Raw genomic sequence first — 560727 nt, forward strand, 5'->3', positions numbered from 1 at the left:
GCCGGGGGACCTATGGACACTAGGGTGGGTGGGAGGTAATGACACTCTGGATCAACTACCTCTATGTGAATAGGGGGTATTACCACTGCTGGTGGTGGTGGTGGGGGGGGGGGGGGGGGTGTTGCAGTATTAAGATGTAAATATGTTTTGAGTTGGCTTAGACTAGGGATTAAATTAGGGGTTTGGGACTGGGACACTACTACTGTGGACCAGGACACTGATACTGTGGACCAGGACACTGATACTGTGGACCAGGACTCTAATAATGTGGACCTGGACACTGCTACTGTGGACCTGGACACTGCTACTGTGGACCAGGACACTGATACTGTGAACCTGGACACTGTTACTTTGGACCTGGACACTGCTACTGCAGACCTGGACACTACTACTGTGGACCTGGACACTGATACTGTGGACCAGGACACTGATACTGTGAACCTGGACACTGTTACTTTGGACCTGGACACTGCTACTGCGGACCAGGACACTGATACTGTGAACCAGGACACTGATACTGTGAACCTGGAAGTTATACTTATGTGCGCACCCTGGAATAGGGGGTGTGGTAACTCAAAAGGTCTCATATCCATAAGTCTAGTGTACCACACCATGTATAACCCCTTATACATATTGTGCACAACAATAATAAGACCCCCTGTAACACATTATGCCACACAGTAGTGCCCTTTACACATTATGTCACACAGTAGTGCCCCTTACACATTATGCCACACAGTAGTGCCCTTCACATATTATTCCACACAGTAGTGCCCCTTACACATTACTGTGTGGGGTCCTGAAGACCGAGTTTGAGAACCCCTGCTCTATTGCAGGGGCACTTGCAGGCATCTCAGAAATGAGCGTTGGCATAATGCAGAAGGTAGCAGGTTAATGATGGTGGTTTTCCTGCTGGCGGCTGTGCGTACAGAAACGCTATCAATTTCTAACAGCAATTATTGTATTTCTCAATATGTTTTATTGAATACACTCACTTGTCATTTGAAATATACCGAGTTTGCATTTTTGATGATAGACGACAGCAGTTGGCTCCTCATTGCACAAGACAAACGATCTTCCGATGATAACATACTGTAAAGTACGGATATGTTTTGGCCCAAGGGGTCCGTTACTCCTGCCTGCATTCCATTATTATATCAGGCATTCTGCCACATCTATACAAACACAATGTTACATTGCATTATTACCAGCAGCGTTCTAAAGCAAGGAACAATATATTTATCTCTCAGCCCATTAACCAGGATGATCAGAGCGGCTGCGGTATAATTGTAAGAGAAGCTACACGATTCTGTATAATTAATACAGCGCATAGAGCCGGATTCTGGTTCACTCCCAAACTACATTTGGGGCCTGATTCTGGTTCACTCGCAAAAGCAAATTCTCTCTCTAATGGACAAAACCATGCTGCGCTGCAGGGGGGCAGATGTAACATGTGCAGAGAGAGTTAGATCTGTGTGAGTTATTTTGGTTCTGTGCAGGGTAAATACTGGCTGCTTTATTTTTTTACACTGCAATATAGATATAAGTTTGAAGAACAAACCCCTCCCAAATGTAACTCTCTCTGCACATGTTACATCTGCCCCACCTGCAGTGCAGCACGGTTTTGTCCATTAGAGAGAGAATTTGCTTTTGCGAGTGAACCAGACTTTACTTGATTCAGACCCGTTCATTAGGCTGTATATGTCCGTAGCCCGGCGGACAGGTAAATGCCACCTGCCTCCCGGCTGAACATCGGCCCCCCTGCCACGCGAATCGCCCCCATGTGGCTGCACAGGCAAAAAATAATTAGGCCAAGTCGTTAATCCGCGGCAATGCATCTTACAAAAAAGGTAGCAAAAACCTTATGCGTGGTGCCACCCCTGCGCAAGGTAGCAGCGCATGCTGCTCAGCCTCCAGTCCAGGGGGAGGGATCAGTGGGACTGAGGGGATCCGGTTCTTAAGTCTACCGGCGCGTCCAGGTTTATATTCAACAGGTCAAAATGCAAAAGTTCGACATTGACCAAATGTCCATATACAAAAGGCTGTCAATGTAAACCTTATGTGTGTGTTGGGGGGGGGGGGGGGGGGGTCCAGGCCTGGGTAGAGAGTACACCCATACCTATACAACCAATCACAGGAATAAAAATGATCTCTTCTGTCTTGTCCTTGGAGTGGCTCCTCCCTCAGCGCTCCTCGCTGATAACATCAGCTGTGACTACTGATATTCAGTGCGAACATTGGAGGAGTTGGACATGGGGAGGAGGGGGACAGGGTGAAGAGGGGGACAGGGTGAAAAGGGGGACAGGGGGAGGAGTGATGCCGGCCAATGCTGGTCATCGCTAACAGTATTGGCGTTAGCAACATTTTATTTTTGATTTGCCCCGCCTTAGGCTGCTCTGGGGCCCCCAAGCAGTAGCCCAGCATGCCCAAAGTAAGATGGCCCTGAGTAAGCCCCCTCAGCACCCCTACACATACCCACTACAAGCGATCACCCAAAAAATCCAATATTCAAAAAGGGGAGCCACACCAACAGCCACCTCAAACATCACTGTCCTGGACTCACTGGCAGTTGATGTGATCTCCCTCTTTGAATTTTGGACTGTGCCGGAGTCCCACCTCTGTAACTGCCACTGGCAGGGAAGTCCAGGAACAAAGCATGTTGTACCTAATGGAATGGGTCATGTTGGAGGGCACGTAAAACAATAGCAGTGGTTTTCTGTACTAAGAGTAAATCGCCGCGCCATATTCACAGCCCTGCAGTTATAGAGGCAAATGTTGAACGTGTGGTGTGGGCCCCCAGGACACAGAGGCCCAGTGTGCATGTGACCCCTGCAGCCATTATGGTTCTGCCTCTGGCACCCCATGCCCACAGCATTGCTGGACATGAAATCTGCTGTGCGCATGGAAATATTTTCCTCCTGCACAATCACAACCTTTACCTAGAATTCTCTGATAAGCTCCAGAAACGTTCACGTGAATATTTGCAAATGTTTATTAATAGATGTTTAATAGAAACCAGCTCGTGTTCTGTTCAATGATCCTTTCACTGGGAATAAAAAGAATGGAACATTGGAATGTTAATCTGTTCTCAGTGTCCTGCTGTTGAACTAAAGCTTTCTCACCTCCTGCCTGTACTGTACTGTACCTCCAAAGAAGGCTCAGTTGGGCGGGAAGTGACTTGGTGGGGGTGGAGGCAAGGCGGTACAGGGGTGTGGTAGGGAGACACGTCATCGTAGCCACGCCTCTGCTATATAATGCAGAGATAACCGGCACTATACAGCTCTTTGGGCGTGGCTAGGATGACGAGATTCAACAACAATGTGCACTGCATCAGTGGAGACAGTTCTTAAGGATGCTAGAGGAGATGGCGGCCATTTTGGGAGTGACATTTGTATTGTGGGCAGGTGCAACAGACCTCAAGCAGGGGGGAAGTGGGCGGTCAGCTCACATCTGGTGATGTCAGCTGTCCACCCCCCACACCTGCGTCATCGGCCCATCACCATAAAATGCTGGGCGTTTCCACATGCTAATGGACCGACCCCCCGCCCTCCTTGTGCAAGGATGGGTGCGTGCACCCAGCGAACAGTTGGTCACCGTGGATGCACGGACCCAGCACATGCACATGTGCAGAAGTGCGCAAAATGAAAATATCAGCCCCTTGCGAATACACAGGGCCTTGCAAACTAACCAGAATAAGGTCCAAAGACCCTGACCAAAGATACCCAAACATCTAGAATGTTTTGTTGTCTGAATAATACCCCTTTTACACCAAAACGCCGGGTCGCACCCGACTTTTTGGACCCAGGATCAAGCCGGGTGCGACCCGGCGTTTTGTCCCTTTTACACCGGCGCCCCCCCGAGCCGCCGCCGCTTGGAGATGAGATCATCTCCAAGTGCTGATCGCCGCCACCGGGACCTGGACCGCTGCGCTGGGGGCACAGTCCCCGTGCACCCCCCCCCCCAGCCATCGTCCGGGAAGTGAATGGGTGCCGCACACAGGCACCTCCAGAGTACAGCAGACAGCAGGGCAGGCTGCGGTCCGCCGGTTGCACGTCCCCCATTGATGTAAATGGGAGCTGGGTCGGATGACCCGGCGTACCCATTTACACTGCCCTCTTAACAAGTCCTGGCCGTGTTCTACCCAGGTCAGGACCTGGGTAGAAGTCCCGTGTAAAGGGACACGGCGTTTCCCATTTACACCGCCGATGATCCGGGTCTGACCCGCCGCTGACCCGGATTTTTCGTCGGGGTAAAAGGGGTATTTATGAAATGAAGAAAACTACAATTGGAACAATGGCCCATGCGGCAGAACACATTTTCTGCAGGATTTAATGCTTTTACACCTTCTAAATAATTATCCCTGTAACCCGAGGTGAACTCAGCGCACCAGGGAAGTCCTGCATAAATCAGCATTACAATGCGGTTATTATGTTAAAGTCCGTTTAACCCTCATAAATGATTGAATAATAGTTTGAACATCAGCTGCCTGAGCACAGATGGAATAGGGCATTGTAGCATCCACTGGTCAGGATTAAATGTCTCCTAATTCCATTCATGATGCTGTAAATGAATTGACAAAGTGTCGGCCATATTTATCCTGAAATATTTATGTGACAGAAACCGTCAGGATGGTTCCCATTCTGTTCTGTCAGGAGTGGAGTGAATCATTTACATAGGACGCTCCTCTGCCACCACTGCTGTCTGATAACTCATTCTGGCCCTGTCATAATGTCAACTACTGGCGAATGTGTTAGTTTATAATACCCACAGATTTATCACTTCTTACCTTGTACTTATCCAACGATGTCATGTGATTTATAGTTACATGTTTTACCTGTTTAGAACGTATTGTTTGATGGATGTTGGAAACCTCCTGTATGAATTAGAGGGAAGAATCACTTTTTTTAAACGTCTTTTGTGTTCACATTCTTCAATTTTTGCGTTACTGCAAGCTTGCAGTTATTAAGTGGATGAAGACAGAACAATACACCATTATGTGTACACTAGTACAAAGCATACTTGCCTACTTTTGAAAACTAGTTTCAGTGAGATTATAGTTGGTAATAGAATTTTCCACAGCGTTCCATTTGTGTCATGCTACACCCAAAGGGAGTGTCTAGTTCTATATATGAAGAGAATGTGAAAAGAGATTGTGAACGTGGCACCTAGAAGCGTGGGTGTGTACTGCTACATCTGAGAGGAATCTTCTAAAATGACTTATATCCAAATGTAGATGAGCCCCAAAGCAGTTAGTAAGAGCTACTATACTTGGTAAAGTGCTGGGAAATGGTGCTGATGATTCAATGTAAATGTATTTAGTTCTCATTCCTTTTTCCCCAAAAATGTAAGAGTGTAATGTGAACTAGGTGACATGAGGGAGATTGCTAGACTAATGAGGGAGAGAGGGAGATTGCTGCTATTTCAGGGAGTCTCCTGCAGAATGCAGGAGGGTAGGTAACTATGATGTAACAGTGTAATGTGGGCTAGGTGACATGAGGGAGATTGCTAGACTAATGAGGGTGAGAGGGAGATTGCTGCTATTTCAGGGAGTCTCCTGCAGAATGCAGGAGGGGAGGTTACTATGATGTAACAGTGTAATGTGGGCTAGGTGACATGAGGGAGATTGCTAGACTAATCAGGGAGAGAGGGAGATTGCTGCTATGTCAGGGAGTCTCCCACAGAATGCAGGAGGGGAGGTAACTATGATGTAACAGTGTAATGTGGGCTAGGTGACATGACGGAGACTGCTAGACTAATGAGGGAGAGAGGGAGATTGCTGCTATGTCAGGGAGTCTCCTGCAGAATGCAGGAGGGTAAGTAACTATGGTGTAACAGTGTAATGTGGGCTAGGTGACATGAGGGAGATTGCTAGACTAATGAGGGAGAGAGGGAGATTGCTGCTATGTCAGGGAGTCTCCTGCAGAATGCAGGAGGGGAGGTAACTATTATGTAACAGTGTAATGTGGGCTAGGTGACATGAGGGAGATTGCTAGACTAATGAGGAAGAGAGGGAGATTGCTGCTATGTCAGGGAGTCTCCTGCAGAATGCAGGAGGATAGGCAACTATGGTACAAAGTATATTTATATTTTCCTTTTCTATGACTGTGATGCTGCTTTCAGACCGCAAAACTGGCTTTGACCAGGTATTTTAAAACGTTTCTAAAAACGGGTCTGCCAGCTAAAACCCCTTTCACACCGCATGTCTTTAAACGGTATTTCAGTGCAGTTTTTGTCCCTTCATAACACTGAACCCGTTTTAACCCATAGAAAACAGTGGATGAAAAAAAACGGGTCTGAAACGGGTAGGACCCTGCTTTATTACCGTTTAGAAATACCAGTTCAATAGAACCGGTAAATTCCCTCTGCACCTTTCAGACTGCACAAATTACCGTTTTAAAACGGTAAAGAAACGGCAAAATAACGGGTAAAAAGTGCGGTCTGAAAGGGGCTTAAATGTGGACAGCCTGGGCTGCATTAAGGGCCGGACTGGTCCACGGGGGAGGGCAAACTGCCTGGGGCCCACCCCTTCCTGCTGAAGTCTGTCACTGGCAGCTTCCAGTATGCGCTGCGGTGGGGTGCCCCTGTTGCTGGAAGTTGGTGTTAGCAAGCGTATTCCTATGGAAGTGTGCAGCAGTGTTTCACCTGTTTTCTCTGCCTAGGAATTCTTCTGCAGGCTGCGATTGGTTTGCCACAAGTATATGGAGAACACCCCCTCACACCCATCTTATTACTATTATGACATTTTAAGGGTGATTCAGGTTGGCTCACTTTGAGCCGAATTAGGTCCGGGGACTGATGTTGCAGGTCTGCGTATGGGTGAAAATACGCATTTGCAGACCCGATGTACGAACGCCTTCGAGTATTACGGCGAATTTCGCTGCTTATGGAGCCAACCTGAATCACCCCATTTATGTATAAGGCGCTACAATTGGTTTGCAGCAGAGTGCATACGGCGCACAGTTACACCTAATTCCCCCAGACATTCAATCCTGCATCAGCCCCACCGTGCGCAATTCTGGGAAATGGAAAAGCAAAGTCAGAACCTCAATATTCCACTGCAAACACCCTATTCTCTATGTGGAGATCTACCTTGTAGTTCCTTCCAGGTACCCAGGCCTTGCTTTCACTTGTTTGCCCTCCAAATATGGTTACAAATGTAACAAGTGCTGTGTTGGCTGCAGCCACTCTGCATAGACAGGTTTAATCCAAATTATAAATGAAAAATGATGACATGACATTAATTTCCACCCAGTCCCGCAGTGATGCAGTCGGAGCCCTCTGCCATCTCTGCTGGCATCACACATAGTCCTGAGTTATAGTAACATCTTGCTGACTGTCTACTGTACAAACACAGACATATTTTAAAATAACAGTTAACATGCACCGATAACTCTTTTTCATACACTGAAATCCCTTTCTCATCTATATAATCCAACGGTTCCCAAATCTGATCCTCAGGGCACCCTTACAATGGAGCCAGGCAGGAGAAGTCGGGCAGCACCAGCGGCGCACTTAAAAAAAAAAAAAAAAGCCCATACAAATGTATGGGAAGCCACAGATGATTTTTTAAGTGCGCCTGCTGGTGCTGCCCGGCAGCGGCTTCCCCTGCTCGGCTTCCTGGTTCCCTTCACCGCGCCCCCCCCCTGCTCAATCCATCCGACCTCCTGACTGGGATCCGATGCGCATGGGACTGAGGACCAAGTTTAGGAATCTCTTCTATTATCTATATAATAAAATGGACTGCTGATAAAAAAAAAATGATGTCATCAGGATGGAATGTAATGCAGCTGGTCTGAACTCTGACATCCCCCACCAGTGTGATATGGATGCACAGGAGAAAGTGAGGGGCGGTTACAGAGGAGAGGGCGAAGGAGAGGTGGGGAGAAAGTATTGAATTGGAGAATGAGAGAGAAATAAAAGGAGGGAGAAAGTGGTGAGATGCCAGGAAATGCAGAGTATAGTTTAGTTCAAAATAAAATATCACCAACCCACCGACCCTCCTTATAAACCAATGGGAAACACTTCTTTCTGTAATTTGATTGGACAAAAAAAAAAATCCAGCAATATAAATTGACATCAGCTTTAATGATTTAATTTTCTTGCATTATGATTTCCACTATGACATAGCACAGTAACACAACACTGGTACAGGCTTCTTTGTTATAGCCACAACTAGCCCATTGAGGATTTTGGCACTTTGCCCAAATAATACAGGGTTGCCTACCCTCCCGGAATGGCCGGGAGGGTCCCGGAAATCGGGTCCCCTTCCCGGCCCCCTGGAAAGGGGGGCAACCCTCCCACATTGCTGTCCACCTTTCGCAAACTGCCCCTCAGCGGGGGGGGGGGGGGGGTGTCCGCGGGTTAAATTACGCGATTGTGGCATTTTAGCCCCGCCCCCCACCGTGCAATGCCTGAAATACCGGCACTGCACGGCGGGGGGCGGGGCCAAAAGGCCGTGATCGCTCTAGACACGCCCCAATAGAGCATTGCTTCTGTGGCTCCGCCCCCTTTTGCCCCTTTTGCCTCCCATAGATGGCCCCACCCCTACTTCACAGAGCTGGCCTAAAAGTCAGCAACTATGAAATACTGATTTTTTTAAATTTATTCTGATACCAAAAACTTTTACAATTTCCAAGGCCAAACTGTTTGTAGAAAATTGGGAAAAAAACGTGTATCCTGCAGTCCTGGCATACTGTTACCAATGTGTAATCCTGAGATCCTGGCATACTGTTATCCATATGCTCTGCCCTGCTACTGAGTGCAATGCTATGTTCTGGAAACTCTGCTGTTTGCCTGCTCACGGTTATCCTGACACACTGCAACTTGTATGCAATTGGGGGTTCTAAGCAATCTGCTACCCATGTGCAATCCCGAGTTCCTCGTCACCACCACCCAGAAAGTAAGCCTAGGTTCCTGATTTGTCACAACTGAGCAATCCTGCGCCCCCTACAGAATGCTATCCTGAGATCCTGGCATTTAGCTACTTGTGTGCAATCAGAAATTCTTGGCTATGCATGTGAGATACTGACTTCTTGACACACTACGACCCAATCCTTGTAGGTCTCTCTGGCCCAGGGCTGGATTAAGGAGGGGGGGGGGGGGGGTTTCAGGGGGTCAGAACTCCTGCCCCCCCCCCTCTATCTAGCCCCCCCCTCTATCTAGGTCCCCCTCTTTAAAAAAAAAATATATTTTTAGCTAAAGGTTTTTGTGCATGGGAGTGGGGTGGTGCTGAGCATCGGGAGCCAAGGCGCACTGACTGCATTACTGGGAGTTGACCAATGAGACTTTTGCACAAAGGTCAGAGGCTGAGAAGGTTGTGCTGAACTCTGATTGACGGAGCTCATTACATGCTTCTCAGGCCCATGGAAGGCAGCAGCAGCATCGTCATGGGAGGGTTTTTAATCAGAGGCAGCACTGAGTCTGTGAGGTCTTCTACAGAGTAATGTACAGAGGGACAAACACAGGCTATTCATGTGGTGTGTGTGTATATATATATATATATATATATATATCCCCACCCTGCAGTTACCCATTGACCACGTTTATACTGACTTTACTTTGTTTTTGACAGTGTAATATCCTCCCATGCAGTTTGTGGCCAGTAATGACAAGTGGGAGGGGGCCCCCTGTTTAAAGTGACCCGGGCCCCCCCCCCTATGGCTTAATCCACCCTTGCTCTGGCCTAATAACTTCCAACCATTTTAAACTCTTTAATGTTTAAGTTTAATAAAGAATTGTACAATTGCAAAGATTCCATTTCATTTCTGGCCAAATCTGTGGGAAAAGAGGAGACTAATTGGAAAACTTCTATGCACTCTGCCTAATGTTTTATCCTTTGTACTGTACCTGCTTTTATACCTTTTACTATGTAGTGATGTGCTACTTCTTTTTATGACCGTATTGATGTGTATTCATTGCACCGTGATAATATAATATAATTGTATCAAGGAGGTGGTCAGAACTCTATGATTAACTAGATAATGAAGTTCTTGTTATGGTAAGTGAAGTTTCCAGGCCACCATGCTGCTATAAATGGTTAGTTTTGATCAAGCAACGTTATCCGGCTGATGATCTATGCAATAGACTTCACATACTGTACTTTCCTACTTTTGAAAACTAGTTTCAGGGCGATCATAGTAGGTAATAGTTATGGAACAAATGGTTTTAGTGCTGCGCTCTGCCCTTGCTTATGGTTGGAAAGAATTTGTATTTAAATACAATCTCCCTAGAAGAAGGCTACAAGGTAGCTGAAACGCGTTGGAGGATACTTACTGACCCATCCACACGTAAACAGCTACCCCGACAGGCTGAGACTCCAATAACTCCGTAACATAAGACGCTGACAGCAGGCGGGTGCACGCGCCAGACTGTATGCGTCAGTGACAGCGTGGGACCGAAGCGAGCAACAACAGAGGTGAGTACGGGGAGAGGGAAGCCAGCTACTGCAGGAAGCCCGTAGAGAGGTGAAGCAGGCACAGCCGCGGACCACAACGGTATCCGTGGCGGTGTCCTGCAAGCCTCCAAGACAGGGAGACGTCACAGTGCGCGCACCGCAGCACAGGGAGCAGTGTTAACACACAGCCCCGAGTGCAAGCGGTCCCGCTGTACAAGTCTCCTAAAGTCCGGGTAACCTGCGGCGGTAGGTGAGTACATTCCCCCGAAAACCAGGCGCCACTGACCACCAATGTTAAAGAGGTACCTGAAGAATCCCTGAAAGGACTGTATACACACCGTAAAACTCTGTCATTTAACGGGACGCCGTGGTGACACAAGCACCTTTTTCCTCTACAGGACATCATCTTTATCGGACTTGAAAACCAGTACTCTGGTTACACTTCTATACACATATTTTTTCCTTATTTACATTTTTCTTTATAATTTTGTTACCATTTGATTGAACCAGACATTCAGTATCTGCATTTGTGAAGAGAACAAGCAGAACTGTTACATTAAGCACTCCAGGAAAACATAACTCTGCTGAATTACAGAGTTCTTGATCCTGAATATCATTTGTAATTTTGTCATTTTATGTATGCATCAGAATATTGAACGTATTGAATCATTGTATTGACCTTTAGTATCATCTCTGCAAACACCAGTAAAGATTTATTTTATTTAAAGGAAAACACACCTCTTTTTTTCCATTTATTTAAATACAAATTCTTTCCAACCATAAGCAAGGGCAGAGCGCAGCACTAAAACCATTTGTTCCATAACTTAAACCCAACGGATTAGTCGTCCGTAAGTGCAGCAGCTAGCCCAACAAGATTCAGTGCGCAGGTACCAAACCCAGACCCATAGTAGGTAATAGAATTATGCAAAGCGCCCCATTGAGGGGGCGTGTCATGCTCCACCCAATGGGCGTGTCTAATTTCATATATGGAGAGATTGTGAAAAGAGATTGTGAACGTGGCACATAGAAGCGTGGGTGTGTACTGCTACATCTGAGAGGAATCTTTTAAAATGACTTATATCCAAATGTAGATGATCCCCAAAGCCGTTAGTAAGAGATACTACACTTGGTAAAGTGCTGGGAAATGGTGCTGAGGATTCAATGTAAATGTATCTATCTCTCATTCCTTTTTTCCACAAAAATGTAACAGTGTAATGTGGACTAGGTGAAATGAGGGAGATTGCTAGACCATTGAGGGAGAGAGGGAGATTGCTGATATGTCAGGGAGTCTCCTGCAGAATGCAGGAGGGGAGGTAACTATGATGTAACAGTGTAATGTGGGCTAGGTGACATGAGGGAGATTGCTAGACCATTGAGGGAGAGAGGGAGATTGCTGCTACAAATGTAGCCACACTCATTGTTGCTGTGCCATTCGCCACATGCGACTCCCGTGGTGATTGGTGCGATCCTGTTGCCATGCACGAGTATCCAATTCGCTCCCGTGGCTCATAGAAACACAATGAACAGAGATATCACAGCGTGGGATTTCAGCATCATGGGTGCAAACTTGGCACAACAAACGGCAGCGAGCAGTGGCAACGATGACTGCAGCTACATTTGTATGTCATGGAGTCTCTTGCAGAATGCAGGAGGGGAGGTAACTATGATGTAAAAGTGTAATGTGGGCTAGGTGATATGAGGGAGATTGCTAGACTAATGAGGGGGAGAGGGAGATTGCTGCTATGTCAGGGAAACTACCAATAACACCGTAATGCCCATTACACATTATACTACACACCGTAATGCCAATTACACATTATACCACACACAGTAATGCCCACTATACATTATGCCACACATCATGACGCCCCTTACACAATTTGCAGCACACTGTAATGCCCATTACACATTATGCCACACACCATAATGCCCATATGACATAATGACACACATTATGCTACACGTAATGCCCCAAGTACTCCTGCATATGCCCACAGTGGTATCGCTGCCTATATAAAATGCCCACAGTTGCCGACAGTAGTAGCACTGCTTATACATAATGGCCACACCAGTTGCCGAAAGTAGTAGCGCTGCTGATACATACTGTAAGCCCACACCAGTTGGTGACAGTAGTAACGCTGCTTATACATGATTCCCACAGTAACCGACGGTAGTAGCGCTGCCTATACATATGCCCACACCAGTTGCTAACAGTAGTAGCGCTGCCTATACTTACAGTATGCCCGCACCAGTTGCTGACAGTAGTAGCGCTGCCTATACATATGCCCACACCAGTTGCCAATAGTAGTAGCGCTGCCGATACATATGCCTACACCAGTTGCCGACGGCAGTAGCGCTGCCTGTACATATGCCCACACCAGTTGCCGATGGCGGTAGTGCTGCCTGTACATATGCCCACACCAGGTGCCAACGGCAGTAGCGCTGCCTGCAAATATGCCAACACCAGTTGCCGACGCAAGTAGAGCTGCCTTGACATATGACCACACCAGTTGCCGACAGCAGTAGCGCTGCCTATACATATGTCCACACCAGTTGCCGACAGCAGTAGCGCTGCCTATACATATGCCCACATCAGCTGCCAGCAGTAGTATGCCCACAAGTTACTCACCTAATTTAGGCTGGCAGCTCATCCTCGCCTGCTTCCTTTTTCATCAGACAAGCTCCCCGTGTAGCCCCACCCTTCTGTTCCGTGTAGCCATGCCCCTCCGTCGCATAGCTCCACCCCCTTTCCGTCCCTGCTGATGACCAGGTGATTTAAGGAGACTGAGGGAGCTCTGTGCTGTCGGTGCTGCTGCCTGTCATGTCACAGGCGCAGCAGCAGCCAGCCCGGCAGCCACAGAGGACAGCAGGGGATGCAGGGCTGGGAGAGCGCCTCTCCTGCCCAGCTTCTACCTGCCTTGCATCCTCTGCTGAGCGGGTAGCGCCAGCCCTGGCCATAACCTTGACTCATAGACAAAAAAAATCTATATATTCATAGCTATATATTAATAGTAAAAGGATGGCTAAATGGTCTGGTTTATAGATTTAAAAAAAATGTTGGCATTGTAATTGGTTGCTTAGTTTCGGAGTTGCAATGCATCACCATTGTGCTCTGGAAATTGTGACAGTTGGTGAACTCTCCCTGTGCACCCGTTGGGTGACCTGAAACATGTGACCTGCTAGGTCTGGAAACTAGGACAGTTATTTGCAGCCACCTGCTAAACAGGGATTATTTAGAAAATCAAAGGGGGTGAGATGTGGTAACCAGCAAACCTTTTGTCCGGCTGAAACCTAGTAAACATCTTTTCATTTGAAATGTGTATTCTCTTGTTTCCATCCATTACTTTACTGAGACAGTAAAATCATTCGGTGGAACTTTATCTCTGTCCATTGTGTCACTCTCCAAGGCTAATGCTGTGTACACACGGGGGAGATATATTGCTCAGTTTCTACTTTACATCAGCGACCAGGGATGGTCGCTGATGAAAAAGAAACTGCTGGGGGGAGCCCGGCAGTGGTAATCAGCTGGTCGCAGGAGCATGTTCCTGCGACCAGCGATCACCACAGGGGCAAAAACGGGAGCGCGCACCCGGCGATATATCGCCGGTGCACACTTCCATTGCGGGCAATATGGTCGCTCAGCGACCATATTTCCCGCGATTTTGCACAAAATCGCCCCTGTGTGTACGCACCTTTAGTACATCTGCCCCTATGTCTGGGGGGTTACGGTATAATGTCTAGGTTGACAGCCACTAGGTCGACACCTAAGAATGGTAATTTCACATCATCAGGTCCCCGTGCCCCCCCGCTGAAGGGTGATTGCGGGAGACTGGGGGATTCCAGGGGACTTGTCCACCCTTCCGGGGGGCGGGGGCCGGACTTGATTTTCGGGGCCATTCTGGGAGGGTAGTATGATTAAAGATGAAAGAATCTTGTCCTCTTGTTGAGCTAATTTTTTTTTAAATAAAATGATAACTGAAATCACCAGAGAATTGTGTTAGCAGCGCTGTAGTGTAAGCCTGGACCCTAGTGCATTGTTTTATGGAAGTAACACTGTATTTGTTTATGAAGTCGATAATATTGACGTCCTCCTGCATATTCCGCTCTCTGCCGCCACAAGTGCTGCGCTCCTTGGCTGTGAAGTCGCGTCTGAAAACTGCAAGTACAAATTCTTGGCTAACCACATGATCAATATGATTATTGCACAGATGGCTTAAATCCTGTAATAGGATAAATGTTTATTGCCTGTCTCCCCGCTGGGAGTTTCCATAGTTTTACTTAATGCTACATTAATGCATCCTACATTTCAGAAATAACAGAGAACAGGGGCGTAAATCGTTATCCTTTTTGGACCTTAAAAAAGAAGCGTTTATTATCCTCTGTATAGCATCAGCCTATCCCTGACTAGGAATTGTACACAGGGTCTCATTCAAAGATGGACTCAATTTTTGGGGGAATGGACAATGTTTGGTTCACTACGCCTGCGACGGGATGGTCTGGTGACATCGGTGCAGTGTGGATCTACACAGTTTGATTGACAACTAGCGACTGTTGGGGGGGGGGGGGGTAACAGGGAGTGGTCACGTGTCATTTTGGTGGAGTGTTGCAGCCAGCGACTGCGTGTATTCACGCAGTGTTTCTGGACCTGTCATCTCAGTCGTGATGAGTAACCATAGCATTACTCAGAGGTCCGATGGTGCAATCGATGTTCCCGACTAAGACAGATGCCTAAGTCTGAAACAAGCATTGGATTTTGATGCAAATACTCAGACTTACTTTAGTCAGAAGACAGATAACACCTTTGGACCATCTAAGACAGGTGGCAGAACCGGTCCTCAATATCTACAAACAGTCTATGTTTTCCAAACCACCTAGTTGGTGCACAGGTGCAGTCATTACTAACAGTCACATTTCCCGGACCACCTAGATGGTGCACAGGTGCAGTCATTACTAACAGTCACATTTACCAGACCACCTAGCTGGTGCACAGGTGCAGTCATTACTAACTGTCACATTTCCCGGACCACCTAGATGGTGCACAGGTGCAGTCATTACTAACTGTCACATTTCCCAGACCACCTAGCTGGTGCACAGGTGCAGTCATTACTAACTGTCACATTTCCCAGACCACCTAGCTGGTGCACAGGTGCAGTCATTACTAACTGTCACATTTCCCAGACCACCTAGCTGGTGCACAGGTGCAGTCATTACTAACTGTCACATTTCCCAGACCACCTAGCTGGTGCACAGGTGCAGTCATTACTAACTGTCACATTTCCCAGACCACCTAGCTGCTGCACAGCTGTAGTCATTACTAACTGTCACATTTCCCAGACCACCTAGCTGGTGCACAGGTGCAGTCATTACTAACAGTCACATTTCCCGGACCACCTAGATGATGCACAGGTGCAGTCATTACTAACAGTCACATTTACCAGACCATCTAGCTGGTGCACAGGTGCAGTCATTACTAACTGTCACATTTCCCGGACCACCTAGATGGTGCACAGGTGCAGTCATTACTAACTGTCACATTTCCCGGACCACCTAGATGGTGCACAGGTGCAGTCATTACTAACTGTCACATTTACCAGACCCCCTAGATGGTGCACAGGTGCAGTCATTACTAACTGTCACATTTCCCAGACCACCTAGCTGGTGCACAGGTGCAGTCATTACTAACTGTCACATTTCCCAGACCACCTAGCTGGTGCACAGGTGCAGTCATTACTAACTGTCACATTTCCCAGACCACCTAGCTGGTGCACAGGTGCAGTCATTACTAACTGTCACATTTCCCAGACCACCTAGCTGCTGCACAGCTGTAGTCATTACTAACTGTCACATTTCCCAGACCACCTAGCTGGTGCACAGGTGCAGTCATTACTAACTGTCACATTTCCCAGACCACCTAGCTGGTGCACAGGTGCAGTCATTACTAACTTTTACATTTCCCAGACCACCTAGCTGGTGCACAGGTGCAGTCATTACTCACACAAACATGTGCTGCATTCATTCCTAAGTGACCCATTCTAAAGATTCACAGGTGGTCTGGAAAACATGGATTGTTGGTAGATGCAGTAGCCCCCCTCCCCCCCCCCCCCCCCGCCATAGATAGCCCCAGAATGAGTTGTTTGTCCTGTCCTCATCACGGAAGACACAGGAAACCCACACATCCAGTTCTTCAAAGGACCAGTTGATTAACTGGATCTCATGGCTCCTAGTAGAGTGGCACTACACTTTTAATTCATCCCTCTAATGCACACCTATGCGTACCTCCCACTTTGAAACTTTTATCCGTGAAGTGGCCCAGGGTCAGATTAACAGGCATCCAGATACAAATGTTAATAATTGTTGCTGTAACCAATCAGCTTGCGACTGTCATGTGTCCAGTCATAACTGTCACACAATCATCCAATAACTTTCATTTGTTCGAAAAATTACAGTTTGGAGCTAATTCGCCGGAGCACCATTGATCATACTGTGACAAAGAATCACATACACTGGATCAAATTGAAGTCTTGTTCTTTATTTTTGGAGCAGGTCACAGCATACCAGGCACACAGCACAGGCAAGTATAGTCACAGCAAGCAGCATGCAGGTAATCACAGCATAGATCAAACTCTTCAGAATGCTCCAGTGGTCCCTACTGTAGCCCTCATCCTGGCCTATCACCTGGGCAGCTTTTCCATCAATCATCAGGAGCAATGACCTCCTGTCCTGGAAACACTTATATCAGGCAGCCACAGGTGCTGCTAATCAGCTCAATCTTGATCCCATCCGTTTTCTTGCTGCTGTAAAACCTGGACTTGATTTCCCACATTACTTTCATGTGTAAAGATGCTGTCCCTGCCACAGCATATGGTGTACTTTACTCAATGTTGTGCCAATATATTTTATCAGGCCGTGACTGTTCTTTGTAATTCTAATGTTAAGTGGCTTCGGTTTGTTTGCCCCCTCCCCCCATCTGGAATATGCTTTTGTAAGCGCGCCTCCAACCTTACAGGTGTCGATCACAGTTATACGCAGTTTCCGCTAATGCATTATTCATGTACGGCTGTCGCTGAAACAGTTTATTGACCCTTAAACCTTTTATCCAAACCGTGCAGTGTCCAAATTGTAAGGATATGCAGAGACAGAAAATAACACTGCGCCTTAGAAAGTAATGTTCTAGTCATTCCAGTAAGTGCCGCGGTCGTCATTAACTGATCCAGCAAAACAGAGTAACTCAGTAAGCGGAAAATGGGAAAAATAAAATTGGAGAAAATCCTAAAGGCATTGCATAGGTTACTGCAAATGCCGTAACGGAAATGACCCCAAATATCCTGAAAGCTGTGATTCGTGTTCATTGCTTGCAACGTCTGTAAAGAGCAGTGAATCGGTGATGGTGGTTAAAGTTAAAGCAGCAATCACGTGTAGTGGTATATGGAGACTTGCTGAATTCCTGGCTGGTAGGTCGGCTCAATAGGGGGCGGGGCATCATCATAGGCAGGCAGTGCGGGGACACGGATTGCATCATCCATGGCCGCTATGATGTCCTGAAGACACACTAATACCACTTTTACACCAAGACGCTTGGTCGCACTCAGGTTTTTGGACTTGACTCCAACCTGGGTGAAACCCGGGAGTTGACCCCCTTTTACACTGTGTCCCCACCTGGCATAATGCGGTGGAGATGACATCATCCAGCCGGGACCCCCACGACACCAACCGACACACCGGGGAAAGCTGCTGGGCTACCCCCAGCCTCTGTGCGGCCCCAGCCTCTGTCCGTGAGGGGAATGGATGCCGCACACAGGCATCCATTCACCTCCTCCCTGGCTCTGCTGCTGCTTGCATAGTGCAGCAGCAGAGGCTGTATGCGCCCCCATCCAACCTCCGGACTGACCACAGGATGCTGCAGGACGCTGTGGTCGGGAGGTAGGGGCTCCCCCATTGGTGGAAATGGGTCTCGGGTTGGATGACCTGCGTTACCAGTTTACAATGCCCCTGAACCTGGGTCTCACCCGTGTTCAATCCTGAAAACTTCCCGGGTTGAATCGCAGGGTAACAGGACCCGGGTTTTTGTTTTTTACCCCATTTACACCAAACATTGACCCTATTTATTGCTTTGGTGTAAAAGGGGTATAACAGTCTATGGAGCCGATTCAGGCCTGTTCTGCGGCTGTTGAGATGCAATATGCCAAATGCGCAGTGGCAGAACTTGTGAGTGGTTGGCCCAGGGGCAAAATTCAATTTGGGCCCCCTCCTCCATTCCAACCCTAGTTCACAATATGCCACACACCAGTGGGTGGCAGCAGTGGGCCCCTTAATCCTCAGGGGCCCCGGTGCAATGCACCTGCTGCACCAATGGTAGTTCCGCCTCTGCAAATGCGGCCCTGTTCCGATGGTGGGTTGTCTGCATATGCGTGTATATATGCACCTGTGCAGACTCCCTGTCGTCGTTCAGCGGGTGGCGCTGACCTTTTCACTAGGGTGTTCATCGGGGTGGCGTTTAGACTCTCGCTAAGCAGCGAAAGAATGCTGCTTAGCGAGCAATCCTGAATCAGGATCATGTGGCTGTGGTTGCCATAGTAATCATACGGTAACAGCCTATAGAAACAAACCATGGGGAAATGGTTATAACAATGCTTCTTCTTTCAGTCCGCCACTGATTTACAGAAAGAAGCCTTCCTTTTTTGTATTGTATTTGCTTTTATGGTAAAAATCTGATCTTTGTTCTTTGGCTCCTCGCGAGAGATGGCATTTTTAGAGGTCGTAATTCAGAACTCTTAATGTAATTACATTCTTACATGCTAAATTCTTAGCATCTTATCTCTCATCAGAATGTGTTCCTGTCACCATAATACGCTGCTTTCTCTCCTGAAAATTACTGGACTATTAATCTTATAAGGGGCAAAAATGTGATGGAATGTATGTAGGAGCAGAAGGGCTTGGGATAATTGAGGTATAAATGATCACGCAGGACTGAAGGCCAGCAGGGATTCTAGTCACATAATACGTGGCCTTTTATTCTATAGAACTTCTACAGAGAAACTACTTACGGAATGTGATGATATAAAGTCTCTGTATCCAGTAACATGGGTGGATTGGCCATGCGGTCAACAGGGAAGATTTCTGGTGGGCTGACGTAGAACCGAGGCCTGTATGGTTTGCTGACATGTGGCCTCAATCATTCCATATCTATCAACTTTCCGAATTCTGGAATCAGGACTATGGGGGCGTGACCTTGGAAAAATGGGGTGTGACTTCACGGCAACGCCCCCCATTTGCCGTCACTATGTGGACATGGGCAGTACTCTGTGAGCTGCTTTCTATGCTCCCAGTCTCTCTCTCTGCAGTGAATAGATGTTGTAATCATGACTGGGGGGCTCAAACAATGCGTAAAAATAATGTTAATATATCGGCCCCCTCACACTGAGATACACAAGTCACATATATAATATAATCTACAGTCTCCTGGAGCATCCCAAGCGCATCGAATTATGACTAAGACGCATTTTCAGTAGAAAAATACACAAAAATACGGACGCTATCAGATTCCCCCGGGACCGGGCATCTCGCTCTCGCTGCACGGGGTATGCACTGGGGTATCTAGAAATATGGTAATGGGTGATCCCAGAGTAAGTACCCTTGTGCAGCAAAACCTTGCGCGCCGAAAAGGGGGGATGTAGCATCATAAAAAAAGAGGGCGTGGCATGGTTTAGCAGGATGATGCTCCCATAAGCCACTCCCCTGTTTTCTTTGGATTGTTGTGGATTAAGCCTCTGAGGCTTTAATCTAGTAAAAAAAATATATATATATATTTATATGACTATCCTGCTCCCCTTGAAGAAGTCCACAGCTGGACGAAACGCGTAGGAACCCCTCCACCAATCCTCTAAGCCGCCAAGCTTTGGACTAAGACCCTGTTCTTCAGTTCAGAACCAAGAAAGGACTTTGAGATAAAATCTTATAACGAGCCAAGTACCTCAAAAAAGTTTATAATATTTGTGAAACTTTTTAAGTGAACTGTGTATTAATTGAACCCCCGTCTTTTAGCCCATTGTTCCCCCATCCCTTTCCCCCTCCCTTTTATCTTTGTGTCCCTACTGTCACGACCACCATATCTGCCACCCATGCCGCCCACACTGAGGCGCCATTATGCTGTGAACTCTGCCTGGGCCTTGCTGGACACGCTGCCTGGAGTGTACTGCACACACTTCCTGGTTCTGAAACTGGTCGCCTTCCCTGGCGGCGGCCATCTTATTGGTTTCTCCAACCAGACTGCACTACCAATCACCTTTAGCCAATTACAGTGCAGCTCTCCTTTTAAATACTGACCAGCTGGGCCAAACAGTCAGTCAGTACAATGATGTCCTTTCCCTAGGCATCTGACTCCCACTCCTGCTGAAAGTGCTGCTGCCTGTCAGATATCTCCAGACTGAATCCACTCCTGCTCGCCTGCTGTGAAGACCATCCACCTCCAGAACCCTGCTGTCGCCTCTACGGTCCGGACAAGGTTAGCCCCCCCAAAGGGGATCACCCTTTCCTCACCTGACGGTTACTTACACTGCAACTCTCCCTGGTCACAGCTACTCAGGCCTGCTGCAATAATTCCCGGATTCATCCTATCAACCATCCAATCGTCCAATCATCCAATCGTCCAATCATCCAATCGTTCAACCATTCAAATATCCAATCTTTCATTCAATCATTCAATCTTCAATTCAATCATCTCTTCAAGTAAATCCTTCAAATCAACTTCAAATCTACACTTCAAGTCATCTTCAGTTTTCAACCTCGTTATCCATCCACTCTGAACTTTACAATAAGTTTTATATATCATTGACTCTGGTTATTACCTTTGTGCCACAGTCCATCTTCTGTATCGCAGAATCTTTATTAAAACTGGTTTTCTTTTATCCAATTGCATCCCTCCCTCCTGTCGTCTATGCAAAAACCTTACATCAAGGCACCTAGCCTCCGTTACACTCCAGCTGGTGCTACTGCTAGCGTGACACCTACCTGATACACCCACATACTTTTTATATATATATTTTATATGTTAACTGTGAAAATGAAATTGTTTTTTATACTGAACCCATCATATTGTTGATATAAAGCGGCACTCCAACAGATTTAGCTCAGTCAGTATAGAAACAGACTCACACCTGTAAACAGGTCTGTCTGTAGACCTGTTTACAGGTATGAGTCTGTTTCTATATTGACTGAGCTAAATCTGTTGGAGTGCCGCCTCATAGTATCCTAGGATACTTACCTGTATATTTATGAAGTCTGGAGGGCAACGCAGTTGTTGATTATTGACTGAGAGTGCCGGGCCAAACAAGATTGTTATATATATATATATATATATATATATATATATATATATATATATATATATAAGCAACGCATATCTTTTACAGCTTACAGAAAGCAGTGATCTGATCTATTGGACATAAAAGAACGCAAAACGTATTACGTTTCCAGATATTCTGCTACACTTCTCTCATACGTCATTATCTCTCACTGTGGTAATGCCCATCATCTCCGTGGGCACAGCACCAGCAGAGGGGGCTGCAGGGAAGGAGAACATGGAAACACTGGGCACAGTTACAGGCACACAGACACAGCGCCCGTCAGGAAAACCAGTGCTGGGCATAAACGCTTGGTGGAGATAAGGATGGTACAGTACAGCCCACAGATCCTCAGATATTCTGGGTATGACAACTGAACATGCATGAGGGGATCCTGCCAAACATATGTGACAGAGGAATCTAGGGACCAGGAGGAAAGATGCTGATATAGGGGACATTTAAAAAGTGCAAACAGGGTGTTCTATTGATAACATAGAATAGCATAGAAAATTAAATTTCATCAGGTAAGGCTCCGGGGAGGGGGGGGGGGGGGGGGTAGCACGGTTCAAAATTTAAATAGAGGACCCACACCCACTGCTACTCCAAACTGACTCACTGGCAGTTGGTGCATCTCCCCTAATGAACTGTGCTACACAATTAAATAACCTTTAATACACCAAAAACACACTTATATGCTTAGGGATGACTTCACACAAGGTCAAATTGCATTTGGTATTTATTGCATAGTCATGATATTAATCATGTATACTGTGCTGAGTGAGAAGGAAATAAATATCACAGCGAATATATACTGTAGCTGCAAACAAGAAACTCCGTATTGCAGGCAGCCGTGTTAGTATCAATACTTGCAAAACTTCCCAAATATATTGTTACTAATGTTATATAGAAATATCTCGCAACAACAAGCATTTACACAAAGACACGCCCATATGTGGAGCCAGACACGCCCATTGGAAAGAGTATGACACGCCCCCTCCACTGCACACCACATCCTACTGTAATCTCCCCGATTTGTAGTTTTCAAAAGCAGGCAAGTGTGGTTCTACAGTAGGTGGGGGTGCCCTTTCTGCCTGTTTCTTTTTCTCCGGGACCGATAATTTCCTGATTCTCCCCGAATTTCTGACCTCTCTCTCCTGCGCGGGTAGCTGTAGTCCCGGTATGCGCACACTTCCCGCTTAACCAAAATTAGCGCAAATCGCCGAGATCCGTGGCCGCTGTTTCTCTTTATTCCACTTGTTTATAACCCCTTTTAAGACTTGTCGCAGTCCTTATCTCCTCTGTGCTGCTGTCACATCAGGCAGAAGGAGCGAAACATCTACTGAAGTTTATGGCCGAGGTCAGAAGACAGAGCTAACGAGTGTTTACTTTTTCACTATTAAATAAAACTACATTTTTCTTTGGGCTTTTAAAGTACTTTTCCGAGCAGGTTAATCATTTCTATAATTACCGTTTCGCAGTGTTCTCCCGCTAACGACCTGTAATCCTGTGACTGAAATAATGTGTCAGAGGGAACTTTACTTCGGCTGACGAGGACATTGGGCTGCGACCCCCTCAGTAAGCGGTCGCGGCCTCTAAATATTACATCTGAGCGGCGGTTTATCTGCAGTCACCTGTCTGTGGCATTTATACTCAGTCTTCACCTCTGCTGTCACCTCACTAGTTTTTACCATTTATTTTTGTAATATCAGGTTGCTTTGTGGTGATCCGCGACTGCTTCTCAACCGGCCGGAACACCAATCATAAAGCAACCAGCAGTAAGAACTCGCAGCCGGCTTTGCGTGGCCTTACCTGGGCTTTATTGCTTCTATAACTCTGTTTTATATATCATATCGCTCGTCCAAGTTCATTTCCACTGTTGGACGTCTGAGCATTTACTGTTTGAAGCTTTGGTCACCATGCTTTGGACATGGGGCCTTACTCCTTACCGCTGCGCTCGGCACTGTACCGTTCATAATTGTCCACGTGGATCGGAAAGCAGGAAAATGTCCTACAATAGCAACTTTTTCATGTGTCATGTGGCAATGTGGACCTTTTGCTTGCTTCAACCTTTTTTCATTGTCGACCAATTGCACGTGGGTATGGGACATAGGGTCGACATGCATTAGATCAACATGGTAAAAAGGTTGACGCAAGCAATAGGTCGACATGTAAAAGGTCATCATGTTGTTGTTTTTTTTGGTGTCTATGTTGTCATAAGTCGACATGGTCACCGTAAGTGTACCGCATCCACTCATATGGCTCGCCATGATGCGGGCACGGTGGCACACTATTCAGTGGCGTAACTACATTTTGGGCGCCCCCCCCCCGCCGTTAAAGGGAGGGCGCCCAGCCACTCACCCGCCCCTCCGCCCGCCGCACCAACCCCCGCAGTCTAGATGTTCAGATCCAATATATATGTGTGGGTACCTGGGGGAGCGGCAGGCGAGGACCGCAGGCGGCGCAGATGGAGACCGGGGGCGCGGCGGGAGAATAGGAAGAAATCCTATTCAAAAGATCGGGCGGCCACTGATTGGCTGAGCTCTCAGCCAATCAGCGGCCGCCCGGTCTTTTGAATAATATTTCTTTATATTCTCCCGCCGCGCCCCCAGTCTCCATCTGCGCCGCCTGCCGCTCCCCCAGGTAGCCGTCAATGCAGGTGGGGGGGACGCTGCGAGGCGGCTGGGGGGACGGACGCTGCGGGGGACGGATGCTGCGGGGGACACAGAAGCGGCAATTACTAACAGCTGAGCCGGGCAGGGGGAGCCGGGAGCTGTCTGTACTGAAGAAAAAAAAAAAAGCCCATACAATGAATCGGCAGCCTGTGATTGGCTGAGCGCTCTCTCAGCCAGTCAGCAATTGGCTGAGAGAGCGCTCAGCAGCCAATCACAGGCTGCCCATTCATTGTATGGGCTTTTTTTTCTTCAGTACAGACAGCTCCCGGCTCCCCCTGCCCGGCTCAGCTGTAAGTAATTGCCGCTTCTGTGTCCCCCGCAGCATCCGTCCCCCCAGCCGCCTCAATGCCCCCCTGCCCCCTGCTCCCTTAACATTGCAGCTAACGTAACTATAGCACTGCAGCCCCCGGCGCCCGCACATGCAAAGCGCCCCCCCGCGGTCGCAGGGGCTGCAGTGCTATAGTTACGCCCCTGACACTATTATATTCCTACTTTACTTGGATAGTAAAGTATGAAAAATCACCTTTACAAAAAAAAAAAAGTGAAAAACTCACATCAACCTTTTCCATTTCGACCTAGTGCTGGTGTCGTCCTTTTGACCATGTTGACATAATGCATAATGACAGACTCTTATTGCTGGAGTTTTGCTGCATCAACCTCTTCTGCGTCGCACACCAGGAAATACGTCTGCGATGCAGGTAACACACCAACCAATCACAACCTTTTCACTGTCGCTCAATAGTGGTTGACTGTTGACTTAATTACTGTCGACTTAGACACTGTCAACCTATCATCTACTAGGATACTAGACTGGTGCGTTCTCAGCTCCTTTTGCTTCCTCAGGGACGTCCCGTCGTCAGGTTCGCAGACACGACGCTGCTCGCGTCGCGGATTGCAGGTCTCAATTTAATTGCCATCGCAGAAATGCGATGAGATCGAAAATGCGATTGCATTCCTGTGCTAGCCCCTTGCCTCCACAGCCTGACTGCGAAGACAGCCGGAGAGTCGCCATTTTTCTGGTTGCAGCGGCTGAAAACCGTCCTTAAAAAAGGTCCGGACATCGCTTACGCAACACTGCATTGCCGCCCCATCAGCGCCCCCTGCCATCACTCAGACTTCTGAGATGGGACCACAGTTTGAGTCTTCGGACCTTATTCTGGTTTATACGTTCCCATGCGAATTAGCACCGGAGCGCAAAGTTTTCATTCTGCGCATGTACATTTCTGTTTCATGTGCGTGCGCTGCGTGCGAGCGGCCCCGGCGAATAGAGTGTTCGCCAAGCGCTCTCACACAACAATGAGGGCGTGGGGCGGCGGGCCGAGGAATGCACCCATGGGAACGCCCAACGTTTGATGGGCGTTGCTGTGAAAACGCTGGCCATTCTCATGGTAATGCCCCGGTTGGCGGGGGCAGACAACTGACATCACTCATACAGGACACGTGCAAAGCTAAGACAACCGACAGTGTCTTAGTTTTGCGTGTACACTCCACATCATTCGATGGTCTGCGACCATCGAATGATGTGGTCCTCGCCCCTTAGGCTGCAAATGGATATTCATGCAAAACATCCCTTTGCAGCCGTGAAGACGAATTTGCTGTGCGAAGAGGGGCGGATGGCAATGCGAACGGTGGGCGGGTTTTTAAAAGACATGCGTCGCAGCACTTCCTGTTAACCAGAATAACCTCCTTTGTGCATTCGGCATACATGCGCAGAAGTGTGAAAATTGCCAAATATCGATTCTCGCGCTGTAGCATTGCCGGCTGAATCAGGCCCTGTGTTTCCAATATTACAGTTGAGCTAAACTGCAGGATCTACAGAGTAAGAAAAAAGCTGACATCCTGAAATAAAGCCATCGGCCTCACCCACCGGTATGCTTACTGTAGGGGGAACCATGACATATTGTGACATAATAATAATTACAATGACCTGCGGTATATAACCCTGTATCTACAATAACTAACGAAACAGCACATTCTGCGGGCACGACCCCACCACCTCGGCGTGGAAGGGTGACGGACTCTGATTACTGGAGTTTTGCTGCATCAACCTCTTCTTCGTCGCACACCAGGAAATACGTCTGCCTTGCAGGTAACACACCGACCAATCGCTGGCTGCCCATTTATCGCTATAAAATTAATGGACCTGAAAGTGCTTTTACTGACGAAGCGCTTGGCACTCTGTACTGTGGGAGCTATTTACTAACGAAGATAATTTGTCAACAAAATGCAACCTAGGGAATGGAAGTCAAGTTAATTGCTGATGCTGCGGATTACGGTGTAATATTAACAGCAGCACAGAGTATTTATAGCCAACCAGATCCTGCAAGTCTGTTTCTAAAGAAAGAAGAAAAGCAGATATACCTAATGCACAGTGACCTAGGATACAATGCATGATGATTTTTGGAATAAAGTATTTTGTGCCCCAGGCGTCCAGCCTATAAATATTGGAAGCTTGTGAGCAGGGCCCTCCAACTGTTTCTCTCCCATCGATGGCAAAAGTATTCTACATCGGACATATAATCCATTGATGATTACGTATCATTGGTGGTTGATCCATCCTTATACTGCCCTGTCCCTGGTCCAGTGTCAGCGCAGCAGGAACCATAAGGTTCCAGGACGTTCTGTCACCCCGTGCATGTATTAGGATCTCCCCTCGCTGTATCCAGAGCTGGATCAGCTCTCCAGGAGGGAACAGGCAATTCAGGAAGTGGCTCAGGGGTGTGACTCAGCACTGGGGGGCGGGTTCAGGGGCGTGGCACATCATATCAGGCAGGGCAGATGCAAGGCTATTTGTGTCATTGTGGCCATGCTGTCTCCACTAGACAATGCTGAGCTTACCAGCAGAGATGTGGCTACAATAATGTGATTCAGTGCAAAATGCGCCGTCTTCCATCTGCACCGCCAACCACTGATAAAGTTGGCAGCAAGTGGTGGCTAGTGCGGGACACTTGACGACTTTTACAAGTGGTTAGGCATGCCCCCTTCCATTTTAGGAGCCTCCTGGTGGTTCCAGTAGGGTATGACTGTAAGTTGGGCCCTCCCAACAAGGACCAACCCTGCAAGCTAACAAGGTTGCGTTTCCGGCTAATTTGACCCAGTTTAACCCTTTTCCGCTGAGTCGTGACCAGGCTAAACGCAGCAATACCCAGGTTCTATCCGCGGTAGAAATGGGTATTATTGTGCTTAGAACGTCCTCACTGTTTTGTCTTCCTCTGCATCTTTCTATTATTTATCTGCTTCTCTAATGGTTCAGGAATGATACATTCCGTATGTACGGGGCTCACAGAACACATGTTCTCTAGTTAGTTTGTTACATACTATAAAAATAAATACTGGTGACGGGTGCGCTTTAAATGAATCCGCGGCGCCGCAGCCTTGACAACTGATTTTGCAAAGAATTAAAGGCATTAAGCCCTGCGGTGTGTTTGCAGCGTATTTACAGCGAGACGCTTGCACCAATCTGTGAGGTTCCGTCGTCCCCCGCAACAACGAAGTGATCGCATTTGCAATAAACCTCTCATCACTATTATGGAACGTACTAAAAGAAAATGACTAATGCCAGAGAAATGAGTTGTCGGCGATGATAAAGATACGGAACAATATTTCCCAGCGGGGAGAGGCAGATTATTTGGGTCGGCTAATGGAACGGCAGATTAATGGGAACCAACTTTTAAATGCATTGCAAAAATGTGCTTATGAAGATTTGATTAGCAATTTATCAGGCAGCCTTAATGCGAGGAGGCCGGAATGGGAGGTCGGAGAGATGTTGGGTAAGACTCGGATCTCAGAGGCAGCCGGCGGCTCTGCGGTGCGCACTTTACAGGAGAACAATAACGAATCTAAAACCATCGTGTGGGGTGTTTTAAAAGACCCTTATTTAACTGAAAAAAAAGTGTTTTGACGTATATAGGGCCTGATTCAGGTATGTTTGCTAGGCAGCATATAGTCGTTGCTTAGCGAGCAGGTAAATGCTGTCCTGCCGTACGCGCGCCCCTCCAAATCCATGCACTAGCATGCGAGCGGGTGTGTACTCTCGCACATCCGATTGGCCGCAAGGAAGAGAAATCATTCGATAGTCGCTCAGATGCCCGTTATCCAGCTAATTGAGAGCGGGCGCTGATGTCATGTGACCCCAAGCAGGCATGGACAGGTTTGTATTCAGGATCGCCAGTAGGGGGGTGCTGTGGGTACAGCTGTCCTGGGCTCCGGCCTCTGGAAGGGCACGGGCAGCTCATTTTGCCCACCACAACCCCGCTGCGATGCGCTCACTGCGCTGAACACAGCAGGTCCTGGAGCGCAGGCTTATTGAACCCAAGACGCCGGCGGCAAATTAAACCGCTGCACCGGCTTTCGAGCCAATCAGAGCTTGCGTACCAGCAGACAATCAGAGTGGCTGCCGGTAGGCGAGCTCTGATTGGCTCACCAGCCGGTGTTGCATTTTAATTGGCCACCGGCTTCCTGAGTTTAAGAAGGCTGCGCTCCGGGAGCTCCGGGCTGCGGCTCAGTGGAAGAGGACATGGGGGAGCAGGAGCCGGGTTACAGTAAGTCACGTGAGGAGGGGGGCCCGAGGCCTGGACTGGAAATTAGTCCTGGGCCCTAAAATTCCTGATGGCAGCCCTGCTTGTATTTGCAGGGTACGCCCAGTGTTTCTCTGTGAAACTCGCCGAAGGCGTTTGGTCTGGGGGTTTGAGCATGCGCATATTCGCGCGTGCGTAAAACCCCAACAATCGACCAGGGTAGCAAATTTGGCACGCACAGAGCGTGTCTGAATTGCCCCATTAGGGCAAAGAGATGATAACACCTATCCCTCATGTCCTAATTTCTTCCGTCTATAGTCTGTTTTGCCCCGTATTGTTCCCGCCATGTTGACATATAGGCACACTGCCCAGGGCCCCACATTCTAAGGGCCATTTTCAGCTTTTTGCTTAACGCAGTATAACCTGGTATTACTTTTTTTTGTTATGAATGAATGACTTTTAAGACTCACAGCAATGACTCGCTTTACTTATTTTTATGGAATCGCTGTTCATTTTTTAATATTCAGTAAGAAAAGGGACTTTAACAGTGTGCAGTGAATGCACCGGGAATCTCTACAAGGGCTGTGCAAGAATAAATCCCCTTATTTAACGTAACTATTAGAAAATAAATCCAAGGTCATATTGTGCAAAACGATAATGTTAAGTTATCTTGCAAGGTCATATTCAGCCTGTTTATTCTGCACTCCCTTGCATGCTTATCCGCACTGCATGTAATACATTGTGCGTCCCAAAATCCATTCATGTATATAAATAGTGCGGCCTGTACACAGCGGGGAGATTAGCTTAAACCTAAACCGTACTGCTGACAATCGCATGTTCCTTTCATGCTACATCTACTTAACTCGTCAATAGCGACTTTGTCAGCCCAGAATAGGATATATATATATATGAGATAGCTTTCCGGGGACTTCGGTAAATCCCTGGACATCTTCAATATTCGAATATCTCCATCAAAGTCTTATCTGGTTTCGGAATCCTGCGCGTCCCAAAGCAATTCCGTCGGGTATGAGCCAGCGACTCTGAAAGCTCTTTTCTCATGGAAATCAGCAAGCGCATTTATAAATAAAAGGGAAAGCTTTACTATAGGAAATTAATATATATATATACACTGAGGTGCAGGATATGAATCCCTTTCAGAAGAAAAAAATATATATATATACAATATATATCTAATTTCTCAAATGTGGACTGTGGGCCTGCAGTGTCGATGGAAACGGGAAGGAGATATAGAGCGGATTAAGATAAATAGTAAGGCATTTACACTTCATTAAATACCAAATAAATAACTGTGATAAGAGATCCTGACTTGCAGTTTGCCGAGAGAGTAACTTAAAATTTTAATGAATATTTCTGCTTTTAGCTGCGGCTTTATGTAAAGCTGGTTTATTGTCCTGGCTAAGCTTCAAATGATGCCAATGCAGCAATAAAACATGGGTGCGAAATATTCACAGCCTGGTAGTCATCAAGAATAAACAGAGGGCGTGGGCCGTGCTCTGCTACCGTTGTTCAGACCGTGTACACCCAATGCCAAGTCGCCGCAGTTCCAACGCCACGTCGCTGCCCCCAACCCTCACTCAGAATGCAACCGCAGTTTATGTCCTTTTGCATGTCCGCTGCAGTGTGCGCACATGTACAGGGCCATGGTCCTAGGAACCTATCAGGCTACTTCAAGCTGAGAGGGGCCACCTTCCCTGTCACAGTTACATGTGTTATATACAGGGTGTGGCTACCATAGGTGCAGGGGGTGCAGCTGCTATGGGGCCCTGAGCTGAGAGGGGCCACCTTCCCTGTCACAGTAACATTTGTTATATACAGGATGTAGCTACCATAGGTACAGGGAGTACAGCTACTACGGGGCCCAGAGCTGAGAGGGGCCACCTTCCCTGTCACAGTTACATTTGTTATATACAGGATGTAGCAACCATAGGTACAGGGAGTACAGCTACTACGGGGCCCAGAGCTGAGAGGGGCCACCTTCCCTGTCACAGTAACATTTGTTATATACAGGGGTGTAGCTACCATAGGTACAGGGAGTACAGCTACTACGGGGTCCAGAGCTGAGAGGGGCCACCTTCCCTGTCACAGTTACATGTGTTATATACAGGGGTGTAGCTACCATAGGTGCAGGGAGTGCAGCTGCTATGGGGCCAGAGCTGAGAGGGGCCACCTACCCTGTCACAGTTACATGTGTTATATACAGGGGTGTAACTACCATAGGTGCAGGGGGTGCAGCTGCTATGGGGCCAGAGCTGAGAGAGGCCACCTTCCCTGTTACAGTTACATGTGTTATATTTATATCCAGGGGTGTGGCTACCATAGGTGCAGGTGGTGCAGCTGCTATGGGGCCCAGAGCTGAGAGGGGCCACCTTCCCTATCACAGTTACATGTGTTATATACAGGGGTGTAGCTACCATAGGTGCACGGGGTGCAGCTGCTATGGGGCCCAGAGCTGAGAGGGGTCACCTTCCCTGTCACAGTTACATGTGTTATATACAGGGGTGTAGCTACCATAGGTGCACGGGGTGCAGCTGCTATGGGGCCCAGAGCTGAGAGGGGTCACCTTCCCTGTTACAGTTACATGTGTTATATACAGGGTGTAGCTACCATAGGTGCAGGGAGTGCAGCTGCTATGGGCCCAGAGCTGAGAGGGGCCACCTTCCCTGTCACAGTTACATGTGTTATATACAGGGTGTAGCTACCATAGGTGCAGGGAGTGCAGCTGCTATGGGGCCCAGAGCTGAGAGGGGCCACCTTCCCTGTCACAGTTACATGTGTTATATACAGGGTGTAGCTACCATAGGTGCAGGGAGTGCAGCTGCTATGGGGCCCAGAGCTGAGAGGGGCCACCTTCCCTGTCACAGTTACATGTGTTATATCCAGGGGTGTAGCTACCATAGGTGCAGGGAGTGCAGCTGATATGGGGCCCAGAGCTGAGAGGGGCCACCTTCCCTGTCACAGTTACATGTGTTATATCCAGGGGTGTAGCTACCATAGGTGCAGGGAGTGCAGCTGATATGGGGCCCAGAGCTGAGAGGGGCCACCTTCCCTGTCACAGTTACATGTGTTACATACAGCTGTGTAGCTACCATAGGTGCAGGGGGTGCAGCTGCTATGGGGCCCAGAGCTGAGAGTGGCCACCTTCCCTGTCACAGCTACATGTGTTATATACAGGGGTGTAGCTACCATAGGTGCAGGGAGTGCAGCTGCTATGGGGCCCAGAGCTGAGAGGGGCCACCTTCCCTGTCACAGTTACATGTGTTATATACAGGGGTGTAGCTACCATAGGTGCAGGGGGTGCAGCTGCTATGGGGCCCAGAGCTGAGAGTGGCCACCTTCCCTGTCACAGCTACATGTGTTATATACAGGGTGTAGCTACCATAGGTGCAGGGAGTGCAGCTGCTATGGCATACCTCCCAACTTTTGATCTGGTGGAGGCGGGACGGTGCTGGGGCGCGCGGCAGGCGCGACAAAAATTTTGGGGCGTGGCCTATACTCGCGGCTCTCCCGCGATGCCACGCCCCCATTTTGCCGCTATGGGGGCATGACCCAGAGGCTCTGTGAGCCTCTAGCCATGCCCCCAGCTCCCTGGCTGCGGGAATAGACGCTGTGCTCTGCTACCGTTGTTCGGACCATGGACACCCAATGCCAAGTCGCCGCAGTTCCAACTCCACGTCGCTGCCCCCAAACCTCACTCAGACTGCAGGCGCATTTTCCAGAATGCAACCGCAGTTTACGTCCTTTTGCATGTCCGCTGCAGTGTGCGCACATGTACAGGGCCATGGTCCTAGGAACCTATCAGGCTACTTCAAGCTGAGAGGGGCCACCTTCCCTGTCACAGTTACATGTGTTATATACAGGGTGTGGCTACCATAGGTGCAGGAGGTGCAGCTGCTATGGGGCCCTGAGCTGAGAGGGGCCACCTTCCCTGTCACAGTAACATTTGTTATATACAGGATGTAGCTACCATAGGTACAGGGAGTACAGCTACTACGGGGCCCAGAGCTGAGAGGGGCCACCTTCCCTGTCACAGTAACATTTGTTATATACAGGATGTAGCTACCATAGGTACAGGGAGTACAGCTACTACGGGGCCCAGAGCTGAGAGGGGCCACCTTCCCTGTCACAGTAACATTTGTTATATACAGGGGTGTAGCTACCATAGGTACAGGGAGTACAGCTACTACGGGGCCCAGAGCTGAGAGGGGCCACCTTCCCTGTCACAGTTACATGTGTTATATACAGGGGTGTAGCTACCATAGGTGCAGGGAGTGCAGCTGCTATGGGGCGAGAGCTGAGAGGGGCCACCTTCCCTGTTACAGTTACATGTGTTATATTTATATCCAGGAGTGTAGCTACCATAGGTGCAGGTGGTGCAGCTGCTATGGGGCCCAGAGCTGAGAGGGGCCACCTTCCCTGTCACAGTTACATGTGTTATATACAGGGGTGTAGCTACCATAGGTGCAGGGGGTGCAGCTGCTATGGGGCCCAGAGCTGAGAGGGGCCACCTTCCCTGTCACAGTTACATGTGTTATATACAGGGTGTAGCTACCATAGGTGCAGGGAGTGCAGCTGCTATGGGGCCCAGAGCTGAGAGGGGCCACCTTCCCTGTTACAGTTACATGTGTTATATACAGGGGTGTAGCTACCATAGGTGCAGGGGGTGCAGCTGCTATGGGACCCAGAGCTGAGAGGGGTCACCTTCCCTGTCACAGTTACATGTGTTATATACAGGGGTGTAGCTACCATAGGTGCACGGGGTGCAGCTGCTATGGGGCCCAGAGCTGAGAGGGGTCACCTTCCCTGTTACAGTTACATGTGTTATATACAGGGTGTAGCTACCATAGGTGCAGGGAGTGCAGCTGCTATGGGCCCAGAGCTGAGAGGGGCCACCTTCCCTGTCACAGTTACATGTGTTACATACAGCTGTGTAGCTACCATAGGTGCAGGGGGTGCAGCTGCTATGGGGCCCAGAGCTGAGAGTGGCCACCTTCCCTGTCACAGCTACATGTGTTATATACAGGGGTGTAGCTACCATAGGTGCAGGGAGTGCAGCTGCTATGGGGCCCAGAGCTGAGAGGGGCCACCTTCCCTGTCACAGTTACATGTGTTATATACAGGGGTGTAGCTACCATAGGTGCAGGGGGTGCAGCTGCTATGGGGCCCAGAGCTGAGAGTGGCCACCTTCCCTGTCACAGCTACATGTGTTATATACAGGGTGTAGCTACCATAGGTGCAGGGAGTGCAGCTGCTATGGCATACCTCCCAACTTTTGATCTGGTGGAGGCGGGACGGTGCTGGGGCGCGCGGCAGGCGCGACAAAAATTTTGGGGCGTGGCCTATACTCGCGGCTCTCCCGCGATGCCACGCCCCCATTTTGCCGCTATGGGGGCATGACCCAGAGGCTCTGTGAGCCTCTAGCCATGCCCCCAGCTCCCTGGCTGCGGGAATAGACGCTGTGCTCTGCTACCGTTGTTCGGACCATGGACACCCAATGCCAAGTCGCCGCAGTTCCAACTCCACGTCGCTGCCCCCAAACCTCACTCAGACTGCAGGCGCATTTTCCAGAATGCAACCGCAGTTTACGTCCTTTTGCATGTCCGCTGCAGTGTGCGCACATGTACAGGGCCATGGTCCTAGGAACCTATCAGGCTACTTCAAGCTGAGAGGGGCCACCTTCCCTGTCACAGTTACATGTGTTATATACAGGGTGTGGCTACCATAGGTGCAGGAGGTGCAGCTGCTATGGGGCCCTGAGCTGAGAGGGGCCACCTTCCCTGTCACAGTAACATTTGTTATATACAGGATGTAGCTACCATAGGTACAGGGAGTACAGCTACTACGGGGCCCAGAGCTGAGAGGGGCCACCTTCCCTGTCACAGTAACATTTGTTATATACAGGATGTAGCTACCATAGGTACAGGGAGTACAGCTACTACGGGGCCCAGAGCTGAGAGGGGCCACCTTCCCTGTTACAGTTACATGTGTTATATTTATATCCAGGAGTGTAGCTACCATAGGTGCAGGTGGTGCAGCTGCTATGGGGCCCAGAGCTGAGAGGGGCCACCTTCCCTGTCACAGTTACATGTGTTATATACAGGGGTGTAGCTACCATAGGTGCAGGGGGTGCAGCTGCTATGGGGCCCAGAGCTGAGAGGGGCCACCTTCCCTGTCACAGTTACATGTGTTATATACAGGGTGTAGCTACCATAGGTGCAGGGAGTGCAGCTGCTATGGGGCCCAGAGCTGAGAGGGGCCACCTTCCCTGTTACAGTTACATGTGTTATATACAGGGGTGTAGCTACCATAGGTGCAGGGGGTGCAGCTGCTATGGGGCCCAGAGCTGAGAGGGGCCACCTTCCCTGTCACAGTTACATGTGTTATATACAGGGTGCAACTACCATAGGTGCAGGGGATGCAGCTACTATGGGGCCCAGAGCTGAGAGGGGCCACCTTCCCTGTCACAGTTACATGTGTTATATACAGGGGTGTAGCTACCATAGGTGCAGGGAGTGCAGCTGATATGGGGCCCAGAGCTGAGAGGGGCCACCTTCCTGTCACAGTTACATGTGTTACCACAGCGCCTATCGTTCTTGCGGGGGATGGCGCTTCCATCACCAGCCCCTGCCTGCTGTTGCCAGGGGGCGCGCGTACGAGATGCTTGTGCGCCCTATGGAGACGGAGCTCTCTGCCGCCGTCCACCGCCTCCCCAGGTCTTCACCGCCGCCCTGACCCCCCCAACCCTAATATATATACTATATATATATATATATATATATATATATATTTATATTTAAAATTTGCAATCAATGTTTCCCAAATCCAGTCCTTCGGACACACTGTAGCATACCCTCCAACATGACCCATTCCATTAGGTACAAAATGCTCTGTTCCTGGACTTCCCTGCCAGTGGCAGTTACAGAGGTTGGACTCCAGCACAGTCCAAAATTAAAAGAGGGGGGGTCATATCAACTGCCAGTGAGTCCAGGACAGTGATGTTTGGGGTGGCAGTAGGTGTGGCTCCCCTCTTTGAATATTGGACTGTGCTGCAGCCCCAACTCTGCAACTGCCACTGGCAGGGAAGTCCAGGAACAGAGCAGTTTGTACCTAATGGAATGGGTCATGTTGGAGGGTATGCTGTAGCAATAACCCAGGTTAGTCCCGGGGCCACCCGGGTCGCTGTTTGGTGTAAGCCTACAATGAAAACGGATGACCCAGCCAGCCGCCCGGGGTCAGGGTTAACGGCTATAGAGAGTCGGCTCACTGGCGCTTGGAGATGATGTCAAAATGTATCATTGAGTAAAGAATAATCTTCAACAAAGAGACATGGAAAACATGTACTGCTAGGGTGACCTAAAGACCAGTAGCGCAAACAGAAACCAATTCAGCAGCTGTCAATGGCTTTGCCACTGTTGGCCCTTGGTCATTGATCATTGGCAGACCCAATAATGGCTACGTGCCAGGCTTCCTCCGCACCCCCACCCATCGCCACCACCTCTGACCTACCTCTCACACCTGTATTTGTAAAAATAAATAAACAATAAACTTGTGTGCCGGGGGGGGGGGGGGGGGGGAGCAGAGCGATGATCTCCTCACTGGTGGCTCAGCTGATGCATATGGACACCTGAGATGCAGTAATGCAGATGTCATTTTCATTGCAACCCGACTGCACACATCAGCTGATCCACCAGCCAGAGAGGAGACCACCACTCAGACCCTACCGTGCATATGGGGGCTAGGATGGCAGCAAGGGTACACACCAGAACGATCATGATCGTGAGACAACCATACGATGGTGGCGCGACCTGCTGGAGCACACTATCTGCACCCAGTTGAAGGGGTCATTTTCAAATCCCACCTGCAGCAGGTAGGATCTGATAACGTCCAAACGACCAGCGGGGGCATGCATCGGATCTCAATTGGATCTATAACATGCCAGAACCTGCTCAATTTACATTGAAATTGGGGGAATTGAGGCCAAATCATTCTGGTGTGTACACTATATAAGACAGAGGAGACGGGAGGTAGTTTGGCAGCAGAGAGAACATGTAGACAAACAGGCTGATCACATTCCCAACTCTGGGCTTCTGTTCTGCCAGTGAAATGACAGGCAGGAGTTGGGAACTGGGGGGACCCTGCCATAATGCTATCTCAAGATAGCTTTTTTATGACAGGGCTCTCTTCCATGTGGTTTTACAATTTGTATTTATGACATGGCCATATCACATTTCCCATTACAATTATGGGAAATGCGATCTGGATACTAAAAACAATGTGATATGAAGGGCTTGGAGAAGAAATCTAAATTTTCTTGCTCAGGGTGCTAGTAGGCCTGGAGCTGGCCCTGGCACTGACAGCCCTGCAGTGTGACATAGGCAGGACTGCCATCAGCAGATGGTAGGACGGGGTCCTCCTTCACTTTGCTGCACGGGTGGGCAGGCAGGCAAAGGATCAGGGGTCCCTTTCACCTCCATACAGCACTGGCAGCTGCAGCAGGAGTAGGTCGGGACCCCTCTTCGCTGTCAGAGTGTCTGAGCCCGGGACTGCTGTGTCTGCAGTCCCCCCTGATGGTGGCCCTGCTACTGAAAATTATTTAGGGAAATACTATGGGGCATAAAATGAACACCAGCTGCAAAGAAGTGTCTATGGGACCCACAGAGTCCTGGCTACGCCCCGTTGTATGTATATTTAATAAACACTCATTTTCGACAGGTGTAATTACTGGATTTAAAAAGGGCAATAGTACCGCACACTAAGGCCCTGATTCAGTAGCACTTGGAATGGGACGAATTGGGCCCTGTTCCGAAGTTTTGGCATGTGCCGGCCTAGGCAATAAACAGCTTCCGCAAGTTACACACTCGCGAGCCATTGGTTGCGGGAGGGAGGAACGGGGGCGGTGACGGGCTGGACCATGGAAAAGCCCAGTGATTTATGGGTGTCCCCAAGGACAGGGGCGGGCCGATGCAGGTGGCTGACAACATAGGAACCTGCCCCGTGTTTGTCGCAGCGCTCGTAATTAAACATCAGTTTTCATTTGCTTTTATTTGCGAAGACAGGAGAAATCACTGGATGTTTGGGACCATTAAATGAGTTCCCCTGCTAGCAGAGGCATGTGAGGAGATGTCCCCTAGCATGGTACCGAGGGGATTCAGCGTCGGGGACCGGTATCCGGCGGGGCGGCGTCTCAGACGCTCGATATCACAGCCCGGAACCAGGCTCGTCTTGCAGGTGTTACCATTACATCCCAGCAGCCGCTGTTGCTTCTGTTTCCTCGCAGGACACTGAAATGTTAAACGTGACTCCTGGGAGCGTATAAAACATCCAGCGGGCAGAATCACATCAGCATTAGCTGTGCCTGGAGATCAGATCTCTAAACAGAGGGGAGATAAGAGCGCGAGGACAGCAGACAGATAACCGAGCCGGGACGCATGCCGCCATTTCTACTCACAGAGAGGGGTTAAATTATTTTGGAAATAAATCAGGCAGCCTATATCTGTGTGTATCATCACCCCCCCCCCCCCCCCATACCCTCCCACTCTCCTTTCTGTACTCTTATTTATGTCAAAATTCCTTTATTTTCTCCTTTAATGCTCCAGCTACCTAGATAAGGTTTTTTTCCAATCAACCTGCTTGTTATCTTGTGGGGCTGTTAACTGGAGATGAATTAACAAAGAACAGTCGTATCTTATCACCGGAAGAGAGGAAATTCACAACAGAGAGAGCAGCACAATGGGATGTGTTTTTTATATTATGAAATTGTAATTATGTTCCCACTTCATATGCTGATGTGATCCCATCAAAGAGCTTGCTGGATTCCTGGGCGCCGGGGGTGGGGCTGGAGTTGGCGGGGGTGGGTGGAATAAGGACGCAAAACGCTGAGGTGCACAGATTTGTGGGTTTTTTGGACTGATGTAAAAATGATAAAGTGTTAAACAGATTACGATTGGGTCATTGTTGTGGCAAAAGGTCCTATTTACAGAACTAAAATCAAAGAATGGGACTGATTCTGAGAATTACAGGCACACTGGGCAGCTGCCCGAGGCCCCACACCTGTAGGGGCCTCCGAGCAGGGGCGGGTAATGGTCACACAATCAAAGTTGCCAGGCAACATTCTGTGCCTGCATTCCAGCCTGCAGACAGACAGTGAATGGCTGTCAGCATTCTGATTGGAGTAGGGCTGGAGCTATTGACCAATCAGAGTACTGAAAGCCATTGTTTGTATAAAAGCACATGGAGCGAAGTGCACCTGCTTCCTTACTTTGCATGTGGGAAGCTGGTCCCTCTTCCTCGACCGGCACCATCTTTCCAGTGATATTTAGGAAGATGTGCACTAGAGAACAAAGTCTCCAACTCAGTGCTAGAGTCAGTGCTGTGGGTGCCATCTTCCTGAAGATATCAGTGGGAAGATGATGCTGGCTTAAGTATTTATGTAATTGGGGGTTGGGCAGCAGACTAGGGCCTCTCGTGCAGCGCCGGCCTGGGTAATAAGTACCCGCCCCCCTCTCGGCATCACTGACTGCACCCAACGTATTTTACTCCGGACGTGTTCCCTGGTCTTGTTATGAACAATACATCCAGCTGAAGGCCTGATTCAGACCCATTCGCAGTTCTGACGATTATTGTAAGAGCGCGCACACGGGTGTCCAAGTGTTTCGGCCCTGGACACCCCCTTTTCTGCATCGCAACAGGGTTTCGCCAACATGTTTCACGTCCTATTTGCACCTAACTGTAATTGACATCCAGTATTTTTACCGATCTATCCTTTATATCATGTACCTTTTATCCGCCGCGTTTCATAAACACGTTATTGCCCAATATTAAATTGCATTTGGTTTTGGTGTTGTCTGGCTCCCGCTTGTAGTCACAGAGGAACATGTGCTGGGACATCAGTAGACGGATCCCTGAGGCAGACAGAGAAACATAAATGACTCACCTTAGAAAGGTGACTTGTGGCTGTTTTATCGTGGCGCACCTGGGGGCAGCTGGCAGCAATGTCGCGCGGGAGACTGCTCGTCCACTCTCCGGTTCCCCATTCGGTTACATGACACTTCATGTTAATGTTACTGCTGACTACAGTGAAGAATATTGGTCTTAGAATGGCAGTTTGGGGGAAGATGTATCAAGCAGGGAGAAATGGACAAGTAGACACATTACCCATTGCAACCAATCAGATTTCAGCATTTATCAAGTACATTCTATAAAATCATAAGTGGATGTTGATTGGTTACTACAGGCAACCTCTTCTCTTGCCCACTGTTTACACTGCTTGATACATCTCCCCCTTAGCCAGAAAAGATAGTAACATAGGGCCTGATCGCAGGACAAATTTGTTCTCAAAATGGCCAAAACCATGCTGCGCTGCAGATGGGGCAGATGTAAAATGTGCACAGAGTTAGATTTGGGTGAGTTATTTTGTAAATACTGGCTGCTTTTTTCTTACACTTCAATTAAGATTTCAATTTGATCACACCCGCCACCCAAATCTAACTCTCTCTGCACCTGTTAAATCTGCCCCATTTGTCCATTTGATTTTAAAAAAGCAGCTTTGCGATCAGGTCTGAAGTACGCCCATAGAATTTGGCGGCAGATAGAACCATTTGGCCCATATAGTCTGCTCTTTCATGCTCTGGGGATATTAAGCATTGGTGCAAGGGGTGGGATGTAATGACGTCCTAATTCGGTGGTCTTGCTGGATGCCGGTGAATTCTGACATTTACTAAAGGGGCAATCATTCACAATTCATGACTTTATTATGGACCTTATTCTGGTTGACTCGCAAGGCTGTGAATTTCCCCGTGCTTGCGTGCGTTTCCTCCGGGTACTCCGGCTTCTTCCCACAATCCAAAAATATACTGGTAGGCTAATTGGCTTCCAACAAAATGAACCCTAGAATATCTCTGTGCACGCGTACATGTGGTAGGGAATATAGATTGTAAGCTCCACTGGGGCAGGGACTGATGTGAGTGTTCTAATATTCTCTGTACAGCGCTGTGGAATATGTGTGCGCTATATAAATAACTGGTAATAAATAAATACCTCCACATGAGGGTAATGTGGAAGATCCGGTCCAGGTTTTAGGCCAGCAGCAGGGAAACTGATGTGATCAGGGTTCGACTGATGATATCTCCTGATATAACAGTTTTCAGGACAGAGGGACATTGGCGATTTCAGCACGTATCGCTGCCAATATGGTGCTAAACGACCATATTGCCAGTGATTTCATGTGCTGTGGGAGATAAATCGCTGGGAGCTTCCGCTGCCAGTCCTTAATGGTCGCTGGTCCCAGGAGCATGCTCCTCCGATTATGGCTAAAAATCGCTGGTCGCTGGTGCACAATGCACTGTGCAGCACCTGACTACACCTGTGCACCACCTGACTATACCTGTGCACCACCTGACTACACCTGTGCACCACCTGACTACACCTGTGCACAGCCTGACTACACCTGTGCACCACCTGACTACACCTGTGCACCACCTGACTACACCTGTGCACCACCTGACTACACCTGTGCACCAGCGACCAGCGATTTCTAGTCAAAATGAGGTAGAGATAGAATGAGACAGAATAGCTGCCCTTTTCAGCCAAAATTGCTCAGCGACCAAAATCCCACCGTGTGTACACAGCTTTAGACTCTCCACTAGCCTCCAGACTTTCAAGCGTTCCCTGAAAACTCACAGCCCAAGTGATAGGCCGGTGTGCGGGCTACGGTAGGGACTACTGGAGCATTTTAAAGAGTTTGTGTTATGCTGTGACACCTGTATGCTGCAATGCTGTAACCGTGCTTGCTTATGCGTATTACCTGGTAAGGGGGAGATTCTCTAAAAATCTCCGCCCCCCTTCGCCGCCCATCGCAGTTCTAACATATGCGATAATTATAGCAAAGGACAGCTCTTGCGTTAAGAGCTGTCCTTTGCGGTGAGAGTCGCCGGGTCCCAGCAGGTCCCGGCGGCTCCCCCCTCCCTCACACACCCGGTGCTGCTGCTGCTGCGCCGGGCTCTCCTCCTCCCTGCACCCGGAAGAGGATCATAGTGCAGGGAGGAGGTCACAGGTCCGGGCAGCACAGCTCTGTGCTGCCCGGACACAGATGAGGGGGGAGGGGGCGATGCGGGGCGGCGAGGGTCCGTGCGGGGCGGGTTCGCGTTAGAAGCCCATTGGCTTCTATGGGGCATCGCCAGATTTTTCTGGCGATGCCCCCCACCGGGTTATGCGGTAAAAACCCCGATAACCGGGTTTTTACCGCATTTTCACCTTAGAGAAGTCTGCTACAAAATAAAAACCAAGATTTCATCGGATCCAGTGTATCTGTTTCCTTGACACAACTATTTATGTTTGTCTTCACTCTCTGTACATACACAATGCTAAATGCATCTATAAAACCGGATACAGAGAGAATTAATTAAGGATGGATTAAGTGATCGCCCCAGTCACCCCCCTCCCTAGATTCACCACTGGCGTAGTGCACTGTAAGATGACTGTGATCACTCTGGCTCCTTTAGGTGACCAGGGAAAATAGACTTCCATTTCTATCCTGTTCCTTCCCTGGCACAGGCACTATAATAAATGCAATCAGCCTGCAGCAGAGGTTTCGCTGCACTGTGTACCGGCTGCCTCATTACTCATGTTACAGACCTGCGCCTTCTCCCTCACCATTTCATTTAGGCAATTACAAAGGGGAGTTTCCAGCGCGGACAAGAGACAAAACATGTTATTGTTTCCTGCGCAATTTATCACAGAGAGGCCTGGACCTCTTACTTACTGTATCACTGCAAAGCATTATGGTTAATCTACAGCACCATCCGCAGACCTGCCCGCCACCAGCCCAGGGTCAGCTTCAGGGGCCGGCAAAGAGTTATGACTTTTATTAAAGCTTATAAGTTCTGTCATTGCACAACAACGCCATTAATCTATCCGGAAATTCCCGAGGTCTTCACTTTCTTATAAACGTCCCAGGGATTCTATAACGGTGCTTTTGGGTGTAACTAAAAAGGCGGATTTCCAGGACAGTGCTAATATACTGTACTCCAAAACCTATACACCTCCTATACAACACCTCTGTCTGTCTGTCTGTCTATATGTCTGTGTATCTATCCATTATTTATTTATGGCGCCTTTTTGAAGCAGGCATATAAGATTACAAATGATTTCCTAAACTATGAGTCTGAAAGCAACTATTACCCTTCCCCTCCTACCCTGGCTTTACATTCTATGCACTGTACACTCAGTGGTGTTGAGCCTGGGTACTGAAGGGAGTGTGGACTAATAATGCAGGCAAGTCACAAAGGGGAGGGGCCATGTTCTACTCAGCCAGTGGCAGATCCAGGGGTGGGGTGATCAATGCGATTTCTTCCTCCTGCAGACAGAGGAGACTGCTGCTGCCGCTGATAGGTAAGAGGAGGGTGCAGGGGCATGGTTTTGCCACATGTCATGTTGGGTGTGGATCGTATTGTCTACCACACTTAGGTCGACAGTCATTAGATCGACACCGATGGCTCAACAGGTGGGAATGTCGACAGGTGTCTAGGTCGACATAGGTAAAGGTCGACAGGTGGCAAGGCCGACATAGGTCAAGGTCGACATGGGTTTAGGTCGACATAGCGTTAGGTCGACGTGGGTTAGGTCGACAGGTCGGAAGGTCGACATGTTTTTTTTTTACTGTTTTTGACCCGTATGTCGACACAGTCGACATGGACACAGTTGGAAATCAACTCGCTGTGATCGGCACACTATTTTATTCTCCCACCACGCCCTAGTGGATGGTAGGGCATGAAATACCGCCTGTCGGCACTTGTCGGCTCAAAAAACAGTAAAAACACCATGTCGACCTTCCGACCTGTCGACCTTACTCATGTCGACCTAACCCCATGTCGACCTTGTCCTATGTCAACCTTCCCACCTGTCGACCCAATGGTGTCGACCTAATGACCGTATCCCGTCATGTTTTGTGGCATTTTACCCAGGAATAGAATGAAAGGAGTGCATTTGTCTCAAATGGTGACATGAGCAGCGGCCCCGATCTCCCCAGGGCTGCACAAATGGGGGTGTTTGAATTAGGCCCAATGCCTGCATCAATTACACTTATTAGTAGTGCTACTTTTAAGCTGAAACCCTCCAAGATGCGTCAATTGGCGAAATATATACCCGGAATATCTGTAACTGTGATACCGATCCCGGCACTTGTCCCCTTCCCTCTTGTAAATTCCTTTTAATGCAGTAGAAAACTCTAGAGACAGATTTTTGGACTGTCCTGTGAAGGGTAACACCGTTATATACACGATAATATAGGCTCAGTACCCAGTCATCCGTACAATGGAATACATGGCTGGAATTGTCACTGCTTGGCCTTGGGAAATTGGAAACGGCGCCGTCCTCACTTTACAAACTCTAATAATGTTACTGTCTGGTCTAAACACTAAACTTTAATGATAACGGAGCCGTACATCATATCTCACCGCGCGCCCTCCTATTTCCAGCTCACAGATAACGCAGTTACCGGCCGTCCATAATAATGATTCTACAGCAATCTCCTCGCATTGATTAATCAACAGGCAGAGGACACCTGAAGGGTGGACGGGCGTACCGGGAGAGCCAGACAAGGTGACATGATTCTGACTTTCAGAAACATACAGTATTTATCACTTGGACTTAATGAGGAATACGCCTGAGTCTCTCTACGTGGTGGTGATGTTGGGGAATGTTTACACCAATCTACGAAAATGTTTTCATAACTTCTCAACAGGGAGCAAAGTCATTACCTAGAACATAGGTGGGCAAAACCATCCTCGAGATCCAGGTTTCCAGGCCACCTGTGGATCAGTAGAATGCGTCAGTTAGGAATGAATGTAACACATGTTTGAAAAAGTGACAGTAATGACTGCACCTGTGCACCAGCTAGGTGGCCTGTGAAATGTGACAGTAATGACAACACCTGTGCACCATCTAGGTGGTCTGGGAAATGTGACAGTTAGTAATGACTGCACCTGTGCACCAGCTAGGTGGCCTGTGAAATGTGACAGTTAGTAATGACTGCACCTGTGCACCAGCTAGGTGGTCTGGGAAATGTGACAGTTAGTAATGACTGCACCTGTGCACCAGCTAGATGGTCTGGGAAATGTGTCAGTTAGTAATGACTGCACTTGTGCACCAGCTAGGTGGTCTGGGGAAATGTGACAGTTAGTAATGACTGCACCTGTGCACCATCTAGGTGGTCTGGGAAATGTGTCAGTTAGTAATGACTGCACTTGTGCACCAGCTAGGTGGTCTGGGAAATGTGACAGTTGGTAATGACTGCACATGTGCACCAGATAGGTAGTCTGGTAACATGACAGTTAGTAATGACTGCACCTGTGCACCAGCTAGGTGGTCTGGGAAATGTGACAGTTAGTAATGGCAACACCTGTGCACCAGCTAGGTGGTCTGGTAACATGACAGTTAGTAATGTCTGCACCTGTGCACCAGCTAGGTGGTCTAGGAAATGTGAGTTAGTGATGACTGCACCTGTGCCCCAGCTAGGTGGTCTGGTAATATGACAGTTAGTAATGACTACACCTGTGCACCAGCTAGGTGGTCTGGTAACATGACAGTTAGTAATGACTGCACCTGTGCTCCAGCTAGGTGGTCTAGTAATGTGACTGTTAGTAATGACTACACTTGTGCACCAACTAGTTGGTCTGGAAAATGTGACCTGTTGGTAGATATTGAGGATTTGTTTGGCCAACCTTGACCTAGAACATCCAGATTCAAAGGCTCCAGATTCAAAGGCTGGGTTTTTTTTTTGGTGAATGGACAGATAAGGTGTGTTCCCTAGAAACAGGACTGGCCTTACCAATAGGCAGATTTAGGCAGCAAAAAGCAGAATGAAACCATGAGCCTCTCACTCCTGTCTCTTTTCCAGAAGTCTTCTAGTTGCCCTGCCCCAGGCCAGGAATACTCGCTATATAAGTACAGTCATTGTGCATCCTGATGTATATGTTACCTTCTTCACCAGATGCCAGACCCCCTCAGTCTAGGGCACCAACCTCTAACCAGGACCTCCTGGCACCATTACATCTCGTCCCGAGGGAAACCCCAAGCACCGAGGAGGAGGGAAGACTACCGAGGGTCTCTCCAAGCTTCGGTGAGAAGGACTCACCTGCCCTAACCCTTCTGGGGGTTGAGGGAAGGGGTCTCCCCGAGCTTCGGTGAGGAGGACCCACTGATACCTATTTTCCCCTCTTCAGCCTTTGGCTGAGAGGGGTTAGGGGAGTAACGGGGCCCTTCTCCTTTTGGAGAGCGTCCATAAGTACGTACGCCCCCTATGCACGATTTAGGTCACTGCACTGGGTGTTTGGAGCACCACCTCGGGCTCCAAGTAATTTAAAAAAAAAAGTTAGGGTACCTCCATCCCATGTATTGTCCCTAAAGTTCTTCTGTGGACAGGGTGAGACCATTACAAGGAGCATGGCCCCAGATCCCACTGCTGGTTGTAGAGTAGGTGTACCCCACCATTGATGTGCATGTTTGCGCTTAAATACACCTGATTTTGAGCCGTGTTCCTGTAGTTTATTTGATAGTGATATTTTAAGCGGTGGCATCTCTGCTTTTTGGCTACATTAGCGGGCTTCATGTATTATTTAGATGTGCTGTTCCCGAAGATGTGCTGGATCTCTGTTTAATAGAAGCAGATAGCCCCGGTTAATATTTCTATGAGTAATTGAACATATAATTTCGTTTTCTCTTCCCCAGCAGAAGTTAACGAGAATATTGACCGTAATGACAACTGAGCAATTACCATAAATTAGCACCAAGCTGGTGCGCGGCGCAGGAAGAATGTAGTTTTCTGTCTTATTATTTTTTGCTTCTTATTTTAGACATCAGTCCTAGTAAACTTTCATACTGGTCACAGAGACAAGTGAGCAATTACTGGCAATTAGCATTCAGCTGATTCACTGGATAGGAAGGCTCCGATCGTTACTATTGGATACCAGAGGCTTGACAAATAGCCAGATACCCACTAATAGTGATTAAGGCTTGCAGAGTGCTCTGCTCTGTTTCATTAGCAAACATTATGCACGCACCTCATTTTTTTTTATCAGTAGGGCCAAATGTTTAACTATTTATGGGGTGTTGCTGGTAGATCACCTTCTCGGCCCAGTTCCAAAGCCAAAGGTGGTCATGCAAGGAAAGTTCCATTGCAAGGAGCTTGATCTATGACATCACCATCCCTTAATGGACTAACCTGCTAGATAGATTGTGTGATTGTACGTCACTGATTCGGTGACATCTAAGTCAGAAGAGGAGCTGCAAGTAGAAACAAGGGCAATGACATCACATGTACCAGGAAAACAGACAATGACATCACATATACTGTAATAGTGACACCAGGAAAACGGACAATGACATCACATATACTGTAAAAGTGACACCAGGAACACGGACAATGAAATCACATGTACTGTAATAGTGACACCATGAACACGGACAATGACATCACATGTACTGTAATAGTGACACCAAAAAAACGGACAATGACATCACATATACTGTAATAGTGACACCAGGAAAACGGACAATGACATCACATATACTGTAATAGTGACACCAGGAACACGGACAATGACATCACATATACTGTAATAGGGACACCAGGAACACGGACAATGACATCACATATACTGTAATAGTGACACCAGGAACACGGACAATGACATCACATATACTGTAATAGTGACACCAGCAACACGGAAAATGACATCACATATACTGTAAAAGTGACACCAGGAACACGGACAATGGCATCACATATACTGTAATAGTGACACCAGGAACACGGACAATGACATTACATATACTGTAATAGTGACACTAGGTCTAGGCCAGGCATGTCCAAATTGTGCCCCCCCCCCCCCAGCTATTGTGAAACTACACATCCCATCATGCATTGCCATAGTTTTACCATTCCCCAAACTGTGGCAAAGCATGATGGGACTTGTAGTTTCACAACAGCTTGAGGCCGCCAACAGGGGGGTGCTGTGGGTACAGCTGCCCGGGCCCTGGCCTCTGGAGGGGCCCGGGCAGCTGCTCACAGCGACAGTGGCACGGTGCCACCCCCCATCCCTGCGGCTGCACCCCGCCTCCCCCTCCTGGCGGCCAACCAGCCAGGCACGCACAATACACAGTGCAGCCTGCAGAGTGCCGAGCCTAGGACACAGAGGGGCTCAGCGCTCTGCAGGCTGCACTGTGCAGTGTGAGCTCCTGAGGAGATGTGGAGGTGTGCAGGAACAAGGGCGATGCCGCAGCTAGGTAAGTAATGGTGCGGGTGTGTGTGTGTGTGTGTGTGTGTGTGTGTGGGGTTTGGTGCGGTTTCGTAGGGGATGCCCGGAATGAAGGTCAGTTCCGGTGGATGGGGGTGCGGGGGGGGGGATGCAGACTGAAAGTCAGTCCTGGGCCCCAAGATTACTAGTGGCGGCCCTGGCTGCAAGTCCCACAGAGACAGCTGCATGTTGGAGAAGGAGTTACTATAATTACAAAGAAATCTGCAGCCTTGCCCAGGAAGCTAGCAGTCCAACTGCAGAGAGGCATCTACCACTGCCAGAGATCCACTGCAAGCTGCCAGAGGTCCGGAGGAAATCTAGATCCTTCCCAAAGGGGATCCAGGTCCAGGTCTATCCCAGAGGGAGTCCAGGTCCAGTTCTATTCCAGGAGTTTAGGTCCAGAAAGAATCTAGAATCATTCCAGTTGTATCTGTTCCATTCCAGTTGTTCCAGGTACCAAAGAGGAGATGAGTGGGTGATGAGTGTACATAGCAAGTGAGTAAGCCCTTACATACTGCACCGTGTATTGGCCAACTGATGGTACTGCAAGCGCCTTGAGCATGATTTGCTGGGAGCCGGTATCCTGGTGGACAAGATCCCGATGGCAGTTTCCCAACCGTCGGAATGCTGATGGGGGTGGAGTGCAAAGAGGCCCCTTGCGGGCAAAGTGTCTCACTTTTCTCTCCACAAGGTTCTATTCCTTCTCTATGGGTATAAGGGACCCCACCAGGGAGAATAGACCCTGTGCGCCGGTATTCCGGTTGGTGGTAATGTCGTCAGTTGGTATTTTGTGTCGGAATTGTGACCACCGGTATCACGGCTGTGGTCATATTAACTGCATACCGAATACCCAACAAACTGTTCCTCCAGGGCTGCTTCATTCACTTACCAAGATGGCTGCCGGTAGTGTATCTGTGCATCACCCCGCCTTATCTGCTGTTCCAGGACCCTGCAGGGCTACTTCGCAGAGGACAGTCGCTGGATTGTGAGCTGTCTGCACCACCTTTGGTGGCTTTAGCCAGCAATATCCTCTTTTTTTTTTTCATTTTCATTTTATCACAGCTTTTTGACCCAGTGATGTTCCTTATAGTTACTTATAACCATTTAGTAAATCTTCCAGTTGACTTTTCTCCCTTTCCTGGTCTGTGCAATTCATCCCGCATCATTTATGACACCTCAGGCAGCGATTTTCTGAGACAACCCCTGGTAGACGAAAGCAAGACCTACAGCCTTCACCTGAGCCACCCGTCTACAGGTGTCAGTATGCCCCCTTCCCCATTAAGAAATACCAGGTGCTGGTGTATGTACAAAAAAAACAGGGGAAGATGTATGAAGCAGTGATAAGAGAGGAGAATTGAGCCAGAGTAGAAATGGCCCATGGCAACCAATCAGCACTGAAGTAACATCTGCAATTTGCATAATATAAAATTATACAGAGCAGCTGATTGGTTGCCGTGGGCCAATCCTCCTTCGGCTCAATTCTCCATAGAATCACTGCTTCAAACATCTACCCCTAAGAGAGTATATTTTTGCCATTATTATTGAGAATAAGGTGCCGATACTACTGTAGGTGATATGGTGCCATATTTATGAACATATCGGGCCAAAAAGTAATAGGGTGTAAGAAGCAGAAAGTGAGAGATTTTGGGAGAGTTTCCCCCAATTTTTTTTTTTTAAAGCGGCAATCAATGACATGGCAAAATCAACATTGTTTTACAGTATAAATGATTGCCGCTTTAAAAAAATGGGAACACTCTCCCAAAATCTCTCACTTTCTGATTCTCACGCCCTACTACATTGAGATATGGTCATTAGGATGACCCTATTAAGGTCAAAATGCATTGGGTCAACCCCTGTAGGTTGACAGGCCTTAGGTTGACACCTGAAAATAGGTCAACCTGGGTAAGGTTGACAGGGTTGGAAGGTCGACACAAGCAGGTCTCCAATGGAAGTTCGACAGTCAAAAGGTCGACATAAGGTCATACCAAAACCTGGCAAAGATCCCCAGTTAGTCTCAAATTACCGGCCAATTTCTCTCCTCAATACTGACCTGAAACTCTTTGCAAAAATTCTCGCAAATAGGCTCAACCCCATCCTACCCTCCCTCATTCACCCCGATCAAGTAGGCTTTGTCCCAACGAGGCAAGCCCTTGACAATACCAGAAGAACCATAAACCTGATTCACCATGCAAACTCTCTAAAACTCCCCTCCCTATTACTAGCCCTAGATGCAGAAAAGGCCTTCGATCGGGTCTCTTGGTCTTTTCTCACTCACACCCTACGTAGGTTTGGCTTTCAGGGACAATTTCTACAGGCTATTCAAGCCCTGTATTACAACCCCTCCACATCAGTCTCCGCGGGAGGTATAACCTCTAACTCATTCAGCATTTCAAACGGGACAAGACAGGGCTGCCCATTATCCCCACTTATTTTCGCACTAACCATAGAGCCCCTGGCCAGCCGAATCAGATCCAACCCCGATATCTCTGGAATATCGGTCGGTAACTCAGATTATAAAATCTCCCTCTTCGCAGATGACGTCCTCCTCACCCTAACTAAGCCCTCAATATCTCTCCCCAACCTCTTCCAAGAACTTTTCTTGTACGGTCACTTCTCCGGTTATAAAATCAACCACGACAAATCCGAAGCGCTTCCCCTCCACATCCCTAAACCTTCTCTTGAGCTCCTTCAATCTAACTTCACCTTATCCTGGCGCAGAGATTCCATAAAATACCTGGGCATTCACCTGACAAAAACTTATGTTAACCTCTATAAATTCAATTACCCCCCCTCCTCCGGGCCATCACACAAGACCTTGAAAGGTGGAGTAAACTTTTTATATCCTGGACAGGACGTATAAACATCATCAAAATGTCTGTGCTCCCAAAGCTTCTCTATCTCTTCCAGACTCTCCCCATCGCTGTCCCCAATAGAACCCTCGCCGCCCTCCAAACCACTTATGGTAAATTTATTTGGAATCACAAGAAACCCCGCCTACGCCGAAACATCCTTGCTAAGAACCCTTCCTCAGGTGGTTTGGGCCTGCCCCTTCTTTCCAAATACTATCATGCATCCAGACTCAGTCAACTAGTCGCTTGGCACTCCCCCCGCGATGTGAAAAGATGGGTCAACATGGAATCCGACCTCGCAAAGATACTCTCTGTTTCCCACCTACCTTGGGTCCCGCGCCAACTCAGACCTGCTTCAGCTTTAACCATACCCACAATCTCCCTCACTCTCTCTGTCTGGGACTCACTCACCACCAAGCTTTCACTCACTTCATATCCCTCCCCCCAGACTCCCCTCTGGCAACACCCATCCTTCCCCCCCGGTCAATCCCTACGCATGGCCTCCACGTGGTCATCAGCAGGTATAACACGCTTGCGACACGTCTACGACAAGAACGCGTTGCTATCCTTCGCCGATCTTCAGGAAAAACACCACCTCCCACACTCCCTCTTTTATCAGTTCCTCCAAATCCGGAGCTTTATTAACTCCTCCCTCTCTAGGACGGGCCCTCTCAGAAATCCTACCCCCATAGAAAGCCTCTGTTCCCAAAGACCTATGGATAAGGGCATCATTTCTAACCTATACCACTTTATTCTCACACCAGCCGATCCACCTTTAGAAACCCATGAAATTGCCTGGGAAACAGACCTGGATTCTTCCCTAGGTGAAGATGCTTGGAAAGAGATCCGCCTAGCTATCTCTAAATGCTCTATCAGTGTAGCTATTAGGGAAACCTCATACAAAATCTACACCCGATGGTACCTGGTCCCAACACGCCTTCATGCTATATACCCATCTGTTCCCAACTCGTGCTGGCGACTATGTGGTTGCGAAGGAACTTTCTTTCACATTTGGTGGACCTGTCCACGCATTAGGCCCTTTTGGAACATGGTACAGTCGGTTGTAAACTCAACCGTCCCAAACTGTCCCCCACTAACACCTACCACAATGCTTCTGTGTGCCCCAGTCGACCGGTTGACCTCCTTTTCTAATAAATTGATCCTACACATCACCTGCGCTGCCAAGCTTCAGATCGCTAAGGCTTGGAAAAACCCTACTCCCCCATCCTACCAAGAGCTACTAAACCGTATATGGTTTGTCTCCAAAATGGAATACACAACCAGCCTTCAAAATAACACAGTGGAGAAGTTCCATAAGGTGTGGGGACCCTGGTACGCCTCAAAAGGCCTCCCCCTCCCGGGACTGGTTTGAACTCCGCGACATCCGTACCATCCCCTAACAGTCCGATCTACCCCGCCCCCCCTTGATCTCTGCCCTCTACTCACGACTCTACTCTGACCTCACTTGGCTTCCTCCCCCAATAACACTTTGACCATTCACATACCTCAACGCCTCTCCCCCATGCCTCTTCTACACACTCTTCACCTCCCTCCTTTTTTTTTCTTCTCTCTTTCCTCCCTTTCTCTCTCCCCTCCCAATATCACCACCCACCCCCCACCTACCAACTCTTACTCCAGGCTGCACCCCTCCCCTATTCACCCCCCCTTTTTTTTACCTTTTCTTTTTTTTTTTCTGGGTTAGTTCATTTAAGTACATCTGTCTCCAAGAAGCGTATTCAACACTGGCCCTGTTGCATTTCCTTCTATTATTCGCCCGCCCTTTTGTTGACCATGTAACCGATGTACTTGAACATGTTATGTTTATCTACCTTCAATAAAAATATTTGAACATAAAAAGGTCGACATAAGTTTTTTTTTAGTCGACATGTGCCTACAGGTGGTATTTCATACCCTACCATCTTCTACGGCGTGGTGGGAGAAAAAAATAGTGTGCTGAGCGTAGCGAGCCATACGAGGGTATATAGACGGTGTCCATGCCGACTGTGTCGACAATCGGGGCAAAAAAAAGTGAAAAACCTCACGTCGACCTTTTAACTGTCGATCTTCCCATTGTCAGTCTAATGCTTGTGTCGACCTCAGGTGTCGACTTAAGGCCTGTCGACCATCAGTGGTCGATCCAATGCATGTCAACCTAAATTGGGTCAACCCAATGACCCATACCGATTGCATCTGGCCCACCGTCGGAACACAAGCATTGCGTTGTCAGCAGGAATGGGTGCATGGGCCTGTTACAGTGAGTAAACACAATACTTTTCAGGAGAACGGGAATAACAGTGTAGAACAGCAGCCATTTGTGAATGCCCCGCTTACAGGAGATACGATTATGATTAAGTGAGGGGAGAAGCTGACTGAAGAGGGATAATGGCTAAATGCACTGATGTACAAACTCCATACAATATTAAGCCTACATTAAGTGGTGAATTACCATAACAGACGGCGTTTCCTATAGTATTCTACTGAGCGAGGCTGTAAGGGAGAATTATCCTGCAATAAACAGATGAGCTGCCGGATCGCTGCTTTCTTATTGATGATTCACATTACAGAAAATAAAGTCCTTTATGTTCTTAATGGGACTCTTTATACTGGTGAAGGGCGCCCGTGTCGGCTGGTGCTGCCGCCGGGAGATTCTGCCCAGTTATAATCATGTTTGGATTTGGAGGACACACCAGGGACCACGTTTATACTGTATGTGTACAAGAAATATATCTTAAATCCCGGACCGACATATCTGGCTGTCAGCAGAGGAGTGGGTGTGCCCCAGTGTGTGAGTACAATGATGCCGCCAGAGGTGTGGGCGTGCCCCGGTGTGTGAGTACAGTGATGCCGCCAGAGGTGTGGGCGTGCCCCGGTGTGTGAGTACAGTGAGGCCGCCAGAGGTGTGGGTGTGCCCCAGTGTGTGAGTACAGTGATGCCGCCAGAGGTGTGGGTGTGCACTGGTGTGTGAGTACAGTGATGCCGCCAGAGGTGTGGGCGTGCCCCGGTGTGTGAGTACAATGATGCCGCCAGAGGTGTGGGCGTGCCCCGGTGTGTGAGTACAGTGATGCCGCCAGAGGTGTGGGCGTGCCCCGGTGTGTGAGTACAGTGATGCCGCCAGAGGTGTGGGTGTGCCCCAGTGTGTGAGTACAATGATGCCGCCAGAGGTGTGGGCGTGCCCCGGTGTGGGAGTACAGTGATGCCACCAGAGGTGTGGGTGTGCCCCAGTGTGTGAGTACAGTGATGCCGCCAGAGGTGTGGGCGTGCCCCATTGTGTGAGTACTGTGATGCTGCCAGAGGTGTGGGCGTGCCCCAGTGTGTGAGTACAGTGATGCCGCAAGAGGTGTGGGCGTGCCCCAGTGTGTGAGTACAGTGAAACTTCCAGAGGTGTGGGCGTGCCCCAGTGTGTGAGTACAGTGATGTCGCCAGAGGTGTGGGTGTGCCCCAGTGTGTGAGTGCAGGAATGCCGCAAAAAGTGTGGGTGTGCCCCAGTGTGTGAGTACAATGATACTGCCAGAGGTGTGGGTGTGCCCTAGTGTATATGAATGGTGATGCCGCCAGAGGGCTGGGTGTGCTCCAATGTGTAAGTAAAGTAATGCATACCAGTGTTAGTGGTATAGGTGTTAGTAGGGTAGGTGTGAGGGTATACCAGTGTTAGTGGTTTAGGTGTTAGTAGGGTAGGTGTGAGGGTGTATCAGTGTTAGTGGTATAGGTGTTAGTAGGGTAGGTATGAGGGTGTATCAGTGTTAGTGGTATAGATGTTAGTAGGGTAGGTATGAGGGTATACCAGTGTTAGTGGTTTAGGTGTTAGTAGGGTAGGTGTGAGGGTGTATCAGTGTTAGTGGTATAGGTGTTAGTAGGGTAGGTATGAGGGTGTATCAGTGTTAGTGGTATAGATGTTAGTAGGGTAGGTATGAGGGTATACCAGTGTTAGTGGTATAGGTGTTAGTAGGGTAGGTATGAGGGTATACCAGTGTTAGCGGTATAGGTGTTAGTAGGGTAGGTGTGTGGTTATACCAGTGTTAGTGGTATAGGTGTTAGTAGGGTAGGTGTGAGGGTGTACCAGTGTCAGTGGTATAAATGTTAGTAGGGTAGGTGTGAGGGTATACCACTGTTAGTGGTATAGGTGTTAGTAGGGTAGGTGTGTGAGTATACCAGTGTTAGTGGTATAGGTGTTAGTAGGGTATGTGTGAGGGTGTACCAGTGTTAGTGGTATAGGTGTTAGTAGGGTAGGTGTGTGAGGATGTACCACTGTTAGTGGTATAGGTGTTAGTAGGGTATGTGTCAGGGTATATCACTGTTAGTGGTATAGGTGTTAGTAGGGTAGGTGTGAGGATGTACCACTGTTAGTGGTATAGGTGTTAATAGGGTATGTGTCAGGGTATACCACTGTTAGTGGTATAGGTGTTAGTAGGGTAGGTGTGAGGATGTACCACTGTTAGTGGTATAGGTGTTAGTAGGGTAGGTGTGCGGGTATACCAGTGTTAGTGGCATAGGCATTACTAGGGTATGTGTGAGGGCACTAGGGTAGGTGTGTGGGTATATCAGTGTTAGTGTTATAGGCATTACTAGGGTATGTGTGAGGGCACTAGGGTAGGTGTGTGGGTGTACTTGCATCCATACTGGATAGATACCTTCAGCAACATCCTCCTTTATTTAAAACAAACACATTTCTAACGTAGGAGTTGAACTTGCAACCTCAAACACTGCAGTCAGACACCTAACACATAAGAAGTCTGCTCATTCCGGGCCAGATGTACTAAGCTTGAAAAGGAATAAAGTGGCAAGTGACAAATAACCAGCTAAACTAATTGCTGTCACAGGCCGGGTTTAAAAAACTGGCAGTTAGGAGCTGTTTGGTCGGTTACTTTTCAAGGCTTAGTACATCTCGCCCCCTAACTTAATGAAGCTACTTAAAGTTGTCAGTATAAAACCATTGCAGCTAACACCAATACCAGAGGCATTCATAAAAATGGGTTCATTTTGCTAGCTATTTGGTTGCCATAGGCAACGCCATCTACTTATACTCCGTAGAAGGTTTGATCAGTCTTTCCCCAACTAGATAGTGGACCATCTAGTATAAATAATCATGGTCCAGCTTTATGGCCCCCGGGCCACCTCTTTACCGTTACCGGTTTATTTTGTAATCACTTTAAAATGGAAATGTAAACATTTGCCAGAATGAACCGATTGCTTTGTTTATTATAACGCAATTATAACACAATCGCTTGTACAAACGCTGGCGCTTGTTTGTGTGTGTTTTACCGCCGTCCCCAGTGCATTATATCTCCTTCAGCAAACAGCAAAAGAAATGATTCGTCTTTTTCGTTCACCCGACTCCTGACAGCTCAGGGGGTTTGGGAGAGCAGGACTTGCACGTGCGAGAGCGCGGGAACACAGCGGGATAGCAATATTTTCTATATGCTGCAGCAAACATCATTTAAAATGAAGGCCCTCCGGGCAACCTTACTCTTTGATTCAAACTACTTTTTTTTTTTTTTTCAATGCTTTTAAAAAATAAAATAAAAAGAGCAAAACTAATATGTACAGTATGGCGATCGCCGCCATGTTTCTTTTGCGTCGGGGGTGTAGTTACCATCTAGGCACCAGGCAGCGGTGTTACGGAGCGGAGCATAAAGATGGTTTATGTTATTTAAGTAACTTTTTTATTTTTCATTTGTTGATTATATTTTTTGTTCCTGATCTTTACTACAGTAGCTCCCTGTTTTATTATTTACAAGTAAATAGTTTGAAGGTGGGGGGTTGAATACATATTAATGCGGTGAGCACACTATAGGAATTCAGGACAAATCATTCACACGTATGTACCTTCCTACCAGTGTCGGACTGGCGCATGGAGGGCTGGCACAGGGGAAATGCAGCAGTAGGGGCCCATATTCAGGGGTGTGGCTAGTCTACAGAGGCGGCATGGCCCCCATCTATAGTACATACTGCTGCGCATGCATAATAATGAACCAGATATAATTAGGAGCTAACTGGAGTCTGGACTCAGAGTCGGAGGGTGGTGCAGCTGTGGGCAGGCGGGGGGGGGGGGGCATGCTGTGCAGCTAGCTGGAGTCTGGACTCAGAGCCGGAGGGTGGTGCAGCTGTGGGCAGGCAGGCGGGGGGGGGGGGGGGGGCATGCTGTGCAGCTAGCTGGAGTCTGGACTCAGAGCCGGAGGGTGGTGCAGCTGTGGGCAGGCAGGCGGGGAGGGGGAGGGGGGGGGCATGCTGTGCAGCTAGCTGGAATCTGGACACAGAGCTGGAGGGTGGTGCAGCTGTGGGCAGGCAGGCGGGAGGGGGGGGGGGGCATGCTGTGCAGCTAGCTGGAGTCTGGACTCAGAGCCGGAGGGTGGTGCAGCTGTGGGCAGGCAGGCGCGGGGGGGGGGGATGCTGTGCAGCTAGCTGGAGTCTGGACTCAGAGCCGGAGGGTGGTGCAGCTGTGGGCAGGCAGGCGCGGGGGGGGGGGGCATGCTGTGCAGCTAGCTGGAGTCTGGACTCAGAGCCGCACGGTGGTGCTGATGCAGGCCGGTGGCTGTTATACTGGCCGCGTACAGTGCTCCTGCGCATGTGCAGAAGCTACTGTCTGAGCCCGAGAAAGGAACAGCACTGCGCCATCAGAGAGGTCTGATCCCGGAAGCCGCCGCAGCAATGCTATTAAGGGCAATAAAGGAGGACACTTTTCGAGGGAGGAGAGCACTTACAAAAGAAGGACTGTCCTCCCTAAAGGGGTGCCCACCCCGGGCAGTGGGGCCCACCGGGGGATTATCCTGATCACTCACCATCACTCACTGCCCGCTTACCTTACCTACTGTATTTTCCTCTCACTATCACTCCCCCCCCCCATGCACACCAAAATATTCCCCCGTGCACACCAATACTCCCCCCTGAACAACATGTCCCCCCTGCACACCAACATGTCCCCCCTGCACACCAACATGCCCCCCGTACACACCAGCATGTCCACCCTGCACACCAGCATGTCCCCCGTGCACACCAACACTGCCCCTGCACCCCAAAATGCCCCTCTTGCACACCAACACCCCCTGCAGCCCAACACTCCCCCTGCACCCCAACATGTCCCCCATGCACACCAACACTCTCCCCTGCACAGCAACACCCCCCCAGCAAACCAACATGTCCTCTGTGCATACCAACACCCCCTCTGCACACCAACATGTCCCCAATGATGTCCCCTGCACCCCAATATGTCCCCCATGCACATCAATACTCCCCCCTGCAGAGCAACACCCCCCCAGCAAACCAACATGTCCTCCGTGCATACCAACACCCCCCTGCACACCAACATGTCCCCCATGCTCACCAACACGCCCCCAGCACACCAACATGTCCCCCATGCTCACCAACACTCCCCCAGCACACCAACATGTCCCCCGTGCACACCAACACTCCCCCTGCACAACAATGTCCCTTGTTCACACAAAATACGTTTCCATACCTCCCAACATTACCCTCTCCAGGAGGGACACATTGCTCTGTTTCTGGACTCCCCTCATAATGTATGATTGCCATCACCTGTTTCACACAGGTTAATTGATAAGAAAGGTGCTTCAACACAGGTAATGGCAATCATTAATTAAGGGAGAAGTCCAGAAACAGAGCAATTTGTCCCTCCTGTAGAGGGTCATGTTGAGAGGTATGCGTTTCCCAACCCTAGTCTAACCCCCCTGCAGCCTAATCCTAACCCTCTACTTATAGCCTAACCCTAACCTCCCACCTGCAGCCTAACCCTCGCCTCATAGCCTAACCCTATCTTTCCATTTTGCAGCCTAACCCTACTACCGCAGCCTAATCCTAACCCCCCCCACATCTTAACCCTATCATCCTGCTCACAGCCTATCCCTCCTCCCTCAGTTTAACCCTCCTGCAGCCCCTATCCTCCTCCTGCATCCTAACCCTAACACTCCTCCTGCTGCCTACCCCTACCCTCCTCCTGCAGCCTACCCCTACCCTCCTCCTGCATCCTACCCCTACCCTCCTGCTGCCTACCCCTAACCCTCCTCCTGCAGCCTACCCCTAACCCTTCTCCTGCAGCCTACCCCTCCTCCTGCTGTCTACCCCTACCCTCCTCCTGCAGCCTACCCTTAACCCTCCTCCTGCATCCTACCCCTACCCTCCTCCTGCAGCCTACCCCTAACCCTCCTCCTACATTCTAACCCTCCTCCTGCTTCCTATCCCTACCCTCCTCCTGCATCCTAACCCTAACACCCCTCCTCCTGCAGGCTACCCCTACCCTCCTCCTGCATCCTAACACTAACACTCCTTCTGCTGCCTACCCTCCTCCTGCATCCTAACCCTCCTGCTGCCTACCCTCCTCCTGCATCCTAACCCTCCTGCTGCTGCCTACCCCTAACCCTCCTCCTGCAGCCTAACCCTCCTCCTGCTGCCTACCCCTACCCTCCTCCTGCAGCCTACCCCTAACCCTCCTCCTGCTGCCTACCCCTACCCTCCTCCTGCATCCTAACCCTCCTCCTGCTGCCTACTGCTAACCCTCCTCCTGCATCCTAACCCTCCTCCTGCTGCCTAATCCTACCCTCCTCCTGCAGCCTACCCCTAAGCTCCTCCTGCAGCCTACCCCTAACCTCCTCCTGCATCCTAACCCTCCTCCTGCTGCCTACCCCTACCCTCCTCCTGCAGCCTACCCCTAACCTCCTCCTGCATCCTACCCCTACCCTCCTCCTGCAGCCTACCCCTAACCCCTCCTCCTGCTGCCTACCCCTACCCTCCTCCTGCAGCCTACCCCTAACCCCTCCTCCTGCTGCCTACCCTTACCCTCCTCCTGCAGCCTACCCCTAACCCCTCCTCCTGCAGGCACTCCCAACCGGGCCCTGCACATGTGAATTAGTGACTATGTGCAAGTGCAGTGGCCCACCATCGCCGGAGGGGCCGAATGAGGACCTGTGCAATAATCTCTGAATCAGCCCCATTGTACATGAACCTTTAGGCTCAGTTCTGGGAACAAGGTGTTTCTAAAATCTGCAGAACCATGTGTAACTTGTTATAACAATATATTTCTCTGGTCCACCATACCGTTCCATACCATTAGAGAATATACTGTAAATATTGGTTCTAATAAAATATTTTGGTTTACATAAAAGAAAAATAGAGCAATCCGTGCATTAAAGTAGTATAACATGCCGTATTAAACCCGTACAGAACGTTTTGTCCTGGAGGAAGGGCCGGCTCATTGATTTTGCAGCAGATTTTTTCAGGAGAAAACGACAGCACATTAAATATATTCATACAAGAGAGCACGGAGACCGTGTATATGTAAACTAGTTGTTTTTTAATTCATCTACTTTAAATTGCATATGGATACATAAGCTGGAGGCTGAAGGCTGCAGAGCCCGGATTCCCAGCCTCCTCTAATTACTGCGCTGTTTAGAGCAGAGCCGCGGCTCGACATCACGCATTTAGATTTTCTTAAAGGAGATCCACTCATGGGATTTATTTACCAGGTAAAATCAATATAGTATTGGGCACAGGCCAGGTATTTTAAGTGAATAATTTATCTTTTCTTCATTTCTGCCTACACGGTGAGTTTACAGAAGGCTCTGTTCGGTGTATACAAGCCAGCCTGAAATGCGTCTTTTACCGGACTGATTTATTCAGAAGTACAGCCTGTCCGCTATTTAAGAATGGTGCATTATTTCATAGCAAACTGTCCCATCCAATGTCTCTCAAACAAGGTCCTCATGAAGATCTAACGTAGGTGGGTGTGATACAGGTGCAAAGCACGTGGTGCCGGTACAGATGACAGATGCTTCCTTCTGTAACAGATTTTCCTTAACCCCTTCCCGCCGCAGCCTGTTTTTGCCTTCCTGACAGAGCCCTTTTTTTCAAATCTGACAGGTATCACTTAAGTGGGGATAACTTTTTTTTGCTTTTACTTATCCCAGTGATTTTGAGATTGTTTTCTCGTGACACATTGTACTTCAAGTTAGTGGTAAATTTGGGTCGATACAGTCTGTGTTTTTTTGTGAAAAATACCAAAATGTCATAAAAAAATGGAAAATTTAGCAATTTTCAAAATGTTAAATTTTCTGCTTGTGAGACAAATAATCATACCACTCAAAATAGTTAATAACTAACATAGACCATATGTCTACTTTATGTTTCCATCATTATTTCAACATCCTTTTAATTTTTTTGGACACTAGGAGGCTTAAAATATGAATAGCAAATTCTCAAATTTTCAAGAAAATTTCAAACACTGATTTTTTTAGGGACCAGTTCAGTTCTGATGTGACTTTGAGGGACTTGTATTTGAGACACCCCCATAAATGATGCCATTTCAAAAACTGCACCCCTCACAGTATTCAAAACAGCATTTTGGAAGTTTGTTAACCCTTTAGGTGTTTCACAGGAATTAAAACAAAGTGTAGGTGAAATTTCAAAATTTCATTTTTTTTGCAGATTTGCAATTTTAATACATTTTTCTAAGGAACACAGTAGAATTTACTAGAGAAATGTGACTAAAAATTGATTCCCCCAATTCTTTTGTTTTCATAAATATCCTATATGTGGCCCTAGTGTGCACGTTGACCAAACTACAGGCTTCATAATAGAAGGAGCACCTACTTGATTTTGGAGCCTCCTTTTTATGAGATTATTTTTTAGGCACCATGTAGGTTTCTAGGCACCATAAGATGCTAAAAGTTAGGAACCCCCCCACAAGTGACCCCATTTTGCAAACTACACCCCTCAGGGAATTCATCTAGGAGTATAGTGTACATTTCAAACCCCCAGGGGTTTCACCAATTGTGGTACAACTGGGCAGTGAAAATGAAAAATTTATTTTTTTACACAAAAATGCAGTTCTGGCTCCAAATTTGTCATTTTCACAAGGAATGAAGGAGACAAAGCACCCCAAAATCTGTGCCCCAATTTCTCCCGAGTACGGCAATGCCTCACATGTGACCAAAAAATACCATTTGGGTGCATGGCAGGACTCAGAAGGGAAGGAGTGATATTTGGATTTTGCAGCTCAGATTCTGGTGGAATGTTGGTGGGTGCTATGTCGCATTAGCAAGACCCCCGAAGCACCAATACAGTGGAACCCCCCCACAAGTGACCCAATTTTGCAAACTACACCCCTCAGGGAATTCATCTAGGGGTATAGTGTACATTTCAAACCCCCAGGGGTTTCACCAATTTTGATACAACTGGGCTGTGCAAATGAAAAATTACATTTTTTACACAAAAATGCAGTTCTGGCTCCAAATTTGTCTTTTTTACAAGGAATGAAGGAGACAAAGCACCCCAAAATCTGTGCCCCAATTTCTCCCGAGTACGGCAATGCCTCACATGTGACCAAAAAATACCATTTGGGTGCATGGCAGGACTCAGAAGGGAAGGAGTTATTTTTGGATTTTGCAGCTCAGATTCTGGTGGAATGTTGGTGGGTGCTATGTCGCATTAGCAAGACCCCCGAAGCACCAATACAGTGGAACCCCCCCACAAGTGACCCCATTTTGCAAACTACACCCCTCAGGGAATTCATCTAGGGGTATAGTGTACATTTCAAACCCCCAGGGGTTTCACCAATTTTGATACAACTGGGCTGTGCAAATGAAAAATTACATTTTTTACACAAAAATGCAGTTCTGGCTCAAAATTTTTCATTTTCACAAGGAATGAAGGAGACAAAGCACCCCAAAATCTGTGCCCCAATTTCTCCCGAGTACGGCAATGCCTCATGTGTGACCAAAAAATGGCAGGACTCAGAAGGGAAGGAGTGATATTTGGATTTTGCAGCACAGATTCTGGTGGAATGTTGGTGGGTGCTATGTCGCATTAGCAAGACCCCCAAAGCACCAATACAGTGGAACCCCCCCACAAGTGACCCCATTTTGCAAACTACACCCCTCAGGGAATTCATCTAGGGGTATAGTGTACATTTCAAACCCCCAGAGGTTTCACCAATTTTGATACAACTGGGCTGTGCAAATGAAAAATTACATTTTTTACACAAAAATGCAGTTCTGGCTCAAAATTTTTCATTTTCACAAGGAATGAAGGAGACAAAGCACCCCAAAATCTGTGCCCCAATTTCTCCCGAGTATGGCAATGCCTCATATGTGACCAAAAAATACCAGTTGGGTGCATGGCAGGACTCAGAAGGGAAGGAGTGATTTTGGGATTTTGCAGCTCAGATTCTGGTGGAATGAATGGTGGGTGCTATGTGGCATTAGCAAGACCCCTGAAGCACGGTGAAATGATGAACCTAATAATCCATAGATGTGTGGTATATTTTAAAACACTCCTTTATACATAGGCCGGGTTTGTCGGGGCAAGTTTCACAGTGGAAAATAGTATCCTTTCTTATTCCCTTTTTATAGCAAACTTTGCACCTTTTTTGTGTCCTGCCCTTTCTTGCAGTGGAGGGGATTTCGTTAGGAAAATGCTGCCCTGGTACAATACGGGGGCCAGTACTAGAAGTACTGGGGCCCTCTGCCTGCTGGTTCCCAAATATTAGGCCCTTTATGACTTCCTCTTGAAAGTGCATAAATGTCCCCCTCTGGCTGGTAGAATGGAATAGCACGTAAGCGTTATACAGTGCCATCTGGATAATATACACGGCCAGCTTCTTGTACCAGATTTTTGTTTTCCGCAGGGGACTGTACGGCTTCAGTACCTGATCTGAAAGATCCACTCCGCCCATGTACTTATTGTAATCTAGGATACAATTAGGTTTTGAGGTGTGGGTACTGGTACCTCGTACAGGGATGGAGGTGGTACTGTCTCCATGAATTGTTGTCAGTATAAGGACATCCCTCTTGTCCTTATATTTGACCAACAACATATTTTCGGTGCATATTCCCCTGCTTTCACCCCTTCTTAGTACTTGGGCAATGTGCGTTTTGGGGAGGCCTCTTTGGTTCTTGCGCACAGTACCGCAAGCTGCTGTACCTCTTGAACCAAGGGCCTTAAACAGGGGGATGCTAGTGTAAAAGTTATCCACATAGAGGTGATAACCTTTATCCAGGAAGGGGTGCACTAAATCCCAGACAATTTTTCCACTAACACCTACGAGGGAGGGGGGGCATTCTGGCGGTTCAATTCTTGAATCCTTCCCTTCATATACCCTAAACCTGTGGGTGTACCCTGAGGTGCTTTCACACAGTTTATACATTTTTATGCCATACCTTGCCCTCTTACTGGGAAGGTACTGGCGGAATTTAACCCTTCCTTTAAAATGTATAAGGGACTCGTCGATACAAATACATTTTTCAGGGATGTACATCTCTGCAAATTTGGCACTGAAATGATCAATGACCGGCCTGACTTTGAATAGCCGGTCAAAGGTGGGATCATCTCTGGGTGGGCACTGTGCATTATCGGTGTAATGTAAAAATTTAAGGATTATCTCAAAACGAGTCCGAGTCATGGCCATACGGTAAAGTGGGGTGCTGTACAGAACATCTGTACTCCAATATTGCCTAATTTCTGGCTTTTTTACTATGCCCATATGTAACACCAGACCCCAAAACGTCATCATCTCTACTGCATCTACAGGGACAGCAGACATCGTCCCTCTGTCACTGCGTCTCGAGACGCAGTGGCACTTTGAAGTCATGACGTATATATACGTCATGTGTCGGGAAGTACATCCCGGCCATGACGTATATATACGTCAAATGTCGGGAAGGGGTTAAACCACACCACGGCAGAGAGGCAAAGGTTTCCCCAGGCAGTCACAAAGAAATGCAAACAGGGCTTTGCATAAAGTAATAAAACTGTCTGTTCCATAATCTGGAATAGCACTTGGTTATGGTAGGGCAACGAAAAGAAAAAAGAATTTAATGAAATCACAGGCACTTTACTTATATTACGGTCATGAAACATATGTCAAAAATTGAATTTTATCTTAATACTATAGTAATCAGTGAACAATATTGTGAATGTTGCGAACACATTACTAAAGTTCCAGATAACTATGGTGTATCCTAGGATACTAAAGGGGGTCTTTATGTACAAGTTGGGGCCCAAATATCTTGATAAGCAGTTGGATTCAGGGGTACAGTACATAGTTGCCTACCCTCCTGCATTCTGCAGGAGACTCCCTGAAATAGCAACAATCTCCCTCTCTCCCTCATAAGTCTAGCAATCTCCCTCATTTCACCTAGTCCACATTATACTGTTACATTTTTTTGGGGAAAAATGAATGAGAGACAGATACATTTACACTGAATCATCAGCGCCATTTCCCAGCACTTTACCAAGTATAGTAGCTCTTACTAACTGCTTTGGGGCTCATCTACATTTGGATATAAGTCATTTTAAAAGATTCCTCTCAGATGCACTGAGGTGCCATATTCACAATCTCTCCATATATGGAACTAGACACGCCTTTTGGGTGGAGCATGACACGCCCCCTTAATGGGGAGCTGTGCAAAATTGAACTACCAACTGTAATCTCCCTGAAACTAGTTTTCCAATGTAGGCAAGTATGGTACAGTAGCTTTTTGGGGGAAATTTACACATATCGCAGTACTTGTGTTATATGGGCCCATTTATCAGTGATCACATTTGCAATAAGATCTGGGCATGATATTAGTTCTCTAAATCATATTGCAGAATTCGATCACCTGGCACTCACATGGAAAGGGCTCTTAAAGGATCCCGTCCCCGTTATGTGCCTAGTGTGATTCTGGGGTTGCTGTACAGCCAGGTATGGTCCAGCTGGCCACACATGCAGAGCAGCCATTTCTGGTGAGGGTTCCGGGAAACCGAGGGTTCCGTAGTGTAATCCATAGGCAGCAATGAGGACCAATTTGTGGAATGCCTTGAATTAAATTAAATTAATTTGTTGGGTTTTCTTTTTTTTGTTTTTGCACCAGATCTCCTATCTAAAGCGATAAGAGATCTCCCATCTACAGTGATGGGAGATCACAGGTGATATTAAAATATTTTGTGGTGGGCACACGTCGCGCCAAGGTTGTGCCGGCCATCTTGGTTAAGTTACAGGAGGCGGAGATAGAATCATAGCGCGTTTCTCTAACAATTACTACACCTGTGCTCCAGCTTGATGATCTGGAAAACATGAACCGATTAAGGGTTCCACCAGGGCTTGAGAAACACTGATCTAATCCATCCTGACACCTGCTTACTGAGAACTGTACCTATGAAATGACCCTTCCATCTGGTGAACGGTAATTTATTCTAAAAATAAATCTTAATTATTTTCTTATTGCAGGTACATGGCCAGAATGAATTAGATGAAAAGGGGGATTTAAAGCATTACTTAGGTATGCGGTAAGTAACTGCAATAGACATGAAATGTGAACGCTTTAACCCATTCTAAGAATGCCATGTGGGGGATTATTCGGTACTTGTTTCCTAGCACGGCCACAATCGGGAGTAATCGTGTACCTTAACTTAAGGTACACGATTACCCCCGATGGACCCGATTTCCTTTGAAATCAGGTCCATTTGGCCGGCTAGGATAAAATATCGGGGGCATCGCGTCGGTCGGGACCGTTAACAATGGTCCCGACGCGACCGACGCGATGCCCGCGATTTCCCCATAGGTTTCAATGTTAAAAAATATTTTAACATTGAAATCGTGTCGGGAAAGGTAAAATATCGGGGGCATCGCGTCGGTCGGGACCATTAACAATGGTCACGACGCGATGCCCCCGATTTTACCATCGGGTTCAATGTTAAAATATTTTTTGACATTGAAATAGTGAAAAAATGTGAAAAATGTGAAATGGGCCAATATGACCCATTTCACATTATAGATGTCCCCGTCGTCACCCCACGATAGACGCCAACCCAAGCGTGGCGAGCGCAGCGAGCCCGCGAGGGGCGGCGGTGCGCGTCCTCCGACCTTTTCATTCCCCTACTATCCACGTCGGCGTGGAGTGAGAATAGAATAGTGTGGCGAGCGCAGCGAGCCACCGAGCCCGAAGCGTGGCGAGCGCAGCGAGCCCCGCGAGGGGACGCGGATACCTTCACAGTTATACGCGTCCCCTCGTGGGCTTCACAGGTGTCCGTGGCGACGCGGACACCTGTGAAGTCCGCGAAGGGACGCGTTTACCTGTGAAGGTATCCGCGTCCCCTCGCGGGGCTCGCCACGCTTCGGGCTCGGTGGCTCGCTGCGCTCGCCACACTATTCTATTCTCACTCCACGCCGACGTGGATAGTAGGGGAATGAAAAGGTCGGAGGACGCGCACCGCCGCCCCTCGCGGGCTCGCTGCGCTCGCCACGCTTCGGGTTGGCGTCTATCGTGGGGTGGGGTGTACGACGTTAAATTTGGGGGGGTTGGCAATATTTTACATTGAATTCAATGTAAAATCGGGTCCCAGGGACCCGATTTACATTTCATTAAAAAAAAAAAATCGGGTCCAAAATCGGTCGGTCGCGTCGATCGCATCGCATGCAACCAAATCGCATGCGATGCGATCGACACGATTTTTCCGACACGACCACCCCGATGTAAATCGGTGTGGCCGTGCTAGGAAACAAGTACCGATTATTCATACAGAAATCAAAATGACTGTTTACTGGAAAAATATATTACATTTTCCTTTGTTTTTGGCTCTGATTCACACAATGATTGACAGAGGGCGGAATGCAGGATGTGGCGAGCCGAGAAGCTTAAGAACATTCATGATATAAAAATACGCCAACAAGCTCCTCCTTCTACCATCACATGACATAGAAGGAGCTTACTGACTGGCTCAGGAGCAGGGATGTGGTTAACATACTGCAAGTCCGGATGCCGGCAGTCAAAATGCCAGCGTCGGAATCCCGACTTGCAGACAGAAGTCCGACATCAGAATACAGACATTGCTGACAATGCCAACGCCAGAATCTTGGCTACTGTAGCTTGACTATGGTGCTGTTGGCCCACTTGCCATCCATACCAATACCCTTATTTACAGGGGCGTTTTAAAAGAGGAGAGGAACAACAAGTAGACTCTGGCATTGTGCATGCGCAGGTCTCTGACAACATGGCGCCCGCGTCTTGTTCCCGGGGATAACTCCAATGTGTATGCGCAAATCACTTGGTAATGGCAGTGGGATATGGTCGCTAGGTCTACAAGCATTAGGTTGACATCACTAGGTCGGCATGCATTATGGTTGACATGACTGAAGGTCAACATGGGTTAGGTCGACAGGGTCATTAGATCGACAATCATTAGGTCGACATGGGGAATGTCGACAGTCAAAAGGCCGACATGGGTCTTTTCACTTTTTTTGAGCCGACATGTGCCGACAGGCGGTATTTCATGCCCTACCAACCATTCAGGCGTGTTGGGAGAATATAGTAGTGCCCGATGCATGGTGAGCACAGCGAGCAATGCTAGGGGACGCGGTGCTATGTTTCAGCGTCCACGGTCAAAAATAAAGTGCAAAACCCCATGTCGACCTTTTGCCTGTTGACCTTCCCCATGTCGACCTAATGATTGTCAACCTAATGACCCTGTCCACCTAACCCATGTCAACCTTCAGTCATGTCAACCTTCCTGCATGTCGACCTTCCTGCATGCCGACCTAGTGGTGTCGACCTAATGCTTGTCGACCTAGTTGCTGTCTATCCAATGATAAATACCCCGGGCAGCGGTGGCCATTTTCTGAGTGATTTGTGTCTGCAGTGCAGGACACCGCTGCGGGACTCCGGAAAGCTAAGTATCATACATGGGTGCAGCGTGTGTGGAGTGGACCCCTCTAGATCCAGGGGCCACACTGCAAACACCTATGCTTATTAATCTAAGTACCTGCCTCGGCCTTTGTGATTTCAATTATAAATATCTAGACATAACCCAATATAGTTGAAGAATAAGTTCAATATTTGTCACTTGCTTTGTGTCTACCGTACACATATAATGACCGAACGACTGACGCCTAACCACAGGGGCCACATCACGCCCTATAACTGCGCAGTTCTCAATATACTGTATGTGCTAGATGTAACTTGGCCAAAGTTCCGCATTCATATAGAGCATAAGAGACCGGTAATTTGGCTTCTATTTAATTGAAATGCTATTCTTGGGGGGGGGGGGACACGTTCCGGAGAATTGAACTTTGCTTTTGACGTTGTAATTTCAAATAGAATCCAATCTTTCTAGAAGAAATGAGGGCGTGACGCTCGTCTGCGGAGAACTCCTGCATAAGTTTCCGTCTTATATCTGCAGGTTCCCGGTCCCTCGCTCCCCTATCTTCTGTTTAATTCCCTTTTAAGTTTATACATAACATGGAAATTACAGAGAATGGAAAATGAGCCATTATTGAAAGAACACAAACTACAGAAAGATGGGAGCAAGGTTCAGCGCAACAGTGATTGCTTGTGTTCCCTACTGCAGAGGCCAGATGCATAATTCCGTTTTAAGAGGCCGTAGATGCTAAAATATCCACCGTTCTCTAGAACAATCTGTGTATTTTTTTAAAAGGGAGCAGAACACTTCTATGTGCAGATACATAAGGTATAAATCTACAGGGGAGGATCAGAATGAAGAGTTTTTGGTTGAAAAGAAATACAATAAAATTGAAGGTTCTGGAAACAATTTGTGGATTTTACAGAGACGTAAAGGCCTGGTTATAATAACAGGGCTGATATTAATGTGACAGCTTGCCCTCACAAAAAGGCATACAAAAAAGAGCGAAGCGAGGGTGAGCCCCTCTCGTCCTTCTCAGCAATGGTTGATTTACAAAAAAAATTTCAAAAATTCCCCTCCCGTTCAGATGATAGCCGTTAGATCACGGGTGTCAAACACAAGGCCCGCGAGCCAAATCCGGCCCGCCAGACATCGTCATGTGGCCCGCGCAGCCGCCGCCACCCACCCCCGCCTGGCGCCGATTACATTACTGCGGGAAGCCATCACAGTGTGAGTGTCACATCACATTCAGTGACACTCACATGACGACTCGAGACTGAGGGCCAGATGTATCAAGCTTCACAAAGTGATAATATGGAGAGTGATAAACAGCCAGCCAATCAGCTCCTGCTTGTCATGTTACAGGCTGGGTTTGAAAAATGACAGGTAGGAGCTGATTGGCTGGTTGTTTATCACTCTCCATTTTATCACTTTGTGAAGCTTGATACATCTGGCCCCCAGAGACATACCTAACAACGTGAGGAAGCCGGGTGACACAGTCACTCCGCCGCGGCACTCGCTGGGAGGAGGAGGGAGGCAGGACAGTGGACACAGACTTGTTAGTGTCACTGTGTGACGTGCCCGACTCCTCCTGCGGGCAGCGGCTACGGCCGTGTGCCAGTGACACCGTGACGTGCATGCTGCTGCGGCTGCCTGTCAGACCTGGACGCCGGCCCGGCGGTGAGCTGCCTCCTGCCTGTGGTGCCGCGCTGCGCAGCAGTGGCATCAGTTGGTTCAGTATATTTACTGTAAGTTCGGCAGTGGGGTGGGCACAGTTGTGTTGTCTCTTGTTGTCCAGACCAGTCTGTCCAGTCCAGAGTCCGTGGCCGGGCAGGCAGAGAGCCAGGCCAGCAGTACACAGCCGCAGCCTGAGCCCACAAATCTGCAGTGCGGCTGCCTGTGTCCAGGGTCATTTTCGTTATCTGTCCCACTGTCACCACCAGTCCAGAACTCTAGCGAGAGTCCTGCGAACCCAGAGGCCCAGGTCACCTGCTGGGCGATCTGACGTCACATCACTGTGCCCTGTCCCAGGCCCCCAGCCAATCTCCCTGCTAGTTATTACTTACATTATTACAAAAAACAGTAATAATTGAATGCAGTGACAATAATTTATGATAATAAAGAGTGGACACATAGTCCTACAGATACAACCGGCCCTTTGAGGGTGACCAAACTGCTGATGCGGCCCCCGATGAATTTGAGTTTGACACCCCTGCGTTAGATAGACGATAGCCGGGCTACGGGCTTCTCCGGGGTGGCTTGCGACATGGTCTCGTCATTTATATGAGTGATAATGTCACTTGGGAGAAAATGTAAGTATCTACTGTATATCTGCCCATCATATTTGCGACAGTGATAGGGGGCCTTGTTTGGAGATAGGAATTACTGGGGGTAAGAATTGGCTGCAGCATTTTTTGTGCATGTATGGGGGAAATGGGCGTGGCCACGTATTATAGGGTCACGCATCATGGAAGATGTCATGGGCCTTGTCTCAGCATACCAGGTGAGGTTGCTGCTTGGCCAGGGTTTCAGGAGGCTGGACTGTTTTTTTAGGCCATTGGCCCTTCTGTTTCAAAATGTGTTCTGGATGATAGGATGACAGCCATTATGTCGACAGTAAAGAGGTCGACACGCATTAGGTCAAATGGCACAAAAGGTGGGCATGTATACGGTTGATAGTAGTTAAGATCGACGTGTTCAATTGGTCAACATGACAATGGTCAACAAATATGGTCAACGAACATTCTTTTGGAGTTTTGAAAATTTTTGATCATTTTCCGTCTACATGGAGCCAAGACACGTGGAGTCAAGTCCAGCATGGAACCTTGCCTGAAGCGTGGCAAGCGAAATGAACGAGGGAGGGTACACAATTTCACTAATTTGGCTTACATGTGGTTAAACATAGAAAATGACACCAATAAAACAACAACAAAAAAAACTTACGCCAACATTTTTGGTATCAACCTTTTGACTGTGTCTTTTGAACCTGTCAATCTTTTGAGGTGTTTACTTTTTCCACTTTGATTTGTTTTCCCTGTCAACCTTTTGACCCAATCAACCATTTTGGGTCGACTTATTGTTGACTGTTGACCCATTGATGTACTCTTGTTTCAAAAGAGACCAATGCCCCAAGATAGTTTCCATGAGTTTAGGTGCCTCCTTCTTTGTCATGATTGAGCCTCTCCGTACTTATTGTCTTCGGTGACCACCAACCAATATTACCCTACCTTGGGCAGATATTGTTATGAAAACCTCCACATACTGTATACTTACAATCCGGCGTTTATTTACACCGACCTATCTTTTTTTGTGACGTTAGTGTAAAAATAAAATAATAATAAAAAGAAGGAGCAGGTTTCGGTCCAAGTTGGTAAAGTTGAATTTGAAGCTTTGAAGGAATAAAAAGAATAATTGTCTTTTATGAGAATTCAATGTAATTTAAAGAATAATAAAGCATTATTTTGGGTGGGTTCTGCATAATAACAAAATAGCTATATTGAAGTTGGAATTTAACAAAGGTTAAACCGGTCCTGCTCCACAAACTTACTCCAGGAGAAAGGGGTAGAACCCACCTGCAGTGGGGCCCACCAGGGATTTCCCCTGTATCCTAGAAGGACAATCCACCATGGCATATGGGGCGTTCCCCTGGGTTGATACCTGCTCGGACTGGGCAGCTGACATCACATGACCTTAGCACCCGCCCCTTTTTTGGCCATCTCCATCAAAATGAAGTCAGTCTAGACCAGTGTTTTTCAACCACTGTGCCGGGGCACACTAGTGTGCCTGAGCTGTTCCCAAGTGTGCCCCCAGATCTAGAGATGCCCAAACCAGTTTACAGCCACCACCAGTTCAACTGTTATTTACTGGTCTCTTCTTTTCATGTAAAGGGCCGATGTATTTCATTTTTGTTACTTGTGGGGACTTGTGGTTTTTGTTTTTTTATAAGGGGGCCAATAGGTTTTTTTTTTTCCCTGTGGGGGCTAATGTGTTTTGCCCTGTGGGGTTCTCATGGTGTGCCTTGGCAATTTTTAAATCTTATTTAGTGTGCCGCAAGGAAAAAAGACTGAAAATCACTGGTCTAGACACTATCGACGTTGATCATGTCTACCTTTTGTTTGTATCGACTTTTTGACCATGTCGACTTAATGCATGTCTATCTTTTTCATGTGTGTATTGACTTTCTGCATGTCGACCAATGGTGGCCAACCGTTTCACTGTCGACCTTATCAACCGCATTCCCCAGCTAGTCCTGCTCAACTTCAAAATCCAGACGAGTGTAATATAATTAGCAGTTAGGTTGCCTACCGCAGATCAGGTTCAATTAATCCCAACGCTATAATAATCTGCGGATGTATTATGTACCATTAATGTCTCAGACTAGACTGACAAGCCTCCATTCCTCGGCCACCTCCACTTCTGTGCGCGGAAACATTCCAATTAAAAGACTAATTATGCGAATAAAATCCTTTCACATTTTATTTGCAGTTTATTTATTTATAAACTGGATTTTTTTTTCTTGCGTCCGACATCCCATCAGCCTCTTCCACAACCTCTCCGAGCAATGTCATTATCCCGAGCGCTTTGCTGGCTGGATGTTTCCTAATTATTGCTTTTCACCTATGGCCGAAGCAGCTGAAATAACAGCAACATCGCCATTTCATTTAGGTTTTCTTGTTGACCCCTTTGTAACTCCATATCGGCTAGTGTGGTGTGGGGCACGGAGACCAGCCAAAAGGTAATTACAGTATTTCTGTCTTGTTTTAGATGTTTCTTTACATGGTTTCAGTGGCAAACGCAGGATTTTTAGAGGGGGCTTTCAAATGCGCTGGGGAGTGGTAACATCTGAAAATTGGGCTTTTTATACACTGGATATTGTATGAAATAAAGTAATAATATTTAACAGTACAGATGGTCTATAGTATAGGCTGTTTCTAACATTTAAATAAGATAAGTGGTCAGGAAAACAACCAGTACTGTACTTTATAAGCTCACAATCTCCCACTTCATGGTAAGGCTCCTGTCTCTTCCTCCTGGCAGCTGCTCTCTGGTCCATTGCGATGTTTGAGGGCTCAGATCCACACATACAGTAAATGTGGTAGAAGCTGGTACACTGGGCATGTGCAGCAGCTCTGCTCTGTCCCTTACACTGCATGGTGTGGTGGCAGCTCTACTGATCATATTATGTACCAGTGCTATTGTCATAATTTAAGGCACTTGCCAAGAGGAGGGGGGTTTCTGGGCAACCACGATGAATTGCATAGTGTGTACACTCCTTAAGATACCTGAGAGTGTGTGTGGGGGAAGATTTTTACCCTTGTGCATGGCAAACTTAATTTCTTGCCACAAGTAGATTACATCAGGGATGGTCTTCAACAGGTTCACCATTGATAGAACCTCCAATAGTTTGATCCAATAAGGATGCATGATATAAGATGTGCGCCAATCAGAAAAGGATACAGGGCTGAGCTAGGCATTGGGTGAGGAGCTAAGTGGTGGGCCAATCAGTGACAGTGAAGAGCTAAGTGGGTCATCTGAGGTTGGGGGCAATATCCTGATGTGGTGGGTTCCTCTGAAGGCTTCATTAATCTTGTGTATGCAATACCCGTGTTCCATCAGCATCTAATCAGTAATGTGAGCTGGCTCTAACATTAGACAACTGTTGAGTGCACTGGGATCTAAAGGGGGGATCTCTGTGTCTGCCTATCATAAAATTAAGGAATATCTATGGGGAAGACATCTTTGTTGTACTCAATGCAAGTGGCGGTTGTGGAACTTCTAAGATGCCACTTTCACTTGAGGGGCTGGAAAATGGGGGTAGGTGCTGAGAATACTTACTCTGGCACTGGCCTTCGGCAAGACCCCACTTTTAGTTGGAGTTTTCTTTAAGATTTTAAACTTTTGAAGGCTCAAAATTGGTCTGTAATCTCTTATATATTTGGCTACATCTGTCACTCAAAGTGTGTCTGGAGCTGTAACGCTGGGTGGAGCCTCTGACTTACATGACAGAGAACCAGCCCAGTGAGCCCACAGACAGTGCCAGACACCCTCTGCCTCTCCATGTTACACAGCAAAGACACAGCTACTCACCAGACACACCAGGTGAGCGCCCCACACCTCCATACCTCCCAACATGACCCTCTCCAGGAGGGACAGAATGCTCTGTTTGTGGACTTCCATCTTAATTTATGATTGTCATCACCTGTTTTAAACAGGGTAATTGATAAGAAAGGTGTTTAAGCACAGGTGATGGTAATCCATAAATTAAGAAGAAAGTCCAGAAACAGAGCAATGTGTCATGTTGGGAGGTATGCACCTCCCTCCTCCCCCCCTCCCCCATTCACGGCATCCCCACGATTAAATGGCACATGCAAAACACTGACATGGCTATGGTCGACAATGAAAAAGGTTGACAAGATTTATTTTTCCCTTTTTCAATGTTTTCATATTCATTCTCATGTGTAGACATGGACACCAATGAAGTGCCACACTTAATGTCAACATTTACATGTGTTGATTTTTTCTTGTGGCGATTCGCGGCACCCCCCGCGACCCCCCTCCCGCGATTTGCAGCACACCCCCCGCAATTCGCGGCACCCCCGGTGACTCCCGCGATTCGCGGCCCCACCCCGTGACACCCCCCCCTCCTGCGATTCGCGGCACCCCGTGAGCCCCCCTCCCACGATTCGCGCCAACCCCCCGGGCCCCCCCTCCCGCGGTTCACGGTGCCCCCCACGACCCCCCCTACCGTGATTCCCCACCCCTGACCCCCCCTCGTGTCATTGCGGCAACCCCCCGCCCCCGCGACCCACCCTCCCGCGATTCACTGCAACCCCCCGCGCCCCCCCCTCCTACGATTCGCGGCACCCACACCCCCCCCTCCCGCAATTCACAGCATCCACCCACGACCCCTCCTCCCGTGATTCGCGGACACCCCTCACCTCCTCCCCCCCCCCACCCCCGCGTGCGATTCACGGCAACCCCAGGATTAAATGGCACATGCAAAACACTGGCACGGCTATGGTCGACAATGAAAAAGGTTGACATGAGTTTTTGAAGATTTATTTTTCTTTTTTTTAATGTTTTGATATTCATTCTCATGTGTCGACATGTACACCAATGAGGTGTCACACTTATGTCAACATTTACATGTGTTGACCTTTCTATGTTGATTTTTTCTTGTGGCAATTTTTTTCCAGTGACAACTATGTGTATGTCAACCTACACATCATCAACCAATTCTTTGTATAATATATAACACCTGTTCTGTTTTACTGTAGGTGTTTTAAGTCATATCTTTTACTGCTACTATTACTGTTTATGTAAATGCATACAAGAATATATAACCAACTAGGTGATTCATCGCGCCCCGTGCCCCCCCCTCCCGCAATTCACGGACCCTTCCGCGCACCCCCCTCCTGCAATTCGCAACCCCCCCTCGCGCAATTCACGCCCCCTCCCACGCTTTGTGGACCCCCGCCCTCTCCCGTGATTCGCGGACACCTGCGCCCCCCCCTCCCTTGATTCACGGCACCCCCGCAATTCACGGCACCCCTAAGCCCCTCTTTAGTCCCCCGTATACTCACACACCCCTATCACTACCCAGCTTCCTGCTCTCCTGAACCGTAACTTCCACCACTGGGGAGTCGCTGATGCTGTTTTGCCCACATGCCCCTATCATGCCTCATAGCCCAGCCTCCTGCTCTCATGCACCCGAACTCCCACCCAGTAGGAGGAGACACTGACTAAGGGCCACCATCCTGTACGGCCACGCTGGACCCTCACCCACTGGCAGAAGCTGCACAGTATCTCCCACCCTCCTCTTTAGTCCCCCTTATTCCCACACACCACTATCACTACCCAGCCTCCTGTTTTCCTGTGTCGTGACCTCCGCCAGTGGGGAGCCGCTGACTCAGAAACACCCTACTATACTATTGCACACACACACACCTAAACAACATGCACACACAGCCCCCCCCCCCCACACCCACAAATGTCACTGTACCATCCACACTATCAATGTACATCTTACTCTGTAACCGCTTTTTAATTAAACAAAACAATACACACCCCCTTCCACATCATATGCTCTCTATGTAAAACATTTCACCTATAACTCAAGTTGCAATACAGGCATCTTTAATTCTAACCATCTTTCTCATATACAAATGTTCACAAATTAAGGGGGCGCAGCCCCTTACGACGGTGTGAAGAGCGCCCGTAGGGCGCGATGAATCACCTAGTATATATAATAAACTACAAGTAGGGCAAATAATAATTCAACAGTAATTGGAAATGAAGAAATAATCTTACTGATTATAACACTACAGAGCGAGTTATCACTTCATTAAAACTTCTTTTTTTTTCATTATTAGTAACTCCAAAGATTTCCCGTCTGTTTGTTGGTGCACAAAGAGTGTTAGACTCCGAGTAATTAGGCATTGTCATTCTTACAGTGTTGGCGCTTTAGAACTGGATTGTAGAAGTGTTTCTCTGATCGCGGTTTTAATGAGGGACATGAAAGTTTGCTGATACGAAACGATTTTCACCCTATAAATACAGAGAAGAAGAGAAGAGATATCGGAAAGACTGAAGCTGTGCCAAATATTAATGGGAGAACATCTTGTCAATTCACTGAGAACCAATGATGTCACTGAGGCTCAATGTGGAGGCAGAAATGGGGTGCGGTGACTGTATATTGTAGCTCTCTGACTGTATACAGCAACCAGATCTGACTGTATACTGCCACCAACTCACTGACTGTATACTGCCATCAGCTCACTGACTGTATACTGCCATCAGCTCACTGACTGTATACAGCAACCAGCTCACTGACTGTATACAGCAACCAGCTCACTGACTGTATACAGCAACCAGCTCACTGACTGTATACTGCTACCAGGTCACTGACTGTATACTGCCACCAGCTCACTGAATGTATACTGCAATCAGCTCACTGACTGTATACAGCAACCAGATCTGACTGTATACTGCCACCAGCTCACTGAATGTATACTGCAATCAGCTCACTGACTGTATACAGCAACCAGCTCACTGACTGTATACAGCAACCAGCTAACTGACTGTATACAGCAACCAGCTCACTGACTGTATACAGCAACCAGCTCACTGACTGTATACAGCAACCAGCTCACTGAACGTATACAGCAACCGGCTCACTGACTGTATACTGCTACCAGCTCACTGACTGTATACAGCAACCAGATCTGACTGTATACTGCCACCAGCTCACTGACTGTATACTGCAATCAGCTCACTGACTGTATACAGCAACCAGCTCACTGACTGTATACAGCAACCAGCTCACTGACTGTATACAGCAACCAGTTCACTGACTGTATACTGCTACCAGCTCACTGACTGTATACAGCAACCGGCTCACTGACTGTATACTGCCAACCGCTCACTGACTGTATACAGCAACCGGCTCACTGACTGTATACTGCAACCAGCTCACTGACTGTATACTGCCACCAGCTCACTGACTGTATACTGCAACCAGCTCACTGACTGTATACTGCTACCAGCTCACTGACTGTATACAGCAACCGGATCACTGACTGTATACTGCAATCAGCTCACTGACTGTGTACTGCAGCTCACTGACTGTGTACTGCAGCTCATTGACTGTGTACTGCAACCAGCTCACTGACTGTATACTGCAATCAGCTCACTGACTGTATACAGCAACCAGCTCACTGACTGTATACAGCAACCAGCTCACTGACTGTATACAGCAACCAGTTCACTGACTGTATCCTGCTACCAGCTCACTGACTGTATACAGCAACCGGCTCACTGACTGTATACTGCCAACCGCTCACTGACTGTATACAGCAACCGGCTCACTGACTGTATACAGCAACCATCTCACTGACTGTATACTGCAACCAGCTCACTGACTGTATACTGCAACCAGCTCACTGACTGTGTACTGCAGCTCATTGACTGTGTACTGCAACCAGCTCACTGACTGTATACTGCCACCAGCTCACTGACTGTATACTGCAACCAGCTCACTGACTGTATACTGCTACCAGCTCACTGACTGTATACAGCAACCGGATCACTGACTGTATACTGCAATCAGCTCACTGACTGTGTACTGCAGCTCACTGACTGTGTACTGCAGCTCATTGACTGTGTACTGCAACCAGCTCACTGACTGTATACTGCCACCAGCTCACTGACTGTATACTGCAACCAGCTCACTGACTGTATACTGCTACCAGCTCACTGACTGTATACAGCAACCGGATCACTGACTGTATACTGCAATCAGCTCACTGACTGTATACAGCAACCAGCTCACTGACTGTATACTGCAATCAGCTCACTGACTGTATACAGCAAGCGGATCACTGACTGTATACTGCCACCAGCTCACTGACTGTATAGTGCCAGCAGCTCACTGACTGTATACAGCAACCGGGTCACTGACTGTATACTGCCAGCAGCTCACTGACTGTATACTGCAGCTCACTGACTGCATACTGCCACCAGCTCACTGACTGTATACAGCAAGCGGATCACTGACTGTATACTGCCACCAGCTCACTGACTGTATAGTGCCAGCAGCTCACTGACTGTATACAGCAACCGGGTCACTGGCTGTATACTGCAGCTCACTGACTGTATACTGCAGCTCACTGACTGTATACTGCCACCAGCTCACTGACTGTATACTGCAGCTCACTGACTATACTGCAACCAGCTCACTGACTGTATACTGATAACAGGTAGTGGTGCAGGGATGCTAGAAAATGTTGCGGATTGCAGGTAATCATAATTCTCTCTTGAGCTACAGTAATTAGGAGACGTGTGTATACCACCACTGCACTGTTCACAGACCCAATATAGCTCCTGCACATGCTCAGTAGAGAACTCGGTGGCCATCTTGGCTCAGAGCATGAAGTTTCCCTGGAAATACAGCTCATAGGCTGATGTGAATGTACACATTTTTGCATAAGTCGTTTCTGTTCTGAGTCTTACAGAACTTGGTCTTTCTGTGATATTGGCAGCTTCGGGTGGGAAATGGTGGCGATAACAAGATTGCACGGAATTACCGTGAATATGCGGATGGAAATCCTGTTTCTGACTGATCTCTTGCACCCAGCATAAGGCCAGTGCAAGTGCAGATTGTATTAATTCCAGATGCGGTGGTCGGTGTAAAATCAGTGGTCTTGTGGGAGCACGGACCCTTGCATTAGCTAACCCTAATCTCGCCTTACCATAATGTAGTAAATGTGCTGCTGTCTGCTGCGATGGGGATAGCGAGGGAGCTGCAGAAGCAGTCAGTTCTCTCTCTTCCTGTGTGATATACAGGGGGTGAGTGATCGCACCAGTCACCGTCGCCCATCAGTCCTCACACCAGGACCCCCCCCCCCCTTTGTGGCGGCACACAGCAAACCTAATGGTTTATTATATTATAAGGAGGGGGCTTGCCACACCTCCTGCACTGGCCATGCCCACTCCCAGTACCTGGCCCCACACAGCTGTTTGCACCCCTGGCTGAGCACATCCCCTGTAATGATTGCAGTTTAACATTGCATAGTTCCCTGCGCACCACTGTGGGTAGTAAGGAAAATGCTGGGGGCCGTGAAGTGAATCGCTCATTTCTAATAATAAGGGGCCCATTTTTTATTCCAAAATTGCGGCGATTTCCCAGATATCGCCTGTTTTCGGGGGTAAGCCGCAAATATTATGTACCGCCGGCATGTATGTAGAAGGGACCCCAGTAGGAATCTCCAATGTCCCTCACGCAGCCGCATCCCCCATAGGTTTCTACCCAATGTCCGGCTTTGCAGAATTTGTGTGGATGGTTTAGATCTAATTTTATGCCAAAAATATCGAAACACAAAAAAAGATTCATTGTATAAAGTAAAAATATAAATACCGTAATAGAAATGGCACATAAATAATATAATGCATAAAGGCCCTTCAGATACTACGAAACTGCAGAATCCCAAGGCATCCAAGTGCAATTTTCAGCTGGTTTTGTGACCCATGTTGGACTATGAGGATGACCTGGCATGCTGGAATTTGTGGTTCCCCATCATCTCGAGAAGCACAGATTGCTTACCTCTGTATCCCACGCATTCTCGGAGAGGCAATCTGTGATTAGTCAGCTGCTTCCTAACATTATTCATATTTAGGGAACGCCGGCTCTGTTACTGCAGGGTGATCTGCTGTGTGTGTTTACTGCTGGACTCAGCTGGTGAGACTGACTGTCCCATATTCTATAAACAGATACACTGCCTGTAGCGAATAAGTGACATCAGTTCTATCTGCTCGCCCCTGTATACTGCGCGGTGATAAACACTGTGCGCCGTAATAACTTCTGCAGCAAGGTTATTTTGCAAAAGAGGTCGATGGGTCACACCCTAACCGTGACAAAACGCTGTGGTTGGGTCTAGGAATGGCCAACGAAGCAGTCGCCATCGATGGTGAAATTGCATCCAGCCATCGATGTGATGGATAACCATCGATAGTTTTAGTTTTCGATAGTCATCCATTATCTTTGACTGAATGGCCCATGGGCCAGTCAGAATGCGGGGACGGGACTTCCAAGGGTGTCCTACGATGCAGTCCTGCTACTTTTTCTATTCACACGCCGTTTGCAAAGTGATCGACAGGAAGTAGGCGTGGGGGGTGGTGGTAACCGACCATTTATACCCCTTTCACACCAGAAAATGCAGGGACTTTCCTGGAAATATGGTCCTTGGATCTTACAGGGACTTTCCCGGGTTGGCCCCTTTCACACAGGCCTAGTCCCTGCGTTTTCTGGTGTGAGGGGGCAGCGGGTGGTGGGGTCCGTGCAGCGGGTGGTGGGGTATGGGCAAAGGGTTGTGCGCTTGTAGCGCTATTTGCCGGGCAGCGAGGCGGGAGTATTTGAAAGCATTTTTAAAAGCCAGACGCTGATTGGCTGAGAGCATCTGGCCAGTCTTTTCGAATCTAGCAGCTCTTCCTGCACCGATGCCTGACAAATAGCGCTACAAGCGCCCAGCCGCCTCTGCTGGATCCCCACAGTCTGGAACCCGCCACCCGGACCCGCCGCCAGGATCCCGGGACCCCACCGCCCAGATGGAAGCAAGCTGGGATGCCGGGTAAGTACCTTTCACACCAGCCAACCCGGGAATTCAGGCTGGTGTGAAAGGGGAGCGAATTCGCGCCTGTGTCATGAGATCTCAATTAACCCTTAGATTTGAGATAAAATAACAAAAATGGGCTGACCATTCAAATGTTGTGCATTTCCAGGTCGACATGTTGAACGTGTCAACCTTTTCACTGTGAACCATATAGTGTTGACCTATTAATTGTCTCACTAGACTTGTCAATCTATTAATACAACACCCACGTGTTATTAACCCAAGGCATGGATATTCCAGTCAAATGGAGAATTTGCAATCCTATTTAATCTGGGGGTAAAGAGATCCTATGTCAGGCACCGGAGGAGATTACCTGGATATTTTTCTTCTTGACGTATTGTGTTGATAAATACGGACCTCGTGCTGTTCTGTCATCTTTCCACCGCTGATCCATAAATCCTTTCCAATGTACATGACAAACAGCCAGTTCCTAATCAATAATTAATCATATATTTGCAATTATAAGCTGCCCTGACAACAGAATTTGGCTGCAGGATTGTAACGATGATTTATAGATTAATGTGGAGCATTTTCATTTTTTTATCTTGAAGAACAAACTTGACTATTAGGCTGCTGAGAATGTAAGTAGCCTGGAATATTTACAGAGCGCGGGGCGCTGGGTGCAGGGATTTTGCAATGTGTGGTTTAGGAAATGCTTCAGAGGTAGATTTGCTGGCTGGGTACTTTGCCACCATTCCTCATGTCGACAGGAGAATGTCAATCTCGACATTCACTATGTTGACATTGATTAAAAATTGGTATGATTAGAATGTCAACAAAACATAACTGGTGGTCTAATTCTTGCTTATCCATACCTCCCAACTGTCCCGCTTACCGCGGGAACGTCCCGATATTCGGGGACGTTCCCACGTCCCGCCTGGGGCTGCCATTGTCCCGCGGTGGGGGGGGGGCAGTTGGGAGCCCCCCAGCCTGCTACGAATAGACGCTGTGTGCATGCGCACAGCGTCTATTCAGCGTCGAAAACGGGGCGTGGCCAAAGTTCGCGCCACCCTGCCAGGCCACGCCCCCTTTTATCTAGGCCACACCCCTTTTCGAGAGCGCGTGCGGCTTCGCCGCGCGAACGTCCCGACCTCCCAACTACTAGGGTTGGGCAGTTCCCGTGAAGTCTTCTGGGTCTGGTGGTCATCTGATAAAGACCCCCTAGTGCCAAACCCTAACCCTCCCCTCCTGCAGCCTAACCCTCCTCATAATCAGTGCCAGACATAGGTGCCAATTCTGTGGGTGCTCAAGGGCCACGAGTCCCCCTGCTGGGCCGCCATATTAACTTGCTAACTTGCGGCTGCAGCACCCACATTGCCGGACCCGCCACTTGGGAAACAGTATGCCGGGAAGAGTGTATTCTGTCCGCTGAGTACCTGCACTGTGGGGGCATTTATGTACCTGCACTGTGGGGGCATTTATGTACCTGCATTGTGAGGGCATTTATGTACCTGCACTGTGGGGGCATTTATGTACCTGCACTGTGGGGGCATTTATGTACTGTACCTGCACTGTGGGGGCATTTATGTACCTGCATTGTGAGGGAATTTATGTACCTGCACTGTGGGGGCATTTATGTACCTGCACTGTGGGGGCATTTATGTACCTGCATTGTGAGGGCATTTATGTACCTGCACTGTGGGGGCATTTATGTACCTGCACTGTGGGGGCATTTATGTACCTGCACTGTGGGGGCATTTATGTACCTGCACTGTGGGGGCATTTATGTACCTGCATTGTGAGGGCATTTATGTACCTGCACTGTGGGGGCATTTATGTACCTGCACTGTGGGGGCATTTATGTACTGTACCTGCACTGTGGGGGCATTTATGTACCTGCATTGTGAGGGAATTTATGTACCTGCACTGTGGGGGCATTTATGTACCTGCACTGTGGGGGCATTTATGTACCTGCATTGTGAGGGCATTTATGTACCTGCACTGTGGGGGCATTTATGTACCTGCACTGTGGGGGCATTTATGTACCTGCACTGTGGGGGCATTTATGTACCTGCACTGTGGGGGCATTTATGTACCAGCACTGTGGGGGCATTTATGTACCTGCACTGTGGGGGCATTTATGTACCTGCACTGTGGGGGCATTTATGGATGTGGAACTCTGTTGCCGTAATTTGAATATTGGAGACAACTGTGCTCCGTAATATAAATTGTATTATTTTGTGGCCACACCCCTTCCCCATGAAGCCACTTCTCTATATTTTTGGCTTGAGCACCCACCAGCAAAAACATAAATTGGCACCTATGGTGTCAGATTAAGGTCTTCATGGCCCTGGAGCTTAAATTTACAAACGGCCTAAACCCCATACTTTCCTCACAAGGAAGAGGCGTGGGTCACATAATAGTACCAACAATTCAAATTACGTCAGAGTAATACAATCTTCTTGTCAACAGAATTTGCTGTGCTATATAATAAACTGTTAATAAATAAATTACGTAGTGCCCCTATTTCATATCACACCACAGAGTAGTACCCCTTACCTTATGACACAGTACTGCCGCCGCCTCCTCTAGCATCCTCAAAAACTGTCTGCTATATGGGGGCAGCCATTTTTTGTGTGTCACTTTTCATTAGCAGGACACGGAGCCAGGAGAGCCGGGACGGGACCGCAGTCAGATGCAGCAGCGGCAGGTCCCGTCCTGGCACAGACAGATGTGGCAGGCGAAAGCAGTTAACAATAGCCCCACAGACCCCCCCCCCCCCCCCCCCGGCGCCCACACTTTCTAAGCGCTTCCCCTCCACCGCGGGGGCTGCGGGGCTATTGTGACGCCACTGCTTACATACCTACACTGCCGCCCTCACTGAGCGCCTCCATGCTGCATTATATGTATGGGACGGGTGTATATCTATATGTGGGGGAGTCAGGAGCTGGGATATACTACCATAAGAAATATGCCCAGAGACTGGTAACATCACAGGGTGGGGAATCTGATTGGTGGAACATTAAGCCAATAGAATAAAGCAGTAAGTCGAGCTACAACTGAGTCCCTCCCCCTGCATGGCCACATGACCTTGATGTGTTCCCATGTTTATTAGAGCGGTCAATAAAATTATACCTTTCTTTGGGATTTCTCCACCTCTGACACCTTCAATTGGTAGTAGTTCCCAAACTGAGTGTTTGATTAATGCACATGTGCAATTTGTTAGACATGGTAATATGCATTTTGTGCCCCCCCCCCCCAACAAAAAAAAATGGCATGGGGTCCCCCCTTCTGAGCTTAACCAGCCATGAGCCCAAGGAACCGGTCCTGGTTTTAGAAAGTCAGGGGACAAAAAACATAGGGGATTCCCCAGGATTTCAAGGGCCGGTCCTGGTACTAGGACAAAATGAGTAGGGGTCCCCTGTATTTTGACAACCAGCACCGGGACCGAACAGCCAACAGGGTAATGAAATTTTTTTACGCAAGATCCCCTGGCCAAAGCATTCATCCCCGTGGATATCCAGCACGGGCAGGGACCCTGGAGGAGTGGAGACCCCCCAATAAAGGGTTCCCCCCCTCAAGAGTTACCCCTGCCCTGGCTTCAGTCCGAGGCTGTCCCCGGTGCCCCTGGGCGGTGGGCACCTGGCTGATTGTTGTGTAAAAATAGCCATTACTATTTTACATAGTTGTGGAACGACAAGACCCAGCAAGCATGCACCGCATACAGGGACTTGAAGAATCACAAGTCCCAGCATGCGGGGCATTAAAGGGCCTGCTGGGTCATGTAGTTCTACACAATGAAAATAGTTAAAAAAAAATTACAGACACATAAGAAAAGTAAAGTCTTATTATATGCTACAATCACACACACAAGACGTACCTATAGGGTCCATCGCCGGTCGGTCCTCTTCTCCAGTAGTATCCATGGCTGCCGGTGTCTTGAGGTGAAGAAGCCTACGGGACTCTGCAAGGCTTCGTTCAGCGTACTGAGAGCGCAGGCAGTACAGCGGAGGCAGTGGCGGGGGGATGCGGTGGGCAAAATTAGTTGCCTGGGCCCTTTATTCTCTCTCAGAGAGGCCCGGCCTGGGAAAGCTGTACGCACATCACCCCCCTAATGGCGGCCCTGACTGGGAGCCATGTTTTCCAGACTCCATGGAGATTTTTCAATAGAGTTAATGATTTGTAGAAGGACTGCTGAGGAAAACGGCTATCCAATGTATACTTAAAAGGTACTTAACTTGATATTTAAGAACACAACAGTCTTGTGGGAAAAGGACTAATTAATTTTCCATTAAAAGGTCCATGAGAGAACTCTCTTGGTCTCAGAAGGATTCTTATCACCGAGTACTAAGCAAACATTGTGAAAACAATCTGATATTCTTGTAGCATTTTCCCTTACAGAAGAACATAACTTCCAGAGTACATTGTGGAGCTGTATCTGGATGCTTTAGGACAACTCTTGCACTTGTAAAGGCTCAGTAATTAAAATTTGTGTTGCTTGCATTGCTTGAGGCGAGTAGAACAAAATCATCAAAGCAAAACAGGCAGGAAAGGGGAAAACAATACATGTTACAATATATGAACTGGTTTTAATAAAAGAACATTAAACGCGTCAGTTAAACCATCAACCAGTAGGAATGCACATGTTCTAGGTTAAAACACGATTGCAAAAACAAAGTGGGATTTTGTGGCCAGTATACACGTGGTCTGTATACCGTGGGCTGCGTATTTTTTTTATTGAGGTTTTCATAGATTTGAGAGTGAGCACAGTCTGTCTATAAACCGGCACAGATCTCATCACTGACAGTTATTGCCACACAATGTGACTCCGTGTCTGTTACGGCCCTCGCCCCCTATTGAAGAAGGGCAAAAGCTCACTGGACCTTGATTTTCAGAATTAATGCAGACCGTGAAAGTGAGGCCTCACGATCCTTCTCTGGGAGAGGGCAGCCAGCTCCAGGAGGTAGGGTGGGGCCCGGCGGACGGGCCACAAAAAGGGCATGTTGTTGCATCATCGTGGCCATATCCCCGGCTGTGTAATGCCAGTATTACAGGCATTACACAGTGGGGAATGGAGCCACTTGCAGAGCAATTTGCATCATCTGATTTCTGCTGACCCCCTACCTAGGCTGAGAGAGGGGGTGGGGCCACATAGAGCAGGGGGCGGGTCAGACTGATCATGTGACCAGCATATGTCGGGTGGCTTTAATATAAAGTAATTCAAAAAAATCAAAATCAACAGGAGATAAAGTGGAAAAAAATTAAAGTGCAAAGGAACCGATACGTCCATCTAGTCTTCGCACGGACATACACAAACGCACACCCATATGCGCGCACACTCACACTTCCTGCTATTATTACTCTTCCTATACAACCAGCTATTGCCCCAGCTTTTCCTATATCTGTGTTACACTGTCTACTGACCTTTGTGTACTTTACAATGATAACTCCTAGAACCTTTCCCGCTGTTATCGACAGTACATTGCAATTCATTCCGCGTCCTCTGATCCTCTGCCAGCAATCCTTCCCAGCCGTCTTTCAGTCAAACTTCTATCCATTTAATCAGCTCTTATCCAAAACGGTTTGTTAATTAATTTACAGTGTCAAATGCCTGGATGATATGTAACAGAGCGACAGCCACCGCCCCACCCTGATCATGTACCGTAGTCCCCCCCAGTCAGAGAAATCAGACTCGATTGTCTGACATTAACCACTAGCAGTAAATCCATCCGGTGGTGGATCCTCTAGGTTGACTGACGCTGCCTACGCGCCTGGTTCAGAGTGAGCGTAGGTTTTTGTCTCATGCGTAAGAGTACAATGTTGGCGTAACAATCCCTGCCGACGCCGGGGTACCCGTATCAGCGAGTGCATACACACCTGATGATGAGGTGGAGGGGTGGGCAATGGCGGGAGGGGGTGATGTATCCTTCTAAGTCACCACCAGGGACGGCCCTAGAGGTCTAAAACTCAAACAGAGGAGTCACTACCCCCCGCTATTGAGTCCATTTGGAGTCAGTGGCAGTGGGTGGAGCTAAACTATTTGAGTTTTAAACTGCGTCATGTCAAAATAACCATACTGGACCCAACCGACTTGTACAGGAGATACACATATAAGGCATACCAACATCTTGCAGTACATCCCGCCACCCATCGCCAGCTAACCTGCTTACATATGTGATTAGTACCGCAAAGGGCAGCTCTCCTGATAAGAGCCGCCCCTTGCAATGGCCGATCGGATCTCTCTACAGCAGAAATGCGGAAAGCCAACAACTGGTGCAAAGGGCATACGGGAGATGCGTCAAAAATTTACCGTAATTCCCCTTTACTACATCCTGCCCATGAATAGAGAGAAGGAAACAGAGAGAGAGGGAAGAAGAGACAGAGATCTACTGTACCTATCTATTATCACATACGCGGACGTGGCTCTTTAATATCCCCTCTGGCGCTGCTCCCTTGTTGAGGCTTTGCAATGTGTTATGAAGTAAATGTAATTTTCCGACCTCTAATAGCCACATTAGATAAATCAGTAACTCGATTATTTTATTTTTTTTCATTTGCAGAAGTGTCAGCATGGCCGCGTCTACTGGCCGTGCTATAATTAACTGCTTGATGAAATGTCTCATTATAGTACATGAGATTCAGGTTCGGGATGGGGGGATAGAGCTCAGCGGATGCGCAATTAACTATGTTTTAATTATTTTACTTTCCCCAGAACTCTCCTCTTTCTCTCCTCCAATAAATTATTTTATTCTTATGCATAATTATACTGTATATAATTATATATATATAAATTGTGTATACACTATCTATCTACCTATCAACTATCTATCTCATTATCTCTCTCTATATATATATCTTTCTCTCTATCTTATTATCTATCTACTCTCTATCTCATTATTGGATCACCAGCTCCCATTCACTATTACAGGACTTTCATCGGGCTGCTCCCACCCTATGGAATGCCCTTCCACGCACAATAAGACTCTCCACTAGCCTCCAAACTTTCAAGCGTTCCCTGAAAACTCACCTCTTCAGGCAAGCCTATCATATTTATATACCGCACACATAACCCTCTGAGGCACTTATGTATTATATAGCTTCCCTTCTGGACCTGCAACTTGGTGGGACTGCTATGCTATTACGGGTGCCTGTCCTTGTGTTTTCCTCCCATGTCCCTATAGATTGTAAGCTTGCAGCAGGGCCCTCCTACCTCCAAGTCTGTCTGTTGTTACCCAGTTTGTTCTATCACTGTCTACTATTGTAAAGCGCAACGGGATCTGCTGCGCTATATAAGACACTGTAACGGAATCTGCTGTGCTATATAAGACGCTGTAACGGAATCTGTTGCGCTATATAAGACAAGGTAACGGAATCTGCTGCGCTATATAAGATGCTGTAACGGAATCTGCTGCGCTATATAAGACGCTGTAACGGAATCTGCTGTGCTATATAAGAACCTGTAACGGAATCTGCTGCGCTATATAAAGGCCCCCATACATTAGTCCGACTTGTCCTAAGGACAAGTTGGACCTGATTTCACCTATAGCTCCCCGGGAGGGGGACACACGATTAGGCATTGATGTGCCAAGTTTTGCATATGATAAATCGCATGGCTTTATCATATGTAGTCCCCAGGGAGCTGCAGGAGTAGGGAGCCGTGCGGGGGACGTCAGCAGGTGGGGGATGCCGGCTAATAGAAAGCCAGGCAGAGTGAGGATGCATAGGGAGCCGGGCAGGAGGAAGCTGTTGCGGTGCCAGCGGGAGCAGGGTGCTGGGCAGGGAGAAGATGCTGGCTGCCGGGGGATTGTAGGATTTATCGAATGAAAGATTTTGCCCACGTTTTGTGTTCAATGGAACATTTTAACTCATTATTGAGGGACCTCTGATAAAAGTGTCATTACATCATTGTTTGAATCATTACTTTCACGTTGTGTAAAAAAAACCCTGATGAAGTCTTTTTAAAGACGAAATGCATTGGGTTGTTATATCGTTTTGAAGAATGGACACAATCATGTGATATTAATTGAACATTTGTAATAAAAGATTAATTCATTTTATCTGAAATTGTACATACTTTATTGTGCTTAAAAATCTGTATAAATCAGGTGGTGGATCATATTATCGCTCTCTATAAATCTTCCTTTTATATATGTATATATATATATTCTATGGCAAAGTACACTTGGTGGCATAGTTCTGCTTATATGTGCTGCTAAGCAGTCTCCCCCTAAACTAAATGCCACTGTTCTGTATTCCAGTGCATCTGACTAGGGCACTGTGGGCAGTGCTTCACTTCTCTGTGCCGCACCGTCTGTACATCACTATGCACTTAGGGGCGGGGCTGACCTTGTTTGGCCATCCATCGGCCTTGAAACTTTGTCCCCCGCCCGCCCCTCGGCCCCCTCTATATGCATTTTATTTGCTAAACACAATTAAGTAAAGAAAATTCTTGAGATCAAATTACCTTTATCCGATCTTTATCCAACCTTCAGCCTCAGAATCTAATGCTAAATCCTTACCGTGGTCTGGTACCTATCACATGCCGATGTATTACACAAACTCCCTCTCTAATCACCGAGATTCTGCAGATATCCATTCTGTTGATTGACAGATTAATTGGATGTTAGATACAATTAATTAAAAACTTCATTTGAGTTTCTGCTTGGAATATGTAGACAGGGGAATCTACGTGTCTAAGCACATTCCTGACGTTCTAATGTTCCGATCAAAATATTGCTGAATAGTGATTACTGGTGTTATTTCTGTCTCCTGAGGATTCCAGGTATTGTAATGATAGCAGCATTCCGCCATGTCCTACTGAAGTAACGAGCTGTCATCTTGCACGAGGTACCTCTGTGTTGACGAACAGATTAAACGTCTTTACGTTGCTACCAGATGAAATGAACGGTATATTTGCGCAACTTTTTTTTTTTTCAAAATCTTAGTTTAATTGGATGAGTGAGAGAACCCATTATCCACTGGCATCGGATCAGAACACAGACTCGGGATACACACACACCACACACACACACACACACACACTTAAATGTCTCTGAAAGGCATCTTGTTATGTGCTAATAAAGAATTTGGGAGTTCCTCCATTAATTTTTTTACCTATTGATACTGCGTTCCAAGCAGTGTCGTAGCCAGTGGTGGATGCAGAGGGGGGGTGGGGGTGGGGGTTGGGGGGGGGCTGTGGCATAGTTCAAAATTCAAATAGGTGAGCCACACCCATTCCATCAACTGCCATTTCAAACTGACTCACTGGCAGTGGGTGTGGCTTCCCTATTTGAATTTTTAACCGTGCTGCAGCCCCCCCCCCCCCCCCCCGCCCCACCTGGAGCTTCCACTGGGCGTAACCGTAGAAAAGGCAACCTCCACACCGCCCGCGCGGTATCTACTTGTGAGGAGATACCTCCCAGTCTGCCATAGCATCAGGGGTTCTCCTCATTCCCCCTGCCGGAGCTGTCGCTCCTGCCCTCAATACAAATGTCTAAAACTGTCTCCGCAGAGGTGGTGGCCATCATTTTGGGAGGTATATATGATGATGTTGTAGCAGTGGGGGATACTGGGAACATCAATACCTATAATGGCACCTAGCCCATGATTTCTGCCCCCCTGATTACTATTTAACTGTCCTATCTGCTAATGCAGCAATATATACATACAAACAAATACTTCTGTCTGTCTTTATATACAAATTCACAGCTTACAAGCCAAAATCGTGAAATTTTACATACGAGCGTATTAAATCATGGCAACTAAAAAAAAAAATGAAATCAAAATAAATTACCATTCATTTTGAATTCATTAAAAACCCCAATTTTTGCTTTACGCTCATTCCGATTACCAAGATCATCGATCCCACCCACTGATAGAATCCCATCACAACATATGCTCAGTGCGACTCTCACGATGCACTGATTGCCGATAATGGGGCAGATGTATTAAGCCTTAACAAGAGATAAATGCGAGGGTGATAAGGAAAGATAAACGTCCAGCCAATCACCTGCCAACTGCCATGTTACAGGCTGTGTTTGAAAAAAGTCAGTAAGGAGCTGATTGGCTGGACGTTTATCTCTCCTTATCACCCTTGAATTTATCTCTTGTTAAGGCTCAATACATCTGCCCCAATCTCTGAACTCAGAGTCTGTCAGTCCTTCTGTCTTTCTATACAAATCCACAGTTTTCAAGGGATGATTGTGAAATTTTGCATACGGGTGTATTAAAACAAGGCAACTAATAAAATTCCAAATCAAAATTAATTACTGTCAATTTTGTTATTATTGTAAAAAACACAATTTTTGCTGTACACTCATATGTATGTTCCAGCATAACTCCGGAATGACTGCAGCAATTTACACCAAACTTACAGTAAAAATTTGTTTGGAAAATGGGCAAAACCATGTGTACTGCAGGTGGGGCAGATGTAACATGTGCAGAGAAAGTTAAATTTGAGTGGGGTGTGTTGAAACTGAAATCTAAATTGCAGTGTAAAAATAATGCAGCCAGTATTTACCGTGCACAGAAACAAAATAACTCCCCCCAAATCTAACTCTCTAAGCAGATGTTACATCTGCCCCACCTGCAGCGCACATGGTTTTGCCCATTTTCCAAACAAATTTGTACTGCGATCAGATCTGAATAAAGGCCAATCTCTATAGGGGTAACACACCCCTAGGGGTTAGGCAACAGCACAGAGTATTTAATCAAACAGCATAACTCTGGTATGGCTGGAGAAATTTACAACAACCTTGGTACACCTATGACTTCCTATCTGGAACAAATACAGTGGGGGTAACACAACCCTAGCACTCCTAGGGCTGAGACAGCAGCACATAGTATTTCAGCATACAGCATTACTCCGGAATGACTGGAGCAATTTACACCAAACTTGATTACAATCTGTGAACAAATACGATGGGTGTAACACACACCTAGCACCCCTAGGGGTGGGGCAACAGCACAGACTATATCAGGACATGCATGATATGTCAGTGATGATCATAGGTGCCGATTTATGTGATGATGGGTGCTCAAATCAAAAATATAGGGGAGTGGCTTCATGGGGAAGGGTGAGCATAAGAGATGGGGAATGGTGGGATGGGGGCGTGCACTGCAGGTCAGAAGCGGCCAGCAGGACTCTGGCGGCCAGTGGGTGCTCATGAATTTCCATGGGTGCTCAAGCCCTTGAGCACCCACAGAATCGGCACCTGATGACAGGGCTGCATGTCACAAAGGCAATGACAGGATGTGAGGAGGGGAATGGAGGCAGCAGGAAGCCACAGACTGAGAGTTATATAGTGGGAGGAGCAGGGTCCCCAGCAGCACAGAGTATATCAGGAGATGAGTGACGTGTCAGTGAGGACAGGGCTGCATGTGACAGGGGCAGTGACATGATGTGAGGAGGGGAATGGAGGCAGCAGGAAGCCACAGACTGAGAGTTATATAGTGGGAGGAGCGGGGTCCCCAGCAGCACAGAGTATATTAGGAGATGAGTGATGTGTCAGTGATGATAGGGCTGCATGTGACAGGGACAGTGACATGATGCGAGGAGGGGAATGAAGCCAGCAGGAAGCCACCGACTGACAGTTATATAGTGGGAGGAGCAGGGTCCCCAGCAGCACAGAGTATATCAGGAGATGAGTGATGTGTCAGTGAGGACAGGGCTGCATGTGACAGGGACAGTGACATGATGCGAGGAGGGGAATGAAGGCAGCAGGAAGCCACAGACTGACAGTTATATAGTGGGAGGAGCAAGGTCCCTAGCAACACAGAGTATATCAGGAGATCAGGGATGTGTCAGTGAGGACAAGGCTGTATGTGACAGGGGCAGTGACAGGATGGGAGGAGGGGAATGGAGGCAGCAGGAAGCCACAGGCTGAGAGTTATATAGTGGGAGGAGCAGGGACCCCAGCAGCACAGAGTATATCAGGAGATGAGTGATGTGTCAGTGAGGACAGGGCTGTATGTGACAGGGGCAGTGACAGGATGTGAGGAGGGGAATGGAGGCAGCAGGAAGCCACAGGCTGAGAGTTATATAGTGGGAGGAGCAGGGACCCCAGCAGCACAGAGTATATCAGGAGATGAGTGATGTGTTAGTGAGGACAGGGCTGTATGTGACAGGGGCAGTGACATGATGTGAGGAGGGGAATGGAGGCAGCAGGAGGCCACAGACTGAGAGTTATACAGTGGGAGGAGCAGGGTCCACAGCAGCACAGAGTATATCAGGAGATGGGGGATGTGTCAGTGAGGACAGGGCTGCATGTGACTGGGGCAGTGACATCATGTGAGGAGGGGAATGGAGGCAGCAGGAAGCCACAGACTGAGAGTTATATATTGGGAGGAGCAGGGTGCCCTGCAGCACAGAGTATATCAGGAGATGAGTGATGTGTCAGTGAGGACAGGGCTGCATGTGACAGGGGCAGTGACATGATGTGAGGAGGGGAATGGAGGCAGCAGGAAGCCACAGACTGAGAGTTATACAGTGGGAGGAGCAGGGTCCACAGCAGCACAGAGTATATCAGGAGATGGGGGATGTGTCAGTGAGGACAGGACTGCATGCCACAAAGGCAGTGACATGATGTGAGGAGGGGAATGGAGGCAACAGGACACCACAGACTGAGAGTTATTTAGTGGGAGGAGCAGGGTGCCCAGCAGCACAGAGTATATCAGGAGATGAGGGATATGTCAGTGAGGACAGGGCTGCATGTGACTGGGGCAGTGACATGATGTGAGGAGGGGAATGGAGGCAGCAGGAAGCCACAGGCTGAGAGTTATATAGTGGGAGGAGCAGGATCCACAGCAGCACAGAGTATATCAGGAGATGAGGGATGTGTCAGTGAGGACAGGGCTGCATGTGACAGGGGCAGTGAGAGATGAGGATGAGAGATGGCTGTCTATGATGAAGAATAGGGTCTTGAGAGCCTGTTTTTTAGGTAGGGGGAGTGTCTGACAGAGGGCCAGATGTACAAAGCTTCAAAAAGTGATAAAGCAGAGAGTTATAAACAACCAGCCAACCAGTAACATGGCAGGTAGGAGCTGATTGGTCCTGGTGAGAGGTAGATTATTCCAGCGATAAGGAGGGACAACAGCCAAAATCTTGGAGGCATTAACTAGGCGGTGGGCATCTCTGGAGCAAAGTGCGGACTGGAGTGTAAAGGGAGGTGTGATCAGATATGGAGGTGGTTTACGTCCTCTTGTTCAGTGCTGCGGAACCAATGTGACACTGGATAAATAATAGACATTGAATGTGCTTTCTCTGTCAGGAAACTGCTGCGTTAAACAACTGCAATGTAATAATAGCAACAACCAGCAATCGCTGTGACAATCTGTAGGTTTCTAATTTACCAGCCCCCTTACCAAATCCATTATCGCTCTGTTGTTCAATGTATCAGTGACCTTTTATTTAAGCATTGTAGAATGTGAAAGATAAGAACAGGAAGACACAAACCCTAATTGTGAGAGCAGAACAACCACTATAGAAATAACGGGATGGCAAAAAATAATCTATAACAGGCTTGTCCAATGTCATATGGGCTGAGACCGACTTTCACGTGTCAAATCAGTGGTCCACTACATCTTCCAAGTAACGTCCCTATTGTTATACATGACACTGTGTTCGGCTAAGCATTCAGTAAGAGAAATAAAAATATATATATTTTTTTAGGTCTAACAAAAACATCCTAATAAGACCCAATCAGGATGATTTGCCATCAGTTCAAAATGTACCATACAGTGCCCCAGTTCACAATATGCCACTTACCCCAGTTCATTTTATGCCACATAGTAGTGCCATACTGTAGTTCAAATTAAGCCACAGTGCTACCAGTTCAGATCATGCCACATTATAGCAAAACACAACACGGGGAGATAGAAAAAACGGCGCAATATTGTACTCAATCTCTTTTTTGTGTGTTGCAGACTTCTTCTTAGGTGTCACTGCAACAATTCTCACGTGGATGTTGGTAACCAGATCCGAACAAGTATTAAAAAAAAGAACACAAATAATAATAAATTAATATATATAAAGTTCTGTGAGTGTCATTTATTATAAACCATTCTTATAATGGTGGTGAAATAAGTTCTTAGATTCCACAGGCGTACCCAAACTCACGTGGTATTGTGAAGATGTTCCTCATATAAAGGTATCTTTTGGACGTCTTCTGGAAGTTTTCTGATTCTTTGATCTGGTGTTGGATATTTCACACTTGTGCTCGAAGAAAAGTTAGAAAATGTCTTAGATTCTACTTAATTATAAACATTCTCTTATTTAGCGATAGTCAGTGGGTGGGGTGGCTGAGCATAGATAATGAGCCTATGACAGCGTACCGCACTTACGTGTTTAAAGTGAGGGGGAACACATGTAAAGGTTTCTTTATGATTGAAGAAAAGAGGGCGTACCCCTACTCACGATGTAGTTGGATGGTTTCAAACATATAAAGGTTTCTTTACATGGATTCCTCCTTGATGTAATAAATTGTATGTCTTATGTGGGTCCAAAAGTTGGGAGTTCCTCACGTGCTCAAAAAAATAGATAAAGGGTGTCTAAGATTCCAAACTTAATTTGAGTGTTGTATTCCTTAAAATTGTGGTAAATTAGTGAGGAAGATACCACGTGAGTTTGGGTACGCCTGTGGAATCTAAGAATTTATTTCACCACCATTATAAGAATGGTTTATAATAAATGACACTCACAGAACTTATATATATTAATTTATTATTATTTGTGTTCTTTTTTTGAATACTTGTTCGGATCTGGTTACCAACATCCACGTGAGAATTGTTGCAGTGACACCTAAGAAGAAGTCTGCAACACACAAAAAAGAGATTGAGTACAATATTGCGCCGTTTTTTCTATCTCCCCGTGTTGTGTTTTGCTATATGTTTTTGTGAAGTTAGGGTGTAACTTCTGGGGATTGTGAATTAAGGCAGCATTGCGCCACGTATTATCTGTCATCCGTCTTTTTGCAAATTGCATGCCACATTATATACCGGCCCTAGTGGAAAGCTTGGTGCAGGGGGCTCCCCTCTGTGCACACATGAGATTGGCTAGATCAGGTAATACCTCATTGGGCCACAACTTCCTAATTATTACAACCCTAGGCCACCAGGGAATGTGCCGGATTGGACACTAGGCTTTAGAGTATGGCCTGATTAGGCAGTTTTGAAAACCCAGGCACTAGGCCCATGGCCATTGGTGGTTTCGTTATTAAGACATGCCACCTTGTTAGAGCAGGCACTAGGCCTTTGGTACTTTTTGCCCATTGATTTCAGGTATTACGCACTGGCCATGTGAGCTCTAGCAGAGGTTCCGGCCTCCCACCAGAGCTGTTTTCCACAGCAGTGATTTAAAAAAAACTTAGCCCAGTTCCCGTCATCAGGGCATCTTGTTTCGGCATCATCCACACTGGCCTACAGCTGCTGAACATCATGCTGGTTGACCCTGGTTTATGATTTCCTTTTGTAAACCTACTTGTTCTTGATTGCTGGTGTTAGCAGGGTGTACCCATGAAAACTCTGAGTGCTCCCAGGTAAACGCTGGGCATCCACATGCGAACGGGGGGCGGCTTCCAACTTCCCATGGGCGGGCAGCTGACATCGCCGGGTGTCAGCTGCCCGTCCTGTTCACGTATCATGGTGCCGCAATTCTGAGTCACCAGAGAGTGACTTAGATTTGCAAGCGCTTCAGAAATCATTCAATGGTGGGTGACCATTGAATGGTTCCGTGTCTGCACGCAAGGCTGTGATTGGATGTTTATGCAAAATATCCATTCGCATGCGTGCGGGAACATTTGGCATCAATCGGGGCGGGCGTTCGTGCAGGCAGCGGGCGGTGTTTAGTTTGCTTGCTGCTTTGCGAGTCAACCAGAATTACCTCCATTGTGTATTTATTTTGGGTATCGGCATCCTGATCATAACAATGTCGGGGAGGGTTAGGCTGTGGAAAGGGGGAGTAAAGTTCAGGAACTCAGAAGGGAGGATATGGCTAAGGTGAGGCTATGGGGGACGGTTAGGGTTAGGCACTAAGGGGGCAAAGTTAGGCTGCAGGGAGGGGGGTTTATGGTTAGGCTGCAGTAAGAGGGATTAGCAAATTTACCTAAAAGGTGCCGGGATCCTAACCACTGCGATGCTGCTGGCAATCACCTGACCGCCGACATCCGAAGCACCGAGATCTCAATACCATCCGTTTGGAGACAGTTTATGGGTTCCTCTCCCCATACGCAAATCTAAGGGGGGGTCCAGGGATGCACCAGACCACCTATTAGACCGCCGCCCGCTGCCGCACACACAATTTAAAGAAATGTTTCCCGTTTAGGAAACGAAACGCGTTGACGTCACCTCCGTTTTTTTGCAGCAGACGCAGCCCTTTAGCCGCACTTTAAACTTGGTGCCCGGTCGCTACTTTACCGCTTACCGCTTTCTAAACACTAGCCCTGCTCATTGACCACCACAGCTCAGTCTGCGGTCCCGACTTCAGCACAGGACTTTTCTGCGGTCCGCCTGTTCACGGCCACGGGAGTCCTTTCACTAACTACTCCATCGCAGGTGGCCGGCGCGATGGCCATTCAGGGGGCCACTGTTCCACCAAACGAGGCTTACAGACGGTGAGATCCACCTCACCATAAATTTATATGCCATCCAATATCTTAAAGCCAACTGCTCATTCTAGTAACCAACTAACTGCCAACTGCTTGTTTCTGCCTACGTGCTAAAGACGTTGTGAATGTCTGAGCTTATTAACCACTAACTATCCGGCTGGAGATATTAACAATAAGGGCTTAAAGGATACCTACAGTAACTAATGCTGCATTACCCCCCTATTGAGGAGGGATTTAACCCTTCTATACCTGACGGGACTAATTGCAATCTAAATGCAAGCTGTACCTTTTGGGATATATATTATTTCTTTACAATTTTTCCTATACTTATTTTGTGTTTAGATTATTGTGATGATTTTATCTGAATTTTATGTATGCTAATATAGATACGTATATAAATTATTATTAATCATCAGTGTGTGTACAGCACATGAAGGTCAATTATTCTAGACCCAGCAGCGCATTGTGTTCATTTTCTCTTTCCCAGCCGGGCAGAAAGAGCTGTATTACTGTCTAAGCAAAGCAGCAGGTCCGTCGATATCTTCAATGCTCCCGCTGGATCGCGAGCCAATAGGAGGTCGCAGCCGGCAGCCGATCAGGAGCGGCAGTGGTGGCTGCTCCTGATTGGCTGCCGGACCGCGAGCTCCAATTCACTCCCTCTTGGCAACAAGCATGTATTCCCCCTTAGCAAAGAGCAATCCCCCCCCCCCACAATGACCAATTTCACTGCCCCTTTGCAATGAGCATTTAACAACTCCCTCTTGGCAACAAGCATGTATTCCCTCTTGGCAACGAGCATGAAGCCCCCTTGGAATCGAGCAAGAACCCCCTAGCAATGAGCATGTAGGTAAGCGGCACTTCTGTGGCAAATATGTAATGGGCATTAAGGTTTGTTATATAGTATGTAATGGGCATCATGATGTGTGGCGCAATGTGTAATGGGCCTTATGGTGTGTGCCCTTATGTGTAATTGGCATTACGGCGTGTGGCTTTATGTGTAATGGGTATTACGGAGTTTGCTAAATGGGTAATGGGCATTACAGTGTGTGGCCTAATGTGTAATACCATGCCCATTTTTGTGATGACACGCCTTCTTTCCATGAGGCCACGCCCCATTTTCGCAGAGCGGCTATGCCACGCAAAGGTCCGACCTACTACACCCATTACCATATATCTAGATTCGCCAATGCCTCTCCCTACTTTATACTTAGAACTAGTATTATTTCAGCTGGTTTGGGGGTTTATTTCCCTTTTGAAAGCTGTAATCTAACAAATAATTTGTGAAATACGAATGTTTCCATTTAAGAGATTTCCATTACACGCTCAGAACTGATTAAGTGAGGTCTCTGTCACCTTCTCTTTGTGTGATATTATATACTGTAATATTAGTCATGCCCTCCGACCACACGTTATTAGAAATAAATAGTATTGCTGCTCTTCTACGGAGAACTCGGACTTGGGTCAGGTTTATCTCCGTGCAGGAAGATCCGTGGTCCCTGCATAAGACCATAAATTAGCTGACGTTTGTATATTGCAGATGATATATCCACGCGTTATTCATTGTTCTCCGCTAGCACACATTATGAAGCCGAATTCTCATAAACATGTATCGTATATGAAACTCATAAAACTGAAGTTCTTTTCTGCATGACCCAGAAGAAAAGGGATGTTACTTCCGGACACATATTAACGGCGTCAATTATTATATTATAGTCAGCGGTGATAGTTTTATTGTTTGCTTCACTGTAATACAGATATTATGATATTTCGGATAAGTAAGCGGCAATGGAAGGCAATAATGCACATTTGCTGGATGACCTACATAAGGGGTTGATATGTAATAGGCTATTGTTTATAGTATAATCTTTGTGTTCTTTTTTTATTCTAGTAGCTTTATTGACTGAATTATGAAAAGTAAAATATCTCTTCTTATTTATTCAAACTTGTTTGCCCCCTCTTGTTTATTTCAACTGTATTGTTTGCCCCATTATGTTATTTCCAACCTTCTTATTTGCGCTCCTCTTGTTTCTTCCAACGTTATTGTTTACCCCCTCTTGTTTGCCTCTCGTTACTTCCAACCTTCTTGTTTGCTCCCTCTTGTTTCTTCCAACCTTCTTGTTTGCCCTCCTCTTGTTTCTTCCAACCCTCTTGTATTTTCCAACACTCTTGTTTGCCCCTCTTGTTTATTCCAACCCTCTTGTTTGCCTCCTCTTCTATCTTCCAACCTTTTTTTTTGCCCCCTCTTGTTATTTCCAACCTTCTTGTTTGCCCCTCTTGTTTCTTTCAACCCTCTTGTTTTCCCCCTCTGGATTCTTCCAACACTCTTGTTTGCCTCTCTTGTTTCTTCCAACCATCTTGTTTTGCTCCCTCTTGTTTCTTCCAGCCTTATTGTTTGCCCCCTCTTCTTTCTTCCAACCTTATTGTTTGCCCCCTCTTGTTACTTCCAACCTTCTTGTTTGCCCCCCTCTTGTTTCTTCCAACCCTCTTGTTTGCCCCGTTTTGTTTCTTCCAACTATCTTGTTTCTTCCAACCCTCTTGTTTGCCCCGTCTTGTTTCTTCCAACCCTCTTGTTTGCCCCCTCTTGTTTCTTACAACCCTATTGTTTGCCCCCTCTTGTTTCTTACAACCCTCTTGTTTGCCCCCTCTTGTTTCTTACAACCCTCTTGTTTGCCCCCTCTTGTTTCTTACAACCCTCTTGTTTGCCCCCTCTTGATTCTTACAACCCTCTTGTTTGCCCCGCTTGGATTCTTCCAACACCCTTGTTTGCCCCTCTTGTTTCTTCCAACCATCTTGTTTTGCCATCTCTTGTTTCTTCCAACCATCTTGTTTGCCCCCTCTTTTTACTTCCAACCTTCTTGTTCTCCCCCCTATTGTTTCTTCCAACCTTCTTGTTTGCCCCGTCTTTTTTCTCCCAACACTCTTGTTTCTTCCAACCTTATTGTTTTTTCCAATCCTCTTGTTTGCCCCATCTTGTTTCTTCCAACCTTCCTATTTTGCCCCCTCTTGTTTCTTCCAACCTTCTTGTTTGCCCCCTCTTGTTATTTCCAAACTTCTTGTTTGCGCCCCTCTTGTTTCTTCCAACTTATCTCCCCTTGTTACTTCCAACCTTTTTATTTGACTCCTCTTGTTTCTTCAACCCTCTTGTATCTTCAAACCTTCTTGTTTGCCCCTCTTGTTTCTTCCAACTTCTTGTTTGCCCCCTCTTGTTTCTTCCAACCTTCTTGTTTGCCCCCTCTTGTTTCTTCCAACCCTCTTGTTTGCCCCCTCTTGTTTCTTCCAACCCTCTTTTTTGCGCCTTCTTGTTTCTTCCAACCTTCTTGTTTGCCCACCACTTGTTTCTTCCAACCCTCTTGTTTGCCCCCTCTAGATTCTTCCAACACTCTTGTTTGACCTTTGTTTCTTCCAACCCTTTTGTTTATTCCAACCTTCTTGTTTGCCCCGTCTTGTTTCTTCCAACCCTCTTGTGTTGTGATCCATGGTGCGAACACCAAAGCCATGACTGCTGTTTAGAACTTTCACAGTGAATCCCTGGTCACAGTGAACACTGACTCTCTGCATCTCCCTGGGAACAGCTAGATCCTGCGGTGCTCGGCTTCACCTATAATAGCCTCCTTTGAAGGGGTGAATTAGGACCAGCTCAACTCTGATGCCACCAGGTCTTACGTGGTACGATGATGAGATCCCAAGGGGAAGGCAAAAGGGGAACTTGCGAACAACTAAAAGGAGACTACCAGCAACCTTGTCGCCAACAACTAAATGACCAGCAACTTCGTCACAAACTGAAATAACCATCATCCTCGTCGCTAACACGAGAATGTGCGCCAGACAGTCCCAAGGGATAAATGAGCCCCAATAATTCACCACACAAAAGATACGGTGACAACCCGCAGCACACGGGTAACTTACGGACTGACAAACTCCATCAGGTGGTAAGAAGTGGAAGTACCACAAGACGGCGCGGCAAGGCAAATGACCGGAAGGCAGAAGCACAACAATATATGCTTGATCTCTGACAAGGTATCAAAACTGGTACACAGTACTATGGGTATCACCTTGAAAAAGCTGCAAAGTGAAACGCGTTGGTCACTCCCAACACGGACATCCACCATTTGGACTATTCACCTGCCTCCAATATTTGTGACCGGACCAGCTTTCCCTATTCCCTGTCAGCCGTTTACACAACAGGACCAAACAAGCCAGCATTTACCAAGTGGGACCCATTGATTACCAGGCGATCCCTTTGCAGGAGAACGATGTCTCTCCTTAAAGTCCATCTGTTTCATAAAATCGGCTTCCAAATATCTGGGATTCTTAAGGAAAGCATCATAGGAACGGACACTAATCAGGAGCTCCATTTGGACATTGGGTGACTATATCCGTGCTATTGACTGTTCATGGTACCAGCCGATACTGTACACATCATTTTTAATTTTAGACATTTGTTTATTTTTAATAAATTGTTATATTATACTACACCTGTTGCATGGTTTTAGATGTAGCACAGTTTAATAACTTCCTAACCTAACCCTGACCAATCAATCTGCTGCCTGTGCTGAACCTGGATTGAATTCCGACCTCAATTAGTCCATCTTAAACTTTGCTAGAATGCCATCAACATGTGGATTTTTACCCCGACGCACATCGCCGGCAGCTGGGAAAATTTATTGCATGGCGCGATTTTGATATCGTGAAAAATAACACGATTTTAAAGCTACTTAAATGTCACCAAAAAATCACCCTCTAAAAGTATACAGATATTTTACCCAGGGGAATGCCACGCAGCTTAGCACTGTAACTAGCTGGAGAGCGCTGCAATGAATGATTACCCAACCCATTTATTTATACAGGCACTTAGCCGTGACAGAACCGGCTCATTAATCGTTTGCCATCAGCCCGTCGTTAATGATGCCGCGATTGCTAATGAGTTGGGGGCAGCGCATATGCAGTGGGTGTTTCATTGTACACAAGGCAAGGTTCTTGGGTGTCAAGTTTTCCCCTCCAGAGGTACGAGGAGCAGAACGTTAGAACTTATTATATATAATTACGTGCTTCCAACTCCATTTTTTATTTATTTTTCTAAAATGCAATGTACGTCTGTTCTAATAAGGTAGGCTATACCTCGCTGAGAGATTCACCGGCTCTCCCACGCAATGCTGTCACTAACACTTATCCCTCTGCATAATGATATCAGTGATGCCACCCGAGGAGACGTTCTCTTCGACCTCAGAGATCATGTGCAATATTATTCCTGTGTTTATATGTTGTTTATAGGAAAGGCCGCTAAGGTGCAAGGCCAATAGATTGAGTTGCGTGAAATAATTTAATTGAGTTATTGTAAATGAAAAAAAAAATGATTTGCTTTGTTATAAAAAGCATTGTAGCTCACCCCTCAGCAATTACATATACAGTATATATATATTGGAAAGCTTTCTCTTCTTTAAATTGCAAGTTAAGTTGTTAAGCATGCTAGCGGAAGTCATTTATCTTAACTGTCCTCTTACAGTCCATTATCTCCTTTTCAAAATCTCTCTGGATAGTGGTATGAGGTTCAGTTACGCACATGTGTGCACACACACACAGAGCACAGAGGGGTTTTACAAAGTCTTTCTGTTCATGGCATCATGCGCCATGCGACTGTGGTTGCCATTATAGTCACGTGACACTCAAAGCAAAGAAAAATAAAAAGATTCTTTTTACCATTTGCTGCAGTGTATATCACGTACAGTATTACACAACTACATTTTTTTATGGCATTTCTTGCTTACGTACAGATTTATTAACAATATTTTTACTTAAATACTGTGGAAAAAGGGTCCACCAGATGCCGCCAGTGGGGCGGCCGGTCCCCTCTCGCACGCCGTGATCCCCTGCAGGCATGTAAATGGATGTTTTGCATAAACATCCATTCATAGCCTTGCGTGCGGGGACAAAATGGGTGTGGTATAGGGGTCCGACGACGGGATCCTGACTGCTTGGACCCAGACAGCATGGTGAGCGCGACAAAGCCCCTTGCGGGCTCGCTGCGCTCACCACGCTGTGGGCACGGTGGCTCCCTACGCGAGCCACCTATTCTATTCTCCCTCTATGGGGGTCGTGGACCACCAAGAGGGAAAATAGCCGACGAGTACCCGGCTATTTTGACAGTCGGGAACCCAACGTCGGGTGAATGCCTGTCAGAATCCCGACTGTCGGGACCCCGTCCGGCACCAGGACAAAATCAATCGATGTTTGGGGACCATCGAATGATTTTGAAAGCGCTCGTAGTTCTGAGACACCTCTGTGGTGTCTCAGATCTGCGGGCGGCCTGTGCGGGTAGCGGGCGGCCAGCTGACATCAGCTGCCCGCCCCCCCCCCCCTCCTACCTGCGTCATTGGGGAATTACCATGACACTGCCCAGCGTTGTCATGGTAATTCTCAGCGAATCCCCCGACCCACCTCGCCCACACTGTTGTGTGTGAGTTCCAGGAATAATCTATTTTTTTTCGCACACAGCGGCTGCACACGCACATTAATAACTATGCGCAGTCGCGACAAAACAGTCCCCCATGCGAAAGCGCCGGGGGACTGATTAAATTAGAATAACCCCCATTGTGTAAAAAGTCTCCTGGTTTGTATCTTTCTCTAGTATGGAATTCGGATTTTAAATCTGAATTTCGGGTTTTGGATTGAAAAATTTGCAGGGATTTTATGTTTTTTTGTTGTTTTTATCATTTTTTTTTTCACTTGATTTTTAAAAAAAAGCAAAAGCTTTGAATCTGAACCAAAACAATGTGATATCGGTTAGAACCAAGACCATAACACCTGGGTCTCAGTGCAAAGGTTTGGAAATCTGGCCACCCCAAATTTTACAATCATTTGCACTTTGAACTAAGGGCCTAATTCAGACTTGATCACAAAGCAGATTTTTTTTAATCAAATGGACAAAGCCATGCTGCCTGCATTGCAGGTGGGGCAGATGTAACTTGTGCAGAGAGAGTTACATTTGGGTGGGGTGTGTTCAAGGTGAAATGTAAATGGCAGTGTAAAATAAAAGCAGCCATTATTTACCCTGCACAGAAACAAAATAAATCACAAAAAATCTAATGCCCCATACACACGGGACGGGGGAGCATCTGTGCTGAGCGATATTGCTTAGCACAGATTGCTCAGCACACAGCGATGCACCAGCAATGGGTGCTGAGCGATCTGGCACATCCAGTGTTCTCTTGTGAGAACACTGGCGATGACCAGATTAATACCCCTTTTACACTAGAGTCTCGACCTGGGTAATTGCCGCTCCACTCCGGGCCAGGGCTTGGTGTAAATGGGGTCGGGTGGACGACCTGGCAAATGCTCAGTGTTGGACATGGGGCTTCTCCGGAGTCAGGGGCCGTGTAAATGGGTAACCCGGGTCATCCGACCCGGGGACCCATTTCCACCAATAAGGGAGGCCATACCTCTGGACCGCAGCGTCCAGAGGTATGGCCTCAGAAGGTTGGGCAGGGGCTGTGGTACTATGCAGACAGCAGAGGAGCCGGGGAGGAGGTGAATAGATGCCAGTGTGTGGCATCCATTTATCTCACAGGATGAAGCTGGGGGCGCAGAGAGGCTGGGGCAGCCCAGCAGCTTTCCTGGGTGCTGCGGGCAGCCTCCAGTGTGTTGGTGGGTTTCCTGGCGCTTGAAGATTATGTCATCTCCAAGCGCAGGCTCAGGGCTCCCCTTTGCCGGTGTCGCCCGTCCGGCATAATGCCGGGGCACGCTGGTGTAAAAGGGAACAACTGCCGGGTTGCATCCGGGTTGGAGCCGAGTCCAAAACCCAGGTGCGACCCGGCAGTTCTGGTGTAAAAGTGGTATAATACTGCATGCAGTATAAATATAGGCCAACGATGGCGACCCGCGGGGCTGTGCATCACCGGGGTGCCTACAAATGCAGCGATCTGTGCTTAATTTCTAAGCGATCTCATCTTTTGCAAAAAGTTTGTAGAATTTACAGTCTATAAGTAGCGCTGTACAGACAGCGGTCCGGTCATTCTGCTGCGCTGTGTGTGATTAGGACCCCACTGATCTCGCCATGGGAACCGCCAACTGCGCAATAAGGCAAATTACTAACTGACTTTTCTTCTCTGCGCATTTAATTTAATTACAAAATAATATAATTCATATATTTCTCGCCAAGCGTTAGATTTATTTTCTTACGACTTTTACCTCACAATGACTTTTATTCTTTTTTTTTTATAGGGCTGTCTGCTAATTGTGAAGAGGGAGATTTTCCATCCAGAATCTCTTGTTTTGCTGTTTTTAGTTAATTATTTTCCCGGCGCGTCAGAAAATAGGAGTTATTCAATTTTTTTCCCTCCACAAAAAGATGCAAATTGGAGAGCGTTAGAAATGTCAAGTACTCGATGAGATGGGGACCGAGGAGTCATTAGTGAATGGGGGACTCTCTGCTGAGCCTGCAGAGTGTACACACAGCTGGGCTGCACATTGCCGGCATTGTACAGTACAATCTATGCTTCTCAGGACAGAGTGCAGCGTAGACCGCAAGGAGACATATTGCCAGGAGATACTTACGCCTCTTTTGTTTATACCAGTGTGTCTTTCCGCATTATAGTTTACATATGCTCTTTCCCAACATACTGGCCTTATTTTTGTGTCTTTCGTCCAAGTCTTTCTATCATCAATGAGGTTTTTTTTTTTTTTTGTACCTTCAGTAAGAAATGATTGTTCTCTGAGCAGGGCAGACAACAGAACAGGCGTACTAGGAGGCGTGGCTATGTGAAGGAGGGCGTGGCTTTGCCAGTATCCAGATAATAGGTGAACAGCAGGGTTGCCTACTTTCTCCCTGCCCTTTGTGAAGCAAGTGGGCGGAGCCACCAGTTTAGCGAGAAAGGGGCAGGGCGGGAAAAGAGCTATGGGGTAATGCATTGTTGGGGGCATGTCCTGCGTGATCGCATCATTGTGACCCCACCCCCCCACCGTGCAATGCCAGTATTACAGGTATTGCACAGTGAGGGGCGGGGCTACAATGATGCAGTTTGCGCCATTTTGTCCCTCGGACCTCCCCGTCTGGGGGATGGGGCATGGGTGGTGGTCGTGGGAGACTCGTAGCAATGCAGGGGACTTGCCCCCCTTTCCAGGGGGTTGGGAGGTGGACTCAATTTTTAGGAACCTCCCAGCCATTCTGGGGGAGTAGGCCAGCGGCGTAACTATAGCACCGCAGCCCCCGCCACCGCGCGGGGGGGGGGGCGCTGTGCATGTGGGGGCGCCGGGGGCTGCGGTGCTATAGTTACACCCCCCCAATCCCCCGCAGACTTACCTATCTCGCTGGTCCCGGCGGCTCCGTTCTTCTGCTGAGGACCACCACAAAATGGCCACCCTCATATAGCACACAGTTCTCTGAAACTGTCTGCTGTATGGGAGTGGCCATTTTGTGGTGGTCCTCAGCAGAAGAACGGAGCCGCCGGGACCAGCGCGATAGGTAAGGCTGCGGGGGATTGGGGGTGGGTTTGCATGGGTGGCGGGGCGGCGGCGGGGGGCCCCCCCTAACGGCGGGAGGGGGCGCGCCCAAAACTTAGCTACGCCACTGGAGTAGGCAACCCTGGATAATAGTCAACAGGTCAACAGTCAATAGATTGACACCATATGGATGGCATACAGAGGGTTGACATGGTCAAAAGGTTGACGTGACCGGGGTTGACGCAACATATGGTCGACCCCAGTTTTTGTGAGTTATTTTGAATTTGTTCAACTTCATCATACTTTACCATCAGCGTGAATGATTGGGAATGGAAAGGCCGCCCCGTACGCCTACATCGCTAAAGTATGAACGCTTCGCTTCATATCACCATCTGACCCCTGGCTGCACAGCCATGCTTGGGGTCACAGCGGCTGTGTGTGATGTCACGCAACCGCCACGGCCCTCCGCCTACCACAAAGCAATCTGTCTCCATCCCTCGTCGCGGCCACTCCCCCACCGGTTCTGAAACTGCGATCGCCTGAGATGAATGTGAATTACTGAAATATCAAAAGTGTTACCTAATATGCGCACTATAGAAAAAGTCAATTAATTCATCCCTGTATTCTGCACAAAACGTTTCAGATTTTCAGCGAGACACAGAAGAACTTTCTGGTCGGAAACGCACCAACTTTACTCGCGGCTGATGACAGCGGCACCCAGGGAACGAGTCATCTGACATCGCGCTTTCTTCTATTGTGCGATTCAAAGCTGCACAGTACATAATTCTTATATATGAAAGGCACAAAAGATCCAACAAACTGTAGCATCCGCACAGGCGGCAGCACATAAAATAGCCCAAACTTTATCTGCCAGAAAATGTTGTGCATGAAGTTTTAATGACCTTTTTATCCATCTAAAACAAGAGCAATTAATACTAAAAAAAAAGTAAATGTCAACACAATTTTTTCTTAATGAGGTATGAAAAAAAAGCGCGAGAAAAGGTTACGCTCAAGAGATGAAGAGAAACATCAGAGAGGAAGAGACGGGCTGCGCTGCGGAGAATGTGGCGGCCTAGACAGACAATGACGAATGGCGTTCCATAGTTTCGCATCACACAATAGCGCTGTATTGTGTAATATGTGTTATGTCCCTGCGAGAATGAAGTATGGAGACGAGACAAGTGGATTGTGTGTCCGGGATACATATGGATGACCAGCCATCAGGATGCCGGTGGTCAGAACACCGACAACGGCATACCAAAAGCGGGAATACTGGTATGGGGGCCCATACATCTGCAGGCTCAATCCGCCGGCACTGCCGTTCTGCCAAGCAGATAAGCTGGGGGGTAGCAATGATCAGCACTCCTTTGGGGGATTGGGGATATTTCACATGTTAAAAAGTTCCAATTCTGTGATCCCCGATAGGATTGGAGAACCAGTCTGAATCCCGGCGGTCAAAATCCCGACGCCAGAATCCCGACCGATGAAATCCTGACAAGGGGGGATGTGGATCGCCCCCCCCCCCTTGTGGGCTCGCTGCGCTCGCCACGCAGCGGGCACACTCATTTATTCTCCCTCTATGGGTGGACACCCATAGAGGGAGAAAGTGTCTGGATTTCGGCGGTCGGGATTCCGGCGTTGGAATTTTGACCGCCGGGATTCCGGCCACCGGGATTCTAACTGCACCCCCTAACCCTCCCTACTAGTGCCTAACCCTAACCTCCGCTGCCTAAACCCTACCCCCAATTCTAAGTCCCCTAACCTAACACCCCTCCCTGGAGCCTAACCTTTCTCCCCTCCCTACCATCCTTACCCTAGATCCCCTCCCTTAGGCGTGGCTTCGCTTTTGTAGGCCACTTCCATGATGGGAGGCCACCTTAATTTTGGGTGCGCACCTTTGTCCCTCCTCCACTGCCACCAATGTTGGGATGTGCCCAAATAAACCTTGCACCAGCCCTGCTCCCCTGCCTGTCCCCGATCATATTCTATTGACTTATCCCAAGTCATGCCACCCTATGACATCACACTCCACTTCCTGCTGCTATGCCACCCTATGACATCACACTCCCCTTCCTGCTGCTATGCCACCCTATGACATCACACTCCCCTTCCTGCTGCTATGCCACCCTATGACATCACACTCCACTTCCTGCTGCTATGCCACCCTATGACATCACCCTCCACTTCCTGCTGCTATGCCACCCTATGACATCACACTCCCCTTCCTGCTGCTATGCCACCCTATGACATCACACTCCACTTCCTGCTGCTTTGCCACAATTAGGCATTCTTAATGCCCTGCTATATAAACATCATTATACATATGTGTATATTACAGTAGACGAATGCATGTGCAAAAATAAAATATAGAAAGAGCGCATTAACGAGAACCATTGCAATCTGCAGGCTGCCGACATCGCTTCTCGCAAATTAATTATTCATTAAGCCCTTATATTCCTCTCCAAGTCCTTATTATTACACACCTGTCAGAAACAGTTCTTGGCGCCGTCTCGCATACGCCAGAAGGACCGACAGGTCTATTTTTTTTTTAATCATGTTTTTTTATAATCATTGGATTTTCTCTATTATCATAAACAACACAGAAGCGTCTCTGAGTCTCCTGGAACTGGAACTGAAATCATTTGCAGTGCGGAGAGTTCCACATTGTGCTTTATTAAAATTAATGATGCTGCATTTTAATTTAATACATGTCTATACATCTATTTGTTTATTCCCAGAAGTGTTTCTTCATCATGTCTGTACTGTACACATTGCAAAAAGTTTACTTTTTGTAATTATATTTCTTTAATGCCGCGCTGTATTTTACTGAGTCAATATCGTTGTCTTCTTTGAAGTAGAAAACGTTGTGTCATGGAGTTTTAATAACATGGTAATTTTCCTTTTTAGAGTGTTTATATAAACATTTTGTATAAAGATAACAGTATACAATATGTAGTTTGGGTAATATATAATAAAATAAATTATTGCTAAAACCACAATTTTAAAAGTTCATATACTGTATGCAGCAGACATGAAAAACTTTGCTCAGTCTCATTCATGCCTACTCTATTTAAGCTGCTGTGACATCACTTCCTGTAGAGCAGGTCTACAAGACTGTCATTCACAGTGGTGCAGTGGCAAAAGCAGACTAGAGGGGGGTTTCCAAATGCATTCCACATTCTCCCACTCTGCGAAACATTGGAGCAAGTGTGGGCATCTGGGGGAACAGTAGAAAAACCTAGTAACAACAACCCAGGAAATTAATGTTTTAGTAGTAGTTTGTTTATTCATAAGGCGCCACAAAGTGTCCGCAGCGCCGTACATAGCAAACAAAAAAACAAATTTCAAGGTAACTTACAGGGTGTGTTGATAAAATACAGCATAAATAGGGGTATAGCTAATTGAACTAAAATCAGCATCAGTTCTGAAGTAGGTGTCGAAATTGTCGAGGAGACTGAAGATGAAGTAGAGGAAGGGAAGAACCGGGCAGGAGCGCTGGTGAGGTAAAGAGGTAGGGTGAGTATGGGAGGAAGGAGGACCCTACTCATAAGAGTTAACAGACTAAAAGGAGGTGGGTGGACGAATGAAAAACAATAGGATAAGTAGGAACGGATGGGAACAGATGGAGGGGTAGGGTAGGCAAGATAGGAGGAGCGAAAGAGGTTAGGAGGAGGAGGGATAGGCTAATCGGAAGAAGTGGGTTTTGAGGGAGCGCTTGAAGGAGGTAAGGGAATCAGAAAGCCTGATGGGTGGCGGGAGGTTGTTCCAGTGCAGAGGGGCAGCGCGAGAGAAGTCTTGAACACGGTAGTGGGAGGAGGTGATTAGGTGAGAGGTCAGGCGGTGGTATACATTAGTCTTTGTATACACTGTATACTTTATGAAATACAGTATTAATATCTAACACTATAGAGGGTCTGAATTATAGGCTATATCAAACATTTAAATGATATAAATAAGGGGTCAGGAAAAGTTTAAACATACCAGTACAAACACATAATAGAACCAGTGCTGCACTTTCTATGATCACATTCTCCCACCTCATGATAAGGCACCTATCTCTTCGTCCTGGTAGCTGCTCTCTGGTCAAGAGCACTGATTGAGGCCTCAGAACCACACACATTTCAAACTTAGTAGAATAAGTAGTCTGGCTTTCTACAGTGGCGGATTTGACCTTGGGGGGCGGGGGGGGGGATGCAGCTCTACAGCCCACAGGTAAAAACCGCCACTGCTGAACACCTTTTTCATTTTAAACCACAGTTATCTCTGGAATATTAGTGAAGTCGGCAATGAACAGCCTTTCTTATACTGTATACTACAGCAAATTAGTGACTTGACTCTCGTAATAGATATTGTTTGTTACATTCCAGTAGCAAACGTGTTTCCTTTAAAATAATTGGCTATTTGCTTGTGCATGCTAAAAATCCCAGCCAGTCCCGGCTTATGCCAGTGGAATGGATTAATTATTAACCCTAACCCTAGGTGCATTTGAACAGCCTAACATCTGTAGGAGACTGGCACAAGAACGGGCACACGGCTCGATACATGGCTGTGTGGCGCTGATTGGGAACCTGGATTCTCGTGTCTATGGGAAGGCACTAGCATACCTACCAACTTTGGATCAAGCTGCTTCGGGACCTGTGCGCAGTAAAGCCACGCCGGAGCCTAAAAAGGGGGCATGTCCTTCAAAAGGAGGTGTGGCCTCTGATGACGCCTCCTAATGCCACCCCCCCCCCCCTGGTTTTTGGCGCTCTGTGTCGCCGAATAGACAGTGACTGTTCTCTTCATGCTGGGGGGGGGGGGGACGACTCCCAACTGCCCCGCTCCCCACGCCTGGGACAATGGTGGCCCCGTGCGGGATGCGGGAACATCCTCAAATACCGGGACGTTCCTGCGGTAAGCGAGACAGTTGGGAGGTATGCACTAGGAGGTTTGCTATGTGGGACGTTTTCGACAGGGGAAGTAGACCCAGGTCCTTTTCTCACCCCAGGGTGGTCTTACTTGTTATTGATGTGGATCTGACTGATCTCTATCCTCTTGATCCTGCAATACTCTCTCACTTTGGACCGTATTCTGATGCACACGCAAGTTCACAGCATTGCGTGTGGATTTAATGCTGCCCGCCGCTCGCACAGGCCCCCCCCCACCCCCCCTCCCCCATCAGTGATCAGGTCTGAATTGAGGCTGGAGATGACGTCACAGACCCTCCCCAAAAACACTTGGGCATGACACACCTGACCTGCATTTATTCTGGCACGCCTGCATCTTTATAGCCACGCCCATGAAGCAGCCATTTACCACCCCCAGGCGCCTACTTCCTGTAACCTTGTGAACGGCTAGCGAAGAGAAGAAGTCGCAGGATTTAATCGCTGGAAGGTGTAGCACAGGCTCAGCGTGGCCCAGACGCATGCGCAGTGTATTGATAATTACCCGCTGTGCGATTGAATCCGGCCCCTCATCCATTGGACCAGGAAATTTTAAAAATGAAAAAATATAAATACTTTTTTTTAAATACTTTTAAATTTTTTTTTTCTCCGTTTAATAAATAATAATAATAATAATAATAATGATGATATTTTTTCTTTACTGAACATGCAAAAAAACACAAAAAACGCTGCTGTCAACGGACATTAAATTATTAAAAGTGGTAGTTCCAAGATCGGCCACTAGGGGCAGCCGCTCACACACAGCCTGTACAAAACCACTTGTATGAAACCACTTGGCTGGCTAGTTTTGTTTAATTTTTCTTTAAGGGCCTTTTTTTTTTTTTTCTTATCTGGACTATAAGAGCAAAGCAAAGAAGGAGAAATATTAATAATAATAAAAATGTAACAGTATATAGTCTGCTGTAGATCTGAATGTATGTCAGCCTTTTATCTGTGCTGCGGCAGCTCTGGCGATGAGTGTACGCAATTTTGGGCGATTCAGAAACCAATGCTAACTGAGTGGTAACAGGGACTTCATTACTGTACATAAGCCAGGGAAGTGGTGACACCTACTGCATAAAGGCGGGACTACTGAGATCCTCCAAAAAGCCTGGGTTAATTAGTAGCCACCCTCGGCACCCCCAGTTGGCCCCAGGGCTGCCACTAGGAATTTTGGGGCCCGGGACTGATTTCCGGTCTGGGCTCCTCCGCCCCCCCCCCCCCCCCCCATCTTGTCCCTCCTCCCCTTATCGCCCGACTCCTACTGCAGGGTCCCAAAGCACAGGCTTCTTCAATGCACGATGCCGGCAGCCAATTAAAATGCAGCACCAACTGTGAGCAGATCAGAGCTCGGGTACCGGCAACCGCTCTGATTGGATAATGGTACACGATCTCTGATTGGCTCAAAAAGCCGGTGCAGCATTTTAATTGGCCGCCGGCAACCTGCACTGAAGAAGCAGGCAGCACAGCGGAGGCATTCAGGGGGGTTGTGGTGGGCAAAATGAGCTACTCGTGCCCTTCCAGAGGTTGGGCCCATGACAGCTGTACCCACAGCACCCCCTGTCGGCGGCCCTGGCTGGCACATCAGCTGGGCTGTATCCAGCTTCTCATGTATTCTAGAGCAGGCATTCCTGACCTCGATCCTCAAGGCACGCCAACAGGGCAGGTTTCAGTGATTCAGGCTGTAGCACAGATAGTTAAATAAAAAATAACTCAGGTAGTAATTAAGTCACCTGTGCTCAAGCCTGGGTATCACGTAAACCTGCACTGTTGGTGTGCCTTGAGGACCGAGGTCGGGAATGCCTGTTCTAGAGCACTGGTAACAAGATCTTCATTTATCTCCTCCCGAAAATGTGTATACGCACAGTATTGCTTTGTCTGTTCTGACCCTGAAGACTAAATTAATATTAACCTGCTAATAAAACAATTTGGGAAAATGGATGCGAGATATACGACAGTAGATGCTGATAACAGCCTGGTTCATCTGTGCCTGTAATTTACAAGATGAGCCATGCCTATTAGAGGCTCAAGAGGTGAGAAGAGAGTCGGTAATTAGGATAATTAATTACAAATTAAGGCAATATTACAGAGATTACGCTGACAGTTTAATGTTCACATTTATTGTCCATTAGTCCAGCGCTGTTTACTTTCTGCACCAGAAAAGGCTTTTTATGCGTTTCCAGTCTTCGGCGCAGAAGTTTGGTTTATTATATACGATGATGATGGTGATGAAGGCTAATTACCAACATTGATCACAGAGCGCAAATTTAATAAGTCCTGATCCAGCTGCGGCCACCAGTTGACCGGGTCAGATTCTACATTCTATGGAAGATATCAGGGGAGGCTCCAGAGGAGGAACTGCACCCACTGCCACCAACTGACATTCCAAACCGACTCACTGGCAGTGGGTGTGGCTCCCCCTATTTGAATTTTGAACTGTGCTGCAGCCCCACCCCTGGATCCGCCACTGGACATTATATATATAAATACTAGGTGATTCATCGCGCCCTACGGGCGCTCTTCACACCTTTAATTTGTGAACATTTGTATATGAGAAATATGGTTAGAATTGTATGTAAGATGCCTGTATTGCAACTTGAGTTATAGGTGAAATGTGTTAAATAGAGAGCATATGATGTGGAAGGGGGGTGTGTATTGTTTTGTTTAATTAAAAAGTGGTTACAGAGTAAGATGTACATTGATAGTGTGGATGGTACAGTGACATTTGTGGGTGTGGGGGGGCTGTGTGTGCATGTTGTTTAGGTGTGTGTGTGCAATAGTATAGTAGGGTGTTTCTGAGTCAGCGGCTCCCCACTGGCAGAGGTCACGACACAGGAAAACAGGAGGCTGGGTAGTGATAGGGGTGTGTGGGCATAAGGGGGACTAAAGAGGAGGGTGGGGGACACTGTGCAGCTTCTGCTAGTGGGTGAGGGTCCAGTGTGGCAGTACAGGAGTACAGGATGGTGGCCCTTAGTCAGTGTCTCCTCCTACTGGGTGGGAGTTCGGGTGCATGAGAGCAGGAGGCTGGGCTATGAGGCATGATAGGGGCATGTGGGCAAAACAGCGTCAGCGACTCCCCAGTGGTGGAAGTTACGGTTCAGGAGAGCAGGAAGCTGGGTAGTGATAGGGGTGTGTGAGTATACGGGGGACTAAAGAGGGGCTTAGGGGTGCCGTGAATTGCGGGGGGTGCCGTGAATCAAGGGAGGGGGGGGGGCGCAGGTGTCGGCGAATCGCGGGAGAGGGCGGGGGTCCGCAAAGCGTGGGAGGGGGCGTGAATTGCGCGAGGGGGGGTTGCGAATCGCAGGAGGGGGGTGCGCGGGGGGGCCGTGAATTGCGGGAGGGGGGGGGCACGGGGCGCGATGAATCACCTAGTTGGTTATATATTCTTGTAGAAGGATGGTAGGAGGTTGCTGCCATTCAGAATGCATTTACATAAACAGTAATAGTAGCAGTAAAAGATCTGACTTAAAACACCTACAGTAAAACAGAACAGGTGTTATATATTATACAAAGAATTGGTTGATGATGTGTAGGTTGACGTGCACATAGTTGTCACTGGAAAAAAATTGCCACAAGAAAAAATCAACATAGAAAGGTCAACACATGTAAATGTTGACATAAGTGTGACACCTCATTGGTGTCCATGTCGACACATGAGAATGAATATGAAAACATTTAAAAAAAAGAAAAATAAATCTTCAAAAACTCATGTCAACCTTTTTCATTGTCGACCATAGCCGTGCCAGTGTTTTGCATGTGCCATTTAATCCTGGGGCTGCCGTGAATCGCGCGCGGGGGTGGGGGGGGAGGGAGGAGGTGAGGGGTGTCCGCGAATCACGGGAGGAGGGGTCGTGGGTGGATGCCGTGAATTGCGGGAGGGGGGGTGTGGGTGCCGCGAATCGTAGGAGGGGGGGGGGGGGCGCGGGGGGTTGCAGTGAATCGCGGGAGGGTGGGTCGCGGGGGCGGGGGGTTGCCGCAATGACAGAAGGGGGGGTCAGGGGTGGGGAATCACGGTAGGGGGGTCGTGGGGGGCACCGTGAACCACGGGAGGGGGGGCCCGGGGGGTTGGCGCGAATCGTGGGAGGGGGGGTCGCGGGGTTCCGCGAATCGCAGGAGGGGGGTGTCACGGGGTGGGTCCGCGAATCGCGGGAGTCACCGGGGGTGCCGCGAATTGCGGGGGGGGGGGGTCCTGCAAATCGCGGGAGGGGGGTCGCGGGGGGTGCTGCGAATCGCCACAAGAAAAAATCAACACAGAAAGGTCAACACATGTAAATGTTGACATTAAGTGTGGCACTTCATGGGTGTCCATGTCGACACATGAGAATGAATATGAAAACATTGAAAAAGTGAAAAATAAATCTTGTCAACCTTTTTCATTGTCGACCATAGCCATGTCAGTGTTTTGCCTGTGCCATTTAATCGTGGGGATGCCGTGAATGGGGGGGAGGGGGGGGGGAGGAGGGAGGTGCATACCCAACATGACCCTCTTTCTTCTTAATTTATGGATTACCATCACCTGTGCTTAAACACCTTTCTTATCAATTTCCCTGTTTAAAACAGGTGATGACAATCATAAATTAAGATGGAAGTCCACAAACAGAGCATTCTGTCCCTCCTGGAGAGGGTCATGTTGGGAGGTATGGCGGTGTGGGGCGCTCACCTGGTGTGTCTGGTGAGTAGCTGTGTCTTTGCTGTGTAACAGAGAGGCAGAGGGTGTCTGGCACTGTGGGCTCACTGGGCTGGTTCTCTGTCATGTGAGTCAGTCATGTGAGTCAGAGGCTCCACCCAGCGTTACAGCTCCAGACACACTTTGAGTGACAGATGTAGCCAAATATATAAGAGATATTAAGGGCTCGATCCAGTTGGCTGTGGATTGGAAGGTCTCCGTTGTCTAGGTAGACAGCCAATAGGTCGACCCCAAAAGGTTGACATGCACAAAAGTCGACATGGGCAAAAGGTGGATATGGGCAAGGTCAACACAAACAAAAGATCAACATGTAAAAGGTCAACACAGGAAAAGGTCAACATGAGTTTTTCACGTTTTTCCTGTGAATGTCAACTCCCAATTAGTGTTTAAATAAAACGTCTGAGTTAGGCTGGCATCCTGCACAGCCCCCCGAACTTGGGCAGCATTACATCCCCCCCCAAGGAGTAACTGTACTAAGATGTTCTGTTGGAGTTGGGATGTTGCTATGGGCAACTGAACCAATTGTATTTTCTTCTAGAAAGTGCTAAATAAGAAGTAGAACCTGATTGGTTGCTATGGGCAACATCTCATCTGCAATAGAACTCCCTAAAGAGTCCAGGTTTACCGTTCCCAATTGTAGACCACGTGGATTGTACAGCGTGAAAAAGTCCAGAGGACCTGCTGGAGAAGGCCGCACCTCTGCAGTCCTGGATGAAGGATCGCATCACCGGAAGGGTAAGTATATACTTGCCTACCTTAAGTGTCTCCTCTCTGGGAGAAGCCTTGAGAGGAGACTCTCAGTCTACAGCTTTCTCGGGGCGGGGCTTGTCATAATTAAGCTCCACCCTCATTCCTGTAAATGCTGTGATTTGCGGCTCTTCAGGAAGGGGGTAGTACTAAATGATGCGATTTGCATCATTTAAGCCACGCCCCCTTCCCAAAGAACCACAAATGCTGATATTTGACCGACAGAGGGAGAGAGTGTGGGGGCCCCCTAACTGCGGGAGGCTTGCCCACACTTCCAGTGGGCCAATTTTTAGGACCTTCATGCTCCCATTCCTGGAGGGTAGGTAATTATGTAGTCATCAGAGCTATATATTGCATGGAACCTATGCGACTTTTTAAGGCTTAGTACATCTGGCCCAAAGGGAGACACATCGACTTAATACTGTATTTAACCTAATTACATGTTCTTTCCCCAAATAGTGTGTCCCTAATGTTTAATAAAGGCACAGCCAGCATGACATCGCTCAGTAATTTATTCAGTCATTCGCAAAAGCGGCATTTCTTTCTTACAATTATTTTAATCGGATATTAGACAATCGTCTTGTGCTCATCCAGGAATGATTTATTTACCTGATACGTCTGGCACAGACTGTACCCCAGACCATAGAAGTCAGATCCGCTCATTACTCAGTCACCGTGTATTGTCTTCTGTGCGCTGAGGAACAGTGCAGGTTGGATCAGCAGGATAATTATCCATGCTGATGGCCGTTTGGCTAATAAGTCACCTAGCTGCGCATAATTAGGCATCAATAGCGGCCTTGCTCTGTGTTCTTGCTTAATTAACTTCAAATGTCGCCGTCTCCACAGAGGAGCATTATGGGAGATGATGGCCTTATTGATTTGTGTTGTAGCCGGAGGACTCAGGGAGACTGTGCGAAAGTGAGGGGGGGGGCTCTGCGTATAAATAGGGAAGACGCGATACGTCGGCAGTCTCTGTATGGGTCGACCCTAAAAGTTGGACCTGTACAAGGTCAACGTGAAAAAACAGCTTGACACAATGAAATGGTCGACATGAAAATAGTCAACGCGTGAAAAAGATCGACACACATTTATTATGCTCCGCTACAGACAAAATTGACCATTTCTAATCGTCCACGTGCATGGTAACGTTTGATAAAGCTTCCAAAAACTCCCCAGAACATGGAAATGGTCGACGCATGACAAAGTCGACACACTTTTTTTTTAATAACGTTTTATTGGGGTGACAATTTTTATCGTTTAGCACACGGATCCCTAATAAGGGTGCCCCCCACGTGGCTTGCTTTACCCGCCATGCTTCAGAGTCCACGAACGCCGCGCTCGACTTTACCGTTCCCGATCATAGCCCGCGTGATTCGTAAAGTCTGCAAAAGCAGAGAAATGTAAAAAAAATGTAAAAATGTGAAAACCTTATGTCGACCATATGTTGTGTTGACCATTACATGTCGACCAACAGTGGTTGACTTATTGACAACATAAAGGCCGGATACCATGTTACGCAGTTGAGGACGACTTTACGATTCTGTGTAGATTTACTAAGATGGACAACATCCTATCTTCAATAGAACTATAGTATAGGATCTATACTCTCTCTATGGGGGTTGTGGACCCCCACGAGGGAGAATAACCCCTGTCAGTTGGGATCCCGACAGTTGGGCATTTAAACAATCAGGATTATGATCATCGGAGTAATGGCCATCATCCGAGACCCATAGAAACAAGGAGGAAACAAAACCCTTATCACGGTTTTGACACGGTGCCGCGCTCCGCTCGGCGCACTATACTATTCTCCCTCCTAGTGGATAGTAGGGCATGAAATACCGTACTTAGATTATAAGGGGTTATTCTGGTTCACTCCTGGCAAATTCCTTCTTAAATGGACAAAACCATGTGCCCTGCAGGGGGGCATATGTAACATGTGCAGATAGAGTTAGATTTGGGTGAGTTATTTTGTTTCTGTGCAGGGAAAATACTGACTGCTTTATTTTTACACTGCAATATAGATCTCACTTTGACGTAAAAACCCACCCAAATCTGATTCTCTCTGCACAAGTAAGAACTACCCCACCTGCAGTGCACACGGCTTTATCCATTTAAGAAGGAATTTGCCAGAAGGAGTGAACCAGAATAACCCCCTCAGTGAGGGCTGCATAGGCAGGAGGGTAGATTACATGCTAGACATTCAAGTTTGGTTGCAGCTAATGGTGATGTAGGTTTTTTGTAGCCTATCAGGGAGAAAGGGGGCGTATGTTTAAGTGTGGTATAAGTGAGGTCATTTGTATTATTCTACTTCTTCTTTCAGTTTTTAGCGCCACACCCCCCCTCCCCTCTTGCTAAATTCTCAATTTGGTTTAATCAGATCAATTCAAGTGGTGCAGATTCTATCATTTTGTAGGATGCAACAGAGAATTAAAGATAGAATTTGATTGGTTGCTACGGGCAACATCACTTATTTTTAATTTTTTTTTTTCATTTTTACCATTACCCCTTTTGGGGTGCATATACAGTATACGTAATCCCTTATAACATATCTCTGCTGTAAACTAGTATTTCCCTATTCTGGAAGCCCAGGCCTCGGCAGGTGTTGTGGGACTGTTAAAGCCTTATATGTCAGCCGTAACATCCTGGTATTAACTGCAAGAGCACCACGAGGATAGGCCATTGGGAACGGCTGATACTTACATACTGTCCTCACTCACGCTTCCATGTGCTGAGTGCCGGGAATGTGTAGGGTGAAGATCCCGGCTTATCAGCGGAACACCAGCGGCTGGAAGCGGCTATTTATTCTCAGCTGATGAAGTGTCGCCGCGTGAGAACTCATCAACCGATTGTCCTGTAAGTAATTAATGTAAAGTCCGGTGTCACTGATGAGATGAATGTTCCTTGTCACTAACAGCAGATGAATATCCCATACCTCCCAACTTCTGTAGTTGGGAGGTCGGGACTTCCGAAAAGGGGACGCGCTCCTAAGAAAAGGGGGCGTGACCTCGCGGGATGACGCGACCTTCAGCCACGCCCCCGTTTTCGCACAGCGTCTTTTCATGGCAGCCTGGGGGGCTCCCAACTGTCCCCCCCCTACCGCGGGACAATGGTGGCTCCCCGAATATTAGGACGTTCCCGTGGTAAGCGGGACAGTTGGGAGGTATGATATCCTATAGATAAAAACTCCGCAGTTATTGGACTTTTTGTTTTTTATTTGGACTCTAAATCTATTCTACATTGATTATATCATAATGGGCCAGATGCACAAAGCTTCAAAAGTGATAAAATAGAGAGTGATAAACAACCAACCAATCAGCTCCTGCCTGACATTTTTCAAACACAGTCTGTGACATGGCAGGTACAGTAGGAGCTGATTGGCTGGCTGTTTATCACTCTCTATTTTATCACTTTTGAAGCATAGTGCATCTGGCACATTATGTTGTACCGTAGATGGACTTCTTGGTAACAATTTAGGTCATGTAGGCTACCCTGAAGAAGTTCTCTGGACGCCATCATTACTGGGGTTATTCTTGGTCATATATGTATAAATATACGTGAAACGACAGGAGACGTGAGCAGACCAACATGTTTTGATGTTGGTTCTACAGTATTTCATCATCGTAACTGATTCATCGTCCCTTCCCTGCATAGTTCAAGAGGCCTCCACTCTAGAATACTTCAAAAACGCTCAAGACTTTCCTGTTTACTCAAGCATTTCCATAATTCCTTTAAGTATAGTTTATGAAAAGCTTTTCTGTACTTCATTGTTCCTGTACTGTATTACATTCATTCTACAGTATTTGAGCACCTTTAGTCCTACTGGAGTAAGAGCGCTATATAAATAAAATATTACTTATTAGTATTATAATATTTATCATTGTGTTTTAGTTTTGCAAAACAACCCTCAAGTGTCTTGGTTTGGATTCAGTTTGGGGTTTTGGCTAAAAATGAAAAAAAAAAAAATCGATAATCATTGGTAGAAATCTAAATCTAAAAATGGATAAAAACAGCTAAAATCAGTCATTTTTGCAATCTAAAATCTGAATCCCAAAGTGCAGGAATCAATACTTGGATCAGAACTTCTTGGGAGATCCGGGCCAGGTTTTTGTTTAAATCCACAAAATTCTGGTGGTCTCAGCTCCGGGGATTTATAAAAACTTGGAGAGAGATACAATTTGAGAGATTAAGTACCAAACTATCACTTGCTGTCATTTTTCAAACACTGAGTATACCACCCACGTTTTCAGGGCTTTAAGTCAATTCCCGTATGTACTAATTGCCTCATGCTAGGCTGCATATGTTTGCAGCCTGGCAAACGGGTAAATGGCGCCTGACGGAATGGCTGCCCCCCTGCCACGCAAATCCCCTCTCTAACATGTGAGGGGATGTGTACACCAACATCTACTTTCTATCTCCTAACTTTGATAAATCTTCCCCATGACACTGCAAGTGAGTAGGAACAGGCATCTGGGTCCAATGGTGGTGCCAGTGGTGAGGCTGCAATTTATTATTCAAATAGGGGAGCCTCACCAACTGCCACCCGACCACTGGCAGACATCATCATCCGGGATTCACTGGCAGTTGTTGCTGCTCCTTTATTTGAATTTTGAAATGCACTGCAGTCCCAACCCTGGATCCGCCACTGTCTGCTACCCATGGTGTAGTAGGTGAGTGTGGACAGCCATCTGGGACCCATGGTGCCGCAGGTGAGTGGGAACAGACATCTGGGACCCAAGGTGCCGCATGTGAGTGGGGACAGACATCTGCGACCCACCTGCATGTAGGTGAGTAGGGAGAGGTCCGATCTATATGCACCTGATGTTCCCACTTATGTGCGGATGTTAGACACCTGCAGCGGGTGCACAAGACAGTGCAAGACCTCTGTGCACAAGACAGTGCAAGTCATTAGCATATTTACACAATACCTCTGTGCACGAAAACACAGCTGCGCATGTAACAGCCCGCCCTCCTGAATCAGGCGGTGGCCGACGCCCAGAAACATACACTTACATATAAGCCTGTGAATTCTGCAATAACATCTACTATTATCTCCGACGGCACTTTAGAGGGTTTTGCGCGCTCAATGCAAAGTCATTAGTGTTCATTGTCTTGGCGGGAGCGTCATGGGAATTGGGCTCATCGAAACTTTGCCAAAAGTTGCCTATCTCTCCTTTGTCTATTCTGCTGAAGCAAATGATTCTGCTCGGTGCCAGCGATCATTAAAACTTTTTAAGAATACAGATTCAGCAACATACTTAGTTAATCTCACGGTAGGACGGCATCTTTGTCAGTAGGTGAAAAGATTTTACTTGACATAAAATTACCTCTAGTGAAGACTGGAGGCGAAAAAAAACCCACATCAAACAATAGCGAGACGGATGAGTTGTCATGAAAAACATATGTGCAATTTATTGCTTGCCGGCATATTTAATTTATAGAAGAAAGTGGAGTTGACTATTAGAAAATTATCTTTCAGGAAGCATATGTATTCTCCCATTCTTCCTTTTCAAGGCGCTTATGCCCGTCGCGCCACTGCACAAAAGTTGTAAATGAGCTACAAAGATTGAGATTTACTTATCGTGCTACTTATCTCTCTGCGACTTCAGGTATAAGTCCTCTTCAGCCGCTGAATTGAAACTGGAACACAAAGGACCTCATTTACTGCACGACGCATACTGTCCTTAGGTTGATTGCCAGGTGCGCGATGAATTGCTGCTCTCAGAAGAGGTCCCTGCAAGATAAACGCGCCCAGAGGGATGCGGCGGAAACAGAAGAGGCTCACAGTGCAAAATAATGACAGGGACTGACAGAGCTGCCATCAGAAATTGTTGGGCCCGGGACTAAAAAAATAGGCAGAACCCCCCCCCCCCCCCTTCCATTTCTTGAACATCCAGCATGCCTGGGGAGACCTCCGGTAACCTCAAAGGGAAATGTGAACTTTGTTTTTTGACAACTACTTTTTTGACTCCAGTCCTGGGCCCCCTTTTAATTGGCGGGCGGCAAGTGCTGCTGATCTTGAAAAGTCTGGCTGGACACTGATTGGCCAGTCTTCTCAAAATCAGCTTCCCGCCCGGCAAATATCAATAGTACAAGCTCCCAGCCATCGCTGTCCAGATCCCCGCTGTCTGGACGCCACTGCCCGCGGGGCCCGGGCAGCGGTGGCTGGAATCCTGTAGTGTTATTTGCCAGGTGGGAAGCACTGCTGATTTTGAAAAGACTAGCCGGATGCTAATTGGCTGAGCATCCGGCAAATCAGCGTCCGGCCAGTCTTTTAAAAAATCAGTTCCCAGCCACCGCTGTCAGGATCCGCGCCACCCACCGCCCCCACTTCCCGGGACAGTGCCTTCTTCCCCATTAGGGTGGGCCCCTTGAGTGATACCCGAGAGGTACTGGAAGACACAGAAGATGGCTATTCACAAATTGCATGCCTCTAGTGTCAGCCGCTTCTCCGGGAGCAGATCAGAACTGTCTCCATGGTGAGTGAGACGGTGCAATGTGTCAGGCAAAGATCCGCGGCGCGGAGGAGGCAGATTATGCGTTTGTTACATTGTATTATCCCGGAATCTCTGACACATGAAATGGAATTGATACAAGATGTACGGTTATATATAATATAGATAATACATGGTACCTGCTGATACAGGGAAAATCCTCTAACAGGGAGAGGACAGTGCGCGGCCGCAAATTTCATTTTGTTCAAACAGAAACACACAGAGCCTGTTGCTATAGCAACATCCCATCCTAAATAGATCTCCCATCTTAGTAAATGAACCTACTGACTCCTCTGGAGAACAATTAAGCCTTGGGGAATGATAAAGTGCTGAGAGATAAACTATCAGCCAATCAAATTCTAACTGCCATGTTACAGGCTGTGTTTGAAAAATGACACTTAGGAGCTGGGTGGTTGGTATAGTAGTTTATCACTCTCCAGGGAGTCGGTAGGAAGCAGATGCTCCAGGGAGTCGGTAGGAAGCAGATGCTCCAGGGAGTCGGTAGGAAACAGATGCTCCAGGGAGTCGGTAGTAAGCAGATGCTCCAGGGAGCTGGTAGGAAGCAGATGCTCCAGGGAGTCGGTAGGAAGCAGATGCTCCAGGGAGTCGGTAGGAAGCAGATGCTCCAGGGAGCTGGTAGGAAGCAGATGCTCCAGGGAGTCGGTAGGAAGCAGATGCTCCAGGGAGCCGGTAGAAAGCAGTATACAAGAGAAAAGTAAGCAGCACAACTAATAATGTTGTTTAAAAATAAAAACAGATTGGTAAATCTAGTACAAAAATTTATTAAGTGAGCTAAAATAACCTACTAAGCCAGTAATAAATCGATAATAAACATCGATGTTGATGAATGTAAATGGCATGAATTAAAAACTAGATAAAAAGGCCTCACCAAACCAGACAATATGTTGAAATGTGGCCAGGAGAGTCCCGACTTTATAAGTCCAAATGGAACAACGACAGTCCCCATTTAGTACAGTCCAGAGGGAGGACCAGGTGGAACCACCAGGAGTGGCCCAGGGTGGCACAAATAACCAACTCCTACCGCTGAGTATAGTGAAGCGGGTGGTCTCCTCAGCCTCTTGGTTCCATAGAAGGTGCTGTACTTTGTATCCAGATGGAAAATGAAAGAAAGTTTGTATCCAGATGGAGGGTGGAAGGGGAGTCTGGTTGTAAGTGGTCGGGTCTGCAATCCAAGGCCTTTAGCTGTAAGGAGTGGTGAGTTTCCTGACCGGTTTCACTACTCCAGGTAGCTTTGTCAAAGGATATCTAGTATATGTGGGTGTCTGGCTTTAAATACCCTAATACATGGGTCATGTGATCAATTCGTCCCTCTCGGTAGTCGGTAGGAAGCAGATGCTCCAGGGAGTCAGTAGAGAGAAGATGTTCCATCAAGTTGGTAGGAAACAGATGCTCCATTGAGTTGGTAGGAAGCAGATGCTACAGGGAGTCAGTAGGAAGCAGATGCTCCAGGTAGTCGGTAGGAAGGTGAAGCACCAAGGAGCTGGTAGGAAGAAGATGCTCCAGGGAGCTGGTAGGAAGCAGATGCTCCAGGGAGCTGGTAGGAAGCAGATGCTCCAGGGAGTCGGTAGGAAGAAGAAGCAGCTCCAGGGAGTTGCTAGGAAGCAGATACTCCAGGGAGTCAGTAGGAAGAAGATGCTCCAGGAAGCAGGTAGGAAGAAGATGGTCCAAGGAGCTGGTAGAAAGAAGATGCTCCAGGTAGTTGGTAGGAAGCAGATGCTCCAGGGAGTCAGTCAGAAGAAGATGCTTTAGTAAGTCAGTAGGAAGCAGATGCTCCAGGGAGTCGGTAGGAAGAAAAGGTCCAGGGAGTCAGTAGGAAGCAGATGCTTCAGGGAGTTAGTAGGAAGCAGATACTCCAGGGAGTTGGTAGAAAGAAGATGCTCCAGGGTGTTGGTAGGAAGCAGATGCTCCAGGGAGTTGGTAGGAAGAAGAAGCTCCAGGGAGTTGGTAGAAAGCAGATGCTCCATCAAGTGGGTAGGAAGCATATGCTCCAGGGAGTCAGTAGGAAGCAGATGCTCCAGGGAGTCAGTAGGAAGAAGAAGTTCCAGGGAGTCGGTAGGAAGCAGATGCTCCAGGGAGTTGGTACTGTAGGAAGCAGATGCTCCAAGGAGTCGGTAGGAATCAGATGCTCCAGGGAGTCTGTAGGAATCAGATGCTCCAAGGAGTCGGTAGGAAGCAGAAGCTTCAGGGAGTCGGTAGGAAGCAGATGCTCCAGGGAGTCTGTAGGAAGTAGATGCCCCATGGAGTCGGTAGGAAGCAGATGCTCCAGGGAGTCTGTAGGAAGTAGATGCCTCATGGAGTCGGTAGGAAGCAGATGCTCCAGGGAGTTGGTAGGAAGCAGATGCCCCAGGGATTTGGTAGGAAGCAGACACTCCATGGAGCACGTAGGAGTTCCAGACATGCAGGACCCTCCCACACTTACTGGGAGAATTGGCATGTACTGTATGAATTATCACAAACCTCACAAACCACATTCACGTCTTGGAAAAGGAAATCTAATTTTCATATGAGGGTGAATACAAGGCATGAGAGTCTGGCCTGCAATCAGCAGACGCACCCAGCTACTCCTATAACATTATATAGACCCTGCATCACACTCACACACCACCATCCGGAAGCGCACATTCACTGTGCAGGCCTCGTTCACATTAAAGTTATGTAGCATTAAAAAAATATCAAGTCAAATACTATCTGCAGTTGCATGGGGGGTGTTGCCCATAGCAACCAACCAGATTCGGTCTATCATTTTCTAGGTTGCAGTAGAGAAAAGATAGACAGAATCTTATTGGTTGCTATGGGAATCTTTAGTGAATTAACCCCTTGGTATCGCGTGACAGAGCAGAGGCACGCCTAAAATATCCCATAATTGTCCCCTATTAGTTTTAGCCTGATTTCTAACATGAATTATTCACAGAGTAGAATAAATAAAGGTCAAATAAATAAATCTATACAGAGCTACTACTATAACCATAGGAGTAAGGACACTAACGAGCTGATTAGCAATATACAGTAAGTGCTGTATATGAAAGAGCTCTTCTAAGTACTGCCGCGGGCTACCCGGACCACTACTCTTCATATTGGGCCATTAATATTTATATACCCGATACCATCTGATGTTTCTCTGTAGTTGGAAGTAGTTTAGGCTGTTTATGATCTTTGATAATATTTTTTTTAAATCTTTATAAAAATTCTGTGTATTACTATAGAAACTTAAGTGTAACTTACACGCTACCATAGCTCTCAACATGACCCATTCCAGGAGGGTTGGGATCATTCGTCAGAATGATTCTAGGTCTACAGTCATTAGGTCGACCCCACTAGGTCGACTGGCAGGAAGGTCGACCTGACTTAAGGTCGACATGGGCCAAGGTCAACATGACTTAAGGTCGAATTTGCATAAAGGTCGACATGAGGAAGGTCGACTGGTCATAAGGTCGACATGGGTTTTTCACTGTTTTTTTATCCGAATGTCGACACAGTCGACATGGACACAGTTGGCAATGAGAATCGGACCCTCGCATCGCTCGCTTCGCTCGCGATGCTTCGGGCACGGTGCCTCGCTGCGCTCGGCACACTATTTTATTCTCCCACCACGCCCTAGTGGATGGTAGGGCATGAAATACCGCCTGTCGGCACATGTCGGCTCAAAAAACAGTGAAAAACCCATGTCGACCTTATGACCAGTCGACCTTCCTCATGTCGACCTTTATGCAAATTCGACCTTAAGTCATGTCGACCTTGGACCATGTCGACCTTAAGTCAGGTCGTCCTTCCTGCCAGTCGACCTAGTGGGGTCGACCTAATGACTGTAGACCTAAATGCATTCTGACGAATGACCGCATCCCTTCCAGGAGGGCACAATGCTCTGTTCCTGGACTTCCTTGCCAGTGGCAGTTGCAGAGGTGGGACTGCACCACTGTACAAAATTCAAATAGGGGAGCCGCACCTGCCAGTGAGTCCCGGAATGCGCTGTTTGGGGTGGCAGTTGCTCCCTTATCTGAATTTTGGACTGTGCTGCAGCCCTGCAACTGCCACTGGCAGGGAAGTCCACAGAGCATCTTGACCGTTCTGGAATGGGTTACGTCGGGAGCTATGCGCTACTCTCTCTAGTAGACACGTTAGAACAATGTGAACTGATGTCATACTGGATCCCGATGATCAGAATCCCAACAGTGACTGGATAAGTATAATTACCCTCTCCCTCTACCCCAGTAACATTCCCTACCTGAAGCCTAAACCTAAACTGTCCCTGCAGCATAACTTTTACCCCCCCCCAACCCTAACCCAGCCCCCCCATGTCCAAAGTAAACTGTCCCCCCCCCCCGCTCCCCCCGCAAGATAACACTAACAGACCCCAGCATAATCCCAATGTTGGTATTCCCGCACAGGTGTTGTGGCTGCTGGTCAAGATTCCAGCCTGGGATTCCGGCGCCGGGATTTCGACCACCGGCATTTTGGTTGCCCTCACGAAAAACACATCTGTTTCCATAAGCAGAAACTGACTCTAACATTGTCTAAGGGCCTAATGTAAAGATGTGTGCAGATTCAGTGGCCTAACTAAAAATGTTGAGCCCACTGCCAAAAAAATTCTGGTGCACTCCCCCATATATTTATCATAATTGTTTTACCTACAGTACATGCTCTTTGCCATGGGTTTCATGATCATTGCCCGGGGTTACATTATCGGTGCCAGGGGTTACCTGCTCATAGCCGGGGGTTACATGCTCGTTTACAAAGTTTGCATATTCATTGTCATTCTTGCTCCAAGGCGGCAGCCATTTTTGGAGAGACCATGCGCCCCACAGCGCCAGCTTACCCCCGCTCGGGCTGCAGTGCCTTTGCTACATTTGATTCTTACCCATATTGCCGATGGAGTGAGCCTTGTGCAGATGCCTCAGTGCAATTCTGTTTCTGCAACATCATTAGCAGTGCCATGGATGTTGCAGCATGATTGACAGGCTGTGGCTGTTTGGGGGATAGCAAGTATTACATACAGGGGGGATTTCAGCCTCGTACTGTAGTAGGCGTGCAGAGGGAAGGGTCCGCAGCAAGACTACACCGGTCATCCGGAGATACACCCAGTTATTCAGATGTTATATGGTCTGGCAGATAATCTGATGCTGCGTCCTCATATACACCAGCAGATCAGAGAAGCTCTCAGTGTGTGTATTTGTGTGTGTGTGGGTCCTTTTTTCTTAGTCTGTCCAGTGTTTAAGGGGGTATATGCTCCAAATAGTATTTGATAAATAGGCCCATAGGATGCAAAAGGGTTTTTGTTATTTTTAGACAAAGTCGCCAAGCTAATTATTTCGATCCATAAGAACCGTACTAGCATCAGTGTCTTGGATTGGGTCTCATTACGGAATAATAGCCACCTCTCCCGTGTGTAAGACCCGCCAGGCTGGAACAGTTACTCTGGGAGCTGGGAAAGAGTGGGCAGCACAAAAGAAAATTACCGTTCCAATTTAGAATCTCTTCGGAGAAAAGAAACGTTTTCCCTCTGTCATTCGGAAACTTGAAAAGAAAATTGATCGTCTGCAGCGGCTCACACTAATTTTGACACCTAAATTACACATAATAATATAAGGGGATATCAGCCGCGGGCGCAGAGGAGTCCCCGCAAACAGATCTCAGATGCTCATAGCCCCGCTCTGAAAACACATCCCTGATATACAACACAAAAGGCACTATGACAAGTCTGCTGAGTACTGTAAATAAATGGCCCGATTTATCTTGGCTGCAAGTTACACAGAGGGATAATTGTGCAGCGCAAGAGGAGTTCAGCCAAATATTCAAGATGTCGTTCTACAATGTCGCAACGGGTAGTTGGTCAGTGCGAGGCCTAAATGCAAGCATTATATATATTCACAAACATGGTACAGATGAACCCTGCATCCCAAACAGTCCACACACAGTGCATTTTATGACAAATATAGGGCTTAACCCCTTCACGACATTGCCTTTTAATGTAATTTTTTTTTTTTTCCTCCTTGCGTTCAAATAAGCGTAACTTTTTTAATTTTCCGGCTATATAGACACATGAGGGCTTTTTTTTTGCGGGACAAGTTGTACTTTTTAATGGTACCATTTACTATACCATATAATATTCTGGGGAATCAGGAAATAATTCAATGTGGGGTAAAAAGAAAAAAAAAACGCAATTCCACAATTTTGCGCTGGTTACGGTTTTTTGGGAGTTCATAGTTCGTTTAAAATGATGGGTTATCTTTATTCTATGGGTCGTTACGATTCCGGTGATACCAAACTTATATAGTTTTCGTTACGTTTTACGACTAAAAAAAAAAATAGAATATGTTACGGTTTTTCGAATTTGCGTCGCCATGTTCTGCGGCTTATAACTTTTTTATTTTTCCACCTACGGACCTGGGTGAGGGCTCATTTTTTGCGGGCTGAAGTGTACTTTTTAATTAATACCATTATGGGATATGGGCGACTTTCTGATCTCTTTTAGCTATTTTTTTTTGGGTAGGCGATGCGACCAAAAAACGTAGTTTTGGCGTTGGGGATTATTTTCCGTTTACGCCTTTAACCGTGCGGGATAACTAATGTTATATTTTAATAGATCGGACTTTTAGGAACGCGGCGATACCAAATATGTTTATTTTTTTTATTTTTTATTTTTATTTGGGAAATGGGGAAAGGGGGGTGATTTGAACTTTTAATAATTTTTTATTTTTTTTTTATTTTTAAACTTTTTTTTTTTTTTTTTTTTTACTTTTACTACAAGGCCCCCTAGTGTACTTGACCACTAGGGGGCGCGATCGCCTGTACTAGGTTCAGCCATAGAGCTCTATGGCTGAACGTAGTGATTTTATGCACTTCCTATTACATCCTGCCTGAGGCAGGATGTAATAGGTATGCATACACGGCCAGCACAGGGGTCTACATTAGACCCCTGGCTACCATGGCAACCGATCGGCACCCTCCGATCTCGCTGCGGGGGGCCCCGATCGGCGCCGGAGGGGGGCGCCCCCCCCTCCGATCAGCTATTTAAGCACTGCGGGCGCTTTGCCCGCGGTGCTTAAAGGGTTAAACGGCCACGATCGGCGAACTCGCCGCTCGTGGCCGTGAGAGCAGGGACCTGGCTGTAATATACAGCCATTACCTGCTCTCTTTCAAGCCAGCTCACTCTGTGAGCTGGCTTGATTCCCCCGCAACCGACATATGACGTATATATACGTCATATGTCGTGAAGGGGTTAAAGGGAAGAGCTCGGCACTGCCAACAGGTGGTCAGAAGTGGTACTACCACTCATCATGCCATGCAAATTACACACACCCCCCTGTGCCCAGTATGTGCGTAGCCCGGGACTTCCTCGACAACTGCGATAGAAACAGGCTGATCGGGGCCGGAGCTGACGCCACACGCCTTCCGTGAAAACACCCCGGAAGGCAAAGCAGGCAGAGGGGCTGGGAGCATGGCCTCCAACTCCTCTTAAAGTGAAATATCCACAGTGCTTATGAGTGGAGTGGAAGTGTCCTTATATTAAGGAATAGCGGAGTAAGAGTGTGCGGTCAGGAATCGGGTCCCTATGTGTTTGGCCGCTGGCTCTGTACTGACTCCGGGGTTCCCGCTAATGCCTGTAGGATTAATGCCGCTGCTTCGCTGATGTCTGTCGTAGGGGGCTACGCCCCATTAAAATGACAACTAAATCAGTGGGCGAGGGCCAGTGCGGTGAGGGGGTTTTGGGGGAGGGGGGTGGGTCAGCGCGTAACGGCGCATGCGCAGAGCCCCAGGCTCCATGCATCATAGGGACTGGCTCCTTTAGGAGCCCTGTCCCTGCGGCCAGCAGGTTATACATTGGTGCAAAATGATTGCATTTTACAATGCAATTGTGGGCATTAATATTCTGGGCAGATTGTGGGACGATGTTATCCGTTGTTGGTATAGTGGGCAGAGTTCTGTTCTTTGGTGCTGGCCTGGTGTCGGCGGACAGGCAGGTTAGAGGGGAGTGGGCGTTTAGTCTCCGCGGCGGCCGGTGGTGGCAGGCATTGGCCACAGTACTATTGCGGCAGGAGGGGTGCCAGGCAGCGGGCGCAGGGTAAAGGCGCCTGTGCGGGGATGAGCGCTGCTATATGGCTGTAGGAGGCAGTGGGCGCACGGGTCTGCACTGTCTGTGCGGAGCGTGTGCTGGGGTGGCACACGGAGTTCCCGCGAGACTTGAATTGTGCTGCCGTAAACGCCCAGCGTTATAGACACACTCTGAGGATGATTGACAGATGTAGCCAAATATATAAGAGAAAAGGTGCTGTGTGTGTGTGTGTGTGTGGGGGGGGGGCACCAATATTTATCTTGCCTCTGGGCAACTGGGACGAACTTACGCCACTGACGGGAAGCATAGCCTACAACATCCTCAGCGCTGTCAGTGATGGAGCAGTAATGGATGAAAAGTTACGTGTCAACAACTCTTTGGTAGTAATTACATGGTCTGTGACATTACACCTCGTGCCTCAGTGAGGCACAGTGTAGGTCTGATAGCGTATGCATAACGTACAGCAATGACATCAATAGTTTTTTAAAGGCACTTTAACTGGTCGTATCCCTTATTTTTGACCTTTGCAAATATCTATAATTAGCTATAATTTAATGTCCAAAATGACAAAAGAAAATGAATACAATGTAACGAATGAGAGATGATACATTCACGTTGGTATCGGTTAGACGCCGTTCATGTGCATCTTGAATTCTGAGCAGACCTGGCACTACCAGGACACGTTCCGAATATTCCAGTTGGCAATGCAAACCTTTCAGGACCCCAGCTGGCTTATAATAATTAGGTTGCCTCTCGCTTTTTAGTTATTTAATGGGAAAATGAGTCCATTCCGGGTCTAGCTTACTTACACATCTGACTATTAATTGTGCGTTCTGGGTTCTGTTATTAATACAGAGATCGTACAATTACTGAGCCGAGCGGGGGGGCGTTAATAATCAGCGAGAACGCCTCTTTTTTTCTTCTTCTTTCAAATAACCATTCATTTTATTCAAATTTACAAATACATTAGAACAGGGCGATAGGGGAGCAACTTTCATTAACATTTTAATGGTTTATATCCATGGACCATCAAACTATAAATGGAATAAGTCGTTTCTATTGGATGGAAACTTGCAAAAAATGAACCCCCCAAAAAAACATTTACTGGGGTGTCCAGAAAGATTGATTGAAAGAGTTTATCCTGATGCAATTTTTTTTGTTTCACCAGAATCATACCATTGTTTGCAACTTGTATTTTAAGGTTTCAGCCACTTAAGCCGCTTTATTTTATCTGGGAGCAAGTTGTCCAGTATATTTCAATCAATGCTGTGCCCAGATAGCATTCATAGCGACTGCAGCTAAAAGTCCTTGGTGGTACCCTGACAGCAATAAACAATCGGGGAGATTTGATTTATGATGCAGGGGAGCAGGAGATAAGAAATTTAAATGGGAGTCTCCTGCAGGATCTGGGCAACTGTAAATAGATCCTTATTTGTAGATGTACACCATCTAAGTCATGTTTTTGGGGCGGTTCTAAGCAATGTTATCAAATAGCCATCTCTGTGAGTTATAGAACAATATGGACTAGTCTGGGAAAACACACATTTTCTTAGCAATCTCTACAGCAACATTTGAGCGGAAATGTTTTCCCATTAATACAATAACCCACTTCTTGTCAGATATCCTGGAGCAGTGACTGGCCTCCGCGAGAAGAAGACAAGCAGCAATAACTTCCCATTCGCTGTGTACAAGGAATAACACACACTCATTAAGCTCCCATTTCAACAAGTCAAAATCATCTCCTGTTTGTTCATTCTCTTTGTAAGTACTATGTGATTGAAGTAAATGAAGGCTTTTGTCTGCTCGTGCTGCAATCGCTCCATCTTCCCAGCTCAATAGCGAGCGCAGGAGGAGCAATCTGTAGTGCGAGTACTTTGCTCTGCATTAATAAGATGTATTAGCCTGGTGAAGTGATAAAGCTGAAGGCGATAACACTCTAGCCAATCAGCACCTACAAGTCTGGGTACAGGCTGGGTTTGAAAAGTGACAGGAGCTGATTGGCTGCTGCGTTATCAGCTTCCACTTAATCACTTCATCGGGCTTAACCCTTGAATGCCGAGTGAATTAGTCAAAAAAGGTGTAAAAATTGCCAAACAAACAATTTTATTCGTCATAATGACCTGTAATGTTACCTTATATAGGAAATATTATTTTTTTTACATAACATTTATTATTTGAATAAATGTAACAACTGTGACCGACGCTGGGAATTTTAGCGTCTTTTTTGAACATCTCTCAGAGGTGTTGCCCGTAGCAACCAATGAGATTCCAGATAACATTTTATAGAATGCACTAGATGAAGTTGTAATAGACATTGTCGAACTAATGACCCGTCGAACTAACGACCTGTCGAACTAATGACCTTTCGATCTAGAACCATGTCGACCTTTTCACATGTCGACCTAATGGTGTCGACCTAATGACTGTCGACCATTATGCTGTAGACAAAATGATCCCAAGTAATTAGGACACCGCTCTACGAATACAGTGTGATAAAGCCTAAAATGTCACCGTTATTGTCAACTTCCAAACTTTAGCTCAGCTTAATATTAACACTGGCTACAATATGGATGAATAAAAGGCAGGTCAGTTAGTTAGTTAGTTAGTCATGATAGGGCCGTAATCTGAGGGCAAAGAGTTACTGGTACAATTGAGGGGATTATTTTAAATATACAAAAGGAGGATATAAGGGTGTTAATGAATATGAATGGAAATAATAGATAATTTGGGACTTTTTATATAGTGCTCACACAAGTATAGCCGCATATCATATTTATGCTGTCTGTATTGTATGGTGAATGCTGGGATGCTCTCTGTATTGTATGACATTCCCTAGGTTGATATTTTACAGCAATAGATGAGGATGTGAAGTGAGAGGAATAGTCAAAAATTGAGTGTAGGATAATCCAAACATTTATTTTTTGTTATTTATTATTTGTAAACAGTTATTTATATAGCGCACACATATTCCGCAGCGCTTCACATATCGCTATACTGTATTTGAGCATTCACATCAGTCCCTGCCCCAGTGGAGCTTACAATCTATATTCCCTACCACATGTACACGTGCACACAGACATTCTAGGGTTCATTTTGTTGGGAGCCAATTAGCCTACCAGTATATTTTTGTAATGTGGGAGGAAACTGGAGTACCCAGAGCAAACCCACACAAGCACAGGGAGAATATACAAACAGTTAGGGCCATGGTGGGAATCGAACCCCTGACCTCAGTGCTGTGAGGCAGTAATGCTAACCACTACACCGTCCCTGCTGCTCACGGAGAGAATTAGCGGAAGCACGGCCCTTTGAGAAGTGGACCATTCGACTAGCAAATTCCCAGTGCCCACTCTGCATTACCAACACACACCCCGCACCAGTGGTGTGGCCATGTGGAAAGAGGGAGTGGCCTAATTTAAAGGGGTTGTGGCCTCACAGGGGTGTGTCCAGTATCCCCGGAGAGTTTGGCTGCCCTTGAAGACGGTTGTGTCTGTGGTGCTGGCTTCATCTCTCACACCATTGTGCCTCCCCCAAAACCTTCTTGCGCAGGCAAATGCTTCCAATCTCCACCCAGGGCCGGCGCCACCACTAGGCAGCACTAGGCATTTGCCTAGGGCGCCGGCACCTGGAGGACGGCAGTTCGCCCCTCACCCCCAGCGAACTGTGTAAAAAACTTGAGGCCCCGGTGTCCCTGCAGTGCTGGGGCGGTCAGGGGTGTCCGTGTCGTAGGGGTACCTGCGGCGCCGTCATGTGTGTAAAGCTGGCTGCGGCCGGCGGGGTCCCTGTAGTGAATAGAAAATAACTAGCGCTATGCGCGCGGCGGCGCGGGAAGCGCTAGTTATTTTCTATTCACTGCAGGGACCCCGCCGGCCGCAGCCGGCTTTATACACATGACGGCGCCGCAGGTACCCCTACGGCACAGACACCCCTGACCGCCACCAGCACTGCAGGGACCCCGGGGACGCAAGTTTTTTACACAGGTACCACCCCCCCTCCCCCCGGCACCGGGGCGCCCCCACCCCGACTCGCCTGGGGCGCTCCGGTGCCTTGCACCGGCCCTGTCTCCACCCTACCCAAATAATAAACTTACCACTTGGCACAATGAACCTGATTCTGGTTGGCTCGTATAGAGTCGAATTTGGTCCGGGAACCAATGTTGCTGGTCTGCGCATGCAAAAATACACATGTGCAGGTCCGCAGTTCAAACGACCTTGGCTCCTAACTGTCCCCTTTTAAACCCAGCCTGTAACTTAACAGTCAGGAGCTGATTGGCCGGTGTAAAGTACCAGGCATTTTATCACTCCTCCTCCCTTATCACAGCTTTATACATCTACCCCTGAGTTCCTTACTGGATTCCACTATCCCTGCCCTGCCGTTGGTGCCCCCTCCACAAATACTCCCATAGAGTCCAGTAAGAGAAGGAAACGGTACTCTTTACCTAGAAGGGCGGCCACGATTTTGATCGTGGGCATCGTAAGGAAAAAAAATCGCATGCGATGCGACCGACGCGATTACCGCGATTTCCCATAGGGAACAATGTTAAATGTCCCAATTGACCCGATTTTCCATAGGGAACAATGTTAAATGGCCCACAGAGGCCAAATAGCACCCTGAAGTGTGAAATGGGCCCCCAAATTGTTAACGCCACCCCACGATCAACGTCAACCCGAAGCGTGGCGAGCGCAGCGAGCCCGCGAGGGGCGGCGGTACGCGTCCTACGACCTTTTCATACCCCCACTATCCACGTCGGCGTGGAGTTGAGAATAGAAAGTGCAGCGAGCCACCGAGCCCGAAGCGTGGCGAGCGCAGCGTGCCCCGCGAGGGGACGTGGACACCTTCACAGGTATACGCGTCCCCTCGCGGGCTTCACAGGTGTCCGCGTGCGCTCGCCACGCTTCAGGCTCGGTGGCTCGCTGCGCTCGCCACACTTTCTATTCTAGACTCCACGCCGACGTGGATATTGGGGGTATGAAAAGGTCGGAGGACGCTTGCCGCCGCCCATCGCGGGCTCGCTGCACTCGCCACGCTTCGGGTTGACGTTGATCGTGGGGTGGCGTTAACAATTGGGGGGGCCATTTCACACTTCAGGGTGCCTATTTGGCCTCTGTGGGCCTTTTAACATTGTTCCCTATGGAAAATCGGGTCAATTGGGACATTTAACATTGTTCCCTATGGGAAATCGCGGTAATTGCGTCGGTCGCATCGCATGCGATTTTTTGGTACATGCGATGCCCGCGATGGGAGCCCTTCTAGGTAAAGAGTACCAGGGAAACATTATAATTCCTGGGGGCAAGGAAAGAAAGGGCTAGAAAATCATCCTCACGTCTGCAGCATTTTACATCTGCGCTTCGCCGGCATGTGGTGATGGTTCCCGAGCTGGCAGCACATACTGAGCCGTGTGACAGCTTCCAAAAGTGGAGGAATAAGATAACCCACACTGAGTTGGTGTCACAGTGACAGTGCCATCCCCGGTCCCCTCATGCCCACATCATATGTGCTACATTCTCTCCGGGGAGCTGGATAACACACAGATAACGATGTTGATTACAAGGCTCCGGTCCTGTATTTGCAGAGCACCCCAGTAAGAAGAGGGCTGGTAATGGTGAGAATGTGGAAGGGGGGGGGGGGGTGCGGGGTCTAAAGTTGTTGAGTTCATTAAAATCAATAGAGAATAAAATAAGGCTGTGATTTGATTTGAAAAGAATGGGGGCGACAGATAGGGTATAATCTGGCTGCTAAAAATATATCCCTTGATGAGTAATTACAGTGAATTTAAATATAAAAAAAAACACACGAGGCAATGATTTGTGAAACATGAAATTCAGCTCCAGCAAAAGGACGTAAATAAAAGTCCCTGACATCTGGCGGACGTCATGGGGTTGCGCGGAGATGCTTCAATGTCACACGTGTTGTTTCCTGCTTGGGCACTGGAATCAGAGAGATGGATAATGAGCGGATTGTACCGGGAAGCAAAAACTACGTTATAATGTATAGAAGCTCTTGTCAATCAGCATACTTAGGTGGGACAATTCCGTCCAATCGGATGAGGTATGTCATGTGCAAATGACATCATTATTAGCGGATTGCCCGGTTTCAATCAGGCAAAGGTTTGCTGGGTGGAACATTTTTTTCACCCCCTTAGGAGTTGAATTTAAAAAAATATGTTTCAGGTATTTCAAAGAGAGTTCACCAACTGTCATGGGGCCCGATTCGGGCCAGACTGCTAGGCTGCGACCAGCTGGCTCCCTGCCAGAGTAAAAGCCCGCCGCTTGTGTGCACAGCTATGGATGCGATCGCAGCCGTGCGGAAGGAGGGAAATCTATTCGCAATCACTTACCATCGAATGGAACCCCCCCCCCCCATGTGTGCAGTGGCTGAGAAGCCATATACTTGGAGCTACGATGTTCCAGGAATGGCGCTGATGTCAGAGATCCTCCCTTCCTATGCAGGGGTCCCGTCAGACACTCCTTCAAAACTGCATAGTCTGTCAATCAGCCTCTGTGAAAAGGGCGTGGCTGGCTTTGATTGCACGAAGGGCTCGCTCCTGCGCACTACAATCCGTCTTCCAATAATTGCTCAGGCTGTGGATTCATAGGCCAGCGAATGGGGCTAAATAAGCCTCATTATCCAGAGCACAATGGTGATGCACTGTAAATGACAGGCGGACAACTTGCCACATAACTCCAAAACAAAGCAGCCACTTACAATGCCAATATTTTTCTGTAAATCTATGGACCTTGCGGAGACAATGGCATCATAGAAATATGTCACTCATAAAAGTCAGCCTTCTGCTACTAATATATACATAATATTGATAATAAAAAAAAAAATCAATAATGAAATCAGCACAATCTACAGCGAACAATAATAAACAGCAACACGCATCGCAGGCACGGTGCCCACTGGGCACAAACACATCCGTAACATAGCAAAGGTATACAGTTGACCTCACTTAACTGGCCACCCGGTCATCGTTACGGTGGTGCCCATCGTTACGGTGTTACAGCTAACTACCACTCACCCAAAATAAATAACTGCACCTGGATTGGTGACCTGACATTCTTTCCTGCCAGAGCAAGGTTCTGACCGCAGGACCACGCACCACTGCACCACCACCTCCCAACTGTACCAATTTCCGCAGCTCAATGCCCCATTATCCCGCTTGCAGGCTGCAGTGCACCAGGGGCAGTAGGAAGGTTGGAGGAGCCTTTGGTCATTGCTGAACAGGTGCCATGTGCTGGATTTTATCCCTGAATAGGTACCATGCACACGACGGTGAGCCAGGGGGGCTGCCCGGTTGCTCAGGGATTTCTGACCACACCCCTAAAATGAGAAAAATGGGGGATGTGCTGTTTGGCCCCACCGACCTAGTAGCCTGAGCCCCCTACCCCCTTTTCATGGTGCAGGGGTCCCAAGTCAAGTATATCAAATGTTGGGGGTGTTTGCAGTACTCATGTAAAATTAGCCCCATAATTCTTTCCATTGTCCTCTCCAATTTTTGGGGCACCCGCAATGTCCCCTCCCCACTTAGCGCACACACACTGTCACCTGGTGCCGGAGGCAGCAGAAGCATTTATTTATGTTGCCGTCAGGACTTATAACACAGGACCCTGCTATCACCGCAGCCTGGGACTGTACTGGGTACTGTGTGTGTGTCCTGAAAGGACTGTAATCCAGACATGGCATTTTAGATATATCTATTGTGCTGCTTATACACAAGCAATCGTACTGCACATGTATAAGCACAATATCATATATATACAGATGGAGGAGGCTCCATCTTTGCAGGGGCAGGCGATTATATTGCCAGCCCCCACTAGTGGACGGCTCTTTCCAGGGGCGAGCACGAGACGCTCTCGCGAGCCCTGTGGTTACGGAGCTGGCTTCCCCGGTGCCCCTCGCCGCCCCGCCGTACCCCCTATCCCTGCCCGTCTCCCTGAAGAGAAGACGGGCAGGATGCCACTGCGGTGCCGTCCTGAAACTGGGACGCGCATGCGTGTGAGACACACGCGCGTCCCAGTCAGAAGGAGCGCGCAGGCATGCTGGCGATCCCCGGCCAAGGATCAGAGGCACTCCATCTGTAACAGCAAGTTTCCCACCAGTTGCGCGTTGTTCTTCGGTTATGGTATTTTAGATTTAGGGGTAAATTTACTAAAATGAATTTGTAAAAAAAAATTCATATTTTGATACGAAAATACGATTTTTGGGGGCGTATTCGTATTTTTGGCATTTACTATGCCAAAAATACCAATTTTCCTATTCGTATTGATGGGACATTCATATTTGTATTTACAAATACGAATGATTACACTATCGAAAGAATACTACAGGAATCACCATTCAAAAGAATGGTGGTTCTTGATTTACTGAAAGCTGGCCACTGCGAAATCGCACCCATGCAATCAGGTCTGAATCCCCCCCCCCCCCAAACTGACACTGGTAAAAACCTGAGAGGTTAGCAGCCGAATGCAGCGCACAGAGAAAATATCTATTTGTAGTTATTGTAATTAACTGGCCGTGAAAATGCAGCGTTCCACAGCGGGTACTGCAGATCAAATCACTGATCTAGAAATGATTCCACAAAACTCATTTTTGATACTGATTGATTCCAAGATTATTGGACATAAACTTTTGTGCGTGCCCTATAAATTAGCAGGTGGAGCGGTCCAGGTGTGTGTGTAAAATCGGGGTGTACAGCCATTATCTATGTCCAGCTTGTGCCTACTTACTTCCCTCTCGGAGGGTTGGTGCCATGTACGCAGTGCGGGGGCTGTATGAGCGGAGCCTATATTGGGATTTCATCTTCCCTGCAGGCAAAAGTTATTAAGCCAAAGCCAACGAGAGTTTTTATTTTCTCATTTTCAGTTAACACAGTATAAAGGCAGCACGCCGATGGAACCAAGGAGCAACTAAACCTTCAAATTGAAAATTTCATATGTGAAGTATTATTATTAAAATGTATCTTGCAGCCGTCATCTGACAGCAATCCACAGGGTAACTACAGATTGGATATTACCTGCCCCCTCAACCGAATCCACGTCTCTGGATGTAGGAGCCTATTCAACCGTTGTTTCCCTACTGAGGTATAAGGCAGAGAAAAACATAGAATGTGACGGCAGATAAGAACCACTCGGCCCATCTAGTCTGCTCCTTTTTTAAACATGTTACCTCAAACCATATTTGTTCCTCATTTCTTTGTAAGGATATCAATATGCCTATCCCAAGCATGTTTAAATTGTACTAATGTACAGTATTTGCCTCTACCACCTCCGATGATAAGCTATTCCACTTATCTACTCCTCTTTTTCTGAAGTAATTCTTCCTCACATTTCCCCTGAATCTTCCTCCCTCTAGTTTCAGTGCATGTCCTCGTGTTCTGTTGCTCCTCTTCCTGTGAAGAATGTCTCCCACCTGTACCTTCCTCCCCCTAGTGTCAGTGCATGTCCTCGTGTTCTGCTGCTCCTCTTCCTGTGAAGAATGTCTCCCACCTGTACCTTCCTCCCCCTAGTTTCAGTGCATGTCCTCGTGTTCTGTTGCTCCTCTTCCTGTGAAGAATGTCTCCCACCTGTACCTTGTTAAAACCCTTGATATATTTGAAAGTTTCTATCATGTCCCCCCTTTCCCTTCTCTGCTCTAAAGTATACATATTAAGATATTTTAGTCTTTCCTGGTACGTTTTTTGATGTAGGCCATGCACCTTTTTAGTTGCCCTTCTTTGTACAGTCTCTGATGTATTTATATCCTTCTGGAGATATGGCCTCCAGAACTGAACACAATACTCTAGGTGAGGTCGTACCAATGACCTATACAGTGGCATTATTACTTCTTTCTTTCTTTCTACTGCTGATACCTCTCCCTATGCAACCAAGCATCTGACTTGCCTTCTTCATTGCTTTGTTACATTGATGACCTGCCTGTAAGTCACCTGAAATAGTGACACCTAGATCCCTCTCTTCCTCAGTAGTTTCCATTATAGTGCCATTTATACTATATTTAGTCTTTGGATTTTTGAGACTCAAGTGTATTATTCTGCGTGTTTTGGCATTAAACTGTAGTTTGTTTTACCCCTCCTGGTGTGTCTACCCTGTTGCATACCTTTGTGCCATCTGCAAAAAGGCACATTTTACCCTCAATTCCATTTCCAATGTCACCAAAAAATGCACTGGTCCAAGTACAGATCCATGGGGTACTCCACTGGTAACCTTTCCCTCCTTTGACTGTACTCCGTTTACTACAACACTCTGTTTTCTATCCTGCCACCAAGATCTTATCCATTCAACCATCTTAGAATCCAATCCCAAGCTTTCAAGTTTATTTAACAGTCTGCGATGTGAGACAGTGTCAAAAGCTTTACTAAAGTCTCGATAAGCTACATCTATGGCCCCTCCTTGATCTATTACTTATTCACCATTCAAAAATGTCAATAAGATTAGTTTGACGTGATCTCCCTCCAGTAAACCCATGCTGTAAGTTGCTGGTTTTGAGATATTCTGCAACTCTTTTTTTTTAAGAGTGTTTCCATCAATTTCCCTACTGCTGATGTGAGGCTCACTGGTCGGTAGGTGCTTACCTCTTCCTTGCTTCCACTTTTGTGCAGTGGGTCTACATTTGCTATTTTCCAGTCCTCTGTATTAATCCAGTAGCTAGTGACTGGTTGAATAATTTTGTTAATGGTTTTACCAGCTCCCCTTTAAGCTCTTTTAGTATCCTTGGATGTTTCCCATCTGGCCCAATTGATCTATCCACTTTCAGTTTTGAGAGTTCTGTGAGGACTTTCTCCTTTGTAAATGTACTTGCTTCTCCCTTATTTTTCTGACTATACTTGCAACTTAAGTGTGACCCCTTCCTCTCTCTTTCAGCAGTGAATACTGAGCAGAAATAATGATTAATATGATCTTCTATTACATTGTCTCCCTCAAGAAGGTTGGGGCAGGGGGGGAGGCAGCAGTAAGGTGGACGCTACTGCCTCCTCCATAGTAGTAACAGGGACCTGGGTCACCCGGTATTTTTCAAAAATGCCCTTTCACAATGTACAGTGGCCCTTATTCTGGTTCACTCGCAAAGGCAAATTCCTTCTCAAATGGACAACACCATGTGCACTGCAGGTGGGGCAGATAACATGTGCAGAGCGATTTACATTTGGCTGAGGTATTTTGTTTCTGTGTAGGGAAAATACTGGCTAGATCTCACTTTGAAGTGAAACCCCACCCAAATCTAACTCTCTCTGAACATGTTACGTCTGCCCCCCCCCCCCCCCTCCTCCTGCAGTGCACATGGTTTTGTCCATTTCAGATTAAGGGCCAATGACCCAGGTCGACCCGGCAACAACCCGGGTTGGACCTGGGTTATTTGTGCAGGTTTGAAAGGGGTATTAGCCAGAACAATGTATTATATTTGTATCAGTACAAATTAATTCTTGCAGCATTCACATCTCTTGAGTTCTGTTTTTCATCTCTTTGTTTTCAAACCCCAAATTAGTCGAAATAAATATATATACGTAACCCGCGGCTTTGTCTTATTGCATCTTCGCAGCTTATTCCCTTTTATGCTTCTTCCTGTTTATTAGGTGGTATATTTGCTCTGCTTTGCTAAACCCTTTGATAAATATATGATTTATGCTTCAGAACATGTTCTATCAATGAAGCAGCTGTACTGCTATAATCAATAGCTCATAAAGGGATAAACCTATTACGTAAACAGATTGTTCTGAGATCTGGCCATCGAGTCCATATATTAGGTCTCTGTGCCGGAGGGAGAATCTAAACTACACTCGAAAATGAGAATAATTGGCGCTCACATCGGATTAACCCCAGCGCTGCTGGAGAAAGACGCGTTTGCAGACTCTGCACTAAAGGAAAGATGTGTGGTCACGTTTCTTTATTTATTTACGTATGCTCAGCAAATCCTATGGTCGGCAACCCGACGCGTTTCGCGGCTATCAATTCAAATATTTTCCTTTCTTACCCGGCAGTTATTACACGGAAGAATCACCTTCACGTTTTCATATATAATGACAGAATAATTGTAATCAATTTCAAACTTGAAAAGGACTTTCGGGATCTTTTTCTGTACAAATAAGTAAAAATAGGAAATTTAAAGACATTTTGCACAATTCTTGGTTAGCAGGAGAGTGGACTGTTTCAGACACTGCCTATATTTATTGGATGAGGTGTTTTCTATACTATTATAGCATTAGCTGAATCATTATGAACACTAGATGTGTTTAACTAAAGAAAAATTACTAGCAAAATGTCTTATCCTATGTCATTCACCAGCAGGAGCCACAGCAGCATGCTATGGATGAGTGAACACATATAAGAAGACCCTATGTGATCATGTGTTTCTGTCTTTTTCTCCTGTCAAGGGGGAATTATGAGAGTAGTCAGCCGAGACTCCCAAGCAGCTACAACAATCACAGTGATTACAGAAAATCACTGTTCTTGCAAAGAAACTCCTTAGTGGCACCCTTGGCAGAATCTGAAGAATTCAGGATCTTAGAAGTACAATGCCAGACAGCAGGAGATTTATGACTGAAATGGGAGCCTCCTGCAGGATACGGGGGGGATAGGCAACCATGGGTAAAGGTGCATAAGTGGGAGGCAATCGGGGCATTTTCAAGTGGATTGTGTTCAAGGGGCGTGTGTGTGTGTGTGTGTAGACTGAATTGGGGACTATGCTGAATTGAGCATTTCAAGAGAATATTCAGACTTAAGAACAAACTCTAAACTGGAGAGTGATAAACAGCCAGCCAATCAGCTCCTACCTGCCATGTCACCGACTGTGGCCCTTATTTTGATCGGTGCGGCCAGAGCCGATTATGCGGCCAGGACCGTGCGTGCGAAACCCCGCCTTCCATACGGATCGCCAACTCCGTCCGTATGCGGTAAGAAGCTGGCCAAACGGACCGCACGTGTATTTTTCACGGAATACGCCTCCTCCATCTAAGGGAACCTCCCTCATCATTCGATGGTCGCAGACCATCGAATGCAGGACCGAGTGCTCCACCAGCACCCGCAACCTCAGACCACACGGGCATTTTTCCGTGCAAAAGCAGGGATCTGGGCGGGCAGCTGACATCCGGCGATGTCATATATCCACCCCCTACACGTGCGTCACGGCCGCATTACCATACGTACGCCCAGCGTTTTCATGGGAACTCCCATGAAACGCGGGGCGTATGCATATGGTAATGAGCCCAAATAGCCCTTCACGCCCCTCTCCACCCCCTGTTCGGAGTGTTCACATATCATGCGGGATTTGGCCGTACGCCCCGCTCGCACATGCGCAGAGACGCCTCTGCACATGCGCAGACACAAAACATCGGCGGCCCGAACGCACGCGGATATATCCGCACCGATCAGAATAAGGGTCTGTGTTTGAAAAATGTCAGACAAGAGCTGATTGGCTGGCTGTTTATCACTCTCCATTTTATCACTTTTGAAGCTTAGAGAATCTGGCTCACAATGAGTTAAACTCTCACTTCATCGGCAAAGCGAAAGCAAAAAAAAAAACACACACACAATGGGATTATAAACAAATTAAAGGCCAAATAAATATAAGAAGTTATAATTGGGTCCTATTTTAAGCAAAGCCCAAGAAACGGCATTGGGTTCTCCAGGCAAATCAATTTATCTATAATTGGATTTGGCCAGCAGCCTCTGTTAGCCATATGCAGCTGGGAGAGAGGAGTGGGGAGGACGCAAAGGTGATGATTAGCGAAACCCTCACAAATAAACGCTAAAGGATTCCGTTCTGCATTCCCTCACCCTCCTTAAAAAGCAGCTGTGTGGAGATTTCCAGAAGCACGGCGGCCATCTTGGTTTCCAGAAACTCAGTTTTTTTTTTTATAAGATGCAGACAAATTAGAAGCCCTCACGGCTCCTGATATTATTAGTGTGTCTTATAGGATGTTTTCTCAGTCCATTGTGCCAGACCGTTGCTCATTAATTTGATTACAGGTGTGCTCTGGCCCCTCTGTTTCGGTTTTAGACGGTTTTTTAGTCATCCTCGTGTTTTGGTTTGGATTTAGATTTAGGTTTGGTTAAAAATCGATTAAAAGCAATTTGATAATCATTGATGAAAATCGATAAAAGCTGCTAAAATCATATCGTTTTAGAAATTCAAAACCCGAAATTTTACACAACATTTGTTTATTTGAATTTATATAACAAATGTGAGCGACGCCTGCATTTTTAGCAGATATTTTGAATATCTCTCACAGAGATGTTGGCACTTAAAGGATTAAACAGTCCCAAAAAAACCAACAGAAAATGAGAAACTTTTCAAACTTTTCATAAAAAAAAAAAAAGGTTGCCGAGTTTTTTTGGACTATTTAATATTTATCCCCAAAACATGGCAAGTGAAGCGAGCCCTTTGAGGGGAGGGCAGTAAACTAATTAGGGCTCCACGGGCTGAAGTGTCAACATTGGAGACCCCCAAGAATACGTGAAAAACTGATTTTGACCTTTTTCCATGATCCGTAGTTCAACAACAACCGGAGGGCCGATGGTTTCCGCATCCCTGCTTTACATGGTCGTGTAATGCCATGGGAACAATATAATGACTGTTAGGGTTGTAGGTTCTCCTATATATCTCTACTACACCGAAAAAGTTTACAAGTAGGACAAACCCTTATTTTAGTCAGAGTTCAAATGAATATAAATAGTACAATGTCTAAATTTCGAAGTTGCGTTCTTGTCAGCGCGGCGCTATCGCGTGCTCTGTCATTTGGCGGAGATGCACTTATCTATAGTATGTGGCTGTCAGGAGCTGGGCTCCAACATGGCTGCTTGTCTGAAGGCTCCTTAGCACAGATTCACTGTTATCTTTATAAACGGTCCTGAAAATGATGGCAGCCGCCTGAAGCCATTGTTAATTTGCAGCCTTCATGGAAGATCTATGTATGCATACTGCTTTACCCATGACTGACAGGGAGGACTGCAAGTGAGGAAACCCCTCAGAGACAGAACTGACAGAGCCTCATCCCGATATTACGCATGACTTGGTTATGACCGTAATGAGCACTGACGGAGGGAGAGGCGGCGGCCACTTAGATAGGAGTCTGGTTATTGTTGTTTCTCCTGATGAACCAGTGATTAACTCTATAGTTCCAGCGAATTATTGCCTGGAATATCCGGGCAGCATGGTTGAAGTAGGGGTTAGAATTGCCGTCTCACAGCACTGAGGTCTTGGGTTTGACTCCAACCGCATCCCTATCGGTGTATATTTCCCCTGTATTTTCTAGAATTGGTTTCCTTTCCCATTGCAAAAGTAATGGGTAAAGATGTAGTGCCCCTCAGCCAGCGCAGGGAATTGTCAGACTCCCTTAGCTGGCGCAGGCTGGCAGAGAGGTGCACCATCTGATGGGGACGCGCAAGCGGTTCGCATACGCGTCCGCGTGAGCAGGGCGGCGGGGAGAGCTTTCCCTGCCTGTATCCGCTTCAGGGAGACGGGAAGGGATCGGGGGGAGCTGGGGAGGCTGCAGGGGAGCTGCAGAGGGTGGCGGAGGGCTCAGACGGAATGGGGTGCGAGTGTCTCGTGCGCGCCTCCTTCGGTCGGCTGGTAGCTGGCGATTGTAAGTAAGTTACCTGGTGCTCCTCTGGTGTCTTAAAACACTGGAGGGGGGAGTCCTGGGCCTGCAGGGGCCCTGATCCACCAATATATCAGCATCATCTGTGCTGATTGGCCGATCTCATATATCTGTGAACGACTCTGGAGGGGAAGCACAGTGGCCAAAATTCTTATACATTGGATTTGCTTGTTTTACCTAGCGGACATACCCATCAGACGGCCTCTCTTTGGCCTCATACCCAAGCTCTGCCCTCTGTACTTGCGTGTCTCATGCGATACGAAGGCCCATACCTCAGGGAGTATGGATCCCCATGACAACCACTCTTGCCCACTCACAGATTAGAACGCATTTAGAATACATGGGATATTCGCGACATGAGCTCCGTCTGTGGGTAATGCGCCATCAGCCGGGCCCCTGCACTTCAATGTACGCGCACCCTAAAGTGCTCCTGTCACAGTCAAACTTTCTTCTCCCAGGATGTGCTGGTAATAGCTGTCATCTCGCCGGGTGGGAATCAAATATTTATACAGAAATATATCTCCACCGCTATAAGAGCATAAAAAATGGATTGAATCACATATTAAAATAGTTACTTTGTGCCGTATGGATGCATGGAGTCTTTTTACCAAGAGGCGCTTATACAAAGCAAGCGCTATGGAATTGTGACATATCCAGTCCTATATCGGCGTACAGTCACATCTGATAGAGTGCAGCATACATATTCCCCAGGACAGCCCCCTCCCGCTAATTACCTCGTTTCTCCTTTCCCACTGAGCTGTCAATCACCGGCGGCTCCAGGCGCGGCTGTACGGGTGGTTGGAGGATCGCCCGCACACAGCACAATGGGCCTTATTCTGATCGGTGCGGAAATTCCCGCATGCGGACGGCCCGCCGATGTTGATCGTCTGCGCATGTGCAGAGGTCACTCTGCGCATGTGCAGGCGATTTCGCCGCACGGATTCTTGATACGCCGCACAGGGGGCGTAGAGGGGCGTGAGGGGCTACTTAGCCTCATTACCCTATGCATACGCCCCGCGTTTCATGGGCGTTCCCATGCAAACGCGGGGCGTATGCATGGTAATGAGGCCGTAACGCGTGGGTACGGGGCGGGCATCTGACATCGCCGGATGTCAGCTGCCCGCCCCCATACAAGATTTCACACGGACAAGTGTCCGTGTGGTCTTTTGTGGCGGGACCTGGTGGAGCGTGCGGCCCTGCATTCGATGTTCGGCGACCATCGAATGCAGGGGCTGCTCCCAACATGGAGGAGACGTATCCCCGTCCAATTTCATGCGGATCGCCACATATCCGCGTACGGACGGCAGGTGGCGATCCGTATGGAAGGCGGGGATTCGCCTGCACGGTCGTGGCCGCATATTCTGATCGGGCCGCACCGATCAGAATAAGGCCCAATGCGCTGATATATCTTATATCGGGAATCAGCCGGTGTGATATATATATATATATATATATATGAATGATGCTGTTCACAGATATATCGATGGTACACAATGGCTGATGGGGCATCAATATATCGGACATGTATGAATGGACAGTTTATCGGCCAGTGTATACACCAGAGGTTCCCAAACTGTGTGCCGTGGCTCCCTGGGGTGCCTTGGGACACATGCAGGGGTGCGCTGGGTTGGTGGTCCAGGACTAACTCAAATTATTAATGGTTAATTATTTATGAGCAGAACTAGTGCTGGTGGCTGCCAATCATAAAATGTGTACAAATAGAAGCAATTCCTGCCCCCTGCAGCCTAATCCCCAAAAATACTAACCCTAGTCCCCCAGTGCAGCCTAAACCTAACCCTCCCCCTGCAGCCTAACCCTAACCCTTCTGTCCTACAGCCTAATCCTAACCCTCCCCCTGCAGCCTAACCCTAACCCTCCTGTCCTACAGCCTAATCCTAACCCTCCCCCTGCAGCCTAACCCTAACCCTCCTGTCCTACAGCCTAATCCTAACCCTCCCCCTGCAGCCTAACCCTAACCATCCTGTCCTACAGCCTAATCCTAACCCTCCCCCTGCAGCCTAACCCTAACCATCCTGTCCTACAGCCTAATCCTAACCTCCCCCTGCAGCCTAACCCTAACCATCCTGTCCTACAGCTTAATCCTAACCCTCCCCCTGCAGCCTAACCCTAACCATCCTGTCCTACAGCCTCATCCTAACCCTCCCCCTGCAGCCTAACCCTAACCATCCTGTCCTACAGCCTCATCCTAACCCTCCCCCTGCAGCCTAACCCTAACCATCCTGTCCTACAGCCTAATCCTAACCCTCCCCCTGCAGCCTAACCCTAACCATCCTGTCCTACAGCTTAATCCTAACCCTCCCCCTGCAGCCTAACCCTAACCATCCTGTCCTACAGCCTCATCCTAACCCTCCCCCCTGCAGCCTAATCCTAACCATCCTGTCCTACAGCCTAATCCTAACCCTCCCCCTGCAGCCTAACCCTAACCCTCCTGTCCTACAGCCTAATCCTAACCCTCCCCCCTGCATCCTAACCCTAATCCCCCTGCGCAGCCTAACCCTAATCCTCCCCCTGCAGCCTAACCCTAATCCTCCCCCTGCAGCCTATCCCTAATCCCCCCACAGCCTAACCCTAATCCCCCCCACAGTGTAACCCTAACCCTCCCCCCTGCAGCCAAACCCTAACATACCCCTTAGTGCCTTATCCACCCGACCACAGCCTAACCCTAATCCCCCCCACATTGTAACCTTAACCCTCCCCCCGCAGCTTAACCCTGTGAGCCTTTCTCTGTGATTAGAAGCTTTGCGCATTTATGAATGTTGACGTGTTGAATGTCAACTTTCTGTCCATATCTGCGTCGACATCCTGAGTGTATATATGTTTCAATAAGCAATGCCTGTAATATTAACTCCTTCAATTCCAGCTATGTGGGGGTTTCGTTTCTGGGACCGCTATGATTTGGAATGTACATAGCATCCCTCAGGCTTCCCCTCCCGGCCGCAGGATAATCAGGAAACTTCTCTTTGTAAAGTTTTTCTTCAAAAAGAATTACAGATCAAACGTTCCCCATGCAAAGCAGGTGGCATTGGCTGTCTGGACGTGTCGGCGCGGCTATCTGTGCAGGACTGGGGAACCTCAAAAAAGTTCTAAACGACACTGGAGAAATACAAAAATCACTTTGTATTTCCACCATCGGAGTACGGTCCGATTATCGAATGATCATACATGTGATTGACACTCTGCGAGTTTTTGGGGGGCCTGCCACCGGTGTTTTCTGGACGTTCCTCAGAAAATGCAGGCCTTCCCTGGCCGTTGGAAGGGAGGGGCGCTGACATCATCAGCAGCCTCCTTCTCCCCACAGCCTTCGCAGCGCCGAGTGTGTCCTGGCTTCGATGGTGAATGATTTTCCCCGTGTGCACGGCTGCCTACGCATTTGCAGCCGTGCAAAAGGGCGGGGAAGTGCAGGGGGCTTGCATTTGATGCAATTCGATGGCTAGGGCTCTGGGTGAGTGACATATAATTATAGCGAGGCAGAATTCACTTTTTTTTAAAAAACAACAACGTTCTAATCATGGGTCTTAAAATGATATTGAAAACCTGCAGCAGAGGGCACAGTGCCCAATATGTTTCGGTTATTTCATGAATCCGTTTAGTGTGCAGGACTGCGTTCTGACCTTATCGCTGGGTGGCGTCGGCTTCCCGTATGCTGCTGAACAAAGGGAGCAAACTTACTTGGTTATGTCAGATTCTATGAAGGGGGTGGCCAAAACGGTCCTGGGGTTCTAGGATATGTGACAGTTAGTGATGACTGCACCTGTGCACCAGCTAGGTGGTCTGGGAAATGTGACAGTTAGTAATGACCGCACCTGTGCACCAGCTAGGTGGTCTGGGAAATGTGAGTTAGTAATGACCGCACCTGTGCACCAGCTAGGTAGTCTGGGAAATGTGACAGTTAGTAATGACTGCACCTGTGTACCAGCTAGGTGGTCTGGGAAATGTGACAGTTAGTAATGACCGCACCTGTGCACCAGCTAGGTGGTCTGGAAAATGTGACAGTTAGTAATGACTGCACCTGTGCACCAGCTAGGTGGTCTGGAAAATGTGACAGTTAGTGATGACTGCACCTGTGTGTGCACCAGCTAGGAGGTCAGGGAAATGTGAAAGTTAGTAATGACTGCACCTGTGCACCAGCTAGGTGGTCTGGGAAATGTGACAGTTAGTAATGACCGCACCTGTGCACCAGCTAGGTGATCTGGGAAATGTGAGTTAGTAATGACCGCACCTGTGCACCAGCTAGGTGGTCTGGGAAATGTGACAGTTAGTGATGACTGCACCTGTGCACCAGCTAGGTGGTCTGGGAAATGTGACAGTTAATAATGACTGCACCTGTGCACCAGCTAGGTGGTCTGGGAAATGTGACAGTTAGTAATGACTGCACCTGTGCACCAGCTAGGTGGTCTGGGAAATGTGACAGTTAGTAATGACTGCACCTGTGCACCAGCTAGGTGGTCTGGGAAATGTGACAGTTAATAATGACTGCACCTGTGCACCAGCTAGGTGGTCTGGGAAATGTGACAGTCACATTCAGATCGCTTTGCGTCCGAATTAAGCGATCTGAATAAGGCCCTAGGTCTGTGCTACAATGGCCAATATGTACACATTGGCATTTGCCGAGTGCTGTTACCGGCCAGTTGGAGATCCGGTGAAAGCTGACCTGAAATGTTTGGACCGGCCGGCAAACCCTTAGAAAGAAAATGAATGATGTAAAGGAAGACACTTGTCTGGTACTTGCGGAGCGCGGTCTCAGCCAAGAGGCTGATCTAAGTGCAGACAGATACCTGCTAAAGATTCTAGCCCTGTGTATCCTGCTCCAAACGGTCAGGGGTATTAATCAGCTGCCGTGTCTGAGACAGGGAGACGGCTAATTTTAGCAAATGTTCCTTCTTGGATGCACATACTGTACTGGGAAACAGGCCCAAACCTACGTCCCTGTGAGACGGGGCTGCAGATCCTCCGCAGTGCATGATCAGAATATATGTGCAGCCTACACAGTAACATTTCCTTGGTGTCTATTTGGCCCATTGATCAATAAGGGCTTTGTAGGGTGATCTGGGCTCAATATTACTGCCTGAATCTGCATTGCGGGGTGCGATTACACAGACAGGGGGTATGAATGGTAACATGCATGGTAGCTCTGGAAGAAGCGTGTCCCTGTGATGTGTCCCCGGTACCTTCCGGGCTGCTGTTGGAAAGGGTCGCCCAGCTCCTGTCACCCATAGGCCACAATTCACTAATGCACAGTTCATGTTCTCCAGGTCACCCGGCAGGTGAACAGGTGCACTCATTACTCACTGACACATTGTAAAAGATCCACAGGTGGAGCTAATTATTTCATTTGTGGATCTGTGATGAGACCTGCAAAACATGCACTGTGTGGGGTCCTGAGGACCGAGTTTAAGAACTTGTGCACTAATGCACTCAACAGGTGGCAGTAACTGCGCTCAGGGTCCCGCCCCCACCAAAAACAAAATTACCATATTACTAAGCCCCGTCTGTAATGGAATATCATCATATTGGCTCCACCCCTTTCCCACTGACCTGAGAATCGCAGCATATTGCAGAGCTTTGTAATTTCATGCTTGCTTTTTCTCTTTTCTGTCAGGGGGGTTTCCGGGTACTCAGAACCCCCCCTCTTCCTGTGACCGCTACTGGCTACAGGAGTCAGGCTGGAGAATGCCCCCAAAACGGGGGTTTTACTGCATTTTTAACTTAGTACGTCCAGCCCTTTATCACCCTTGCGTTTATCTTTTTTTTAAAGGCTTAATACATCTGCTCCTCATTTTGATAAATAGGCCCTTATAGAACTCTGTGAATGGAGTGACACCTCGCAGATGGTGCCACTGTGCCACTCTGGTATTACAGCCGTCTGTTTCATTCTCAGGGCGGCAAACATGATTACATCCACTTCCCCCTGGCTGTAACAGCACTAATCTAACACAGACCATATGCCCATTAGCTCAGCAGTTTCTCCAGCAGGGACGGCAAGGCCCACAGGAAACACTAACTCTGCCCTCACAGACAGGTGTCCTACCCTGTTGTAAAACCCTGCCTGACTGACCCCGCCCCTTACTCCAGCTCCCCTAGATACAGTTGGTTAGGAGAGGGGCACTGTTTTGCCTACCTCAGGGTTTCCCACCCTCCTGGAAATGAAGTTAAGTGTAAACAGTTATTTTAGTAACAGAATCATCCCCCGCCCATTGCGCATTCAATAATTAGATTTTCCCCTGTAGTGTTACTGGGCGGGATGTACCAAGCGGTTGCGGTACAAGATCCCGCCACACATCACACTCATACTAATCACATATGTACTAACATAGGCAAGTAGCATCACAAAGGACAGCTCTTGCGAAAAGAAAAAGCAGCCGGAGGGGCTGAGCGAGTCCTCGCGGCTCTCCCCCTCCTGCGGTTCTTCGCCTCCTCCCTGCAGTGGTGCGAATCGGCACGGGGGCGTCGGGTGAAATGAAAAGAAGCTAGAGCTGGCGTAACCCCCTGCGGCGAAGCCCCAGTGGTTGGGTTTTTAATGCAGACGAAAATGCGCTAAGAACCTGATAACGTTTTTTTACCACAATTTCAGTTTAGTACATTACGCCCTATGTCCTGTATGGTTATAGCGCATCACCAATACCAAAATGGCTGCCAGGCTTTAAGTACAGCATAGCCGCTATTACAGCTTAGATGAACGTTGCTTAGTACCGCGGGAACTGCTGGGAGTTGTAGTCCGGCTCTGTGAGTTGTGCTCTGTAAATAGCATATCACATGGATCTGTCTTACACTGCAATTCCTGATTGCCGGCAGCACTTCCCTGTGTGACATTCCCAGGAGTGGCAGTGTGTGTGCTGTCCTTGCCAGGGCAGTGAGGCTCTTTGGAACGTGTTGGATGTTTCTCTATTGTAGCTAGATGCGAAGGGGCCCCCTTAACAGTTCATGCTTTAGGGCCCCACACACGTAGGTTCGGATGGGTGACAGAGTGCATTATCCTGCTGGAATATTTTATCGTTGTTGGGGAACATGAAGTCATGTAGGGCTACAAAATATAACCAAACACTGTAACGTAATGGTTACCGGTCAATGATGTGATCAGCAGAAGTAACCCCTGTGAACACAGGCAGGCTTCATATGTTTCCTGTCTTCCAACAGCCAACTAGCGACGTCACAAGCCCAGATGGGAGTCTTATTGAAGATAATCTGCTTGGTTGCCCATGACAACATCCATTCTGCAATAGAACTCTCATTTTAGTAAATAAACCCCTTTGTCTGTCACCCAAAACAGCCCTGGCCAGACCTCAAGTGGGTAGTAATGCCTTCCATGAGGTAAAGGTAACAGGAAAACCACCCAACATCCCTAGTATACAAGCACTGGTACTCTTTACTTAGCACGGCGCCCATCGCGGGCATTGAATGCACTACAAAATCGGGTGCGACGCGACCGACTCGATGCCCGCGATTTCCCAAAGGGAATAATGTTAAAAGTCTCAATGGACGCGATTTTACTGTTCAATGCCTCAATGGACCCGATTTTTCCATAGGAAACAATGTTAAATGGGCCACAGAGCCCAAATAGGCCCCCTGAAGTGTGAAATGGCCCCCACAATTGTTAACGCCACCCCACGATCAACGTGAACCCGAAGCGTGGCGAGGCGAGCCCGCGAGGGGCGGCGGTACGCGTCCTCCGACCTTTTCATACCCCCACTATCCACGTCGGCGTGGAGTTGAGAATAGAATAGTGTGGCGAGCGCAGCGAGCCACCGAGCCCGAAGCGTGGCGAGCGCAGCGAGCCCCGCGAGGGGACGCGGATACCTTCACAGGTAAACACGTCTCTTCGCGGGCTTCACAGGTATCCGCGTCCCCTCGCGGGGCTCGCTGCGCTCGCCACGCTTCGGGCTCGGTGACTCGCTGCGCTCGCCACACTATTTTGTTCTCAACTCCACGCCGACGTGGATAGTGGGGGTATGAAAAGGTCGGAGGACGCGTACCGCCGCCCCTCGCGGGCTCGCTGCGCTCGCCACGCTTCGGGTTCACGTTGATCGTGGGGTGGCGTTAACAATTCTGGGGCCCATTTCACAGTTCAGGTGGCCTATTTGGGCTCTGTGGCCCATTTAACATTGTTTCCTATGGAAAAATCGGGTCCATTGAACAGTAAAATCGCGTCCATTGAGACTTTTAACATTGTTCCCTATGGGAAATCGCGGGCATCGCGTCGCACACGATTTTTTAGTGCATGCGATGGCCACGATGCCCGCAATTTTTTACCCCCGATGACCGCGATCAGAATCGTGGGTGCCGTGCTAAGTAAAGAGTACCCAAGCACTTTATACTTACAGAGGTGACATTTGGTTTGTAGTCAAGTAAAATAGATTCTGATTAATATTTTGCTATGCTACTGGCTAAACGGCGAATAGACAGATGGCTTTAATTTAGAAGAAACTTCCATTAATTAATCACTGGTTGTTGAGAGTCTGGCATTGCAATGCTGATGAGGGCTGCAGTGTTGCATCATCGCCACTGCCCCCTTCTGGTTTAAAAGCAGAATAGGGGCAGGTGACCTAACTGGTTCACAAAGTGCAAACTCAGACTCAGCAGACCAGCTGATCCCCACGTCGATGGCATAACAGCGTTACCTCTGTGATGGTATTTGCCCGGAGCTTGGTCTAATGGTGAAACAGTAGCAGAGTTGGAAAATGCTCCTGCTGGAAAGGGAGAATTTAAAAATTGATGTGTTACAGTTTAATGGTCAGTGGTTAAGTGCACCAGGCACTGTGCATGTGCCAGATGGTATTATCTACTCTCAGTACAGCGGGGCATCTATGATGGCTATAGGGAGGCTGTCAGAAAAGACTGTGCCAGCACGGCGTATGTGATGTCAAGATGTCATGAGGTACAACTGCTGTGGGCATAATGTGTAAGGGGCACTACTACTGTGATGTATGTGGTGTAATATGAATAAGGGGAATTTAAATGTAAGTGTAAATGTAAATACAGTATGATTGTGCAACTGTGTGGAGTAATTTAAATTGGGGGTACTATTGTGTGACCCCCTCCTCTTTCTTGCGAGACCACTGTCCTTTTATAAAGTATGGGAGGTATGGTACAAATTTATAGTTTGCACTAGTTGCCAAAAACCGTTGTACTGGCCCAAGGCTCACCTAATTGCGGGGAATGGGGGTGGAGGGGTTGGTCTGGGGCAGGGTAAATGCGTCCCTCCACCTCTACAGGACCACTTTAAGCCCTGGTGGAGCAGGGACTACAAATCCATAGACAGGACCCCTCCAGTTGTAATTACGTTACCATAGCAGGCAACTTAAGGGGTTGCCTAATCGGGACAGTGCGCCATGTTTTTACGCCATTGGCCCCCTGCCTCTCCCCGAGAGACATCACTTCTGTTTTTTTCAGGGTTACTGCGTATGCTGTTGCCCGTGTGTGTTGCTGATGGGGGCTTCACTAATAGAATGCTAGCAGGTTCCCTCGTCACACGGTATTTCTGTATTTATGGGGTATATAAATGCCTCTTATTTATAATCTAGACAGAGAACTGCAGCTGTGTACTCAGGTTCCGACCATCTGGTAATTCCGCAGTTGTATAAGGAAGCCCCTAATGATTTATTGAATGAAGAAGTTAAATTGTGGTAGAACATTAATTCCCTCACAAAGACATACATATGAAATGGCAAGGCTCCTAGGGGCTTAGGAATAAAGTGTTTCCCCCCACACACAACCCTAATGAGAAATTCTGTAACGAGGAAGAAGAGTGTTTAGCAGGAAAAGGCCGAGCCAGTAATTAGCGCCTGATGGAGAACATTTGCTATTGGTCAGAAGTGAGATTTCTAAAAATCAAAGGTAGCCGGGACTTAGATGTTTCCGGGCGTACACTGGAGACGGCTAATGATACCATTCAGGCGGATATTATTAGACTACTGAAGACGGTTACGGAGGCTAAAATATTTTATTTTTCCAGGGGATCAAAATGATTCTGAGGCGGGTTATGTGTATAAATGGACATATTAGCGCGCGGGGTAGCCTATGTGCCCTCCACAGTACCTTCTGCCAGCAATAGAATGGGGGTTATTTACTAAGCCTTAGAGAGAGATAAAGTGGTAGCAACACGGCGGGGTCTTCTGGATGTAGAGCAGGGGCCTATCAAAATGGCACCAGCGATATGAGAATGCATCGTCTGCTCTGGGGGAGAGGTATCAAGCGGCTGGGAAAGATAGGGGGACGGGGGGGGGGGGGGGCAGTTAGTCCCCTTCTAAATCTCATTTATTTCGCAGTCTCTGACATGGAAGTTAAAAGTTTATTTTATCCATTTTTTTTCTCACTCCGAGGACTGATAGATGGGATATTGTCCAGCAACCAATCAGATTCTCTCTATTATTTTCTGGAAGGTGCTCAATAAATATAAAGTAGAATCTGATTGGTTGCTATAGGCATCCTACAGTAATTTGAATTCCCACATCTTAGTATGTGTCAGGTTCTTGAGTTCCTTTGAAGAACAGAAGGGCGGCCTCATCGGGATATGGCAGCTTACAAGAAAGGGAGGGGGCCCATTACAAACCTTGGCCCTGTAGCAGTCATGTACCTTGCACGTCTGCTCCATGGCTATATGGTACGGATCCCGCCTATTGGAACAATGGTTACTCTTTTATTGGATTACTATATTGTTATTATAGTCTTAGACCTATATGTTAGTTACTGTGATGGTCTTACTTTTGTTACACAATAATAAGGCCAATGCTCGTGTTACATTCAGTTTCGTTGTTATGATAACTCAGGACATTCCCAGTATGATCTGCAGTTGAATGGCCTTCGGGACTTTCTACCGGGATGAACCACAGGAAGAAAACCAGTGGCAGAGGATCAGTAGTCCCAAAACCATCAGAAACAAAAACAGGCAGTGGGATGGCCAAACGTTATAATTATTACCTTGTAATTGCTGTAGATGAAAAAAAAAAAAAAGCAAAAATCAAATTGGATTATAAAGTGATAGGTCCAATAGCACAAACCATCTGTTTCCGGCATACCTCCTGTCTGTATACCACCTCCTGCCTGCACACCACCTCCTGCCTGCACACCACCTCCTGCCTGCACACCACCTCCTGCCTGCACAACGCCTCCTGTCTGTATACCACCCCCTGTCTAAACAACGCCTCCTGCCTGCACACCACCTCCTGCCTGCACACCACCTCCTGCCTGCACAACGCCTCCTGTCTGTATACCACCCCCTGTCTAAACAACGCCTCCTGCCTGCACACCACCTCCTGCCTGCACACCACCTCCTGCCTGCACACCACCTCCTGCCTGCACAACGCCTCCTGACTGCACAACGCCTCCTGCCTGTATACCACCCCCTGCCTACACAACACCTCTGCTTCCGGCATACCTCCTGTCTGTATACCACCTCCTGCCTGCACACCACCTCCTGCCTGCACAACGCCTCCTGACTGCACAATGCCTCCTGCCTGTATACCACCCCCTGCCTGCACACCACCTCCTGCCTGCACACCACCTCCTGCCTGCACAACGCCTCCTGCCTGCACAACGCCTCCTGACTGCACAACGCCTCCTGACTGCACAACGCCTCCTGCATGTATACCACCTCCTGCCTGCACACCACCCCCTGTCTAAACAACGCCTCCTGCCTGCACAACGCCTCCTGTCTGTATACCACCCCCTGCCTAAACAACGCCTCCTGCCTGTATACCACCTCCTGCCTGCACACCACCTCCTGCCTGCACAACGCCTCCTGACTGCACAACGCCTCCTGCCTGTATACCACCTCCTGCCTGCACACCACCTCCTGCCTGTATACCACCTCCTGCCTGCACAACGCCTCCTGACTGCACAACGCCTCCTGCATGTATACCACCTCCTGCCTGCACACCACCCCCTGTCTAAACAACGCCTCCTGCCTGCACAACGCCTCCTGTCTGTATACCACCCCCTGCCTAAACAACGCCTCCTGCCTGTATACCACCTCCTGCCTGCACACTACCTCCTGCCTGCACAACGCCTCCTGACTGCACAACGCCTCCTGCCTGTATACCACCTCCTGCCTGCACACCACCTCCTGCCTGCACAACGCCTCCTGACTGCACAACGCCTCCTGCCTGTATACCACCCCCTGCTTACACAACACCTCCTGCCTGTATACCACCTCCTGCCTGCACAACGCCTTCTACCTGTATACCACCTCCTGCCTGCACACCACCTCCTGCCTGCACACTACCTCCTGCCTGTATACCACCTCCTGCCTGCATACCGCCTCCTGCCTGCACAATGCCTCCTGCCTGTATACCACCTCCTGCCTGCACACCACCTCCTGCCTGCACAACGCCTCCTGCCTGTATACCACCTCCTGCCTGCACACCACCTTCTGCCTGCATACCACCGCCTGCTTGCATACCACCGCCTGCCTGCACACCACCTCCTGCCTGTATACCACCTCCTGCCTGCATACCACCTCCTGCCTGCACACCACCCAGTGGCATAACTATAGGGCCGCAGCCCCCGCGGTGGCGGGGAGGCGCCGGTGGTCTGCGGGAGCTATTGTTTCTCCGCCAGCTCCCCACTGCTTGTGTGTGCAGTGGGGAGCTGGCAGGGGGTCCGTGTGGCGCGGAGGTACCTGTAGTCAGGGAGAGCCTGGAGGTCCCTGTGCCTGCGGCGCTGAGTATGATGTTGCCGGGGTCCCTGCAGTGAAGTGGAAATGACGCGCTATCTCCGCCGCCCGGCGGCGCGGGAAGCGCATCTGACTTTCAAAACACTGGGCGCATGCTGATTGGCTGAATCTCAGCCAATCAGTGTGCAGCCAGTGTTTTCAAAGATCTTTCTAGTGTGTGAGCACCTTTAGTAAGTCTAACCACACACTAGAAAGATCTGCGATCGTAAGATCTGTGCATAAATTAGCCTTGAAATCTTTTTTCTGTCCTGGACAATAGATTTCAGGCAAGCGCACATCTTTACCAATGATTTCTCTTAAGATCCCGTGTGCGTTCCTATGGATCTTTTGTTAAATCTTCTGATCTTTTGTGCAGCACGTAAGATCAGAAGATTCAGCTAAAGATCCACGGGAGCGCGCATCGCACAAAAATCGGACGATTTTCGACCGATTATCGGTAAACATCGGCCGATTTATCGGAAATCGGCCAATCGGCCCAAAAATCGTTCTAGTGTGTGGGCACCTTAACATTATTCCCGAATGATTTCTCCTTCTAGCGGCCACATGCGACCGCTGCTTAGTGAGCCAACCTGAATAAGCCATATGTGTAATGCGATTTTGATTATACAGTGCAAATCGCAGCGTGTGTACACACCATTAGATCCATTTGTGAAAGTCCTGCTGCAGTCCTCATGGAGTAATCCGGTGTAAAACCTATTCTGTACAGACAGGCCAGGATGATACATTGCATGCAGGTGCACCCTGAAGCCCCCCCTTCCCCCCGCATTGGCCCCCGCCATGTTTATTCTCCCTTCTATCCATTATGACATCACAACGTGCAGTGATGCCGCTGACCACGCGCTTGTTCTGTAAAGGTCATTTCCCACCTATTAGAGGAGAGATTAGCAGCGCGCTGGAAATAAAAGCTGCGTTCTCGTACAGCGAGAGATTTCTCTGAGCCATCAATGGCACCACCCGCTGGTTCTGTTGTCCGAATCATTTACTGCCTCAGATAGTTAAATGTCTAACTGGTTCTCCGAGATCCTTTTCTTCCATACACTACATCTATTTATACCGCTGAGGTCCCTTCATTATTTTATCCCATTGTGTCTCTATCAGACACATCATAGCTGATTGCATAATGCACAATACATATAGCTCGCAGCGTGTATACCCCGACAGGAGCCTATAGCCAAACAAAGGAACTCTGCGCCGCAGCGGCAGTACAGACTGCGCGCTGCCGAGATGGTGCAGCAACAAGTCGACTCTACTGAAGAATTGGGCGGACTTGGAGGTCGGGGCCCGGGGCATCACGCAGGGAAGTGTGTTATATACAAGGGCCTGACACACTGCACTGCGTCAGTCCTTGTACACTGCAGTACTGTAACACACAAAGCCCGCACTGCACTGCGTCAGATCCTTGTACACTACAGTACTCTAACACACACAGCCCGCACTGCACTGCATCAGGTCCTTGTACACTACAGTACTGTAACACACACAGCCCGCAGTGCACTGTGTCAGGTCCTTGTACACTACAGTATTGTAACACACACAGCCCGCACTGCACTGCGTCTGGTCCTTGTACACAACAGTACTTTAACATACACAGCTCGCAGTGCACTGGGTCAGGTCCTTGTACACTACAGTACTGTAACACACACAGCCCGTAGTGCACTGCGTCAGGTCCTTGTACACTACAGCACTGTAACACACACAGCCCGCACTGCACTGCGTCAGGTCCTTGTACACTACAGTACTGTAACACACACAGCCTGCACTGCACTGTGTCAGATCCTTTTACACTACAGTACTGTAACACATGCAGCCCACACTGCACTGCGTCAGGTCCTTGTACTCTACAGTACTGTAACACACACATCCCGCACTGCACTGCATCAGGTCCTTGTACACTACAGTGCTGTAACACACACAGCCCGTACTGCACTGCGTCAGGTCCTTGTACACTACAGTACTCTAACACACACAGCCCGCACTGCACTGTGTCAGATCCTTGTACACTACAGTACTGTAACACATGCAGCCCACACTGCACTGCGTCAAGTCCTTGTACACTACAGTACTCTAACACACACAGCCCGCACTGCACTGCATCAGGTCCTTGTACACTACAGTACTGTAACACACACAGCCCGCAGTGCACTGCGTCAGGTCCTTGTACACTACAGTATTGTAACACACACAGCCCGCACTGCACTGCATCCGGTCCTTGTACACAACAGTACTGTAACATACACAGCTCGCAGTGCACTGGGTCAGGTCCTTGTACACTACAGTACTGTAACACACACAGCCCGTAGTGCACTGCGTCAGGTCCTTGTACACTACAGCACTGTAACACACACAGCCCGCACTGCACTGCGTCAGGTCCTTGTACACTACAGTACTGTAACACACACAGCCTGCACTGCACTGTGTCAGATCCTTTTACACTACAGTACTGTAACACATGCAGCCCACACTGCACTGCGTCAGGTCCTTGTACTCTACAGTACTGTAACACACACATCCCGCACTGCACTGCATCAGGTCCTTGTACACTACAGTGCTGTAACACACACAGCCCGTACTGCACTGCGTCAGGTCCTTGTACACTACAGTACTCTAACACACACAGCCCGCACTGCACTGTGTCAGATCCTTGTACACTACAGTACTGTAACACATGCAGCCCACACTGCACTGCGTCAAGTCCTTGTACACTACAGTACTCTAACACACACAGCCCGCACTGCACTGCATCAGGTCCTTGTACACTACAGTACTGTAACACACACAGCCCGCAGTGCACTGCGTCAGATCCTTGTACACTACAGTATTGTAACACACACAGCCCGCACTGCACTGCATCCGGTCCTTGTACACAACAGTACTGTAACACACACAGCCCGCAGTGCACTGGGTCAGGTCCTTGTACACTACAGTACTGTAACACACACAGCCCGTAGTGCACTGCATCAGGTCCTTGTACACTACAGTACTGTAACACACACAGCCCGCACTGCACTGCGTCAGGTCCTTGTACACTACAGTACTGTAACACATGCAGCCCACACTGCACTGCGTCAAGTCCTTGTACACTACAGTACTGTAACACACACAGCCCGCACTGCACTGCATCAGGTCCTTGTACACTACAGTACTGTGACACACACAGCCCGCAGTGCACTGCGTCAGGTCCTTGTACACTACAGTACTGTAACACACACAGCCCGCAGTGCACTGCGTCAGGTCCTTGTACACTACAGTATTGTAACACACACAGCCCGCACTGCACTGCATCCGGTCCTTGTACACAACAGTACTGTAACACACACAGCCCGCAGTGCACTGGGTCAGGTCCTTGTACACTACAGTACTGTAACACACACAGCCCGTAGTGCACTGCATCAGGTCCTTGTACACTACAGTACTGTAACACACACAGCCCGCACTGCACTGCGTCAGGTCCTTGTACACTACAGTACTGTAACACACACAGCCCGCACTGCACTGTGTCAGATCCTTGTACACTACAGTACTGTAACACATGCAGCCCACACTGCACTGCGTCAAGTCCTTGTACACTACAGTACTGTAACACACACAGCCCGCACTGCACTGCATCAGGTCCTTGTACACTACAGTACTGTGACACACACAGCCCGCAGTGCACTGCGTCAGGTCCTTGTACACTACAGTACTGTAACACACACAGCCCGCACTGCACTGCGTCAGGTCCTTGATATAGTACTTGTGCCCCTAAACCACAATTCTGACCCTCCACAAACTGCTTAATTCAGATTTAACGGTTCCATTAATGTTTCGAAATATAAAACTTTTCATCATCTCTCCCAGTGACGCAAATCTGGCAGCGGGTCTATTTTTATTGCACCGAAAGCTCTGTCTGGTTTACGCCACACAGTTATATAATGTTAATGCGTAATTTATATCCCAGATAACAATAGCGACACACTAGTAGTTATAGAGTAACTTGTCAGCACAGGAAGACTTCATTGCTTACCTACTACCAGCACCCTACACAGATGGGGCCGCCACAGAATACAGCGTCCCCTCAATGTGACATTGTGGGGGATGAGCGAGACAAGGCATTAATATGTCCCAAAGATTCTCTGTTTGTGAAACAACACTGACAAAAGCCATTCACTTATTATTCAATGCATTAAAATGCTGTCATAATATTATGTTATTTGTGAGCGGATAATGAGAAAAGCGTTTCAAATAATTAGGAGACACGGAGAGATGCTGTAAAGCAGGGGAAAGCAATTAAGGTTTTAAAAGGCAAAGCTGATGTTCTATTCTGTTCCGTATTTCATCGAGAATAGGATTGATTAACCATTCAAATGCAGAGACGGGCGTACGCTATCATGCGGCATACTCTGTCGATCTGCACCGGAATGCCATAATCTCTGAACAGAAAAGTTTTCAGCGTGAAAATATTTGTGTCCAGCAGCCGTTGTCTGGCTGCGAGTTCTGCAGCCCTCTACTCCCTTAGGTCTGCTGGTAGCAAGTGAAGGGCTTAGGAGTAGGGGAGGGGCTTAATGTCAGCGCTGCTATACGGGCTGGCTTCTGGGGACTGCATCAGCTGAACCCATAGAAGCCAGCGCTTTGGGAACTGCTGGCCATGCGTCCTGTCTCTCTGTCTCCTGTGAACAGTGGCATTGAGAGGGGGGGGGGGGGGCAGGTGCTTTTTACCTAGGCCCAGATCTGCTGGAGAGGCCCAGGGCCTTCTCCCCAATCCCCTGTTGCAGGGAGCCGGGCAGTGGGGAGAGAGATGACAGTTTATTTTTTCCAAATCCCCTCCTGGAGGCCCCACCCCTGTCCGGTGGCCACGCCCCTTTCCATTTTATTGGGGCAGGAGACTTGTCGACGCCCCTGCCTGTGAATAGACGATGTGTGCATGCATGAGTGAGAGGGGAACTCCCATATGCCTCCTGCCCCCACCACAGGACACAGTTGGAATGGCCAAACTAAAAAAATGGGACTGTCCCACGTAAATTGGACCACTTGAGAGGCTTTCGCTGTGCAAGGCTTAGGTAAGAGAAGAGATGGAACTGGAAGCGATGTTGGAAAGTAACATCAATTATTCTGCAACTTGTCACTCGAAATTCACTTTATGAACTCTCATTGCACCTGACAGCGGCGGTGCGGAGTGACGAGGACGGGGAGCGATTCCAGCGAGACATGGCAGCAATTGAAGATATCAGGAATGGTGGAATGCTTCTATGAGTTCTGTCAACTGCTACAAGCGCAGAGAATGGGCTCTCATGGGCCAGATGTATCAAGCTTCAAAAAGTCATAAAATGGGGTCAGTGAGTGCTGTGAGTTGGGCAGTAACTGGGTCAGTGAGTGCTGTGAGTTGGGCAGTAACTGGGTCAGGGAGTGCTGTGAGTTGGGCAGTAACTGGGCCAGTGAGTGCTGTGAGTTTGTCAGTAACTGGGCCAGTGAGTGCTGTGAGTTGGGCAGTAACTGGGTCATTGAGTGCTGTGAGTTGGGCAGTAACTGGTTCAGTGAGTGCTGTGAGTTGGGCAGTAACTGGGTCATTGAGTGCTGTGAGTTGGGCAGTAACTGGGCCAGTGAGTGCTGTGAGTTGGGCAGTAACTGGGCCAGTGAGTGCTGTGAGGTGACAAGTAACTGGGCCAGTGTGTGCTGTGAGGTGGCCAGTAACTGGGTCAGTGTGTGCTGTGTGGTGGGCAGTAACTGGGCCAGTGAGTGCTGTGAGGTGGCCAGTAACTGGGTCAGTGTGTGCTGTGAGGTGGCCAGTAACTGGGTCAGTGTGTGCTGTGAGGTGGCCAGTAACTGGGTCAGTGTGTGCTGTGAGTTGGGCAGTAACTGGGTCAGTGAGTGCTGTGAGTTGGGCAGTAACTGGGCCAGTGAGTGCTGTGAGTTGGGCAGTAACTGGGTCAGTGAGTGCTGTGAGTTGGGCACTAACTGGTTCAGTGAGTGCTGTGAGGTGACCAGTAACTGGGCCAATGTGTGCTGTGAGGTGGGCAGTAACTGGTCCAGTGGGTGCTGTGAGGTGACCAGTAACTGGGTCAGTGTGTGCTGTGAGGTGGGCAGTAACTGGGCCAGTGAGTGCTGTGAGTTGGGCAGTAACTGGGCCAGTGAGTGCTGTGAGTTGGGCAGTAACTGGGCCAGTGAGTGCTGTGAGGTGGGCAGTAACTTGGGAAATTGAGTGCTGTGAGGTGGGCAGTAACTGGGCCAGTGTGTGCTGTGAGTTGGGCAGTAACTAGGTCAGTGAGTGCTGTGAGTTGGGCAGTAACTGGTTCAGTGAGTGCTGTGAGGTGACAAGTAACTGGGTCAGTGTGTGCTGTGAGGTGGCCAGTAACTGGGTCAGTGTGTGCTGTGTGGTGGGCAGTAACTGGGCCAGTGAGTGTTGTGAGGTGGCCAGTAACTGGGTCAGTGTGTGCTGTGAGGTGGCCAGTAACTGGGTCAGTGTGTGCTGTGAGTTGGGCAGTAACTGGGTCAGTGAGTGCTGTGAGTTGGGCAGTAACTTGTTTAGTGAGTGCTGTGAGTTGGGCAGTGACTGGGTCAGTGAGTGCTGTGAGTTGGGCAGTGACTGGGTCAGTGAGTGCTGTGAGTTGGGCAGTAACTGATTCAGTGAGTGCTGTGAGGTGGCCAGTAACTGGGTCAGTGTGTGCTGTGTGGTGGGCAGTAACTGGGCCAGTGAGTTGGGCAGTAACTGGGTCAGTGTGTGTGCTGTGAGGTGGGCTACTGGCTGCCCACCTCACAGCACACACACTGACCCAGTTACTGCCCAACTCACTGGCCAATTGAGTGCTGTAAGGTGGGCAGTTAACTGGGTCAGTGTGTGTGCTGTGAGGTGGGCAGTGACTGGGTCATTGAGTGCTGTGAGGTGGGCAGTAACGGGGTCAGTGTGTGTGCTGTGAGTCGGCAGTACCTGGGCCAGTGAGTGCTGTGAGGTGGGCAGTAACTGGGTCAGTGAGTGCTGTGAGTTGGGCAGTAACTGGGCCAGTGAGTGCTGTGAGGTGGGCAGTAACTGGGTCAGTGAGTGCTGTGAGTTGGGCAGTAACTGGGCCAGTGAGTGCTGTGAGTTGGGCAGTAACTGGGTCAGTGAGTGCTGCGAGGTGGGCAGTATCTGGGTCAATGAGTGCTGTGAGTTGGCCAGTAACTGGGTCAGTGTATGTGCTGTGAGGTGGGCAGTATCTGGGCCAGTGAGTGCTGTGCATTGGGTCAGTGTGTGTGCTGTGAGGTGGGCAGTATCTGGGCCAGTGGTCAGTGTGTGTGCTGTGAGGTGCTTTGTGTGGTGCCAGTTAGGTGGGTGAATGAGCTCCAGTCTAAACATTTGTATTCATCTATTAATTATCAACCTCTTCATAATAAATTTGAAATAAACTTGCAAACATGTAACGGAAACGAGCTGCGATTCTGCCGCGTCACAACCTCCTCTGTGCCACGAAGACCTCTCTGGGCCATTATTTATTCTCTCATTATATGTAACGGCAGCTTCTCCCCCTCCTCGGTGATTATCTGCGACGTTGTCAGCGAAACTCCAAACTGTTTATATCTCCGCCGACAGAAACCTCTCCACTTAGAGGGATCTGTTGCACAGGAGTCTCCCGCCGAATGTGACCTGGTTCCCTCTGACACTTTAACACAAATCACCACCAACGAACTGCGCGGTAGCAAAGGGTTAGCACGGCACAAGTCGGCGGGTTATGGGAAAGTACGAGCAACCAGTAATGGGACAGCCCACGTTACATATGGTATTTGTCAGCTTGTCACTTCTCGATAAACTCGCTGACACGTTCGTCTCATCCGGTGAGATTTCACTTTTACAAGAGAAGAAAAAAACCCAGGCTTCTGCATTTAAGCAGATCTCCGGGTGACGGTGACAGGGACCTTCCAATAAACGCAGGAAACAAGGATTTTAATGAACGTTATTAAAAATAATAAGATGTCTTTTCTGCAAGCTGATCCAAAGCAGAACCTTTGGTTGCCTTCCCCACAAATGTCATGAAACGCGAAGGCGCCTGGAGGCTGATTCTGACTGACACTCAATTAAAAGCTGATGCTGAACATTGTAACAGGTGTCACCGAGGAGACCTGAGGAGGCGCAGCGGAAGGCCCGGGCGTCAGTGCCACCTTCTACACAAGGAGCCTGTCTGGTTTTTTCCTCTTTTGATTTAAGGTTTCGTGTATGTTACTACATGTAGATCTTCCACTGTCATTTGTAATGTTGTACTGCACATAACCTGCCATAAGTTACATTGCACCCTTGGCGCGCCGCGCTGGTGGGATGCACGCGTTTTGCCAAGGATGCGCTGTAAGCAAACATAGCACTGAGCATGACACAAAAACCTTTTCATATTTTTCTTTTTTAAATAAAACGTACTAATACTAACATATGATCTCCAAAAATGTCCAGGGGCCCGGATCCACCAGCCCCTCTGAACATGTTCTTTAGTGATGTTACCGATCATGTTATATACCCCCCCCCCCCCTCTGAATCTCAGGTTTTGTTTTGTTTTTTAATCGGGCGTGGCCAAACGTCTGTGAGTAGGCCACGCCCCCACCGTTCCCGAGGCCCGTTCGGGCTGTCAACAGCCCTGAAAAGATCCACATCAAATGGTCAACATGCAATAGATCAACAGATATAAAAATCTACAGGTACAAAAGGTAAACAGAGGGTAAGGTTGACAGGTTCATAGAATGTTGACATGACAATGGTCGACATCAGAGGGGCTTTTTTCCCTATTTGAATTCAAATAGGGAAAAAACACACACTAACTGACAGTGAGTCAGATTGGAATGGCAATTGGTTGCAGTTAGTGTGTCTCCCCTATTTGAATTTTTAACTGCCCCCCTCTGGATCCGCCACTGGTCGGGACCTAAATGGTTGACACGTGTTTTTTTTTTTTCATTTATTTGGGTCAAATCTTGCATGTTTGCTAACAAGTGACCACCATCAGAAATGGTGGGTGACATTTAATAGAATGCGATTTTTAGACACTTTCAAATTCGCCCATTATCGCACTTTTTAAAATCACAGTTTTTGCCGCAAATTTGCATATTTAATGAGGTGCGTGTTTCGGGAAAAAAAGTGCGATAAAGTGCGATAATGGGCGGATTTTAGGCATGAAAATGTGCGAATTTGAGGTAATGTGCAAATTTGTGTTAAAAAAAAAAGCGTTGGGGTCCCCTGTATTTCTGAAACCAGTCCTGGACTTTTGGACCGGTCCTGGTTCCAAAAATACAGGGGACAAAAAAACCTGGGGGTCCCCTGTAGTTTGAAACCAGCACTGGGCTCCAACAGCCCGCGGTGTCATGCCACAGCCGGGGGGCAGGGGCGGATTGGCCCACCGGGAAACCGGGCCGTTTCCCGGTGGGCCGGCACCTTTTCTGGCAGAACGGCCGCCTATCCTACCTAACTGGGCTGCCGCGGCATCTCTGTGCTGGCTGGCCGCGGCACTGCGCCCTAAATGAAGATGGCTGCGTGTGTACTTCCGTTCCCTCCCTCCTCCCTGCTGCTGCGGCTGCAATGAGCTGCAGATACAGCTGCTGGCAGCCAGGGGGAGCACCTCTCAGACTGATGACGTCACTCAGCCTGAGAGACGAGGACTCGAGGAGCAGCAGCGCTGTGGCCGGGCTGCAGCCTTCAGAAATATGTGAGTCACACTGTGGGCTCTGACTGAGGACACTGGTTGGCAACCTTGTTAGGGAATTGGGGGAGGAGGAGGGAGGGGAAGGGGTGAGAGAGAGACTCACTCCTGCCACTGTGTGTGTGAGGGACATGGGGAACAGCATGTGCCAGTTTTACAGTGTAGGCTGTGCTGGAGGGGATTATTTGTATATGTGACATGCCTGTACATGAGGGGGAAGGGGGTCTGTGACTGGCTGCTGTCTGCATTAGGGCAGACAAACTCACTGTGTAAGTCAGATCCCTCTCCAGCTCAGCTCAGCTTCCCCATAGGCAAACATGTGACATTCAGATCCCCCCCCCCCCCACAGGCAGACATGTGACATTCAGACCCCCCCTTCATAGGCAGACATGTCAGACTTATTCGAATTCTGAATATGTCTAAAATGTCTGCCTATGGGGTGGGGGGAGAGAATGAGCTGTGCTGCGCTGGAGGGATGTACATATGACATGTCTGTGTATAGGGGCTGTGCTGGAGGGGTATGTGACTTGTCTGCCTATGCGGGGGGGGTTGCTGGAGGGCGTGGGGCATGTGAATGTGACAAGTCTGCCTATTTGTGGGGGGGGGGGGGGCTGGGGGCTGTGCTGGAGTGGGATCTGATTACATGTCTGCCTATGGGGGTGGGGGATGTACTCAGGCCCGGCGACAGGGAGGGTCAAAGGGTACAGCTGACCCGGGGCATGGCTGCGGCGATGATGCACTCAGCCGCCTACACAGCACCCTACTCAGCCCACCGCCCACTCAACCCTCCTGCCGCGCAAGTTCCTTCACCCACCACCCAGCCACACTGAGGGCGTTACATGTATATGCGTCATTGCTACTGCGGGCATTATGTGTATAAGTATCGTTACCACTGTGGGCATTATGTGTATAAGTATCGTTACTACTGCTGACATTATGTGTATAAGTATTGTTACTACTGCTGGCGTTATGTGTATAAGTGTCAGGGTTCACAAATACGCGCTATAGCGCGTATTTTACCATAAAACGGTCACCGCTTAGCTGCGCCTGTGAGCCGCTGTAAGCCAATCACTGCAGCGGCCGCCGGGACCCAATCATTGCACAGTGGCTGCCCGGCAGCCAATCACTGCAAGTGTGCGCCCTGCCAATCACTAAAGCCGCACGCCCTGCCCTTTGTTTTGAGAGGTTCACTGTCACCGTGTCTGTGGCTCTGTGCATCCTTCTGCCGCCCCCCACGTGTAAGTCGATTCTGCTGCTGAGGGCTGGGGACGGGATGCGATATACTGGGCATATCGTTGTGTGCTGTAATGTGTACTGGGTATTACGGTGTGTGCTGTAATGTGTACTGGGCATATCGTTGTGTGCTGTAATGTGTACTGGGTATTACGGTGTGTGCTGTAATGTGTACTGGGCATTACGGTGTGTGCTGTAATGTGTACTGGGCATTACGGTGTGTGCTATAATATATACTGGGCATATCGGTGTGTGCTATAATATATACTGGGCATATCGGTGTGTGCTATAATGTGTACTGGGCATTACGGTGTGTGGTATAATGTGTACTGGGCATTACGGTGTGTGCTATAATGTGTACTGGGCATTACGGTGTGTGCTATAATGTGTACTGGGCATAACGGTGTGTGCTATAATGTGTACTGGGCATATCGTGTGTGCTATAATTTGTACTGGGCATTACGGTGTGTGTTGTAATGTGTACTGGGCATAACGGTGTGTGCTATAATGTGTACTGGGCATAACGGTGTGTGCTATAATGTGTACTGGGCATAACGGTGTGTGCTATAATTTGTACTGGGCATTACGGTGTGTGCTATAATGTGTACTGAGCATTACGGTGTGTGCTATAATTTGGGGTGTGCTACTGTATATTGTGGTGTGTGCTATAATGTGTACTGGGCATTACGGTGTGTGCTATAATGTGTACTGGGCATAACGGTGTGTGCTAGAATGTGTACTGGGCATTACGGTGTGTGCTATAATGTGTACTGGGCATAACGGTGTGTGCTATAATGAGTACTGGGCATTACAGTGTGTGCTGTAATGTGTACTGGGCATTACGGTGTGTGCTGTAATGTGTACTGGGCATTACGGTGTGTGCTGTAATGTGTACTGGGCATTACAGTGTGTGCTGTAATGTGTACTGGGCATTACGGTGTGTGCTGTAATGTGTACTGGGCATTACGGTGTGTGCTGTAATGTGTACTGGGCATTACGGTGTGTGCTATAATATATACTGGGCATATCGGTGTGTGCTATAATATATACTGGGCATATCGGTGTGTGCTATAATGTGTACTGGGCATTACGGTGTGTGGTATAATGTGTACTGGGCATTACGGTGTGTGCTATAATGTGTACTGGGCATTACGGTGTGTGCTATAATGTGTACTGGGCATAACGGTGTGTGCTATAATGTGTACTGGGCATATCGTGTGTGCTATAATTTGTACTGGGCATTACGGTGTGTGTTGTAATGTGTACTGGGCATAACGGTGTGTGCTATAATGTGTACTGGGCATAACGGTGTGTGCTATAATGTGTACTGGGCATAACGGTGTGTGCTATAATTTGTACTGGGCATTACGGTGTGTGCTATAATGTGTACTGAGCATTACGGTGTGTGCTATAATTTGGGGTGTGCTACTGTATATTGTGGTGTGTGCTATAATGTGTACTGGGCATTACGGTGTGTGCTATAATGTGTACTGGGCATAACGGTGTGTGCTAGAATGTGTACTGGGCATTACGGTGTGTGCTATAATGTGTACTGGGCATAACGGTGTGTGCTATAATGAGTACTGGGCATTACAGTGTGTGCTGTAATGTGTACTGGGCATTACGGTGTGTGCTGTAATGTGTACTGGGCATTACGGTGTGTGCTGTAATGTGTACTGGGCATTACAGTGTGTGCTGTAATGTGTACTGGGCATTACGGTGTGTGCTGTAATGTGTACTGGGCATTACGGTGTGTGCTGTAATGTGAATTGGTACTATTATGTGGCCACACCACTCCCCCCCCCCCCCCCCCCCCCCCCAAAAAAAAAAACATGCCTTAAATTTTTGGCGCGTCCTTTCGGCACGCACTGTCCCTATTTTTGGATTTATATAGTTGCTAGTACTGTATATATGTATCTTCAAGCGAGTGGGCCAATTGATACTTTACCCCCCCCCCGACCCACATGTGCCATGCTGGGGTGAAGGGGAGAGGAGGCTTTATTCCGTTGGGACCCAAAAAAGGTCAGGTTGTACCCCAAATTTTAGAAGTGAAGGGTCCCCGGGACCCATTTATTTGGGGGGCTTTCGCGAACACTGAGTGTCGTTACTACTGCGGGCATTATGTGTATAAATATTGATACTACTGTGGGCATTATGTGTATAAGTATCGTTACTAATGCTGGTGTTATGTGTATAAGAACCGTTACTACTGCGGTTATTATGTGTATAAGCATTGTTACTACTGCTGGCATTCTGTGTATACATATTGTTATAACTGTGGGCATTATGTGTATAAGTATTGTTACTACTGTGGGCATTATGTGTATAAGTATTGTTACTACTGCGGGCATTATGTGTATAAGTATTGTTACTACTGCGGGCATTATGTGTATAAGCGTTGTTACTACTGCTGGCATTAGGTGTATAAGTATTGTTACTACTGTGGGCATTACCTGTATAAGCATCATTACTACTGCGGGCATTATGTGTATAAGCGTTGTTACTACTGCTGGCGTTATGTGTATAAGCGTCGTTACTACTGTGGGCATTACGTGTATAAGTATATGCCCAAATGTTATTTATATTATTTATTGTTACACAACAAAGTGTATATTGGACGTTCATTCTGCTCAATATTTTTTTTTCATTGGTCCGCAACCAATTATTTGGAAACCCCCCTTTAAAAATCCTGCGTTTGCCACTGACCCCAGAAGCAGCAGCGTGCAGGACTGTTTCGCGCCGTTGGACTGGATCCGATGGGCGGTGGTGGCGGCAGGAGCAGGCAGCCAGGCTAGCAAAAGCTGCACAACATAGACAGCAGGTGACGGTCAGGGTGGCCAGGAGGAGGGTAATTAAACATGGCAATGGGATAAATAATAATGCTTGGCCTTAGTGAAGTAGTGTGTGTGTGCATGTATGTATATATATGTGTATGTGTGTGTGTGTGTGTGTATATATATATATATATATATATATATATATATATATATATATAATTTTTTTTTTTGATATATGTATACATACATACATATACGCCACCCTGCTTCCCCCTCCCTACCTGAATCCTCCGCAAACCCACATCCTATGCCACTCTGTGTCTCCCCTCTGTCACCCTACATCCTCCGCCACCCTGCGTCCCCCTTCCTGTATCCTCTGCCACCATGCAACCAACGCCACTCTGCGTCTCCCCTTCCTGCATCCTCCACCACTTTGCGACTCCCCTCCCTGCATCCTCTGTCACTCTGCTTTCCCCCTCCTATACTGCATCCTGTGCCACCATGCCCCCTCACAATCTGCGTCCTATGCCAACCTGCGTACATCCTCCCTCCCTTAATCCTCAGCCACCCTGTATCTCCCCTCCCAGCATTCTATGCCACCCTGCGTCCCCCCTCCCATGCGCCTATTCTGCAGCCTGAGGGGCTGGGGACATAGCCAGCAGCTCGGAGAGCAACTAGCCATGCCCCCACAGCAGCGAAAATGGGGCGTGGCCTCATTGAAATAGGCCACACCCCCATAATGCTAGCCCCCCCCCCCCATTAGGGCTGCTTCAAGATATTTCCCGGGCTGGTTTTAATTCCCAATCCGCCCCTGCCGGGGGGACACTTTTTACATAAGGTCTCCCGGCCGAAACATGAGCACCGTGCCTGGTCAGCCTTGGACGGGGTACCTTGTGGAGTGGGGACCTCCCCCAATAAAGGGGTCACCCTCCAGGCCTTAGCCGGGGCTGTCACCGGCGTCCGTGGCCAGTGGACACCGGCCTGATAGGGTTAATTCACACATTCCTAACATTGCTTTATGCAGGAGAACTTCAAGTGCCAGCAGACCTCCCTCGCATGCTGGGACTTGGAGAACCACAAGTCCCAGCAGGCGGGGCATTAATGGGCCCGCTGGGACTTGTAGTCCACCTGTAAAAAGAATGTTAAAAGAAAAGACACACACAAAGAATAACTTTATTTCACACACAAACACACACCTCACTTTTACACCAACATACTTACCAATCCAGGGTCCAGTGCTGGCCTGTCTCCTGCATAGCCAGCTCACCCCGCACTGACAGCGGGGTGAGCCGGCTTTCTCCTGCACAGCTAACACCTTCTGTAGCACTGTTCCAGCGCACCAGAGGCTGATAGTGTCTTGGGATTATGCGTCTCCATGGAGACACATAGCTCAGCCAATTAGGGCTGAGCTATGCGTCTCCATGGAGACGCATCGGCCAATCACGCTATCAGCCTCTGTAGCATTGAAAAAGTAGACCCTCTGTGCTGCCGCCAAATGTCGACAGCCATCTCCAGTCACTCCAGGTTACCCAAGTAGAGGTGGAGGAGATGTTCAAGAGGGCCAAACCAAGGAAAGCACAGGCCCTGACGGGGTGTCACCATCTACCCTGAGAGTATGCGCGGGTCAACTTGCCCCATATTCACCAGGATCTTCAACTAATCACTGGAGCTACGCAAGGTTCCCTCCTGCCTCAAAAGCTCCACTATTGTTCCAGTCCCCAAGAAATCCACTATTACAAATCTAAATGACTACCGGCCGATAGCTGTGACGTCTGTGATCATGAAAACATTTGAGCGCCTGGTACTGAACCACCTGAAAGCTGTGACTGCCCACCAGCTATACCCCTTACAGTTCGCATACCGATCAAATCGATGCGTTGAGGACACAGTCAACCTGGGCCTGCACTACATTCTGCAGCACCTGGATATGTCTGGTACCTATGCAAGGGTCCTGTTTGTCAACATCAGCTCGGCTTTCAACACAATCATCCCCAACATCCTCCACCCCAAACTACTCCGCCTAGGAGTCCCTGAAGCTACGTGTTCTTGGATTGTTGACTTTCTGACTGATAGAAAACAAGTTGTGAAAGCGGGAGAATTCACCTCCCAAGTGTGGTCCATCAGCACAGGAGCCCCCCAGGGCTGTGTACTCTCACCCTTGCTCTTCTCCATGTACACCAACGACTGCACCTCAGAGGCGCAATCAGTAAAGATAATCAAATTCGCCGATGACACTACCTTCATTGGCCTTATCAAGGATGGGGACGAATTGGCCTACAGACAAGAAGTGGACCTATTGGCCCGGTGGTGCAGCAGCAACCATCTAGAGCTCAACCCTCTCAAAACCGTTGAGATGGTAGGACTTTAGGAAGAAGGCTTTTGGTGTTCCTCCGCTAACAATTGCTGACAGTGTGGTGCCGCTAGTGGACTCCTTCAAGTTCCTAGGAACCACAATCTCCCGGGACCTTAAATGGGGGCCCGACCCTGATACTATTGTTGGAAAAGTGCAGCAGAGGCTATTCTTCCTTAGGCAACTGAGGAAGTTCAACATCCCACAGAAGCTTCTGCTCCTCTTCTACTCCAGAATTGCGGAGTCTGTACTGTGCTCCTCAATACTGGTCTGGTACGGCTCCGCCAGCGAGAGAGACAAATGCAGACTCCAAAAGGTAGTGAGAACTGCGGAGAAGATAATCAGGATGGACGGGCAACGAAGATAGTCAAGGAACAACTACATCCTGGCCAAGGCTTTTTTAACCTGCTACTATCAGGCAGATGCTACAGGGCTATTCCCACCAGGTCCACCAGAAGCCTAAAAAGTTTCTTCCCTCAAGCGGTTCACCTGTTGACACGCGAACTCACGAACATCTGACTGTCTAGTCGCGGAATAACTTTCTCTATGACTGTACATGTCACAGCTAGGGTTAGGTGGCATGGGACTTAGGGTTAGGCTTGGGCAGCGAGGGGGAGAGGGTTAGGCTGCTGGATGGTCAACCTGTAGGAGCTGATGACTCGGTCGGGTTAGACTGCAGGCAGAATGTTATGCTAGGTACACACCAGACGATCATAATTGTGAGCAGATCATACGATGGTCGCACGATCTGTTGGAGCACACGATCTGCTCGCGATCTGCATCCGATCACGATCTGTTCCCAGTTGAAGGGATCGTTTTCAAATCCTGACTGCAGCAGGTAGGATCTGCAAAACGACTAGCGGGGATGCGCATCGGATCGGATCTAAAACATGCCAAAACATGACCAATTTACATACAATCGGTCGAGATTGTATCGAAATTGGGGGAATCGAGGCCAAATCATTCTGGTGTGTACCCAACATTAGAATTCGTGGGGAGGGTTACAGTTAGGTTGTGGGAGGGGAGGGTTATATGGGAAGAGGGAGAGGGGGGCTAGACTGCACACCCTGTAATGAACGGTGCTACCTTGCTGAAATTTTTAGTTACATGTTTAGTTAGAGGACTTCCCAAAATGTCAGTATTATGACAATCAGGAGACTCCCATACCCAACCCCCCATAGTCACTGCTGCCAATCTTCTACAATAAGCACTTGAGCACACGGTAGGAGTTATTTGTCTTGTGCCCGCTAATGTCCCAATACCTAAATAAAAATACAAATTTTAATAAAAGGCTGCCAATTACTAAGAGATCAATGAGTTTTCTAACCTCCGTCACAATCACCAAAGTCATTCCATTGAAAAGTTCGGGCTTATAAATAATATATAAAGATCTCGCAAGGTAGTCCAATCTGATCGATGTGATCATTCATTAACTGGAAGCGAGGACGATCAAACGGACATCACGCCGGCTCACATTAGACGGTCGGATCTTCATCCTTATGCAAATGAAGCATTTTTCTGATTCGTCAGATACTTAAGCCGCAAAGCAAGTAAATGTCTTTCACGCACGTCTTGGGAGGAACGTCGGCCTCTGACTTTCACTGTATGAAAGACGATCTTCCCAGCTAGACAAGCTCTTATTGTTTCAGTCTCGCTGTTTTGTATGGGGCGTAAGTGCTGTATAAATCTCCTAGACTGCTCATTAAAATAATCGTCTTATAACGGCTAATGGGCAGGTTCTGAACTATATCTCTCTGCCTCTCGCTTGGCATTAGCGAGAGAGAGAGAGGACGATTTCCCTAAACACAAACAAAATAACTGGGCAGGAAAGTACATAGTGCATCAATAACACGCGCGGGACTCGGAACGGTCCTACATTATTTATTTATAAACATGTTATAATATAGCGCACACAGAGGGGGGTTATTCTGGTTGCTTTGCAAGGCTGCGAATTTGCAGCCTTGCGAATCCGCCAAACCCGGGCTTGCGAATGGTTGGCTGACACCACCCATTCGCAAGCGTGATTGGCACACATGGCATGCGTATGGATGTTACACAGTAGCATCCATTCGCAGGCCAGGGGGATCCACCCACATCTTTCGATGGTCGCCAACCATCAAAAGATGTGGAAGGCCCAAGCATTTTTAAGGTTGCTCTGTAAAGTTATGCCACTGCTCCGCCTTTTTGTTTTCTGCAGCCTGCATGCTCAGCCAATCACTGAGCTGCAGGCTGCTGCTTTGGACTCTATTGTGCTATACAGCCCCGGCGGATGTGAGGGCAGGTGTGCAGCGCCGCAGATCGGATTGGTAAGAGAGATCCGATCTGCGGTGTGGTAGTGGGGGGAGAAGGATGAAAACACTGTGACCTTCTGCTGGAGCTTGGTACTGACCCCCAGAGCCGCCCCACCTCCCTTTCTTCTGGCTCTGTGTGTGCGCTATATAAATAACTGCCAATAAATAATAAATAATATTGTTAATCTCAGTTGCTACTGTGGCTCTGGGTGCAACCATTCTCCTTGGGACTTTGTAAGTAGATAGATGTTAGTTGGAGACAAAACTATTCCGGCAAACTTTGGCGTCACTTCCAATTGAGAATGGGTGTGCATCATAGGATCGACAGTAAGTATTGACCCCAAAAGATCGACGTGCACAAGATCAAACTGGCAAATAGATCGACACAAGCAAACGTTGACACAAACATGGTAAACATGAAAAGGTCAACGTGAGTTTTTCACTTTTTTTGGGTGTCAATTTCTAAGTGAGCATGTGGGCCCCTACAGAGGCAGAACTCTGGGAGGCACTGGATTCATCTGCCGCCGGGCTCCTGTTCCCAAGGGGGCACCTCTCCTCCCCTTCAAGTTTGAATCGGTCAAATGAAAGCAGTTGATATTGCTAATGTGGCTGACTTCCCCTTCTAACATAATTTTTGCAAGTGTCACACCCTGTGTTAGATCCCATGACCCTACTGTAGACAGACACCTTACTGAATGAGCTATTTTGGGTGGGGGGGCACCAATACTTATCTTGCCTCTGGGCAACTGGGATGAACTTACGCCACTGGGCCCCTATTTAGTGTTGTGCGGGCCCTAGCATATCTTGATCTGCTTGCCATGCTTCACTCGTCATGCTGTTGTCCACATTGGCCAATAGTGGTCCACCTATTTGACTGTCAACCCACCGTCCGGATCCCGTTCAGAATCAGACCCATTATGGGCGCCACCGGCTTTAGAAAACTTTTTATGAATCATATTATAACTAAGTGCTCGGATTGCGGCAACTTTGGAAGAATTACAGAGACCGATTTTTTGTTTTACAGATCAGTATCCATTTAGTAAATTAAATTTGAGGAACATTAGAAAATGATATGAAATATTAAATGATGTCTTCTTTCCGCACATTTTATCTGCATTGTTCACTTCATTATTTACAATTTCTGTCTCGGCTCGCTGAACGTTCCGTACATCCTCCGCGCTAGTTCCACAGTTCCTTGTAATTTATTATTAACTAAAATTTGTGGGGGGAAAAAAAAATCAAAGCATTTGTCTGGGCACCGAGTCTTATCTTCCTCTTCTATTGGTGTTCAAACAGTGTCAAACACAGCTTGTGCCCAGGATCTTATGTGACACCTTTCGCAAGTCCGAATAGTTTCACAGATATAAATCTCAACTCTTGTACTAAACTTTGCTTAAGGAAAACCGCAATACAATCCCTGTCTGGGGATTATTAAGACCTGATCACTGCGAATTCACAGGATTGGTAATTATTGGTTGAATTTGCATGCGTGCGTCTTGCAGTGGCGTAACGGTACTTGTGTAATATCTGGGCGCCCGATTATTTGATTGTATGCCTTAACTTAAGGCATACAATCAGATGCGATGCGACGCGATTTTCGGCAAAATCGCATCGCGATACATTACTTAAAATGTATTCCGCGTCCGCTCGCCACGCTATATAAAATCAACTCTATGCCCACTTCGATAGTGGGGAAATGAACAGGACCGTTTTAACATTGAATCCTATGGAAAATCGCGACGATCGCATCGCATGCGATTTGGTTGCATGCGATGCGATGCGATTTTTCCGACTCGATCATAAAATCAGGCGCCCAGTTATTACACAATTACCGGCATAACTACTGTAAGGCAGCCCCAGCTGCCGCTTGGGGGAGCAAGCCACAGTAGGTTCTGTGTGGGCGCAGGCACCCGCTCAACGCCTTGATATGCTGCTGCCTGTCACTGCCCACTGGCTGAGCACCGGTGGCTAGTCAGCGGCAGCGCAGGTATGCCCAGGTGTTTCCAGGGAGTGTATGTGACTTCAGCCCCACCCCTGATCAGCCTGTTTCTGGCGCAGAGCTGAGCAAGTCCTGGGCTGCACACAGACTGCACACACTGGGGAATCATTACATGGTGAGCGCCTGTTATCTGGGAGTGTCAGGGAATACGCAGGCGTGGCCAGGTGTGTGAGGGGAAGTCATGTGATGTCAGCTCCGCCCCCGATCAGCCTGTTTCTATCGCAGCCGCTGAGTAAGTCCTGGGCTGCGCACACACTGCACACACTGGGGAATCATTACATGGGGAGTGGTTGTTATCTGGGAGTGTCAGGGAATACGCAGGCATGGCCAGATATGTGTGAGGGGGAAGTCATGTGACATCATCTCCGCCCCCGATCTGCCTGATTCTATCACAGCCGCTGAGTAAGTCATTTGATGGTGAGTGGCTTGTGTATAGATTTATTTCTAATCACAGATCAACTTAATTTTCACAAGCTGTGCTAAGCAATTCGCAGGATTGCACAGGGCGGGAGTTCACCTGATCGCAGGGCTCTTCAAATTAGCAGCCCAGTGATCAGGTCTGAAAAAACCCCTAAATTTGCACAATCCAAATTTGGTTGGAAGATTGTTGCATTCAGAAACTGAAATTCAATAAACTTATTTTATTGATTTATTTAAAAAAATATCCAAAATATAATTTAAAATTCGGAAATCTTTACAATGTGTTGATTGTTGCGGAATATGTCATTTCTAACATTACATGGAGGATTAGCCAGAAAACACATTACAGTCGCTGCAGAGAGAGTACACGGGGAGAGGTTAAGAAACGCGTCATCTACTATGCTTCCATTAAGTCTAACCTTGTAGTTTTGCCAAGACTCCCGTAAACTGTAGATAGCACAGTGACCACAGTGCCATTGAGTTTAGTAGTGTAAACCCTTAAAAGAGTGCATTTCAGCAGCCAGGCGAAACGCGTCTTGATAAAAAACATTGCTTTTAATGCATGCATTTTGACAGCAACTATTTTTTTCCCTATTGGTACGTAAATAAATGGGAATGTACAGCTGAGATAGTAACATGACTTATTATTAGCCTCACCTACATATATTTAAAAAAAATAAAGCTCCTAACTCTCATGCCACAGTCTGTGTTGGAAAAATGACAGCTGTAGGCTGGTTGGTTGCTACTTTATCTCTGTCCACTTTATCTCTATACAAGACTTAGTCAATAGACCGCTATGTACTTCATGCTGGTGGTTGGCCAGACTTTTTTTGTCAGTTCTCGACAGCCTGGAGCTACTGAAACCCCTGAACTGGTTAATCCCGGTAGGATGTCATTGGTAATTACATTTTATGTAACTGGGCCCTTAATCCAATCTCCAGCAGATAAGAGCCCTTAAAATTTGGATATAAAGTTCAGATAAATAGATTTGTATGGAAAACTGAGAGCATCATGGAGCGAGGAAGCTCGTTCTCATCTGTCCTAATGTATATATGGTTCAGAATATACAGGTCAACATCCATTTCAATCACCGCGTAATATTCTTCCATATAACTTTTTATTGATGTTCAAACAGGCATCAAGCAAACTTTCCTCGTTTCCTATTCCTTGTGGATCAATTCCATCTTGATAGACGGAATTCTCTTGAAGTATGAATGTCCCAGCAAGTCCTTGGTGATTGACACTTCTGCAGTGGGAACAGCGGGATTGCCCTCCCCCGCAGAAATCTATTTGACGCGTTTCGACAGAAGAAGTCTTTCTAAAGCAACACTCAGATGAATATTATGTGGTGCTTTACTTCAATGGTGGACTTCTGAAATTTGCTTTGTTCTGAAAGAATAGAATTTTAGCTGTTGATGGACTACATAATAATCCCATCATTTGCTCTGGAAAGGAAGCATTTAATATTCAATTACAAATAAGAAGAATATTGTACAGATTAAATATTATTTAAAATAATGTCCACAAACTCATACCCCCTTTCACACATCACCTTTATATCCGTTTCTTTTATTTTTTTTGGTACACGTGCACCAACCCAGGACTTGGCTATGTGCTAACAGAAATGACAGGGGTTGGAGTTCCAGGTCTCCGATCCTGCTCCATACCAGTGTTATTCCCAGGTCCAACCTTGATCTCTTTAGAGCCAACAGAAATAAAGCACTGTGGCAGGGACAGTATCTGTACACATAAAAGTAATGTGGAAGATCCAGTCCAGGTTTTAGAGCAGCTGCTGCAGCAGAAACAAGAAAACTGATGTGATCAAGGTTGGGCTGATTAGCAGCACCTGTGGCTTTCTGATAAATGTGTTTCCAGGGCAGGAGGTCATTATGCTGTAACTATAGTTGCTTATGCTGTGTAACTGGTATGCTGTGACCTGCTCCAAAAATAAAGGACCAAGACTTCATCTTGATCCAGTGTAGGTGATTCCTTCAACTGCTAACTGCCATGTTACAGGCTGTGTTTGATAAATGACGAGAGCTGGTTGGCCGACATTTATCGCTCTCCACTTTTATCTTTCATCAAGGCTTGGTACAAAGACCCCTTTGTCTCCCGAAAAGACTTAATAGAACACTGCCATGTATGCCCTTCACTGTCAAAAGGCCATTTGTGCAAAAATATATATCCCTGTTTGCTAGTGAGCTTATCTGTATACTACTTACCTATAACACATGACGTTATTGAAATATCATTTCTATCTTCGAATTATGGCATTAAATATTGCAACGACTCCATTGCCTTGAGATTTAATTACTTCTCAGACACCCGTCTATTCCTTGGTTTTTCCTAAGTCATCTGCTCGGTGTCTCAAAGATAATTAAGCAATGTCACTCAGTCGCTGCAGCTCATGAAATAAATATAAATTCCTAAGGCCGGTATAAATAAGACGACAGAGATTGTGCTGTATATAAGTTATCTGTACGGCACATAATTCATGCGGCTGGGTTTCAGGACACCTTGGCGGTCGGCAATGAGACGGGCCGGGTACGTGATGTTTCTGAAGCCAATTAAATGCATTAGGAGTGACCGCCATGATGCATACTAATTGGCACTAACGAATGTGCTCTTAATAATAATGTTTGGTCGGTTCTGCTACCTGCTCTGAACCTAGTCTGGAACACTGACCAGACTCTGTTTGCCTCCTGCCCTGACCCTTTCCTGTGACACTGCCCAAGCTCTGCCTGCCTCCTACCTGGAACCCTAGCCACTCCCTGTCTCCTGCCCTGATCCTTGCTTGGAACACTGACCATTCTTTGTCTGCCTCCTGTCCTGACCCTTTGCCAGAAACATTTGCCACTATTTGCCTTGCTCCTGCCCTAGACCTTGCCTGGAACACTGATCTACTGCCCTGATCCTTGCATGGAACACTGACCACTCTCTGTCTACCACCTGACCTGACCCTTGCCTGAAACACAGGCCACTATTTGTCTTTCTCCTGCCCTGACCCTTGCCTGGAACCCTAGTCACTCTCTGCCTCCTGCCCTGACCACTCTATCTGGAACACTGACTGCTCTCTGTCTACGTCCTGCAATGACCCTTACCTGGAACACTGACCACTCTGCCTGCCGACTGCCCTGACCCTTGGCTGGAACCCTAGCCACTCTCTGCCTCCTGTCCTGACCCTTGCTTGGAACACTGACTGCTCTCTGTCTACCTCCTGCAATGACCCTTACCTGGAACACTGACCACTCTGCCTGCCGACTGCCCTGACCCTTGGCTGGAACCCTAGCCACTCTCTGTCTCCTGCCCTGACCCTTGCCTGAAACACTGACCATTCTCTGCCTACCTCCTGCCCTACCCTGGCCTAGATCCCTAGCCACTCTCTGCCTCATGCCCTGATCCTTGCCTTGAACACTGACCACTCTGTCTGCCTCCTGCCCTGACCCTTGCCTGGTACACTGTCTACTCTCTGCCTGCCTTCTGCCCTACCCTGGCCTAGATCCCTAGCCACTCTCTGCCTCATGCCCTGATCCTTGACCGGAACACTGACCACTCTCTGTCTACTTCTTGCCCTAACCATTGCCTGGAACAATGACCAATTTGTCTCCCCCTGCCCTGACCCTTGACTGAAACGTGGGACACTATTTGTCTTTCTTCTGCCCTGGACCTTACCTGGAATCCTGGACACTCTTTGTCTTCCTCCTGCCCTTAACCTTGCCTGGAACACTGACTACTTTCTATCTGTCCTTAACCTTCCCTGTGATACTGTCTATTGAAGGAAGACTAGGGTGTATGACCACATAGGCAGAAGCATGGGAAGGCATATGTGAGGAGAGTAGGAAGGGTAAGCAACAAATATGTTCTCCACACCATCTACCTGTCATTCTCTCTTAGCAGTGCCATAGTGCAGAGGTGCCCTGGTCTGGCATCCCGTACTCCCCAGACGCCAGAGCCAAAAGATGGGTACTGGCCAATTGCTGATTATGAGCATTGAACCTTTCTAAGCAGTAAGGTGCCAGGCGAACAAGGGCACTGGCAGGACAGTCCTGCCCAATTGGTGATAGACTTTGGGCGGCTGCACCTAGACTTATGGACCTGTCCCCCTGTCTTACATCTCTTGTCTTGTGTTAGCAGCTGGAAAGTGCATTTACGCAGGTGTGACGAGACCTTCATCTATGTTGTATAACAAGCAGAATTAGTGTCTGGAAGTGAAGATTATTAAGTACTTTAAATCCCCCCAAAGCTACCAGCTATGTACTACGCCAAGACTATTTGGTGTGTACCAGTTACTGTGTGTAGCTTAGCAGGAGACAGAACATACAGTATGACTGGAATACAGAGAGTACACATGGCTGCGATTAGGAGGCTAAGTCCCTGACCTTTGTGGCTTTCAGCCGGGATCAAGGGAGGCAGAGCAGAGATTTTCATTTACCGGTCTGCAAAGTGAGGCCAATTACACAGAAATAGACCTGTCGCCTACACCATGTGTCTGTGTGTATGTATGCGTGGTGTGTGTGTATATATATATATATATAGATAGAGAGATAGATAGATATTGTAACAGGTTTGCCATTGAGATCAGATGCAGCAGGCAGTTTTCAGTATTCGTGCAAGTACTTAATGACATACAAGTCACAAATCCACTTTACAGCAGACAAGGCTTCATACAAACAATCATACTTGTCTATGCAGCGCTCCGCGCGTGCGTTGCCTCAGTGCCACTGACCAAGTCCCCGGCGCTACATTACTTACTGTAGGCCTACTAACTGGCCCCTACTAGGCATCAGCGCAATGAACAGCAAACTTGGGAAAGGTTAAATCTCTTCTACTGCAATTAGCTCAGTTACCAACTGTGGCTGTGCAGGTCGGAAATCCTGGATCAGACCCGTGTGCTAGTGAGTCCACCCGTCTCTCCATCAAGCACACCTCAAAGATCCATTCCTGGCTTTGAATCGAGCCAGCTTCTGTTACCTGGCGGCAAGGCACTCTCTCTGACGGCTCCTTCTTAACCCTTTACAGGGCTACAGTGTAGGCGCCACTTGTTTTCCATTTCGGATGGGTAGGCAAGTATGACCACCGTACTATTCTGAACGGAAGGGGACTTGGGCGTTTTGGTGCAGTAATTCTAGGGCAACAATGGGAGTGCACATAATTGCCCAGGCTTGTACAGGAGTCGTGGGCATGGTACCAGAAGTTCTTTGATTGACGTTCGGAGGTAACAGACCCTCTTCTGGGAGTGTTAGGGAAAACGCAGACATGCCCAGGTTTTTGAGGGGAAGTCATGTGACCTCAGCTTCACCCCCGATCTGACTGCTTCTATCTCAGCCACTACTGGGGTACGCACAGACTGCACACTATTTATCTCTGGTGGGGTGGCGTATACTCAGTCGCAGGGCTCCGAAAATTAGCAGCTGTGCGATCAAGCCTGAATAAGGCCCATTGCACAAAAGCACAAAGCCACTTTTTATTTATTTGTTACCTTTTGATTGCTACCTTACAGTAACGATCTTTGTTACCACTGCGATACCGTCTTATACATGTAGCCAGCTGGCGTCCGTCCTGAATTTGCTGGCGCTTACACTAAACCATCAATTCATCAGCGCAGTCCCAGCAGGTTCGCAGAATTCCTTATCGTGCGCTGAGAAAGCCCTAACTAAACTAATTATGATGCACCAACAAGCCCTGCTGTCCTCCGACACGGGAACATGTTGCAGATGCATTATTAAAGCGAAGGTTTAGCCTTTCAGAGCGGATCATTACATAACAAGCGCAGCTGCAGAGCACCACTCTTACCGCTCCCGTGGAGTGTCGGAGCAGGTGGTCAGGGAGACCCTGTAGGGTCCTCTAGTGCTTAAGCGCTCCTTTGTAAAACATGGATGTTCCTCTGAAATCAGATTAGCTCCAAACTTTTGTTGCAGCGGCTCCCAGGGTAAAATCCTTCTAACTTTTATAACTGTTCCAGACTTTATTATTGATCCCTGCGCATCTATTCCAAGCCGTTATACAGGGGGAAGTGGACAATTAATGACAACAATTGGTCACTAATATTATTAGAATCCCTGATAGATGTCAGCGAGTCAGTAAGAAGTGACAGTAGCTAATACCCGCAGGGGTCATATACAGATCTATATTATAATGTTTAACCATAACTGACGGAACTGAATAATCATTTCCAGGCACGCATTGCTGATTCGCCACAAACATCATGTCCACCGCTGTCTCCGATGACTTTGCGCAAAGGTCGCCAAAACTCGGTCAATATTTTTACTTACAGTTTCATAAAATGCGTGCACAGCATATTTACTGACGCAGTGCTACAGTATAACAGAGGTGACAGTGCTGGAACGTCTCCCTTATTATTATTGTTTTCTTATCGGCTGAATCCGTTGCTTACTTCTTCCTGTACAGAACCTCTGATACCTGTAACCTTATCCTGACTTTTTAGGTGCATTTAAAACACAAATCTATTAGCAACACTAAGGCTGTGTACACACGGGGGCGATTTTGTCTAATATCGCGGGCAATATGGTTGCTGAGCGACCATATTGCCCGCGATCGGTGTAAGCGACCATATTGCCCGCGATGTGCGCTCCCGTTTTCTCCCCCTTAGTGATCGCTGGTCGCAGGAACATGCTCCTGCGACCAGCTGATTTCCACTGCCAGGCTCCCCCCGGCAGTTTCTTTTACATCAGCGAGATGCAAACGGGACACTGAGCGATATATCGCTCATCGTGAGCGATATATCACTCAGAGATATATCCCCCCCATGTGTACGGGCTTAAGGGGGGGATTTACTAAGATGGGGTATCTATTTCAGATGGGATGTTGCTATGGGCAACCAATCAGATTCTTTTATTTTCTAAAAGGCGCTAAGAAGTATATTCTGTAGTAAATTTACTACTAAGTAGTGCGTCTTGCGGAAGATCTGCGTGATACACATACAGTACCGCACATACACTACTGCACATACAGTACCGCACATACAGTACCGCACATACAGTACCGCACATACACTACTGCACATACAGTACCGCACATACAGTACCACACATACACTACTGCACATACAGTACCGCACATACACTACTGCACATACAGTACTGCACATACACTACCGCACATACACTACCGCAAACACAGTACCGCACATACAGTACCGCACATACAGTACCGCACATACAGTACCACACATACACTACTGCACATACAGTACCGCACATACAGTACCGCACATACACTACTGCACATACAGTACTGCACATACACTACTGCACATACAGTACCGCACATACACTACCACACATACAGTACCGCACATACACAACCGCACATACACAACCGCACATACAGTACCGCACATACAGTACCGCACATACACTACTGCACATACAGTACCGCACATACAGTACCGCACATACAGTACCGCACATACAGTACCACACATACACTACTGCACATACAGTACCGCACATACAGTACCGCACATACAGTACCACACATACACTACCGCACATACAGTACCGCACATACACTACTGCACATACAGTACCGCACATACACTACTGCACATACAGTACCGCACATACAGTACCGCACATACACTACTGCACATACAGTACCGCACATACAGTACCGCACATACAGTACCGCACATACAGTACCGCACATACAGTACCACACATACACTACTGCACATACACTACCGCACATACACTACTGCACATACAGTACCGCACATACAGTACCGCACATACAGTACCGCACATACAGTACCGCACATACAGTACCGCACATACACTACCGCACATACAGTACCGCACATACAGTACCGCACATACAGTACCGCACATACAGTACCGCACATACACTACTGCACATACAGTACCGCACATACACTACTGCACATACAGTACCGCACATACAGTACCGCACATACACTACCGCACATACAGTACCACACATACAGTACCCACATACAGTACCCACATACAGTACCACACATACACTACCGCACATACAGTACCGCACATACACTACTGCACATACAGTACCGCACATACACTACTGCACATACAGTACCGCACATACAGTACTGCACATACAGTACCGGACATACACTACTGCACATACAGTACCGCACTTGGCCACTTTTGAAAACTAGAATCAGGGTGATTGCAGTAGGATGCAGAGGGGGCATGTCACACACTCCTTAAATTCCACATATGGGCGTGTCTAGCTCCACATATGGGCGTGCCTAGCTCCACATATTGGCATGTCTAGTCCCACATATGGGCGTGTCTAGTTCAACATATGGGCGTGTCTAGCTCCACATATGGGCGTGTCTAGCTCCACATATGGGTGTGTCTAGCTCCACATATGGGCGTGTCTAGCTCCACATATGGGCGTATCTAGCTCCACATATTGGCATGTCTAGTCCCACATATGGGCGTGTCTAGTTCGACATATGGGCGTGTCTAGCTCTACATATGGGCGTGTCTAGCTCCACATTTGGGCGTGTCTATGCTTAAATACCTGCTGTTGCAAAATATTTCTATATAACATAAGTTGTTATTCTGCCCTGCTCAATTGCAGAGTCCTGCGATCAGGTGTACGCCGCCCCGCCAGCAAAATCCCGCCCCGCACAAGTCTGCAAATCGTTTTAGCGCAGCTTGTGAAATGTAGATGTATCAGCGATTCCCTGCGAATCCATTTGTAAGCTGCCCACCATTGAATGATGCCGGCATTCTGTCAGTCACCTTGCGTACGGCCAGCAATAAAAAAAAAAAGTAGTAGGATTTTATCACTGGATGGACTTCCGCATACGTACTGCGCAAATCTATCTGCAAATTTGTAGGGTCGCAGCAGCCACGGGCCGGTCCACAAACAGTCCAGGCACACCTGGGCTGTCTGGATCGTTCCCTTCCAACTCCGCAATGCTGCCTCCTGGTGGCATTAGACCGCGGTCGCATGTTTCCTAATGCGACCGCCATTAATTCCTCGCGCATGTGCAGAATCGGAGGCTATAAATGACACTTACTCATAATGACTCAGGACAGCCGGGAACGTGCACAGAATTTGGGTATGGGTCATAGTGTTGACACAATGACGGTCGACAGTCAAAAGGTCGGCCACTATTGGTCGACATATTGAAAAATGTCGACACGCATTAGGTCAAGATGGTCAAAAGGTTGGCACGTGGAAAAGGGCAAAATACATTTTTGTGCAGCTATGTCGACATATGCCGACATGGGCACTGTATAAGTGTCTTGCTTCCCCTCACACGTCTGTCCAGCTTATGGATTGTGAACACAGATAAATGTGACACCAAATAACACTAAATACTGAAGAAGGAAAAAGTCAGATAAAGCTGAAATGCGAAGGACGATGTCCCATCTGTTACCCCGGTGACAGGGACAGTGCCAGTGATGTGCGCGGAGCTGCAGAAGATCATCTGAGGAGAGCCTGGGGCCAAGACGCATCTTGTACAATATCAGAAACATTACAGATTGCACTGACGACTAACGTGATGTTATCAGATAACGATGGACGGAGTAACGGGGGGGGGGGGGGGAGATGTCGCTTGGAGGACTCAGCACAAATCCAACAAAAACACAGGAGGCTTTTCATACAGTGGGGGAGAGCTACAGTGTAGAGAGACAAAGTGCCACCCGATCAGCTTCTAACTGTCACTCTACAAGCCGTGTTTAATAAATGATAGTTAGGAGCTGAATTATCTTTAACTCTCACCACTTCTTTCTCCAGATTGGAACAGCAGTCCTGCCTATTATCGATTGACTGGGCATGCACACGGTAATCTGCACGAGCCGTTCATGCGAAGTGAGACTGCGATGGCTAGCCGTTGTAGACTGCCAGCAGGGTGATTGACAACCTGCGCATACCACCCAACAGTTCAGTTTTTCATGGGACCGTCCCGTTTTTTTTTTATTCTAAGAGCGCTTTACATTCTCCGCCTATATTTTGTGTATGTTTCTTGTGTATCGAAGGAGGGTGATCCTTCAGTAGGTGTTTGAGTTATTAGAGCAGCTGCGCAAGAGGAGGTGTAATATATTTCCACGACCCGCCCCCCCCCCCCCCCCGTCCAGTGTCGGGGGCAATTGGGAGTCGCCCCAGCCTGAAGGAATTGACAGCATTCAGCGATACAGAGGGTGGAAAAGGGGGTGTGGCCCGATGACGACATTATTTGCATATGACATGCCCCTCATTTGCCTAGACCACACCCCTTTGCTGCGCGGGGCTGTGCCGTGCGAGAGTCTCTTGTCCTCTGTTCAAGAAGTGGGGAGGTAATCCCTTCGGCAGCAGCCCATAGAAGTAATCATGGTCCCGGCACCTGTACAATATAAGTTACAGGCAACGGGACCAGCGTGTGCGCAGTACCGATATAGGTACTGCGCAGGCGCATTTGCCATTTTTGCATGGCAGCCCGCAGCAAGGCGTCCGGGAGGGAGGGAACACCTCCCAATGGGACTTTTTGGGGGGGGGGGGGGGGGGGGCATGCAGCCCTGCAGCCCATAGGTAAAAACCGCCACTGGTCATCGGACATCCTCCCTGCCGCGTGGAATGGTATTCCATGTGACAAATCACTTGCGATATATTGCATGCGATCCTGCCACCCGTGAAGCTCCTGGGTGGCTCAAGGGGGATCGGCTGCAACTTCTCCAGGGGATAAGTCGCACCATTGTATGGGGGGGAGGGGCTTAACTCTGTATATTATCTGAGGGGATCTCGCTCCCAGCCGCTGGTACGACCTATAACCAAGGAATAAAACCTTCTTACTTTGTCTAACCCCCCCCCCCCGAGTCAAATAATCTCTGAATCTGAGCATAACAATAATATTATCATGCGGTGCGTTCTACATCCAATCCAGCGTGTTACTGCTTCCCTGCGAGGGTAGCTGGTCTATCATGCACAAAATGTATTAGATGCCTTAAAGCCCAGGTGTCCCGCAAGCGTGAAATAGATTTTATGCAAATCCAGTAATTTCCACAATACAAGTTCACCTGAAAAGTACAAAATCTCCCAGATCCATCTTACAACCCCATGGTTCCATTCTGGGGTAGCAGACTGTCACCCACGCTGCGTCTCTGGCCGCTGATGTGTATTGTGCGGACTGACAGAAATATAAATCACAGCTGCCAGAATAAGAGGAGTTGTCTGTTGATTAGGAAAAACAACATGTCCTGATGCAGCAGCTATCAGCGGTCACACCGGCGGGGTGCGGCGCCGCGCTGCTGGCGGACGGTGTGTTTGGTATCGAGACACTGCAGTAGGTGCAGGAAGGTTCAGTGCTGTTTCTAGGCTAGTGGTTCTCAAATTCGGTCCTCAGGACCCCCACACAGTTCACATTTTCCAGGTCACCCGGTAGGTATACAGGTGCACTCATTACTAAAATCCGGTCATTTAGTACCACCCTCACCCTGAAGAGCCATGAATAACAGCATTTACAGGAATTGGGGCGGGGCTTAATGGCAGCATGCCCTGCCCCCGTCACCCCTATTTGGCTCCCAGTGCGAACAGGTTAAAATGCGCCCCCCCTCAATATACATTTAAAAACAAAATTGCGCATGTGCGCTTCAGAAAGGGGGTGTGACTGCACAGGGAGGGGCGTGACCTTGTGGTAGGGATGTGGCACAGAACTTACTATGACTGTCTGCTGTGCTGCTCGTCCCCTTGTAGAAACGACCCTGGGAAGGTGTACCAATGTACCACTTCTTGCAAACAGTGACTGAAACAGCGCCACCTGTAGGAAGAGTGCAGTACTGCAGTGCAGTTTGCTTTGATACAGTACGACTCACGTTGAGCGCACATTTACACACCAAGGGCCTCTTTATAAGCAAATGGAATCATAAATAAAAGTCACAATCCTGCGTCACAATCTGGGTCTCATGCGCCGCAGTACATCTGGAGGAGGGGTTTCGAGATGCGTTATCGAAATAGCAAAAGTCTCAGTACACAATGAAAATGCTGGCTGGTAATGGCTGGGTGTTGCAGCAAATGCCATCAAAGGGGGGGTGGGAAACTTCTCCCCCTAGGGAGTGAAAGTATCCTCCGTTTTCTGTACCTCTTTTCCTTTTGACATTCGCTGCATTCCTCTACAGCTAGTGTAAGAGGAAACACTAGATCTCAAAATGGGCAAAACCATGTGCAATGCAGGTGGGGCAGATGTAACATGTGCAGAGAAAGTTACATTTGGGTGGGGTGTGTTGAAACTGAAATCTAAATTACAGTGTTAAAATAATGCAGTCGGTATTTACCCTGCACAGGAACAAAATAACTCACCCAAATCTATATCTCTCTATACATGTTACGTCTGCCCCACCTGCAGTGCAGCATGGTTTTGCTCATTTTCCGAACAAATTTGTACTGCGATCAGATCTGAATAAGGGCCATAGTGCTGTGCGTCACTGTGCGCTTCCACCTGCAGTCACTGACTGAGGAGTGCTATGACCAGCCAGCTTGGCGCATGAGGAAAGAATGTTTTTCTGAAGGGGATAAATGGAAACTTTCTCAGTTTAATTCAGCGGCATCAGGAATTTGCAGTCAGTGAAGCCCACTCGGTGAACGTCTGTAGCGGAGTATCAAAGTCCTATAAGCTTCAGGCGAACATCCAGCGAAGGGTTGGAATGCCAGGCAACGTTGAAGCTTAAAGACGGTAGTGTGAAAGTTCCCCGCTGCTCGCTGTAAGGCTTCAGGAGCCGACAGAACCCATGGAAACAAATGGTTTTATTAATCCATCCAGTACGGGCGAGACCTCGAGTCTCGAGTGTGTAGTGAGAGCGGCCAGCTGCTGAGAAGGGAAGAGGATCAGACCAATGTTACTGCACAGAACAATGGGGGCTGCTGGGAACGCGGCTAGAACAGAATATCCCGGAAAAAGAAAAAAGTTTTGCCGTTAAATTCCATCTCAATTTCTATACATACTATAACATACTTTTCCCCGCAAAAGTGCTTTGTTATCACACTTTTTGAGTGACATTTAATAGGATGCGATTTTATTGCATTTTCCGAAATCGTACCATATCGCACTTTTTAAAAACGCATTTTTTAGCCTGAATTCGCATATTTAATGAGATGCGAATTTGCAGCAAGAAAAAAAAGGTGATATGATGCAATAAGGTGCGATTTTTTTTGTCACGAAAATGTGCGAATTTGGCAGATATGGTAATGTGCGATTTTGTTTTTGAAAAAATATGGCATGGGGCCATAACCTGAGCATAACCAGCCACAGGCTCGTTGAGCCGGCCCTGGTTCAAAAAATACGGGGGACAAAAAAACTGGGTGTCCCCTGTATTTTGGAACCAGCAACAGCCTGTGGTGTCAAAGAAATGAGCAGAGGGTCTCCTGTGGTTGGTCATTTTATGTAATTTGTGTGCAGTGGGTCGTTATGAAGATTTGAGTCATAGGGTGAGGGAAGGTCACGGTAAGGTGGCGGGCTACGGTTCTGATAACCTAGCGTTGGCGGAAGTACCTGCGGGCCAGCCAAAGTGTGGCGCCAGGAAGCAGAGGCACCCAATAAAGGGGGTGCAGATCTTCAAAGGCCTGGCGTCGGGGGGGGGGAGAGGGGTCAAGTTGGGGACCCAGGTCGGTTACCGGTTTCAGTTGCGGGAAAGGGTCCATGGACTCCCCCCCACTGTCGGCTTGATTCAGTTACGTTCGAGGGCTGGTGGACCGCAGTGCTTTCTTTGCCACCTAAGTGATTAAGATTATATTGGTAATCTGATTAATTTGCCATAAATAAATGACTCTGTTTGGTTATTCCAGGAGAAAGGGGAGCAGGTGGAAAGGGAAGGGAGGGATGGAGGACGTTTAAGGGGGTGGGGTTTCTTAGTCTCTTCAGGGGTAAAAGTATGGCGGGAGCATCAGACGCTCAGAGGTTTAATAGGAGCGAGCGGCGACTAGCCGGAAGAGACCATAAACTATTAGTCTGGGCTCCCAAAGCCAGGAGGTGTGCCCCCTTGTCTTGCTGGTATTAGGAAGGGGGCAAGGACATATCAGGGAAGAGATGGGGGAGGAAAGTAGGGGAAAGGTAGGATAGAGCTATTGGGAGCAGGCCCCTCCCCGGGGGTGTATACCCATACTTAAGAAAAGGACAGGTGTAGGGGGAGGATTAGAAATAGCAACTGGTGATGCACAAAGGATTGATCCAACCAACCCACCATTGGACGAAGGAGCAACATCCAAGAAGCATCTAGTTACAGCAGAGATTGTCTTAACAGGGTGGAAGTACCTGCGGGCCAGCCAAAGTGTGGCGCCAGGAAGCGGAGGCGCCCAATAAAGGGGGTGCAGATCTCCAAAGGCCTGGCGTCGGGGGGCAAGTTGGGGACCCAGGTCGGTTACCGGTTTCAGTTGCGAGAAAGGGTCCATGCCCCCCCCCCACCCCCACAGTCGGATTCAGTTACGTTCGAGGGCTGGTGGACCACATTGCTATCTTTGCCACCTAAGTGATTACGATTATATTGGTAATCTGATTAATAAATGTGACCTTTAATTCGCCATAAATAAATGACTCTGTTTGGTTATTCCAGGAGAAAGGGGAGCAGGTGGAAAGGGAAGGGAGGGATGGAGGACGTTTAAGGGGGTGGGGTTTCTTAGTCTCTTTAGGGGTAAAAGTATGGCGGGAGCATCAGACGCTCAGAGGTTTAAGAAATTGAAGGGTCAGCACTAGAGGTGTTGCCCTTCTAGAGCGCTTAATTGGCGTTGCTTTGCATAATGGAGCAGCTGCTGGGGTGAGGATGGTCAGTCCCCACAAACAAAGAACCAAGTTTATACACAGAGAATTAGCAGCGCTCTTATTTAATGATGAGTGAATACCATTTAAAATTGATATATTTTAATAATAAAAGTTAATGCTCATGGAATACTTAGAATGCACATTAGTGCAAGATAACAAAGGTTCAATATACATGTAAAAAGTGCACAATGACATAAAACACACACAACAATAAAAAATTGTACCAATAAATTGGCTTTGTGGCCAGATCTCACGTGGGGAGATGAGTCCAAATGGGGGTTTCAATGTGACCTGCACTGTCCACACTATGATAGTCCCAGAAGGTGGATGGAGTCCAAGTGGTGCGGCAATAAATACTTCTGTGTACCAATCGAGGGAGTGGCTGTTTGTTGAGAGCCTGACCTACAACCTCGTGGTAAGTTTGTATCCAATGGACAGGGAGCTGAACCAATGACTTCCAAATTTTGGGGACCCGGTGGTCAGAGTAGTTAGCAGGTATAAATTCAGATGAGTCCCCAGATCTGTAGCAGCACAGTACCACCAACGCGTTTCACTGGGCTACGCCAGGTTTATCAAGCTGGCATAGCCCAGTGAAACGCGTTGGTGGTACTGTGAAAGACCTTTATGTGGGAGACCTTCATGTGGGAGACGTGGAAGCTCTTCGCATGGAAGATCTTCATGTGGTAAATTCTCACATGTGACACCTTCATGTCAGAGAAGTCAGACATGTGTGAGACATTCGGTGTCAGACCTTCAAGGCAAGTACAATAAGTTTCTAAGGTAAGTGTTTTTAGAAGTGTGAAATGGTGCCCATATCAACCAATCAGAATCTAGATATTATCATCTAGAAGGTGTCAGATAAATGATAAGTAGAAGCAGCCCCTAATTGCCATTTTCAAACACAGATTGTAACATGGCAGTTAGGAGCTGATTGGATTTTCCTCCCTTTCTCTCTCTCTCTCTCCTCTCCTGTGAATTTCTGATTAACAACTTATGAGCTTCAATGGGGACTTCTATTAATGTAGTATCGCAGATTGCCCATACGGTGTATGTGCCTGGCCCTACCTCTGCTCCGTTGAGCTTATTTTGAGGATCTCAACACCGGTGGGAAGGAGGGAGAAGCGCAGAGACAGCACCGGGCGATTACTAGGGCTCAGCTCTTATCCATTATCCCTTCGAGAGGCCGAGGCTGCTCACTTACTCACACAATCCATTACAGAAGTCATTAGCCGATGGAGAAGTGGATTTCCACGCTGGGTGCTGGCTCTATATCCAGTTAATGACAATGCGGAGTTTAATAGTCTTAATGCAACTGATTTTGTAACAGCAAACATAATTAAAATGAAAATTGCATGTAAAGCCAGGTCTATTAATAGTTTACATTTAATAGTTGTCTTGTGTACGGCATAAAGCATCGGCGTTCAGCGGTGGTTCAGCTTCTCCGGTGACCAGCGACTAATAATCAGTCACCTTCTGGGCAGAGGGGTAATTCAGATCTGATCGAATGGCTGCATATTGGCATGGAGGCCGGTAGTACATATGCGCAAGGCCTTAGGTGATTGACAGGAAGTAGGCATCTGGGGGTGTACCATCCGTGTAGTGGGAGTGCTAAGAAAACAACAGGCGTGCCTAGGAAAATGCTGGGAGTGCAGGGAAAATGCTAGGCGGGCCTGGGTGTTTTATGGGGAGGGTGTGCGACGTTAGCTCCAGGCCGGATATGACTTTTTCCATCACACTCCAGAGTAAGGACCTGCGAATTTGCAGCTGTAGGGTCAGGTCTGAATTACCCCTGTAAGGCTGGACATAGAGAGGGAGTTTGATGTCAGAGAATTGTCCGTCGCTCTTTATTTTATATGCAATTGGTGTAGCCTTTTGGGAGGTTGTAGCAACAAGGAAAGGAAAGAATGTCACTATGTGGTGCACAAGAAGGTTGACTTAATCTAAAATCTAACTTTTATTAGGATTTTCTAAAACAGTAGCGAAGTATAAGACACAAACATCACAGAACATGAAACATAGAGTGATTTTAAAAAGGATAATATATCCTAATAGGTGTGACTGCAATACTTTTCTCCCCTTATTAGACTGGTTTATTAGATGTCAGTCTCCACGTCTGTATAAATTCAATCGGTGCCTGGAGACTGTTAAAGCCGAGTCTGCCCACTCTCTCCAAGCTTTTTTTAGCTGTATGGAGTGTGCGCCCGCTTGTCAATCAGTGGCGGGTCCCGGGTTGGGGATCCGTTCTCCAGTGCTGGTATGCGTGCGGTGTCCGATGTGAGCTGCCACTATCACATTCAGACCACCGTTTTGCTGCAACCGCACGGAGCCGCGGATCGCCTCCCGCTGTGATACAGGTTTAAGCCGCGGCGTCTAGGAGTAATACGCCGGGGGTTAGAGCCTGTTTCACCGGTTCCAGGATAGTGCTGACGTCAAGCACTGCGTTCCTGGCCGGGCGTGTCCAGTGGCGACTGACACACGCTGGTGCGGCAGTGATACGGCTGTTGATAAATCACAATAATATACACATTGGTATGGGGGGAAGGGAGTAGGGAGTCACAACAAGTTGCTGACGGGTCAGCGTACGCTTCGCTTATGGGAGCTTCATCAGGACCCCTACTGACATCTAATAAACCAGTCTAATAAGGGGAGAAAAGTATCGCAGTCACACCTATTAGGATATATTATCCTTTTTAAAATCACTCTATGTTTCATGTTCTGTGATGTTTGTGTCTTATACTTCGCTACTGTTTTAGAAAATCCTAATAAAAGTTAGATTTTCGATTAAGTCAACCTTCTTGTGCACCACATAGTGACATTCTTTCCTTTTCTTGTTGCTATAATTAACTTGTGTCCAGTGGTAGCACACGCTCCATTGTTTGAAGTACATCATAATAAAATAATACATGAGGGTAATCTCTTAAAATATTGTTATACCTGAACCTGTGCGACTGTTCTGATCCCTTCCCCCCGACTCCCCCCTAAACTTGTCTTTTGGGAGGTTGGTTTGTTTTCTTAATATTATATGTTCGGAGGATGTACTATGCCCAGTAAGGTGATAAAGTGGAGAGAGATAAATGCCAGTCAATAAGTCTTAGCAAAAATGTCGTTCCCATGATCTGTTTTACCTCTATAGTCCAGGGGCAAATGCAGAATTTTTGGAGGGAGGTTGATTTTGGATTACGGAACAATAGACTGTTGCAGTGGCGTATCTATAAATTTTGCTCCCCCCTGCCAAAAAGTTTGTGGCGCCCCTCCCACCCGGGCTCCTCTCCAGCGTATTTCCCCAGTGTGTGACGTGATGACGCCACACACATAACGTAGAAGGTGAAGCAGGATAGAGGAAGAGAGACCAGAAGACACTGCTGCTTCCCTTGGCTCCGATGCATCCCAGGCCGCCCGGCACGCCCATCCACCCGCCCATCCTGTACACAGTAGCCAATAGCCAGCTCTGTGTACAGTCAGTTGAATCAGTGGGGGGGGGGGATTTGTTGTGTCTGCCATGGCCGCACCCATGTCTCGGCTGACTCGTCTCCAGTGCTCAACCAGTGGGCAGCAGCAGGCAGCCGCATGTCAGTGCATCGAGCGGGTGCCGGCACCCACACAGACACCACCGCCGCTTGCTCCCCCAAGCGGCAGCTAGGGCTGCCTTACAATAGTTACGCAACTGCACTGTTGTAATAACCCAGGTCATGCCGCATACTATGAGATTGGCTGACTACAGTAGCGATGGACATGACATCATCTACAATTGTCCAATGTAAAGCCAAATAAACCCGGTTCATGGAAGTCCCAGGTCCGGTGTGACATACCTGTATAGGGAGGCACAGTGCTGTTTTGTGTCTCCCCCCCACACACACACACACACACCTGTGGCATCCACTACTGAGTTGCACACTGGCGGTAGGTGGCTGAGTGATGCACATATCTGCATGGACCATACCTGTCCACTCTCCCGGAATGGGCGAGAGACTTCTGAACTACAAGTGATTCTCCCTGACTCCTAGAAGAGCAGAAAAGGTCTCCTGCAACTGCCCAACCTACGCTGCCCAGTTTCCGAAGTCTGGATCTCCAATGTCACGATTCGTGCTGGTTATCTTGGCATTGGGGGTGGTGGTCCTTAAGAATCCAATTGCATCATCACGCCTTCCTTGCATCCCCCCCCCCCCCCAAATGCGCTATAACTACCAGGTCCCAACCGTCACTTACGCTGAAGCTGTACTGTTGGGTCACACATGCATTATGTGACATCATATCCGTTACATTTAATGTCCTGCAATGGTATCTGCTTTATTATCTTCATAAGATTGTATGAAAACTAAGCTTCTCCAGTAGACCGCAAGTAATATTACTAATGTCCTCTGACCAAACCTTTTTCCATTCCGCTACATTTACGTCAATCCAGGGATTTTCAGTTTCTGAATTAATTTGTTGAGAAACAACATCAAAGGCCTCACTAGGAAGCAAATACAGATCCGTCCACTGATCCACCTGGATCTATCGCTTTCGCTGCTGACTCAAACTAATCCTTTACATTTGTTTGACTTGACCTCTCCGCAAATCATTTATGCTGCCTTGGATCTTGTAATTTGCTTAACTTTTTGCCAGTGATTGCATTACTTTCCTGCTATCGAGAAGAGAGAACTATGAAGTCTTCTTCCTTGTTGCACAAAATTTGCCATTCTTTGGTCACCTGGAATTATACTTGTCAACAGTGCAAGGCACCTGGACAAAAAAGTGTTGTGCCAGCCCATGAAGTGGGCATGGCCAGCCTGGAGTGGTCACGACTAAGACATGAGAATGAGAGAATGATAATACAGAATGCATTCTACTGACTGATATACAGTACAGAGAACATTCTACTGACTGATATGCGATACAGAGAGTACTCTACAGACTGCTATACATTACAGAGAGCATTATTCTTACTGATATAGAATACAGAAAGCATCCTACAGACTGATATACAATACAGAGAACATTCTACTGACTGATATGCGATACAGAGAGTACTCTACAGACTGCTATACATTACAGAGAGCATTATTCTTACTGATATAGAATGCAGAAAGCATTCTACAGACTGATATACAATACAGAGAACATTCTACTGACTGATATGCGATACAGAGAGTACTCTACAGACTGCTATACATTACAGAGAGCATTATTCTTACTGATATAGAATACAGAAAGCATTCTACAGACTGATATACAATACAGAGAACATTCTACTGACTGATATGCAATACAAAGAGTACTCTACAGACTGCTATACATTACAGAGAGCATTATTCTTACTGATATAGAATACAGAAAGCATTCTACAGGAGGATATACAATACAGAGAGAATTATACTGACTGATATACAATACAGAGAGCATTATTCTTACCAGTACAGAATACAGAAAGCATTGTACAGATGGATATACAATACAGAGATCATTATACTGACTGTTATGGAATAAAGGAAGGATTGCTTATAATCAAGTAGTCAACGCCTCCAGGATATGGCTGCAAGTAAATTGAATCAGGTGTCGATTTGCCAGAGGTCCGGGAATTCATCCGAGAATGATGTATTTTAAAGCGGCAAAACCAAAACTTTATTTGATTTAAAACCTCGTGTCCGATTCTTTTCTGCAAATCTGAGCACTAACAATCAGGATGCAGACTAAAAACATCAGCAAACTGTGGGTGGCATTGAAGTTGCCGGAACTCAGAATCAGGTCTCATTTTACAAATAAACCAATCACGGTCTCCGGCGCATTACAACTGGCTGCATAAAATATACCACAAGTCAGTAAAAAAAAATATATAAAAACTTCCTTTTATGTAGTCTTTAAAATGAATATGATTTAATGCAATGGGGTAATTCAGTTATGCTGCTGTATGTTGGGGGCATTCAGCAGCGCATTCAGCCTCATCTCCAATGGTGGTGCGGACTCATGAGAGCAGATGTGTAAGCATATCATAGAAATTCTGTCGAGGGGGGGGGGAGCATTCAGCGGAGCGGCGTTTTCCTGATCTCTAGGCAGCGAATGTACGCAGCATAGTGAGCAGGTTTGAATGGGGCCCGTTATTATTATTATTAGAATCTTTATTGTAATTTGGTTGCGTCAGATTGTGGTTCTGCTTGTTGCGTCTAAATACTTATTTATCACCTTAATAAAACGTTGGTGTTCCGGCCCGGTTCCTGCTGGAAGCGGAAAACGTTTCCATCTTACATAATGTCAGCAGCCTTGACTCATCCTGAGCTGGCATTTTGCTGCGCACAGGTGACAGGAGGTTGGTAGGGTCTTAAGATGTCCTGGGGGGAGTTATAGGTTATAGAGGAACCTGTCAGAAAGAGAAGGTTAATCAAGCACATCAGCACAGCCCACAGGTCCCGGAGCATTAGCTCTGGGCTGACAGTTAGAGAATGAAGAATGAGAGGCCAGGTAGCGATGGTTTCTCAGCTGGAAAAGAATGGGACACAAAGTGCGAAGCTAAAAGGAAGTGACAGGGACGGTGGACACGCGGGAGACTCGCGGGAGACACCGGAGACTTCCTCTCTTAGAACTCCTATCTAATAAATGCTGCTGGGCTGTCAGTACAGCACACAGTATATATATAGTATGCACAGTATACGATGACTATAACAGATGCTGTATATTTTGGCCTTCTTATTACCAGAACCAGCTGGAAAAACACTTGTCAGCTGAATCGGAGGCTCGGAATATTTTTGTTGCGGAACGTCATTGCAACCAACTGAGAAGACAATGAATTAAAACACTCCAGGTTTAAAAACCTTTTCCTACCCATAAAACATTATTTCTCATCGCGTCGGCAACAAAACATTTCCAACACGAAATGCATGACCTTATAGATCAGGGGTATTCAACATGACCCTCTGGATGCTGTGAAACTACACATCCCAGCACTCCCTGCCAAAGTTGTGCTATACCTCCCAACAGTCCCGAAAACCGCCCTCCCAGTGTCCCGCTGCGAGGGGGGGCTGTTGGGAGTCCCCCCTGTCGGCTGCTGAGCAGCGGGGAATAAACACTGTGCGCATGTGCACAGCGTCTATTCCCGCAGCCAGGGGGCTCACGGAGCCTCTGCGTCATGCCCCCATAGCGGTAAAATGGGGGCGTGGCCTCGCGGGAGAGCCGCAAGTATAGACCACGCCCCCGAAATTAGGCCACGCCCCGGACATTTTCGACGCGCCTGTGGCGCACAACATTCTGTCCCTCCTCCGTCCCCAAGAAAGTTGGAAGGTATGCTATTAGGACATGCTAAAAGTGGCATGCTGGGATATGTGGTTCCACCGCTGGCGGAATGCCACCTTGTGATGTTCACTGCTGTAGAGTGTAAGCTTGCAGTCAGAGCCCTCTGACTACTAGCCTACAACCTAGGGTTGCCCGGGCTGCTCCCTATCACTGGAACTCTCTCCCTCTCCCCTTCATCACACCCAGCCATCTCTCACCTTAACCCTGTGCTACATGCTCACTTCTACGGTCTAACCCATCTGTGTCTCCCCTGTCTGTCTGACCCTCCACTTTAGGATGTAAGCTCCTATGAGCAGGGCCCTCATCAATTTTTCTTCTTTTATTTAGATCAGGGCTCGACAAACCCTGGCAGCCAGGTCGCCACGGCGAGGGGAGGAAGCAAAACCTGGTCTCAGCCGGATGGGCTTGTGGTGTGGTCATCAAAAACTCCAGCCGGCATCGCAAGCAAATTGGAGTTTGCAGTCCGGAAGCCAGTCAGGAGCAGCAGTGGTACCTCGGCTCCTGATTGGCTGTCATACCGAGCTCCGAATGACTCACGATCTGGCGCGAGTTTTGAAATAGCCACCCGCAGCGCGGCGGACCTACTCTTATACAGGGAGGAAGAGGAGGAGGAGGTGGGGAGCCGCTCTGCCCGGCTATTGCCGTGGATGGTAATGGCAGGGTGGGGGAGAAGGCTGCCAGTTAGCCCCTGGCAGAGCATGTAACCCCTTGGCAACAAGTAAGTTAACCCCTTGACAACGAGCAAGTTAACCCCTGGCAGACCATGGTAACCCCATAGAGGCAGAACATGTTAACCCCTGGCAGACCATGGTAACCCCATAGAGGCAGAACATGTTAACCCCTGGCAGACCATGGTAACCCCATAGCAACGAGCATATTAACCCCAGGTAGAGGATTTTTTTTTTTTTTTGAATAAATTTTTATTTCCGGATAAATAAAAAGGAAAACATGAAATATAAGCATTACACTATTATACAATGATACAATAAAGAGACAAAGATACAAGTCAGAAGTGCACAGCAGCGTACATTAGTGTAAACTCAATTGGTAAAGATATTGATAGTCATTTACAAAAGGAGCTGTCTGATAAGCGTATCCAAATCTCTAGGTTATAAATTTTTCACAATACTCTGATTAACCCGGGATTTTCTAAAGTACTAATCTAATAGGCATGGACAAAGAGACAAGACAGGGCAGGACAAGACAAAAGACGGATTGGGTAAGGAGTAGAAATACAAACAAAGGACAAAGAAAATACGAAGTCAAATATAAAATGTTAAGCGGTACATAGAAGATGGAAGGGAACAGTAATATTAATGTAAGGGATCGATCATATACATCAGGGAGTCGAGGTATATAAGATTTCGCAGCATTCGAGCCGGGAGCCAGATATTGGCCAAATTAGATCCTATTCACAGAAAAAGTGAGTTTTGGGTATCATCCAAGGTCATAATAAAAGGGGACCATTTTTGGTGAAATTTTTTTGGGCCTCTTAGCGGGTCTACACAGAAAAGTTTCCATTCAAAAAGAGCTGTCTGCAGTAGCATATGTTTGACCATTTCAAGTCGAGGAGCATTGGGTGTGGTCCAGTATTTTAACCCCTTCACGACATATGACGTATATATACGTCATATGTCGGTTGCGGGGGAATCAAGCCAGCTCACGGAGTGAGCTGGCTTGAAAGAGAGCAGGTAATGGCTGTATATTACAGCCAGGTCCCTGCTCTCACGGCCACGAGCGGCGAGTTCGCCGATCGTGGCCGTTTAACCCTTTAAGCACCGCGGGCAAAGCGCCCGCAGTGCTTAAATAGCTGATCGGAGGGGGGGCGCCCCCCTCCGGCGCCGATCGGGGCCCCCCGCAGCGAGATCGGAGGGTGCCGATCGGTTGCCATGGTAGCCAGGGGTCTAATGTAGACCCCTGTGCTGGCCGTGTATGCATACCTATTACATCCTGCCTCAGGCAGGATGTAATAGGAAGTGCATAAAATCACTACGTTCAGCCATAGAGCTCTATGGCTGAACCTAGTACAGGCGATCGCGCCCCCTAGTGGTCAAGTACACTAGGGGGCCTTGTAGTAAAAGTAAAAAAAAATAAAAAATAAAGTTTAAAAATAAAAAAAAATAAAAAAATATTAAAAGTTCAAATCACCCCCCTTTCCCCATTTCCCAAATAAAAATAAATAAAAAATAAAAAAAATAAACATATTTGGTATCGCCGCGTTCCTAAAAGTCCGATCTATTAAAATATAACATTAGTTATCCCGCACGGTTAAAGGCGTAAACGGAAAATAATCCCCAACGCCAAAACTACGTTTTTTGGTCGCATCGCGTACCCAAAAAAAAATAACTAAAAGAGATCAGAAAGTCGCCCATATCCCATAATGGTATTAATTAAAAAGTACACTTCAGCCCGCAAAAAATGAGCCCTCACCCAGGTCCGTAGGTGGAAAAATAAAAAAGTTATAAGCCGCAGAACATGGCGACGCAACGCAAATTAGAAAAACCGTAAAAGTTGCGATTTTTTTTTTTAGTGGTAAAACATAACGAAAACTATATAAGTTTGGTATCACCAGAATCGTAACGACCCATAGAATAAAGATAACCCATCATTTTAAACGAACTATGAACTCCAAAAAAACCGTAACCAGCGCAAAATTGTGCAATGGCGGTTTTTTTTTTTTTTTACCCCACATTGAATTATTTCCTGATTCCCCAGAATATTATACGGTATAGTAAATGGTACCATTACAAAGTACAACTTGTCCCGCAAAAAAAAAGCCCTCATGTGTCTATATAGCCGGAAAATTAAAAAAGTTACGCTTATTTGAACGCAAGGAGGAAAAAAAAAAAAAAAATTACCTTAAAAGGCAATGTCGTGAAGGGGTTAAAATAGATTTCCTGGCCACTGTAACTATGATCACAATAAGTGGAAGAAAGTTAGTGTCTATTTTATTAGTGGGCCATTTTGAAAAATTAAGGCCCATCAAGGCTGCCGGCTCGAACCCAAAAGGAGTATGAAAAATATCTTTAAGATAGGTCAATATTTTTTACCAAAATTTTCTTACTCTATAACATCCCCACATACAGTGTTGAAAATCTGCCTTTGTCATCGAGCATTTGGGACATATACCCGATTCAGAGGAAACCATATGACGTCTTCTGTAGGGAGATATATAAGCTCTATGGAGCGTAAAAAAGTGAACTTCTTGGTAGTAAGACGCCATCAGGGCTTTTTTTGTGAGAGGAAGAAGAGCGGTAATGTCCTTCGTCGATGTCAGCGAAGGAATGTCTTGTTGCCATTTGACTAGGAGGTTATTAAACTGAGTATTATTTAAGAGACCAGGGTCAGCAATAAGCTTGTATAGAAATTTCAGCTTATAATTTCTAAATTGCAGGTAGTCAAGTAGAGAGTCAATATCCGTGACTTGTGAGATAAATTTAGTTTTTCCGAAGGGTTTATTAGTGATCTGAAGAGGCTTGAGGAAGTGGCATATTTGTAGATACATATATCTGTGTTTCTGCGGTAACTTGAATTTAGTAGAGAGAGCTTCAAATGAAAGTAGGCTGCCTCCTGGGTCGAAAATTTTCGATGAAATGTCAAGGCCCTTGGCCTTCCACCGATAGAACCATGAATTTTCCAGGGATGGGGCAAAGTTAGGGTTACCCCACAATGGAATAAATTGTGAGCTAAGAGGATTTCTGGACATTTTTTTGTTCAACAGCCACCATGACTTGTAGGTATCAGTAAATAAAATATGCAAGTAAATTTCCACGGGGATTTTAGATCGTGGGGATTGCAGGAGAGCTGCCGGGGCATATGGGGAGAACAAAGCACATTCAATTTCTAAATCTGTATACACTGCCTTATTGAGTTACCAATCACTAGTATACCTAAAAAATATGGCAAGTGAGTAAGATAAAAGGTCAGGGATCCCCAGACCACCGTTCGCTCTGGAAGACCTCAACCTCGTTTTTGCAATCCTAGAGCGTTTCCCTCTCCAAATAAAGCTGGAAAAGATCTGTTCCAAATTTTTAATGTCTAATCTTTTCAGGGCCAGGGGTAACATTTGCATTAACCCCATTGTAAAATGAGCATGTTAACCCCTGGCATTAAGCATGTAACCTATAGCAATGAGCATGTAGGTAAGGGGAACATATGTGGCATAATATGTAATTACAACATATGGTATTACATGTAAGGAGCATTAAAATGTTTGGTATAATGTGTAATGGACATTACAGCATGTGGTATAATGTGTAATGGGCATTATGGCGTGTGTACATTTTTCGGGAGTGCCTTCGGCCTATTATTTTATCTGGCTCCTACATTTTCATCCAGGCTCCTACATTTTAAAGAATTTGTCGAGCCCTGACTTAGATTATCCTCTACCAGATACGGTTTAGGGGTGTGGCCTGATTGTAGTAGGCGTGGCCATGCTCCCTTAGAAGAAAATCCAGAAAAAACTGGAGCCCAGCACACAGCAGCATGTTCCTGGGGTGAGCAGAGCTGGTGCTCACTAGTAATGTTAGCGCCAGCGCCATCTAATGGTCGCCGGGACACACAACAACTGAAACCCCCCATACAGAAGAGGAGCAGCATTAGGCCATTATTATATAAGATGTACATTGTCCTGTACTGTGAGATGCTGCTTTCTTGTGTTGCTCATAGCGATGTACAAAAATGTGTGGACACAGGTATCACAAAACATCGCTCGCCCTGCTGGGAGCCATTGCACAGATCACATTGTTGTGACAATACAGAGAACGTCCCGTCCCGGCCGTCGGACTTCTGACTGATGAGAATCGTACTTTGCAATGTCTTCTCTGCAAAGGCAAAATGTCCTCATTAATATTTGGACCTGGTAGATGCGGCGTTCACATGTGCCGCTGAATGTTCTGCATTATAATGAACAAACAGTACACAAGTAATTACTTCTAGAAGCCGGCATTAAATATACATCATTATTTCTTTTCTTTTTTTTTTTCCCACTTGAAAGGCGGCAATTATAGCTTCATAAAGTGCATTAAGGAGACAGGCGACACAAATCCCCATCCGCCGAGAGTGGGAGATGCAGATAATGTGGAGGTCATTTATGAGACGCACAAATACAGCGACCGGGCAGCACAAAGGCACCACGATATGGTGCCAACAGGCATGCGGAGGTAGGCGGGTACAATCCCGGAGGAGCAGAATTGCGCACAGGAATGGGGGAGGAGATTGGCACAGTAATTCCTTACAAAGTACAGGGGTCGTGGATCAGCGACGGTGCCGCCCCCAGCGCCTTGCGGCACCAACAGCACACCCCTCTCTACAGCCCTGGGCAACGCTTTAAGAGAGGAGGGGGTCTGTGTGCCGGCTCCGATTGGGTGCCCACTCATCTCCGGGGGTGCAGTAGATTCTGGCATTGTGACTACTGCGCATGGGCAGGTCTCTAAGAACATGGCGACCGCACTGCATTCCCCGGGACATCGCTATTGCACATGTGCGAATCATTGGACAATGGCGCTTATTCTGGTTCACTAGCAAAGGCAAATACCTTCTCAAATGGACAAAACACTGCAGGTGGGGCAGAAGTAACTTGTGCAGAGAGAATTTTTTTTTTACCTCAAAGTGAGATCTATATTGCAGTGTAAAAATAAAGCAGTCAGTATTTTCCCTGCACAGAAACAAAATAACTCACCCAAATCTAATTCTCTCGGCACGTTACATCTGCCCCACCTGCAGTGCACACCACTCACTGACTGACTGTCCCCAGACTCCGCACAGACTGCACTCAGTGCAGGAGTAGTGCACTCACTAGTTTCACCGCAGGACCGGACGGGTGATGATGGATCTCCCCGGGCTGAATTACAAACTGTGCAGGCAGTGGGTCCTCTCTCAGACGGAGACCAGATCAATCATGCCGCTGCGGCACTGTGATGGCACCCGACTGACTGCTGTCCCGCCTTCTCCTTCTCTCAGCACGCGCAGCGGCTGGCAGAAGGGTGGGACAGACTGTCAGTGACCAGAGTGGGATGTGGCAGCCACGTGGGGGGGTGCGTCGGGCTGCCTGGCTGGGCGGAAGTGAAGAGTGCTACGAGTGCAGCCGGTGCTAGGGCAGCGTCCAGTGAAAAGTAATCACAACATCAGGTAAAGCTGCACCAGCGGCGCTACTGCGTCCTGACAAAATCGGCCCACAAGGCCATTGGCCCTTCTGGCATTTGCCAGAAGTGCCAGATGGCCAGTCCGGCCCTGGATGGAGGACTTTAATGGGTAAGATCTACCACTGGTGGGTACCCTAATATGATCCTAAAGGCTCTAAGCGCGGGGTACAATGACGCTCCGTTCGGCTCTGTCGACTGCAGACAGCTCTCCGACGGAGATCTACAGAACGCTGACACGGAACAAGCCACCGAGGATTAATGTTACAAGCAGAAAGTGGCGCAGAGCCTTTCTGAAGTTCAATTAATTCACGCGTCATTAAGTAAATGAAATCTGGAAGTGTTCTTGGCTGCTCAGCGTGATATATACATGAACAAAGAGTCCCAGCACTGAGTCAGGCCTTCCCGCAGCACACTGGCAGTGATTGCCTGCATATTGACTGTCATTGCTCTTATCCCAGCAGGCTGTGCAGCGAGACCGCGAGCTGAGCCGCGCATTCTCCTACATAACCGTCGTGAGTAACAACTAATGTGATTCTGGGGGTTATACTGTATAGATGCCGTGCAGATAACACAGTACAGTCAACAGTACAGAAAACATGGCCGGCTGTCATCTGAGAATTGGTGAAAACCTGGGCCTAATTCAGACCTGCTAAGCGCCGCCCCGCCAAATGCCCACCTCTGCATCCCCGCACTAGCATGCGAGGTCGACATGGTCAAAGGTCAACACATTATAAAGGTCGACATGGTCAAAAGATCGACATGAAAAAAAAGGTTGCCATGGAAAAAAGTCGACATGAATCAACACGTCATTAAAATAAAATCATGAAAAACGTATGTCGACTATGGGATGGAAGTCAGGTGCTTGACGCGCCTGCTTTTGTTTTGAGTCACCCCTCCCCCATAATCTGCCGCAAACGCTCCCTTTCTGTCAATCAATTTGCAAACCAATACTTCCTGCGATCGCCAGCGCAGGATGGTGGCAGCACATGCGCAGAGCGAGTCAGACCCACGCGCAGCGACCGATAAAAAGACCCTCTCCGCTGCGTTTGACATGGACATGGCTATGAATAAACTTGTTTTTCGAATGGTGGGGTTCTATTGATCCGCGCAAGGAGCTGCCTGTATTTCTAGTGAGATAAGGGTACCACCCAAGTATCCCCTAAAAGTGGAATTTCATACAAAAAAGACTCCCACTTAAAATATGGGCGCTATAAGGGAGGAGGGGAGGGACTTGTACTCCCCTGTTCTGGTGATTGATCCTGATGTCCTTCTTCTCCCTTGTCCCTTGATCACGATTTATATGAAAAGACAAGAGAGAAAAGAGGGCAGTTGTCCTCGTGTGATATTGTTTACTTGTGGTGCCGATACAGGTATTCAATGTTGGTATCCCCAGTATCACAGTAGGTCTATAGACATCGGGGGTTTCCCCCTTTATCAAACACTCACAATGTGTCAAAAGTATAACAGCATATCACACTATAACCAGTGTATCACAATATAATGGAAGATAGTGTCACGGGGTTAATTTCCCCCTACTCAGCTTACTCACTCCGATAGGATTTTTTATCGCCTGTCAGGTGGGTCTTTTATTCCGCCGTCTCCTCCTTCATTCCCCCTAAGTAGCAGATTTGCAAGCTTTATGGAGGTAGGTAGGGATTTCAAAAAGGTACTGTTTATGTAAAATAGTGACCTTTATTAAGAATAAATCATAAAAGCAAATACAAAACTTTATATAAAAGTCCACACTGGAGTCGCCTCTGTGTAGGACCGGTCTGACCTGGAGATGTTGCTGTAAAGTAGGGGAGCAGAGCAAAGAAAGGGGCCCCGTTCTATCTGCTCCCGATCAAATCCAGATGATTCCGTCCCACCAGTTGGCTGATCTCCAGTGGAAGATAGTAGCAGAGAGAGACTCCACCAACGCGTTTCGATCCTTCACTGGATCTTTTTCAAGGTGTGTCTGCTCTCACTGCCTTCCTCGTATATATACCTTGTCTAATTAACAGGTACTGGGGGTGGGGTTTTAGTTCCCACTAAGATATGAGACCTGTTTGTTCTATACGTTCTCATTAACTTCTAGGTATAATAGTCTTGTTATTCATGGTCCGGGGTTTGCGTGTCTCTTCCGGGCACGTGACTTCCGGTTTCGCACCATTTCCTACTTCTGGCGTCCCCGTTTGCGTGTCATATAGCCGCTTGCGTTCCATCCTTTTATTCCGGACATGTGACTTCCGGTTAGTAAAGTCTCCGGCGTCATGTGCGTTCCATTGACTCGCTTGCGTTCCATCGTTTGATTGCGTCTTCCTACTTCCGGCTTTGTCACTTGCGTGTCACAGTTTATGGCACTTCCAGCGCTGCATATTCTGCAGACTCTGTATATATCCTAAAATAATGGGAGTCAAGTTAGTAGCACCCGTATTTAATGTGATTTAAAGTGCAAAGTGGTTTAAAAACGGGATAATATATCTAGTTTCAGAATAATTTTTAGCAGCGCCTGTATCTAATGTAATTTAAAGTGCAGCTTGCCATTAAAAATTGACCGTTTTGTATAGAACGAATATACATGATAAGATAGATAAAAAGGCAGATAAAAAGATTTTTTTCTTTTTTGAATAAAAATGGGTATATCTTCTGATAAGGTGGAAAGTGAAAAAAAGGCAGATTAAAAGAAGAAAAAAAAGAAGAAAAAAAGAGGGAGTCTTTTTTGTATGAAATGGCTATGAATAAGCCCCTTTCATCGGCAGCTGTGTTTCTGCTTCCTTTCTGTCCCTGTTTATGCAGCCAGCCGCCTGATACAATGGCTGCGTACATTGTCACTCAGGTGTAGCCGGCACCGCGAGACGTGTCGCCAGGTGTCACACAGGTAATAGGTAAATGCGCTGACAGTCCTCATTAGCCGGCTTTTGTGCTGATCCCGCAGATGCGCCGCGGCTGGACGCTCCTGTATGGCAGTATGAGCAGGTGCGGAGTTGTGTAGACAATCTGGATGTATAACAACACAATAACGTGGCCGTCAGCCGGCCCAAGTCTTTCAAGTCTCACCATTGTTGATAAATTTAGTGTTACATCAAATGTGACACAAAGCCGAATGAGGTCTGAGCAATATCCTGATTTCCTTTCATTATTTATTTATTGCTTAATTGTAACATTGGACTTTGCAGCACATGGATTGGCTACCGGGCCTGCAGACTATTGCACTTTGTTAGAATCTAAACGACTGTGTTTCAGTGTAACACTTTTTAACGCTTTAATTATTACTTTTCACCTACAGTATACAACATATACAGTAGCTGCTGCTTCCTAATAACGCAGGGTTGCCTATCCTCCCGGAATGGCCTGGAGGGTCCTGAAATCCCCCCCCCCCGTTTGTGGCTTCCTCCGCCCCTGACCGCGGCGTTTAGCTATAGCTAACCTGATTTGCCGATCTCCGGGAGGGGGCGGGGCTAAAGTGTCATAATCTCATCATTTAGCCCTGCCCCCTCTGCGGAGATAGGCAGATGGGGTAATTTCCAGTATGGGGCGGGGCTTAATGACATCACACTCAAGCCCGCCCCCAAACGCTTGCTGAAAGTCTCCCCTCAGGGCTTCTCCTGGAGAGGAGATAATAAAAGTCGGCAACCCTGTAATAACGTAACACTGCACAGTCTAAAGGTCGACGTGAGGTTTATTTTGAGTCGACATTTGCCGACAGGCGGTATTTCATGCCCGACCATCGTGGTGGGAGAATTAATAGCATGCCACTTTTACAGTGTCCATGTCAACTATGTCGACATTCGGGACAAAATTTTTGAAAAACTCATGTCGACCTTTTGGCTGTCGACTTTGCCATTGTTGACCTAATGCTTGATCGACCTTCCATCTTTGTCGACCAAAGCCATGTCGACCCATTTCAGGTGTCGAACCAATGCATGTCGACCTAAAGTGGGTCAACCCAATGAGCCATACCCATTCTTTGAGGGCAGTTGGCTTTTAATTTGGGGTAAACTTACTAAGATGGGAGTTCTATTGAAGATGTGATGTTGCTACGGGCAACCAATCAGAATCTACTTATTTATTTAGCACCTTCTAGAAGATAATAGATAGTATTTGCTTGGTTGCCCATAGCAACATCATATTGAAATGGAACTTATATATATAATTATTCTGCAACGTGCACTCTTCACCCGAGGGGCAGCGGCCTGTGGGCTCTTTAGCACGGCTGCCACCCATCCAGGACAGTTCCACGCCATCTTGCATCTTCATCGATCCTACTCTGCCATTGGACTGCCTCCATTGGCAGAGTAGGCACCAATTTTGTAAATCCAACAAAATCCCAAAATCCATTGCCCCGTCCCTCTGCACAAGCTAACATTAGCCAGCAGGAGACCAGGTAGGCAGTCCAATGGCAAAGGAGGAGCGAAATGCTCCTGAAGATTAATGATGCTGAGGAAGTCCTGGATGGGCGGTGGCCATGCAAAACAGTTTATAAGCCGCCGCCCCCTCTCAGGTGAGGATGCTATATAATAAAATATTAAAACCTGCAGTGTCCGGTCTTTATTTTCATAGTTATTTTACAGGGGGGCTACAGCCCTTAATGCCCCTGCTGCTGGTACTTGTTGTTCTCCAAGAACAAGTTTGCGTGGGGGAGACGTGCTGGAACCTGTGCTTTAAAAGACAATATTAACCCTTTGGGCGCCAAGTGAATTTGTCATAATAGGTGTGAAAATGGGCAAGCAAACATTAGTATTCATTACAATGACCTGTAATGTTACCTTATATAGGAAATATCATCTATTATTACACAACATTTTTATTTGAATTTATATAACAAATGTGAGCGACGCCAGCACTGTTAGCAGATATTTTGAGCATCTCAAAATGAAAACATGTCTGATATCTATGACGGAATTATTTCGACTTCAAACCCGTAAATTCTTGATCCGGAAAAATTATTGAAATCCAAAACTTGGACTTGCTTCGACTCCGAGCCCCGAAATTTGCGTAGGTTCGGATTTTAGACAGACAGAAGACAGATACGAGATGCTGTACGTAATACATGTTAATTGATGTAGAAATAATTGAGCATATTACCTCTCGGATTATGTTTGTGTTTACACACTAGAATTATAAACGCAGCATTGTGCCGCTGGGGAATCCCCTGTTCTATCTGTCAGTGTATAGACAGACATGGGAACGTACAGTATGTGCAATTACCCCGAATAATCCCATAGAAAAAAGTAACTTTTATCAACTGGTAAGCAGGCTGTTAGCTGACAGTAAGCCGTATATCTAGCTGCACAGTTGTGTATATTATACTACAGTACTTTCCAGATGGACCATGTTTAGAGAAACATGGCTCCCCAGAATAATAACCACGACAGTATATGACACCCCTTTGTAAGAAACCGTAGCGTTACCTTCCCCGTCACAACAGGCAGCTGCACCTCTGACATCTTTATACGGGGGTATACTTCAGTTAAAGCAGCAATCGCAGTATTGTTGATGGAAGGCTATAACACGATTCTATGCTAACTGTTAATTCTGTATATTCCTGTGCAGAATCTTGTGACTACCATGGCAACCACAGTCGCATGGCATGCAATGTATAGTGTGCTGCCATGGGATTGTTAGAGAAGCTGCTAAACTCAAATTATTTTAAAATGTTCACCTTTTCGTCCAACTCTTTGATAACTCAATTATTTGAAGATGTAAAGGTTTTTGGGTACTTCAGCTAGTATATTTACCATGAGTGAGGTAATTGGGGGGCACTTTTTTGGGGAGCACCGGGTCTCTTGGCTACACCGGGTGTCACTGACCCCAGGAGCTGCCACCATGTGGGAGTGGTGTGTTAGGGTCAAAGTACTTACCCGTATATATCGGCATTCTAAGTGTAAGTGTTCCGCTAGCAGTGATTATGATGTCAGGATCCCCATTCCCAGTAGCGTAAAGAGAAATATTGCCCCCCCCTGCAAAAAAAAGCATCTTGTGCCCTCTCCAAGTACATTAATAATAATTTTTACCTACATGCTCGCTGCCATGGGTTATATGCTCTTTGAAAGGGATAACATGCCCGTTGTCAGGGTTTTCCTCCTCTTTGCCAGGGGTTACATGCTTATTACATTCTCGTTCCCAAGGGATTCATGCTCGTTGCCAGGGGTTTACATGATCAATGAAAGGGGTTACGTGCTCATTGTCAGGGCGTTCTTGCTTGTTGCCAGGGGATTTATGCTTGTTGCCAGGGGCTAATATTTGATACTTGCCAGGAGTTTCTATGCTCGTTGCCAGGGGGGTTCTGTGCCCACAGCATACCAGCGCTCCCAAATCCACCCCTTCCAGGTAACGCAGTACACACTGCTCTTCCCTGACAGACGCTGGATTTTTAGTCTCCAACAAGGCAGCAGCCATTTTTGCTGGTTCGTTTTAGCAGGTTACATGCAGACAGCATGGAATCGGCTGGGGGGGTTTCACGTCCCCAGCTCCCCCCGCCACTGTCCATAGCCAGATCCTCCCCCCCCCCCCCCTTCTAGAAGATGCTAAAAAAAAATGAGAATTAGTTCCTGATGGTTGCCAACATCCCATGTGAAATACAACTCACATCTTAGTAAATTTCCCCCTATATGTCTATAGAACGGGCTGATTACCAGTCACACAGTGAAAGCGATCTTCATTCTTTTTCCCGAATCCGCGATTTCCTAGCGTATAAAACTTTTCATAATCTATTATATCAACTTCTTCTGCCGGGGTTAGGGGTGGAGATTTTAGTCCAATTAGTTAAGAGTTTCAAGTCTTGGTTCCCTTATTCTAAAGCTAACAAATCCTATCTAAATGAAAACTTATTATTGATAAAAGGAATTACAGCATATTTTGGGCCCATCGGTTAATAGGCTTTTAAAACCCACCGGGATTAGCCTTCTCCTATCAATCGGCACATTTTGTAGATAGCAATTTGCTCAGTGAGCCAGCGTGCACGGATTAGAAGGAGTGAAAGTGGAATGTATTTGAGCGAAGGCCACTTCATCATCACATCCCATTATAACAGCCTATAGCTTTGTAATTCATTTTCAAAACCTGAACAGTATATTAAAAATTGTAATCTCTTCCCGCGCGCTATCTTAATTGAGTGTAAAGTTTGAAATTGGTTTTAAATTTTAAATCAGGTTTTGATTCTCAAATCGTTCAAACTTCCAGCTCCTGATGCTCAGTTCTGCTCCCCTCTTTTCCAGCCAATTTCTGCCGGGGAGCCCAGGAGGGTTAGCGCCTGACTGTTCCCTCCGCCGACCGCTCGTCAGCATATTGGATGTATCGTACGGGAATTGCCACGTCTTCAGCTTGGCCTGACGGTGCCTATTGTTTATAGGGCAGTGAAGAATAAGGAAGAAAGGCTGTGAGTAGGGTTGTCAAACATTGCAGAGAGACCAGGGAAAGACGATACTGCTTTATTATTTATTTATTTATTAACAGTTTCTTATATAGCGCACACAGATTCCGCAGCGCTTTACAAAGCATAATTAGGAACAAAAACACATATCAAATTACAGTACAAGACAGTTTAGGACAAGTACATGGTAAATATGGATAGTTGCATCAGGGGATAGGACACTGAAGCAATCATCAGGGTGGCAGAGGTTTATATATTCTAAGAAAGGCACATGAGGAGAGAGGGCCCTGCCCGTGAGAGCTTACATTCAAAGGGGAGGGTTAGACAGACAGGGGTGACACAGAAGGGGAAGAAGTGGGCATAAACAGTAGGTTAGGATGAGAGATGGTCGGGTTTTATGCAGGAGGGTGAGAAGATGACAGCTTAGTCTTTGATATTTTAAGTCTAAAAAAGCGCTGGGTCATCCAGGAGTAGATAGCAGAGAGACAGTAGGAGATATGAGTGAGGATGGAAGGAGAGAGATCAGAAAAGGAGAGGTAGATTTTAGTATTATCAGCATAGAGGTGATAGTGGAAGTTAAGTGAGCAAATAAGTTCACCCAGAGAGGACATATAGAGATAGAGAAGAAGAGGACCAAGAATAAAATGATGGGGGACACCTATTATCAATGGAAGAGCAGGAGAGGTGAAGTCATTAGAGGTACAGCAGGGCATTTTCAAAACAGACAGTGCAAATACAAGCATTAACAGTGATATTCAAAGTTTTAGCAGTTGCAGAAATGGTTTATCAGGGTATAACAGGTAAGTCTTTATCGTAGGCGTAGTCAGCTGGGGACTGATATAGTGACCTGCGGACTGGTGTAGGGACCTGCGTCCTGGTGTAGTGACCTGTGGACTGGCGTAGTGACCTGTGGACTGGCGTAGTGACCTGCGGACTGGTGTAGTGACTTACGGACTGATGTAGTGACCTGCGGACTGATGTAGTGACCTGCGGACTGGCGTAGTGACCTGCGGACTGATGTAGTGACCTACGGACTGATGTAGTGACCTGCGGACTGGCGTAGTGACCTGCGGACTGGTGTAGTGACCTGCGGATTGGTGTAGTGACCTGCGGACTGGCGTAGTGCCCTGCGTACTGGTATAGTGACCTGTGGACTGGCGTAGTGACCTGCGGACTGGCGTAGTGCCCTGCGAACTGATGTAGTGACCTGTGGACTGATGTAGTGACCTGAAGACTGATGTAGTGACCAGAGGACTGATGTAGTGACCTGCGGACTGGCGTAGTGACCTGCGGACTGGCGTAGTGACCTGCGGACTGATGTAGTGACCCATGGACTGGCGTAGTGACCTGTGGACTGATGTAGTGACCTGCGGACTGGCGTAGTGACCTGCGGACTGGTGTAGTGACCTGCGGACTGATGTAGTGACCTGCGGACTGATGTAGTGACCTGCGGACTGGTGTAGTGACCTGCTGACTGATGTAGTGCCCTGCGGACTGGCATAGTGACCTGCGGACTGGCGTAGTGACCTGCGGACTGGCGTAGTGACCTGCGGACTGATGTAGTGACCTACGGACTGATGTAGTGACCTGCGGACTGGCGTAGTGACCTGCGGATTAGTGTAGTGACCTGCGGACTGATGTAGTGACCTGTGTACTGGTATAGTGACCTGCGGACTGGTGTAGTGACCTGTGGACTGATGTAGTGACCTGCGGACTGGCGTAGTGCCCTGCGAACTGATGTAGTGACCTATGGACTGATGTAGTGACCTGAAGACTGATGTAGTGACCTGCGGACTGGTGTAGTGACCTGCGGACTGGCATAGTGACCCGCGGACTGATGTAGTGACCCATGGACTGGCGTAGTGACCTGTGGACTGATGTAGTGACCTGCGGACTGGCGTAGTGACCTGCGGACTGATGTAGTGACCTGCGGACTGATGTAGTGACCTGCTGACTGGTGTAGTGACCTGCTGACTGATGTAGTGCCCTGCGGACTGGCGTAGTGACCTGTGGACTGATGTAGTGCCCTGTGGACTGGTGTAGTGACCTGCAGACTGATGTAGTGACCTGCGAACTGATGTAGTGACCTGCGGACTGATGTAGTGCCCTGCGGACTGCCCCCCCCCCTCCGAACCCCTGCTGCAGGGGCCTATTCTAGAAGCTGTTTCTCTGGCCCCCACCTCCTCTATGAGACGACAGTTCTGTATCCCCGGCACCTGCGGACATATGTATGTATCTGGCCTCTATAGAAATGATAATAAGCATGTACTGTAAGTACTATATGGAGAGCGCTCAGCGCTGCATCCTAGACACAGGCAGTGTATGACTATCATTAATGGGGTTATCATTAATAACATAGGAATACCTGGTACGGACACACAGCTGCCAGATACAATGTACGACAAATAATCAGGGATAATAACACTGTGTCCCTCCCGTCCCCTCGTCTTCCTCCTATATTGTCCCATCAGTCTGCGGAATATCTGACCTTTTCCAGCCGGCGCTTTGACATTTAAATAAGAGCCGGGAGAGTGAGGGGGCGAATCCGGTTACTCTGCGCCTGTTACCGAGTGACAGTTATTTACATGATACACAGGAGAACGCCAACCTACAGTCAGACCCCTCTCTCAGGGCCGCTAACAGCCAACGTGGCCTTATATCCCATTACGTCTGCTTTACCGGCACAGGAGGAAAATAATATTTTTGTGGTTTCACAATAAATGGGAAAGAAGTTCTGTTCTTCTGCTAATTACTTGTTTCTTTGGAATTTGTTAACTTTTTAAGATGGAGAAGCAAATGTACTAAGTGGTTGACGTGGACTATAGATCGACAGGACTTTAGGTCGACATACTGTAGCAAAGGTTGACATGGTTTTTTAAAATGATTTTTTTTCCAAAGGCAGTGGTTCTCAAACTCGGGCCCCAGGACCCAACACAGTTCACGTTTTCCAGGTTACCTGACAGGTGCACAGGTGCACTCATTACTCACTGACACATTTTAAAAGATCCACAGGTGGAGCTAATTACTTCACTTGATTCTGTGTGTGCACTAGGGTGTGGAGGGAGAATAAAATAGTGCCCGAAGCAAGTCGACATAAACATCCCCCCAAAAAAATAAAGTTTAAACCTAAAGTCTCTGTCGACCTAAGGGTGTCAACCCTTGGAACTACAGCAATCTTGCTGTGGTCCGGAAATCAGAACAGAGCCCTAAGATCAAAAGGGGGGGAAGGATTGAGTGGGGTTCCCCTCCCTAAGAACAACAAATCTCCACATCTCCAGTGCTTTGGGTGAGGCGGAAATGGAGTATTAATGTTATTCTTAACATAATAATATTGGTCCCAACATACCAATAAGGCAATGGTGGCTCTTGGAGAACCAATTTTCCCAGCATGCCAGGGCATCAGTTCTACTGTAATCCACTTCTAAAAAAGATATTGAATCAATGAAAGGACAAAAACACCAGGATTGGGAGATAATCACTGTACGTTATAAGGAGAGGGCGGGGCTACATGATGCAAATCAGGTCATTTAGCCCAACCCCTCTCCACAGACCTGCAAATCGTGGGGACTTTAGTGTGCTAGGGGCGGGGCCTAATTATGTGACAGTCTGGCCCAACCCCCCAAAGCTGCCTGCAGCATCTCTCAGACAAAAGAAGTACGTAAGCAGCACCTATGCTTTATACTCACCCCTCCAGAGAATGTATATTTGTGGTTTATATTCATACAATTTTTTTTTACTTTTATCAAACAGAACACTTGAATCCCCCCCCCCTTAGAGGTAAGGAGCAGCCTTTTATTACATAGCATAGGCTAATATTTAGGTAAAGACTCCAGTTACCCAGCTTACCTGCCCGAGGCTGTTTGGTGATTATATTTTGTTTCTCAGCGTAAATCGGCATTCTGGTATAACTGCTCTGTGCACCGTACGAGTGTCGGGTACACCTTAGTGCTAGGGTGTATCTGACCTCTCAGCCTATATAAATTGGAATTACAGTCACGTGTTCATATAATAGTGAAGACTTCAACCTCCATAAAGTAGTTATGGAATCTCAGCCCTAAACTGTGATATATAATTTGTTTCTTCAATTGACTCCTGCCTGTTATTTTAACCCTCACCACCCTGCACACTCTACACCTGCTCTCTCCGCCTCTTCAACTGAGATGCTTCAATCATTTGAGCAGTTTCAGAATTCAATCAGTGACCTGCAGGCTGCAGCTTTCCTTCCCATGAGTCTGGAAAGTACTGAAATTCATCTTTGTCTCACCCCTTGTTCTGTTTTGTGGTATCGCCGCCGATATGCTAGTGACCCGGATTCACCTCTGAGGCTCAATGTTCCTGATCAGCGAACTCCGGATGTGGCCTCGGATGTCTGATCGCATTAATGTGGCTTCTAGTTATTGTAATTTTCCATATTTAGTAAGTTTTCAAAAATTAACATTGGGCCTGATTCAAGTTTGTTAGCAACGCAAAAATGCACACAACTGGGCAAAACCATGCTGCACTGCAGGTGGGGCAGATGTAAGAGTGCAGAGAGAGAGAGATTTGAGTAGGGGTATTCAAACTGAAATCTATACTGCAGTGTGACATGTGACGTCATTCGCCCGTCCTGTGCAGGGAGGGGCAGGCCTGCCTTTGCTGGGGTTTATCCAGCTTTTCTATGGACACACCCACCGTTTTTGTGGGCACGCCCATTAGATGCTGGGAGGACCCCAGCGATTACCTCTCTGCCTGTCAATTAGGGATGCCAATCCCGGGGCATTTTTTTTAATCCCGGGATTCCTGATATCTCGGTATTGAAATCCCTAAAAGAAAACCGCCCATCCCCCTTACTTTAGTGGAGCGGGGCAGGCAGCGACATCGGACGGACGAGGGGCTCCTGCAGCTATAATGAAAACGGACACTTAGAAAATGGCTGCCCCCATACTGCAGACAGTCTTCTGTCTGCAGTATGGGGCAGCCATTTTCTAAGAGTCCGTATTCATTATAGCTGCAGGAGCCGGCGCCGGGAGAGACGGAACCGTGACCGCAGATGCGGCCGGTCAGGTAAGCCGAGAGGAGGGAGGGGAGAGAGGGCGCCGAGGGGAGGAAGGGAAGGTGGGCGCCGAAAAATCTGCGGTGGGGGGGGCTAAATTTAGGTAGTTACGCCACTGAGCGTGTGGGTGCTGCTATGAAGAGCGAGAGATTCCACATTTGAAGTGTTGGGCAGCACTATGTAGAGATCAGCGGAAGAAACAAGAGGGTTCCACACCTTTAGGGGTACCCTAGAAGAGTGATGAGAGGTGTAAGTCTCGGGAGGGGACGTTCTGGGTGAGTGCTGGTAAGCCACGTGGCGTGCGAGAGGCCCCCATTGAGTAGAGTCCATGAGAGATCCCATTTAGAAAGACTGAGAGAATCCCCAGCGAGTAGGGGGAGAACACACCACAAAGACGACCAGTTTGCGGCTGCAGAACTACTGGTCCCAGAATACACTGGTATATAATGTACTGCTGTCCCATCATTGTTTATGCAGGATATGCTGGACTGATGCACATTGATGTAACAATGACAAGTGTTGTGCTGGAGAGAATAATAAATGGTATTTCCGTGATAACCCTAAATAAACTGTTTGCTGTTTGTAATGAGATGGCCTGCGCCCAGTTCTTACAGCATTGCCTGGCGCCCAATAATTACTGCATTGCCTGCGCCCAATTATTACTGCATGGCCTGCGCCCAATAATTACTGCATTGCCTGGCGCCCAATTATTACTGCATGGCCTGCGCCCAGTTCTTACTGCATTGCCTGCGCCCAATAATTACTGCATTGCCTGCGCCCAATTATTACTGCATTGCCTGCGCCCAGTTCTTACTGCATTGCCTGCGCCCAATTATTACTGCATTGCCTGCGCCCAATTATTACTGCATTGCCTGCGCCCAGTTCTTACTGCATTGCCTGCGCCCAATTATTACTGCATGGCCTGCGCCCAGTTCTTACTGCATTGCCTGGCGCCCAATTATTACTGCATGGCCTGCGCCCAGTTCTTACTGCATTGCCTGCGCCCAATTATTACTGCATTGCCTGCGCCCAGTTCTTACTGCATTGCCTGCGCCCAATTATTACTGCATTGCCTGCGCCCAGTTCTTACTGCATTGCCTGCGCCCAATTATTACTGCATTGCCTGCGCCCAGTTCTTACTGCATTGCCTGCGCCCAATTATTACTGCATTGCCTGCGCCCAGTTCTTACTGCATTGCCTGCGCCCAATTATTACTGCATTGCCTGCGCCCAGTTCTTACTGCATTGCCTGCGCCCAATTATTACTGCATTGCCTGCGCCCAGTTCTTACTGCATTGCTTGGCTCCTAGTTCTTACTGCACAGGCACTGGCATTTGCGACCTACTACCACCAGGCTTCTGTAAGTAAACTCCTGAGCATACAGGGTGCCCCCTGGTACTTATGCCTCACCCACATCCAGTCGGAGCAGGGTAAGTATACCAACTGTGCCATACCCAGTACCAGGCGGGTGTTACAATTCTCCTATTAGCAGCACGGCAACTTCCCAGAATGCACTGCAGCAGTAAAGGTCTCCTGAGTCCGCCAGCCGTCTCCAATTCTCCATGTCACAATATTTTCAGCGCCGTCGCCCCGGTGTCAGCACAAATATGGCAGAAGGTAATTTTATTACTGTTTGGAGAGGTCCATATAAAAGAGTCCTCTCCTTTGTGTAAGTCATCCATATTTTACAGCCAGCCAAGGGCAGTTTGGAATATCAGAGGCCTTTTAATCTCGCCGTACGTAATGGATTTATCTGTGTTTATTAGCATTCCTGGAACGCTTCCCCGGAGCATTGGGGCAGATAAAGCAGCAGCAGCAGGAACTGGTGGGAGATTGTAAAGTGAATACAAATCAGGTTAGTATTGCTGTACGGCAGCTGGGAGCGGGCCCAGAGTCACCTGTACAGCAGGACGGATGGCAAGTAGGGAAGCCAATCCCGGGACACTTTTTCAATCCCGGGTATCGGGATTGAAAAATGCTCAATCCCGGGATTCCCGGGATCCCGGGATTGGCTTCCCTGATTAAAAAAAATGCCCCGGCCGCCCCGCATATCCACTTACATGTGTGGCGGGTGCGGCCGGGTAGGGTGGGCTGCTCCTCCGGGAGCTGGGCAGGCGACGGGTAGGGTGGGCTGCTTCTCCGGGAGCTCGGCAGGTGGCGGGTAGGGTGGGCTGCTCCTCCGGGAGCTGAGCTGGGCAGGCGGCGGGTAGGGTGGGCTGGTCCTCCGGGAGCTGGGCAACCGTACGATCAGCGTGGTGTGCTGTGCGACCTGCGCAGCGTGACCTCTGACATAGTCACGCTGCGCAGAGACGCTCTGCCGGGCACGGGAGAAGCCGGGCAGCGTCTGAGCAGGGTCTCAGACGCTGCCCGGCATTAGACTGCGCATGCGCAGTCTAATACCGAAATCCCGGGATTGGAGAGTCCAATCCCGGGATTGAAATCCCGGTGTTTTTAGGGCCAAATCCCGGGATCCCGCCGATCCCGATCCCGGGATTGGCCACCCTAATGGCAAGGTATGTGAGCACTCTGGCTGAGTCCCTGTACTAAGACTTGGGGCCAGATTCTGTAAGCTTCAAAAGTGATAAAATGGAGAGTGATAAACAGCCAGCCAATCAGCTCCTACCTGCCATGTCAAAGACTGTGTTTGAAAAATGTCAGGAAGGCGCTGATTGGTTGGCTGTTTATCACTCTCCATTTTATCACTTTTGAAGCTTAGAGAATCTGGCCTTTGGAGAGAGATAAAGTTCCAACCAATCAGCTGCTAACTTCCATGTTACATGCTGTGCTTGAAATATGACAGTTAGTGGCTGATTGACTGGTACTTTATTTCTCTCCAAGACTTAGTAAATAGTTCCCCTTAGTGTACGCGGTGTAGTGTAGTGGAATAGAATACCTGTATGTGCATCTTATCTGGTAATATTGTTTTTTGTTTGTTTGGCAGCAGAGAAATGAAAACTATGAATACTACGGGGTAGATGTACCCATATCAACCAATCAGCACTGCAGTAGCATTAATCGAGTACATTCTATAAAGTATCTAGAAGCCGATTGGTTGCTATGGGAAACATCTCTAATGGTCCTCTTCTCTACTCTCACTATTTGACACATCCCCTAACCATACTTGCTTACTGTTATTTTTACCTCTCCGGAAGAAGCCCGCAGAGGCAACACGTCAGGGGGGGCGGAGACATCACTTGGCCCGCCCCCATTCCATAAAAGTCTGTGATTCGCAGGCAGCTTAGAGGGGGTGGGGCTTAAATAATGCAACATGCCACAACTGCATAATTTCCCTCTCTGCTGACCCGCATTTTGCCGTAATTGAATTGGAGGGTAAGTGGGGTGCAAGGGCTCTGGCCAGCAAGTGGGGGGGACACCAAATATTTGGGAGCCTCCTGGTTTTTCTGGGAAGGTAGGCAAGCCTGCCCCTAACCCTCCCTTCCAGCAGCCTGACCCTAACCCCCTGCTCAGCCTGACTTTAACCCTCCCCGCTAGTGCCTCGACCTAACCCCTGTACCACGCCACCTAACCCTTCATTCTAAGTGCCATACCCTCCAACACCGCTGCCTAAGTTGGCATTTGGGGGTGGAAACATGGCATTTTCTGGGTATGTTTGAAAAAAACACAGGTGTGCCCAGGCATTTTTGAGGAGGATGACGTCAGCACTGACTACTTCCAGTCCATCTCAGAATGGCGGAGTAGCAGAAGAATCAGGCCTACTCTCAGTTGGCGCAGGCAGTGGGTACTCTCTCTGATGTCCTGGGAATTGTGAACGGATCTGCGGATGCCCCGCCTTGGAGAACAAGCTGGTTACGATGGGTACAATGAGTATCAGCATTACGCGTCAGATGTACAGCAGAACAATGAACATCTAAATGCCAATCATACAAAATTCCTCATCAATTATTTAAAACAATATATAGAATAAAAATAATGAACCAAACTTCTCCCGATCCCGTTTAGTTTGGATAATTGGCATTCCGGGTTCACATACCGATGGGAGTATTTACCGAACTGCGGGCCCATGTGCCACTGTTCAACTAATTATGCAAAGAAGTGTTAATTAAAAATACAAAGCAACGTCTGCCTTCGTCTGCTCTCCGTTAAATAAAATATTCTCAAACCACCACCGGCTTACCCACCATGCTGGTGAATTATTCACCGCTGTACTGTATGCATAATTACCTAGACGTAAGCCCAGCGCTGGCCTGTGTTTAACACACGGTCATACAGTATATTATAAATCATATTACATCACTGTGCAAGGCGCCGCGGAATCTCCTTACTGTGCTACTGCTGCCATCCTACTGACCCCTGGCCAACATTGCTGGGTCACTGTATCGTTCAGCCCACCAGGAACCTCAGCAATCTGGTGACCATTATGCAATAGGTAACAATTGTGTATCAATGCCGATTTCCCTATGGTGTGTAAGCCTGCGAGCAGGGCCCTCCTACCTCTAGGACTGTCTGTAACTACCCAGTTTGTTTTATCACTGTTTCCCATTGTAAAGCGCAACGCAACTTGCTGCGCTATATAAGAACCTGTTACTAAAGAAATAAATATTATAAAATGGGATGTAGTCAGAGGTCGCAGTGCTGACGAATTCTGGCAGAGAGTATCATCAGGGTTAGTTATCCATTTTTAATGGAGATCAGCGTATGTGCAGTGCTCTGGTGCTCAAACACCACAGCTGCTGCTGGCGGACATTTTTCCAACAATTTCCGCTTTGCTGAAAAAACATACCCTCCAACATGACCCATTCCATTAGGTACAAAATGCTCTGTTCCTGGACTTACCTGCCAGTGGCAGTTACAGAGGTGGGAATCCAGCACAGTCCAACATTCAAAGAGGGGGGTCATATCAACTGCCAGTGAGTCCAGGACACTGATGTTTGTGGTGGCAGTAGGCCTGGCTCCCCTTTTTGAATATTGGACTGTTCTGCAGGCTCACATCTGCAACTGCCACTGGCAGGGAAGTCCAGGAACAGAGCATTTTGTACCTAATGGAATGGGCCATGTTGGAGGGTATGAAAAAAGATCTACTGCGCACCGATACTCCCAGCAGAGGAAGGGAGGGGGGGGGGCGCGTTTTAGTGGTAGGCACTAGTGGGAGGGTTAGGATTAGGTTGCGGGAGAAGATGGTTAGGGTTAAGCTGCGGGAGAAGATGTCTGGGGTTAGGCTCCGGGAGGGGACAGTTAGGGTTAGGTTGCCAAGGGGGACAGTTCAGGTAGACTGCTGAAGAGGTTGGTGCAGGACCGTCTTAAAATTAGTGTGAGCCCCTGGGCAAAACATTAGCGTGGGCTCACCCACCCACACCTATGTGCAGTGGGGATCTGGGCAGCGGCGTCTGGGAGCTTGTAGCACTATTTGGCGTGCTGCTGATTTTGAAAAGACTGTCCGGATGCTGATTGGCTGAGAGAATTCATCCAATCAGCGTCTAGCCAGTCTTTTCAAAAGCAGCAGTGCTTCCCGCCCCGTTGCCTGGCAGATAGTGCTACAAGCTTCCAGTCGCCACTGCCCAGACCTTGCAGCAGGGTCCAGGCAGCAGGGATCCGGGCAGCGGCGCCTGCGAGCTTGTAGCGATATTTGCTGGGCAGTGGGACGGAAAGCGCTGCTGATTTGGAAAACACTGGCCGGATGCTGATTGGCTGAGAGAATTCAGCCAATCAGTGTCCAGCCAGTCTTTTTAATATGTTTTCAAATTCAGCAGCGCTTCCCGCCCCTATTTTCTTAGCACCTTCTAGCAGATAATTGATAGTATCTGATTGGTTACCCGTAGCAACACCCAATCTGAAATAGAACTCACAACTTAGTAAATTCCCCGCCTGTGTTTTTTTCTTTTTAAAACAGTACAAAAATGTACAAAGGAATAAAAGGACTCTCCGTTAATGGCTATGTAATTAAAGCCGTTAATGTGTAATTACCGTTATTCTGTGTGAGGTTTGTACCGTAGCTTTAAAATTTAATTGACCTCAATTATGCTTTGTACTTGATCGGGTGGCTAGAGATAAGTGTATTACGCTTACAGCCACCGTGCCACGTTTTGTCCCCTACAACGTGGGTGTAACCGGGAGAAACATTTACTAAGCGGCTTATTTCATTATCGCCGGTGATGCAGCAGTTAGATTTCAGCATCTTATGGATGACTGACTGTCAACCAATCACATTCTGATGCAGAGGAGGGGCTGCAGAACAGTTCAAAATTCAAATAAGGGAGCCACACCCACTGCCACTCCAAACTGGCAATTGGTGTTACTCCCCTAATTGAATTTGAGATGCGGATACAAAGAATGACGAGTAACAAAGGTAACAGGAGTAATTAATCCGCTAACTATTTCACTTAATGTAGGTTGATTTATGCTTTAAATTAAATGTCCCCTACAGAATACGGGTAAAAATGAATGTCAAAATATATTTTTCTGTCTCCCTGCTACTGTAGGTTGCCTGCCTCCAGAATCCTGCAGGAGGTTCTCTTTTTAGTCATAAATATCCTGCCGCCCTGCATTGTATTTCTGATCTCCTGGATTCTCCAGATTCTGCCAGGGGTGCCACTAAGGAGTATCTTTTTTGTAATCACTGTGATTTGCTGCAGCTGCTCAGGAGTCCCTGCTCACAATTCTCATTACCCCCCCCCCCCCCCCCTCCTCTCCTTTGTGGGAACCCTTGACAGGAGAGAGATCCAGCAGCACATCATCATCACACACAGGGTCTTCTTATGTGCGCTGGTGCATTAAGCTGTGATTCAGGGTAAGAATTTTTGCTAGTAATCTTTCTTTAATTAAACACATTAGCTTAATTAGAGTATCTATTGTAAACATGTAAACAAATTAGCTTAATTAGAGTATCTGGTGTCCATAATGATTTAAATAAGGCTATAACGGTATTATAAACAGCACAGCCAATAAATATACAGTCGGCAGTGTCTACAAGATGCAGACAGTCGGTGTTCACTAAAGTAGCATTTAATACATCGTAAAATATGCTTAGGGATGAATTCACACAAGGTCAAATTGCATTTGGAAGTTATTGCATAGTGTTAAAGTCGAGTTGCACACACGCCATTTTAGGATAGTATGGCCGCCATCTTGGTTCGCAGAGTTGCGCAAATAAAGTATTATACCCGAGTCTGTGTAGCAAAGTGGACCATAAGCGCAGCCATACTAATACACATAAATTCATAATACCAAACTTACACCAAATACAATATAGTTTATTAAAGGTTTAGTGCACCACACATAGGTTAATCAGCAATACACAATTGTGTCTGTATAATGTTTAGTATTGTTACGTTACGTTTCTCATGCGCAGCACTCCGGTCGTAGCGAAAACTTCGCAACTCATAAGGTCCGATAATTACGGACAAAATCCATAATTCTATGTACTATTTCTGTTAGAGCTGTGTGAGACACAGGAATCAAGTTATAACCGGTTCTTGTTGCTTTTTACGACCCCCACGACGATGCCAACACACAAAGGACATTGGAGTACACTCCCCCTGCACCAATCCTATTCAAGTGTAATTCTTTGCCCCAATCACTGAGGACTGGACATTCAAACCCTTGACCAATTACAACGGCCTTTGACCCCCCTTCTTGGACCCTATAAAATAGCTATCCCTGAGCTGGCTCAGTCACTTCGGCACTGCATCTATCCATTGACCGGGCTAAAGTTCTATTTGAACATAGCGAGCTCCGACCGGACTGCGCTGCGCATATCTGATGAGACGGTAAACGGTTGCATTCCTTGTGCTTTCTTATATTGTTTATTGGCTGATTGTATTCTGTACCTGTTTTCTTTCCCCTAGTAGTATTTGACCTGTATTAGTATTGTTAAGGGAATTGTATCACGTGTTATCCTGTATTTCTTCTTTCAGTAAACCCCCTTTTGTCCACTAGGGACTAAATACACTATTTGGAGAATCTATCTCCTCCCTTTGTTATATCCTTGTCTCGAGTCTCATTCGCATTAAGCGATAAGGTGTATTACGCACATTGTCCTTAAAGAGGTGTTCGCAGTTAAGGAATTAAGTACTGCAAAGGGATATCCTATTACTGGCACTGATCCAGCGTGTACAACACACGGAAAAGGTCCGCTACGCTTTGTTCACACGTAGCTAGGGATAAAGGGTACGCAGGTTACGGAAAGAGTACGTAAACTGCGCATTTCACTTATTGTCCTTCTGGTTATAATAATATCGGTATTAACAATAGGCATCGCTTTAATCACGTATATTGTGCTGAGAGAGAAGAAAATCACAGCAAATACATATATATACCTTCAAACAAGAAATCCCATATTGCTGGCGTCAATGTCACTATCAATACCTGCAAAACTTCCCAAATATATTATTACTAATGTTATATAGAAATACTGTACTGTATCTTGCAGCAACAAGCCTTGGTACCGCAGCCCGTCATTTCAGTAGAAGCTAGTGACAGCACTGAGGCGCGAGGCTTGCTGTACCTCATGCTACAGTTGATGTCACTACTTGCTACTGAATTCATACTCGGAGCATTGGCTAGAGGAATGACACCCCTGCATGTAGGCGACAGTAACACATTAAACAGACATCTTCCGGTACATTAACAGTGATTTGGATTTTATCCTTGTACAGTTCCTATTGAGACTGCGCTGACCAACGGTATTTTCATCGTTATCATTTAAATATCGATTCGATTTCCCGGCTGTTGAACATCTCCCACTGAATCTACCTGTAGCGGCCAGAAAGACACAAGGATTTAGCCCTTGACTGACATGTGATGCTTTGAAAGTGAAGCCAAACACTTGCTCACAGCTTGATGAAAATCAATTTCTACTGATCTCCATCCACTCGCTTTGCTTAATCCCCAATCAGGATATATTCACGCGGATGTAATGAGGAATCCAATTTGAAATAATGACACCCAAAATAAGCCGTTTCACCTTTGTGTTCAGTCTACTGTATTACCGATAGGAGCACTTCCTCCAACTTACACAACCTAAGCCGCCTAGATTTACTGTGCTCGGACATGAATCTGTACATAACCCCCGAACAGATAGGGACGTGTGAGATCATGAGAATACATTCTGGTGCATTTCAAGGCTTTACCAATCTTCTGATGAGTCCTTTGGTTATAGAACGCTGTGACATAGTATTGTATCAAGGGGTAAATCTGGAGGGTCACTAGGGGGCAGTCTATGGAAATGTACGCAGTTAGATAGCTAAGTACACCTATTAGTATCCGTACAAGCGAGGAAGCACCCGCGGAAGCGCTACTCCACCAAACTTGGTAGGGATGACTTACAAACTCAGTGACAGCTCTCCCACTGCTTCCCACCTTGGAAAGCAGGAGGTTGGGTGGACATCTTTGACCGTAGGGATTGGTTGCGACACCATAGTCAAGTCAGAGGAGGAACTACCATTTGCAGCAGGTTCAATGCACCGGGGCCCCTGAAGACTAAGGGGCCAACTGCTGCCCCTGTCACACTCTGCCTCCCCCTGTCACCCATTGCCATGTTGAATTTTTGTGAACTTGGGTTGGGTTAGGGAAGGGCGACCCAAATTATATATATTTGCATCTGAGCTCACCGCCCACAAGTTCCACCACTGAACAAAGTTACACGTTTCTAAAAGCTACTTAAGTCTTCTCCTTTACGTTAGTGGCAGAGTAGGCACACTCGGCAATTACCGTTATATATACAGGGCCTTAACTAGCGTGGTGCATTGGCCTGGCTTACCCGGTCCCGTCCTGGGACCAACCCTGCAAGCTGGCTGCACCATGTCAGAAATGCTGCTGCGCATACACAAAACATCGTTCCCCCTTGCGAATAACGGCCATTGTGTACGATAACCTGAGGTTTTCTTATCAGTATAACAATGGGTCATAGTGTCCTTCTCCACCCCAGCGGCTCTGACACCACCTGCTCTCCTTCATCATGGGTATATCGGCACCATCATCTGCGGGGGGGGGGGGCCTGATATCGGCACCATCAAGGTGGGGAGGGGCTAAAATTCCCGCCCCTCCCAAAAAGCCGCGAATCACTGTATTTAAACACGTATTTCCGAGATCCTCCCGGCCAATCCAGGAGGGTACCGCACACTGGGGGGAGGTGTATCAAGTGTTTAAAATAAATAAAACAGAATAGCTGCATATAGCAACAAATGCGCGCGCTGGTTGCTCTGAGCTCCTTCATCTCCCTGCGTACCATTTTCCGCCCCCCCCCCTTTAGTGATTAAGCAGTTAATAAGGGCTGTTTGGGTTACGGGGAATAACAAGAAAGTTTGACTTCCCAGAAACTATTAACATCATTCTCCCTCATTGAAGACACATGGTCAGTTGTACCAGGCCGAGAGATAATGCGAGGTGACAGGCATGATAGATCTTGTCCCGGGCAACACATGAAGATGGAGAGAGAATCAGGCATCGCGCGGCGTTCCCAGCAGCCTGAAAAGGTCAAGTACTATTACACAGAGTGGGGACGAGGCGGCACAGGAACCCAATGCCTGGAAACACGTGTTACGTTCAGGCGGAATTTGGGCTCTGTCCATGCCATGCTATTGTGCCCAGCAATCCTAATTAGAGGGATTAGGCTCGTTTTGGACACCTCGTTGGAACCCCCCAGAGTTTAGGACCTGGTTGCCAGGAAAATCTATTTAGCTATTTAACTGACACTCTCATTACAGTGCTATACAGTGATTATCGTTTTTTTATTTTTATATATATATATAATTTTCGGTATTTGTGTGTATATTTAATGACATACAAGCCGCAAATCCACTTACAGCAAACAAGGCTTCATATTAACCAACAAAGATACTTGTTCATGCAGCACTCCATGCGTGCGTTGCCTTTGTGCCTTCGGGCACTAGCAGTCCAAGTCCCTGGCTCTACAATACATAGGCCTACTAACTGGCCCCTACCAGGCATCAGTGCCCTGAGCAGCAAACTTAGGAATCCGTAAATATCTTCAACTGCAATCAGCTTAGTTCCCACCTGTGGTTCAACTGGTCTGAAAACCTGGAGCGGAGCTGTGTGTTTGAGAGCCCACCCGTCTCTCCCTCAAGCACACCTCAGAGACCCATTCCTGTCTTTGCAGTGGACCAGGTTCTCTTACCTGGCTGCAGAACCCTCTCTCTGAGGCTGGACGGCTCCTTAACCTCGAGTTTTTGGAGCCCATCTATCGGGTAAATGCAGACCCGCTGAACACACTCCCCCGCCCATGTGTACAGCTGCGAATGCGATTTCTGTTGGCAGTGCCGAGTTAGCCTCCCTCCCACCGGACGGCTCACGCATGTGCACAGGGTAATCTGAATCAGGCCCATAGGGCACACATTAGAACAACACAGGGTGCACAGAACTAAACACATACTTCCCAACTGTCCAGTATACCCCATGAACATCCCGGTTTTTGGGGGGACGTTCCCACGGCCCGTCTGGGCCTAGCAGTGTCCTGTGGGTGGGGGGGGGGGGGGGGAGGAAGCATTTGTCAGTCCCGCAGCCACCCGCACAGCGTCTATTCCCCACAGGCAAAGGGTCAGCAGTGTCAAAACGGGGGCATGGCCTCGTACGAGTGACGCAATTTGAAGGACACGCCCCTTCACTGAGAGGCCACACCCCTACATTTTTTTAGATTAACATTGTATTTGTACCAATAGTAAAAAACAAACAAATGAACAACATGAATAAGATGGACAGTTCTATCTACGTGTCTTTATCATTAATCCGGGCGGGCGGTCAGTCATAGGGCAAAAACATGATTTCTTTATTTAATCTTCACCAGGTGAAGCGAGGGCGATACTGTAATTACCACGGCAACAGCGTCGTATACACAAAGGCCAGAGATCCAGATACGGCTGCAGGCAGGAAATACTGTTTTATTAATACTTTATACCAGGGCTTAGGTGAGCGGTTATTATTATACAGCCCAGTATTATCAGCTGACAACATTTCTCTTATGCCCTGGAACCTTTATTACTATTACAAAACAAGATTTGAGGGTCTCCGGCGTCCATGGTACTACAAGGCGCAGAAATCCCAGCATACTGTACACATAGCAGTACTGTGCTGGGACAGAGCGTCCTGTAATGAGGAGCGAGTGGCGGTACAGTACAGGACGGTGCGTTCAGGTGAATAACACCTGGTGACCCTGTATAACACGGCTTCAGGCATTATATATATTATTTAGCATGCCCGGAACGCGGTGTTTACATGGTTAGAATTTGCCATTTACAGTCTGACATTAATGAGAACAGATGTTAAACTGCAAAACTTTCTAGGCATCGGAACGGAAGGAGACAGATGACACGACATAGTGTCACCTGTGCCATAAGGAGGCGTGCCGAATCTGCAGAGCCGGCCCTAGCCTAAATTACGCCCTAGGCAAGATTTTGACTGTTGCCCCCTAGCACCGCCACTAGTTCCGTCTCTGACCCTGCTCCCCTTTCCCAGCACCATCGACCCTCATCATAGCAGTCATCATTTTGGTGCTCCTACCCGCAATATTTTAAATAGAAACAGCGCACCCATTCGGTGCGGAGCCCAAACAGGGGTGTGTTCTTGCTGGGAAGGGGCATGGCCACACAATAGTACCCCAATTCAAATTATGCCACACAGTAGTGCAACTTTATTCACATTATATCATGCGATGGTGTCCCTTATTCACGTTACATCACATAGTAGTAACACTTTACCTTATTTACATTACTCCTCATATTATTCACATTATACCATTAGAAAAAAATCCTGAGAAAATATTGTATTTTAAGCACCTCAATGGCCTGTGCTGGGCAGAGGAGAAGATCTGCAGCTGCTGCTATCACTTAAGGGGACGGGGCCCGGGGCCCCCACTGGGCCCTTCCATCACACTTTGGCCTGGGTAATTTGTACCCCCTACCCCTTTTTCTCGGCCCCCCTGATAATACCACACAGTAATGCCCCTTACACATGACACACCTTATTAATGTCCTTATAACCATAATGCCCCTTACAAATTATGCCAACCTTTATTAATGCCCTTCATACACATAATGACACACATAATGCCCCTTACACATATGCCGAACACTATTGCACAACCAAACCACCCGCAGACAGGACTCGCACAGCCGCTAACAGCCTCACTCACACACACAAAATAGGCATGCTGCATATCATTTTAATCAGCAGAAGCTGCTGATGCCCCTAGGCAATTGCCTAGTTGGCCTATGCCTAAGGCCGGCTCTGCGAATCTGCATAGGGATGGCCATCGATGGCAAATGTGTCACTGACCATCGATGGTGCATAACTATGCAATGGATGAACCATCAATGTTTTTAAATATCGACGGTCATCCATTTTCTTTCACTGATTGGCTTGTGGGCCAATGAGAATACGGGGGCGGGGCTTCACGGTTGTCCTGGGCGGAACTATGCTCCATGTCCCAGGAAAAAAGCGAAACCGAAACTAATTGTTTAAGCTTGACATCGATGGGGGGAAACCATCTGGTTCTCCCCCCATCGATGGCAAAACTATTCGACATCGGCCTATTCATTGAGGGGTAAACCCTAACTCGCTGTGATATTCTCTGATATCTTCCTCACCTTACTTACATACAATCACAGCTCTTGGTATAATTACATGGGTGCAGGGTGTGCGGTGTGTGGGCACTCCATGACCCAGAAGCCCTTGTGAACCGCACAACCGTGCCACCATTGCAGACACGTCAGTGTGCAGGCCCATCCTCCTTCCCAGGAACTCTGCGACTTGCATGTTTTTTCCCCGTTGTCACAGTCACTTAGCTTGGCTGCAGAAAGTGAACAAGATTTACCCAACTTAATGTACCTTGTCTAATGTCACCTTCCTCAGGCAACCCTCTCACCAAGTCTCTGAAGTGTGAAGCTCCGTGTCGGCTGCTGCAAGGCGAAAGAGCTAGATTCAGTTTTTGATTTATAATTGTTTTACTGAGCGGATTGACGGCACTTCTTGGAGTGGACAATTACTACCCTATGCCCTCGGTGCTTCCTGTCCTGCTTGGACTGATACTCGTCATCTTAAAGCTGGTTGAACTTAACGTGTCTCCATTGCTCACATTTAACCAAACAACCGCAGATTATTACAGTCTGCACCAACATTTAACAGCATAAACTATTGCATATTATAGCATCAAATTGATGCTCAAATCCAGGGTATGACATCGACGGTACGTCAGTCATCAGAGTGACAGAGGATTGGTATGATCTTACACCTCTATAGAGGAACACATTGTGAATGAATGTTTCACTAACCATTGTGAGCGATGACATCACAAATAAATAACTGTTTTCATAATAAAAATGTAACTCAACTCCAAAATAATGTTCCCTACAAATGCTGGGCACTAATAAGCCTCGGGGCAGGATATATTAACCTTACATGTGGCCCCGATACTAATCGCTTATGTACTTATATATGCGATTAGCAAAGCAAAGACGGTACTTGTGTATTATCTGGGCGCCCGATTTTTTGATTGTGTGCCTTAACTTAAGGCATACAATCAGATACGATGGACCGATTTTGGAAAAATCGGGTCGATCGCATCACATGCAACCAAATCGCATGCGATGCGATCGACCCGATTTTTACATTGGATCCAATGTTAAATGACCCCCAGACCCCATTTTCTATTGTATACCCACCCTGTTCATACCCTCACTATCCAAGTGGGCATGAAGTTGATTTTAATATAGTGTGGCGAGCAAAGCGAGCCCCCCGAGGGGAGGCGTATTACTTAACATGTATTCCGCGTCCCCTCGCGGGGCTCGCTGCGCTCCCCGCGCTTCGGGCTCAGTGGCTCGCTATATAAAGTCACACTATATAAAGTCAACTCCATGCCCACTTAGATAGTGGGGTATGAACAGGGTGGGTATACAATAAAAAATGGGGTCTGGGGGGCATTTAACATTGGACTCAATGTAAAATCGGGTCCCAGGCACCATTTAACATTGGATCCAATGTAAAAATTTGCGGTGCGATGCGATCGACCCGGTTTTTCCATCCCAATAAAAAAATCGGGCGCCCAGATATTACACAAGTACCGCAAAGACAGCTCCCCCGATAACACAAGCCCTTTACGATGGATGTCCCCAGAATTACGAGTTTATGACCAGGGAGTCCGTCTACGCATGCACAGATGGCCATGGCGGCTGCAGGGAATCCTGGGAGTGATCCGATCAGATAGGACTGTGGAAAGAAGTCCATGGACTTGCATAGGGTAACACCAGCAGTAGGGATGGCCATCGATGGCAAAAGTATTCAACATCAGCCATAAACCATCAATGATTTCAAATCATCTATGGTCGATGGACATCCCTAACCAGCAGTAGGAGCCTGTAGCATGGCAGTAGGAGCTGATTGGTATCTCTCTCCACTTTATCAGTCTCTAATACTTAGTACATCTCCCACTCTGCGAGTTGTGTTTTGACTTCATACGTTCTGGTCCGTGTTATTTAGGTCATAAAGGGAGAAAGATCTACGCTCACATCCCACCCGCTTTGACACGGAACTGTCTAGGCTTCCCCCCTTTGATGCTCATCATTGTCCTCAGGCTTTCCTCCCTATTGGATAAGATCTGGGCAGGATTGGCAGCCCCGCTTCCCTGATCTCTGAAACGCGTCCGCTCATTGTTCCGAAGCCAACAAACACCTCAGACTGCAGCGCTGCACAATGAGTTTTACTGTACGATGTCAGTCACACGGAACTTATTGCAGGCCAGATTTACGCCTCTCCTCTGCGTCTTCTGGCAGGCTCTTTGTGGCGGCGAGATGCTCTTATCTGTGTTTATCCTATTATTCCACAACTATAGTTCTCATAAATATATACTATGGTCTTGTTTCAGTGTTTCTAGTAATAACAATTCCTGACTGCGTTTTCTGCTGGACTCATCTGTTTTACTCCATACTTTCCACATAACAATTTCCGAGAGGACCTGAGAGGTCATAGAGACCACAGCCGCCCAGCGTCCTGTAGGTAGGACTGACCAAACCATCAATGGCTTTTTGTTGGTTCGCTAACAATGCCAGCAAGTGATACGGTGAACACAGGGCTTCAGATTTCAATCTGAACACATCCCACCCAAATCTAACTCTCTGCACATCTGTCAAGGGATGGGCATCGGTGTGATTGCCAACATGACAAGTGACCTTCGATGGTCAACAATTACACAATGGATAACTATCGATGGTTTCACCAACTGATGGTCATCCCTGTTCTTTGACTGACTGGCCCGTAAGCCAATCAGAGTCCTGTGGGTGTCAGGGGCGGAGCTTTGAATATATAAATATGTTCAGTTATGCTGGGGACATCGGTGGAGGGAAACCATCCTGTTTTCTCTCATGGATGGCAAAAACATTCTACATCGGCCATAAACCATCAACGATTATGTAACATCGATGGTTGATCACCGCATCATGGTTTTTCCCAGTTGTTTGCTTTTTTTGCTTGGCTTCCAAACATGAATCATACCACCCAACTTTTAAAATGTGTAGGTCGGGAAAATTGTCACATGACACAGCGAGTCACTCCAGCGAGGCCACGCCCCATTTTTTTACACTGTCAAGGTGCAAAACCCAATACTTAATAAAGGGGCCCCTAAAGGGTTAAAGTTCTCCCTGTCCAAATAATATTTAATGTTCTGACTGCTGTGAATATGACCCAATCCGCCCGTATCCGGCCATCTGCGCTCTCGTCTTGTAGCCAAGCTGACTTGGTAACAGGTTCCAAATAAGCCTAAACCTGCAGCATTATCTGCAATCCCGTCACACAGCCGCGCACTGCAGAGACACAGGGCTTGTACGATTTGTAACGCTGACTAATTCGGGAGATGTCAGCCTCCTGTGTCAGCTTATATCGCTTAGCTCGCCATTATTTACGTGCGCCATATTAATGTATGCCACTAGCGGAGTTATTGTTTTGAATTACAAGAAGCGCTGAAGCAAACTGCAGTCACTGACATCGCTAAATTCTGCCTGACTCAGGGACTTGGGCGTCTGAATCAGATTCTGTTAAAAAAAAAAAAAAACTCCACCCCCCCAAACACTGAATATGAGACATGTCTGCTACAGAAAACCCCAAGAGGGGCAAAGGAGAGTTTCCGGAACCTGGTGCATTAACTAATTCAGCTCGGATAACCTAATAGTAAGTAGAGGTTTGTGGTTCGGTTCTCCAGAATCCAGCTGAATTTTGTGGACCTGCATGCTGGCAGAGTCCTGGAAGACAGACTATCTCCGGGACCTCCGGGCTGCAGCCCACTCCGTAATATACCCACAGGTACAAGCTCCTGTGTGCTAAAACCTTATCTCTCCCCACAATCATTTTCTTGACCAAAGAACAGTAGGGACCCATAGCATCACCACCATTCCCAAGTAACCCCCCCCCCCCATTCACCACACCACCACCCCTACCCCCCATTCTTCCCTACATTTAATTACCCCACCCTGCACGCCCTGCGCAATTCACCAAGAGAAATACTAACTGACTACTGTACATGTATTGTGTATGATAGATGGCTAACTACTGCTCACCCTCAGGTGAAGTACCGACAGAGACCACTAGAGGCCACTCAACTAAATTATGCTAAAAGATATCAGAACAGAAAGTGAAAGCCATTTTTGCACGGACGCTGCTTTGTTTCATGTTTGATTGGAGGTAGGAGCAGATAGGGACTGGGGGTGGGGTGGGCTAAAACGGTCACAGCTCAAAGTGAAAGCAAAAACTGTCACAGCTCAAAGACAAAGTATTAACAACTGTCACAGCTCAAAGTGAAAGTACATTGCAGAAGCCGTCATTTTGACGAGCTCTTAACCAATAGTAAAAATAAAAGGGTTCTTTATCCATCCTTTAGAAAAGCCACCGTCAAGTATTTTGGTTCGATTAAAAATCGATTTTTTAAAAAAAAATGTATTAAAAAAAAATATTTCAAATTCGATTAAAAAACAGCTTAAATCGTAAATTCTGCAATCCAAATCCAGAAATTCTGTTTTAAAATCTGAGCGTGAAGATCCGAACTGGGACTTGGTTTAAATCGGATCTCCTCTGGAAGTCCAGCCCCTACTGTAGTTCCGCCTCTACTCTGCGCTTGATAAATGGAATCAGACCACAGCCCCTGTTTATATTGAATAATGCGAGGGAAATCTTGTGCATTAGAGATTTGTCAGAAAGCCCCAATTCCTCATTAAATCACACACAAACGGCTGTTACCATATGTTTTAGGCTTAATCAATCCAGTGCTAAATGTGGCAGATTTTATTTACTGGGATTGCTGTCTATCCAGATGTCAGTATAGTGCGTAGTTTTTATGTAGGAGACAGGTCTGCGTTCAGTTCCATTCTACGTCTGCTATAATACTGTCGCTGCAGAGCTTTCAGAATGGTTCCAGAATGCAGCATTTTCTCAGCTACGGTATAAATCCACAGCATACAATACATAAAACACGCACATACAGTAACGACAAGAGATTTACACAAGATGAAAGAGGAACGCTTTAAAATGTTTGGTGTACCATACTTCCCAACTTACAATGAGACGGAGGAGGGACAGCAGGATGCGCGCCAGAGGCGTGGCCTAATTAAAGGGGCGTGGCCTATACTCACAGTTCTCCCGCAAGGTCACGCCCCCGTTTTGACGCTATGGTGGGCATGACCCAGAGGCTCTGTGAGCGTCTAGCCGTGCCTCCAGCCCCCTGGTTGCGGGAATAGATGCTGTTCTCAGCTGCCGACAGAGGGGACTCCCAACAGCCCCCCCTCACTGCGGGACACTGTCGGCCGCGGGAGGGACGCGGGAATGTCCCCGAAAACCGGGACATTCCTGCGGTAATCGGGACTGTTGGGAGGTATTTTGGCGGAATTTGTTGCGAAACTGGACAGTGTGTTGTGACAATGGTGCCCAGACGTGATGCCACCAATTATTTATTCGGACTGCTGGCAGGCATACAGCACAGAACAGTTGCAACTGGCTGGTTATCCGCACGCCCAAGTGAACCACAGGTTTAACTTCATTGACCCGGACTCAGGGGTTCATACGCAGAATGTGGAGAGACTTTGGGGCGCATGTAAATGGCGCAATAAGCGCCAAAGAGGCACAGCATGCCACCATCTACAGTCATATTTACAAGAGTTCAGGTGGCGTAAGACTTTGGGTGGCGATAATCCATTTGACCGCATCCTTCGAGCACTTACGCTCCTCCCTAAAGCAGATTGACTGTTTTCTCATTTATTTTCTTTCATGATTTTTAGTCATTAATGTTGTTAGGTTGTAAGTTGATTAATTGTTATTATTATTATCATTATGTATTGTAATTAATGTGATTAATTCATTATGCGTTTTAATTCTAATTTATTAAGTAAATGAAAGTTATTCGTTAACACATGTCGTCATTACTGTGTCTAATGTATGATTCTGCAGGTGTGAATGTGTTTTTAAAACACCACCACCACCACTATCCACGCGTCCTCCGACCTTTTCATACCCCCACTATCCACATCGGCGTGGAGTTGATTTTATAAAGTGTGGTGAGCGCAGCGAGCCACCAAGCCCGAAGCGTGGCGACGGACGTGGATTACTTTACATGTATTCCTTCGGGCTCGGTAGCTTGCTGCGCTCGCCACACTTTAAAAAATCAACTCCACGCCGATGTGGATAGTAAGGGTATGAAAAGGTCAGAGGACGCGTTCCGCCGCCCCTTGCGGGCCTCGCTTTGCTTGCCACGCTTCGGGGGTGGCGTGGATAGTGACGCAAGAATGGCATAGGTGTTTTAAATAGTAAGCACCCATCACATCTCATAGCATGGGTGCTTGTATATTGACATATCGGATTGCATCGGATCGCACTCATTGCATGGTGCCGTGCGATCACATGCAATATTTAATTGTATAAGTACTGTTGTGCACTTAATATGCACATTGGATCATATCTCATAGCATGGGTGCTTATACAATGAAATATCGCATCGCATCGCACCCTGTCTATGGTGCCGTCCGATCCAATGCGATTTGTATAAGCACTCCTATGCACTTAATAAGGGCATCGCATGACATCGCAGGGCACAATACACGCTGTGTGATCCGATGCAATGCGATTTCAGTATGAGAATAGCCCAGTACGCTAAAAGCTCACCGCACCAGCGGTCACGTCTACGGAGACTATTAGCCATTGTAATGGCCGCTGCCAGGTGCTCTCACTAAGACAAGATGAGTGGCTAACGTGCCAGATATTCCTCTACCTAATGGCAAGCAACCCAACAAAACTCAACGCCCTCCCCCTCCTCCCACCACGCAAATCCCCTCTCTAACATGCGTGGGGGTGTGTTCTCTAAAAGGTGGACATGTTTTTTTTTTGTTTTGTTTCTTTGGAGTATTTTAAGCTTTACGTTCCACGTTGACTACGGCAGAGAACCGGTGTCGACATTGACACCAAAAATCGCGAAAAACTCCCGTCGACCCCTTTTTAAGGGGTCAACTTTTTCCTTATCAACCAATGGCTTGTGTTGACCTTTTGTCAGTCTACCTAGTGATGGACGCCCAATGTGATGAATGCAGCAAGCTGACATCTCCGCCAGCTCGTGACCCTAACCAGCCGTTTTCTCTCTAACAGAATAATTCATGAACGAGGAACTGATCTTATATTTAACATAACAGAGCCGGGAGCTAATGACGCGGACTGTAACGGCGTATTACATACAGCAGGCGATATACAACCATCCAAACATGTAGTTAACGATAACGCGATAAGACAACGACTGTGGTTCCCCGCAGTAGACAGTTCAGAAGCTGTAAGCGCTGAACATTTCCCCCATTAATAATAAACGACTACACGTAATAACGGCTGGTTAGGTTGCGGCACATGAGGCGCTCAGAACAGGTACGGCGGCGTTTAAACCCCTTAGCCTGATTATGTGACAGACCTAGCGTGTAATTGCTGCGGCGCCTTACCACTGAGCGCACGGAATTAATGCCGGCAACAGAAGAGCATCGGGCTGCACCTTGTTCACAAATACAATAATTATACAATTATACAAAACAAAGTAAAGTCAAAAGTTACGGAATAAACACAAAATATGACAAAACATATTCTTATTATCAGACAGCAGAGGAGGTCAGGAGGGGGACTACGGACATGCACAGAACGGACCTTGCAAGGTCGCGGATTCCCGGGAATCTGCGCGCCTTGCCAATACTGCGCTTAACTCAGAATCAGGTCCACAGACTCGGTCGCACAATATACAAGTTTCCTGTGTCAAATGAATCAGCGCAGTCTGCTGCTGAGTCCCATTTACATTGTAAAGTCGCATTTTCAGCATAAATGTGTGATATTAGAAGACCTGCACGACGCAGGGTCATACATGTGGGATAGCGTGGTCGGACCCATAAGCAGAAAATACAGTGTTCATATTACTGCGAGGCATCACAAGTGGCGTGGTCTATACCCGGATATCACCTTCCTGACAGTACGGGGGGCATTCATGGTGCCCTCACTGCATTAGTGAACTCTTTGCTTTTCCTGGGTCAGGGCGCTAGTGGAGGCTGCCCTTTGTTCCTGGATGAGTCTTTGTAAATTGCTTGGCGATATTCAGTTCCTCAGTTCATAAGCCAGTCCAGGCCAAACCGCTCCTCGAGATCTAGTAACAGTCCTACATACCTGCTGCACAAGTGCAGTCATTACTGTTATATTTCCCAGACCCCCTAGCTGGTGCACAGGTGCAGTCATCACTAACTGTCACATTTCATAGACCACCTAGCTGGTGCACAGGTGCAGTCATCACTAACTGTCACATATCATAGACCACCTAGCTGGTGCATAGGTGCAGTCATTACTGTTATATTTCCCAGACCCCCTAGCTGGTGCACAGGTGCAGTCATTACTGTTATATTTCCCAGACCCCCTACCTGGTGCACAGGTGCAGTCATTACTGTTATATTTCCCAGGCCCCCTAGCTGGTGCACAGGTGCTGTCATTACTGTTATATTTCCTAGACCACCTAGCTGGTGCACAGGTGCAGTCATCACTAACTGTCACATATCATAGACCACCTAGCTGGTGCACAGGTGCAGTCATTACTGTTATATTTCCCAGACCCCCTACCTGGTGCACAGGTGCAGTCATTACTGTTATATTTCCCAGAACCCCTACCTGGTGCACAGGTGCAGTCATTACTGTTATATTTCCCAGGCCCCCTAACTGGTGCACAGGTGCTGTCATTACTGTTATATTTCCTAGACCACCTAGCTGGTGCACAGGTGCAGTCATCACTAACTGTCACATATCATAGACCACCTAGCTGGTGCACAGGTGCAGTCATTACTGTTATATTTCCCAGACCCCCTCCCTGGTGCACAGGTGCAGTCATTACTGTTATATTTCCCAGTCCCCCTAGCTGGTGCACAGGTGCAGTCATTACTGTTATATTTCCCAGACCCCCTAGCTGGTGCACAGGTTCAGTCATTACTGTTATATTTCCCAGACCCCCTAGCTGGTGCACAGGTGCAGTCATCACTAACTGTCACATATCATAGACCACCTAGCTGGTGCACAGGTGCAGTCATTACTGTTATATTTCCCAGACCCCCTAGCTGGTGCACAGGTGCAGTCATTACTGTTATATTTCCCAGACCCCCTAGCTGGTGCACAGGTGCAGTCATTACTGTTATATTTCCCAGTCCCCCTAGCTGGTGCACAGGTGCAGTCATTACTGTTATATTTCCCAGACCCCCTAGCTGGTGCACAGGTTCAGTCATTACTGTTATATTTCCCAGACCCCCTAGCTGGTGCACAGGTGCAGTCATCACTAACTTCACATATCATAGACCACCTAGCTGGTGCACAGGTGCAGTCATCACTAACTGTCACATATCATAGACCACCTAGCTGGTGCACAGGAGTAGTCCTTACTAACTGTTACATTTTGCAGACCCCCTAGCTGGTGCACAGGTGTAGTCATTACTAACTGTTACATTTACCAGACCCCTTTAGCTGGTGCACAGGTGTAGTCATTACTGTCCCATTTCCCAGACCCCCTAGCTGGTGCACAGGTGTAGTCATTACTAACTGTCATTTCCCAGACCACATAGCTGATGTACAGGTGCAGACATTACTAATGGTCACATTTCCCAGACCACCTAGCTGGTGCATAGGTGCAATCATTACTATCTGTCACATTTCCCAGACCACCTAGCTGGGGCACAGGTGCAGTCATTACTATCTGTCCCATTTCCCAGACCACCTAGCTGGTGCGCAGGTGCAGTCATTACTATCTGTCCCATTTCCCAGACCACCTAGCTGGTGCGCAGGTGCAGTCATTACTAACTGTCACATTTTCAAACATGTGCTTCCTTCATTCCTTACCGACACATTCAACAGATCCACAGGTGACCTGGAAAACATGGACTGCTGGTAGATCTCGAGGACCGGTTTGGCCACCCCTATCTTAATTACCAGATCTAAATCCTGATAAGTAATTGACGTTCCCCCATGACATGTCTTCAGTCTAGAACAGGAGCGGTATTGATGTCATTGACTGGTATTATTAGCTCTGGCTATGAGGGATGTGTGTGGTTCTTGTTCTGCACAAAGATGATACAGAAATATTCATTGCATACAGTAGCGTGCGGGAGGCTGGCTGCACCCTGCACAGATTTGTCATTGTTAGGGCTGCTATGGACCCATAAACAAAGCATGATTAGACCATTCATCTTACTGAACATCTAGCAATATTCATGGATACTAAGATGCTGCGCTGCATTTATCTTACTTTCCAATCGGAATCATTGCACGCTGGAGAGGTATTAGGCTCCTCCGTCTCCGAAATGCAATCTGCTTCCCCTCGCAGTTACGGTGCGGAGAGCACAGTTTAGCTGCAGTTGCAGCAGATGGGAAGATGCAAAGAATGGTCAAAAAAAAAATGAGCAGGCTCCGTCTGACTCTAAGCTGCACGATTGCTCAGACGCAGCAATTTCCAACAGGGAATAAATATTGGGTAGCACAGTGGTTGGCATTGTGACCTTGCAGCTGTGAGGCCTTGCTTTTCCATTCTGATCGGTGTGCTATCTGCTCGGTGTTTGTATAATGACAGTAAACATCCATTTAATGAATGGAATGTTGGATTTATGAAATATTAAAGCAGGGTCTAAGGGGGGATTATTCAGACCTGATTGCAGAGCTGATTTTTTTTTTAGCAAATGGACAAAATCATGCTTCACTGCAGGTGGGGCAGATGTAACACGTAAGTAAGAAGGACAATCAAATGCACAGGCTACAAAGAAGTTTTTTGTAATTGGCTATTGCCTAAAGCAGTGTTTTTCAACCACTGTGCCGTGTCACACTAGTGGGCCTTGAGCTGTTCTCAAGTGTTCCCCCAGATCTAGAGATCCCCAAACCAGCTTACAGCCACCACCAGTGCAACTGTTATTTACTGGTCTCTTCTTTTCATGTAAAGGGCCAATGTATTTTATTTTTGTTACCTGGGGACCAGTGTGATTGTTTTTTTTATATGGGGGCCAATAGGTTTGTTTTTTTTTCCTGTGGGGGCCAATGTGTTTTGCCCTGCGGGGATCTCATGGTGTGCCTTGGCAATTTTTAAAATCTTATTTAGTGTGCCGCAAGGTAAAAAGGTTGAAAATCACTGGCCTAAAGCATACCTGCAACCATTGGACGTGAGCAGTTTGAGAAGGGGAATGTGGTCATGTCATGACGCCATAGAAGGCATGAGATCAAGACCAGTAACTATGCAGTTTTGATTGTGACAGTTGAATACAGCTTTCAAATCATGTATTCCAAAGAATTTGGCATGGATGATGATTTACTGATAGGCAGAGATTCTTCTCCCATCCTTTGGGTTACATCAAAGGATGGCCCATACCTACAGTCAGGTCATAAATATCGTGTTCTATACACCACAATGGATTTGAAATGAACCAAACAAGGTGTGCTTTAACTGCTGAGTTTCAGCATTAATTTAAGAGTATTTACATCCAAATCAGGTGACTGGTGTAGGAATTACAATGGTTTCTATACTGTATGTGCCTCCCACTTATTAAGGGACCAAAAGTAATGGGACAATCGACTCAAAAGCTATTTCATGGACGGTTGCGGGCCATTCCCTCGTTACTTCATCATCAATTAAGCAGGTAAAAGACCCAGGTGTGACATTTGCATTTGGAATCTGTTGCTGTCGACTCTCAATATGAGATCCAAAGATCTGTCACTATCAGTGAAGCCATCGTTAGGCTGAAAAATCAAAAGAAACCCATCAGAGAGATTAGGTGTGGCCAAGTCAACTGTTTGGAACATTCTTAAAAAGAAAGAACGCACCGGAGAGCTCAGCAACATCAAAAGACCCAGAAGACCACGGAAAACAACTGTGCTGGATGACAGAAGAATTACTTCCCTGGTGAAGAAAAACCCTTCACAACAGTTGGCCAGATCAAGAACACTCTCCAGGAGGTCGGTGTATACGTGTCAGTCAGCAATCAAGAGAAGACTTCACAAGAGGGAATATAGAGGTTCACGACAAGGTGTAAACCATTGGTGAGCCTTAAAAACAGGGAGACCAGATTAGAGTTTGCCAAACAACATCTAAAAAAACCTTTACAGTTCTGGAACAAAATCCTATGGACAGATGAGACAAACATCAACTTATACCAGAGTTATGGGAAGAGAAGAGTATGGAGAAGGAAAGGAACTGCTCATGATCCAAAACATACCACCTCATCAGTGAAGCACGGTGGTGGTAGTGTCATGGTGTGGGCATCTATGGCTGCCAACGGAACTGGTTCACTTGTACAGATGGAACACCTGTGGTCGAATTGCCAACCGCCAGCCCCCATCAGCTGCCGGAAGGGGACTAGAAACTGTTGTAATTCCTACACTGTTTACCTGATTTGGATGTAAATACCTTTTAAATTAAAGCTGAAAGTCTGCAGTTAAAGCACATCTTGTTTGGTTAATTTTAAATCCATTGTGGTGGTATATAGAGCCCAAAATATGAGAATTGTGTTGATGTCCCAATATTTATGGACCTGACTGTATCTGCAGAGCGGGGAAGCTCCGGGCAGGAGAGGGAGAGAGGTATTTATTTAATCCAGACCTCCTAAACCCAGGTGGTGTAGAAAGTGGTCTAGGGCTTCTTAATTGGGGTATAAATACTTTGATGGGGTGGGGGGGTATAGGTATTCTTGGCAATGGTCCCTTCCTATTGATGGTAATACTGCAACAAGCCATTGATAGTAACAAACTATGCGTCGTATAACCACCGATAGTTTTAGCTATCGATGGTCATCTATTTTCTTTGACTGAGTGGCCTGTGGACCAATCAGAAGGCAGAGGTGGGGCTTCAAGGTTATCAGGGGTGGAGCTATATTCTGTGTCCCATCACCTTGGGGGGGGGGGGGGTTTGGCTCTGCTGTGCCATCGATCTGGTTCTCCGACATTGATGGCAAAAGTATTCAACATCGGCCATAAACCATCGATGATTTCAAATCACCAATGGTCTATGGCCATCCCTACCCTGGATTGGCACCCTACACACTGGGTCCCTCTCCAGGAAACCAGCAAGCAAGAAACAGGTGGAGTGATCACAATGCCCCCTCTACGTTGCCCCTAGTTACGGCCTTGAAGATGCAGAGTTCCTATACACCTTGCATGTGGATTGCACTTGCTAGGTGAGTAATAATATATTGTATGCGCCCCTTAGGGACCCCCGGCCTCCAGGCAGGAATTGGATCACACCATGGCAGCTTGCGGTGTTCTATCCCTGGTGTGAATACTGATTCGGTGGGAAATCGTGTTCTTCTTCTTAATATCTATGTTTTATTTGAATCATTGCGATGTTATTACATCTGGTGCTGTCAGCGTCTTCTGCAAGTATCTGTGCACCAGCCTCACAGACGGCGCGACAGATTCCCCTCGGAAGAGTCATAGCCAACACGCATCCAGCCCTAAATAGGTCACCTCTCTGGGGATCAGGCTTGACATGCGTGCCAATGTCCTCACTGCGCTGAACTTCGACATGAAGGCTTCCGGGCTGTGTCCCAGACTCCAGCGCCTGCTGCAAGTCACACGTATCTCATGGTGCACGGAGGCTTGTATGCAGCGAGCTACAGCACAATGCTACACTAACATGGTATGGACAGTCCAGGGGATCTAACGTCCAGAATCAGGTCCACAGTCTCTCAGAGCATTATCATAGATCACGGGCGTGATTCATACCTGATCGCGGCTTAGCGAATGCGTAGCGACCAGCGATTAAGTAGACGCCGCCCACTAGAGTGAAATCCAGCCTTGCGAATTAATATGTTCGCTGTGGGAATAGAGGTGTACGACCGCGATGAATCCATCGTAACAGGCTAACCATCTATTCACTTCTCCACCCTAATACAGGTATATCCGGCCTGGTGATGATGTCACACACCCTCCCCTAATACAGGTATATCCGGCCTGGTGATGATGTCACACACCCTCCTCTAATACAGGTATATCCTGCCTGGTGCTGACATCACACACCCTCCCCTAATACAGGTATATCCTGCCTGGTGCTGACATCACACACCCTCCCCTAATACAGGTATATCCGGCCTGGTGCTGACGTCACACACCCTCCCCTAATACAGGTATATCCGGGCTGGTGCTGACATCACACACCCTCCCCTAATACAGGCGTATCCGGCCTAGTGCTGACGTCATACATCCTCCCGTAATACAGGTATATCCGGCCTGGTGCTGACGTCACACATCCTCCTCTAATACAGGTATATCCGGCCTGGTGCTGACGTCACACTCCCTCCCCTAATACAGGTATATCCGGCCTGGTGCTGACGTCACACATCCTCCTCTAATACAGGTATATCCGGGCTGGTGCTGACATCACACACCCTCCCCTAATACAGGCGCATCCGGCCTGGTGCTGACGTCACACATCCTCCCGTAATACAGGTATATCTGGCCTGGTGCTGACGTCACACATCCTCCCGTAATACAGGTATATCCGGCCTGGTGCTGACATCACACACTCTCCCCTAATACAGGTATATCCGGCCTGGTGCTGACATCACACCCCCCCCCCCCCCCCCTAATACAGGTATATCCGGCCTGGTGCTGACGTCACATACCCTCCCATAGTACAGGCATATCTGGCCTGGTGCTGATGTCACACACCCTCCCCTAGTACAGGCATATCCGGCCTGGTGCTGACGTCCCACACCCTCCCCTAAAACGTTTGGGCATGCCTGAGTTTTTCTAGACACGTCTAGCGTTTTTTCTGGCACGTCTGCATTTTTTTTAACACTCACACTCAGGAAAGTCGACAGATTGGCCGGGCTCCAGTAAAATGGAGGGGGCATGGTCATGCCCTGCTGGAAATAAAAACAAGAAGGAGAGAGAGTACAGGCTGTCGCTGCAGCTGCCTTTCTCCCCAGTTCAGCACATGGCACTAAGTAGCGTGTGCTGAGCTGGGGAGAAAGGCTGTGCTGCGGTAGCAGCAATCTGTCATCTCTCTCCCTATGACCTGGCTCCTTGCAATGCGTGAGGGGGAGCGGGACCCGGGCCCCTCCAGCAGACCCGGGACCGGTTAAAAAGTACCCTCTCCTCTTGACGCCACTGTTCAACAACACGGATGGCTAAAACCCCAGACGCCACCTTGCCATAACTCACCTTGCGAATGGCTAGCAAAGAAAAAAAGTAGCAGGATTTCATCGCTGACAGGTATTGCGTTTGCGAACCACAGGCCGGACGCATGCGCAGTGTAGCGATCAGGTCTGAATCGGACCCCATGTACAGTTGTTTAATATAGACTGAATACCAGGGCATGATTTGTGATATCTTTATTTCAGATGGAACTAACTGCAGGAGTAAAAGGAAAACAAGTTATAGGACTTTTTCGAACAATAACGTTTAACCCAACTTTTTTGTGGGGGATATATTTTTTTATTCCACTTTGGATTGAAGTTTAACATCAGCCATTTATCAATAAAGGACATACGCACAATTGACGTTCAGCCAATGAAGGAGGGAGATGAGATGGTCTCCTTCTGATGTCCTTTACAGATGCCCCTTGTGATTATAAAGATATGTCATTAATTATCATTCTCTGCTGTTCTCTTCATTTCCATCCTAATTACTTGTATCCTCAGTATTTGTCTTTCGTTCCTTCGGCTGATTAAAGACTCTGACAACTTTTAAGGAAATTTGACTTGAGTTGGAGTCTTATGAGGTCAAATGCATTTATCTGTCTCCGAAACGCGCTTCGGGGGAGGGGACGTGTTTTTTTTTCCAGGAAGTAGCTCCGTGACTAGTTTGCAAATGTCAAGATATTTTCATTTCTTAAAACGCATGTGTCTCTGGGAATTATCGTTTTATGATTCGATACTTTATAGAGACATGTAAGTACATAGCATGCTTACATCTTCAGAAATGTTTTTTTTCGATGGGCTGCCTTCATTTACTTATGCCCGTGGTATTCGCTGATTAATTCCTGTGGGCCTTGTATACCTTCATGATGGAGAAGATTGCCTCCAAAAATAAATATGCTGGGTCTTACCCCTGTGCTGAGCCTTTTGTTCGGTACTTGTGTCGTTTCATGGCGGCAGGTAAATAGTCAGCATAGTGTCCCGGTCAGAATCAGCGTAGTGTTCCCTCAGCCAGCGTAGTGTCCCTGTCAGAATCAGCGTAGTGTTCCCACAGCCAACGTAGTGTCCCTGTCAGAATCAGTGTAGTGTTCCCACAGCCAGCGTAGTGTCCCTGTCAGAATCAGCGTAGTGTTCCTACAGCCAGCGTAGCGTCCCTGTCAGAATCAGCGTAGTGTTCCCGCAGCCAACGTAGTGTCCCTGTCAGAATCGGTGTAGTGTTCCCGCAGCCAACGTAGTGTCCCTGTCAGAATCAGCGTAGTGTTCCCACAGCCAGCGTAGTGTCCCTGTCAGAATCAGCGTAGTGTTCCCGCAGCCAGCGTAGTTAGCGTCCCTGTCAGAATCAGCGTAGTGTTCCCACAGCCAGCGTAGTGTCCCTGTCAGAATCTGTGTAGTGTTCCCGCAGCCAACGTAGTGTCCCTGTCAGAATCGGTGTAGTGTTCCCGCAGCCAACGTAGTGTCCCTGTCAGAATCGGTGTAGTGTTCCCGCAGCCAACGTAGTGTCCCTGTCAGAATCAGCGTAGTGTTCCCACAGCCAGCGTAGTGTCCCTGTCAGAATAAGTGTAGTGTTCCCGCAGCCAGCGTAGTTAGCATCCCTGTCAGACTCAGCGTAGTGTTCCCACAGCCAACGTAGTGTCCCTGTCAGAATCAGCGTAGTGTTCCCGCAGCCAACGTAGTGTCCCTGTCAGAATCAGCGTAGTGTTCCCGCAGCCAACGTAGTGTCCCTGTCAGAATCAGCGTAGTGTTCCCGCAGCCAACGTATTGTCCCTGTCAGAATCGGTGTAGAGTTCCCGCAGCCAGCGTAGTTAGCGTCCCTGTCAGAATCGGTGTAGTGTTCCCGCAGCCAGCGTAGTTAGCGTCCCTGTCAGAATCGGTGTAGTGTTCCCGCAGCCAGCGTAGGCATTACATTCGCGGCTAGCCGGAGCTTACGTAGCTATCGTAGTCAGCGTTCTGTCACCTGTAAGAAGCTGTGGGAAGTCTCCAGGCCGCACAATGGTTTCGCGAAAGTCACCTGACATTTATAACCCTTCTGCGGTTCATATTTTCGTGGGCGGAGGAGCTGACAAGCAATTTTGTGAGCGCCACCTCATGATTCTAAACAAAACCGCAGTTTCTGGGGCACTCCCATAAAACACTGCGTTACTGCCCCAAAACAGCTGCAGGGTGTCAGTCACCCTGCGTACGGACAGTGAAAGCTAACCTGCGCTAGATCAGTCCATACGGCTCGCACATGCGCGCAGCATCCCGTGCGCATGTGCGCCTCTCCAATAATCAGCGGGGCTGCAGATTTGCAGTACCATGGCCAGGCACGCTCAACAGGTGGCTCACTAGATTTGGTAAGACATCTCCAGTTTTTTTAAAGCGGCAATCATTTACATCATTTACACTGCAAAACCAGTTTGATTTTATAGTGTAAATGATTGCCGCTTTAAAAAAAACTGGAGATGTCTTACCAAATCTCTCATTTTCTGCATCTCTCATCCTATTACATTTCACCCATTATATACATTTATCCTGGTCTTACATCCTGTCCATAGCAACCAATCATAGGCCTCTTTCCATTGTTATACATTTTAGTACATTTACCCCTACGAATACTAAGGAAACACAGTAACACAATCTCCTCTGTCCGGAGCCAGAATTAGTAACAATGTAACAGTATCCAACAGTGATTCATGTTTAGAAAGACCATCAAGGCAGACGTTGCATTGGTTGCTATGAGTTACGGAAGATGTGACCAACCTGTCAGTAAATAGCCCCTCCCTGTGGTTATGGTTCATATTCTGCTCTCAGGCAAACGCGTATCACTGTCCTTGTGCCAGATGCACCACGCTTCAAAAAGTGATAAACAGCCAGACAGCCAGCCCCTAACTGTTAATTTAAAGTATGTAACGTGACAGTTGGGGGCTGATTGGCTGGTTGTTTATCACTCTGCACTTTATCACTATGTGAAGCTCAGTACATCTGGCCCCTTATCTGATATCAGGAAACAAAATACATTGCAATGTGGGACCCTTAGGACACCCCAATGTTGACATCATACTAACGGGGTGATTCAGACCTGCATGCAGTGAGACGAATTCGCTCCACCGTTCGATGATTTTTCTTCCGTGCGGCCGCATACTAATGCAGGGATTCACGCGGCGCGTGGGGGTCGGTGGTGTGTGCATTCGATGGGTTGGCATATACCTGCGCACTAGGCAGCCAAATATACACTGTCGATCGAACAGACTTGAATCAAGCACATAATACCACTATAGAGTTTCAATGAGCAAAATGGTTTGGGAATGGAAAGGTTAAGAGGAAACCTCCACAAGGATTCCACCAGGAAGGTCTGCATTAGAAATCTCACCTACTGCATGGAGATCTCTCACGGCACGATGGCTGTTGTTAATCCTGTGCTATTAGACGGACAGACTGCAGCGTTCCGCTAAGGACACTGCAGCCGTATACTGAGTAGCTAGGTGACATGGTGCCCGGAGCAACGGTATGTTTCAGCCTCCCCCCCCCCACACACACATATTAATTTCTCTTTCTTATAGTAATGCTCGTTACAAATTATGCCACACAAACTTTAATGCCCATTACAGTTTATGCCACACACCGTAAAGCCCGTTACACATTATGACCCACATCGTAATGCCTAGTAGACATTATGCCACAAATTGTAATGCTTAAGTAACTTTATGCCACACACCATAATGCCCATTGCACATGCCACACACCATAATGCTTAATTCACTTTTATGCCACACCATAATGCTCATTACACATTATGCCACACACCATAATGCTTTATGGTAATGCTATACATGCAATAGTGTAATTATATATTTTGCACACGCCCATGGCATTTTAGTGTCACATAATGCCCCCGTAGTGCTGCTTACATGCATAATGTCCCCTGTAGTGTTACATACACATATAATGCCCCCCAGCAGTGCCCCATTATACACATAATGCCCCCCTGTAGTGCCACTGCGTTACACACGTAATGCCCATACTAGTGCTGCTTACAAATATAATCCCCCCCCTCTGTAGTGCCGCTGCCTTACACATATAACACCCCCACTAGTGCTGCTTACACACATAATGCCCCTGAAGTGATGCTTACCTATATTCTGGTTGCCAGGGGTTCATTGCTGGTTGCCAGGGGATCCATGCTCATTGCCATGGTGGAATTACATCCTATAGCCAAGGGGAATTACATGCCTGTTGCTATAGTGGGTTACATGCTCATTGCCAGGGGCGTCTTCCTACCTGTCCACAGTGGAGGTGCAGAGTCTCTGACAGCATTACAGAGACCCTGCACCCCTCAAAAGATGGCCGCTGCCGCAAAAGGAGACGGCGGCTAGAGGTCCCGCTCCTGCACCTCTGGCATCTGTCAGTGTAACAGACGCAGCACCTGTAGCGTGTCTTTCCTGTGGTGGCGGCCGGGGTGCAGGGTCTCTGTAATTCTCTCAGGCAGAGACTGTGCCTCTGCTGCGGACAGGCAGTCGGCATCCGGAGGGCGGACCGGCGGCCAGCGAGTGTGGTGCCAGGTGCGCTGCTACTCCTCAGCGCCCGGAGCTCGTGCTCTGCCAGCTCCACCCTTGCTAAGCCCCTGCTTGCAGTTTGAAGCCTACACCTGTTGGAGCAAGGGGTGCAAGAGGAGCAGCTTTGGGGAACACTGGTGCAGAGAGTACGGCCTTCATCCAGCTGCTCTCTGACGTCTATATGGATGTATTCTGTAGAAAATCTACAATTTAAAATAATGTAAACACTAGGATTATTCACGGCCAACCATCCTGAGGCTACGGCATTCTGTAATCATATATATTCACTGAGCCTCCGTATATATAACAACAGCGCGTAGCCAGACTCAATGCATCGGGAGAGACACTCTGTGACCTTTGGGTTCTGTCTTTAAAATGTGCACCGAGGTTTTTGTCATCACATCAAACATGTGATAACAGCGCTATAAGAGTGCTAACAAACTCCAGTCTAACTGACCCTGTGGGGTACATTTACTAATGATTTTAAAAAGGAAATGGGGTGACAGTTGCCCATAGCAACCAAAAAGATTCTGTCTACCATTACTCAATTGCATAGTAGAAAATGATAGACATATTTTAATTGGTTGCTATGGGCAACATAATATATTTTCATTTGTAGAAGCTTCAGTAAATTTGCTCCTATGTGTGTACAAATATTTATATATATATATATATATATATATACCGTATATACTCGAGTATAAGCCGACCCGAATATAAGCCGAGGCACCTAATTTTACCACAAAAAACTGGGAAAACTTATTGACCCGAGTATAAGCCTAGGGTGGGAAATGCAGCAGCTACTGGTATATTTCCCTGTATAAAAATACCAGGACACAACAGACTGCTCCCCTTGCATAATAGCAGGACACCACAGGCTGCACCCCCTGCCTAATAGCAGGACACCACAGGCTGCTCCCCCTGCCTAATAGCAGGACACCACAGGCTGCTCCCCCTGCCTAATAGCAGGACACCACAGGGGGCTCCCCCTGCCTCATAGCAGGACACCACAGGGGGCTCCCCCTGCCTAATAACAGGACACCACAAGGGGCTCCCCCTGCCTAATAACAGGACACCACAGGGGGCTCCCCCTGCCTAATAACAGGACACCACAGGGGGCTCCCCCTGCCTAATAGCAGGACACCACAGGCTGCTACTCCTGCATAATGCATTACAGGCTGCTCAGGCTGGGGGACACCACAGGCTGATTCCTGTGCTGACAGCTGGGACACCACAGGTTGATCCCCATGCAAGGGACACCACACACGGAGGGGGGAGGGAGCAGCCACCGCTTACCTCCTCCATCATCCGACTCCAGGGTGTTTAGGGTGCGCCGCTGACAGGCTCCACGGGGGGGGGGGGGGGTACGCGGCCGCCGCCACTGCCTTGCCGTCCACTTCGCTGCCCGGCTCCACTTTGAAAAAAGGCGCGGCTACGGCAACATGGCCGCCGGCCTCCTGCACTGAGGACATGTATAGTGCAGGAGGCCGGCGGCCATGTTGCCGTAGCCGCGCCTATGTTTAAAGTGCAGCCGGGCAGCGAAGTGGATGGCTGGACGCAGGAAAGAAGCCACTGACTCGAGTATAAGCCGAGTGGGGGCTTTTTCAGCTAAAAAGAAGGCTGAAAAACTCGGCTTATACTCGAGTATATACGGTATATATATATATATATATATATATATGGAGAGGATACCCTTTCAATGCGCTACAGGAAATATATGGGCAGCAGCTATGTGGGTCCCCCCTGTTAGTGGGGGAAAAAGGGGAAGAATAGCAGACAATAGACAAAGTGCGCCCTCTTGAAATATATCCACCACCAATAGAACAAATGGTGACAATTCGGTCACAATACAACAGATTTAATGTATAAAATGGATAAAATATAACAATAAAACAATTTATTCATCTGTGTGGAGTCATGGATTCTAAAACGGTCAATCATGCACAAAACCCAACGCGTTTCGTCGCTAAAACGACTTCCTCAGGGGTAACCGTCCACAAGTAACTTAATGTCTCTCAGTCAAAGTGTAATACAGCTTTCATTAGAGAGAGAGGGAGTGGATCCTAAGCAGATCTCAATCCTTATGCCTGTCAGCATCTAAAACATGAACAATTTCCATACTAAATGAAGGATGAAAGATGGGGTAATGTCCTGAAGAAATTCAGGATTACTCTTAGGTGTGGTACACACAGACCTCACAATCAATGAGACATGCTCACAGCAGGGAGCAACAGATCAACAATAATTATATTCCAATGAATCTCACTCGCTCAGTTAAGCAGCCAGATCAGGGACCAGACTCCAGGTGACCTGGAGTCTGGTCCCTGATCTGGCTGCTTAACTGAGCGAGTGAGATTCATTGGAATATAATTATTGTTGATCTGTTGCTCCCTGCTGTGAGCATGTCTCATTGATTGTGAGGTCTGTGTGTACCACACCTAAGAGTAATCCTGAATTTCTTCAGGACATTACCCCATCTTTCATCCTTCATTTAGTATGGAAATTGTTCATGTTTTAGATGCTGACAGGCATAAGGATTGAGATCTGCTTAGGATCCACTCCCTCTCTCTCTAATGAAAGCTGTATTACACTTTGACTGAGAGACATTAAGTTACTTGTGGACGGTTACCCCTGAGGAAGTCGTTTTAGCGACGAAACGCGTTGGGTTTTGTGCATGATTGACCGTTTTAGAATCCATGACTCCACACAGATGAATAAATTGTTTTATTGTTATATTTTATCCATTTTATACATTAAATCTGTTGTATTGTGACCGAATTGTCACCATTTGTTCTATTGGTGGTGGATATATTTCAAGAGGGCGCACTTTGTCTATTGTCTGCTATATATATATATATGCCTTGCCATTTTTCATGTTTTGTTGCCTCACAACCTGGAATCAGAATGGATTGTTTGAAGGTTTGCATCATTTCATTCACAGAACATGTCTGCGACTTTGAATATGTTATTCTTTATTTTTATTGTGAAGCAAACAACAAATAGGACAAAATAACTTCAGCTTGCACAAGTATCCACCCCCCTAAAGTCATTATCGTAAACTATAAAATGTTTCTGTTTGCATTTAAAAGTCGTTTCAATAAAAACAGATTAAAGAAAATGAAAATCTTCAAGTTGGAATGTGCTGTTTACTATAATAAAAAATGTAAAAAAAAAACAATGTTACTATACAGTGTAGCCGTTCACTCTGCAAAATATTGGGACTGGCTAACAGAAATGGTGAATAACGTCCCAATTTTATGACTTGTTTAGGAACCAGCCTGAAAGAACTGGAGCATCTGCAGCACTCTGAGCTGTGGAGAAGGTTTCAGGACCCTGGACAGCATCCTTACAGAGCGCCTCAGTCCTTGCTTCGCCCTCATGACTAGAAGTGATTATTTCACAGGTACCTACTGCTCCACTGTAATCCAATTTCAAAGGAAAATCAAATGAGAGGATCTCTCCTAATGTTGTCTGTCATTTCATTGCATAAATGTCTGGACAGTTTGTGCTCTGAAGGAAACCTCCAGTAATTGCAAACTGCAGGTACGAAAAGGACAACACATATATAAAACAATATCCCTTATATCCCCCTTCCCCTTCCCTGCCTCATATGTCAGCAAGAAAACTAACAGTGATACAGCTGAAAGCAATTCAATTATTGAGCTTCGAGCCAGCTGAACTTGCAACATGTCTCTTCAATCTGGATTGTCATTCGGGGCCTCTGATGTTTTCCCAGATTCAGAACTACCGCATATGGGAGAAATGCCTGCCCTAGAAGCAACAGTCTATAGGTATACTTATACTGCAAAAGGTTGACATGCAATAGGTCAAAATGTTGACAGGGGCAAAAATGTTGACATGATAAAAAGGTAGACTCCTGACAAGATTGGCATGAGTTTTTCATGATTATTTGGAACCGGCTTGTTCTTGCTTCACCATCCATGTCGGCATAGAGGGAGAATAGAACAGAGCGCTGAACGTAGCGAGGCACCGAGCCCGCAGAATGGCGAATGCAGCAAGGGTACGCGTTACACTAATTGGGGGTCCAAGTCGACAGTTGTCAACATGGACACCAGAAAAGGGGGAAAACTCATGTCTGCCTTTTCATGTGTCTAACTTTTTTTATGTCAACATTTTGACCATGTTGACATTTCGACCCCTGTGGACCCATGTCGACCTTTCCTATCTGGACCTTTGTATGGTTTCCCTATGTTCAGCACTTAAGAAGTATTAATTATTATTATTATCAGTTTTATTATATACAGTATAGAAGGGGGTGTAGGTTGTTTTGGGTGAGACACATCGATTAATGTATCTGATGGAATGAAAACTCTACAAATGTTTTTGTAAGTTGCAAGTGCCTTTACATTGCATAAATAACAGGAAATCTGTATCACAAGATGGGCCTTAATTCGGCGTTTTGCAGAATAATAGGCAGATACAGGATGAGATGTTAACAGACGTTAGGAGCATTGTTAAATGGGTCATTTTTCAAACTGGTCTTAATTAACAGAGAGATTGAGGGTTCATGTGGCACAACCTTTGCTGTACAGCGTTGCCACCCTCCGCTGTCCTCATTACTGCTCTCCGGAGCCTTATTGCGGGTCTACAGGTGAATCAGACAAGTCACTTGTTGTCAGGCTACCGCAGAAAGGTCACAGCCTGAGTTGTGTCTCCAGAAAACGTCAGGGTACTCTGAAAGCTCTGTGATAATTACTATGATCCAGGTAAGATGGGTATAAGCAGAAGAATAGGTGTCTCTGTAGGATAGCCTGAGTCTATAAAGGAATGATTTGCCTTTTAATTCCAACTTGCTACTTTAAAACAGCAAATGGTGTCTGCTGGGGCGTAACTTGAAATCTTGCACCCCCCTGCCAAAAAAGTTTCAGGCGACCCCCCCCATACATTCATTATAATTTGTTGTACCTACATGCTCATTGCCAGGGGTTTCCTGACTGTTGCCAGGGGTTACGTGCTCATTACCAGGGGTTACATGCTCATTGCCAGCGGTTTCCTGCCTGTTGCCAGGGGTTACATGCTCATTACGAGGGGTTTCCTGCCTGTTGCCAGGGTTTACATGCTTATTACCAGAGGTTACATGATTGTTGCCAGGGATTACATGTTCATAGGCAGGGGTTACATGCTCATTACCAGGGGTTGCATGCTTGTTGCCAGGCGTTACATGCTCATTTTCAAGGGTTGCATGCTTGCTGCCAGGGGTTGCATACTTGTTGCCAGGGGTTACATGCTCACTGTCAGGGGTTTCCTGCATGGAGCCAATGGTTACTTGCTCATTACCAGGGGTTACATACTCATTGCCAGGGGTTGCATACTTGTTGCCAGGGGTTACATGCTCACTGTCAGGGGTTTCCTGCATGGAGCCAATGGTTATTTGCTCATTACCAGGGGTTACATACTTATTGCCAGGGGTTGCATGCTCATTGTCAGGGGTTTCCTGCCTGTTGCCAAGGGATACATGCTCATTACCAGGGGTTACGTGCTCATTGCCAGGGGTTTCATGCTCGTTGTCAGGGGTTTCCTGCCTGTTGCCAGGGGTTACATACTTGTTGCCAGGAGTTTCCTGTCTGTTGCCAGGGGTTACATGCTCATTACCATGGGTTTTCTGCCTGGTTATATAGAGGGTTATATGCTCATTGTTAGGGGGTAGGTGCTCACAGCATGGCAGCACACCCAGAATCCTGCACTTCCTGGTAGCAATATATGTGCTGCCCTCCCTGACAGATGCTAGGGGTCCAGTAGGATCTATCATCTGTCTACCCCAAGGTGAATATTTTGGAGGCAAGTTTTCAGCAGATCCCATTTGCACAGAAGGCTGCCCTAAGCGCCACCTCCACCAGCCACAGCTTGGGTTGCGGTGGCATTATTACGCCACTGGGTGTCTGATTAAAGTTCTGACACCGGGGGCCACAATACTGTCCAGAGCTATATTTAAAGCAGGGCCATCTTAACAGCATTATGGGCCCCTGGGGAAAGCAGAGCAATGGGGCCCCTACCTACACAACCTCACCTCTCTCGGTGCTCCTCACCGATAATATTATGCCAGACATTGTGTGACCACTGGGGAAGGGCAGGGGGAGAAGGGATGCCAGCCATCACTGGCCAGCACTGGCCGGAATTGCCATGAGTGCCCTGCCGTAGGCTGCTCTGGGGCCCTTAGGCTTGTGGGGGCCCTGGGCAGCAGCCCTCCTAGCCCAGTGGGAAAGATGTCTCTGATTTATAGAGCCAATTGCAGATGGGTTACTAAGAGTACCACTAACCAGCCAGCTCCTGTCCTGTTCCAAATAAAGAATTATTATATTTACCTTACATTGTACAGCAAGTAAATGGCAGAACAGGCAGACAGAGGGATAGATGATTGAATAGCCGGAGGTTTAACTGCCAAGGTCTTGATTCCATTGTATCCGGGTAAGAGTCCCTCAGAGTACTCAGTTCTGTTTTTCAGACTTCCAAAATCAACAGATTTAAAAATAACATAAAAAAAGATTTGAACTGATCAGCGAACCGCCGGGACAGTGATTCTGGAACATTAGGAGTGAAGTCAGAACATTAGGAGTGAGGTTAGAACATTAGGAGTGAGGTTTATGCGTAAAGCAGATACAGATTAAAAGTAAAATAAAATAAAAGTTGTCTAAAACAACTCTCTAAATGTTGAATATTATGTTTGATAAGGACGTGACTAACAGGGATTAATGTGTGGCTCAACAGAGGACACCAACTGTCAATATTAGGGCAGCAGGACCAGCAATGCCACCGGCGCGGTCGGACCCTAAAAAAGCGGGGCATCAGCAGCAGGGGCAGGGCTACCACACAACCAGGAACGTTTCATTAAACCTCTAATCATGTCAACATGTCACCAGTGTCGACATCATGACTCAAAACAATCTGAACCCACGGGGATGGACGGAAAGCGGAAACAACGGTAGATCCACCACTAGGATAATTAAACGATCCTGATACACAAATGTGCCCGAAGCCGTAGCCAGGCTCATTACTCATCACAGAGCACCATGTGTAACACCAATTACGGAATCATTTCACAATGTTACACCGTGTTATGGAGAGATGCATTTTGTTTGTCTACTAACATTTACCCATTAAGATATATTACATCGCTTACCGCCTCTACAACGGAAGAAATCGCCCTACTGAGGGTTTAACAGGAACACACATTACGTTAACCCTCGTTAACCCCTAATACGGAACTATTAATAACGGCCCTACATTGGTTATTATTACAGTCATATTGCTCTTTATTGTGTGATTAATAGGACTATATAAAACGCTCCTGTGATGGTGACACCTGCAGCTTCTATATACAGATCTACGCTCCGCGCATTTCTAATGAAGAACATTTACAACCACAGGAGAACCATTAACTGCGTTTATTTTTCCCAAATAAAATTTTTCATATAAAACCATTAATAAAACAAATTATTATTTTTTTTTTGCAAGGACCTTTAGGTGCACTGCAGACCTGATTCGCAGTTGTACGCAAGTCCGATGTTTTCTTGGTTATGCGACTATCGGTTGACTGCGCAAGTGTCTACGACATGATGGTCCGGTTGCAGCAGTCTCAGGATATATTCACAAAGCTACTGACAGTCGGGGACGGTCTGTGGCGTTTTTTGGGCGTTTACGATTCTGTGGCTCCGCCGCCCCACTTCCTGCAAATTGCGAATTCTCTCTCTCTAGTGGACTAAACCATGTGCACTGCAGGTGGGGCAGCTGTAACAGGTGCAGAGAGAGTTAGATTTGGGTGAGTTATTTTGTTTCTGTGCAGGGTAAATACTGGCTGCTTTATTTTTACACCGTAATATAGATATCAGTTTTAAGTACAAACCCCCACCCACATCTAACTCTCTGCACAGGTTACATCAGCACCACCTGCAGCGCAGCATGGTTTTGTCCATTAGAGAGAGAATTTGCTTTTGCAAGTGAACCAGAATCAGGCCCTTTATACGTTGAAAAAGCTAAGTCCTAGGACCTGACTGGCCCGCGGTCTCTGCTGGTAAAATCTCACTATTATACCTTTACTATTGTCAAAGACTAAAAGAAGTCAGCATTTATCTACATAACGTACTTACGCCGGCGAATCTCTCTGCAGAGGCGTGCTGGGATGCCCGGCTGCCTCCACCTGAGGTCACTCCAGCTACAACCCAGCGCGTCTTCACAAAAGCGGTTAAACAAAAACCATGTAAAAAAAAACAAACATTTAAACATATAAACAAGTGTAACAAGATGAAATTACACTGAGATTGTGTTTACTGTCTAATTACTGTTTGTGGACAATCTCGCTGCCAGCGAAACACAGTCACGCGTTAACAAACCAAAACAACAGAAAACCACATTAGCATTCCTGCTGGAGAGCACTGGCCGCCTCTACAAGCTGCGTCAGTCCTGCTATATTACCCAGTATACTGTAGGGGGCAGTGGCGGAACTTGGTTTGGGCCCTCTGTTCCACCCCGCCCCAAACAATATGTCACACAGCATTCGGTGACAGGGAGAGGCACAGAGGATGACAGGGAGAGGCAGGGGGAGGTAGAGGGTGACAGGAAGAGGCAGGGGGAGGTAGAGGATGACAGGGAGAGGCAGGGGGAGGTAGAGGGTGACAGGAAGAGGCACTCTAGCCTACTTTGGCTTCTCCCGGAGAGGAAACCAGATACTACGTGTCACAGAGGCTGTCGTCACCAAGCCCAGCCCCCATTACAGTCAAACGCGGAAAATTGCTGGTCCACGGATTGAGGGAGGAATATTCGCATATTTTTTGCCCCACCCCGGCTCTACGGACCAGTGAAATCCGGTGATTGCTGCAGCGGGGAACGGGGAGGAGCCTCCCTGCCATTCTGGGAGGGTAGGCAAGTATGGGAAGAGGGTGACAGGAACAGCATTGGGCCTCTTAGTCCTCCGGAGCCCCAGTGCACTGCAGCTGCTGCACCAATGGTAGTTCTGCCTCTGGAAGGGGGGCTTCATTACTGCAGTGTTGTCAGGTGTAGCTGTGTTTCGGCGATTAACCATTAGCAAGGTCATGTTGGCGGCCTACATCAGCATGTAGCACCTGTCCTGTAGCTGGTGCAAATCGTTTTGGAATAATTTGTTGACACCAATAATATCAACGTGACAATGTCAACGTGCTTGGCATGTCAACATTGACCATGTTGATAGGTATGTACAGGTGCTTTCCTAGCGGAATCAACTCTTAATGCCCTGCTTGGCTGCCCAGCATACAAAGATAGGAGGGGGGAGGTGGTTGGTGTCACAAGGCCAGGCCCCATTACTCGTGCCACTCCCTGTGAGGTACAGCCACACCCCCTTGTCACCCACACCTGCGTTAAATATACAAAATACACCGCAAGGGCTGCGTAAGAGCACCAGCGCTGACCGGCCTTGTCCTACGCGATTATGGAGTAAACTTTTACCATCTGTATTCAACAGGCTTTCTCCACTATTTAATATGTATAACGTCTAACGAGCTTTTAGATCTGACTAATAAAATCCATAAGAGTTAATTATTTCTCCTAAGGCTACAGGGAAATGGCTTCTTCATCATCAGTTATTTATTTGTAAGATGCCGCGCACTCCCCAGCGTCAGACAGGCGGAATAACCAATGTTACAGAACGCAGGTCACACACGAGACAGGCGTGAGGCTGAGCAAGATGGTGGGTAGCGAGGGAGGGAGAGGTCCGTGCTTGCAGGACTCGATGTGGGTATTGGGACGCTAAAGGGTCAACCCAAATAGGTGTGAGTTGGTGAACGTTGCCATGCGCAAGCCATTTTCACAGCAAACTCTAACTGTGAATTACATTTGCAATCCAGTTCCAAACCCGCATCGCTGCATTTAGGAAATTCGCACTTTTTTTGTGCGCATTGAGGTTGTGAAAATTAGGGGAATTAGGAACTTGCCTAATGACCCCCTTCCACCCCCCCCCCCCCCCCCCTAACAGTGGCATACCTCGCAGGGTGGCTTGTGAGCGCTGGGGGTCTGCTGAGATATTGCAACATCACTGCCTGGACTGGCAGATACTTGTCTGTCCCTATTGAAAATATCCTACCCAAAATGGCCGTCACTGCCTCAAACATCATATATATATATATATATATATACATATATATATATATATATATATATATATATAATATCCACTGTTGGTCGGCACTTGTCACAATGGTGAACCCAGGTGCACTCCACAATAATAGGTAGACATCCAAAATAAAGAGGCACTCCGATGTAGTGTATCAATAAAGGCTGTATTCCAGCGCCAAGCGCTTTCGGGGTACAAAGCCCCTTCCTCAGGGCACAGCAACAACAACCAAACATATCAAAGTGACCCAAATAAATACCCTTCCCTGTCCTGCAGCCGTCCGTTTCGCGCCAAGCGCCGGCGTCTGACCCGCCGGAAGTCGTCATCTCGGAACTTCCGCTGGGACGCATTCCAAGCCAACGGGGAGCGTTCATGCGTTCCACCCGTCTTCCTGTTTGCGTTCCACTGTCGTCACGGACGCGATCCACATGGCTGGGTCTCTCACCTGGCGCCTGCAAAATACGTAATAGGACGGAACATGTTAGACAGGCCGGTGCCACCCATCAAAAGTGCAAACATAAACATAAAACACCAACAATACATACATACATAATGGCAGAACTACAGTTACAGGAAAATGGAATACAATAGATAGCATAGTAAAATGTACACACTGTCGTACGGCAATTGGGGTCACACGCATGTAGCTGAACTGAGCAGGGAACCAAAAATGGGGTACATACATATACCCTTCATGTTAAACTGTTCCAGTTAATTTTTTCATTGAGACCCCCGGGATTGGTGGTCCCAAGTCGCAGTATCCACTGTGACTCACGGATGAGCAGAGTTTTTGCCCGATCCCCTCCCCTAAGGGACGCCGGGACATGATCTATCATGAAATAGCGAAGGGATTCTAACGGGTGATTCAGGGCTTTAAAATGGCGGGCTACAGGTTGGTCAATGGTCCGCCCCCTTAATGCCAGTCCAATAGACGACCTATGTCCCCCCATGCGTTCCTTAAACTTGCACGTGGTTTGGCCCACATAGTACAGTCCACAGGGACATACCACTATGTAGACCACATGTGTAGAATTGCACCCTAACACAAACCTGATGTCATAGGTCTTATTGTTGTGGGGGTGTTTAAAATTCTTACAGGGGATCATTAATTTACAAGTAACGCAGTTACTACATTTGTAGCATCCCGGGGCTTTAAAGTAAGTGTTGGGACATCTCCTCTTGCCCATATCGGTGATGTCTGTGCGCACTAATCGATCCCTTAAATTACTACCACGGGAAAATGCCACAATGGGTCTCATGTTTTTAAACACAGGGAGGTCTTTGTCTGTACTGACAATGGGCCATAAAGCCTTGGTGGCTCTTTGAATCACAGGGTGAGAAGTGGAAAATTTGCAAACCAGAGGAATTTTATTTTCTTCAGCCCTAGGCTTAGGGGTAAGGAGGTCGTTCCTATTTAAACTCCTTACCCCTAAGCCTAGGGCTGAAGAAAATAAAATTCCTCTGGTTTGCAAATTTTCCACTTCTCACCCTGTGATTCAAAGAGCCACCAAGGCTTTATGGCCCATTGTCAGTACAGACAAAGACCTCCCTGTGTTTAAAAACATGAGACCCATTGTGGCATTTTCCCGTGGTAGTAATTTAAGGGATCGATTAGTGCGCACAGACATCACCGATATGGGCAAGAGGAGATGTCCCAACACTTACTTTAAAGCCCCGGGATGCTACAAATGTAGTAACTGCGCTACTTGTAAATTAATGATCCCCTGTAAGAATTTTAAACACCCCCACAACAATAAGACCTATGACATCAGGTTTGTGTTAGGGTGCAATTCTACACATGTGGTCTACATAGTGGTATGTCCCTGTGGACTGTACTATGTGGGCCAAACCACGTGCAAGTTTAAGGAACGCATGGGGGGACATAGGTCGTCTATTGGACTGGCATTAAGGGGGCGGACCATTGACCAACCTGTAGCCCGCCATTTTAAAGCCCTGAATCACCCGTTAGAATCCCTTCGCTATTTCATGATAGATCATGTCCCGGCGTCCCTTAGGGGAGGGGATCGGGCAAAAACTCTGCTTATCCGTGAGTCACAGTGGATACTGCGACTTGGGACCACCAATCCCGGGGGTCTCAATGAAAAAATTAACTGGAACAGTTTAACATGAAGGGTATATGTATGTACCCCATTTTTGGTTCCCTGCTCAGTTCAGCTACATGCGTGTGACCCCAATTGCCGTACGACAGTGTGTACATTTTACTATGCTATCTATTGTATTCCATTTTCCTGTAACTGTAGTTCTGCCATTATGTATGTATGTATTGTTGGTGTTTTATGTTTATGTTTGCACTTTTGATGGGTGGCACCGGCCTGTCTAACATGTTCCGTCCATTTACGTATTTTGCAGGCGCCAGGTGAGAGACCCAGCCATGTGGATCGCGTCCGTGACGACAGTGGAACGCAAACAGGAAGACGGGTGGAACGCATGAACGCTCCCCGTTGGCTTGGAATGCGTCCCAGCGGAAGTTCCGAGATGACGACTTCCGGCGGGTCAGACGCCGGCGCTTGGCGCGAAACGGACGGCTGCAGGACAGGTAAGGGTATTTATTTGGGTCACTTTGATATGTTTGGTTGTTGTTGCTGTGCCCTGAGGAAGGGGCTTTGTACCCCGAAAGCGCTTGGCGCTGGAATACAGCCTTTATTGATACACTACATCGGAGTGCCTCTTTATTTTGGATGTCTATATATATATATATATATATGGGATGCAGTTGAAATCCTGGCGGTCAGAATCCCGACATTCAAAATCCCAACGCCGGAATCCCGACCGACGAAATCCCGACACTTTCTCCCTCCGTGGGTGTCCACGACACCCATAGAGGTAGAATAAATTAGTGTGCCCGCTGCGCAGCGAGCCCGCAAGGGGGAGCGATCCACGTCCCCCCCTTAATTTGTCAGGATTTCGGCGGTCGGGATTCCGGCATCGGGATTTTGAACGCCGGGATTTCGTATGTGTTCCATATATATATATATGTCTAGTGTCTGTTTGTATGTCTCCAAAACACTAACATCTCTTTCTCTTTCACACATGCACAAACACAGAGGTAGCAGTTAGCTTTCGAAACATTTGCTTCAAGCAGGGTTACTAGTCCTTAATAACTCTCTACTCTGAGAATGTTTTGGGAAAAACATTTTTAATGGGGATTGCCTGGAGGGGGGGGGGGGGTGGTGATTAATTAATATTCTTGATATTTATTTATTTTTCATACTATTGTAAGGTTCTTTTTATGTACAATGACAGAAATGTTTTCCAGAAGATAAATAAAATTGCACAGCTCTAATTGTAAAATAAAGTATATTTTCTCTTTACTTACTTTTAAAAAAAAGCTCCTCCTTGTGTTGTAGTAACTCAACCTACCTATGCTGCTTGTTTTAGCCTTGCTTACCACTGAGGTACTGTATGTAGAGATAACAATGTACTAGCCCCACCTACATTTTTGTTGATCCCACCTACATTTTGTTTGTACCTGCCCATGAGGATCCACTTCCAGGATATTTTCCCAGGGACACCTGGGAAAAACTGTCTTCACCTGCCCCTCAATGTACCAGTGCTGTTTTATTAAAACACTAGGTGATTCATCGCGCCCTACGGGCGCTCTTCACACCGTCGTAAGGGGCTGCGCCCCCTTAATTTGTGAACATTTGTATATGAGAAAGATGGTTAGAATTGTATGAAAGATGGCCTGTATTGCAACTTGAGTTATAGGTGAAATGTGTTAAATAGAGAGCATATGATGTGGAAGGGGGTGTGTATTGTTTTGTTTAATTAAAAAGCGGTTACAGAGTAAGATGTACATTGATAGTGTGGATGGTACAGTGACATTTGTGGGTGTGGGGGGGGACTGTGTGTGCATGTTGTTTAGGTGTGTGTGTGTGTGCAATAGTATAGTAGGGTGTTTCTGAGTCAGCGGCTCCCCACTGGCGGAGGTCACGACACAGGAAAACAGGAGGCTGGGTAGTGATAGGGGTGTGTGGGCATAAGGGGGACTAAAGAGGAGGGTGGGAGATACTGTGCAGCTTCTGCCAGTGGGTGAGGGTCCAGCGTGGCAGTACAGGATGGTGGCCCTTAGTCAGTGTCTCCTCCTACTGGGTGGGAGTTCGGGTGCATGAGAGCAGGAGGCTGGGCTATGAGGCATGATAGGGGCATGTGGGCAAAACAGCGTCAGCGACTCCCCAGTGGTGGAAGTTACGTTTCAGGAGAGCAGGAAGCTGGGTAATGATAGGGGTGTGTGAGTATACGGGGGGATAAAGAGGGGCTTAGGGGTGCCGTGAATCAAAGGAGTGGGGGGGGGGGCGCAGGTGTCGGCGAATCGTGGGAGAGGGCGGGGGTCTGCAAAGCATGGGAGGGGGCGTGAATTGCGCGAGGGGGGTTGCGAATCGCAGGAGGGGGGGTGCGCGGCTGGTCCGTGAATTGCGGGAGGGGGGGGCACGGGGCGCGATGAATCACCTAGTTGGTTATATATTCTTGTAGAAGGATGGTAGGATGTTGCTGTCATTCAGAATGCATTTACATAAACAGTAATAGTAGCAGTAAAAGATCTGACTTAAAACACCTACAGTAAAACAGAACAGGTGTTATATATTATACAAAGAATTGGTTGATGATGTGTAGGTTGACGTGCACATAGTTGTCACTGGAAAAAAATTGCCACAAGAAAAAATCAACATAGAAAGGTCAACACATGTAAATGTTGACATAAGTGTGACACCTCATTGGTGTCCATGTCGACACATGAGAATGAATATGAAAACATTAAAAAAAAGAAAAATAAATCTTCAAAAACTCATGTCAACCTTTTTCATTGTCGACCATAGCCGTGCCAGTGTTTTGCATGTGCCATTTAATTCTGGGGTTGCCGTGAATCGCGCGCGGGGGTGGGGGGGGGAGGGAGGAGGTGAGGGGTGTCCGCGAATCACGGGAGGAGGGGTCGTGGGTGGATGCCGTGAATTGCGGGAGGGGGGGTGTGGGTGCCGCGAATCGTGGGAGGGTGGGGGCGCGGGGGGTTGCAGTGAATCGCGGGAGGGTGGGTCGCGGGGTTGCCGCAATGACAGGAGGGGGGGTCAGGGGTGTGGAATCGCGGTAAGGGGGGTTGTGGGGGGGTACCGTGAACCGTGGGAGGGGGGGCCCGGGCGGTTGGCGCGAATCGTGGGAAGGGGGGTCGCGGGGTGCCGCGAATCGCAGGGGGGGTGTCACGGGGTGGGGCCGCGAATCGCGGGAGTCACCGGGGGTGCCGCGAATTGCGGGGGGTGTGCTGCAAATCGCGGGAGGGGGGTCGCGGGGGGTGCCGCGAATCGCCACAAGAAAAAAATCAACACAGAAAGGTCAACACATGTAAATGTTGACATTAAGTGTGGCACTTCATTGGTGTCCATGTCGACACATGAGAATGAATATGAAAACAGTGGAAAAAGTGAAAAATAAATCTTGTCAACCTTTTTCATTGTCGACCATAGCCATGTCAGTGTTTTGCATGTGCCATTTAATCGTGGGGATGCCGTGAATGGGGGGGGGGGAGGGAGGGAGGTGCATACCTCCCAACATGACGCATTGCTCTGTTTCTGGACTTTCTTCTTAATTTATGGATTACCATCACCTGTGCTTAAACACCTTTCTTATCAATTACCCTGTTTAAAACAGGTGATGACAATCATAAATTAAGATGGAAGTCCACAAACAGAGCATTCTGTCCCTCCTGGAGAGGGTCATGTTGGGAGGTATGGAGGTGTGGGGCGCTCACCTGGTGTGTCTGGTGAGTAGCTGTGTCTTTGCTGTGTAACATGGAGAGGCAGAGGGTGTCTGGCACTGTCTGTGGGCTCACTGGGCTGGTTCTCTGTCATGTGAGTCAGTCATGTGAGTCAGAGGCTCCACCCAGCGTTACAGCTCCAGACACACTTTGAGTGACAGATGTAGCCAAATATATAAGAGATTAAAAATCACTTTGTTTTACCAAAAAAAGCCTAATATCAACTTTAAAGCTTGTACAGAATTCAGCGATCACTTTAACAGGTCCTGATGTGCCCAGGATCAGCATGGTCAGGGTGAAATCTCATCTAATGTAGTCCTAAATGCTTATGCGTACTGTCCGGATCAGCCCATGTGCGACGGCCTTTCCTGTCAGGTTCCCCTCTTAATGTTTCTGCAAGCCATTGTTGACTGTTAATATTAGTCTAGTGCATACTCTGTATACAGTACAAACAAAATCTGTCTGATAGGCTTAATCGTCTGGCACAATTCGTTCCCTTCAGCAATATTCAAGAGATATTGTGTATTCCCTGTCATCGCTCCCTGTCACCTTGCTCTGCCGCGGGCTGGGAAGTAAAATAATATTTAGAATCATATCTGCTTTGCAGAGAAAATAGCTGACATCCTTCACACCCCAGTGTCAAGTTATTACCGCTTAGAAGGGACAGATGATGGAATACACAGTATGCTGTTGACGGTACATAAAGAGCAAGGGAAACAATAAAGGTTCCCATGATGTACATAGAACTCAGGATCTGAGTTGCCTCAAAATAACTTCTGTCGTCGATGTGCAGTGGCGGCAGCCATTTTGTAAACCGAACCAAAAACATTGAGAATGAATCTATTAATAATATGTGCTATAGAAAAAAAAAGTGGCATCACTGAAGTGCTGGTGAAGGCAGCCATTTTGTGCTCCTACCTAAGTGACATTAGGCAGCCATTTTGTCAGCTTTTTAAATATCCATAAGAATTCAGCAAACCGTTTCACTGGGGATAGGTGATATCACTGAATGACTGGTATTTAGTTGGCTTTAACCAATCAACACGAGAATGCAGCCTAAAGTTGCGTGACATCACTAATTGGCTGGTGATGGTCGGCCATTTTGGGCAAAAAAAATGCTTCCAGGCAAGGGCGTAACTACCATAGGTGCAGGGGTGCAGCTGCTATGGGGCCCAAAGGTGAAGGGGGCCCATCTTTGCTGTCTAAATAATATATTTACATACATTTATCACCATCAGTTGCTAAAAAGAGGGCCCTTACAATCTTTTGCTATGGGGCCTAATAATATCTGGGTACTCCTCTGCTTCCAAGTCAAAATTCTTTACCGTATGTTATTCATATGTTATGAAGTACCTGGGAGATAGCCAATTGACTAAAATGGTACCAACATTATCTATAGGGTGCAGTGTATCAAGCCTTGGGAAGAGATAGAGTGGAGTCGATGCCCAAGGCAAACAGTCTGCTTTTTATTGGAAATAAGGTGTAGGTGTTTATATTGAAGAGGTATATAGGCATACACCAGTGGTGTGGAGTGGAATACTGGGGTACTGGGGTGTAATATAGATTACTAGGCAGTGCGCATATGTAGGCACTGGGCAGAGACATCACATGGGGTAACACTAAAATGCCAACTTCAGAAGTGACAGAAGCAGGGTGCTGCAGTGTGACATTAACCTGCAGCATCGGGCTCCCGTCACTGAGAAGGAGCCAACGTGCTCAGAGTGAGGTCATCGGTGGCTTCCTGTGAGGGTACGAACCCTTTAGTAACGCGAGCGGGGCTCCTATGAGGAATTTATTGGTTGAATACATGTATTTTAAGACCTGAGTTCCCTAATCTCACCAACGTACACTATGGAGGTGGTGCACAGCAAAGCATACACCCATTTACGGAGCACACAGATGGGTCATACGACTTTCAGTCGAATTTATACCTTAATCTGAATTGGCTTAATTGGGTTGTAAAAGCGTCACTCTAACATAGGCGGAGTTTAGAGTGGGCGCGTCGACGGATGTGCGGACACATAAATATGCCTGTTTTCGATGGCGGCTCTAGAATAAAGCATTTCAAAACTTTAGCAAAGGGACTGTTGCCTCTATTATTCTAGCGCCCTTTCCCAGCTACCCTGAGAACTGTCCATTCCAGAGGACCAATCAGACGCTTGCATTCATACATTTCCATGCAGCAAGCCAATGAGAGCTAACGTTTACAAATTTGTCCCGATAACGGTTTCTGTGGCCGCCTTGCTGCACTCTCTCCTATGCCGGATGGCTCCGGCGTAATCCCCCGTTCCCTGAAACTTCCTTCTATTAAAATTCATGGCCAAACCTCTTTCCTTTTTTCTTTTGCGGCACGGAAGATAGAAGACCTAATCTGCTTGCTTGGTGGAGAGATAAAGACTGGGGCGCGCTGTTAGAATAGACATACATAATTCAGCGGGAAGATAAAACCATCATTAACCATTGTCTTTTCCCTTTCTATTTTTTTCCCTTCATTTCTAATAGACGCAACCCCAAGGCGGTTTTTAACCCCTTCTCCACCATCGCCGCTTGGATATTCCAGGAAACGGATACGGAGAGATAACTTATCATTGCAAACGATCATGTCTGACACAAATATTCCAATTTTTTTTTTATTTTATTGCCTTCAGTCCCTCAATGGGGGCAGATGTTTCAGTGTTCTAAAAGAGGACAAGAGGAGGCGTTGCCCCTAGCAACCAACCATAGGCTGGTTATTTTATAGGATGCATTAGATAAATATAGAGACTGATTGGTTGGTTGCTATGGACACTTGTGACTTGCAATCGAGAGAGAGGGAGAGACCCTCAAGTGAAAATGTGGAGGTGGGATATGGGTTATTGGGTCGACGACATAAATTAGGTCTACCTTTAAAGATTGACATGACTAAGGTCAACAGCGTCAGCATGTCGATACAAGCATTAGGTTGACAATGGGAAGGTCAAAAGGTTGACATGAGATTTTTAAGCTTTTGTCGCGAATTTCAACGTAAGTCGACATGAACACGTAGCATTGTACCGCATCCCCTTGCACGGGCACAGTGCCTCTCTGCACTCGGCACACTATTATACTCTCTCTACACGCCCTAGGGTATGAAATACCACCTGTCGGCACATGTCGGCTCAACAAAAAAAACGTGAAAAACTCATGTCGACCTTTTGGCTGTCGACTTTCCCATTTTTCAGCTTAATGCTAGTGTCGACCTATTTCTTGTTGACCTTCATAGTAACGATCTGGAGATGGTATCCCGGCGAGGTGATGTCTCAGAAGTTTCACAGTAACCCATTCTTGCCTACCCCCCCTGGATTGGCCAGTAGGTTCCTGAAAATCGGGGTCGCTTGCCGGCCATGTTGCAACGGTGGGAAACCCTGGGGATTACGGAAGTCTGGCTCTCATTGTCGACAGTCTCCTCAGGGGGGGGGGGGGGTCCGTGGAGACCGATTGATGCAATTTGCTTCATTTGTAACCCACCCCCCACTGTGAAAGGTCTGTAATTCCGGCATTGCATGGTGGGGGCGTGGCCACAATGACGCAATCACACTGACCATCGCCACCAGTACAGGACTTTAAGCCACGCCCTCACCCTGCTTCCTGGAGCTGGCTGTAGGGATGGCCATCGACCATTGATGAATCAAAATCATCGATGGTTCATGGTCGATGTTGAATACTTTTGCCATCGATGGGGGAGAACCAGATGGTTCTCTCCATCGATGGAACAGCAAAACAATGTTTTTCTTTTTTCAAAGTGCCGGGACACGGAGCATAGCTCCGCCCCGACACCAGCGAAGCCCCACCCCCATGTTTTGATTGGCCAACAGGCCAATCGATCAAACACAATGGCTGACCATCGATATGTAAAAATATCGATGGTCAGCCATTGCATAGTTTAGCACTATCGATGGGCAGTTGCAGAATTGCCATCAATGGCAACCATCGATGGCAATTGCAACGATGGCCATCCCTAGCTGGCTGCCCTCTCCCGGAAGCAGTAGTTCTTGTATACGCCCCAGTGAGAACACTATACACCCTTTAGAGATGGGACGTTCGCGAATGAAGCGGGTCTTTTTGGACGGATCACTGTAAAGAGTGAGTGAGCCGACGATCCCAAAAGTTGAGCCGTCTGTCTTTTACGTTGATTTTTATCATGTAAGTCCCACCCACCCGCAGGGTGGTTGTGTAGGAATTTAAGTACTGGGGAAATCTCAAGCTACCGACCTCTCGCGAGATTTTATGCTTCATTATCATAAAATTAACACTTTTTCAATGCGAGCCGACGATCCGTCTACCAGATCCGGATCCTTTGCGGATTGATCACTCGATCCCAGCTCTTTTTTAGTGACCCGTTTTGCCCATCTCTAACACCCTTGGCAAAAAAATTAATTACAAAACCACAAAGGGCTAACGCGGTCCGGGCAATTTATATGCACGGCCGAGACAGGAAATGTTAATTGATGGCCACAGTCTCCTCTATGGCGGCTGGTTTAGTATCACATCAAGGTGACATTTCATTCATGACTTCCTCTCGCCCAGACATTACACCATCTCAGGAGACGACATGCCCAGTGCGGAATAATGTATCGCCCTGCTGCTGCCGCCGCGCGGTATCCAGTCTGCACAAGCGCCGCGCGCATCGCGCCCATTATTCACTCAGTAATGACATCATGTTCCTGCTTCTTGTCAATTGCAATAATCACAGTTTGCAACGAGCACTGAATCCGAAATAATAGAATCTGCTTGTGCCCCGAGGTGCGCTACGGGTATATCATCCAGCAGATAAGACGTATGTATTGCCAGCGTTCAGCTCTCTCGCCAATCCCGAGGAAATCGTTTTCTCTTTTTAATGAAAATATGCATCAGTGCAGTCTAGGGGCCTGATTCAGACCTGTGCGCTATGCTGCGTATACAGGTCAGCGTCGCACGCCACCCCGCCAAAAGCGAGGAGGCAGTTTGAGCTGTACGAGAACACATCCATCGCGCATTCGGCTGAAGGGGGGAGAATGCATTCGTTGGTTGCCGAAAATGGGGCGGGCACCCGAGCAGGCATCAACGTTCCCCTGCTCCAGACCCCTATCTTACTCCCCCCCCCCTCTCTAAAGCAAACAGGGGATGTGGCAGCGGCCGAATAAATGTCCGTCCTGTGCCTGGCTTCACAGCGACGGGGCTAACGGCATCGTGAAAGCACTTTTCTGTGTAGTGAGGCCCTGGCACAACAGCGATGCCCACGCCTTGGGTTCCTTGCAAACTACAATCCTTACTGAATGAAGCCCTTAGTAGATGACACCTATGAATGGTCAACATACTCATGGTGGACAGGGCCTAAAGGTCGACACAAGCTATAAGTCGACCATGGGATGCCATGCCACACTTGCCATGCTTCGGGCACGGTGCCTCTCTGCGCTCGGCACACTATTATATTCTCCCACCACGCCCTAGTGGATGGTAGGGCAGGAAATACCGCCTGTCGGCACATGTCTTCCCATGGTCAACCTAAAGCTCCCAGTCAACCTTTAGACCCAGTCGACCATTCAAAGGTGTTGACCTAATGAATGTCAACCTAGACCTAGGGTCCGGATACCCTTCCTGTCCCCGCTGTTTTCCCTAACACACTCTACCTCCCCATGCCTCTCCCTGTCTCCCACTATTATTGGGAACTTAGTTTTGGGTGGAGGAGGGGATTTCCAAATTATTTTTTTGGCACCTGAGCCCACAACCCACAAGTTCCACCACTGATGCCAGCGTCTGTATTGTGGAGGATCTCGGATGTCTCCAATGGTGTCGTCATGCAAACCTCAGAGGCTGCAACATTTGCATATTGTGGCACAGCTGCTGCGTACCAGACCGCAGCTGAGACAGCATTTGCGCCCATTTCCGGATCAGAGCCCTGTTCCTCTATCAGCTCCACAGCATCATTCGTGAGTCATCCCCATTAGATAGAGAGAGACTGAAGCGCGATTAACCCTTTCGCTGCTGTTCTCCCGACAGCAGGGAGGTTTCAAGCCTATTGGTTTCAATCACAACTTGCAGAAGCCGTTACTTTCAAACCGACTCCCCCTGTTCATCCTTCCAAAATCCCCGTCCCTCGTTTCATTCTCCTGCATTGATATATATATGTGCGGGGAACATGTGCTGCTTATACAGGGGAACCCGAGGCAGCTGTCTCTGGGAGCCTTGGCAGCAGAACCAAGGAAATTAATTTAAAAAAAAAAAAAGCAAAACATTTTTTTCTTTCATTTTTTTCCTCCCAATTCTTGATGCAAATTTAGTTTTATCACCATAGTATTAAAAAGCTGTGTGGATCCTCTAGTTCAGGGGTTCCCCAGGAGGTACTTATGTAGTATCTGGGCGTCCGATTTAGAAATCGGATCGCATTGCATGCGACCAAATCGTATGCGATGCGATGGTCAAGATTTTTCCATAGGATTCAATGTTAAAATGGTCTGAGTCCATTTTAACATAGAATTCAATGGGAAAAAGGGGTCCTTTTCCTTTCCCCACTATCCAAGTGGGCATGGAGTTGGATATAAACCTGTGGCGAGCGTAGCGAGCCACCGAGCCCGAAGCGTGGCGAGCGTAGCGAGCCCCGCGAGGGGACACAGAATACTTTTTAAGAAATATGCGTTCGCTCGCCACGCTTCGGGCTCGGTGGCTCGCCACGCTATATAAAATCAACTCTATGCCCACTTGGATAGTGGGGAAATGAACAGGACCTTCTTAACATTGAATCCTATGCAAAATCGCATCGAATCGCATCGCATCTGATTGTATGCCTTAAGGTAAGGCATACAATCACAAAATCGGACGCCCAGATACTACATAAGTACCCCCCAGGACCCCACACAGTGCACGTTTTCCAGGTCACCCGGCGGGAGCACAGGTGCACTCATTACTCACTCACACACTTTAAAAGATGCACAGGTGGAGCTAATTATTTCACTTGTGATTCTGTGAGGAGACCCGGAAAAAAGGCACTGTGTGGGGTCCTGAGGACCGAGTTTGAGAACCTTTGCTCCTAGTTCTGCACTGTGGTTGTGTGGTAGGTAATTCAGCTGCAGTCCTGCTTCCCAATGGGGAATGCCCCAGGCCCAAAGCTTAATTAGGGAGGCACTTTCCAGGTTTGGAGATTTTGTGGAGGTATAATAGGAACATGTCTGGACTTTTTACCCCCCCCCCCCCTCCTCTCTTGATCCGTCTCTATCACCCCTAGGCCCCCAAGTGGCTGATCACACTTCCTTCCAGTGGCACTGTGCTCTGTGCCAGCCCTGCCCCATACCCCTGTGACATCAGACCTAGGAGCACGGAGCCACTGGCTCTGGGATATAGAACATTATCTGGAGCATACTAAGGACGCTCCGACCAGCTCCGATCAGTTCCAAAGGCTGCACGGCTGTGTAGTAGCGCTGGCTACAGACCAGGCTGCAGGGTGGCATTCCAAGCACATATGCATGTGTCGTGGGGTAGCAATGGTACCCCATCCTCACACCGCAAATTATGTCTCTGCACCCATCCAAGCAAACACATGCAAACATAGAGGGTGATTCAGGTTGGTTTGCAAAAGCAAGCTCCTTCTTTAATGATCAAAACCATGCTGCACTGCAGGCATACCTCCCAACTGTCCCGCTTACCGCGGGAACGTCCCGCCCGGGGCCACCATTATTTGGGAGCCCCCCCAGGCTGCCATGAAAAGATGCTGTGCGCATGCGCACAGCGTCTTATTCAGCACCGACAAGCGGCAAAAACGGGGGCGTCGCTGAAGGTCGCGTCATCCTGCAAGGCCGCGCCTTTTCTCGGGAGCGCGCCCCCTTTTCGGGAGCGCGCGCAGCTTCGCCGCGCGAAGTCCCGACCTCCCAACTACAGAAGTTGGGAGGTATGCTGCAGGTGGGGCATATGTTACATGTGCAGAGAGAGTTACAAGCAAGAGGAGACGCTGCAGACTGAACCAGAAGTGATGCAACGTGGACTCAGGGGCGGGCTGGGCCGGGGGGCAGGGTGCCATGTGCCCCCCGGGCCGCTCTATCAAGTACTCCTGCGGGCCGCCCGGTGGACCGCAGGAGTTCACCTCCTCCTCCTCCTGCTGTAGGTGGCTCCGGCCGCGGCATTCGGTATATGGCCGGGACTACAAAAACATGGCCGCCGTCCTCCTGTATGAGGACATGTCACTGCCAGGGAGGGCCTCCTGGCAGTGTCTGATGCCGCACAAAGTGGCGTGGGGGAAGAGCTGGCGAGCAGAGGAGGGAGCATGCCGCTGTTTTGTGTCTTCCGGCCCCTCAGGCAGTTCTGCTGCTGCACGCAAGCTGCTGTCAGCAGCACAAGCTCAGTGCAGAGAGGGGGACGCACCGCACCGCAGGGCGTGCTGTGCGCCGGAGCCTCCACCCACCTGACTGCGTGCTGCTGAAAGAGGTCAGGCACACAGCAAGCCCTGCGGTGCTTTCCCCTATCTACGCTAAGCTTGTGCTGGCAGCCGCTTGCGTGCAGCAGCAGCACTGCCTGAGTGTTTAAGTGGTCAAGTGTGATGCATGGAAGTTTTGCATGGTCTCAGCCAATCAATGGCTTCCTATTTGTCTCTATGGGTTTTTTTTTTATTGAAGTGCTCTGCTCCCACTGTGCAGCTGCCCACTGCAGCGTCTTCTCCTTCCCGGCTCACTGGTTCCCTGCGTCGCCACCCCCCCCCCCCCCCCCCTGCTGACAGGAGCGGCTTCCTCCCGCCCAGCTCCCTGCGCTGTCCCCCCCTGCTCTCTCCTGGTAGGTCCCCCGCCAGCTGCAGTCCCCGCATGGCTCCAGGCAGCACATAAGATTAAGCAAATCTTATGTGCAGCCCGTCCGACCTCCTGACTCTGATCCGATGTGCACAGGAGCGCGCATCGCGTCGGAGGGGATGTCAACATATGCGATTTGGGGCGATTTCACGGCCCGATTCATACAAATCGGGTGAAATCGTGCCCAAATCGCACAGTGTATGGGGGCCTTAACATAGACCGTGAAACTTGCTTGAGCGAGTGACAGCTGAGCTCAATCAAGTATCTATGGTACAATTAACTCCATAATAATACATATTTATTAAACAAAAAAACCTAATTTAACGATGCGCTGTTACTTATGGGCCAGTGCTTTGGACTTGCCCCCCAGGCTAAAAGTTGCCAGCCAGCCCCTGAACGTGGTTCACCTCCACTGTAATGGGAGACTTCTTCTTTCTTCTTTCAGCATTACCAATATTATTTTCAAGTACCGCCAACCGGTCTGCAGAGTACCCCAGGTTGAGAACCACTGCGTCAAGCCATAATCCCAGTGGAACCCCAGACATACCACACAGGGGGATACTTAGCAAAGAGCATTACCCCTAATCAGTGATCTTATAGCAAAACACCAAGCCGCCTCTAAACACACACACACACACGCACACACACGCGCATCGCCAGAATACAGAACCTTCTTCTATACCACACTGCTGCAATAATGACAAATACATACCCGCACAGTCCCCGTCTCTTTATACTACAAGACAAGCAATTTTGTGAAAAGCCTCCTTATTATCTGATCTTATTTCAGGCTCTTTGTTCCCTATGCAGCTTTCCGCAGCACTATAGCATTACATACCCTCCTGACACAATGTCTCCTATCCTCCTATTCATCTGTCGCTTTCAGTTGTTTTTAATTTTTATTTTTTTATTGTGCAAAAATAATTACGAATAATTACGCTTACAGAACGCCGTCTCTTTAATCAGTTGTTATTTAGTTTCTGAAATGCGTGTTTTCACACCAGCGTCCTTTGTATGTAATTAGAAGAGAGAGTTTTCAAAATATATGAAGGAGCTGTCAGGCTGCGTATAATTATCCCTGTCTTATATTCATATTGACGGCGGTATGAGTTGCTGATGTTTCCCCACTTTCTGTGACCCGTGCAGGGTACATAAATATACTGATATAGTATGTACTAAGCCTGGGAAAGAGAGATAAAGTGGCAAGAGGCAAAGTACCAGCCAATAAGCCCCACACTGTTATTTTTCAAACACAGCGTATAGTGTGGCAGTTAGGAGCTGGTTGGTTGGTACTTTATCTCTCTTCGCTTCTCTTCAATGCTTAGTACATGTGTCCCATAGACTTTTATATTCGTAATGTAATAGAGCTGTCCGCACTTGCATTTTGTTTTCCGTAATGCTACAAATCCCAGAGTTCTTCCTTACAGCCAGAGGAATAGAGCAACCTCATGGACAGACTGGCCTGGCGGGGAACCGGGGGATTCACTGGTATGCCCATGTGATTTATGACCCCACCCACTTTTAGGTGGGTGGGGCCTGACACAAACCTTCAATGACGCCGGGCAGTCATTAGCGGATAACTGACCTGGCGGCAAGATGATCTTGTCATCGCTGCAGGTTGGGAGCGAGAAGAGGAGCTCTGCGGGTGCATGGGTGCTGTATCACACCCCAAACCTGCCCCCGCATCATGATATCACACAACGGTACTTGTTTCCTAGCACGGCCACAATCTTATGGATCGTGTACCTTTAAGTTAAGGTACACGATCCACACGATGGACCCGATTTCTTTTGAAATCAGGTCCATTTGGCCGGCTAAGACACAATATCGGGGGCATCGCGTCGGTCGGGACCATTAACATTGGTCCCGACGCGACCGACGCGATGCCCCCGATTTTTCCATAGGTTTCAATGTTAAAAAATATTTTAACATTGAAATCGTGTCGGGAAAGGTAAAATATCGGGGGCATCGCGTCGGTCAGGACCATTAACATTGGTCCCGACGCGATGCCCCCGATTTTTCCATAGGCTTCAATGTTAAAATATTTTGTAACATTGAAATCGTGAGAAAATGTGAAAAATGTGAAATGGGCCAATATGACCCATTTCACATTATAGATGTCCCCGTCGTCACCCCACGATAGACGCCAACCCGAAGCGTGGCGAGCGCAGCGAGCCCGCGAGGGGCTGCGGTGCGCGTCCTCCGACCTTTTCATTCCCCTACTATCCCCGTCGGCGTGGAGTTGAGAATAGAATAGTGTGGCGAGCGCAGCGAGCCACCGAGCCCGAAGCGTGGCGAGCGCAGCGAGCCCCGCGAGGGGACGCGTATAACTTCACAGGTATACGCGTCCCCTCGCGGGGCGCGCTGCGCTCGCCACACTTCGGGCTCGGTGGCTCGCTGCGCTCGCCACACTATTCTATTCTCAACTCCACGCAGACGTGGATAGTAGGGGAATCAAAAGGTCGGAGGACGCGCACCGCAGCCCCTCGCGGGCTCGCCACGCTTCGGGTTGGCGTCTATCGTGGGGTGGGGTTTACGCCGTTAAATTTGGGGGGGTTGGGAATATTAGGGACCCGATTTACATTTCATTCAATCAAAAAATCGGGTCGGTCGCGTCGATCGCATCGCATGCGACCAAATCGCATGCGATGCGATCGACCAGATTTTTCCGACACGACCACCCCGATGTAAATCGGTGTGGCCGTGCTAGGAAACAAGTACCCACACAACTGACACACCCCTCGCAAAATAACATCACATGCCAAAACTCACTGGTGGGCTTTTTCCCTCCTAGTCCGACACTGCTCAAGTCTCCTGCTTTGCCATCGATGGTTGCAATCAATGGCAAAAGTCCAACTGGCCATCGATAGTGTAAAACTATGCAATGGATGACCAATGATAGTCTTACTTATCGATGGTCATCGATTATGTTTGACTGATTGGCCTGTGGGCCAATCAAAACACATTGGCGGGGCTTCGTGGGTGTCAGGGGTGGGGCTATGCTCCATGTCCCGGGACTTTGAAAAACAAACAAAAGCAAAACATTGGTTTTGCTGTGCCATCGATGGAGGGAAACCACCTGGTTCTCCTCCATTAATGGCAAAAGTATTGGAGGAGGCTGAAAATGATGAGTGTGGAACATAGGTCCACCAAGAGGGAGGGAGGGGTGTCAGTATGTGGCTGAGTAGACAATAGTTTGCCGGTCCCAGAATTGGCCTTTGCTTCTCACAATCACACGTGACCCGCAGATGTCTCAGTTGCTCTGACGGTACAAACAGTTGTCTGATGAAGAAATAGTTCCAGCCAGGCCTGTCTCACTAAACAGAACAATCATCCCTTCCCCAAAATGTACTTATCAAATGATTTCTGAGAATCCGAGAAGCGTTCATAAGATGTGAAATTGAATATTGAATATGTAAGACGTTAGTTATTGAGAAGAAACTGTGACTAGTGTGAGACTTCTGGAACGCATTTGTATAATCAGAATCAGTGCGGAGAGGAGGCCGCCTCACCCCAACACTAACAAGAACGAGCTGGGAGGACAGCCAAACATCTTCCGGTTATATCCGAAACACTCACATAAGATTTGTACCAGCTAAATAATGTTTCATAAAATAGCTGAACTAAAATATTAATTTCCTCAGACATTAATTCTGACTCCACTGCGATGCTTAAATAAAAGTTATGGTACTTGTTTCCTAGAACGGCCACAATCGTGAGTGATCGTGGCTCTTAATTAAGGGACACGATCCTCACGATGTGGCCGATTTTTTACAATTTTTTCACTTTGATTGACAGAAATCGGGTCAATCGGTCGGTCGCGACCAATTAAAATCGGCCGCGATGCGACCGACCGATTGACCCGATTTTTCCATAGACTTCAATGTTAAAAAATCTTTTAACATTGAAATCGGTTGGTCTTGTGCCATTATAATGGCACAAGATGAGATGGACTTGATTAAGTCCATCTCACATAGGGAAAAATGATAAAAAAGGTGAAATGGGCCAATATGACCCATTTCACATTTTTTATGTGCCCGCCATGACCCCACGATAGACGTGAACCCGAAGCGTGGCGAGCGCAGCGAGCCCGCGAGGGGCGGCGGTGCGCGTCCTCCGACCTTTTCATTCCCCTACTATCCACTAGGGCGTGGAGTGAGAATATAATAGTGTGGCGAGCGCAGCGAGCCACCGAGCCCGAAGCGTGGCGAGCGCAGCGAGCCCCGCGAGGGGACGCGTATACCTGTGAAGTGAGACGCGTCCCCTCGCGGGGCTCGCTGCGCTCGCCACGCTTCGGGCTCGGTGGCTCGCTGCGCTCGCCACACTATTATATTCTCACTCCACGCCCTAGTGGATAGTAGGGGAATGAAAAGGTCGGAGGACGCGCACCGCCGCCCCTCGCAGGCTCGCTGCGCTCGCCACGCTTCGGGTTCACGTCTATCGTGGGGTCTAGCACACTTATTAACATTTGGGGGGGCAATTTAAACAAATCTGGTGTAAAAAAAAAAAAAATCGGGTGAAAAATCGGCAGATCGGATCGGTCGCATCGTATGCGACCAAATCGCATGCGATGCGACCGATCCGATTTTTTATCTTACGACCACAACGATCTAAATCGTTGTGGCCGTTCTAGGAAACAAGTACCAAAGTTATCTATTAATTAAAATAGATTGGATAATTGTGTGTTTATGTAGACAGCGGCCATATCTGTATGCAAAGTGATTTAAGCTAATTTTAGTCACTTTTTGAATTTTAAATTTATTTTCCTCAATGTGTACCATAAAAATAATGAGTAAGAAATGGTTTTGCAAATCAGAATCATTATATTTTAAAACTGATGGGCAGATTTATTAAGCTCGGTGATGTGATAAAGTCTCTGGTTTTTATCACCGGACAATCAGCTCCTAACTGTGAAGTTACAGGCTTGGTTTGAAAAATCACAGGTAGGAGCTGATTGGTCGGTGATAAAAACCAGACACTTTATCACTTCACCGAGCTTAATAAATCTACCCCTGAATTACAAACATTGCCTGGGTAAAAATGTATTTCTAAATACAGTATACTTATATTTGTACACACATCTGAAAAAAATGGATTTTTATACCTCCCAACTGTCCCGCTACAGACGGGAACTTCCCGGGTTTTGGGGACGTTCCCGTGTCCCTCCCGGGGAGGCAGTTGGGAGTCTGCCCCAATCTGATAGAATAGGCACTGTGTGCATGTGCACAGCGTCTATTCAGAGGAGCAGTGGCCGAAAACGAGGACGTGGCCCTCATTTGCATATACCGCAACCTCATTTACGTAAGCCCCGCCCCTTTTCGGGCGCACGCGCGGCTTCGCCGAGCAAGTGTCCCTATTCTACAAATGATAAAGTTGGGAGGTATGGATTTTGTATATAGATACACTCAGAGTCAGAATTAGTGCGAATGCAGGATTTCTGGATAGGGGTTTCCAAATGTTTGATTGTTAATCTCACCTCTCAGAACCACACACAGACCAACTGTCACAGTATAAAAATGCACAGGTAACCTGGAAACATGGACTGTGTGGGGTCCTGAGTGTCAGTGCATGTCATCCGGTTCTAATACTCTTCATGTGAAGAATGTTTCCCTCCTGAACCTTGGTAAAACCCTTGATATGTGTTACAGTCATGTCCTCGCTTTCCCTTCTATGCTCCAAATTATACATATTGAGATTTTGTAGTCTTTCTGGGTAAGTTCTGTGATGTAGACCATGTACCATTTTAGTTGCCCTTCTTTGTACTGCTTATTAAAGTATTTTTATCCTCCTGGAGATATGGCCTCCAGAACTGGGCACAGTATTCCAGATGAGGTCATACCAGTGACCTATACAGAACTGGGCACAGTATTCCAGATGAGGTCATACCAGTGACCTATACAGAACTGTGCACAGTATATAGATGAGGCCGTACCAATGACCTATACAGAACTGGGCACAGTATTCCAGATTAGGTCATACCAGTGACCTATACAGAACTGGGCACAGTATCTAGATGAGGCCGCACCAGTGACCTATACAGAATTGGGAACAATATCTAGATGAGGTCATACCAATGACCTATACAGAACTGGGCACAGTATTCTAGATGAGGTCGTACCAGTGACCTATACAGAACTGTACACAGTATCCAGATGAGGTCGTACCAGTAACCTATACAGAACTGGGCACAGTATTCTAGATGAGGTTGTACCAGTGACCTATACAGAACTGGGCACAGTATCTAGATGATGTCGTACCAGTGACCAATACAGAACTGGGCACAGTATCTAGATGATGTCGTACCAGTGACCTATACAGAACAGGGCACAGTATCTAGATGAGGCTGCACCAGTGACCTATACAGAACTGGACACAGTATCTAGATGATGTCGTACCAGTGACCTATACAGAACTGGGCACAGTATCTAGATGATGTCGTAAAAGTGACCTATACAGAACTGGGCACAGTATGTATATGAGGCCGCACCAGTGACCTATACAGAACTGGGCACAGTATCTAGATGAGGCCGCACCAATGACCTATACAGAACTGGGCACAGTATCTAGATGAAGCCGTACCAATAACCTATACAGAACTGGACACAGTATCTAGATGAGGCCGCACCAGTGACCTATACAGAACTGGGCACAGTATCTAGATGAGGCTGCACCAATGACCTATACAGAACTGGACACAGTATTCTAGATGAGGCCACGCCACTGACCTATACAGAACTGGGCACAGTATCTAGATGAGGCTGCACCAATGACCTATACAGAACTGGACACAGTATTCTAGATGAGGCCACGCCACTGACCTATACAGAACTGGGCACAGTATTCTAGATGATGTCATACCAGTGACCTATACAGAACTGGACACAGTATTCTAGATGAGGCCGCACCAGTGACCTATACAGAACTGGACACAGTATTCTAGATGATGTCATACCAGTGACCTATACAGAACTGGACACAGTATTCTAGATGATGTCATACCAGTGACCTATACAGAACTGGACACAGTATTCTAGATGAGGCCGCACCTTTGCACATGTTTACGCTACATCAGCTGTATTTTTCAACACACCCTGTACGTTACCTTGTAATTTGTTTTTTTTGTTTGTTTGCTATGTACGGCGCTGCGGACACTTTGCAGCGCCTTATAAATAAACGTACTACTACTACTACTACTACTACCCATGTGCACCTCTATCACTATTAATGGCTACAGCAACAATGCTTACCGTTGCAATGTCAACCTGGTATCACTAAGACTATTGCAATCATGATATTGTCACCACTATTCAATGGCCATCCCCACACGGTACCAGCTCCAATATCCCAGATGTCAGGGAGTATGGAGTTGCTTGCATCTTCCTTGCTTCCACTTTTGTGCAGTGGTACCACATTCATTCTTTTCCAGTCCTCTGGAATTACTCCAGTAGCTATGGACTGGTTGAATTATTCTGTTAATGGTGCTGTCAGCACCCCTTTAAGCTGCAAAAGAAGTCGGTATTGCATCAGTACTATGGGCACATTACTCCAACCCATTCCCTAATACACAGTTCTGTTCCCCCGCATCAGCCGCAGCAGCAGATATACGACTTGCATACTGTATTATCATATTTATAATAGGAAATAGGAACAGGCTATTAGGTAAAAAAAACACGAGAGTAACAGATTCACATCAGTGAACAATAGCTCAGACAACTTAAAATTCCGAGCAGCTCCCCATCTTCATTCCATAAATTGTGTTTTTAAGGCATTTTACAAACACAATCCACATTTTATGTTTATAGTGTAATTAGCAGAAGTATCTATTTGCATCAGGGCTGTAGTTTTACATACCGACGTCTAATTTGCTGCCAGGTAATTTTCCATATTCATTACATTTATATTTTGTTTTCTCCACTTCGCTACTAGAAAGACTTAAATAGCCACTTATGGGCTGCCCTGGAGCGGAGAAATGGAGGGGTCCGAACTAGAGTCTTATTATACGATACATAGCCAAGAAATGCGCTAGAAATAAGATTGTTAGAGGCTTCTTCTCCTGGGCCCGAAGTTCTGGAATGGTACCGGAAGTTATATATTCGATGGGGTGTCTCTAGCATCGTGCAGATACATTTGGTAGAGAAAAGTTTGTTCAGACATAAACCAGATTAAATCCGCATATGTTGTAGAATTGTGAAAATCAACCAAGGGCACAATTCAGACCTGCTCGGAGCCCAGCGAACAGGTCAACGCTGCCCTGCCGAACGTACGCCTCCCGTGGCACTGTGCAGGGCTATGAATGGACGTGTACGGTATACATCCATTTGCAAGCGCCTGCACAGAGGAAAAATCATTCAACGGTTGCTTAACATCGAATGGATCTTTAAGCCTCTCCCTGCCGCTCGTAGACGCCGCGTAACCCAGAAGTCAGTGGCTGTGAGGCAGGGGCAGATTGGGACTGAGACTTCAATCCAGCCTGGGAAAAAATTCTTGCAGCAGCCTGGGGGTGGCAAGGGGTAGGCAGCGTATGTAATTGGAAGGGGGAGGGGGGGTGGTGGTGGTTCTGGCGGCGGCATATGTAATTGGGGGTGGTAGGCGGCATATGTAATGCGGGGGGGCTGGCGGCCGCTGATGTAATGCGGGGGGGGGGGGCTCATCTGCTCCTTTCTGCTGGCTCCAGATGGACTGACGGGAGTTGGGAGCCCGCTGCCGCCACACATGAAGGCCCATGGGAGGTGCTGTGCGCTGTCGCGCATGCGCAGCAGCCCTCCTGCGGCCATTTTGGATGTGGGCAAAGTGATGCGGCCCTGCCAGCCCAGGGGGAAGCACAGCCGGCCCGTTTTTAAGGAGTTTTGGGCCGGCCCACCGGGAAATGGCCCGGTTTCCCGGCGGGCCAATCCGCCCCTGCTGCGAGTATATGAGCGTATGACATCGGCAAGCACCGATGTCATACGCTCACCCCTAGCAGGCAAAGGAATGCCTGTGTTGTGTCAGGCCCTTCCTAGCGTTTCTATGGGTGCGCCCACCGTTTTTGTGGGTAGGCCTATGAAATGCCAGGGGGGGTCCACCCCGGCACACCCGCAGCCTGTCAAACAGGGCCCTTCACATACACATTATGGAAAAATATGCATACGCAGTGGCCGTAGTTTGCTTACAGAAATTACCGTTACCGTAGTTTGCTTACAGAGATACCGCTCTAAGGCACCCAATGCGGCTGCTCCAGCAAGCAGCGTTGTTCCGCAGCTCCTGCCGGTTACCGCTCAGCCTGTGACAGCGCACTTCTGCTGTCCTGTAATAATGCCAACTGCTGTTCTGTTTCCAGTAGTGGCGGCTCCAGAGGAAGGTTTGCAGCACAGTTCAATATTCAGATAAGGGAGCTGCACCAACTGCCAGTGAGTCAGTTTGGAATGACAGTTGGTGGCAGTGGGTGTGGCTGCCGTATTTTAATTTGAACTGTGCAGCAGCCCCTCACCTGGAGCCTCCTATGAGTACCAGCATAGACAATGCTATAGTGAGTGCAGAGGGTGTCATTGCTATGGTCAGTGCCAGATTAAGCCTTCGGCGGGCCCGGGGCACTTTAGACAGGGGGGCCCTCCTGCACTTGTCATTATTGGCCGCAAACTGCACGGGAGAATGTTACACTGTCAAAACACAGAGTAAAGGCATGATAAACTTGGTCAATGGGTAACTGCAGGGGATATATATATATATATATATATATACAGTATATATATATATATATAGCAATGGGGGGTGGGAGTAGCACTCCAAACGGCTTCAAAAACTGCACTCTCACGACAACAGCTTACTGTCGTTTGAGTGCAGTTTTTGAAGCCGTTTGGAGTGCTACTCCCACCCCCCATTGCTGTAAATTGTACTTGGAGCGGGCACCCAGCGCAGCACAATTTCTACAGGGAGAGCCGGATCCCCACCCTTTCTCTCTCTCTCTCTCTATATACATACAAACCACATGAAAAGCCTGTGTTTGTCCCTCTGCACCTTACTCTGTAGGACTGTAGGAGACCTCACAGTCCCAGTGCTGCCTCTGATTAAAATCCCTCCCATGACTAGGCTGCTGCTGCTGTCCTCCATGGGCCTGAGAAGCATTAAAAAAAACACATGCCAACCACAGGGGCCCCTAGCTAGAGGGGGACCCAGAGGTACTGACCCCCCTTTAATCCAGCCCTGAATTTGGGGTCCAGAGGCTTAGGGGGCCCACCTCTGAGACCCCGATGCCAACCAGGCCCGAGGACTCGAGGGAGACATCACACATATCCAGTTTGGGACGATTTCTTGGGCCAATCCTTAGGTGAAATCAACCCAAATCGGATAAGTGTATGGGCACCTTGAGGGGGATAGCTATGTAGGACTTAAGGTGCCCGTACACGGATAATTTTCCCCGTGAATTGTGATGCGCACTCATCGCACAGCACAAAAAGTATGTGCAGCCTGTACTTTCTGTACTAGATCGCATTGCAAGCTTTATGTACTATTGTAGATACGATGCGATCTACTACACAAAGTACTGGCCACATTTCTCTGTGTAAGGGCATCTTCACGATCGCTGTCAGTGTCCGGATTTACGTCCACATTAACCGCGACTCGGGCCTGTTAAACTAAAGTTGGGGCACAAAATATGTGTTTTGTGCTATTACGCACAAGCAGAGTTTATTATAAGCTAGGGTGTGCTTTCTGTCATATCGAGGGATATCACACTGCACACAGCAATCCCTGTCCTTGGTGCTGAATTCTACAGATGCTGCTCGTCACTAATGATTCCACCAAGATCTATACCGTCTGTATCCACCTGCTCCTCTCTCCCCTCTCTCTCACATTTCCAGTTTAAAAAAAAAACTAAGATAGAAAATGTTAAGATCAAGTACAAAACGGTAGGCCTGGCGCATTATAAAGGTCAAGATACAATGTGGCCTGATACACTACTTGTGATATGATGTGACATGTTCTGTTACATTGTGTATTGCATTCTATTGGCACAAACATTCAAAGTATTTATTTCTGCTGATGTTTACAGCAGCACAGATGGTTTTCAGGAGATAAGCGATCATTTTGTGGGCGCCAGTGGCCCCATACAGGTGGGTGACAGCATTTGTCTGTCTGAAATGGAGGCGTCTTTTTCTAACTGCTCAGTGATGGTATGATCCATTAGGTCGTTAGGTCGACATTGGAAAATGTCGACATGGGTCTAGGTCGACATGGGAAAAGGTTGACGTGGTTTTCCAGGTCGAAAGGTCATTAGTTTGACAGTGTCTAGGTCGACAATCAAAAGGTCGACATGGGGTTCTTCACAGTTTTTTTAGCCGACATGTGCCGACAGGTGGTATTTCATGCCCTACCATCCACTAGAGCGTGGTGGAAGAATAAAATAGTGTGCCGAGCATAGCGAGCGATGCGGTGCACTTTAAACTGTGTCCATGTTGACTGTGTTGACATTCAGGTAAAAAACCCAGTGAAAAACCCCATGTCAAGCTTTTCACTGTCGAACTAATGACCTGTCGAACTAATGACCTGTCGAACTAATGACCTTTCGACCTATAACCATGTCGACATTTTCCCATGTCGACCTAATGGTGTCGACCTAATGACTGTTGACCATCATGCTGGAGGCCAAATGATCCCAACCCCCCCCAAGCACCTACCCCCACCCTTGCACCCAACCCTCACCCACACAATAAATGCCTTCACAGTTTAAAGGGGTACAGCCCCTTACGACGGTGTGTAGAGTGCCTGTAGGGCGCAATGAATCACCTAGTATGTAATATATCGGTCCAGAAAAGTTGATCAAATACAATTCTGGGTATGGAGGAAATAAAAGGACTTTCATCTGTATTTCCTCCGTGCTCCTCGTTATCCTATACTGCAGGAATAAATCTTTATAAGCTTAAATTAATTGCGTCCGGAAACATGTTCCGTAACCCGTCAATGTTTTTTTTAATCCTGACTACCAGGAAAACATATTGTCCTTATCTGCAATATTATAAATTGTAACCTGGGGTTATAATATATCCTTTTATTACTTTATTTTCCACCTGCCCACATTAGCATTCGCTCTGAGCGTTCCGTGGAAGAATCCGGCAATGTTAACACGCAGTGATTGTGATATAAACCCGGGGACACATTTCTCATTGTTAATCCATTGGGGATGGCAGACTGTTTGCACACACAACATTAAATACCTGGTACGCTTGGAAACTCTCCAGAGGGGAAAGCCAGGCTGAGCATTCCGAGCAAAGTACAAACACATCCAGGAGAGAGAAATACCTGCCGTGTCGAGCACACCGGGATCCCAACGGGGCTGGCCATGCAGCCTCCATTTATAAGCACTCCGTAGGAGCTGTACACCTTAGGAATGTTTCCCATCTCAACCTTCTTTCCAGACTACCTGGGTGCGAAACATTTTCACCACCCCCCACTTTAACAGCATGTAAAACCAATAGTTCACAATCAGAGCCATAAGTAGACTTTTTGGTGAGCTTCGAACAGTTAGAATTCTCTAGCTTTCTACGGAAGGGCAGATAGCTCAATGACTAGAGTGTCTGACTGCAACGTCACAGGTGATGGGTTTGAATCCCAGGTGTGACCCAGGCATACATCTATGGTAGCAAACAAGGTTGGTTCCAGGAAGAACCCGGGTTGAACGAGTGATCGGACTTAGGTCCAATTAAGGCATAGGGAGAGTCGTCTTTTTGATGATGTCATCTCCCATCGCTGACAGGATCGTCTCTGGCAGTGACCTGGCTCCAGATGTTTCAGACCACTGTGACACGGCACTGATCTCATGTTCAGTGACCCAGACTGGACCCGGGTTTTTGCCGCGAGAGGGGTATTAATATATTGATCATTCTTCCTATTATTTAATCACTAGATAAAACTTAAAGCCCATCAAAATGGCAGCTTCTGCAATGTACTTTCACTTTGAGCTGTGACAGATTTTACTCTCATTTTGAGCTGTGACCGTTTTAAGTCCACAAGCTCTCCACCCCACCCCCACTCCCTATCTGCTCCTACCTCCAATCTCTGTCTTTACAGCTCCCCCTCTCTATATCCAGCAAGTTTGACACAGACCTATGTCCCTGCAAAAATTGCTTTCACTTTCTGTTATGACAACTTTTAGCACACAGGAATAATTTGGTCCATCGAGTGGCCTATAGTGGCCACTGGCGGTACCTCACCTCATAGAGGTGAGGAGTAGTTCGCCTTTTATATACTGTTTGATGAAATTGCGCATTATCATCCTTGTAGGAAAATGTATCCACAGTTTGGCCTACATGTCGCCATTTGTTTTCCTGAGGAAATGTAATGTTTACAGCGAGATGTAATATTTACCTGAGGAAGGCGCAGTCTCGCTGAGGGGCTTATTTCTCCATCACCGAAGTTTTCTAATCAAATCTGCAATATCCGAGCAAGTCTTCAGCAAATAATCTTTCGCCCACAGGGGGCAGCGACATAGAATCGTCTTATTATTAATAATACATTTAATTTTACCTCAGATGTAGAAGAGAGAATCCAATATGGCTATTCCCACATGTTACTTCATAGAGAAACAATGTTCTCTGTGAATATGTGAATGTGGAATCTGGGAGGATTTCTGGTCACGCCCCCTGCGCGCATACTTGGGTGCATGTGCCCAGCGAACACCCTGTTCGCCGTGGCCGCGCACACCCTGCGTCTGCACGGGGGAGCGAATGAACCAGAATGACCCCCTCTGTATAGACAGAGATTTTTGCCCCATTATAATGTCTTTGACCCCTCGACTGCTGCAAGTGTTTCTCCTCTGTGAGCCAATGAACATTTCACATTTAAATCACATTACGAGGATCCCCGATCAGAGAATGTGAAGCGCGGCGCAGATTTTCCGCAGCTAATTCAATGTTCATGGTTCTTCCAGCAACAAACCTTAATCACTTGGATTTTGGTTCCCAAGCTACATCCAGCAAAATATGTTGACATTTTACGTCAACAGTCAAAAGGTCAACAACATATAGTTGACATACCTTTGGTCAAAGGACCGACATGAACAATAGGTCGACATGGTCGACATTATAAAAATGTTGCCATGAGTTTTGCAGGATTTCCTTTGTACTTGTTCATACTTTGCCATTTACGTGGACATAAACCAGTGTTGACATTGTCTCCCAAATAAAGTGAAAAACTTATGCCGACCTATTCATGTGGCGTCTTTTTTGCATGTGTCTGCCTTTTTTGTAACACGGTCATTGGGTCACTAGCATGTTGGTCTACTCTACAGTCATTACGTCGACACCATTAGGTTGACATGCATTTAGGTCGACATAAGTCTAGGAGACATGCAGGAAGGTCGACATGAGTCTAGGTCAACATGGTTTAGGTCGACAGGGTCATTAGGTTGACATGGGGTTTTTCAAAAATAATGTTGAGCCGACATGTGCCGACAGGCGGTATTCCGTGCCCTGTCATCCACTAGGGCGTGGTGGGAGAAGAAAATAGTGGCCGAAAGCATGGCGAGTGCAGCCATGCAAGGGGACGCGGTGCTACGTTTCAGTGTCCATGTCAACTGTGTCGACATTCGGGACAAAAAAAGGGGAAAAGCCCCATGTTGACCTTTGGACTGTCGACCTAACCCATGTCGACCTTTTTTTTAGTGTGGACTTGTCCATGTCAAACTATATATATATATATACACCATGGACCTCATTCTAAATTACTCATGGAGCAGCTAGCGTAGCTAGATTTCTTCACAAATCTCTCACTTTCTGAATCTCTCATTCTATTACATTTCACCCATGGTGCCAACTACCCCAGCTACCGTACCAGCCCCATGCTGGGTATAAGAGATTCGTCAGGAACAGGATTCCCTTCCCTGTATGCATCATTCTTTAGAAAGGACCACATGCAAGGGCACAGTTCATGTGAGGGGCTGTATTGTCTGGGGGAGGCACTACTGTGCGGCATAACATGTATAAGGTAAAGGGATGCTACCGTGTGGCATAGCATGAATAAAGGACACTACTGTGTGGCGTAATGTGAATAAGGGTCTTATGTGTGGTGTAATGTGAATAGGGTTGCACTACTGGGTGGCGTAATTTAATTTGGGGTACTATTGTGTGACAACGCCTCTTTGGCACTAACACCAATGCTTTCTGTCACAGGCAAACAAAATGTCTACTTACAGCTCTGCGGACAAGGGCTTAACTACCATAAGTGATGAGAGTGCAGCTGCTATGGGGCCAGAGCTGAGGGGGGACCACCTTCCCTGTCACAGTTACATGTGTTATATACAGGGTGTAGCTACCATAGGTGCAGGGAGTGCAGCTGCTATGGGGCCCAGAGCTGAGAGGGGCCACCTTCCCTGTCACAGTTACATGTGATATATACAGGGGTGTAGCTACCATAGGTGCATGGGGTGCAGCTGCTATGGGGCCCAGAGGCAAGAGGGGCCACCTTCCCTGTCACAGTTACATGTGTTATACAGGGTTGTAGCTACCATAGGTGCAGCTGCTATGAGGCCCAGACCTGAGGGGCCACCTTCCCTGTCACAGTTACATGTGTTATATACAGGGGTGTAGCTACCATAGGTGCAGGGAGTGCAGCTGCTATGGGCCCAGAGCTTAGAGGGACCACCTTACCTGTCACAGTTACATGTGTTATATACAGGCATGTAGCTACCATAGGTGTAGGGGGTGCAGCTACTATGGGGCCCAGAGCTAAGAGGGGCCAACTTTCCTGTCACAGTTACATGTGTTATATACAGGGGTGTAGCTACCATAGGTGCGGTGGGTGCGGCTGCTATGGGGCCCAGAGCTGAGGGGGGCCACCTTCCTGTCACAGTATATGGGGGTCTTTACAAACGCCCCTGTCTGTGGATTTCTATGGGTGAGAGGTGATGAGTGTTGCTGGCTGCTGATGTCATCTGTGATGCTGGGTGCCAAAATCATGCCTAGGGCATCATATTGGTTAGGGCTGTCTCTGTTGCCAGGAAACCACTGGCACACTCCTAATTGTGGCCCTGAGCACATACATGAGGCTACCCCATATTAGTGGTGCGAGCTTGCTGTGTCAGTCACACACACCGCCGCCAGATGACTGCTCTCCCATTATGCAGACAGCGGCTAAGCAGACACCACAGTAGCTGACAGGGGAATTGGAATAAGGGTCGAACGACACTTAATGCTGCCGGCTAATTGATTTTTATTCACAGTTACAGAGGAACAATGGATGGGTTCCTGACACGATCTCCCCGTGAAATAGGAATGAATATTCAATTTGCGCAGCGCCTGCAATGATCTATATGGAGAGCGCGTATGGTCCACGGAAGAGGTTGCAGCGTCTGCGGGGGGAAAGGACTCCGCTGTGACTGATGCCTGGGACAGCTGCCAGCCTCACACATACATTTACGTTCCCATATGTGTGCTCTCTGTATCGCGTGTTCCCACAACCTGAGAAAAATTATAATTTATGTATTAAAATGTATAAGGCCCCTTGGGAACGGCTCACTGACAGCGGGCTGCCGGTATTTCCTATGACCTACGTATCTCCTGCTAGCTGCAATGTGTTTGTGGGATGATGCATTGGAGAGAGATAAAGTAGGGAGTACATACTGATGTATCAAGCTTCAAAAAGTGATAAAGTGAAGAAAACAACCAGCTAATCAGCTCCTACCTGTCATTTTTCAAACTTGGCCTGTAACATGACAGGTAAGAGCTGATTGGCTGGCTGTTTATCACTCACCACTTTATCGCTGTTCAAGGCAGGGTCAGCGCCCTGTATGACAGGCAGCAGCACCGGCAGCGTGAGGAGTACCTCCCCTTTTCTGCCTCCTCCTTGCTGGCAGCAGTAGATCATACCAGTTTTTGGGTATGCACAGTAGTGCATGAAGGGAGGGTTTCTAAATACCCAGAAACACCCCTCCCCCTGTAACAGATAAGAGTCCAGCCTCAATATAACTAAACCCCGCCCTCTTGCAGCAAGTTGCCGCTATTTGTGGGTCAATGTTGAGGGGGTGGAGCCAACTCAGTTAGAGTTGCATCATTTTGGCCCGCCCCCTCCCAATAGAATCATTTGTGGAAAATGGGTGGGGTTTAGTGAAATTGTGCCCTTCAAACATTCCCCCAAAATTCAACTGTCCAGGTAGCTAACACATTCCAGAACCATCCATGTGCCCTACATATACTATTATAATGGCCTCCCCTCTATACTGCCCACATATAACATTACATACTGTATATTCTTTCTGTACACTCACAAATTCAGCTGACCCCAGACCAACATTTCTGTGTTACTGGGTCATACAGACCACCTGGAACCTCCGCAATGTGACGTTCTAGTGGACATAGTGCCACAAATCTCATCATCTCAGCCTAGGGTCTTGTTGTGCATTGAGACCAATCGCATCATTAAACCCGCAGACCGCCCTCTTCATTGGCGAAGTGGCCAAGTATCCAGTACAGCTGGAGGATAAGGCAAGTACAGTAGAATTAAGCAGAAGCCTCATGTTCCTCCGAGAGTACGAGGGAATCTCCCTGACCTTAAACCCTTCATTTTGGGTGGGGCCATGATATGAACCTGCTCAGTAAGCCCCCCACCTCTGTAAGAATCAAGTTACAGTCATCACGGCCCTGCAACCCTAAATTAAGGTTGTCCTATAGTGGGTTAACCTCCAAAAGTTTGAGGGGGACCATCAAAGGCTTAGGTCTACTCATGAGATGACCCCAAACTTTGGCCATGTTTGCGCAGTACTGGAAGGAGATGAGGGGTTTGCTATCAGGTTCCCAGGATACAGTGGTTAGTACCTATCAAAAGTGGTAAAGGAAAGACAACCAGCATATTAGTGACCGGGTCCCCGGAGCACAAGGCTCATCGATGTGCATGGGAAGTATAGGCTAGATGGCGGTCATCGGAAGGCAGACATGAGTAACCCAATGACCAGAATCCCGTTAGTGGTAGGTAAGTATATTTTTCTTCTCCCTACTCCCTACGTGATGCCACATCACCCCCCCCCCAACTCAAACTAAACCTAACCCTCCCCATTAGTGCCTAACACCCCCACTCCCACCCCCCCTTGGTACCTTGATACCACTTGTGGAGTCCATGCCTCAACAGGCCAGAGGTCAATATCAGCATGTGGGTTGGATGTTATACCTAATGAGTGTATACAAAAAAATCTGCCGCCATAAATACAGGCGCATGTATAAAAATCTGCCACCATAAATACAGGCGCATGTATAAAAATCTGCCGCCATAAATACAGGCGCATGTATAAAAATCTGCCGCCATAAATACAGGCGCATGTATAAAAATCTGCCGCCATAAATACAGGCGCATGTATAAAAATCTGCCACCATAAATACAGGCGCATGTATAAAAATCTGCCGCCATAAATATAGGCGCATGTATAAAAATCTGCCGCCATAAATATAGGCGCATGTATAAAAATCTGCCGCCATAAATATAGGCGAAAGTAAGAGGCGGCCTGATTTCATGCTCTACCATACGCCCTATTTAGAAATGATCCCTATTGAAAGAGATGACAGAGAGGAACATGAAGCATAGGTCCACTCATACAGTGTGCAGTCTGTGCCCAATCCCAGTGGGAGTTCCCATGCGGGTGGGAAGAAGTCTGCCGGGGGTGGGTTGCTGACATCACAAGATGTCACCCGCCGCCCTGTCTTAAGTCAGCCTTCAGTCTTTGAGGCATTCTCAGCTTACTGGGTCAATTAGAATCACCCCTTAAAACCCTTCCGCCGGGGTACCACTGCGGTGGGTATCGCCAGAAAAACGCCGGCAATACCCTATAGAAGCATATGAGCTTCTCTTCACAGCGCTGTGCGAGGATCCATCAGCATGTCCCCTGCAGCCGCTACGCAAAGGACAGCTTATAACACAAGAGCCGCCCTGTGCGTCACTTATCGCGTATGTTATGTTAGTGCATAGAGAATTGCGGTAGCTGGCAAATGCCAGCGATGTTGGGCAGCAGATGTTAGAGCAAGCCCCCGTAGTTAATTACAGTTAGGAGCTGCTTGCCTGGTACTTTTTCACCCTCCACTTTTCAAGCTTAGTACATCGGGCGCTTTATCTTAAGTGACGTTCTACAGATCCCCGTTTAACACGGCTGCCCCATCGTTCCCATTACCAGAATCTTTTGTTGTTTTTTTTGTTGTTGTTCTAATGATTGTGCTCATTATAAATCCCCCACACGGCTCCCGATTCCAGCACCCCCTCTACGCCGCTCTATATGCCAAACCTTCAATAACAGCGGTACATAGTGAAAGATATAATCCTGGGGGAGTTCCGCTAACATCTAATATCCAGAGAATGGAGCTGGGTTAAGATAATATAAGTGGCATTTACATAACAATGGGTAGAAGAGAACATCGTTATATCCAGGCATTGCAGCTTTCACAGCCAAAATATATTGCTTAAAATAACAAATATACTACATTGACAGATCTCTAACGGGGGCTCCCCAGCAGGGAAGGGGGGGTGGGGGTTATAATTACTGTATGGATTAAAGCTGCACTACCAGTAACGCAAGGATTTAACAAATATTCTCTGCATAATGTAAAACAGGCGGGAGCACGATGACGTGAGTCATCATTAATTGAGTCATCGCGCCCCCCTCCCATATCACGGGAGAAGTGGGGAGGGGGGGGGGGCACACAGCGGCAGGGGTTCCCACAGTCCCACCGCAGTACTCCCTCTGTGCGCACATCAATTTACAAGCAGTTCGCCAACTTCCAATAGCACGGGAGGGGTGTGAGCAGAATGACCAATCACAAGCCACAGGGGTCTATGCACTCGTATCCGGTTGACGGATACCCGACTTCTAGATCGATAATCACGCTGTTGACTGCATTCACGTCAACCTTTTGCTTGCGTTGATCTTCTGTTACTGTCGATTTAAATGCTGCCGACCATTTTTAGGCATCAAAGTAGATGCGTTCGAGCATTAGTGGTTAAAACGGTAAAAAATCTGCAAAATACCGTTTTTTTAGTGCGGTCTGAAAGGGGTATAACTACGCATCTTTGGGAGTGTGCTTCAGGCCGGCCAGCGGCAGAGCTATTTCATAACGTTTTATATAACGCTATATATAATTTTATTAAATATGATACAGCCAAGAAGAAATCAATAAAAAACATAAAATGTGTTAAAATACATTTAAAAACAAGCAGGAAATCGATTCGGAGGAACGTGTTTGAGAAGCCAAATTTGGATGCACTTATTGCTTTAATAAGCAGAAATGAAATTAGGGAGTTGTCTTTGGCTAGAAATATGTGGCAATTGAATTGCTAACCTGACTGAAATAATATAGCTGGACGGTATTGAGTATATATATAAACTAGGTGATTCATCGCGCCCTACGGGCGCTCTTCACACCGTCGTAAGGGGCTGCGCCCCCTTAATTTGTGAACATTTGTATATGAGAAAGATGGTTAGAATTGTATGTAAGATGCCTGTATTGCAACTTGAGTTATAGGTGAAATGTGTTAAATAGAGAGCATATGATGTGGAATTGATGTGGATGTGTATTGTTTTGTTTAATTAAAAAGCGGTTGCAGAGTAAGATGTACATTGATAGTGTGGATGGTACAGTGACATTTGTGGGTGTGGGGGGGCTGTGTGTGCATGTTGTTTAGGTGTGTGTGTGCAATAGTATAGTAGGGTGTTTCTTGGTCAGCGGCTCCCCACTGGCGGAGGTCACGACACAGGAAAACAGGAGGCTGGGTAGTGATAGGGGTGTGTGGGCATAAGGGGGGCTAAAGAGGAGGGTGGGAGATACTGTGCAGCTTCTGCCAGTTGGTGATGGTCCAGCGTGGCAGTACAGTAGTACAGGATGGTGGCCCTTAGTCAGTGTCTCCTCCTACTGGGTGGGAGTTCGGGTGCATGAGAGCAGGAGGCTGGGCTATGAGGCATGATAGGGGCATGTGGGCAAAACAGCGTCAGCGACTCCCCAGTGGTGGAAGTTAAGGTTCAGGAGAGCAGGAAGCTGGGTAGTGATAGGGGTGTGTGAGTATACGGGGGACTAAAGAGGGGCTTAGGGGTGCCGTGAATTGCGGGAGGGGCACGGGGGGTGCCGTGAATCAAGGGAGGGAGGGGGCGCAGGTGTCGGCGAATCGCGGGAGAGGGTCCGCAAAGCGTGGGAGGGGGCGTGAATTGCGCGAGGGGGGGTTGCGAATCGCAGGAGGGGGGGTGCGCGGGGGTCTGTGAATTGCGGGAGGGGGGGGGGCACGGGGCGCGATGAATCACCTAGTTGGTTATATATTCTTGTAGAAGGATTGTAGGATGTTGCTGTCATTCAGAATGCATTTACATAAACAGTAATAGTAGCAGTAAAAGGTCTGGCTTAAAACACCTACAGTAAAACAGAACAGGTGTTATATATTATACAAAGAATTGGTTGATGATGTGTAGGTTGACGTGCACATACTGTAGTTCATAGTTGTCACTGGAAAAAAATTGCTACAAGAAAAAATCAACACAGAAAGATCAACACATGTAAATGTTAACATAAGTGTGGCACTTCATCGGTGTCCATGTCGACACATGAGAATGAATATGAAAACATTCAAAAAAAGAAAAATAAATCTTCAAAAACTCATGTCAACCTTTTTCATTGTCGATCATAGCCGTGCCAGTGTTTTGCATGTGCCATTTAATCCTGGGGTTACCGTGAATCGCGCACGGGGGTGGGGGGGGGGGGGGGAAGAGGTGAGGGGTGTCCGGAAATCACGGGAGGAGGGGTCGTGGGTGGATGCCGTGAATTGCGGAGGGGGGGTCGCGAATCGTGGGATGGGGGGGCGTGGGGGGTTGCAGTGAATCGCGGGAGGGTGGGTCGCGGGGGTGGGGGGTTGCCGCAATGACAGGAGGGGGGGTCAGAGGTGGGGAATCGCGGTAGGGGGGGTCGTGGGGGGCACCGTGAACCGCGGTAGGGGGGGTCGTGGGGGGCACAGTGAACCGCGGGAGGGGGGGCCCGGGGGGGTTGGCGCGAATCGTGGGATGGGGGGGTTGCGGGGTGCCACGAATTGCAGGAGGGGGGTGTCACAGGGTGGGGCCGCGAATCGCGGGAGTCACCGGGGGTGCTGCGAATTGCGGGGTGTGTGCTGCAAATCGCGGGAGGGGGGTCGCGGGGGGTGCTGCGAATCGCCACAAGAAAAAATCAACACAGAAAGGTCAACACATGTAAATGTTGACATAAGTGTGGCACTTCATTGGTGTCCATGTCGACACATGAGAATGAATATGAAAACATTGAAAAAGTGAAAAATGAATCTTGTCAACCTTTTTCATTGTCGACCATAGCCATGTCAGTGTTTTGCATGTGCCATTTAATCGTGGGGATGCCGTGAATGGGGGGGGGGGGAGGTGCGTACCCAACATGACCCTCTCCAGGAGGGACACATTGCTCTGTTTCTGGACTTTCTTCTTAATTTATGGATTACCATCACCTGTGCTTAAACACCTTTCTTATCAATTACTCTGTTTAAAATGACACGTGATGACAATCATAAATTAAGATGGAAGTCCACAAACAGAGCATACTGTTGGGAGGTATGGAGGTGTGGGGCGCTCACCTGGTGTGTAGCTGTGTCTTTGCTGTGTAACATGGAGAGGCAGAGGGTGTCTGGCACTGTCTGTGGGCTCACTGGGCTAGTTTTCTGTCATGTGAGTCAGTCATGTGAGTGAGAGGCTCCACCCAGCGTTATAGCTCCAGACACACTTTGAGTGACAGATGTAGCCAAATATATAAGAGATTGTGTAGTGCTTTCAGGATATATAAGGTTTTATACCCAGTAGGTAATGTACATGGTGAGGCATAGTCCAGTCATATCTCTGGCTGCTAGAACCATTGCGATTAGTCATACTGGAGGAGACGCAGTAACACAATGAAAGAGATGGCAAGGGTGCCAAAAGCTCTGCCAGGCGCTCGCAAAATGAGGGGGCATGGTCAATGGGATGGACCTGTATAAAAAAACCTAGCAGGGGCGGCGGTTCCTAAACCGACTGGTGGCAGGGTGCGGGTGGAATCGGACACCTGTGAAGGGAGAGAGAGGACAGGCTGCAGCTGCCTCTCTCCTCAGCACAGAATTGAGCAGCATACGCTGGGCTGGGGAGAAATGCTGCTGCAGCAGAAGTTAGTTCTCTCTCTCTCTCCCTGCCTGGCTCAATGCAAAGGAGGTGGTAATGAGCATGTAACAACTGGCAAGGAGCATGTATCAACTAGCAGCGAGCATGAAACACCTGGCAACAAGCATGTATCAACTGGCAGCGAGCATGAAACACCTGGCAACGAGCATGAAACACCTGGCAACAAACATGTAACGCTTGGCAATGAGCAAGAAACTCCTAGCATAGAGCATGTAACAACTGGCATTAAGCATGAAACACTTGGCAACTAGCATGAAACTGCTGACAATGAGCATGAAACCTCTGACACTGAGCAAGAAACTCCTAGCAAAGAACCTGTTATTGGCAGTGAGCATGGAACACCTGGCAACGAGCAAGTAACACCTGGCAACGAGCAAAACTCCAAGCAATGAGCATGAAACCCCTGGCAACAAGCATGTAACCCCTGGAAGCGAGCATGAAACTCCTGGCAATGAGCATGAAACCCCTGGCAGCAAGCATGTAACCCCTGGCAACAAACAAGAAACTCCAGGCAATGAGCATGTAACCCCTGGCAATGAGCAAGAAACTCCTGGCAATGAGCATGTACACCCCTGGCATCAATCATGAAACTACTGGCAATGAGCATTTAGGTATAAAAAAGTTATAATTAATGTATGGGGTGGGGGCACCAGAAACATTTTTTGGCGGGAACACACACAAAATTTCTAGTTACGCCACTGACGCTTGCCTTGTGGAGATAAGTCTAACTAATTTGTTTATATATTTTATTTATTTCCGATATAGCGCAGCAGATTCCCTTGCGCTTTAACTAATTGATATTCTGCGCCCACCGCCATGGGTAGTAAGACCTACACCAGATACAGTATTTGCTGTATCATAACGGGAAACATTTCCAATTCAGAAATAACCGCAGAAGTTACCAGGAAAATCACTGTGGGATTAGCATCCAGCACAGAGAGCACCGCTGTTTGCAGTAGTCTAGAGAACAATTAAATGAAATACGGAACAAGTCTGGAGGCTGCTGACAGTTCTAGAACACAGCCGGGGGCATGAAGGAGGCAAAGGGTGAGATGGCTCCGAGATCACTGTGCTGCGTCCTATCCTCACACCACATCACTGCGAGCGTGCAGGAAACGCCACAATTAGCAAATCTCATGCACATTTCATGTAACACCAATGGAGCATATGAGGATAGCGGAGGGCGCATAATATACCAAATTAAAGGTCCTGGTCAGTGGATTTGCTGAATTATATTTGCATTGCAATATACCACCTGACATAAACAATGCATCACCATTGTGCTCTGGAAAATGTGACAGTTGGTGAACTCTCCATGTGCACCTGCTGGGTGACCTGGAATATATGACCTGCCGGTTGGTCTGGTTAAAGTGCCAACCAAGCTGCCCCTAACTGGCGTGTTTGAGAAACGACAGAAAGCAGCTGCCTTGTACTTGTAGATAAATATACACAATAGACATATAACCGAATAAACTAAGTCACAGGTTCTCAAACTCGGTCCTCAGGACCCCACTCGGTGCACGTTTTCCAGGTCTCCTCGCAGAATCACAAGTGAAATAATTAGCTCCACCTGTGATCTTTTAAAATGTGTCAGTCAGTAATGAGTGCACCTGCCGGGTGACCTGGAAAACGTGAACTGTGTGGGGTCCTGAGGACCGAGTTTGAGAACCCCTGAATTAATTATGGGTTTGCTATAATGATAGTCACAGTGGTTTCCATGACCTAAAGGGGATTCCTCTGCGAGACCACCCGATAAAGCTCCATTTTCTCTACGGGTGGTATAGAAGGTGCGCTATCGGTCCCCACTCCGTGCAGCCGAATGAAACTGAATCACCCCCTCTCGGGCAGTGTCCCTGTCAGCGACAGCTGTCCACCATACAACATGACCTAACGACTGTCTATGTAAGTACTGTAGTAGATCTATCATCTAGAGCCCCTTCTCTAGTACTGTCCAGAGCCCGGTGTTCTACTGCCCGAGCACAATGCGCAGCTCTCTCGCTCGTTTTAATCTGCAATTCACATTTTGTTTGCCAAATCCAGGCCCCAACGACATGATTATACATTACCTGCTGCCGTCTGCTGGATAACGCTTATATCAGCTCATCGGCAGCAGTAACAGTTAACTGTGTGATAAAGCTCGGCTGTGTGTTTTTGGGGTGACCACCCACAGATTACAGAGGACCAGTCATCTGCACACAACTACCCACTAAACAGACATCCGCGGAGACGACATACAAACAAACAGACGTTCCGTTACTGCGAGCTCCCGATTGTTGGTTTCTGCTAAATCCACTTTTTTATGCCGGTATGAAGCTCAGTGACAGCAGCAGCTACGTCCGGGCAGTTACACTACTAATAAGAGTTGGCGGGGTACGAATGATCCAAATATTTGTCTTCTGGCTCCTTGCACCTCCCATTGGGGCAGATGTATTAAGCCTGGAGAAGAGGTAAACTGGAGATAAGGTGGAGATTAAGTACAAGGAGATAAAGCACCAGCCAATGAACTGTGTTTGAAAACGACAGTTGGGAGCTGATTGGCTGGTGCTTATCTCCTTTCACTTTGTCTCCAGTTTATCTCTTCTGCAGGCTTAATACATCTGCCCCATTGTGACATCACTGGAAATATCTTTACTTGCATCTATTTAAATTATGTTGGCTGGACTACTCGTCCGGTAGCCTGCTGCCCCAGCTAAGGGCCTGATATAAAGTTGGGCGCCAATGCTGCCATAGCTGCAAATTTGTATGCTGTAGTTGTCGGCAAATACTGTATGCAAGCGGGCATTGTATAGCTACTGCATGTTGCCGTTGTGTTTAACCGACTCGCACCATTTGGCTGGCCGATTGGCACCCCTATTGGCTCAAAAGTGCTAATCCACGTGGCGAAGACTCACAACTGGGAAAATGGGCGTGGCTTTGTTGCCTGGGGGCGTGGCCTTAGGTCCAAACACCTGTTTTTTTTTAATCACTCTGGGGGATGTTGCCCTTAAATTAGCCCCGATAAATAAATAAGACTTTCTAGATGATTATCGTGCTCCCCTGTGCAGCACACGCGCCAGTCATCCCGTTGGCAACTCCCTTCTTTCTTAGTTCTTGCCGCGCTATACTTTTGCTAATAGTGATTTATCCCCAGTGCTCTCGCTAAACATAATAAAGCAGATTTATTTGGACTCTTTGAAGTAGAACAAGTACAGACCCCGCCATCTGTAACCGTAACTACTGCGAGGCTTCTGGTAACAAATCGGGCAGAGGGCGAGGCGGCATTCGTCAGGAGTTCTAAGTCAAACCGCATTGGCACTGTTTGCTAAACACAGCTCCCGAGGACGGAGAGCTGCAGTCGCTTTGTACAAATATTACAACGTCCCGTCGGGAAGGGGCAGGAATTAGTTGTGCATCTGTGTGGAACAGAACCTCTTCTAACGAGCGCCTCCATGATATTCCCAAAGCTAATGTTACCGTACGGTGTGACGCCGCATTTACATTACAATCAACTTTTTCCATTTATTTTTGATTTTTTTTTATATTATTTGATTGCGTCCGTTTCAATGAGCTGTCAGCCTGGGATTTACAGGTACAGGGCAGAGACAAGCTGGTGCAGAGCTTGATCAGTGTCCTAAAATAATTTACAAAGAGGGAAGAACAATGCTGCCAGTTATTTTTGCGAATTTGGTCCAGGGACCGATGTTGCGGGTGTAGACCCAATGCATAGCATTGTGGATGAGGGACTCACAACAAAACTGATCCCGGGAAAAGCTCATGCAGTAATACCCCAATTTAATCATGCATAAAAAGTAGGCGATTTCTAACCATATGAAGCTACTCTGTTAATAAATATAATCAACATTGCAATTGAGCAGATCTAAGTAGTGTGCAGCCATACAGTACATCCAATCCCGTGCAGCAATACACTATCTATTTTCAGGTTTGTATATAGCGCAGCATATTCCGTTGCACTTTACAATTGGAAAAAAACAGTGATAAAACAAATGGATTAATAACAGACCAATATAGAGGTAGGAAGGCCCTGCTCGCAAGCTTACAATCTAAGGACACACTACATAGATCTGCTCAGCTGAAATGCTGATTATGTTTTAACAAAATACTAGTAGCTTCACATAGTAAGAATTCTCTAGCTAGCTAAGCAAGGGCAGATAGCTCAACCAATAGAGTGACTGCAATGTAACAGGCAATGGGTTTGAATCCTGAAATCTTCAAATGTAATAAAGGACAGTGTGACTGAATAACAACGAGCTCTCAAGTTAAGTTTATGAATGTTGTATAGGTATTAGCGACAGAAGGGTAGGGGAATGAGCAGGGCCGGTGCAAGGCACCAGAGCGCCCCAGGCAAGTCGGGGTGGGGGCGCCCCGGTGTCTGCCGCCCGGGTACCTGTCCTGCGGCGCTGTAAAGCTGGCGGCGGCAGCGTGGGGTCCCTGCAGTCAATAAGAAATATCCGCCAGGCTATGCGGAAGCGCTTCTGTTTTGGAAACACTGGCCGCACGGCGCACGCTGATTGGTTGAATCTCAGCCAATCAGCGTGCGGCCAGTGTTTCCAAAACAGAAGCGCTTCCGCATAGCCCAGCGGATAGCGCTCGTTATTTCTTATTGACTGCAGGGACCCCCCGCTGCCGCCGCCGCCAGCTTTTACGCACATATACGCCGCAGAACAGGTACCCGGGCGGCAAGGGGGGGGCGAAATACCGCCCTCCAGTGGCCGGCGCCCTAGGCAAATGCCTAGATTTGCCTAGTGGTGGCGCCGACCCTGGGAATGAGACAGGGGCAGTCAAGAGATGCTCAGCCACAAAGAGGAGGGAATCTACAAGTGAAAGTAATTTTAAACAGATAATTGACAAGTGTGCCAAAAGCGCCCCTACCCTGCAGTGCTGGGCATGTTGGCACACTGCACCACATTAGTTACGGCCCTGGCGAAGACGGTGATAAATGATGGCATTGCAAAAGTTATGGAATGTTTTTCCCAATGAAGCTGCTTTCATGCATTTTGCATTTTAACCACGATTAATTCCCCCCTGAGGGTGCAATTAGAATTCTGCAATGTATTGTATTCTCAAATAATGGATTAATAACTGATTCTATCAGACAACACCTAAACAATATGACACTTCTCATTGTCGTAAAATCGGCTGCATCCTTTTCATACAATACAACGCTTCCCATGCCGGCCCAATACTATTGTAATGAATTTTCCTGGCACACCAGAAATTAATGAATAAATCAATGGATGTAATTTAAATCCAATGTGCATCGTTCTGGTTCTTGACCCACATTTCCGTCCCGCAGAGCCCCAGTTATAGATTTAATGAATTTTACAAATCTGGGTGCCGTTCTTCTAAAACAGGTTATTAAAAAAGTGTTTCCGAGGCCGCGACCCTTTATTCAATGCCTGGACTTATATTTACTATTACGTGTCTCACGCTGAACATTGTATTACTGAGGCCTAAAGGGGTAAACTGATATTTGTTTTCATCTTTCGCTTTCTTTTCTTGTGTTAATAAGAAAATTGGCCAGGGCAGCCGCAGGTGCCGCGAGTCTCAAGTTCAACTCCATTGTTTAGGCAGGGACCCTACAGCCAGGAAATCTTCCGCATAGAGTCCCCCCCCCCCAGATATGAAACAGCGCTGACGTTGGACAGGTATAGGGAACCTTATACAATCCATGGGCCACACACTGAGCGTCACTCTGACCTTTATAATGGGCGCACATCACCCTTTATCTCAGTTCTAAGTTAAATCAATACATTTAATCATAGAAAAAGGAACCTATTTGTAGTAACAAACCGTAGCAGCAGGCATTTTAATCAAGCGTTGGAGCTGCAGGAGCAGCACAAATCACCAGAAAAATGCTGCAGAGGTTTCTGCATTCACAGCAGAGAAGTCACTGGGAACATGGTGCTGGCGCCATCTTTCTGGAGACCTGCACATGTGCTGAGGTAAACAGCTATCACTGATCGGTGATAGGTTGCACCATTGTTTCCAAGGCGATAAGTGAAGGGATCGAATCCATTATTTAATCTTTGGACCAATGTGTAACTCCGGTTGAATACATGCAACTAGGTAGCTAAATAATTCACTCATGTCCCCAGATTGTGCTAGGGGCATAATCCAGATATAGCCATGGAAGGTACCAGTGTTGCTCCCCTTTCACACAGAGCCGTGAACCTGGGTTATTGCCAGGGTAAGCTGGTGCAAACCAGGTTCAGGCTCGGTGTGAAAGGGTAGACCCGTCCGCCAACTAGGGATGGCCATCGACTATCGATGTTCCCAAAACATTGATGGTTGGGACCTAGTGCTCGATATTTTGGCCATCGATAGGTCAAATAGTTTTAAGCCATCGATGAAGGCATTGGAACAGATGGCAATTTTTTTTCTGCCCTGTCCATGTGTCCCGTCTCCCCACCTGCCACTGCATCTGTGGGCGGGGTGCTGTAAACGCTGGGGACTCCACCCACCCGGCCCCCTCATCTGCTGAGCTGTGCTGACACTGAAAGCTGAGCTCCGGTTCCTCCTACTCGCGACGCTCTCACTCGGAATCGGTATTCGGTAATAGTTTAGGGCTCGTAGCGGCTTTCTGCGGAGTCTGCTCTGTACCGGGCCTGGCGGCAGCCTGCCGCGCATGGCCCACCCGGAGGTGCACGCATACACAAAGGAAACTTTAACTTTATCCATTAAAGGTTCTTCTGTGCATGTGCGTTTATTCGATAGCGGGGACCATCGATGGTAGAATGCTTTATAACTATCGATGGTTCCTGCTTAAAAAGCCATCCATTGCAACCATCGACGGGGAGTGTGATTGGCTGTCTCAGGAGCACTTGGTGATGATGTCATCCATTACCTACTGTGGGCACTGCTGATCCCGGAGTTGTCCACGGCGAGTGGACCTTCAGTCAGCACGAGACCGCAGCGGTGTACTTGACCCAGCGGTTATCGTTTGCTTTGTGTAGATTTTATGTAGCTGATCCTCCCATCATTATACAGCATTTCAGTATATACTGATGCCCTAATTGTGGCATTGCCGACACAACAAACTTGTATTTAATTTGGAAGTATAAGAAAAGTTGACGGGAAGATCCGGCAGACACGGGTTATATCGAATTGAGGTTTCCAGAGCACATCAGCATTCTGCAGCCCTGCCAGCTGTATAATTGAGGGCAGTGGGGTTTCCTGCAGACAAAAGACATTTATATAACGGTGCTCCATTAATATATCCCAGTACACAGAGAGGAAAAGGCCCAGTTTGTGTTATTATGTGTGGGAGGAACGGAAATCTATTTAGGTACCAGCCGAAAGGCTCCCGTGCCTCTGTCATTACCATTGTATCCACTACAGACCTGACTGCTGCCGTGTTAACTGTATACTGGCCGGCCCAGGAGGTGCGATAGAGGAGGCCGGACTGCCGACCGCCAAACTCCGCCAATATTAGGGGTCAGTGAGTGCAGTATGCAGGGCTCAGGTAGCTGCCGTATAGCATTCAGTAATCAGTCAGTGACCTTGTAAAAGAACAAGGAACAAGACACACCTGCAGCACTAAAACGGTTGTGGTATATTTTCTCGACATTAACGATGTCAGCGTTTATCATGTCAATACTGATGAAATATCTAAATGATTAGAATGTTGACAAAATGTTCCTGGTGGCCATGTGTAGTCCTGACTGGTACGGTGGGTCCAGTGGTGTTTCGCAGGTCTGGGGTTCAGACAATAAGGGGTTACGGTGGTGAGTATCCTAACCCCTGACCTCTCCGTAGGGCCTTACCTCCCCTCCCCCAGACTAATCCTAACCTCCCCCTAGTGCCTAACCCAAACCTTCTTTTAGTGCTTAACCCTCCCCGTAGTACCTCACCATAACACTCTCCCTAGTGCCTCACATAACCCTCCCCAAGTACCTCACATAACCCTCCCCCTAGTACCTCACCATAACCCTCCCCCTAGTACCTCACATAACCCTCCCCCTAGTACCTCACATAACCCTCCCCCTAGTACCTCACATAACCCTCCCCCTAGTGTCTCCCATAACCCTCCCCCTAGTACCTCACATAACCCTCCCCCTAGTACCTCACCATAACCCTCCCCCTAGTGTCTCACATAACCCTCCCCCTAGTGTCTCACCTTCCTTCTAGTGCCCAACCCTAATACTCCCCCTAGCACCTCATCCTCACCCTAACCCTCTTCCTAGTGCCTAACCCAAGACCTCTCCCTAGTACCTAACCCTCCATCTAGTACCTCACCCTAACCCTCCATCTAGTACCTCACCCTAACCCTCCATCTAGTACCTCACCCTAACCCTCCATCTAGTGCTTTATCCTAACCCTCTCCCCAGTGCCTAACCCTAAACCTCTCCCTAGTGCATAACCCTGACCCTCCCCCATTGCCAAACCCAGGACCTATCCCTAGAGCCTAAAACTAATGCTAGTGCCCAACCCAATACCTCTCCCTAGTGCCTGACCCTAACCCCCCCCCCTAGTGCCTAACCCTGACCCTCCCCCTAGTGCCTAACCCAAGACCTCTCCCTGGTGCCTCACCCTAACCCTCTCCCTGGTGCCTAATCCAAGATCTCCCCCTAGTACTTAAACGTGAACCTCCCCCTAGTGCCTAACCCAAGACCTCTTCCTAGTGCCAGACCCTAACCCTCCCCCAGTGTCTAACCCTAACCCTCCCCCTAGTACCTAACCACCACTAGTGCCGAACTCAAGACCTCTCCCTAGTGCCTCACCCTAACCCTCCCCCTAGTGCCTAACCCTCCCCCTAGTGCCAACCCTACCCTAGTGCCTAACACTCCGCCTTGTGTCTAACCCTGACCCTCCCCTAGTGCCTAACTCGGACCCTCCCCCTAGTGCCTAACCCTCCCCCTAGTGCCTAACCCTCCCCCTAGTGCCAACCCTACCCTAGTGCCTAACACTCCGCCTTGTGTCTAACCCTAACCCTCCCCCTAGTGCCTAACCCTCCCCCTAGTGCCTAACTCTGACCCTCCCCCTAGTGCCTAACCCTCCACCTAGTGCGTAACCCTAGTGCCTAACTCTGACCCTCCCCTAGTGCCTAACCCTAGTGCCTAACTCTGACCCTCCCCCTAGTGCCTAACTCTGACCCTCCCCCTAGTGCCTAACTCTGACCCTCCCCTAGTGCCTAACCCTAAGCCTCCCCCTAGTGTCTGACTGACACTCCCTTTGGCCTAACCCCATTCGCTCCCTGCAGAATGTCGATCTTTCAAATGTCAACATTGTGAACATGACAGTAATCTGCAGACACCAACATGTTCAATGTCGTCATTTCAACAATGTGGACATCATAACAGTTGACAATGTAAATGTCGACATTATTAAGGAACAGAAAATTGTCAGTATTAAAGGTTGGCAAATACTAGACACATTGTTATGTTCATTTATCTAATTCAGCGATATGCAGACGTGAGCTCTATTCGCCAAGTCTGACTGTCATCTTAAAGTGGCAATCAATTAAAAGTCAAATCCAACCTGGTTTTGCCTTTTAAATCAGAATCAACTTGATTGGTCATCACAAATGACTGATGATTTAAAAATCCACCAAAATAGCTGCATATCTCTATCTTTCAGCCCCCAAATCTGGCTGTGGCTTTAGTCAGTGCAAACGAGCGCAAAACCTGGTCATGGATCACTGCTTGGGCCAACTGTATTTCCAGACAGTCACAATTAACGTCTGATCAATACCAGAGAGTGTCTGTAATTGCTCTATAGATTTCAGGTCATCCATTCATTGCACGTTTGGGCATTTTTAGAGATTCCCAATAGGCGCTCGCTGTGTTACCGATGAGTGGATGTTTTGTTACACTAAAGCGGAACGCTTCCACCGTTTCTGCTGACTGACGTAAAGGGGGAATGAAAAAAACAACATGGAAGAGTATAAGAGTCATACATATATTCCTTTGTGTAATACTGGGTACACACCATGGAATCTATTGTATGATACGTCGTTCTGGAACCATATCGCATACATATTGTGCGGTGCGTACCGACATCTGCCGTTCCCGGTCGACGTTCATTAACCCTTTGAGTGAATTTGTCAAAATAGGTGTGAAATTTACCAGGCAAACCTTTTTAATCATCATAATACTGTAATGTTACCTTATACATTATAGGCAATATAATCTTTTTTTTTTTTTTTGGACAAAATTTTTTATTTGAATGTATATAACAAATGTGAGCGACCCTGGGATTTTTAGCGGATATTTTGAACAGAGATGTTGGCACTCAAACGGTTAAATCCTCCGACCGACGCAGTTTGTGTGTATTCCGGCGCGGCGTCGTTCAATCTCGTCGCCGCAATGCTAGGTCGCGCGATCGTATGTGGTGTACCCAGCTATAGGGGGGGTCTATGTATTAAGAATTGTGCAGAGATAAAGTACCAACCAATCAGCCCCTAACTGCCACATGCTGTGATTTAAAAATGACAGTTGTGAGCTGATTGGCTTAAGAGTCATTTATCATCAGAACACGGGTTAAATAACTACACGTGCCCCTTTATCTGGCAAGTCGTCCATTCCGGTTGGCCAGTGCATGCTGGGAGTTTTAGTTCTGAAGCATATGATCAAAAATAACATGGCAACAGTATAGTGTTTACTGAGTGTCAAAATGGCAACAGAATGGCCAAGGTCATGACATTGTATGTATACTGTAACATCGGTAATTTATACAGAGAAGTCTCCCATGGATACACGTTGAACTAGAGTTTTCGATCTTTATGTTTCCTTCCCCACAGTAAGTTCTGGGCTCAGGATAGTAAGAGGCTCGGTCTAATTGGATTGCTGAATAATCAATTGAAAAATAAATAGTGAGCGTTGGATGAAATTACCATTTAGTATTTGCCAGGCAGAGACGTGAGCTCAGGACGTATACTTCAGTATGGCAGCGGCTAGCATCACACTGCAGCGGTAGTCCGCCAGTGAGCTCTGCGCTCTGCCGGAGAATATATGGCAGCGTGCCTGGGTGGTATTGATGGCAAAGAAGAACGATGTATCTCTGATTGTACACTGTAATGATGGCAAAATGTAATATCATTAAATTAAGGCAATCGATTAATGAAATTAAATTAATACAGATTTTTTTTGTCTCTTTTTCCAGCATTATATACGGTTGTAAATATACATAGACACGTTACACAAACTCGTAACAGTGGTAATGTGACTCTGTTCCCAATATAAACGGTGATTCAAAGCTAGAGATGTCATATCCAGAGACAAAGGGAATTAGAGTGTAGTGTGGTTCACATGCTCATAGGAATTACAATGTTTTCCGCACACTCATAGGAATTACAATGTTGTCCACCCATTCATAGGAATTAGAATGTTGTCCCCACACTCATAGGAATTAGAATGTTGTCCACCCATTCATAGGAATTAGAATATTGTCCCACACACTCATATTAATTAGAATGCTGTCCACCCACTCACAGCAATTAGAATGCTGTCCACCCACTCACAGCAATTAGAATGTTGTCCACACACTCATATGAATTAGAATGTTGTCCCCACACTCATAGCAATTAGAATGCTGTCCTCACACTCATATGAATTAGAATTTTGTCCTCATACTCATAGGAAATATAATGTTGTCTACTCACTCATAGGAAATAGAATGTTGTCTGCACACTCATAGGAAATAGAATGTTGTCTACCCATTCATAGGAATTAGAATGTGGTACCCTTACACATAGTAATTAGAGTGTGGTTCACCCACTCACAGCAATTACAATGTTGTCCACACACTCATATGAATAAGAATGTTGTCCCAACACTCATAGCATTTAGAATGTTGTCTGCACCCTCATAGCAATTAGAATGTTGTCCTCACACTCATACGAATTAGAATGTGGTCTACTTACTCATAGGAAATAGAATGTTGTCTACTCACTCATAGGATTTTGAATTTTGTCCTCACAAGGGCCCTTATTCTGATTGATGCGGACTTTACCGCGTTCTTACGGATCGCGTCTTTACGGCGTCTGCGCATGCGTGGAGAACGCTACGCGCATGTGCCACGCCTTGACTCGGTACCAGTTCGGACAAATACCGTCCAAAACTGGTCACCGCTATCAGTCGGGAAATAGGGGCGTATTATGGGCGTCATGCGGAATGACACATGGGCGTAGTTTCAAAGTGGGCAAAACGGGGCGGAAACATGGGCGGACACGGGGGAGTACACTTATGTTGGGGGGCGTACATTCGGAAACCACTCCGAATGCACGCGATCAAAAAGGGCTGAAATGTGCGGTGTCCACAAGTGTACTATTGCTTTGCGGACACCACTCGTTCATGCGGTAGGCGAACGTACGCCTAATGACTACAACCATTAACACCTGAACCCAATAGAATATACTCCTTTACTCATTACTCACTAATAGGACGCTTGTCAGTGCTTTAATTGAAACCATTGCTGCTTCAAGGAAACCTTACTAGTCCCCCACATATGCTGTACTTCTCAGACACTTAAAAACTGCTAACAATTGACATGACAGAATATTAATACTATCAATACACATGTGTATTCGACATGTACTCATGAAACCACACATTTTGGGTAAAGTAAACACATTTATTTATATTCATGTCACACTCAATGCCAGTGTGATGCAAAGACCATAAAATAATACATACAAACAATAAACAACATGGCAGGAATGCTGCAAAATAAATAATAATACAAAACATATATAATTGCACACAGATGGACTCCAGCACCTCCTATGTGCCACTGCACATGCAGCCAGTGGGAAATGAGGAGGCTGCTGGCCCTTGTACAGCAGGGCAAGCTGCACCTGACCATTCAACAGCAGGGCACCCTACACCTGGCCCTTCTGCAGCAGGCCAACCTGCAGCTGGCTCATATGCACCATCAGCACAATCATTTGGAACACAACCGGGGACTTCACAAGATAGTACCATGGCCATCACTTCAAGTACAGCTGACAGTAATGGCAGGCAAAAGAGGGCAACAGGGGAACCACTAAGGACATATGAAGCAAGGGCTCATCTGGTTACCCTGAGCACGTGATTGGACACAAGAAGCTGACACACACAGCACAATGGAAGATTTGGGAACACATAACGGCGGAGATTAATGCAGCCACAAGTTCATTTCCGACCACGTTTGGCCTTGGTAGGCTCCTTGGCCTGTGCAGCAGCTCTTCGGGGACGGCCAGATGCTGGGGCAGGTGGAGCAGATGATGTGGAGGGGTTGGCTGGTCTACCCCTCCTGCCAGCAGGGAGTGTTTCCGGTGGTAATGCACCAGAAACGGATGACATTAGGACCCTGTTGCTGGTAATCAGCTCCACCATAAGCTCATTATGGTGGAGGAGGAGATCATTTTGGCGGGTGGCTTGCTCGGCCAGCACCTGAGCACTTGCAGCCATGGCCTGATGTGACTCAGCCATGGCCTGCATGCTCGCAGCCATTGACTGCTGGGTGCTGACCAAGCTCGCCAGGATCTCCTCGGTCCTACGCATCCGTTCTGATGCCAAGTCTAACTGCTGGTTGATGTCCCCAAGCACCTGGGCCAAGGCGGCCAAATCGGCTTGGCCCGATGCCTGCTGCTGCACAGGCCTACCTCTGGGGCCAGGTGGCACGGACTCCTCCACCTCCTGAGCAGAGTCCTCACCAAGCGGTGGGGTGTCTGTGGGAAAAGATAAACACAATTAGGAGACATTCTACGATAATTACTTGCACAAGTTTATGGCATGACCAATATTTACCTTCCAGAAAAGACGCAAACACTTCAGCTGGGGCCTCGCTATCCATCGTGCTCACCCCCCTGATCTCCTCAACTGCTATACAGCTCTCGGCCATCACCTCCAGGGGGGTGAGCTCTAGCCCTGATGGCATGGGCCCGGCCCCAGATGTCTGGCTGTGTTCCCACCGCTTGGTCATCTTCCTCTTCAGGGTGCTTTTGAAGTCCTGCCACCTGCAATGTAAGTTGACATATTAATACATGTCACTCTCAATGTTAGCTGTTGCAGCCATTGCTATGTGCTACATCTTACGACATGTGATTAATGTCCCATATATAATATTACATGCAACTATGATATCAACCGTTACAATACACATTCACAATCACCCTACTCTAACTCTCAAGGAAATAACATGGCAATAATGTATGTGTATCGTAACAACCTCATGTGCCATTTGCAAAATGCATAGAAGCATCAATTCAATCATTACTTGGCTATTACTGGCCACATGTTTGACAAAACAACTTGCCTCTTCTTCACATGGTCCGTCTCACGAACTTGTGGCGCAACTGCATTAATCTCTTCCGTGATCTGTTCCCAAATCTTCCATCTGCGTGTGTGTGTCAGCTTCTCGGATGGACACTCTATCCAATCACGTGCTCGGGGAACCAGGATGGCCAGCTCCTGTGCTTCATATGGCTTGTTTTTTTTTGGTGGTTCCGCTGTTGCACTGGCTCGGCCCTTGCTACGTCCCTGGCCACGCCCCCTGGCACCAGTCGCTGCACTTGAAGTGCTGGCCATGGTACTACCTTGTGAAGTCCCCTGTTGTGTTCCAAACAAATCTGCTGATGGTGCAGATGAGCCAGCTGCAGGTTGGGCTGCTGCAGAAGGGCCAGGTGTAGGTTGCCCTGGTGTAGAATGGTCAGGTGCAGCTTGGCCTGCTGTAGAAGGGCCAGCAGCCTCCTCATTACCCACTGCCTGCATGTGCAGTGGCACATAGGTGGTGCTGGAGTCCAGCTGGTGAAAAAGTTGCTGCAGCTCTGGGTCTAGCTCTGGTTGGGAGCCAGACATGTTAGCAACAACATTGTCACCCTCTAATACACCTTTATATACTGTTTGTGTATCCTGTTTGGCGGACATCAGCGGCAGCTGCGTTCCGTGCGTGAGCGTACGTCGCTGTTCTTTCGCGCCGCATACGGTGGCGGAAATTCCATTGTGGAAAACCTGGCGAAAGTTCTAAATGAAATACTGGTCACCAATGATAACATTGCATAGAATCTTCTGATACACCTGGGACTATTGCACAATACACATGCTATTTGCTAGCATTACATGACATTTGAATTATGACTACTGTGGTATTGTGGCGTTTTATTGCAAGCTAAAAGTAGCCCAATCCCTTAGATAATCCAGGCCACAAATCATGCAAGACTCATCTCTACTGTTATAGACCACACATGTGAGAGCCCTATAAATAGTGACTTGCTGCTAGAATCATTTGTCTACAGATCTGGACTTGTCAGGGTCTAAGGTAAGCTCTTCCATGCTCCTTGTAGATATGATATCCATTAACAATGTAAGTGTATGAATGTATGCACCATTGCCTCACTGACTACAGATTGTTGGGCCAGCAAAGTGCGTGTATCATTATTGCAACATGTCACATGTTCACTATTTCACTCACAGGTCTTAAACATGTGTGGGTTCATCTATTGCAGGACAACATGTCCCAGCAATAGATGAAATGTCTCATAGTACATGATGTCGTGAAAAAATGCTGACACCTTTATATGTGTGTTTTGGACGGTGTGTATTGAGTTCATATTATTGTGTCATCATTAGAGAGTCAAATGGATCTGCGGGATTACACGGGGCGGCCATCTATTGTACGTATTGAAGGCTACAAATCAATTTGTAGTGGGATATGGCCTTTATGTGCATAGGTGCATCAGTATTTATGTTCATTTCTTTATAGGTTGCAGAAGCTATTCTGCGCTACATGGAGAGGAGGCTAAGGGCACTTGCGGCTCTCCCCACTCGTCGGCCAAGGAGGCCAGGACGTGCTAGAATGTATCGCACACGGGTGACTCTGTTTGCTATGCCCGATGATGAGGTACTTACTAGGTACCGGTTACCCCCATATGTAATTCTGGATCTGCTCACCCTAATTCAGAGCGATTTGGAACCTCTACACGGGATCACGACAGCAATTCCGCCTCACACCCAGCTGCTGGCGGTGTTGCATTTCTGCGCCTCAGGATCATTCCAACAAGTAGTGGCAGTACTTGCTGGAATATCTCAGCCGGCCTTCTGCCGAATCCTGAGGCGTGTGACGTCGGCCATGTTCAGGCGCAAGGGGCACTTCATGGCCATGACATTTGCCACCGAGACCCTGCGCAGAAGCCAGCAGGCCTTCCATCAAATTGCTGGCTTCCCTAATGTGATAGGGGCTGTGGATGGCACCCATGTACCATTTGTGCCTCCATCTCGAAGTGAGAAGATATATAGGAACCGCAAATTGTTCCACTCACTGAACGTGATGGTGGTATGTGGCCCATCCATGGAGATTCTCGCCTTCAACTCGAAGTTTCCCGGAAGTGCCCATGACTCTCATGTCATCCGACAAACCGGGATATGGCAAAGACTCCAAGAGCTGGAAGGCCGTGATGCGTGGGTTCTGGGTGACTCCGGTTACCCATGTACGCCCTGGCTACTTACGCCGTACAGCTACCCAGCACCGGGCCCACAGGAGGCATTCAATCGGGCGCATGTTGCCACCAGGCAAGTGGTGGAGCGCTCAATTGGCCTTTTAAAAGGTCGATTTAGAGTGCTCCACCGCACTGGTGGTGACTTACAATATGCGCCTGAAATGGTGTCGAGGATCGTGGGCCTGTGTATATTTCTCCACAACATTGCTGTGCGGCGTGAGATACCCTTTGATGAGTGGGAGGTACCATCTGAGCCGCAAGATCCGCCCATGCGCCCATCCCGCGCCCCTGAATGCCGGAGGGGATACCAGCTGCGGGACTCTGTGGCGCAAAGATACTTCAGGTACATGTTATTGAGTTGACATAACACACCCATTTTAGTCACAATCACCCCTTCAAATAAGTCCAGTGTGTTAGTTGTCAGTGTTACAAAACGAACATTAGCCAGCCTGCCCTCCTAATGGCAAAGAAATAGGAGATATTTAGCATATGTGTTTAGTTTTGGGGGAAGTTCAATATAGGTGCTAATTATTATACCTTGGACAAGGGATCTTATGTGTTTGTTATATCTTCATTATTGTAGTTGATACTATCCCTGATGACTGGTGAGTACATTGATTTATTCTATCATGTGTTGGGGATTATTTCCTGTGTTGATGTATGATTTGTTTGCATATATATATATATATATATATATCTATATATATGATGTTGGAATTTATTCACATGTTTCAACATTTCAAGGAGCATGCAGCCAGGCAGGCAGGCAGGCAGGCAGGCAGGCAGCCAGGGCTGGTGTATAATGCTGGTTTCAGGATACCTGCAAGTGTGTGTATGTGTCTTTTACACATAAATGTACGCATACACATATATGCATAGAGTAAGTAATGCTAAGTACAGCTATGCGTTGCTAAGCTATAGCACGCGTTGCTTGGCGGAGCGCGGCCTCATTGGATTTGCTAAGTGCATACACACTGTGTTTTATATATATCAGATTTGTTCATTGGCATACATCAACACTACGGTTTTGAAGGCATGCGAATTTGTCACCATTTGTGTTGGCGCAGAGACGCTGTTAATGTAAAAATGAACAATAAAGTTATTAACACAAATAACTGTGATCAACCAATGCCACCACCTGATTGGTTGATATATGCCATTGTCAACATGGCGGAGACACGAAGGGCAGAACCCTTCACACATGAGGAGCTCAGGGTTCTTGTCTCCGTCATGGAGACAAGGCTGGGCCGTGCGGGGCCCTTCATAACAAACCGCCATAAGCGGAGGGCGTACACTGCGGCAGGGCGCCGGATTTACGCCCGCACTCGGGTGCGGAGGTCCCTCGGGCAGCTGGAGAGGCGGTAATCGGACCTCCGCAGGCGCCAGCCCCAGCTGCTCCAACAGATAAGGGGCGAAATTGCTGAATGTGAGTATTTTAGCTATGAAATTTCGCACTTACAACATAGCATATATAAGCAATAAAATGTGTCTCATGATAAGTGGGTGTCCATGGGTTTAAAAGTCCATAGACTCTTATGTGTGCTTCTTCCTGGTTAACATGCAGTCATGTGGCTTTTATATGTAATGCCATAGCATTGAGGATTCTGATGCATACAATGTTCCCGATCTAATATGTGTTACACATTGATAAATGGCTGGGTTGTAATGTGTGAACAAATTACTAACCATCACTGAATAATTTAAATGTCACAATTTGGAGTCCATTAACAGTAAGGAGCTACTTTCCTGCATCGTTTGCCATCATTATCACCCTTCCATGTATGTCTTGTTATGGATTAATACATGTGCCCCAATGAGCCGACATTGACCATGATGTTTTTTTCTACCACACAGCACGAGCCCGACAGGCCCGTGAAGAGGCGGAGGCAGGCCTGGCCCAGGACGAGGCCCGAGACCCCGAGGAGGAGGTGGCGGCAAGGGTGGAGGAGGAGGAAGTGGAGGAGGAGCAAATGGTGGAGGAGGAGGTTGAGGAGGAGGAGGTGCGTGAGGAGGTGGAGGAGGAGGAGGTGGAAGAGGAGTTTGTGGCGGAGGAGGAGGTGTTGGTGGCGGAGGAGGAGGTGGAGGAGGAGGTGCTGGTGGTGGTGGAGGAGGAGGTGGAGGAGGAGTTGGAGGAGGAGGTGGAGGAGTTGGAGGAGGAGGTGGAGGAGGAGTTGGAGGAGGAGGTTGTTGTGGTCGAGGAGATGGCGGAGGAGGGGGCTGAGGAGGCCACGGTTGCCCCGGACACATCAAGTTCCGAGGGGGAGGAGGCGTGCCAGGCACCGGAGTCGCCGCAGATCGGTATGTTTACATAATGCATCATTCATGAAGTAGTTGTACTGGTATTTGTTATGTAGCACTGGTGCTTAAAAATTTTGGGCACATACTAATCATATAGACCCCAAAGTGGGTAGCTACAGATACAGGTACGGGTTAGATGGGGAGTCCAAGGCATCCCTTTCATCCAGGACACCTCTCAATTACACAGGTTTGTGGGATGGGTTGGAGGTCCATTTTGACTGCCACATAACCGTTGTAGTTAAACAGGATCCAGGAGTAAAGGGATGAGTGGATCATTTGTGGATTAAAATCACCTGCTGCAAGCGTAGATTATGAGCCATCAAATAGTGGCATCTATATTGTTGGTGAATGTTATTTATAAACTGTAGGATGTATGCTATAAATGGAGTATGGGCCGGGCTACCTTGGAATGGAGTCACAAGTTGGCAGTGTCCCAGGATCCTCCTCTACCTAAACCCCCCCTGTAGTTCTGATTTATTTTTCTCCCTCACAGAATTGTAGGTTGGTTTAGACAGAATTATGATTTAGAGGATGTGTATTGTGCATTCCTGACATTTGCATAACTCCCATGCCACCAACCATCACTGAACTTAGACTGAGCAGATTGTGACAAGTTCTTATTGACGGAGGCCATGACCTGCTTGTCATTGGTTAGTCATGGGTGGGTTGTGACTGAGAAGAAACAATATGACTGTTATGTCTTCTGCAGAGTTAAGGGTATAGGGCAAAAAATACAGTATGTAGTAAATAAGTTAGCATGTATGTATATATGTATGTGTCATATCTATTTATCTATGTGTGTCTCTATCTCTCTACATCATGGGTCCTCAAACTGCGGCCCTCCAGATGTTGTGAAACTACAAATCCCGCCATGCCTTGCCACAGTTTTAACACTTCCTTATAGCAAAACTGTGGCAAGGCATGCTGGGATTTGTAGTTTCACAACATCTGGAGGGCCGCAGTTTGAGGACCCATGCTCTACATAGATATATATATATATATATACACACATGTCACCTAGCATTTGTGCAATTTATGTCGCAGTATGTGAAATGTATGCAAGAATAACATGACTAATTGTTGCCCCTTTGACATGCCCACAGATGACACCACACCGGCAGATGAGGGTGTGCGTGGGGCCCTCCGGCGACTGGAGCACCATCTGCGGCTGGCTCAAGCAGACCTGCAGGACCTGAAAGACCTTCTTATTTAATTTCTATTTTTATATTTTTTTTTTTCTGTTAATTGTGTAGTTCATTAAATTCTTTATGCAAGTTCACAGTTGTTGGTTTTATTTGCACTTTAAATAGTATATGTGTAGATTGTTTATAATCTTTTACACAGGGTGTAATACAAAGCATTGCACTTACATTGCTGTAAGGGTTAATGTGTGCAATGCATGTGTTAGGCATGCTTGTAAGGATATATTGGAATCTAATTGATTCCAATTCCAAATAAGCAGTTTTTTATGAGGATAGGTAATTGAATAAGTGGGTCATGTGATGTATTGCAGAAGATACTTCATAGTGGGTTGTTTGGCGTAAATACTCCGCTTACGTGCGGTAGCACCGCTTGGCTCCCGTTCGGATGCGGTATTCCCGAGCATACTCTGTAATACTCTGTAATACCGTGCCGAATCGGAGTGTTTCTCCCGCACACGCATGCTTTGTATGTCGTCCGTAAACACGCCCTGTTCTTAAAGAGTGAGTCCGTCCGAATGCGGAGTACACGTGGGCGTTTCTACGGACGATGGCCGCATGCGGCAAAACACCGTGGCGTGCGGACCGCTCCGTAAGAATGCGGGAATATCCGCACAGATCAGAATAAAGGCCACTAATAGGAAATAGAATGTTGTCCTCACACTCATAGGAAATAGAATGTTGTCTACTCACTCATAATAATTAGAATGTGGTCCTCGCACTCATATGAATTAGAATGTGGTCCTCACACTCATAGAATGTTGGCTGTTCATTAAGTAACAAAGTAGGTTTACCAGAAATAAGCACGTTTACAACTATTAGTTCCACCGTAGTAAATGTGCTCCGTCTTTACTAGTGGATATTTCTCTGTATGAATTACACAGGACCAAGAAGCTAAAAAAGTTTGTAGATAAGTTTTTACTTATTGGGTGAAGAGTAATAGGTTGAGAATCAGAAAGTGAGAAATTTGGTAATATATCTTCAGTTTTTTTAAAGCGGCAATCATTTACACGGCAAATCACATGATTAATGATTGCTGCTTTAAAAAAACTGGAGAGTTCTTACCGAATCTCTCACTTTCTGATTCTCTCGCCCTATTACATTTCACCCATAGCAACCGATCCTATTAGGTCCGAAGGGTGTGAGGTGCCATTCAGGTGCCGTTTCTATGCATTTAAACGCCGACAACGGCACCCGATTCAGCCTGATCTCGCAACCTTCATGGTGCCGAATTTGCTTACAATTGCTCGCACCCTATGGAGGTGCAAGTGCTTTTATGCGAATTCAGCCCGCCATAAAGTGCACACTCGCGAATCATCTGCACCAAATAGAATCGACCCCTACTGTCAGAACTACAGGAAATAAGAGTAAGGGGAGGGGATTTTGCTTTCCTGCCCCCTCCTCTTTCCCACTCCCCCTCATTTCCAGGACATGGTCCAGCCAATCAGCAGAGCAAGGGGAGGGGATTGTGCTTTCCTGCTCCCTCCCCATCCCCTCCTTTCTAGGACATATTCCGGCCAATCAGCAGAACAAGAGGAGGGGTTTGTGCTGAGGCAAGTATGGTTATATGTGTGCAGTTAGCCAAAATCGCACAGTGTATTAGGGGCTAGCAATACCGATGCGCTGCTCGTATTGAAGGCAGCACAGGTTTAGGCAGAGGAACCGGCAGTGCAGGCACTAGTCTCCAGGGACAACCCAGTCCAAGCATCTCCAAGAACTCCCCTGGAGTAATGCAATTGTGAGGCCACACCCCCTTTAAGAGCGCACAGCTAAAGGCCCACACACACTGGGCGATCTTGAGCTGAAAGCGTTGATGCACGCTCACGCATCGTCACTGGCTCCCTCTCATCTGCTAGTAGATGTGCGACAGGGACGTCCTGCTAAGGAAAGCTGTCCACCCCCAGGAAAATCGCTTAGACGGGCAAAAATCACTCAGTGTGTGTGCGCCATTAGGCTCGCGGTGGTATACAGTGACGCCTCGGCTGCTGAACATCGCACTACTGCCAGAGCATGCTCATCATAGAGGTCCCGCTGCGCAGGCCGCACCACCCGCCTTACTGTCTTCCACACCACCCGGCCGCACTGCCCACCCGGCTCCTGGCCTCCCCCGCCCAATGTAAGTAAATATAATGGGTGACCGGGGCATTTTTTTAAGCCAATCCCGAGCATTTTTTTCAATCTCGGATCCCTGGATTGAAAAAATTCTGTGGAATTGGCCGCCCTAGCTGAGCGTGACAAAGGAAGTAGCCTGGAGTATGTCACTGCCAAGGCTACAGGACGTTACACTGTTAACAGTATAACTGCAGGACATTACTCCCAGGGTTGCCGGTCACCCCAGTACAGCTGCGGGGCATTGCACTCGCACCAGAATAGCTGCAGGATATTATTCCCAGGGCTGCAGAACATTGCACTCACCCAGAGCCGTTCCTGACCAATTTGATGCCCTAGGCAAGATTCTGGCCGGTGCCCCCCCCCCCCCCCCCCAGCCATCGAGTCTCCCCCCCCAGTTTCCTTTGCTGACAGTATACCTGGGGGAGATTACTGGCAGCTAAACCAATCCCTTATTCATTGCTGAATGTAAGCCTGTCAGCAGCCACCTGACAATAAGGACCAAGGGCGGAGAAGACGCACATCTCTGACCTGGGGAACTGTTTCCTATAAGCTGCTGTCTCTTATTCCCAGGGTGGGATGTATCAATGCTGTTTTTGTGGTCAAAAATAGCATTTTTTGGAGGTTTAACAGCTTACCGCAGATGCACGGAGCTCCGAAAGGTGCAAACATTCCACAGCTGGGGCCCGGGGGGCAATGGAAGTCCACTGAGAAGACTACTGGCTCATACTGTTTTTGCTGCCACTTGCAAAGGAGAAATAAGCAGAACTCGCTCTTATCTGTGGCGTGACCTTTACTTTAAACCGAAGGTATTTTGGTGATAAGGGGTCGGATGTATCAAGCTTCAAAAAAAGTTATAAACAACCAGCCAATCAGCTCCTACCTGTCATGCTACAGGCTGGGTTTGAAAACTGACATATAGGAGCTGATTGGCTGGTTGTTTATCACTCTCCACATTATGACTATTTGAAGCTTGATACATTTGGCTCAAAGCCCTTTCCTCCCTTCTACAGGGTTAAACCGGCGATAGGACTGAATTCCTCTGATCACGGATGCTCCAGTCATGCCTCTTATATGGCCACGCACGCACGATACACCAAGGAAAATAGATTCCGATTTCTGAATTCTGCATTAATAAATAAAGGACTGTAAATCTCCGCTCCCAGCACAGCATTGGAGCCATCGGAGAAACCCCCGTAACTCCTCCTTCTCTCTGATTGATTTAATATCAAATAAAAAAATAAAATCATAGACATCCAGATAAAACAATAATACAAATCTTCTGGAGGTGTGCAATATTACTATAGTAACCCGATATATGGAATAATATCAGTGAGGCAATGCCGGCTGCTGGCAGAGGTATTACTTTTTTATAGCCGCATTCGGAACCCGCCTACTGGGATCATATCTCTTGTGAGGACCAGCGGGGTGGAACTACAACATGCAATGAGGATGACCATTGGCAGCACTCTGTGCTTTTGATTGGCTGCTTCTGTGTTGACCTTCTCCAGCCAGGGAAGATGTAACATGGAAAGAAGGCTGTGTGCAGATGTCCATAGGCCTTTGTGATGGCACAAATCACAAAGGCTGTGGATCTTATTCAATAGAGTGCATGTGGCATATTTCTTGTGATTTCTTCAATAATATGGCGCCAGCAGGATGGACAGGTACAGTAAATGCAATGCATGCAAGTATAGCCATGCCCCCTCCAGTGGCCAGTACCCAGGCCCACTTAAGGTCTTGGTGGCCTTGCAATACGCAATTATAGATATACTACTCACTCCAGCTGATATTATTTCATTAGAGTTGTGGATAGATCAGGTTGTATTCCTCCATTTGCATTACCTGTTGTTTCCACCTGGACTACTTTAGCGAAGAGTCCTTCCATATAGTTTTCAAAGGAGGGGCATTGTATTTAATGACATTTTATATTGGAAATCATACTCGCTATACTGGCAGTAGTCCCAGAATGTGGCGCAGTCAGGTGGGTGCCAAGATCGCATCTCATGGTCACACCCCCTGCTATACAGGGTTGCGAATCTGAGCATTCTACAGTAGAGGGCGGAGCCACAATGGCGTATAGTAATGTCACTTAAGAATTTACTCTGGAGTCATATATCTCCGAGCTACCATTAGGCATACACTTAGAACACACTTTAACCCCACTTATACATCAGGTATAAAAACCTACCTTTTTTCAGCTGCGGCGGCCTTTTCGCTCCAGTTGCCTATCTTTCACAAGTGCGCCTAGCACTGATTGTGCCCCATTAGGTTTGCATGTTTCCTGAGAACACGCATATCATTATTCACTTCATGGGTATTATTCATCGAGTTGTAGCGATTTCAAATCAGTGAAAAGCATCGAAAATGATGAACGTTTAAAAATGGATACAAAATATCAACTGTAATTGTGTTTTTGAAGCCCATCATCAACTGAGATAGATTTTCATTGATTGGTAAATATCAATAAAAAAAATGACATGGACCAGGAGGGGGCAGCATGGTCTGCCCATGGGGTAGCGTCCAAGTGGGAAGACACTCTGAACGGTGGACATAGCGTTGTGATTATATCATCATGGTTCCGCCCCCTATAGACAGTGTTTAAAACCTGCATTGCACAGCAGGGGTGGGGCTACAATGTTGTGATTCATCAAATCCTCCTTGGCCCGCCCACTTGTGCTCCCGAGTGGGCGGTTGAGGGAAGGGGGAGTGCAGGTGTTTGAGATGGCGAAGGAGACTTGCCCACCTTTCCGGGGGGAGCGGGAGGGACACCGGATTTGCTGGAGCCTCCTGACCATTCGGGGAGGGGAAGTAAGCACAGTATGCAACCACTGAAATTGACCTCACAGAAAGGGTAGTGAATAAGTGGAATAACCTCCTGTCAGAGGTGGTAGAGGCTAAGACAGTGGAGCAACATGCTAGGGAGAGGTACAGTATATGTATATCCCTACAAAGAACTAAGGATGAAATAGGGTTGCGCCTAAATGATAAAAAGGGGAAGACTATGATTATTTTTATGTTACACAATGGAAACAACAGAAATGAGCCAGATGTTTTAGGACATTTTGGGTGTGAATTATTGAGTGTTTTGTGAATGCTAACATTTGCGGCCTAATTCATGTGTGTATGCAATGCGTGATTACCAAGCTACGGAGCGATTATCTTCAGACGTGCTGCAATTGCAATGCGAATGTGTCGCTGTGATCTTGCTCGCAATGAGGATTTCATGAATTGAAAGAAAGAGGCCAATTGGAGGTGATATCGGGGAGTAGTTGGGAAATACGCCCCCAGTTTATGGAGCGTGTATCTGCTAAAGCAGCAATTTTCAACCGTTTTCAACTCGCGTCACACCAAACAAGGCACGCCGTCAGACCCCGCATGAAAAAACACACTGGCCCCCACAGGAAAAAAAATATATAAACAATGTGCTCCCATATGAAAAAACAATCACACTGGTCCCGTACAGGTAACAAAAATAAAGTACTGTATATTGGCCCTCACGTGAAAAGAAGAGACCAGTGAATAACACTTGAACTGTAAACTGGTGTGGACATCTCCAGATCTGGGGGCACACTTGAGAACAGCTCAAGGCACACTAGTGTACCAGGCACAGTGGTTGAAAAACACTGTGCTAACGTCCGCAAGCTTGTGCAAAAACATGGTGTCTCAGTTACTACTGCTGTGGCCTATCTGGGTAGCCAGATAGGCTGATGTTCCTTGGTTTTGCATATATACTGTAGGCTGTGAATGCGTACGCAATTGCGGTTGAGTTTATGATGGCTCCGGTCAGTAGCTCCGTAGGGAAGAGCATCGCAATTGCGTTTGCACACTATCATGAATTAAGCTCACTGAAACAAAGATAAAAAACATTTGTGTCCCATATAGAGATGTGGCTCAGCCTTTGCTGGTCTGTAATGTGTAACCTTGGCGAATGGATTTTCAAAGAAAATGCCTGATATGATTAAATCTAGTTGGAACTCACTATGAAACAACTGAGGCACATTCTGCTCTAGGGAGATATAGGGATAAGGAGAACAAAGGGTGGGTCCAGTCAGGCCTAAATGAATAACCGCTATCTTTATACACGGAAGCGGTGGTGCAGAGGGGGCCAGTGGGTGCAGGGGGGGTTGCATACCCTGTGCCTGCGATTGATCCGCTGACATCGGTGTGTGCGGCATCCTCCCCTTTTACACCATGTGAAAATGCCCATAACCCCCTTGCCGCAGGGAAATTAAGCCCCTACAGATGAGCGCTCTACACCTCATAATCATCATAAGTCTACTCCACATTTTGCAATAACCGCTCCAATTCCGCCACTCAGCTCGCGCACACTTCTGCTGCACTGCAGACACGCTGCTTTCACTCTGTGTGAAACACTCATATTAGTAGTAACCTAGGGGGAAATTTACAAAGATGGGAGTTCTATGTCACATGGGATGTTGCAACGGGCAACCAATCAGAATCTACTCCTTATTTATTGAGCACCTTCTAGAACAGGCTTGTCCAACGTTGGCCCTCCAGATGTTGTGAAACTACACATACCAGCATGCTTTGCAATAGTTATAGCATTCTCTAATAGCAAAACTGTGGCAATGCATGCTGGGATGTGTAGTTTCACAACATCTGGAGGGCCAACGTTGGACATGCCTGTTCTAGAAGATAATAGATTGTATCTAATTGGTTGCCCATAGCCCCATCATTTAATATCAGAGGCACAGATAATGAGCTTTATAAAAATGAAATCAGCCCGAATTCTGTTTTCCTTGAATATTCTGCTCTGTTCATTCCATGCAGTTACACATGCAGAGCAGTTTTGTGTCGTACACAAGGGCTAATATAAAGTAATTAGCAGCAGTGACTCCAATACAAGGAACTAAGACACGGGGGGGAAAAGACAAAAGAAAATGAAATGAACATTGGTTGAAGATCATTAAAAGAGTCTTTTCAGCCCCCCCCCCCCCCCAGTTACCCATTAATTCCTAGCATGGGTCAACACTAAATATATATTTCTGCTGCAATTTAAAGGACGGCATTTTATCCTCCCCAGTCTCCGCAGCTTAAGCCAAGCATTTAACCCATTTGCTGCCAGCAGATGCAGGAGCATACTGTGTATATACCCAGGCATAGCGTCTGACGAAGGCCACTCTGTCTTCCTGACATCTCGCTGTTAATTAAACAGAAATATGTAACACCCAGAGAAATGTTATAGCGTTCCACGGCCCCGTCATTTGTCACGCGTCACCATGAATATGCAATTATGATAATCTGTTTGCATAAGGAAACAAAAATAATACTAAGTTCCCATTTGTATCCTTTTTATAGAAATAACCCACAATTAATAGAGGAGTGGGACAGATGAGGCGAGCGCAGGCAGACTGTCAGCAGCAGCAGAGGCAGAGATAACATGGGAAATGCTGTTCTCAATATGTGCAAAACCATGCTGCTGCACTGCAGGTGGGGCAGATGTAACATGTGCAGAGAGAGTTAGATTTGGGTGGGGTGTGTTTAAACGGAAATCTAAATTGCAGTTTAAAAATAAAGCAGCCACTATTTACACTGCACAGAAACAGAGTAACTCCCCCAAATGTAACTCTCTCTCTGCACATGTTACATCTGCCCCACCTGTAGTGCAGCATGGTGTTGTCCATTTTGAGAATAAATTTGTCCTGCAATCAGGCTGAATTAGGCCCTATGTGTGCATATGTGTCATTGTGTATCATGTGTGTGTATATGTAACTATGTGTCACTGAATGTGTGTTACTTTTGTGTCATTGTGTGTGTTTATCTCAGTGGATTGTCGGTATGTATGTGTGTCTATGATTGTCATTGTGTATATATTATTTATGTGCATGTACAGTACATGTGTGATAGTGTGTATGTCACTGTGTGCGTCTGTATTATTGTGTGCATGCCATAGTGTGTGTATGTGTGGCGTATATCTTCGTGTACTGTGTGTCGATGTGTGCATGTCATAGTGTGTGTATGTCATAGCGTGTGAGTTGGTGTATGCATGTTATAGTATGTGTGTCGGTGTGTGCATGTCATAGTGTGTGTATGTCATAGTGTGTGTATGTGTGGTGTGCATCTTCATGTACTGTGTGTCTGTGTGTGTAGTATGTCATAGTGTGTGTATGTCATAGCGTGTGTATGTCATAGTGTGTGTATGTCATAGCGTGTGAGTTGGTGTATGCATGTTATAGTATGTGTGTCGGTGTGTGCATGTCATAGTGTGTGTATGTCATAGTGTGTGTATGTGTGGTGTGCATCTTCATGTACTGTGTGTCTGTGTGTGTAGTATGTCATAGTGTGTGTATGTCATAGCGTGTGTATGTCATAGTGTGTGTATGTCATAGCGTGTGTATGTCATAGTGTGTGTATGTCATAGTGTGTGTGTGTCATAGTGTGTGTATGTGTGGTATGCATCTTCATGTACTGTGTGTCTGTGTGTGTTTCATAGTGTGTGTATGTCATAGCGTGTGTATGTCATAGCGTGTCTATGTCATAGTGTGTGTATGTGTGGTGTGCATCTTCATGTACTGTGTGTCTGTGTGTGCATGTCATAGTGTGTGTATGTCATAGTGTGTGTATGTGTGGTGTGCATCTTCATGTACTGTGTGTCTGTGTGTGTTTCATAGTGTGTGTATGTCATAGCGTGTGTATGTCATAGTGTGTGTATGTGTGGTATGCATCTTTATGTACTGTGTGTCTGTGTGTGCATGTCATAGTGTGTGTATGTCATAGTGTGTGTATGTCATAGTGTGTGTATCTTTGTGTACTGTGTGTCGGTGTGTGCATGTCATAGTGTGTGTGTCGGTGTGCATGTCATAGTGTGTGTATATGTGGTGTGTATCTTCATGTACTGTGTGTCTGTGTGTGCATGTCATAGTGTGTGTGTCGGTGTGCATGTCATAGTGTGTGTATATGTGGTGTGTATCTTCGTGTACTGTGTGTCTGTGTGTGCATGTTACACTGTGTGTGTCTCTGTGAACTGCAAGGGGTTTATTGTCTAAGATGCGAGATCTATTTCAGATGGGCTGTTGCTATGGGCAGATCTATCTACAGTATTACCTTCTAGTAGGTGCTAAGTAACGATGTAGAATCTGATTTGGTTGCAACATCCCATCTTCAAGCTAACTCCCATCTTAATTAATAAATCCCACACACGTGTGTGTGTCTTATTGTGTGCATGTCACAGTGTGTGTTATTGTGTGCATGTCATAGTGTGTGTCCCCGTGTTTTCCAACAAATACAGTAGAAGAGAAGGTGTGTGTGCGTGTGTCGGGGGGGGGGGGGGACAGGAGAGAGGGACACACGGGGGAGATGCCGGGGAACAGCAGAGAGACGGGGATAGAAAGGGTGAGACAGAGAGACTGTCACACGAAAGTGAGAGAGAGAGAGAGAGAGGGAGGGCAAGTGATACAGAGACAGAGAGAGACAGAGAGAGGGAAATGCAGGGAAATAAGAGGGGGATAGAAAAAGAGAGAGGGTGTAGAGAGAGAGAGTAACAGGATAAAAGAGATAGAGCAGAGCGATAAAGAGAGAGGGGTAGAGAGAGAGAGGAACAGGAGAGAGATAAAGAGAGAGGGGTAGAGCGAGAGAGAGGAACAAGACAGAGATAAAGACAGAGGGAGAGGGGTGTAGAAAGAGAGAAAGAGAAATAGAGGAGAGAGAAAAGGAGAGGGGTAGAGAGGTAGAGGAACAGGAGAGAGTAGAGATAATCAGAGAGAGGGGTGTAGAGATCGAAGAACAGGAGAGAGATAAAGAGAGAGCGAGAGGGATGTAGAGAGAGAGAGAGAGAGGAACAGGAGAGAGATAAAGGGCCCAATTTACCATTGATCGCATTTACAATGCGATCTGGGCGTAATATTACAGCCCAGGATCGCATTGTAAAATGTGATCATATCACCCCAATGTATTACCGGCCAGAAAAGAGTCGGTCCCTGCGATGCCCGGAGCCGGAAGCCGGGGGTCTGCGCATGCGCGGTTATGCGCTGACCCCCCGTGACCCTGCTGACCGCACTGCAGCTCGGGCAGTAAGATGTGCAGCCATAGGCTACAATGCCATATCAGAATGGCGATAGCCCAGGGGTGCGAAGCCGGGCTGCCCGATGTTGATACATCGGGCAGCTTCGCATCCCCCATAGAAACCTATGGGGGATGCGGCCGGCGGTGCTGCAGGGGGGATCGCAGCAGGGATCAGAGATTCCTGCTGCGGTCCCCTTTGATACATTAGGGGGATACTTAATATTTGTGGTTAACCCCCGAAAATGGGTGTTTTCGGGGATTTAGCCGCAAATATTTGATAAATGCGGCCCAAAGAGAAAGCGAGAGGGGTGTAGAGAGGAACAGTAGAGAGATAAAGAGAGAGGAAAAGGGGTGTAGAGAGAGAGAGAGGAAAAGGAGAGAGATAAAGAGAGATGGAGAGGGGTGTAGAGAGAGAGGAACCGGAGAGAGATAAAGAGATAGGGAGAGGGGTATATAGAGAGAGAGGAACAGGAGAGAGATAAAGAGAGAGGGAGAAAGGTAAATATATAGAGAGAGGAACAGGAGAGAGATAAAAGGGAAGGTAGCTGGTGGAGAGAGGGGAACAGGAGTGAGAAAATGAGAGAGGGAGAGAGGTATACAGAGAGAGAGGAACAGGAGAGAGATAAAGAGAGAGGAAGAGGGGTATATATATAGAGAGAGGAACAGGAGAGAGATAAAGAGATAGGGAGAGGGGGTGTAGAGAGAGAGAGAGAGAGGAACAAGAGAGAGATAAAGAGATAGGGAGAGGGGGTGTAGAGAGAGAAGAGAGAGGAACAGGAGAGAGATAAAGAGAGGGAGAGGGGTATATATATAGAGAGAAACAGGAGAGAGATAAAGAGAGAGGGGAGGGGCAAATTGAAAGGAACACGAGAGAGATAAAGAGAGAGAGGAAAAGAGAGAGGAGATAGAGAGAGAGTAGAGATAGAAGAACAGGAGAGAGAGGAGAGCGAAAGAGAGAGATAGAAAAACAGGAGAGAGAGGAAGGAACAGAAGAGAGAGGAGAGGGAAGGGAGAGGTATAAAGAGGGATGGAGAGAGAAAAAGACGAATAGTGTAAGAATAGGGATAAGTGGGAGTAAGAGGGATGGATAAAACAAAAAGCAGAGGAGCACAATGATGACGGTGATACAGAGAGATGTGAGTGTTGTGTGCGTGTGTGTGTGTGTGTGAGAGAGGGAGAGTGTTATGTGAGAGGGAGAGTGTTATATGAGAGAGGGAGAGTGTTATATGAGAGAGGGAGAGTGTTATGTGAGATAGGGAGAGTGTTATATGAGAGAGGGAGAGTGTTATATGAGAGAGGGAGAGTGTTATGTGAGAGAGGGAGAGTGTTATGTGAGAGAGGGAGAGTGTTATATGAGAGAGGGAGAGTGTTATGTGAGAGAGGGAGAGGGTTGTGTGAGAGAGGGAAAGTGTTATATGAGAGAGGGAGAGTGTTATATGAGAGAGGGAGAGTGTTATATGAGAGAGGGAGAGTGAGGGTGTTATATGAGAGAGGGAGAGTGTTATATGAGAGAGGGAGAGTGAGGGTGTTATATGAGAGAGTGAGGGTGTTATATGAGAGAGGGAGAGTGAGGGTGTTATATGAGAGAGGGAGAGTGTTATATGAGAGTGAGGGTGTTATATGAGAGTGGGAGAGTGTTATGTGAGAGAGGGAGAGTGAGGGTGTTATATGAGAGAGGGAGAGTGTTATATGAGAGAGGGAGAGTGAGGGTGTTATATGAGAGTGGGAGAGTGTTATGTGAGAGAGGGAGAGTGTTATGTGAGAGAGGGAGAGTGTTATATGAGAGAGGGAGAGTGTTATATGAGAGAGGGAGAGTGTTATGTGAGAGAGGGAGAGTGTTATGTGAGAGAGGGAGAGTGTTGTGAGAGAGGGAGAGTGTTGTGTGAGAGAGGGAGAGTGAAAGAGAGTGAGGGTTTTATATGAGAGAGGGAGAGTGTTATATGAGAGAGGGAGAGTGTTATGTGAGAGAGGGAGAGTGTTGTGTGAGAGAGGGAGAGTGTTATATGAGAGAGGGAGAGTGTTATATGAGAGAGTGAGGGTTTTATATGAGAGAGGGAGAGTGTTATGTGAGAGAGGGAGAGTGTTATGTGAGATAGGGAGAGTGTTGTGTGAGAGAGGGAGAGTGTTATATGAGAGAGGGAGAGTGTTATATGAGAGAAGGAGAGTGTTATATGAGAGAGGGAGAGTGTTGTGGGAGAGAGGGAGAGTGAGGGTGTTATATGAGAGAGTGAGGGTGTTATATGAGAGAGTGTTATATGAGAGAGGGAGAGTGTTATATGAGAGAGGGAGAGTGTTGTGGGAGAGAGGGAGAGTGAGAGTGTTATATGAGAGAGGGAGAGTGTTATATGAGAGGGAGAGTGTTATATGAGAGAGGGAGAGTGTTATGGGAGAGAGGGAGAGTGAGAGTGTTATATGAGAGAGTGAGAGTGTTATATGAGAGAGGGAGAGTGTTATATGAGAGAGGGAGAGTGTTATATGAGAGAGGGAGAGTGTTATATGAGAGAGGGAGAGTGTTATATGAGAGAGGGAGAGTGTTATATGAGAGGGAGAGTGTTATATGAGAGAGGGAGAGTGTTATATGAGAGAGGGAGAGTGTTATATGAGAGGGAGAGTGTTATATGAGAGAGGGAGAGTGTTATATGAGAGAGGGAGAGTGTTATACTGTATGAGAGGGAGAGTGTTATATGAGAGGGAGAGTGTTATATGAGAGAGGGAGAGTGTTATATGAGAGAGGGAGAGTGTTATATGAGAGAGGGAGAGTGTTATATGAGAGAGGGAGAGTGTTATATGAGAGAGGGAGAGTGTTATATGAGAGAGGGAGAGTGTTATATGAGAGGGAGAGTGTTATATGAGAGAGGGAGAGTGTTATATGAGAGAGGGAGAGTGTTATATGAGAGGGAGAGTGTTATATGAGAGAGAGAGAGTGTTATATGAGAGAGGGAGAGTGTTATATGAGAGGGAGAGTGTTATATGAGAGAGGGAGAGTGTTATATGAGAGAGGGAGAGTGTTATATGAGAGAGGGAGAGTGTTATATGAGAGAGGGAGAGTGTTATATGAGAGGGAGAGTGTTATATGAGAGAGGGAGAGTGTTATATGAGAGAGGGAGAGTGTTATATGAGAGAGGGAGAGTGTTATATGAGAGAGGGAGAGTGTTATGTGAGAGAGGGAGAGTGAGGGTGTTATATGAGAGAGGGAGAGTGTTATATGAGAGAGGGAGAGTGTTATATGAGAGAGGGAGAGTGTTATATGAGAGAGGGAGAGTCCTTTGCTATTCAGTCAGAGCCACCAAATCAGGGAGCCGTCCTCATCTCATTGGAGGAAGAGCGCATTGAACAGCGAGTAATCCTGTCATAGTGAGAGAATATTGTAAGTGCTCTGCTCCCAGACAGTCTGCCCATTGCTGCTCATCGGACAATACATCACAGCCAGCCAGGCAGCCAGGAGCACTGAGAGCGGACCTGCAGAGGTGGCAGCTGCCCCTCCTTACCTTTCCCATCACATGGATGAATTACTCCTAACCACAGCCACCAGTGACGCCTGACAGCACCCAGCTCTGCCCCTCCGCACACACATTGCATTGCCTGAGAGCACACTAAGTTGGCAGTGTCCTGGCAGAGGCGTGTCTGAGTATTGCCAGCAGGGATGTGACAGGGAGAAGAATCTATCAGCAGCCAGGACAATGCCACCTCTCTGACGCCTCTCCCCTGCCAGTGTCTCTGCACCCACATCTGCTGCTCCTGGGAAGACAAGATGGGAGAGAGGGACCTCCGCTCTGTTCTATGACTGGGTGCTGCCCCTGCGCCAACTTGCTGCCAACTCTTTCCCAGGTAGGCATGCATCTGCAATTCTTCTGTACCCTGCGCCGCATTACCAGGTATTAAATGCCCTGCTCCTGGGAGCCCGCAGGGGTAATTGGGACTAGTTGCAGTCAGTGGCACCCTGTGTAGCTGGGGAAGGGGGGGGGGGGTGCTGCTGGAGATGACGGATTTAGCACCGCCAGATGCTCCCTCTCTGAGCAGCGGTGCAGAAATCCAGGGAATTCTCCAGTCATTTGTCAGCTCTGCTTCCCACCCGAGACAAACACTGTTATTTCACCGCCGCCGTCCAGTCCTAATGACAAACCAGCGTTTGCATTGCAGCGATTTGACACTTCCGCCTACCGCCATTCAACCGGTGCGAAGTGGCAGCCTCTGCCTTGCCCTCTGTTGGCATGGTGGGTCCCAGGTGCCTGCATCTGTGCTGTTGCTTCGGGGGCACAGGTGGTGGCTGGCTTTCTGCTCATGATTCCAGGGTCATAGGGCACAGAGACAAGCAGCCTTTTATCCAGGACTGATGGGGTTAATTCTCTTTTCTTTCCCAATAATCACCCCTGACCTTCGCTTTCCTCCTTCCTGATGTTTTCCTGCATGTGCGATTTTTGCGAACGATATACCGATATTGGATGGCAATAAAATGACCACCTCCTATATTTACCCACTTATTTTTGCTATTTCCAGTGTCATCCCCCCTTCCCTATCTTCTCTCGCATTCTATCCCCCCCCCTCTTTGTCCTTTATCGCCAGCCCACCCCCTCTCCAACCCTCTCCCTAATCTTATTCTAGATTGCAAAAACATTTGGCTGATGGGGACTTTATAAGGACAAGTAGGTTAAACCCATTACCCAAAGAACCTCAATTTCCCCCAAGCCCCCCCTTCCCCCATTAAAGCGAAGTTAGGGGGACAGCGGGGGGGGGGGGGGGGGGAGCACAGCCAGCGAGCGCCATGGCTAGGGGTTCTCACACATTAATGTATGGACAATCACCTTGGGGTGTTTTGATCTCCTAATTAAAGGGATGGAATAAGCTTCAAACCACATCCAAGCCCATGAATGATTTATACGTGGGGAGCGCATGTGTTTAATATCACAGCTCAGGAGCATTAGCTGATGATCTCTTTATACTTCAGGGATTATTTGGTTTTCAGCCGGGGAAGACACCTTAAAAGTGAACAAATTGGAAAGCATTAAGGGATTAATCTCCCCGGCCTTTCATGTTTTTGCCATTTGCCTAATGTCCTCCCTGCCAGCCTGAGCCGTGAGTGCGGTAATGCCGGGGATATTGGTGCAGGTCACTAGTTGCTGCGCTGTCACCGTGTAGGGGATAATGTCAGCATTGCTCAGGAGCTCCAGGATAATTGACAAGGAAAAAAAAAACCTCCCTGGTCATATTGGGGATGCTGATAAACCCGGAGGGGGGGAGAGTCTGTACAGCTGTGGCCAGAGTCTGGGAGGGGGGGGGGGGGGGTATCTGTCTGGGCTTCTGGTATTTCCCGTTATCCATAACCAAAACACTGTCCTCTATTGCTGGAGGAAAATGCTGCAAACTGACATATCTACAAATGTTACATATCTATCTATCTATCTATCTATCTATCTATCTATCTGTCTGTGTATCTATCTATCTGTCTGTGTATCTATCTATCTATCTATCTATCTATCTATCTGTCTGTCTGTGTATCTATCTATCTGTCTGTGTATCTATCTATCTATCTGTCTGTGTATCTATCTATCTATCTGTCTGTGTATCTATCTATCTATCTGTCTGTGTATCTATCTATCTATCTGTCTGTCTATCTATCTATCTATCTGTCTGTGTATCTATCTATCTATCTGTCTGTCTATCTATCTATCTGTCTGTGTATCTATCTATCTATCTATCCTGCATGCATCACGTGTCTATCACATATCTATCTATCTATCTGTCTGTGTATCTATCTATCTATCCTGCATCCGTCACGTGTCTATCACATATCTATCTATCTATCTATCTATCTATCTATCTGATCTATCTGTCTGTGTATGTATCTATCTATCTATCCTGTATCCATCACGTGTCTATCACAAATCTATCTATCTATCTATCCTGTATCTGTCATGTGTCTATCTATCTATCTATCTATCTATCTGTGTATCTATCTATCTATCTATCTATCTATCCTGTATCTGTCACGTGTCTATCTATCTATCTATCTGTGCATCTATCTATCTGTCTGTCTGTGTATCTATATATCTATCTGTCTGTGTATCTATCTTTCTGTCTGTGTATCTATCTATCACATATCTAGCAAATATCTATCTGCTACGTATCTATCTATCTATCTATCTATCTAGCCAATCTCTATCTGCCTCGTCTATTTATCTATCTATCTATCTATCTATCTATCTAGCCAATCTCTTTCTGCCACATATCTATCTTTCTATCTATGCATCCATCCATACACCCTGATGGCACATAGCTTACTAGCATAAAGCCTAGTTGCCTGCTCTCCTACTCTCCTGGTCCCTATAGAGATACTAGCATAAAGCCTAGTTGCCTGCTCTCCTACTCTCCTGGTCCCTATAGAGATACTAGCATAAAGCCTAGTTGCCTGCTCTCCTACTCTCCTGGTCCCTATAGAGATACTAGCATAAAGCCTAGTTGCCTGCTCTCCTACTCTCCTGGTCCCTATAGAGATACTAGCATAAAGCCTAGTTGCCTGCTCTCCTACTCTCCTGGTCCCTATAGAGATACTAGCATAAAGCCTAGTTGCCTGCTCTCCTACTCTCCTGGTCCCTATAGAGATACTAGCATAAAGCCTAGTTGCCTGCTCTCCTACTCTCCTGGTCCCTATAGAGATATCAGCATAAAGCCTAGTTGCCTGCTCTCCTACTCTCCTGGTCCCTATAGAGATACTAGCATAAAGCCTAGTTGCCTGCTCTCCTACTCTCCTGGTCCCTATAGAGATACTAGCATAAAGCCTAGTTGCCTGCTCTCCTACTCTCCTGGTCCCTATAGAGATACTAGCATAAAGCCTAGTTGCCTGCTCTCCTACTCTCCTGGTCCCTATAGAGATACTAGCATAAAGCCTAGTTGCCTGCTCTCCTACTCTCCTGGTCCCTATAGAGATATCAGCATAAAGCCTAGTTGCCTGCTCTCCTACTCTCCTGGTCCCTATAAAGATACGAATAGAGTTCTGTATGGTATCGCACGCAGGATTTTTATCACGCAAACTTTCTGCAGTTTTAGATGTGTCTGTGCCGCAGGGACCAGTCTCGATCGGTTGCATTGTTGCATTGGATGTTTGCAGAGAGAACTGAATCCAACAATTTAACTCTGACAATACAGTACGTGACCTTGTATCCTGCTGCATTATTTGGGAAGGCTACTGTATCTTATACTCCTGCATAGAGTCACATGTATATAGGGGTAATATCTCTAACTGTCTGAAATATGTGGAGCACTCCGATATGGTACATGACCTCTTACCTCTGCCATTTCCACTCTTTATTGGACATTTTGTTCTATACACATATCACAAACGCAGATAAAAACCATATTAAATGTGTTTCTTTCTGACTGCTTTGCATCAGTAAAAAAACCTAATATGAAAATATTGCACAAATTGGGAACGCAGCTTTTGGAAACGTATCCAGCTAGCTACACTATGGGGGTGCTGACATTAGCAAATAGCAAAGAATAAGGGGGATTTAATGTTAGAACACTTTTACAGAAGACAAACAAATGCCTTAATGGTGCATAAGAGGTCTTATCTTACCTCCTATTGGCCGTATATCGTATCGATGAGATTCCTGCCCTGGTATCAGAATGGTTTTCCTTCCATTACGGAATATTTAGAACTCCTTCTACTATCACCAGAGGATCTAGGCATACAGTTGAGATTTTTTGTAGTTGGATGCGTTATATAGACGATATATTTAGTTAACCCTTGGCTATTTTCTTTGCAAACCTGTGGCAAAAGAAGACGTTGGGGAAAAACTAATATCTCAACACCGTCTGGTTTAGAATGAAGCAAAACAATGAGAACCAAAACAGGCTTTTTTGCTGAAAGTCCTTGTACAGTACATGAGCCGCAGTATAAAGTGTTGCGCTTATTTCGCACAGTCTGTTACCGCTGTGTCAAAATCAACAGTGATGAATCACACAGTTATGATGTGGCTATGTGAATCCCAAATACGATTACTGCAGGGATGTACCCATTAAAGACAAGGTAGGCTTGTGTTTTATAGGATCTGCAGGTTAATGTCTAGCCTCTTGTTGCAGTGAAATGAATCATGTGACCAAACATACCAGGTTTTCAGTATGACTCAACGGTCAAGTAACAAAAAACAAATACTGATTCTTAATATCTGTCTGGCTGGTGATTATATCAGGAGCATAGCTCTAGAAAGAATAGTCTTTTCTGGAGATCTCATTAGCTCATAAGGAAGCTGTAATACATTTCCTTGCTGTGTGTATATGAAAGAAGCTATAAATACAACATGAGCAAATCGTTGGGGAGAGTTTAAAGGTGCGTACACACGAATAGATTTGGAAAAAAAGATCTGGGCGTTCCCGGACGATTGAAACGACCAATTGCTCAAATCGTTCCGTGTGTATGGACGATATAGATGTTGATGCAGAAAGATCATAGACCAATCTTTAGCGATGTGTGCCAATCGTTTCATGTGTATGCACGATGAACGATTCGGTAAAGCTGATTGACTGGCTCCCATTCCCCTCCGCCATCGTTAAAGATCAACAATTCATGTGTAATCATCGTTTGTACAATCGTTCGCTATTTGACACCAAATCGTTTATCCAGGAGTTCTGAGGAAATCGATAACGAGATTGGATCATTGTAGTTTCTACAAGGGTGATATTCTGTATTATTTGTTCTCTGCCCAAAATAAGGCATTGCAGGGAGAACGATCCCCATGATCAGAAAGAAAAGGTACCGTATGATAAATGGCAGAGTAGAGTCAACAAGTAGAGAAGTTTGGGACGGGGAGGGGGGGTATTCTTGCGTTGCGTCCTGTGCAGACAGTCCACTACGATAACGCATTTCTCTGCAGAACGTGCTAACACCAGTGTACGGTATCTGCAGATTTATGGAGTCAGGAGCGCGTGCCAAGCTGGATCCGACTCAAGACACTCAACAAATTAATACTGTAATGGCTCTTAGGCAAAACATTTTGAACTCCATGGCCGCTATCAGTCTGGATCTCGTTGTCTTTGAAAAACAAAACCGATTGCATTCAAACAAAGCTGTTGCGCTGTCTCCAAGGGGCTCTGGGCCACGGAGAGAGGTGTCGTTTCTCAAGAATTGATGGGGGTTTGGATTGCAAGCTCTTTAGCCTATGTTTCTCTTGCACTGCTTGGTTACTGCTCATTTGTAACATTCATTTGCATTTTAAGACGGCGTCGGTTTTAGTGGGAATATTCATTTTGATGACAAATAAGCGTGGTAATAGCCAGTCTTGTACGTGCCCAGCAAGGGTGGATTAGGGGTCAAGGTGCCCCAAGGCACAATTAGTAATGGCCACAATCCTCTGCTTAATTTTTATTACTGACATAATTTAATTATAAGCCCTCATTTAATGATTGGCAACTTAATATATATATATATATATATATATATATATATATATATATATATATAGAAGTAGCGGGTGGTGCGGCACTCAGTTCTGTCAACATGCAAAAAAGACGACAGGACACACCGACAGTGTCCTGTCGTCTTTTTTGCATGTTGACAGAACTGAGTGCCGCACCACCAGCTACTTCTATGACATGCTCAACCACGAGCTGTGAAGGCACCAGCGTAAGCTTATCTAAGCAGAGGGAGTGCCGGTCCTCCATGGATTGTATATATATATATATATATATATATATATATATATATATATATATATAAAAAGGTGTGACTATGTCATTTTTAAATATATGTACATGTTTATTATTTGTTGGGATGGTCTCTGCATGTCCTATCTATTTCTACACTCCTCAAGATAGCATTTGGTGCAGTAAAGTGTCAATATTTTACTGGCAGTGGCGGTTCTCACCTATGGGCTGTAGCCCCCTCCCAGGCAAAATCCACCACTGTGCTCAGCCTTCGTGAAGCCAGATGCAGTCCGTGAGACTACACTGGTTTCCCTGTGGCTGGCAGTGACTTCCTGTTGGGAGTCCTACCTGCCAGTCACCCGCAGTAAGGTAGTCCCATTGGGAGTTGTTCTCTCATTACTGAACTGCCAGTCCAGGCAGCTATAGGCAGAGAGCTGGCTTCTTGTAGGAAGCCACTCCCTGCCTTACTGTGAAGCTCTAGCCAGCTACTATGGGCTGCATAGGCTGCAGCCCATAGAACCTGGATTAGTTGGGTTACGGTGTAGTCCAAGCTGCTGATTCTCAGGGAGCTCGCAGAGTAGCTCTTGTGTGTTTTCACATTGCACATGCTATGTTAATGAGCGTATGCATGCAGGTGATGGGGAGTGGGATGGCTGTTACACTCACATGCAGGCTAAGTTCAGAGAGGGCAAGTCAGCGTTACAGTGGGAAGCGGCGATTAATTTAAGTTAGTGCCTGTGCGACTCTTAACCTGCCTGGCCATGCCCTCCTGCTAATTGATGGCTGATGTCAACGGGAGGCGGAGCTTAAGTCTGATGGCAACGGGAGGAGGGGCTTAGTCCATTCCTCCCACAACCATTAAGGGCATTTACTGTATATATCAAAGACCGCGTGAGGTTGGGACATGATAATTACTCCCTAAGACGCAATGCAGTAATGAAAATTACCAAATGCGTTAACCCCTTCAGTTGTAGTTTTTTTTTGGGGGGGGACCCTCTCTAGAAAAAAAAAAACACTGTGTTTTCCAGGGCCAGGAGCACTCCATCAGCTGCTGCCCGGCCCTGCCCCCAGCAACCCGGCTGTGTGTGGCGTGACGTTAGCAAGGTCACGCCGCACACAGCCAGGTGAAGGAGTCAGGGCCAGGCAGCAGGAGCCGGGCAGTGGCTGAAGCTGAGCGCAGCGCTGATCTCAGCGCTCATCTCAGTGGCACTGCCCGGCAGGAGGGAGCACAGGCAGTGACACTCCCAATAATTTTCCAGGGGTTGCCAGTCTGCGCACTGGAGCACAGCCTGGAAAATTCACGGAAGTACCAGGGAAGGGGTTAATTATCATTGGGACCCTGAAAAAAGCTCAGTTCCAACCAATGCCTAGAACAAAGGTAAAAGGTACTGCGATCGCTTCTAGGTGCGGATCTGCTGCACAAACCGCTCATGATTTGCCGGTAGCCTGCAAATGCGTTAGTGGTGGCTGAAGGAGAGGGATTGCGAAGATCCTTCTCCATAAAAATATGTCACGCCTTCTTCAGATAGCTTAATAAACCCAACAGGATAGCAGCCTTTGTGGAAACATATGCTTCTGCCGGACATCGGGGGAGAGTGATAAAGTGGAGAGAGAGGTAAAGTTCAAGCTCATAACTGCCATGTGATGGATGTCTAAAAATGACAGTTAGGATCTGATTGGCTGCTCATTTATCTAACCCGCTCCAAGGCTAAGTACATCTGCCCCATGGAGACACATTGGCAGATCTGGGAGATATTTGCTGGGGCCCATTCCTGTTACCTGCTGAGGATGCTCAGATTCTGCAGGGATTTTCTGATGTGTAACCTTAATAAATATGCCCCCATTCAATGCAAAGGCTACTTGATAGGTCTGATGACATCCATACATAGTGCTAGGAAACAGAATTTTATTTTTGATATCTCAATTTAAAAAAAAAAATTCGATTGTCGGCACCCAAATATTCACACCTGCCTTAAACCCACTTCCGACACCAACTAACATCTGCTTCTTGAGTCACTGATTGCAGGAATGGATCTCTTTATAAGGACTTCACATTCGCATCTCTCCCTAAATACATCAAGGCAGGGCAGTGTTTGTCGGTGACAGCAGCAGCGATAGATTTAAGGGACTTGGAGGATTTATTGAAAGACACGAAGCATTCTAAATGGGGAAGAGGCAGAAATGTTACCTTTGCATTTTATCTTGTCGGTCTGTCGGATCTCACCTTGATCTGTTCTTCGATTGCGTTATCCCACCGACCGGCAATTTCTTCTATCAATTTGGGAATTTCGAGGATCAGACTGCGTTTTGGAGCAGCTGTTAAAACTGCCTTTGAATCCCAGGGTTTTGCACCACAAAAGCCCAACTCGGTTTTTCTTGCTTGATGCTGACAAGTCACCTGCAAGATACATCTGATGGCTTAGCAGCCTCCCATCTCCTACAGCCCGCTCCGGTCCCTGAGCTTAACGAGCGCCTGCTGGAAACATAAACATATTTATAAATACTAGTGTTTTATGTACTATTGTAATGGACATTCACATTTAGGGCTGCATGTGACAGGGGCAGTGACATGATGGGAGGAGCGGAATGGAGGCAGCAGGGTCCTCAGCAGCACAGAGTATATCAGGAGATGAGTGATGTGTCAGTTAGAGTACCCAGCAGCACAGAGTATATCAGGAGATGAGTGATGTGTCAGTGAGGACAGGGATGCATGTGACAGGGGCAGTGACATGATGTGAGGAGGAGAATGGGGGCAGCAGGAAGCCACAGACTGAGAGTTATATAGTGGGAGGAGCAGGGCCGCAGCAGCACAGAGTATATCAGGAGATGAGTGATGTGTCAGTGAGGACAGGGCTGCATGTGACAGAGGCAGTGACATGATGTGAGGAGAGGAATCGAGGCAGCAGGAAGCCACAGACTGAGAGTTACACAGTGGAAGGAGCAAGGTCCCTAGCAGCACAGAGTATATCAGGAGATGAGTGATGTGTCAGTGAGGACAGGGCTGCATGTGACAGGGGCAGTGACATGATGTGAGGAGGGGAATGGAGGCAGCAGGAAGCCACAGACTGAGAGTTATATAGTGGGAGGAGCAGGGTCCCTAGCAGCACAGAGTATATCAGGAGATGAGGGATGTGTCAGTGAGGACAGGGCTGCATGTGACAGGGTAGTGACATCATGTGAGGAGGGAAATGAAGGCAGCAGGAAGCCACAGACTGAGAGTTATATAGTGGACTGAGCAGGGTCCCCAGCAGCACAGAGTATATCAGATGAGGGATGTGTCAGTGAGGACAGGGCTGCATGTGACAGGGGCAGTGACATCATGTGAGGAGGGAAATAATGAAGGCAGCAGGAAGCCACAGACTGAGAGTTATATAGTGGAATGAGCAGGGTCCCCAGCAGCACAGAGTATATCAAGAGGACTAAAAAAAAAAAAAGTGATGTCTCACACTGCCTTAGTTACATATTACTGAGAATGGAACTTAAAGCAGTAGGCTAATATTAAGCTGTGGTGTTGGATATACGGTTTACAGCTGCAGATATACAGTAATTCTGACCTTTATTTTTAATTGTTTCAAGAGCTACAGTACATTTGATAAAGTAAGTGTAATGACACCAGGAGTGTTTAGTGAAGAGTTGATGTTAAGCCTCTCATAGAATCCTTGTAAGTGTGGCGTACGTTCGCCACACTCTCGCAAAAGATAATGAGTGTTCATTTGCATATAAAATCAATTATAATGTGATAATGTTTTTACCTCTATACTTAAAAAAATGTTGAGCTTACACAACAGGTTACAATGTGTCCTCGCCAACTGAGCCTACAATTATTTTTGTTATTGCTGCCTGGATCACAGGGATATAAATTCCTTTTTATGAGGTCAGAAGGAGAACAGAGAAGACCCAGATATCCAAGTTTTTAAATGATTTGTGTGCAGGTGTTGGTATTGCAGTTATATACGGCAAGCACATAAAGGACCTATGGGTGACTCAGACTACGAACAGCCCAGTTACATAATAAAGGGTTTTGGATTATTGATTTATAGCAGGTATAGCTGTACTCACTGTTACATGAACTGTATACTAATAATGGAGCGGAACTACAGAGGAATGTGGTTTAATACAGCTAACTAGTGAGCGTATGCTGAAAACGTAATGTATAAGGTTGACGGCAGGGCCGCCCGGGGGAAAGGGTACTAATTACCCGAACCCGGGCTTGCTGGAGGGGCCGTCGGGGGCCCTGGTCCAACCCCCCTCCCTTCCCCCTCCATTTCTCTCAGGCAGCAGCAGCGCACACACCTCTACAGCATGTGCTGTGCTGCTGCTGAGAGGGGGGGGGGCAATAACACCCCTGTGGATTAATCATGGGGGGTGGCCACGCCTCCCACGATTAGGTCACACCCCCAAAAGGTTACCGGGGCCTGGTATACCTCTCGGCGGCCCTGGGTAGCAGTAGCACACCTTGGCGCTGATTCAGTAGCAATCTGAATTCGGCCCCAGCACTAATGGTCGGGGTTTGCGCATATGCAAACCCCAGCGCCAAACAGCTTCGGCGAGTTACAAACTTACCGGGCTGTTCGTTGCGGAGAGGGAGGACATCAATGGTTCATGGCCGATGTAAATGGCATAATTGCAATTCAGCAATATTGGGCAGCTACAAGTATCTATTTATAGTGATTATTTTTTTCCAACATTGTAATATAATAATCAAATTGAATCGGTAAAACCTCATTTTGAAAAGTCATGTAATGAGCTTGATCACCAAATCATATTACATACATGACCATTTACACATGTGGAGGAAGAATGACATGCAGCGTTAACACTTCATGGATATTTTAGTGACTGTAAGCAGGTGCCGCACAGAATTCTGGGATATGATACGCAGGTGCCGCGTCACAGTACAGAATTCTGGGATATGATACGCAGGTGCCGCGTCACAGTACAGAATTCTGGGATATGATACGCAGGTGCCGCGTCACAGTACAGAATTCTGGGATATGATACGCAGGTGCCGCGTCACAGTACAGAATTCTGGGATATGATACGCAGGTGCCGCGTCACAGTACAGAATTCTGGGATATAATACGCAGGTGCCGCGTCACAGTACAGAATTCTGGGATATGATACGCAGGTGCCGCGTCACAGTACAGAATTCTGGGATATGATACGCAGGTGCCGCGTCACAGTACAGAATTCTGGAATATGATACACAGGTGCCGCGTCACAGTACAGAATTCTGGGATATGATACGCAAGTGCCACGTCACAGTACAGAATTCTGGGATATGATACGCAGGTGCCGCGTCACAGTACAGAATTCTGGGATATGATACGCAGGTGCCGCGTCACAGTACAGAATTCTGGGATATGATACGCAGGTGCCGCGTCACAGTACAGAATTCTGGGATATGATACGCAGGTGCCGCGTCACAGTACAGAATTCTGGGATATGATACGCAGGTGCCGCGTCACAGTACAGAATTCTGGGATATGATATGCAGCGTGCGCAGTTAAGCTTAGACTATACATTTCTGTAACGCGGACAAGCTGTTGAACATGAAACACTGCATCAGAACATTGTCTATTTAGCGGAATTTCTTATGAAGTTTGTAAAATATTCCTGATATAGACAAATGTTTTGTGTAGAGAGGTTTGACATTATATTTAAGAATAGAATGCAGTGAGATAAGGGGATTTTGGTCCTACCTGTAAAATCCTTTTTTCTGAATCCATGGTGGACACTGGGACAGTGGGGTGTGGGTGGAGCTTCAGCTACAGGCACCAAGTAGAATAGAGTTCTTCAAGTGCAGCCCAGGCTCCTCCTCCTCCACGCCCCTACAGGCTTCAGTTTGTTCAACAGCTTACCCGCAAGGTACAGGAAAAGGAAGAAAAATAGGAAAGAAACCAGCAACCCGAAGGAAGAATAAGTTTCAGGCAGGTGTACTGTAGATCAGTGTGCGAGGGCGGGCGCCCAGTGTCCACCATGGATTCAGAAAAAAGGATTTTACAGGTAGGACCAAAATCCCCTTTTTTCATTCATGCCAATGGTGGTCACTGGGACAGTGGGACGTCCCAAAGCTGTCCCTTTTACGGGAGGGAACGCACCTGAGCTGCACTGATGACACGTTGCCCAAAAGCAGAATCTGCCCTGGCGAACGTGTCAAAATGGTAAAATTTTAGAAAGGTGTGTGGAGAGGACCAAGTGGCCGCGCGACACAACTGTTCTGCTGAGGCTCCCTGGTGAGCCGCCCAAGAGGCCGCTACCGAACGCGTGGAGTGGGCTCTGATAGAGGATGGAACTGGCTTATTGGAAGATACATAAGCCTGTTTTATAGTTAGCCGCAACCATCGAGCCAGTGTCTGCTTCGTTGCAGGCCAGCCCCTCTTGTTTGTATCATAGAGCACGAACAGGGCCTCTGTCTTTCGTAAGGATTGAGTCCTATTAACGTAAACCTTTAAAGCTCTTGTAACATCCAAAGAGCGTAACTCTGGGGAGTCTTCCAACTGGGAAAAAGCAGGAACAACGATATCTTGGTTTATGTGAAAACTGGAAATAACTTTGGGCAGGAACTCCTTTTTTGTTCTTAAGACTGCCCTGTCCGGGTGGAACACCAGATACGGAGATGCACTGGACAATGCTGACAGGTCCGAAACTCTTCTGGCTGAGGAAATGGCCAGTAGGAACACTGTTTTCCATGTTAGCCATCTGAGCTCTGAGGATTCTAGAGGCTCAAACGGTGGTCTCTGCAGTGCTGAGAGCACCACTGTGAGGTCCCAAGGTTGGATTGGGGGTACAAAGGGAGGCTGTATGTGAAGAACGCCTTGCAAAAAGGTCTGTATAGCCATCCTCTTTGCTAATTTCCGCTGAAACAAAATAGAGAGTGCGGAAACTTGGACCTTTAGGGAGGACAACCTAAGGCCCAAATCCAGGCCCGCCTGCAAGAAGGCCAGGATCCTGGAAATTTGAAATTCCCTAGGCGGAAGGTTCTTCTTTTCACACCAGGTGAAAAAGGCATTCCAGATTCTATAGTAGACCCGGGAAGAAGCAGGTTTCCTTGCTGCTATCATGGTTTTTATGACCGGTAAAGAAAATCCCTTCTTTCTTAAAACTTCCGTTTCAAGAGCCACGCCGTCAAAGCTAGTCTGCCTAGATTCGGATGAAGGCATGGTCCTTGTACTAGCAAGTCCGGACGAGCTGGCAGCCTCCAAGGTGGCTGCAGAGACATTTCCCGAAGGTCTGAGTACCAGGCTCTGCGGGGCCAGTCTGGGGCCAGGAGGATTGCTGTGGTCCCTTCTTGCTTGAGGCGCCTGAGGACTCTTGGTAGCAGTGCCACTGGAGGAAAAATGTAGACCAGGGAGAATGGCCATGGAGCCGACAGGGCATCCACCAGATAAGCCTGTGGGTCCCTTGAGCGAGCCCCGTAGCGGGGTAGCTTTTTGTTGACGCTTGAGGCCATTAGGTCTATTTGCGGGAGTCCCCATTTGTTGACTAGTTCCTGGAACACATCCTCGTGGAGCCCCCATTCGCCTGACTGTACCTCCTGGCGGCTCAGAAAGTCGGCCTCCCAGTTCTGAACCCCTGGAATGTGTACCGCTGACAAAGCTAACAGGTGGTGTTCTGCCCACTGCAGAATCGATGTTACCTCCCTCATGGCTGCTAGGCTCCTGGTCCCCCCATGGTGGTTGACGTATGCCACCGCAGTGGCATTGTCCGATTGTATTTTTACCGGTTTGGAGTGAATCAGAGGGCCTGCCGACTTGAGGGCTAACAGGATGGCTCTTAGCTCCAGTATGTTTATTGGGAGCAGCGCCTCCTCCCTTGACCAACGGCCCTGGAAGGAGTGTTCTGCCAGAACAGCTCCCCACCCTCGGAGGCTGGCGTCCGTTGTTAACATCACCCATTGAGGGATGACAAACTGGCGCCCTTTTTGAAGGTTTAGAGGACTGAGCCACCATGTGAGCGACAGACGTGTCTGCCTGGACAGAACAAAGGTCTGCGATTTCAGACTTGGCTGGGAACGGTTCCAGTGACGCAGCATTTCCCTCTGCAGGGGCCTGGAATGGAACTGTGCAAATTCCGCTATGTCGTAACAAGAGACCATCTTGCCCTGTGTTGCTTCAGGAAGAGCTTCAGGAGGTCTCTGAGGAGTATCCACTTGTCCTCTGGCAGGTAAACTCTGAGAGTTTTTGTGTCCATCACGGCTCCTAGATGCACCATCCGCTGAGATGGGGTTGTTGAGGACTTCTTCCAATTTATGAGCCAGCCGTGGGTCTGCAGGAGGGAAACCGTTAGCTCCAGATGCCTCTGGAGTGTCTGTGCGGATTGAGCCAGTATCAAGAGGTCGTCCAGATATGGTAGTAGACGAACGCCCTGGGCCCTTAGGGCCGCCGCCATGGTGGCCATAATCTTTGTAAAGATTCGTGGCGCGGTCGACAGCCCGAAGGGGAGGGCTATGAACTGGTAGTGGTTGCTTTTGACTGCAAACCTGAGGAAGCACTGGCTGTCCGATCGAATTGGCACATGGAGGTAGGCATCCTGGATGTCCAGGGATGCCATGAAGTCCCCCGGTTCCAGAGCTTGCAGGATAGACCTGAGGGACTCCATCCTGAACTTGGGGACACAGAGATGTTTGTTCAGGCCCTTCAGATTGAGGATGGGTCGGTATGACCCGTCCGGCTTTGTCACCAGGAACAGGCTTGAGTAGAAACCTGCTCCTCGCTGAGAAAGTGGGACAGGTACTATGACCCCTGCTGCCAGCAGGGAGTGAATGGAGCTGGTCAGAGCAGCTGCTCTGTCCTTCTCCCGGGGCATGCTTGTTGTGAAAAACCGAGATGGCGGACGCCCCTGAAAGGAGAGGGAATAACCCTGGGCCACTATGGTGTTTACCCACCTGTCGGTGGTAGTGGCCTGCCAAACCCCGGCAAATGACAACAGGCGACCGCCCACCTGATGTGGTTGGTGGGCCGCCTGATCCTCATGCTGAGGGCTTGTCGGCCTGTTTTGGGGCCTGACGGCGACCCGCCCAGGACTGTTTGGTCTTGGGAGCGGATGGACGCCTTGTGGGTGCCTGCGCCCTTGATGAAGGCTGACCCCTGGGCCTCCCCTGTGGACGGAAGGTCCGAAAGGACTGAGATCTAGGCCTAACCGGTGCCGAAGGCAGAAAAGCTGTTTTGGACATTGCAATGGTGGCTACAATCTTGTCCAGCTCAGAGCCGAACAGTACTTTCCCTGAGAATGGAAGGGCCTCTAATGCCTTTTTGGAATCAGAATCTGCGTTCCAAGTGCGCAGCCACAGTGCACGCCGGGCAGCAATTGAAGAGGCTGAAATTTTTGAGGAGAGGGCTGCTGCATCTATCGCTGCCTCTTCCAGGTATGTGGCCCCTTCCCTAATGAGGTCCACCGTTGATAACAATTCAGAGCGACGTGTACCTGAGGAAATCTTCTCCTGCAGGGAGTCAGCCCAAGTTGCAATTGCCTTTGCTACCCAGGCCGAGGCCATAGCTGGTCTTGCTGACACGCCAGCATTGGAGAACACAGACTTTAGGCAGTGTTCAATCTTCCTATCAGTAGGATCCTTAAGAGAGGCCACTGTAGGAATGGGAAGGGTGGTAGCCTTAACTAGGCGGGCTACGTGAGCATCAACCTGTGGAGGCTCCTCCCATTTCTTACGGTCCGCTGGAGCGAACGGAAAGAAGGAAATCAGGCGTTTGGACACTAAAAACTTTTTGTTAGGGTGTTGCCACGCTTCAGATAAGACCTCATTTAAGTCTGAATTAGAGGGAAAAAGAGCCAACTCCTTCTTTTTCTTTTTAAAAAGAAGTGTGTCAGGAGCTGTGGCCTGGGTGTCCTGAATATTGAGAGACATCCTAACAGCCTTTACTAAGGAGTCTACTCTGGACTGGGTCATTCTTTCCTCCTTATCAGGTTCATCTATGTCAACATCATCTATGTCAGCATCATCGTCTGTGTCGACCTGCACCTGGTCGTCCAAGTCATCCCCAGCATCTGATTGATTAGAGGCTAAAGGGGCTTGTGCTTTGCGTTTAGGTGGAGCCCTCAATGCAGATTGCAGAGAAGCAGACACCTGGACTAAATCCTGAACAGAGGAGGATAAACCCTGTACCCAGGCCGGCTCTGATGCAGCAACAGCAGGCTGAGCTGGTAATGGCTGCGCAGCAGACTCTCTGTTTGCAGCTAACTGAGTTGCTAACTCCTTCATGGCTGCTGAGAGAGTGGAAGCCCAACTGGGTTCCCCATGTGTTGGGACTGAGGGCCCCCCCCAGGGAGTCCTGTGCAGAACAGCGTTCACACAAACCCGCTTGCTCCTGTATGGAGGAATAATTCTCCTTACAGTTAGTGCATGTATAAGCATGCAGCCTAGGTGAATCCCTAGCTGGCTTTGCTTTGGGGTTTTTCTGTGACATTTTAACAAAGACAAGCCCTGTGCGCACTGGTACAATAATACAGTGGACAGTAACACCCTCTGAAACTATAAAGGTATACAGATGGATGACAGTAGAAAAGACACTATACTCTCTGACTCTCAGCTAAATACTGAGGTACAGAGGGCTGCTGAAAAACCTGTTCCTGTAGCGTGTAGAGGAGCAGGGATTCCGGTGCACTTCTCCCACAGTGTAGTCCCGTGCTGGGGCGTGGGGAAGCTAAGCTTAGGCGGGAAAACAGCGTTATGCCGCTCTGAGCGTGGAGGCGGGGAGCTGTGGATCAAGGCCCCGCCTCCCCTGGAACCATCAGTGCCCTGCGCCATTAACAAACATGGCGCTCCACAGTACGGCTCCCTGGTGGTCTAGTGGCCGCGCAGAAAAGACTGGGTGCCACTGCCAGGGTCACCCGGGCTGCACCCCGCCCGGTGACTCGACCGCTAGCGGTGCTCACCTAAAACTGGTGCGCGCGTCACCTCACATGGCGGGCCCGCTTACCTGTGGTGGAGCGCGGCGTCCTCCGTGTCCTGAGGAGAGCGGCGGGTCTGGCTATGAAAGTCAGCGCGCCGCTTCCAGCCACAGGGGAGCAGCGTAACGCTGTCTCCGTGTAAAAAAAAAATAAAAAAAAAATTGAAGATTTCAGACAGGGCACGGAGCCCTGTCTCATGGTACCTGTGCCTTGAGGCACCAAGAAACAACTGAAGCCTGTAGGGGCGTGGAGGAGGAGGAGCCTGGGCTGCACTTGAAGAACTCTATTCTACTTGGTGCCTGTAGCTGAAGCTCCACCCACACCCCACTGTCCCAGTGACCACCATTGGCATGAATGAAAAAAATGTTTTTGTTAGTGTATGTACGTCACTGTATCCAACTGGCACACAATAAATATCAATTGATAATGTAATAATGTTATGTGAATGTAATCTAGATAGAATACGGAGGTTACACTATATACAGTAACTCAGTCTGTGGCTTCCTGCTGCCTCCATTTCCCTCCTCACATCATGTCACTGCCCGTCACATGCAGCCCTGTCCTCACTGACACATCCCTCATCTCCTGATATTCTCTGTGCTGCTGAGGACCCTGCTCCTCCCACTATATAACCCTCAGTCTGTGACTTCCTGCTGCCTCCATTCCCCTCCTCACATCATGTCACTGCCCCTGTCACATGCAGCCATGTCCTCACTGACACATCACTCATCTCCTGATATACTCTGTGCTGCAGGGGACCCTGCTCCTCCCACTATATAACTCTCAGTCTGTGGCTTCCTGCTGCCTCCATTCCCCTCCTCACATCATGTCACTGCCCCTGTCACATGCAGCCCTGTCCTCACTGACACATCACTCATCTCCTGATATACTCTGTGCTGCTGGGGACCCTGCTCCTCCCTCTACATCATTCTCTGGGGCTTAGTTAATAACTCATAGAGAACTACAGGGGCAGTTGCTGTGGGAGCTGTATGTATTGTTACATCTGAGTCGCCCTCTATCATGCCCTTAAACATGTGGGAAAAGCAGTTTGCTCATCTGTTATGGGCAGAATAGATTAATGAATACGCCCCTCAGGAGAATCCCGAGCTCGCTGCTTCCATATTATTAAGTAATTAGGACAAGATGAACCATCCAACAAGTATGTAAATAATTAGGAATAGCGCTGCTGGCCTGAGATAACACAATATATCAGAGGAAAATGTATGTATTCGGGTCATGTTGGCGGAGTCAGGGCAAATGGGAAAGATGACACAGAGGTGGGAGATCCCAGTGGGAGGTTGGGAATGGTAATACTCCATAATTTGGCATAGTGCATGGACTGACTTTTGTAGCGTCCGCTGTCCTGTCATGTGACATCAGCTGCCCGCCTCAAGCAGTTGCCCATATCAACGTATGAATCGGCACCTACGTGTGAATGGCGCTAAAACTCGCTGTGGATCCATATATCCTAAGGATCGGTAATACTGATTGGTGCTTCTGGAGAGGCCGCCACCAGTTACACCATCACAATGTACGCGGGCAAGTGCGGTCTCTCTATCTGCGTGAGCCGGTGAGTTTCTGTGTGCGCCACCACAGGTCACCGTGGAGACCGGGCTGAAGGTTGACAGTGTATACCAGGCCTGGCCAACCTGTAGCTCTCCAGATGTTGTCAAACTACAAATCCCATCATGCCTTGCCACAGTTTTGCTATAAGGGGGTGTTAAAACTGTGGCAAGGCATGCTGGGATTTGTAGTTTCACAACATCTGGAGAGCCACAGGTTGGCCTGTCCTGGTGTATACATTTGTACTGACGGTGGTTACCAAATATACAAGATTTAACCCAAAAAACTGAAGAAACAAAACAAACCAGCCATCATCCATGGTAATGTCGACTCGTAACTGTCGGCTTTTTTCACCCGTTGCCCCGTAACCTCTGTCAACTTTTTGTGCTGTCGACACAATGCATGTTGATCGTATAGCATTGACTTGTTGACTGTCAACCTAAATACTGTAGATCTTCTACGACGCAGCCATCATAATCTGCCCTATTGTCCCAGGTAAATTGTTCTGCTGGGACAACGGCACTACATACATACAGCGGATGCGTGAATTTTGTGTTAATTTCACCAGAGACTGATAGATTTCTCTGGTCGCAGCTGCCCTGTAAAGGGTTAAGGAGCCCTCCAGCATCAGAGAGAGAGAGAGAGAGAGAGAGAGGGCTTTGCAGTCAGGTAACAGAACCTGGTTCACTGCAAAGCCAGGACTGGGTCTCTGAAGTGTGTTTGGGGGATAGATGGGTGGGCTCCCAAACATACAGCTCCAGTCCAGGTTTTCAGACCTGCACATCCACAGGTGGGAACTGGGCTGATTGCAGGAGAAGGGGAAGGGATTTAAACCTTGTTCAGTTTGGTGCACATGGCACTGATGCTCGATAGGGGCCAGTGAGCAGGAACAAGTGTTACAGCGCCAGGGACTTGGACTGCCAGTGTCCGGAGGATACTGTTGTTTGTTTGTTTAAACCTTATGCTGCTGTAAAGTGGAGTTGTGGCATGTATCATGCCATTAAATACATACCCAAATACCAGAAACTGCCTGCTGGGTCCTGTCTGAATGTGTTACAATATACACACATACAGTACATACATGTATACACTACAGTAATATGAATCAGCCTCTGACCAGGCAACGAATAACCTGAGGCTTTGGACAGACTGATCAGGACCACATTAATCACAAATCATTTCTCTATGGAAAAGGTTCCAATACATTTATATACATCCCACAGAACTATCCAGGGGGGGGGGGGGGGGGGGGAATCCTGTTAGAACGCAGAAGGAGGAAAGCCTCCTACCCTATTACTGTAGCCAGGCGCCGTCCATGTCACATGGCACAGTTCTTCACAATTAATATGTGTCATTCCCCTGTCCTTGGGTGGAGAGGACGCTGTCTCCCCTTCTCCAAGTCACGGAATTCCGCTCTTGGCTCAACACAGATAAATCCCAGCAGAATAATCCCCGACTACAGAAACTAGTTCAGCCTGTGTCTCTCCTTGTTCTCAAGAGGCTTCTGCAGCAGCACATCCTCCAGTAGTAGCAGCTGTGACCGGGCCATGTCCGTGTGTGTGCGTGTGTCCGTGTGTGTGTGTGTCTGTGCGTACTGATATATCTGCGAGGCTCGGAAATTTGCAGCGGCCATTTAAATTAAAACAAAACATTCCCCATAATTGCAATTAGAAAAAAAATATTTGAACCCTCATTTATGCGGCCTGGTCTGGCGTTTTTATTGACCGTGACCAATTTTCTACATACAGGGGCATATGTAATGAGGCTTGAAGAGTGATAAAGGAGAGAGATAAAGTCCCAGCCAATAAGCTCCTAACTGTCATGTTTCATACAATACAAATGTATGTCAAACCAACCTTATTGTTGTCCATGGATCATTGATCGCATTTGTAATGTAATCTGGGATATTAGCACCCATCATCGATATTAGCCCCCCCGGGCATGGGCCGAGTGTGGTGCAGGGCCTTCTGGGCATGCCCGCTCCCTGCTGACTACTGGAAAGGGTTAACGGGGAACCCTCTGAGTAGCTACAATGCGCTACTTATTGTAGTTTTACTCCAATTACTTTTAACTCAGGAATGTTTTAGTTTTTATGTTGTTTTTTCAATTCTTTACATTGTTGTGGTAAATTTACTTAAGCTTCTTAAGATGACAAAAGGTGATGTTGCCCATAGCAACCAGATTCACCACCCCCCCCATCTGTATGTATCTTTGCTAGAGATATTTTTCATGGTAGCAGGAGGAACCCTGGGGAGACAAGTAGATCTGCAAGTCCTGGCAGCAATCGCCCCCACAGAACCCAGTGCCCACACTTTCCCAGCGCCCCCAAGCCACTGTGGGTTCTGCTGGGGCTATTGCTACGGCACTGTTCCTTTGTTCAATGTAGTGGTGACCATCGATGATTCAAAATCACCAATGGTTTATGGTCAGTGTTTCCCACCATCGATGAATGAAACCACCCAATGTCCCCTCCCCCCCCCCCCCCCTACAGAGAGCTCTGCCAAAACTCCTGTGAAGCCCGACCCCAGCTTCTGATTGGCCCATAGTACTATATATCAATAGACAGATAAGATTTCTCCATCAATGGCAGTAACCATCGATGGCCATCCCTAGTTTAATGTACTGCAGGGGCAGTTTCTTTTGAAAGGAGGGCGGGACTTCAGTGGGAGGGAAACCTACATGCCCTTTAATGACCACACCCCTTGCACATCTGCGCTGGGATTGGATGAACCCTTATTTTACATAGACTACCATTCTGATTTCATCTTATAAATATGACTTTGACTAGGTTTTTCGTAAATCATTGCTGTATTAATATCAAACACTGGTGCATTGTAATATAATTATTATTAGTCTGTTCCCTGAGTTTGCATAGGTCTATTAATCTTTCATTATCTTTGTTAGCAAAAAAATGATTGCCATCAAAGGTATTTTCTTTTAGTTGAAGCTCTTTAATGCAAAGCAGCCGTCATCTGTTAAATAGCGTAAAATCTGGAGCGAATTATAAAGACCGCATTTGTGAGTCCTGGATGTTTCTAGGAGGACAAATTAACAACCTTCTTACATACCTGGTCACACTTTAAAAAAAAAAGTAAAATATTTTTTTCTCACCAGTTTTTGACGGCATGCGACAAAACCTTTTTTATTCGCTGGCCGTTCGTGATAAACATGAAACTGGTGTTTGGGGAGGGGGTGGTGTTAACTGGCTATACCGTGTGGAATTTGGTAGGTAATCAAGGCGCTTTGCAAACATTCAAGGTGAAACCCAAAAAACAAAAGAAAAAAATCACAATAGTGTAATATGGTTTTAACAGTACATAACAGTTCAATTAAAACTGGAGTCGACTCGTACCGAATTAAATGGTCTACATATGAGGTAGACAATAAGGCGTAGGGAGGGACATATGCTTGTCACAATGGAACCAAGAACTCCTTTCACTTTCTTTAGATGCTGATGAATCTCAAACGGATAAGAGAAACATTCAATTATGTCCACAAGTGATTGTAGACACAAAAGCATGAGATGTAAAACCACCACAGGCGTCCCTGGATACTGGCTGTAAGGTGAAGTCCGTCCGGTCCCCTTCCAGAGTGTTTTCAAACGACCACAGGCGGACCACTGGAAGGGGACCGGACGGACTTCACCTTACAGCCAGTATCCAGGGATGCCTGTGGTGGTTGTACATCTCATCCTTTTGTGTCTACAATCACTTGTGGACATAATTGAATGTTTCTCTTATCCGTTTGAGATTCATCAGCATCTAAAGAAAGTGAGAGGAGTTCTTGGTTCCATTGTGACAAGCATATGTCCCTCCCTACGCCTTATTGTCTACCTCATATGTAGACCATTTAATTCGGTACGAGTCGACTCCAGTTTTAATTGAACTGTTATGTACTGTTAAAACCTTATTACACTATTGTGTTTTTTTTCTTTAGTTTTTTTGGGTTTCACCTTGAATGTTTGCAAAGCGCCTTGATTACCTACCAAATTCCACACGGTATTGTATGCAACTAACCTCTGGAGTGGTTTTTCAATTTTTTGGTTGTGGTTTTGGGGCTGCTATTTAAGCGCATGATATATTAGTCCAAATCTTTTGTCTTTGTGGTGTTAACTGGCTGTTTACTAGCAGTGTCAGGGAAAGCGCAGGTGTACATGGGCGTGTTAGGGGAAGTCATGTGACATCAGCTCAGGCCAGATCAGCCTATTTCTATCATAGCCGCTGAATGCCGCCGCAGCACAGCCTCTCTCTCCAGCTTAGCTCACCCTGCTCAGTGTCGTGTGCTGAGCTGGGGAGAGAGACGGCAGAATGTCCTCTTCCCTCCCGATTTTTTTTCCTCAAAGGGGTGTGGCCTTGCCCCCTCCCGGAGGCCTAGCCCCACCCAATAGCCCCACCCCCTCTATTTTCACCCCTGACCACAGTGGAATAGACCTTAGGGTTTGGAGCGTCACCTGGTGACTGAGCGTCTGGCTGAGCGGATTATGCCTGAAATATAACGCAGCGTGTACATCATGAATGCCACGCGATACCAGTTGTGCACAGTTACTTTGTCATTAGTACAGTTAGGAAATCAGTTCTGAGTCTCGACGTCCTTTAAAAAGCGTTTTCCGTATTAACGTAAGTGCCTACACGGCTGAGACCGGCTGTGCTGAATATTATATCCCTATAAAATCATTCTTGCTTTACAGCTTTTTAAATGATTTGACGAGCGACTGGGATATTCCGTAGCCGGATAATAACTTTAAAGCGCAGAGAATGAAGCCACGTTTGAAAAGAAAAAGATGTCCAGGTGTTTTACTAAACATGTGTTCCAAATAAAAACCACGTTCAAAACCAGGTACTGCATGAAAACCTGGGTTGCAATTTTTCAGGACTTTAACGATTCAAAAAATTGCCGTGTCCAACTGGTATCATCTCCCCCCCCCCACGAGCCGTCTTAGAAATAACCTATATTTAGACACAAATATTTGTCCTTCATTACACACAATTTACTAAAGCACAGTAGGAGTATGAAAGAGGGGCATTTGTACATACCCCAGGGTAAAGCAATATATCTTACTTTCATACTCTAATGGAGGATGCGGGAGACTCCTGATTTTCCAGCTGGTCTCCTGCACTCATGGAAGAGAAGGCAAATCTTCCACTCTACAACCGCATCCTAGTGAAGCAGGCAGGATGAAAGGAAAGTCACCAAAATTGTCGAATGGGTGGGGCTAAGTGATGTAAATAACCTAATTTAGCCCCACCCCCTACCTGCGGACCTGCAAATTACAATTTTCTTTGTTATTTGCAGCAGTTTTCTTTGGGAGCAGGGTCAAGTGATGTGTTTTTTTTTATATCTGTGTTGATTGTCTATTGCTGTATTACTTAAATCTTCTGTATCATGTGCATTGTGCTGTTGTCTGTAAAGCGCCTAGACCACTGTTCACTGGTGTCCCTTAGATGACGTGGGGAAGGACGTTCGTGTCTTCTGGGCGCAATCCCGGAACAATGGCGCTCTAAGAATTTCCTGTATGGCCTACCCCCAGAGCTGGCTCTGCCAAGGTTCCTAATCCAGTGTTGCTCTGTCACACGCTCCTGCTTTACCCCCCTGCCCCCAATTTGCATACATCAGGAACCCACTGGAGCCGAAGCACATAAGGTGCCAGTCATTTGACGTGTTGCGGCATGCCAGTTTCCCACATGATGCTCAGCTGAGCTTTAAACACACTTTGCAGGGATGGCTCCCAGCGCGGAGAAAACACCTGTAAGTCCTTCATACGTACAGCAGAGGAGTGCAGGTATTTTCTGTCATCGCGTTCTGCTAATTGCTGGCAAATACTTATCATTATGCTGTATTGTGAACGTGGTGGAGGTAATTAGTGGGGATCTGGCAACCTGATTAGCTATGTAGTGTTCAGCGCTCGGAATGTGTACAGAGTGTTCTGCGCTGCAAAGGAGGCGTGTAAGAAGTGCACTGGTGGCGTTTCAGGGGAAGAGGCAACGGGGGGCAGTGCTACGCTCTCTCAGGCTGGATTCCGATATACAGCAATTGTCCCAACATGTAATGCCATTGGCTAGCAAGGTGCGCCAAACTGCTCTCTTTTAGAGGGTGCACTTGCGGCACTTGTTTTAGGCAGAGAATCAGGTGCTATCAAAGGCTAACTACTCCTCACCTCTACGTGGTGAAGTGCTGCCAGTGACCACTAGAGGCCACTCGACGTACCATATTACTCAGAAAGTGAAAGCAATGTCTGCAGGGACACTGACCTGTTTCAAACTTGATGGATATGGAGAGAGGGAGATGTGAAGATAGAGATTGGAGGTAGGAGCAGATAGGGACTGGGGGTGGGGTGGAGAGTTTGTGGTCACAGCTCACAGTGAAAGTAAAAAAAACTGTCACAGTTCAAAGTGAAAGTACATTGCAGAAGCTGTAATTTTGATGGGATTTTAACCAGGGTTGCCTACCCTTCTGGAATCAGGAATAGCTGGAAGGGTCCCGGAAATCGGGTCCCCGAATGTGGGCAGTTACCCGCGACCCCCCTCCTCCTCGAAGGGGGGGGGGGGGGGTGTCTGTAGGAGCAAATGACGCAAATTGCATCACTGTAGCCCCACCGCCTGCTGTGCAGTGCCTGAAATACCGGCATTGCACACCGGATGACGCACCGGCTGCCCAGCCCCCCTGAACTGACTGCCCTCTCCTGGACACATAATAAATGCACAACGATGCTGGTGATGACAGAACCGAGCGCGCGGTCCGGTCGAATATACACATTTAGTTTGGTGCGCACAATGCTGGTACGATTGCAACCAGCTTGCATTAAACGTCTGAGTCTAGTCATTGCGTAATGCGGTGCGGTTGGGGCAGAGGAAGGATTCTGCACGGAATGCTTAAGCCTGCAGGTTAGGAGGTGGGAAATTCTGCATCCTAATACGGACTGTGCCCGATATTCCGTAGAATGGTCCAGGAGATTCCGCTCGTCTCCACTTTTCAGTGTACGAGGGAGGTACACTAAGTCCCCTCGGAATCCACCAGCTGTTCCCGAACTCTCTTCAAAGAAGGCGGAAAGCATTTCTCATGCACACTTCTCCTCTGTCTGGGTTGTGTTTTCATCTTCTGTGTATAAGCTTCAGGATCCTTTGAAGGCTAAAAATACACCGTATCCAAGCATTTAACCCAGTGATTCCCTCTCCCGGAGCTGGGTGAATATCCCCCCGTGAGATTCTGGGTATATTCATGGCTCATCTTAACACTCACATGAAGTATTTTAGTTTTTCTTGAGGAACTAGGACGACTTCAGGAAAAATAACATGGGATACTGTATGATATCCTAAATTCTGTCCTCTAGGTCACAGGTTCTCAAAGTCGGTCCTCAGGACTCCACACAGTGCATGTTTTGCAGGTCTCCTCACAGAATCACAAGTGAAATAATTCGCTCCACCTGTGGATCTTTTAAAATGTGTCAATCAGTAATGAGTGCACCTGTGCACCTGCCGGGTGACCTGGGAAACGTGACCTGTGTGGGGTCCTGAGTACCGAGTTTGAGAACCACTGCTCTAGTGGTCATTGGTGGTACTGCACCTCATAGAGGTGAGGAGTAGTTAGCTATATATATATATATATATATATATATATATATATAGCAGGGGCCCAGGAGACGGAGGTGTGAATCAACTCCAAAGTACCAGCCAGCCAGCCCCTAACTGTCATTTTTAAAAATCCTAGCCTTCTTTAACATGGTAGTAAGGAACTGATTGGCTGGTAATTTCTCTCTCTTCATGTTATCAATTTTTGTCCACCAAACAGAAACATATTAGGATCAGGGTGTACAGCCCAAACCCCCCCCACACATATAAACATACCACTTACGCCCTTCATTTTCTCTTTGTATAAAACAGCATGGCGTCTCTTACAAGTGCCGCGGCTAACTCCAATTATCCCAGCCTCATTTAAGCACATCCCCGCTCTAACAGGTAATGCTATTTTATGGACCATTGATTCGCACTGATGGTCAAGTTCTCTGTTAATGTATTGTGATGTGCCGTAAATTGCTTCTGGTGCTGATGAATGCTTCATAGCGCATCAATGTAATAATAATATCCTCACAGAGCGCAGCAATGCAGCCAGCGGAGATATCAATACTATGACAACATGTAACACTACGCTGTGGCATAACATTAATCCTCGGAGAAGGCACGAGGGACAAGACAATATTCCTTTCCCTCAGATTGTTATTATAAGAGGCAGCGGAATGTTCAATATCCATCGCGCACCATTTGTGACATTTTAGCGGCTGCAAAAGATGGACTCTGCCAGGGTAACATTACATTATAAAGAGCCATTAGGTCCAATATATGCTCACAGGTGCCATTTTCCCTCATGTATACTCCTGAAGTAAGCTTGGGACAAAATGGCGGGGTCTGTGAGGAAAGTGGGAAAGCAAGATTTGGTTTTGTAGGACATGATTAATAATTTGAATGAGGTGGCAGGAGTGACCATTAAAGATATACAGTAAAAGCCACCGAGAGCATTATGGGGGAAATTTACTAAGATGCAAATTCTACTTCACATATGATGTTGTTATTGGCAACCAATCAGATCCTGTCTACTATCTCTAGAGCTTGCTAAATAAATAAGTAGATTCTGATTGGTTGCCTATAGCAACATCACATGTGAAGTAGAATACACATCTTAGCAAATTTCCCCCTATAACTCTCCTTGGACCCGCAGGTATGCTTACTGCTGCCATTTCTCCCAGGATTCCAATAAACGAGATTTTGTGGCTTCTGATTGGTCCCCTTTCTGCAGCCATTTCAAAGTCGCTGCAAACAGACATTAATCGTAAACATTTGCCGACATTGACACCCAAAATGTTTGAAAAACCTCATGCTGACATTTTGACACTGTCAACATTTTAACCCTGTCAACCTTTTGAGGTAGGCCTGCTGAATGCCTATCTAGACACTGTCTATCTAATAATCCACACCCCATTTATTTAGCACCTCCTAGAAGATAAAATAGCTAGAACATAGTTAGTTGCTGTGGGAAACGTCTATAAAGTACAGTACTGTCACTATACCCCCTTTCCACGGTGGGGGCCTGTAAAAACCACTGCTGGGAGATTTGACGGCCTCTGTGGCTTTTCCCCATAGTGGCTGTACACACACCGTCCTCCGTGGACCGTTCCACCACAGATCCACGTTTATCAGAATACCCACCACAGTGCTTAGACGCGTTTAGGGTTACCACCCGTCCGGGATTACTCCGGACAGTCCGGTAATTCATACCGGCGTCCGGAGTCCAGAAGGGTGGCTGTCCCGGACTATACATTGTCCGGTAATTGGTCCCCCCGTGGCAGCCCGCCCGGCCGGCACCACCTATACTGATGCGAGAGGCTGCAGTGCGCCGGCTGGCCATCAGTCACAACATCATTTACATACCCGGCCGGGCCCCACGTCGTGAGGAAGCCGGCGCCGGGAGGAGGGCAGCGGGGCGGTGATGATGACATCAGACGGACCGTCCTCCTAATCTCCCCCTATGCCTGGTGTTGCTGAGTGACACTCCGCTGCTTCTGCGCTGGCTTGCTGGAAGGAGGAGGGAGGAGGTGGGACACAGAGCTCCGGCTCCTCCTGTGGGCTGCGACCATGTGACCTAGGATGGGGAATCCTGATGACTACTAAAACGGTAATGCTACCTCCTTCTGACCCATGTTATGGGTTCCATGCTTTTATCTTCTTTTACCATGTGAGTGTGCCTAATAAATATTTGTATTTGTGACTGTGAAAACGGTATTTGCACCATATTTGCTTCTATCGAGTCCCATTTAGGGCACAAAGAGGAAGAATATATCTTTGGGAAGTAGACCTATATGCTTGATATGCAATTTTACTACAAACCTTTGTGAGTGGAATATTAAAATAAAATAAATCCACCCTTTCTGTATAGTGTTGCACTATGTCTTTTCTTGTTTGAGTTTCAGAGGAAAAGAATTACAAACTTACTATGTGAATTGTGCCATACTTGTGAGTGGTTACACGTTTTATGAAATTTCGCCAGTGGGTGTCACCATTTTTTGGGACCCGGACTAGACTCCGGACCTAGGGTGACGCGCAATAGGCATTACGGTGGTAAATTTTTGGCATAACATGTAATGGGCATTATGGCATGTGGTATACTATGGCATTTTGTACACTATGTAATGGGTGTGTGACGTGTAATCGGCATTATGTTGAAAATTTTTGACGCGCGCCTACGGCGCGCACTGTATGTGTTGTTCCGACTTTCCAAAATACCTTTTCAGTCCTAGCATATCGTGTAATGGGCATTGTGGTGTATGGCGTAACATGTAATGGGCATCACGCTGTGTGGCATAACGTGTAATGGGCATTATGGCATGTGGCATACTATGGCATTTTGTATGCTATGTAATGGATGTGTGACGTGTAATCGGCATTATGTTAAAAAAAATTGGCGCGCGCCTACGGCGCTCACTATCTGTATTGTTCCTCCTTTCCTAAAAACTTTTTCAGTCCAGGCATATTGTGTAATGGGCATTGCGGTGTATGTCGGAACATGTAATGGGCATCACGGTGTGGGGCATAACATGTAATGGGTATTACTGTGTATGATGTGTAACATGTAACTGTTATGGTATGCAAAATCAAGAATTAATTGAAGCAAAGGTTAAAAAAATTCAACATAAGGGGGTAAAAGGGCGGAGCTGGGGGCGGGACATGGGTGGGGCAGTAGGTGTGTCAAGGGGTGGGCCAATGTCCGGGAATCTCTCAACAAAAAGGTGGTAACCCTAGACGCGTTATCTCTAATGAATACAATGGATGCAGCAGTAACTGGAGAGGTCGCTGCATCCTGACATTTTAGTAAATCGCTTTCTCTAACACAAATTTTACAGCAAATGCTCAGTTCATGGTCCGGGCCTATGTTCCCTCTCGCGAAACGTTACGGCTTATAAACAATGAAACCAGAGACGTCCTCATCCTCGCCTCAGCCCTCCAGGCTGGATGAGGTCCCCGGAGGATTCCGGAAGCAGATTCAGTCTCTCCAAGTTTCCCAGCGCGTTACATTATTCCTTTTGAACATTACGATGATGTAGAACGTGGCTCCTGATGGCTTCGCTACCTGCCAGCTCTCCTGATATCACCCCCTCCCAAGTACCAAACTTCCTCCTGATAATTGTGACCTATATGGAGAATGATAATCTATTCCGGTCCCGTTTCCATGGCGATAAAGAGCGGAGAACATGGGGGGACTCCGAACCAGAGCGATTTCTCCTGCTGTTCTCCATGACAGAAAAGACACTGCTCAATCCACAGAGTGAGTTCTCCTTGGGTGGCGAGGTGGAAGAGACACTTAATCATGGCTGGCCTCTGTAGGGCTCAGGGGGGACCGTGGTGTGGGCGGAGGTGGAAGGAGAGGTTGCCTTCAACCAGCGATGAAGTTCTCGCCTTCATACATGGTACAGAACTACTCAGAGTCTAGTCAATGTAGCTTGTACGGTACGTCCTGTCTATGTCCTGTCTATGTCTTGTCTATGTCCTGTCTATGCCAACACGGGAAGACTGTACGGAACCGTTATGTAACAATGCAAAAGTAGCATTAGGAATCTATTGTCCATTTCTTTTGGGGCACGTTCGTCAAACAAAACTTTGGGATATCGTCCCAAAATGTACGGTTTGATCCCAGGGATTTCCAGGATTTAAGATCTCTGAAATCTGCCACGTACCTCCATTTCCGACAGCGGAAGCACCCCCATAGATTTCTAGGGTGGGCTGCAGTGCTGATGGATTTACCCAGCATTCCAGAGTTTGGGCCCAACAACTAACAGCGTGTAGATGTAAATAGAGTGATCTTACCATGGAAAAGGGATGCTGTATCTACAGGGTGCTGGGAGGGTTCTGCCGCTCTCACTACACTACAGTACACCCCTCCTGTATACAGCAGCTCTCGCTACACTACAGTAAACCCCTCCTGTATACAGCAGCTCTCTCTACACTACAGTACACCCCTCCTGTGTACAGCAGCTCTCACTACACTACAGTACACCCCTCCTGTATACAGCAGCTCTCTCTACACTACAGTACGCTCCTCCTGTATACAGCAGCTCTCACTACACTACAGTACACCCCTCCTGTATACAGCAGCTCTCTCTACACTACAGTACACCCCTCCTGTGTACAGCAGCTTTCACTGCACTACAGTACACCCCTCCCCATACACAATGGCCCTTATTCTGTTTGACTCGCAAGGCAGCCTTGCGAGTCCATCAAGGCACGCCCTCCCCCGAATCCCGCAGGCATGGGAATGGATTATTTGCATCAACATAAATTCGGAGCCTTGGGTGCAGGGGAGAAATCATTCGATGGATTTCTTCAGCGCTTGCAGATATATGACACCTCCATGGTGTCTCTGGTCTGCGGGTGCCCAGTGTGAGGACAGGAACGGCTGATGTCAGCTGTCCCCCCCCCCCCCCGCGTCACTGGGCAATCTGCATGGGAATGTCCAGTGTTCTCATGGTAACGCCAATGAAACGCTGGGCGTTCCTATATGCAAATTGCCCGGCCCGCCGCCCCACACCTGGACCTGTGCACATGCACCCCCCCCCCCCGTCCTGTCAGTGTGTATGTCGCTGTCCCCGTGTGCTGCAGAGATTTCGCCCAGTAACAGAAGCGAGACGCGCAGTATTAGCGTTGTGTCAGCTCTCTGCACATTCCATGGAATAATTAGAATTGACCATAATAGGATATTTGCGATGTTTACCTTTAGGGCGAGAGTGGGTTGCGTTAATTGGCAAATGTAATTGCACATCAATTGCCTTGGGGCGTTTTGTATGTTGTAATTTAAATAACAGAAATTGCTGTCAAGGCCTCCGACACACAATATACTGTAGCTACAAACAATAGCATGTTGTGTAGTCAGCCACACAAAGGACGCAGCCAGAAGACGTCCGCATATAGGCATGCTGGGTAAAAGGGGTTTCCCTGCACACTACCCTGGTGCACAATTATCTGGTCCCTGGGCACCGGCCAGCCAGAATGTGCACAGTCCAGTGGGCAGCACACAGGTCCTGGCATTCTATCTGGAGAAATCCTTTAAGCACTTTTTCTGGACTGTTGCCTGTCAGTCATAAGTCCTCGTCTCTCTAAAGAATTTGTTAGGTGGACCAAGGAAGTTGATATTGGGCCTCATTCAGACCTCATACGCGTGTGAAATAATGTGCTCACAGGACACCCCCTGGCCAGGGCTGGAGCCCGGGGCTATTCCCAGTACCCCTGGGTGGTGGGTGCTGGGTTGAAAAGCTTTTTTGATGTAAAATAAAAAATAAAAAGTTTGGCTGTGGAACTAAAAGTCACAGCAAGCCTAACCTGCAGGCAGGAACTTGTTCACCACAAGTCCCTGCATGCACTTCATAAAAGGGCCCACTGGGACTTGTAGTCCCACTGCTAAACCAATACTAAAATAAATAAACACATAGGGCCAGATGCACTAAGCTTCAAAAGTGATAAAATGGAGAGTGATAAACAACCAACCAATCAGCTCCTGCCTGATATTTTTCAAACGCAGCTTGTGACATGGCAGGTAGGAGCTGATTGGCTGACTGTTTATCACTCTCCATTTTATCACTTTTGAAGCTTAATGCATCTGACAAATGCTAGTTTTAATCACATACAGATTATCGCCATCGTCATCCAGCACCGTGCGCCAGGAAGCAGGCGCGTGTGCACAAGACAATTGCGAGCCCATTCTCCTGGAAGCCCTACACTGAAGTCCCCGCTCCTTGCCCGTCTTCCTGAAGCCTGCCCGCTCCCTGCCCATTTTTCTGAATGCTGCTCCCTGCTCTGAAGCACCAATGTTGGCTCCCTCCCAGCTGAGGTACAGGTACATTGTGACGCTCGAGCAAATGAGACGCTCCTGCATCAGCGCCACCCGCAAGAAAATGTGACATGGCGGGCTGGCTCCATCTGCACATGCACACCCACATACATACATGTGTATATGTATCCTAGGGTCCCCCATAGGTCGTTCCTTTTCTCCAGTAAAATCCCCTGTGCAAATGCGAGGGGGAGCGGACAGATCAGAATGACCCCCCTGTTCCCCAGTCCTGCACTTTCATGTGCTCCAACCCTGCACTCTCCCAAACACACATGTACCCCACCCCTGCACTCTCCCTAACACACATATACCCCAGCCCTGCACTCTCCCTAACACACATGTACCCCACCCCTGCACTCTCCACAGGGCCGTTTCTAGACAATTTAGCTCCTAGGGCGAAGAAAAAAAAATGCGCCCCCCCCCAATACATAACATGGGTTAATAGAAATTACGCGCGCCGTAGGCGCGCGCCGAAATAGGGGGTGTGGCTTAATTTTAAAAGGGGTGTGGCTTAATGTGAGGCGTGGTCTAGCAGGAAAACAATTACCTTATATCACACTTTTGCAACCTGCATGACCAGACATTGGTTGCTGCAGGAATTGTTATTGTCCTCCCGCACTTAGGTTGGCCGGCTGAAGGCCACACACAGTGACCTAGTACGCCTCACAGATCAAGGCCAAACAATGACAGGCTACTTAAATAATTATACACTATTTATCCGTGATGCCAATTACACATTACGCTGTACACTGTGATGACGATTACATATTACGCCGCACACCATGATGACAATTACACATTACACCGCACACCAAGATGCCCATTAGACCCCACGCTGTGATGGCAATTACACAATACTCCACACATCGTAATGCCCATTACACATTATGCCCCATGTGCCGCTGCCGCACAACTGATGCCGTTTACTAATATGCCCCCACAGTGCCAGATATGCCCCCACAGTGCCAGATATGCCCCCACAGTGCCAGATATGCCCCCACAGCGCCACACATATGCCCCCACAGCGCCACACATATGCCCCCACAGTGACACAAATATATGCCCCCACAGTGCTACACATATGCCCCCACAGTGACACAAATATATGCCCCCACAGTGCTACACATATGCCCCCACAGTGCCACAAATATATGCCCCCAGTGCCACAAATATATGCCCCCAGTGACAGAAATATATGCCCCCACAGTGCCACACATATGCCCCGTGACAGAAATATATGCCCCCACAGTGCCACACATATGCAACCAGTGACAGAAATATATGCCCCCACAGTGCCACAAATATATGCCCCCACAGTGCCACACATGCCCCCAGTGACAGAAATATATGCCCCCACAGTGCCACAAATATATGCCCCCACAGTGCCACAAATATATGCCCCCACAGTGCCACAAATATATGCCCCCACAGTGCTACACATATGCCCCCACAGTGCCACTAATATATGCCCCCACAGTGCTACACATATGCCCCCACAGTGCCACAAATATATGCCCCCACAGTGCCAAACTCACTTTTTCGTTTTCCATGCTGCTTCCTAGGGGAGGGGAGCGCATCCTGCCTCTCTCCTTCCCCTTCAGTGTGTGTACCTGAGCTGAGCCGTCAGCCATTCATATCTCGCGCCCGAGATCTGATTGGCTGACAGCGGCAGCCCAGTGACTTGAGCGAGGGGACGGAGAGACGCACGATGCGTTCCCCTCCCCTCTCCAGCGTGTAGTCGGGCCGGCCGGGGAGACAGCGGCGGCGGCTGCGGCGGCTATGGTAGCTGCGGCTGCGGCGGCTACAGGGTTTTGGGGGTTGGGGGGAGACTGCCGGGCGCCCTGGCTGTTTCAGAGGCGGACAAGCCGTGCGGCGCCCCGGGCTGCTGCACGGCTTGTCCGCCTCTAGAAACGGCCCTGACTCTCCATAACACACATATACCCCAGCCCTGCACTCTCCCTAACACACATGTACCCCACCCCTGCACTCTCCATAACACACATATACCCCAGCCCTGCACTCTCCCTAACACACATGTACCCCACCCCTGCACTCTCCATAACACACATATAGCCCTGCACTCTCCCTAACACACATGTACCCCACCCCTGCACTCTCCCTAACACACATGTACCCCACCCCTGCACTCTCCCTCACACACATATACCCCAGCCCTGCACTCTCCCTAACACACATGTACCCCGGCCCTGCACTTTCCCCATCATACATGTAAATCCAACCTTGCACCCAGCCACCTCCCTCAAACACATATGCCCCAGTCCTCACCTTGCTGTATGTTCTGGGCTGGAAGAGTCTCTCTAGGACCTGCGCTGCCAGCCTGAGCCAATGTCTGGAGGGGGCGGAGCTACCAGCCGATTTCAGACGAGGAGTAGCAGCAGAAGAGCAGAAACACAGGCCTCATGGCTACCGGCTGCTGCTGGGCGGGGCTACCAGCCGATCTCTGAGGAGGAGGAGGAGCTGCAGCAGCAGCAGAAACAACACAGGCCTCATGGCTGCCATATGCTGCTGGAAGGGGGCGGGGCTACCAGCCGATCTCTGAGGAGGAGGAGGAGGAGCTGCAGCAGCAGCAGAAACACAGGCCTCATGGCTACCCATTGTTGCTGGAGGGGGCGGGTCTACCCTCCGATCTCTGTCTGAGAGGTGAGGAGCGGCAGGAAGCAGAAGAGCAGGGACACAGGCCTCATGGCTGCTGGAACGGGGCGGGGCTACCCTCCGATCTGAGGTGAGGAGCAGCAGGAAGCAGACACAGCAGCATAGGCTGCTGCTGGATTCGGCCTGATTCCAGCAATCACCCGCAGTGCCTGCTCCCAGGCCAAGATAACTGCATTCTAGCTGAAGCAGATGACTACTTGTATATCCTGGAAGCTTGGTCAGAGCCAGCAGCCAGTATCACCCAGCCTGGCCGACGTGAAGCCGGCCCATTTAAAGTGGTTATGGTACTGGCTCGGTGTTTGGGGGTATACATTTGTTAGGTCGACATAGATTGGGTAGACCACCAAAGGTTGACAGGCCTTAGGTCGACATATAAATGGTTGACATGGTCAAAAGGCCGACAGAAACAGGTCGACATTGGAAAGGTGGACGGTCAAAAGGCCGACATGGGATTTTCACTTGTTTTTTGAGACAACATGTGCCGACAGACGTTATTTCGGTGTGGTGGGAGAATAGTGTGCCGGCACCATGCCCAAAGCATGGCGAGTGCTTCAAGCCATGCGTGGGGACGCAGTACACCAATATGGTGTGTATGTCGACTAGGGTGACATTTGGGACAAGAAAACTTGAAAAACCCATGTCGACCCTTTCACAGTCGACTTTAGGCATGTCAACCTTTGTCTATGTCCTTAATTTGGTCGACCCAATGACCCATACCCTGTGCCGGTGGGGCCACTCCACCCCTTTAGCATTTCCCTCTCCTTCAGCCACATGCGAGGGATGTATTCTTGTACACATTCCCTCTCATGCTAGCGAGGGGATTCGCGGCCATCAGGGTGGGGGCGGACGTTTTGCAGGGGTGGCGTGCGGCGCCGACTTACTCACTAGGCTGCATATACTCTCAGGTCTGAATCAGTCCCTTAGTTCTGTGACCTCTTTACTTGTTTTGTTTCTCCTTGGCAAATGGAGGGTGGAAGTGGGGCCCCACCAGTACATTGTCTCCTGCCTCCTAGGCATAGTTAATGATATTTCCATTTTCCCCTCAGGGAGACCCCAGGAGTAAGGTATGGATGGCGTGTGATGATGCATATTGCATTATGTGAGAGGCGACCAGCAGGAATTAGTCCCCAGGACATCTCTGAAGTAGGCCTTGGATACTGAATTTTTTTTTATTTTTTTATTATTAATTATACACATTTTTTTATTTGTTGCGGGTACAGAAGTTTTATTAGGCTAAAACAATATTCGTAGAATTATGATCTGATTTTTCCCCCCACATATTCTAGTTTTTGCAGTGGATCAGTAACGTCTGTTTATCATTATTCATTATATACCGCCTTACTTTGTATCTAGGCTAATAGGATTCACTCGCGCCGTAGTGAGAATACCAGGCAGACTGCAATGTCTATCAATCACACGCATGTAGCCTGCTGGGAGGAAGACATTTTGACATTCTCTGGCATAAAAATACATATATCATTTAATCGTGTTTATGCTAATGAGCGGCACTCCGCAGTGATTGGCTGGCTTTCTTCGCACGGACCCTCATTGCCGGCGGTCTAGAACAGAACGTTATGTGCAGACATTCGGCGTGTGAAGCCTTTAGCATAACCGACTGAGAGTCTCCTACAATTCAACCTTAATGACCTAATTGATGACATCATTCAATGCTTTCATAAACAATTGATTGGTGGGGATTGGCTGACTGTCCTTAGACCGGGGCCGTTATCGTACCCTCATGATCCATCTTACATCGTTCAATCTGGGATAACAAAATTCTGAGTTGAGTATTCCCTGATCCCCCCTGTCCACGCCTCTGTTTATCTTCTGAAAGGGCTTCAACATCATGGCTGCCAAGGATGGTCAACCCAGCATAGGTTAAAGTTCATGTCTACTGTCTAAATGCTTTCCCCCGGTGGCAAACTGATTAATGGTCATTTTTGCCCTGTACTTTGTAAATAACCCAGTAGTTTTGTTAGTATTGAGCAATTTGGAGAGAACCATTTGCTTTTTTTGTGTCAGTATGGTTTATTCTGTTGGTACTGAGCTTATTGTATTACAGTATGTTAGTACTGAGCTTGTGTTTGAGGAAACCAGTCGGATATATGGCCTTTGTGCTACATGACAAAGGACACGTCAGGAACCAGAAGAGAATGTGGATCAAACCATAAATAACTTCTTTGTTCTAACCTCCTATAGCGCATGATAACATTAATTATGGATTTATCTGTTTGTAATACCTGTTTCATGAGCAGGCAGGGCTGGCTGACTGCCGAAATGCATGAACATTGCGGTGGTAATGCCTGTATACAAACAGACAACCTCACAAATCAATTCTGAGTTTTATGGGACAAAATTCTGATGGAGGTCGGCTTGGTTGCACCTCTTTTTATGTTTGGAATTTAGGTGTACAGGCGAGCCCCTCCATTCCTTTTCCTCACAGCACAAAATGGCTGCCTCCAATATACAAAAGAAACATGTCGCCTTCTACATGTGATGCCATTGGTTCTCAGTGAATTCATAGAAAGTATGTTGTTGACTACCGTTTCATGACACAAAATGGCTGCCTCCAATTTTAAAAGCAACGCGTGAACTCTATAAGTGATGCCATTGGTTCTCAGTGAATTCATAGATGGCATCTAGGTGACTACTGGTTCACGGCACAAAATGGCTGCCTGCAATATAAAGACCAACATGTGACCTGTTATAAGTGATGCCATTGGTTCTAAGTGAATCTATAGTTGGCATGTACGCATACCTCCCAACATGTCCTTCTACAGGAGGGACACAATGCTGTTCCTGGACTTCCCTCTTAAGTAATGATTACACTCACCTGTGGTGACACCTTTCCTATCAATGAACCTGCTCAAAACAGGTGATGGCAATCATACATTAAGAGGGAAGTCCAGAAACAGAGCATTGTGTCCCTCCTGGAGAGGGTCATGTTGGGAGGTATGTGTACGGTATATGACTGCTGGTTCATAGGACAAAATGGCTGCCTACGTTATGAAAAGCAACCCGTGACCTTGTCTATGTAGATATTACCGGTTTATAAGCCTGGTAGAATATTTGTCTGTGTGAGTACGGACATTATTCCAGTAATTGCTGTCTGTTACTGGGACCGAGCCAAATAATTTGACTTTCACTTCAAAGCTCCTGTAGGTAAGGGCATATGGCTGTGGTAATTCACAGCGATGAGGCGCGCCATTTTCATCACGGATTACCGTAAGAAATGAGAATGCGCTTTAGACATTTTGTTTGATGAGGGTGAATGATCTTGTATTGCTACAACATAAAACAGAGCCTTTGTAGTGGTGGCTGGCCTGCAACCAGATTAGAACAATTACGCCGGATCTTTCATGTGTACTGCACTGTATCCCGGTGATAAAAGCAGACAACGGGCTAGGGGGGAGATGTATCAAAGCTCAGAGAGAGAAATAAAGTACCAATCATTTAGCTTCTAACTGTCATTCCTGCACCTGCCCCATTCTTGCATCTGCCCCCTTCCTGCACATTCCCCATTCTTCCATCTTCCCCATTCCTGCATCTGCCCCATTCTTGCATCTTGCCCAGTCCTGTATCTTCCCCATTCATGCATATTTTCCATTATTGCGTCTTCCCCAGTTTTGCTTCTGCCCCATTCCTGCATCTGCCCCAGTCCTGCATCTGCCCCAGTCCTGCATCTTCCCCATTCCTGCATATTACCCATTCCTACATCTGCCCCAATCCTGCATCTTCCCCAGTTCTGCGTCTCCCATTCCTGCATCTGCCCCAGTTCTTATTATGCCCAGGTCTTGCATCTGCCTCAGTCCTGCATCTGTCCCATTCCTTTTCCCCATTCCTGCATCTGCCCCATTCTTGCATCTTCCCCAGTCCTGTATCTGCCCCATTCCTGCGTATTTTCCACTCCTGCCCCAGTTTTGCTTCTGCCCCATTCCCGCAACTGCCCCAATCCCGCATCTGCCCCATTCCTGCATCTGCCCCATTTTATTTATTTATGTACAGTTTCTTACATAGCGCAGCATATTCCGTTGCGCTTTACAATTGGATACAACAGAGATTAAACAAGCTGGGTAGATACAAACCGACATGGAGGTAGGAGGGCCCTGCTCACAAGCTTACAATGCTCAATTCCTGTATCTTCCCCATTCCTGCATATTTTCCATTCCTGCGTCTCCCCAGTCTTGCATCTGCCCCATTCCTGCATCTAGACCAGTCTTGTATCTGCCCCGTTCCTGCGTATTTCCCATTCCTGCGTCTAGACCGGTCTTGTATCTGCCTCATTCCTGCATCTGCCCCAGTCCTGTGTCTCCCATTCCTGCATCTGCCCCAGTTCTTATTCTGCCCCAGTCTTGCATCTGCCTCATTTCTGCATATTCCCCATTCCTGCATATTACCCATTCCTGCGTCTCCCAGTCCTGCGTTTTCCTTCATACTGCTGCCGCTAGAAGAGGTGGCCTGACAGATAGTCGCCCATTCCTGCGTTTGCCCCAGTCCTGCATCTCCCATTCCTGCGTCTTCCCCAGTCCTGCGTCTTCCACATTCCTGCATCTCCCAGTCCTGTGTCTCCCATTCCTGCCTCTCCCAGTCCTGCGTCTCCCATTCCTGCGTCTCCCAGTCCTGCATTTCCCTCGTACTCCTGCTTCTAGAAGAGGTGACCTGACAGATAGTCGCCCAATCCTGTGATAATATCATCTCGGGCATCTCCTCTGACAAAATAACGTGTCCCCTCTCCACGTGGGTCAGATGCCACCACCCTGGCATTGCAAACGCCTAAGTGTAACCTTGTATTACCCAGTAACCTCTCTCCGCCCTCAATGTCAGCCACAAGCGCCTGACAGGGCCGGATTCTGCCGTGATGGAGTGCGGCCAGTACGATGACTGGTAGATGGATCACATAAGGACGCCAGAGCGTTGGGAGCTTCGTGCGAAGGGCGATTACTAGGATTGCATTGTGTCAATAACATTGCAATGAAAACCGCGCAGGAGGCTGCCTATTGTTGGCGTGACAGCCGCCTCCTCATCTATGGGCAGTATGATAATAACGCAACAGGACCCCCCGGTTCACAAGTGCTGCCTCGCGTCTCCTCACCTCTCGCCAAGGTGCCGAGCGGCGTATACCTCTGTGGGGATGTCCTTAGCATATCATTAATCTGCAGCTCAGACAGTTAGCTCCTGGCGTCCCACCGGGCTGCCATCGCTTAGCCGGGGGACGGACGCTGAAGGATTTGTGCGTGTGTAGAAGTAGTGTGAGGCCGTGATACCTATTATGTGTCTGATAGCACTTTCCATCATTACTGAAATCATTTCAAGGCTACTTTTGTTCACAGGCGACTGGAACAATCTACTGAAGCCCTCTCATTATTTCCCGCTAGTGATGGGATGAATATAAGAACTGACGCCGGGAGGATCTGCGGTAACTCTTCCCCTGCTGGAGGGAAATAGGCGCTGGGTGTTCACAGACGGAGGGCTCTGTTCTGCCAGATGTAAAGAGACGATTCGATAGCGTAAACGGTGGCAAAAAGGCTTTGTCGCCGTATCTCCCTATGGGCAAGTTGTACTAAGGCTTGAAAAGTGGACGGGGGGCAGCCAATCAGCTCCTAGCTGCCATGTTACAGGCTAGGTTTGAAAGAGCAGATTGGTTAGTACTTTAGCACGCTCTACTGTATCACTTTTCAAGGTTTAGTACATCTTACTCCATCAGAGGTTTCTCTGGCCTTACTCTACTGTACACACTTATTCTGGTTGACTCGCTAATCAGCGAAAAATTGCTGCTTAGCTATTTAATGCCCCCCACCGGGCGAGTGAATGCCAACCTCCATACAGAGCAGGGGCCAGGTCTATGATGACGTGAATTGGCTGGCTGGTGTAGGCAGGCATCGGGAGACCTGCCCTCTGATGTGTGTTCCCCCCCCCCCAATTTCTGGGAGCCTCCCAAACAAGGCAAGTATGGATAAAGTGTACAGAGGTGAGCTACCAACCATTCAGCGAGTTCCTTACTGTCATTTTTGGAACACAGCCTGTAACATGGCAGTTAGGAGCTGATTGACTGGTGCTTTATCTTTCTATAATCAGGAATATCAGGCCTTGGTTATATCACTGCGGGGGGAGATATATCGAGCCTTGGAGATAAATAAAGTGGAGAGGTTACCCAAGGCATCCATACAGCTTCCGTCCTCATGTTGCTGGGTGGTGATGTTCCCCATATACAGCAGGCTTGTCACACTATGAGTCAGAGGCTCCCTGACGTCCTGTTTGTTTGTAGCGCTCGGTATGGGAACGGCAGCGCTGACCTTGGCGACTCTGCTCTGTGTCGTGATGGCCCCTTTCCTGAGGCTGCGACCCATAGAGGACACCGCCTGTGATGTCTGTCAGACATCTGCTCTCTACGTACGGGACACATATGTTCACAGCAGCTCTGTAAGACTCAGTAACACTTCCCGTTCTGAGAGGTGGCTTCATAATACACAATACTAATATCTGTCTGTATGAGTTCTGATGTCATTGCTTGCAGTCAGTGAGTTCTGATGTCATTGCTTACAGTCAGTGAGTTCTGATGTCATAGCTTAGTCAGTGAGTTCTGATGTCATAGATTATAGTCAGTGAGTTCTGATGTCATAGATTACAGTCAGTGAGTTCTGATGTCATAGATTACTGTCAGTGAGTTCTGATGTAATTGCTTGAAGTCAGTGAGTTCTGATGTCATAGCTTACAGTCAGTGAGTGCTGATGTCATAGCTTACAGTCAGTGAGTTCTGATGTCATAGCTTAGTCAGTGAGTTCTGATGTCATAGATCACAGTTAGTGATTTCTGATGTCATATTTTAGTCAGTGAGTTCTGATGTCCTAGATTAGTCAGTGAGTTCTGATGTCATATATTACAGTCAGTGAGTTCTGATATCATAGCTTACAGTCAGTGAGTTCTGATGTCATATATTACAGTCAGTGAGTTCTGATATCATAGCTTACAGTCAGTGAGTTCTGATGTCATATATTACAGTCAGTGAGTTCTGATATCATAGCTTACAGTCAGTGAGTACTGATGTAATTGCTTGAAGTTAGTGAGTTATGATGTCATAGATTGCATTAAGTGAGTTCTGATGTCATGGTTTACAGTCAGTGAGTTATGATGTCATAGATTACCGTCAGTGAGTTCTGATGCAATTGCTTGAAGTCAGTGAGTTCTGATGTCATAGATTACAGTCAGTGAGTTCTGATGTCATAGATTACAGTTAGTGAGTTCTGATATCATAGATTACAGTCAGTGAGTTCTGATGTCATAGATTACAGTTAGTGATTTCTGATGTCATAGTTTACATTCAGTGAGTTCTGATGTCATAGCTTACAGTCAGTGAGTTCTGATGTCATAGATTACAGTTAGTGAGTTCTGATGTCATAGTTTACAGACATTTTGGTACTATTCTGTGCCCACACCCCTTCCCTATGAAGTGTGGGCATAACATGCGTTAGGGGCACTACTACTCTGTGTTTATAATGCTTGTATGGGGCACTACTGTGTGGGCATAACGTGCATAAGGGGCACTACTACTGTTTTGGAATAATGGGGCAGATGTATCATAGCGGCGCGATAAGCGCCGCTATGATACTTCCTGCTTCGCCTCAATAGCGAGGCGAAGCAGGAAGGGACATCGACAAGATGTATTAACATCTTGTCTGCCGAAGCGGGGGAGCGTTAACTCCCCCCTCCGGCGATGTCCCTTTCTGGAGAACGCATCAGTTAATAGTTATGCGCTATCTCCTGTCCCCCGGCCGGCCGCACTGGGCATGCGCGGGATCTCGCTGTTCACGCGAGATCCCCAGCGCAGCCCAGACCTAACAGCAGGGAAAGCGCTGTCCCTGCTGTTTAGATAGGGCTTCGCCAGCCTGATGCTGGCGAAGCCAAAGCAGGCTTCGTGCGGAACGGTCAGCGATGCTGACCGTTCATACATTCGGCCTGCTATCATTTTGATAGCAGCGCCGATATGGACAGGGGAGCATAGCGCCCCTGTCCATTACCGCATCCCGGCTCTATCATACATGGGGGAGAAGCGGTATCAGTGCACATAACGTGCGCTGATACCCCTTCTCCCCCATAACGACGGATAATACATCTGCCCCAATGTGTGAACGGGGCACTACTACTCTGTGCAATGTAGGGAACGGACACAACTATGTAATGTAATATGAATCGGTGCTATTCTGTGGCCACACCCCTTCCTCATTAAGCAACACCCTATCTTTTTGGCACAGACAGGTGCCCATTGGGGAGAGGACACAAATTCTCACACAGGGCACCAAAAAGTAGAGTTAACTTCCAGCTCTGCCAGCCGCCCCCTAGTAACCTGCAGAATATTTGTGACTTGTTTGAGTTATGCTTGAGTGAGCGGGCACAATTCTCCAACAAATGTTCTGTCTGTGGTAGGACAGGTCAGGCCCCTGAGGCGGGCGCTGTGGCAGCGAGACCGGCATAGTTGGGTGATGTGCGGTTTCTTAGTCACAGATCATTTCTCTACCGTCCAATGGGATACTGGGCTTCACTACTATGGGGATTGAGACCTCTGCAGGAGAGACAGGCACATAAAAGAACTTTCAGTGTGGGTGCACTGGCTCCTCCCCTCAATCTCCCTCCACTAGTCAGTTTTGAAAAATGTGCCTCAGGAGAGGCAGTGCTTCTGGATGCTCCAGAGTTTTTTCCACATTTATTTTCAAGTTTGTTATTTTGGGGCGCTGTAGTGACCACACAGCTGTCCTGCTTCGTGGGTGTCAGGGGAAGGGTCAGTCCCCGACCTCTTCAGGTGCAGAGCTGACCCTGCTACAGGACAATCCAGTCCTGCGTGGGACTTGTCACCGCACAGCATTGCGCTGTAGCGAGCAAGTCCCCTAGCCGCCGCACACCCCTGACAGGTCTGAAGACATCGGTGGTGAGTACAGGCTGGGGGTCCCACAAGGGGTCCCCGCAGCCATTTCTGGTGCGGCAAGACGACGGCTAGTAATGGCGGCTCTCCAGCAGGGACCGCGTGAACACCGCGTCTGATAACTGGCATAGGGGTGCTGCCGCTGGACCACCAGGGACACCCCTCAGGGTATAATGTATGATATATATATTTTACACCTTTATTAATGTCAGTATAATTATATGTAAGCGCCAGCTCCGTGTAAGGGGGCGGGGCTTCACTCAGAGCGGGACCAAGCTCTGCTGGGCGCGCGCTGTCACTTCCTGCTTCTTCACACGCTGCCAGACTCCATTACAGGGCTCCTCACTGGCGTGGTGGATCCGGGTACTTGCAGCACGGCAGAGACAGCAGGTTTTTATAGCGATTTAGCGCTGCTGCGCTATCTAGCTTAGTCAGACACTGTGTTGTTTATATATCACTGTGTTTAGCGTTACCAGCTCACCCAGATCTGTGAGTTCAGGTTAAGGGTGCACTTGGCTCCCCAATTGCTCTGTTTTTCCCCACTGTTTAGTTACAGACACAGCATAAAGCAAGCACATAGTCTGTTTTTCACTCAGAGGAAACACATCCAGCAGTGTGTGCACGTGTGTGACTGCGTGGGGGTTGTGTTTGTTACTACAGACATTGTAGTACTATCTCATCATGGTGAAAAAGTTCACTTGTATGGTGTGTAGCACCAAGTTTGTGCCCAAGTCACAGTCCCAGGTTACTTGTGAGGCTTGTATGTCACCACAGCCCAGTAGTGCTGACACCCAGATCAGTGGGGTTCCCCCACAGCTTGCGGGGCAATCGCAGGCAGACGAGCAGGAGCCTGCGTGGGCCTCCAACATAAAGACCTTGTTGGATTCTGTGGCTTCACAGCTTTCCACTAACACTCAGCAAACGCAGAGGGTTCAGAGGGAATTGTCCATGTTATCTGCCAGGGTGGATATTCTTCATACCCAAAATGTACCTCCCCCGCCCGCACAGCCTCAAAAGAGGCAGGCTACTGCTATGGATCCTGACACAGATGAGGACGATGAGGACATATTGGAGGAGGGTGAGGAGCAGGGTCTGCAGGAACCAGCTCCTGAGACGGCAGTACATGGTCCCGAGCCCCTTATCAGGGCCATTAGGGATGTTTTAGATCTCCCTGTAGAGGCATCCACAGAAGGAGATCCTTTCTTCATGACTCAGAAGAAACAGCCAGTGTACTTCCCTGAGCAGGCAGAGTTAGAAACTGCTTTCAGGGCTGCATGGCAAAACCCTGATAAGAGATTTACTCTTTCAAAAAGGTTCACAAATGCATATCCTTTTGAACCTTTGGGCAGAAAGAAATGGGAGGAGCCACCGGTAGTGGACTCCTCTGTTTCCCGCCTTTCTAAGAAGGTGTTGTTACCAGTCCCAGGGGTATCCACCCTTAAGGACGGGGCGGACAGAAGGCTGGAAGCTACCCTCAAGTCCATATATACGGCTAGTGGGGCATCCCAGCGTCCAGTTTTAGCCAGCTGCTGGATGGCCAAGGCTATTCATACCTGGTCAACCCAGATTCAGGAAGGCTTGTTGGGTGACATGACTGTGGCCCAGATAGGGGACAGCCTGCGTCACATTCAGGATACCGCAAAAATCCTGTGCGAGGCACAAAAGGAATTGGGCGCAATTAACGCGCGCAATTCAGCCATGGCGGTGTCAGCCAGACGGGCCTTGTGGCTGCGGCAGTGGTCTGCAGATGTAGACTCAAAGAAGAGTGTGGAGGGTATTCCCTTTACAGGAGAATGGCTGTTTGGCAGTGAATTAGACGGTTGGATTTCCAAAGCCACGGCAGGAAAATCTACCTTCCTTCCATCAGCCCCCACGGTTGCAAAGCGTACCTTCACAGGTGCTTCCCAGCAGTCCTTTCGTGGGAACAGGTTTCGCCCCAAGGCTAGGGGCGCCTCCAATGCCAGCAGGGGCACGAGAGGCAAGTTTAGGAAGCCTAACACCTCCAACACCCAGGACCGTCCAAATGCCGCGACTTCCTCTAAGCCTGCAGCATGACGGGGTTTTCCCGCCACGAGACTCTCTCGCGGTGGGAGCGCGATTGTTGCATTTCAGCCATGTGTGGGACGCCTCGGGTCTGGATACCTGGGCCAGAGGTCTCATTTCTCTAGGTTACAAGCTGGAATTCGACAAACCCCCTCCCAGACGATACTTCAGGTCGGCACTTCCAGCATCCCAGGAAGATCAGGTGCTCCTTCAGGGGGCCATTACCAGGCTGCTTCAGTCTCGGGTAATTGTACCGGTGCCAGTCACGGAGCAGGGCCAGGGATATTATTCCAACTTATTCCTGGTACCGAAGCCAGATGGCTCAGTAAGACCCATCCTGAATCTAAAGTCACTGAACCCCTTCCTGCGCGTGTTCAAGTTCAGGATGGAGTCCTTGCGCTCTGTGATCGCCAGCCTAGAAAGAGGGGAGTTCCTGGCCTCTATAGACGTCAAAGACGCCTATCTACACATTCCTATCTGGCCCCCACACCAAATCTATCTCAGGTTTGCCTTGGGGAACGACCATTACCAATTCCGGGCGTTACCTTTCGGCCTGTCGACAGCCCCGCGGGTTTTCACAAAGGTAATGGCGGAAATGATGTCACTACTCAGGCTCCGAAGGGTGAATGTAGTGCCATACCTGGACGACCTGCTAATAAAAGCAGGGTCGGCGGAGGCTTTAAGCAGTGCTCTCAATCTGTCCATACAGGTTCTAAGAGACCACGGGTGGATCCTAAACATGCCCAAATCATCGCTGGTTCCAACCCAGAGGATGGTTTTCTTGGGCATGATCCTGGATACATCAGAACAAAAAGTTTTTCTGCCGATGGAAAAGGTCACTGCAATACAACAGCTGGTCAGGGAGGTCCTACAGTCACCTCTGGTACAGATCCATCTTTGCCTCCGGCTTCTAGGCAAGATGGTGGCTTCATTCGAAGCAATACAATTTGGCCGCTTCCATTCCAGGACCTTTCAATTGGATATTCTGACAAAATGGTCCGGCTCCCCCCTGCAGATGCGCAGAAGGATTGGCCTTGCAACAAGAACCAGGATCTCGCTACAGTGGTGGCTAGATTCATCCAATTTGTTGGCAGGCAGACGGTTCCAGATCCAGGACTGGATTCTGGTAACCACGGATGCCAGCCTGAGGGGCTGGGGAGCTGTGACACAGGGAGTCCGCCTACAGGGTCGATGGTCTCCACTGGAGTCAGGCCTTCATATCAACAAGCTGGAGTTGAGGGCGGTCTACTATGCCCTGTTACAGGCAGCTCCATTGTTACAGGGAAAGGCGATCCAGGTCCAGTCGGACAATGCCACCACTGTGGCCTATATAAATCGGCAGGGTGGTACCAAGAGCATGCCTTGCATGAGAGAAGCGTCAAAAATTCTGTCCTGGGCGGAACAGAATGTCCAGGCCCTGTCTGCCATTTTTATCCCGGGGGTCGACAATTGGGAGGCGGACTTCCTGAGTCGTCACGATCTTCACCCGGGAGAGTGGGGCCTTCACACTCAAGTGTTCAATGCCATAGTGGATCTGTGGGGGCTCCCTCAGATCGACCTGATGGCTTCACGATTGAACCACAAGGTAGCAATGTACTGTGCACGGACCAGAGACCCAGGGGCGATAGCGGTGGACGCTCTCACCTGGACCTGGGATTTCCAATTGGTGTACCTCTTCCCACCTCTCCCATTGTTGGCTCGGGTGCTAAAGCGGCTCCGGCATCAGGGGACGGAGGCCATACTGGTGGCACCAGACTGGCCAAGAAGGGCCTGGTACGGGGACATTCAGGCCATGCTAGTGGAAGACCCGTGGCGTCTGCCCCTAAGAGAAGACCTGCTCCTCCAGGGCCCGTTCGTCTTCCAGGACTTACAGCGGCTACGTTTAACGGCCTGGAGGTTGAGCGGCAGATCTTAGTCCACAAGGGTCTCCATCCCTCTGTCGTCACTACAATGATAAAAGCCAGGAAGCCGGTGACGGCTGCTCATTATCATGTAATATGGCGCAGATATATTGCCTGGTGTGAGAAGAATGAGTTGCCTCCGGCCAGTTTTCGATTAAACAGTCTGCTACGTTTCCTTCAGGCTGGCCTGGATAAGGGACTCAGATTGGGTTCCTTAAAGGTCCAAATCTCTGCACTATCTGTGTTTTTTCAGAAAAAGATTGCGGCCTTGCCGGAAGTGCAAACCTTCTTACAGGGGGTGCTGAGGATTCAGCCCCCCTTTGTGCCTCCCACTGCACCATGGGATTTGGAAGTAGTTCTTACTTTCTTAAAATCAGCCCGGTTTGTTCCAATGGAAGAGTCTGAGCTGCGACACCTCACTTGGAAGACTGTTGTTTTGCTGGCTCTAGCTTCGGCCAGGAGGGTGTCCGAGCTCGGGGCCTTATCTTGTCGGAGCCCTTACCTTGTGTTCCACAACGATAGGGCGGAACTCAGGACTAGACCACAATTCCTTCCAAAGGTGGTGTCAGGGTTCCACCTAAACCAACCTATTGTGGTTCCTTCTAGCGCGACACACCCAGATATACCAGATACCTTGGATGTGGTCCTCACCCTTAAGGGGTATGTCAAGCGCACAGCTAGGATCCGTAAGACGGACAGCCTGTTTGTGCTTTATGATGCGCAGAAGAAGGGTTTACCTGCTTCAACGCGTACCATTGCCAGGTGGATAAGATGTACTATCCAGCAGGCTTATGCATCAGCTGGTTTGTCGCTTCCTTTTTCAGTAAAGGCTCATTCAACCAGGTCTGTAGGTACCTCTTGGGCGGCTGCTCGAGGGGTGTCGGCAATGCAGCTATGCAGGGCCGCAACTTGGTCAGGGCAACACACATTTGTGAAGTTCTACAAGTTTGACACCCTGGCCAGGGAGGATTCCCAGTTCGGGAATGCGGTTCTACAGCAGAATCCGCACGTTCCCACCCGTTCTGGTAGCTTTGGGACCTCCCCATAGTAGTGAAGCCCAGTATCCCATTGGACGGTAGAGAAAATAGGATTTTGGGTACCTACCGGTAAATCCTTTTCTCGTAGTCCATATGGGATACTGGGAGCCCGCCTCAGTGCGGCTTTTTCTGCTGTCAGACTTACTTTATGGTTAGGCTTATTGCCTTGTTTTCTATAGGATAAATATGACTATAGATTGTTCTAGTTACAGGTGTCCTCTTAAGTTGTTAGGATTCACCTCTTTTATATGTTTTTTGTTCGTTTGGGTGTGCTGGATGAATCTCACCACAATACATTATCACATACTCCTCACATGCTCTCCTTCGGCACAGTTTTTGCATTAACTGACTAGTGGAGGGAGATTGAGGGGAGGAGCCAGTGCACCCACACTGAAAGTTCTTTTATGTGCCTGTCTCTCCTGCGGAGGTCTCAATCCCCATAGTAGTGAAGCCCAGTATCCCATATGGACTACGAGAAAAGGATTTACCGGTAGGTACCCAAAATCCTATTTTTTGGTCTTGTACTGCGTGACGAGGGAATACTCTGTATAATAGCCAAGGAAGCCAGCATTGCCGTGATCAGTACATCAGTACAGCGCGCTCTCAGAAGATTCATGGGAACATAAACTCCCCATAGTTTTCCTTCTTGTTCTGTTTCCAGACATAACAGATAAGGGTCTCTGATGAATATCGGGTCTTTTATCAGCGGGGAAACTGGAATACATTACACCCATGCAAATAAACACTTTCTTGTGACATATGTCAGGACTCTGTCACTCCTTATACAGGGCCAGATGCTCTAAGCTTCAAAAGTGATAAAATGGAGAGTGAGTGGAGGGGGGAAGGGGGGGGGGCATAGGACGTGTGTTTAGGACATAAGGAGTTTCTGTGCGATGTCAATGCAATAGCGCTGTGTGCAAATTTTGCGCGCGTCTCTGAATCATCTCAGTAACCCCCTCTTCTCTTGGCAAGTGACTCAAATTATTTCAACACCAGCAACGGTTTATAATACTTCATGCAGTGTAAGGGGCAGAGCGGAGGTGCTGCACATGCCCAGTGGTGGCAACTTTTTCTACCAAGTTAGTTGTGTGTGTGGAGTCCTCAATCCGTGCACTGGACCAGAGAGCAGCTATCAGGGAGAAGAAACAGGAGCCTTACCATGAGGTGGGAAAATGTGAGCTTAGAAAGTGCAGTACTGGTTTTATTATGTTTGTGTATTCATTTATTATGGGATGTTTTAAACTTTTCCTGACCACTTTTGTATATTATATCAATGATACAACCTATACTATAAACCATGTAGTATATAATGTCCAGGGTAGTTACTAAGTTCTTCTACCGCTCCCCCAAACTCCTGCACTTACTCCAACGCTCTGCAGAGTGGGAGATTGTGGAAGACTTTTGGAAAAAAGACACCTTAGTGTGTTGCTTCTCCGGTTAATAAATTACCTCCAAGGAGCGCGGCGCAGTCCCTGTATGCACTTAGTGATTTATGCAGTGTTTACACTGTATACACTCCCGCAGCTACAGTAGTTTCAGGTGACCAATGAGATAAGAGACACCAATCATTATAACACAGGGGTAGCTTGTAAAATTATACGGAGGTGTTTATGACTGGTGTGCAGAAAGTGCTAGCACTCAGCAGCCCATTACAGTCTGACACTCGGCGGCGGCGAATGGCACAATTCCGAGTCTTCGGCGGCAGAATAAAAGTCTTCAAGTGCATTTTCCGGAAGATGTCTGACATTAAACAAGAAACATCTGTTGGTTCGAAACATTTCTCTTTTGTTTTTTTAAAGAACAAAGGATTCACCTCAGTTGGGGTTACTGCCATATTATTTATTAACATGTATTTATATAGCTTCGGCCTTGTGCTTGATAATACGCTACACAAACTTGTGCGTTCTGTGTTTTATGGGACTGACGGTTCCACTAAAGACAGAGAATTAGATGCTATAAAAGTTGGGTACAGACGACTCTCGCTCACTGAGCTAACCTGAATTAGGCCCTACAGATGGAGCACCACTCGGCCAGAGCTGGGGCTCGCCGGAACACCCCCGCTGGCGGGCCGGCGCTCCATCCCACACGCACGCTCGTCCCAGTTTCCTGCTGGGGGGGGGGGGGAAGCAAAACCCTGCCTGTTCAGGGAGACAGGCAGGGTTAGGGGGGGGGGGGAGCGGGGAGGTGGGATCGGTGGGGAGCGGCGGGGAGCTCAGTTGTAAGGGGACGCACACGCATCACGTCCCCTTCCGGCGGCTGCCGGTGGCTGACGAATCCACCACCAGCCCATGCAAGGAAGAGGAACGCTCCATCTGTATCTGTCAAAGTTTCTGGTTGAAATGAAAATCTGTTAATGTGTATCCGGAAGGCTGACAGGCTTAACCAATTAATCCGAATTACCCATTTTCCAACTTTTGGGAGCAAATGCTTGATTGGCATTTGGGCCAATACATTTCCAGATTTTCGCTCCAACCAGAATGCTGAGACAGATAATCTTATAGTGTGTATCCATGTTACCGGACACACTACGATTATACAGGTTGAGTATCCCTTATCCGAAATATGCGGGACCACGATCATTTCGGATAAAGGAATTTTTCCGTATTTTGTATACGGAAAAATCGCAATGCACCCCTGGGACCGGAGATGCCGCTGAAGAAGTTCTTGAAGGCTGCCGTGGACATCAGGGGACAAGGTAAGTAACCCCCCCCCCACCTGCCTGTATGTTCATAGGTCATTTACAAACCACAAGAACAAATGCGGCTTATTGGCCGCCAGGTGGGTGTCAAAGTTCAAGGCCCAGTATCCAGGCTTTGGAACCCGTACAAGTGGGATTTGTCTACATTCACGGCTCCTCTGTACATCCTGAAATAGTGAAAACTTTCCACCTGTTCCCATATAAAGAGCGTTCCCTTAAACATTTCTGAGGTTGTAATAAAAAGCCCGGAGTTATGTCTTCGGTGACCTCCCTTTGTTACTTGTGTCAGCCTGGCGCGTTTCAGTGTTTTCATTACATCGATCGAATTGTTTCCGTCACCTCTGACCGGCCGCGGGAATCGGGTTTGTTTGCTGTGAGAATAAAGTCAGTAACGTCAGAGATAGAAACCAGTTCTCTTATTCCTGCAAGACTTCTTTGTACTGGGAGCAAGTTTTTTTGTGGTGTGTTTTGGCGCACGGATAAAATACTTGTGAATTGAGCTGGTAAAAATAGAGCTGTTAATGAGATCTACAAACTATCTCTCCCAAAAATGTTAACTAAAACAACAACGGAAATGGCAGGAGATTCGCCTCCCTTTTCTTTTTTTTTTTTAGCATATTTGTTTTTGTAATACATACACAGAAAGCGCTAAGGGCACAGATATGTCTCACGGTGCTTGATACTGTCTTGAATATTATTGCAACTTCCCCTTCAGCAGAGCATTGTATAAACACTGTGAGTACTCGGTGCGCACGGCGAATGTGGTGCTCCACGGATAAAACCACCAGAATAACTCAATAGCTCTGGGATGAGGGGGGGGGGGGGGGGGTATATAATATAATATATTAACATATGTTCCCTTAGTGGAGGCCTTCATGGCCATTTCCCATCTATCATGTCATTTTCCCAATGTACGGCAGGAGAGGGGATGACCAGCTTCCCTGCTTCCTTCTTAGATCTATGGGGATGAATTCACACAAGGTCAAATTGCATTTGGAATTTATTGCATAGTCATGACATTAATCATGTATACCAGGCATGTCCAAACTGTGACCCTCCAGCTGTTGTGAAACTACACATCCCAGCATGCCTTGGTTTTAGCATTCCCTAATGGCAAAACTGTTGCAAGGCATGATGGGACTTGTAGTTTCACAACAGCTGGAGGGCCACAGTTTGGACATGCCTGATGTATACTAAGTGAGAAGAAAATAAATATCAAAGCGAATATATAGCTGCAAACAAGAAACCCCATATTGCAGGCAGCAGTGTTAGTATCAGTACTTATTTATTTTATTTATTTATTAACAGTTACTTATATAGCGCACACATATTCCGCAGCGCTGTACAGAGAATATTTGAACATTCACATCAGTCTCTGCCGCAGTGGAGCTTACAATCTACATTCCCTACCACATGTAAACGCACACACAGACATTCTAGGGTTAATTTTGTTGAGAGCCAATTAACCTCCCACTATATTTTTGTGAAACCAAAGTACCCAGAGGAAACCCACGCAAGCATGGGGAGAATATACAAACTCCACACAGTTAGGGCCATGGTGGGGATAGAACCCATGACCTCAGCGCTGTGAGGCAGTAATGCTAACCATTACACCGTCCGTACTGCCCCGTATATATAACACATGGTGGGGATAGAACCCATGACCTCAGTGCTGTGAGGCAGTAATGCTAACCATTACACCATCCATACTGCCCCGTATATATAACACATGGTGGGGATAGAACCCACGACCTCAGTGCTGTGAGGCAGTAATGCTAACCATTACACCATCCATACTGCCCCGTATATATAACACATGGTGGGGACAGAACCCATGACCTCAGTGCTGTGAGGCAGTAATGCTAACCATTACACCATCCGTACTGCCCCGTATATATAACACATGGTGGGGATAGAACCCACGACCTCAGTGCTGTGAGGCAGTAATGCTAACCATTACACCGTCCGTACTACCCTGTATATATAACACATGGTGGGGATAGAACCCATGACCTCAGTGCTGTGAGGCAGTAATGCTAACCATTACACCATCCATACTGCCCCGTATATATAACACATGGTGGGGATAGAACCCACGACCTCAGTGCTGTGAGGCAGTAATGCTAACCATTACACCATCCATACTGCCCCGTATATATAACACATGGTGGGGACAGAACCCATGACCTCAGTGCTGTGAGGCAGTAATGCTAACCATTACACCATCCGTACTGCCCCGTATATATAACACATGGTGGGGATAGAACCCACGACCTCAGTGCTGTGAGGCAGTAATGCTAACCATTACACCGTCCGTACTACCCTGTATATATAACACATGGTGGGGATAGAACCCATGACCTCAGCGCTGTGAGGCAGTAATGCTAACCATTACACCATCCGTACTGTACTTGCAAAACTTCTCAAAATATATCGTTATATTTATGTAATATATAACTAATGTTATATAGAAATATCGGTACTTGTTTCTTATCTGGGCGCCTGCTAAGTTAATTGCGCACCATGCTATTCTCCGTAGAGAAATCTGATCGCATCGCATCGTACACATACACGATATTGAACGATGCGATGCGATCCGATGCGATTTCCCATAGGAAACAATGTTAAATGGATCAATTTACCCAAATCAGCATAGGGAAGAATGGTAAATGGGCCAGAAACCCCCAAAAAAACCACAGAGCAGTGGAATGTCCCCCAAAAGTAGTTGACGCCACCCCGCCATCAACGTGAACCCGAAGCGTGGCGAGCGCAGCGAGCCCGCGAGGGGCGGCGGTACGCGTCCTCCGACCTTTTCATGCCCTACTATCCACTAGGGCGTGGAGTGAGAATAGATTAGTGTGGCGAGCCACCGAGCCCGAAGCGTGGCGAGCGCAGCGAGCCCCGCGAGGGGACGCGGATACCTTCACAGGTAAACGCGTCCCTTCGCGGGCTTCCCAGGTGTCCGCGTCGCCATGGACACCTGGGAAGCCCGCGAGGGGAAGCGTATAACTGTGAAGGTATCCGCGTCCCCTCGCGGGGCTCGCTGCGCTCGCCACGCTTCGGGCTCGGTGGCTCGCTGCGCTCGCCACACTATTCTATTCTCACTCCACGCCCTAGTGGATAGTAGGGCATGAAAAGGTCGGAGGACGCGTACCGCCGCCCCTCGCGGGCTCGCTGCGCTCGCCACGCTTCGGGTTCACGTTGATGGCGGGGTGGCGTCAACTACTTTTGGGGGGACATTTCAATGTTCAGGGGTGTTTTTGGCCCATTTACTATTGTTCCTATGATAATTTGGCTAAATTGAGCCATTTCACATTGTTTCCTATGGGAAATCGAATCGGATCGCATCGCATCGTTCAATATCGTGTATGTGTACGATGCGATGCGATCCAATTTCATTACGGTGCCGTACGTAGAAAACCTGGGCGCCCAGATAGGAAACAAGTACCGAAATATCTCACAAGTATTTGTGTATAGACACGCCCATATGTGCAGCTAGACACGCCCATCGGCATCTAGACACGCCCATATGTGGAGCTAGACACACCCATGTGTGGAGCTAGACACGCCATTTAATCAGTACGTGACACACCCATTGATGAAGCGATGTGCTTTGTGCGGTGCATCCCACTGTAATCTCCCTGATTCGGTGAGTGTACTTGCGTGGGTTTCCTCCGAGTACTTTGGTTTCTACTCACCAAAAATATACTGGTAGGCTAATTGTCTCCTAACAAAAAGAAAAAAATAACTGTAATGTGCGTGCAAGGACGTGTAGTAGGGAATAGAGGGCCTAATTCACCACCAATCGGAAGGGGACGAATTCAGCCCCGTTCAGATGGTGGGGAATTTGCGCACGCCGGGCTGTGGACAGAGGTGGAAACAGTGCTGGACCATGGGAACGCAGGAGCGGTTGACGCCACTGCCCATCCCGTCTTCGGCGATTGGTACCGAGGGGATTCAGGGGCGGGTATTCAGCCGTGCCGCATTTCAGGGCTCTGACCGATGCTTAGCGAGCCTTTGCCGAATCAGGCCCATCGAGTTTAAACTCACTGGGGCAGGGACTAATGTGAGTGGCCAAATATTATCTGTACAGCGCTGCGGAATATGTGCGCTATATAAATAACTAGTAATAATAATGAAGTGGCGTTCCTTTATTATGAGGTCACCAACAATGTACTGCCAGACACAAAACGTCTGCACAAGAGAACACATAGCGCTCACCTCCGCAGCGCCCTGTAATAAAGGCAGCGTGTTGTTCCCATGTCCCTGGTCTGATATACACATATTGCGCTATTCAGTTATAGAGGTGAATGTATAAGGGACAGAGGCCGGGAGCTGCTGCCGTCAGTGCAGCCATAATGTTACTCTCAAGCCGAGCAACATGATTTTCTGCCACTAGTGCAAACGTATCATCAACTCCTTATCCACAGAGTGCGTCTGGCAGCGTGCGCTGTATGTAATGCGCGGCACTCTCTGCTGTCCACACTCTCCTATGGTTCCAGGGGTTGGGATCATTTGGTCATGATGGTTGACAGTCATTAAGTTGACACCATTAGGTCGACATGGGAAAACATCGACATAGGTCTAGGTCAAAAGGTCATCATTAGTTCGACAGTGTCTAGGTCGACAGTCAAAAGGTCGACATGGGTCTAGGTTGACATGGTTCTAGGTCAAAAGGTAATTCATTCGACAGTGTCTAGGTCGTCAGTCAAAAGGTCGACATGGGGTTTTTCGCCGTTTTTTTACCCAAATGTCAACACAGTCGACATGGACACATGTCGCTGCGCTCCCAACGCTTCGGGCGCGGTGCCGCGCTACGCTTGACACACTATTTTATTCTCCCACCACGCCCTAGTGGATGGTAGGGCATGTAATACCGCCTGTCGGCACATGTAGGCTCAAAAAACAGTGAAAAACCCCATGTCGACCTTTTGACTGTCGACCTAGACACTGTCGAACTAATGACCCATCGAACTAATGACCTTTTGACCTAGAACCATGTCGACCTTTTCCCATGTTGACCTAGACCCATGTCGATCTAATGACTGTTGACAATCATGCTGTAGACCAAATGACCGCATCCCGGTTCCAGCCTCAGGGTTCGTAAGCGTCGGAGGAATAGAAAAAGTCATAGACAGAAACGCGCAAATAACGCGAAGCAAAAATATATTAACTTTGCGTAAATATTGTATTGCGTTCTAAGCTTTGTCCACATCTCTATATAAAAGGCTAACTATTCCTCACCTCTATGAGGTGAAGTACCGCCAGTGACCACTAAAGGCCACTCAACGAACCAAATTACTCCTTTGTGTGCTAAAAGATATAACAGAAAGTGAAAGCCATTTTTGCAGGGACACGGATCTGTTTTAAACTTGCTGGATATGGGGTGAGGGAGCTGTGGAGACAGAGATTGGAGGTAGGAGAAGATAGGGACTGGGGGTGGGGTGGAGAGTTTGTAGGCTAAAAACTGTCACAGCTCAAAGTGAAAGTAAAAACTGTCACAGCTCAAAGTAAAAGTACATTGCAGAAGCCGTCATTTAGTTGTGATAATAGTAACGATAAGCACAATATTCTCCAGCCTCAGTAACGCTCTCCCTTTAAGGCCGAACGCCATTTATCAGCGCAGTTTGGTATGTTTAAAGAATCTGCCATCAAGCACTTGAGAAATTGTGAAATGAGACGTACAAATTAAATAAATATCGGCAAACGCTGCAGTTCTGTGCGCTGTGTATTTATCACAACTAGGCCAAAGCGCTTACGTACTTGTTGCTGTTATCAGCGTGTAAATGTCTCACCCTAGCCGACCCTAGACAGAGGCGTAATCGTCATGCGGATGAAAGGACAACAGGTACAATAAGTCGACATGGTCGACACGTAGTTTGTGGGCTTTTCACACCTCTTTCCAACATTTGCTTGATTTACTATCCATGCGGACTATGATCGGGAATAGTAACCTGCTGCGTAACGGAGCGAACCGCCTCACCTGGAGTCTGGCGAGCGTCGACATGGCTGCCGACGGCGGTCACGGAACATAAACATACAAGATGCGGCTAACAAATATAGGAAAAAAACTAGTTTTGGACATTTTTTTTGTATTGACCACGGTCATGTTGACCTCTTGACCCTGTTGACCATCTGTTGACCTTAACCAGCGAGATGGGGGGGGGGAGGCATTTTGCAGAGGGCTTGGCATAGTCAGGGACTGCATCAGAAAACGCGGCCACGCCGAAACTGGCGGTCATATGCCGTGGGACATGAGCAGGGTTCCTCTACCGTTCGCTGTCAGCTTATTGGCGCAACTATGGGCCGAATTCAGACCCAATTGTACAGCCAGGACTTACTCGGCAGTTGCAATAGATTTAAAGTGGCCATACACACGCAGATTTATCTGCAGATCTGTCTGGTTGGAACAAAAACCTGGTTATGGATGAGAGCAAATGACAGTTGACCATTTGCTTGGAAATGCTGGAAAACTGACAAACTGTCACTCATCCATAACCATGTTTTTGTTCCAACCAGGCAGATCTGCAGATAAATCTTACTAGTGTATGGGCACCTTTAGTCTGATTGGGACCGGAGCTGATGGAACATGACTTCTCCAGTAAACACCTTGGCACGCCCGTGTATTCCCCAACACTCCCCAAAAACGACCGGTTACCACCCTCAAACACCAGCTTCCTGTCAATCAACTTGCGCGTGGCCAGCGATAAAAATAAGTAGCAGGATTTTATCGCGGGATGACTTTGCGTGTGCGTACTACCGGGCCATATGCATGCGTGATGGATAATCACATGACCTGCAAATTGTCAGCCAACCCTGAGATCTGAATTAAGGCTATCAGGAGACAGTCATTGGCTATGACATTAAGGTATATTTGCAGTAGCGGCTGCAAAAGGGGTCACCGGAGTGGGCCGCATGGGTCAGATTTACTGAGCTTCCACTCTCTCTCTCTGAATGTTCTAGGTTCTGTCGGTCACCCCCATGGATGGTAGCGCTGGTTCTGTTCCAGGGATCAGCCCCAGGTTCCCTGTTCTCCTCTCGCTGAACTTTTCGCTATGTATTTAAGCAGCCAAACGCTTAAGCTTGAATCTCTCCCAGAAGGATAATTGACTTCCCAGCTCTGTGCTGGCAGCCCGCTCGCCTCAGCCTAAGTCTCACCTATGATATGGGCTCCGCTTGGCTGTCAGTCAGCCCAACATCTCCGTTCCCTTCTCTCCGTACATCTACGAAGTACAGGTCTGATGCTGAGACAGTACGTCAGGAGACCACTGTAGAATATAAATGGGCGGAGGTGGTGATGAGCGCGAAGTCGGACGTGATTGCTGCCACTTGCGTGCATGGAGCCAAATGCGCATATTTGTGAGTTGTACTCATCTCCTCGACCAGGCGACTCCCATTGAAACGCTTTGTGCTAGTGACCACCGCTTAATAATGGGCACACACTGATTTGCATAGCAATTCCGGTGGCCCGCTCTGTCTGAACTCACGTTAGAACATCCAGTTATGATCCTTCAACCACAACCTGATCTCTCTCCACTTTATGTCTCTGCAAGGCTAAAGTGGCAAGTTGTGAACTGGGGGAGTACAGTCTGACATAATATAAACTGGTGGCAATGTGTGGCATAATGTGAGCGAGGGTACTTCTATAAGACAAAAATCAACTAGTGCACTACTATACCTCCCAACGGTCCTGATTTTCGTTGGACAGTCCCATTTTTGGGAGACTGTCCTGCCTCCTGGCCGGCAGTGTCCCACGGTGGGTGGGTACAGTTGGGAGTCCCCCCCTGCCTGCTTCCGCTCCGCGCACAGTGTCTATTCAGTGAGGCAGAGGGGCATGGCCAGCAATTTACACAGCACTGGTGATGAAAAACAAGGTGTGGCTGGCATCCCCGCAAGACCACGCCTCTCCAGCAAAGTCACCCCCCCTTTACTAGCGTGCGATTCCCGATCACCAGGATGTGAAGTTTGGGAGGTATGCACTGCTATGGGGCATAAAATAAATGTGGGCACTTCTATGTGTAACATAACATGAAATAGGGCACTACTACATGGCATACCATGAAATAGAGCACTACTATGCGGCATAACATGAAATAGGGCACTACAACATGGCATACCATGAAATAGAGCACTACTATGCGGCATAACATGAAATAGGGCATTACAACATGGCATACGATGAAATAGAGCACTACTATGCGGCATAACTTGAAATAGGGCACTACCACGTGGCATAAAATAAACTAGGGCACTGATAATCTATGTTGTAAACATGAACTAAGGCGATATTATGAGGCATACAGTAAAATGAACTATCACTGGAGAGAGGTGTCTGTGGAGAGAGTGTGAAGGGGGCCCACAGAGTTCTGGCTCTGCCCATGCTTTTGAGGGATCGTTGCCACCTTCCTGTACACTCACTATATAGTTGTTACCCGTTTCTTCCTACATGGTGAACCTGCACTTGTTCTCTGTGCTGCTTTTATGCCATTTTATTTTTGTAGCTTTCCGCTCATGTTTCCCCCCACTTTGAGTTCTATAGTTAGCGGTGTTTTACCATATTAAATGAGACGGGAATCCGATCGATTGGATCCGCGCCAACACAAAAACAGTCTACTAAAGACCTACAGTATATGTTTATCAGCGCGATCGCTAGCGATGCCCAGCAGGTATACCATTGTTATGTACCGCTAAGGGGCGCAGTGTTCTGCGTCGCAGCGCTAACAGGATAAAACGTGCCGCAACGTGATGTTACTGAGAACAGATCGAGTTAAAGACCAGATACAAACACAATTTAAATCAACAAACGTTTGCATTACTCAGAAACGCCTGATGTTGCTGACAAGCTTATTGGCTGCCCAGTAGGGGCTGGGAAATACCAACAGGACGCTCATACAACGGGGCCAGTTCATCATGTAAACCTAGACAGAGGCATGTCGACCTTTGGGTGACTACTTATGGGCGGTCGACACAAACACTACCGACCCTTTGATCCACACCCGGAAGTTTCAAGGCTTCTAAATATGACCCTCGGTAAATGATTTAACATAACTTGTGTATATTGACCCCCATTGGCCCTTAGACTGCAGTTGCATTTTCTAGAACCACAGTTTCAGGGCTCGCACATGCACACCGCTGCGTCCGCCCCTGTGCGGCTGTAGAGGCTGAATTAGCCCCATAGGCAGGGGCGTTTTAAGAGAGGAGGAGGTGGCATGTGTGCAGCCTTCTGCGGCTGGGCCCCCTCCTCACTGCCGGGAGCAGAGCCGTGTACTGAGGATCGCCGGAAAATGGCAATCTCTGGGCCGAGTGAAAATACACTGAGCGATTTATCGGCCGGTGATTTTCACACCATCGCTCGGTACACTGTACACACTGAGCACTTTAAGTATTTAAAAAAAATGGCTGCAGCATGTGTGGTGTGGGCCCCCCTGGGAATCAGGGACCCGAGTGCACTGCACCCGTTATAAATACGCCACTGCCCATAGGCCTATAATGTTGTATCCTCCTGTATACTCGGCGATAACCCCCTCCAGCGCCGCACGCGTCACGTATTCTGGGATTCCCAATTTATGCGGTGACAGAGAGAGAGGGCTCTTGCCTCACAGAAAATAAGTAGTGTAATCAGTCCTGCTGTCTCCTCGTGTTACATTGCGGCAGCGCGCTACGTGCAGGAAGCTCTGCTCATTTATTAGTGTCAGGGATCCTCAGACAGTGCAGGGGAACCCATCATGGCTGACTACCGTAGCACAGCTCTTCCCCGAGTTGGCTCAGGGACAGAGAAGGTGCAGCACAGTAATAGGTGACAGGGCCTGCACATTGTCACAGGCAGCTGGCACAACCCTATGTAGAATTTGAAATCTGGATTTCATCCAGATCACAGACACTTCCAATGTCCAAGGGTGACGCTCTCATAATTCCCTGCCGGTGTGACAGAGAGAGAGCTTGCGCTGCACCGGTTGCTGGGCCTGCTGATGTGGAGTACTGTAGGTAAAACCATCACTAATGTGGTATCCTGGTTTGTGGGCTGCTATACGGCGCACGTCTGCTAATGCAAGATCAGCATGGTTGGTGTAATGGTTAGCATTGCTGCCTCACAGAACTGAGGTCTTGGGTTCCATTTTCACTGTGTTATGAAGGAAGTGGTATCAGCGTACCCCCAATGCCGCCTCCCCCACATGTAAGAAGGAGTTGCCAAATCAGGTTCTTTAAATCATTTTTAATATCAGTCAGGAAACGCTAGCTAAGATTTGATTGGTTGCTATGGGCAAAACCAACACTTTTAGTTTTCAGAAGATTTGTGAATTAGACAGTGCACAGTGTGTGTGTCCTCACACACACTCCCACTTCTCATGTCCTTTATATTGGGTGTACAAATGCACAGTACCACCTCTGATTCTGTGTGTCGTATGTACAGCAGCACAGAACTACTCCTCATGTTGTATACATGGGGTATATAGCTGCAAATTGCCACTTCTCTTGTTTTGTAAACTGCATGTAGAACTGCAGAATAATACTGCTCTTGCTCTGTATATTGAATGCATACATGCACAGTACTACTTCTCATATTCTCTAAATGCACTGTGCACAGTGACACTTTCCTGTTCTCTATATTTGATTTAGATCTGCACAGTTACATTTCTCCTGTTCTACATGATGGATTTAGATGTGTGCACAGTACCACTTCTCACATACTCTATGTTGGATGCGGAGTTACACAGTGACACTTATTTTGCTCCTTATAGCGGATGTTCAGCTACACAGTAGCACTTCTCCTGGTCTGCAATTTGAATATATGACTGCACAGTACAACTTCCCTCGTTCTGTGTGTTGAGTGTAGAATTGCATATATATTGGCTGTCCAGTACCAATTATTGTGCTTTCTATACTGATAAATAGCTGCACCGTACCCTGTGTCTTGCTCTGTATGTTGAATGATCAGGTGCATAGTACAACTTCTCTCACGCTTTAGATTTTCAGATGCACAGTGACATTTCTCCTGTTCTGCATATTGCATGTATAGCTGCAAAGTACAACTTGCTCTGTGTATTGGCTGTATCATTATTTGGCACAGTACGACTTCTCTTGCTCTGTGTATTAGATGTATAGTACTGTGGCACAGTATAACTTCTCTTGCTCTGTGTTTTGGCTGCATAGTACTGTGGAACAGTACAACTTATTTTGCTGTGTGTATTGGCTGTATATTACTGTGGCACAGTACAACTTTTCCTGCTGTATGTATTGGCTGTATAGTTATGTGGCACAGTATGACTTATCCTGCTGTGTGTATTGTATTTATAGTACTGTGGCACAGTATGACTTCTCTTGCTGTGTATATTGGCTGTATAGTACTGTGGCACAGTACGACTTCTCTTGCTGTGTGTATTGGCTGTATAGTACTGTGGCACAGTATGAATTCTCTTGCTCTGTGTATTGGCTGTATAGTACTGTGGCACAGTATGACTTCTCTTGCTGTGTGTATTGGCTGTATAGTACTGTGGCACAGTATGAGTTCTCTTGCTGTGTGTATTGGCTGTATAGTACTATGGCACAGTATAACTTCTCTTGCTGTGTGTATTGGCTGTATAGTACTGTGGCACAGTACGACTTCTCTTGCTGTGTGTATTGGCTGTATAGTACTGTGGCACAGTATGACTTCTCTTGCTGTGTGTATTGGCTGTATAGTACTGTGGCACAGTACGACTTCTCTTGCTCTGTGTATTGGCTGTATAGTACTGTGGCACAGTATGACTTCTCTTGCTCTGTGTATTGGCTGTATAGTACTGTGGCACAGTATAACTTCTCTTGCTGTGTGTATTGGCTGTATAGTACTGTGGCACAGTATGACTTCTCTTGCTGTGTGTATTGGCTGTATAGTACTGTGGCACAGTATAACTTCTCTTTCTGTGTGTATTGGCTGTATAGTACTGTGGCACAGTATAACTTCTCTTGCTGTGTGTATTGGCTGTATAGTACTCTGGCACAGTATGACTTCTCTTTCTGTGTGTATTGGCTGTATAGTACTGGGGCACAGTACGACTTCTCTTGCTGTGTGTATTGGCTGTATAGTACTGTGGCACAGTATAACTTCTCTTGCTGTGTGTATTGGCTGTATAGTACTGTGGCACAGTACGACTTCTCTTGCTGTGTGTATTGGCTGTATAGTACTGTGGCACAGTATGACTTCTCTTGCTGTGTGTATTGGCTGTATAGTTATGTAACACAGTACGACTTCTCTTGCTGTGTGTATTGGCTGTATAGAACTGTGGCACAGTACGACTTCTCTTGCTGTGTGTATTGGCTGTATAGTACTGTGGCACAGTATGACTTCTCTTGCTGTGTGTATTGGCTGTATAGTACTGTGGCACAGTACGACTTCTCTTGCTGTGTGTATTGGCTGTATAGTACTGTGGCACAGTATGACTTCTCTTGCTGTGTGTATTGGCTGTATAGTACTGTGGCACAGTACGACTTCTCTTGCTGTGTGTATTGGCTGTATAGTACTGTGGCACAGTATAACTTCTCTTGCTGTGTGTATTGGCTGTACAGTACTGTGGCACAGTACGACTTCTCTTGCTGTGTGTATTGGCTGTATAGTACTGTGGCACAGTATAACTTCTCTTGCTGTGTGTATTGGCTGTATAGTGCTGTGGCACAGTATGACTTCACTTGCTGTGTGTATTGGCTGTATAGTACTGTGGCACAGTATGACTTCTCTTGCTGTGTGTATTGGCTGTATAGTACTGTGGCACAGTACGACTTCTCTTGCTCTGTGTATTGGCTGTATAGTACTGTGGCACAGTATGACTTCTCTTGCTGTGTGTATTGGCTGTATAGTACTGTGGCACAGTACGGCTTCTCTTGCTGTGTGTATTGGCTGTATAGTACTGTGGCACAGTATAACTTCTCTTGCTGTGTGTATTGGCTGTATAGTACTGTGGCACAGTATGACTTCTCTTGCTGTGTGTATTGGCTGTATAGTACTGTGGCACAGTACGACTTCTCTTGCTGTGTGTATTGGCTGTATAGTACTGTGGCACAGTATGACTTCTCTTGCTGTGTGTATTGGCTGTATAGTTATGTAACACAGTACGACTTCTCTTGCTGTGTGTATTGGCTGTATAGAACTGTGGCACAGTACGACTTCTCTTGCTGTGTGTATTGGCTGTATAGTACTGTGGCACAGTATGACTTCTCTTGCTGTGTGTATTGGCTGTATAGTACTGTGGCACAGTACGACTTCTCTTGCTGTGTGTATTGGCTGTATAGTACTGTGGCACAGTATGACTTCTCTTGCTGTGTGTATTGGCTGTATAGTACTGTGGCACAGTACGACTTCTCTTGCTGTGTGTATTGGCTGTATAGTACTGTGGCACAGTATAACTTCTCTTGCTGTGTGTATTGGCTGTACAGTACTGTGGCACAGTACGACTTCTCTTGCTGTGTGTATTGGCTGTATAGTACTGTGGCACAGTATAACTTCTCTTGCTGTGTGTATTGGCTGTATAGTGCTGTGGCACAGTATGACTTCACTTGCTGTTTGTATTGGCTGTATAGTACTGTGGCACAGTATGACTTCTCTTGCTCTGTGTATTGGCTGTATAGTACTGTGGCACAGTACGACTTCTCTTGCTGTGTATTGGCTGTATAGTACTGTGGCACAGTATGACTTCTCTTGCTCTGTGTATTGGCTGTATAGTACTGTGGCACAGTATAACTTCTCTTGCTCTGTGTATTGGCTGTATAGTACTGTGGCACAGTATGACTTCTCTTGCTGTGTGTATTGGCTGTATAGTACTGTGGCACAGTACGGCTTCTCTTGCTGTGTGTATTGGCTGTATAGTACTGTGGCACAGTATAACTTCTCTTGCTGTGTGTATTGGCTGTATAGTACTGTGGCACAGTATGACTTCTCTTGCTGTGTGTATTGGCTGTATAGTACTGTGGCACAGTATGACTTCTCTTGCTGTGTGTATTGGCTGTATAGTACTGTGGCACAGTACGACTTCTCTTGCTGTGTGTATTGGCTGTATAGTACTGTGGCACAGTACGACTTCTCTTGCTGTGTGTATTGGCTGTATAGTACTGTGGCACAGTACGACTTCTCTTGCTTTGTGTATTGGCTGTATAGTACTGTGGCACAGTATGACTTCTCTTGCTGTGTGTATTGGCTGTATAGTACTGTGGCACAGTATGACTTCTCTTGCTGTGTGTATTGGCTGTATAGTACTGTGGCACAGTACGACTTCTCTTGCTGTGTGTATTGGCTGTATAGTACTGTGGCACAGTACGACTTCTCTTGCTGTGTGTATTGGCTGTATAGTACTGTGGCACAGTACGACTTCTCTTGCTTTGTGTATTGGCTGTATAGTACTGTGGCACAGTATGACTTCTCTTGCTCTGTGTATTGGCTGTATAGTACTGTGGCACAGTATAACTTCTCTTGCTCTGTGTATTGGCTGTATAGTACTGTGGCACAGTATGACTTCTCTTGCTGTGTGTATTGGCTGTATAGTACTGTGGCACAGTACGGCTTCTCTTGCTGTGTGTATTGGCTGTATAGTACTGTGGCACAGTATAACTTCTCTTGCTGTGTGTATTGGCTGTATAGTACTGTGGCACAGTATGACTTCTCTTGCTGTGTGTATTGGCTGTATAGTACTGTGGCACAGTACGACTTCCCTTGCTCTGTGTATTGGCTGTATAGTACTGTGGCACAGTATGACTTCTCTTGCTGTGTGTATTGGCTGTATAGTACTGTGGCACAGTACGGCTTCTCTTGCTGTGTGTATTGGCTGTATAGTACTGTGGCACAGTATAACTTCTCTTGCTGTGTGTATTGGCTGTATAGTACTGTGGCACAGTATGACTTCTCTTGCTGTGTGTATTGGCTGTATAGTACTGTGGCACAGTATGACTTCACTTGCTGTGTGTATTGGCTGTATAGTACTGTGGCACAGTATGGCTTCTCTTGCTCTGTGTATTGGCTGTATAGTACTGTGGCACAGTATAACTTCTCTTGCTGTGTGTATTGGCTGTATAGTACTGTGGCACAGTATGACTTCACTTGCTGTGTGTATTGGCTGTATAGTACTGTGGCACAGTACGACTTCTCTTGCTGTGTGTATTGGCTGTATATAGTACTCTGGCACAGTACGACTTCTCTTGCTGTGTGTATTGGCTGTACAGTACTGTGGCACAGTTCGACTTCTCTTGCTCTGTACACTTGATGCTCAGATGCACAGTACCACCGGCCTCATTGCTAAGCGTGCCTTCCTCTCTCTGTACATGATTAAGGCAGCACAACAATGAGATGTTACACCAGTAGCTCCTGGCTAGAGAAACACCATTGTCTCCTCTGTGTAGTCCTCCCTCTCATCTGCCGAGGCGAGTCCAACAATAGCCGCATGAATCACTTTGTACTAATGCTGTGTGTGTGTAAATGAGGATATAAGAGGATTTAAGTGATTATAGAAGGACAGACAAGAGCTTAATGCAGGCAGCTTTCTGCCAAGGGAGACCGGACTTCCTCAGCGGCGGCGGGAGTGCGAGGTACCCTGCTTTCTGCAAACAGACGTACAAATCACTATTTCATTTAATCTCAGCTCCCCCATAATAAGGATTTACAGTACTGCGATCAGAACAGGGCGCTCAATGTGCAATACAAGATATCGGCAATAACGCACTGGAGCCTGCAAATAATCTCATCGGAACCAGCCCACGTGGAGACGGGACTTATATGGCAGCAAATCCCGCTCTAGGCAGCGGTTTATATGCAAATGTAGCATTTACCGTATCTATTTATTAACGGTTATTCATGTAGCATCGGGTATTCCATCGCTCTCTACAATTGGGAACAACATAGCAATAAAATGTGACTGGGCAGTAACAGACCTTGGGGGGGAGGTCAGAGGGCCCTGCTCTCACGCTAACACTCTATGGGCCTAATACAGCATGTATTTTTTTAGGGCAGGGTTCTGACCACCGGGCAGGGCACATTTTTGCATTTGGGAGGGCACATTTTATACTCGAATTTTACATTAGAAAAAAAAAAATATATATATATATATATATATATATATATTGCAGACTGCACTAGGATTACGCCTATTATTAAACATTGTCATACTCTGCTATGACTATTACATATTCTGTCATAATGATAATTACACATTATACCACACACACCTTAATGCCCATTAGACATGATGGCACACACCGAATGTTCTCAGCGGCCATATAGTAAAGGAATGAATATGAACGGTCCCATAGTAAAGGAATGAATATGAATGATCCGATAGTAAAGGAATGAATATGAACGGTCCGATAGTAAAGGAATGAATATGAATGATCCGATAGTAAAGGAATGAATATGAATGATCCAATAGTAAAGGAATGAATATGAACGGCCCGATAGTAAAGGAATTAATATGAACGGCCTGATAGTAAAGGAATGAATATGAATAATCCAATAGTAAAGGAATGAATATGAATGATCCAATAGTAAAGGAATAAATATGAACAGCCCAATAGTAAAGGAATGAATATGAATGATCCGATAGTAAAGGAATGAATATAAATGATCCGATAGTAAAGGAATGAATATGAATAATCCGATTGTAAAGGAATAAATATGAATGGCCCGATAGTAAAGGAATAAATATGAGCGGGCCGATAGTAAAAGAATGAATATGAATGATCCGATAGTAAAGGAATAAATATGAACGGCCCAATAGTAAAGGAATGAATATGAACGGCCCGATAGTAAAGGAATGAGTATGAATGATCCGATAGTAAAGGAATGAATATGAATGATCCGATAGTAAAGGAATAAATATGAACAGCCCGATAGTAAAGGAATGAGTATGAATGATCCGATAGTAAAGGAATGAATATGAATGGCCCGATAGTAAAGGAATGAATATGAATGGCCCGATAGTAAAGGAATGAATATGAACGGCCCGATAGTAAAGGAATGAGTATGAATGATCCGATAGTAAAGGAATAAATATGAATGGCCCGATAGTAAAGGAATGAATATGAATGGCCCGATAGTAAAGGAATGAATATGAACGGCCCGATAGTAAAGGAATGAATATGAATGGCCCGATAGTAAAAGAATGAATATGAATGATCCGATAGTAAAGGAATAAATATGAACGGCCCAATAGTAAAGGAATGAATATGAACGGCCCGATAGTAAAAGAATGAATATGAATGGCCCGATAGTAAAGGAATGAATATGAACGGCCCAATAGTAAAGGAATGAATATGAACGGCCCGATAGTAAAGGAATGAATATGAATGGCCCGATAGTAAAAGAATGAATATGAATGATCCGATAGTAAAGGAATAAATATGAATGGCCCAATAGTAAAGGAATGAATATGAACGGCCCGATAGTAAAGGAATGAATATGAACGATCCGATAGTAAAGGAATGAATATGAATGGCCTGATAGTAAAGGAATGACCAGGGCGGGACACACAGCCTCGCCCCATACCGCTAGGCTACACCCCCATTACACGAGACAACACCCTTTTTTGCAAAACATGGTCATGCTCTCCTCCTTCCCAATATTTGGAGGTACTGTATATAATACGGTATTCCTCCAAAAACGAGGATTTGCCGCAAAACTACTTTAATAAATCGGCCCCGTGGGGACATAACGGACCTGCGCAGAATCATACAGTGATTTATGTTTCTTTTCATGTTCCTTTCTTTATAAATGACCCCCCTGGAGATGTTTCGCAGATGGCCATTATTACGCGGGCAAGAATGAAATAATTCAGAAAGATGCGACAATTGACCTTGGTTCGTTAATGCGAGGACAGAAAGATGTCTTATTAATCAATTTAATGCTGCCAATCTCGGCTCGTTATTGATATATATGGCGACAGGACACATGAAGAGTCTCGGATGAAAGTATGCGTGGTGAGTCACACAGTACAGGTTAACCTTTGGCGCTGCATTAAGCGCCAACGCTTCGTATGATCATTATGGCTTCTGTTGGAACGTGTGACGGCGGCGGCGGCTCGGAGCCGGGAAGGATATCCGGATCTGGCTTGTTATTTTTAGGTCAGGGTATGTCAGATGTTAAATAATGGTCAGATACATACGTCTGCAAGGAAGAGTAACACAGTGTTCTACATGGGTGGAACAGAAGGGTAATTATACACCTGACTTGTTATAAAGGGTGATTCTACTACTGGCGATTTGCAGGCGAAGTTCATAATCGCGATGGTGACTACACCCTACGTCGCCCCAATCCTTAATTAACAGCCCCGTAGGGTTCATTGCAACATTGTACATTTCTTATTTCGGATTACACAAACCTCTCACATGCAATTGTTTGGGGGGGGGGGGGGGGGGGTCCTGTGACAGTTCATGAGAGTGCAGCCAATTAAAATCATAGGAACCGGTAACATCACTGGCGCACTGTGGTCAGAAAGCTGCAAAGCCTCCTGGGTTCCATTCATAACTGAACGTATTCAGAAATCTTTATGCCATAGTTTTCATCCAATAATCTATAATAAATGTATTATCAATCATCTACTGTTACCTTGAATTCATAAAGTGCTAATATTTTTTTCCGGCACGTGGGGCCAATGTATGAATATTTACCGTTCTTTGGATGATAAGGCTTTTTAATATTACTGCTGAGTACACAGTATATCTACTAGCTAAAAAACCATTAATATGACTGGAAAAAAGAACAGCCGCGAGATATCATGTTGGAGAATTTTCGTCGTCTTCTGACAGCAAGGATTCCCCCAGAACGTTAAATAGGGTGAGCGACCGGCGCAGGGCTTAAACGGCGAGCTTCCATCTAACCTTGAGTTATTGGCGATGGGCTGGCAGTTGGCTCCCGTCTAAGCCTTGAGTTATTGGCGATGGGCTGGCAGTTGGCTCCCATCTATGCCTTGAGTTGCTGGTGATGGGCTGGCAGTTGGCTCCCGTCGAAGCCTTGAGTTATTGGCGATGGGCTGGCAGTTGGCTACCGTCTAAGCCTTGAGTTATTGGCGATGGGCTGTGGCTTGTTTTCGCCATTTAACCCCCTCGCCGGCTGCATTGACTATGGCCCTCTTGTCTTCACAGCTCCCTCTCTCCATAGCCAGCAAGTTTGAGACAGACCATATAATTTTCATTTTCTATTATGACATCGTTTAGCACACAAAGGAGTTATTTGGTCCGTTGAGGGGCCTCTAGTGGTCGCTGGCGGTACTTCACCTCATAGAGGTGAGGAGTATTTGAATAAATATTTAGGTTAACGTATCATGAGCTGTGGAGGTCTCTGCGCATATGTACAAAGCAAGTCACATATCTGGCCTTTCAGTTCTGCGGAAAAATAGTTATAAAATTGATAAAAATGATTTAAAAAAAGAATAATATAAACTCTGCACATTACAAAATGTTTTTATTCACAGATTAATGCATCATCTTCAATGATTTTCCGCTCTTATCTCTGTCCAGAGATGGTGATAACAGAGAAATTATTTATTGATATTTTGTTATAAAGGGCGTGAAGAGAGCGCAGGTTCCACCACCGCCGTAACCCTTCATTATCCTAACCCCTACATCCGATATTAACACCTACTTGGTTATGGTGAGAAAAACCCTTGTTCCGGAGGTAAACCCAAGTTACAATATATATATACAGTACACATATAGCGCCATCACAATGTGCAGTACAGTCCGGAGCTCCGCTCAGTCCCCAACCAACTGGAGTCAGTGATCTCATTTCCCTACCACAGCAGGTGCCACAAAGCGGACAGCCGAGCAGTATGTCATTGGCTCCTCAGAGGATATCAGAGTGCACCAGGAATATATAATAACTGCATACAGTAGGTAGCAGCCTGGCAGCAATGAAACCTGAGGCAGCAAGGCATACAACAGTGCCTTAACATACAGTATATCCACAGTGTACATAGTGGCAGTAACCTTAACTTACTCTGCATTCCCGATGTAACACGGGGGTCTCTTCTAATTCTGCATTCAGGAACAATCGCACAGTGCTTCTTCTCTCCTTTAGCATACTGGGTGCAGTTTTCAGTACGTCGTCCCTCTGTGTGTGTACGAACGGCTGCATAGTACCACCTCTATAGATGGACACGAACATGTACAGTAAAATGCAGTCAGACCTCTGAAAACTGCTGTTGTGAATGCACTGCAGGACTCCAGGGTCACACCCCTTTTATCATTAGAGCAGTCCTTTGCATTGGCAGTTGTCCCTCATCTAAGCCTTGAGTTGTTGGTGATGGGCTGGCAGTTGGCTTCCATCTAACCTTGAGTTGTTGGTTATGGGCTGGCAGTTGGATCCTGTCTAAGCCTTGCGTTGTTGGTGGTGGGCTGACAGTTGGCTCCCGTCTAACCTTGAGTTGTTGGTGATGGGCTGGCAGTTGGCTCCTGTCTAAGCCTTGAGTTGTTGGCGATGGGCTGGCAGTTGGATCCGTCTAAGCCTTGCGTTGTTGGTGATGGGCTGGCAGTTGGCTCCCGTCTAAGCCTTGCGTTGTTGGTGATGGGCTGGCAGTTGGCTCCTATCTAACCTTGAGTTGTTGGTGATGGGCTGGCAGTTGGTTCCTGTCTAACCTTGAGTTTGTTGGTGATGGGCTGGCAGTTGCCTCCCATCTAACCTTGAGTTGTTGGTGATGGGCTGGCAGTTGGCTCCCGTCTAACCATGAGTTGTTGGCAATGGGCTGGCAGTTGGCTCCCGTCTAACCTTGAGTTATTGGCGATGGGCTGGCAGTTGGCTCCTATCTAACCTTGAGTTGTTGGCGATGGGCTGGCAGTTGGCTCCCATCTAAGCCTTGAGTTATTGGTGATGGGCTGGCAGTTGGCTTCCATCTAACCTTGAGTTGTTGGTGGTGGACTGACAGTTGGCTCCCGTCTAACCTTGAGTTGTTGGTGATGGGCTGGCAGTTGGCTCCTGTCTAAGCCTTGAGTTGTTGGCAAAGGGCTGGCAGTTGGCTCCCATCTAAGCCTTGCGTTGTTGGTGATGGGCTGGCAGTTGGCTCCCGTCTAAGCCTTGCGTTGTTGGTGATGGGCTGGCAGTTGGCTCCTATCTAACCTTGAGTTGTTGGCGATGGGCTGGCAGTTGGCTCCCATCTAAGCCTTGAGTTATTGGCGATGGGCTGGCAGTTGGCTCCCGTCTAAGCCTTGAGTTATTGGCGAGGGGCTGGCAGTTGGCTCCCGTCTAAGCCTTGGGTTATTGGCAATGGGATGGCAGTTGGCACCCCTCAATACATTTTTATGGGATCATTTGACACAATGGCGATGCTGTGTGTGTAGAATTCTTTCCCACCATAAGTTTTTCCTCCTTTAAATAAATAATTAAATAAATTAATAAAGCCGTTGTTCACCACCAACACACCTCTGTGACTTTATTGTATATCTGTTTTTTTTTACTCCAGCAACTTGATGTAGACCTAATCTCAGCTGATGTGAAGTATATAATTATCACCGTTTCCCCAGCTCTATTCAACTCCTACAAATTCTGCTGAATGTGAATGAATAAATATAATGCCAGATTGGAATTCCGCAAGACTGGTAGGTTTCCGTGATGTCGCACCTGAGAAGCGACCATATATCCTAGTAGCAGTGTCCTTTATATTTGCAACGTGAACGAAAAGGGTGATTTGCACGTAAAGAATTGTCTTCCTCATCTGCATATTCTGCGGTTATTAAATTGACCTTATTAAATCCATCTGTGAGTAAGAGATGCAGCAACTAATGGTGATTCATATTTTGGCAAGATTCACTTCATTAGATGTCGTGGAACATATCAAGTCACATACAAAGGAACTGTATTAATGAATAGGGGGCGAGCAACAGTAGTTTGTTAAAATTCATAACAACTGGATAAAAATAGGTTTCACTGCAGTGTAATAATTGGGAATCACCAACCGGAATTGAGCTGTGCAGAGAACAATTAGCTTCCCCCGCAATCAAAGGTTTAGGCTCTATGGGGGAGATGTACTGTATTAAATCTTCTATAGGGGACAAGTAGAAATGACAAATATGAACTAATCAGCATTTAGTTATCATTGACATTCCACCAAATGATAGCTAAAAGCTTATTGGTTGGTACAGCCATATGGATAATGTAATGGTTAGCATTACTGCCTCACAGGTCATGGGCTGGATTCCCACCATGGCCCTAACTGTGTAGAATTTGCATATTCTCCCAGTGCTTGCGTGGGTTTCCTCTGGGTACTCCAGTTTCCTCGCACAATCTACAAATATACTAATAGGTTAATTTGCTTCTGACAAATAAATAAAGCCTAGTGTGTAAGTCATAGAGTCGGAGCCGCGCTCATTGACCCCGCCGGCGCGCCACAGCTTTCCGTTTCGGCTCACTGTTCACCGAGAATGGGACGTGGGTGCGTGTGAGATACTCGTGCGTCCCTTACTCGGCCCCGAGACGGACAGCTGCGGTGTGCCGGCGGGTTGAATGAGCGCGGCTTCATCTGTACTTGTCTACTCTTGCAGAATGTCCGGTAGGTTCCCGAAAATCGAGTATCACTTCCAGATTCGGCTGCTACCCAGACACTCACTTACCGTGACAAGTAAAATGGGCGGACTCGGTGGCTGATGACATTTTTTTTTGTTGCTCATCAAAGCCACGCTCCAAACTCTGCAATGCTGGTAATGGTGGCATTGCATAGTGCGGGCGTGGCTATGATAATGATTTGGTCATGTCACGCCCATCTGCACACGACCGGGCCACGCCCCCCGTATGTACCCGTTACTGTGTACTGTGTGTATTTTACATGTGCTGAGGGCAAATTTGTTCTCCTAGACCTGTTCGGCGCACAGATAGAGCCCACGGATCCGGCGGCCATCTCTGTGCACCCATAGGGAGGCCGGGGGCAGAGTAAAAAATCCACCTGACTGGTGGCAAGGTGGGCCGAGTAAAAAATCGACCCACCTGGCCACCGGATGGGCAGTCTGGCCCTGCCAACATCCTAACCTTAACTCTCCTACCCCGGAGCATAACCATAACCCTCCCTCCCTACAGAGTAATCCTAAACTCCCCCAACACCCCTCCCCCCTCCGCTAAACCACCCCTTCATATTAACATCAGTAGTCTGACTGCCGGCATCCCACCCGCCATGATGCTAAATGCGCCTCATTTAGAAGGTTTCATACATCTCCCACAAAGGAATACATTTAAAGATGGGAGTTCTATTGAACATGAAATGTTGCCCGTAGCAACCAATCAGATTCTACTTTATTTAGAACCTTCTAGAAGACAATAGATATCTCTGATTTGGTTGCTATGGGCAACATCCCATCTTCAAAAGAACTCCCATCTTAGTAAATTTACCTAAGTATCAAATGGCAAATAAAGTGGCTAGTAAAGTTGCTGTTTTGGCCACCATATGGCTATTATCAGTCCACCTCTTGTATCGGAGCGGTTGCCATGAGCGATAACATCTCCAGCAATAAGTATCACCACCATTGGGCGACAGAGCTTCCCCAGTGCTACGGCCTGTAACGCCCGTGTTCTGTTCACGTCACAAACTAAAAAACAAATAAAGTCTCAAACATTTGAACTTGAAAAACTCCTGTGTAAGTCCCCATAAGATGATATGATATTCCGGGTAGGGGGGCGAGATATGAATCAGGACAGTGGTAATGTTTGGTTCCACGCCAAGCGACAGATCTGTGAATGCCGCCATCAGCCTTTATACGTCTTATTAAAAGGATTTAATGGAATATACACAGCAGCCTTTTCAGTGCCTAGCGGGCAGCCGCTGGGAGACGGGTATTCTGTACTAGGTGTCTTGGCATCTGCCCCGCTCCTCTGCCATTATGTCAGTGTATTAATCTCCCATCATTTACTATATTGTGATAAAATGACTGGGTAATAAAATGAGGCTGTTAATGATGTCTATTTATCAAACTCCAGATGTGACTCTTGTGTATACTGGTAATTGGGACTCGTTTGTGTTTAACACTTCAGTTATCTTTCATATTGATGCGCTGTGAAGTGATTTCCATGGGATGCCTCATTCAGACGTGTTTGCTAGGCTGCGTACACGAACAGGTCAACGCCACTCGCCAAACGACTCCTGACTTAACACAGCACTTACGTGCGTTCATGGACAGTTTGGCCCTTATTCTAGTTCACTCTCAAATGCAAATTCCTTCTCAAATGGACAAAACCATGTGCACTGCGGGGGGGGGGGGGGGGGGGGCAGTTGTAGCTTGTGCAGAGAGAATTAGATTTGGGTGCAGTTTTACTTCAAAGTGAGGTCTATATCGCAGTGTAAAAATAAAGCAGTCAATATTTTCCCTGCACTCAAACAAAATAACTCACCCAAATCTAATTATCTCTTCACACGTTACATCTGCCCCACCTGCAGTGCGCATGGTTTTGTCCATTTGAGAAGGAATTTGCCTTTGCAAGTGAACCAGAATAAGATTCTGATAGATTGTAAGCTCCAATGGGGCAGGGATTGAAGCCAGTGGCCAAAATATTCTCTGTACAGTTCTACGGTATGTGTGCGCCATATACACAACTGGTAATAATAAATAGGTCAGTGGCAGTGAACGGCATTCTTGTGCCACTACAGAAACAATGAGGGTCCTTATCGCACAATACACTGCGCCCGTACGGTTTCCTGCTTTTTTAAAGGCAAAACGATCCATTATTGTAAAGTGGGCACAGAAATATGTATTTCCTCTAAATAGGATTGTGTGGGCGAAGGCCGTTCAGTTGGATTTAAATAGATCCAGTTCTGTAAATGAGAGCGGAAAAAACGATTCCATTGTTTCCACATAATGCTACTGCAAACCGAGGAGGGGGGTTGTACCTTTCCCCAATATTTCTGTTCTGCATCCCGACTGTGTCCCTGGGAAATGAAAGCGAGGGGGACACAGGCGGGGGTGGAGGAGGGGGGTTTCCGTAACCTTGGTTGACTTGCAATGAGATGCAGTGGTATATCAGATTATCATTGCATCTCAGGCGATGTGACATTTAATAAACCGCGAGAGCCCGGACAATGTGACAAAGCCGGTTAATGGAATTATTTCCTTGTAATTTACTGAGCCGTATTTATTATTATTATCGCTAAAGGCGTTCATCATTGGAGAGAGAACATAGGGTTTTGCTTCTGCTGCCGGCTGCTCGCTGTCATTTTGCTGCCGGCGGCAAAGATTAGACACCCCATCGCCGCTACTTGCAGTACTGGGGTACCACTGCTTATTTTGCAAGAGGTTCCTTTCCTTATTCAATTATGGTCTGTAAAATAGAAAACTTGGCGCTATTTATTTATTTACAACGTAGCCAATCAGCTCCTGATGCAACTGTCATTTTTCGAACACAGCCTGTAACGTAGGGACGGAGAGCTGATTGGCTGGTGTTTTTTCTCCTTCCACTTCAGCTGTCTCCAAGGATAAGTAAATAGACCCCTTTTCTTGTCCATTGTGAGCCTGATTCAACGTAAGACCACATGTGGCGCCATCTAGTGATGTTTTAGCAGACCGCGCACACATATACGCATCTGCGTATCTACAAGTGGGTCTAAGTTAGCTGCGTGCTGAACATTTCTCTCCATCTGTGAAGTCGGCAACAATGGGCAGCAGCTGGGTGCAAATGTTTAAGTGAACCATCTGGCAGAAATACGTCGCACAGAGTGGGCCATACTTGGTCACTGGGAGAGTGAGCAACTCTCCCGCATCCAGCCGGCTGACCCATGAAGTGGGTGGGATGTATATCATGGATGACATCATGGATGACTACACTTGTGCTCCAGCTAGGTGGTCTGGGAAACGTGACAGTTAGTAATTACTGCACCTGTGCACCAGCTAGGTGATCTGGGAAATGTGACAGTAATGACTGCACCTGTGAACCAGCTAGGTGGTCTGGGAAATGTGACAGTTAGTAATGACTACACATGTGCACCAGCTAGGTGGTCTGGGAAACGTGACAGTTAGTAATGACTGCACCTGTGCACCAGCTAGGTGATCTGGGAAATGTGACAGTAATGACTGCACCTGTGAACCAGCTAGGTGGTCTGGGAAATGTGACAGTTAGTAATGACTACACATGTGCACCAGCTAGGTGGTCTGGGAAACGTGACAGTTAGTAATGACTGCACCTGTGCACCAGCTAGGTGATCTGGGAAATGTGACAGTTAGTAATGACTGCAACTGTGAACCAGCTAGGTTGTCTGGTAAATGTGACAGTTAGTAATGACTGCACCTGTGCACCAGCTAGGTGGTCTGGGAAATGTGACAGTAATGACTGCACCTGTGCACCAGCTAGGTGGTCTGGGGAATGTGACAGTTAGTAATGACTACACATGTGTACCAGCTAGGTGATCTGGGAAATGTGACAGTTAGTAATGACTGCACCTGTGCACCAGCTAGGTGGTCTGGGGAATGTGACAGTTAGTAATGACTGCACCTGTGCACCAGCTAGGTGGTCTGGGAAATGTGACAGTTAGTAATGACTGCAACTGTGAACCAGCTAGGTGATCTGGGAAATGTGACAGTTAGTAATGACTACACATGTGTACCAGCTAGGTGATCTGGGAAATGTGACAGTTAGTAATGACTGCACCTGTGCACCAGCTAGGTGGTCTGGGGAATGTGACAGTTAGTAATGACTGCACCTGTGCACCAGCTAGGTGGTCTGGGAAATGTGACAGTTAGTAATGACTGCAACTGTGCACCAGCTAGGTGGTCTGGGGAATGTGACAGTTAGTAATGACTGCACCTGTGCACTAGCTAGGTGATCTGGGAAATGTGAGTTAGTAATGACTGCACCTGTGCACCAGCTAGGTGGTCTGGGAAATGTGACAGTTAGTAATGACTACACATGTGTACCAGCTAGGTGATCTGGGAAATGTGACAGTTAGTAATGACTGCACCTGTGCACCAGCTAGCTGGTCTGGGAAATGTGAGTTAGTAATGACTGCACCTGTGCACCAGCTAGGTGGTCTGGGAAATGTGAGTTAGTAATGACTGCACCTGTGCACCAGCTAGGTGGTCTGGGAAATGTGACAGTTAGTAATGACTGCACCTGTGCACCAGCTAGGTGGTCTGGGAAATGTGACAGTTAGTAATGACTGCACCTGTGCACCAGCTAGGTGATCTGGGAAATGTGAGTTAGTAATGACTGCACCTGTGCACCAGCTAGTTGGTCTGGGAAATGTCATAGCCTCTAATGCATTTCATCGGGAGATATTCCAGTACTGTACAATCTCCAAAATGCAGTATTATCCCATTGGATGCCCAGTTACAGGGAACATCTTGTTCCCTTTAAGTGACATCCTTTCTTCTGCTCTTTCAGCCAATCACAGGGGCCCGGCTAATGTTTTATCCTCATAACAAACCCAGTAACTTGTTTTATTTACAGCAGAAATACAATCCTCGCCTTTCCATATACAAACCAACCCCCGGATGACTTCAGTTTAATAAATTATAAACGAGAAACTATTGTTAAAACATTCCACGCCGCCTTTTAAATGGCTGATGGTTCTTGGCAAGGCCTCAATGGCGGAGGGAGGACAGCTGTATCAGCCACCTGCCGTACCGCCAGGTGGGAACTTACGGCCCTCCCGGATCACATAATCAGCAGTAGCTTTCCAAGCACCCCGTGCCCCCAGAGAAGTAAAAACGTCTCGTATAATAAAATATTAATCCGATGATTCACTTAGATTTATTAAAGCAGATTAGACTATTCCAGCAATAGCCAAGAACACACCGAGAAACAGAGAGGTGAACCGCGGACTCATCCACAGGGACCATAAAACAAACTATACACAACTGAGGTGCTTAAACACTATTTATTCTGTGTTTAATCGGAGGATTGCCTGGCCACACCTACCACGGTTAGGCCACTCCCACTGAAAAGTACCTGGACCCAAATAGGCTCTGTGCTGCCCTGCCCGTACCTCATATACTCCATAAAAAATGAATTTAATAAAATAAAACTAATTTTATCCTCATTTCTGTTTAAGGAGAAAAAAACATCTATTTCCAAAAATATCAATAACAGTTGGCTTTTCAGAGCACCAATAAGACGGTAGCTTTCCCTTATCTAGCACATTCTATACAATGATAGATAAAATGGGATTGGCAGTCGGAATACCACAAGCGGAACCCAACACAGGTGCTAAGACTGGTACCGGAACTCTGATACCGCGCACAATACTGTGGCCGGAATGACGACTGTAGGCATCCCAAATGTACTTGTACCCAGGACAGTTAGGGTTAGGCTGTGGGGGGAGGGGGTGTCGGTTAAGGTTAGGGTGCGGGGAGGGGTGACGGTTAGGTACTAAGGGATGGTTAGGGTTATGCTGTGGGGGTTAGGATTAGACAAAAAGGGTGTACAGATGGAGCGCCGGTCAGCTGTGCGTGGGCTGGCGTTGAAATTGAGCACCAGACACTCGCGCGTCCCATTGCGACGGAGTTCCCTGCTGCCTTCCGCCACCTCCCCATCCGCCGGTGCTGGTCCCCGCCGCCTCCCCGCACCACCCCCTAACCCTGCACATCTCCCTGAAGCGGAGACGGGCAGGGTTCCGCCGCCCAGCCGCCGAGTGACTGGGACACACATACGTATGAGATGCAACCAATCAGATACTCTCTATTATCTTCTAGAAGGTGCTAAGTAAATAAGAAGTGGTATATGAATGGTTGCTATGGGCTACATCCCATAGAACTTCCGTCTTAGTAAATTTACCCTTAAAGGGCGAGGCTGCAGGAAGAGAGGGACTCATGGAGGGTGGGTTAGAATATTTACCACCCAGGTGCCGGGATTCTGGGCATCGAGATGCCTCTGACTGCAGGAATCTCACCAATGCCACCGGTCCCCCTTTAGAAGGCTTCATAAATCCGGTCCCATCCAGCAACCTATCCTGAAAGAATACGACCGAACCAAACCCGATGAATTAGCGTTTCCTGTCATTGAGAAATAAACTGAATCTAAGCAGTAAGGACCATTCTTAAACCCAAGGAACCCAGGAACAAAGTGAAGCCCCCTCCTATGGGCTGCTGGCGCTAATGAGCTTATCCTCAAGACGTGCGGGCAGAGAGTTAGAAAGCATCATTAGTAAGCAGCAGAATGGCGAGTCACTCGCGATTGATTACATTACCTTTCCAATTATTCCCCTAACGACTGCCAATAACTCCTTCCACAGCCGGCTTCACTATGCAGAGGCCCAACACGTGCGCTGCTCCCCTCAACCTGGATTATCAAAGATCTGTGAAACAGCGATTGTTGCCCCCCATGTACCTAAAATGCTGCCCCTGGCAACCAATAAGACCCTATTTATTACGTCCTGATTGGTTGCTATTGGCAACCTCCGATCTTCCATAGAACTCCCATCTCAGTAAATGTATCCCTTAGACCCCAAGTGCGCCCGTGCTTTTAACTATTTATAGCAAAAACCGTGATTAGCGTCGATAAAACGGTTAAAATCTACGAAATTGAGGTGAAACACTTCCCCATCTCATGCATGGAGGTAACAAGGTTTTGCAGACACGAGAGCCGACAAGTATTCTACACATGCGGGTACAGAAACCACAGTGTGGGCTCCCACACCCCCCCCCCCTTCCTCTGTGCTGCCAGCCCTGAATGAAGCCCTGTTTCCAGAACGCAGGCTTCTTCACCTTCAAACGCTGATGGCCATTTAAAATATTGCGCCGACTTGTAAGCCAATCAGGGCTCGCGGACCAGCAGCCAATTAGGGCAGCTGCCGGTACGCGAGCTCTGATTGGCTCACCAGCCGGCGCCACATTTTAATTGTCCTCCGACTTCCGGAGCCTCTGAGGTGAAGAAGCCTGCGCTCTGGGAGCAGGGCTTAGTTCAGCGCACTGAGCGTAGGCAGCACAGCGGAGGCAGGGGGCAGAATAAGTGGCCCGGGCCCTTCCCACTCTGAGGCCGGGCAGAGGACAGTGGCACCCACAGCACCCCCCTGATGGCGGCCCTGTACATCCACCCTATCTCTATGTAATAAAAGGTAGAGGCTGCTCCACACCGTTATGGGGGAGATTCGAGAATTTTCACCAGATGGGGCAATTCAAGTGTGCCGGCGTTTTAGTCAACATCATAAGCTGTGTTCATCTTTGCTCTGTAATCCCTTTACCGGCGTCGTATCCCTTTAACTGGGAACTCTAAATAGTCAATTTAAAAACCGAGCCTCCAGTCCTATTATTTTGCTTGTCACACAGAATTGGTTATTATTTTTTCTCGGTTAATTGAGCAACGATGAATGTGATGAGATCTCGTCCCGATTCCTCCTTCCGCAGAGAGGGATGAAAAACAGACAGTATGTGGGGTGCTCTTATGAAGCCGGGGGATGAATACTTCTGATTTGGGGGGCGGAGGAGGACGGAGGTGGGGGGCTGGTTGATACCGCTCTGCACATTCCACCCACCCCTCCCATCCCCGGTCTTACTCACAAGCCTTTATTGAGTTTGCGGCTGTGCTGATAGCATCCTTAATGCAGTTGTCAAACATCAGTGCCCCGTAATTGATGGAATTCCATTTAAGGTATAATACAGGAACGGGAGGCGGGTGACAGTGGGCTGAGAGAGAAAATCCACTCTGCCGCTGCCATTTTTAAAGCATTCGTCATTTCATATCAGCGTCATTCTCCGCTGAGACGCTGTTATCTTGCAGATCACGTGCCCTGCACTTATTATAGACTCAATATTTAATGCATGTAAGGTATGATATTGTCAGCTCGCTGCGCCGCTCCTTCCAACGGACGCATGGATTAAGCTTGACATTTTTATTACACCGGCGCTGTTTTTTTTTAATTTCGCATCAAAGTTTATTGTCATTCATGAACCTGTCTAGATCAATTTTTTTAATTTTTTTTTGCAGATTAATAGTTTATTGGCCTTCAATCTTCAAATATAATATTTGGCCTGATTCAGACTTGATTTGTAGGCGGCGTATGGTCTCTGAACGCCCGCCTCCCTGCCACACGAATCCCCCCCCCCGGCCCGGGGGAACCAAATTCGGCTGTTTTTTTTTTTTTTTTTACATGAGCAGCAAAGACACCACTGATTGTTTTTTTTATTGTTTTTTTAAGTACAATAAAGGTAATTCAATTGTCCGACCAGATTGTAAGTGTGCGAGCAGGGCCCTCCTACCGTTTGGACTGTCTGTAACTTACCCAGTTTTTTTTATCCCTATTTCCAATTGTAAATCGCAACGGAAACTGCCGCGCTGTATAAGAAATGGTTAATAAATAATAATAATTGGTTTATACAGAAGATTGGGTACTTGTGTATTTTGGCGGCGCCCATCGCATCGCATACCATTACGCATGCGATGGTATGCGATGCGACGCGATTTCGTTGGTTAGTGTACGATGGCATACAATTTTCAAATTGTATGCCATTGTACATGGCATACAATGCCATACGATGCGATGCGATGAAACATTGTATAAGCACCCTAATGGGTGCTTATACAATGTTAAGCACCCTAATGGGTGCTTACAATGTTAAATGCACCCCCACGCCACCCCCCCACTATAAACGTGAACCCGAAGCGTGGCGAGCACAGCGAGCCCACGTGGGGCGGCGGTACGCGTCCTACGACCTTTTCATACCCCCACTATCCACGTCGGCGTGGAGTTGAGAATAGATTAGTGTGGTGAGCGCAGCGAGCCACCGAGCCCGAAGCGTGGCGAGCGCAGCGAGCCCGCGAGGGGCGGCGGTACGCGTCCTCCGACCTTTTCATGCCCTACTATCCACGTCGGCGTGGAGTTGAGAATAGATTAGTGTGGCGAGCGCGCGAGCCACCGAGCCCAAAGCGTGGCGAGCGCAGCGGATACCTGTGAAGCCCGCGAAGGGACGCGTTTACCTGTGAAGGTATCCGCGTCCCCTCGCAGGGATCGCTGCGCTCGCCACGCTTCGGGCTCGGTGGCTCGCTGCGCTCACCACACTAATCTATTCTCAACTCCACGCCGACGTGGATAGTGGGGGTATGAAAAGGTCATAGGACGCGTACCGCCGCCCCTCGCGGGCTCGCTGCGCTCGCCACGCTTCGGGTTCACGTTTATAGTGGGGGGGTGGCGTGGGGGTGCATTTAACATTGTAAGCACCCATTAGGGTGCTCAAAAGCACCCTTTAGGGTGCTTATACGATTTTTCATCGTATAGGGGGTCAAAATCGCGTCGCATCGCATGCCATCGGGTACATGGCATGCGATGCGATTCGTTCATCGAACGATGGGGAAATCGGGCGCCGCCAAAATACACAAGTACCGAAGATTGTATAATTGGGCTTTGGATACAATTGTAAAAAAAAAACAGAATCAGTTGTCGTATCTGGACAATAGCATTATTTGGACAATATAATGATTTGGACAATAGAATGATTTGGACAATAGAATGATTTGGACAGTAGAATGATTTGGACAGTAGAATGATTTGAAGGGGGCTCCTTCTTTAAATGGGAGACGTTCTAGGTGGCAGCACCCCGGAGGTCTAACATCTCTGAGTTGTCCATAGGACCTCCAGGCCAGTTGCGTCAGCCTTGGTTGCAGTGAATTGCCGACGAGAGGCAGGAACGTTGACGTGAGTTAATGGATCACTTTGCTCCGAATGCTGTGAAAACACAATAAGCTGTGTACTGGTGCAGGAAATAAAATATTCTCCGGCGTCAGGTTCTGAGGCTCCTCGTGTCAGCGCCTTAATGTGGAGTTTAATATTTATTCCATACCGCCAGCTTCTTGTATGGAATGTGTCAGGGAGAGCGTGAGATAGATTTTTCTCTCACCTTCTGCATCGATGTGTCAGGGACAGTGCACCTTGGGGAAATGGTCACCCCCCCCAAAACTGATTCCCACCTACAAAGCCCCCTGCTGTCAGTCGTTTGCCTGTTAACCCTTCAATATTGAATTAATGAATCTGGACATTTAATGATACCAGATTAAGAAAACCTGCTCTGTCGGCTGTGGGGTCCGGCTGATGCTTCTGAATTCTCCTGTCTCCAAAACACTGAACCATTTCTTCCCTTTAATAACACAATCGCCATGGGCAATGGAATTTAGTGTGATATGAATAGCGCCAGGTAGGAGGTCCTGGAGCTATTCAATTGACTGCGCTGTTCAGCCCAACCCAAGGGTTTCTTCTCGCACCCACCCTGAGGTGACCGGAAATCCGGCTAAAGTACTGTAGTGCCGCGATGTTGCTTTCTGATGGCACAAATAGTGTGGCGCCGGGCAATTAAGTCAGACAATGCCAGTTACCGTGAAGAAACTCCTGTTTTAAGGTGCGGAAATCTGACTACATGCAGGGCATGATGTTGACCATTGAATAGCTCTGGGACCTCCTTCCCGGTGCTATTAACATTGCAATGAATTGAACGCAACAGCACCTAAATTTGCACCCTTTGGGGGATTAAATCAGACCCGCTCCACACAAATGTGTTTAGAGCCCTTTGGGGGCAGTTAACTTTTTTTTTTTTAAACTTGCCCGCCACAAAGTGAAGACTCGTTCCCACGAGTTCATCACGCCAAATTGGATTGACTACAAATAGGTCTTCCAATCTCTTACAGCCTCACTGAATGCACTGTGCCACTTTTGGGGTGGTACCAGCTGCGTGGCAGTATTAGTGCCATATATGCCTACAAAACAGAAAGAGTTTTACTAGGTGCGTTTATAATAATATGCCGCAATGTTCCTAATTCAGAAGTTTGGGTGCTGAAGACACTTGTTTCTCCCGTATCGGGTGGATTACCCCTCCGGGTGCTATTCTGCTGTGGTTTGGCAGTGATGGTCTTGTGGCGGATGTCACAATGAGGGTTTATTTGCTTTGAGGGTCAAGGACGTAACGAGGGATTGCCAACTCAATCGCAGATGTGTCGCAGCGGTTTTAAGGGTGTGCCACAATTTCTGACTGCAATGTATTACGCAGTTACAATGGCTTTAATGTCTTACTTCAATATCGACCACTGTGAATCCTCATACACAAGTGGCGGATCCGAGACACTTCCAGTGGGTGTCACAATATGCCTCTCCTAGCCCTTCTGCTAGCAGTAATCCTGGTCCTTCCTACTTCCCTTAGCAATTTGACTTTGTGCTCCTAAGAACCGGTCTAACCCTTCCTATCACCCTTCCTAGCTACATGGACTATAGTCTACCCTACATCTCTTGGTGCTGATCTGCCTCAAGCCAGTCTGACCATCCTACGTAGATACGACCACCTAAATCTCCAGCCTGACTACCGATTACCTCTTGGCCATGACCTAGTAAACTACTCATAGGATGACCCCTTTCACTCACCGGACGGCATGACCTTTTATGATCCTACCAGAAAGCAAATGACCCCGGGTACTATCAATAATAGTAAAACGTCCTATAACCAAGATATCTGGCATCTTCATCCATAAATAATAGTTATTGTTTCCACCAACAAACAGCATCATGCTCCCTCTAATGAGTCTGACTCGTCCGTCCAACTAATATTCCTAAGCCGTCTCAGACCAGTGCTCCTGACCTTTCCCTCCTTCGACTCAGTTTGACCCTTCCTACCACTAATGAGTCTGATCCTACTTTACACGAAGAGACCTGGACCTTCTTAGAACCAAGAACATGACCTTTCCCAACTTCATTCACCACTAATGAGTCTGATCCTTCCATCACCCATAGTATACAACCATTTCCGCATCAATCCAGCATGACCCTTCTTGGCACCAATGCAGCTGTTCCGCCTATCTAGAGTGACCTTTCTTATATCCAATTAAACAGGGTTTTCCCGGCACTGATGAGTGTGGGACCAATCAATTCTACTGAGAACGCTTTATTGCTGTAGTACTAAATCTCTTGTTGATTTTATCTACGGTTGGTTATTTGTTAACGTCTGAATATGTTCACCAAGGGAAAAGGACCTAATATTTTTCGCAGCAGAACAGTTTTAGGAGTCTATGGGGGTTATTCAAGCCTGATCGCATGGCTGGAAATTCCCAAGCCGGCAACTATCAATAGGTAGGTGTGTAAGGTGTGTGCTAATGGTTGCTCCTGCGTAGGACTAAGGCAAATTTAAAAATGGCAAATTTGATAGGAGTGGTGAATTTAAAGATGGAAAATAAAGACGGAATATATCGATGGGATCGCCCATGAGTGAGGCCATCCTACAATAAAAATCTGCTCATTTTTTTATTGCAAGCCATTCGCAAGTTGACGGACAGGAAGCCGGCGTTTGGGGGCGGGACCCGGCCATTTTCTGGGAGTGTCAGGGAAAATTCAGGCATGCCCAGGAGGGACAGTCACCTGATGTCAGCTCCGCCCCCGATCGGCATGTATCTGTCGTAGCCACTGAGTAAGTCCTGGGCACAGACGGCACACACTCGGAATCATTCCACAGTGAGCGATTGTGAATGGATTTGCTGCTAAATGCTGATCAGCGTAATTTTTGCAAGCCGCGCTAATCTATTCTCAGGCTTGCACTCTGGCGGGGGGTGGCTCTGCAAACGAACAGGGCAGCGATCCGTTCTGAATAACCCCCTACATACTAAGCCTTGAAGAGAGATAAAGTGGACGTTAATAAAGGGGTCTACCAGCCAATCAGCTCCTAAGTAATTTTTCAAACACAGCCTGTAACAGAGCAGTTATTAGCTGATTGGCTGTTACTTTGGGGTGATTCAGACCCCTAGTAGCGGGCCGAATTCTAGGCCGCGTGTCAGGTCCCTTTATCTCCCTCCTCTTTATCTGTCTCTAAGGAAGTGGAGGAGGGGGGGGGGGCTATACCTGTATAAGAAACTGGTTTAAGCTGTAGCATTTTATACGCTGTCGGTATTATACGGTGGATGCACCTTGTTCCTGAACTCTGTTCTATTGCTCCTTTAACCCCTTTCGTTGCTTCGACGCTGGCATTGTAAAGGAGATTCATTGTCCTAGCGGGCCAATTAACTATATTTAATTTGTGTTGAAGGCGCCGTTTTTTATTACTGTCAACCCGACTTCCCGTCACACCTCCCTGCCTTCTTCCCCGGCCAGTGTATTGGTTGCGACAAGGGCGATGAGTAGAAGGAACGACGGCATCTAAATCAGACGGGCCTCAGGTGCCAAGGTCAAACTGTTTCCATTACAGCTACAATAATATATCTATGGAGTGAGTTATTTCTGGTAATGGAGACTGTGACCACAGCTCTGAGGATGTGTTAGGAATTTCAATATCTCAGCGCTTGTCTCCACGGCTGAGCGGGGCAAGATGGTCCGTGCTCCGCCGCAGCTGCCACCATAGGTGTAGATGCAAGATGATCACACGTGACAATCCACAAAGAACATTCTATGAAACATGTGCCCTTATTCTGGTTCACTCGCAAAGGCAAATTCCTATGGACAAAACCATGTGCACTGCGGGGGGGGGCAGATGTAACATGTGCAGAGAGAATTAGATTTGGGTGAGTTATTTTGTTTCTGTGCAGGGTAAATACTGGCTGCTTTATTTCTACACTGCAATATAGATCTCACTTTGAAGTAAAACCCCACCCAAATCTAATTCTCTCTGCACGTTACATCTGCCCCACCTGCAGTGCACATGGTTTTGTCCATTTGAGAAGGAATTTGCCTTTGCGAGTGAACCAGAATAAGGACCATGGGGCTTGTACGATCCCGGAGAGGGAGCTAGGTGCGGGCTCGGCCATGACTGCCAAGCGTTTAGAGGCTTCCATTTTTTTTGTTTTAGCAAATCCAGGGCGTTTTCTGGCATGAAGGGTTATGTGCGTTATCCACCGGAACTGGGAAGCGGAACAATGAGTTGGAGGTGGTTTCTGAAAGCAGAGCTGTGACACATGGCCAACCGTAAAATTAGCATTCATTGATCAATGAACCAATCGGATTGCAGCTTTTATTTATTTATTTTTGCTCCGCACAGAACACGGAAGCTCCATTTTAGTCTGCCACCCTTTTGTGTGAGGATCCCATATAAAGGAGGGAATTTAATTGGGTGATACAGGTTACTTCATATTTAGAACAGTTGACCTTTAGCACTGTCGACCTTTTGTATTTTATATCATCCAGATATTTTATTTTAGGGGCACATGATACTGGGGGAGTGGGCAGGATCGGGAGAAAGCCATGAAGTGCGTGAGGTAGGCAAGTATCCATCAGCACAACTCTTAGTACATATAGTAAGTATAAGTCTGTAACTCTTATTGTATGTCTTCTGGGGGGCGAGGCGCATCACCCCTCTAATGTACATTTAGGGCTGTTCCTTGGTAGCGTAGTTTTTACATTTCTGTATGCTTGCATACACTACAGAAAAGTCCTGGAGACTTCCAAATATGACAGCTCTCCCAGACTCCAGGTCAAGTGGGCGGGCCAGAGGTTTGACCCCTCCCTCCTACACTTACTTAATTATGCATATTGCAATGACCATAATCCTGGGGGACTCTGACAGACCACCAGTCTGAGCAGTAGCAAATATAGGGGTCTATTAATTAAGCCTGAAAGAGAAAGCGGAGATAGAAGTACCAGCTAATCAGCCCCTAACTGCCACTTTACACTCTGATACTTCATCTCTCTCCACTGTATCTCTCTACAAGGCTTAGAACATAGATCCCATAGTTTAATATCTATCCTTATTGGTGCTTCCTCAAACAAATTGTTATTTTCTGCTCCTGGTATGTTCTGGAATAATCCCCTTACTGAAATGTACTGTCAGTTGGAAAACAGCTGCATTTGGGACATAATAAAGGCCAGTGCCCTACTCATATACAGGAGCCGGCACCTCACTCGGGGCCCAGACACTTGGTGCTGCATGTAGAGGTAGGATCTGATCATGTGAGCAGGTGAGCTGGCTTATTATCCCAGAAGTGCAGGAGGTCTACCAGAAATTCTAGAGTCTCCCGCAGTAAGTGAGGAAGTATGTACTAGTATACCTATAATGGTTGCAAGATGTTTAGAATACAAGGACACCCGAGTCAAGGGGGACCACACCGCTCACCCCGCACCCAAACATACCTTGTGGCCACCATATACAGTATTTCCAAAGAGATCACCAGAATAAAAGCGATCTTCAGCGCATGAGTTGCTCTGACCTCTCCTGCCCGAGCGGGGGAGGGGGGGGGGGGGGGATTCAGCACTGACATCGTGACGAGCTGGTAACCAATTGTGGATTAAAGGAGGAATGAACTGGCCCTTAATTCACAGGAGATTTGCTAATTTGAGCGTTTGGTTGTTGGGCCATGCTGGGATGTGTAGTCCTACGATGGAGAGTTACAGCTCGCATTCCTAAAGGTGCCCATACACGTTACAATTATTGTATCCAATATTGGATACAATATCGCATCTCATCGCATCTCGGTTTTGCGATAAAATGAGATGAGATCTTTGTACTACTTTTTTTACTAGATCTCATCCCATCTTATCTTATCGCAAAACCGAGATGCGATGAGATGCGATATTGTATCCAATATTGGATACAATAATTGTAACGTGTATGGGCACCTTTAGTCTTATTTTGGGGCAGCATGGACAGTGTAATGGTTAGCATTACTGCCTCACAGCACTGAGGTCATGGGTTCTATCCCCACCATGTGTTATATATATGGTTAGCATTACTGCCTCACAGCACTGAGGTCATGGGTTCGATTCCCACCATGGCCCTAACTGTGCGGAGTTTGTATATTCTCCCCGTGCTTGCGTGGATTTCCTCCGGGCACTCCGGTTTCCTCCCTCAATCCAAATATATACTGGTAGGCTACTTGGTTCCCAACAAATTAACCCTAGAATGTCTGTGTGCGCGTGTACATGTGGTAGGGATATATATTGTAAGCTCCACTGGGGCAGGAACTGATGTGAATGTTCAAATATTCTCTGTACAGCGCTGCGGAATATGTGTGCGCTATATAAGACACTGGTAATAAATACATTATTTTACAGTCATACGTATACAACCCTGTACCTCCTTCTAGATAAGGGTGGCATTTCCGCAGTGATTACCAATAGTAATCTGTCTACATATAAACCTACAGACGGATTGGTGGATATATTGATCCCTGTCCCTCGCTTTGCTAATCACAGCAATAAGGGTGTATGGGACAGCCAGGCGCTCATCCGAGGAAATAATGGATCATTAAGCCCCAGAACGCCCCCAGCTTCATTACTGAAGCAGATACAGTACGCAGATGAACGCGTAAATAAATATATATGATTTTCATCTGTGAACTGAGAGGCGACACGCCAGGTTTTCAGTCTCTAATGACTTAGCCCCGATAAATACTGATTTCTCTGTGTCACTTGACGATCTGCTACTGTACTAATTACTATTTTTCCACTCCCTCCTATCCTCGCGGACCTCGCTTATCCCACATGCCGCATGTTGCCAGAGAACGCCGTACAGCCAAACTGATAGTGGGAAATGAAATTGAATATATTAATAGATATTGCGGCTTCTCAACATTCACCTATCGCCTCCACTCCCTCCTGCGGACTGTTCCATATACAGCTGCCAGAATAATCTCCCTTTCCACGCACTGCAAGTAACACACAAATCCCTTCAATCTCTCTTATCCGCCGTGCAGCGCACAGCACAAAGTTCTCCCTGAATTAAATGCTTTCCGCTTGGCATCTAGGGTAGGGAAGATGCTAAGAAGTAATGGCCAACACAAGAAATAATATATATACATAGATATTCATACAGGGGTTATTGGGAAGGCGCTCCTAGAGGACCAATTGTTAGTTTCTCAAGCTGGTATCTTTATTATTATTTATTTATTAACAGCTTCTTATATAGCGCACACATGTTCCGCAGCGCTGTACAGAGTATAGTTAAACATTCACATCAGTCCCTGCCCCAGTGGAGCTTACAATCTATATTCCCTACCACATATACATGCACACACAGACATTCTAGGGTTACATTTTTTTGACATTTAGCCTACCAGTATATTTTTGGATTGTGGGAAGAAACCGGAGTACCCGGAGGAAACCCAAGCAAGAACGGGGTGAATATACAAACTCCACACAGTTAGGGCCATGGTGGGAATGGAACCCATGACCTGTAATGCAGTAACCGCTATGAGGCAGTAATGCTAACCATCACACCATCAGTACTGCCCCGTTCTGTATCTTTAATTGTACCCTAATACATATTCAAGCTACAATACTCAGGACTTGTTTCCTAGCACGGCGCCCGTCGGGGTTGATCGCATACCTTAAGTTATGGTAACTTAAGGTATGCGATCAATGCGATGGACGCCATTTTCTCTTAATTAACTGGCTTTATTGCCGGCAAAGAGAAAATCGCGTTGATCGCGTCCATCGCATGCCATTATAATGGCATGCGATGCGACCGACGCAATCAACGTGATTTTCCATAGGGCTCAATGTTAAATTAGCTTTCAATGGTAAAATCGCGTTGATCGCGTCCATTGCATGCAATTAAAATGGCATGCGATGCGATCAACGCGATTTTACATAGGGAACAATGTAAAAAGGGCCAATGTGCCTGATTTTTTATTGCATATGCCCCCTCATGGGTATAAAGTATGGTAAATGGTGCCCCATTGTTAACGCCACCCCACTATTGATGCCAAGCCGAAGAGTGGCGAGTGCAGTGAGCCCGCGAGGGGCGGCGGTACGCGTCCTCCGACCTTTTCATACCCCCACTATCCACGTCGGCGTGGAGTTGATTTTATAAAGTGTGGCGAGCCACCGAGCCAGAAGCGCAGCGAGCCCCGCTAGGGGATGCGCATAACTTCACAGGTATACGCATCCCCTCACGGGGCTCACTGCGCTCGCCACACTTCGGGCTCGGTGGCTCACTGCACTCACCACACTTTATAAAAACAACTCCACACCGACGTGGATAGTGGGGGTATGAAAAGGTCGGAGGACGCTCGCCGCGCTTCGGGTTGGCGTCCATAGTGGGGTGGCGTTAACAATGGGGGGGGGGGGGATTTCACCCATGATGGGGGTTTGCAATTAAAATTGGGGTTTTGGGGGCTTTTTACATTGGAATCAATGTAAAATTGGGTCTGAGGGACCATTTTACATTGATTCCAATGAAAAATTGTGTTGATCGCATCACATGCGATTTGGTTGCATGCGATGCGAGCGACGCGATTTTTCCGGCCGCGATCAATGCAATCAAAATCGCGGGCGCCGTGCTAGGAAACAAGTACCCAATACCCTAACACTACTGAAATGAAGTTATCCCTGATGAAGTCTTATTAAAGACGAAACACGTTGGATTTATTTCCAGAACTCCCACTGGATATTTTTTACTCATATATTCAAGAAAGGCAGATTGACTTTAAGATTTCTTATGGACTAAAGACTTTATAGGTGGAACTATAAGTATTGATACAGTATTGTGTACAAGATTGATTTATTATTTTAATAAATCCATTGTAAAATCAGAAGGTATTTGGGTACTTTTAATGATCTCCAGAGAATATCAAATCCCAACCAAATCCTGCTGTGGATCTTACCGCAGTTTGCAAAATTATATATTTTTTAGCGGTTTTCATCAATTTTTTTCAACGATTATCGATTTTGTACCATTATTATTATTTGAAGTCTTAAGATTGTATTAAACAGTGGTCAATCGTGGGTATCTGGATGTCTCGCCTTAAGAGTGAAGTACTGTGTGCATACACAGCACTGTTTCCCCCTACAAAGCAAAGATGGCCACAGTCTGCACATGTGCAGTAGCACAACAGGTTGCACCTCCCTGCGGTCTCTGGGTCCTAGTGCCCAACATGTATACACAGAGTGGAGACCGTACTTTCTAACAAGCAGTGTCACTTATGATTTTTCCAATCCATTCCCAGATGACAGACCAATACATACATGTTATTTGCTATTGTATCCATAATAATATGATATTGTATATTATAACTGAATCAGCCCAATGGGTGCTATTCTGGTATAAACTGTCTCAAACACTTTCGATGTGCTCAAATAAGGTCAAACAGCTTCAACACATTCTTCTGTTTCTCTTTTTCACTAGATAGATAAAAAGATGCTGGATAGTACCTTAACCCTTTCAGTGCCAACATCTCTGTGAGAGATGTACAAAATACCCGCTAAAAATAGCAGCTTCACTCACATTTGTTAAATAAATTCAAATACAAATGTGTAAAAAAATATATTTCCTATATAAGTTAACTATTACAGTTCATTATGATGAATACAGATGTTTGCTTGGCATTTGTCACATTTTGACCAATACACTGCTACTGAAAGGGTTAAGAACCATTTGTTTAATCTGGGATAGGGTACACTTCTGGAGCCCATGGCCATCCCACATAACATATTTTTCGTCCTCAGTGCAGTGATCCTGGAGTGAAAGAACCTGTGTGTAACCTGATTCATTGTTTAATTTTGTTATTTATGTATGACCTAGGCATGGTCTGGCAGGACCCTGGATTAGATGGAAAGAGCAGTGAACCTTGTGTCTCCTCTATGTAGATACTATCTGTTCTGAATTCAAGCTTTTTGTTTGATCTTCTGAAATTGGCTGGTGATTGGAAGGTTTATGGCTGAACGACAGAACATTTTGTTTTCAAAAGTTTTTTTTTTATTGATTGGACTTTAATACAGTAAAACAAAAACAATTAAACATGTGTAGAAATGATCATTCTGCACATAAAACCTGCTTTCAATGTATATATACAAGATCAGTCTTATATACTTCATCTATAGACGGGACCATGGATTAGATTCCCACCATGGCCCTAACTGTGTAGAGTTTGTATATTCTCCCCGTACTTGCATGGGTTTCCTCCGGGTACTCCGGTTTCCTCCCACAATCCAAACATATACTGGTTAGCTAATTGGCTCACAACAAAATGAACCCTAGAATGTGTGTGTGTGTGTGTGCGTGTACATGTGGTAGGGGATATAGATTGTAAGCTCCACTGGGGCAGGGACTGGTAGGGGATATAGATTGTAAGCTCCACTGGGGCAGGGACTGATGCGAATGGTCAAATATTCTCTGTAAAGCGCTGCGGAATATGTGTGCGCTATATAAGTAACTGGAAATAAATAAATAGGTGTACCTGCCATTTTCAGAACAGCACCCCCCAGTGGTCACATTACTGTGAAATTGATTTGATGCAGCTACATTTTAATGCTAGGCAATAGGGTGTACTTGTATTATCCTGATGGGTTAAATTTTTTTAAATATGATTGTTTTGCATTTTAACAATTGCATCCATTGCATTTATTCTTCAGCGTCAAAGCGAAAAGACGTTGCTGGGGTTGTGTTTTAGTTTTGGTGAAGTTGGTGATGACGGAACGCAAAAATGTACTGGGTGCCTTTCTCACAAGAAATTGTGTATACTGTCTATAGCTGTTATAACAAGAGGACGTTACGGGACTGTCTGAGCCAGGGAATTTATCAGACTGCCATTTTTGGTATCGGGGAATAACTTTATTTTCCCGCGAGGTGATGTTGGCAGCTGTTACACTGGGAGTTTAAATTCCGCTTCCTAATAATAAACACAATTAGACTTTTTGAAAAGCTGTTTGTCTTTGTGTGTGTGTGTCTGTGTGTGTGTGTGTGTTTTTTTTATTTATTTCTCAACTCTATTTGATTTATGATTAGTAACCTGGAAACTGCCCATTTTGAGTAATAGTGGAGTATTTTGGATGCCCGCTGTATCTAGATATTGGCAGAGCCGCCGGGGGGTAGGGATGGCCATCGTTGCCTTTACCATCGATGGTTGCCATCGATGGCAAAAGTGCAACTGACCATCGATGGTGTATAAGTATGCAATGGACGGCCATCGATGTTTTTACATATCGATGGTCACCAATTTGCTTTGAAAGCTTGGCCTCTGGGCCAATCAAAATACGGGGACAGGGCTTCACGGCTGTCAGGGGCGGAGCTATGCTCCGTGTCCCGGCCCCTAGATGAAAAAAGAAACTATTCAGTTAAGCCTGACATCGATGGTGGGAAACCATCTGGTTCTCCCCCATCGATGTCAAAACTATTCGACATCGTGCACAAACCATCAATGTTTTTAAATCAACGATGGTCATCCCTAGACAGGGGGGGGGGGGGGTGGTGTATACTAATTACCCAGGCTTGCTGGAGGGGCCCATGGGTGCCCTGGACCGACCCCCTCTGTCCCTCCCGGGCAACAGAAGCTGCACATACTTACAGCATGTTGTGCGCTGACAGCAGACTCAGCAGCAGCGTCTCACTGACAGTGATAGTTTTAGTATCGTGATAGTTTTGGGGGTGTGGCTTAATTGCGGGCGGTGACCACGCCCCTGTAATTAGGCCACACCACAATTTTACCGGGGCCTGGGATACCTCTCGGCTGCCCTGGATATTGGTGACAGTGGCTACAGGGCGGTGACAATGTAACAGTGACCTGGGTTTCCTAAAAATGTATTTCAGTATTTAAATATAGTATTTTAATATAGAACCTTTTTCTCAGAACCTTTTGTAGCATCTGTGTAGCAGGATGAATTGGCATACAGGACCCTGGGGGGGACCAGTGACAATGGGGTCTCTGTACTTAGCCTTGGTTGGAGTGAGATAAAGGGGCTGATTCACACCTCTTCGCTAGGGCTGCGAATGTTCGGACCCCTCCTTTTGGTCATGCCGACCGATTGCATGTCAACCTTCTTCATGTTGACCTTTTCACCCTGTTGACCCATTGGACGTCAACCTTTTGGTGTTGACTTATTCACTGTCTATCTGGACACTGTGAAGGTATTAACCCCAAACCATTTGGTGCCCCCCCCCCCCCCCCCACCTTAAATTCTTACGTAAAAAACCTATATGGCGTATGTGTATATGTTATATGATACAACACCCCCAGTATAACTGTGTCAGCGATGTAACAGCTTCCACGCCACTCGCTCACAATACCAATAACATGCGGGAAACAGAATTGTGTTACTAAATATATTTATTTATTTACAGGTTCTTATATAGCGCAGCAGATTCCGTTGCGCTTTACAATAGATATACATCAGATTTTATTTATTGGCCCCTCAGATGGTGCTGGGGGCCTGCGGGTTTGTCAGATGGTGCTGGGGACCCTGACTTCTCCTATGATAATGATGATGGGGAGACAATCATGGATCCCCAAGTTCGATATCTCGCACCTTCTGCTTTGTTTTCATATAATACATTAATATTAACGTGATGATAAAATTAATGACAAACACCGCGAGTAACACACATAATACAATTCTTTTGGCGGAAGCACTGGCCTCTTCTTTGTTGTTAGTAGAGGTGCTGACCTCCCCCACACTGGTGCCGGGAGCACTGGCCTCTTCCTTGGTGGTAGTAGGGGTGCTGGGTTCCCTCACACTGGTGCTGGGGGTGCTGGTCTCTCCCAAGGTCTTTCCGATGGTAATGCTGGGAGTTCTTCCTTCTTCCAGTCTGGTGCTGGCTTCTGCCAGTCTAGCATTGTCCTTTTCCAGTCTGGCACTGGGGGCCTTCGTCTCTACCAGTAAGGCACTAATGGTGCTGGCCTCAATCAGTAAGGCACTGGGAAACGTGGCCTCTTCCAGTGTGGCACTGGGGGCGCTGGCCTCTTCCAGTGTGGTGCTGGGGGTGCTGGCCTCTTCCAGTCTGGCACTAGGGTCAATGGCCTCTCCCAGTCTGGCACTGGGGTCAATGGCCTCTCCCGGTGTGGCGCTGGGGGCAATGGCCTCTTCCGGCATACTGAGCACTCCTCCCAGTCTTGCGCTGAGGTCCTCATCCTCATTCAGCATACTGCTGCTCTGCATTCTGGGCGCTGCTACTCTTGCGCTGAGGTCCTCATCATCTTTCATGTAGCTGGAGATGTGGGTGATCTCCCCGATGTTATTTTCCACATTTATCCCTGGTGGTAATTCTGTATTCTATAATATAAAAGATAAAGAAGTATTAAGCAACGACACAGCTATAAAGATACAAAAATAACATTGTGACTTACATATAACAAAACTGTGAACAAACAAAATGTCTATACTTACATTCAGATCCTCCATGTCAGGAATCTGGCCATATATCAATGGCAAAAACGCAATAACTGAAAGACAAAGACAATAGATTAAATCAAATGTCATCCTAGCCCCGCCCCCCAGTAATATCTGCATTATATATATCAGTGGGTGTGGTTACGATGATGAGTCTCAGCCACCACACCCCCGTACCGCCCCCCTCACCTACATCTACCACTATATACAAACATAGAACATATAACTGTACTCTCTAATCATTTACTATTGTGCTCTCTGCATGACTACAGGGGAACATCCTGATATTTGGGATATTATACACAGGGGTCTGGGATATTCTGGGACAAACTTCACCATTTATTTATCCCAGGAATAGGCGTCACCTATGTACAGAAACATGGCTAATCCGCAGGGATCTATCTGGTTACCTGACAAATATAATATAATGTTACTTATACCAGGTTGTTATACTCACAGTATACGATTCGTACACACACAGTCGCTGTCATTCTCATCCTCATCCTCTTCATAACAGCTCTGAGGCCTTTGCCTTGGGGGGGAGTTTATATAGCAACACCAAGCGCCTTGTGACATCACTGCACTGTGATGTCATAATACATATAGATTTTTTTTTTTTTTACATTTTACAACTCATACTTCTGTGATGTCACAATGGTTCAGCCTTCAGAGTATCTGACATCCTGTCTGCAGGTGACAGATAAAATGAATATATAAATAAAGACATTATTAATTTAAGGATGCTGGATCATCACATATACAGCAATAAATGTTCATTGCTATAATGGAAATATCCTCTCTATCCAAATGCCTCTATATATATAGATATAGATATATAATACAATATATATATATATATATATATATATATATGAGTGCGTCATCCCCGGCACTCAATTTGAGAGGGTGTACTGCCCGGCGCCCTCCACAACGTCCAATGGGTATCCAGCGGCAATGTATAGGTACATAGATCGGCGGCACTTGGGTCTTATCAATAAATAGACTCACACTGTCATCTTACATCAATGTCATCAGTAATCAACATTTCAGCACCGTGGCGCTTTTATCAAGAACGATAATAATACAAACATTCACCATTTAAGAGGAACCAGGCCGGGGGTTGTTCGCGCCTCTGTTCACTTCCTGCTTCCCACCTGAGTTGCGGGTCGCCCGGAAGTGACGTCCAGGTGCGTTCAACCGTAACCTAGCAACCACAATGTATGCTAATAATACATGTATTACATGAATTGCTTATAACTAACAGTGCCTACAATATATTATAATGACATACATATGTTACAGCTAATATTCATGTGAAAACTATCATAAATAGTGAAACAAGACTCGAAGGCAAGCAGAATTGTCAGCTAGCGAAAGTGAGAATGTGACTAAAATTCTCTGTATATTAAAACGTTGGAATCTTCGTGAAAAAGATGCTTATAAAAAAAAATCGTGGATACTGGGCCTTATTCTGGTTCACTCTCAGAGGCAAACTCCTTCTCAAATGGACAAAACCATGTGCACTGCAGGTGGGGCAAATGTAACTTGTGCAGAGAGAGTTAGATGTGGGTGGGGTTTTCTTCATACTGAGATCTATATTGCAGTGTAGAAATAAAGCAGCCAGTATTTTCCCTGCACAGAAACAAAATAACTCACCCAAGTCTAATTCTCTCTGCACATGTTACATCTGCCCCACCTGCAGTGCACATGGTTTTGTCCATTTGAGAAAGAATTTTGGGAGAGTGAACCAGAATAAGGGCCACTACCCTCCACATGTAGGGGGAAATTTACCAATATGAAAAACCTAGTTTTTCGTATTGGTTGTTTCCCTACGACTGCATACGACTGTTTAAGTCGTATGCAAAGTCGTGTTCCGGAGGGGGATTTACAAAGCAGTCAGATACGACTGCTTTGTAACCCTCCGATGGTGTAATGATTCGTATTAGCGGCCGTATATACGGCTGCTAATACGAATTATTTCTAGCAGTCTGCACGGATCAAGTCAGATCCGTGCAGGCTGCGGTGTGTAAAAAAAATTGAAAAATAAATAAATAAAAAAAAAAAACGGCGTGGGGTCCCCCCCACAGCCGAAACCAGCACCAGGCTGAAGGAGCCGGGGCCGGTAATTAAAAATCAGGGAACCCGACAAATAGGGGTTCCCCGATTTTTAACAACCAGCCCCAGGCTCCAGGTCCGGGGCTGGTTCCCAAAATACGGGGGACAAAATGAGTAGGGGTCCCCCGTATTTTAAGAACCAGCCCCAGGCACAACCAGCCGGCAGGGTAATGTCACAGCCGGGGGACACTTATAATATAAGGTCCCGCGGCCAAAACATTCTCCCTACCGACCAGTCAGCCTGGCCAGGGGCCCTGGAGGAGTGGGGACCCCCCCAATGAAGGGGTCCCTCCCCTCCAGGACTTACCTGACCAGGCTGAAGCCTGGTGCTGTCCTCGATGCCCCTGGGCGGTGGGCATCGAGCTGATAAATGTAGTAAAAAAGAGATGAACCTATTGTTTTTTACTGTGGCACTACAAGTGCCAGCAAGCCTCCCCAGCAAGCTGGGACTTGGAGAACCACAAGTCCCAGCCTGCTGGGCATTAAAGGGCCCACTGGCACTTGCAGTTCTACAGTTAAAAAAATAGTGCACAAAACACACTGACACACTTTTAAAATAAAACTTTATTACACACAAAGCCCACACATACTAATACTTACCTATCTTCTTCCCATAGGTCGCCCTGGTCCTGTGTCGGCGTCTTCCTCCATGTCGACATCGCTGTCGGCGATGGTGTCCCCGTCCGGATCCGACGAAATCCATTTGGGAAGCTGTGGAAGGAAACCATACTCACCTGTCCCAGCGCGACGTAGTCCAGGTAAGGGTCTTTGCAAAAAAATAAACCGAACACCCCGAAACCAAACCGGACTGACGGAGACGCACAGTGTTTACATCGTGCGGCTCCGCCTCCCGAATGCCGCTATTGGCCGCCTTGCGGCCTAGCGGCCAATCAGGAGCCGCTAGGCCGCAAGGCGGCCAATAGCGGCATTCGGGAGGCGGAGCCGCACGATGTAAACAAACACACGTGCGTCTCCGTCAGTCCGGTCTGGTTTCGGAGTGTTCGGTTTATTTTTTTGCAAAGACCCTTACCTGGACTACGTCGCGCTGGGACAGGTGAGTATGGTTTCCTTCCACAGCTTCCCAAATGGATTTCGTCGGATCCGGACGGGGACACCATCGCCGACAGCGACGTCGACATGGAGGAAGACGCCGACACAGGACCAGGGCGACCTATGGGAAGAAGATAGGTAAGTATTAGTATGTGTGGGCTTTGTGTGTAATAAAGTTTTATTTTAAAAGTGTGTCAGTGTGTTTTGTGCACTATTTTTTTAACTGTAGAACTGCAAGTGCCAGCGGGCCCTTTAATGCCCAGCAGGCTGGGACTTGTGGTTCTCCAAGTCCCAGCTTGCTGGGGAGGCTTGCTGGCACTTGTAGTGCCACAGTAAAAAACAATAGGTTCATCTCTTTTTTACTACATTTATCAGCTCGATGCCCACCGCCCAGGGGCATCGAGGACAGCACCAGGCTTCAGCCTGGTCAGGTAACGCCTGGAGGGGGGGGACCCCTTCATTGGGGGGGTCCCCACTCCCCCAGGGCCCCTGGCCAGGCTGACTGGTCGGTAGGGAGAATGTTTTGGCCGCGGGACCTTACAGATGGCGCCGGGCTTGTCGTTGCTGGGGATGGCGGAGGACTCGCCACCCGCCATCCCCCGCCCCGCGCCATCTGTATGTCGGAAGGGGACGCGCGTGCACGAGGTGCACGCGCGTCCCGTTCCGACGGTGCTTTTCCCCGGGTCCCCGCCGGCTTCCCCGGGTCCCCGCCGGTCCCCCGCAGCCCCCCGCAGCCCCCCGCAGCCCTGTCGGTCTCACTGAGGCTGGGGACGGGCAGGACTGCACCCGCCGCGCCGCCTCGCCGCCCGGCTATTGAGACGCTCGTGCGTGGGAGACGCACGAGCGTCTCATTCAGCCAGAGCGCCAGATTGCTGGCGGATCGCCAGGGACACGGTCCTGGCGCTCCGCCAGCAATAATAAGGCCTGCCCCATCTGTATATTATAAGTGTCCCCCGGCTGTGACATTACCCTGCCGGCTGGTTGTGCCTGGGGCTGGTTCTTAAAATACGGGGGACCCCTACTCATTTTGTCCCCCGTATTTTGGGAACCAGCCCCGGACCTGGAGCCTGGGGCTGGTTGTTAAAAATCGGGGAACCCCTATTTGTCGGGTTCCCTGATTTTTAATTACCGGCCCCGGCTCCTTCAGCCTGGTGCTGGTTATGGCTGTGGGGGGGACCCCACGCCGTTTTTTTTTTAAATTTATTTATTTTTCTATTTTTTTGCACTGCAGCCTGCACGGATCTGACTGATCCGTGCAGGCTAAAACGCAAATAGAACAGGAAAATGGTGTTCTATTTTCCTGTCGTATTTGCGTGGGTGTTTCACACCACTAAGCAGCCGTATTGTCAGTACGGCTGCTTAGTAAATCAGAAACCACCATTCTTTTGAATGGTGATTTCTGTCGTATCCTATCGATGGTGTAGGGCATTCGTATTTGTAACTACAAATACGAATGTTCCATCTTTAGGACTACGAATTGTTGTATTTTTGGGATTGTAAATCCCGAAAATACAAATTCGTAAAAAAAAGGTGTATTTCTCCCTACGAATACACCTTTTTTCTACGAATCCATTTTGGTAAATGTCCCCCGTAATTGCATATCAAACTCCTAGCTTATCGTGCTAGTTCACTACTACTCATAAAGATATAATTTTAAAAGAAATATGATATAATCCAGGATTTCTTATCAGGGCTCTATATATTGTACCAAATTAGGCACATTTTCCCTGTTACTATCCACCAGGTCTCCCCTTACTATCCAATTCTCCTATATCCCTTCACCCTGTACTTGTGTTATCACAACTTCAGTGTTAGTCACTTTCCTGTGAGCTAAATTAGGGATGGGGAACCTTTGGCCCTCCAGCTGTTGTTGAACTACACATCCCAGCATGCTTTGCAACAGTTTTAGCATGGCCAAATAGCAAAACTGTAGCAGGGCATGATGTCCTTCCAGATGTTGCTGGGCTACAGGGATGTTATACTGTAGGTAACAATTTAGTCCAAGGGACACGTTTAGCCCATTTGGAGACATGGTGCCCAGTCTAAATCCATGCTGATTCTAACTGTAAAAGTTTTTTTTACCTCTATGGCTGTGTACACACGGCAGCGATATGTGCTGATATCGCTGGGAATATGGTCGCTGGCGACCATATTGCCAGTGATGGGAGTGTGCCCCGGCTATAAGTCGCCGGGTGCGCGCTCCCGTTTTCAGCCCCCTGCGACCAGCTGATTACCTCTGCGGCACCTCCAGCAGAGGTTTCTTTTTATCAGCGAAACTAAACAAATACCACTTTTATTATTATGTGCCCCTAAGCCTGATATGTCTGTATGGCCCAGATGTTCTCTCAAATTCTCGCCTCTCCGGAAGCATGGCATCAATGCCGTATTCTGCAGCTTTAGGGTTGGATCCGTTTGCCTTATGAGCCACCTTGCCTTGACATTTTTACTAATTATAGGGGATATAGAGATGTGTAAAGGAATTTACCCACATTATAGGTTTATTATTTGTTTTTTTTGTTGTCGGGTTAAGAAATGCTGCTCTATTCTTCTGCATGGCCTTTTTTGTCATCTCTTCCAGGTTTTTAAGATTATACCAGTGGTTCCCAAACTTTTTGAGTCACGGCACCCTACAGTATAAGAATATTTGTCGCTGCACCCCAACGCCAAAAGTTTGTTACTGAGAATTTCAGAAAAAATATTAAATGAAATAAGTTGCGATTAAATTGTATCTTTAGGTCCAGTTATGTGGTGAGGAACATGATTCACTTCTGTTTACCCGCATATTTTATCATTTGAAGCCACGAACACTCATTTTTGCCTATTTCATTGACCATAAACAATTTGAATTGGTTCTGGACCACCAACCTGACGCACCCCTGCAAGTGCTCCGAGGCACCCCAGGGAGCCTAGGCACACAGTTTGGGAACCACTGGATTATACCCTCTTACTGAGGGTCTAGATGAATCAGGGTCTTCGTGTTGGTCGCTATTAATTCTAAGTACCCTTATTTAGATTTGACTATAGGGAGGGCATTTTTAGTTGCTCTAGGACCTTGGCGGCTAACCTTGACACTCCAGATGTCACATCCCAGCAAGCCATGCTTCAGTTTTGCTATTTTGGCCATGCTAAATCTGATGCAGAGCATGCTGGGATATGTAGTTCAACAACAGCAACTGAGCATTTATTGGTAGACTGTGCATATGCCCAGGTACTCTTATCGATGCCGGCTGCAATCAGTGCTATGGATTGTTGGCGGGAGGGGGGCCCCAAACCAGTATCTTGCCTGGGGACCCATAAGGTCTAAATCTGCCTCTCCTGGCTTCCATATCCCGTAGGAAAAGCTGAAAGTCGGCATCGATGGTGTAATTCGGCCTTCTCTCTTTAACTATCCACCATTGACATACTGTACGATCGCTCTCACCATCGATACTATGGCAGACGCGGTGTCTTTTTATAAACTCCGGCTAGACATGTCCTCTGTGGTTGATGAATCACCTGCCCTTGCCACGCCCACAACAGTCCCTTAACACGTCCAGGAGTGGACCTTTTCTTGCGTTGACTTTGGGGACCCTCTGGCTCACCGTCCAGGATTGCCCATCATTTTGTTTGCCGTTCCTAATGCCAGCGATCCCGTATACAACAGAGTACAGAGTCCTACATTGTATTCCCGTTATAGCTCATTTCCTGTAATTAATCTATGTTTGTTTTCAAATGCTCCAACCACAGCAGAACCCGCCCCCCCAAGACGCGAGCCCTGGAACGCGCCTGGGAGAACGTAATCCGAGCAGGTGTTTTCCGCAAATGTCCTTTGTACACACATTACCAATTACGGGGGCTTGAACAGATGCAAAATACAACAAAAAAGCTACAATTAGCCTGTGGGTGAAATGAAACCTCAGTAATTGAATTTTATCCGTTTCATTAAAAGTTTGTGCAGTGTTACAATAATATCCGGCTTGGAACAGGCAACAGCAACACAAGCTGCAACCGAAAGACAAAAACAAATTAACCTCTTCATTACGCTTACTAACCATGTCAGGGTTGGGTGTTTTTTAAATATGACCGCGGGCCTCCAGATTTAACAAATTCATACATCGCGGCTTTCTATTTTTCAGTATTCCTAGAAGAAATGGGGTAATTCAGGCCTGCTTGCTAGGCTGCGCACATTCCCTGCCTAGTGAATTCGGTTCCCAACGAATTTGGGGCGGGCGGTGATATCACCCTCCTTTAGAATGTCATGTTTTCTCTGGATTAACCCCAAGAATTACTTTTGGTAAATTCATGCAAGACCTGGTAAGAATTGGACCTGATTTTGAGACGGCATGCGCCGAATCAGGCATAGGCACACGAGAACAGAACGCAAGCAGGGGTGGATTTATCATGAGGAAATAGTTGTTTCTGGACGGTAACTGGGTCCACACGGAACTGTGATGTGTAGTAAGACTGTCAAGGGGGCATCTTTGGCACGTAAGACCACGTCAGAGGGGTGTGGGCAGAGATTGGGCATCTGTTTCAGTCAAATCTATTGGGGTGGGGTGGGATTTTTCCTCGTCAATGGATAGGCCGCCTTCTGACAGAAATTGGTTTAGTCTGCAAAATGGCCGCCTCTGCTTTGGTAAATATACAATTGGGTCATACGCCTCCCATCCCCCACCCCCATCCATCAGAGTGCCAGATACTGAATCAGAGTGTCTAGGACAGACATGACCAGACTATGCCCCCGCCCCCAGCTGTTGTGAAAGTCCCATCATGCATTGCCACTGTTTTGATATTAGGGAATGCTAAAACTATGGCAAAGCATGCTGGGAAGTGTAGTTCCACAACAGCTGGTGGGCCGCAGTTTGGACATGCCTGGTCTAAGAGAAACACAGATATTTGTCGTGAGTGATGTAACGTTGCTCTGACTGGCGACACACCCACCGTGACTCTTGGACTGTTATCTCTCCAGCCTGGGCAACAGGCCTGGACATTCCTCCGGGCCCCTTATCTTTGGGCAGTGGGTGTGAAGAGGCCTTTGGAATTCTTGGAGACAAGGTGTGAGGAATGAGGACTATTTTGGGACTGTGATGTGAGCCACTAACATTCCGAGCATTGTGGGTCTCTGCATCATCAACGGCCTTGTTCTGTCCTTCCATTGCGCTTCTATCCCAGAGGTATATGCCTCAAGGCTCCACGAGAGATAAAGTGGGAAGAGATAGAATACAAGCCAATCAGTCCCTAACTGTCATGTTACTGGTTATGTTTGAACGGTGACTGTTAGGGGCCCCTTGTTTGGTACTTTATCACTTCACCAAGCTTAATAAATCTACCCCTGAGAGAGAGAGAGATGAAGTGTCTGGTCTAGGGGAAATACCAATACGAAAAACTAGGTTTTTCATATTGGTAAATGTCCCCCAAAGTGTCTGGATTTTATCACCGGCCAGTCAGCTCCTACCTGTCATTTTTCAAGCCCAGCCTGTAACTTCACAGTTAGGAGCTGTTTGGCCGATGATGAAGTACCAGGCACATTATCATTTCACCGAGCTTAATAAATCTGCCCCTCACTACTTTATCTCTCTCAAGCATGGATGCATATGCCCCCAGTGTTCTGGTGAAATGAGTAAAATTAAATTACAGCCGGACGTTATTCTTTTTCCTTTTTTTTTTGCAATTTAAAAGGTATTTGACTAATTTCCGAGTGGACAATTTAATCCTTTAAGTAGCCTGGGCAGATTTCTCTGTAAATCCCGCAGTGGAATGAGATCGGTTTAAACGGAAGTAAATTCCAGCCGGTAGAGTTAGGAATTACACAAATTATATTGTATTGTTACTTTTACACAGAAGCGTTCCCTGTAATCAGGGCGGCCTGGAGACTTAAACGCAAAATCCAGCCAAGACCCCAACCGGCGCATCTGTGCTAATTCCCATGTGATAGACGAGGGTAAAATGCGCCGTGCAGTGACACTTATGCCGATTCTGATCCTGAGTATTGGGCAGGGTGGTGTTTGTAATTACTGCCATGTGGTGGGGTCTATGTACTGAGACTGGGAGAGAGATAAAGGGGACAGAGAGAAAATACCGTCAAATCAGCTCCTAACTGCCATGTTACAGACTGTGGAGTCTGTTTACTAAGACGTGGAGAGAGATAAAGTAGACAGCTACAGTACCAGCAGCCCTTTCTGTCATGTTACACACCGTTGGGTCTATGTACTAAGAATTGGAGAGATATAAAGTACCAACAAATTGGCTCCTAACTGGCATTGCAGACAGCTTTTACAAAATGACAGTTGTGAGCCAGATGGGTGGAACTTGACCTTTCTCCAATGCTTAGTACACAGGCTCCCAAACGAGATGTTAGTGGTCATATGCGGTGGGGTGGTAGTTGGTATAAGAATACACGGTCGCCGGATCAAAGCAATCTAGATTGACAATTCTGGCACCAACCAGGGTAGGGTATTTTGGGGTAACTAGGAGGTCCTAGTGGCATGTTGGGTATTTTCTGGCAATTATGGGTGTGAGGACATGTGTGGGGGGGATGCAGAGGTAATTTTGTTTTCCCATCACCTGATAGATATGATCACATAGTGGCATACCCTGCCTAAATCTGCTGTTCAGGGAAACCCTGTACATTTGATTTAATGGCTTGCATTCTTACAACATGATCCTTACTAATCTGATCATCTTGAAGGGAACAGTGCCTTATAGATCACATACCAGAGAGCCTGCAGGCCCACACCGGTATAATAGCAACACACAAAATGGCTGCCGCCTCTCTTCGGTGAGGTATGCTGACTAAACGACACAGACAGCGTAAATTTCAGTCAGATATGGGTAATATCAATAATCAAAAACACACAGTTGATAAACAGTGCTCCTGGAACTGTGACCTATGTATTTGGGATTGTTCTAGCAGCTCTTTTATACGTGCCAACATCATTAGAAGCTTCTGAATGCCGGTACACGCAGGCAGTAAGGAGCGACCGCCTATCAGCGGTGCGGGATTTGTTAATGGAAAGTCACCGGAGCTATTAGCATTCATTCCAGTCGGTGCATTAACACTTGCTGATTTTTAATGCAGACATGTGTTTCCATTTGCCCCCCAAATGTGTTTTCCTGAGACGGAGATTTACAGAGAGGTTATTTGTCCTTCACGCGAGAAGGGAGAAATAACGCTCCCAGATAAGAGAAAAAATAAGGGATTAAGCATGAATTGTTTAACAGCAGCAAATGGTCTGTAACTTCCTCAAAGCGGCAGCCATGGTGTCGCTCTTCAAACGCTCTTCGCGTTAACCCTTCGCGGCGGCACCCGGATCTGAAGTGCGTTCTCTACCGGCGCTCACGCGGATCCATTTACAGGGAGAGATGAGAATGAAATGATTATAGCAAATAAAGAGTATCAAGTGGCAGGGACATTGGGCGTGGGCTGAAGAGCTTACAATCAGGAGTACGTTAATATAACGGCCGGCCGTGGACAAGATCCTAGGCCTTGTTCCGTCTTCATATTTAGACTTAAATTTTGTCATTTGTTATTGTGGCGCCAGTTCTTAGGACACCAGTGATATTTACCAATACACATGGTGTTCTACATTGGCCAATGTAGGGTTAATGTGACGTGTGCGTGATAAAAAGTTTGTCCCCTAATCCCATCCATACTTCCAGGTGTCCCGTTTCAGATGGCAAAATCCTGATTCCGTAGGACAGCCCCGTAAATATCGCATTGCATCAGATGGATGCTCTATCTCCCCATCACCCTCTCTCTCCTGTAATCCTCTCCAAGACATCATCCTCTGCTTCTCCCAGTCACCCATTGCCTCCACCGTACCACTTTCTATTACCCACTGCCTTTCACTTCACCCTTTTCTGTCACCCAATATCTCCCACTCAATCTTGCCATCTCCCACTATCTCTCCCAATTACCTCTCATGTCATCCTCTCCCTGTCACCCACAACCCCCCCCCCCCCCCCCAATCCTTTAGGTCACTAATTTCTTCCCACTGCCTCACCCTCCTCTGTGTCACTTTCTCCACATCACCCTCTCATACAGTACCGGTCACCCTCTCTACCTCTCTAAGGCATCACCCTATCATACCGATATGTCATTCCCTTTGAGGCCATGCCCTTGTAGCCAGGCCGTGCCCACATGTCCGGTAGCACGCGTAAATAACACTCTCCCCCACATATACACACTTTCCCGTTGCCTCCCCGTTGTTTTGCTCTGGATTCGCTCCTGTTCAGACACATATCACTGCTTCTCTGTCTGCAATGTACGGTGGTAGCCATTTTGTGCTAGGCTATGTCAGCATGGAATCGGTACATCTGTCAGAATGAACTTAGGTCTACAGTCATTAGTCGACCCCACTAGGTCGACTGGCAGGAAGGTCGACCTGATTTAAGGTCGACATGGTCCAAGGTCAACATGACTTAAGGTCGAATTTGCATAAAGGTCGGCATGAGGAAGGTCGACTGTTCATAAGGTCGACATGGGTTTTTCACTGTTTTTCGATCCGAATGTCGACACAGTGGACATGGACACAGTTGGCAATGAGAATCGGACCCTTGCATCGCTCGCTTCGCTCACAATGCTTCGGGCACGGTGGCTCGCTTCGCTCGCCACAGCTTTAATAACCTCCTCCACGCCCTAGTGGATGGTAGGGCATGAAATACCGCCTGTCAGCACATGTCGGTTCAAAAAACAGTGAAAAACCCCATGTCGACCTTATGACCAGTCGACCTCCCTCATGTCGACCTTTATGCAAATTCGACCTTAAGTCATGTCGACCTTGGCTCATGTCGACCTTAAGTCAGGTCGACCTTCCTGCCAGTCGACCTAGTGGGGTCGACCTAATGACTGTAGACCTAAGTTCATTCTAATAGATGACTGCTTCCCGTCAGCATTGCTCCCGCTTGCTGTAACTGTGCACTTAGTGGGTCCGGCTAGTGACCTGATTACATTATACAAGGGTAAGGTGGGACATGGTGTATTACATTTAAAGTTACCTTGTATTCACACTGTCCCGTCTGATAACATAGTCTCAGCATAGCTGTTTAACACCTGACAGGGGCGCACTTGGTACCATTACGTTACTAGCACAATGCATGGTGAAGACGTCAAAACATGTGTTACTGAAGCCTGTGTAATGCTTGTTACCAGCCCATCAATATGATGCAACAAGACAATGGTAATAATACCGGCGGTGGCTGTGAGCTCCCAGATGGAGCACCGAATTGCTCTTTCTGGTGCCATCTAGTGGTTACCATCACGCACAACACTTGAATTCCCCCCCATAGAGTGGAGGAGCAGCGTTTGCCTTTAAATATATATGACATTACAGGTGTTGGCCACCACCTGTAGAACTCCAGCTGTTGTGGAACAACACATCCCAGCATGCAGGCAGCACCAGTTTTGGCATGCAAATCTGTGGCAGGGCATTAGCCATATCCCTGATCAGCGATCTTAAAATAGCTTCTACTTAATGTGCTGGCAGCCGGCAACGCAAGACCGCAGGATGGTCGATGGGCATAAATAAACATTACATGAGATCAAAGAGCAGACATGAATTGGAGGTAAAGGAATGATTTTCTGAAGGGATTCCACATTCATTGCTCTACGTGGACCCGTTGCTGACGCCCTTGTACGCCAGCCTTGCGCAGCTTGTGGAGAGCTGTAAAGTGCTTTACCATTGATTAGGCAGAGAGAGCCTGTTAGGGCCAGCACTGCGGTGAAATGCAGGCGGTGCGGCTGTAAGGGACGACCCCTTGGCAGGCTCTCCCTGCGCCAACCACAGATCATACTAAATTAAATTGATCTTAGAAAAATAGAGAAATCTAGAGCTGTCTGGCTGACTCCTGCAAGCACTGGGAAGCGGAGACATCACCGTCTCGTAAGCGTTCGTGCTTAGCGCAGCGGACATATTGCCCTTCACGGCGTCGTTAAAGCAATCGGGGCCCTAAAGGCGAATATGGGCTACTGTAAAATTCATTATGTATCAATAACCGTCCAGGATAATTGAATCTAAACACGGAGCCTTATTGCTCCTCATCGGTAGTGTATTTGTATACCTGTTGCTGACTAGGATAAAGGCAATTACTTTGTACCCACGATTCATATTTACGCAACTTATCAATTCAGCATGGACTGGCGCAACACATAAGGGCTCATCTGGAGTCTGAAGAGTCTCATGGATGAAAACCGAGAGTCGCTGTGTACATGGTCAGGGGAGTTTTGTGGGTGTGGATGGACAACCATTGATCGTTTTATCGATCGATGGTCATCCATTTTCTTTGACTGACTGGCCCATGGACCAATCAGAATGGGGACAGATAAAGTACCAACCAATCAGCTCCCATATGCATACCTCCCAACTGTGCCTGGAAAAGGGGCGTGGCCTACAAAAGTGGGAGTGGCCTCACAGGATGACGCGTCCTAAGGCTGCGCCGCCGCTGTGCGCACAGCATCCCCCCAACCGTGGCACAATGGTGGCCCTGGGCAGGACACGGGTACGTCCCCAAATACCGTGACGTTGACACGAGAAACGGGACAGTGTGTCGGTACTGTATGCATATGTATTGGACTGCAAATCAATTGTGGCGCCTTGTAAATAACATAAAAATAATAATAGCTGCCATGTTACAGACTGTGCTTCAAAAATGCCAGTTAGGGGCTGGTTGGCTTCTACTTTGTCTCTCCACTTTTTCTATCCCCAAGGCTTAGCACATAGTGGTCATAGTCACCTGGATAGCCTTTGAACCTGGACCACTGCTATAGGAACTGTTCGCTAACACAGCTGCAGTAACCCATAGCTACAAATCAAGCGCTTGCTCCCATTAGCTTAACTTGTACTCAACCAATCAGAAGCCAAATGAATTGAGCATGTTGGCACCTATGCTTTGTAAATGACCTCCTCTGCCCCCTAGTGGCCAAACGTTAATACTAAACCAGTGTTTCCCTTTTTTACCTAATGTTGCAATAATCGTCAATAATTGACGAAATTGACCTTTTGCTGCCTCTTCAGAGTTTATGTAAGTTCAGCGACTTTGTTCGGTGCAAAAACCATCAACATCTGCACAAAAAACCATAATCGCTCGCTCGCCGAGGAGCAGCGAGTGCGGCAGATTTGCCGAGACGTCTTTTCAGCCTGAGGAGCTAAGTACAAGGGTAATGATTATGTGTCAGGTTATTTTATAATCATTTGATAGCCGATAGTGCGAGCCGGGTAATTGCATGGCAGTATTTTAAAGCAGAATATTCTATAAAAGATGTCATAAAATAGCACTTTAAGGTATTAGTGGTAAAATAATAATACAAAATGATATAGAAATTTGTGCCAAAGGGAAGTAAAATCCAGGAATTATTGTTCACAACGATGTGTTATTGCTGTGTTTTTTATTCGTTTAGGTTATGCAACGGCGTCTTTTTTGCCTTTTATTAATATCCACCATATGCACTAGTGTGACTGTGGGAGTGCGATGATTTAGACATCTTGCGGTTGTGGGGTGCATGTCATTCACTAGAACAAGATGTCATAATAAACCCAGAATAATAACTGTACTTAATAATTCTTACACAAAAGCACAGTAATCTCTCCTGAACCGGTATTTATTCTCTCCTGCGTTCTGTCTGCTCGAGAAAGCTTTTTCAGTTTCCCGTTTTACACCAGTTTTTTTCATTTGTACAAATTTACACAAGTTTTTTCAGTTGTCCCATTTTGCATGAGCTTTTTCAATTGTTCCATTTCACACGCTTTTTCAATTGGCATGACTTGCAAAAGCTTTTTCAGTTGCCCCGTTTCTCACAACCTTTTTCAGTTGTCCTGTTTTGCATAAATTTTTTCAGTTGCCAAGTTTTACACCTAGCTTTTTCAGTTGTTCCATTTTACACAAGCTTTTTTCAGTTGCCCTGCTTCACACATTGTATTGGTAAAAAGACCTAATAAATTCCCCCATCACTAGTACATTGTCATGGTACCTTAGGGACTAAGAGGGCTTGTTTGGGTGCAACTGCTGCAATAATGTACGAGACCATACTCCGCTAATTACTCAAACTTCTAGGATGCTTCCAAAACTTACATATTTCTATACATGTTTTTTGTTTTGTTTTATTACGCATTTTCCACATTGTGTGTCAGAGGGATCTGATCAGATCCCTCCCAGCATCCACTGAGTAAGACCTGGGCTACACACAGACTGCACACACTGGAAAAATCATTTGATGGTCATGAGCTGTTGCGAATGGATTTGCAGCTAATCGCTGATCTGCGATATTTTCGCAAGCTTATCACAGGCTTCCATGGGGGCGGGATTGCGCTTTGGCTGGAAAGCGATTACCTGATTCCAGGGCTCTACAAGATAGCAGCACAGCGATCAGGCCTGAATAACCCCCAAGGTTCCAGATGACTTTGTCAAGTTTTCCACTGAAAAAAGGAGGACAATCCTTCAAAATATTACCTCAGTTTATTTCATTTTAAGGGCCAGATGCACTAAGCTTCAAAAGTGATAAAATGGAGAGTGATAAACAGCCAGCCAATCAGATCCTGCCTGACATTTTTCAAATACAGTCTGTGACATGGCAGGTAGGAGCTGATTGGCTGGCTGTTTGTCGCTCTCCATTTTATCGCTTTTGAAGCTTAGTACATCTGGCCCTAAGGGAGATGCTAATAAAATGGCAAACGTAGGCTGGGTGTAAAATTGTTAGTGGATAGTGCTTTAGAATGATGGACTATGCATTACAATAAAAGGACTACATGCTTACAGATAAATAATACCAGAGAAATACACATTTACATGCTGCTGCGTGAGGCCGCATTCTGTTGACTATCAGACCACCACACAAAATGGCTGCCTACACTGTGCAGCACGTCATTCCTCAGTGATGTCACTTTTCTTATTGTAAATACATATTGCCGCCATTCTGTACAAGCCTCCACTGCCACCTGTAGTTTTAGCCTTTTTTTACGCCAGAAATGAGTATTTGGGCTGCGCCTGGGGGCTCATTACGGTGTTGGCACGGGCATTATGAAAATACATTTCGCATTTCTTTGTAGCTAGATGACTAAATCAAGCTGTTTCAGGCCTCGGCAGTCTCCTTCATGCCTCATGAATCATTGACTTGATTTAATAATTGCTCATTTTTTTTCACTCTTCTATCAATAACCCCTATGATTCCATGTCAGGAGAGCCGCTCGTATTTTTCTAAACACTTGTCGACTCTCATTGATTTTCACATTAATTTTCATTTTTAATATAAAAAAAAACCTTGTTAGAGCGGGTTTTTGGAATCAGCGCCCTCTTATGACGTTGTTCACATATTTGTGAGGAAACAGAAAGTCAGGAGATTCTAACAATCCATTTTGTGACTCAGGTTCGGACGAGGCATCTGCCGCAATTACTGCTTGCTACGACCATTTTATATTGCACTGCCACTTTAGGAAATGTTGGGCGTTGTAGTAGAGGCAGCCATTTTAGTGTCCCGGTTGAACCTGCGGCCTACACACAACTGAGGCAGCCATTTTGTGAGCTGAAGCTCATTAGTATGGCCACGGCCCTCAAGATGTCTGCCGGGTCAAATGAGACCGGACACCCAACTAGCTGTAACCAAAAAATCATGCATATTATTCTTCTGCGCCCACCGGTATATGAGGTACATTAGGGCGCGGAAGAGGAACCATGGTAAAGGGAGGATAAATAAGGAGCTTCTAACTATGTACCCCTCTCTTTCTCATTGAGGTAGGAGGTATCTAATTTGACAAATGCAGCCAGCACAAACCAACCAATCAGCTTTGCAGTATCACTTATTAAGTACATTCTATAAAATAAGTAGAAGCTGATTGGTTACTATGGGCGAGTTTTCCACTTTTCCGCTATTTAGCAGACTTGATACCAGAGGCGCTTTTTGAGAGGAGGGGAACTGTGTGCAGGTCTGATTGGGCCCCCTCCTCTCTGGCAGTGCAGTAGTCTACAGCGCAAGCGCAGACCTCCACAAACATGGCACCCTTCCCGGGGAAAATCTATTACAGATGTCGGAATGACTGGAAAATGGCTGCAGCGGCCATTTCCCCAGTGATTTCTGCTGATGTGCAGCCGGCGCAGGACCGACAGAGTAGAATTACATGGGTGTGGGGTAAATTTACTGAGATGGGAGTTCCCCACTGGCAGGGAAGTCCAGGAACAGAGCATTTTGTACCTAATGGAATGGGTCATGTTGGAGGGTATGCATCATTATTAGAGTGTGATTACCATTTAAAGACAGCCAGTAATTATTTGTGGCTGTCACTTATCAGGAAGGGATGAGGTAACTCTGCACCCCCCCCCCAGGTCCTCGCTTATTTAATGTGTAATACAGCTGTTTAATAGTCTGCAACACCATACAGCATATCATGCCGGAGCTGGGAATCCTGAGAAATGACTTTAATTCAGCGTATTGGGGCCACCAGGGATTACTTGTGCACTGAAACTGGAGAAAGTAAATGTCGTTGTTGTTACCAACCAGCTGTAAGCACCTGGCTATAACGCTTACTGAGAAATCATCCAGCATTCATATATATTTTTGATCACATATTGGGGGACTTTTTTACACTGCTGCCGTTTCCGCAGTTACATTTTGATTTGTTTTGTTTTCATTGTGCATAGGAAATAGACAGCAAATTCGCACAACAACGATTAGGTCTGAATAGCCCCCATGGAGTGTCCCACCCAAATCGGGCCATATGGGAGGAACAGTATGGTGGCCTGTGTAAACAGTGGCAGCACCAGGGTCAGTGACACCCTGGCATGGAAGGAGATTGGCCTCATGGGAAGTCCCCTCGCTGATTTTATCCAGAGATTCCTCATGCACTGACGACTCCTCCACAGTGATAGGAGCCAAGCACTGCAGGATGATGTCGCTCTGCAGCACCCAGCTCCCGTCTCTGCGGAGGAGCTGGCAGGCTTTCCTGAGAAATTTACGGGCATGTCACTGTAAACAAAGGTTGTGCCAATGGTGCCTCCAGCGGTGAACCATTGGTTCACCACCTTCCCATCTGTCGCTGATCCTCCCATCACCACCCCTGTTGCCGCCCTCCCCATCACCGCTCAGGGAGGATCAGGACTGCACGGGGAGGATCAGGGCTGCTTAGGGATGCTTGGCCGCGCTCAGCCGTTCATGTCTTCGGGTATGTACTAAGCATCGCATCCACAGAGTGATATATCCCTGCCTCTTATTGCACACATGCTCATCACATATGTACTTACAAAGGCCATTAGTTTCGCAAAGGACAGATCTCTATTTAGTTTAGAGAGTCCTTCAGCCGCATGTGGTGCTGGGACAGATCTGATTGGATCCCTATCAGGGGGGGAATTGCCCCTTAGGCTCCTATGAGATAAGGTCACCCAGAGATGTTCACTCCAAGCTCCAGAATGCATGGCATTAGGATCCTAGATTTTGGAAAGGCAGTTTTGCCTGAAAGTAATGGGATAATTGGATTCAGAAGTGGGAAGCAGCTGGAAGACGCACATTGGGCGGTATTCAATGAGGCTGATTCGCCAGGTTTTTATGGCGATTTTGTGCTGTAAGGCGAATTTCTGACTAAAACGATGAATCACCCTATTCAATGACCAGATGGCGAATACATTTCAAGGTTTTTTTCGCCATGATTTACCGAGTAGCAATCGCTATCTTTTTATGGTGAAGTGGAAGGTGAACTTTTAAAATAAAGTGTTTTGTTTTTTACATTTGGTGTAAAAAAATCAGGAATTTTATTCTGAGGAGGAGCATGCTATTTTTATTCATGTGCTGTAAGCACATCTCTTATATATTTGGCTACATCTGTCACTCAAAGTGTGTCTGGAGCTGTAACGCTGGGTTGTGGACTTCCATCTTAATTTATGATTGTCATCACCTGTTTTAAACAGGGTAATTGATAAGAAAGGTGTTTAAGCACAGGTGATGGTAATCCATAAATTAAGAAGAAAGTCCAGAAACAGAGCAATGTGTCCTGGAGAGGGTCATGTTGGGAGGTATGCACCTCCCTCCCTCGCGCAATTCACGACCCCTCCCACGCTTTGCGGACCCCCGCCCTCTCCCTCGATTTGCTGACACCTGCGGCCCCCTCCCTTGATTCACGGCACCCCCCGCGCCCCTCCCGCAATTCACGGCACCCCTAAGCCCCTCTTTAGTCCCCCGTATACTCACACACCCCTATCACTACCCAGCTTCCTGCTCTCCTGAACCATAACTTCCACCACTGGGGAGTCGCTGACGCTGTTTTGCCCACATACCCTATCATACCTCATAGCCCAGCCTCCTGCTCTCATGCACCCGAACTCCCACCCAGTAGGAGGAGACACTGACTAAGGGCCACCATCCTGTACTGCCACGCTGGACCCTCACCCACTGTCAGAAGCTGCACAGTATCTCCCACCCTCCTCTTTAGTCCCCCTTATGCCCACACACCCCTATCACTACCCAGCCTCCTGTTTTCCTGTGTCGTGACCTCCGCCAGTGGGGAGCCGCTGACTCAGAAACACCCTACTATACTATTGCACACACCTAAACAACATGCACACACAGCCCCCCCCCCCAACCCACAAAAGTCACTGTACCCTCCACACTATCAATGTACATCTTACTCTGTAACCGCTTTTTAATTAAACAAAACAATACACCCCCCTTCCACATCATATGCTCTCTATGTAACACATTTCACCTATAACTCAAGTTGCAATACAGGGCATCTTTCATACAATTCTAACCATCTTTCTCATATGCAAATGTTCACAAATTAAGGGGGCGCAGACCCTCACGACGGTGTGAAGAGCGCCCGTAGGGCGCGATGAATCACCTAGTCTCTTATATATTTGGCTACATCTGTCACTCAAAGTGTGTCTGGAGCTGTAACGCTGGGTGTAGCCTCTGACTCACATGACTGACTCACATGACAGAGAACCAGCCCAGTGAGCCCACAGACAGTGCCAGACACCCTCTGCCTCTCCATGGGCCTTATTGTAGTTCACTCTTAGAGGCAAATTCCTTCTTAGATGGACAAAACCATGTGCACTGCAGGGGGGGCAGATGTAACATGTGCAGATAGAATTAGATTTGGTGAGTTATTTTGTTTCTGTGCAGGGAAAATACTGAGTGCTTTATTTTTACACTGCAATATAGATCTCACTTTGAAGAAAAACCCCACCCAAATCTAATTCTCTCTGCACATGGTACATCTGCCCCACCTGCAGTGCACATGGTTTTGTCCAGCTAAGAAGGATTTTGCCTCTAAGAGTGAACTAGAATATGGCCCCATGTTACACAGCAACACCCCTAAGCCCCTTCTTTAGTCCCCCGTATACTCACACACCCCTATCACTACCCAGCTTCCTGCTCTCCTGAACCGTAACTTCCACCACTGGGGAGTCGCTGACGCTGTTTTGCCCACATACCCCTATCATGCCTCATAGCCCAGCCTCCTGCTCTCATGCACCCGAACTCCCACCCAGTAGGAGGAGACACTGACTAAGGGCCACCATCTTGTACTGCCACGCTGGACCCTCAAACACTGGCAAAAGCAGCACAGTGTCTCCCACCCTCCTCTTTAGTCCCCCTTATGCCCACACACCCCTATCACTACCCAGCCTCCTGTTTTCCTGTGTCGTGACCTCCGCCAGTGGGGAGCCGCTGACTCAGAAACACCCTACTATACTATTGCACACACACCTAAACAACATGCGCACACACAGTCCCCCCCCCCCCACACCCACAAATGTCACTGTACCATCCACACTATCAATGTACATCTTACTCTGTAACTGCTTTTTAATTAAACAAAACAATACACACCCCCTTCCACATCATATGCTCTCTATTTAACACATTTCACCTATAACTCAAGTTGCAATACAGGCCATCTTACATACAATTCTAACCATCTTTCTCATATACAAATGTTCACAAATTAAGGGGGCGCAGCCCCTTACGACGGTGTGAAGAGCGCCCGTAGGGCTCGATGAATCACCTAGTGAATATATATTTAATAAAAAATATATATATATATATATATATATATATATATATATTTTTTACACTGACCAGCCAGCAGGGGGCCGGAGCCGAGCCGCTCATTAGATATTCATATATTCACTGCACCCGATCGTTACATATGCATGATCGGGTGTAGTGAATATACCCGGTCCCCTGCTGGCACCCCCGGGGGGCAGCCTGTGCTGCCTGGCACCCGGGGAGCCCACCTCCCCCCCACATACGCTCTGGGGCAGGCAGGGAGACTTCCATCTCCCTGCCTGCCACTGTCCTCAGGCTCTCTGCGGCGTTCGCCGCAGGAGCTCATATTCACCGGTCAGGGGCAGCGAGCCCCTGACTCGTTGAATACCGGAGCCGGCGAGGCTCCGGAACGCGGCGACCAGTGGCGAATGTGCAGCGAATCCTAAACAGGATTCGCTGCACGTCACCGATATTCACATTGAATACCGCCCATTGTCTCAAACTCGCTTCAGAATGTTTACTTTCCTTAAAGAAATGCAATTACGGCTTAGACAGACGTTCCCGATCCACGTCCCACTTTGTTGAACATCTTTATCTGTCATGGTTTCAGGAAATCTCCTGTCCAGAACTATGAATAATTTCTGGAGGATCCATTAAGGACTGTGACAAACTGCAGAGCATCATTCCCCCCCCCAAGTAAAATACCACTTGCGAAAACTCAGTGTTACACCACGCAATCCCCGGGGACCTCTTTCCATTGTTACCAACTGCCACCTGTCTGTTGGGCTTATCCGACGGACCAGTGCACAGCGTTCCACGGTAGGATGCAGCATGGTGCTGTCTGTTCTGGCCGCTCCGCGATCTGCCACTAGACGCTGCTTCGAGAGAGACGGGTTCGCCTTCAGGCTAAAGATCTAAAAATATATAACACTTCTGTAAAGCCCATTCCCTGATCTGGCATATGTCCGCACTCAGCACCGCGGCGGTATATCGGATAATATGTAGAGAAATTAACTATTTCAGCTCACTGCGCTGCATGTCCGTTACATATCTCCCCAGTAGTGCCAGTTACATATCATTTCCCCAGTAGTGCCAGTTACAGACCATGTCCCCAGTAATGCCAGTTTCAGATCATGTCCCCAATAGAGCCAGTTACTTATCATGTCCCCAGTAGTGCCAGTTACATATGTCCCCAGTAGTGCCAGTTACATATCATGTCCCCAGTAGTGCCAGTTACATATCATGTCCCCAGTAGTGCCAGTTACATATCATGTCACCAGAAGTGTCAGTTACATATCATGTCCCCAATAGTACCAGTTACAGATCATGTCCCCAGTAGTGCCAGTTACAAGTCATGTCCCCAGTAGTGCCAGTTACATATCTGTCCCGGGTAGTGGCAGTTACATATCATGTTCCCAGTAGTGGCAGTTACATATCATGTCCCCAGTAGTGCCAGTTATATTTAATGTCCCAGTATTGCCAGTTACATATCATGTCCCCAGTAGTGTCAGTTTCAAATCATGTCCCCAGTAGTGCCAGTTACATATCATGTCCCGAGCAGTGCCAGTTACATATCATGTTCCCAGTAGTGGCAGTTACATATCATGTCCCCAGTAGTGCCAGTTACAGATCATGTCCCCAGTAATGCCAGTTACATATCATGTCCCCAGTAGTGGCAGTTACATATCATGTTCCCAGTAGTGCCAGTTACATATCATGTCACCAGTAGTGCCAGTTGCAGATGTCCCCAGTAGTGCCAGTTATAGATCATGTCCCCAGTAGTGCAAGTTACATATCATATCCTCAGTAGTACTTTTAGCAGTGAAAAGTACATTCAGACAACTAAGGTTTTCGGCAGGGCTAATTTTCTACCGGAACGCCGCTCCTGAAGTGCAGATGATAAATTACGTCATCAGGAACCTCTAGCGCACAGTGCCAACAGACCTGCGCACCCGCCAGCAAACAGGCCACCCACCCACCAGCAAACAACAACCCCTAGCCAGCCCACCCGCCAGAGAACAGTGCAACTCGGCCCGCCCAACCGCCAGAGAACAGCACCGCCCACCCGCTAGCAATAGCGCTCAGCAGCAGTGTATATGTGTGTCTCACCACCAGACACATTTACAGTACACCCATAACATTAAACATACAAAATCATACCAGGGGAAAATGTATCAAAGCTCGATAAGAGTTACAGTAGAGAGAAAGTACCAGCCAATAAGCTCCAACCATGTCTGAAAATGGCAGTTAAGAGCTTCTCTCCCTTAGGGCTAAGCTTTAAAAAGTGATAAAGTGAAGAGTCATAAACAACCAGCCAATCAGCCCCTAACGGTAGTATTTAAACACAGCCTGTAACATGGCAGTTAGGAGCTATTTGTTTTTCACTATCCATTTTATCACTTTTTGAAGCTTGATACATGTGGCCGCTAATATGTTAACAAGCTGGCAAAGAACGCAGCTATTGTTTGCTCCACCTCACCAGTAGCGAGCAGGTGTCAGATTACAGCAGATCTACCTGCGCCCATATGCGCCAGGTTTATATTCTGGGAATGCGCAGGACCCACATCCGTATTTTATGCCACACTAAGCAGCATAAACTCCCCACACTGCAAGCTGTATTACGTAGCGTGTAGAAAACATATCCTCAATCATTGCTTCGATGCTACTTATATGTGAACATGGGAGTAAATAGTGTGATCTCCTGTGTAGGGTGAGATCAATCCTTATAAACAAGCGCACGCAAAAGGTCGGGGAGGGTAAATTGAGAATCTCTTTGTTCTAAAATCAATAAAACAATCTTTGCGCAATGTTTCTGAAAGAAAATGAAACACACTTGTGAGTTGAATATGAGGTACGTTGATGATGTTCTTGAGAATTACTCTTTCAGTTTTTTCAATCCACTGGGACCGAGACACTTGCAGCTGGGCAGAGACATGAAATTCATTACGCGTTTCGCATTGATCCTTTGCACTTCCTCAGGGAAACAAGATGATTTTACAAGTAAGGGTTAGAGAATGCAATTTAACCTTTACACCACTATTTGTTTGGATAATACATAATCAGCATATGATGTGTGAGATGTTTAGTCTGTTCTTGTGCAGAATTTGATTATCTATAATATAATGCTCTAAGGACGTGTATCTAGCGTAGGAATATTAGAGAGCTGCTTGTGAGGCTCCGCCCCCTGCCCACAGCTCTCCCCGGCTGCCTGCTAGGCAGAACCACCACTGCTCTTTTCCCATGGCTAGAACAGTCAGAACCTGCAGCTGGTCGTGAGGGTGGCTTACTGTCCTGGGATCCCAGAAGGATTCTCTGAAGTATGTCTGTGTATTCTGGGAGAATAGGCATGCATATTTAATATTGAGACATTAGAACATACTTGCCTACTTTTGAAAACTAGTTTCAGGGAGATTATAGTTGGTAGTAGAATTTTGCACAGCACCCCATTGAGGGGGCGTGTCCTGCTCCTCCCAAAGGGCGTGTCTAGTTCTATATATGGAGAGATTGTGAACGTGGCCCCTAGAAGAGTGGGTGTGCACTGCTACATTGGAGAGGAATCTTTTAAAATGACATATCCAAATGTAGATGATCCCCAAAGCAGTTAGTAAGAGCTACTATACTTGGTAAAGTGCTGGCAAATGGTGCTGATGATTCACTGTAACTGTATCTATCTCACATTCCTTTTTTCCCCAAAAATGTAACAGTGTAATGTGGGCTAGGTGACATGAGGGAGATTGCTAGACTAATGAGGGAGAGAGGGAGATTGCTGCTATGTCAGGGAGTCTCCTGCAGAATGCAGGAGGGGAGGTAACTATGATGTAACAGTGTAATGTGGGCTAGGTGACATGAGGGAGATTGCTAGACTAATGAGGGAGAGAGGGAGATTGCTGCTATGTCAGGGAGTCTCCTGCAGAATGCAGGAGGGGAGGTAACTATGATGTAACAGTGTAATGTGGGCTAGGTGACATGAGGGAGATTGCTAGACTAATGAGGGAGAGAGGGAGATTGCTGCTATGTCAGGGAGTGTCCTGCAGAATGCAGGAGGGCAGGTAACTGTGGTGTAACAGTTTAATGTGGGCTAGGTGACATGAGGGAGATTGCTAGACTAATGAGGGAGAGAGGGAGATTGCTGCTATGTCAGGGAGTCTCCTGCAGAATGCAGGAGGGTAAGTAACTATGGTGTAACAGTGTAATGTGGGCTAGGTGACATGAGGGAGATTGGTGGACTAATGAGGGTGAGAGGGAGATTGCTGCTATGTCAGGGAGTCTCCTGCAGAGTGCAGGAGGGGAGGTAACTATGGTGTAACAGTGTAATGTGGGCTAGGTGACATGAGGGAGATTGCTAGACTAATGAGGGAGAGAGGGAGATTGCTGCTATGTCAGGGAGTCTCCTGCAGAATACAGGAGGGGAGGTAACTATGATGTAACAGTGTAATGTGGGCTAGGTGACATGAGGGAGATTGCTAGACTAATGAGGGAGAGAGGGAGATTGCTGCTATGTCAGGGAGTCTCCTGCAGAATACAGGAAGGGAGGTAACTATGATGTAACAGTGTAATGTGGGCTAGGTGACATGAGGGAGATTGCTAGACTTATGAGGGAGAGAGGGAGATTGCTGCTATGTCAGGGAGTCTCCTGCAGAATGCCGGAGGTTAGGCAACTATGCATTAGAATGCTACATTATATATGTTTTTTGTGAACACTTAAGCCTGGTTCACACTAGAGTGGATGTGTTCCCAGATAATATTCAGGACTGATAGGACCCTGCGTTGCGCTGATGCGGGGAGCGATAAAGTTATGGGGGATGCAGCTGCAGTGGGGCCAACCATAAAACATAGGGGTGCGCAAATCACGGGTACACATTGAACTGCCTGGAGATGTGCTATGTAAAGTCGAATTACCACACACACTGTGAAGGCGGCCATTTTGTGGGCTGAACCCACGTTGATGAATCCGCAGGCTGAATACTGCTTCGGCCCACCCACAAGATGGCTGTCTCCACTGTGCGTGAGCAAAGGGTCCACTTCGAGTGATTTTATGGCACAAATCTGCGATGGCCGTAAGGGATGTGATAACCTCATCCAAGCGCATTGTCGGGAATACAATGATCCCAGCCATATATCTCCTTTGACAGCCTACAGCGCTGTAATATCATATTCCATTAATGGACATTGCTGACTGCTGTTCTGTTATCCAGTAAATATGTATATATGTTCCCCTTATGGCTGCTACCTGGATTTTAAAAATGGCTTTAGCAATACTGTAATAAGAAGAGGTCTGTTAGCTGTCGTTACTCATGGTGACCACTAGAGGGGGATCATCACTAATCAGTATTCCGCAGCGTTCATCTGTACAGAGCCACGTTTCAGTCAGGACTCGGCGGCATTAGTATTCCAATGTGGCTGCTGGGGGTTTAGCAGAATAAAATACTGTATGTCCTGGAAATAATTCTGCACAATGCAATGTGACACCTGCAGCAAGTGCACAAAGGAACAAAAAAGATCACTGACTGGAACTTCATTTAGCCCCAAATGTTATACCTAATAATAATAATATTACTGTGTTGTTTTTATTCTAATTATTATTACTGTTATTAGTCGCTTACGCTATAATAAGTGTCTGTGAATAATTTTGTTATTCACACAGCGTCTTGTTGTTATCACTGCACAGTTGGTGATGTTGCCCTTAGCAACCAATTTTCTAGAATGTAATATAGAAATGGCAGACACAATCTAATTGGTTGCTATAGGCAGCCCCGCCAGTTGCCTGAATTAGAAGATTTAATAAATCCATCACAGGGCGAGATGTATTAATCCTTGAAAAGTGATAAAATGGAGAGTGATAAACCACCAACCAATCAGCTCCTACCTGACATTTTTCAAACACAACCTGTGACATAGTATTTAGGAGCTGATTGGCTGGCTGTTTATCACTCTCCATGTTATCACTTTCCAGGCTTAGTACATCTGGCCCTGTGTACAGTATGATGTTGTCTGTGGCAGCAGCATAATAATAATAATAATAAACCAACTATTATATTAGGGAGATCTCCAGTGAGCTTGAGCTCTGTACATTGGTCCTGCAGTATGTTAGGTTGTAGAACCGTCATGTGGACATGCACAGAGGCATGGGGAGGGAAGCTCCAGGTGCCGGAAGCCCCCTCTCCCTCCTCCGCTGTGCCAGAGAACAGGTAACAGGCAGCAGACATTGGCGGCGGGAAGCCAGAGATGTGGGAGAACCAGATGGTTTCCCACCATTGATGATGCAAAAGGAACAAATATAATTTTTTTTTTTTACAAATTGCTGGGATTTGGAGCTTAGCTTAACACTCCTATGGAGCCCTGGCGCTATACCGCACCGGCCCAACCGAAAAGGTTCTTCTCATTGATCCAACTGCACCTCCTCCTCCCCACTCCTTTCTCCACCTCACCTTCTCTACCCCTTCCGGTTGATGTGCCTCAATTGATGTCCTTGTTCCTCTCCCTGCCCTTCTCCATGTACACCTCTTCCCCCAGTAAGCCAATGAGCTCCTTGGACCTCCAGTAACACCGGTCTGCTGACGATGACCAAAGTCATCTCCCCTCAGGTCGCCCTCCTGCATCACCAGCTAATTATCAGCCCACTCTGTCCACCTAAAACTCTTCAAACTCAATGAAGTCATCATCGTTCCCTCAGCCAAGGTCCCCTCTCTCCCCACCAACTCTCCCTTACCATTGACATCCTCGTCTGCTGTCGTCTTTGTCATCGTTGACTCTCCTCTGCCTCTCCCCATACTTAGTCCCTCTTCAAAGGCTTATTTGGACGTTCTGATAATGTTTGCTACAGTTGGTTCAAGCATCCATCATTGCTATTACTGGAAACCAATTTTACTCTTGGTGCAGACGATCACCCGAATCTCGGAGTACAGTACTCTAACGTCTTAATAATGATCATTGTATTTACACGCCCACGACTCCCACACACAACAAGTGATAAAAATCTTTGTAAATGATGAAATGCATTGGGTGTGACAAATGGTGCTCCACTCAATCAGCTCCCAAGTGTAATTTTGTAAACACGTGACAGTTAAGAGCTGAACACATGACATTTAGGAGCTGATCATGTGGCAGTTGGGGGCTAATTAGCTGGAGCACCATTTATCACCAAGGAAGGATCTATTTACTAAAACTGGGGTGAGATAAATTAGATGGAGAAAAAGGGCCAATCAGCTTCTAACTGCCATGTCAATGGTTGTGTTTTTTGTTTTAATGACAGTTAGGAGCTGGTCGGTTGGTACTTTCTCCAAGACTTAGTACATCTGCCTCTTAATCTCCAAAAATCGCATTCATACCTTCATTAGCAACATCACCCTTCCAAACCGAGTGACTGGTTTCTGTCCCCTCATCCCCACCCATGCTCCATACGATTGTGTCCATTCTGAATGGAAGAACGATGGCGAAATTCCAACTGTGAGCTCATAGCTGCGGTGCGAGGAGCAGAAGACGTGGGATTCTCACCACGGGGGACGATGAAGAACAATGAGGTAACACGCAGTTAGCAATGTATTTACTTCTATTCACTTGTAAAGAGAAGTTAATATATTGTTAGCTGTGCATTAACCAACTTCTCTCTGCACTGCAGAATGGAACGCCAGGAGACTCAGACGTTCGGACGCCAATGACGCGCCGCGGTTACTACGTGTCCTGCATTTCGGCCGCAGGATAAGCAGCGCAGGCAGCACAAATAAAACAATCCCACCCTTTGTATATTAATTCATTTACTTTTTATATAAAAACAGATGTGGGCCGACGCTAGGGTACAAGTGTACACCCAGCCCTCCTGCCGCAGAGGTGTACACCTACTTCATCATCTTGGTCCAGATTTAGGGATTGGCTTCTCCAATGTCCTCATTCTACTGTATACCTGTCTGTTCATCATCTACATCAAGGCTGCTCACCACCATTCTCATTTCCTGCAGTAACACCTGTCCGGCTGGTGACCCCACCCCTGACCCTGCAGTAACACCTGTCCGGCTGGTGACCCCCCACCCCTGTCCCTGCAGTAACACCTGTCCGGCTGGTGACCCCACCCCTGACCCTGCAGTAACACCTTTCCGGCTGGTGACCCCACCCCTGTCCCTGCAGTAACACCTGTCCGGCTGGTGACCCCACCCCTGTCCCTGCAGTAACAACTGTCAGGCTGGTGACCCCACCCCTGTCCCTGCAGTAACACCTGTCCGGCTGGTGACCCCACCCCTGACCCTGCAGTAACACCTGTCCGGCTGGTGACCCCACCCCTGTTCCTGCACTAACACCTGTCCGGCTGGTGACCCTGTCCCTGCAGTAACACCTGTCCGGCTGGTGACCCCCCATTCCTGTCCCTGCAGTAACACCTGTCCGGCTGGTGACCCCACCCCTGTTCCTGCACTAACACCTGTCCGGCTGGTGACCCCACCCCTGTCCCTGCAGTAACACCTGTCCGGCTGGTGACCCCCCACTCCTGTCCCTGCAGTAACACCTGTCCGGCTGGTGACCCCACCCCTGACCCTGCAGTAACACCTGTCCGGCTGGTGACCCCACCCCTGTCCCTGCAGTAACACCTGTCCGGCTGGTGACCTCCACCCCTGTTCCTGCAGTAACACCTGTCCGGCTGGTGACCCCACCCCTGTCCCTGCAGTAACACCTGTCCGGCTGGTGACCCCACCCCTGACCCTGCAGTAACACCTGTCCGGCTGGTGACCCCACCCCTGTCCCTGCAGTAACACCTGTCCGGCTGGTGACCCCACCCCTGTTCCTGCAGTAACACCTGTCTGGCTGATGACCCCCACCCATGTTCCTGCAGTAACACCTGTCCGGCTGGTGACCCCCCACCCCTGTCCCTGCAGTAACACCTGTCCGGCTGGTGACCCCACCCCTGTCCCTGCAGTAACACCTGTCCGGCTGGTGACCCCACCCCTGTACACCTACTTCATCATCTTGGTCCAGATTTAGGGATTGGCTTCTCCAATATCATCATTCTACTGTATACCTGTCTGTTCATCATCTACATCAAGGCTGCTCACCACCATTCTCATTTCCTGCAGTAACACCTGTCCGGCTGGTGACCCCACCCCTGACCCTGCAGTAACACCTGTCCGGCTGGTGACCCCCCACCCCTGTCCCTGCAGTAACACCTGTCCGGCTGGTGACCCCACCCCTGACCCTGCAGTAACACCTTTCCGGCTGGTGACCCCACCCCTGTCCCTGCAGTAACACCTGTCCGGCTGGTGACCCCACCCCTGTCCCTGCAGTAACAACTGTCAGGCTGGTGACCCCACCCCTGTCCCTGCAGTAACACCTGTCCGGCTGGTGACCCCACCCCTGACCCTGCAGTAACACCTGTCCGGCTGGTGACCCCACCCCTGTTCCTGCACTAACACCTGTCCGGCTGGTGACCCTGTCCCTGCAGTAACACCTGTCCGGCTGGTGACCCCCCATTCCTGTCCCTGCAGTAACACCTGTCCGGCTGGTGACCCCACCCCTGTTCCTGCACTAACACCTGTCCGGCTGGTGACCCCACCCCTGTCCCTGCAGTAACACCTGTCCGGCTGGTGACCCCCCACTCCTGTCCCTGCAGTAACACCTGTCCGGCTGGTGACCCCACCCCTGACCCTGCAGTAACACCTGTCCGGCTGGTGACCCCACCCCTGTCCCTGCAGTAACACCTGTCCGGCTGGTGACCTCCACCCCTGTTCCTGCAGTAACACCTGTCCGGCTGGTGACCCCACCCCTGTCCCTGCAGTAACACCTGTCCGGCTGGTGACCCCACCCCTGACCCTGCAGTAACACCTGTCCGGCTGGTGACCCCACCCCTGTCCCTGCAGTAACACCTGTCCGGCTGGTGACCCCACCCCTGTTCCTGCAGTAACACCTGTCTGGCTGATGACCCCCACCCATGTTCCTGCAGTAACACCTGTCCGGCTGGTGACCCCACCCATGTTCCTGCAGTAACACCTGTCCGGCTGGTGACCCCCCACCCCTGTCCCTGCAGTAACACCTGTCCGGCTGGTGACCCCACCCCTGTCCCTGCAGTAACACCTGTCCGGCTGGTGACCCCACCCCTGTACCTGCAGTAACACCTGTCCGGCTGGTGACCCCACCCCTGTTCCTGCACTAACACCTGTCCGGCTGGTGACCCCACCCCTGTTCCTGCAGTAACACTTGTCCGGCTGGTGACCCCACCCCTGTCCCTGCAGTAACACCTGTCCGTCTGGTGACCGCACCCCTGTCCCTGCAGTAACACCTGTCCGGCTGGTGACCCCACCCCTGACCCTGCAGTAACACCTTTCCGGCTGGTGACCCCACCCCTGTTCCTGCAGTAACACCTGTCCGGCTGGTGACCCCACCCCTGTTCCTGTACTAACACCTGTCCGGCTGGTGCCCCCATCCCTGTACCTGCAGTAACACCTGTCCGACTGGTGACCCCACCCCTGTCCCTGCAGTAACACCTGTCCGGCTGGTGACCCCACCCCTGTACCTGCAGTAACACCTGTCCGGCTGGTGACCCCACCCCTGTCCCTGCAGTAACACCTGTCCGGCTGGTGACCCCACCCCTGTTCCTGCAGTAACACCTGTCCGACTGGTGACCCCCCACCCCTGTTCCTGCAGTAACAACTGTCCGGCTGGTGACCCCACCCCTGTTCCTGCAGTAACACCTGTCCGACTGGTGACCCCCCACCCCTGTTCCTGCAGTAACTGTCCCGCTGGTGACCCCCACCCCTGTTCCTGCAGTAACACACCTGCCCGGCTTGTGACCCCCTGTTCCTGCAGTAACACCTGTCCGGCTGGTGACCCCCACCCATGTTCTTGCAGTAACACCTGTCAGGCTGGTGACCCCCCACCCCTGTTCCTGCAGTAACACCTGTCCGGCTGGTGACCCCCACCCCTGACCCTGCAGTAACACCTGTCCGGCTGGTGACCCCACCCCTGTACCTGCAGTAACACCTGTCCGGCTGGTGACCCCACCCCTGTTCCTGCAGTAACACCTGTCCGGCTGGTGACCCCACCCCTGACCCTGCAGTAACACCTGTCCGGCTGGTGACCCCCTCTCCTGTTCCTGCAGTAACACCTGTCCGGCTGGTGACCTCACCCCTGTCCCTGCAGTAACACCTGTCCGGCTGGTGACCCCCTCTCCTGTACCTGCAGTAACACCTGTCCGGCTGGTGACCCCCCCCCCCTTGTTCTTGCAGTAACACCTGTCCGGCTGGTGACCCACCCCCTTGTTCTTGCAGTAACACCTGTCCGGCTGGTGACCCCACCCCTGTCCCTGCAGTAACACCTGTCCGGCTGGTGACCCCCTCTCCTGTACCTGCAGTAACACCTGTCCGGCTGATGACCCCACCCTTGTACCTGCAGTAACACCTGTCCGGCTGGTGACCTCACCCCTGACCCTGCAGTAACACCTGTCCGGCTGGTGACCCCACCCCTGTCCCTGCAGTAACACCTGTCCGGCTGGTGACCCCACCCCTGTTCCTGCACTAACACCTGTCCGGCTGGTGACCCCACCCCTGTTCCTGCAGTAACACCTGTCCGGCTAGTGACCCCACCCCTGTCCCTGCAGTAACACCTGTCCGGCTGGTGACCCCCCACCCCTGTTCCTGCAGTAACACCTCTCTGGCTGGTGACCCCACCCCTGTACCTGCAGTAACACCTGTCTGGCTGGTGACCCCACCCCTGTCCCTGCAGTAACACCTGTCCGGCTGGTGACCCCACCCCTGTCCCTGCAGTAACACCTGTCCGGCTGGTGACCCCCTCTCCTGTTCCTGCAGTAACACCTGTCCGGCTGGTGACCCCCCACTCCTGTCCCTGCAGTAACACCTGTCCGGCTGGTGACCCCACCCCTGTTCTTGCACTAACACCTGTCCGGCTGGTGACCCCACCCCTGTCCCTGCAGTAACACCTGTCTGGCTGGTGACCACCTCTCCTGTTCCTGCAGTAACACCTGTCCGGCTGGTGACCCCACCCCTGTCCCTGCAGTAACACCTGTCCAGCTGGTGACTCCACCCCTGTCCCTGCAGTAACACCTGTCCGGCTGGTGACCCCACCCCTGTACCTGCAGTAACACCTGTCCGGCTGGTGACCCCACCCCTGTCCCTGCAGTAACACCTGTCCGGCTGGTGACCCCCACCCCTGTACCTGCAGTAACACCTGTCCGGCTGGTGACCCCCACCCCTGTTCCTGCAGTAACACCTGTCAGGCTGGTGACCCCACCCCTGTCCCTGCAGTAACACCTGTCCGGCTGGTGACCCCACCCCTGTACCTGCAGTAACACCTGTCCGGCTGGTGACCCCACCCCTGTCCCTGCAGTAACACCTGTCCGGCTGGTGACCCCACCCCTGTTCCTGCAGTAACACCTGTCCGGCTGGTGACCCCACCCCTGTACCTGCAGTAACACCTGTCCGTCTGGTGACCCCCTGTCCCTGCAGTAACACCTGTCCGGCTGGTGACCCCACCCCTGTCCCTGCAGTAACACCTGTCCGGCTGGTGACCCCACCCCTGTTCCTGCAATAACAACTGTCCGGCTGGTGACCCCCTCTCCTGTTCCTGCAGTAACACCTGTCCGGCTGGTGACCCCACCCCTGTACCTGCAGTAACACCTGTCCGGCTGGTGACCCCACCCCTGACCCTGCAGTAACACCTGTCCGGCTGGTGACCCTGTACCTGCAGTAACACCTGTCCGGCTGGTGACCCCACCCCTGTACCTGCAGTAACACCTGTCCGGCTGGTGACCCCACCCCTGTTCCTGGGTCTATAACGTATACCTTTTTGCATATGTATGGATTTTACTGAACAATTTAACTCACCATGCAGTGCCTCGTGCCTCAGTGCTGTCACTAATTACTTCATTGATTGGCGGCAATTTCAGAAATGTTTCAGAAACTGTGTGTACATACTGACTCTCGGGGCGATGTCTAAAACTTTCAAAAAGAGTGGATAGGAGGAGAAATTACTAATAGCAACCAGTAAGCATCTAGAGAGCATTTATCAGTAACATTCCATAAAAAAAAATTGCTAGAAGCTGATTGATTAGTTCTGAAAGCAAATTTTGCGGGGACACTGATCTGTTTAAAACTTGCTGTATTTGGAGAGGGGGAGCTATGAAGACAGAGATTGAAGGTAGGAGCAAATAGGGACTGCGGGCGGGGTGGAGAGTTTGTGGGCTAAAAACTGTCACAGATCAAAGTGAAAGTAAAAACTGTCGCAGCTCAAAGTGAAAGTACATTGCAGAAGCCATCATTTGGAAGGGCTTGTAACTGGCTGAAAGGCGCTCAGCATCTGTACACAGGATAATATTCACTGAGCTCTGCGCTGTCCCCTCGACCTCTGCCGCTCCTGCCCTCACCTCAGCCGGCCCTCTCCTGCCTCCTTAATCACACAGACGCCAGTGAGTCACACAGGTCCCAAAAGGCATTTTCCGCATCAAAACTTTCTGTATACAGCTGAATCAGGCTGATTTATCTTTAGTTGAGTCTCAACGACTCTCAGGTTCTCGGCAAATAAATGCCAGGCAGCTAAAAAGTAAGGATGCAAGCGTGCAATGGGGGTCATTCAGACCTGATCACAGGGCTGCCAGTTTGCGCATTGCGGAGGCCATCCTGTGATAAAATCCTACTTTTTGTATCGCTGGCTGTACACAAGTTGATTGACAGGAAGCCGGTGTTTGGGGGTGGTAACCAGCATTTTCTGGGAGTGTCAGGGAAAACGCAGGCAGGCCCAGGTGTTTGATGGGAAGTCACGTGACATCATCTCTGGCCTGATAGGCGTAGTGGTCAACATTGCTACTTCAAAGACCCGAGGTCATGAGTTCAATTCCTGATCAAGGCCCTATCTGTGTGGAGTTTATACTGCAATGTTTGGATGTGTTTCCTCCGTGTGTCCTGTTATTTTTTTTCAAATTCCCAAACATACGGGAAGGTTACTTGGCTGTATGTGCGTGTGTACATGTGGTAAGTAATATAGAGTGTAAGCTCCACTGGGGCAGGAACTGATGTGAGTGACTGACATGTTCTCTGTACAGCGCTGCGGAATATGTGTGCGCTATATAAATAACTGCTAATAAATCGTATTGTTGCTTTGCCGCAATTCTGCAAGCACCTCATTTTTTCTCTATGTTAAATTGCAAAGTTTACTTTTATTGTTATTAGCAGGTGTGCACCTGCAATGTTGCTTCTTTCTGTGTGGAACTACAAGTCTCAGAATGGTATCCAACCAATGAGGCTGTGAGTCTTTGTGAAGGGGAAAGTGCAGAAAGCTGTTAGGCCTCGAAAATGGTTGCCATCATCTAAACCAGCGGTTCTGAAACTGTTGGTCCTGACCCCAAAGTGGGTCATGACCTTCTCAGGATGGGGTCGCGACTCCATGTTACTGACCATCAGGCTGATGACTTTTCTAATCTGTCAGTGATTCAAGGAGTCTGTTGAGTAGTCTGTTATTTTAGACTCCTCCCATCACTCTGTGCCTCCACAATGCTGCCATGTATGTGCTGTCTGCTGACTACACATGTGATGTGATGGGTTATGGTATATCAGACTCCTCCCATCACTCTGTGCCTCCACAATGCTGCCATGTATGTGCTGTTTGCTGACTACACATGTGATGGGTTATGGTATATCAGACTCCTCCCATCACTCTGTGCCTCCACAATGCTGCCATGTATGTGCTGTTTGCTGACTACACATGTGATGGGTTATGGTATATCAGACTCCTCCCATCACTCTGTGCCTCCACAATGCTGCCATGTATGTGCTGTTTGCTGACTACACATGTGATGGGTTATGGTATATCAGACTCCTCCCATCACTCTGTGCCTCCACAATGCTGCCATGTATGTGCTGTCTGCTGACTACACATGTGATGTGATGGGTTATGGTATATAAGACTCCTCCCATCACTCTGTGCCTCCACAGTGCTGCCATGTATGTGCTGTCTGCTGACTACACATGTGATGTGATGGGTTATGGTATATCAGACTCCTCCCATCACTCTGTGCCTCCACAATGCTGCCATGTACAGTATGTGCTGTCTGCTGACTACACATGTGATGTGATGGGTTATGGTATATTAGACTCCTCCCATCACTCTGTGCCTCCACAATGCTGCCATGTATGTGCTGTCTGCTGACTACACATGTGATGTGATGGGTTATGGTATATCAGACTCCTCCCATCACTCTGTGCCTCCACAATGCAGCCCTGTATGTGCTGTCTGCTGACTACACGTGTCATGTGATGGGTTATGGTATATTAGACTCCTCCCATCACTCTGTGCCCCCACAATGCTGCCATGTATGTGCTGTCTGCTGACTACACGTGTGATGTGATGGGTTATGGTATGTTAGACTCCTCCCATCACTCTGTGCCTCCACAATGCTGCCATGTATGTGCTGTCTGCTGACTACACATGTGATGTGATGGGTTATGGTATATCAGACTCCTCCCATCACTCTGTGCCTCCACAATGCATCCCTGTATGTGCTGTCTGCTGACTACACGTGTCATGTGATAGGTTATGGTATATAAGACTCCTCCCATCACTCTGTGCCCCCACAATGCTGCCATGTATGTGCTGTCTGCTGACTACACGTGTGATGTGATGGGTTATGGTATATAAGACTCCTCCCATCACTCTGTACCCCCACACTGCTGCCATGTATGTGCGGTCTGCTGACTACACGTGTGATGTGAAGGTTTATGTTATAGTACACTCCTCCCATCACTCTGTGCCTCCACAATGCTGCCATGTATGTGCTGTCTGCTGACTACATGTGTGACGTGATGGGTTATGGTATATTAGACTCCTCCCATTACTCTGTGCCTCCACAATGCTGCCATGTATGTGCTGTCTGCTGACTACACATGTGATGTGATGGGTTATGGTATATCAGACTCCTCCCATCACTCTGTGCCTCCACAATGCTGCTATGTATGTGCTGACTGCTGACTACACGTGTGATGTGATGGGTTATGGTATATCAGACTCATCCCATCACTCTGTGCCTCCACAATGCTGCCATGCATGTGCTCTCTGCTGACTACACGTGTCATGTGAAAGGTTATGGTATATCAGACTCCTCCCATCACTCTGTGCCTCCACAATGCTGCCATGTATGTGCTGTCTGCTGATTACACATGTGATGTGATGGGTTATGGTATATCAGACTCCTCCAATCACTCTGTGCCTCCACAATGCTGCCATGTATGTGCTGTCTGCTGACTACACATGTGATGTGATGGGTTATGATATATCAGACTCCTCCCATCACTCTGTGCCTCCACAATGCTGCCATGCATGTGCTGTCTGCTGACTACACGTGTGATGTGATGGGTTATGATATATCAGACTCCTCCCATCACTGCACCCCCACAATGCTGCCATGTATGTGCTGTCTGTTGACTACACATGTGATGGGTTATGGTATATCAGACTCCTCCCATCACTCTGTGCCTCCACAATGCTGCCATGTATGTGCTGTCTGCTGACTACACATGTGATGTGATGGGTTATGGTATATAAGACTCCTCCCATCACTCTGTGCCTCCACAGTGCTGCCATGTATGTGCTGTCTGCTGACTACACATGTGATGTGATGGGTTATGGTATATCAGACTCCTCCCATCACTCTGTGCCTCCACAATGCTGCCATGTACAGTATGTGCTGTCTGCTGACTACACATGTGATGTGATGGGTTATGGTATATTAGACTCCTCCCATCACTCTGTGCCTCCACAATGCTGCCATGTATGTGCTGTCTGCTGACTACACATGTGATGTGATGGGTTATGGTATATCAGACTCCTCCCATCACTCTGTGCCTCCACAATGCAGCCCTGTATGTGCTGTCTGCTGACTACACGTGTCATGTGATGGGTTATGGTATATTAGACTCCTCCCATCACTCTGTGCCCCCACAATGCTGCCATGTATGTGCTGTCTGCTGACTACACGTGTGATGTGATGGGTTATGGTATGTTAGACTCCTCCCATCACTCTGTGCCTCCACAATGCTGCCATGTATGTGCTGTCTGCTGACTACACATGTGATGTGATGGGTTATGGTATATCAGACTCCTCCCATCACTCTGTGCCTCCACAATGCATCCCTGTATGTGCTGTCTGCTGACTACACGTGTCATGTGATAGGTTATGGTATATAAGACTCCTCCCATCACTCTGTGCCCCCACAATGCTGCCATGTATGTGCTGTCTGCTGACTACACGTGTGATGTGATGGGTTATGGTATATAAGACTCCTCCCATCACTCTGTACCCCCACACTGCTGCCATGTATGTGCGGTCTGCTGACTACACGTGTGATGTGAAGGTTTATGTTATAGTACACTCCTCCCATCACTCTGTGCCTCCACAATGCTGCCATGTATGTGCTGTCTGCTGACTACATGTGTGACGTGATGGGTTATGGTATATTAGACTCCTCCCATTACTCTGTGCCTCCACAATGCTGCCATGTATGTGCTGTCTGCTGACTACACATGTGATGTGATGGGTTATGGTATATCAGACTCCTCCCATCACTCTGTGCCTCCACAATGCTGCTATGTATGTGCTGACTGCTGACTACACGTGTGATGTGATGGGTTATGGTATATCAGACTCATCCCATCACTCTGTGCCTCCACAATGCTGCCATGCATGTGCTCTCTGCTGACTACACGTGTCATGTGAAAGGTTATGGTATATCAGACTCCTCCCATCACTCTGTGCCTCCACAATGCTGCCATGTATGTGCTGTCTGCTGATTACACATGTGATGTGATGGGTTATGGTATATCAGACTCCTCCAATCACTCTGTGCCTCCACAATGCTGCCATGTATGTGCTGTCTGCTGACTACACATGTGATGTGATGGGTTATGATATATCAGACTCCTCCCATCACTCTGTGCCTCCACAATGCTGCCATGCATGTGCTGTCTGCTGACTACACGTGTGATGTGATGGGTTATGATATATCAGACTCCTCCCATCACTGCACCCCCACAATGCTGCCATGTATGTGCTGTCTGTTGACTACACATGTGATGGGTTATGGTATATTAGACTCCTCCCATCACTCTGTGCCTCCACAATGCTGCCATGTATGTGCTGTCTGCTGACTACACATGTGATTTGATGGGTTATGGTATATCAGACTCCTCCCATCACTCTGTGCCTCCACAATGCTGCCATGTTTGCGCTGTCTGCTGACTACACGTGTGATGTGATGGGTTATGGTATATTAGACTTCTCCCATCACTCTGTGCCTCCACAATGCTGCCATGTATGTGCTGTCTGCTGACTACACGTGTGATGTGATGGGTTATGGTATATAAGACTCCTCCCATCACTCTGTGCCTCCACAATGCTGCCATGTATGTGCTGTCTGCTGACTACACGTGTGATGTGATGGGTTATGGTATATCAGACTCCTCCGATCACTCTGTGCCTCCACAATGCAGCCCTGTATGTGCTGTCTGCTGACTACACGTGTCATGTGATGGGTTATGGTATATTAGACTCCTCCCATCACTCTGTGCCCCCACAATGCTGCCATGTATGTGCTGTCTGCTGACTACACGTGTGATGTGATGGGTTATGGTATATAAGACTCCTCCCATCACTCTGTGCCTCCACAATGCTGCCATGTATGTGCTGTCTGCTGACTACACGTGTGATGTGATGGGTTATGGTATATAAGACTCCTCCCATCACTCTGTACCCCCACACTGCTGCCATGTATGTGCGGTCTGCTGACTACACATGTGATGTGAAGGGTTATGGTATAGTACACTCCTCCCATCACTCTGTGCCTCCACAATGCTGCCATGTATGTGCTGTCTGCTGACTACACGTGTCATGTGATGGGTTATGGTATATTAGACTCCTCCCATCACTCTGTGCCTCCACAATGCTGCCATGTATGTGCTGTCTGCTGACTACACCTGTGATGTGATGGGTTATGGTATATTAGACTCCTCCCATCACTCTGTGCCTCCACAATGCTGCCATGTATGTGCTGTCTGCTGACTACACGTGTCATGTGATGGGTTATGGTATATCAGACTCCTCCCATCACTCTGTGCCTCCACAATGCTGTCATGTATGTGCTGTCTGCTGACTACACGTGTCATGTGATGGGTTATGGTATATTAGACTCCTCCCATCACTCTGTGCCTCCAAAATGCTGCCATGTATGTGCTGTCTGCTGACTACACGTGTGATGTGATGGCCCTCTGCAGGGGTCCTGTCATTATTTTTATTGTCTGAAGGGGTCCCAGAGCAAAATAGTTTTAGGACCCTTGCTCTAAACGCTTGGTCACTGGTCCGCTGCTGCTCCCTCCTGATGATGTCATGCAGCTGCCTCAGCCCTCCCCCGGAGCAGTCCGGACAGGCCTGCGATGTTCAGACCACGTCCACAAAGTGGTCAGCAACACAACACATCCCCCACTCCCCCCAGCGCAGTGGAAGCGGTACACTTAAACAGTGTCCATGACGACATTCAAGACGAAAAACATGAAAAACTGTAACCTTTTTTAAATGTCGATCTTATTGTGGGTTTAAGTCTTGCGTCGACCTTAGCCCTGTCAACCTATTTCAGGAGAGACCTAAGTTCTGTCGACTTTCAGCGGTCAACCCAGTGCATGTCGAACTAAATAGGGTCGACGCAAGGACCCATACCCTTGCAGATAAAATACAGCAGTGTTTTGTGTTTGCATTTTGGGGACAAGTTCCCTTTAAACCTCCCTCGTCATCAGACAGCAGTGGAATCGATGCGTGGTGTATGTGTGTGTGTGTGTTTGTGTGTGCGGGGATGACAATACCAGCTGCTAGCTGTCCCTTTAAACCCCTCCTGCGTGCTAAACTCCCCTTCAGTGTAATAAGGGCCGATAATAGGCCCCCGCAGTTTGTGGACAAGGGAGACAGTTCCATCATTATAGAGATGAGCTCCTGGAAAGGTGACTTTAAGGACGCTAGAGGGCTTCATGGTAGAGTGTCCAGGAGAGCTCGTTAGCATCGGATCATACTGCAGGTGTGACTGCTGAGTCTTCCGTGCATTCAGCTAAGCTGCAGTACCTGCCAGGGGCAAGCTGGATGGGGCTTCAGCCTGCCTGGCGCTAGGGGACAACTGACTCAGACTCATCCTATGCGGAGGGTTCTGGTGTCACACAGACCGGTATCCTTTCCCAAAGTCCTGTTTGTTTTGTTTTTGTGTTTTCCTAATTCTTCTGTTCCTCTTGAGCATTGGCCGCAGGGGTTTCTCTGTTACTGGAACGTGTCACATCAGTGGGATAGACAGCGATAAAAAGTTTGAAAATAATCTCTGGGAAATAATGAGTTTTCTTAATAACGATTCCGCTCCTTAATACCACGAGACACCCCCCCTTATTGTTGTTTTTTTATTATGTCGATATGCAAAAATATAACTTGGTCTACCTCATGTTTGTATGTAAAAATAAACAGTAATTGTATAACTTTTCTTTATTAAGAACCGTATTATTTTTTTTCGTGTTCAAAGATATTTTGCAATTCTAGCTTAACCCAACAAGTGCCAACATCTTCGTGAAAGAAGTTCAAAACATCCGCGCTAACAGTGCCAGCATCGCTCACATTTGTTATATAAATTCAAATAAAATGTTGTGTAAAAAAAGATATCTCTTATATATTTAGCCAGATCTGTCACTCATCCCCTGTGTAGCTAACGTTCCCGCCCAGCGGCATACACAAACCCGCCCCCCTAGGGAAAAGACCAGTGTTTTATGTGTATAACGTTTTCATGTGTATGACGTTCCACCCCCTTGACATCACCTCCCCCCGCCCAGCCAGGGCTACAGTACACACCCACCGTCCACCATTACTCCACAGCCACCATCCACCATTACTCCTGCACCCCCCCCCCCCTCTGTCAGCACCCCCGCGACCCCCCCCCCCCCCCCCCGCGATTCGCGGGACCCCCGTGACACCCCCCTCCCGCAATTCGCGGGAACCCCCGCGACCCCCTCCCGCGATTTGCGGACCACCGCCCCATCCCCCTCCCACGATTCACGGCACCCCCCCTCCTGCAATTTGCGACCCCCTCCCGCAATTCTCACCCACTGCCGGGAGCTGCATACTGTCCCCCACCCTCCTCTAGTTCTAGGGATGCCCATCGACCATCAATGATTTCAAATAATCGATGGTTTATGGCCGATGTTGAATACTTTTGCAATCGATGTGGGAGGACCAGATGGTTTCCCTACATCGATGGCAAAGGAGAACCAATCAAGTTTCACATTTTTTTAAGGTGCCGGGACATGGAGCATAGCTCCGCCCCCCACACCCGGAAGTCCCGCCACCAAGTTCTCATTGACCCACGGCCTATTCAGTCAGATATAATGGATGACCATCGATAGCTACAACAATCGATGTTACTACTATCGATGGCAGGGTGCAAAATCGCCATCAATGCCAACCATCGATGACGTCTGCACCAATGCCTATACCCTACTCAGCAACAGCCAAAAACCTTTACTACCCCTCATGCCCACACACCTCTATCACTGCCCTGCCTCCTGTTCTCCTGCCCCGTAACTTCCGCCAGTGGGGACCCGCTCACCCTGTGTTGCCCACATTCCCCTATCATGCTTTACCACCCAGCCTCATGCTCTCATGCACCCTAACTCCCACCCAGTAGGAGGAGACACTGACTCAGGGGCACGGTCCTGTACTCCTATGCTGCCAGGCTGGACCCTCACCCACTGGCAGAAGCTGCACAGTATCTCCCACCCTCCTCTTTAGTCCCCCTTATTCCCACACACCCCTATCACTACCCAGCCTCCTGTTTTCCTGTGTCCTCCGCCAGTGGGGAGCCGCTGACTCAAAAACACCCTATTATACTATTGCACACACACACCTAAACAACATGCATACACAGCCCCCCCCCCCCCACACCCACAAATGTCACTGTACCATCCACACTATCAATGTACATCTTACTCTGTAACCGCTTTTTAATTAAACAAAACAATACACACCCCCTTCCACATCATATGCTCTCTATTTAACACATTTCACCTATAACTCAAGTTGCAATACAGGCATCTTTCATACAATTCTAACCATATTTCTCACAATACAAACGTTTACAAATTAAGGGGGCTTACGACGGTGTGAAGAGCGCCCGTAGGGCGCGATGAATCACCTAGTATATATATATAGAGAGAGTATCATATAACTTAATATATAATGTAGGATACCAATATTTAGTAGAAATCGCACAGGTAATATAAACACTGTTTATTTAATATTATCTGATGGTGCAAACCCCTCACAGTCTGACCCTAATCACCTCTTCTTTGTGTCTAATCCTAACCCCCCTCTCCGCAGTTTGACCCTAGACACCCCTTCTTGGTGCCTAAACCGTACATCCCCACAGCCTAACCCTAACCTTCATCCCCCTACAGCAGGACTTAGTTGTTGTTGTTGTTGTTGCTGATGTTGTTGGGATGTGTTCACAGAGATAATGAAATAGGAACAAAAATATTAACTGGAAATTAAATAAGTAAGGGGCAGAGGTATCAAGCCTGGTAAAGTGAGAAAGTGGAAGGTGATAATGCACCAGCCAATCAGCTGTTTTGAAAAATGACAGTTAGGAGTTGATTGGCTGGTGTGTTATCACCTTCCACTTTATCACTTCACCAGGCTTAATACATCTGCCCTGCAGTCAGCCAAAACTTCTCCCGCATTTATATGAATGGGCTAAGAGGCTGATTCAGAGGTGGACGGTATTCACAGAGCATCTTTGTACGCAGCAGCTAGGCGACCAAATGCCCCAGCAGCCATTTTAAGTTTAAAAAAAATGCCATCCCTCTGTCCCTTCCTATTTGTCTGTCCTTCTGTTCTAGTCATCCCTCTGTCCCTTCCTATTTGTCCGTCCTTCTCTTCTAGTCATCCCTCTGTCCCTTCCTATTTTTCTGTCTTTCTCTTCTAGTCATCCCTTTGTCCCTTTCTATCTGTCCGTCCTTCTCTTCTAGTCATCCCTTTGTCCCTTTCTATTTGTCCATCCTTCTCTTCTAGTCATTCCTCTGTCCCTTCCTATTTGTCCATCCTTCTAGTCATCCCTTCCTATTTGTCCATCCTTCTCTTCTAGTCATCCCTCTGTCCCTTCCTATTTGTCCGTCCTTCTCTTCCAGTCCTCCCTCTGTCCTTTCCTATTTGTCCGTCCTTCTCTTCTAGTCATCCCTTTGTCCCTTTCTATTTGTCCATCCTTCTCTTCTAGTCATCCCTCTGTCCCTTCCTATTTGTCCGTCCTTCTAGTCATCCCTCCATCCCTTCCTATTTGTCCATCCTTCTCTTCTAGCCATCCCTCTGTCCCTTCCTATTTGTCCATCCTTCTCTTCTACTCATCCCCCCGTCCCTTCCTATTTGTCCGTCCTTCTCGTCTAGTCATCCCTCTGTCCCTTCCTATTTGTCCATCCTTCTCTTCTAGTCATCCCTCCGTCCCTTCCTATTTATCCGTCCTTCTCTTCTAGTCATCCCTCTGTCCCTTCCTATTTGTCCGCCCTTCTCTTCTAGTCATCCCTCCGTCCCTTCCTATTTGTCCATCCTTCTCTTCTAGTCATCCCTCCGTCCCTTCCTATTTGTCCGTCATTCTCTTCTAGTCATCCCTCTGTCCCTTCCTATTTGTCCATCCTTCTCTTCTAGTCACCTTCTCTTCTAATCATCCCTCTGTCCCTTCCTATTAGTCCGTCCTTCTCTTCTACTCATCCCCCCTTCCCTTCTTATTTGTCAGTCCTTCTCTTCTAGTCATCCCTCCTTCCCTTCCTATTTGTCCATCCTTCTGTTCTAGTCATCGATCCGTCCCTTCCTATTTGTCCGTCCTTCTCTTCTAGTCATCCCTCCGTCCCTTCCTATTTGTCCGTCCTTCTCTTCTAGTCATCCCTCTATAACTTCCTATTAGTCCATCCTTCTCTTGTAGTCATCCCTCCGTCCCTTCCTATTTCTCCATCCTTCTCTTGTAGTCATCCCTCCGTCCCTTCCTATTTGTCCGTCCTTCTCTTCTAGTCATCCCTCCGTCCCTTCCTATTTGTCCACCCTTCTCTTCTAGTCATGCCTCCGTCTCTTCCTATTTGTCCGTCCATGTCTTCTAGTCATCCCTCCGTCCCTTCCTACTTGTCCGTCCATCTCTTCTAGTCATCCCTCCGTCCCTTCCTATTTGTCCGTCCTTCTCTTCTAGTCATCCCTCTATAACTTCCTATTAGTCCGTCCTTCTCTTGTAGTCATCCCTCCGTCCCTTCCTATTTCTCCGTCCTTCTCTTGTAGTCATCCCTCCGTCCCTTCCTATTTGTCCATCCTTCTGTTCTAGTCATCCCTCCGTCCCTTCCTATTTGTCCGTCCTTCTCTTCTAGTCATCCCTCCGTCCCTTCCTATTTGTCCGCCCTTCTCTTCTAGTCATGCCTCCGTCTCTTACTATTTGTCTGTCCATCTCTTCTAGTCATCCCTCCGTCCCTTCCTATTTGTCCGTCCTTCTCTTTATTTATGAGATTGCATGGTAGCAGCACAGCAGCTGCATGTTCTTTTTTCATGTATTGTTTATATTAGTGGTTGCTCTCTCCTATGTTTTTTGCCAATCCAATGCCGGGAATTTAACACTAGCCTGTCCGGGTGTGTAAAGTAGTTACTGAGAGTTAAACACCAACAATGTATTGCTGTGTATGTAGGAATCCTTCTTTTGGAGCTGAGCAGTATACACCATTTACATTGGACCACTAATGTCCTTTTATGGTTTTACCAAAGTTTGAAGGCCGCTATTTTGCCTAATGAACCCTAGCAGTTCTCTCTCTCTCTCTCTCTCTCTCTCTCTCTCTCTCTCTCTCTCTCTCTCTCTATATATATATATATATATATATATATATATATATATATATATAAATTACAACAGCTGGTGGATATCATGATCATTATATAACTGTTCCATGGGACTCAAAATCTTGGCTTCTTTATATTGCCCTGAAGAAACCCAGTCTCAATTTGCGATCGTGTGACCATCTTATCCAACTGTTGTACCGTGCCCCTGATGAAGTCATGTTTATGACGAAACGCGTTGGTCTAATGGGCTAATTGCGATATCCGTCAACTGTATAAGAGGATATTTTTTGTTATTGATTCACTGAAATTGTATCACACAAACTTTTTTTTGTATACTGCTATGCCCTGTGGGCAGTTTTATTAAATAGTTTTTTTGTGACATGAATTATTCTGTTCAATAAGATAAGGTTTAGCGCACCCTGAACCCCCCCCTTTGTATTTCATATATATATATATATATATATATATATATATATATAAAATAACAAGCTTTATTGAATTGATTTGAAATGCCACTCATTGTGCTGCACCTCCCACCCTCCCCCCTTGAATTCGCTGCCAACACCCCATCCCAGCAGAACCCAGACACACATGCTCTCAAGGAGCACCAGGATGGGGGGGGGGGGTACTTATTATCAGGGCTTAGGTCTTCTGCTAAGGGGGACATGGCCATTCTGTACAGCTGCCTGTGCTGCAAGGAGTAGGGGACGTCAGGATGGGGGGAGTGAGCACTCAAGTAGAAGACCCTCATACATACTGGCTGCCTCCTGCAGATCACATTCACCCGCCCACCACATTCACTTCCACCAGCCTGAGCAGCACCCAGACAGGGAAAGGCAGAGCCGCGTCACCTGCCCCCTGTGCTCCCTGCTTATTCCTGCTCTGGGGCACATAAAGCAGAATCTGGAGCAATGGATTGCGGATCGACTAAGTTTAGGTCAACAATACTATGGTAGACCTAGTGGGCGACTGTGTTTAGATAGACAGTGATACTAGATCAGCGGTTCTCAAAATGTGGGTCCCGGACCTTCTCAGCATGGGGTCACGACGGATCGGACAGGAATGTGGTCGATACTAGTTTTACGTGGGGTTTTTTTGTGCCGAATATCAGAGGGATCCCCGTGGACACTCTATATGTGCGCTCGGCACACTATTATAATCTAACTCTATGTCAACTTGGACAGTTACAATAAGTAGGAAGCAAGAGGACTGGCACTAAAAATTCACGTTGATCCTTCACTTCCGTCGATCTGGCCTTCACTATCTAACTAGATGCCATCGACCAAGTTTAGGTGTCTAACTAGACGCCATCAACCATTAGTGGTTGACCATGGTATTGACCACCTAAACAGGGTCGATCCGCCGTTCAGCTGTGCTCCCTGTTACCTCTAACTCTGTGACTCTGTATGTATAATATCGGAATGCATGCATGGTCCAACCCATGCATACATCAATCCACTGCGTCCGCCATCGCCGCTGAGTTGAGCTCGGAATCAGGCCGCTAATGTGATAGATTGTTTCACACGTCTATTAACATATGTGTATGTGGTTTGTAATGCCTGTGTAACATCTTTTTTTTTTTTTTCAGGTGTAAATGATAACTAGAAAGTAGTCAAATAAGAGTTGACTTGAGACGTGATCATGAATAACACCAGCTACGCCAACGTGTCCTCGGCGGACAGGACCATGATGGGAAGCCCCTACAAAACTGTGGAAGTGGTGTTCATTGTCATCGTGGCTGGCTCCCTAAGCCTGGTCACCGTCATTGGAAATATCCTGGTCATGGTCTCTATTAAGGTCAACCGGCATCTACAGACAGTGAACAATTATTTTCTGTTCAGCTTAGCGTGTGCTGACTTGATTATTGGGGTCTTCTCTATGAACCTCTACACCTTGTACACTGTGATTGGATACTGGCCAATAGGGCCCGTGGTGTGTGATCTGTGGTTGGCCTTGGACTACGTTGTCAGCAACGCTTCGGTCATGAACCTCCTCATCATCAGCTTTGACCGTTACTTCTGCGTCACAAAACCCCTCACGTATCCGGTGAGACGAACCACCAAAATGGCTGGCATGATGATTGCTGCCGCCTGGGTGCTGTCCTTCATCTTGTGGGCACCAGCTATACTCTTCTGGCAGTTCATCGTTGGTGGAAGAACTGTTCCCGAGGGTGAGTGCTACATCCAGTTCTTCTCAAACGCTGCTGTCACATTTGGCACAGCTATAGCAGCGTTCTACTTGCCAGTCATCATTATGACAGTTTTATACTGGCAGATATCTCGGGCCAGTAAGAGTAGGATAAAGAAAGGCAAAAAGGAACCCACCCCTAATCAAGATCCTATATCGCCAAGCAACATCCAAGGCAAAATAGCGATAGTGAAACCAAATAATAATAATCTATCAGCCATCGAAGATAGTTTGGATCACAGCAAAATCCAGAATGGGAAAGCGTCTAGGAATTCTGTAACAGAAAACTGTGTTTTGACAGAAGGAGAAGAGAAAGAAATCTCCAATGACTCTACATCAATAAGTGTGGTAGGCTCAAATGCAAAGGAAGATGGGAATGCCAAAAACGCCACTCAACCTTCAGGATCTCAACCCTTTCCAAAAGTAGAGAACTCCAAGATGACGTGTATAAGAATCGTTACAAAATCGCCAAAGGGTGATTGTGGATCCACAAGTGGCACCACAGTGGAGATTGTCCCAGGGACCAATGGCCGTAATGGAGAAGACAAGCAGAAGGTCGTAGCCCGTAAAATTGTAAAGATGACAAAACAGCCGCCCAAAAAGAAAATTCCTCCGTCAAGAGAAAAAAAAGTGACAAGGACTATCTTGGCGATTCTCCTAGCTTTCATTATCACCTGGACACCTTACAATGTCATGGTTTTAATCAACACGTTTTGCGACGTATGTGTGCCCAACACAGTGTGGACAATTGGATATTGGCTTTGCTATATTAACAGTACCATCAACCCTGCTTGCTACGCCCTCTGCAATACCACTTTTAAGAAAACTTTCAAACACCTCCTAATGTGTCAGTACAAACACATCGGCTCGGCAAGGTAGAAGAAGAGGGGGGGAAAGATAACGAGGTGGAGCTGCCATTTAAATATTATGCCATAGCACTTTACACTCGATTATGGAATGTTCAATCTAGGAACCTATTCTGGTAAAGACCTGTGGAACTATTCCACCCACTGCACTTATTATAACTAAGATTGAAGAGTTGCAAACTCTCATGGATGGAGTTCGGTAAATTTCGACCAGTCTACTGCTCTTTGATGTAACAGATAAACTCCAAAGGGCTTTTTGAGGTTCACGTGTTTTCCATATCTGTATTATTAACATACCTATTTTTATGGGTTCCGATGTCTGTAGGAGACAAGGTCTTCAGATACAGAATTTGAATCTTCATCGACTTATCAGACTGAACAAACGGAGGGGGGGGGGGGTAATCACTTTATAAGGCTTTTCTTTTCTGTGAGGGGGAAAAAAACAAAACTCGCCAGTTGACTTTTTTCTTTTTGTTTTATTTTTTTGCAGTAGGACAATGGAAAAAAACTGGTAAACCTGCAAAAAGTTTTCACCTTTATCCTAGTGGTAAAACTGGCTCTTCTGTGCCTCGTGTTTCTAGTGACTGTATCGAACTATAACTCAAGTTTTAGCCCTTGTGTTAAGAGGGTTTCTGTTAGCGCTTCCTGAGACATAACTAGCCAAACAAGTAATATATATATATATAAATAAGACGTTTTGTGTTCATGGTATAGATAAGCCACCTTTGGTAGTCCAGTTGCTCATGAACCACGTCCCTCATGAAGGTGAGCCTGGCCCACTGAGCGTAACGAGGTATGAGGTTCACCAGCAGCTGGTGCCCCAAAGGTACATTATCCATCCAGCATTCAAGAGATACTTTCACGGTACTTTCCAATGTGAAATGACTCTTTTCCCATCGATAGTGACTAACTGGTTGCAATTGGTCGGTTAAATCCTGCGTGCAGGTTAGGGAAAGTGAGGTTTGGAGGTCTCGCTACAAGATCCTGAGGCTACAAAAAATGGTTTTAAATGGAGGAACGATGGAGACCGTTGTATAGCTGCTATTCATTCAAGCATGGATATATCAATGATAGACAAGAGAAAGCATTTACTTGCATTCTACAGCGGAGGAATCAGAACAGCTCATGTTGAATATGTCTGTATTATTTAAGCTACTGTATCTGATGAATAGTGCAATCAAGTGTTAATTACCATGTATTTTCTGATAACACCTCCTAGTGGAAGTATTAATACTTAATAATCTCCTTAATGAAGTGCATTATCCCTTTTAAGGGGACGAGACGTGGACGCGTTTCACTTTTACACGGTGCGGGCGGCCATTTTGTGAACCTATTACCTCACTAGGAACTGGTGACATCAGCAAGTGCCAGGCCTCAGTGATGTCATCCATTCCTAGTACGCTGGTAGGTCGCATCCTCTTGAACATTGGGTTCAACAAGAGGTCTGCCTCTTTAATTTATCCGATGCTCCTCAACACCTTTACAATTGTTTGTGTCACTGCAGATGCTCCAACCACCTCCCCCCCTTGTAGTCAGATTAGTGGGGTGTTATTATTATCGTTTTGAACTGTGCCAATACTCTCATTAATTTATGGTGCCCAACTATCGGCCACAATGGTACCACAAGTATTGGGAGTCACCAGTCACATGACCCTCCAAATCATGGTTGGCGACTGAAGTCAAGACTTCCTGCTGCCACACTGTAGCCCACAGCCAATTAAATGCTAGCTTTCATTTTCTAAACTGTGGGTTACAGCATGGTTAAGTACATTGCAACACTACAGAACATTACATAAACCCCCGTGTGCTTTATTTTTAAAATCCAACGGGCACATTTTGTGAAAGCTGCTCTACAGGTGTTGTAGCGGAATGTGCTATTGCCCGTAGCAACCAAGCAGATAATTGCTTTCATGTTCTGAACTAAATTAGAGACGTTTCAGAATCTACATTCGTTACTTAAGGCAAAAGACGCCTATTGTACAAAGTTACCTGGGAAACGAGTGTCATGAATACTCCCTATTCCGTTCTCCGGTTGCTAAGCAACATCGCAGAATCCAAAAACATAAATAAAAATTAAAAAAAATGATAGTAAACTACAAGTTAAGCAACAGTGTTAAAATGCCAAGATAACCTGTTATCAGCAAAATAAAACTTTTATTGTATAATTGTAACAAGTGTTATTAAAGGGACGGGGGATTCCTTGTAATATTTTACAGGTACAAGTAATGTAAACTCTAAGCAATATGACTATTTGTCTTTTTGAACTTTTTTTTTTTTCCATGTATGTACTAATGACAATTATTACGAAATGTTTGAAATGTGTTTTAAGCTTGCACTTGACAAGATGATAAATATAATGGACAACCCAGAGCTTGCTGTGAATCTCCTCACTTTTGGCTCGCGGACATGGCTTGGAGTTATATCAGGATAAGCCGGTTAGATCTGTACCGCTGACCAAGCCACATACCTAATGGTTTAACCAATGACACTACAGAGAAGACACTGTGCCGATTCAGATGTGGACGGAGAAGCTATTAATGCAGCCTACATGGAAACAGCAGTGATAGTACTATTATGTTAATGCGGCAGAGGGCGCCACATCCTTCTGCTACATTACTGATCCCACTTACATCATGGGTCCCAACAAAGGATTATTTGTAATGCTATCGGCCAGCTAGTTGGCCACCGCACCTACTTCAAAGTGGCCGGGAGAAATCTCCGCCTTTGGAGGGAGATACTAGCCAAGGTTCCTCCCCTAACAATGGTGGCGACACCCCCTACGTCATTGAACTCAAGGAGCTTGACAGGCAGAAGACAGCTGTAAACATTCTAGCTGCCACCTCTGGGAGAGAGCAGGGCGTAGCTAGCTAAAGTGGGTGGTGTGTGGGTGAGCTGCTGCAAACGAGATGGTAGAGGGTGTGGTTGTACAGTCACACCATCAAAGTCACCCCCCCCCCCCCCCCTCTGCTGTACAATGCCAAGATAAACAGCCTTGTAATTGGGGAGGTGTGGCTATGTTGATGTTGTCCAGTACGAATCCTGTCATCCGGCACCCAGACCGGTCAGATTGCTCAGTAAGGTGGTGGCTGCAGTGGCGGGCTCCAGGAGACTTGCCCACTCTGCTGGGTGGCCGGGAGTGCCACCTGATTTTCGAGAGCCTCCGGACTATTCCCAGGAGAGAATAGAGATAGAATTAACACAGTACAGAGGTGTACCTTTCCAAAACAGTACAGAAAATACCACAATATAACAAAGGACACTGGGTCTTGAGTTGCCGGATTTTTCATTCTGCCCATGAAGGATCAAGGTGAGATAGCCATTTTAGGTGCACTAGAAGCAGCCATTTTAGGTGCACTACATGCAATCACACTGGCAAGAACAAGGAATGTCTGTAAGCTAGGACACATAATGAGGAAGATTACAACACTATAGGCCAGATGCACTAAGCTTAAAAAAGTGATAAAATGGAGAGTGATAAGCAGCCAGCCAATCAGCTCCTACCTACCATGTCACAGACTGTGTTTGAAAAATGTCAGGCAGGAGCTGATTGGCTGGCTGTTTATCACTCCCATTGTATAACTTTTTGAAGCTTAGTGCATCCGGCCCGATGTGAGTTCCTTGCACGTGTATTTAATAGAGCTACTAGGTCTTGCTACGCAGTGCGTCATCCAGCACAAAGGGTTTACACAGAAATAAGAACTAACGATAGATGCACCAATACCTATTGCAGACAAAACATAACAAACTGATCTGAAATAAACACGCGGGCGCAGATGTGAGGTAAAAAACAGCTTTCTCCTTTTTATTCCTGTGCATGGTGGCGACGGACAGTGTCAGGCAGCTGTAAGGGCCAACAGCAACAGTGCATTCTGCTGACAACAAAACACTTGCAGGGTACCATCGATGGTAATAGTGCAACTCGCCATTGATGGTGGTATAATATGCAATAGATGACCGATGGTTTTACCTATTGTTGGCCATCCATTTTCTTTAAATGATTGGCGAATGGACCAATCAGAACCTGGGGAAAGGGCTTCATGGGTGCCAGGGGCGAAGCTATAATCTGTGTCCCGGCCCCTTGGGGGAGGAAAAAAACAACTATTCGGTTATGCTTGCCATTGATGCAGGGAAGCCATCTGGTTCTCTCCATCGATGGCAAAACTTCTACATCGTCCATAAACCATCGATGATTTTAAATCATCGATGGACATCCCTATTGTAGAGAACATTGTCCATTTCAAATGCAAGGGCATACTGTAGGTCACTGATACCCCAAGGAACTAGAGGCCGCTGACAGGTACATTGCAGGAGAGTGCACCAGTTGCCTATCTCACTGGCCCCTAGGCTGCAGAAATTTCCCGCCTTCATGCCACAAGTATAAGGTCATCAAACCACTGACCAGAGGCAGGTCCAAGCCTGTTAACAAGCAGCAGAAGCTCCTACATCTGGGTCCTGGGGGGCTCCTGTGGTCTTAAATGTGCGCCAGAGCTTACTCAGACTGTCTGTCGGATCCAAGTGCCGCGATCCAGTAAGTGTGCCCCTGCTGACACAGACCTTGCACCTGTCACTCCTTCAAGATGGAAGCATCACGCCCCCATTTTTAATCATGGTGCAGCTGATGGGGCTGCGAACAACATCGCAAGACCCATTCTGCACATTGCTACACTTTTAGGAGGACCAAATTTCGCCACGCTCATGCCCCACTTATGGTAAGAAGAGGGAACTAGGCAGTGACAATATGGCGGTGCTCTCGATGGCAAAGGTGTAGGAACAATGGTAACTGTACCATATGGGGTACTCTGCAAGCGGATTTACTAGCACAATCATAGAAACTACTATAGATAAAGTGCTATTATAGGAATATTTCCTTACCATCATGCCTTATATTGCGGGGGAAATTTACTAAGGTAAAATCGTATAAAGAATTCGTATTCATACAGCAAAACACGATTTTTTAATGCGTATTCGTATTTTCGGGATTTACTATCCTGAAAACACGGTGATGTATATTTGTATTCATGGTGTATACATGGCGTATTCGTATTTTTGAATATGAATACAAATAATTAAGACATAGATAGAATACGCCTATTTTTAACATGAAAACAACGTACTTTAGTCATTTACTAACACTTCGTATTTGTAAAAAATACGAATCGAAAACGCAAACGAATCGTAAAAAAAATACGCCAAAAAAATACACCTTGATTTGGAAGTGTATTTCACATCTTAGAATTTTACACATGAGGAAAAAAATCAGAAAATAAATAAAATAAGCTGATCAAAATCCCAAATGTGTGACTTATAAAAGGCCACTAAGCACACATACACACTTAAAAAAAAATTTTTATTTTGACATTTTTTTTACACTGCAGCCTGCACGGAGCTGACTGATCCATGCAGGCTAAAACCAATACGAATTTGTATTTTAAAATACAAATTCGTATAAGAAAAAATACGAATGAATACGCCATCGGATAATACGAATCAGTCAAATACGACTGATTAGTAAATTATCCTCCGGAATACGAATGAAAATACGACTACACCAGTATTAAGAATACGAATATGATTTGTTGTATTCGTATTCGTAGTAAATTTCCCCCTGAATGTCGTGCATAGCAGTAGATTTCCCTGAATTGCACATTGACTTTGGACAGAGGCAATCATTTGATCACCCTGACTGGAATTACATTAATCATGCAGGGTCCCACGTCCTGATGCTGTAGAGGCAGAGCTGAACCTAATACTCACAATTCATTTTCTACCACTCTTCCTGTGATACCACACACGTCTCTACTGCCGCCACCCATGATCATTACACAGGGCCACAGGTTTGTAAACACTAAGGACCAGATACACTAAGCTTCAAAAGTGATCAAATGGAGAGTGATAAACAGCCAGCCAATCAGCTCCTACCTGCCATGTCACAGGCTGTGTTTGAAAAATGTCAGGTAGGCAGGGCCGGCGCCACCACTAGGCAGCTCTAGGCATTTGCCTAGGGCGCCGGCACCTGGAGGGCGGCAGTTCGCCCCTCACCCCCAGCATGGAGGGTTAGCGAACTGTGTAAAAAACTTGCGGCGTCGGCGTCCCTGCAGTGCTGGAGCGGGCAGGGGTGTCCATGCCGCGGGGGTACCTGCGGCGCTGTCATTGTGTATAAAGCTGGCGGCGGCCGGCGGGGTCCCTGCAGTGAATAGAAAATAACTATCGCTTCCCGCGCCGCCGCGTGCATAGCGCTAGTTATTTCCTATTCACTCCAGGGACCCCGCCGGCCGCCGCCAGCTTTATACACAATGACAGCGCCGCAGGTACACCTGCGGCACGGACACCCCTGCCCGCTCCAGCACTGCAGGGACGCCGACGCCGCAAGTTTTTTACACAGGTACCACCACCCCCCCGGCACCGGGGCGCCCCCCACCCCGACTCGCCTGGGGCGCTCCGGTGCCTTGCACCGGCCCTGCAGGTAGGAGCTGATTGGCTGGCTGTATATCACTCTCCATTTGATCTCTTTTGAAGCTTAGTGCATCAGGCCCTAAATCCCAATTAGGAAGGTTCATCGCCACATTCTACCAATTAGTTTGCTGGGCACTAATGGCTGTTGACCACCATCAAATCAGGTTCCAAACCAGGATTGGACATTTCATTTTGAATTTTAGTACAAATAACTAAATCATTCCCCCTGTGCAATAGCTACATATATATATGGTATGTTCATGGTTTGTTTACCCCAGCATGCCCCTTGGCTTCCTGTTGCAGAATTATTCGGGAGAAGAATCCAAAGGATCCTGCTCCTATACGGATTACTAGTACATAAATAAGGAACATTGGCAGAGGCAGCAGTGCAGCAGAGGTCTGAGGCAGGAGGTCAATTGAACACATAAGCTTTACTTCTTATTGATTGCTGATATGGGCCCTTATTCTGGTTGCTTTGCAACCAGAATGCATTTGTACGGGGACCGATGGTGGCGATGTGCTTAGGTGCATTTCTGTATATGTGCATATGCTGGGTGCGTGCATTAGGTCGACACCATTAGGTCGACATGGTTCTAGGTTGAAAGGTCATTAGTTCAACAGGTCGTTAGTTCGACATTGTCATTGCTTATTCTACACAAGAAATTGTGGCCAGAAGCAAACGGTTAATAGACGAGTACGAGTGGATGGTATAAACTCATTTTAAGGATTAATATTCTTCACCTGCGCTCAGCATGGCTCCCGACCTATCTGATCTCCAGTAATACGGAGGAAGGTCTCCACAGCTTCTAGAGCATAGAGATTCTTGTTATAATGTCTGAAGATGTTGAACATAGAATCTCCTTTCTTGAATGTCAATGCTCAGCGAGTCTGGTTAGAATTCAAACAGCATTTTTCCAGCGAGAGGCATTTTTTTCATGTTGAGAAGTGTTTGAAGGAATGATGTGCACCACTTGACTTGTGGCCGAGCATCACTGCGAAGAGGCTGGAGGAAGAAGATGAAAGGATTACGATGAGGATGCAGCAGAACTCGTAGTAGCTGGTGTCTTCATAAAGAGAGTTCTAAAGCGAATTGGGCATCACGCAGCTGGCGGCCTACTCTGAAATCCTCATCTAAGACATTAGTGAGATGCTAACCTCAAAATGTTGTTGTGTTTAATAGCACTAAGTATAAATGCCTGCATCGCTTTATATTGTCCGCCTGTGTGGGTTCAGAATGAGCTGATTTCAGTGGCAAACGCAGGATTTTTAGAGGGGGGTTTCATATGTCATCCAAAATCTCCCACCCTGCAGCGCATTGGAGTAAGTACGGGGAAAATTGGTCTATTTATACACTGGATACTGTAGGGAATACAGTAATAATATTTAACAGTACAGATGGTCTATATAGGACAGGCTGTTTCATTCATTTAAATAAGATAAGTGGGCAGGAAAATCTGTGGCCCCTACCAGGTCCAGCCAATCGGCAGCAGACAAAGGGTTAAATACTGGCGGCGTGAGCCATCCCACAATCTACAGTCTGCTCCCCCCCTCCCCCTGTGACTGCAGCATAGCGGGATGAGACAGTAATAAATCACCAGCCATCTCTCATCATTCAGATTATCTCAGGTGTCTTCTGCCTGACAGCGAGTCCTATCCACACCAATCAATCTCTGTAGTAGAAGCTCCCCACTCGCCATGATGTCTTCCTCGTCTTAGTTCCTTATCTCCCACAATCTACACATAAACAGTGCAGCTATTTACTAAGTGGCGTCTCATCGGGAAATGTAGGTACTGTATATTAGATGTCACTTTCCTGGGACTATAGATGTTCCCTGCATAACTGGTAGGTCCTCCATCAGAGCACCTACATGGCCCTCCCAGTGCAGACGTGAGTTCTATGGTTAGGTTATAGGGTCAGGCTTTGGTCAGGGTTAGGCTGCAAGTAGGGTCAGGCTGTGGTCAGGGTCAGGCTGTGGTTAGGGTCAGGCTGCGGTAAGGGTTAGGCTGCAGTTAGGGTTAGGGTCAGGCTGCGGTTAGGGTTAGGCTGCGGTTAGGGTCATGCTGTGGTCAGGGTCAGCTGTGGTTAGAGTTAGGGTGCGTTAAGGGTCAGACTGTGGTTAGGGTCAGGCTGCGGTTAGGGTCATGTTGTGGTCAGGGTGTGGTTAGAGTTAGGCTGTGGTTAGGGTCAGGCTGTGGTTAGGGTGAGGCTGCGGTTAGGGTCAAGGTCATGCTGTGGTTAGAGTTAGGCTGTGGTTAGGGTCAGGCTGTGGTTAGGGTCATGTTGTGGTCAGGGTGTGGTTAGAGTTAGGCTGTGGTTAGGGTCAGGCTGTGGTTAGGGTGAGGCTGCGGTTAGGGTCAGGGTCATGCTGTGGTTAGAGTTAGGCTGTGGTTAGGGTCAGGCTGTGGTTAGGGTCAGGCTGCGGTTAGAGTTAAGCTGTGGTTAGGGTAAGGCTGCGGTTAGGGATAGAGTCATGCTGTGGTTAGGGTCAGGCTGAGGTTAGAGTTAGGCTGTGGTCAGGCTTTGGTCAGGGCTAGGCTGTGGTTAGGGACCAAAAAATGTGTCTCTGTGTCCCAATAAGGAAGCAATATAGGGGGCGCAATGAATGGGCTGTTCCACTTTGTATGGCTGCTGAAAAAAAAACAGGTTTAGTCAAAACCTGGAGAGGTAGATGGAAAGAAAAAATGGATGCAGAGCCTAAAATAAGATAAAAACTAATACCAATTGGATTGACTACACAATAAAGTTTCTATAAAAAAATTGTAATAATTATACATTTTAATCAATAGATCAAGGGAAAGTAAAATCACATAAGAACAACTGGGTCTGAACATAAAAAAATTTGAATTAATTGCAGCACAGGTGACACTCTCCGTTCCTAGATATGCCTGGAATAATTTTTGGGCTGTTTTAGGGCAATATATGTGCCATCCGCCTTCTTAAAGGTAGGCTTCAAATTGTCCTGCAGACCATTAGATTCCTCCTTGAAGATTGTGGAGGGTCTGGTTCTGACAAGAGTCCCTTAATTTGTAATCCGTTGGTAAGAGGCGAGGAAGTAGACCATTTGTTATAGCCCAAAGTATGAGGTATCAAAACAATCAGAAGGTTCGGAAACACGTGTTTCGCTAAGGAATAGCTTTTTTAAAGGTGGTTAGGGCTAGGCTGCGTTAGAGTCATGCTGCGGCTAGGGTTAGGCTGCGGTTAGGGATAGAGTTAAGGTGTGGTTAGGGTTAGTGTTAGTTAGTTATATTGTGTTGCATGGTCAATATTTTGACTGTTGTCATTTAGAATGCCAACATTCTAGTGATGTCGGCATCAATTCATTGTTGAATTTGTAATATGTGGACATTTGGCATGCCATCCATCTGCCTATGTTGACCTTCTGACATTCATTGTTTTATTGTGCGCCCTCACGGAAATAATAGTTCTTGTTTCAACCCATTTCCACAAAGGAATCTTACAGGAGCCCCTACTCCGTACCCTTCTGGGAATGCCGTCACTTACCCCAACTACTCTCCGCTGTGTGTAAAAACGTCTGCTCTTGCCACCTACACGTGTTTTACCCTATAACACCATGCACTAGGAAGATCTAGACACACTTTGCGCGACAAAAGCTGGTTGATCCCAGCACTGCAGACACGTTTTGTATTTTGCACATGTCTCGGTCTGCTGGGCACATGCCACTGAATGTAATGTGACTTCATCACCGGCGGTGAGGCACAAGACCAGCCTACTAGTCAGCCGATTCAGCCCATGGTTTCGCAGAATTAGTCAGGACCACAAAACATCTAAACTACTAAAGAGGAGAAATTCAAACAAAAAAGAAGACAATTAACCTTTTCCAAAGTTACCACTTATACCTAATATATAAACTTATTAAATAAAGTTTAACTAAAGAAAACATGAAAAAGAACCGGTTCCAAGCAGGGGGGGGACTGGGGCTGTTTCACTTGCTGATGACATGTTTGGCACGACCACAGCTTACAGGGACATGTCACATGTTAGGGGGCCTGGCCATGCGGTACGACCGGATCTCTCTGTTCGACAGCCACAATACAGATACAGAAGGCTGCACAGTGTGTAGCCAGCCCAGTTCTCTGTGTGGCCGGACCAGCCCAGTAAGCTATCGGACCTGCTGGCATTTGCCAGTTAAGTAGGTAAGAAACACACATCGAGATTAGTGGTCAGAGTTACCAGCTTCGTGGCACTGGGAACATACAGTATCCTACCCTCCAACATGACCAATTCCATTAGGTACAAAATGCTCTGTTCCTGGACTTCCCTGCCAGTGGCAGTTACAGAGGTGGGGCTCCAGCACAGACCAAAATTCAAAGAGGGGGGGGGGGTCACATCAACTGCCAGTGAGTCCAGGACAGTGATGTTTGAGGTGGCAGTAGGTGTGGCTCCCCTATTTGAATATTGGACAGTGGTGCAGTCCAACCTCTGTAACTGCCACTGGCAGGGAAGTCCAGGAACAGAGCATTTTGTACCTAATGTAATGGGTCATGTTGTAGGGTAGGCAGTATCAATAAGCCACGTAGTGTTTAAAGGACACAGCGTAGGTCCACATGTGCGCCGCCATTCCCGACAGCTGAGAAGCCTTAGCTGTGCGCAGTGAGGTCCATGTATAGTACTGGCACTCATGCCACAGTCCCGGGCACTGAGGGGTACATTTACGAACATGGGTAACCAATCAGCGCACCCTCTACTGCCAACACCCCTCCCCCCAGCACCATACTTTGTAATATAAGGCTAACACTGCTTCTCACCTCTATGGGAAGATTAACATTTTTAGGCACTAGATGGCGCCTGAAGGAGCAATTCAAGTGTTGCTTCACTCGAACGTGATGCCGTCGATACTGATGTTATCATTACGTCAGTCAGTGTGACGGGCTAGTAGCTAATATAATCATTTTCGGGTGGGTGGGTAGGTCCGCCATTGCCGGACACTCTGGGCGACTGTACAGCCTGCAGGGTGCATGGCCAGAATACCGCGACTTGAATGACTGGTTAATAACGGGTTAAGCCGGTCATTGTTTCTGAACACAGTGGTGGCGCTTCACGCCTTACTCTCAGTTCCCTATAATACAACCGGATTATTTCAAATATCATTTTTTTCGGTCCTGTTTGAGTCATCACTTAAATAATTCTGCAGAATATATTCAATTACAGCAGGTCATAAAGCCCCAAACAGCAGTACGAATTATAGATCATTTCTCCACAAGCTGTTCTATTATTTCCTAGTTATGAGGCTGATTCATTCTATGCTTGTAATATTTTTATAGCTTATTTCAAGGAGAACAGTAATGACATTTTAACATTGGAAGTTTTATCAAAAAAACCTCTCCTTTTGTTATTTGGCCGGTCTCCAAAGGAAACTGCAAAAATGCTAATTGCTGCGTCTCTGTGAAAGATGGGACCACTGTGCGTTACCCCCTGCGGTGATCTTGATAGTCTGCAGTTGAAAGGGTTCACTTAAAGATCTTGCCCACCAGTGACGACTCCGGGGGGGGGGGGGGGGCTACAGCACAGTTCAAAATTCAAATAGATGAGTCACACCCACCGCCAGTGAGTCGAGTGGCAGTGGGTGTGGCTTCCCTATTTCAATTATGAACTGTGTGCGGCCCACCCTCTGGAGCCACCGCTACTCCCCACCCAAAGACAACATGCCTCTGTCGCAAAAAAATACTTTACAGGTGACTAAGATGACAGCCGGGAGATTCTACTCAAATTCGGCCATTTTAGAAAAGGTGGGGAGAGGCCAGCACCATTTTAAACAAAGTTAATTGAAAAAATTGTGGTTGCAGTGGTTAAGAGAGGAGGGCAGGGTGGCGCCACATTGGTAAACAAGTTCCCCGGTAGCCAGGGAGGCAGAACTCCTTTATGGTTTTTACAAAGTTGGCAGATATCTCTTAGCCAGTGGCATAACAACAATCCATGCTTAGTGGCAATGGGTGGTTTGTGGGCACTAGGGATACTGTGGAGAGAACTATTCCGGACCACCACTGATGTCAGAGCAGCATAAAGGAGTTGCTGGCGTGAGGAGCAGCACCATGGGAGAGATGTCACTCCCAAAATGGCTGCCTCCTCAGAGGAAACAGTAATAAAGGATGCTAGAGGAGACAGTGGCCATTTTGACAGCGACATTTTAAAGTTAAAGGTAGTTTTTTGGCAGTGGGGTCCAAAATTTGTAGTTATGCAACTAATCTTACATATCTACCTTAGCAGCATCCCAAGCAGACCTGGCCTGGACCTCTTCCCCATGCTTTAATACACGGAAACCTGAGCTTTCCTCCTAGGACTAAAAGTGATAAGGATGAAGACTCTACGGGTAATTACCGCTTATGTGGACTAAAGTCTCACAATCCAATATCCCAGATATCCTAACATTTCCATTGTAAAATATGGACCTATGAAATGCTCTCCGTCCATTTGGGACTCAGTGTCATAGGGGTGGGCAACGATTATTGACAGCATAGCAACCATGGTGGCTGGCATGGTCTGGTGGTAATTGTGGGCTGTTTCACCTAGAGTTCAGTCCAGCTATGTTGAAAACCACACACACCCAATCTTTGGGGTTCTAAGTCAAACTGTGCCCCCATTGGGATCACGTCAGTGTTCCACGTAGAACCGAGTCTTACGTCTTCCCACCCATATTGCATGTAAGTCCATCCTTCGTCATTGCGAGGGTGTCCGGGCTGTACCGTTCATGCTGCAATACTACATGCGAGCATCCAAGGCACACGATTCAGCTGTTTTTGTAATTTTTTGAAGAAGTATAAATCCAAAACCACAACACAAAACCAAAACGTGGCAATGATATAAGAACCAAAACCAGAAACACAGAGGTCTGCACTCAAGTCTAGTTCCACCATCGATGTGGGCGCCATCTGTGAAGGTGCATAGCTTAAACGATGGTTAATTACCGATGGTCAAAAAGACCCATCAGGCATTGATGGCAGACCCATCAATTACCATATCCTGGAAAGCAAATCCAGAAATCTACCATGCAACAGTTGTCACCAGAAAGTGATCCACGCATACTGTGAGTCCTAGTTATAAGAAGACAAACATTAATGGGACTGATCACATAAAAAGAACCATGATTGCACCACTTTGTGCATCTCTGTCCTGGGCCTGACATCGCAGCCAGCTCTCACCTATATGACTGACACTAATAGGAATACTGTGTATTGTTCACATTACTAGCTTGCCCTCTAGGCTGCTGAATCTCCAGCGCACCGTTGACCTGAAGCGACAACTGTGGACTTGACAGTAGGTAATTGTCTCAGTATTTCTGACAATACTTGCTCCCAATTAATTCCCAGCGCCGCGTTATGTAACCAAAAGCTTTATCTCTGCCACCTCCTGCAGAAACGTATTATCTGGGCTTCTGTGAGACAAAATAGAAACACGGTGGGGGGGTATCAAGAGACTCAGCACCTACTGTGCCTGGCGACCTTTAAAGACCTTCAGTAACCAAACACGGAATGTGATTCGGCAACGCGTAACCAGATTCATTCCCCAGGTCAAGTAGAACATCGTTTTTATTGTTACTGTCCCTTATTTATGGGGCTTCCCAAGGGGTCCACAGCACCCCCTCAACCCAGTTGCAATCCTTTTAGCAATAAGAAAATAAGTAGTTGCAGGTGTTTATGGAGGTATTGCACACATGTATAGATTCCATTTGAATTGTAAACGCAAACTCTGATATCAATACAAACACTCAAATTAATAATCACAATGATAATTAGGCCTTTTAAGCAACATTACTAAAGATATATTTTAAAAAAGTAATAAAACATTTGGTCTCACCCAATCGGCCAGAACAATGCTTCCTCGATACAGAATTTTAGAATGCTGCTGGAAATTTCTACTCTTTGGGTTGATCTTTCCAATGACTTTGTTTGCCCTATTCCAGGGGTGTGGCTTCTCAATAATGGATCCTACAGCTTTTTCACCCTACGCATTTTGTCTCCCTATAAGACTTCATCAGGGGTATCGCTTTAATAGTTGTACAGGTATGATGTGTAAATGGTTGTCTACTAAACAGTTGAGAATTAAATATTATACCTTAAAATTTTGCAATCTCAGCAGATAAAGGTTTATGGATGGATCATAAAGATAGATCGCCAGGAAAATAAATGTTTAAGAATAACCAACGTGATGCAATGAAAGCATTCTGTGAAATGTAGTGAAGGACACTGACTCTGGGCTTCTCCATAATGGCTTTATTTTGTCAGAATGACCAGAGACTAGTAACCATTACACAGTAAATGGTATATCGCGGTCACTGAGTAACAGAGATCTACACCCTAGTCACCGGCCAGCTTTGCCGGTGTTGGTGACCAACATAAATCCTCCTTCTTTCTGAACAGTCTTTTTATATCTTAGACTCCTCCTTCCTTCCCAGACTGACAGACATAAGACACGCCCACTTTGCCTGGATGGCTGACAGACAGCCGAAGTCCGACAGTCATTACACCAATGTCGGAATCCTGACTGTTAAAACTCCGACACAGGGTCCCAACGGCCACCGGCTATTCTCCCTCATGGGGGGCCACAACCCCCATAGAGGGAGAATGGATTATGTGGTGAGCGTAGCGAGCCACTGTTTCCGCAGCGTGGCGAGCACAGCGAGCCTTCAAGGGGCTTCCATATGCAAATGCAGGGGGGATCTGGTTACCTGGAAACCCCCCTCCTCTTAGAAAGTGCCTTTAAATATGACAACAATCGCTGATATATAATATGATCAACAGAGCTGCCCCCATATCATGCAGTGTAAGGGACAGAGCGGAGCTGCTGCACATGCCCAGTGTACCAGCTTCTAGCACATTTACTGTATGTGTGTATCTGAGCCCTCAAACATCGCAATGGACCAGAGAGCTGCTGCCAGGAGGAAGAGACAGGAGCTTTACCATGAAGTGGGAGATTGTGAGCTTAGAAAGTGCAGTACTGGTTCTATTATGTTTGTGTATTTAATATGATATGTTTAACCTTTTCCTGACCACTTATCTTATTTAAATGTTTGAAAGAGCTTATACTGTAGACCAGTGGTTCCCAACCTGAGGTACTAGCACCCCTGGGGGTACTCTGCAGAGCAGTTGGGGTACTTGAAAATAATATTGGTAATGGGGGAAGAAGGAAAAAGTCTCCCAATGGCAAAAGAAGTCTACCATTGACATGGAGACGAACCACGTTGTGTCTGCGTCATCGGCGTCTCCTCGTGCTTTTGCCCAACCAGCAATTCACTGAGAGCTACCTGTGAACATCTGCTCCGCACTGACACGGGTGGAAGAAGCTTTCATTTTACAGGCGTTAGCGGGAACTCTGGAGACAATACACAGCCAGCGGCCAGACAAAGACGGATCTGATTCCTGGCCATATCCTAGTCCACGGCTACTCCTTAATATTAGGACACGCATACCGCTCACTTCCACTCATAAATACTGCGGATATTTCAAATTGAGAGGAGGGGTACTTATAAATGAAAAGCCTAATCAAGGGGTACGGGAGAGAAAAAAGGTTGGGAACCGCTGCTGTAGACCATATGTGCTGTTAAATATTAATACTGTACTCTATACAGTATCCAGTGTATAACAAGACCAATTTTTAGGGCTGTTACACCCCCCCCCCCCCCCCCAGACTCCCGTACTTACACCAATGCAGAGTGGGAGATTTTGGATTACATTTGGAAACCCCCCTCTAAAAATCCTAAGTTTGCCAGTGGCTTCGTTGCGCTCCCCTCGCTGTCTGAGTTCGAAAAGTCGTGATCCCGAGGTCGGGCTAAGGACTGTAGAGATCCCGACTTTCGGGGTCCTATCCCACTCCCGCCTTTAAAAGGGAGCTCTTCACAGCTGCTCTGGTTGATTAATCACAGCTGCCCCAGGCTGGACAGGAGGATATGGATCATTGGGTCGACATAAAGATGGTCAACAGTCATTAGGTCGACACCGTTGGGTCAACAAACTGCAAGGTCAACATGGGTCTAGGTCAATATGGGACATGGTCCACATGACATTAGGGCAACACAAGCATTAGGTCGACATGGTCTAGGTGGACAGTCAAAAGGTTGACATGAGGTTTTTCACTGTTATTTTACCCAGATGTTGACACTGTCGACATGGACATAGGATTAAGTGCACCACGTCCCCTTGCTTGGCTCGCTACGCTCGGCACACTATTTTATTCTCCCGCGCCCTAGTGGATGGCAGGGCATGAAATACCACCTGTCGGCACAAAAAATTGTGAAAAACCCCATGTCGACCTTTTGACTGTCAGCCTAGACCATGTCGACCTAATGCTTGTGTCGACCCAATGTCATGTCGACATTGTCCCATGTCGACCTAGACCCCTCTCGACATTGCAGTATGTCGACCCAACGGTGTCGACCTAATGACTGTCGACCATCTTTAGGTCGACCAACTGACCGTATACCGGACAGAAGAGCTGCATCGAAATTAACGGAGCAGGTAAGAGACACACATTTCTTACCCTCTAAATGCAAGGTTATCCTGGGCTCAACAGATTGACACACACAATAAGTCACCAAAGAAAAGGTAGACATGAGTTTTTCATGTTTTTTCCCCCCCTCAAAAAAAAAGGCTTTTTTTAATACTTACCTATCCACGTGGACATAGAGAGAGAATATAAAAGTGTGCCGAGCGTAGCAGATGGGGGCATACCGCAAGGCCAGGCCCCCTACTTGCAGCACACCCCTGTGACCAATGATTGCTCCCCTCCTCAGCAATGACCACGCCCCTACAGCTGTGGTCACACCCCCTTGTCCCACACACAGTACTGTACCAGAGCTTCTTCACGGCCCCTGTCCATCCCTGATGACAGCCAGCACACCTCTAGCGATCACAAGAAGCCAGAGAGAGTCAGGGGTAAAAGGGGGAGAGAGTTATCATTGGTTGTGACAGGGAAGAATTAGGAAGCCCGGTGATGCATATTTCAACATTTCTTCCTTTCCATTCTGTGTGATGTTGTCAAATAAGAATCAAATTTTAATTTGATCTATTCCACCTCTGCGCCATTTGTGCCACGCTGAGAGCCGGATTCTATTTATGCTTTGACATTCCTGCCTTGTAGTAATCAGTCTGCACCCTGGGAGACATATATGACAGAGTGGCACATCGCTGTTCTTGTCTCTGCCGTCTGTGCCCACTTAGGTTCATGCTCCACTGTGCATTGTCTGATTACTTAGCTGGTATTGTGCCTCCCCTGTGCATTTTGGGGATACGAGGCTCTTCGTACTGTGCCACATCCTGCACACTGAACAGTTGTCTCCGCATTGCCCTATATCTATAGCTAATGGCTTATTCCGCGGGCAGTTGTCTGCCGGCTCATGCTGGTCACTCCGTATTAAGCGTAAAGGGCAATATATCCTACCCTCTGGTCCACCCGTCACCCAATAGAAATATTGCAGACCCCAACAGGCCAATGCAGCGAAGAAGTGACAAACACAGCGGCTGATTCTGAGCAGGATGGACAGCGGATACTTCAATTACACCAATGTGTTTAACAAAAAAATAATTACTATTCTTACCCTTAAAGCTAACAGCAGCAGCATGCAATGGATGAGTGCACACCAGCAATTATAAGAAAACCCTGTGTGATCATGTGGTCCTGTCTCAAACTCCTGTCAAGGGTTCTAACAAGGTGGGTAATGAGTCCTTAGGAGGGACTACTGAGGAGCTACAGCAAATCTGTCCTTGCAGATGGGTCACTCTACCTTTTTCTTCCCACTGTGAGCAGTTCCACCCAGTCACACAGAATCCATGACTCACTATCGCCACCTATCTACATATTGCCAATGTGAACGTACATTGTTCTCTATAAAGCATAATTCTCTATAAAGCATAATTCTCTAATGCGTTCTGCAAAAAAAAATTAAAGTTTTAAAATGCATTCAACTAACCCACAAGGGTCATAATAAATATCCAATGGTAAAAGGCTTTTTTATTCCGTGCGGAGAGTTCATTCAGCTAAATTTGTGTATGCACTTTTTGAATGATGGAAAACCTGTCAACACGTTTCACGGAAATTTTTATATTTTTTGCAAGTTTGCTTCCTAAAACCAAAACTGTGTTGCTCTGTATCAGTTAATTATGGCCTCGGGGCTTTCCTTAAGAGACGAAAGGAACAAACCTACTTTCCTTTCCGAGGTTTTAAAGGATGCTTAAAAATGTGCTGATCCACTTGGTTTAGTTGGAAGATGTTGTGAGGACATTTGGACGACATCCAGCAGCTGTGAGTTTGAAGAAGGCGGCTTTGCCGTGAGGGAGGTTTCAACAGAGAAATACACGTGAAATCAATGCAGATAAATGCACGTTTTGTTGGAAACTCCTGTATCTTACAATGCGTGTCCCAAGGAGATAACACAACACAAGACACAGAGAAATGAGGCAAAATACAACAACTTTACACGGCTGTAGAACCATACGTGAAGCTACAATATCCCGAAACGGTTTCACATAATGCACCAGTGATTGGTTGGTGCGGTAGCACTTGGCCAAGCCTGCCATTGCGATAGTCAACGGATTCGAACGGGTGTGGTATAGGGTTCCGACAGTCGGGATCCCAACAGTCATTAGCCCAACGTCGGGATCCCGACTGGCCGGACTCAGACAGCATGGTGAGCGCAACAAAGCCCCTTGCTACGCTCGCCACCTATTCTATTCTCCCTCTATGGGGGTCATTGACCCCCACGAGGGAGACTAGCCGGAGGCTGTCGGGACCCCGTCCGGCACCCATTCCAAACTGGTACCCCATTGTAGGAAGATAATCAGTGACACCACCAGACTCCTTCACAAGGGGTGTCAGTTCTAATTCATCATCGTGTTCTTGTTGGGATCCGGATAATAGGCCGATGGGGTCTAGGTCAAAAGTCAAAAGCTCATTACCAAAAAATCGACATGCACAAGGTCGAAGTCACAGAAGGTTGACATGCACGAAGGTCGGCATCGACAAAAGTTTGACATGCAGTAGATCGAAATTGACAAGGTCGACCCAAGCAAAAGGGTTTTTTAATCGATTTTTATCAATGATTAAAGCTTGACCGGACGAATTTGGCCGGGGGGGGTTTGACGTTCTTCAGGGAGGCAGATGGAGCCTAACTGTTCGCTAGGCAGCAAGTGTACGCTGCCTAGGGCGCAGGTCTGATTCAGGCCTTTGATTTTACTTTTTAGGAGAGTTTTGCTAAACCAGAGCCAAGTGATGGCGTTTCCCGTAGCAACTAACCATAGACCTGGTGCACGATGAAGGTCCACTCAAGCCCATTGTACAGTATGTGGACACTTTTGTAGGCCAAGACTACCCACATCCTGCAGTCAGACTAGGCTGGCCCTGTACATGGTGGAGGTCGGTGTAGAATACTCATTACTTCCATACATATGTTTCCCCGGTACGGAGCCCTAAAATATATACTGCCATTGGCGGATTGGGAATTTATAGTGGCCCTTGAAAAATTTCCAAAAATGTGGCCCCCCTGACACGCCCACATTGACAGCCTGTCACCTTCTAACCTCTGACACACCCACACCAACATGCCACCCCCCACCACCAGCTACCACCTAACACACCCAAACCACCAGCCTATCACCCTGTATCCTTTCCCAGCTGCTGGGGGGCCCCATAGGTGTGCTGGCCCACTGCGGATTTATTCCTGCAGCTTCTGTATACTGTATATTCACTTTACGCATCCGATTATAGATTGTATTTCCTCTGTCCCAGCTTGGCAGGGGTTAAGCCCCGATGTTCAGATCTTCCCCGATCCAGATTGTTTAATCATTTGCTCTCTGCATTTACTCCGACTGGTAATGTCACCATCCCTTAAGCCATTTAATTATAATAATCCACTGTCTCTCGCCAAAGGTCTTCTGCCGCTGCTATGTTACAGTAGGGGGGGGGGGATAGTGCGGGGTAAGAGGGTAGCCAGGCACCCCTTGGGTTTACTACGGAATTGTAACCTGTGTCCTCCAGATAGCGATTGATTTCCAGCAGACCTTAAAATGAAAGAGGAGACGCGGCAACGTGACTGAAATTTTCGTCGCTGTCTGAGTGAATTACCGGCGTGAGGAGGGAAGATATAAATTGGTCTGTTTGTATCATGGTGAAAACAAGAGATCTGTAAGCCGGCGCTCTATAGAGAGACGCAGCGGGGAAACCTGTGGTTAGGGGACAAGCTGTATGACTCTATTACCCGTCTCCGCTGCCTCTACAGTGATTATATGATACAGTGCTAGCAATAACGGCAGGAACTCAAAGCAGCCAATCAGACATCCCATATCATTCAACATATTATACGCAAAAGACAGGATCCTATTGGTCACTATAAATTCCAGCACTGTCGTACTATTTGCAACAGTGGCACAACTAAAAATGTTTTGCCCCCCCCCCCTGCCAAAAAAGACATTCATTATAATTATATATATATATATTTTTTTTACTCATATGCTTGTTGCCAAGGGGTTTCTTGCTCGTTGCCAGCGATTACATGCTCATTGCCAGGAGTTTCTTTCTCATTGTCAGGGGTTTCTTGCTTGTTGCCAGGGGTTCATTGCTCGTAGCCAGAGGTTACATGCTCGCTGTCAGGAATTTCTTTTTCATTGCCATTGGTTACATGCTCAGTGCCTGGGGGGGGGGGGGCTATGCTCACAGTGCAGCAGGGCTCCCATAATCCTCCACTTCCAGGTAGCGATTCCAGAAAGATACCAGAAGTCTGCCTCTGTCTACTCCAAGGCAGGAGCTATTTTTGCTTTTTGGAGGGCCGTTTCCATGAAGATGGTCAGACCATATAAAATCTGCAGAGACCCTGCACCCACACACCACCAGGACCAGCACAACCCAACCGCCCCAAGGCATTGCGCTAGTGATGTGTAATGATTTAAATAACATTAGAGTAGCGGCTCAGTATTAAGGGCCAGATGCACTAATAAAATGGAGAGTGATAAACAACCAGCCAATCAGCTCCTACCTGCCATGTCACAGGCTGTGTTTGAAAAATGTCAGGCAGGAGCTGATTGACTGGCTGTTTATCACTCTCCATTTTATCACTTTTGAAGCTTAGTGCATCTGGCCCTAAGTGTTATATACAGTAGCTGTTAGAGTAGCAGAGCAGGTAGCATACCTCCCAACTTTCTTGTCCCCGGACCCGGGACACTGCTGATGCGCGCGAGGCCACGCCCCCATTTTGCCGCTATGGGGGCATGACCCAGAGGCTCTGTGAGCCTCTAGCCATGCCCCCAGCCCCCTGGCTGCGGGAATTCATGCGCACAGCGTTTATTCCCCGCTGCTTAGCAGCCGACAAGGGGGACTCCCAACAGCCCCCCCTCACCGCAGGACACTGCCACCCGCGGGTGGGACAGCGGGACAGGCCCTAATAATCGGGACTGTCCCGCTAAAATAGGGACTGTTGGGAGGTATGAGGTAGTATTGTTGTCTCACAGCACTGGGGCGATGAGTTCAATTCTCAACTTAGACCCTTAGACATTGTCTAGGTCGACAGTCAAAACGTCGATATGGGGTTTTTCACTGTTTTTTGAGCCAACATGTGCCGACAGGCAGTGCCCGACGCATTGCGAGCGCATCAGGTTGACATGGGAAAAGGTCAACATGGGTATATGTCGACATAGGAAAAGGTCAACATGGTTCCAGGTTGAAAGGTCATTAGTTCGACAGGTCATTAGTTCGACATTGTCTAGGTTGACAGTCAAAAGGTCGACATGGGGTTTTTCACTATTTTTTGAGCCAACATGTGCCGACAGGCAGTGCCCGACGCATTGCGGGTGCAGCGAGCAATGCGAGGGGATGCGGTGCACTTTAAACTGTGTCCATGTCGACTGTGTTAACATTCAGGTAAAAAAAAACAGTGAAAAACCCCTATGTCGACTTTTTGACTATCGAACCAAACATTGTCGAACTAACGACCTGTCGAACTAATGATCTTTCGACCTAGAACCATGTCGACCTTTTCCCATGTCGACCTTTTCCCATGTCGACCTTTTCCCATGTCGACCTAATGGTGTCGACCTATTGACTGTCAACCATCATGCTGTGACATCACCGGCGCACTCACGCAATGCACCCCTGGAACCAGAGATTCCACTGAAGAGGTTTCCAAAGGCCGCCACAGACATCGGGGGGACTAGGTACAGTAAGTATGAAAAAGGGGCGGGGAAAAATATTTTGTTTTTTAGAACACACGGATAAGGGAGACCCAACCTGTAATACCTTGTAATTGTTTTGGCTGTGCTCATCCATTGGGTTGTAAGGGGTTAATGGTGAAAAAAAGTCAACATACAGTACATAACATATTCACAATCTAAAGCTTATCTGCAAGCGGTATGGAAAAGATTAGGTGGTTTGTAAACAGTGGAAAGTAATTGGCTAACGAGCTTTCATCATTGTCAATGACATACAGAAGCAATGTCAGGTAAAGGGGATGGAATTATTATAATCTAGCTCTTATATCTACTCTATTGTACCTTTATATCTACTCTATTGTACAGAAACTATTATCATTGAGGGGTCCATTTATTAACATTACTTTTGCAAACATAATTTGAAAAAGGATTTTCGCATTATTTTAGTACCGCCTAAATACATTCATGAAAAAACAGCTCCAAACCCTTTTAATCTGCATTTGTTTAGTACCTATACTTATAATGGGAAATGCGATCTGGACAAATTTACTACAAAAAAAAAAAGAAAAGCAGTGAGGCCTGTGATAACAACACCATCTGGTTCCCCTAAGAGAGCCCTGTGATAATAACGCCAGCTGGTTCCTTTAAGAGAGCCCTGTGATAATAATGCCAGCTTCAGCTGTGGGATCACAGGGATCACATGCGAATCGGGGCTTCTGCGGTACTTTCTCTGCCCATAAGTAGGGCACACAAGTCGATCACTGTGTAAAATAAATAAATTCATACTGCAAGCCTTGGTGGGGTGGCATTGTTCCTGCATGGTGGCACCAGTATTTGACTTGCAGGATGGTTAGTATGGCACACTGCAGCCTGGAGCATCTATAAGACAAGAGGCTTGAAATAGGTCAGTGATGCGGGGGGTTGGCGGGGAGTGTTGCTGAGTCCAATGGCGCAATCATGTCATCCCAAATGATGTCAGAAACTGCCTTTGTCACCCACTTTAATTAGGAGATGGGCAAATGTTTGCATGGAGCTGTCATTAAACATCGAATAGGTCACTTCTTCATTCAGAAATCAGGCAGAAAAAAAATCAATGCTCCAACGAAGACAGACGCAGCGGCCAGAGACACCGTACATGTCCTTGGCGGCTCTGCGCTCATTTTGTTACAACCTGTCTAGACGCAACAGCTCCTGGAACATTTCCAGCCGGTGCTTCCGAGGAGAATGAAAAGCTCAGACCATGATTTACAAAGTTGTCACCATCACCGGCGGCAACGCAATTGAAAACAAATGCATCCTGAACTGCTTTATGCAGGAATCTGTGTCCATGATGGTTTATGAATGTGTCCTAGAAACAGGCCTTGGATTTGAGGTGGCAAAAAGAGGCATCTGAGCCTGACTAGAATGAGGGGCACAATTTTAATACTAAATATGATGGACTATTTCCTGCTTCTGAGGGCCAAAATGAGACCACCATGAGGGCAGGGGACTCCCTTTACTGCTATTACCGCCAATACAGCTGTTACCAGTAAACCTGCAAGCCTGTTAAAGAATATCTGTGAGGACTAACCTCCAATTCCTATCTGCTGTACACCTTCCGGAAAACCACCCTGGTCCTACCAATAGGCCATATCAATACCACCGAAGGTCCATCTTCAGCACTTCAGTGCAGTCAGTGGCCCCTCACATGAAGACGGCCATTTTGTGACATCAGCTGACATTAGTAGGGGGGTAGTCTCTGTACTAAGAAGCTAACAAAATGTCTGTCTCCACAGCATAAAGTATAAAAATCATTTTTAAAGAGACAACAAACCGAGATATATATTCTAAATAAACCTTTCCCGTAGAACTCTGTCAATGTCTGGAAGTTAATACCTTGAGAAATTTTTCTTTTCTCTGTCTTCCATGTCAGCCATTTTCAACATGGCTCCTGCTCCCTACCGGTGCCACTTTATCTCTGGCTGGATTGAGGGAAGTGACTCAGTCATTGGTATAACACATGAAAGTTAGGAGCTGATTGGCTGGATCACCATTTATCATACACAATGAGTTTTAAATAGCTAAAACTCATTAACAAATGGGCCCCAAAACATCCTTCCGCTTGGTGATGTCACCAGTCGCTCTGCGTGTTGGGCTGTGATGAACTTATAAATGACTGTGTTTGGGAATAACATGGATTTTCAGCTCCCTTGCCGCCCTCGGGGTGATTCAGTAGGGCCACGGCTATTATCTTAGGGAGGTATTTATATTGGTAATTGAACATTTTTTAAACCAATGACATTTGCACTCAGGTAATGAGAAAATGGCATGTTCAATTAAAGATTGATTTGTAATTGAGTAATAGAGAAATTTCCGATAACCGGGATAATTACAGAGGTCCTCACATTCGGTAGAAGCGTAAAGTCTGTAGCTCGGGGCCAGGAACCTTTGTGTTACTCGACTTCGGCAGAGGTGAGACTTACGTACATCAATTATGAAGCCAAATGCAATTAACAAAAGGTTGATTGAGGTTGTAGGTTGTGTTTACCAAGAGTTTTTTAAAAAAAAAACATTCCTCATTGGAAACCAATAAATCTGCCCTGGGGGCTACAGACATCTACTTCCCTTCACTGCGGACCATTGTGGAACTCAACTTTAGGTCAGGATACAAGTATAGCTTTGTGATCTAATATGGCTGACAACAGTGTAGCATTTATTTTAGAGATGAGCGGGTTGGGTTCCTAGAGAACCGGACCCACCCCCTGAACTTACCTTATTCACGGCCGACTTGACGAAGGCTCAATCTTCCGTGCCATTTTCCAGGTCCAAAGTGAGGTCGAACATCATCATCCCGCTGTTTTGGGAGATTCGGACTTATGTAAGTCCCGGTGATTGGCGCCGTCTTCATTCTGGCTGTGGAGTTCAGACAGCGCGGACAATGCTGCTTGGGGACAGCTATGGGGGACTGCTTTAAACCTGGGGAACTACAGTATTATGGGGCACAACTAAGGGGGGCGCTATGCTGTCTTCTGCTGTTTGTAGCTGCTATGGGGGACTACTAAGGCAGCTGCTTTATTTTAAAAAAGTTTAAAAAATCTTGAAATAAAAAAAATATTTTGGCGGCGTGGAGCGGAATCCCTGCCCGTCTCCGCTTCAGGGAGATGGGCAGGGATAGGGGCGGGAACAGGGGGCTGCGGGCACCGGCGGGGAAGCGATAGGAGGCGGCGGTGGGCTCATACATAACGGTGCACGCTAGCGTCTCTTATTTATTTATTAAGTCTCTTGCGCGCAAGGGCGTAACTACCATAGGTGCAGGGGGTGCAGCTGCTATGGGGCCCAGAGCTGAGAGGTGCCCACTTTGCCTGTCAAGGTATCATGTGCTATATAAAAAAATTTGCATTAGCTGTTGAATAGGGGCCCTTACAAACTTTTGCTATGGGGCCCACATGTATCTAGTTACGCCACTGCTTGCGCGCATGCCCCCTTCCTTCTGATGGCCGGTCCTGGCGATTGGCGATAGAATCACCAGGACCCACAACAAAGGGCCTTATTCTGGTCGATGCGTACTTTCCCGAATTCTTTCGGATGGCGTTTTTTAGCCGTCTGCGCATGTGTGGGCAACGCTATGCGCATGTGTCACGCATGGTCTCCGTACTTGTTCTCACTAATACCGTACAGAAATGTGCACCGCATTCACTCGGGAAATATGGGCGTCTTATGGGCGTCATTCGGAACTACACAGGGGCGTAGTTTCAAAGTGGGCTAAACTGGGCGTAAACATGGGCATACACGAGGGAGTGCACTCATTCTGGTAGGCGTGCATTCGGACAGCACACCGAATGCACGCGAACCAAAAGGCTAGAAATATGCGGTGTCCATAAGCAAGTTTTTCTTTGCGGACACCACTTGGTCATGCGCTAGGCAATCGGAATGCCCAATCACTATGGGCGCACCTCAACCAATGTCAGCTGAACACAATACAATCCACTCCTTTACTCATTACTCATTAATTACACGCTTGTCAGCGCTTCAATTGGAACCATTGCAGCTTAAATGGACCATTACTAAACACACAAATATATGCTGCAGTTTTGACACACATTTACACTGCAACCAATGGACAGAACTTACTATCACTAATATAAATATACATGTCACTTCTACATTTACCAATTAAACCACACATTTGGGGATCAAAATATAAATTTATTACAATAACTTCAAACAGAAAATGGAAAAAGCATGTTTTTTGACACATGCAACAAATTAAAAGGTACCATACCAGGAATGTACAAAAATAAAACAAAATAAAAATTTTTATTTTTGACATACATAGCCACAGCAGAATCATTAGGAACACATCAGGTGGCTTCACAACAAAAGTATAGCACCAACACTTCAAGTACAGCAGACAGTAATGGTAGCCGAAAGAGGGCAACAGGGGAACAAAACAAGACATTCGAACTGAGGGCAAATGTGGGTACCCTCTGCACGGGATTGGACACAGGAAGCTGACACACACAGCTAAATGAAAGATTTGGGAAGACATAAGGGTGGAGATTAATGCGGACACAAGTTCATTTTCGGGCACGTTTGGGCCTGGTAGGCTCCTTGCCACGTGCAGCAGCTCCTCGGCCACGGCCACGTTGGGATGGTGGCCCAGGTGGAGCAGATGCTGGTGAAGGGGGGGATGGTGTTCCCCCTCTGCCAACAGGGAGTGCTGGTGGTGGAAATGCACCAGAAATTAATAACAATAGGGCCCTATTGCTGGAAACTAGCTCCACCATAAGCTCATTATGGTGGAGGAGGAGGTCATTTTGGTGCAGGGCTTGATCTGCCAGCACCTGCAGGCTTGCATCTATTGACTGCTGGGTGCCAGCCATGGCCTGCTGGGCCTCAGCAATAGCCTGCTGGCTCCCAGCTATTGCCTGCTGGGTGCTGACCAAACCCTGCATGACCTCCTCAGTCCTACGCATACGCTCTGATGCTAACTCTCCCTGCTGGTGAATCTGGACAAGCACCTGCACCCACCTGTGGTAATCCGGTTCGGCCGTTGGCTGCTGCTGCTGCACATGGCTGCCACTGGTGGCAGGTGGCACAGACTCCTCCACCTCCTCAAGAGATTCTTGACCAAGCGGTGGGGATGCTGATGAAAGAGAAAATTACAATTACAACACATTCCAAGAAAATTAGTACCAACTACTTATGCCATGCCAAATAATTACCTTCAACAAAAGCAGCAAAGACTAGGGCCTCGCTATCCATGTTGCTCACCCCCCGGACCTCCTCTCTTGCAATACAGCACTCGGCCATCTCCTCCAGGGGGGTGAGCTTCAGGCGGCCTGGCATGGGGCCAGCCCCAGAGGTGTGGCTGTGTTCCCACCATTTGGTCAGTTTCTTCTTGAGGTTGGTTTTGAAGTCGTGCCACCTGCAATCAAAGTTTACATATTACTACATGTCACTTCTCATGTTTGCTGTAGCAGCCATTGCAATCTGCAACAGATTACAACATGTGCTTCATTCCACATAACTTACATTATATTAAACTATAAAACCAACCCTTAGAAGATACATTCACACTCACCCTACAATAACTATCGACTAAGTGACATGGCAATCATGTCTGTGGCTCCTAGCAACGTGACCGACCATTTACCAACTCCATCTAACATCTAATTAAAACATTACTGGTCTTGTACTGCTCAAATGTAACACACATGAACTTGCCTCTTCTTTACGTGCTCCGCCTCACGAACTTGTGGAGCTACCGCATTAATCTCTGCAGTTATGTCCTCCCAAATCTTCCATCTCCTTGTGTGTGTCAACCTGTCCTGTGGACACTCTATCCAATCCCGTGCACGGGGTACCAGTATGGCAAGCTCCTGCGGTTCGAAAGCCATGTTTCTGCTGCTTGGTTCCTCTGTTGGCCTCTTTGGGCCATGCCCACGGCCACGGCCACCTGTCGCTGTACTTGAAGTGCTGGCCAGGCTACTCTGTTGGGAAGCCACCTGCTGTGTTCCCAATGATTCTGCTGAGGCAGAAGATGGCCCAGCTGCAGATTGGGCTGATGTTGATGGGCCAGCTGGCTGCTCTTCTCCCACTGGCTGGTCTGTGGTGAGGGGCACATAGGAGGTGCTGGAGTCCAGGCGAGCAAAGAGTTCCTGGCACTCCTGGTCTCCCTCAGATTGAGATCCAGCCATGTTTGCAACAACTTTTTGGTTTTCTAGCACACCTTTATATACTATTTCTGTAATTGGCATACATCAGCGACACCCTGCATACCAGTGGACAAACAAAAGTACAAAACCAGGCATACTTTCAAAGTCTGATTTCAGTGGCAAACGCAGGATTTTCAGAAGGGGGTTTCCAGAGGGGCGAAGCAAAGCACTTAGGTGACCCAATATATGCCGGGTCAGTTAAAGTATTATAGATAGACCAAATGTATATAAATAATAATAATAATAAATAATATACACACACACATATACATACATAACAGCAGTGTAGACCCCTGGGCATAGCAATGTATTGGGGCCCCTACTGATCCTCCAGCGGTAGGGGTGGGGGAAGCTTTGATGTCCCACGGGTGGTAGGGGGTATCATATCAACCGCTCAGCATGTAGGGCCTGGATCAGTAATTTCCACTAATTACCCCTTTACTGCACAGATGGTGGGAGATGGGGTGGTAGAAGGGGGCATTGGGCTGAATGAAGGGGCCCTGATACATAACTTTCAGGGTGGTAGAGGAGGTTTAATAAGCAGAGGAGGGGTTTATAGTGGAGTGGGCTTATTATTCATAATTTTCTGGTGGGAGGACAGCTTGCTTGACTGCAGATATCTCCAGTTCCCAGAAATAGATTTCTTTGATTTTAATGGAATTAAAAACTAGAGAATCCCACCTACCAAATGGTATTGGGGAATAGGGGATCAGAATTCAGGCGGCAGAGCAATCTGCCAATGAGTATATAAAACTAGATACCAGGTGTGTGGAGCTGGAGCAGTAACCAGCTGCTGGAAGGCTGATATCTCTGGTTCTGGGAAAAGCAGAGACAAGCTACTAGTGTCTTTCAAGGGGGAGAGTCCCAGCTTTTGGAATATACCCTCAGAAAAACTCTAAGTCAGACAGAACCTGAAATATCTGACTGGGAAGATCAATTAACAGGCTTGGATGGGGACCACTGCTTTGAAGTCAGATATCTCCGGTTCCCAAGGGCCGATTTTAAAAATTCTTGTACCCATGGAAAGAGGGGACCCTCAGCTTTCAGACTTGGCCCCTTAGACTCCTGGGGGGTTTCTGGGTACTCAGAAACCCCCCCTGCGTGCGCTACTGGATTTAGTACTTATTGGCAGATTTGAACACCAATAAACACTTAAAACTGTGGCCAGACATGAAATCTATATGTGAATGTTCATTTCTACTGTGCACTTGTTTGGTATGTACAACAAATGACACTAACCCATTCCATATGTTAATCCAGTCCACCACTCAGGCAATAGTAATCAGTGCTTGCATCCAAATCACATGTGAAAGGTCTCTCAATACTGCCTTGATGCTAGGTACATTTCATTCCACATCTCTAGTGTGGGCCGGTAGAAGGTAAGTGTTTACATGGCACCATGGCCTAATATTGGGAAAAGGTCTTGCACCACGTTTTTTGGAATAATTTGGATACGGGAGGCCCGGATACGGGAGACCCGACCTGTAGTATGTATGCATGTATGTATAGATGTATGTGTCATATATATAGTTATATATGTCTCTATATACATATATATATATACACACACACCTTTCACCTTGCATTTATTTAATTTATGTATGACTATGTTAAATGTAGAGATGTGCGGCGGCCACTTTTTCGGGTTTTGGTTTTGGTTTTGAATCTGGATCTCCCTTCGTGTTTTGGATCTGGATTGGTTTTGGCAAAACCACCCTTGTGGGTTTTGGTTTTGGTTTTGGATCTGGATTTTTATGAAAAAATGCTAAAAATGGCTAAAATAACAGAATTTGGGCCTGTTTTTGCCCCTTAAGTATTATTGACCTCAATAACATTAGTTTCCACTCATTTCTAGTCAATTTTGATCACTTCACAGCTTACAAAATTGTTTTCTTTTACTGTAGTTGGGCCAAAAGGGTATACCGAGGTAGCTGGATGACTAAGCTAAGCGACAGCAGTCGGCATCACATACATGTGGACCTTACACTTCCAACCTGGCAGAGCGGCACTGCAGGGGCAGACAGGGTGGCAGTTTAATAAGCTATCCCAAAAAAAGAGAAATGCTCCAAACAGCAAATACAAAGAGGTATCGGCCTTGTCATGACTGGTGGTAGCAGCTTCAGCACTCCCACCATTTCCTCCTCCATCATCCTCCAAAAATGTGTTTTTATTTTATTTATTACTTTTATTTCTTTTTATTACTTTACACTGGACACAGCCTGTCACCCTGGACACAGCCCCTGGACAATGGACACAGCCTCTGGACACAGCTCCTGTACACTGGACACAACCGTCACACTGGACACAGCCCCTGGACAATGGACACAGCCATCACACTGGACACAGCATCTGGACACCGCCCCTGGACACAGCTCCTGTACACTGGACAATGGATATATGTCACGCTGGACACTGGATATATGCCGTCACACAATGGTTAGATGTCACACTGGCCACTGGATATATGTCGTCACACTGGACACAGGCTATATGTCGTCACACTGGACACTGGATATATGTCGTCACACTGGACACAGGATATATGTCGTCACACTGGACACTGGATATATGTCGTCACACTGGACACTGGATATATGTCGTCACACTGGACACTGGATATATGTCGTCACACTGGACACTGGATATATGTCGTCACACTGGACACTGGATATATGTCGTCACACTGGACACAGGATATGTCGTCACACTGGACACTGGATATATGTCGTCACACTGGACACTGGATATATGTCGTCCCACTGGACACAGAATATATGTCGTCACACTGGACACAGGATATATGTCGTCACACTGGACACTGGATATATGTCGTCACACTGGACACTGGATATATGTCGTCACAGTGGACACTGGATATATGTCGTCACACTGGACAATGGATATATGTCACGCTGGACACAGGATATATGCCGGCACACATTACATGTCACACTGGACACAGGATATATGTTGTGACTTGTGACACTGGACACAGGATATATTGTCGTCACACTGGCCACTGGATATATGTCGTCACACTGGACACAGGATATATATCATCACACTGGACACTGAATATATATGTCGTCACACTGGACACTGGATATATGTCGTCACACTGGACACTGGATATATGTCGTCACACTGGACAATGGATATATGTCACGCTGGACACAGGATATATGCCGGCACACATTACATGTCACACTGGACACAGGATATATGTTGTGATTTGTGACACTGGACACAGGATATATTGTCGTCACACTGGCCACTGGATATATGTCGTCACACTGGACACAGGATATATGTCGTCACACTGGACACAGGATATATGTCGTCACACTGGACACAGGATATGTCGTCAGTCGTCACACAGGACAGGACACAGGATATATGTTGTGAGTGACTCGTGACACTGGACAATGGATAAGATATAGGCCGTCACACTGGACACAGCCCCTTGTATTACTGCAGCCCCTGTACACAGTGTACTACTCAGCAGCACTGCAGCCCCTGCGTGTGAGCACTGCAGCACTGAGTTAGTTAGTTAAATCACAAAAAACACAGGGTTCAGGGCTAAATAAATCACAACACGGGGCTTAGGGCTAAATAAATCACACAGGACAGCCCCTGGACAGTGGACATTGCAGCCCCTGCGTGTGAGCACTGCAGCACCTAGTTAGTTAAATCACACTGTAGGGCTCAGGCCTATAAACAGTCACTGACTCTCAAGTCTACAACACAGGGCAGTGAGGGCACAGGGCAGGTCACGGAGCACAGCACAGGGCAGTGAGGGCACAGGGCAGGTCACAGAGCACAGCACAGCACAGGGCAGTGAGGGCACAGGGCAGGTCACGGAGCAAAGCACAGGGCAGTGAGGGCACAGGGCAGGTCACGGAGCACAGCACAGGGCAGTGAGGGCACAGGGCAGGTCATGGAGCACAGCACGGAGCAAATGGCACGGAGCACAGCACAGGGCAGTGAGGGCACAGGGCAGGTCACGGAGCACAGCACAGCATGGAGCACATGGCACAGAGCACAGCACGGAGCACACGGAGCTTCCCAACCACCCTCTTCCCTCTCCAAGATTAGATTGAAGATGGCGGGGCGCGCGTGCGTCTTTTATAAGATCCCGCTCCCGCGAGAATCTGACAGTGCGATGATGAAGTTCGGCCTCTTTATTGGTCCGGAATTCAGGCGGGAACTCCCGAGCCGGCTCGGATCTGGCCCGGATCCCCGATATTCGGATCTGACGGATCTTGGGGATCCGGACCCGCTCATCTCTAGTTACTGTAAATGTATTCATGAATATCATTACTAATTGTACCCCCTTTAACATGCCCACAGATGAGCCAACCCAAGCAGATGAGGGTGTCCGTGGGGCCCTCCTGCGACTAAGGGCACACATACAGCTGGTCCTGGCTGATCTGCAGGACCTTACGGACCTGCTAATTTAAATAAAATTTTTTTTTTTTCATTTTACAAATTTTGTTAATAATATAATAAATTGTTGTAAATAGTTAGAAGTTGTCTGTGTGTTTTTTTGAAATTAAACAGTATATGTGTAAATTGTTTAGAATATTTTTAATTAGCAAAAGGTACATACTGTATATAGATGTATGTTATGTTCACATGATGTAAGGGTTAATGTCTGTAATGAATGTAGTAGTAATGTGTTTAAGTATGTATTAGGATTTAATTGATTCCAATAGGAAACAAACACTTTTTAATGAGGTTGCCTAATTGCATAAGTGTGTCATGTGATCGATTTCGGGATTCAGATAAGAGTGGTGATTTGTGCGTAAATACACCGCATCGGTGCGTACGGCCAGGTTCCCGTCCGTTCTGACGTGATAAGACCGTGCAAACGCTGTAAGACCGTGCAGAATATGTGTGTGTCCACCGCACACGCAAAGGTTGGGATGTCGTTCGTAAACACGCCCTGTTCTTCCAGTGTGAGTCCGTCCGTATGCGGAGGTCCGGTGGGCGTTTCTTCGGACGATGTCCGCACAGCGTGGCGTGCGGCCCGCTCCGAAAGATTTCGGAAATGTACGCACCAACCAGAATAACCTCCTAAATCTCAGATTATTTATCTGAGATATGTGTTATTTTGCAGTGTATCGTTGCGATAAACAGGTGACAGTATTTACAATTTCCAATAACTGTCACTTGGGCTTAAATAGCCCTCAAATAGGTTTTTTGTTACTTCAGTTTGTTGTTGTTCGGATGCGTTTTTACTTATGTTACATTAACAGTGATATTTCACTGGTATTGTGTAATTATATGCAGATATAATTTTGCAGGGCAGTTCAGTGAGAAGACATCTGTCTTTATATGTAAATTGTATACTGTCTGGTGATTGGACAGTGTGTACTAGTACCACCAATCGTCCAATTACTGATTTTAATAAAGCTTTTGAATATATTCACCGTCCTGTGTTTTTTGTATATTGAGGACAAGATATTCCAACTTGTACCAAGGAAAACACTGTTTGGGCTAAGGAAGATTAGATTTATCCTCCGCTCAGTACTTTTCAGCATTTACCCCACTTCAAACAGTGTTTTTTTGTATATCTGCCGCTGATTTTAGGACAGTGCTTTTTTAGAGAACTCTCCAATATTTGATAATATCTGTTTCAAAAAGCTGTTCAGATTCCACATCAATGGCTACTGCTGAGTTAAGGGATATCAATTTATCAGCCCGTTAGTCTTTATTAGCTGTTACCCCACTCCAACAGTATTCAAGTGTGTGAAGCTGTTATATAACAGAGTTACTTAGTCCTGTTGAGCTAAGGGACATATAATATAGCACTTTATATTTATCAGCTATTACCCCACTCAAAACAGCGTCTTGGTGTAATTATCACTCCTTTATTGGACAGTGTGTATAGAAACCACCAATCCTCCAATCTCTGCTTTTGTCAGAATTTAGAGGTTTATTAGTGCACACAAGATAAAGATATTTTCATAGCTGGCTTTGCACACCAGTGTACTGTTATCAGGGATTGAACAGTTTGTAGCCTCTTCACTTTTGCTCGGCTACTGTCCCATACATAGCATTGTTACTTGTGTAATTGCCGTAATTTATTGGACAGTGTGTATACATCAAGTCAGCCAATCACCCAATCTATATTATTCCCACATCTCTAATATGTTTTTGTTATAACACATAGATTCAAATTCACTGTGAGAAGTAGTTGGTGTATCGGCTTCGCTGGAAATGTTTTTTATGACCTGCTACAAATTTTAGTCGTCGCTATTGATATGCCGGCTTCCACCCCTGCTATTCCAAAGCTTTTAGATGACTGCCGTTTGGACACTATTACATATCTCTGTCCGTTAATACGGACTTGCAGCGGCTATTATTGCCCGCACTATGAGTTCTGTGTGGCGGCTATGTAATATGCCGCTCACTCGCTCCAGGGATATAGCATGCTTGTACTTCTAGCATCAGCCGGCTACCAGGTTATTTAATACGGGCAACTATCGTGCCGTGCTATGCCTCCAATCTCTGCCTGCCTGTATCTTACTGCGTATATCTGCATATCTCTACCACATCTTTCCAACAAACATTTTAGTACACATTTTTACACATTTAGGAACATTTAAACAGAGGAGCTGTGGTCATTAATAGCCAACAGCCGTTTCACCTAAGCTTCCTCAAGGCATTAACCCGTTTGCCTCCCAGGAAGGGTTTAAATCCCCTACCATCTCTCCTGATTGGTTCATCCCAACTGGTATTGTTTTTATGGGAATTTAATTAAGTTTTTTAGAATTATTGTGTCATCTTTGATTTATATATTGATATTTATTCTGATGTTCAATGTATTATATATTGTTGCCGCTATTTCTTAGTGTTTTTAAGTATCTAATAGGAATTGCCTGTACTTAAATGTATTTATTTTGTTTAATGTACCTCTGAGTTTGTTAGTCATATGTTGGGGGAATTTGGAATCTTGTCTTTTAAGTTTATTTAAAACCATGGCATGTTCTTGAGGTGTCCTTATTATTACTCAATCTAAATATTATGTATATGGTATTTTGGAGAGTGTACCATATTTCATAGTATTGTTTATGTCTTTATTTTTATTTTATCTTCATTTTTTGATTTTTTTTGAATTTTTTAAATATTTTTTATTTTTATTCATGGCTCCCCATTTGATTAGCGTTATATTAGTACCGATTATTCAACTGATAATAACTTATTTCTGGAGGGTGTTTATCTACTACAATTCCTATATATAACATATTAGATTCTGTGATAATTAATTTAAAGTGCTTTTTAACCAACTGTATTATATTAGACTTGTGCATAAATACAAATAAAATAAAATAACATAAATAGTGAGAAAAAAACGTAACAGTAATATTCCAGGTTGGTGAAGGGTTGTAATCAAAGTGATACTGTGATCAATTCATCCATACAGTAAATGTGTTTAGTGCCATTTAAAGTGACTTTTAGTTGTTTAATTTAATGAATTTTATTAATTGTTATTCCTTCAGTGTTTATATGTGGAGTGAAAAATATGTGTTAATATATGGAATTGAGACTCCTGGTGATAATGTTCTTGTCTATTTAAATGATGAGCCATATTATACATTGTTCTAAATATGTTTCTCTGCCATTTTGATATTTACAATCATCATGATATCTGTTTCTTATTAGTTAGTCATTATAAAATTTATTCTGTCTATTTGCTATTGGATATTGGTTATTGCCCCAATATTATATGTTTTTTTTTTATTCTTGTAATTATATTGTGTTATTTATTAGTGTATTTGATGTTTGATGACAGATCCCATTGCCTTTAATTGACCAACCAGTCTGGGTTCCATTTACCAGGGAAAGGGGGGATACTTTCTAGGGTTATATTACCCTCTTATTTAGATGCGCAGCATCTTCCTAGTCTAGATTTTGAGCTATCCTTCCTATTTGAAAGAAAAGGAAGAAAAAGGAGGAGAAGAAGAACAATAGTTATAACTGGTCTAGTCCAAGTGTCTTACTACTTATTTGCAGCGACACAGGTAGTAATGAAAGAAGTTTATTTCAAAGAGATATTTATATGAAAGGATATTCTTTGATAAAAAGAATGATTAAAAAATGAGGATATGGACCATATACTGTATATGCACACTTACACACGTTTTTCACTCGTGTTTTCTCTTTCAATGGTCCTGGTGACACAGCTCAACACTGGGATGTAGGAGGGTCCGAAGGAGCCAGGCACCTATCCTAAAGCTTTAGAGGGTAGGCTCCTCCCCTACTGCATCCCTGGACTCTTCAGTTCGTGTTAGGTGCCCACTGGAGTGGGTACTATTCTAAAGGGCTGCGGGAGCAGCCGAAGAATTAGAGTAGTTAGGGAATTTTTATTGTTTTATTAACTTTCACCCTAGCTAGGTAGGCACAGTGTGAGGATTCTCATAGTGAATCCTCACACTGCTAGCGCAACAGGAGCTGACAGAATCGCGTCCTGTCAGCTCACTGTGCACAGGGGAGACGCTGTCTGGTCTCCCTGTGCAGCGCTTACAGCCTCTGTTAAGAGGCTGCCTGGGCTCCAGAGTACCCTGAAACCGGCTCCACGTTTAGGTGGGGATCATGGGGGACAGGCGCTCCGTGATGGCGGCGGCCATTTTATGCGGAGCTTACACGCTGAGCTCCTATATGAGAGGACAGCAGCGTTGTGACAGGCATGTTCCAAGTGGTCCCCAGTCGAGGGGGAGACTCTGGAACTAGGAAATCCTACCTAGGGAGCGGCTGACTGGGGGTGGTTGGCGCCAATAGTCACGGACCCCGCAGCAGCAGGGACTTTTGGTGTCTTCCCTCACTCTGACTTTGGTGCCTTTCAGAACGCTTGCAGCGGAGCTGAGCTGGCTTACTGATCCTGGCGGAGTGACTTGGATTTCCTGGGCATCGTTTCCCCGCAGTTGAAACCAACAGACAGCTAAGTGACTGGGTGCATTGACTCTGTATAAACGCTGGTACATTGTTTGCACTGTATATATTTATATATTTTCACTTGCATCATGTCTGAGCATCAGGCTGTGGTTTTGGGGGAGGGAGCCCTTAGTGCACTGAGCGCGTGCAATGTTTGCACACAAAAGTTTGTCCCTGAGCAGATGGCCAAGGGGGGCTTATGTATTACTTGCGCTGATGTGAGACCCATGGGCAGTGAACCCCATAGGGCAGAGCAGATTGAACCCGCGTGGGCTAGGGCCCTAGGCAGGTCAGTAAACGCTTTGGTGCAGCTTCTGGACAGGCAGAGTGATGTGTTGGTAGAATCACAGAGACCTATGCCATCATCTCAGCAGTCTTCTGGCTCCTTGCCTCTTACCCAGGCAGATCCTGCTCTTATTCAGGTGATGCAGGATACTGCTAAGGGGATCAACAGGTTTAGTGAAATACTGGACAAAATAGATGTTGATGTTACAGGGACCCCTAAAAGGTCTTATGCTATGCCTCCTGTGGTAGATGAGGAGGAGGGAGCGTATACTGACATCCCCTGGGATCAGGGTGATGATTTTGAAGAGACCTCTTCTGCTGGTATAGAGGATCTTATTGTAGCTGTGAAACAGGCTTTAAAACTGTCTGTGGAGGATAAGACTCCTGCTAAAGGTGTTTTTAAGCGACAGCTGAAGGAGGCTGTTACTTTTCCTTCAGATGAGGGGTTGCAGGAATTGTTGGAAGGGGCTTGGAAAACCCTGGATAAGAGGCTACAGATGCCTAAGAGATTCCTTAGTCTGTACCCCATGCCAGAGTCTCATGCGGAGCTCTGGGAAAAGGTGCCTGTTGTGGATGCTTCAGTGGCACGTTTATCCAAAGCTACGGTATTGCCAGTACAGGGCGGTGCAGCTTTTAAAGATTCTGTGGATAAAAAGCTGGAGGGAAACCTGAAGGCTATTTTTGAAGGGGTGGGATTTACTCTACGGCCCCTTATTGCTTCAGCCTGGGTCTCTAAGGCCATGATAGAATGGGCTGGTGAATTATGCACCATGCTGCAGGCTGACCCTGGTGCTTTGCTTCTAGCAGAAAAAATTAAAGCTGCTGCAGAGTATGCAGTGGAAGCAGAGGAGGAAGCTCTTAAAATGGCGACCAGAGTGTCCACAGTCTCCATTAATGCCAGGAGAGTGCTCTGGCTTAAGGCCTGGGAAGCGGACAATGAGTCCAAGAAAGCCATAGAGATGTTAGCTTTCAAGGGAAAGTTACTTTTTGGTACTGAATTAGAGGAGATTATAAAACAAGCCACGGGCGGCAAGAGTACATTTCTGCCGGCTCCCTCAGCAAAGCAGACGTCCAGATTCTCGGCTTTTAGGCCGTCCTTTCGGCCCTCCCCTAGAGGTGGTGCGTCCTTTCGAGGACAGTCTTTCAGGGGAAAGTTTCAGTCCTCTAGGGGCAAGACACAAAAGTCCAAGTTTGGCTCCTTTCACAAGAAGCCTGCCTCCAAAGGAGAGGACAATCTTCCGCATGACTGTCAGGGGATGTGCCCGACAGGGATAAAGGTGGGGGGGCGTCTCACACACTTCAGGGACGCTTGGGCTTCTCTAGGCCAGGATGCCTGGGTGTTAGATATTATAACCCAGGGTTACAAAATCCCTTTCAGAGGTCCGCCTCCGAAGAGGTTCATCCCCACATCCTTGCCAAAACGGGCGCTCCTTCGCACAGCTCTTATGAGAGCGGCTCATTCCCTTTTGGAAAAAGGGGTGGTTACTCCGGTTCCCAGGGCAGAGTGGAAGAAAGACTTTTACTCCACGCTGTTCCTGGTGCCCAAACCAGACGGGTCTTTCAGACCAATACTAAATTTGAAATCCCTAAATGTTCATCTATGGGTAGACCATTTCAAAATGGAGTCCTTACGGTCAGTACTCCTGAGTTTGGACCAGGGAGAATTTTTGGCGTCCATGGATGTCCAGGACGCATATCTGCACGTTCCTATACACCCGGAACATCAGACCCTGTTGAGGTTTGCTATAGGAGACCTGCATTTACAATTCCGGGCGTTACCCTTTGGGCTGGCAACCGCACCAAGGGTTTTCACCAAAATAATGTCAGTAATGGCGGCGGTGTTGAGACTCAGGGGAATCACAGTAATACCCTATTTGGACGATCTCCTGTTCAAAGCAGAGTCAGCAGCCATGCTTCAGAGTCACTTGGCAGAGGCCATCAGTTTTTTACAAGCTCACGGCTGGATTTTAAATTTGCAAAAATCTCAGTTGATACCATCACAGAGGCTCCAATTCTTGGGGGTCATACTAGATACCCATCTCCACCGGGTATTTCTCCCGGAGGTAAAGGCCAGGGACTTGGTCACCTTAGTCCAGGAGATTCTCAGGGCGCGGAGCATCTCAGTGTGGAGGTGTCTCAAGCTCCTGGGGAAAATGGTGGCGTCATTCGAGACGCTTCATTATGCCAGGTTCCATTCTCGGGTGTTCCAATGGAACATTTTGTCAGCATGGTCAGGGAACACTCAGACCATGAAGTCGGAGATGATAGTGTTGTCTTCGGATACTCTAGATTCCTTGAAATGGTGGACAGATGTGAATTCCCTTCAGTGGGGCCGGTCATTACAGACCTGGGACTGGTTGGTAGTAACTACCGACGCCAGCCTAAGGGGCTGGGGGGCAGTAGTCCTGGATCTCAGGCTGCAGGGCCTGTGGACGACAGAAGAATCAGTATTACCAATAAACATCTTGGAGATGAGAGCCGTCTGGAAAGTGATTTCCTTGGCGGGAGACAGGTTACGGAACCTCCCTTTGAGGATTCAGACAGACAATGCCACAGCTGTGGCGTATCTGAATCACCAGGGAGGTACACGCAGCAAATTGGCCATGTGGGAGGTGTCCAGAATCTTCCTATGGGCGGAACAAAATGTTCCAGCTGTATCGGCTATATTCATTCCAGGAGTAGAGAATATAGAAGCCGACTTCCTGAGCAGGGAGGAGCTCAAGGAAGGGGAATGGAGCCTACACCCTCAGGTGTTTCAACAGATCACTTTGAAGTGGGGAACTCCGGATGTGGACCTGATGGCATCCAGGTTCAATCATCAAGTGCCCAGGTTCTATTCCAGAACGAGGGATCCACTAGCGGGGGCAGTGGATGCCATGACTACTCAATGGCAGGGAGATCTTCTTTATGCATTCCCTCCAGTACCAATGTTAGCGAGACTTTTGAAGAGAATACAGGACCAGGAGGTTCCGGTGATTCTTGTGGCCCCAGATTGGCCAAGGAGGTCCTGGTACTCGAGACTTCAGAGGTTGTCTGTGGACTCATGGCGTCTACCTCTGAGACCAGATCTGCTAAGACAAGGCCCATTCAATCACCTGGATTCCGATCGATTGATTTTGACGGCCTGGCTATTGAAGCCGCCATTTTGAAAAGGAAAGGGTTTTCTGAGGCAGTAGTGCAGACTATGATAAAAGCCAGGAAAGCTGTATCATCGGCAAATAATTATAGAGTCTGGAAGACTTACATTAGATGGTGTGAGAGGCGAAAGGCTCACACATCTCACTTCAAGTTAGCAAGAATGTTGGAATTCTTACAAGATGGTTTTTCATCGGGCCTAAGCCTTCAGTCATTGAAGGTGCAGATTTCGGCCTTGTCCATCTACTTTCAAAAAAGGATAGCCATTTTGCCGGAAATTCAAACCTTTTTACAAGGGGTATCCAGGTTGAAACCCCCATACAAGCAACCAGTAGCGCCTTGGGATCTGTCACTGGTTTTGGATTGCCTTCAGAGGGCACCATTTGAACCTTTAAGGTCGGCGGACTTTAAGTTTCTCACGTGGAAGCTAGTGTTTTTGTTGGCAGTAGCATCTGCTAAAAGAGTGTCAGAGTTGGGAGCTTTGTCATGCAAATCTCCCTTCTTAATTTTTCATGATGACAGGGCTGTTTTGAGAACAGTACCTCAGTTTTTACCAAAGGTAGTTTCTGCCTTTCATTTAAATCAGGAGATAGTTCTACCTGTGTTTCAGCCCCCAGAGGGTTCTAAGAAAAGGGACAGGTTGAAGAGTTTGGACGTTGTGCGTGCTTTACGCATCTATGTGGACAGAGTAAAGAGTGTCAGGAAGACAGACACATTGTTGGTATTGTATGACATACACAAAATTGGTTGGCCTGCATCTAAGCAGACTATTGCTAGGTGGTTGCGATCTGTGATAGCCTTTGCATACACCAAAGTGGGTAGGCCTGTACCGGCCAGGATTAATGCGCATACCACCAGGTCAGTTGCCACCTCTTGGGCGGTTCGACATGGGGCCACAGCTGAGCAGGTTTGCAGAGCTGCCACTTGGTCATCTGTTCACACCTTTGCCAAATTCTATAGATTCCATGAGTTCGCGTCGGAGGACGCATCATTCGGGCGAGCAGTGCTGAGAGCTGCAGACCTGAGCGTACCCTCCCAAAGGACCGGCTCTGGAACGTCCCAGTGTTGAGCTGTGTCACCAGGACCATTGAAAGAGAAAAAGGGATTTTTGTAAGAACTTACCGTTCGAATCCCTTTCTCTGATATGGTCCTGGTGACACAGCGATCCCTCCCTTACGCTCAGTAAGTATGCCAGAAGTTTCATGATGTTCATGTTAAAATGGTTAAAAGTTAACAGTTTCTGTTATAAAATGTGCATATAATATGTGCAGGCGTTTGTACTGAGTTAATGTATTCCAGTGGCTTTGAAAGATTGAACTGAAGAGTCCAGGGATGCAGTAGGGGAGGAGCCTACCCTCTAAAGCTTTAGGATAGGTGCCTGGCTCCTTCGGACCCTCCTACATCCCAGTGTTGAGCTGTGTCACCAGGACCATATCAGAGAAAGGGATTCGAACGGTAAGTTCTTACAAAAATCCCTTTTTTACAAGGATATGGATCCACAGTCTTATTCTCATTTAGGGCTTGCTAGGGGTCCTCAATAGTTTATTGAGGAGGAGTTAATGGAAAGATTAGAACTGTTGAAGAGATGAAAGAGAGATAAAGTATGTTCTTTTTGGGATAACCCTGTCTTCTACAGGAAGCAGGAGAATTGATTGTACTCGTTCATTCCGAGTGGCTCCACACTGTTCATGAGGAAGATCCATCGTGACTCTCTTTTCAGGAGTTAATTTTTCATGTCTCCCCCTCTGATTCCGAGTTTAATTTTTTCCAGGCCATGGATCCTGAGCTCAGATGGATCTCCTTTGTGTACTCTCAGGAAATGTCCTGCTACACTTGTCAAGGTTTTGAAGTTCTTACGGTCTTTCTCTGCATTTTTGATGCCCCTGATGTGTTCCATGAGTCTCACTCGCATTTTCTGCTAGTGAGACCCACATATTTCATCCCACAGGGACATTGTAAACAGTAGATAACTTGTTTTGCAGTTTATGAAATCGAGTATTTTCAGCTTTTTTCCATATCTGTCTTCTACCTCTTTTACCTGTAGTATGTGCTTACATGTGTTACAATCACCACATTTAAAGCAGCCTTGCTATTTATTTTCTTTCGGTTTGTTCTTAACGAAGTGGCTGTGCACCAGAATGTCCCTTAAATTCGGGGATTTCCTCCAGCTTGTTTGTACTCTATCTCCCAATATGCTTATCAGTTCTTGGTCTGTGGCAAGAATGTCACAATGTTTTTGGAGTATTTTTTGTATCTCCTGCCATTCGGGACAGAAGGTTGGCAACCATCGATGGCAATGGCAAAAATGGCCATCCCTACAGCTCCCCCTCCCCCTGTGTGCAGAATGTGACCTCACTGGTTTCTGAGTGACAGCTCCCCCTCCCCCTGTGTGCAGAATGTGACCTCACTGGTTTCTGAGTGTCAGAGACTTTCACTTTCATTTCTCCCTCCTGCTTCAGCAATGGCGTCTGCTGATCTGAGACCGGAGCTGGACTGTTCCATCTGCCTGAGCATTTATACAGATCCTGTAACCCTGAGATGTGGCCACAACTTCTGCCGGGTCTGTATAGATTGTGTGCTGGATACACAGGAGAATGCTGGAGTTTATAGCTGTCCTGACTGCAGAGCAGTGTGTCAGGAGCGTCCTGCACTGATACGGAACATTCCTCTGTGTAACATAGTGGGGAGGTTCCTGTCTGCTCGGCCAGATCAGGAGGAGACCGGGATCTGCTGCACTTACTGTGTGGAATCTCCTGTACCTGCTGCTAAGTCCTGTCTGCTGTGTGAGGCTTCTCTGTGCGATAAACACCTGAGAGTACACAGCAAGTCAGCAGAACATGTCTTATGTGACCCCACCACTGCCCTGGGGAACAGGAAATGCTCTGTCCATAAGAAGGTCCTGGAGTATTACTGCACTGAGGATGCTGCCTGTATCTGTGTGTCCTGCAGTTTGGCTGGAGAACATCGGGGACACCGGGTGGAGATGCTGGGTGAGGCCTCTGAGAAGAAGAAGGTGACGCTGAGAAATGTTCTGCAGAAACTGACCACAAAGAGAGCGGAGACTGAGAAAAGAGTCCAGAGACTGCAGGAGCGCAGGAGAGAAGATCAGGGAAAAGCAACGAGTGTAACAGAGACAGTCACTGCCCTGATTAGAGACATCAGGAGACAGCTGGAAGACCTGGAGAAGAGAGTCCTGAGTGAGATCTCCAGGCAGGAACAGCGCGTTTCACTCTTAGTCTCTGATCTGATCCAGCAGCTGGAAATAAAGAAGGACGAGCTGTCCGGGAAGATGCGTCACATTGAGGAGCTGTGTAACATGTCTGACCCAGTGATTGTCTTACAGGAACCGGACACAGGGGACTTGTGTGACACTGAGGACACAGAGAGACACGATAACCAGGTCCGTGGTGCAGGAGGTCTGGATGTGGGTCTCATCTCAGGGACATTACACACATTATCTGATATAATAACAGGGATAAATACAGGGATCTATGTGCAGGAAGCTACAGACCTATTACTGGATGTAGCCACAGCTGGTAATACAGAGTCTGATATAATAACAGGGATAAATACAGGGATCTATGTGCAGGAAGCTACAGACCTATTACTGGATGTAGCCACAGCTGGTAACTATATACAGATATCAGGTGACAGGAAATCTGCATCCAGGTCAGATATAAACCAGTATCTCCCAGTAACACCAGAGAGATTTTCGGTTCCTCAGGTAATAAGCACCAGGGGATTCTCCTCAGGGCGACATTACTGGGAGGTGGATGTCAGTAAATCAGATTGGTGGATGGTGGGGATGTGTTATCCCAGTATAGACAGGAGAGGAGAGCAGTCAGCCATTGGATATAATAACAAGTCCTGGGGTCTGTATAGGGGGTTTAATCAGTACTTAGTGATACATGACAGGAGAGAGATCTGGTTACCTGACAATATCCCCTGTGACAGAGTGAGGATATACCTGGATTATGAGGCAGGACAGATGTCCTTTTATTCTCTGTGTGACCCCATCAGACACTTACACACCTACACTGCCGCCCTCACTGAGCCCCTCCATGCTGCATTATGGGTAGGGGACGGGTGTATAACTATATCTGGGGGAGTCAGGAGCTGGGAGATATTACCATAAGATTCGGCACAGAATGGAACCTCAATGCCTCTTCTCCAGACACAACATTTTTAGGGGTTTTCAAGGTGTGAAGGGTGTGGATTAGCTGTTGTTTATACGCCAGCAACAGCATCCCAATCTGCACCCTTCTCCCGGCTTATATCTGAGTCTCCGATTATTTCATGTTTGTGAAGTGTTGGACTGCAGAAATTATTTTCCTCCTTTTCTCCTTACATCCCCCCAGTGGGATTGTCTATTGTAATGTCATCCTGGGTGGTAACCTGCCAAGATGACATTGAATACTGTATGTCATTTAAAATAAATGGGCCCCCAAGTCTGAGCCCCGATAAGTATAAGAATTTCCTAAAATCTCCATTTCCACTCCTTTTCCCTGCCCTAGACTGGGAAACAAGTCTCATGGAAGCAGGTTACACAACTAATTCACAACACAGCCCATGAAACAGTTTGTACAGACGTTAATTCCGCATGCATACTGTATATATAAATAACAAATAGAAAGATATATGTGGAAATTGTTGTCAGCACTTTAGGTCAGATTTATGACCGGCAGCTCCACTTGCGCCGGGTGCACGCTCCCGTTTTCATCCCCCTAATGGTCACTGGTCAGAGGAGCTTGCTCCTCCACCCAGTGACTTCCCCTACCTCTTCTCCCGGCAGTGTGTCATTTTCATCAGCGACCATCTCTGGTCGCAGATGAAAATGAGACACTGAGCAATATGATTGCTGAGCAATATATTGCTAGCAATATATTGCCAGCGATCATATTGCCCCGTGTGTGCGCACCTATACACCGAGAGTCTGCAGAGCTGCACAGAGTGTAACCGCTCCAACTAAAACTGTGCTGATGGCGGAATAGCTGCCCAGGTGATAGGTGGGTGGATGTGGGCTGTGGTAGGGGCCATTGGAATGCAGTACTGACTTGTGTGACGTTTGTGATCTGTGCTTCTGATCACTTGTATGCTTCTATGCTGTATTCCTATGAACAGCCTGACTGCTGTGGAGAAATAAAGGCGCTGTTGTACTTTTACCTGGTTTATGTGTCACATCCTTGTCACGTTTGGCGCCCAATGTGGGGTATGTTTGCAGGACGAAGGCGAAGGGCCCAGGACTGCACTAAGCAGCTGGTTATATAAGTGTCAGCAGCCTTAAAGGGTAACTGTATATAAAGGGATTGTTCGCTTCTGTGTGTCTGAGTGGCCAGGGAATCGGGGGTTATGGTATTTTAGCTCTACAATGTCTTGGTCTACAGTCCTATGGTCGACCACTAATGGTTGACAGGGTCAAAAGGTCAGCAGATAAAAGATGGATAGGGTCCAAAGGTTGACAGTGAAAAAGTCAACATGGAAAAAGTTGACCTGAGTTTTTCATGTTTTTGTGTCTGTCGGCATAGGTCAACATGGACATACGTGTCTGAGTGGCCAGGAAATCGGGGGGTTATGGTATTTTAGCTCTACAATGTCTTGGTCTACATGTATACGATCATTAAACATACAGATGGTGTACAGGCGGTGAAACAATCCCTCTTGGAAACGGAAATGAGTCCCGATTTACAAAACTTGTTAATACGGGGATTTAATTCATTCTGGTGAATAATTATTTTAATTTCAACGGGGTCTTTTTTAATCAAGAGGTTGGTACAGCCATGGGGACCAGATTCGCCCCCAGTTATTCCAACATGTTTATGGCCAGATGGGAGAACCTGATGGTATGGCATGGGCATGGCTGGGAGGCGAATCTGGTCCAGTGGTAGCATTATATTGATGATGTGTTGTTTATATGGAGGGGTCAGGAGACAGAAATTAACAAATTCTGTGAATACCTTAACACAAATTGTTTCAGTATTAAGTTAACATTTAATTTAAGCAAAGTCGAAGTAAATTTTTTGGATCTTAAGATCTATGTCGAAAATGGGAAAATTGAAACTACGGTTTTCTTCAAACCATCTGACTCCAACTCTTATATCAACCCATCCAGCAACCATCTAAAAAGATGGTTAACAAATGTCCCAAAAGGGCAGTTTGTACGTCTAAAGCGCAAAATGTTCCAATAACTCTAATTTCGAAACTAGTGCAACCAAAATGAAGGATACATTTGTAAATAAAGGATACAATGCTGTACTGGTAGAGGGTGCGCTGGAAAAAACGAGGTCACTCGTAAGAGAAGACCTGCTTAAAGAAAAACAAGGGAGCATCCCGGAAATCACCAGTTATAATATAGCATTTAGTACTCAATATAATGCATATCACAAGTCCATAGAACAGATTTTAAAAGGAATTGGAAGTTGCTACTCGAGGACCCAGTCCTTACAAATATTTTACCACCAACCTCTAGATTTATCTATAGGAGGGCGGCTAATCTTAAAGATAAATTAGTAAATAGCGCGTTCATAGAAAAGGGCACTGTGTTCACACGTAATAGCGGGTTCCAACCACAAGGAAATTTACAGAGTTTAAGTTGGGTAATTTTAACATTAAACAATAGACAATTCATTACATGTAATTTGAACTATGTGGTATACGCCATCCGTTGTGCATGTGAGAAATTATATGTCGGCAAGACAGAAAGAACTTTGAAGGTCATGGGTTCGATTCCCACCATGGCTCTAACTGTGCGGAGTTTGTATATTCTCCTTGTACTTGCGTGGGTTTACTCCGGGTACTCCGGTTTCCTCCCACAATCCAAAAATATACTGGTAGGTTAATTGGCTTCCAACAAAAATTAACCCTATAATGTCTGTGTGTGCGTGTACATGTGGTAGGGAATGTAGATTGTAAGCTCCACTGGGGCAGGGACTGATGTGAATGTTCAACTATACTCTGTAAAGCGCTGCGGAATCTGTATGCGCTATATAAGAAACTGTTAATAAATAAATAAATAAGGTATGTCTTGCGGAGCATGTGCGCAATATAAAGAGGGGATTTAAAGATCACCCCTTTTCCTCACATTTTTTAAAAGTACACAATAGTTCCCTAAAATCCATTACAAGTTTTGGGGGCTGGAAAGTGTAAAATGTAATTGGCGACACAACAATAGGAATATCAGATTGGCTCAAACAGACATGAGATGGATTTTTAATTTGTCCACTCTTGCGCCACATGGCCTAAACCACGAATTTGAATTGAAATTTTTTTTTGTGATTTAAGTATATCCTGTTTTATTACGTTTTTTGTGGTATGTTTTTATATATGCATATATACTGTTATTATTGTTGTATTTTTTGTAAATGGAGGAACCATATATTCTAAAAAAAATGTCCCTTATTCAACCCATATTTTTATAGGTAATTCCCACTATTGGCGTTATGCTGATTTAAATAATCACTATGCATTTCTGTATATAATTGGGCACTTGATAAGTGCTGTATATACATCAGCCATCGTAACTTTATTTATGGATTTGAGTTCCAGAATATGGAAGTTTATTTCCGGATGTGCGCTTTACCATTTATAAGTCCATCAATGTATTTGCGTTCCATAGATACGGAAGTCTTTTTCCGGATATGCGCTCCATCATATTAGGACCACTGATTGAAATAATTCTGTATGTGCGCTCCATCCTATATAGGCCCACTGAGTGGAATACGTATAATGTATTGAATGCTCACTTCCGGGCGTGAGTTCCACGTCCCGGAAGCAGTCATCACATCATGCAACCTCCGCTCTAGACTTCACAGGTCTAGTGAATGGGATGCGGACCATCTATAGATCACCTGACTTCCGGGCGTGCGTTCCACGTCCCAGAAGTAGTGACCCCAGCGTCCAACCTAATTGATTATACGGCAAACACGGAGACTATAGCTAATGCACTAACAAGCTAAATTATAAGACGCAAGTATCCGCCATTGTGGCGTTACATTACATATGCTCTATTGTGATTTGAATCAGGCTATTAGTGCCGTTCACCCTAATTAGGTTGAACCGGAAGTGGATCCTCCATCTTGTTATATAAACCCTGTATGCTTCACTCACTGTCTATCCTTGATAAAGGCGGCTGGGACCGCCGAAACATGTTGGAAGACAAGTGAGTTTTTTGTTACTTTGTTTTATTCTGTATTTGTGGCTATTGGCAAATTGGCCACATTACATGCATTTTATTAAATCTTTTACATTGAGACTGATCCTTCCCCTTTGTTTTCAAATTGGGGGAACATTGAGAGTGGACTCCAGGGGGAATGTCTCCATAAAAGATACCTTTATAAGCGTATCACACCTGCACTCGCAGTGAGTACGGTACGCAGTTATTTGGACCACCCTGACTGATTGATTGGTGATCGGTTTGATGCATTTGGATTGATTGGTGGAAAATAAGCCTCTATAGTTCCCTATCTCACCAGTTAGTATGTTGCGCATGCAGGGCCGGTGCTAGGGTGTCCTGCGCCCTCCTGCAAACCATACATTTTGCGCCCTTTCACATTGCCATTGCAACAAGGTGCAGCCCGATTGTGGGAGTGTATGCAACATGCGATCCTACTGTATGGAGGATCTCGGGTACATGTACAGTACATGTATATGGCAATTCGTATTCATAATCATATTGATGTACTATCAATACGAATACGAATTGCTGTATTTTCGGGATAGTAAATGTCAAAAATAAGTGTATTTCTGGATACAAATACACCTACTGTATTTTTTACAAATTTCCTTTAGTAAATTTCCCCCGACATGTCATCCAGGCATTCACAGACAGCGCTACATGCCTCAGCGCAAGTGTCTGTGAGGAAGAGGGGGCAGGTCGCATGAGGAGGACAGTGTGTGCGCGGTGCAGGGAGCTGCTCAGCCTCTCCATACTGTCGCCCGCTGTCAGACAGGCGTGCAGGTGGCAGTGACAGTGTGGGCTGAGGCAGCTTTAGCAGAGCAGGCAGGGAGACAGCGCCTTTTCAGCATGGCGCCTCCCTGCTTTGCAGGAGCTGCTGAGTGGGTAGCGCCGGCCCTGTGCGCATGTCAGAGCACTTTCACTCAAATCTGGTACATACCTGCTTAGTATCACAGTCGGTGTACCCTTAAAGATACCATTACATATTTCAAGCACAGCACTTCAGTGTGAGTTTCGGTACGATATTTGTCTCTGGGACCCCGCTTACCCCACAGATAATCTTGTTTTTCTGTGTCACTTACACACGTTTTTTTGTTTATCATTTTATATCCTGAGTTATTCACATCACTGGACACACACATCAGGTCTGATGGAGGGGCCCCTGTTAGCTGGCAGCAGCAGCTCTTCTCTGCCCAGCACATGCTGCTGTGTGCTGGGCTGCAGTGTGGCCAGGGAGGTGCTTCAAGTACATTGTTTTCTGTATTTTATTCTAAGGGTGCATGGCCACACCTACTGCAATTAGGCCACACCCCTAATAGTTCCTGGGCCCGGCCAAGCTCTCTACTGCCCGGATCATGGTTGCCGTATGGGAGAGAGATCTGATGCTGTGTACTAGGACGCAGGTCAGATCACTTCTGCAGTAGGACAACTCCTGCCGCATTACCATACAGAGCAATCACTGCTGCTACCATAGAAGCCTCACTGATAATCACTTCAATCACATCTGAATAAATCTTCTTTATACATCTGCAGCCCTCGGATGTAAAGGGAATGATTCTGGTTCACTCGCTAATGGACAAAACCATATCCACTGCAGGTGGGGCAGATGTAACAGGTGCAGAGAGAGTTAGATTTGGGTGAGTTATTTTGTTTCTGTGCAGGGTAAATACTGGCTGCTCATTTTTACACTCCAATATAGATATCAGTTTGAAGTACAAACCCCACCCAAATCTAACTCTCTCTGCACCTGTTACATCTGCCCCACCTGCCCTACCTGCAGTGCACATGTTTCTGTACATTAACCAGACAGTTTTCTGTCTGCAGTATGGGGGCAGCCATTTTCTAAGAGTCCCTTTTCATTATAGCAGCAGGAGCCGGTGCGCCGGGAGAGCCGGGACTGTAACCGGAGATGCGGCTAGGCAGGTATGGGCATAGGGGGGCGCCGAATGGAGGGAGAGTGGGAGGGGGGGCGGTAAAAAAATATGCTGCAGGAACCCCTATTCCCTGCAGTCACCCAGCGCTACGTGTTCTACTGATATACGGCTTTTGCGGAATTACCGTTCCTGTATCTCTGTGCATGCTACGTCTGCCCATACAATGCGTAATTATTATCTACACTTATTAAGATCGTTACCGCTGTTTATTTCAGCTAATTAGGACAGGATTGTTAATTATTACCGTGTACTCTACATATGACATAAAGCTCTAATTATATTTCTAGATTACATTAATTAAATGGCCATTAACTTACACACCATTTCTGTATAATTTAACATACAGTATACAGTTAATTACTTTTCCCTTTATGTGATCGTGTTAATCTCGGCTGTTTAATATTTGTTGTGTTATACTGTTCTCACAGAGTACGTTCTGCAATCTGTAGCTCAATTATACCTACAGTACTTAATGTATGCTAATAATTGCCCAAGATTGCATAAGAAGCATGTTAAATATAAGGAGGCAACTGTTTGTAGATAGAGGGGGAGGGGGGGGGGGGTTTACCTGTCCTGCGGCGCTGTGTATTTAAAGCTAGCGGCGGTGGCAGAGAGGGGTCCCTGCAGTCAACGAGCGCTATCCGCCGGGCTATGCGGAAGCGCTTCTGTTGTGAAAACACTGGCCGCACGGCGCACGCTGATTGGCTAAATCTCAGCCAGTCAGCTTGCGGACAGTGTTTTCACAACAGAAGCGCTTCCGCATAGCCCGGCGGATAGCACTCGTTATTTCTTATTGACTGCAGGGGCCCCTCGCTGCCTCCGCCGCCAGCTTTAAATACACAGCGCCGCAGGACAGGTACCCCCGCGGCACGGGGGGCAAAATGCCGCCCTCCAGTGGCCGGCGCCCTAGGCAAATGCCTAGATTTGCCTAGTGGTGGCGCCGGCCCTGCATGTTACACATTTTTGGGGTAAATGTATGAAGCAGCTATAAGGGAGGAGAAGTGATAAAGTGCCTGGTACTTTATCACCAACCAATCAGCTCCTAACTGTCCCTTTTTAAACCCAGCCTGTAACTTAACAGTCAGGAGCTGATGCAGTAACATATGCGATTATTAACACAAAAACAATGGCCGGCGATGTGCTGCGGGTCCCCCTCCCTCCCTGAACCCTTACCCGCTTTGTGGGTGTTCCGTTTCCTCCTCCCTCCTGCACCCAGAAGCTGTGCAGGGGGAGGAGGTCACTGGTTCCGGGCAGCACAGCAGGAGGCTGCACGGACACAGGTGAGGGGGGTGCGTCGCGGATCGGCGGGGGCGGCGTGGGACGCGAAGGGAAGCCCATAGGCTTCCATGGGGTTACGCCATCTAGAACTGGCGCAACCCCCCGCTGCGAAGCCCCATTGGTGGGGCTTTGCTGCATATGAAAATGCAGTAAAACCCTCGAAAATTGGGTTTTTACGGCATTTTTAGACTCCTGTGTCTATTATTTCTCTATTGCATCCTAAAAAATGATAGCCAACATTTGATTGGTTGCTATGCAACATCACCCAGTTTCATTTTTAGGAACCTGAACGCTATTCCAGGATGGAATGGGTCATGTTGGGAGGATGACCTTGGAGCTTGAACCAGTTGATGTGACACAAAGCTCTATATTGATAAGGCTCAATGGCTGATCCTCTGAATTCCATTTGCTTGGAGCTATCTATTGATCCGGACAATCCTCTATAAAGTAATTTAGCTGATACAACGTGAATGTTCTTCTCTGCATCAGCCACATTGCTTTGCCCACACCTCCCAAATTTGCTAATCCTGTAAGCAGAACATGCTGTTCTGGTGGCATGACCGGCCCGGAAAAGGGGTGGAGTCATTGAAGGGGCGGATATGGCTCATGTGGAGGGCGTGGCTTAGCACCACGTTTTAGTCACTTTGTGGGCTCCCTGAGCAGCTGGGCAGCCCCAGGATCCCCGCCCTGCACTGATAGATGCCATGCACATGTGAACAGCATCTACGGTAATTCAATGAACGATGATCACCGGGTCTCCCAACTCTCCCCCCTGCCTGAGGGATACTGCAGCCCAGGTATGGGACAGTCTCCAATTAGCGGGATGGTCCAGCTGTAATCAAATCCATTGATCATTTCAGCAGAATGATAAAACAATCCTCCTCCGAATCGCGCTGTCACACTCCCTCTCTCCTGCTTATTTTTCCCGTCAGGATGAGCGTTCGGAAAGGCAACAGAGTAATGTGGACCGAGGATAAAAATAAATTCCATTGCATTTGCAACCAGAGGCCTGAGGCAATTAAGAGGAGCCCGGGGGGCATAGAAAGTTGCCTTCTGTGTATGCGCTTATCCTTCCTAAAGCGTCCACCTACAGACTGCAAACTCTTGCTTTCCCTGACTGCAATGGGGGGTAAGAGGGACAGTGTGACACATTTATATCTTCTCCTGTATTCTCTTACTGCAGAATATTGGGATTATGTACCAGAAGTGCTGAAAGACAGGAAACAAATCCTCTTAATAGTGATACGGTGACAAGAAACCCCCTCAGACTCTTTGGAGAACAGGATAAAGAATCCTTATCAGCTGTAATTTAATTTATATCTACTTATATACAAAATAATAAACCTCTAAACAATTAAATATTTGCACGCTAGACCCCAATTTACTTAGACGCATATCGCCTTATCTTACACACTCAGCACCACTGGGTGTAATTCCCTTTATACCATGTGACTCAAAAACACACCTACAGTACATGCCAGGGAGAGCCCAATATCAATCAGATGTGACAGTATAGGATTTTATAAAAAATACTTTATTACATACAATATATACAATTTCCATGCACACATTTCAAATAAAAAATGAGCAGTTAACAACTTGATTGAGAGCTTTAGTAAATAAAGGCCGCAGTTCTGGGTGGATGGAATAATGCGCAATTTCTGTGTCATCCAGATGGAAGCATCAACAGAGGGGTGACACCAGGGATTTCTGCAGGCCAGTATCCAGAAGTAGAGAAGTCTCCCAACGAGTTTCGTCAGGAATATTGTTCTGCTGAGAGCTTTTGGAGTTTGGTAAAAACCGGATAAGGGGTCCTGGGGTTGGATGGAAGAAGAGAAGGCGGGTCCCCACCTATGTTAGGGCTTTTAGTTGCACAGAAGGCTAATTAGGGCTTTCAGATCACTTGTCTCTAACTGCCGGTGGAAAGAGGAGACAAAATGGACTCTCTCTGAGAGAAAAAATCTACTGCTGAAAACCAGTGAGTTGTGCCTGGTAAATATCTCCTTGTATATATATTTTTTTGTAAATTAGGATTAGTTAGTCCCAGATGGCAACGTATTTTATTCTTATGTTTATTTCTGCTTTGCTGCTAATAAAACTGTTTGGGGCCAGTTGCACCAAACCAAAAGACTTGTGCGATCTCTTAGCGGCTGCACACAATCTATCCCAGGAGGTGGCACCTGCTCCTCTGACCGTTTTACTATACGTAAGAGCAAAATATTACCCCAGTATCCTCCGTTTCCCGCCGACTGAAATCTGCATCAAAGCCGCAGCCGCTGTGCTGATCTCTGTATATATAAAGTTCCGGAACGTGCTGAAATGAGGGCCCACTTGCCGGTTACAATAGGCGCTGACACGGCAGGTTCGCACATCAAAAAAAAGAATTACCATAACGTTTACATTAGATATCACTTTATTCTCCCTCTAGGAATATCCTGTCTTCTCGTGTTTGTGACAGGAAAATAAAAGGGTTCTAAAATGTATTAGACGACAGAAGAACCATCTTCCGCATAAAAACAAAAATGTAATGGACTTAGGTAGTGGAGAGCGAACCATCTCCAGGTTCCAGTAAATTATTTGGTAAAAATAAGAGTTTAATCAGAATTCACTATTAAATTGCGACATTCTCTTATGTTTCATGGAAAATATAAAAACGGACTTTTGAAGGCTGTGAACCCAGACGTAGGGCCTGATTCAACCCTGTTCACACATCCCCAATGGTGGAGCTGCATGTGCAAGCGAGCATCAGCATTCATCTAAAAAGCCTATTTTTATAATAACTGGTATCTATTGTATTATATATCACACGGATCCTGACAATTAAAATTTGAGGAACATGTGACTAAATATATTATTGATTGTACTTACCTTGTGAAACCACTACAATTGTTCTAAGCACCCCTGGTGAAGTCTCGCAAGAGATGAAACGCGTTGGGTTCGTCTGTTCGCTAACTTTGAAATTACATATGTACAATCAGTATCCTTGAAAAAGATACGCAGTGCCGAAACGCGTTGGCCTACAGGACGAACGTTCTTCACTCACACAGAACTGCACAAGTGTCCTCTAGGAGGAGTCTAGCGCACACGGCTCCAGCTGCCCTGAAACCCCGGGTGAACGCTCGGTAGCCGACCCCTGAAGTGACAGGAGCGGCTGTAGAAGCTTTGTGGATCTACTGCCGGCTGCACCGCGGGAAGACTGCCGGACGCCGGTGAAGACTGCAGAGACGCACGGCGAGGATCATCATCGACGAAGCATCTGCCAGGTATCGGGTAAATATACGGTGCACCACCGGAGGGTTTTGGACGCCAGCCCCCAGTACCACCCATACACTTTCCTTGACCACCAGAGACATTGCACTTTAGAGACCTCAGCCTGTGGCCTCCTGTCCAAGTGTCCACTCATACCCAAACCAGCCACCTTTCCCAGCACCACCTCCACCCCCCCCCCACCAAGCAGACCCTGTGCATTGCCAAAACACGGAGCCTCTGATTTTTTCCACACCACCACCCAGGTCGCCCACACCAGGGAAGGCTGACACACACCAGTATCTGCAGAAGACACCCCAGTGAGATCTGCAAGATAGAACTGGTCTCTGTGACGTGATTACCTTCACCCTTACCCCCATCCAACAACATCCCCCAAAATACAGACTTTTATTTGAAATTTTATTAGTTAAAGAATATTCTTTTACACATATTCAGTCTCCAAGAAACATTTGTAATTGGGTATTTCAGAGGTCTACACACGCTGGACACATAAGTGAGTGCGCGATTCCCCCCAATATTACCATTAAGTCACCGGGTTTTACAGACAAAAAACCCCAGAATTCGCTGCACCCACCCCGCAATAACTAGAGTGGAGCGCAATACCACCACTACCCAACTCCAACATATGTACAAGCATTAACGTGAAAGACCACATTGTTTGGATCCATTTCAACAACTTTTTGAATCTGGAAAAAAAGACTTTCAATAAACATTTTTCTTATGAACTTCCGATTTACTTGACTCTTGGAATAAGTAGTTAAGGCTGTAAAAGTCTAACTGTGAGACCATAACAATTGTGTTGCAAAAAAAACATTCAATGTTTTTGGGAACAAATGAAAGAATGTGGATGTTCTCTGAAAACTGGGCCACATACTGAAACTTGTGGCCTCATTCGGGATAGTATGCATGGTTTGTGAGGAAGTCCGTCGGCAAAGGGCCGTTTGAGCTTGCACAGAGTTCCCCCACTGGTTGACATGCTGCGCTCACTTGGATACGGTACAGGGGCAGCACATGGCAGTGTTGTTGTTTTTTTTTTTAAACAGGGGCAAGGTTAGGACAGGTTTAAGTCTTCCAGAGCCAACTTCCTGACCACATTATGAGGCCCCACCCACAGCCCCCGATCCCGATAGATGCGATTCAAGTGAATCATACAGTATCATCTTAACCCCATCCGCTTTACTACAGAACCACAAGGGATATGGTATGGGAGAGTTGGCTGCTCTCTCCATGATCCCATGAAAGCACTCAAAATTTCAGGAGTCTCCCAGGCATTCATGGAGATTAGGCAAGTATGATTTGCCATGCAGAGCCACCGAGATGGTGCTGGCGTAGAGGAGTGACAAGTCATGGGGCGTGACCATACCCTGATCTGAATAACATTTTATGGTTCCTAAGGTGCAGCACATGCTGCCGCCCCTACAGAAAACAGCCCCCAAAAAGTAGGCCGGTCCCAAGTTTTCTGGCTCTCCAGCCATAACTAAACATTGATTAGCTGTGTGTTATACATAGGATGGATATAAGGTCCGAATACACCATTATTATCTATATTATACTTTTAAAGGTCTCAGGCTGACATATTTCTACCCACAGATGGGTGCGCCATAGGAACCGCGGCAGTAATAGACTCATACCCTTCTTATATTGTATATCCTAGCAACTAAAGGATGAATCAATTCTCTGACAACCTCAAAAGCAAAATAAAAATCATTGAATGATAAACACAGCGCGTTACTCCCCGGCTGAATCCACGGCGCAGGAATCTGTCAGACGTGCAGCCCCTCAGCATCGATCCCTTGTAACGTGACATCAACATTCGCTAACACTGGTTACTCAAAGGGAAAAATGTTACTTGTGTTGTGGGATAAATCGCCGCAAATCATTATTGATCCGTAATATGAGTGAATAATCACCAAGAGCCCATCAGAGATTGACGGATATTTCGGCGAGGGATTTGCTGCAATAATGCCGCAGCTCATACGTGTGTTCGTGCGTAATTGGAACAAGGAACCCGCTATGATAAATACATAAATATTAGAGGCCACAGAGGGGCAGCAACCCTCCAACAGCTTGGGAACTAAGTACCCACCCCCTTCGCACCTCTCAATGACTGGTGAGCTGTATAAAACCTTGCTCATTTCAAACTTCGCTTCATCAACCAGGTTATATAACAGTGAGTACGGCTGTATCTGCTTTATCTTCGACAGAACCACTCCACTGCTTACGTAACTGGACTGTTTGTAAATTCAAGGCATACGCTGGTTTGTACAGGACTCTGCTATATCCTCAAGCCTGTACGTACATATTTCCAAAATATATACTGTACCTTGGGGGAGATGTATCAATCAGTGTAAATAGCAAACCAGCGGAAAAGTTGCCCCCAAAAATTAAACAAACCAAATTATTTGAGGTTTGTTGCCTGACGCTTGGCAAACATATTTCACCGGCTGGGTACACGCTTTGTGGTATATCGGTGATATATCGCTAGTGCAGCAACGGGCGTGAGCATCCAAAATGTACATGAATGACATTATTACTAGACATATTATAAATCATTGTGAATTATTTATCATTAATCTCACTGTTTATACAATTTAAATGTATATATCCGGTACCCCCACCCCCCCACAAAAAAAATGTAACAGCTGCGTAATGTTAATGTAGGTTAGGTGCAATGAGGGAGAGCGCTAGACTCTGCAGGGAGTGAGGGAGATTGCTACTCTTTCAGGAAGTCTCCTGCAGAATGCTGGAGGGTTAGGCGACTATGCCCCAATAAGTTATTAAGTCTCCTGTCACGCGCAGAGTTAATATGGGCTGCAATCTCCGAATAATCACTATATTAATTATGCTTCTCCAGCTCTCTGTCCCTGGTGCGTACAAGCGATCCCGGGAAGAAGCAGGACGGGTGAGCGCTTTCAATTTGTTGCACCATGAGAGACGGGAACTTGTGTTTTGACATTTTCTCTGCTTACTTCAAAGAGCCACAGAGTCTCCAAATCATATTTGCAATTATCTTTTGGCAATGTGGTGACATTTCCAGACAATTGTGGTATTTGCTGAGTAAAATCAGCTTCTTTTTTTTTTTTTTTTCTGACCTAATTACTGAAACTTCTAAAAACAGATGCTCTGGTTTTACTGTAATAATCATTTTTATCGTAGTCCATAGAGTCTTATGCAAACTTTAGTTTAACCCCTTCCCGACATTGCCTTTTTTGTTAATTTTTTTTTTTTTTCCTCCTTGCGTTCAAATAAGCGTAACTTTTTTAATTTTCCGGCTATATAGACACATGAGGGCTTTTTTTTTGCGGGACAAGTTGTACTTTGTAATGGTACCATTTACTATACCGTATAATATTCTGGGGAATCAGGAAATAATTCAATGTGGGGTAAAAAAAAAAAAAACGCCATTCCACAATTTTGCGCTGGTTACGCTTTTTTTGGAGTTCATAGTTCGTTTAAAATGATGGGTTATCTTTATTCTATGGGTCGTTACGATTCTGGTGATACCAAACTTATATAGTTTTCGTTATGTTTTACCACTAAAAAAAAAAATAGCAACTTTTACGGTTTTTCTAATTTGCGTCGCGTCGCCATGTTCTGCGGCTTATAACTTTTTTATTTTTCCACCTACGGACCTGGATGAGGGCTCATTTTTTGCGGGCTGAAGTGTACTTTTTAATTAATACCATTATGGGATATGGGCGACTTTCTGATCTCTTTTAGTTATTTTTTTTGGGGTAGGCGATGCGACCAAAAAACGTAGTTTTGGCGTTGGGAATTATTTTCCGTCTACGCCTTTAACCGTGCGGGATAACTAATGTTATATTTTAATAGATCGGAATTTTAGGAACGTGGCGATACCAAATATGTTTATTTTTTTATTTTTTATTTATTTTTATTTGTGAAATGGGGAAAGGGGGGTGATTTGAACTTTTAATATTTTTTTATTTTTAAACTTATTTTTTTTTTTTACTTTTACTACAAGGCCCCCTAGTGTACTTGACCACTAGGGGGCGCGATCGCCTGTACTAGGTTCAGCCATAGAGCTCTATGGCTGAACATAGTGATTTTCAGCACTTTCTATTACATCCTGCCTCAGGCAGGATGTAATAGGAATGCTGACACGGCCAGCACAGGGGTCTACATTAGACCCCTGGCTACCATGGCAACCGATCGGCACCCTCCGATCTCGCCGCGGGGGGCCGCGATCGGCGCCGGAGGGGGCGCCCCCCCTCCGATCAGCTATTTAAGCACTGCGGGCGCTTTGCCCGCGGTGCTTAAAGGGTTAAACGGCCACGATCGGCGAACTCGCCGCTCGTGGCCGTGAGAGCAGGTGCCTGGCTGTAATATACAGCCATTACCTGCTCTCTTTCAAGCCAGCTCACTCCGTGAGCTGGCTTGATTCCCCCGCAACCGACATATGACGTAAATGTACGTCATATGTCGGGAAGGGGTTAACCCCAATCAGGGATGTTAAGGGGTGTATACTAGGTATCTACCACATTCACCCACCTCTGAAGTCTCCACTCCGGGGTGGTCCCAGAGTGGTGATACCATATCTCCCCACTGTTCCGCTATATTTGGAGACTGTCCCGCAGTCCCTCCTAGAGGCTGACAAAGTCCTGTGGGTGGCAGGGGGGGGGGCACAGTTGGGAGGAGCTGGAGATCACCGCTGCTCTGCTGGTGACCACTGAAGAGAGGCTTTGTGTTCAGTGCAGGGAGGGAGGGCAGTTGTTACTGGAGTGCTGGACAAAGCCCCAAAAATGATGTAAAAGTGGGTCGCTGTGAGAGGACATAACCCATCTACCTTAGGCCCCACCCAATGTACATGAGGCACCGACCTCTTCCCCCTTGGCTCCGCCCTCTTTTAGGGTGGCCATGCCTTTGGCCCGACATGTCCCAATTTCAACAGGAGAATTGTTGGGAGGTATGAGAATCTGTCGCACTCAGGAAGGGGAGTTTCTAGTCCACAGGCAGGGGGCTGGGCTACACAACATTTAGCCCCACCCCCTCTATACGCCGCTGCAAGTCCAGGAAGCGGGTGGGATGCGGGAGACCTGGCCACTTTTCCAGGGTGCAGGGAACTACACAAAAAATTGTGAGTCTTCCGCAAATGGACACCGTTCATTAGGACCACTAGCATCTGTCTCCATCAAGGCGGCAGCCATTTTTTCAGCAGAGTCCATGCAGACGGACAGAACGCAGAGAAGATGCAGAGACCCTGCACTCCTGGAAGAGTTTTCAGATTAAGGTCCTGATTCAGTTTTGTTAGTTAAAGAACAAAAAAGATGCTTGTGGCAAAAAATGCTGGACTGTGAACTCTCATCCACCAACGCGTTTCGCCCATAAAGTGGATTTTCAAGGTGTCCACCTTGAAAAAGCCACTTTATGGGCGAAACGCGTTTTTTTGCCACAAGCATCTTTGAGATTTGCCTTGAGACCGGCCCAGCCTTTTTTTCACATATTTAGCAAAAACCTCGCTACTGCCCCTTAGCAAAAGTTTGTAAGGGCCCCCTGTATAGCAACTGATGGCGATAAATGTATGCAAGACATATTACTTAGACAGTAAAGATGGGCCCCTTCAGCTCTGGGCCCCATAGCAGCTGCACCCCTTGCACCTTGGAATCAGTCCCTTAAAGCTTTAGAATATGAATTGTATTATCAATTCCTCATATTCCCATTAGACAAATACAGATGGGAAAATAATGCTCATTTACGATATATAGTGTACCGGCTGGAAGCGTATATATAGAGTCACATTATATTATAAAACCTATTAGGGTGGGTTTATCAGCGTCTAATGTGAGATGTAAATATGGAATGGCCCAGGGGCTGTGCAGTACTCACTAATCCTGCTGCTGAAATACATTACCGCTGATGGAAAGCAAGATGGATGGATGAAGCGGGCAGCAATGATTCATGTTGGTACATGAACAGTGCGGCTATTGCCGGGTTATTATTTATTTTGCAGGCACTGATGAATTTCAAAACATATTGTTATTAAATCAGTGATTTAGAGCATAACTTCAGCCAAAAGTGAAAATTCGACAAGGCGACATATTGCCGGGCGTCAGCAAATAGGCGGCAGAAAAAATCACTTGGTTGGAAGATTGAGTGGAGAGTGTGGCTGAAATAAGGAGTCATTGTTCCAGCCCGCCCTAGATATTTCTATACAGGCTGACGGCGTAACTAATGGTGTGTACACACTTGTACAATCATGACTATATTACAATTTAGACTATCTGCATACAAATTAGACTATATAGTGCAGATCTACACTATGGCCCTTATTCTGATCGGTGCGGCCCGATCAGAATATGCGGCCGCGACCGTGCAGGCGAATCCCCGCCTTCCATACGGATCGCCACCTGCCGTCCGTACGCAGATATGTGGCGATCCGCATGAAATTGGACGGGGATACGCCTCCTCCATGGTGGGAGCAGCCCCTGCATTCGATGGTCGCCGAACATCGAATGCAGGGCCGCACGCTCCACCAGGTCCCGCAACACAAGACCACACGGACACTTGTCCGTGTGAAATCTTGTATGGGGGCGGGCAGCTGACATCCGGCGATGTCAGATGCCCGCCCCGTACCCAAGCGTCACGGCCTCATTACCATGCATACGCCCCGCGTTTGCATGGGAACGCCCATGAAACGTGGGGCGTATGCATAGGGTAATGAGGATAAGTAGCCCCTCACGCCCCTCTACGCCCCCTGTGCGGCGTATAGAGAATCCTTGCGGCGAAATCGCCTGCACATGCGCAGAGTGACCTCTGCACATGCGCAGAGGATAAACATCGGCGGCCCGTACGCAAGCGGGAATATCCGCATCGATCAGAATAAGGGCCCATATAGTCTATGTAGAAAATACTTTCTGGCTGTGATACGGGAGCGCGCATCGGGATCGCAAGGGTTAAAACCTGTGCGATCTGCATGAGATCCAGATGAAACTTTGACTATATAGTCAAAATCTCATGCACATTGTACAAGTGTGTACACACCATAAGGCAGGCGGTAGATGTACAGCGTGTTGTGTCCTACTGGAGCTTTAGGACTCTACAGGTTTACAGGTTCTCAAAGTCGGTCCTCAGGACTTCACACGGTGCGTGTTTTGCAGGTCTCCTCACAGAATCACAAGTGAAGTAATAAGCTCCACCTGTGGATCTTTTAAAATGCCAGCCAGTAATGAGTGCACCTGTCGGGTGACCTGGAAAACGTGAACTGTGTGGGGTCCTGGGGACCGAGTTTGAGAACCATTGCTCTAGGGCATGTGGGTGGGTGCCGTGGGGCTCATTCTGACAGCAGAACAGACTCCTTTATGTCATCAGTAGGTGCCCAACACCAGTGGTGTAACTACTGTAAAGGCAGCCCCAGCTGCCGCTTGGGGGAGCAAGCCACAGTGGGGTCTATGTGGGCGCCAGCACCCGCTGGACGCACTGACATGCTGCTGCCTGTCCCTGCCCACTGGCTGAGCACCGGAGGCGAGTCACCCGCAGCGCGGGTGTGGCCATGGCAGAGACGACTGATCCCCAGCACTGATTCAATTGACTGTACACAGAGCCAGGTATTGGCTACTGTGTACAGGATGGGGGGTGGATGGGTGTGCTGGGGCGGCCTGGGATGCGTTGGAGCCAAGGGAACCAGCAGTGTCTGCTGGTTTCTCATCCTCTATCCTGCTTCAGCTTCTCCGTTATGCGTGTGATGTCATCACGTCACACGCTGGGGAAACACGCTGGAGAGGAGCTCGGGGGGAAGGGGGGACAAACTTTTTGGCAGGGGGCAGCAAAATTTATAGTTACGCCACTGCCCAACACCTGGTTCATCATCAAACCCTCATTTTATGAAGTCATGCGGGTTTGTGCTGCTTCGTGACTTGCGATTGCTCTGCCACTCGGCTGTCCGTTAATGCTCCCCAATAAAATATATTTAAACCCGAGGTAGAAAATTACCTCAGAAGCCTTAGCTATGTAAGGGTCGTGTAGATTTAAAGTTATCAATAGAATAGCGCCCATTTGTAATGCCAAATACACGGCAGGACCTTTCTGCACCGTACCCGTTACCTTAGCACAGTAAAGGCAGCCATTTTGTGGGCTTAACCTACATTTATCATGGCACTGAGGCCCATCGGTTCCCGAGGAACTAAGCATTAGAAGTGGACTGTGCAGTCTCCAACAAAATGGCTCCTCTGGGGAAACTTCATTTCCTAATCATGATGTCCCCCAATAATCTATATGTGCATGCTCTGTGCCATCTTGCCAGTGTGTATTAGTGGCATAGTCTAGGACATACACCTTCCCCTTATGTCCAGAGACCTGCACTGTACTGGAATTCTGCACCGGTACCCTGAGAGAGGACAGTCTTTGGCCGGTGAGCTGTCTGCACCTCTGCCTCGCTTCAGGCACCGCTCCATTGCTGAATCATACATTCACTTCCCCAAATAACCCAAAGAGCCTAGATAAATTCCCTGACTGGTCATTGCCTATAGTACACATTATGCCAACAGTGTGTACTGTGCTCTTGGCCCAATTCATGTTTGTATACAGATCAATTGTGATTTCCTAGACTAGGCAGCTGCTAATGCTAGACCAGGCATGTCCAAACTATGGCCCCCCAGCTGTTGTGAAACTACAAATCCCATCATGCCTTGCCACAGTTTTGCTATTAGGGAATGCTAAAACGGTACTTATGTATTATCTGGGCTGCCGATTTTTTTATTGTATGCCTTAACTTAAGGCATACAATCAGATGCGATGCGATATCGCATCGCATCGCATACGACCATATCGCATGCGATGCGATGCGATGACCTGATTTTTCCATAGGATTCAATGTTAAAATGGACTGAGTCTATTTTAACATGGAATTCAATGGGAAAAAGGGGTCCTTTTCATACCCCTACTATCCAAGTGGGCATGGAGTTGGATATAAACCTGTGGCGAGCGTAGCGAGCCACCGAGCCCGAAGCGTGGCGAGCGAAGCGAGCCCCGCGAGGGGACGGTATTCTGTGTCCCCTTGCGGGGCTCGCTACACTCGCCACGCTTCGGGCTCGGTGGCTCGCTATGCTCGCCACAGGTTTATATCCAACTCCATGCCCACTTGGATAGTAGGGGTATGAAAAGGACCACTTTTCCCATTGAATTCCATGTTAAAATGGACTCAGTCCATTTTAACATTGAATCCTATGGAAAAATCGGGTCCATCGCATCGCATGCAATATGGTCGGATGCGATGCGATGGACCCGATTTCAAAATCGGCAGCCCAGTTAGTACATAAGTACCGCTAAAACTATAGCAAGGCATGCTGGGATGTGTAGTTTCACAACAGTTGGAGGGCCACAGTTTGGACATGACTGTGTTAGACCATGACGCTCGGCCCAGGAACTAAGTTCAAATCACAGGCCGTAGTCATTGCAAGCTCATTTGCAATTGCGTACACACTCATAGCCTATACGTGACAACGAGGTACATCGGGAATACGGTTGGTCTACGGCTGGGCAGACTAGTACACAGCAGTAGTGACCCAGATGCCATGTTTTTGCACCTACAAGTTTGCATTTTCCCAAACACCCCCATAAACACTACGTTAACATCTCCAAGTGGCCACTTCCTGTCGAGCACTTTTCCACGAATCCCTCATTGCGAGTGGGATCGCAGCAGCCCCTTCGCGCACACGCACTGCGATCGAAGCATGAGGTAATTTTTTTTTGCCCTTCATTTTAATTGGTGAATGAACATGATATTCTCATTTCACTTTCACAATAACATTCCTGTACTGGGTTTAAAAAAACACCACAATTCCGAATGTCAGGCAGGAGAATAACATAACGCCGGGTGGTAATGAAATGAAGTGTGTGGTGGAAAAAACATATTTCAGAGAAAGAATAAGAAGTAATAGCTGTTTTCTATTACAGGACAGCTGGAGTGAGCGGTCATTTCTGGTAATCGGCCCGCTCAGGGTATGGCCGAAGCTGCCCATTATCCGAAAAAACATGGAGGCGATGGCTGAGGTAATTCCCCCCACAGGGTTACACGTCTGCATCAAAGTAAAGAGCCTGTAAAAATGTTCTCGTTGTGCTGACGAGTCCGCCGACACGAGACGTCTATTTCCTCAGCTTATTAGCATCCAGCCCCAGTGCTAACGAAGCTTAGAGAGCCTGAAACACAACAGAAAGGAATTATGCAGTGAGCAATTTATATCAAAGTCAGAGTTTAATTGATACCAGCGGATTGTTAACGAGCTAGACAAATATAATGGGCATATTATACTGGATATCGGTGATGCGGCGTCAGATCTATTCCTTACTTTTTTTTTCAGGATCCCGCTTCTATCGCAGCATCTTTCCGTCTTTTCATACTTTGTGCCTTGGGCCTGTATTTCGGTTTCCTATCACTCGCCGCCAATTGTCAGTCTGTCGCCTTTCTAAAGATGACAATTTCCTGTCGCCGCCTGTAATCAAGTGCAGAGATTGTCAGCTTCTTCAGGCCTTTCAAATAAGCTTTTGTAATGACTCTTAGCAGGGATGCTCGTCTCATTTATCGTCAAAGAATCAATTAGCACACGCGTAGAAATAGAAAAAAATGTTCCGGCACGCCGGTTTTCTTGTCGACGAGCGGGTATACAGGAAAATTCAGAGATATATAGAATAATATAACACAGATATAAATATCATAAGTGAGATATACTGTAATAAAGACATGAAAACAATATTTTTTTTGATAGCTAATTAGCTAGTTGAAATCGGTGGCCTGCACCCGAACCGCAAGTACGTTCGAATATGGCCGTGTTTCTAGTAAATTGCGCATGTCTTACAACATGCTAGGCTGTGTGTATATATGTATATATATATATCTTATAGAAATTAAGAGTGATTTAGCGTTGTATACATTTCAGACTTTAGGTGGTTCCTCAGATCAACACAACGCAATATTTCCCCCCCATGACATCACCACCCCTCGCCGACTGGCCGCTGCGATACCAGCGCATATGTACTAACATATGCGGCTGACATCGCGGTGCGGTGACAGAGCCCCGTCACCTCATAGGTTTTGCGGCGTCCCTGGCATCTTCTCCTCCCCGCTGCAGCCGGAAGGACATCCCCGGCTGCAACATGCTGCTGGGGGAGGAGGAGCAGCAGGGAGGGGGGTGCGGACACCGGGCAGCAGACGGCGATAGAAGCCCATAGGGGATTTTACCGCATTTTCAGCTTAATACATCCCTCCCCTAGACTGATAAAATCTGACTTATTATCAGGTCTGCACTGTCTTCTGAGTAGGCCAATTTAAGTGGGGTCAGTGTGTGTATGTGTTTCCTCTTTTTCCATGTAAAAAAAGGAGCCCCCATTGTGAAAAAGTGGCCCCCATTGTGTATTTTTCATGTGGGCTCTACTGTGTGTGTGTGTGTGTGTGTTTTTCTGATGGGGCCAATATGTGTTTTATTTTTTCTATAGGGACCAATGCTTGTGTGTGTTTTTCCTGTGGGGCCAATGTATGCTTATTTTTCCTATCAGGGCCAATGTGTTATATCTTTTTTCCCTGTAGGGACCAATGTGTGCGTTGTTTTTCATATGGGAGGCAATGTTTGTGTTTTTTTTTTCCTGTGATGTCAACATGTGTTTTTTTTTTCTGTGTGGACCGATGTGTGTGCTTTTATTTCCTTGCTGTATGTGATTTACCGACACGTGAAATCATTTACTGCAGACACTGTTCAATTTTCCTCTAAAAGTTTAAACATAGAATTAAGAGCATTTTATTTGGGAAAATTGAGAAGCAATTCCCAATATCATACAGCGTTGGAAACTAACTATTTTCTAAACTGATATTTTCCCATTAAATTTTATTCTTGTTCCTCCGAGCCCAGACGCGCTTTGTTAACCATCTCCTTTTAAGAATAGAAAAAAGATTTGTGTTGCTTTTATAAATGGTTTAACATTACTGGGAGCAAATGGGAGCCGTATTACGCGGCGGCAGGTAAATGCCGGCCACCACAATGTTTAAGATACAGGACACGTCTTTACCTCTGTGTCCTCCGACAATCCATTTAGAAAGAAAAAAAAAGATTTCTAAGTGCCCTGAGCCCAGCAATTTTCTGCAATACACTTGCCGTATTATTAGTGTACTCTCAATTTAATGTAGTGCTTTCGAGCGTTCCAAACACAACTACAACACTATAGCCGGCCAACCCTTTCAGTGGAGAGTCAGCCTCAAGTGTCCATTCTGCTGACAGATGTCGGCACTTAGGAATCAGAATGAAAGAAGGAGAAAAAAAAAAACGGTTATCTCATTTTAGATCCACGGCCAAACACGCCTAAATGGCTCTATTAAAACACAGATCCTTCTTTTCCAGGAGAGAGAAAACAATTACGAGGGCCTCTGTTTAGACGACTATGAGACCAATCCGTTCTGCGCCTCGCGGGGAGTCTGTAGAGTCTAATGGGGAAAATAGAATTTGTCATTTAAAGGTAAAAAAATAAATAACCGTGTCTCTTCTCCCTCCTGCCGCAGGATCAATCTCTCTGCTTTGGACGCCGGCCAGATCACTACGTGCTCCCCGGCCGGTGTGTAGGCCTTTACCGCTGATCCTGAGTAATCTAGTGGAGCGATGCCAGGTGATTGTATTAAGGGGGAACCCTTTTTTTTCGGATATTAGTGGAAATTAAGAAACAGGGATATGGTGTTGACTCAATGAAGGTTGACGTACATTAGGCTGATCACTGAAAGTCGACAGGGCTTACGTCGTCACCTGAAATTGGTTGACATGGCTAACTTCGACAGTGTCGGATGGCCGACACGAGCATTAGGTCGACAATGGGAAGGATGACAGTCAAAAAGTTGACAGTTTTGTCCCGAATGTCGACAGAGGCGATATGGACACAGTCAAAATGTACATTATTATATTCTCCCACATGCCGTAGTGCATGGTAGGGCATGAATGTGTATCGGCAAATGTGGGCTAAAAAAAGGGATGTTGACATAATGCTTCTATCAACCTCCCAACCCTGTCGACCGTAGCCACGGTGACCTATTTCAGGTGTCGACCTACGGCCTGTTGACCTTCAGTGGTCGACCTACATTAAATTAACCTAGTGATCATATCCCAGAGACAGGATTTGGCCGACAGAAACAATCAACATTCATTAAGTTGACAACATAGTGTCAACAGTTATGATGTGGACACTGTTAAACTGATACTGTTACCTCTCAGAATGTGGACAGGTAAAATGTCAGCATTAGGTTTTAGGCTGCAGCAGTGGGATCCAGAGTTAGGCTGCGGGGAGGGGGCACAGGAGGTACGAACATTGCGGTGTAAATCCTGCCACACATCGGATCGATACTAATCGCCGGCCTATGCATACCTCCCAACTTTGAGGAACTGAAAATGTTGCAGGCGTGGCCTTGCCGGAAGTCACTACGCCCCCCCGAGGCCACGCCACCACTGTGGCGCCATAGGAGGTATGCCTGTGCACTCAAATATAATAGCTTATGTCCTGTCTTTTTACAATGGTATTAATATGCATCTTGTATTAAGATGCCATCAAGCGTTTATCACGTAGAATAATTACGTGCTGTATTAAAGGCTATTCCCTTATAGTGAAAGAGATTATCTGATTATTAAGCACTAACTTCTCCCTCAGTTGCTAGTAGCGGTATCTAAAAATACACCCAGCACAACACACTTTATGAATTACAAATACCCGGCCGTCTGTGACTGTCACACGCGAGGCCAGCAGCAGAGACGGCCTGTACTATGGGATAGCCCACATGTTATTACCATTGCAGTCAGGTCACTACTACACATCGCTTATACATGGTAGGCAATGATAAATGCTGCTAAGACAGAGGCCCTACCACAGCCGGAATCCAACAATTACCAAGAGGATAGGCTCAGAAAGGAAGAGGGCCGGAGAAGGCGTTGCTACTGATTTCACACCCACTAACCCTAGGCACTCGATGAGGTGGTAAAGAGTGGAATTGTACAGTGCACCCCCTGCTGGTAGTGTAGAGAGATTTTGGAATTTGGCGAAAAAATTTGGTGGATGCGCTCATCTGCAGCAGAAATGGCCATGGGTTAATTAGTTCAGTATGACCAAGTGTACAATACATAGTCCAGTCCTCAGTGATCAAGTGTACAATACATAGTACAGTCCTCAGTGACCAAGTGTACAATACATAGTCCAGTCCTCAGTGATCAAGTGTACAATACATAGTACAGTCCTCAGTGACCAAGTGTACAATACATAGTCCAGTCCTCAGTGACCAAGTGTATAATACATAGTCCAGTCCTCAGTGACCAAGTGTACAATACATAGTCCAGTCCTCAGTGACCAAGTGTACAATGCACAGTCCAGTCCCCGGTGATCAAGTGTACAATACATAGTCCAGTCCTCAGTGACCAAGTGTATAATACATAGTCCAGTCCTCAGTGACCAAGTGTGTAATACATAGTCCAATCCTCAGTGACCAAGTGTTCAATACATAGTCCAGTCCTCAGTGACCAAGTGTACAATACATAGTCCAGTCCTCAGTGACCAAGTGTTCAATACATAGTCCAGTCCTCAGTGACCAAGTGTACAATACATAGTCCAGTCCTCAGTGACCAAGTGTACAATACATAGTCCAGTCCTCAGGGACCAAGTGTACAATACATAGTCCAGTCCTCAGGGACCAAGTGTACAATACATAGCCCAGTCCCCGGTGACCAAGTGTACAATACATAGCCCAGTCCCCGGTGACCAAGTGTACAATACATAGCCCACTCCTCGGTGACCAAGTGTACAATACATAGCCCAGTCCCCGGTGACCAAGTGTACAATACATAGCCCAGTCCCCGGTGACCAAGTGTACAATACATAGTCCAGTCCTCGGTGACCAAGTGTACAATACATAGCCCAGTCCCCGGTGACCAAGTGTATAATACATAGTCCAGTCCTCAGTGACCAAGTGTACAATACATAGCCCAGTCCTCGGTGACCAAGTGTACAATACATAGCCCAGTCCTCGGTGACCAAGTGTACAATACATAGCCCAGTCCCCGGTGACCAAGTGTATAATACATAGTCCAGTCCTCGGTGACCAAGTGTACAATACATAATCCAGTCCTCAGTGACCAAGTGTACAATACATAGCCCAGTCCTCGGTGACCAAGTGTACAATACATAGTCCAGTCCTCGGTGACCAAGTGTACAATACATATCCCAGTCCTCGGTGACCAAGTGTACAATACATAGCCCAGTCCTCGGTGACCAAGTGTACAATACATAGCCCAGTCCTCAGTGACCAAGTGTACAATACATAGTCCAGTCCTCAGTGACCAAGTGTACAATACATAGCCCAGTCCTCGGTGACCAAGTGTACAATACATAGCCCAGTCCTCGGTGACCAAGTGTACAATACATAGTCCAGTCCTCGGTGACCAAGTGTACAATACATAGCCCAGTCCTGGGTGACCAAGTGTACAATATATAGTCCAGTCCTCGGTGACCAAGTGTACAATACATAGTCCAGTCCTCGGTGACCAAGTGTACAATACATAGCCCAGTCTTCGGTGACCGAGTGTACAATACATATCCCAGTCCTCGGTGACCAAGTGTACAATACATAGCCCAGTCCTCGGTGACCAAGTGTACAATACATAGTCCAGTCCTCGGTGACCAAGTGTACAATACATAGCCCAGTCCCCGGTGACCAAGTGTACAATACATAGCCCAGTCCCCGGTGACCAAGTGTACAATACATAGTCCAGTCCTCAGTGACCAAGTGTATAATACATTGTCCAGTCCTCAGTGACCAAGTGTACAATACATAGTCCAGTCCTCAGTGACCAAGTGTACAATACATAGTCCACTCCTCGGTGACCAAGTGTACAATACATAGTCCAGTCCTCAGGGACCAAGTGTACAATACATAGTCCAGTCCTCAGGGACCAAGTGTACAATACATAGCCCAGTCCTCAGCAGGCTGCCACTAGAAATTGTGGGGCCTAGGACAGATTTCTAGTCCGCGGCGCCCCCCCCCCTTCACTTACCACTGCCACCTGTGCCCCCCCCCCCCCCACACACACACACACACACTCTGCATACATAAATACAGTATTCTCTGTTGGGGTTGGCCTGCATGGAGCGCTAATGGCAGCTGCTTCTGCAGGAGGTCGGTGGCTCCCGGCCGGAGGGTGGTGATGTCCAGCTCCTCTGCTCCCAGAAGAGGAGGGAGCTGCTCAGGGGCCGAGACATACACAGGCTGCGGGCAGAGGGTGACTCGGGTGTGAGCTGGACTCTGGAGTGTCTCCCAAGTGACTTCTGGCACTGCGGCACCGCAACTCCCTGACTGCATCCGCCTCAGCAGAGGGGGGAGGGGAAGGGGGTGGGCAGAATTGGTTTATAATTAGTAATGTATGATTTATGATTAGTAACCCGGAAACTGCCCATATTGAGTAATAGTGAAGACATTTGGATTCACACTGTATCTAGATATTGGTGACAGTGGCTACAGGGAGGTGACAATGTAACAGTGACCAGGGTTTCCTAAAAATGTATTTGAATATTTGTATTAATATAGAACCTTTTTCTCAGAACCTCCTGTAGCATCTGTGTAGCAGGATGAATTGGCATACAGGACCTTGGGGGGGACCAGTGACAATGGGGTCTCTGTACTTAGCCTTGGTTGGTGTGAGATAAAGGGGCTGATTCACACCTGTGCGCTAGGCTCGAATGTTCGGACCCCCCCTGTTGACCATGTCAACCGATTGCATGTCAACCTTCTTCATTTTTACCTTTTCACCCTGTTGACCCATTGGACGTCAACCTTTTGGTGTCGACTTATTCACTGTCTGTCTGGACACTGTAAAGGTATTAACCCAAAACCATTTGGTGCCCCCCTTAAATTCTTAAGTAAAAAACCTGTATGGCGTATGTGTATATGTTATATGATACAACACCCCCAGTATAACTGTGTCAGCGATGTAACAGCTTCCGCGCCACTCGCTCACAATACCAATAACATGCGGGAAACAGAATTGTGTTACTAAAAACATCAGATTTTATTTATTGGCCCCTCAGATGGTGCTGGGGGCCCGCGGGTTTGTCAAATGGTGCTGGGGACCCTGACTTCTCCTATGATGCTGATGATGGGGAGACAATCATGGATCCCCACATTCGATATCGCGCACCTTCTGCTTTGTTTTTATGCGATACAATAATATCGAAAAGATAATAAAATCGATGATAAGCACCGCGAGTAACACACATAGCAAAATCCTTTTGGCGGAAGCACTGGCCTCTTCATTGTTGGTAGTAGAGGTGCTGACCTCCCCCACACTGGTGCCGGGAGCACTGGCCTCTTCCTTGGTGGTAGTAGGGGTGCTGGGTTCCCTCACACTGGTGCTGGGGGTGCTGGTCTCTCCCAAGGTCTCTCCGATGGTAATGATGGGAGTTCTTCCTTCTTCCAGTCTGGTGCTGGCTTCTGCCAGTGTAGCATTGTCCTTTTCCAGTCTGGCACTGGGGGCCTTTGTCTCAACCAGTAAGGCACTAATGGTGCTGGCCTCAATCAGTAAGGCACTGGGAAACGTGGCCTCTTCCAGTGTGGCACTGGGGGCGCTGGCCTCTTCCAGTGTGGTGCTGGGGGTGCTGGCCTCTTCCAGTCTGGCACTAGGGTCAATGGCCTCTCCCAGTCTGGCACTGGGGTCAATGGCCTCTCCCGGTGTGGCGCTGGGGGCGCTGGCCTCTTCCGGCACACTGAGCTCTCCTCCCAGTCTTGCGCTGAGGTCCTCATCCTCATTCAGCATGCTGCTGCTCTGCATTCTGGGCGCTGCTACTCTTGCGCTGAGGTCCTCATCGTCTTTCATGTAGCTGGAGATGTGGGTGATCTCCCCGATGTTACTTTCCACATTTATCCCTGGTGGTAATTCTGTATTCTATAATATAAAAGATAAAGAAGTATTAAGCAACGACACAGCTTTAAAGATACAAAAATAACATTGTGACTCACATATAACAAAACTGTGACCAAAAATGTCTATACTTACATTCAGATCCTCCATGTCAGGAATCTGGCCATACAGCAATGGCAAAAACGCAATAACTGAAATCCAAAGACAATAGATTAAATCAAATGTTATCCTAGCCCCGCCCCCCAGTAATCTCTGCATTATGTAGCAGTGGGTGTGGTTATGATGATGAGTCTCAGCCACCACACCCCCGTACCGCCCCCTCACCTACATCTACCACTATATACAAACATAGAACATATAACTGTACTCTCTAATCATTTACTAGTGTGCTCTCTGCATGACTACAGGGGAACACGCTGAGATTTGGGATATTATACACAGGGGTCTGGGATATTCTGGGACAAACTTCACAATGTATTTATCCCAGGAATAGGCGTCACCTATGTACAGAAACATGGCTAATCCCCCGGGATCTATCTGGTTACCTGACAAATATAATATAATGTTACTTATACCAGGTTGTTATACTCACAGTATACGATTCGTACACACACAGTCGCTGTCATTCTCATCCTCATCCTCTTCATAACAGCTCTGAGGCCTTTGCCTTGGGGGGGAGTTTATATAGCAACACCAAGAGCATTGTGACATCACAATTTTTTTTTTACATTTTACACCTCATACCTCTGTGATGTCACAATGATTCAGCCATCAGAGTATCTGACATCATGTCTGCAGGTGACAGATAAAATTAATAAATAAATAAAGACATTATTAATTTAAGGATGCTGGATCATCACATATACAGAAAATAAATGTAAATTTCTATGATGATGGAAATATCCACTCTATCCAATTGCCTATATATATATATATATATATATATATATATATATATATATATATATAAATACACACATATATATATATATATATATATATATATATATATATATAGCAATTGTAAGTTGGCGCCCCTGTTTGAACCCTCAATAATTGGTTCTATGGTAGCCTTTAGTTATATTGGTAGTAAATCAAAGTAAAGTCCAATACTTAATAAACATTTTTAAAAAAGCCTCTTTTAATCTTCTCATTCAATAAAGGTGCTTTTATCAGACCATAAAAATGTTGTGTTTCAGAAATTTTCAGACTAGCAAACAAACGTTTCCAACGCGTTTCGTCCCTGCAAGGGACTTCATCAGGGGTTTGCAGATGTTATTGACACAATTCTCGCGATTCTTTCGCGTAGGGTATATCCCAACAGGACGTCGACACACCAGATCCTCTATAGACTTTGAGGCGCACTTTAATTATGAAACTCCACTGTTAGGGAGTGTTTGGGGTCTTTTCTTTCCTGTCACAGATTTTTAGCCGTATAGTTTCACACAGACAGCGATCTGCACTAAAAATTGACACTGCTAGTGTAGAATTGAGGTCTCGGTTCAAACAATAATTTTCACTGTCCCTTTGGAGATGTGAGCTGGTGTGAGGCTCAGTGAAAGTGACACTATATATACACACACACACACACACACACACACACACACACACACACACACACACACACACACACACACATATTTAGACAAATGTGGAATCTATAAATATACATCCATATTGTAATACACAAAGTCCATGTCTTAATAGTATTTTCTTTATTAAAAAGTATTTTTTCTGTCTCAATAAACAGTTCTTCCCTGTACATTGTTTGACACAAACGTTCTGTCACAGGTCCACGTACTGCAATTCTACTGGACAAGGGGACCGATCTTCAATCAAGATAGGTAAGTATCAGTATGAACTAGGTGATTCATCGCGCCCTGTGCCCCCCCCCTACCGCAATTCACGGACCCCCTGCGCACTCCCCCCCCTCCCACGATTCACGCCCCCTCCCACGATTCACGTCAGCCCCGCACACCCCGCCCTCCCGCAATTCGCAACCCCCCCTCCCGCAATTCACGCCCCCTCCCACGCTTTGCGGACCCCCGCCCTCTCCCGCGATTCGCGGACACCTGCGCCCCCTCCCTCCCTTGATTCACGGCACCCCCCACGCCCCTCCCACAATTCACGGCACCCCTAAGCCCCTCTTTAGTCCCCCGTATACTCACACACCCCTATCACTACCCAGCTTCCTGCTTTCCTGAACTGTAACTTCCATCACTGGGGAGTCGCTGACGCTGTTTTGCCCACATGCCCCTATCATGCCTCATAGCCCAGCCTCCTGCTCTCATGTACCCTAACTCCCACCCAGTAGGAGGAGACACTGACTCAGGGCCACCATCCTGTACTGCCACGCTGGACCCTCACCCACTGGCAGAAGCTGCACAGTATCTCCCACCCTCCTCTTTAGTCCCCCTTATTCCCACACACCCCTATCACTACCCAGCTTCCTGCTCTCCTGAACCGTAACTTCCACCACTGGGGAGTCGCTGACGCTGTTTTGCCCACATGCCCCTATCATGCCTCATAGCCCAGCCTCCTGCTCTCATGTACCCTAACTCCCACCCAGTAGGAGGAGACACTGACTCAGGGCCACCATCCTGTACTCCTGTACTGCCACGCTGGACCCTCACCCACTGGCAGAAGCTGCACAGTATCTCCCACCCTCCTCTTTAGTCCCCCTTATGCCCACACACCCCTATCACTACCTAGCCTCCTGTTTTCCTGTGTCGTGACCTCCGCCAGAGGGGAGCCGCTGACTCAAAAACACCCTACTATACTATTGCACACACACACCTAAACAACATGCACACACAGCCCCCCCCCCCACACCCACAAATGTCACTGTACCATCCACACTATCAATGTACATCTTACTCTGTAACCGCTTAACAAACCACAAAACAAAACAATACACGCCCCCTTCCACATCATATGCTCTCTATTTAACACATTTCACCTATAACTCAAGTTGCAATACAGGCATCTTACATACAATTCTAACCATCTTTCTCATATACAAATGTTCACAAATTAAGGGGGCGCAGCCCCTTACGACGGTGTGAAGAGCGCCCGTAGGGCGTGATGAATCACCTAGTATATATATATTTCGCAACTTCTTTTACTACCTTGATGGGAACAATAATCACATTATGGGGATAAGCTGAAATTTAAATACAGCCATTGATATTACCCACAATATTGTCTGCCCCATCTGGTAAACTCAGGAGCCTAAAAACTCATAGGACAGCGCAGGAATATACTATAAAATAACCTGTACTGTACGTTACCTATGTTATCTACGTTTAGTGTTGTATGTCTGTATGTCCGAAAAAATCTCTATTTTAAAATAGTATATATTAAAAGCTAAATTTTATTTGTTTCGTAATAAATCACATTGACTAGTTAAAAGAGTACCCCCAAACAAAAGAGAGTACTTTTTCCTCTCCACTTTGGTACACTATATCTACTCTCAGGGGAGCACCGCCACGTCACTATCGACCCAACCAATGGGTGAATATTCAATACTATTGTGGTAATCACATAAATTTTGAACTACTGCATGTATTATTGTACATAATTCTGTGTCACTTGTGCTCAGGTTATATCCCCCAGATTCCCTCCCCATCCCTTTCTTTCCCCATACTAATAAATGCATAATGCTGC

General features: G+C 47.3%; 2 protein-coding genes and 3 long non-coding RNA genes across 19 annotated transcripts; 3 read left to right on the forward strand and 2 right to left on the reverse strand.

Moving 5' to 3' along the window:
- Positions 1-73217: 73217 nt before the first annotated feature.
- On the reverse strand, positions 73218-82384 carry LOC146072237 (uncharacterized). 2 transcript variants are annotated; one of them, XR_014472997.1, is made up of 3 exons: positions 82182-82384; positions 77154-77249; positions 73218-73334 (listed from the first exon to the last, which is right to left on the reverse strand). It is a non-coding gene; the product is annotated as an uncharacterized LOC146072237 (long non-coding RNA). The 2 variants fall into 2 exon arrangements; XR_014472998.1 differs by lacking the exon at positions 82182-82384 and adding an exon at positions 80803-81014.
- A 100304-nt stretch (positions 82385-182688) lies between these two features.
- LOC146073754 (uncharacterized) lies at positions 182689-371635 on the reverse strand. 3 transcript variants are annotated; one of them, XR_014473310.1, is made up of 4 exons: positions 371481-371635; positions 345085-345336; positions 340795-340986; positions 182689-183118 (listed from the first exon to the last, which is right to left on the reverse strand). It is a non-coding gene; the product is annotated as an uncharacterized LOC146073754 (long non-coding RNA). The 3 variants fall into 3 exon arrangements; XR_014473308.1 differs by lacking the exon at positions 182689-183118 and adding an exon at positions 327265-327480; XR_014473309.1 differs by lacking the exon at positions 182689-183118 and adding an exon at positions 327265-327480 and having other exon boundaries at positions 345049-345336.
- On the forward strand, positions 336496-485750 carry CHRM2 (cholinergic receptor muscarinic 2). Of its 12 annotated transcripts, XR_014473306.1 has the most exons (5): positions 371301-371937; positions 372914-373010; positions 409865-410000; positions 462724-462991; positions 463090-463210. XR_014473306.1 is itself a non-coding variant. In XM_083181173.1 (3 exons), exon 3 carries the CDS (start codon positions 481969-481971, stop codon positions 483391-483393), a length of 1425 nt encoding a protein of 474 aa, XP_083037299.1. In that variant the 5' UTR covers positions 448526-448661; positions 458359-458471; positions 481916-481968; the 3' UTR covers positions 483394-485750. The 12 variants fall into 12 exon arrangements, 6 of the variants coding, with proteins under 6 accessions (XP_083037297.1, XP_083037301.1, XP_083037300.1 ...); XR_014473304.1 differs by lacking the exons at positions 371301-371937; positions 372914-373010; positions 409865-410000 and adding exons at positions 448420-448661; positions 458359-458471; XR_014473303.1 differs by lacking the exons at positions 371301-371937; positions 372914-373010; positions 409865-410000 and adding exons at positions 448447-448661; positions 458359-458471 and having other exon boundaries at positions 462809-462991.
- Positions 485751-526994: 41244 nt separating this feature from the next.
- LOC146073755 (E3 ubiquitin/ISG15 ligase TRIM25-like) lies at positions 526995-529695 on the forward strand. The gene has a single exon (XM_083181177.1). It carries the CDS (start codon positions 526995-526997, stop codon positions 528666-528668), a length of 1674 nt encoding a protein of 557 aa, XP_083037303.1. The 3' UTR covers positions 528669-529695.
- A 19398-nt stretch (positions 529696-549093) lies between these two features.
- LOC146072238 (uncharacterized) lies at positions 549094-558905 on the forward strand. The gene is made up of 3 exons (XR_014472999.1): positions 549094-549187; positions 551682-551785; positions 558853-558905. It is a non-coding gene; the product is annotated as an uncharacterized LOC146072238 (long non-coding RNA).
- The last annotated feature ends 1822 nt before the right edge of the window (positions 558906-560727 follow it).

This window comes from Crinia signifera, chromosome 4 (assembly GCF_055691185.1).
Source record: "Crinia signifera chromosome 4, ASM5569118v1, whole genome shotgun sequence".
Taxonomy (NCBI): Eukaryota; Metazoa; Chordata; class Amphibia; order Anura; family Myobatrachidae; genus Crinia; species Crinia signifera.

Coding starts and splice junctions, on each gene's coding strand:
- CHRM2 (XM_083181171.1), top strand. CDS start 481,969: ATGAATAACACCAGCTACGCCAACGTGTCCTCGGCGGACAGGACCATG.
- LOC146073755 (XM_083181177.1), top strand. CDS start 526,995: ATGGCGTCTGCTGATCTGAGACCGGAGCTGGACTGTTCCATCTGCCTG.